This window comes from Falco cherrug, chromosome 5 (genome assembly GCF_023634085.1).
Source record: "Falco cherrug isolate bFalChe1 chromosome 5, bFalChe1.pri, whole genome shotgun sequence".
NCBI classification, from domain to species: domain Eukaryota; kingdom Metazoa; phylum Chordata; class Aves; order Falconiformes; family Falconidae; genus Falco; species Falco cherrug.
The window spans coordinates 84459359-85036074 of NC_073701.1; the positions used below are offsets into that span (position 1 = coordinate 84459359).

Below are 576716 nucleotides of genomic sequence, written 5' to 3' on the forward strand. Positions count from 1 at the left end.
GTGACTTTAAAGGGTGCCAAAAATGACTTTCTGGGATGTAGAAATCTTAGAGGTAAGGTAAAGCCTGTATTTGAAGACTGACAACATGGGGAAGAAAAAATATTCCAATAATGGCTGAAAACTGTATAATTGTAGTAAAACTGTTACAAGTGTAGCATTTTGTGACAAGATACAGCATGTTTCGTACATCACATAGGAAAGGCTATCTTTCCAACTCCTGCTCAGATAAATTATCTCACGTTGTAAGAAATTTGCTGAAAAGGAAAAGGAATTAAAATTCCATTTTTCTTTTACACTGATAGCCAAATATATTTAATATATGTATAGGTCCTTAATAGAATTTGTATATTAATATACTTCATATAATTTAAGTACTGACTGAATTAGAGTTTTAGAGCATCATACTGTGGTGAATTCTTGTACTTGCTTTCTCAAACCAAAGAAATGTGAACAGTCCTAGTTAGCATGGTACTGTATAGTACATGGCAGAGGGAACACATGACTTTTTTAATATTAAAAGTAAAACAATTATCCTTTATTATTTGGTTTCTCCATTTATTAAATGACTTAGGCAAGACTTTGGTTAAGGACATATTTTGAAGTGTTTCTAACTCTGTATTTAGTGAACTATTATAGAGCTAGATATCTTTGTCTTATTTCAGCTGTTAAAGTTCTGAAATAGAAATGATTTTCTGTCATGAAGAGCTAGATACTATTTAATGTCAACAAAATGTGCCCAAGGACATTGAGTGTGATGTGTTTCCCTGTCATCTGTTTTCCTCATGCAGCAGAGTCTGACTAGTTTGTTGGATGGGAAGCTCAGAAATGAAATAGAAGAAAACAGAAACCAAACTTTGTTCTTTTTTATTTTGAGGACAAGGTACTTTCAAAGTTATGTAGAGCTTTAGGACTCTGACGCACACAACACAGAGCTAAGACTAAGCAAACACAACCACTTTTACAGCTTGCTTTGAGGAAGCTGTGATCACCAGCTGTTTTCTTGTTAAGAATTTAGAAAAATTTTATCCTATAGTTGAGAGTAAAACTACCTCCCTCGATCAATAAAAATGTTTTGGTTGTTTTTTAAACAAGCAGACATTTATTTACCTAAGAAAGGAAAAACACAATCTAAACTACATTTGAACCATTGGCTGAATTCTAACCTCATTTACATTAGTTAAAATAAGCTGAAGTCACTGGTGTTGCACAGTGTGAATCTGGGGAGAAGCAATATGTATATCACTATAAGAACTTTCTTTATATGCTCTCCAGTATGTAATGAGCACAGCATGGTATTGTTTGAAGAAATAGTGTAGCTGTGAGATTCTAGCAATCTATAGACCAGATGAGTACTGTTATTATGTACTTTACCCTTAAATGTCACACTTGGAATTAGTTATTGCTGAGGTACCTCAGACATTATTTGGCAACTATTTTATATATATAGTGTACATACAAAAAACCCCAAACAAAACCTGCCCCTAGTACAGCTGCATATAGATTAATAAATATGGCTTTATGACAGTGTGTATATATATGACTATATATCATTATATACACAAAATACTAGTGGTTTTTATTTTTTCCCCAAGAGAAAAACTTTGAACCCATAATCAAGTCTAGTATACTTGTATACTGATATATGTGTGTGTGTGTGTAATTTGCCTTTAGAAATTTCTTTTTCTTTTTTTTTTTTTTTCTGATGCTCAGTTCTTCAGAAAATCAACATTGCTTTGCCCTTTAAAGGCCTTGGATGAATCTGTTTTGGACGCTTTTTTTAGGATCAGATGACTCACACTCTGGAGATACCTTTTCCTCTTTCCTAAGTACAAAGGGTTTGTAGGCTGACTTGCTTAGCCTTGAACATCTACTTGTTAGATTTCTATGTGAATATAGAAAAATATCTCCCAAAATCATGCAGACTGTACTTCATTAAACAGAATAAGTTCCAATTAAAGCACAGAGAGAAAAATGAAGCAAAATAATTAAATCCTGTTAGAATTGCAATAGCATAGTAGAAAGTTAGGAATAAAAGTCAGTGGAACAGTCTTCATGTGTGTTTTCTTCCGGTGCCTTATGATGAAGGTTGAAAGTTTGTATATTTTGGAAAATATCCATAACTATTACCAATTAATGAATTCCTCACTTACATATAGAGTCAGAAATAAAGAAAAAGACTATATAGGTATATGTATAGATATAAATATTTCAGAAAGTCAGTATAATCGCCAAACCATTGTTCTGGGAACAGAAAATGAAGGTAGCCGTTGCTTTGGCTACAACTTCAACAGTATTTAGACAAAATGTCATGCTTATTTGCACTTTTGCATTGCTACCTAATTCTGGAGGCACTTAAAACTGACTAGGATGCTACCTTTTCAACCTGAGAGCTACTCAGAACTTTACTTCTGACTTAAATTCCTGATCTGAACAGCAGCACCTCTACACTTTGCCATCCCTGGCTAATCTAAACACACTATAATTCCTTGTAATGGAAAATTTATTGTACTTGTTCTGTCCTGTCCTATCACAAACTAACAGGCATAAGTTCAGCACAAAGCACAGGAGATGTGGCTAATTTCATTAAGCTGGATGAGATATTTGGACACATTGAACAACAGCGATGGTTAGCACTGTCTCCTTGGAAGCAAGTGTTAGAAATTCTTAGGCACAGAAAGGATTCAAAACCACATTTCCTAAGACAATGATCTCCTCCAATACGTTAACAAATGTAGGCTGATCCCTTAGTCATAAGGCTATAACTTTGGGATGAAGATAATAATGTGAGTCCTTGATAACTTGAATATATCTATTTTCATATAAAGATATTAAATATTGCAGGACCTGGGGATCAAAGTTTAGTTGCCAGTTGCTGCCTGAATAGCTAGTTCCTAGAATCAGGCTCTTCAGTGTTTTTCCTCTTGTAGTCCTTTTTATACAGTGTCATCTACAGGACTAGTAAAGATAGCCTGTTCTTTTATGTTTTATACCTGGAAATAACATGACTACTGTCTTGGAATGCAGTTCATGGTTCATTTGAAGAACCCATATCTCCCATTTCTTGGATGACTGCTCTATAAGAAGTGGGTATTATTATGCCCTGTTCAAAAAGATATTTACTCTGCCAAGAGGTTTCAGTGCTCTGCATAGTGGCTGGGCAGAGAGTTATTAATCTAAGGTCATATAAGGGTGGAATTTCAGACGTTGCTGTGCCTGGCGTTCCCCATTTGTTACTGCTATGCTGGTTTCCCATATTTTCATGCAAGCACTTTCTGCTCCCCCACAGCTTTGACAATATGAAAAACACTTTGTATGTGAAATCTCTGTTTTTCACTGACATCAAGGTTAGCTCTGAAGCAGGCATGTTTTTTGTGCTTTGCTCTGCTTCATAAGAAACTCTGCACAGAACTGCTAGTACGAATCCGTGAACATCCAAACAATACTGAAAATACCAAATAAGAAATTATTAGAAGGGAACTGTGAATCTGTATGGGAAAGTATTACCAATGGCTAATGCCTCCTTTCACTTACGAGCATGCCTGTTACTAGGTTCTCACAAAAATTCAAATATTTGTGATAGACATCAAAGACCTATATTGAAATAGCATAATCAACATTGCCATACTATCATAGAATCAAACAATCATTGACTAGAATGGGTTGGAATGGAGCTTTAAAGGTCATCTAGTCCAACCCCAAATGTTTTCTAAAGCTATGAAATTTCTATATATATGGCAGTAAAAACATCTTATGTGCTTACACTTTGATAATCTTTTATATGGTCACATTTTTTCCAGCACTTTTTCCCACATAGCCCGTATCTCATTCAGTTAACATGATAGAAAGCTCTCGAGACCATTAATTTTTGATTGAAATTTATTAATAATCAGGTTTTAAGCTTAGCTTTTTTCTGTTGCCCATTATCAAACTCTGCTTTGAAGAAAGACATAGAATTTCCTTATGCACTTTTTATGACATCCATCACTTCCTTGACTGCTGAAATTTTTCAAAGATGTAAATACATCAGTTTTCATAACACTACTTTTTCATTATGTCTCCAGTAGGTAAACTGAGCTAGATGCCAGAATGAACACAGTAAGGTTCTGTCCCTTACTGTGTAAGTAATTTATACTTGGGTTTTTGCACCTTACTTTTCTTTAAATGTAATATGTAAGTTAAAAGCACTGTCAGAATTTTGTCTGAAAAAACCCCAGGTTCTTAAGGCAGTAATAAGCATTACATAGACTGTAGGAACCCAGAAAAATTCAGTTAACTGTTTTGCCTAGCATCATCTTCTAACAAAACAAACCAGTTTTGAAGCTCAGTTTCCCATCTGCTTTTGGCTAGCTCCCTTGTCCATCTTCTTTGCTTTTTAGTGTTTGTCCACGTTCTTTTTACAAGCAGGATCACAAAAATCTTCCACACTCCAGCTCCCAAAGCTCCTTATTTTTCAGCTGCCTGGTATCAGGCACGCTGAGCAAGGACACTGGGGAGTTTCCAAAATCTGTTATCTCCATTTTCAAAATCATTTCCCTACGGTTTTTCCCCACACATTCACCTGGAGACAGATCCTCAGCTCGCCACAAGTGTAATGACACACGGATGACATCTCGTAAGTATTAGTCTCAGACCAGAAAGTTTGATGCCTTAGGCATGAGATTCTGCCAGTGGGGGCCTGCTCCTGTCCTGTTTCCAAATGATGGCATCTCCTGTAGTGGCCATGTGGCAGCATCTGCTTTGCTCTGAGTCCCAGCATGCTGTCAGGTGTGCCAGCTCCTGGAAGAGGTGTTTGAGGCCAGCAGAGAAGGGGATGACCACCAGTTCAGCAGAGCTCATCCAGAAAGGTTTGTCAACTCACCATGTGAGCTGGCTTGCAACCTGCGTGCTTTCCTGGGCCAGCATCCATGTGGGCAGCCAAGAGGTCTGTGTGAGTAAAGGAAAGCACAGAAAGCGTGGGAGCATCATTTGTCAATTTCCAGAACAAGATAATAAAAAATGTGTGCATAAACAAGCAAAAAGACAAGTGTTGCACTATGTAAAGACTTGATCACACTTCCAGACAGGCAAAGAACCCCCTTTTCTGGTGCCATTAACAATAAGCCTCACCTGTGAGCATTCATTTAACACTATCTTGAAATTCCTTTCCTTGCTACTGCAATAGAAAGGTGATTTATTAGTACAACAACTTTACACATCCTATTAGATATATTGTTAAGATATTATTACTGGATCACTTTTTAAAGTTTTCCAAAGAATCTGTTTCCTAAAAATTTTGGTACAGAATTTGTACCCAATAATAAGTTGTAATAACAAGTGTGTGAAAGACTGCTCAATTTTTCCAATTAGTATTATGAAAAGCTTTTGTTAATTATTTCCTAAATGCCCCTATTATTGAAATATTTTACTCCAAATATGCTTCTGACATGTAAATGTTCTTTGAGTTATTATTAATGAAAAAGTCACATATACCCACAGTAAGTAAATATGAAACTAATAAGGTATATATGTTTACAGTGAAGGAGTCCTTTTGTTTTTCCTGTTCATTTTCATGTGGGACTTTTTAGTTTCACTTTTATTTCTTTTGTTCCTCTTCTTTACTTTTTCAGAACTTCCATTTTATGTATATATGTACATATTTATTTATTTATTTATTTATTTAATCACTCAGGTTTTTTTAGTTTAGCGTGAGTCTGAGTTACTCGGTGTCACACCAGCTTAGCCACAAAATCAGCTTACAAGACTGGGAAAAAGGCAGCCAGTGATACCTTACAAATAGGGATTTAAAATGTTGCCAAGCTCTTGGAGAAAGTGAAAGAAGTTCATTTTACCTGAACACTAGCACCTGAAGAGCAGTCACGAAAGTGATCGATTGTTACAAAAAATGCACCATTATATGTTGCACGGGTTAGTGTATTTATTTACTGTATTATTTCCAGTCTTCTTGAATTTTGCATGTAAAAAAATCCTTCCATAAATCTTGATATTAAGATATGTAGGATATAGATAGTGGCGTTTTTATTGGTATGGGGACCAGAAGATGGGTAATCTCATGGACCACATCACCACCCTCAGGGTATTCTTCACAGTGTAAGGCTACAAATTTTGTATTGTCAAAATTCAGTAATTTTAATAATATATTTTCTTAGGAAAAAATTAATTTCTAAGAAAAAAATGGACTTTCTTTCTTGCTGAACTTTTATTGTCATCTACAGAAGGACAAAAAAAGTTGCAATTATAGTTCACCTATAGCAAAAGAACAGAATTCAGTAAAGTCAGGTGTAGTTCAAAAGACGAAATTTCCACATTGGTTATATTTCCTATAACACAGGTAGAGCTGTGTGACATTTGTTTTGCGACCCTATTCATATCTTTGTGTTGCTAAATCAGCTACATTACGCTTGGGAATTCTATTCCTCCAAGAAGCATGATTCACAGAATACTAGTGGACTGATTTAGAGCTCCTACAACAAGAATTACAAAACCGCACTTTAATCATCTTTGTTTCTTCACTGAACTGGAGGTCTATGCTTAAACTACACATTTAGGATTGTGTCCATGCAGTAAAATATTCTGATTCAGCTCAAACCCAATAATAATAATAACAATAACAACAATAATAATAATAATAATAATAATAGTTTACTTTCTCTCTCTTTCCTTTTCTTTTCCAATGCATATATTTATTTTTATACAGATATATATATATATGAAGCTGAAGTTGTTACAAATTTTTTAAATTTACCATTTTCTTATAATATTTCTAGAAAACTGTTTTATTCTCAAGGTTTTATTATAATATAACATAAACGTATTGTTCATTTTATATTATATTAATAAATATTAATGCATTATTCAGGCAGAATAAATGTTTAAAATACTTGGGTAAATGCTCTACACTGTAGAAAACCACAATTAATAAGAATTTATAGTTACATCATTGAAAAAAATCACGAAACTATCACTCTTCAAGTGCTATCACAATACACACAAGTTAGGAAATAGGGTGCTTTAATCATATGTCCCAGTAAGGACTGGAACCTAAACCTTTCCCAGTAAGCATTGGAAAAATTCAGTCTTCAGTAATCCTCTGAATCTCCAACTATAGCTCCTGGCTGCAGCACCTGCCTAGTAGCAGGAAAATGGTGCAGAGGGAAGACATACTGATATGTTAAAGTTTCATTATTTTTCTTATGCTTTTCATTTAACCTTAGATACATAACATGTAAATTTGCAATCAGTAGAATTTTTTAGCAAGAATGAGCTGCATTATGACATTCTTTCTTTCCTTGTTTTATTTTGAAGCAATTGGTTCACAGAGACCCAACTATTCTTTTATTTAACTAGAAAGAAGTAATGGCCTTTGTACTGAGAGGAAAAAAGTGGAGTTAACTGGTGTCTGACATGAATGGCATTTCTGCTTCTTTCAGAGCTTCGTACACAACCAGCTTGAAAGAAAGTTGGCAAAATCTTGGAAGCACTGAATAAAACCACAGCTGGTGACCTGTCACAGAAACATTTCTTTTCCTCAGTAAGAAGTTCTTTGGAAGGTGATATAAGGAGATTAAGATGATGGATGATGACACAGTCTGAACAGTAACAGTATTTCACTGGTCATATGTGTAAGGCTGAAAGTCACCTGGAACTTCTTCAGTCTGTCTCTGCAGTTTTGATCATTTTGTTAAGGCCCAGCACAAAAATTTAAAGTAAATTAAAGCAGCCATTACAGAGTAATAATGCTGACTGTTTTTTTCTCTTTCATATCTCATCATAACAGTGCTGACTGAACACTAACAACATTTCAATATAAACAAATTGACAAGTAAAGACCACAACTGCCTGAGAATTATTTACTACACAGAGAAACTGCTGCTTCTTACTAAAGTCCTCTTTTTCCACTTTTCTTCATCTGTTTGCTAATCATGGAAATGAAGTATAAGTTTTCAGTTATCTGGACTTGCCTACTTGATCTTGCATATATTGTTATCACTGGGATACTCACATGGGTAAAATGAAAGTATTGGCTAAATGACAACGGAAATGCTTTTTATAGCTCAGTTTTTTAAATCAGTTTATCTGTGGCAAACCACTGTTTGTTGTTTTATCTTGTGTAATAAGGTGCCATCCTTAATTACTTGGATAATGGAATGGGGTGTACCCTCAGTGAGACCACAGACCTGACTGGAGGGAGTGATCACTATGCTGGAGGTTCAGAATGGCTTCAAGGTGTTGGAGAAATGGGTTGGCAGAAAACTCATGAAGTTCAACAAAGGCAAGTGTGAAGTCTTGCATCTGGGATGGAGTAATCACACACACAGTACAAACAGAAAGTACAAAATAGAAAGCAGTGCCATAGAAAAGAAGCTGATATATAAAAAGTTGAATGAGTTGAACTCAGCAAAGGCAGACAACAGTGTTGCAAGCAGTTCCAGGAAGGTGAACCTTCTCTTCTGACAGCATTTTTGAGACCACATCTGGAGTACTGTGTCCAGTTTTGGCGTCTCCCACACAAGAGACATTGACAGATTGGAAAAAGTTCAGTGGAAGACCAACAAGATGATTGAAGGTTCATGACATTGGAGGAACGGCTGAGAGAAATAAATCTATTCAGGCTCAAGAAAACAAGGCAACCAGTGTGAGGGTAAAAAGAAGACAGAGCCAGACTCTCTGCCCCAAGGTGTACAGGAGTAGGAAGAGGCAATGGATGCAATTTGGAACAAAGAAGTTCTGATTAGGTATAAAATTATATTTATTTTTTTTTCCCATAAGGATGGTCAAACACTAAAACAGGTTGCCCAAAGATTTTGTGGCGTCTCGATCCTTGAAGATATTAAAAACTCAGCTGTATATGTTCCTGAGCAACCTGATCTAACTGAACTTTCTATAAGCTGACGGTTAGACTAGAAGACCTCCAAACTCTCTGTAACCTAAAATACTCTATGGTTTTATTACAGGAATCCATGCTTCTTCCTTAAAAAGAAACCAATTTACTGCTCTACAAGTTATAACGCTCCAAAAATTTCTGGCTCTGTGCATAAAAATAAGCCTTTTGGTGCTTCCTTACAACTTTTTTTTTCTTCTGAAACTTGGACTTTTTCCTCTGTCATTCCACTAAGGTTGCTATATAACATATATGTTCTAGTTCCTAGTCTTTATATAGCCAGTAAGTCTTCCCTTGTACTCCAGGGAAACTTACATTCTCTTCCCCCAGTCTTCTCATACTTTATCACTTTCTCCAAGCCTCCTGTGCTGATAAACAATGAAAATGGAAGAGAAAAACATTATTGCATGATAGTAATAGGAGATCTATGACTCCTGTTGAGTATGAGTTGGTATGTCTATCAAAATTGGGATCCTAGTCTATAGCTTTAACTTGGAGCTGAAATCTTCTGAGGAATGAAATTTGTTCTTTTTAGACTTTAATAGATAAATTAGATTGAGGAAATCACATTATGTTGATTCTTTACAGTGTAGCGTTACACTGTCCACTTTATTAATACACTTATAGACAATCAGGTCTTTGAAAGTCTGTAAACAAGGAATTTACATTGAAGAAACCTGATTAGAATAAGTAGGTTTTGATCTTGCCAGTATTGTAGCACCACAGGTTAGTTATCTCTAAACTGTTACTGTTTGCTATTGTACTCACTTGTATATACAGACATTAATGTTACACCCCAGCTGATGTATGATGCACTTTTTTGTCTCTGTATTATTTGACCTGATGGATTTAGCTCATTGGGTGACTGCTTTGAAACTGCGTGGTGTGAGTAAGAACTTTTGGCATTACACAGAGAGATGAATATGTTAACATCAAGGAGTCTGATCTCAAGCCCCAATAGAATCAATGGGAATTTATCATCTGAAAAACAGCAAGCTCCTGACAGAACCAGGTCCTTACAGTCTTGGGACTCAGCTGAAATACTTTTCATCTCATGAAAAACTGACAGGATTTCTCCCCAAACAGATGAAAGTTGCAAAGTATGATTAACACCACCTGGACAGGGATATTATGAAACAGCCATTCCATGTGACGTTACAATCAGCAGAAAAAAACCATGGGTGGGATAATGCTATCACTGTGTAGCTGGGGCCCCATGGGAGAGTAATAGTGAATAAAAGCAGTGTACCAATAGCATTAATTAACCAATAATGTGCTGCTGAATAATGTAGGGGGAAAAAAAAAAAAAGGAAAAATAGAAGAGAAGCAGGAAAGGTGGGAGAGAAAAGAGAAAAAAAGCTGAGGAAATAGGCAGTACTGAAATGGAAAAAATATTTTTGGGGGATAAGGGTACTTGACAATATTGATCATCTTGGAGGGAAAAATAAATCATTGAATCAAAAGCAAAAGAACGCGGTAGCAAAATTTGATTGAATATATGTATCCTTATAGAGATAAATGGAAACAAGATGGAGAATGTTAGAAGAAAAATAAAATTGTCACCTTTGTTAGCCCTACAGTGATGTAGGGAAACATAGAAATGGTATATTAATAATTCTTTTTTCAGCTGTACTACAATAACTACAGAGGTGGACAGATTGCAACAGTGAAGAAGGAAAATCTAGGATTCAATGGATGGCAGCACATGCAGTTCTAGCTAGTTTCAGCCATATAAATGATAGTTCCTAACAGACGTTGTTAAGACTAATCTGCCTTTGGGTGTCTAAGCTAAAGGTTGGATTCTGAAAGAATTATACAAAGTATCTCCCTTTCTGATGGATATAGGAATTTTGAGCTAATATACTTGTGAATGCAAGACTATAAAATCCACCCTGCTTTTTGTTGGCATTATTGTAAAAAGGCGCTATAGCTATAATCTGCTTATAAACAAACTTCATGTGTGTAACTTTGTTCCAGTCCAGGAAGACCTGAGCTGGGGAGATTCTTTGTTATACCCGGAGTGAGATTAAGACACAAACAAGGTCAAATGCTGCTAATCAAGGAAATTTATTGTGCGCTCATATAAACAAAACATTCATGTGTCGTGGTAAGAACATAGTGATAAGAAGGAGGAAAAGAGGAAAGAAGGAAATCCAGCAAACAGTTGGGATAGAGTTACCAGAGATAGTCACCACCATGTATCCAGTGGCGTCCCGTTGATCCATAGTCTCCATTCACGTTGGTGGTGGGAGCCTCCATATCACCACTTATTGTTTGGTGGCACAATCTCTTATAGTGTGTTCGGGGGGGGGGGGGGGGGGTGGGGGTGTGTCATTTCCCAGACAGTGGCACATACCGCATTCTTTCATGGGCCACATGCAATCACTGCATAGATAGGGGTGATCATCTATGTCTAAGCACATCCCTCACAGCAGCGTGGCCTTACCTTCATCCTGGCCAAAAAATGATGTCAGGCAGCCGTTGGTTCCTACCTGTTCACAACTGTTAAGTCTTGCAGCTCAGCTAACAAGCTTTGAGACATGAGATACTGTCTCTCACCAACTTGAAATGGGCTAGCAGTGAATCCATGTATATTGGGCCATAAACTTCCAGGTAGTATGTAGGCAGTTTGGAAGATTGCACTCATTAGCTGATCTTTTCTCACAAAGGTAATGCCTCCTGTGCACAAACCGTGATCCAGGCTCCTTTAAACTGCATTTACATTATTGATTCTATTGGATTAATTTATGATACACACAGAGGAATTAATAAGAGCCATAACGTGTGGGTCTAGCTTTCATAGTGCTTTTGAGAAGAATGTTAGGAAATTAAAATTTTAGTTTTTTTCTTTTTGGAAAAGAGTGTTAGAGAATTGGGAGAATGACAAAAGGAGGGGACAAAAGAGTGGTACAGGTGGCTGCAGGTAAATGGCAGACCATGAGCTCACTTCAGCTGTAACTCAGTAGCTTGGCTCCATGAGGCTGGAATGACAGGGTGAAACTGGTGATAAGCTTAGAGCGTGGGTACTGCAGGCAGCCTTTACCTTACTCAGGTCAGTGAAAATATGATTCCAAAAGTGCTGGAAGTGTCTGTTGTCAGCATGTCTCCTCTTCTGTGGCTTTCCCAAACTTGGGATGTATTCCTAAGGAAATTAACAGGACCTTAAACAATATCATGACAAAACCAAGACGTCCCTGCATTGCCAGAAGAAGAGATGTCTAAACTGGTTTATATACGATGATTATTTGACTCTATTTTATAACTGAACCTCTGCTTTCTTCTTTGCCATCCACCCTTTTTCCAGGATGAATGGTGGATCCAAGCCAAGACCGGTGTGAGGCAGAAGGTAAGCGATGCCCCTTTCATGTAATTTTTTTCTAAAGTGAAACACATGGTCAAGGCAGGAAATATGGTTTGGACTGTAAGTTTGTCTTCAGTAATAAGGAATTAGTCTTCCCAATTCCAATAGAAAACTGAAACCATAAAATTGTGGCTTATTTTACCTATCAATCTATTAAAAAAAAATAAAAAAGAGAGTTAGAAAAAAAAGTTTATTAACTGTAGATAATACATGTGGCTCGCTCTTCTGTCTCTTCTACATAATGAAAAGAATTGTACTGTTATTTAACTTAATTTAAATGTGCAATTGCCAGCAGCTGTTCTGATGGTTCAGCCAAAACTGGCTGTGTTGTTTTGTAATATCCTTTCCAATTAGTACTCAATTTGTATTTTATTTTATTTTATTGTGAGAGTTTAATGATACTAGCAGGAGTCACCTCCATTTGATTTGTATTCCTCTGTTACCATTATTATGATGCTAAAGTCAAGGCAAACTTAAGTGAAGGGAAGGCTGTGAGACGTAGAGGGGTTGCAGAGTTTTTCTTTCTGACAGTGTAATTCAGTCACCGGAATAGATAGGCTCAAATTATACAACATTTGTGTTGCAAAACAATTTGTACTCCTGGGGTTTTATCAGTTTTAGTCTAGCTCTTGCTAAAGGTCAAGGTATGTTCCTCTGAACAGAAACACAACACAGGATCCTCAGACTGACATAGCATATTTTTCATAGACAATATTATAGGATCATACATACTCCTCCCACCACCTAAGCTCTGCCAAAGCCAAAGGAATTACAAGTGAGTGAAATAACACAATCTAAATATAAATAATTTTAATTTTGTGCTAGTTTAGCTACATGGATATGAGAATATGATGTGCGGGAAATAATAAGCACAAGGTAAATCATTCAGAAACTGTAAAACTCAGAGGGGTGATGGACACGTCTCTGTTGGAAGTGATCAGACCTCACAGCCTACAGTCCAGACAGTAGGTTTGGGAAGGAAACAGCATATTTCTAATAAGTGTTATTTCTCAGCTAAGAAATCGCTTCCTACTTAGGCTGGAGCTTTAAAACTGATTTGGCAACCAAGGCAGTGTTTGACAACCAAAAACCAAAAGTGTTTGGCCTTTGAAGCAGTTTGTGTGAATTGATTATCAAGTTTTTCAGAAACATTGATATCACTCAGGATGTGTTTGCTGGGGTTGAAATCCTCTCAAATAAACAAATGAAGGAGTTATAAACATCAGATTACCCATTTATTGAAGCGTGGGTTCTGCTCACTCCCCATCCTGATCAGCATCGATCCAAAGGTTGGTGACTTCATTTAGATATCTCACAGTCCAAAAAATGATGTTCTGTTACCAGTTTCTCACATACCTCTCTGAGTATTACCAAATAAGTTGGGCTGCTACTTCATGGTTGATGCCCAGTGAATACAGGAAGCAGTACCTTGTGCTGCTATCAGTAACTTTTCCATCCTACAGTAGAAGTGTTGCTCTAGGTAACCATGACTGCTCTGTTACTCGAAACCTTAAGCATTTGTTTTCACTGCTGTCTTCTGCAATATATTGAAAAACATTTCAAAAACACTTTTATTTTTCTTCTGTTTCATTCTCTTCCAAGAATGTATGACATTGCTAGTATGAAATACTAGCGTTTTCTACCTAATTGGTGGTTTTCTGAGACATGCAGTACTGCAGAAACGAAAGGAGTTAAGGAACTCAAGTCTTTCATTAATGTTGATCAATACCTTGCATATGTCCACTCTATTACATAATCATATAAGTACACATAGAGATTTGTGTATGCAGATGATTTACGGCAGAAGAAAATGTTTATTTATATTATAAAATCCATGTGTTATCAAATAGTACCTGCCCATTTTACAATCATAAGAATTCCAAATTTATAAAAATATTGTGTTATATATTTAAAACATGGTTTAGTGGTGGACTTGGTAGTGATAGATTAACAGTTGGACTCAATGATTTTAAGGGTCTTTTTCAATCTAAATGATTCTGTGATTTTATAATTCTGTTTTAGTGTGTTCCTGAGAAGGCAGCTGAGGGAATTATTGCATGCTAAATTTCTCACCGAGACTGTACATGAACATAGTTTACAGTAGCAAAATCTGGCACAAGTATTTCATAAGCAGCAAGAACTCTTTTTCACAATAAATGAGTTCCATCTAGTTAGTGGGTTCAGGTTTCCGGTTTTACTGTCATCCTTTATTGATTTTTTTTTGGACATGATAATGATATATATCAAATTAATATCCATGCAGCAAAAGCAATTTCTTATCCCTTGGAGCTTATTAATCCTTGAAATTGTCTTTAGTATTATGAACTTTCAGTGTGTTAGTGATTTGTATTTTCCAACAAATTTTGTTAGTTTACAGCCTTAAAAGAAGGTATGTACCGAGTAGGTTTTTTAATATTGAATAAATAATATTTATCATATTTTCTTATTGATAAATGTTTATTATCTCTCTACATTTTCTGAAGTTTACATTTTCTCTTCTTGTCTGCAGCAGTTAATAACCCCCCCAGCTCTTTTAAATCAATGAAGATTTATAGAAAGTTATAGAAAGCAGGATTCCATTTCAGTAAATAAATACAAAAATATGGGGGAATATTAATCTATCTATCTATTTATCTATTGATCTACTTATCTTTCTATAGGACAGCACCCAAATATATTCTGTTTCAGTCCTATGGCACCAATCACCTTGTCATGTGGAAAAAATTGTGTAGAAAACACATTTCCTCTCTCTCTTTTTTTCATTCCTCTCCCTCTTGTCGAGATTGTAACTGTCATTCAGCTTCCTTGTTATTACCTTTGTTTTGGCAGCATATGTGGGATGATTTACATATGTTGGATGTATGGGGTTTGTTCTTTCTGTTACACCATCAGCCAGCTCTGTCCATCTTTCAAGCCTGCATTTCTTCAGCAATCAGTGATTGACTGTCCCTAATTTGCAGCTGTATCTCCAGAGCCCCCGGTATCATCTCAAAGCTTCTGTTATTATCTCTTGTTCACATACTTAGGGCACCATGGTACAATCTATACTGTATCTATCTTGACAGATAGGTAGGTTGTATCTGTGTGTGTCTGTCTGAAATTGTAATTATGGTTTTCTTTTGCCAGTGTTAGCCCTGTATTCCATCACTACCTGCTGTTCTGTCAGTTTTGCCACAAGTACTTCTAGGCATAAAACTGAGGCTAAACCATATGAAATCATGAAGAGGGAAAGAATTTCTTGGATTTTGAGTGAACAGAAGAGTGCAGAAGGAGTTAATCTGTAGCATACATTGAAGCAATGATAGAAATGAAAGACTGGATTGTTTGCAGTAGGTATGTTCAGATTGTGGAGAAGCTATGCAGAGCAGCACACCCCCTGGAATACAGTGAAGTTCCATCAGCCTCTTCCTCCTCATGGCTTTCCTTGCAGAATAATTGTGTGCTATCATGGAGTCAGGACATGGTAATGATCCAATTTTGCACCTGTGCTCCTAAGACTGGAAATGCTGCTCTGTCTTACTGCATATACAGACACTGACTGAGCATATACCCTCTCCCAAATTCTGGACTACTTAGTATTCTGACAGAGAACTAAGATGGCTTCGTGGCAAATAACATGGGAAAAAAACATCAAGAGTCGACAAAGCCCTGGAGGATCTGGAGCTACTTAGCTAGTGAGCCACGTTACACAATTCAGGAGCATGCAGCAGCCCCTACTGGTGACTGGACACTAGTGTGGCGTTAGTCCCCTCAACGTGCACCTGTAAAATCACTGGGTTTTGCCATAGGATGCAAACAGGGCTATTAGAAAAGTAAGAATTTGAAACATGATTAATTTTCTGGTCCTGCTGTATATCTTCAGGAAATACATTTATCTCATTTTGTCTCACTTTCTCATACTTTTGTAAATCACATTAAACAGCAAAATATCAGGTCCAGAATGATACTGTTACTAAAATTCAATTCAATGTTGATATAGAGAGTTGTTGTTTTTTGTTGTTTTTTTTTTTTTTATTAAAAAAAAGCTACAATCAATGTAGGGTTCCAAAAAGGACTTTGGCTTTGGTATTCTGAACATTACAACATGTAATTTACTAGCAGGTGGTCCATAGAACAGAGTTCACAGTCACAGATGTCCTCAGGAAGTGTTGACTGCATAAATACAGGATAGGAAATAACTGGCTTGGTAGCAGTTCTTCAGAAAATAATTCAGGTCATGAGTCAACAGTATCATGCTGCTGAGAAATAAATCAAGCATCACACATTTATATGAACAGGAACCCACCCTGATACACAGAGAGATGACTTCCAGTCCTGAAGATGCTTAGTCTTCAAGAACATTAAAAGCTTTCAAAAAATAAAAGTCTAATCTCTCGTGGCAGATGGGAAATAAGAAACAGCTTATACTGCAGCAAGACAGTTAAAGTCTTGTTAATGATAAGAGTGGTAACCATTAAACAGACTGCTTGGCGAAGTTATGGTCTCTGTCACTGAAACTTCTTTAGGAACAGGTAAAGTTAATATCAAAGATAAAAGAAAAAAAACAAAACAACAACCAGAAAACCAACTACCAGAAAAATACATTTTGAAAGAAAAAGGGAAAATAGAGACAGGAAAAAGTTTTTTCAACTATATTTGTGGAAGTGAAGATATGAATTTTGTCTCAATTTCAAATACATGTAATTGAATACTATATCCAGTGATACTATATCCAGTGACCATCTCCTAAAGGAATTTAACACCCCTTGTATCTAGGATCAAACTAATGATTTCGTAATTTCTAAAATAATGTCCTGAGCATGACCATAGAAAACAATTCTTTAATTCTTTGCCTACTTCTTCTCTGTGGTCATACGAATCGTTAAATATCTTTGCTGAAATAGTGTGCTATGTGTATGCCCTCTCTTTAGTCCCAAATCTGGTGGTTAGGACATTCCCATGAGGGACAGAGCTTCCATATTCCTCCTCCTGGCAGAGGAAGATGTTGAATTTGATCTGGTGTCTGATGTTTGAATGCATGTTCTAGATTATTTTGTGATATTGTTATGCAAGTCTTGACTCTGTTATCTTTACTTTCCCATGAATGTATTCAGTATTACCGCTATTTCAAACAAATAGCACAAAAGCACTTCTAACACTAAAACCGCTATTCAAAGTACTGATACTTTTAATGACATGCAGATTTTGCTTTGAAATAGTCAGGTTTACAACTTTAATTAACAGTAGCTGAAGTTATAGATTTATAATCCAAAGTGGTTTGACATCATTTTCGATAGCTTTTCTTTACAGATGCTCAAATTTAAATGTCATTTTCCTAAAGCAAGACTTTCAATATTAATTTCCATGAAATGTTGATGTTCAAGTAGAATGCCATTTCCAAGAATATCTTTGAGCTCATCTTTGAGAAGAGGTAATCTTGCCTATTTTCTGTGACCAGTATCAAGAGTTAATGCTTGGGAAATGCTGAGAGAAATGTTTATTGATGGCTCAGTTAACATCTTGAAGTGAACAGAGTATAAAACAGACAAAATATGTCTTCTCCTTTGTATAACCCAACAAGTGAGGGCCTGCAGTCATTAAAAAAGAAAAAGGAATTAAATCAATACAAACAAAAGACATACTCTTAGCCTGTGGTGCTGATGACTCATTTAAACCTCTTCAAATTTTCACTTTATTTTCTATGCTGGACTCTTCAATTTTACCAGCTTGTGTGACATTTATAAATAGAAATATGGAATTTGTTTATGTAAAACACCTTTTATGTTTCATGTGCATCTTACATATATAAATGTATTTATATCATTTATTTGGATGCAAGATAAACTATTTCCAGCGACGGTGAAGACTGCATAATGGCAGTGAACCCCTGAGCCACAGGGCAGACAGCCAGTGCTACGTGCAGCAGCAGACAATCTCTGCTGAGGCGATCGACTGATACCCACCGTGACTTCAGCGCATGGAACCCTCCCAGTGCCATTGGGATGTGGCTTGCAGGAACTGCCTTCGCTTGGATTTGGGCTGACAGACACAGTAGTTTCTAGACCGGTAAGAGCAGAGGATGGCCAGCTCCACAGCAGTCTAACAGCAGCTGGCATTGCAGAGGAATTTAAATTAGTCAGGTGACAATCAGCTGCAGTCCCCAAGGAACAGGCTACCGCTTCTGCACAGTGCTCTCCAACTGCTCCGAAAATCTTAATTGTGGCACTGCTTACACTGCTGGGTGGATGAGTAGCTACCCGGGGCCACTTTCCCAGTCTGCATGTGCTAATTTAAACACTGAGATCTTCTATACTGTTCCCCTGAATATGAATCAGTTAGTTTGCAAACAGAGAACTGAAAAAGAGTTTGGCATGGAGAGACAGCTGAGTCATTCTCTAATCCCTGTCCCTGGAGTATAAAGGGCAAAGGTTTTATATTTTATACAATAACAGCTAATTTTGCTTAATGAGTTCTGGGACTTTTGTAGTAAAATGGTTCTTGTAAGCTATTGGTCCAGTCAGTGCCTCCACTTAAAACTTTTCCAGCCAGGGTTTCACTTCTTGCCCAGTATGAAGAGAAACTGGAAGTATTGTCTCCAGGAACTCTCTTTTCTGTTTTTCTTCCTTTTCATTTTAGCTATTTATTTTAATAAACGGTGTTTGAAATATTGGTGTACATCTCTATCTTATGAAGAAAGTATTTTTTCATTACATTATGTATTTTATACCATTTTCAAAGGGGACACATTCAACTGTTGGTATTAAATCTTGAATTTTGATTCAGACGTAGAGGTTAACGCAGAAAAGGATTATTTTTAGTTTGGATTAAAATAGCCAAACTTAATACTAGAAAACATTACAGGTTTCAGCAAGTATACCCACTGTTCAAAAGAGGAAAACTTTCACAAAACATGAAATAAATTTTCTTTTCTTTCAGCACTACAACTTTGAAAAGACACAACATGAATAAAGCAATAATGTTCTACAGAAACAGACATAATTTATCCTCTGTGTGACATTATAATTATTTGCTGTTTTTATACGTATCCTTTGAAATGAAAGGAAATTTTTGTCTTTTTAGAATATCTTACTTAAATAGATCTACTGCTTTAAAAAGCTAAAGAAAGTTTAACATCCTCTATTAAATTCTACGAAAAAAAGTGCAAACTGGTTTGGATGTACATTTCCACTAAAAATCTTACTGGAAGCAATATGGAAATCCAAGTCTGAATGTGTTTCCTCGTGTTACTAACAGCACCGACAGCGGCCACACAAGACAGAGTGCTTCAAAGCAGCTGACCATGTTCAGAGAGCTGGAGTCTCCGTGGCAATCGGGTACGGCATTAGTCAGCAAACACCATGCTTGGGTCTGTAAATGGGTAAGTTGTCTATAAAACAGTAATTTTACTATGTTCAGAGCTGATAAACCTTGAGCATTTCAAACCTGGGGCAATGCAAGTCAAAAGGAGTGGTTCAACTAAACCGAGTCCCAAGGAGAGCAGGAGGCTTTTCAGAGGTCTGGAAAATCAGACATCAAAAGGAAGATGAAATGTTCAGGTATGTTTAGACTAAGGAAAGGAAAAGACAGCGGCACTGTTCACACATGTAAAACACAGCTTTTAAGCAGTTTATTCCCTCCCCAAAACTCACTGCAGATCAGACAAGAGAATGGAAAGGAAGGTCTATGTTAGAGTGTGCCAGTGAGGGCTGCCAGGTACTTCAGCAGCGTGCGGGGAGGCTGTGGCAGCTCCCTGAGCACTAGCTCCTAAGTGCAGGTTGTAAAAGTGTTTGCTCAGAAATGACACAGATACAGCTGACCCAACCTTTGCAAAGGAGAGGGAGTAAAAAATCTCTTAAGATTTCTTTCAGCCTCTCTTTTTGCTATTTCTGTGGGTTTATTATCCAGATTTATTGTTCAGTTTATTATCCGGCTAATAAAATCATGAAGGAATTAATCCACAGTGTTGAAGTCAATGCAAAATTTTCACAGACTGAAATACAGGTCTATGCCCTGAACATTAGCTGTATATATTTTAAAAATTCTGCTTAATAATTTAGAATATTTTGTTTAAATTTTACAGCAAATATTTTCAGATTGAACCAATATTTTAATTTCAAATGTTCTAACTTTCCCATAATTACTATATTATTACTGTATCCAATGATTAAGGCTACTGCAACATTACCAAAATATTTTCTTCACTGGCACATTGATTTATTTACACACCATATACCAGTATTAAGCATTAACAGCAAGGTTGATAAATGCAATTTCATGGTACTAGCTTGTGATAGTAAAGGGTTTCAAAATTTCATGCCAATCCAACAAAACACTATGAAATATAGCTGTGAAATGTTATTTTTCTTTTTTTAATCTCCATAAATATTTTACACTGTTCAATGAGAGTGGGACATATTATAAGTTCATTATAAGAATTATAATGGAAGGCAGTTACATTTGTATTATTTCTCATTTTCATTATTATAATTATCCTGACAATAAGCTGATGGAGCTCTGCCTCATGTTTTCATGACAGTTTGCCAGAGAAGTGCCGTATCAGAATGCTAATAACTCATCACATCCACTCTTTTACCACAGCCAATAGTAAACTTCAACGCTCTGATTTTCCTAGTGTTCAACAGTTGTGTTCAGTGGGTTTATTCTACTTTACAGTGGAAGTAACTCACATAAAAGTTAATAATGGACTAGCTGTCAAAATATGGAACAGATTGAATTCTGCATTTTTAAGACTATGAAATATTTAAAGATTTTTCAAATAACACTGTAGGGCACTGTAATTTAGGTATATTTTTAAAACTATAAGGCCAAAGCGGTACTACTCCATTTTTAAAGTAAACCATTCTCAGCTATAAGTTAAGAGTGTATCTAGGAATTTCTAGATTTCTAAATTTCTAAATTTTTGTGATCATTGAGGTGCCATATATTTAATCTGAAAATTATTCTTTTTCAATATTCAATCAAACAAACAGTTCATGTGCTTTTGATTAAAGTTGACTCAACATCTGTCTTGCAGTGTATTTTCTCAATAAGCAAGTAGATTTTCTTTGGCTAAATCCTGCTTAGAAATATGGTATCTTAGCAAAATATATTTATTTAATACTAATATACTCATCTACACAGTCTGTATCAATAGTGCAGCATTATCTTACATACCCATTTTAGCAGGCACATAACTGAAGCTGGTAAATAATCATCCCAATGAGTAAAACAAATATTCATCTGATTTTAAGTTACGTGACTTAGACTTTTTAAATTCCTTAAATGTGAAAAGCTGTTTAAGTGTTATGCAGTGACAGGACCCAGAGTTTTTAATGAGGGTAATTTACTCAACATGAGAGATAAAAATAAGAAGCTTGTTACTAATCATCTAACCTTAATTACTACAAATCTCCAAGCTCCCAAGTTAATGAGGAACAACCTTAACTTTGGATCCAGGATGAAATTACTTGGAGTTGATCAAAAGTTGATTCTCTCTTTGATTTGGAATAGATAAACTGATGTGTATGGAGTGGATTATTATGATTAAAAAAAAAAACCAAAAAAAAAAAAGCCAAAAACCAAGGATAAAAATAAGGGTACAACTCTTCTTAGATTAGACAAAAAATATTGAAACTACAGAATTGGAACAGAGGAATAAAATTTCCTTTGGTACTTTATCAGTATCATCCTTTACAGAGAATTTCAGCATTGCTTATGGGTATACTAGAGGATGTTACCGTACACCAGGAATTGCATAGTAATGCCATGTCAAAGATCTAAATTTGAGACAAGATCAAGACATTTGTCCACCTAATTCAGCTGAAGATATTCTGTTTGATGGAGACAACTCATCTGCCTAAAGATTTGATACAAACATTTCATTACTGGAGGACCGGAAGGAGTTCAGGGGGGAAGGGGAGATATTTACACTATTACAGATACAGGCCATAAACCTATTCTTCTGTTTCTTGTTCTAACTTAATTGACATTGGAATAAAATTTGATAGTACTAAACTGAGCCCATTGAAACATTTCTGCCTGTTGAATCCTGAATATTAGACATAGCAGGATTTCACAGGGTCATGATTGTCATGGTCCTAGAGCTCTTTGAAACAGTACTGGTGAAATGAATTATTTCCTTGGTTCCTTTATCAGTTAATTCAAATATTGTTGGACAGGCAGAGTTTCTGTGGTCATAGGATCTTCAGTATACCAAGTTTCAGGGCTCTAGAATAGCCTAATCTGACCAAAGTTCCAAAACCTTATACACAATTTAACCAAAGAAATTGCCCAAGTATTGAAATAATTCACACAACAAAATTGCCCGTCAGCCTAGCTCAAGTGATTATATTTTATAGTCACTTAGCAGATCCATCCATTTTCTGGAATGGGCAGGTTAAATCACCTGCCTTCACATGTCTATGAAAAAATCATGGCACTGTCACCCAGGTATTTTAAATGTGTATGTAAAAAATCACCGGACCTCACTGATCATATTTCTATCCTTCACTCCTCCCTGTTTATCACGATGTACTTAAGAATTTGAAGTAAACTACAGACCAAATCAAAATGTGCAACATCGTCTATATTTTATTTCTGCTATGTGTCTGTCTATATAGGTATGCCCTTTTTGCATATTCTGAAAATACAGGAACACTGAGACATTCACACTACCTAGCATAATATGTGTGATGCAGCTTACAGAATCTTAAAAAGAAACAGGAAAACCTCAGAGTGAGGAAGCATTCACCATCTCTTGCTAAGATTAATTTTTTGTAGACATCAGTCACTTTGTTCTAAGATCCTACTTTTAAAATTCATTTGAGAATTTAGCCTATGTTTTTCTGGTACTTGGAATCTTTTACAAAGTTGTCTCAGGCAGTTTTTACATTTTATTTTTTTTCCTGCTAAATCGTTATAGGTATTGGAGGGGAAATGCCATACAAATGGCAGCAAGTAAATAATAATTTATATCTAATATCTAACTCTGATTTAACAAGAAAGCTACAGTTTTCTTCAAGGTTTAGGAAAAAAAATAATCTGGAGATGGGTGTAAACATGCTTTAAAGCTGAACTGTAACGTTTGGAAGTCTTTGTGTGCCACAATCATTTTACTATCTGTTGTCCTTTTGAGTCATGACACATGGCTTTTTGACCCATGTTTTCACAAAAAACCTGTGCCCCAGATCACTCAATAACATACATTTGGAAATCACTTGGAGTATTTAAGTACAGCTGGAAAAGCACATGGGAATGGGTGCTGTTTTCAGGTGACAATCAACTAATGTCTTTGCTAGACAACATCATGTAGCATTGCTAACAAAATGATGTTCCCCTGCTTAAGTAATTGGATTTGATTTGAAGTTAAGAGAATCAATGAGTTATTGTTATGCATGACAATAGCATTAGAAGCAAAAGGAAAATGCCAGCACTGTTTATTCATGACTTGATTCACTAAAATCTAAAAATGAACAAATAATACAAGACAGTTCAAACAACAGTAACTGAAAGTTACAGCACTAAATGCAGGATCTCCTATCAAAATCTCTTAAATTGTTTCAAAAATAAATAGTGGTATTTTAATATTTCAATATTTTAGATTCAACTGAAGTGTTAAGTTCAATCATTCAGAAAACCTAGTGTAAATATGATGATTCTTTGTAACAGTTTCTAAAACAAAGAGAGGCACATTATACAGCCCTAATCTAAGTGTCATTCTTCGTCTTTTTATGAAGTTTGATTTCACATTATTCCGTATAATATACCAAAGGAAAAGAATATGCATAGGCTGTTCTTAACTGTGGTGTTCTATTAAAGGCACAGAAACTTTGAAATCCAGATTGCCACAGGCAAATTTAAACAAACCTGTTATAGAACATTTGATTAAAAAAAAATTTGCTCTCATTCCGCAGTAATAAAAGTGCTGTATTCCCCACATATCAAACGCTAAAGATATGTTTCCAGAATGAACTTCCTTTGTAAAACTGACACAACCATTTCTGTAATAATAATGATTTTTAAAAAGATTTCAGAGTATTTTAATAAATGGTCAGTGTTTTTACAACCCTACTCCACTTTCTACTATATTTTATTTAATATGCTAGATGTTTTAGGCCAATTGTATAAAAAAGATTGAGAAAAATAGTTCTGCTATGCAGTGAGAGATGAGTGGTGTGTGTGGGTGTTATTCCCATCCAAAATAAGGGAGCAATTATTAACTTCTGCTCCAGCTGAATTGTTTGTAAATGACTCATTCTGATCAGGTATTAAATGTTCATCCTTCCAAATTCTGAACTGCTGGATGATATTGCATGCATCAGAGAAATACCTGATTATTCTCTTTAAGGGCCTTTTTTATCAGGTAGTAACATGAATGCTTTCTTCTGGGAAAGCTAAAGGTTTTTTTCTTACTAGACCTTGTTTTTGTTAATGTATTTTTCCACTAGAATCTTAATTCGGAGAATTTTTTTACAAAGCTACCTGTGACATGATGACACTATATCTTTCCTCTTCATTACACTCGCTCCAATTACGAATTACTATCTTTACCAGTGCGTGCATTTGTCTTACTATAAAATTGGCCAGAAAACAATATATACAAGCCAAGTCTGAAGTATACTGGTAGTTACTAGTGACTTAAGCGTTGCAAGAATTTTTGCTTATAATCGTTTCTGCTTCTGAGTTAACATGAAATCTAGTGAAAGTTAATTACTTTGCTTTCTAGACATAAGTCCTATTTGGATTAGAATAATAATAGAATTGTGAAACAATTTTCAGTTTCTGGAAGATATAGTAGACTGCATCAATAGAAAGTATTGATCAGCCACTCAGGAGGAAAAAACTCAAACAAATCAGCAAAAGCTGCAATGACAGAATTTCATTTAGTTAGCAACAGAAACATATCTCTTCATTGGAAGCAAAAGAGCTCATCATAAGACATTTCTTTATTTTCTTACGCATTACCAAATGAAGGAAAACCAAGAGAAGCCAGAACTCAAATAATTTTTCTCGTCATTATTGTCTGTCTGCCCTATTAATATTGATTTTTTTTTCAGAAAATTGTTTTCTGGTAGAGACTAGCATAATAGTTAAAGAGCAGAACTCTGTTTTGCTACATAGGCCTTGCTGTATTGTGTTAACAAACAGATCTTATCCAACAAGAATAAAGATGCTGAGCAATAAGGATGTGTTCTTGATGGAAAACAGAACTGAACCAATTAGGTGATGTTTTTTTCAAATCTTAATTACAAATTTTTGAAAAGTACAGTCTAATTTCTCATGGTTGTCATTTGCTAGGCTATTCACGTATGTAAGTAATTGGTATTTATTTTTCTGGGAAGAAAAAACACTTATACTAATTAATATGAAAACGCTTTGGTTTGGATCAACAGTTTGGACTGTTGCTTTTCTAATTGAAATTAAAACCTGTATGTTTAATTCTGGTTATCATTCTTGCAGCCAATGCAAGCCTTCCACTTACAGAAGTAGAAGGGAAGTGAAGGAAGATTAAAAATAAAAGAGGATGCTTACCTCTTATAGAGTAGCTCTAGTGTCTGGTGATCTTATGACTGTTTTCTAGATGACCGATGTTTTTGACAATTTGTAGTGAATCTGTAAATATAGAATTAAGCACTCAGTTTTTGTCACGTTGACTATGCTGGAATAAATAACATTCATAGATACAATTTCTTCTATCAGAGGGATAACTTACTCTTCTATTAAATACTTCTCTGATTGATCATGGCTACCTCCTTCCACTCAGCTTTCAAAACTATTCTGTTAGAAGAGAATGGACCCCTAAGAGAAAATTATTTTTGGACCGTTAATGAGATTAATCTCGATATTTCAGTTCTGTTGTGTTTTGAGGAAGGCCTTACTATCTCAAGCTGGTTTATTTATTTGTTCAGCAAAATCAATCCCTGATTTAACCCTACTGCCATGAACTTATGATTCAAATGAACATGACCTAGTCAGTTTTGTGCCGTTTTTATTGCTATTGTTGCAAATGTATTAACCAACTACCAACACTGCTGTCAGACACATCAGAGGGAGAACACACACACACACACACACACACACACACAAAAAGGTAAGCAAAAACATTGACTAAGAAAAACATCTTACCAGGAACTCTACTTCTGTTTCAACTGGTTTTATGTCTGGAATAAAGGGAGAAACCCACTGTTTTAGTATTTAAAACTATTGTAGCAAGCCCCCACATGCAAATTCTTTTTTGTAATCATGAAGGACTGAACACATGCACTCGACTCTTACCTTCAAAATTAGGTAAGGGTGGGCAGTAAGAGAGTTCTGACTCTAGCCAACAAAGGAAAGTTTCATTATCTTAAGTTAAATATTTTCTTCAGAGTTGGAAGGCTTAAGTGCCTCTGATCAGGCATGCCGTTTCATTCTTTGTCTTGGCTTCAATTATTTTATCCTTTGCTGTACAGATCCAACACAATTTGTCAGCACTTGTATTAGCTCCATGTCTGGAGATCTTAAAACATATATTAAGGAAAAAAAAAATCTCCCCCCAGAATATACTAGAAAGCCTTTCTCTAGGTTCAATCATTAAGAAAAACATAATGATCAGGCAGAAAAAATACATTCTTTATTGAATTTCAAGTTAACATTTTGAGGTAAGATAATGACAGCTTAAGAAACAAGAAATTATGAACAGAATGATAGAATTTAAGGCAATGCAAAACAGTACTGTTCACTGTGCTTCTGTGGAGTCATTCCTCTCTTTCATTTAGGAAGCTGTATGTTTTACACAAACAAAAACATCTGCAGTATCTACTGATAATTTAGTTAGAGGCAGTGGGAGAATGTTATAAGCACTTATCTGTACACAGTAATTGCAGAAAATCAACTAGGTTTTATTCTGATAACCTGTCTAAAAACTACTACCTTTGCTGAAATCCAGTCCTCTATTGTTTAGAGTATCACAACCATCACACTGAGTAATGTCCATATAATGAAAAGTCAGTTTGCATCACAGCCTCTCATTTCACCTGGGATGATTTACTGAGGAAAGATAATTTAAGGTTATTAATTCAAAAAAAGTTCAACCTTTTTCTGAACCTGCTCTCAAATCTCATTTGCAAAGAGTTAGCCTATCAGGTTTTATACAGATCTTATAATGCTTAGACTGAATGCTGAGAAGAGGTAAGTAATGACGACCATTAGTGCCACTCGGAAAACTCAAAGAAATTTTTAAGACACAATAAATTAGTTTTTTTCCAATCATTTAAATCCTTTAAAGAGAATGTCCATGTAGCTATGAGGCACAAGCCTATGTTTGTGATGTGTGGACAGTTCCCCTACACTGCTGTAAGGGAAGCACCAAAAATTGTGTTCTATAATCTCCCCTAAATTCTTTCTAGGAGAAAAAAACATGAATAGCAGAATATTACTCTTCAGTCAATATTTCATGCTACGACTTTCTTCCTGTCTCCACACCTAAGAAAATGAAGAAGTAATCGACTTACCTCAATGAAGGGCCTACAGTTGTGTCTGCTCTTTCTAGAGTGCACAAATTCCTCTGTTATAGGTTACAAGGAAGAACAAAAACAACCCAAAGGTCTAGTTTTATCAAAATGGGATATACTTCTAAGTCTGGATTTGCTTTGCATCTCTCTAATGACACCAGCAAGTATTCACTCAGGGTCTTCAATCTCCAGCCGAAAGTAGATGTAGAAAGTAGAGTCATAACAGCCTGGAATAAGGATGACGTATTCTTTGTAGGCTGCCATTCTTTCTCTCTGCTTGACTAATGTATTTTTAATAATGGTTGTTCTGATGCTAAACTGCATCTTACTTTCTCAAAACTGGACAATGTTGGCATGAAAACAATTAGCTTTCCTGAATTATTTTACAAGTAAAGAAAATTTATTTAATTAGATGGTTCATATCCCCATTGTCCTCGGAGAAAAATCTGATAAATTACAAGACAATGAAATATGCAAAATCATTACAAAGTAATTACATATGCATGTAGTATCCAATAACTAGCTTTATATTTACGTTGTTACTGAATATCCTTGGTTTCCTGATAGAAAGTTGAACATTTAATTTATGTTTTGGAAGATGTCTTGGAATGCCTCCACTGAGTTAGTTGAACACTACAATAAAGAACTACTGATGCTATACTATATATAATACTTTAATTATCAATTGATCGTTAAACATTGTGTTAGATCACCCATGATCTACGTGATTATGCTTAATTTGTAGACAGAGGTGCTAAACACAAAAATAATATCTTGTTCTGTGTCAACGGATCCTTTGGTAGCTGAAGCACAAATGGGATATCTAGAATCGTACAATAGAATCATTGAACCATGTAAGTTGTAAAAGACTTTTAAGATTTTCAAGTCCAACTTTTAACCCAGGACTGCCAAGTCCACCACTAAACCATGTCCCTAAGCAGCAAATCTACACATCTTTAAATACCTCCATAGATGGTGACTCAATCACATCTCTGGGCAGCCTGTTTCAATGTTTAATAATGTTTGATAACACTTTCAGTGAAGAATTTTTTCCTAATATCCAATCTAAACCTCCCCTGGTGCAACTTAAGGCCATTTCCTCTTGTCTTATAGCTTGTTATATGGGAGAACAGACCTTCCCCCACCTGCCTACAACCTCCTTTCGGATAATTGTAGAGAATTATAAGGTCCCCCCTGAGCCTCCTTTTCTTCAGGCTAAACGACCCCAGTTCCCTCAGCCACTCCAGACCCTTCACCAGCTTTGTTGTCCTTCTCTGGATGCACTTCAGCATCTCAATATTCTTCTTGTAGTGAAGGGCTCAAAACCAAACACGGTATTTGAGGTGAGGCCTCTCCGGTGCTGAGTACGGGGACATGATCATTACCTTGGTCCTGCTGGCCAAGCTATTACAAGCCAGGATGCTGTTGGCCTTCTTGGCCACCTGGGCACACTGCTGGCTCATGTTCAGCTGCCTGTTCACCAGCACCTCCACTTCCTTTTCCACCAGGCAACTTTCTGGCCACTCTTCCCCAAGCCTGTAGCGCTGCGTGGGGTTGTTGTGACCCAAGTGCAGGACCCGGCACTGAGCCTTGTTGAATCTCAGCCCACCGATCCAGCCTGCCCAGATCCCTCTGCAGAGCCTGCCTGCCCTCCAGTAGATCAACACTCCCCTGCCCAACTAGGAATTTAGTAACCTTGTGACACAATTTCTCCGTTTCCTATTTTACACACAGAATAGAAATTTGGAAACTTCTTGTGTTAGTGGCATTGCTTATTTTAAAATGATTTTGTTTGGTTTAAAATTTCAGTTTAAGATACAATGTTATTACACCAAGTTTCTTTTTTAAGTTTAACTATATACTGTTTAATGTACAGGACACGTACTGATTTAGACTCACATGTTCTCTTTATTCACATAAAATTCTATTGCTTAGTTTGAATATATAAGCATAAACTGTGCCTTCGGTTTCCAATTTGAAGAAAGAAAATTTTGTTACTAACATCTGAAGACACATAATACACTAATTACTTGTAAATTCTGTTCTCAAACTTGGGCCAAGTAAATGTCTATTTTATTGACTAAAAATCTTCTTTTTTTTTTTTTTTTTTATAACAGAAGTTTCAATTTAAAGTAATTCCACCAGCAAATAACTGCAGCACAGCCCTTCTGCTAATTACATACTCATGAACCTTTATTTTCAGGAAGGAAAACTAACCTGAGTCCAGTTTGCTCTAATTTGTTGTACATTGTTTATTTCTTCTAAAAACAGGTGAAACTCTTGGTCTGTATTTGCCCGAATACCCTTACTCTATAGCAGTAAACTGCTTTGCCTGAACAAACTGTGCCATAGCCATGTTTTTCAAAGGTGCAAGTAACTGAGTGCTAAACTTAAAAAGAAGAAAAAGAAATGCTGACATCCATGAATCACAGTTCACCTAAGAGCAAACATGACAAAATTGTTGACAGGAAATAAAGTGGCACTGAGATGTTGTGTGAGATGGCACAGATGAAGCATCACCAAAAATATAGAGTTTCTGTGTATGTCTGTTCATCAGAATGGATGGCTGAATAGATAGAGCACATGTTGAATATAAGGCAATGACACATGGACCTATACACAGAAAAATGAGCCTTGCAATCAAGTTTTGAAGCTCCCCTTTGTGCCATAAAATAATTGTTATTTAGCTTTCCTGTGTTATCTCCAAGTTTTCTGGAACAAAATAATCTTTTGGAAGATCACCTGCATTTTCAGATCTTGATTATAAAGGTTAACATTTATTCAGTTGGTCTGTTCTGATTGTCTGGTGTGTTTCATATATTTTAATTTTTTGAGACATGCAGGTTACCACCGTACATTTTCCTTAGCAGTTTCACTTTTATAGTGGCAGCTGGGAACCACAGAAATGTTTTATTATTTGCTCAGTGTATAATGCAGGTGTTAGAGTATCAGCAACATTTTCTTCTCACTTGAGAGACGTATGTGAAAGGAAGATGAAAGGCACATTGACTGAGTAGGATATGTATTGCAGTAGACCAAGCTCCAAGCAGAAAATGTAGACATTTGTCTTCAGTGATTTATGCTTTGAAAAAGATGGCAGATCAACAATGTATGGGTTTATATGAGGACAAATTATACCCAATATACATGTATGACTGTTCCTACAGCAGTTTGTACTGTGGTATAACTTGTTTGCTTCTTCACTGGAAATATTTGGGATTACAGAAGAGATTTTATGTTGCTGGTAATCGCCCTTAAAAATAAATTACATTTTGACAGAAATGGTAAAAAATATTTCTTTCAAAATAAATAATTGAAGAGTGTCACTAAAATTCCTTTGTTAAAAAAGGAGATGTCTGTGCTTCTTCCCCATTTTTTGAACCAAACATTGACCAGCTCAATGCAGGTACACAGACAGCTTCAGCCAAACCAGATCTTTGCTTTCTAAAGAACAAAATGCATAAATCAGACTTTTTCAGCAAATTATAGCAGTTGATATGTGTCTGCCTTGCTGACAAAACACTTCTGCAGTCTAATCTACTGAAGTCCATTGCAATATCTACATAGCAAGAAGAAAAAGACAATTCTTTGCAAAGAATTAATGATAAAAATGCAATTTGGGAATTTAGCAGCACAAGCTTATTAAAATTAAGAATGTAGGAAATTAATAGCATAAATTTATTAAAATATCAGTTTTCTGGGAGAGAGAATAAAATCTATACATCAGGAATTAATTAAATTTTATTTCTTTTTATTAAAGGGATTCACTTGGTTGTTACTGAATGTTCAAGCATATGGTGGTTGAAAAGGAATTATGACCACAAGAACACTTTCAACCTTACATCAGGGTGAAGAATTTTTCCCGTTTTGTCTACCCTCTGAAATGTATTGTTCTTTACAATGTTCATTTAATCTCTAGAAAATCAGAAGCAGTATGACAAAGCCAATCAGTAACCACAGTCAACTTGCACAATTTGCAGACACTTTACAGGTAACAGACTCTGAAAACAGTTTATTTGGCTTATTAAATCATTATGTATGAGTAGTGAGTGTACTCACATGGAATATTATGGGATCAAATATTTGTTACAATATTCCATATTCATGGACTCCTGAACTTCTAAGTTCTAAGAAATCTATTTCACTGTTTTCACTTTAAAAAACCACAGGCTGCCACACATAGGCAATGCAGCTTTTACGGTGAACATTAAACCAAAAGATGCTCTGTTGGTTTTAGCATCACTATGGATCCAGTAATCAAAGTCCACAAAAGCTGGTGAGAAAGATTCTTGTCTTCCAGGAAAGCTTGAATCAACCTGTATAGAAGAAGCAATGTGTGCAGGCAAGAGAGAAATTGAATGTCTTGAAAGTTTGTAACATTTTTCAAGTTTCTTTTTCTTTCTTTCTTTCTTTCTTTCTTTCTTTCTTTCTTTCTTTCTTTCTTTCTCTTTCTTTTTCTTTATTTTTCTTTCTTTCTTTCTTTCTTTCTTTTTCTTTATTTTTCTTTCTTTCTTTCTTTCTTTCTTTTTCTTTCTTTCTTTTTCTTTCTTTATTTTTCTTTCTTTCTCTTTTCTTTTTTTCTTTCTTTCTTTCTTTCTTTCTTTCATTCTTTCTTTCTTTCTTTCTTTCTTTCTTTCTCAATTTTGTAACTGTCTGGCAATAGCTAGTTTTCTAAATGTATTCTTAAGTGTTTATTCTATACTTCTGATATTTATTGTTGGACTGGTTCCAGGGCTTTCATGGCAATAGAGATGTTAAAATTTGCCATAGTGGAGTTCTCAGCTACAGACAACTTACTCTAATAATCAATCTCAAAGTAAAAAAAAAAAAAAAAAAAAAAAAAAAAAAGATTAAATTATCAAAACTAAAACCTTGATTTTATTTTACATTTTGAACATTCTTATATTTAATGGATTAGATCTAGAGAAATATAAAAGGTAATGGGAATTCTACCAAGTCTCTTGTCCAAGTCTGAGACTAGGAATAGATTCAGCTGCACCTAAGCTCTATGAGAGTTTAGAAAGCAAGGGGGTCTGCTCTAAACCTCATGACTTAATGGGATGGTGTCCTTTACGCTTTTATGCCTTTGATCTTTATAACTGTTTCCATCTCTTTTCTGACCTGGTTTCAATTCGATCTATCTCTGTGCATTTGCTCCATGTAATAAGTAATAGAGTGAACCTTGCCACTGAATCTTGTGCAGTCTCGTTTCCACAAATTCATTATAAATCTATTTAACCTAAAGTCTTTGGTGGTAATTCTTTAAGCAACCTGGCCTTATGACTCCTTTCGTGACAGTAAGGTATGTTCCTATCCTTAAATCTGGTCACATGGTTTTTCATCCTATATTTTGTGGATGTTGCAAACTTAACATTCTAGTTTAAATCAAGTGTGTGTACTTTAATAAAAGCACATTAAATATATAAAAATCAGTAAAAATGTCTCTAGGTATAAGTTTTGTTGAACAAGTAAACTTAGTTTTCTTTTTCTAGCTTGTTTTTTAATTGGTCCATGATATGCTGCCTTTGGCTTAACAGGGTTTTTTTCCTGTCTGTTTTCTAAAGATGTTTTAAAACTTCTGTGTCAGGGATGTCAAACCTTTATCAGAAGTGAGCACCACATATATCTTTTCATTTTGACATCTCTTATTAAAGAAGTTTAAAGAGCTTTTGCACAAACAGTTCTGTCTGGAAGCTGAAAATAGATTTCCATCATCTGGAAACCTGAAAATCCAAATGGTGCCCTTTGGACATCTCCTGAGAATAAGGACTGATGCTAACAGCAAAGGCTACCAGTATGTCACAATACAAATCACTTTAAAGGAAGTAATAAGACTAATCAGACTGCTGTGCCATCTCTTTCAGAATGCCTTTGCATTATGTATTAAAAAAAAAATAGTCCTGCTTTTCTTTCATAATTATCATGTGAAAAAAAAAAGAATCAGTTTTCGTGTTTATACATTGTCAGCTAAATGGATCTAAGAAGTCATCACTTTAAAATGGTCATTATTCCAGTGCTGGGAAAACATATGGAAATAGGAGATTACAAAGTGAGAAAGAGAAGAAGTTAAAAATTAACAAAACACAAAAAATGGAAAAGCTCAAAGCAAAAGGTAAGTTTCTTATGTTTTATCTGAAACATTCATAACAAAGTGAAAGTAAATAGAGAATAGATACCAGTATTAGCAATATTGCAAGGCTTTATGGGTAGTTATTCAGGAAAAAGAGTGATATTACTGTAAATGAACAGCCATAAGTGCAGATAACTACCTAGATGGAGAGGAATTCAGGTTAATGGAGTAGCAGGTAATTTTGGGAATGGCTAATGAAAGACACTGTAAGAGAAACAGGCTTTCAGAACAGAGAGTTTTTTCCTAAACTAGCCTCAAAAATATAGAAAATTGTGCTTTGTCATCAGGCCCTCTGTGGATTCCTCTAGCAGTTTTGCTTTGCAAGTTGGAAAGAAGCACAAGTACCCTGACAATCCATCAGTATTACATTATATGATAACTGCAAAACAAAATTATATAATCCTGAACTTATCAAAGCATTGGATGTTATTTGATTCATGGATTAATTCTTGTTGAATTGGTTACAACACACCAATTTATAAAGGCAGAAAGGTAAGAAATATGACAGGTTATCCACTAGTCTGTTTTGCCAATCCAAGAGAAAGTACTCTAGAGGAAGATAACAAAAAAATTAGTAGAAAGAGAAATTTCAAGGAAATTGTATCTTACAAACTATTAAAACACAGGAACAGTTCTATGATGAAGCGAATTTTAACCTTAACATGTACAAACCAACATGATCTCCACTCATTTCTGGTATCACAACAGGATTGTCTTCACACATCTGCAAATGTGTGAAGACAGGGAGCTGGTGGAAGAGCTCGCCAAGACACTTTCCATCATTTATCAGCATATGGACCAGGGAGGTCCCAGCTGGCTGGAGGTTAGCCAGTGTGATGCCTATGTACAAGAAGGGCAGGAAGGAGGACTGGGAAAACTACAGGTCAGCTTGACCTCAGTGCTGGGGAAGGTTATGGAACAGATCATCCTGAATGTGATCACATAGCCTGTGCAGGACTGCTGGGAGATAAGGCCCAGCCAGTATGGGTTCATGAAAGGCAGGTCCTCCTTGACGAACTTAATCTCCTCCTACAACAAGATGACCAGCCTAGTGGATGAGGGGAAGGCTGTGGATGTTGTCTACCTGGAGCCCAATAAAGCCTTTGACACTGTCTCCCACAGCATTCTCCTGGAGAAACTGGCTGCTCATGGCTTTGATGGGTGTACTCCATGCTGGGTAAAAAACTGGATGGATAGCTGAGCCCAAAGACCGGTAGTGAATGGAGTTACATCTGGCTGGTGGCCAATCAGAAGTGCTGTTCCCCAGGGCTCAGTGTTGGGGCCAGTCCTATTTAGTATCTTTATCAATGATCTCAACAAGGGGATTGAGGGCACCTCAGTAAGTTTGCAGATGACACCAAGCTGGATGGGAGTGCTGATCTGCTGGAAGACAGGAAGGCTCTGCAGAGGGATCTGGGCAGGCTGGATCGATGGGCTGAGGCCAAGTGCATGAGGCTCAACAAGGCTCAGTGCCGGGTCCTGCGCTTGGGTCACAACAACCCCACACAGCGCTACAGGCTTGGGGAAGAGTGGCCAGAAAGTTGCCTGGTGGGAAAGGAAGTGGAGGTGCTGGTGAACAGGCAGCTGAACATGAGCCAGCAGTGTGCCCAGGTGGCCAAGAAGGCCAACAGCATCCTGGCTTGTAATAGCCTGGCCAGCAGGACCAAGGTAATGATCATGTCCCCGTACTCAGCACCGGAGAGGCCTCACCTCAAATACCGTGTTTGGTTTTGAGCCCTTCACTACAAGAAGAATATTGAGATGCTGAAGTGCATCCAGAGAAGGACAACAAAGCTGGTGAAGGGTCTGGAGTGGCTGAGGGAACTGGGGTCGTTTAGCCTGAAGAAAAGGAGGCTCAGGGGGGACCTTATAATTCTCTACAATTATCCGAAAGGAGGTTGTAGGCAGGTGGGGGAAGGTCTGTTCTCCCATATAACAAGCTATAAGACAAGAGGAAATGGCCTTAAGTTGCACCAGGGGAGGTTTAGATTGGATATTAGGAAAAAATTCTTCACTGAAAGTGTTACCAAATATTTGAACAGGCTGTTTAGGCAGGTGGTGGAATCACCATCCATGGAGGTATTTAAAGATGTGCAAAAGTGGTACTTGGAGGCATGGTTTAGTGGTGGACTTGGCAGTCCTGGGTTAATGGTTGGATTTGATCTCACGGATTTTTTTCCAACCTAGCTGATTTAATGATTCTATGACAGTTAATTTTTCTATACATCTCCCTATATTTACATGCTTTCATAATATCTTATAATTACTTTGAAAATAAAGCAATACAAAAATTCTTCAATAGGACGTGTATTCATCATGATTGTTTTCAATAAGTTCTTTTCTTTTTCTTTAACATCACAATTTTTACAGCCATAATTCGACCATTTGAGGATTAATATATTCTCAAGGTATTTTGTAACAGTATCTTCTATTTAACAAAGATAATGAATGTCCCCTTGTGGAAATATTTGCATTTTTCTTGTTTAGAAGTTCTTTTTTATTGAAAAACCTTTAGAAATTTAAGGCTGAGTGTACCGAAGGACTTCGGGTTTACAATAATAAACACTGAATTAGGTAGCTATGTTCTCAATACAGTGTGTATTAAGAATTGCATACCTCTAGTAAGGAAAGAGGGTTTTATATTAAACAATAGGAAATGCTGAAAAGATGAATAAGATATAATTCTTATGCTTTTAAGAAATGTTCCCACTGCATTTTAGCTTTTAGGAATGAGCTAAACTTCCATGCATATTTGCATACTTCCTTCCATCCAATGAGACAGACTGTCTGCTAAGAAGTGTTCACTTAAATAAATCCCTCAGAAGGCAAAGAAGTCCTTTCACCCAGCAAAAGAAAGTTCTTAGAATATGTGTGGACTGTCTAAGTCCACAATTCTGATGAGAACAATTTTTACTCATGAAGTAATTTTTGATACTGTATTTGGAAAACATCTCAGTAATTATTAGTACTTCTTATCGTAGGAATATTTAACTAAGAGTTTCTTGAATAAGTTCATTGATTATAATTTTAAATATTTTAATCTACTTCTTTAGTACTTAGTGCTAAATACTTTACTAATGCTTCAGTGCACAAAAACACTAATTAAAACAGCCTGTTATAGACCTGATGCATTTAGTCTCAGTTTAGCTTCATGCCAGTCCTCATTGTTAATTTTTATTCACCCTTAAAATCTGGACCTAAGGAAAATTATTCACTTAGTTCCTGAAGCATTGCATAGAGCAAAGTAATACATTTATTTTACAAAAATAATAAACGGACTAGGAAATGGTGGGGAATAATGAATTTGTAAAGTTTGGTGAGGGATATGAAGAGCTAGAAAGGTCCCCTAATAATTATCACTATAAAATAGCAATGGCATTCAGTACCAATAAATTACAAGTAAAGTGTATGAGGAAAGAGTACTCTGAACTATGTATTGCTTCCTTAGAAAAAAAAAAGGAAAAACAGAAAGAAAGAAAATTTATAATAATTCTTGGAAGACTGTTCAATACCCAATAAAGAAAACCAAACAAACCAAGCCAACCTGTAAATACTGTGCAGTTATTGAGACAGCACAGAGACCAAACTATAAAACATAATTATGACAGTACATAAATTAATCACAGCTTAAATATTTGGTCCAGTTCTGACAGTTAATCTCTGAAAGTAAAGGATATTATTAGAAAGATGTAACTGCGGAGGGCTGTAAATTGGAGGAACTGGGATGACTACAGCTATAGAGCGAGTTCCATGCAAATAGAAGTTACACAGATGCTGATTTTTTGGCCTTGTTGTTTGTCACAAAAGAGATATATCAAAGTCTGAGTTGCAGAAAAAATGAAGAGAAATTAATTATTCCCTGTTTCACAGGCACTAGGCAGGAATCAAGTAATATTTTTCTGTGACAGACTGAAAACAAAAGGTGTACTTTCTTCAACTCTGGAATTCATTATAACAAGACATTGTAGGCATGAAAAGTTTACATGGGTTCAAAAATTGATTGGAGAAATTAATGGAGAAGGTTCAGAGAAACTTTTGTCTCAAGCACTTCAGACACAAATTTTACAAGGATATATCAGGAGAAGTGTAACAGTCTGCTTGCCTTGTCCTGGACTTTTTCCTAGACATCCATTTATGACTGTCAAAAATGTCAGACACACTCTTTGACAACAAAGAAAAAAGAAGAAATCTTTTGATATCAGAAATACCTTAAATTTTGGGGTTTTTAGCTGTGAATTAACTGCACTGTGCTAATGGTTGAGAACTAACCTCATGGGCTTTTTAGCCACCATCCAGGATATAAACTTAAAAGTTACTTAATTAAGCATTTGGTTATTGGGGAGCAGCAAGGACCAGCAGCTCCATGAGGGCTGGGCAAACCCAGCTCAGGCTGTGTCCTCACTGAGGAGCACAGTTTCATGTGGTCTGGACACAGCAGGCAGTTCCAGGTGCTTGTAAGAGGGTCCATCAACAGCTTCAGACATGGCAAGTGATGAGCCAGGTCCAGAGGTTGTCCAGGGAGCCAGGCTGAGAGCAAAAGAGACGAAGTAATGTAAATGTAGGTCAGGGACCTAAATGTGAGGTAATGTGACTCAATGAACCTGAGTGAAAGAATGTGAAACAATGTAAATTTATGTCCTTGTTCAGATGGGATAAATGAGAACTTGTAGCATGGACTCAGGTGTGGGGTCTAGATCTCGTCTCAGCTTTTTGGGCTTAGGTATTTGTGTGTTTTATATATATATATATATATATATATTGTATTTACGTAGAGTCCATAAAAGAACAAAAGCTTGTTTTTCATTCTTGCAATGTATGAATGGTAAGTATGTATCTTAACATCATAAGGGTATAGGTAAGTATGAAATCACAGCAATATTTGGCATTGATATGGGTTTACTCAGGATTCAAAAATTAATCAGAAAACTTATTCTGCAAATATATGGAGGCATTAGTAAAACTGATGCTTCAAAGTCTACTGAAAACATAAATTTAATTTCGTTTTTACGATGTTGAGAATGAGTTGCCTTCCATCTAAATAGACCACAAGAAACTATTTTAAACTTGAAGGAAGTCATACATAATCTTCCTGAGAAAGGAAATGAAAGCCAAATTCTCAATTCTAGTTGAATTGAAACATCTCAGACAAAGGTGACAGAATAGATAAAACATTTATATTAAAAAAATGCCATGTTGCCTAGGGCTTATTGATAAATGCTGCTTTATTAGGCTCAGCTATTCCTGAAGATATACACATACAACTTTCATTGATTTCCTTCAGCTTATATTTTGATAATCATTCAGAGTACCAGTGCTTCCTGACATTTCTTGCTACTGAGTCAAATTGGTCTTACTGAACAGCCATAAAAACTGTAGAATCATTGAATCACTCACACTGGAAGGGGCCTTGAGAAGTCACCCAGTCCACCTTCCTGCTCCAGAGTCGACAATGAATTCACACAAGAGCTTTAGGACTTTCTTCAGTAAAGCCTTGAAATACTCGGAGAACTCAGCTTCTCTAGGCAACCTATGGAAATGCTTAATCAGATAGTGAAGTGGTTTCATTTTGGTGTGGGTTTTTTTTGTTTTGTTTCAGTTTTAGTTCATTTTTTGGTTTTGCAGCTAGGCAGTTGGAACCTCTTCTGTTTCAATTTATGTCCAACATATTTATTCTTTCACTGGGTACATCGGTAGAAAACCTGGCTCTACTTCCTTGTTTACCTGCTTGTAGGTATCAGAAGACTGCTATTTACTCTCCCCCTAAGTTTTTTTAGTTCTTCAGACAAAAAAAAACAAGTTCCCAGTAAAGCAGGGTAACATTTCTTAGTTTGACCTACTGACTATACTCCTGCTAGGTCAGGAGCTCTTGGCTGCCTTTGCTGCTAGGGCACCACTCGCTCATGCTCCTCTCGCCACCCATGAGCATCCCCAGGTCCTTGTCAGCACAGAGGCCCCGTGGCCAGACCACCCCAGCCCGTGCCACTGCTCATGGCACCAAATCTGTGGGGGATGCAGCACAGAAGGTTGTGGCTGCCCATTTACCAGAGCTACTTTCTTCAGTCAGTGATGGGAACTGAGCCCTGTGGCATATTAGTAACATTTTGATTTCAGAATTCATAAAATTGATATTTTTCTTATTATTTCATGCTTTTCATCCTTACTCCTTATTCATCCTCAAACAAACTCAGATCAGACAAAACATGCACACGCACAGTATAGTTCTTAATTTCACCTTGAAAACCCTAAGATTATGTTTTTAAAGTAGCCAATAAAACTTTTTTCTGGTTCTTGTTTTATGAAACGCGTGTCTTCACACAGGAAGAAGTATAGAATCAAGATAGAACGTTTGAAATAACAAGATATCAGGAAAAAAAAATGCCCCAAAATCTCTCGATGAAATGTTATTTCTGGTCAGGAACACAATAAAACTCCTATTAACTCAGATGAGAGTCATGATTCCACTTTATCCTGCCACATAAGGCCTGTGTCAACTCTTTGGCATGGTGAAATATTGTCTTGGGAAGCATCCAGTAAAGAGTTGTCTTCTGCCTAATGCTGATAGGGAAGAACCAGACAATCTCACCTAAACAATGTCCTCACACAATGAGGAGGAGCTGGACCTTGTAAAAAGGTGGCTACGTTTCAAGAGCAGCCTTCCCTAATGCAAAAGTCATGTCCCTGTATCTGTCCTGAGTGTGCCCTCTGACAAGAGCAGGAACTAAAAGCTCAAAAGGAGAAGGCTGAAATATTTTCAGTTTAAAAAAAAACCAACAGACTGCCAGGAAATCACACTAGCTTAGGGTCAAACTTTCCATATAAAATCCAGTTATTTTTGTTGATGTGTTTACAAGTATTTTTACAAATATACTTTATGATTACAGGCTTTGAATACATACTCATATCACGGTTTGTATAAGTGATAACATCCACAATAATGCTTGAAGAAAAAAAAATATCAAAGAGAAAATTTTCAAAAGAAAAATCCCCAAATCACATAAGAACAAGTTCTAAATCAAACATTTGCCTGTGATGCTTTGCCCGATAAAAGGCAGTAACGTAACTCAATTTTCCATTTGGCATCCAAATTTCCTGTTAAGCAGCTAGCCACTTTCCCATAACCTCAGAGGTCTGTCATTCTTTGTGAGTGTCCTTTTTTCTCTGTCAGCAGTTACCTATCATTACTGCTACAATCTATATAACTAAAGAGACTCCGTGATGGCACAGCTGCTGCAGAGAAAGGTGGCTGCAGTGATTATGCTAATGGGATCACTAATTTCTTGTATAAACATGGCTTTAGGCTGTTGTGCTACTTCATGTGTCGCTAGCTGGGTCAATGAAATATCTTGAGCAAAGTATAAAAATGTTAATAACATAGTTGTTATTTATTTGTATTTCAATAGTGCCTACAAGCCACAATAAGCTGACACCCAAGCATTTGAAGCAAAAAATACTCTGCCTCCTGGTGAAAGCCTATATAATCAGACAGCAGAACCTTATTTTCCCCCTCTGTGCTTCTCTTCTTCCACTCTGCTTTGCTCTTATGAGACCCCAGCTGGAGTACTGCATCCAGCTCTGGGGTCCCAAGTACAAAAAAGGCATGGAATTGTTAGAGTGGATCCAGAGGAGGGCCAGGAAAATGAGCATCTCTTCCATGAAGAAAGAATGAGAGAATTGGGGTTGTTCAGCCTGGAGAAGGCTCTGGCTAGACTATTTTTGCAACCTTTCAATGTATTAAGGGGGATTATAAGAAAGATGAGGAGGCTTTTTATCAATGCCTGTAGTGACAGGACAAAGGGCAATGGTTTTAAACTGAAAGAGGGGAAAGAGGGTAGATTTAGATTTGACATAAGGAAGAAATGTTTTATAGTGAGAGTGGTGAGACACTGGAACAGGTTGTCCAGAGAAGTTGTAGCTGCCCTTCATTGGAAGTGTTCAATGTCAGATTGGATGGGGCTTTGAGCAACTTAATGTAGGGAAAGATCTCCCTGCCCATCACAGCGGGGTTGCACTAGATGATCTTTAAAGGTTCCTCCCAACCCAAACCATTCTATGACTCTATAATTGTATGATTCTATGAAAGACAGATAAAAGATCACAAAGACATAGTGAGATAATGAATATATTTACCTAAAAGAGTAATATACCAATTAACAGGCTGTCATTAAGATGTTGGAAGCCTTTCTGCTTCAGTATTTACCATATGATGAGGAAAAACTATGTTTCAGCTTGAACAAAAGGAAAGATATCTTTTCTTATGTAAGGTGGTCAGCTTTCCTGACCGTACAAGCTTCATTCCTAGGCCAATGAGATATACACCATCTCTCCCAGAAAGTCAAGATGCAGGAAGGACATAGGACTAGTTCTTACGTGTGCTGACTTTGGGACTTGACAATATGTCCCTGGAGATCTTTTCACATTTCTGCAGATAATGTCAACTTTTGTGGTTAATTTCCTCCCACAGAGTCCTCAGATTGTGCACCAGTGCATGGACCACTGCAGATATATACCTGGCTACATGATGTCTCAAAGCCTTTCTTGAATTGTTCTCATAGACACATGGATTGCTTGTTCTTGTGGTATATCTTTATTGATGACAAGTGTCCGTCAGGATTTTTGCCTCTGAGTATAAATAAAAGCTCAACTTGGACACCTAATGTGTCTACAGCTAAATAGCACGATATCCATACCTGTTTCTTAGCAAGGGACTGTGTTTTCTTACGGGCCCAGTTGCCTATTAGTATGTGCCCAACTGCTATTATATTACCATTAAAAAGCAGAGAGCTTAGCCTAAGTACCTTGGAAGATGGCAGCAGTTATAGCAACAGACTAGGAAATAATCAATCTTGTCTGTAGACAAGACCTTCAAATCTTTAGAGTTTTTGCAGCCATATCCTTTCCAATTAAGCTTTCCACAAAAACAGGCAGGAAGCCAGGACAGATCAGCCATCATCTGCTCTCAGCAAGAAATGTCACTTAGGTAGACAGCACTCATGGGGTTTTTTTTGCATATTTTGAATATGTACAGTGCGATGTACTTGCAGAGCATACCACAGCACTTAGCAACTGTGACAAGCATGGATAACCTAAGGCAATGTCCATATTCAAAGATGAAACCAATGTCCTTGCCAAACACAGATGGAAAGCTTTATTCTGGCAACAGCTCCTTGGATCTCTAAAGGTTTTAAGCTTACGTTAGATATTGTGCAAACACAATTATGTGTATAGACATAATCCAGGGGGTACTGGGCAAGTACTATTGGCGTGCCCTCTCTTCTAATAATGGCTCTTTTCTAGATTCTACCTGTACTTAGGGTTTGGCTTTCAATGGCTTCAATTTGGCTTTTCAAAGATAAGACACAGTATTTTCATTGTATAGCACCCTGCCAAGAAATTTGTGTAGCAGCCTGTAGTACGAGTTAAGTGAGGAAGACACATACATGCTGTCCAATCTCAAAGTCAATATGGAAAAACATGAAGGAAAATAACAAAGTAGTGTGATCTCAAATATCTGAAAAAGAAGTGTTCTCATAAAGAAAAAAAAAACACCCATAAACAAACAAAATAAGCAAATCAGAAAAGCTGCAAATGTCTGCGCTTTAGTGTCTTTTTAAATTATTTTTTTTCAAGACTAAAGTTGTTCAGAGATAACCTAGGTACCTCTGAATGAAGTAGCTTGAGTGCTGAAGAACATCTGTGCTTCATGGCATTTTTCTGAAGTTATTTTACACCATTTCTCATTGATCCCAATGGGAAGACTACCATGTTAGGCAATACCGAGTCTAAGTTGTTTAAAGCTAGCTCAGACTGCTTTTTTAAGCTCTGCGCTGGTCTATACCAACATCCTTCCTTATGTAGTTCATTTAGCTCTTGGTCTAATTCAGCATTTGCAGCGATCAGTGAGCCCCCTCAAACTGAATGTTAATACCACCATCTATGTTGCACTCATCTTTCAAATTCATGTTAAAATATGTTACAAAAGCAATTTATACTGGATTATTTCCAAGTCCCTTTCAGGCACTGAATGTAAAAAGGACTCAACTGTATTCATACAATATTAAGAAAGCCTCTTCAGTCCAGAGCACTGTTGAAATCTGACTTTACACTTGCTGAGAGTACCTATACAACATGCTTGAATATTTAATTCCATTATAATCTAAGAATGAAGTCACATTTTTTGTTGTAAATATAGGCATCCTGTTAGAAATACAAGTTGAATTACATAATTGTCCGTTGGTAAAGAAGTAACACTGAAGTACTGCAACACTTTACTGAATGCTCAGTCTTCACAAGATGTTACAAGAAACCTCTCACCAACTGCTCATTCAGTTTCAGGTTATGAGACCCTCACAGTAAATTCACATATGCAATTCCAATATATTCCTATAATGGGAACTGAGAATTGTACAAGTACACAGTCCAGATACAAAAATATTCTGACGAAATTACAGCATTCAAGCTTCTGGAAGTATCTAAAACACAGAACTATAAACTCAGAAAAATTAATAGTGGCATATTATTCACTGACTTCAGTAGGTCCGATTGTGTGAGGTTAGAAAGAAAGGCAGGCAGGTTGAAACACAGGTTCTTTAAGTAAAAGAGCAATATGCTGCTTTTACGTAAGCCTGTTTCCTTGCAACTTAGTGGAAACAGTATGCTCTGTGGTTACTGCAATAGTGGTACAGACGTCTCAGTGGCAAGGCAATGCGATTTATGCATCTGATGTTGTTGCAGTTGGCCTGACCTTGTTTTCTGAAAGCTGTCTTGATAGGCCAAATAGGTCATTAAAATTCTAAAATTGCCACAAAAGAACTAGAGAAGTTTCATCTCAATATAATCATAAACTGATGTTTTCTACAGGTTAAATTAAAATTTGAATTCCTCCTGAAAGGAAATATAAATTGGTGTTTTGAGTTTATATCTTAGAAAATTCCAGTTGGAATCTAAAAGTTTGGAAAGGTGTATGATTTCTTATAAAATCCTATCGTGCTGTTGACCATATATTCTTCACTCTTACCAGATATAGTGGGTTGATCTTGGCTGGATGCAAGCTATCCACCAAGGCGCTCTATCACTCCCTCTCCTTAGCTGAACAAGGAAGAGAAAAATGTAATGAAAGCTTTGTGGGTTGAGATAAGGGCAGGGAGATCACTCAGCAATTACTGTCACAGGTAAAATAGACTCGGGGAAATTTATTACCAATCAAATCAAAGTAAGGTAATGAGAAATGAAACCAAAACTTAAAACACCTTCCCCCCCACCCCTCCCTTCTCCCAAGGCTCACTTTCACTCCTAATTTCTCTACCTCCTACCCCCGAGCCGCACAAGAGGAGAAGAAATGAGGGTTGTGGCAGTTTGGTACATATTGTCTCTGTTGCTCTTTCCTCCTCACACTCCTTCCCTGCTCCAATATGTGGTTCCACTCATGGGACAAAGTTCTTTACAAAGTTCTCCAATGTGAGTCCTTCCCTGGGCTGCAGATCTTCATGAACCACTCCAGCGTGGGTCCTTTCCATGGGGTGTCATCCTTCAGGCACAGATTGCTTCAGCGTGGGTCCCCCACGGGGTCACAAGCTCTGCCAGCAAACCTGCTCCAGCCTGGTCTCCTCTCTCCACAGGTCCTGCCAGGAGCCTACTCCAGTGTGGGCTTCCCACAGGGTCAGAACCTCCTTCGGGCATCGCTCTGGTCCAGCATGGGGTCTTCCACGGGCTGCAGGTGAATATCTGCTCCAATGCCTGGAGCACCTCTGCCCCTCCTTCTGCACGTACCCTGGTGTCTGCAGAGCTGTTGCCCTTGTGTATTCTCACTTTTCTACTCCAGCTGGTGTGGCACAGCAACTTTTCTCCCTTCTTAAATAGGCGCTACCACCATGGCTGATGGGATAAGCCTTGCCTTGGCCAGCAGTGGGTCTGTCTTGGAGCTGGTTGGCATTGGCTAGATTTGACATATGAGAAGCTTCTAGCAGCTTCTCACAGAAGCCTCCTGCAGCCCCCCTCACTACCAAAACCTTGCCATACAAACCTAATGCACTGGATAAACCAACAGCTGATATTTTTAATTTTAGTTTGCCTGGATCAGTTGGATCAATATTTTCCCACTGAATCAAAGTGTATTGTTACTAGGAAGTTTAATTTAATTTCTAAGTATGTCCAGAAACTGATACCACACAAGCCATAGTATACCAAATATTTGGGATTTGTATTTTTATTATTTTAGATAGATAGCCATGTTTCTTTCTGAGTACTCTTTATTTTTCTACTGATGTTTTACCTTGTTAAACTTTCTGACCAAGATGTTATACAGCAAAACCATCAGACAGTTCATCTGGGATCTGGTCAGAGCCTGTTACTGGTGTGCCTGAAACAGCCAAAAGAATTCTGATGTAGTGCGAGGTGACCCAAGGAAACTTTCAGATCAGCATCCCCTGCTCATGACAGCTCAGTGATTGAGCATCTGACCCTATGGTTCTATGGTACGTGCCTAACGTTAATTCAGGGAACACTATCTGCAGTTTTCCCACACACTTCTTATTATTTTTTTTAATTATTAATTGCAATTATTAATTAATCTCCAAACAGCTGTTTGATTTACAGAGTTGCTGAAAGTGTCTGAAGTAAGTCCACCTGTCCAATCCCCTCTGGAAGGCCTGTCTCCTTCTTTCAGCTCAAGTCAATATCCTTCACTGTCTGGTTTCTATTATAACACCAGAGGTTAAACTGTTTATTCTTCATGTACTTTCACTGTAGGAATGTAGCGTGGTTCATGCTGCCTCTCCTTCTGAAAGAGTACAAGAAAGTCAATTTCTCATGAGGGCTTTGACTTCTTGGACCCTAACTCAAATTGATACCAAGTTCCCTTCTATTCAGGCAATTTATAGTATTGGCATTTTTCTGACCAAAGCCCCAAAAGTTAGGAACAGTAATTCAGCCCACCACAGCTATGATTTCTATTTTACCTCTATACAAAATATGATCCATACTTCACATTTCATAATCAGTGGCTTAGTAAGTCTTTTCACTTTAGACAATTGTACGTAAGTTTCATACATATGACCACTAAAGTTGCCAACCAGCTTACCCTCCTTCGGAAAATCACATATCAGTCTCAATTGCTTAAAACTATAGTCTTGAATACTTCTTTCTATTTACTGAGGCTTGCTAATGCCTTCTGTTTTTCTTCTAAATTAATGTACTGAATTTAAGAATTTATATGGTTTACTATCCAAACATATTTTTTTTGTATTTTAGACAATCTCACTGAAATGCGCACATATTTCTCTGCAATTAATAAATATACATCAATGAAGAAGATAAGATTATTGAAGTATACATTCAATATATATATTTAACGGTGTTGCATATGAAACTTGGTCTTAAAACCCAATTTTTTTCTATCAGTTTCTGCCTCCACATTTTACTTCTTTCTCAGTCACTTAGAAATGCTTTGTGGCCCCACTGAAGGTATTATTCCTCAATTTCAGAATCACTATGGGTTTAGACATTCCCAGGAGAGAGATTCCAGGTCTTTTCCAGTGGTTTGCCTCCTCCCACCTACTGGCTTAGTCCTGCAATATGAGATTTAATTTCAGTGGAAACTGTCATTTGGCCCAAATCATGTTATTTAGAATCACGAAATTCCTATTTTGCCCAATTCATAAAGACACTGAATTTTAAAAGTTAAAGATAAAAATAAAATATCTTTATATCCAGACTATTGACTATCTTAGTACAATTAGTAATTGTTCCAGCTGAGACTTTCACTCTCTATTAAATAATTGAACATTCAATGGGACTGAGAAAGAGGAGAAACTGCAAACCTGATTGTACAGCTTTGGTTCGTGTTCTCTGCTGGGATATGGAAGAGTCAGGTTATAAGTTTCTGCTCCAAAATTCAGTTTAATTATTTATATAAAAATAAATACCTTCAGCTGTATACCAGGATGAGTTCATGCTAAGATATCCCGTATCTTGATGACTAGGGTTCTCCCCTGGGATGCTAGGAGATCTCTTTTTCAATTCCTATGCCAGTGAATATTTAAAATTTTATACATAGTAAAACTGCTTCAAGAGAAACTCATACTAAACTTTCTAGCACCTCAATGATTAGGACACTTATTTGCAATTCAAACAGACCTAATTTCAACCCTCTGATCAAATCAGAACCCCAAAATAGGAAGCACAAATGTTTGAAAACAGGTTCCTCTCTCCTAGACAAGTGCTTTGAACTTTGAACTGCTGAGAAAATAAGGCCAAACTCTTTATCTGCAGATTTGGTGGAGCAGAGGATTTGTAAAAGAGCTGACCTGGAACTGGATATTTATTTCCTGAAGAGAAGTCTTTATTGAGAATATATAATACTAAGTGTTCTAGATACCCATCTCAGAGTGCTTCTATATCTTGGCATTCCCACCTTGGGTAGCTTGTAGTTGTTAGCTTTTGTGAATCCTAATTGTAGGCACCAAATTCTCAATACTGTAACAAGTGTTATCTTCAAATTTTGGACATGAGGCTATAGTAGACTGCAGATGTCTAAAGGTTATGAAATTCAATACTAGCCAATTTCATTTGTATACATGGGAGAAGAGAGAAAATACTCATATATATATAATTTGCTTAGACATCTATATCACATAAGAAATAAAGGTACTTGAAAATGAGTAGCAGTACAGATTAGTTCCAATTGGCCCACAAAAGAATATTTTACTTAAATCTATTTTGTGTGTAATCATATGGAAATATTTAATAATTAAAAGTATTTCAAAGAGTTTATAAAAAGATAAATAAGTGATAGAAAATATATGCTTTTACAGGCATTTCATGGCTCATTTAATCCTTATTTAGCCTTACAGTACATTTGAGGTATCTACATTTATTTATTTATTAATGATAAGAAAAATATAAACACCAAGGACCTTGATAAACACAGGGGGTGGGGGTGGTGGTGGAGAAAAACAAACCTATAAGAAAGAAACTTCATCTTAACTAAAGGGGAAATGCATTTCTTTCTCTAGAGAATATTAACTTTTCAAGTGCCAAATTCATAATATGCATGAGTCAATAGGGGTCAGGTGAGAATATCATACATAAATACGCTTATTCTCCTTGGACACATATATTACTTAAATATACATAAGGTCTCTAAAGTTCTCCAGTTATCTGAATGAAGCTATTCAATCAATGCACAGAGCAAAACAGGAAAAAGGGAACTTTAAGCACTACCAGTTTGAAAAAAAAAACCAACCTGGAATTTCATAGAGAAAACCTTGGATTGTACTTTATATTACTGATAGAGAAAAAAAGGAGTTGCACAGAAAAGTATTGTTCTAAATGATCACCATCACTATTCTTTTATTGTAAATAATAAAAATAATAATATAAATATAAATTTTGCATGATTTTTTTATTAATTTCTGGTAGATGTATCTGAAACCCCTAAGTGAAAGAAAAACTGTTTAGAAGCTACTGAAAATTTTCATATCTCCCCTGAGAAACGAAATTATTCACTCAACAACAATATAAACTGTAATTTATAACCATGAAAGAAAATTTGTAATCTACACTGTGCACGGAAATAATTGTAGTAGTAATAATAGTAATAGTAATAATAATGTACCACTTCACCCATAAAATGTATTTCTCCTTTACAACCACAAAAAATCTCTAACACTTGTTTATAGGGAAAAAAAAGTTTTAATTTACCATATTTTTTTCCCTTTTACATGCCCATTCTGTTATGTCTCAGAAAGTATATAGCTCATTTTCTTGCCAATTATTCTGTCACAGCATTTTCAAATTGCATGCATATCACAGACTTTGATCATCACAGAGGTAAAAATGAAGCTGATGTACAGAAATAATTAAAGGGGATATGATTCCAACACACAATATGCTCACATCAATTTTCAAAGAAGGCTATATCTTAGAATGATGTCCTTTATAGGTTTTACTGTGTGACCTCCTCTCCATCCAGCAGTTACACATTTTAGTGTCCACTTGCTAGGTAACCACTAACTGAAGTACCTAAAACTTGTGTTTATACATCTGACCAATGTGTCCAGAACAGCCAGCAAAGAGTTGTCTGAACTGAACACATCCATTGTGAAGCTGAATAGAACTAATTGATGAAGATGAGTTTAAATACTGGCCTTATGCCATTTTACTAGCAGATCAGGCAACCATGTCCATTGCATTCTGCATCTAGAAATGTATAAAAATCTCCTGAAACTGGGTATCTATGTTTCTTTGAAACATTTGGATTAGAGCTTGGTGTTAAAATATGGTCAGTGATTGATACAGCCCTTATTTAAACCTTTAATCTTACGCAAAACTTGAAGGGAGGTTTATATCAGGTAACTGTAACTGTAACTTAGGAATTTGCTTGATGCAAGTCAAGTGAGTCACCTCTCTACTGCCCTTCAGAGCTTCACAAGTAGACACAGCACTGCAAGGCCTTCAAGATATATTTTGTACAGCCCAAACCTGGTATCAGTTATTAACTTAGGGGAATGAGGTGCCCAACAGGCTATTTCTGCCTTAAAAACAGAGGCAGACGGTAGCAGATCCAAAAGCTCAAATACCTGATTGCCACAACATTGCCACAAACGTTGATCTCCCTTCCTTATTCCTACCATGATCCAAGCCCACATCATTCTTACCTGACAAAGTTCTGTCTACTATGTTTCCACCTACTTAGATGCCTCTCTTCATGAAAGTCTTGAAACTCTCCGAGAGCTGTGTGCCTCACCCTCCTGGGCGTTTGGCTCAGCTCCTTTAGATCCTTCAAGGAGCACCCTCAGGTGCCACAGCTGCTTGTACCCTGTACACCTGTATCCATATATCCGTATGACTAGCAGCACAGTAGCACAGCCACAGAAGCTGCCTTTGAAATTCCTTGCTTAAGCTATGGCTTGCGTAGTTTGGGGGGTAAGATTCAACTGTCCTCAAACTATATGCATAGCCAGGTCTCTTCCCTGGTAACAGCGGTTATAAAATTCTTATGGTGAGCCAAGATCACAGCTAGCTGCACTGAGCATTGTCTACGCTATCCTATCAAGCAGCAGAGACAATGAAAGCATAAGACCTCATGACAAAACTGGAAACACAGACAGGACTTCGGTGAGTGGTGAGTTTTGAATAAAAATGTAAAAAGACCATTGATTTTGTTTACACTAGAATATTCTTGCTGAAAGTTTTGGTTCTGGGCAGCTAATATCTATTTAAGTTCCCTTTAGATGAAGTTCAGTTTGGAAAAAGAGCTTCACAAGGAAACAAAACCATCTTTCTTTGTGTCTTGTTATGTAAAGCATGGGACAAACCCAGACCCCAGGTTAAGGACAGATCTTCACCAAGAAAGACTGACTCAGCTGTGTGGTTTGAGGGAGACAGGTTACTAAGGCTGTTTAACAGCACCAATCATGTTAAGTCTTTAGGCCATCTGATAGAAAAGGTACTTAACAGCTTGAAGAAAAGGATATTGGAAGTTATTACTCAGTAAGCATTGATGTCCAATATATAGTTCAAGGAGTGGTTGAGGTTGAGTATGAGGTTTGTGGCTTTTTTTACTCCAGAGCAAGTTTCTCCATCAGTAAAGTGATGAAGTCATTAATTTCAAAAGAAAATGAGAGAGGCAGTAGCAAATCAGAGCAAGTTCTGGTCTACAGAAGTAAAACTGTATTTCAAGAAAGAGCTTCCAAAACTTGTCACTCTTGGTAAGGTATCTACTGCCACTTAACACTGAACACCTCCCAGGGGTCTTCACAGCTACATGCAAACTGACTTCTTAAGGAAACTGATAACAATTAATAGCAAAAAAAAAAAAAAAAAAAAAAAAAAAAAACAACTAAAAAGCAAAAACAAAAACAACCCCAACAAAAACACCAAACCCAAACAAACAAAAACCTAAACCTCAGAACAAAATCACAGAAGTCAATAAAACAGAACTTGCAGAGTATTTAGCAAAATTATTTCTTGTTCTAACTGCTTTCCAAATTATTGTTCTAAGTCATTCCTCTAAAAATTATAAAGTTTACATAGCATACTCATAGTGTGATATATACAACCAGGTTGAAAGTTGCCAAAAAATATTTTAATAAAGAATTTAAGATAAAGACTTTTAAGCTGCTAGGATTCATTTCATTATGAAATGACATAGCTAGTTGAAATGCGCAGGAAGAATAATACAGTTAGTTCCTTTTAACTTCGATGAATTATACATTGTTGGTATGAAAGTTAAGGAGACATCTTTGTTCCAGAAAAGCCTGCATGGAGCCATGTTGAACTATAACTTCAGTGGCAATTTCAGATTCTTCTCACCATATGAACGTTTGACTGTTTCAATTGTGCAACCTCTATAACAGAGTTAAGTGTACAGAATACACTTCCTCGTGCCTGGAGAGAAGTACAACCATTGCAGCTGCTATGATCCTTTATGCTGTCATGGCAATCTTAGACAGTTTTCATTTTGCAGACTTCCTTCACCATGTTTCAGAAGTCCGTATGTTGTACCTATGAAAACACTGCAGAGCATACCCATGAAAACACAGAGGAGTGCCAACCACAACCATGTGAAAGCTTAACAATAATTCTTTTCACATAAGCACCATGCACCCTGAAAAAGAACAAATCACACATTGTATTAGGTGTTTGTATATAAGTTACAAGTGTGAGGGTAGTAACTAGGGGATGAGACCAGCAGAAATCACCCTAAGATCTCCTAGAACTCTTTTTCCATAGATCTGAGACAGCTTTGCAAAAGGGACATGATCATATTGCATCCACCTTGCAGATGGCTAAGGTGCAGAGTGGTAAACCAACGTCTAACAGCAATGTTAGGACTAGAACAAATAACACATAGCTTTTTAAATTACTGAATACAGATACTATAAGACACCAACCTAAGCCTCCCTTTAGAATCAGTAAGGACAAAGAGACTAGCTCATCCCATGTACTTCAGGCATCTGATTTAGCATAAAAGTTACTCTGTAATGCTGCCCTGTACTCCAATGACTGCAAGAGGGAGCCTACACAACTGGATTGGGTTGGATTGGATTGGATACCCATTGTTTAAGCAGATAAAGTTGTTTGATGATTCCCATTATAGAGTTTTTAAATTGTTCTTTTACACAGTAGCCAAGATGTAGTATTAGTTTGGCTATTTGTATAATAATATATATATATATTTACTTAGTGAATATTGAATGGAAAATTGTTTAGCATTTAGGATAAAGTGAGATTGAAATTACGCATTTGTGTTTTATTTGATAAACTCATGTATCAATGATATATCCTTTTTTAAAATGATATTATATAACTCTATGTCAGGTAAATTTCTGTGACCTATTTTCTCATCCTTATCATTTTAAGAACCACTCTGAAGGATAGCGGGCTATAAAAATAGATTTTTGTAAGTGTGTTTTCTGTGCCAAATGAAGGCTTTTGGCATGTCTCATGTGTCCAGCGTAAGTGTTATTTGTCAATGTGAGAACTGAGTCAAAATCAGCAGGAAACAGACAACCTGCAATAAGAAATACTGTCAAGAATAAAGCAAACCAGTAACAATTGACCAGTGGTTAATGAAAATGGATGGAAAAAAGGAGAAGAAAGAATTGACACAAGGAAACTGCTCAGACTAACGATAAAAAATGAAGTAACATTTTTTGTCTTCATTTGGCTACCTATCTTAAAGGATAAACCCCAATGTTGACACTGTAAATAAAGAAAAACTATAAACCCTTTTTTAAACTTGCTCTGTATGTAACATTGACTCCTGTTGTAGAATCTTCTACTCTCTTTTTTTACATTAAATAGTTATTTCTTCCACATATGTGACAGACACCCTCCCCCGAACCCCAAAAAGAACGAAACCCAACAACTCAAAGCTTTTGTGGCTTTGTTTTATATTTTGTAGAGAAAGAGCAATAATAATAATTTAATTTAAGAATAATTTTGTTAATTTCCGTCTATCCCATTTTTTTTACATTTCAATTTCTCACCTCTCTTATCTTTCCACACTTTGTAATAATTATAGTTACAGCAATTTCTTTAAATATTTAAATCACTTAAAAGCAAGCTGTCACTACCTACAGCCAGTTTGCTATAACTGTTTTAAGTAAAATTCCCAGCAGTGGTAAACATTAAAACTAAAATCCATTTAGTTCTCATGCTTCATGTTTCATGTGACCTTATTTTTTTCCCAAACTAGTAAAGGATAAACTTGTTTTCTTTCTCTTCCATACTGAGCATACAGCATTATCTCATTTATCAATTGTTCAGTTACTTTGGGTGCCAAGATCTGATGAAATATCTGCAATTTTGCTTGTTGTTGGTCTATTATTTTATGGCTGCCAAAGATCAGTAGAAAAGGCAAACAGTGAAATCACACAGATTTATAATATACTATCTGCTATAGAATTATCTTACTAGCTTTGTGTTATTGCTGTGCTCTTACCATTTTTCCTGATGTTAACTAATAGTCTATAATTACACAAATTAAGTCGTACACCATTATCAGAAATATGTCACCTACTCCTCAAAACACATAAGGAATAATGGTGTACTGTGAACTAATATTTTTGCAGAAAGTCTTCTCCTTTTAATTACTCTTAAAATCTAATCATTCTTGCATTGACACAAGATGTCACTACCTAGGATTTATGATCCAGATCTAAAGATCTGATAGACACACTTGCTTTCATCTCCATGATTTACATTAGGTGCAGACTCGGCCCAAAACATGGATTAATCTCAACTTTTTCTCTAAAAACCTTTAGGATCTTGTCCCTGAAAAGCTGTAAACTCAAAAATGAATCTGTTAGGTCCTCTAACTGTTTTTTAAGATCATAATAGCTGCTTCTGCTGAAATACACAATACATTTCTATTCCCAATTGAAAAATGAAATTACAAAGAAAATTACTTTTGACATACTGAGAATATGTATCAGACACTATCAAATCTTGTTTACAGTTGCTATTAAAAAAAAAGAATCAGCACTTCCAACAAAATTACTACGCTTGAAGTATAATTCATCTCACCTAGATTTGGCTGTTAAAGTTAGGCATTTTTTATGCCCAGTTTCACAATTTAAGTTATTCTTTGTCCCTCCAGAAGCTACGTCCAAAAGATCATTCATCCTACCAAAGACACGTAGTTTGGGACAGCATGAATCATCCTCTAGAGATGCCCATGTTACTCTGTCTGCTTTGGAAGAAGGCTACATGAGTAGCTGACTCAACAATTCAATAGCAAAAGATATGTGAGATGAGTGCTGTTTCCAGTCACTCTTCTACCTTCCCATCACAATCAGGATCTGAAATACCTAGTATTGTAGGCCATAAGCACACAGATGGCTCAACCCTTGGTGATTGATCTGTCTTGATTTTAAATTCACTGTGGATGAATCAGGACCTCATTTAGATGTAATTTAATATTTAATGTTATTACTTACAACAACTGACCTTTCAATAGGAGGTTACTTCTTTCTTAGACTGTCAACTATGCAATTGTGTTCCAGGTTTATGCCTCAAGTTTTAGTGTTTCATTCATTTGCTCATGACTTGCATTACTCATGTTTAGTAACTGAAAATGCTTTTAAAATATATTTTATTTAAATGATAATAATTTAAATCACTTTAACTGGATGTGCCTTTGAGCATCTTGGTCTAGTGGAAGATGTACCTGCCCATAGCAGTGGGGTTGGGGCTAGATGATCTTTAAGTTCCCATCCAACCCAAACCATTCTATGATTCTATGAGGTGGCTTTATTTGAAGAAGACAATACTATTAATAGAGAAGGTGATAGACTGATAACAGTAATTGAGTGAAAACTGATTTCTTGTTTTGTTCCTGAAAGATAACTGCAGGTTTTTTTCTTGATGATGATAAATCAAAACACATCAAGGAATCAAACAGAAAACTTTACTTTAAAAACTATCTTGTAAAAACCAGCACAAACAGTTTGCAGTTTTTTTAAGTCGTAAAGTAGTCTTGTGGGTCTATTCTGACCCACTGTATATATGCAATAAAATCTGACCCAGAAATGCCTGCATTCAGCCACCGTCTTCCTCTTAGCTTTAAAGCATAGCTGTAAGACATCCAACCTGGGTTTAACGGCAGCATATAATGTTTGATTAAAAAAAACCAAAACAAACCAAAAGCAAACAAAAAACCCCAACCAAAATCCCCAACCAAACTCACAAAGTTATTTAACTTTAGACTGAACTTATAAGGATAAAATAATTCTGTAGAATGAATTGGACTTTTGCTACTGATGTGTATCAGATCAGTACCTCTTCAGAAAAATTTCAGCATATATAAAGCCTTGTCAAGCAATTGTTATTTTCTTGCTCTTGTATCAGAAGATGGAAGGGAAGGATCCCGTGGAGATGCTTATAGTCTTGAAATAGACCATGTCCTGAGTTTGAGAGTTAAGCTACTGAACTTTTACAGTGGAATGAAATTGCTTCTAAGAGCTGTTTTCCACTTCCTTCCCCTTTATACACGAAATACACACACTGATAATTTTGATGTGGTATCCTGATGATCACTGAGAGTTTATTACATCATGAAAAGTGATGGTGGTTTATAAAGCTCTGCAGAAAAAACATTGGTTTCTAAGTTTCATATGATTTTACTACACTGGTTGACATACAATACTGTGTTTTAAATTGCCAATAAATGATACATAAGGGTTTTTTAGTGAGATGTTCTGAGAAAGATTTTTCCTTTACTTTTTCTGTCCTCCATTTAGCTAATATTGATTTTCCACCACAGAGTTTCTAATGAACTGGAAACCAACCTTCCTTCCTTTGTTTATTTTTTTCTTCTATATAGTACATTAGCATTCTCAAATTACATGTAGATATATGTAGTGCAGAATATTAATTAGATAATATTCAGAAAACAAGAGACAGGAGATAATTTTTAGTGACAGGAAATTATACAGTCCCTCTTTAAAAAAGTTTTTTCTAAGTACAAAGTTCTTCGACTCTTACATTTAATTGTTATAATGTACCAGCCAGCAATGAGGAGATGTTTGTACTTTTACCACAAACAATTGTGTACTGCAGATATATGTAAGCAATGATCACGTTGCTAACTCAGATACTAAGCAAAACAACATACAACATGACCAGTATGGATCCCAGTGAAGCCCAACTGGTCAGCCAAGCTATGCAGGTTGTGCTGAGTCCTGAGCTGTCACAAAATACAGATAGAGGTATCTCAGCTAATTATCTTAGATCTTACCTTACATATCTACTTCAAAGTACCAACATGGCAAGGTCAAGTAGGTAGAAAGATGATCTAAATTAGTTAACGTGTACATGGTCTAAATTAATAAAAACAATAACTAGTGGATGATATTGTATAGAAAGCTCTTGCTTAGCTGTAGATAGCAGAGAGATTAATGAATATAGGATACTGGTTCTGAGATGTTAATACATAACTCACTTTGTAGGCTGTGATATAATTTCAAAAAAGCAGATTATAATTTTTGTAAAATGGGATTAAATTCCAGATTTTGGTGTCAGAATATTACTTTCAGTAAAAAGACTTCAGTTATTCCAAAGAGAGATACATATTTTGTTGGGTATAAGAACAAACTAGTCAAGATTCAATCCTTTTTTAAGGCATCTATCATAGAGGTAAAGACAAGATTTAGCTGAAGGAAAGTGATTCAGATTTTCTAAGTGAGGTGCTTTGTTTATATACTTTTCTCTACTGACTGAAAAGAGATTTTAGCTGATCCAGAAACTGTTATTCATGATTTTATATGCAAAGGAGGGAACTGCCCAGAGCTTGCCAAAAGGGAAGGTGTCTAACACACAACTGATTCAGGGCTGCACAAATCTCCTTTGCACAAGTTGCTTGTTAGAGAGAGAAAGAGAATACACCCTTTTCCTAAAGCTGATTGACACTATAGGCATTTTTCAGTGATTAAAGTTTACATGAACACCCTTGTTTTGTAAGAAACAGTCAAAGTACCAGATTACCTAGAGGAAAGATCACTCTCCATCTCTTTTATTGAAAGTGCATTTCCTTGCACAAAGGAATGTAAATAAGCAAGGGAGAGTCTGTATTTGTAATCATGAATCTGGAGGCTTTTATTCATTCATATCTCCAGTTTTCTGGTGTAAAAACAGGAAGCTATATATTGTCAGTTCAATTTCGTCATTTCTCTAGCATGGGAAACCTGGTTTCCACCATGTACCAAGAATGACTAGTGATGATACCATTCCACGGTGCATCAAGGGCCATGTGCAAACCTCATTCACATCCCTGCCCTAGCACATAATCAAGTGTTACAGGAGCAGAGTCATAGCTGCCCATACATATCAATGCTACTTCTAGCTCTGCATGCATGTGTGTGTTTATGTGAGTACCCAGTTTATTATCATTCCAGTTGCTTTAATAAATAATTAGTTATTTTAGCCAAATTTGAAAAAGGAGTGGAGACTGCAAAGCTGATTGCCTTTCTATACTTTGTTTCAATAGAAAAGAGAGAGAAAAATGAAGTTAAAATATCCTGAAATTTGCTTTTAATTCTTATTTCATTGGCTAATCTTCAATGAGGAGTGGAGCAGCTCTTACATTTTTGACAAAATATAAGAGAGGGCTGCAATGGGAAAAGACAAAGGACACCTATGAACTGTTCTCAAGAATAGAACCTCAAGCAATTTCCTGCATTGAAACAAGATGTTTGGTTAAGAAATGACTGACAGATCACTTTCTTGCATTCAAATATCTTTATTCCTTCAGAACTGTACTTTAAGTATCTAAAAAGTATATGGCAGCTTGTGATTTATGCATAAAACTAATAGATTACATTCCTACTCCACATGATTTAGAAGAAATGCAATAGTCCCTATTTCACTGGTTAGGCGCTGAGGCACAAAGGTATTGGAGTAGCCCCGGGTGACTAAGTAGAGCTGTGGAGGAAGCAGAAGAAAGACATCTAACATATTCAGCATACCTACTTCATCTGCATCCATTTCCACATAACTATGATGAACCATCCTTCAGAGAAAAAAATCCTTTTAAAAAAACACATTTGTTTCAACTTGTTATGCTTCCATTTGTGATTAGAGCTGTAATAATGATTTAGAAATGTATCAGTTTAAAATGTACCGTATCTAAAGAAACCAAATAAATTATAATTATTCTTCTGAAGACATTTATGGCTTAGAAAGGTCATCATCACATAGTCAAGCTTATCCCTCTAGTCTCATTGTATACAAGTTTCTTCAGATTTTCTTTCAAAATTATCACCTAAAACTGGCCTGAGATTGTTCTTTGGGGTTCTGTTTATTTCTTTTAATTTAAAGCAGATACATGCAGACAAATGCACACGTTGATTTTCCTTAGGAAACTCCTTTTGCATCAGTGTGTCACTACTGGAAAACCTTATTTCACTCCCTACATATACATTACAGTTTGCTGTCATAATTTCTATTCTTCAGACACAGAATAATGGGCTGAACTCCTGTCCAAGGCCACCAACAAAGTTTTTTGATTAATGTATGAAAATCTCCCAGCTCCTGCTGATCAGACAACAAAAAAAGCATGAAATGCAGGTCTTCCTTATAAATAACATCTCTGATCCTCTGAATTATCAGTGTCTTCAAATGACATTTCATAAGGGATTCTGCTTCTTTCGTAGTACATTTATTTTTCAATTAAGACATGTGTAAACTCTAATTTTTTTCTTTTTAATTACTATTAAAAACTGATTTTCATCTCAAAAAGTCTCCCTCAATGAATTTTATAGATGGATATATTAGTTTAAAAGAGCTATCCTGAAATTAAAGTAAAAAAAAACTTGCAGCTAAACCAGAAAAATTACACCAATTAAAGATGGAATATAATAACAGAAGTCATCAAATCATGCACAGATGAGACATCAATGGCTTTTTCTTTTAATTAGAAATAACTGGCGGTTATATTGTGCAAAACAGAAACAAAAAGGGAAGTTAGGCATAGTGTTAAGATCCTTTGGATTAGACGAAATGGGGTGGTAAATAGGAATGTCAAAAGTTTAAAGAAGTTTGTTGTGAACATAAAGCAAAGAAATGAACAATGAAACCCCGAAGAAAGCTAAAGTGGTGAAAAGAAATGCTGTGGTCTTTTTTTCACATATACTTCAACAAAGTCAGACAAGATACCTGATGGTCACACAGAATATTAGCACAGGAGTTCTTCATGAAACCAATCCCAGACACATAAGATGTCATTTATTAAAAGTAGCAGATCGGGAACACTGAATTTTAAATAGTCAGATATTTCAAGAGTATTTGAAACAAAGAGCCTAGGTTTTTTTGGGCGTTGGTGGCTGGGTTTTGGGGTTTTTTTGCTTGTTTGTTTATTTTCTTTTCACTCTGCTTTAGATTATAAACAAAATATGAGAGACTAGTATTTGAAAGTTTTGTATGTCTTTTGATATCGTTGAGTAACTACTCACTTCAAGAAAACAAATAATCAGAGATGTTTACTTTATGTGTCTATCTTAAAAGCATATATCAGGCACTTTCAGAAAATGCCTGCTTGAACTCCAACCCTAATGAGATGTCCTTCTACACAGAGAATAGATTTTGGGTTTGAGACAAACAGAATCTTCCTAGTTTTGTCAGCATGAAATCAGTGTGTGCAGACACAGAAGGAGAACCTTTTAACACCTTCAGTACTTAAAATATCACTGATGTTGTGGAGTTTATACACCTCCAGTATTAGGCATTAAGTCAGTAGACATTTTCAAGGTGACAGGATTAGGGCCCTGAAGTCCCTCTACGTTTTCTGTCAGTCCTAGCCTTTGAATAACTGATTACTAAATTTCCTAAGGAAATAGGTTAAGACATTTGAGTACGGATTTTATCTTCCCACACGCATGTGTGGTTTAGTATACAGTTTTACTACTTAACAGAAACACCATCAATATGATCAATTTCTTTGTTTTACTTAGATGTATGCAACAAAGCTTCAACTGGTCATTAAAAAGCAAATAGACAAAAATTCCAGCCTACAATACATTTAGTGCCAGAAATTTGAAATACATAATTACTAGATCTGATGACACCTAAACTAATGGTGAGCCATTCAATAGTTTTAAAAATGGGTGAATTACACCCATACTGGTGATCTCATTCCCATCAGGATTTGCAGATGGAATGATAATTTGGATAAGTGCATCCAGTTGCAACACTTTGAAAAGACAAAAACTGAGGGAAATTTGCATCTTAGAATTAATAAAATTGCCTCATAGGTATTATCTGAGCAATAACTTCTTCAGAAATCTGACATAGTGAACATTAGTCTTCATATTAATAATTCAGAGCTTAAATCAACATGAAATTGCTTGTACTGTGAGATGAATAACTGAGATGCTTAGGTGAGTAACTGCTTTATACATTTTTTCTACTAACACACTTGCCACCAGGCTATTCAGAAAAGCATTAATCGAAATTAACATCAAATAAGAAAAAATAAAAATGAAATTGTTATTTATATCGGGTTTCCAATTAAGGAAATAAGTACTCTTCAAAACTTTTCCTTGAAAATATTCAGATATCCCTTGCCATAATTTTTGGTGATCTTAATGATTTATAAAGAGTTATCAAAAATCAAAGCAAGAAGAAGGAAACAGATTTGGAAGTCTTACAATTTACAATGGTGTTTTCATACCAATTTTCATGCTCCCCCCCCCCAAAAAAAAACCCAAACAAACAAACAAAAAAAACCCAAAAACACTTGCTTCTTGCAGTGTTTCTATAAGCTTTGTGAGAAGAGTGTAAATGTGCTTATGTTAAATGCAGACAGAAAACAGGTGAGGTATAAAGACAAACCATATGTTTTCTAGGACAACATGATTTATTGAATTCTAGAATAAATGTTAAAAATAAGAAAAAGAAGAAGGAAAAAGGAATGAAAATTCAAAAGCTTGTAAAAATGTTCTTTTTCTTTAGGTCAATATTAGAAACTGCTAGCTCTCTTGCTATGAAGAACTTTCCTGTGCATTTGGGTGAATATTCTGAAATAATTAGTCATTAGACTTAACAATGAATAGCTAATTTTATTTTTAAATGAAACTCAAACATAAATTTTGATTAATTATTAAAAAAATTACCACCATCATCTCCATCTGTGAAATATCAGTGAAATCAGGATAAAATATTTCACTCTGTTTTGTTCTTCTTTAACATTTTGTTTTGTGAGATAATAAGCATCACTTTAATATAGTGTCATTACAGTATATTAACAACATACATTGTTCCTTTTCCACAATTTTATAGCATACAAATTGTTCTACTGCACATATTTTCCACTTTGATGTTAAAATTTCAGTTTCTACAAAAAGTTACAAGTTTTTTGAGCTCACTCTGTGAACATCTTCCAGCAAAACAAGTAATGTAAAAAATTGTGAACAAAACCACAAAGCAGTTTACAAATGGTACATCAGGATTAATTACAAAATGCAAATTGATATTTGAATTTCTGTATTTATTCGTTTTATTAGATTTTGTGCACAATGCTTTTTGAGAGTTACATGGCAGTTATTAGTCAGCTTGGAATCACTTTTATTTTTCAGTCTTTTCTTTGTAAATTATAAAGTCTTTTTGCGAAGGAAAAATATTTTTTTGAGTTTTGTGTTGGCATATTTTCTTCTTTTGCTAGTTCTCAGGAAGATCAAACACTAGTAACTAAAACAAAAAGTATTCTTTTAAAGCAGTGATCAGAACACTTCATTGAAAAGAATATCAGTGTTTTGATTTTTTCCCCTGTTTTGGAGGTGGGGGAAAATTTTGCATTTCTTGTTACTTTTCTGTTTAATGTTTTATTAAATAGGGTACAATGCAAAAAGTTTTCAAACACTGAGCCATGGAATTAGTTATATTTGACAATATGGAAACTGATACTAGAAAAAATAAAACTCATACAAGGTGGGGAAAATAAAGAAAAAATTACAGGCAAACAACAAACCAACAAGAAATAGGGTACACTCTCACAGGCTGCTAAGACCTTCTGAATATAATATCTGCCATAAACCAATATAAAAGCATATTTTTTTCTTCAAGACCCTAGTTGTTCTGTTATTTCCAATGAAACTTTGTTAGGTCAGATGCCTTCAGCAATAACCATGACCTGTTTTAGTGTCAGCAAAGGCTATGAAATTCCTGTGGTCATAGAGGCTTTACAGTACTGTTTTTAACAGGAAAGGTTAACCACAAGGTTTTAACGAGTTTGTTATCTAACATTGTCTTTGCTATTATATACCATCAAATATTGAAGAGCTTTCTACCCAAGGCAATGCTGACTGCTGATGTGGAATGGCAGACAAGTGACTTAAACAGTTAGAAAATAACGTCAGTCAACATGAGTAACCTATACACCAGAAATCTAAAATTTGTAAGACAAATGTCTTTTGCTTCAGAAGGCATTTGGATTCATTGAAGGACACAATGTAGAGTATGACATGTGAAATAGAAATAGATATGTGTTGTAAATAGCAACACTGAACACTAATACATTTTACATATTTTATAACTACACTGTTCTGCCACTCTTACTTAGAAAAATATTCAGCTGTCTATTCCTTTTGTTGAACACATCCTTGAAATTTAATTTATAAAAAATCAGTATTATTTGGTTTATGACACATTTATTTTAAGAACTATTGCATACTTCTATATTAATCAATTCATAACACAAGTCTCTGGCTTAATCCTCATCTGTATTTTAATGATGTGTTACCTGATGAATTGTAAGACTGAAGGTTGCATACTACTGACATATTCAGTTCATAGGATCATGCTCGTCATCTTTAGCAGCACCAAATGTTAATAGAGAGGATTAATCATTAACACCTCTTTAATAGGGTCAACTGCAACTATGAAACTGGAGGTAGAATATTAGCTTATACCTAATGTCACATTGCAATCAGCCACTTATTAAAATACCAGCATTAGGCATTCACAACAGTGATTGAACAGGATTTTGCTGAAGTGTTCACAATTTCTTCTATGCAGACGTTTTCTGAAAAATCATTACATTACAGTTTTGACCCCTGGCACTTCTCATTTGAAATTGCAGTTTACAAGGAGAATGCTACACATATATTTTTATTATCACTTTCCATTTTTTGTTTTCAGTTGAGTAAGTCTTTTAGTTTAACCTTTCAGACCTGGTATCACAGTGCCAAGTTTCATACACAGGCACATACTTTTTAGCATATGCTCAGAGAAAGGAGGGTTATGTCTTTGTCTTAAAAAAAAACCCTGTATGTTAAGACTTTCCAGTTTTTCAGAACTAAAATTTATATTCAAATTGATGAAAGCCAACAAAAAAGAAAGAATGAAAGAAGGGGAAAACTGAAATTTTGAAAACTACGTACAATTAATATTTTCACTTACTTTCCTTCATTTCCTCTTCATGTTAAGAGAAAGACGGCATAGCAAATGGCTCTGATATTTTCTTGGTTGTATGGCAAAGTTAATATAAATAGATTGTGTTTCTATTTTGTTCCTGAAGTTGTGAGTTCATTGGTCATTCTAAAGTCTTTCAGGAAGGAAATGTATGGCAGTGTCTCTTTTGAAGGCTGTAATGAAGGGTACAATGTCATTGACGTTCCTTGGGATGCCGACAAGTGCAAAGGCTCAAATCTGCAAAGCGCTGTGGAAGAAAGGATCTTTTTTTGTACTGTACTAATGCTTGCAGCACTCAGCACACACCCAACTACTCAGCACCCCGCTGGATTATCTCTACAGAACAGAAGATTAAATGGGATGAAAAAAGGTGTTACTAATCGACAGCTCATCTAGCACATACACTGTCTGCAGCAGTAAGCACTAACCAGTAACTATTAAATACAGCATTTTGCTCTTTCTCTAAGAAGAAAATACAGATTATGTTTTATTCTGGTAACTGCTATGTTTCGTTGATAGAAATAAGGCATTTGCAGCATAATTCTTTTACAACTAGTAGCATTACAACAAATGCAACAAAGTTACTTCCTTGTTCCATATTTCTTAATGAGAGAAGAATCGGGCACACCACCCCCCCCAGCCCCCACCCTCACCCCACCCCCCACCCCCCCCGCAATTATATCCTCTGCCATTAGAAAGATTTGGATGGCATGAAATAAGCCTGGTAACTATAGATTTGGCTACCAGATTGAAAGAATGCGGTGATCTGTTTTGGAAATTCTGGAAAACCAGTTGGTTAAGTCAAGCTATGCAATACTCCACTCCGTGGGACAGTGTCCTCAAATTCTGATTTAGATGGTACTGAAGGAGTTTAATTCTAGTACCTTTGAAGTCCTATACAGTTTACAAGGATTATTCAGGTAACTAAAATGCTATGTGCTCTTAAGTAACTTGTAGAGTCCAAGTTTAAACTTTGCTTGCAACGCACAAAAGTCTGCTGAGAGATTTTGTTTTTACGTTATTCTAATAAATAATTCTAACTTTAATCCGTGATTAATTCTGAACATTCAAAAAAGCAAGGTGCTGGACCTCGATGCTGTTAATATCATTATCCTGAAAAATAGATTAACTCAGCAATCATTCCTCCATTTTATCCTTTTAACATTGTAGGTGAGGCTGAGTATTCATAATAATTTTATCTACTCTTGCAGTACCTTCTGTATTTTTCTTTTTTCATTCTTTGGTTAAGAGCACTGATTGAAGTAGATTTACAGTGAGGTAATCTTGGTCTCAGACTGTTGAAAAACATTAAATATAAACTTAGGTTTTCTATCTTCTTTTATGGCCCAGTGATCAGAATAATTGAGCTTCATGAGCAGAAGGTGTCTGTATTCTCGTCCCTTAAATTCAGGGGTGTTCCAGCTAGTAGAACATTATTGCCTTAGATTATTTTGGATCTTAGTAATAATCAAAAGTCCATTATTGGTTTCCAAATTTATTACTGGGAGTCTACCCCCAAAAATTCATAGTTAATTAAGTAAAGACACACATAGAAGGAAAACCAAGTGAAACATTGGTTTAACACAGAAATGCAGTAGCTTCTTACTAAGCAAAGGGGTTTTTAGGCATTATGCCAGCAATGTATTTTGGAAAAAAAAAAATTTAAAAATTATTTGAGAAACGAGAAGCAATACTTTTACATTTCCTAGCTATGGAAGGGTGCTTCTTTTTAAAGAAGAACAGGATGGAGTGTTAGAGTGATAAAAGAAGTCAAAATGCTTGGGATTAATGCAATTAATAAAAGGAGAGTATAATGATTATGTTTAATGGTATCTGAGGCAATTGGAAATGACCATTAAAATACTTGGAATAACAGATGCTTAAGCCTGAAAATGATCAATAACATGGCTGTGAGACAGCTGGCTTCATTAATTGAAGAAATTAGCTAACTGACTAGGAACTTGCATCTGGTTAGATCAATTAAAAACAACTGATTGAGTAGAAAGGGAGTTGTGCTTCATTGGTTCAAATAAGTTTAGTAGAAGATTTAAAAAAATCACAGATGGGTGTCTAATTAATAGCAAAAACAACAACAAAAAAAGTCTTGAGTGGCTGAATGGGGACAGAAAGAGTTTGAGCAGACATAAGGTACCAAGTGTATTGAAGACTGATACCTGAGGAATTTAGGGTAAGGGTTTGGTTTAACTGAAATCTGTTGGATCGGACAATAGCAGAAGTGAATGTCTGCCTCATGTACAGCCTTTTGTAGCTAGTTCCTTTTCTACTCACTCAAGAAACTAGGATTTGGGAATATGTGTCACAGTTGAAAACGATGAGAGGCATGTTCAAAACCTCTGCTAGGATGCAAAAAGTAGAGGTAGACACCAACAGCTTCTAACTGGAAAAAGGAGATCCCGAAAGATTAATATAATGAATTTCCACATCCTAGGAGCACAAGAGTTAAATAACTGTTTTTACTTTAGTGTAATAAGTGTTCTAAACAAAAAAACACAGGCTCTGATCTCTGCTGAGAAGTGTCCTAGTTGAGCCTGTGTATACTTAAACTCCAATAAAATTCAAAGATCAAGATCTTTCAGTGATCAAAGTTAAAGACTGTGCACTGGAAGCTGAGTATCCTTGCCTTTGCTGAATCGAAGTGAGAGTTTTACTGAAAACACAAGCAGTGCAATGAGAACTGAAGGCCTGTTGCAGTCTGCAGAGGAAGCTTTGGAAGTCAATAGTCATCTTTCTTGGCTGTAGAGGAGCCTGAGAAGATGAAGGCGGGAATCTGAATCTCTCTGTGAGCCTGACATGTACTTGTCAGGTATTGTAGCACGGTAGTTGGACACCTTTTCAGACAGAGCAAATACAGACTTGTTTTCTAAAGAAGTTGTTGAACAGGATGTGCATGGATGAGCAGAAAGACATCAGAAGCTGCTGAAAATGCATCCTTCCATCTCCAGGAATGACTATATAATGTCATACTACGAAATGCCAATATTAATTCCTTAGTATCCTGCACTGACACTCAAAACTGCAGTGCACATTGTGCCAGCTCAGCAGAAGGCAACGTGCTGAGTGCTAAGGCTGCAAGCAAACAACTAGGTGTGGCTGGAGGTTACATAATTGAGCAGAACAGAAGAAACTACTGCACTAGGGCATGTGAAATTCCCCTGTGTATGTGCACGTGACCATTCATGTATCTGCTGGGAAAGTGTGCTCAGCATCGCTATTGTGATGTAGAAGGCCAAGAGGGAGGAATCCTCTGAGCGCTTCTGTCTTCAGATTGGAACTATCCTGTTACTGGACACCACTGTAAAGAGCCTCGTTCTGTTTTCTTTGCACCTTCCCTTTAGGTATTTATATACATCAGTAGGATACCCCCTCAAGCCTTCTCTCCTCTAGGCTGAACAGTCCCAGCTCTCTCAGCCTTTCCTCATATGAGATGCTCCACTCCCTTACCCATTTTGGTGGCCTTTTGCTGGATTCTCTCCAGTAGCTCCACATCTCTCCCATAGTGGATGTTTCTTTAACACTGGTTACTGGCCTCCAACTACATTTTGTGCCACTGATCACCACCTTCTGGGCCTGGCTGTTCAGCTATGTTTCAGTTTATCCCACTGTCTGGTCATCCAGCCCACATTTCATCACCTTTTCAAAGATGTTATGGGACACAAGGTCAAAACCCTCACTGAAGCTGAAATAGACAATATCTGCTGCTCTCCCACCATTTACCCAGCCAGTAACAATTAGCAGCAGTAATAAAGAGCAGCAGTAGATCTGTGCTTCTCTGTCATTGAACTATGTATTCATGGGACCTGCAATTTTACTTATTTAAATAGGAACTGATTTTAAATGTGATCAGATGGGGATTTGCCACTACACTTGAGAAACATAAATTAAATGAAATGGAAAATAAAGACAAGGATTATTAAACAAACATTAGTCTATACACTTCAGTTATTCACGTGAGAATTTTGCTATTTCCATCCCTTAATAATTTAATAATGTTATTGCCATGCTTTACATTTATTTGCATGGCAATAGGACCAAGGATTCTGTTATTGATCATTATATGTCATTAGGTCAGTCATTATACGTCATTATAGGTAAAGATTGCATTTCTGACGTTCTTAGCTGCCAACAAGATCCAAAATGTGTTGGTTTGTTACTCTTTCTGTTTTTTGGCAAGGTGGCAGCAGAAATTATCCAAGTAGATTTGAAGAAGAGAACTGAAAAAAAGAAGTGCAGAAGCTATGGGGTTTTTTAGCAGAATAGTTAGAAAAAGACTCAGGCAAAACAGAATAGAAGAGAAAAGATGTTTGTGTATAAGCACAGGAAGCAGAAAAAAGTTTTATTCTGTTGAGGTTGTACACTCCTCATCCCACATGTAAAATTTCAGAGAGAGCACACTATTAAGCATCACTACAATATACGAAGTATAAACAATGAGTACAATAATACAAAGACTGTAATACTAAGACAAGGAGTATCCATTGGCTATATCTACTCTGATGTACCTTTAAGGAAAAAAGTTAATGCCTGAGTAATTCTCTACAGTTTCTAAATGAAGTCTGGCTATAAAGAAAGAGAAAGATAGGGCAAGTGCAAGACTGCAGTTATTGTTAATATGAATTGCTTGCACATTTGCCACTCTAGTACTTAATTCCCTACCACTGCACCTTTGATAGCTTGGTAACTTTAGTAACATAATAATCACTTAGCAGTTATATAACATAAAGAAGATTAATTATTAACAGTGAAATCCTGTAACTTGTCAAATTATAAACAGCAATGAAGAAAAGGTTTAGAAATATTCATGTATTGCCCTTATGAGTAGCTAGTGCCTGTGAGGTATGAAAATTTTGTCCAGACATTAATTAAACAAGTATAAAGAATACATATAGAATATACTATACTATATATTGAATACATTATTAATATATCAAACTAATAAAATTTTTAAGCTTCCAGAAATTAATTTCTTGTATTTTCTGCATAAAGAGATGATAAAACCAAGAAAGGAACCTTTTAGAATGGTAATGTGTACAATCCTCAGTTTTTACCTTGTTATTTGGGACTGCAGAAGGAAAACAAAAGCACATATTTAATACTCCTCATACTCTAGAAATAATTATACTAATTAATTGAACAGTTGTAATATGTTTTTCTGATGGCTTTATAACTGGTTTCCATTCATATTAATTCTCCTGGTAATTATCCTTATTATACCAACACATATTTATGACAGCATTCTAAACACTTATCTCCTAAGGCCACACCAGTATGATGAAGGTGAAGTGTTATTAGCTTTCCCACAATGCAAACACTTGAGTTCAGACTTTATAAAAAGCCTTTGTATTCAATTAACCCTAATGATGAGGTAATAGACCTGTAAAATGCTGCAAGATACTATATTACCTAACACAACTCACGGGTCCAAATAATCAGCAATAGTGAGGTCTGGTTCAGAACTTTCATTCTATATTGAAGCTTAATTCTGATAATTGTTTTTACACAGAATAGTCCTATCATGACATTCTGTTCAAACCTGACTACATATGAGAATTGCATTTTAAAATTCCAGTTTTGCAAAACCATGTAAGCAACAGGAAATGTGAAAAAGTTTTATAACTCTTTTAAGATAAATTCTGCATTTATACTTCTGAAGTAGGACAATAAACCCTGCAATTCACTGATAAATCTTTTGAGGGTCTACTGAGAATGTTTCATAGCCTTCAGAGACATCTACAAGATGTTTGGAGGGAAATCTTGAGGAGCATAGGAGTAAGATCACTTTTCCCTGTTTCTTCATGTCTGCAAAGCAAGAATCTCTTCTATAGGTGAAACTCCCCCACCCGCCTACCTTTTAATGCAAAGGGAAAGAAGGAAGAACTTCTTTCTGTGGCAGGACCTTTCTGACACCATGTTTTACAAAATTTTAATAATTTTGTATTAGAACAATACAGCATTCACACCAGCCATTTCCTGGTCCTATGATAAGTAAAATATTGTGTTGATGCCTTTTCATAAAATACCAGTAGAAAGAAAGGGAATTAAATGGAAGGTCTACACTCACAAATTTGAAGCCCATGCCAACTAAGCTCCCCAGGAGACAATTCTTGCATTCTCTTCAGAGGAGCTAGAATTTCACTTCACAGATTGTACAATTATAAAGCCTAAAAGTAATACTTGTGTAACAGGGAATTTCATCACACAAAGTGAATTCTATTATACAGTCCAGAGATCCCAAAACCAAAAAACAGAAATGCAACTATACAAAAAGACATATTTTATAACCAAATACACATTATCATCAAGGACATTTGGTTTATATTTTCTATACATCTATATATTTCTTTTTTCTAGTTTTCATCTTCGCTATTATTTGCCATCTAAAAGTAATTTAGATTTCCCTGCTTAATTTTCAGATTATCCATCCACCTGTTGTTTGAACTGGCACAGGCAAAATACTTCTACTATTTAATTTACTTCACTCCTGTCTTCCATAATGGCTTCTCTGTTCTCTGTTTCTCTTTTTGAACTGTGAAAGAGTGGAAAAATTTTTCCCCAAGTGTTTAACTTTTTCTCTTATCACGGCCAGGAACTTTTCTAATCCTAAATGGGATGAATCTCTTAAATTTAAATATTATAATTTTCTTTCTTATCTGTATTACTGTCAGTAATACAGTGTCAGATTTTTATTTTTTTTTTACCTTCAAGAACAAAGCATTAATTACTGGCCTAAAGGTCATTTATTCCCCATCCACTGTAATATCCTTTAATATCCTTATTTTAGCTATTTCTCCTCAGACTGCTGTGAATAACGCTGTGAAATGTAGTTTATTAATTAATACAGTCTATTAACAACAATTGTTCCATCTAAGTTTTGCATGTGCAAGCCTGAAATTGTTTTGTGTCCTAGTTTAAGAGACAAGTAAGGTAAGGGATGGAGAACTTACGGTGCAAAACATTTTATAACAATCATGTTTCTATGTGAGACTAAGCATCCAAAACCTGTGGTTCTTAAGAACCTGGATGACTTAGAAAAAATGTTATATATATATATATGGCTATATAATGCCATTTTGATACACACACGTCTAGTTCTAACAAATATACTGAACTGTGTTTTATTGCAATATGCATTAATATTGTATAATCCAGTTTCTAAATTTTAGGAAAGATCTTTTGGTTGGGCAGCATAAGGAGAAATAAAAACTCCCTTTCTGAGGCTCAAATACATTTTTGATGCAACAGGAGAAGATCTGGTGGAGGTTCCATAGGACTCATGCCAAATATGTCCTTGAAATCTTATTGGGAATAATCATACAGCATGTGTCCTTGTATTTTTCGACTTGAAATAAGAAGCTTGAAGTTCTCAGTAATTGATTATGTAGCGCAAGATTATTGCAAAACATGCCTTTTCATTCTTGCTGTTATTTTTTATTTGGTTGCATCTGCAGTTTGTGTGTCTTTTGACTTAAGGTTTGATGTCTATCAGTGCATACTGAAACTGAGGTGATCATACTTTTCTTGGTTAACACTGTATATTTTCAAAATTGACACATAACACAAAATGGTTTGTGTGATGCTATGTTCTTTTTGGACCTTCTGAAGCCATGTGAGTTACACGTCTTACTTGTTTAGAAGAACAATCATTGGCAACTCCATTTGTTAGTTCAATAGGTGTAAACTCTTTTATAGATTTAAATACAAATTATATCCACCTTAATACTGGTGATGAGTTATCTCCAGTTTCTAAGTAAATAATGGCAATAGAGAATACAATTTTGATTCAGCAATCATTTTGGAAAAGTTACTCATAATAAATATCTACCTCCAGATTTTCTAGTACAAACAGTAGCAGAGAAGATTACGGGTTCTACACCCCAAATACTACACGCCTGTTTCAGCTCTCACTGTACACACAGATGCCCTTGAAAAGCAGCAATCAAGTCCTGCAGAAGGCACATACATGCCTATACTGGTGGGTCCTGCAGTGCTACGGTAAAGGAACCACCACAAAACCACTTTCTGTCCTCTGCTTGTCTCATTGATGATTTATTGTTTAAATATCAGAATCACTTCAGTGATGTTCTCTAAGCAGGAAATTTTAGATGCACTAATAGCATTAGATTCACTTAGAATAACATTCTTAATTAAGTAAGGTACTTGGAAATGCACCTTGAGGAGATATTTTGGGATTGGTTTTCACAGGTATCTCTACCTCCCTGGAACTATTTACATGAAATTCAGTATGTGTGAAAGGATTAATAACATTATCTGAAAGGGCCAATAGGGAAATGTTTTTAATTAAATCTAAAGCTCTTAAAAATATATATTTATTTTTAACTTTTTTTCGTTTTAATTGCTGTGTCCCCTTATAGGAATAATAATGGATATTTCAACAGGTATTGATATACAAACCAGAATAGTGTCTAGGTGGGAACACCAAAGAAAGATGCAGACCAAATGTCTCTGTTCATCTGTGCCATGACAGAAAACACTAGATACGTAAGAGTTTTCATCACTCCAGACATACCTGCATATTAGTTCCTCCTGGTAATGACTGAAAAAATGTATGTACCTTCCCTAGTATATCTGACTATATAACTCATTGCTGCTCAGCCCAAACCAACATGCCTTCTTTTGCAGTTCTTTGAAAATCAGTGCAAATTTTGTCTGAGCAAGAAAAGCAGAGCTTGTCCCATAAATCGTGTAATCACTTTTGTTCTTCAATCTGATTATACTAAAGAGACATGTTTTGAATGTGCTATAATATATTTAAAATTAAATCAAGTAAGGTGATTTTTTCTGATAGAACAACTAACAATTGAAGCTAACTGCTTCACAGAACGGTATGAAGTTTCTCACTTTTAAATGTGATTCAGATAATGGAATATTAATCAATTCTAAGATTAAAAGGATAACTAGCTACAAAGATACTCAGTAAAATTTCTTTACAAGCTATACAACAGCTACTTCAAAGTAGCTCTTAAGAATCCTTTTTCACCACGGTAGAAGCTGTGATTTTGATCACTTATAAAATGAATGACACCAGCTTGTCACATAAACAGAGCTGAGCTCTATGGCTCTGCAAAAATATTTATATTTGAGTAATACAACATATTTTAAGCTGCTTCTTTTTCTCCGGTTTTTTTTTTCTTTCCCATCAGTTGATGAAGTACTTCCTGATGTAACATCACAAGTCTCAAAGTCCTTTCATGTTTTCATACAGGCTTCCCTCAATTGAATAGTCACTGTTAAGGATCTACTAGCAGGCTTTTCATCTCTTTCTAGTCCACGTTATTGGAATACACAAAAGATTTGACTCTAGCATTAGTTATCTGTATCCCACTATCAAAATTTCTTGTGCATGGAATGGCCAACTAGCATACAGACAGGTCTAAAACTTAGAGCACCACTCCTGGAGAATACAGGCTACTTAGCACTGCACAGAAACCAGGGCTGAGATGATAATGCAGCAGATTTGGTCTTCTCGTTACACCATCCTAAAATGCACCAAGCAGTCTTTCTCTAAGTCTTCTTTTCCAAAGTGTAGTGGTGAAGGTAATTAGTGATTTTTATGCTTGCTAATTAATAATTATGGTATGTATCTGTATTCCATGAGCCAGATAGACAACTTGAATTAAGAATAATGGATTCATTATCTGCCTATATCTAATCACCATTAGCTAACCAACTTCATACGTATTAGTTGATATGCAAAAGACTTCTGTATCTATTCTGCATTTAATCTTTTTGTTGATACAGTAAGATAACGTTGTTATGGCTAATGGTCTTAAAGATCTCTATCATTTTACATCTATATTATAGAGCTTTGCGTAAGTCACATTTAATTAAGGTTTAAAAACTACTCAGTGACATGGCACTGGAAAGCAAAAAGGCATAGTACAATTTGTATTGATAGAAGAGTGAACATGCTCTGCAGAGAACAGTGTACTGTACTTCGCTTTAGATGAAACCATGATTTTCTGTGAGCTATGTAACTCAATACACAGATATCACAACCTTATTTGGACAGAATGGGAAACTAAATGAAGAACAGGTAACAAGTGCAGTGTTTTATTCATCGTCAGCCAGTGAAATCTATTACACCAATAATAGATTTACTTTTTTTTATTTATTTATTTTTTAATTCTTACTACAGAACCATATTAAGCCATACATGCTAGCAGCTGAATCTGAGGCCCCTGGATTTATCATTCACTGTCTAAATGCCCTTTAGCATATAAAGTCTAGACTCCCAGTTTTACTTCTATGGCTCAATTTCATTAAACAGGAAGCATATAAAAACACAGAGGATCATTCCACAGTTACTACTGCTGCTCTGTTTCCTCTGTTCAGCCTAGATCTGAAGCTGTTTGCATGAATCCAAATTCTTTCCCAAATGTTTTAAAGTATATTGAGTTGTAAACAGAGAAACATTATTACATATTTTTTTAGGCACATAAAAAAAGAAAATGCCATCCCTTCCAAGACATGTTGAAATAATTTGGTAGTCATTTGGTAGTTGTTGTTTAACTCCAGGCAGTAACTAGGTACCATGTAGCTCACTCACTCACCCACCCCCATGCTAGAGGGATGGGGAGGAGAATGGAGAAGGAATATAAAACTCGATGGTTGAGATTAGAACAATTTAATAATTAAAATAAAACAAAATACACTCCAACCACACACACCCCCCCCCCATAATAGCAATAATAGTAATTAGGAGGAGGAGGAGGGAGAAGGGGAAAGGAATAAAATCCAGAGGGAAAGGAGAAAAGAAAACAAGGGATGCACAACATAATTGCTCACCGCCTGCTGATTGATGCTCAGCCAGTCCCCAAGCAGTGATCAGCAGGCCCTGGCCAACCCCCACAGTTTATATACTGAGCATGACGTTCTGTGATATGCAATACCCCTTTGGCTAGTTCAGGTCAGCTGCCCTGACTGTGTTCCCTCCCAATTCCTTGTGCCCATCCAGCCCTCTCACTGGCAGAGCCTGAGAAATGGAAAAAATCTTGACTTAGTATAAACATTGCCCAGCAACAACTGAAAACATCAGTGCATTATCAAGATTATTCTCACACCAAATCCAAAACACAGCACTGCACCAGCTACTGAGAAAATTAACTGTATCCCAGCTGAAACCAGGTCAGCAGTACAAAACAATAAACATTATTGCAATTATAAAAACAATTGGAAACTGATGTTCTTCTTACGTTATAAAACAAAATATGGATGATAAATTGTCCAATTTATTTTTCATTTACTTTTACCTTCTGCTTTCAGTATCACAAATGAAAAGTGTTGTACTTACCATTTAAATTTTATTTAGTATGCCACACATTTTATACAATAAGCTTATTTTTAGAGAATAAGTTAATATATTCGTAAATGGTAGTTTCAAACAATAAATAAATATCAAGAAGGATTTAGGCAGGAACATTATATCATATGCAACAGATGGCATAAAGCGTGCTGAAGGCCCTGAAGTCCTTCAGGAACAGAAAATTATACTACCAAACATGCTTGAAATGGCACAAAAGTCATTGACTGAGTTGAGACAAATCAGAAAAAAATTTATTATTATTTCTTTTTTGTTGTTGTTTATTTGGTTAATACAAGTTGATACTTTATAAATATATATTGAATTTAAAAATATTAAAAATATTTTAAAGCATCATTCAAGCTTTATGCATGCCGTATTCAAGTTAGTATTATGAAGTATTATTTTATATATCTATATATATATACTTCTTTTTAGTGGTTACATTTTAAAAAAATTAGTTTTCCCTGCAATGATGATTACTTGTGATATTTACAAGATCTGCACTAACATATGCTGTACAATTCCCATTTGATATAGATGTCCTGTTTGTGCTCCATTGTACTTTGCCCCACATAATTTTTGGTACCTAGGTCACCTGTGTTATAATCATGCGGTACTGCAGAGAATGATGTTGACAGCCCCAGAAAAGGATTCAGGTGCTAAGATTCATTCTCTATAGATGCCTTTCTCTTTCCATTTGCTAGTTATACTCAACAGGGTAACTGGAGTCTTTACATTACATTAATTACTACATTAATAGCAATGTACAAGGGGTACCTCAGGTCAAAAAGATTTCCCTACTTCTGATTTGTAACTATAGAATTACCTCAGTGTTGGTAACTTTTTTAGGAAGCCAAAAAAAGACAAACCCTACCTTTCATAAAATCATGCAGACTGACATTAATTAACTACATTTTCAGCCTCTAAGTTATTATTATAAATCCTGAATTATCCTCAAATCTTAGAAGTGCTGTTAGTCGGGGTTAAATTCAAACTGGAAATTCCCAGAAATTGCCTTTTACATTTTTTCTTTCTTTCATTTCCATTACTAATATCATGGTAATTACAGGACTAAAAGTTTTCCACTGACAGAATAAAAGTCATAAGTCACTGGAAAAACAGTATAGGAAAGGCCTCCAAGTTTTATGGTGATTTCTGTTTTCAGACAAAATGAGAAGGATGTATTTATACAATACACTGATGTAAATGAGAAAGAAGTGATAAACTATCTGTTAAGATTACATCTCATGAAGTCAAAAATCCCTGAAAATTTAGTCAAGAATAATAAAGGAATTACCTTGGGTGCTCTTTACGCACCTTGGTTTCAACAAGTCTTAGGAAACTGGAGCAATGCTAAGGGATTAAACCCTAGTAACATATGCTTAATCATACAGAAAGATAAAAAAGGATAAACCAGAGGACAACAGTTTGGTGTTACCTCTGTGAAAAATAACGAAATAGCTATTTTGGCACTCTACCAATAAAGATTTAGAGGATGAAAATATAAGGAATTGACAGCCAGTATAGTTTCATGGCACATAAGTCTCATTAAGCAAAGCAACCATTTTTCTGATAAGGCTTTTTTTGACAGAAATAAACATTGACAAAACTAATTCTATTGCTTTGACACACCTTTTTCTCCAAGGTACTTTAATTTTACATAACATTTTGATTAATGAGATTGCATTAGAGAATTAATCAGTCACACATCAAAGGGACTGAAAATGGTCTCATTGACACGTCTCAAAATATAATTGTTACAGAGGAGATGATAATAATGAGCAGGGACATTTCTGCTGGGGATCCTTAAGGAACTGATTTTTGGTTCTGCATGATTTAGTACTTCCTGTTATGATCTCAATAAATTTAGAAAATCTTCTCTGAAAGAGTTTGAAAATTGCATACTGACAACAGGATAACAAATTTAGAGGACAACTTATTAATGCATACTGGGGGATCATTGGCCTCACTGGCATTTGTGGGAATAGATGAAAAGTAGAAATGTAGTAGCAGCACATTACTACTCTTACCCTTCCTAAAATTGTAATTCTGTTCTTGGTGTAGATTTGTATTGCCCCTCACTGAAGTGGATGGAAAGGCATTCCACTGGGATCTATTGATTTATAACTATCTTTGTAAGTTTTTCTATCCCAAGAAATAGAGGACTCTAATTTTGAGTTAAAACATTTGTCTAGTTGTGGGGTTGGGATTGTTTTTGTACTCCTGGTGGTGCTTTCTGTCAGTTGCCTCCATGAATGAGTGGTGAGTATCCCTTTAGCACTTCTCTACACGGGCCTCAAGGAGTGTATCACCCATGTTGTCAGCGAACTTATTAACATTCACAGCTCTGCATCTAGATGATGGATATAATCAAATCTTATGTTTCATGGTTTCAGCTAGTTTCTTGTAGAAGTCAGGATTATTTTTTCTTCTCTTGCAGATCTGATTTGAGGTAATTAGGTTTTCTTTCCTCCTTTTTTCTTTCTTTTCTTCTCCCTTTTAAACATTATACATCTGAAACCATATAGACTAATAGACTATCCTAAAACTCACAGGGAGAGCTGACAATTCTATCTCAAACATTTCATTCCCTTGACTGACTCAGCATGTTATGATCACACTGAGATCGCACTCAGGCATTGAAATTATTTTTTCCCTTAAATTCCTATTGGCAGAGCAATCACTTTTTCAGTACCAAAGGCTTGGATCATTTTCTTGGATTATTTGGCTGTATCTTATTCCAAGTGGGGATTTCATGGTCTCTGATTTTCGCTGTCTATGGTATAATCTAAAAGTTGAGTCTTGACAGGCTTTATTTAAAGTAAAACCTGCATCACTTTATAGCCAGTGATATACAAGAATTTATCCTTAATATATCCAGGTGTTCTATGCTTTAACTCTATGAAACAGTCAAAATCTTTCTTAGAGCTCAGGTCTTGTAAATCACCAGCCTTATGTTTAATTGAAGAAATGATGTTGTTCCAAAGCATGACATTTAAAAATGGGTTAAAAATGGTCCATCCTAAATCAGGTTTAAATGTTATATGACTAGATACAGTTCTGTAGAATATCTAAGTTCTCTATAAAATCATTGGAGAGGAAATTATCCTTTTTGCTTGGCATACTTAACAAAAAGCCACTCCTTGAATAGGTTATGAAATCTGATTTCTGCCCCCACCCATGAAATGAGAATAGCCTGTTAGTAAATCATGAAACTCCTCTCAACTTTACCTCTATAAATGGAGTATACAAGTGATGATATTTATTTATGAAATCTTTATAAATACAGAAGATACTATGTCCTCACCATCTACAGATCAGTAAGTAATCAGAGAAATCGAACCAAATCAGAAAGTCCAAGTTGAAGATTCTTTGAACATACATGGAATTAACTCCTAAAATTGAATTCAATGTGCTGCATAAAATGCATGTCAAAGATAATGGCACAGGTGGTAGAGAATCATAAACCCGTATTAGAGAAGGTACAGTTGTATTTAACCTTATGGGAGCTTCTTCAGGAACTGGGTCACATCAGCTTCAGGGAAGATGACAGTTATTCTAACCAAAGACACAGTATCTATTTATCTGTGTGCTTGTCTGAATAAACCTCTTGGATTAAAGGATGAATCAAAACTCTCTGTTTATTTCCTATGTATTTGTTTTTAGTGTAAAAAGTGGAAACTCATAGTCTTCCGGTCTCATAGTGGCAGGATAGGGAGCAACATGACACATCTATGGTCAAGCCCCACAGCCTTTTCATTCATTAACACGGATACAGAACTCTGAAAATGCAAAGTAAACAGGTGACATATAGCATACTTTTAAAGAACTTAAAGCAAATGCATCTCTTGTGTTCTGCAATGCAGAAAAAATGTTTTCTTCATGATGATGAGTGTCCTCCTCAGCACCTCTGAACTGTAGTTTCCAAAACTTGTCCATACTTAGAGACATGGCAGAGTGCACCATCTCTCCCTCCTTACAGCCATTCTCAGTTTCCTTTGGGAGAAAGCTCAGGGGCATAATGATGTGATGCTCAGAGCAGTCTGCTTCCACCATGGACTTGGGATATGCCCAGAATGCACCAAGATTTCAAGTCCATTCCTGCTGCACAATGCAGCCACAGCCACAGTTCTGAACAGCAAGACTATAAAAATCTCTGTCTTAGGAACCAGGCATGCCTATTGTCTTTTACTATTATAATAACTTACATTATAATTTTAAATATTTATATTATTTTTCACAACATTTCTTTTCTTAGACAGGACAGAAATTAATTCACCATATTTAACGTGGTGTAATCTGGCTGCATTTTTTCTTCACCTCCGCCCAGTTTCACCTGATTTGTTATTTGTCCTTTAAAGTCACACAAGCTGGTATATATGTGCCTGAAATATATTCAGAAATGTGAACTCCTGACCTGTCTGTCTTGTGTTTGAAGTTAGTACCACGATTCCCATAGAATGCATTGGGTGCAATATTAGGCAGTACACATGTCACTAACAAAGACCTACCACAACTGAGTTCTTCTGAGGATCTCTTAAAGTTACCCTTAAGCTTCAAACCATACTCACTCCTGGATAGCAGTCCAAATGAATAAATAAATAAATAAATAAATATAAATATATATATATTTTTATATATATATATATTTTTACTTTCCTTGTAACAGTAAGAAAACTTAATTACTTTTTAAAGGATATAATAATCTACTATGTGTCATCAATTAGAGCAAATTTTTATTTCTTTGGGTGGTTGGAGTTTCTCTTTGTTTGCTTGTTTTTTCTCCAAGATGATCATCAAATAGCAAAAAACTGTTAATCTCTCACAAGTGGCCTCAAACAGTACAGTGAACTTCCTTTTCTTTTCTACTTCATATATACTGCTCTAATTGTCAGAAAAAAAATTGACCATGTGGTGACAAGCGTCCATGCTCTAGCTGTCTCTCAGGCAAAAGGACAGCTTAAAAAAAAAAAAAAAAAGTGTCACCAAGTGATTAGATGCTAGAATGCCTGTAGTAAAACTTCTTTTTACCCTGAGCTTGACCCTAGTGAGTCACCTACCTGCTAGTACTGCAAATCATTTATTAATTTCTTGTATCCAAGTTTTTTCTTTTCTCCTCTTTCACCTATATCAGAGATCTATGACAAAGCAAGTGCTATTTTGAGTAACACTATGAAGGCACTTGAAAATACTATTGCACATCAGGTATGTTCATTACAACGTGAATAAATTAAGTAAAGACTCAGTGTTTGGAGGAAATTGAAATTACTTGAAGAACATAGATCTGATAAACAGTGAAAAACACTCAAACTCCAGTAATATCAAAGAGCAAACAAAGCTTGCTATCCTATTTCAAATGTCTAGCTTCTCAATGAAAATGCTAGTTTATGTTTCATTTTTTATTTTCTGATTCACAGTTACAGATGCAATGCATATATGATCTATTTTAGATATTGCAGCTTGTTACAGGTTTCTTTGGAATAAAGTATATACATGCATGACATTATTTAGGTAGTTTCTTGTAAGCATGCCAGCCTCTGAAGAATATTAAAACTGCTTATGGTATTTCTTCTCTATAGATCTGAGCTTTCATATATTTTAATTTTTATGAAGGTGTGCCAGATTTTGCCCGAAACATCTATTTTATTTGAAAAAAAAAAAAGCTATGCAGAGAAGATGCATAGTGTTACTCTTCAATTCTAAGGTATAATGTTTCTTCCACTAGGTACAATATTTTGCTCTCATGTTGCCTTTTCTGAGAAAACGATAAAAACAAAGCAGGTTTATACAAATGCATTTTAAAAGTCACTCTATCAGTCTTCTGATTCCACACATAGAAGGAATCTATCATTACATTCCATTGTGTAGTAACTGCAGGCTATTGTTAACATTTTAATAAAGTTCACAACTGGGTGTCATAATACAGACAGCTATTCTTCTAATATCTCAAATGAAATCTTCACCCATTTCTGTGATATTCTGAATCTCATATTGCATGGCTCAAACCACACACACACACAAAATAAAATAAAATCTGCTTTCAGACTGTTTAAATGGTTTATTGGCATATCAGTACTTTTTTATTGATCTTGATATAGTAGACCAGAGACCTATAAATTGACAATTCTTCTTTGCTTAATCAAATTTCCAATAGTATAATAGTCAGCTAATTTAAAATAATGCTTCAAGTAGCCAAACGTTTTGCTTTTCATAAAGCAAGCTGTAGTAATGGGGTTTGTGTCATGAGATTGAACATATCCATCACTACTGTCCATGTATGTTTACTTTAAAAATGAAAGAATAAAGTACTTCCTATTCAGTAGTGTAAGTTAATTTTCCCATCCACTCTTCTCATCTGAAGATATATGCTAAAAGACCATCTTCTATATTTTAAACACAAATGACTGCTACTTGGCTGGTCTACACTTTCTGCCTTTAAAAAATTACCTGTAAGCTAGTTTCAAGTGTCAACCTCATTAAATTCCTCAGTGACAAAGAAAGGAAATGTAACTATTTAATTTTGTAATATACTGACATAACTGGCTCCCTCTGTAAAGCAAAAATAAGCTTCAATTTTGCAAGTATGCAACAAGGGCCAAAACAATATTGTCACTTTGATGTCAGTCTGGACAGACAGATACAGAACTTTCCTGGCTACTGTTATGAATATGCATAATAAAACAGTAGGCAGTTTCAATATCTGGTGTAACCAGTCTGACACCTTCAAGTCTGCAATAATCCATAGCATGACCTGTGTCAGTATTTTGTCTAGTGAGTTCTTTTGAAAATGCCAGTATGGGCTCAGCTTCTGCTCTGAGCAATAGCAAAATCTCTTGCAAAATTGACAGAGAAGGCACTTTGATGAGAAAGTGGCTATTAAGTTTGTTAACGGACCATCTGCTTTGCCATGGACTTTAAAGCTGCTAAGGGACGCTATATGGGCCACTACATCTGGTAGGCTCGAGGACCAGGGAGTTTCTCCTGCCCAGCCGCTGGTGCCCAGCTGCTGGTGCCCCGAGGCCCAGGGTTATCCATCCTGGGATAACGGGCACGGCCACTGCTTTCCAGCTTGCAAGTCCAACCAGCAGCAAGGCTGAGTACGCATCCCAGTGGTGCATGCCCAGACGCAGACAGAGAACTCTGACGCAGCTGTCTACATGACTGCCGCAGCCAGGGCGCTGGTGACATTTAACACCCACATGCACTGAGTGTACATCAGCTACCAGAAATGACATAACACGTAACCATACGTAGCCAAGTCCTGTTTGCCTTAAGCTGATCAGGCCTGATGTTCACAGGAGTGCCCCCACTCTCTGGATTTACACACAGGCACACACACACACACAGGCACATGCACACAGGCACACGCACACACAGGCACACGCACACTCACTCTCAGATCCCTCAAGCATCAATGTCCTCTGTCAGATCACTATCCCTCCCTGCATTCCAGGTACTCTTGTTCATTGATCTCCCACTCACTGACTGGTGCAGCTTGATGGTCTTTAGCAAGCAAACATGAACTCTCACAATTGTCTCACACACAGTCCACACTTATTTGCTCCCCCCAATACCAGCATGGACCCTTTCCATGGACCTGAGGCCACATACTCACACACCTACACATCTACCACCTACATCTGGTCCACACCCACACACAGCAGGTTAAGGGGAGACAAAGGCAATGATCTCTGCAGCTGCTGGCAATCAAGTACATGAGCCCTATCCCCACTCCAGCTGGTGCTGGGACACTCACTTGCTCCAGCTGCTGCCACCACAGGCACAAAAGCCCTATGATCTGATTTCTGACTCCAGCTGCTAGCACTTGCATCAGTCACTGCAGCCCCAAAGCTGCCCCAAACTCATGGATCCCTGTGATTCACTCCATCCTGTTGCTGGCACCATTGATGCATGTCCTGCTGTTTCCAGGGTCTTTCTCCTGTCACTGGTACTTGTCAACCACTCTAGCCTCTCCTGTTATTGGCTCCTAGATATTGCAGTACTCACACGTGCATTTAAAGAGTGAGAGCACATAGAAAGACAATTAAGAAAGGATTTAAAAAGAAGCTGCAGTGGTCAGGCAGACTGGCAACTGTTCGTGTGTGATCAACTCTTTTTAATACTTGCTCCACTTTATTGTTCTTCAGCAGTTCCTGCCTCCTAAACATTCTTTAGTAAGTATTGCCTAGTCCCACAGGCTCCCCTTAAATATCCAAAATCCTCATGTTCATTTTATTTCTGCCTTCTTATCAGTTATAAAGCCTATATTCCTATAAGTTATAATGCCCAGGTTGGCCCTCTCCAATACTATGCCACATCAGTTAGTGGCTGAGAAGTTTAAATCTTTGTCATGGTGGTTTATCAGGTTTGTGTCTCTGTGATTTTTATTTATCACTTTCCCTTTCACTTATTATTCCCTTTGAAATAAAAGTTCCTTGGTCTGACAGTCTTACTAAAGCAGATGCTCCACACACCCTTATGCAAGTATTTTCTCAATTTTCTCAGGTGGGGACTATTCTCATGTTTGCATGGTCACCCAAGGTTGTGTTTGAAGTACAATGATATCCATCCTCCTTTTTTATTTACAGTTTGAATGACTGACAAAGCTAATTAAATTGATGTGTTGTAGCCCACCTGCAGAGTATGGTGACGCTTCTTCCTTATTAATACTGGATGGGGTTCTTTTATAAACTTGTAACAACAATAAGACATTCCTGAATATTCAATAATTTAATAGATATCATGCATGTAATGTTTATCTACTTTCAGGACTTGATTTATGACAAAGCATGTTTGAAGCATGAAAAGCTTTGATAGCAAAAAACTAATTTCTCATAGGAAACCTTATTACAAAATGTATTTTTCACATATAATTTGGACTGCTTAAAAGAAAAAAATGATCCATTACCCAGTATAAAGACATTTTAGTGAATATTGCTCCTGTTATGGCATCCTTAGTAGTTACACAGAATGTTTATAATGCAGCCAGGACTGTAGAATTTATGATTATGATTTTATACTTTTATGTAATTTTGGAGTTAGAGAACTTGCCCTAACTACAAATTTTGTAGATGACACAAAAATCAATACTTATCTATGTTGCTCTTCTTTTCTGTCAATAACAAAAGTATTTCAAAGGTAGTTGGTTTTCGGCATATATGCCTTCCATCAGCATGTGCTCCCTAAAAATCAATAAAACATCTACAAGTGAAAAGCCTGATGCACATTTCATGAAGGGACACTTTACACCACTGCCCTGTAATGTCTCTGTGCCCTTCCTATACATGTAAAATTAGTATTTTCAAAAGTTCAAATCATTTAAAAAAGGAAAGGACAGAAATGAGAGCAGTTTGTCAGAGCCCCAAGTCCATACAGCTTTGCTAACACAAAGAAAGAAATTATCATCCCATATATAATAATGATCTGCTGCATAAAGTGTGTCTGTGGGATTGTAGCTTTGTCACACAGTTTGGATGTATTTCTTCTTCCACAATTCTTAAACAAAGACAATAGCTTGTTTTTTAGGGAAGACATAGTTTTAGTTATAAAAGAACTGCAATAGCAGTATTTGCTTTGGTATAGCTGAATAAACATTGACTGTATAATATTTAAAATATATATCAAGAAATAAAAGGGTTATTACTTTTCAGCAATACTAGATTGAACCTATTATTATTTGTCATCTAAACTGTAATCCCTTTTTTTCCCCCATGACTACTTAGGAGGTGTCTAATCACAGCATCCTGGAAAGATTTATTGCTGCTCTGTTTCAAAGCTTGTGATTATCTTCTGGCAAAGATAGTGTTGTGTTTATTCATACTATATTCTGCTGGTTCATACATACAAAATAATTTTTCAAAGTGTCGAACAGAACATTTTCTTTTAAGTTTGAAATAAACACACTTTAGTCCTTCATTATGCCATATGGAATACATTTGATTTCTGGCAGAGAAAATAACATGTTACTGTAAATGTTTCAGGCAAGACCAATATGGAAATAGCACGATTTAACAATTTAAAATTCAGTAGGAAATTTAGACTTTCCATGTTCTAGACTACTGATTTAGAAATGGCTGAAGACACATGGCATGAATGCAGAGATTTAGGAACAGTCACATTGTTCTTTATTTGTGAAATTGCACGTTTTATATGTAAAAAAAAAAAAATCATATGTAACCAATCTTAGTGTTAAGACTTCTCTGTGTTGTAGAGGATAACAACATTAAGTATTTCTATGTATGCTAGCCACTACTACTTTTTTTAGCATATGCATTATGATGTTACAAGAAAACTTTGCAGGCAATGGTGTATTCACTTTTACAAGTCGTAAAGTAGGAAAACACAATTTCTTGAACATCAAAAACCACGCAGAGTTTAAACAATGGTAAGATAAATGTTATATTTGAAATTATAAGAATAAATTTTAAAAAGAGAGATGTTAACTGATTTCATTAACAATATTAAACAAAAAAAGGCTCTTCTGAAGCTGTGTAAGGAATGCTAATATTAATTCATTGATCACTCATAACAGTAGAATACGTGATGGCTACCATCAGACTTGGGAAACATGCAAAATCACCTTTTGTTTGTACCTTACCTTATGTACCACAGAAGAAATTGTACTGCTACTTGCTCTTTAAAGGCATTCATGGCAGTTTTAGTCTTGTTATAAGTAACACATTGTTGCACAATTAATGATCAGGTTTTAATAGCATTTAAAAGCCCCACTCCCCTAGTTTCTGAAGAAAACTAAAATTTAGATTTAGAATGGAAATGGGACAGGGGAAACAGAATCAAAATCCATAGCCCTGAGCTACATGCTATGTAGAATACAGAGGAAGAGTCAGGTATTTCAGAAAAAAGATCATGCAAAGTCAACATGATGAGCAAGAACTACTGCACATGGGAATGTGTTTTACCAACATGGTGGCTTGAGCTGGAACCTGACAGTCTTTCTGTCAGGATGACTCCACTCTGCCCTCCTGCAGCAGAGCAAGGGAAGACCGACCGTACTCGCTCACCCAGTAGCTAAAAGTCTTCTCTTCCCCATCTGCTTTGCTGGGTGGACAGAATCCTGCCAACTCCTGTTGCATCCACTTGACAGGAGAAGCTGGGGTCCCGCAAGGGGGTTGCAAACTAGGCTTCTTGGCTGATGAGACTGTGTGAATCCTACCTCCCTGAGGGTGTCTCTGAGCTGCGAGGAGTCACAGCGCTTTGCTGAGCACTTATGGCACTCAGGCATCCCATGAAGGATACAGCCTAAGTCTTTTCTAAGAAAAGCAGAGGTCAAGTGTTTCCTCCAAATGAAGGCCAAGTGATTTTAGCCAACAGTTCAGCAGTTATAAGATTTAGATAGGCAGTGGTATACTTGCATCCAAATCCTTTTTATTCCTGACAGGAATTAAATTCACATCTTTGACTCACTAAGGTCAATCTGAAAACATTAAGCTGTATTATTTTTTAGAAAAGAGATAAATCAGTTATTCACCTTTGCTTGAAATATTAGAGGATTAACTGGAAGCAGAGGAAGAAAGAACATGAGTAAGGACAAGCAATTCTCTGACCCAGTGATGAAAGCATTTAACCAAACAGAAGGATGAAATACATTCTACTCCCCACTCCTAAGAATGACTCATGCTTTTTGTAACCTCTGCTTCTATTTTTATTTAATAAAAAAATGCATTAATTTTTTATACAAAACCCCACAATATATACACACTGAAACACAAATTTGCAATCCTTTTTATTCCTTTACCAGGCATTTTGAGTGAGCTCAAGCTGACCCAAATTAATGGAAATAATATAATTTTAACAAACAAAGCACTGGTTCATATTATGATTGTAGAGGAGCATGCAAGATTCTTTTATTAATTAAAATCTACATTCAGTGGAATAATAATCTTTTAAAGGCTTTTGGACTTTTTGATTTTAAATCACAAACCATTTTAGTGTCTCCTTTGTGGTATATCTGTGCTGCATATGCTTAATCTCATTATTGGACCAAGCATCTGCTGCATCTATAACTGATGAGCCAGTCCTGCTAGTACATGGGGGCTTTTAAGTGCCCATGTCTGTTGTACTTAGTCCCCTCACCATGGGCAAAATGAGAACAGATGCAATGCTTCTAAAATGCAGTTTAGCATTCTCTCTTAACTCTAATGTTTGCTGGAAATCTATCAAAATAGCTATTCCCGAACAAGGACTTCCACACTAGATTTTTTTGAAATAATGACACCGGGATAGATATTTCCATGCCTTGCCTGATGCAGAAATTCTGAGACTTGTATTAATCTTACATTTTCCTTCTTTCTCATTATTTTTGATCCTTACTCCCACCCCTGCCTGTTTCCTCCAAATAATTTACCCATAAAGGGCTTAACACAATTAGCATAATAGAGGCCTAGAGAAATCTGCAAACCTGCTCTAAACACAAATAACTTCAGGTTGTTTTAGCTCAGGAGGAACACAGGAATGCAAAGAACTTTATTAACAAACCTTTTAGTACTGCTAACAGAATAGACTACCTTTAATAAGAATCCATTTCTGATAACTGATTTTGAGCCTGAGTAAAAGCTTTGTATGTCAGACAGGATGAAAGAAACTTGTTTATCTATTATAATTACATTGTGAAGTAAAGAAGGTTTTTCTCAGTGATCAGACTGAGCACTTCTGCACAGTTCAAAAGGCAGAATTCAGAAAAAAGTTAGAAAATATATGGTGTTTCATACTCAAATAATTGCATTGAAGGGTTGACTTTATCTAACTAGCTATAAAACAAGTCATAACCTGAGACAGAAGAGAGGAAAAAAACCCACAAAACCAACCAACCAAACAAACAAAAAAACCCAAATCCAAAACCTAAAACCAAACAGAACTCAAATAATTATGCTAGTCAGTAGATAACAACAGAACTCAGCCACAAGAACAAAATTTTTCTCTGATGTATATTCCTCAAGGTATGTGTCAGATGTATAAAACTGGATGGTACACAATAAGCAGAGAACATCTAGGACTCATCATATCTTGAGTGTCCCAGTTTGCAAGGACACATATTCACCAGTCCACCCTTAAAACAAGAAACATGCTTTTTCTGTGCTCTTAATAGGAGCCACTAGCACTTTAGAGACTTGTGAAGTGACAGCAGCAGCAGAAGTCCTTTGGAATAATTGTCCCAGATGTTGGTTTCTTTGTGCTTTGCCTGAGCAAGTTACAGAAAACAATAGAGTAACTTCCTAAAGCTTATTTTCTAAGTCTGGTGACTTCGCCAGCAGCTACTGGACAAGAATTTACTAGGAATCCAAATTCATCTGATTCTTTGAATTCCAGCAATGGAATAATATTCTATGATTTTTTTCTTTAGTAACTCTCGCAGTATTTATTTTATTCAGCACTTCTTTTTTCTTTTTTCCTATTTTTTTAATTAATTCTGAGGAAAAGAAACCATATGCTGCTTCTGAATATGGCCAATAAGCTGGGAAGAAAAATATACCTTTCTCTTCATCTGCATCACCTACCCCTGGGATCTAGTTCTTGTAGCTTATCTAGTTAGTATTAACTCTTCATACTGTCCTAAGCTGCAGGACATTCTTCTGAGTTCAAGACACATAGGCTTTTGATGTATTTCCGTCCTTTTCAGAAAGCAGTTTGGAGCTAGAGGGCAAATGGAAAAAATGTTAAACTCCCACACCTATGTTCAACATAATACAGAAAAGCAGACAACTGAATTTTTGTAGTGATGGATTACAGTATAAATAGCCAGAGCTAAGTAACAATATACACATCACCTTTAATTTAATAAAAGTCAAACTATCGGTTACTATTTTTAAATCATACTTCCAATCCTTCTAAAACCTGCTTCTTCCCTTCTACTTCCTTTTATTTCTACACAGCATCAATTTGTGTTAAGTTGAAGTTGGACAAAGTAAATATAATATATACCTGTCTTGGGTGTTTTCTTGCTATTTGCAGTACCTGTTCTGTCTTTGCTAAGCTTCTCCTCCCTCTGACATGAGCGATTGCTTCCTTTCATGTCTGAGTGCCGGCTAAGCTCTGAAAGTTAACCACAGGATGCTATAGCCAGGGAACTAGGCAAGTCAGTAATTTTTGGTTACAATTGCTATGTTTTAGTTGTTATTAAAACGCACTTTAATTTATTTTGTGGCAAGTATTCCTAGCGATACACAACCAGAAGATGTGTGTCCCTAGTACAGCATCCAAAAGTGTCTCTTCCCCTAAAAACATAAATAAAATATGCTGGCCTGCAGTAATGTTTTGGGGCATAGACTGGCAATGTAAGCAGTTTAGCAAGAAAACAAGAGTTGGTGTAACCCCAAGCCATTAGAGATAATGAAAGCTTCAATCTCTTGGGAAAGACAAGTAATATCTCGGGGCTTTACCACAGTAATTCTTTTCCTTAAGCAAAAACTAAGTCCAAGCTCTCAAGCCTGCTCCACAGAAAAGATGACATTATTCTTTGCATAACTAATTGAAAAAATGTCACATAGCTACAGCATCAGGATTAGCAATGTCAGAAGAAAGCAGGGTGAGTGGGTGAAATGCCCTGTATTTACAAAAGGCACCCTTCTCAAGTTCTTTACAGAGACAGGAGAGACTGTTCTGTGGAAAGTGTTGTGGACTCTCCTGTTACTCCAGAGTCAAACCTAAGTAGCTATGGTTTAAAACCAGCAGAACTGATAGGCTTTGCTGTAGAACTGGTTTCATGCTGCACAGCAGCTTATAAATTATCACATTTCTCATGATTACATCCCTGAATAACCAGGAGTAATCCCCCATGGAGTTCTTTATGGTAGTAAATACAAGCAGAAATGCCAAATGAAGGATCACAGCACATGGAAGGAGGTATTTGATCTGCTGTATCATTTGGTTTGAAAACAAGCAAACAAAAAAAAAAAGTAAAACAGATCGGGTTTTATTCTAATGCAAAATACTGCATAAAGTTCTGGAAAAGTCAAAACATAAGCTCGAAAGTTACATTTTAGTTTCAGTGGTCTTATGATCTCCTTATGTTATTGGATGTGTACACAGCTCCATTTTCATGCTGAGGAGGAAATAACCTCCCTTGGCCGCTTTCAATGACCTCTTTTTTTGTCTCTCTCTAATCCTGCTGTTCAAAAATATAATGAAACACACCATGCTGCCACAGCAATCACAGAAAACACATCTCTGGACTTAAAAATAATCTTGTGGAATTTACACACCTTTGGAGTTCTCTGGCTAAATCTGTGGAAAACATCAATATGGCTATGTGAAGGAGAATCCTTGCAGAGGGCTCTAGTGCAGACTTGTAGAGATGTTCAGATGCCTAAACAGCAGATGACTGATACATGGTGTTTCCAAAAATTCTCTGACTTTCACTCATTTAAAGGAAAATTCTCTTCCCAGGTTCCCTTGAAGATCTCCTATTTTGTACCTGACTCCAACTGCAGTTAAGGACTTTTGAAAATCCCATTAGGTACCGGTTTGCCACTTTGGACACCTAAATTACTTTAAAAATGTTGTTCTACACCTCTAGAAAACTGTGAGGGAAAGGAAGTGAAAAATAAGGAAAAAGTAGACACCAGGGACTCAGGGCTATTTCAAAAATTTACTTAACAATTGTATTTAGAACTAGTGTGCTCATGTTGGGTATTGAAATGGGGATAAACATTGACACCACCCAGTTTTGGCCACCCAAATTATCCAGCTGCCTAGGCAGTTCCTGTAGGTTGCCTTTATCATCAGCAGGTTGGGCCACGTTCCTCCGGTAGGTGGTTCAGAGGATCCTGACTGAGGTGCTCTGAGCTACTCCATAGAAGAGTGTTTTTCTTTACAGTACAGGGAGCCTGGCTGGTTACTTTACTTAGCTAAAGCAGGTATTGAAAGTTGGACAAAGCCCTGTAACTTTCATTGTTAACTATTGAGTAAGAACATGAGACTACTATTGTAATAATAGACAGCATTTGAGAATTTCCAATTGTGGGCAAAGCAATGCAGCATAGCATGGTGATTTTTGATATATGATTTAAGTATTAAGGATCACCAGCATTATATTACCCATGAATATTACTTTAAAAATATTTTGATTTCCTCTCCAAGTGAGAAAGCTCATTTTCATTTGCATCAATGCCCACTTTGCACCCTTTGCCCACGTTTAATGTATTTTAGATTTTATATAGGCCCTCCTGTGTGAAAATTCAGAGTTAACCATAGGGATACTGTGTTATGTATAGAATACACAGAACCTTGCTGTGTTTCTATGGAAGTAACTGTTTTATTTCTTCTTAATCCCAATTATTTCATTGCAAATGAATGGAAAATGTGGACATGTTTTAATTAAAAAGTAAAAGTCAGAATGAACTGAAAAGCTAATCTTACTTCTGCAGCTTTTGGCATGGATTCCTATACATGTCTAGAATATCATTACAGATAGAAGTAAACAACCTACAACTGATCTTGTGTTTGCCCTTACCGAATTCCAATATGGCTTTTCTTTTTTATAGTTTTGAAACCATAACAATTGCAGCATAACTAGAGAACTGACTGAAAATGGAAGGAACATAAGTTAATAATGTACCGTAATGTAGTTAGGATTTTTTGTGTAATGCTTGTTCTTCCACTGAGTAAATAAAAGGTAATGTTGAGCGATGGAAAATGAGAATTTTATTGAAATGCTAATAATATATATAAGGGCCCAGCTTTCCACAGATATATAGAGTGACTAAGTACTGACTGACAAAACTCCAAGAGGAGATAGTTAAGGGTACTATGTCTCATAATACTCTCTACTAGAATGTAGAGAACGTAATAAAACAAAGATTCTGCTCCCTCCCCTGCACTAGAGGAAGAACAGATTTGAACTTTGATGCTTCACTTCAGATGAATGGCTTAACTCTCCTTCCTTTTAGAAAATGTCATATTAAGTAAGTGTGAGATGTCTCACATGGAGCACTGGCTTATCCTGGAGATTAGAACACAAAAGCAGAAGAGCTGAGTTCCAGTATTTACACGTTCAAATTATTTACATAGACCAGAAAAGCAATTCATTTATAGATCCAACAGAAATTATTAGAGCCACTGACCCAACCACTTCACAGAAAAAGAAGAGCAAGATGTGGTGAGATCCTTCTGGATGAGGTAGGTAAGGTGGGTTCAAGTATTGATTAAAATTTTAACCCTTGTTTATTCTAAGCTGAGCAAGGGCTCTGCCTTCTTAATTGCTGGATAAGAAGCATGAAATACCGCTGCTTCAATCCAAATGACAATGGGACAACCAAAATTGTGTTTTATGGGGGATTTTGGGGTGAATTAACCATTCACTAAGGAAAAATAAATCATCCAACTCCACTATGGTTACCCAGCATCCCAAGAATACTGATTTGTTATTTTCTAATACTGGCTAGCTGCCATTTGTCTTGGGATAACTTTCAGTGAGTAGTACAACTGTGAATTATGTAAACACAAATGCAGTAACAAAGCTCTCTTGCTAATGATGATTGTTTCTTAGTAATTGTATGTATCATTCCTGTAATTATAATGTTATTTATTATGTTAATTTACCACAGTATTCCTATTAATTATTTCTAAATGTGATTGGACTACTTGCTATTTCTGACATCTGATGCGGTTAGGAAAGATGTGACCCACATTTTAATTAATTCATTAATGTTGCTCTTGTTTGGTATGAGGTGCACTGTGTATTGCTTATTTTGCAAGTTTTTGGTTTTTTTTTTTTCTCCCCTGACTTTCCTGGTGAAGTGGCTTGTTCTAAAGATGCAGCATAGATCAAAGGCATTTGCCAAGCTTAAAAACGCAAACAAGCAAACAAACTCATATATATTTATATATATATAGATTCCCTGATGCTTACCTCTATATTTTTACTATTAGATGAACCTTTAAAAAAAAAAAAAAAGAAGAAGAAGAAGCGTATATATAAAAATATGCTTCTCTCTCAGAAACCAGATAAATTATACAGTAGCACCAGCAGAAAATGACATACCAGTTCTTAAATGTAAGATCTTATTCTCCAGTTTGGAAAGGGTGAATTAACCTCTCAGGAAAGATACAAGAAGTGTTTCTGAGCACACTGTTGGCAAGATAGGGAGGGTGTTCACAACTTGACTGATTCTCAGATAACTGGGAAAAGAAGTAAAAAGGAAACATTGCCTAAAAACTTTGCACATTTCCATGTGTAATCCTGTTTTTTCTTCTGCAAGTTATCTGGACAAGACATGCATTAAAAGATCAAGAAAGAAATCATCAAGGCTGGACAAGCAAGGATAAGCGCAAAAGGTGAATGACAGCTAAAAGTAATCTGAATGAGTACAAGTGGAAGTTTTAACTTGAAGTGTCTTACTAAGCACAAAATATCTCTAGCCTCAAAAGCCCCAGAAGACCATCTCCATGGCAGGCCAGCCTATTGAAATAGAAAGGTCAGACTGTCAAAGAAACTCATCTGCCTCACTGAGCTGTAGAGCAGATGATGAAGTGGGAGGTAATTTAATGAACTCCTCCAACCTCCCATTCTTCGATATTTCACACTTGGATGTATTTTGGCTCCACCGTTGGTAGTGCAACAGATATGAACTTATTGAGTTCCAGGCAACAGTAATCATCCCAGAGAGAAATAAAAGGGGGAAAGTAAGCTTTAGCCCCTTTGTGTCATTAAGACACCTCTAGTTTTTCAAATACTTGTCTTCCATAATCTGCTTGCCTTTTCAGAACTGCTTTTTTTTTTTTTTTTTCTTTTAAAGACCACGACCTTTGATGCTGGAGAATGTCTTTGCTGCTGCACACAGGCAAGAGAGGATCGCTCAGGGGTGGAGCCTTCAGGTTATTCCCCCATCCTATTGTTTCCCTGGTCAGGGACTAGAACTAGTTACTCAGGATGATGAGCATTGTCACTGGCATTTCCAGATACAGCTCAGAAGCAATCGTGTTTCCAGCTGACTGGATAATCTATTTCCTCATAAGAAACATGCAAAAAAACCCCATGTAAGCAATTTTTTTTTGAGACAAAAATTGAGGTCAGTGACCAAAAATAGAATATTTTTACTCTATCCTGTGCACTGATACATGTCATTTCCAGGTTAAAAAGTCCCTTTTCATCCAAATTTTGAACAATGAAAGTTCAAGTAAAAAGCAAATTTTTAGATATAGTATTCTTCACAATTCAATGGGCATAAATACACTAGAAAAAAATGAAATGCAGATATTATTACAATAAATTGTTAATCAATTACTATAATGAAATTAACAGGGACTTACAGTATATTGTCTCAGATGAAGTGTCTCCTAGGATGCAATGGTTATCTACTGTGATGAAATGAAAAACACAGTTAGGACCACATATTCCAAATAGTCTCAGCCACCTCAGACAATTTTACAACCTCAGTTCCATATAATTTAAAATATTAAAAAAAAATATATAATTGCACTTTATAATAATATTTTATAATAATTAAAATATCATTTATAATAATTGAAATAATTGCAAAAATTTCTGTGTGTACTTTGAACCTGACTCTGCACATCCTCTCCTATTTATTGTTTGTAGGTTTTAGCAACTTTTGTGTTTGGTTAGAAACTATTCATTCCCAAAGTAAAAATATAATTAGCACTATCCTTCAAAATTGAAATGAGAAAAAAAAAAGTTTAAGAACCATGGAATCTATTGTGTTCTGAACCTTCTGACATGAAATCATTCATGCTACAAACGTGTTGCTGCTTTATGAAACGGGTAAAAGCTAGCATTCAGAATAATGAAGAGAACCAGCTAAGGCTTTATATATCATTCTCCTAAAATACAGAAAGTTCACAAAATTCCTAACTAAGAAAATAAAGAAAATGTTTGGGTTTTCTTTTATAAAACAGAACTAGTCAAGATGTAATTAGAGGTGAGCAAAATTAATAAAGGACAGTATTTTCATTATTTTATGTGTGTTAATGTACATGGGACCCTGATCATAACTGTGTAACACAGTTCCATACAGTCACTCATATCAAAGCAATTTGCAACATATAGAAAAGGAAAAAGATACCTGAAAAGGAGTCAACTGTAATTAAAATCGTAGTAGTTCAGAGCCACTAAACAACTTTAAAAGGGTACCTGAAAAGGAGTTAACTGTAATTAAAAATTGTCATAGTTCAGAGCCACTACACAACCTTAAAACTTAAAAGTTATATGCCTCAAAGCCACACTGGCCCTGAAGTACAGTGGGATCTCCTGGCTTCCAGTGCTGCCCATGAGGGAAGCTCATGAGCTTCACCCCACAAGAATGAAAATTTACATTTTGAAGACTGACCAGACTGCAACTAATTTCTGTCTATTCCTTCCTCTGCTGCTGCTGACAGAGCTGCCCATGAAACAAATTAAGATCTGCCAAGAAGTTTATAGCCAAATGTTTTAAAATCAACCAAAGTACAACACTGGCATGCAGCACCAGTCTGGCCTTAGAAACTCCACTTTTCCTTATCCCTAGACTTGTGAACCAAATTCCAGTTAACCTTAACTGTGGCAGTTCTAGAGCTGCTTCAGAGAAAAAACAGGTAAGGACAGCAACTCTATTATCTACCTCAGGGCAAGCCATTCTCACTCGAAGAAGAAAAGTCTGTAGTTATCTGTCTGCATACTTGTTTTCATATGGTATCTTGGCTATTATAACCCTCTGCAGGGAAAAAAGATATTTAATTAGCAGATTCAATTTTCTCACTTGCAGGAAATGGAGGAGGGAATTAGGCTATATTTTCCTAATGTAGTGCACTGACAATGAGTTCAAACAGTGTTTATAAGCCTTATTGACCACTCCTGCTGAATGTTTTGTGCGAGATGGTGATTCTGCAACCATTATAAGCTCCCCTACACACATTAACTTCTGATCATGCCTAATTGTAAGTTCACCTGGGCAGATGTAGAATTAATTTAACATGTCCTGTGGCTGCTCATAAGTCACACAATCACGTTACCCACACCGTAAGTGACTGCTAGTACAGTCTGCTGTTCTATTTGCTCTACACACTGAAGTGCCAAGGGAAGTGGGAGAAGCTTTTGCTGCCACCATAGAGCTCCCTTGCCACCGGCAGTCTGTAAGAACCTACTGCTGAGCAGGCAGCACCCTTCCCTCAGCTGCCTGCTCTGGCTGATGAGCACTCCCGGTGCTGCTCAAGAAGGGAGAGACTCAGAAGTCTTCCAGCTTTTGTCCATCTAGTAGTGGCCAACTGACATCAGCTGTCTTGCCTTGCTGTTTGGTTAGGGTGGATTTTAGGGTAGGAAATTTAGGGTAGGGTAGGTTTTGCAAGCATGCCTTTTTGACAGAAGCTGAGATTGTTATAACGAGAGAATGCACAACAGCAAGTCCACCCTCATGGAGGTAGGTATGTCAGAGCACGGTTCATGAGGTTTTCTTCCAGCTTTGTGTTGTATCTTCACAGGGTTAATCACCAGGCTCAGCTGTATTGTATGTAAGACTAGGTCAATTTAAGTGACTAATTTGCCACAGAAATCTTGTAAAACTATAGAAGTTAAAAAATAAAATGCGTCTTAAAAGTCAGATTTATTGTAGTATATAAACCAGAAGAAAATTACAGACAACACTCTATTCATGCTATTGTGGCAAGAACGTTGGTAGACAATAAAGAATGTATTTGTTCTCTCAGATGAATATGTTTGGTAATTTCTCCTTAATGAGCATAAAAATTGCATTACATACATAGCTCCCACAGACATACAGAGCATGTTCTCAGAAAAGTTTTCAAAAAAAGCAGCTGTAGAACTTTCCATTCACTTTTTAATATCACTTTCCCATAATTAATATACTTCACCTGGAGTATGGAGTTTGGGTATACAGTAGGCAATAGTATATAGCCTATAACTGATCACCTTATAACAGCAGTGTCCTTGTCAACTGGCAAAGAGTAAGTTCCTGCTGCCAGCTCTCCCCCTGGGCTCTGAAGCATCAGTATCCTCATTTCAACAGGTGGAATGGAGACTTGCTCCCTCTTGTGCTTCCTTATTGGTTTCTATTTAAAACACTTGAAAACTGGAATGTGAACTAACCTTCAAGCTATTGTATAAAACACCACCACTTTCATTCACTAACAGCTATGCTTACCCCAAGAAAAGGTTTTGCACAATGACTAGGATGGAATGGGTCCTGACTAAGTTGCTGAAGCACAGACAGTGTTTGCTCAAATCACACCCTGTGCCAGTTGTTTCCTTCTTGCTGGGTCTAAACAGCTCCCTGATCTGCATGAAAGACCCATGAATCACCAGACATGCACTTACATTGTTGAACAGGTGAGGGAATACACAAAAGCTCCCAAAGAAGGGAAAAAGCCTTGCCCTGGAGGACAGCCAGTCATGCTGGAGATTATTTAATTCCATATGTGCAAAATGATGATGTTATTTTCACTGGTATGCATAGTTACTGGATTTTTTGCAACCCAAATTCCTGCAGCTATGGTAGACACAGGCTGGTGTCATTTATGTCTTTGCTTGAGACAAGACCTCCTCTGAATGCTTCTCTGCATTGATCGGGTAGGAGGTGGGTAAAAGATTCTTCAGGTAATTATTCTTGTCTTCTATGAAGCTGAAATAAAGACAACTTTCTGATCCTTTGCCAGCAGAGCTGGGTTATGGTGTCCTTGACACATACTTCAGCTGTTGTCACGTAAGTTGACAAAACCCCATACACTTAAATCCTCAAGTGGCTAGACTATTTTACTGGCACAAAACTAGTAAACAAGCATCTAATTTTCTGTGTTTGGTTTCTTTATTTATCGTTACAAGGGAATAGGGGACAGGATAACAGGATATGCTGTTACAAGTTTTTCATTTCTGTTCCAAAGAGCACATTCTTTCACCAAAGTGATGGAGCTCTTGTCGTTTTATATTTCCCGAGCAATGAGTCGCCCTGTGAAGTGTCACATCAGGTTGTGTCAGTCACATTGCCTTGTTTAATAGTGAAATGAATAGATTTCTGCTGGAGCAGAAGGTCTGAAAGGGTTTTAAAAGCTGCCTTGAGGTACACAATGAACTTGCCCTTTACGAATACCTACAGAGAAACAAATTAGAGAGGCCAATGTTCTTGCAAACAGAAGATGCACCTGTTCCCCATCACTCAATACAGTTTTCATATCAGTCAATATTACAAGTATGACTCTCCAACCACTTGGCTTTAGCCCACAAATCAGCAAAGCATATTACCTCTGAGCCATTTTGTAAGACCATTTGTCAAGAAGCTGGATAAAAAGATGTGTGTGCATGTAAGAACTAAAAGCATTAAAATATTTTGCCTAGTATTGTTCTTACCTTATAATGAAAGAGTTACTGGTGTGATGAATTTAGAAATAATATGTGATATAGTGCCCTGTCAAATACTGTTGAAGTAGGTGCTAAATCACTCACTATGAAGCACTTTACTTTCTTGCTGAGAGCATACTCTTAGAGTTCATCCAGAAGGCTGCCTTCTGAACATTCCCCCTGCAAATCATCAAACACTAGCTGAATAGTATATTATATGGCCATAGAAAGAGATCTGTGGGCAAAAAAGGTAGTTTATCTCCTTTTGCCTTGAAACCAAATTATGACCCTAACTCACTCTTTTAAAGAACAGTCTTACCCTCAGAGTGGGATTTGCATGACAGCGTAAGCATGTACATCAAAGACAATCATATATAGCTTCCTTCAGAGTCAAAGAAGACAAACACATGCAAGTCATCAAAACATTTTGAGCTATCTTCTTTAAGATGAGATGGATTAGATCAAAGGTCCTACTTCTTCCCATTGACTAAAAAAAGGAACCTAGTACGACAGCTCTGAGGTAGATACTTATATAGTCTATATCTGAAGTTAGGTAAGACTGTCCTGTCTTTAATTCCTGCAGTGAGCTTGCAGTGTGGATTCTAGGTACAGAAAATTCACTATAGTCAAATACAATAAAGTTTCTGGGATATTTAAGGTGTATTTATACTTCAGGAAATTCCAAGGATTCTCCTGTCTTGAATTTTGTAGATCAGAATAATGAAAGCTACCTTGGGCATGGACTCCAGGACAGTGGTAGGATCATGCAGGAGACCTTAAGTATGTAATGCAGAGCTGTGAATTTTACTTTAAGGGCCAGACACCTACATTGCCCTTTAGGTTTGCTAAAACTTTCCAGTTTCCTCTGAAAAAAAAAAAAAATATCTGTATTCAGACAACAGTCTTGTGCTAAACATGATGCTATATATAAATTATAAGCCTTACAATAGACTCTTCCAGTCTTGAGTACCTGATGACTTACCAGAAGACCTGATAATATGGCTGAACTGCTTAGAAGGCTGAAAATGTTTTGCTGAACAACAACCCAATATATCTAGACCTTCTGTGAGAAAGGCTAAATACTTTTGTTGTTATATATTCTTAAAATGTATCTGGCTAAACTATTTCACTCCACATTTTACATGTTCTATCTTTATTCAGAAAGGCTTCAGAATATGAAATCTGGATTAGGTAGATAGTTTGCAGCTCATTATCGGGAAAAATGAACAAAATTATAACACAGCTGCTCTTCTATTTTAGTTTGCTTTAAAACCAATGAGGCCAACACTGTGGGCCCATCTAATTAACAACAGCTGGAAAACGTTCTAGGCCAATTTTCCCATTACACAAACAGCTATAGGATTTAACAGAAAACAAGTTTCCCCGGTACAAGACTGCAAGCTGTTCTCTAGGATATACTGGCTGTATGAAAGATGTTAGTGTGGGAAGCAGAAGATATTTTCAGCTTCTAGTGGAGTTTCTCTCTAGGCAAATAGACCAACACAATTCTTGCATGGGTAAAGAAGTGGCATGGATGATAGTAGCTTGGACATGTGGGGGTTTTTGCCAAATATCTTAGTTGCCTAGGGTATGATTCCCTGATCCACTCCATATGTAATTTGGTCCATTCCTGAACTGTCTTTTGAAGCAAACCAACTGGTTCATTCTGGATAAAATGTAGAAGTAAATATCTTTATTTTTATAAATATAAATATAAAATTACTTAGCTCCAGGGACTATTCCATATAGGGATAAGGAATGAAACTGCACAAAATTTTGCTTCCTTCACCCTGATTTAGTCTACCCTGATTCTTCAGGTTGCCTCAAATCCATTTTCCTTCACGGAAAGGAGAACAGATACTTACTGTTATGCTATTACAAGCCTAATGTTGTCCCTGAAAAACAGATACTTTATGTTATGCTACAAAAATATCATTTTGGTAAATCTACAAAACAAACCTCAGTTTCAAGCACCGCAGCTTCACTCCGGGACCATGGGTGTATCACAGGGAACCTAGGAGATACTTTTGTGAAAAACAATGCAGTGTAACAGCAGTCCATAGAGAAGGGCTCATCACTAGCACAGACACAGGAGTTTCCGCAGTTCTTGGCTTGGAGGCCTGGAATCACTGCCAGGCAGAACGTCTTTAGCAGTGTAAGTATGGTCTGTGCATTTGTCCCTGAGCCGATGACGTCTGCTGCTTCTGTCTGTATCTGATGCCTCCGCTCAAGAAAGATGATGGTACTTTGCTCATGGCAGGCTTGCAGAAATGATTAAAAGATTAACTGAAAAGACACACTGTGAAAGACTCCAGAAACTACCTCTTTAGCTTAACAAAAAAGAGGTTAAAAGGCAACTTCATTACAGCCTATAAGTACTTAGAAGGAGACCAGAGATGTCAGTGTGCCAGAATGTCTAAGCAGAAGTAGAATACAAATACATTCAGGTAAGAAAAAAACCACCACACAGTTGTGGGTTTGTTTTTGTGTTTTTTTTTTTAATAGTGAAGATATTCTTAACCTTTGGAACATACTATCAAGAGGAGTGGTAAATTCATCATCACTCAGATTTTTTTAAATTGAGACAAGATTTTATTTTTCCAGAAGACTTGCTCTAGTTCAAACAGGAATTAATTTAAGTTCTTTCCCTTACAGAAGGTCAGACTACATGACCCTTTCTTGATGGGTAATCCATGAAACTATTAATATAAAAGAGATTTACACTCTTTTGTAAAGATAGAACTCAACCAGCTATTTGTCCTGCTAATAAGATACATTGTCTACAACATTCAGACTTATGTTTATAGAATGTCACTTAATTTTAATCACAAAAATTCTTCATGTTGGGCTGAATAGTCTTTTTTTTCATTGTATAATCCACAAAAATAGCAGCATTCTAGTTCTGCTGTTCATATACATAACCCATATTTATTTCCGTATTGTTCCTAAGATTTGTGACATAATCACAAAATTAAATCTGCCTTAAAACTTTTCTATTTTATTTTACTGTGGTTTATACCTCAATTATGTCTACAGAACAGCTTCAGTATACTTCCTTGTTTCAGTTCAGGTTTCTGGTCTCAAGATTCCCTGTTGTACTAGTTATTTTTTCCATTCAATAAATAGATCTCTTTTAATGACTCCTATGTAGATCTAATCTACCATACCTAGAATCCGTATTTTCTTTTCCCTTCACATTTTCCTCCTAACCTGATAATTTCTGATTGTTCCGGCAGGGTTCAAAATCATCCTATCACATAGAAACAGAAGAATTGAGGTCAACATCAGATTACTACTTAAACTAGCACATGAAAATAAACTTTTAGTTTGCATGTATATTTGTCTTTACCTATAATTTCTTTCATCTCTCTCAGGGAGAAGAGTTAAGGAAGAAGCATGTTTAAGTTTGCATTAGGAAAAAAATAAATATGTGAAAAGTTTAGTTTGTTTGGCTTAGAAAGGCTTATATTGAGCTGATACTGAGACATAGTTATCCTCCAACTTTCATATCCCAACTTGTGACTCCAAAAATTCAGTGTTTCAGAAATCTCTTTGCACAGCTCTTTGTTTTCCTCTCCAATGTCTCATAACGCACTGTGTGAAGGATATTCTATATGAACTACAATTATGCACATGGATTTGCCATTTTCTCAACAAAATAGATCAGCTTTACCATTTACAGGTATTACCATTTACAGGTATCAGGGAAAACACAAAGAAGTTTTACCTGGATTATTTGAAAATCTCCTTCAGTTTCTTTTATAAATATAGCAACCAGACTTGACTCTCAGAAATCTGGATAGAGTGACTGGATTTTGACAGTGGTTTCTGCTACTTCACACTGTTCTACTCAGATAATCATGGCAAGGGGGATCTAAATTTTTGCAGACACACTACGCTTCTTTAATGGAGATTCAGTGCATATACAAAGAATTACACTTTCAAGGTTCTGTGGTGTGAAATCACTGGTCTTCATTGCCCATTACTCTGTATCTGACTGTAGCTGGTAAAATATACTTAAAAACTGTCAGAACAGATCATGCATATAATGGTACCTCTCCAGAAGAATCCTGGCCAAGTTTTAGCCCACAGTCTTGTAATTAAGAAGTTACGTCTTTGCAGTTAATATATCTGAACGGATATTTCTTCCATGAGACTTTCCAGCTATTTTTCAGTACTGTATAGTTTTAGGCAAATAATTTCACAGGTGTTTTACGTGAGGCATTAAGAAAATTCCCTTCTGTTACCAGATAAGAAGACATATAATATTACTAAGTTAGAATTTACACTTAAATTGTTTTCACTGACATTTTCAGGTCTTGGTGATTTCTTTTTTTCTATTAAACTGTCATGTATCAATTTAATTTTGTTTTAAAGATAGCAATTCCATTTACTATGGATGGCTGCCACATTAACTTGTCACCTTTGAACAATGTTAGCTCCTACCTATAGGCCATATTCTGCTACTCTTTCTGACACTGAGTAGTCATTTAAGGCTGGGTGAACCAAGAAGACAGATGTATAAGGTAAAATATAGGCTCAACTTAAGCACCTAAGTCAAATTTTTTCATTATCTTTAAACCATATCTTAAATATGTAAAGAGGTCTAAAATCTACAGGTATCCATATCTTGTGATTAAAACATCTTAGTTTCCATTGTTTTGTTTATAGCTCAAGAGTGACGTCAAACCTGACACAGCAAATCAGCTGAGTGTTTAGCTTATGTCTATTTTGGTTTCATATATATTTGGTTTTAATTAGCTCCTTTTTTCTCAAGAAACTCAAGCTATTAATCCTTGAATGTGTGAGGCACTGTATCATTTGTCATATTTTGCATGAGCTGCAGTGATACCTACCTTTGTATTTCAAAAGATGGACAGAAAGAAAGGAAGAGTTTCCTATTTTTTTAATGGAGCATTTTAAAGTAGATAACATCAAACATTGCATCTTTATTTAGAATAGAAACATCCCAGTCACCAAACACAAAATCTCTTCTTCCTAAAGAAGTTCTACTTAAAAAAAAAATTAAATATTTAAAGTAGGTTGGTTGTAAACAGTGAGTGACAAAGGTCATGTGTGATGCTGAGCTCTGGTGGGTCAGTTAGACGGAACACAAATGTAAACACATTGATATTGTAGTAATTATATATATTTTTGGAATTGGAAGTGGTGTCATCTTCCTTCTCTGTGTTACTTTGTTCAAAGAACAATTACCTTAGGCAAAGGGATTCTGCAAGTAGGATACACAATGTAGTATAAAACAATCACTTACTGCCCAGGGCATACAAATGTAAAAAAAGCTAATGACTTTTGGCTGGCCAGGCAGATGCTACTCAGGTGCAAAAGATTGCCTTTGATGGTTTTTGCAGTGGCCTGGCCCTTGATATTGCTGATTTACTATCTGTGGTGTTTTTCTTTAAGACATATTTATATTTTCTTATTAATAATTTTTCTCTTTTATTCTTGAGTTGCTAATACTCATCATCTCAAAAATCCTGCCTCTGCAGTTTTACCATCTTGTCCTGCATGGCTCTACTATCTGATGTTCTCAGATACTTCACACAACTAAACTGTTTCCTTAGGAGTCTGAGTCAAATTTACACAGCTGGGGGGCATTTGAAGTAGGCCTTTTACAACAAATAATTGAGCCCTTGAGATCAGTGTCAGGGTGGAATGAATCCGCACAGACCAAGAGTTGCTTATATGTTTTATCTTTCATCTGTTTAATGTGAATATGCCCAAGCTTCCTTCCTTAAAGTCAGGAAGAGACCCAGAAAAATATTCATCCCTCTTCTTCTCTCTGAAATCCCACAAATTTGCTGTTATTTTCTTCAGAGGGAATCCACTTCAGAGGCTGATCATGCTTCATTCTCTGTCTTCCCTACCCTTATGCCATGCTCATGTTCATAACTCTTTATAACCTGGCAGTTGCTACATTGTGAGAGACAGACGTCATGGAACAGAGTGCTTCCAAGCAAAGACAGCATCCTCACTTCACTAGTGAGTACTTCAGTACTGACATCTTCCTCTCATGTCTTTCAAAAGGGTTAATGCTACCTAGATTCCATATCTTGTATTTCTAAAGAAAGCTCATCGATCTCTAAAGAGAGCCCAGAGCTGTAAATCCCTATCAGGTGAAAGGTCCCATGCTGCCATGATAAGGATTTTAGGGATCATGTTGTCTTTTGCATTTCTGACTAGATAATTTAGCCACGTTCCCCTGCAGGACCCTGGCTTTTGCAGACCCTGTTCAGAGGCACTGTCCCAGTTCTGTTCTTGAGGAATCTGTGCAGCTGACTTAGGTCTGTGGATTTTTCTGCAGGGCCAAAAGCCTAAAGCTTAGGTGCTGCCACATGCAATCCCCTTGTGAATTTGAGACTTATTCTCTCTAGTTGTTTTCTAATTGAGTCCACTGTGACTCTTATTATACACATTTCACTGCATGGTTGCTCAATGCTTACACATCTGCATGATCACAGCCCACTGCAAATTATAGCTTGGCTTTTCTGCCTTAATTTCCTAGCTGTGATCACCATCAAGATTATGTAATGCCTTGCCCATGGAATAAGATTCTATATGGAATTGGTGGTGATTGCTTTGGATAAATTATCTCCCATACCCTTTTAGTATCAGTATGCTCTCGCTGACAGCTTGTTAAGTTTACAAGAAAAAGAAATCTCTTGTATTCCCAGATGTTCAGCTGATCTGCCAGAACAAGAACTGAATTAGGAATTGAATAATTAGGTGATGTATTACAGGACATAGAGTAAGCTAGAGTTATACCAACTCAATAGTCTTGAGTTCTATGGAAACTGCTGGTTCCTTTAGGCATATTAGACAAGATTTTAACTGAGGTATTTTAAACTGGATGGCACATGTATTATTATTTCCCATTTAATTTTATGGTAACTTTAATACTCTTGAGTGCAAAATGTTTGAGACGTTAAAAAGTGCAAATGTAACCATATGTTGTATGCTAGCTAGGCAAGCAATTAATTGTGTTTTTTTAATGAACACATCATTTTTTCTTAGTTTCAAAACATCTGTTATATACTAGTCAACACCATCTTCTGCAAAGTTCATACAACACATGTTAAAATTTTAGAAATAAAACAGACCCATTTCCCATCACCAAGGAGAAATCGCGTAAACATGCCTTCCCAGAAGAGGAAGAAGAGAGGGTTTACTATATCAGAAGAGAAATAAAGTACATATTATCAATCCAACCAACATAACACAGAATGTGCACTAAATAAATTAATTTCAGTCAGTTTCAACCTTTCACACATAGTTTGAGTACTCAAGCATATGTCTTTATAACACTGGAAAACATAATGCAATTTGTCTTGTTTTGGATAAACTTACGACTTCAGCTGTTGTACCCAACAGAGAAATAATTCTGCGTCCTCTTTTAGGTCAGTTTCCTCAACCAGACAGAAGTATATTTATATGGCCCCACTTGCTATAGCATTAGAATGTCTTACAGCATTTTTATGTTTACCTTGGTTACATCCATGTAGAATAAGGAAATATGACTACCTGTGTTCTATGATAACAAATTTAAGTAGATCCACCAGGATTTCAATGTCTTTAAAATGGAAGGTACCTTCAATAAGCCAAATAAATGAGCATAAAAATGTCAAGACCCATGGTACTATTGTAATCTCTGTGATATCACCAAGATCAAATCACACTGTGACTTCCTTCCATTTGGCATTGTGAACATCTCAAATGCACAGACACGTTCTTGCTAAGGCATTCCTTTTTGTGATCCACTAAAATCTGTAAGCATACAGTTAAGTGTGCAACTCCTAATGACTTCAGCAGAACAACTCACCTCCTTAGAGTTACGTATATAGATTTAAATATTTGATACATTTTGTTTGTTTCCTTAAAGTTTTTGTCCCTTTTTATGGTCACTCTTATCCACTATCAGCCAATTAGCTGACTTAATTCTTAACAGCTTTTCTTCTATACGTGAAATCTATTCATATGGTGATCTTTGAAGGTTTTGAATATTTTCTAGTTACCTAGAATAGTAAGTAAATAAATAAATAAATCTGGCACGTGAGGGCGAATCAAAGGAAGTTGTACTGGGTAATCTACTTTTTTGTAAAAACCCAAAGATTCCAGGGCTATCAAAATCTAAGCTTTTGATCTGATTCATTTGAATTCTGCCCATTACAGATAGTATTTATTCTTGTGCTTCTATTCTTAACCACAGCCTGAAATATTGCTGATACTTTTTTTCGGTGGGAGTTTTGTATTGGTTTTTATTTAATAGAAATTAGATAGATCATTGTTGAACATGAAATCCTACAGATTATGTCAAGATTCATAGCCACATTCTTCTTTCATACTTGTCTTTTAAGTAAAATTCCCTTCCATATCCAAATTTATGCTTTTATCCGAACATTCCTAGTAAAATCTGTAAGTAAAAATTAACTGTGGTAAAGTCCAGTGACCTAGACCAGAATTCAGCTGCCAAATGTCTGTATTTCTGGTTTTGCTAGTGAGAGGAAAGTTGAAGCATTTACAGAAAACTTGTCAAGATTTCAGAAAACGTTTTTAAGGTTTAAAGATATTTACATGATCCTCTTCCCAAGAACAAAACCTTTACATTTGTACATGCAAATCTGCATTGATTTTTCCAAGTGGACATCTATGCAGTCAGTTGTTTGGTTTTCAAATGGTTGTTTTGGTGTGCAAAGACGTTTGTACAAATTTAATGGGTGAATCACAGAATCATAGAATGGTTGAGGTTGGAAGGGACCTCTGGAGACCATCTGGTTCACTCCCCTGCTCAAACAAGGCCACCTTTGGACAGTTGCCCAGGACCATGTTCAGATGGCTTTTGAACATCTCTGAGAAAAGAGGCTTCACAACCACACTGGGCAACTTGTGCCAGTGTTTGATCACCCTCACGGTAAAAATACATTTCCTCACTGTCAAAGAGAACCCTGGTGTGTTTCAGTTTGTGTTCATTGCTTCTGCTGCTGCTACTGGTTACCACTGAAAAGAACCTGGTTCCATCCTCTTTTCACCCTTCCTTCAAGTATTTATGTAAGTTGACAAGATTCCTCCTGAGCCCTCTGTTCTCCAGGCTAAACAGTCCCATCTCTCTCAGCCTTCCCTTCTGTAAGAGATGCTCCAATGCCTTAACCACTACAGCGGCCCTTCATTGTTTTCTCTCCAGTATATCCATATCTTGTACTGGGGAGCCCAGAACTCAACACGTTGTTTCAGGTGCAGCCTCACCAGTGCTGAACAGAGGGGAAGGATGACCTCCTTCAACCTGCTGGCAATAATATTTTGTCTAATGCAGCCAAGGGTATAATTTGCTGCATTTGCAGCAAGAGCACATTGCTACCTCATGTTCAAATTGGTGCTCACCAGAACTCTTTCATCCCTAGACTTAAGAGATTATTCAGAAAAGTTGGTTACATGCTGCTGGAAAATAAATACTCTATTTTAATATCTGTTTTAATGAAACTGAAGAGAAAGATACATTAAAATTAAGCTTTTAAGAAAATATTTAGCGGCAAATATCTCTAAGCAAATCTTGATTACTAATAAACTTGTGGCTCTGTTATTATAATTATCATTGCTTTTTCTGAGTTTTTTTTCTTCTTTATTGTTAAAGAAACTTTTAACCAGATTTTTTAAATCAACATTTAAAAAAAAAAACTATATCAATTTGTAGAGGTTGCTTTATGAGGAGGTGGGTAATGCACTATGTAATAGCTGAGAGGTTTCAGATCTAGTTGCAGACAATATACTTGATGAAGAAAACCCCTCTACACAGTGGGTTCTAAGGTTTTTATTTTTTAATTCATTATGTGGTTTTGTTATTGATGCATTTTGCATAATTTTTACCTCTAATTGTAATCTTAATGACTCATTGTGAACACGGTTCTGATACTTAAACATTGATTCTAGGACTCCTAATTGAAACAATCTTGAATTTTGTTCTATAATGTTCAAAATATTTGTCAAGTTTAAGGCTTTAGTATCTATGTTCCTCAAGCTATATGTTTTTACCCATCATTTCATAATTCATCTTAATTATAATATAATTTCCTTATCCTTAAACTACTCCATTACTGAAAGAATATTTTGTTCTCTTCCAAAGAGTATTTTTTTTCCCAGACAATTATATATAAATTCAAGTTAACTGTGTTCACAATGGAAATATCTGTCATCTTCTCCAAAAGATTTGCTCTCTGGATGCATCTCAGTCTACAAGTATCTGTTTTTACTGAATGAAAGATTTTACTTGTCAGTGAACTGAAAAAATGCAACTATTGGAGAGTTAACTGAAACACTCTATTTTATAGCTTCTTGGTGTCATTTGCATCACAGAACAAATTCATTTGTTACATATTAAAAACTCGGAGTTGATAAAGGAATCTCTATGCAAGTTTTCGCTTGGCAAAAGGGTTTTCTTAAAAAACATATTATCAGCTTTGGAGATGCATTCTTCCATGTTCCTTCTGTACTTCCTGGTCCTACATGATAAAATTTTGCTACACAGCTGCAAGTACTTTGTAGAAAAGAGGCTGTTCTAACTAAAATGCCTTTGGGCTTTTACCCACAAAAGACCTTAACTTCATCCATATATGGATCCTCTAAATTTCCATTTAACTAATCATAGAATCATATAAACTCTCCAGACAGCTACATTATCAGCATTTAAAGCCCTTTAAATAAGTAAATATAATTTTCTTTTTTTCTGGAAGCACCTTTCATACAAAGGTAGTTACAAGTTACAGAACTTGAAACAGATAAACAATACACATTAACTTCTTCAGTCATTCCATTCAACAGTATCAGTCCTATTGCTCATATAATGTTATTGCTTCTTTGCTTTCCAACTCTGCTCACTGTTGTTTTCCCACACCTGATCTATCTCCTGCTATAGTGTAGTAAATCTAGTTATTACTAGATTCACCTACTTCTGTTTAAGAATAAATAAATGTTTTCTAACTATTAGTTTGAAAAGTATTCAAAACTGCCGTAAAATGCTGTCTGGAAGATATCTCATTGAAGGTCTAAAGATTGTCAAACACTTTATGTGGACAAGACTCAACTGTTTAGACTATTGGATTTCCACATCCCAGATCATTTGACCCATGTTGAACAGTTAGGATATTTTTTTTTTTTTTTTTTTTTTTTTTTTTTTTATCAAAGAAACCAGACCTGGTTTGTGTGACTAGGTTCTGAAGTTAAAAAGTGTGCTCTGTTCCTCATCAGCTCAGTGTCGTGTGAATCCAGTACACTATTTGGAAACCTGGGTTTCTAGTCCTGGGACTGTGCATTACACAATACAACAGAGTGTCTTCAGACTAAGCCAAGATATAGACCTGAGGTTGTTTTTGAGTTCAGTTTTTGTACAGAGTCACATATACCTGAACTTGCTACCATTTATTTTCATTTCAGGTAATCAATGGCTCATTAGCTGATTCATTAACTTTAAATTCCTTCAAAACAGTTCTACCGGAAAGTCCTACAATTAGAACTGCAAAGAGCTCTTCAACAGAGCAAATGCTAGCTAGCTTTCAATTCCTCTTCAGTGCAGACACTGGGCACCAGCCTGTTTCCTTCTACTCCTTTCCCTATGTCTATAGTTCAGTATTGGTGAACTGGAGAGAAACTGCAGCCCTAGGCTGAGGCTGGGGAGACAGCTTTGAAGCAGAGAATAAGGGATGAAGACCAGGTGGGAAGTGTAGGAAGTCTGATCTTCAAGCCCCTGGTGAATCCATATGTGCACAGAAATACATATACACACAGAGAAAGCATCCAAAAACATCTGCCCTTGGAATCATGAAGTTTTCAGCTGAACTATAATTCTGGAAAAATGCTGCTGGTTTAGCTTCAGTTTGTGTTCAATGAGGACTTTCAGTCCAGTTCAGGGCTATTTAAAAGCAAGATATAGGCTGGTTTAAACTGGTTTTTAGCGGATTTTGATTTTCAGTCTGATCCTCTGAGTACAGCACTAACACGTAAATTGCTTTGTGCATTTACCTCAAAGTAACAGCAGCTCTGTGGCACTGCTACAGCACCAGGCACTGTGCCCAAGTCATAACCCTCGTCACAGTTCTCAACTATTCATTCTCTATTCATTTCCCAGTTCCTCAGAAAATATGAGTGCAGCAACTGGACGTGGCAGGCAAGCTATTGTAACAGCCAGGTTTATTTTTTAGATGGTGATAATTTAGTGATCTGGAAATTAGAGTCTCACGATTAAATTTGTAACCTGGATGTTTCAGGGAGAAATGGATGACCTCAACTCTCAGGACAAACTAGTATCTTGCAGAAAACCTTGGATTAACTTCACAGTGAGAAGAATTTAGTGCTTATAGTTGTTAATAAATGATGAGGCTAGATATACTGTGAAAAATACATTCCTATCTGTTGAAGATTTCTCAGTAATTCATAATCCACAATTACTATCAGCTACATATTGTATAGATAGACATGTACAGACGTGAGCAGATAACATCGGGGGGGGGGGGGCAGCGGGGGTAGGGTGGGGTGGGTGGAGGTGTGTCAAAAATGTCAATGCTTACACCATCACATCCAACTGGGGAATAAACCAGGCCAACCACAGCAATGACGCACACTCCTTAGCTGCCTCCCAATGAGAATAACAAGGTGAACCACCTCAAGGGTGTGTGTAGCTATGTTGGATCCTCTTGTAACTCTCCTGGGAAACCTGCATGTTCAATTACCTCTCTGAATTGCCTGCACCCAACACACACAACCTGAGGAATAAACAGGAAGAATTAGAGATCTGTGAGCAGTCACAGGGCCATGATCTCATTGCAGGTACAGAGACATGGTGGGATAGCTCGCATGACTGGAATGCTGTCATGCTGTCATGGATGGCTGTGTACTTTTTAGGAAAGACAGGCCAGCAAGGAGAGGTGGTGGAGTTACTCTTACATGAGGGAGCAACAGGAATGTGTCGAGCTCTGCCTAGAGACAGATGCAGAACGTGTCAAGAGCTTATGGGTGAAGATTAAGGGGCAGGACAACACGGGTGACACTGTTGTGAGTGTTCACTATAGGCCACTTGATCAGGAAGAGGAAGTCAATGAGGCCTTGTACAGACAATTGGAGGCAGCCTCACGATCACAGGCCCTGGTTTTCATGGGGGACTTCCACATCCCTGATATCAGCTGGAAAACCGCCACAGCTAGGTGTGGTGATGCAAGTTGAGGCGGACTGAAAAACACTGTCTATGTGGCTGGGTTCAGACAAAATGGCAAAATGGCCTTTATTGTTTAGAATATTGCTTATAGATCTTAGATCAGGGGTCCTCAAACTTTTTAACCAGGGGGCCGGTGGGGGGACTGTAAATACCGGGGGGCCGGATTGAGGACCCTGGGGGGCCGTATCCGGCCCGCAGGTTGTAGTTTGAGGACCCCTGTCTTAGACAGTACATCTGTCAGACCCCGATAGGTTTTCTGTCTTCTTCTTGCTTGTAGGTGCACGTATGCTGCGGTTTTAAGTTCCGATTCTTCACATCCTATTTACATACCTGACAATTTGTGGATGTCTTAAAAGTACACGACTAAGTCTTTGAAGTCAACTAACTTGTCTGCAGACCCACTGCAGACCCCAACAGCTAGGTACACATGGTCCACAAGGTGTCTGCAGTGCACTGATGATAACTTTTTGAAGCAGGTGGTGGAGGACCCAGTGAGGCGAGGTGTGCTGCTGGACATTGTGCTAACAAAGAAAGAAGGACTGGTTGGGGATGTGAAGGTTGGGGGCAGCCTTGGCTGCAGCGACCGTGAGATGGTGGAGTTCGGGATCCTTCATGGAGGAAGCAGAGCAAGAATTAGGATTGCAACACTAGACTTCAGGAAAGTTAACTGACCTCTTCAAGGACCTCCTTGAAGGAATCCCATGGGTTAGGGCTTTGGGAGGTAGGGGATCCAAGAGAACTGGCTAATATTCAAGAATCACTTCCTCCAAACTCATTATCAGTGCATCCTGTGAGTAAGAAATCAAGCAAAGGGGGGAGGAGGCCTGTAGGGGTGAGCAAGGAGCTTCTGGCAAAACTCAAATAGCAGAAGGAAGTTTACAGAACATGGAAAAAGGGACAGGCCACTTGGGAGGAATATAAGAGCACTGACAGAACATGCTAAGGTCCATGTGGAATTATATCTGGGGAGGCATGTCAAGGACAACAGGAAGGTCTTCTTCAAGTACATCAGCAGGAAAAGGATGACTAGGGAAAATACGGTCCTGCTGGTGAGTGAGGTGGGTGCCTTGTTGATGAAGATACAGAGAATATGGAGTTACTGAATGCTCCCTTTGTTTCAGTCTTTATTGCCAAGGTCAAACCTCAGGAATCCCAGACCCTGGAGGCAAGAGAGAAAGTCTGGAGAAAGAAAAACTTTCCCTTGGCAGAGGAGGATCGGGTTAGAGATCATTTAGGTAAACCTGGCACCCACAAATCCATGGGCCCCGATGGGACGCAACCCCAAGTGCTGAGGGAGCTGGCAGGTGTTATTGCCAAGCCACCCTCCATCATCTTTGAAAGGTCATGGATGACAGGAAAGGTGCCTGAGGACTAAAGGAAAGCCAGTGTCACTCCAGTCTTCAAAAAGGGCAAGAAGGAGGACCACTTGGGAAACTACAGGCCAGTCAGCCTCACCTCCATCCCTGGAAAGGTGATGAAACAGCTCATCCTGGAGGTCATCTCTAGGCATGTGGAGGAAAAGGTCATCAGGAGTAGTCAACATGGATTCATCAAAGGGAAATCGTGCTTGACTGTAGATGAATGAAGGCAGTGGGTTGATTAGCATTGATGATATACGGCTGTGGCCTTGCCTCCACAGCAGTGGGTTGATTGACATGGATGATGTCCAGCTGTAGCTCGTTCCCACTAAGTAGTTAAATAGCCCTGAGGGTTGGGGGTCAGTGTTGTCCGACCTCTGGAAGAAGGAGAAACAGCACAGACAGTAGAATCTGACCAATGGTAAAAGCCTTGTTATGGCCTACTAGTTTGTGCTGCAGCAATTGGTACCCTGTGTGAGGCTGACTAAGCTGGGCTCTGAGTACAACACCTGACCAACCTGACAGCCTTTTATGATGGAATGACTGGCTGGGTAGATGAGGGGAGAGCAGTGGATGTTGTCTACCTCGATCTCAGCAAGGCTTTTTCATACTGTCTCCCATAACATCCTCCTAGGTAAGCTCAGGCAGCGTGGGTTAGATGAGTGGGCAGTGCGGTGGGCTGAGAACTGGCTGAATGGCAGAGCTCAGAGGTTGTGATCAGCAGCTCAGGGACCAGCTGGAGGCCTGGAGATGGTGTTCCCCAGGGGTCAGTGCTGGGTCCAGTCCTGCCCAGCCTTTCCCTCGGTGCCCTGGATGAGGGGACAGAGGCACCCTCAGCAGTTTGCTGGTGATACAGAACCAGGAGGAGCGGCTGATCCCCCAGGAGGCCGCGCTGCCATTCAGCCAGGCCTGGACAGGCCGGAGAGCTGGGTGGAGAGGGACCTGATGGAGTTCAACAAAGGCCCGTGTGGGGTCCTGCACCTGTAACCCCAGCACCAGCACGGGCCAGGGGTGACCTGCTGGGGGGCAGCTCTGCGGGGAAGGGACTGGGAGTGCTGGTGGGCGGCCAGTTGCCCATGAGCCAGCAGCATGCCCTTGTGGCCAGGAAGGCCAGTGGGATCCTGGGGGCATTAGGAGGATCGTGGCCAGCAGGTGGAGGGAGGTGATCCTGCCCCTCTGCTCTGCCCTGGTGGGGCCACATCTGGAGCGCTGTGTCCAGTGCTGGGCTCCCCAGTTCAAGGGAGACAGGGAACTACTGGAGAGGGCCCAGCGGAGGCTACAGGGATGATGAGGGGACTGGAGCATCTCCCCTGTGAGGGAAGGCTGAGGGAGCTGGGCCTGTGTAGCCTGGGGAAGAGACGGCTGAGGGGGGATCTTGTCAATGAATGTAAATATCTTAGGGTTGAGTGTCAGGAGGATGGGGCCAGGCTCTTTTCAGTGCTGCCCAGTGACAGGACAAGGGGCAACTGGCACAAACTGCCACACAAGAATTTCCTTCTGAATGTGAGGAAAAACTTCTTTACCTTGAGGGTGACAGAGCACCTGGACAGGCTGCCAGAGAGGCTGTGGAGTCTCCTTCTCTGGAGATATTCAAAACATGCCTGTATGTGACCCTGTGCAACCTGCTGTAGGTGAACCTGTTTTAGCAGGGGGTTGGACTAGGTGATCTCAAGAGGTCCCTTCCAGCCCTGACCAGTCTGTGATTGGCTTCTGTACTAAACTATGGGCATTAGCTCATCAGCTTGAAGTATGATGCTGAACCACATAATACATATGAAGTGCCATATACGTAGAAATAAAAATTTTGATTTTTTTTAACCTTCTAGAAATAACAGGAAACCAAAAAAAAAGCAAACCCTAAGCAGATGCCAAGAAGAACTTTTTCATGGCAAAGATTAGAAGTGCATGGAGCAGCCTAGCAGGCTTTATCATTAAAGCAAAATCACCAAAGCCATTCAAAAAACAATTACATTATATGACTCCCTGGGGGAACTGCAGCTCTGAAGAAGAAATGAGCTAAGGAAGGATGAAAAGCCTTCAATCGCTAAGCTTCGTATCTATTAGACTTTGACCGTATTGAGTACACCTACAGAACTGAGATGCATGCTTTAAAGATATTGGTTTACATGATCAAAGTACAGGCTACTATGACAAGGTCAATTAAAAAATGCCTGCTGCAGATAGATCACCCTGCTTGACAAGTTTGGGTAGTTCTAAACAAACAGGTAGGCAGGCAGGCAGCCAGAAACACACAGACACAGAGTATAGTCCCTAAATTATTATCTATTGAACTTAATAACATAATAAATATCTTGCAAATACCTGCATTATACTGGATTCTTTTTGAGAGATACCATCTTCACATCCTCTTTTTCAAAGAGATGCAACAGTTATTGGACATTATATACATAGGAAGAAAGCATAATAGATTACATGCATATACGTCTTCTAAGGTCAGTATTTCCTTTTTATTGTTTACTGAATATCTGCTGTTGTAATTCTTTCTTCTTTTCACTTTTTTTTTTACCTGCTTGTTATCCATTGAACTTAAGACAGACTGCTTCTCTCTTCCCGCCCCCACCGCCACCCCCATGCACTTCTAAAACTAAACATGGCAGTACTACTGTAGTGATGAAAGTTTAACAAAGGTAGAACCTATAGCATTATAGTACAGGATGCTATCACATAGATCTATTGAAAGAAAGTTATCAAGCAAAGGTCATAAACTCATCAAGGAATCTGTTCACTGCAAAAACTGTTCAGGATACGTTAAGTGTGTAGAAATAGCACCACAATTTAATTAAATTCTGCTAATGGAATATAAATAAAATATTAATATCTTGAAAAGGCCAGTGTAGTTCTTTTTGGTCTTGCTAGTTAAAGTGACATTAAGAATAATTGTGTGTTTAGAGATTGAAATGCTGCTACAAAGAAAAATATGATTCCTATTCAGAGGGATCCAGTTCATATACTGGAGTGTCCAATGCCTGTAATTTGCACTTCAATGTTATGTTTCTATTTAAGAAAACTCCTAACATAAGTGTCTAAATTTGATGTCTAGTCAGTAGGAAATGATGATTTCACAGTAAGCTGCTATACCCCTAAGATCACCATCCACAGAGATGCTGCTAATGCAGAAGAGTCCTATGAAAGGAAGAAATAGAACCAAGCTCGTTTTGCCTATAACATGACTTTGTTGAAACTGTGTAGCCACTCAGAGCCATGTCATTAATACTGACAAGGAATTACTGAAACAAGATGCCTGCTAGCCAAATCACTCCCACAGTTTCACCTACACATTACTGTCAAAAAATTACCAGGCTGCAAGACTTATCATTTTAACTGTACAAGTAACCTGCTACTTCTGTCTGGGAGAGATTAAAGAGAAACCACACAACAAAATGATTTGGCTGGTATAAGGTACCAACAATTTGTTTGAGTATGTGATGTGTGAGGGAATGCCAGTTGTGTCCTATGGCAGCTTTTGACATTTTTAGGTTTTCTTTCCACTGGGGACTTCCAGCCAGCATGTTTCAAGGGTTTCCAAATAAAGAAAATTATGTTCAACTCTAGACCAACATTATAGTATTGCATTTGAGAAATTCTTTAGTCCTGGGTTCTCTCATCATTTCTAATCACAGGCAAGCTAAGTGGATAGCACTGTTACAGAATGGAGCTGATATATGCCAATCAAATCTTTCCTGTTTTCTGTGATTTACACCGGGAGTTTTTCAAACTGGGTGTGTCTCAGTTGCAGGCTAATGGTTTAACCAGTAGTTTGTAGAATGGAAGAATGTTTCCAAAAACAGCTAAAATGCCAGAGTATCCTCAAAAAAGTGACTCAGAATTAACGCATTACAGACATGATGAATAATGACAAATGATCTAAGTGTCTCAATACTGCTACCATTATCTTCAAGGATGACTCACTAGCTATGAGCCTCTAGATATACTTTCTGTGAGCCCAAGTACCTTCTTCAGATACTGCTGATGAAATACAGATTCATGTTCTTACACAGCTTGCAAATATTTAGATGTAATAATTAGAATATATCATCCTGTTACAGTATTCCATCCATGAGCACCTCAGTCAAAAAGATAAATGACATTGCATTTAAATGGTATGAACAGTGCTTGCTGCATTTGATGTACCTCTTAAACTTCTCCTCATAGACTGTATTTTGTAGGACAGAACATACAGATTTATGATCTTTGGCCAGCTTCTGAGCATGTAGATGGAGACTTGTTGCCTGAACCTGATATTTTGAAATGCTGGTGGAGGGTCTCATACAGAAAGCAAGCACCAGCTTCTGATGCTCCTAAACTCATCTTTTGTTGTAGGTCTCTAAGGACTCACTTGCACATGCTGATTTAACTTGATCCTTACGTACAAAGTATCTGCCTGAAGTTTGCCAGCTCCACATGGATCCACTTCTGCCCATGTTCTGGTTTTCTGTTACTGTCAGTCAGTCCCGTCACTAGCTGGAAGTTTGTAAATAAGGACTGGAAGTATAGTAGAAAAAAAAAAAAAAGTGGTTATTTTGTTGTGATTAAAATATTCATCAAGTTCAGCAGTATTTTAACTAAAATATGGAAATTATCACATACAAAATGCCTATAGCCAGCAAATCTTTGCAGGATTTTCTAATTATTTATTTTCACAGAATATTGGATAATTTGTTTTATCTTAATGCTGGAGGTTTCCCACCTTTTTGTGGTGCAGGAATAGTACCTCTGCAGACTCATTTAATTCCTCAGCAAAGATCTGGCTGACTGAATACTCCAATCTCTACATGTCAGCACATTGCTATTTGCATGTAATATCTGAATAGAAAACAGGGATACCTGGTATGTCAGTCAGCCTCCTTTTTTGTCTTTCCATCTTTCTTTCTGAGAGAGTCTGACTCAATTTACTCAAAAGGCAATGTAAAATTTGTAATCCTAGCTGTGTTATTACATAGCTGATTGGTATCAAATTCTGCTTTCAGTGGAAAACAAATATGAGTAAAGACATTGTAGATTCTTGAAAAATGACCTGATAGCAGTCTCTTCATTCAGCCTCTCCAAGCAACTATAATCTCATTTATTGTAAAATTAATTTCATAAATTCCCCCATGCAGTTGGAGGGGCTTTAAGTATTGGAAGTTTTGCAGTCTAACTGAAAGATACATAACGCATGATCTACCTGTTACTGCCACTTTACTGGATAAACAGTAACATCTACATCCTGGGTCAGGATGTGTTGCAAGTCCCACATTGTGCAAATATTTCTTGGATGAGTTGTGTTGCTTCCCCACACCTGAGAGCTGTGAATCTCATTTGCATCAGTAGCACACCAAGCCTTTGGCCCTGGCAGCTGAACTCTACTGTACCAGGCAGGAAAGCTGACATTACACTTCTGCTCTCCAGAAAAGGTCTTGTTTTGATCCCTGTCTTCACATCTACAGGAAATTCACCCAGGTGGGAAATAATTCCAGTGATGTTTTCCTACCACAAAAACCATTCTGCTGTCATTAGTGCCTCTTAGGGAAATCCTGGTTTTCAAGAGCAGCCTTATCAAATATAGGTCAGGAGCTGTGTCAGGTGCCTTGGCACTAAGAGGTGTAGTGTAGGATCTGGCAGTGGAAAATGTGCAAGCACCTCCCTAGGACAGTATTACTTTCCTCAAATGGATACACAGGATTCATTAAAAAGAGGCCCTCTGCCTATGAACGGCTGGTCCTCTTTGTTCTTGAAAGCAAATTGTGACGTGTTTTAAGGAGGCTTATTACAAGGGGATTATGAACGTGGTTCTTTCAATAAAAAACCCTTGGAGGAAGTCATAGTATAGGTATGTATAGCACTGCTCTGTAAGCAGAACAACCAGAAAGCATGGTGTGATTATTTTTGCAAAAAGAGGTGGTCATATTACCTCTACTGTCTCATTTCTGTTTTCTTGGCAAAGCAATATACATAAGTATAAAATGCACTAAATTAATCAGACTTTCTAAGAAAACAAATGGTTCCTTTCTTTCACCTGTAATATTTATGTTGTTACCAGTGCTGTTGTTTATTTCGTTCTGGTTTCTGTGTTCTGTTTCTTGAAGTAACAGTTCATTTATCTTAAGAGAAGAAACAGGTTCTGAATCTGTCATTTTAAACTCTCTCTAGAACACATTTTCAAGGCAACTTTCCTAAACTTTCGATGATTTAAGCAATAATTTATAAAGTACCATCAGTCTGGCATTTGAAATAATCACATTTTTGTTATTTTATCTGCAAATTGTTCACTTCATAGCTGTTATTCAGTGAAAAATACCCAGAATTTCATATAAAACTAATCTTTATGTCATTCCTTGTTCAGTGTCACACTGGAGATGATTGCAAAAAATGAAGACTCTTACAAGAAATTATAAACTCTGTATATCAAAATGACTGCTACTTGCTTTGAATTTTCAGGTAAGTGTATGAACTGTAGAGCTGAAGAAATAAACATCATATTGTTTCTAGAAATGTCTGTCGCATATGATGTAAAAACTATGGGGATCCAGGGCAGAACATATGGATACAGTTATATTCACAACTGGTTATCCTCTCTAAATTATGCACACGTAAGAACTGCACATCTGAGTTAATCACAGCAGGCAAGCAATAATGAGGTTTACTCTTTACAGTCCGCAGTATGCGAGACATGTAAAGAAATACATAAAAAGAAGTATGGATAGGTGTATCTCCAATGAAGTTTTAATATTCTTGTAGCAGGTAAGTTCCCAAAAGTTTGTTAGCTCAAAGTATCATATGCATCTCCAACATTCATTTTCACCCGTGCACCCTCTCTTTCTTTATCTTTTTCAGATTTTATTAAAATTCTGTTTAAAAAAAGGGGTAGGGGGAGAAAGAATATGGGTAACATTCAAAGGTTAATCTAGTTGTTGAGATTTTCTACCGTAACAGTAAGCCACTGAGTCAAGACTTCCAGCAGCAGCCTGTGGAAACTCTTGAGATATGATCCTTCTGTTCCTCAGATGAAAGCAATCAGTCATCTCTCTAGCCAAGAATGTTTTCTGGAGTTGTTTTACCTTCTTTAAGCACTTTTCACCCTGTTATTCCTCATATTTGACTGTTGTTGCCATGGATTTACTCCATTGTTATGTTTTCTTCCATGATACCGAAACTAGTACTTGGATAAGAAGCTCTAAATGGAGACCAAGAGAAATACTAGAAGTTGTATTGAAGAAAGAAGGTGATCAGTCATACATAAATCAAAATGTATCTATTGGAAAGTGCATCAACACTCTAGCAAGACTGGGAAAAAATAACATTTGTAAATGCAAAAAAAAAAAATAAAGTTCATTTTCTGAAAGTTCATACTTATTTAATATTGACAGTCAGTGATCACAAAGCCAGTAAAGACACTGCAGCTAATTTGGGGAGCAGGCTTCCAGAAACAGGACTATATGCCATATCTGGTAAAAAGAAATCAAAAAGGCTTTGAAACTAGCATTGCATATAGCAATTCTTAATTACATCAATCTTTCAGAAGAATATTGCAAAACAATAATGAACTTTGGCTTATCACTTGCCCAAAGAGCCTCCAAGGCACATTTCCATGAAACAGGAACTGATACTGGCAATGCAACTTATGTTTTGGTTCCTTTGGGATCAGGATTAAGTTAGTGCACTTGCAGTGTTGTAGTATTAGATGACACTGTGGAACAAGAAACTGTGATGCTTGTGTTGGCCATTCTGTGTTTTTCTAGGAGTGTGTTTCTTCTACATCTCACCAATGAAGAGAAAAGCCAACACTTTGTAACAGATTAAAGCTATCAGACATACTCAGTTGAATACATTTAATAGACTGGTGAGCTGGAAATTTAAAGTTATTCTTGTTAAATATAGCATGTCCCCCAAAATAACAATTTTAAGTGAGAAAATTTCAATTTTACAGGGAAACTTTTCCTTTATTTTGGAAAAAAATTCCAGTACCCTTTCAGACTAAGATATGATTGACCACGAAGGCTCCAGAAATTTTCTGAAATCCCAGCACTGAATTAGTCATTGAGAAAACAGAATGAACTAATTCATTTGCAGAAAGGCAGGTGCTGTATTAAAAGATACAATGCAATCTTTGATCCCAGCCTACACTTTGTGAATAAAATGTTATATTTTGCAGGTCTTTGCAGATATTGCACATGTTGCTTATACACCATCAAAATATTCTCTTGAATTTCAAGGAAAAATGAGCCTTCTTATTTGCTACTTCATCCAACATTAGGTCGCATCAATGTCATGTTTTCTCACTACAGTTCTGTGGAATGCTTAAAATTAACACACACTCTGGGCATGGCATGTGCCTTTGACAGAGTTCAGCATGGACTCTTTGGAGCTGACATAGTTCTTCAAAACAGTGGAACTAATATTTTGTGCTGCTTCCAATAGGGCTTTAGGTACTGTGGTTCTGTCACTGCTCTTTTTTTTTGCTTTCATGCCCATACTCCTTTGCATGACATATTGCTCCACTTCTACCAAGAAACAAGTCATTCATGTAATACAAACAAAAGCTTTGTATGCTGTTCATGATATCGTGCATCTTACTATACTTCTAACACTGTTTGGGGTCTGGGGGACACTGATGTTTTCTCTTTTCCCTGCTGCTGTACCATTGAAAATAGTAAGTTCCTGGGAGCTAACCACCTGCTCTCATGCTGTACTGCCAAATGAAAAAAATTCTTGCTCTACATTAGTTTTTCAATGTGATGGAAGAACATACAGAATTATCAACATTCATAAAATGTACAAAGCATTCTACAGACAAACTTTGAAAATCTTCATTAGACTTTCAATGAAACAATTCCAACACACTCCTAATTGGTAGTTCATTTCCTGATAAAAAATTCTAATAGACTCATTATTAAGGTTTCCAATTTCCTTTAAGTTATCATAACCAAAATGTTTCCAGATCAATATGTCTTTCACATCAGCCAGATTGTTTTCATTGCATGAATGCAACAGATTATTTCCACCAAATGTATTTTGCAGTTCTCATGATCTTACTATTAAATTTGAGGCAAGTAAGAAGCTAAGAGGAGACAGTGTAATTTATATATATTCAGAAGTATAGGATGCAGTCCACAGATAAGACTTGTTCCTTCTTGTCTCCTTTATCCTATTAATCACAATCATCTACTTTCCCAGGAAACATAATAATGATTAGTGACATACATACTTTGCTCTCCTATTAGCTACTGAAATTTCAGGTCAGAGTCAGAAAGAAATGACTTCTTGCTTAGAAAAAGAGCATTTCACAATTAGATTGCAGGAGGTAATTATCCACAGCAAATGAAACATGCCTGTAAAATATGAAGTTATGTTTTTGAGATGCAAACAATTGCAGTACCACAAGTGCTAAAGGTGCCCTTAGGGTAGATACCACTGAAACTGGGAGAAGTAATGCTTACCTCTTCTGTCATTGAATTTTACTCTTTAAAATTAACCAATATATGTAGATCCATATGTAACTTCTTAATTATACCAAGTGACATATAATGTATTTGAAAGTGTAGAGATAAGCTATCATTTTATTTTATGGATGATGTCATGGTGAAATGTGCTGGATCATTCATGTACATTTTCAAACCAAAGCATTAAAAAAGAACGCTGCAAAAGGGACACTTTCTTTTTATCCATCCACCATGCTATGTCCTCTGCTTTCACATTCTGCCTTTAAGTCAATGCATAAATGAGTGAGATGTATTCCAACACAATACATTTACAAACTGGATGTGTTAGGAATGCTTCCCTTCTTTTTTTATCTTGGTTAGTAATAAAAATTATCTATGCATTGTAAGAGAGCTAATACTATTAGTTAAATATGCTGCTGTGGAAATTGCTATTTAGGCATTTCTTGAAAAGGGGATTTTTGATAAAGTGGCTCATTACTCTTTCTATAGAACAGTTAAAGTATTGTTTATAAAATCTGTTTAATTTCTGGTTCATTGACCTGATACATAGAGCCATTTAGATCTCATTGTATCTATCCTGCAGTCACAAAACAACATTAAGGACTTGTTCTTGATCTCAGTAAAACAGTTCTGCATCCTAATGGAGTTACTTCAGCATACTTACGCATTAACGACCAGGAATAGCAATTTTAAAACTGTAGTCTGTTTCTCCACGATCAGAACTAAACCCTAAATTTGTATAATAAAGACTTTTTATAATTTTAGATGATAAAACAAATTTACTGTACCTACGCAAAAGTTTAGTTATTGAACTTAAGGATCACAGCTACTGAAATACTGTGAAATCTGAGTAGACTGAAAATACTTGAGACAAACTCCTTGTTTAACAAATCTTGGATAGTTACATTTTCAGGTGCCATCTCACTAACATTCGTAAGCCACACTGTGCAGGCTTTCATTAGTATAGTATTTCAGCCACTGTTCATTTGGCATACATCTTTTGGTCTTGCCACTGCAACCTCATTCATAACAACAGTAGTTTCTTCTGGATAAAAATTAATTTGGAATGTATTTTGACATTGTGTATTGCCTATCTGATTTACAAGTCATTGGATGGTTCCAGGTTACGGTCTGGACTAGATATAAGTAGAACCAAACAGTCCCTCTGGGTGGTTCTAGGTGTCTTGGCTTTGAATCAAATCTTTAGCATACAGGATATCTTTAGGGTCTGTGGAAGTGTATGGTTGGTAGTAAAGAGTAAATCTTGCCAAAGTATACTAAAACCAGTATGCACTAGATTTATATGTTGGGATAGCTTCTGTATTAGAAGACAGTGCCATTGACAGGGGTTCTAACCTTGTCATGTCTCTCCAGGCTAGAGGCAACAACCCAGGCTTTGATTTGTATGCATTTTATTTTTTCTGCAATTAATTGCTCACATTTGTGAAGTGAGGCAATGAAAGTTTGCAGAACCTGGGTTGCAGGTCAGTTTAAGACCTTCACCCATGCCTTGTTTATAAAAGGAAAGCCGCAAGATCTAGATCCTTTTAGGTACTGAGGGGTTTAACTTACATCAATACTAAAGAGAGTTATCTATCTTTCTCTATATTTATATATATATATATATATATACACACACACACACACATATGCACACTCTATATTCCTCTAATAATTTTACTATTTTGTTCTTTTCCCCTCAGCAATCAAAGTTTTAGATCAGGTTAAAATGATCCTCTATAGCTCTAGTTGCTGCTTACTTTCAGATACCAGCGATAAGCAGATAAGAGTGCCCTGTATCTCAAAGTCAGGCCAACAGAAGATCTAGCTTAGCAGTCCCCTAAAACCATTTAATTCATAAAACCTAATCTGCACAGATATTTTTTATAAACCTGTGATTTATACACCAGAGTTAATTTTATGCATAACACATTTTAAAGATTATAATTATCAATTGAAAGATAGTTAAAAATTAATATATAAGTAATGTAGCTTTCAGTGACAGCCATTTATTCCAAGCTAATATTTTTAAAAATTTATGGTTTAATTTAATGATAAGTCATTGAATCATAGAATCATTTAGGCTGGAAAAGACCTTTAAGATCATCAAGCGTAACCGTTAACCCAGGACTGCCAAGCCCACCACTAAACCATATCCCTGAGCACTGCATCTATGCATTTTTTTTAGAACATTTTGAGGGATGGTGATTCCACCACGTCCCTGGGCAGCCTGTTCCAATGCTTGACCACCCTTTCAGCGAAGATATTTTTCTTTACAGCCAAAAACCTCCCCTGGTGCAACTTGAAGCCATTTCCTCTTGTCTTATTGCTTGTTACCTCAGAGAAAAGACCTATCCCCTGATCTCAAATCTGTTATATTAAAAGCAAGACCTTCACTACCTTTAACAGTTTTTACTCTAGGGACTATCATAAGCCCTCCAAAATATACTTTGAAGGGAAACAAGTGGAAAGGTATGTGAAAATGGATACTGAACATTTATATTTTTGTATGGTTCCTTCCCATAATTCTTTCCTAGGATTTTTCTAATTGTATTGTACATAAATAGAACATGCTGGTTTATAATCCAAATTGATCAAACTTCAGTTTTTCAACTGTTACCATGTTCTAAATACGTCTGCCTCAGGACTTTATTTTGTGTGTAAGCTTTTCATTTTAACTTACCTAAATAATTCTGTTTTTCCATTTACATTCTTTTGCATACACACTAAGACAACACATGCTAAGTTTCAACCTGCAGAATCATTGTGTGTGTTAGTTAACATAATTCATAATGGAAATGTTGATAATGGTTTAACTGTAGCTTCATGAATGTCAGTGTTACAATATAAAGAACAGAACAAGATAGTAACGGAGGCTGTTAAAAAAATAACAGCTAAAAAAACCCCAAATGGTAAGTTTTGTATACAGAAAAATTGTGAGGTCTGTTTCATAGAAAAAAGAAGAAAAATTTAGCAGCTGTATGGGTAGTCAAAGGCACAGTAACAACAGACTCTGCAGGGTTTTCTCTTCTTATTGCTGAGTGAATTGTCCCAATCTTCTCATAAGAATGGACCTTGTAATACAAAAAGTAAATAACAGTGGAAGCAATTTTTCTAAAGTTCATCCTTATTGTACTCATGTTGCAAAATCATAGCAATTTTTCTTTCCTTTATATTATAAAATTCTCTGGTTCTTTATAGTAATTCCTTTTTTTAAAAGGTTGCTTTTTATTTTAATAGCTGAACTGGTGACAAAGCCCCAGTAAACTGAAAAAAAGACCACTTTTAACCTAATTAGAATCCATCATTGAAAAATATTTAATTCCTTTATATGAACTGTTTGTGTTCAATGGCAATGCTGAAAAAACAGTCTTGGCTGTAGACTGCAGTCTCTTAATCAATAATCTCTCACGTAGGGTACAGATGGGATCACAAAATTTAGGTCACCTAACCTAGAAGTTAGCACTTGCAGAGCTGATGCACAATCTATTGCAGAAATGGGACTTAAATCACCTGAAAATAGTCTTGGAAGCAGAAATCACAAATCAGGTTGCTAGAAAAAAATATTTGGAACTGCTACTGTCTGTACAGGAAAAAATCTCCTAAGCTGAAGAGAAAAAAGTCAACAGTTTATTCAGAAATAAAATGCATTATTCTTCCATAGATCTATAGGGATACAAGAGAAGAATGTGCTTTTAATCACAGTTACAGGAGATAGATATGCACCTTTCTATGCAAATGCATAAACAGCACATAGCTACTCTATAGAAGTGAAACCTGTAGACCAGTGCTGTTCCATTGTATTTTGACAATGCCCCATTCATTCTGCAACTCATACTGTGTGCTCATTTATCTGATGAGTTACATTAATACCAGTGAGACTCATAGGCTTAATGCACTCCATGTTTCACAGAATGACATCCAAAATGCATAGAATAATTTACATTTCATTTTTACCCTACTGTTCAACCAGAAAAAGACTACACTGGTTTTGGTAAATCTGTTCAGAATAACATTTTCTTTGGACTACTGTGAAACTGAAATATAATTATATACCATATACTAATTTTTATGTGTATGTAAATTATGCTTATGTGTATATGGAAAATGTTTTAAAGGCAATTCTTTTGTACTGCTTTTTCAAATGCATATTGTTATGCTTATGTTATATGTATAGATATTACAGAAAAAATATTTGAAACTTTTTTTGTTATAAATTGAAAACTAAGCTTTTCAAAGGTTTCTTGAAAAGAAAAAATGCCAAACATCGCTTTTCAGATGAAACAGATTGTCTCTTTCTCTTAGGAAATCCATCATGGACATGGGAGTCTGTCATGCTAAAACAATGATCTAATCAATTCATTTTCACCAAAACCTCCTTCAATTTTATGAGATATTCACTAACAAAACAGAAAACTATTTTTGTGAAAAAAAAATTTTGCATGTCTCATTGCATTAGCTGCATTACTCATATGTTTAAAATTAAGCATATGTTACTATATAGGTTTGGTATTGATGTGCTTGTGGCATAGTTGAAAAAGGAGTTTTCACGCAATATATCCACACACACACCAAACACACAATACCACAATATACCACAGCAATCATTGGTTAATAATTCAGGCATTTAAATGCTGGGGAAAACAAACTATGTTGTCAATATTTTTTGAAATATTGTCAAATATTTTGAAAAAGGAAATTCACTGTCACACAGTTTTCCGACTATGCTGGAGTTTAAACATTGTAACAGAAAGAGATTCAGTTTCAGATATGTCAACTTTCATTCATGTAATTTAGGACACACCAAAGCTTCTTTAAAATATATTAGAAAAAATACAGCTCCTTTGAAGAAAAAAGCACAAGGAGCCATCCAGGCTAATTCAGGAGAAATAACATTTAATAATCAACGGATTGTGAAGACCCATTTACTTGATGAATGGTAAATATTGTATGGAGTGAAAAAGTCTTAAAAAACATCACAGTTATAGTAACAAAATGGAAAATCCCTAGCTGTTTTGTTTTGTTTTGCTTTTTTTAACGTCTTTGGAGTTTTTTTTTAACATGATGGATATCTATACAAATTTCTCTTTCTCTTTGCATAATCATTTCCTATGCACACACAACCATTTGACATGGGAGTTACAAGATGTGAAGAATGTAGATGGACACTTATTTCTTTGATTTTTAAGTGTTTATAAGGCAATAGTACATATATCCACTAGGTTACTGCTTTGCAAATTTGCCATTGATTTCTTTCCTGTTATTTCAAAGTCACCTTTATTGAGATAAGCATCTGCTACATTCCCCTGTCAGAGACAGGATACTAGGCTGAATAGACTTTCAGCTTAATCCAGTCTAGCTGTCATAAAGTCTTACAAACTGTAAGTTCCAGAAATGAAAGGATCAAAATTATTAGTGGAGGTTCCAAAATATAATACAACCATACAAAATAATTACTGTCAGGACTCCTTCACTTTACAAACATATAAAATGCACTTACTTTGAGGGTGAGAAGGGAGAAAAAATCCTTCCATTAGAAAATATAGTTACAAAGTTTTGAACAAATAAATTCACACACTGCAGAGTACGCACACACGCACATGCATGCAGACATGCATATACATACACACACGCATGTGCGCACACACACACACATGCTTAGAGTTTACACTGCATTCCTCTGATGCCATGAGTATTATTTTATTTGTACACTCACCTTTACTGCACATTCTAAACAAACAATAGACAAGACTGTAAGGATTTCTTCCCTTAAAACTGCAACAAAACAAGTCTCAACATTTGCAAAACATTCCTTTATTATTAGAAATAAATTATTTTGTATAAAAATTAGCATGCGTTGACCATTGCATTTATTTTAGCATAACCCAGGACTTAATTCAGTCAGCCATCACAAGAAACAAATTCATCTTCTTTTACGAGTTGAACAATGTAGGACAGGAAAGGAAATTGTCACAATCACAAAAAAGTACTTACAAATATAACATCAGACATGATTTATTTCAACAGCATTTTTTTTCACAAGCTAACATTTGTTTTCCTTTTGTGATTTGCTTCTTTTTGTGAATGAACAGTTCAGAAGCTTGACACTCTGTCTCTATGTTATAAAACTGGACTTTTCCTTCCCCTGTCTCTTTTTGCCTTTTGCCTCTTGTTTAATCCTTGTCCTTTGGGAGACTGACTATTGATTTGAATGTAGTCTACTGGTATTTCCATGACTGAATTCTGGTGGTGGTAAAGTCTATGTTTGCAAGATTCCATCCTGCAGGTCTTCCAGTGAATTTCATCCCTGCTCAGTTTGCCTGATTGCTGTAACTGACATAAGTTGTCTTGGTAGAGGAGGCTGTAAATCAAAAAACCAAAAACAAACAACAACAAAAAACAAAGTTCAGGTTTTTTAGAATCAAGAGAGGAGAAAAAAACCCCCCATATTTAGCATTTGAACTCAGACAATGTCCAACTATATTTCCAAATAACATGGCCCATGTTCATGGAATAAAGTAAGAAAGTTATAAAAATGTATAAACAGTGGTTAAATTGTATCTCAAGTTCCATGTTCTTGATAATAAGTTATTTTGCTTATGATTTGGGGAAGCAGAGGTGAAGAGAGAGGAACAATGGTGAGTGGTTTTAGCATATCTGTAACAGAATTTCAACATACAGTTTCTCTGGTGTTATTTTGGTTGATTTCTGTATAGATGTTCTTAATTTAGAGCTTGGATCTTTCTCCCTTTTCTACTGATTGAAGACAACTTTGCAGCTCATGGTAGTTTGTTCATCTAGAAGGAAGCTTACTCTCCTCAAAAGGAGCAAAGCCTAACGTGGGAAACATTTCCTTAAGTTAGCAAAACTGAGAGGCTAGTGCCTAAAGCACATATTCTCTTCGGAACCTTCAGACACAAAGCATCTGCATATAAATGAGCCAGCAGAAATGCTTTTGAGAGCCTAGGCTGTATGTTAGAGCTTCTATGCTATTACGTTGATGGTCAACTTTGAGCATCATCCTTTGAGCAAAGCTGATACCCCTTGTTCAGAATCATAGAATCATTTAGGTTGGAAAGGATCTTTAAGATCAAGTCCAACTGTAAACCTTACATTGCCAAACCCACTATGAAACCATGTCCCTAAGCACCACATCTACGTGTCCTTTAAATACCTCCAGGGATGGGGACTCAAACGCTCCCTGGGTAGCCTGTTCCGATGCTTAACATTGAAGCAGTCTCAGTGAAGAAATTTCTCCTAGTACATAATGAGAGAGTCAAACACTTTTACTATTGTAAAAGTGAATAAGTGTGAATCTTACATGGAAGTTTGTGTTAGCTTCTAGCCCTTATAACTTATCCCTTTGCTGTAAAAAATATGGCCCAAGTCTCCATTGTTCTGTTAATGCAGTGGTGGGAAGACGGAAGTGGTGACATCAGGGCTCACAGGCCTGATTTTAAACCAGTTGGGTATATGGCAAATCAGACTGCTGGGGGACTGAGTCTCTTTTTTGTCCCTATAATAAGATCTATGTCTCACTTCATAAAGAGGAATTTGGCTTCCTAAATAAGTTTTATATTCCATCTGCTGCAGGCATGTTCTACTTATGACAGTGAAGACTGCATCTGGCAGGTTGAAACTAACATGATGATACAAAAGTTGTCTGGTCTATAGACTCAAAGTTCTTAATTCTGTTCCCATACCTTACTTCCTCCAATTTCTTATTTCTGTATAGAATCTGGTGGGAAGAGCTGAGATAGACAGGAAGAGGATTCTTCATGCTAACTCCTAAATCCTGCCCAACAATCTGGTGATTTGGCAAGAACAGACTACAGAAATCAAGAAATGACAGTTTTCCTCTCTCCTGCACTAAAGGTTAAAGTGAATCAAAGATCACTAAAATTGGTGCAAAGTAATACTAGGTAATATAAATAACTAAGCTTGCTGTTTGTTTCTTTCTTTCTGTATTCTTTGGGTTCCTGAGAAATTTGATTCTAATATTGCATTTGCCATTTTTTAAGACACAACACAACCAGAACATTATAATTCACATATCACTAATTTTTTTGTTCCCTAAGAATGTATATATAAGAATGAATAATCAAAAGGAAGCTGCAAAACATAATATTTCTTACTTCACTTGCACAGGTAGCTCCAGTACTTTGTGTTTGGTAGAGCTAATTCATGAAAGGATTGCTTTTGGCACATTAAGCAAATAATTTACATAATCGATCACATTATTTGAGCACCCACATGAAATAACTTTATTTGCATGTATTGGGACACTTGAAGCAAATATAGACTCATTTACATCCTTCAGATCTTTCAGATGGCATGTACTACTCCCATCTGAACTCTTCCATGCTCCCACAGCTGGATTTCTGAGAGTCTATTTTTCCTTTAGCCTGTTATGTCCCTTCTGAAAATAATGCAGGACTGCTGAAATGGCACCAAGTTCCTTAAAGCATAAAAGGATTTTGTTCCCAGCTAAGAAATAGCAAATAAATGCACATCTGCAAACACTGCACACTTGGGAACAAAAGGACTGAAGGAGCAGAGCTGGTTTTTTTGACTCACCCTAAAAATCAGCTCAGATACGTATGTGATCAGGTTAAACTAGCTTACAACACCCTGTATCAGCTGAGTTCTTTAACTTTTCATGTGTATTTTTTTAGCCCACAACAACATAGCATAATAGGATTTATCACAACTCAGTAAGCTGAATTATGTGAGGACATTTGCAAGCTCAAAATACAAAAATATATAGTAACTACACCTTAGCTGATTTAAAACAACTTGTTAATTTGCTGTAACTTTGTTGTATATCTGAGACTTAAATAGCTTTGACAGAATCCAGGACTGATCAAGAAACAAAAATTATCCTATTGAGTTCTGAGTGTTGTTACTTTAAAAAATGATAGCACAGGAAGCTAGTGTAGATAGTAGTTAGAAATTTATTAAAACTAATCCCATCTCCAAACAATGGTTTTTTTACTTGATAAATATTACAAGTGTCTTTATAGTCCAATGTAACAAGCCTACATTTCCTGTTTGGGGATCGAATGTTTCAGCAGCTGGTGTCCTGCTTTTTAAGACTGTTAGCATTTCATAGTAATAACATGAAACACATTTGGCAAGCATAGATGGCCAGTAAAAGTAACAGACTTGGCTCAAAATATTTCTGGGAATGAACACTCTTTTAACTCCAGTTACCACACTGCTGTTGGAATGAGACAAAAAGAAAATTAAATAAAAAAGGATCTAAAGCAATTTAGAATTATTATTGTGGTCTGACCTATATGCATTTATAGTACTTGTCATTGTTATGACTTCTGTAATTGCATCTGGATATTGTTTTGTTTTCATCCTGTTTCCCAGATATAATTTGTTTTCCACTGAATATGAATGTATGTCCACCAAAAACACGATCATATTCATGTGGGGGACAACATGAAATAAAGTCTGTTGCATGAAACAGGACAAACTACACAGAGAAGAGCTGTCTCTGGATGGGAAGCAAAAGGAATTGCTTGGCTGTCTCACCTGATTCCTTACCTAGTTATGAGCATTGTTATCGCCACCAGTATTTGTGCTTGGGAAATGCTGGAAAACACTTATTACCCACTTCTGGTATACTAGAAATAGCCTGATTTTCTGTGATCAGCTTCATATACTACCTCTGAAAAGAAGGATCTACTTCACATGGAGTCAGTGCAAGGAGAAATTTTCTAACGTTGAGAGTTTGTTACTATTGTCCTAGTGAAAAGGACATATGTGACATTATGTACTGGTAACTCACAGGAACCTCCAAAAGTTTTGACAATAACTCTTTTGGCAGAAAAGAGGGAAGCTGGTCAAATCCAAATGGTACAGAACTGTTCTGGGGAAGAGAGAAACCCATCTTGAGGCCAAGAGCTCAATTACATAGAGACGGCTCTCTGGAGTGCAAATTACTTGACTCTGAGTTTTTGCCTATGAAGCATTATAAAGCCTGGATCAAAGCCTAGTCATGATATACTCCTAGTGAGCTCAGAATTATATAGATGTGCTACTGTTAAAATCATGTTTAGAGCACAGTAAATAAGCATTATCTGCATACATCACACTACTGGAGAAGCAGACTAGCTTCCAACAGCAGCTGTTTTCATGAATTATGCATAGTCATCATTTAAGGAATACCAGACACAGCATTTCTTAATTAGATACAGTAGTAAACATCAGATACCCAAGACTTTCTTATTAACGCTCTTTCTCACCCTGCTGTGGAATCCCTCCTTTGACTTTTGCTCAGAAGTTTATAATTTTGCAAACTCAGCAAAATCCACCTGTCCTTCCCTTCTGAATTTCCTTTTGGTGACTTCTGACGATTTGAGAAATTATTGAGCTCTTCATATTTCCTCACTGTTATTTATTCCACAAGGAATTTCATTGCCTTTCTCCTTTGTTTTATGTCATAATCTGAAGGTGTATAAATATATAATCTGCTCAGTCTAGTAGATTTACACATTTTGAAGGGTCATGATTTTTTCAAGTGAATTGGTTTACACTCAGTATCCTCCATGCATAAGAAACTATAGTATGGTAACTTATGGACCATTTTTATATAGTCTTCAGTCTGGCAAACTCTGATTGAATTCACTGGAGGGAGGTTACCTTTTTTTGAAATAAGTACATTTTTCTGCAAATTTGGTACTGACTTGTCTCAATGTGCTCAAGTAAAATAGTACTATTCAATCACCTGTCAACATTATCAGAGAGTACTAATAATTCAAATAAACCCCCTCATTTGCAGTAAAATGACTGAAACAATTTGTCTTTAGCTGTAACAGCTGCTGTCTACCCCATGTGACTTCTAACTTCTCATATAAACCATTTCTCCATTACTACTAAACTCTGGGGATAAAGTTATTGGTTCTATTTATATTTTATTATTATTATTATTGTGATGTCCAGTTTATAAGGCTGTATGTCATGTGGTGAAATGGAAGCTATAACCTCTGTTTTCTTCTATACCAGAGCAATTTAGAGATGTGGCAAGATTCAAGAACTTCTCTGACATGGAAAAGAACTTCTCATTACTAACGCACAACATATCAGAACATGTAATGATTAAGCTGTATATGAATTACCACAATTTTGTACCAAGATGAGCAAGACCACAACAAAAAACCTGGATGGGAAGCACTATTCTGGGAAACGTTAGTACTCATGAGTTGTGATAAATGAACAAGTCAACAAATATTAAGTTAAGGTGAAAAGGTAAAAAACATTATTTTCACTTCCATATCTAACTGCAAAATAAAAACAATATTTGTTTTCAACAGCCTTTGAGTTTTCAATATACAGTGATGACCATAAATACACCTCATGAACTGTCAGGACATACCACGACTGGCACAGCAATGCACAACACATCAAATTAGCACTAGCTAAAACAGATCATTTTAAGAAGATGTGGCTTTGCAAAATCTGCTTGTGCTTTTTTATTTTTGTTACTAGCCTGTGAAAAACAATTTCTTTTAAACAACTCTAGGCATTCCTGCATTCAGCAGTACATGAATTCTGACACACCTCTGGATTCATGCAAAACAAGCAACAAAAAGAATAAAGTTTATTATTAAAAGGAAGTGCATTCTTTTGAACGTACATCTATTAGGAAGTGCTGCCACTCTTGACCATGGGAAAGTCTACAGATGACTTACTGTTGGTTTCAAGACTTTCACACAGTTCAGTTTTGACCTCGCCATTTGGTCTGTCATTTCCTTTTTGGGTCAGTTTGCTTTGCATTGTGGCAGCTGTCACTACAGCCTTGAAGCTCCGCTTCCGTTTTTGAACATTCTGCTCTGGATGAAAAATGATAATATAAACCTTGGGCATGTAGAGCATGCCCAGAGATACAGAAGCACTTAAACTCATGGAGACAGTAAGTGTTGTTGTCTGGATGTACATCTGGGGAAGGAAAGAAACAAGAACATAAAAATCATTGTTATATTTATTTAATTTAAGAAGGAAAACAAAGTAATTAACTAAAAAAATACTAGGTGGAAAGGGAACCAATAACACTCTTCTTTTTCTGTACACACATCAGAACGACTCTTGACTTATGTTGCCTTTAAATATAATCAGGTATGGCTGTTTCATCTTGGGTTTTTTAACCTTAAGAGTAGGTGGTGGAGATGACATAATATTTATTAAACTTCATTCTCACAAAAGTAATCAAGAAGCTGTAGCAACCACATTTTCAGAAAAGAAACAAATACATTTGTACAGGAAAAAAGGAGTGACAACAGGGTTAGCCTTGTGTCTTGTATCTTCTACTTTAATACACAGAAGCTTCTAAAACAGTATGCCATGTGGTGATTCAGTAGGGTGTGCAGCATGGCTCAACCGCCAGCAGGAATAATATAGAATCTAATAAAATCTTTGATATATTCTTTGAATTTCAAGCTTGGGAAAAAAAAAATGCTTTTACATATTTCCATGTTACTGTTGAATTCTAGTCACAATGGTCTGTTGGCACACAATAAATTTATTATTATGTCACAGTCCTAACTAAGTAGTCAGAAAATCAGGGAACCGAGAAATCAGATCACTAAGGACCTCAGTCCCCTATAGATACAAAGGAAAAAACATACACTTTGGAATGAGTGTGTCTATTGTTTTTTACCATCAACAAAAAGAAAGCAACTCTGGTCTTCCATAGTCCGTAAATGAAAATGACAATGAATACTCCATAAGAACAGCAGAGAGAATTTTATATTTGAAGAAGTATTTAAATAGTATATTGGAAATATTAATTTTAGTTCTACTTAAAATTTATTTTTTCTTAGGAAATTATATTTTATTAAATATTTTATGAGTCAAGAATTTTACTTTACAGTTCTGTGTGGTTTCCTAAACTAAGTAGAAAATCTCTCAGTAATCATGTTGTTATACTGAAAAAGATACTGAAGTAAAACCTGCTCATTGCCTTGGCAGAGCATTCACTGACATTGTTGTCAGGCATGATTTAAACACTGACCAATACTATCATATTAACCTGGAGATAAGGTAGTAAGTCTGTCTGCAATGTCAGCTTCAGATCATCTGTTTTTATTAAGTGCCCTTGGGTAGCTTAGCCCTTGGCAGAAAAGTAGAGATACAATAAACTGGTGTGCAGTCACTATTATAGTCGAACATTTTTTAATGTCTTTCAGCTTACAAAGTTTTTCCATTATATACTTTCTCCTTAGAGATCACAAATAAACTGTGCTCTCACTTAAAGCAATGTTAGGTGAGAAACGTGACAAATGTATTTTGGAAGCATGGACTCTTGCTCTGAACCACCTTGCAAACTATCTATGTAATTGTACAGAAACCCGCCAAATATTACCATAAAATGAGGGATAGCCCAATCTACTCTTTAAGAAAAGTCTGATGATACTTCAAAATTTATAAGACGTTCAACCTGCTTTCAAGGACAGCACCAGACTGAAAAGGCAATCAGGATTGTCTTTCTATTGTGCTAAGGAAAGTTATAGGACCAACACCTTCCTTCATTTCAATAATACATCAGGAAATCTACATAATACAGTCTTTTCTCTCACCAGTTAAATAATTCCATTCCTTTCAATCGCTAAAATGACAGTTGTGTGCCTGAAAGCAGAGCTTGACCTACATTGTACATGAATGAAGACCTCACACGGTTACGTTAAGAAGCAAGGTTTTTTCAGACTTCTGTGAGAAGACCTCTGTACAGATGCATGTTCATATGCAAAAAGCACCAACAACATATCTATTTCTCCCTGAATCAAATAGGCTGATCTCCAATTAAATTGGTGCAGCAATGGCTTTAGGGTTAAAGAGTTGCAGTAAGTGGTGTCCAAAAGCAAAGGTATTTTGGTTCCTAAAGATGCAGGTATTTCCTAATGGGATTTTCAAAACTGAATCAATGCAATACCTTTAACAAACTGTACTGTATATGAAAATTCCATTAAACATAAAAAATCCTTTTTTGAAGTTATACCATTTTTAAAAATCTAACTCATGGCAGTTAAGTGGCGAGCTGAGCCGTACCCACAAAGTCTGTAACAATGCCTGGCATTTTAACATGTATTTTTTAAGACCTTATCACATACCCATGATGTAAGGCTTTTTTCTCATGGTTCAGTATAAGAGTTAGTCAATAAAAAAGGATAAGAACCTCTGGATGTTATAGGGTAAAATACATACATTCATGTAATAGTACTAGTCATATTCACAACAAAAACGTGCATTATGATAGATCTCAATGACCTTTCTTGTAATAAGAAGTCCCACAGTGCCAAGCTCTTACAAATACTAACGAGAAAAAGTCTGCCTGAAGGTTTACATTCAAGTAAGCTTCATAAGTGAATTGACTCTAAATCTGATCATGCATTCCCTGAAATAAGAGCCCATGGATTTCAATGCACTTAGTGCAGGTATTTTGCATTAGCTATATCATTACATGTAGTATATTTACTGTGGATTTAATTGAAATGACCAGCATGACAGCTTATTTAAAGAAATCCAAATCACAGATTCTTTCATGTTGCAGATTACAGTTCATATGCAGTAGGATTTATTTATAATGATTGCTGTGCTTTTGAACCAGCCTCTATATTTATTGAAACAATAAAACTAGAGTGAGTTGGGAATTTTCTGACAGAACAGTTTTCAAGTAGTGAATATAGTCTTTAGAGAGCTTTGGCCTCAGGGATTCTGTTTTGCATGGATTACTCTTACTACTTACTCCTTAATGAAGCTAATGAGAAAGAAGAGCTTCAAGAAACTTGGTAGACCTTGAAAGAAAAGCTTTGAACATATACTTACATGTACACATTGTATGTGGTATGTACATCAGTCTGACTTCATATGCTAATGCAATTGCATACTCAGCTGGAGACTAGTTATCCATGACAGTCTGGTCTGATACCTTTCCCTATTAGAATCACAGAGTGATAGAATAGAGACCTATTCCTTTCCCTATTATAATCATAGAGTCGTAGTTTGAGTTGAAACGGACCTTTAAAGGTCATCTGATCCAACCCCCCTGCCATAAGCAGGGACATATTCAACTACCTCAACTTGCTCAGAGCCCCGTCCAACCTTATCTTGAATGTTTCCAGGGATGGGGCATCTGCCATTTGTCTGGGCAACTTGTTCCAGTGTTTCAGCACCCTCATCATAAAAAAAAATTCTTCCTGATATCTAAATGATATCTAGTCTGTACCTACCTTTTAGTTTAAAACCATTACTCCTTGTCCTATCACAACAGGACCTCTTTCTTTTTAAATGGTCATTTGCACACTGAGAGTCTGCTTATAGGACAGGAACATCCCCTGAATGTGATTCTTCCCATCTTTGGAATCCCCCTTCTTGCAGGCTGATCAAGCACCAGTCTTGCAAACAGGATGCCACACACTTGGTTTGACTTTTGTCTGACTCTTATCTTGTTTTATCCCTGACAAGAGAACAATGATGTTTTATGGCTGTGCTTTCTGGTTTTTTTTGTTATTATGGGAACATAACTACCTGTAACTTTTACAGAATTAGCTGCTCTAAAAATCAAGGAGCAAAAAAAGTAGTTCAGTTTAATAAGATATGAGGTCTGAATAATTTTTCATGTGTCTCAGTGGTAGCTCCCTCCAAGTTACAGGAGAAAAAAAGTCCCTTTCTCACAATGATTCCCATTTACACAGAAATGAATTTCAAGACTCCTCACAATAAAATCCATTCTGAACTACAAACTTTTTGTCCAATAATGCCTTTCACAAGTGTAAGAAAGACTGCTATATCTATTCTTCTTGCTCTTGAGAGTCAGAAGATATGACAGAAAACTAAAACCATGGTAGCACAAGGAAAAAAAATTGTATTAAGGAAAACACTTGAGGCCTAAATACTTTCCTGTCTCCATCCCCTACCCCAGCCCACATCAGAAATGGTATAGGACTTCTTATGTATTATTATCCACTTCCACAGCTGATAAAAAATCTCTCACAACAGATTGTGTCTCATGTAAATGATCTAGACCCAAACTCAAACACGACTTGTTTATCTCACAAATGATCTAGACTCTTTTCTTATGAGAAGGATCCTACAAGGTTCGTAACATAGCCTCTGACTGCCTCAGTGGCTGAAATAGATAATGGCTGCATGAATATTTAGGGGTTTTCTATCTTCTATCATTGATCCCAGGAATATGTATCTTTCTACTTTGAAACTTAAAATGTGACATAGGAATTATTGGGGAACAAAAAAAGAGGTTATTTTAGAAAAACAGATACTCTGATGGCTTCTTCAACTTGGAAGTACTTGAAACTGAATTGCCTCCTTGGTAACCTGAAAAATTTCTATGCCTCGAAGCAAGTGTGTGCACCAAATTGTCCCAGTGCAGGTTGCTGAATGCCTACCTCTTAGTTAGGCTTTACTGCTTAGAATTGAAAGATCACCCAAGTCGTCAGTATTGTTCCATCAGTTAGGTGCTTGCAGAGACAATGTCATGCATATAGCATGCCTTGAGTTCAACACAAAGCAACCACTTTCATTAGAGAAAAAAAGTAGTACTGGTAATGCCACAATTTTTGTTCAGATTGCTTCCTTCGTTTGAGTCATCCCCTACTTTCACACAGAGTATATTCAGGCTTCCTCCAGAACTGAGGGTTTTCTCGTGCTATTTATTTTTATTTTTATTTTCTACTCTGTTTTAATAGGTCAAATAGAGGGTACCTCCCACCTAGCCTGCTATCTATTCTGGTTTTAATAGTGTACCCTGGATAGGTGGGAGATAACAGCTATTGCGATTTCTTGAGTGAATTGAATCTAAGTTTTCCACTTTGGTGCAAGTTCTTTAACTGCTAATAGTTGTAACACAGAAGATGAACAAGTCCAGCAGTTAGTGAAAACTACTGTGGTTAGTGCTAAACCACAGAGGGAAGTCTTGGTACATCTCAGGCTATTGGGGTGCCTGGTGTAGATCCAACTCAGCTACTTTCATTCCAAAGAGAAATGGATTTTAAAGAGATGCAGCTGGTCTAATGCCTGTTATTGGCTAATTCTATATAATCTGCCCTTTAGAAGTGCCTTTCTCTGCAGGCTAAAGAAACTGCCTCTGTATCAAACACTGGCACCTGACCCATCCTGCTGAGACAGATATACCCAGATAGGCACTCTTGAAAATGCATTCTATACTGCCCATAACAAAGCAGAAGATTAAATTATAATTTAATTTTCCCATTATCCTTGTTACTAAATACTTTATGTCTCATATGTGGATCTTTCAGCTCCTTCAGCCAGTTTCATTTTTTAAGGCCAGAACTGCAGCAAGCTTCACTTCCTACAAGGGTTTTTTTGCTTTTATTCTTTCCCACCACTCTTGTCTTCACTCCCAGCTGTTGGGAGCCTTTAACAGATCATTTATAGCCAGAAAATAAATGATACATCATAAAATAAAGATACTTGCCATTTATTCAAAGACAACCCACAGGTTGGGAAAACCAGCAAAATAGTCCCTCTCCATTTGTGGTGGAGAAAGCATGAGTCTTTTTAAGTCCTAGAAAACCACTGAAATCATTAATAGCCATCCTCCCTCTGGTGCAAAACCTAGAGGGCTTAAAAAAAGACAGTTCCCTTCTTTTAAGGTCATGCACATGCCATAACACTAAAATAGCTTTTATGTGTGTTACTGCTTGCTGGAGTTGACTGGATGACAACAATTATGTTTCACAGCTGTGTTCACAAATCGAAAAGAAACATGATGCAACCGATTCCACACCAAAAATCAACATGGAAAAGGCTGGCTGCAGGCAAATATATTTGAAAGCAGGAGATTATAAACAGAGAGGTAAACATGCTGGCAAGGTGCCAATAACTAATGAGTATTCATGCTTTTCTGCAGAACCTCCATCTCCATAAGCTTACAACTACAGATTTGTATTGCTGTCTGTGCACAACATACATTTCTGCCCGGATCTGTGGGAAGAAAATTCATCTTTTCTTAAGGAAAAAAAATTACAGGTGCAAGTCAGTCATTGTTTTTCTCATATAACAAGATTATTTTCCAGGTGTAAGATAAACTTCATAGAATGAGTCTTCTTCAAACATTTTTTCAGTCAGAAAACATAGGAAACAACATATAGATTTTTTAACCTTTTAAAACCACTCCTTTCCAAACTAGCAATTTAAACGAGGTTTGAGAGGAAGTCAAAGCCTTCTAACATGAAAGTACAACATTCATCAGGTTATTATCTCAAGCAGTAAACGTAAGCTGTAATTCTATACATTGCAGAGGAAAATAAGAAAACAAATCCTCTTTATTTTTCTCTGTACATTTCAGTTGCTTTCAGAAACTTTAAGAGAAAGGAAAGATCTAATAATGGATTTCAATTTAAATGTGTGCCAGCTTTAAAAAGTGTGAACTTTCATTAAAGCTTGAATATGAAAGGAACTATAAAAGCTTGTAGCCTTGGTGGAACATGTATATACCTGCATTTCAGAAACTGAGTTATGGTAACAATTTCACTTTTTTCCATTTAAGTCAAATTTTGACCTTTCCTGCAATATTTATAAGTATTCCCTTTCTACCCGTAAACTATTATATGCAAAGAAAGGTATGGCTTTAGTAGGTCTTTTTTTCATCATTGCATTTATTATTTTAAGGTAAGTAGAAATAGAGAACTCAGAGCTGTCAACTGTATTGGAAATGGTATGTTGCTCAACTGCACGTTGCAAAGTTTGTATTGCATCTTTTACCTTCCAAAGTGTTATTTCACCATATTCCTAAAACTAACTTTAGTTTATCCAAATATTTTCTGGTGACTTCTTAATACCTGATTTTACCATGGAGGTAGAGTAGGACAGCTGTATCCCAAAGACAACTCCTGAAACTCAGATAATGGGAATCTGAAGAGATTCACTTCACCAAGCTTTGCTAATCTATCCTGTCATTTGGGAAAAAATCCTCCTGGAACCAGTAATGGTTGTCTGACACAGTATTTCTTCATCCCATTGCCTAATAAGACATGATTCCTTTGTCACATGGAGAGTATCTGGTATACATAGTAATGTATCAAATAAAAAGAGGAATAGTTGATCTCTAGGGCTGAGGAACAGCTACTATAAATATAATACTCTGTCACTGTGTCTGTATAGTAGACAATGAAAAAATGCTGTTGTATAGGGCTGGGTACTAGGACCTTGCTCCCTGAATTGTTAAACTATTAGAGCACTCCCAGCCTGAGTGGTCCTGGGCCTATGCCAACTCACACTCTCCCAAACCATTCCCAGAAGTTTGCCCAGAATTCAGGATGATTCCCACTATATAATGTTGAAATACCCACACTGTTCTTGCTGAGAGATCAAGAAATTTAATATTATAAACCTAGTAACACTATGGCAACTGGCTTCATGGCCTGTGAATATTCTTGACAATGTACAGTTACTATATTAGACAGAGCCTAAGAGGGCAACACAGGAGACATCCATGCAGACCGGGGAATGAGTTGACTGCGAGCAGACCTGTAGAGAAGGATCTGGGGATGCTGGTGGAAGAAAAATTGGATATGTGTCAGCAGTGTATGCTCGCAGCCTGTGAGGGTGAGGCTGTTGTTTAGAAAAAAACAAAAAAGAACAAGTCTGCTGAAGAAGGGAAACCATCACTGAAGCTGTAAAAGAGGAGCGGGACCGAGTGTAGGCCCGGTAGTTTCTCCTTTCTGAGGCCCACAATCCCCACCGTGCGTGTGTGATAACCATGCCTCGCTCACGCCCTTTGTCTCAAAGGGAACAAAGCCCAAAAGATAAAAACTATCTATTGGCTAAGGGGTAGCACACATCCAGTGCTGTAACACATCCACATTGTGTCTAAACTGATAAAAAAGGCTTGCTTATTGAAGTTATCCATATGAAAAGCCTACACAACTGCAAAGGTATAAAATCTCGACTCAGAGAGCACTTGATGGAGCTCCCTCTGAGCTGGCCTGAAATTCCTGACCATCGTCACGCTGTGCTTTCCCTCTGAGCAGGTCGTGTGTCTGTTTATTTTCTTTCACTTGTAGCTTACTATAATGTCTTAATCAATTTTTTTTTTTATTAAGTCTATTTTTTTATCTTTCTGCGATTATTTATTGTAATTCTACCTAGGGTGATCACATATGGTCACTGCCTCTATTATATTAATAGGGATAGTGATTTGCTTGTGGGTATTGATTTATGTTTTTTATTAAAGTAATCATATTAATCACACTGTGAGTCCTAGTGCTTGTTTATACTAACCAGGCCCATAACCAATGAACTGAATTCACTGCTCTGAGTAGCAGGCAGGAAGTCTGTGGTGTCCTGACACAGCCCAGAAAGCCAACTATTTCCTGGGCTGCATCAAAAGAAGCGTGACCAGCAGGTCAAGGGAGGCGATTCTCCCATCTATTTTGCTCTCATGAGACCCCATCTGGAGAACTGTCTTCAGCTCTGAGGCTCCAACAGAAGAAGGACACGGACTTGTTGGAGGAGGTCCAGAAGAGAGCCACAAAGGTGATCAGAGGGCTGGAGTACCTCTCCTATGAAGACAGGCTGAGAAAGCTGGGGTTGTTCAGCCTGGAGAAGGCTCTGGGCAGACCACATAGCAGCCTTCCAGTACCTATTGGGGATCTACAAGAAAGCTGGAGGGGGACTTTTTACTAGAGTATGTAGCAATAGGACAAGGGGTAACGGCTTTAAGCTGAAAGGGGGTAGATTTGATTAGATATTAGAAGAAATTCTTTACTGTGAGGGTGGTGAGGCACTGGCACAGGTTGCCCAGAGAAGCTGTGGCTGCCCCATCCCTGACAGTGTTCAAGGCCAGGCTGGATGGGGCTTGGAGCAACCTGGTCTAGTGGAAGGCGTCCTTGCCCACGGCAGGGGGGTTGGAACTAGGTGATCTTTAAGGTCCCTTCCAACCCAAACCATTCTATGATTCTATGATTCATAGCAACATGGTAATTTTTCAACATGGTAGACGTTAATACCAGCTGTCATTTCTATTGGCAAATGTGACCTCTAACTATAAAATTCCAGAAAATTGGCTTTTTTTGCCTGTTTTATTTCTTTGAGTTTGTTCTTTCCTCTTCCATTTGTTTGTTTCAATATACAAGTTTCAGATGATTTAGCTCTTCTGTAATTGCTACATTTGAAAAAGCTTTCTATTGATGCGTAATGCCTGTAGACCTAGTTTGTGGTTTTACAGATAACATCACAGAACACTGGCATCAGAAATTATGCTGTTTTGTGGCAAAAGATGAAGAAGATTAGACTGAAACAAGTGCTGCATTATCTAATATTCTGCTAATTGGGTATAAGCAACATTTTTGAAGAGAAAAAAGCGTTCAGTTTTACTTCACCTGCAACACTTATTACAATAAGGCAATGTTTTATTAAGAATAGCAATAAACTAAAGTCTGCTTCTTTACTGTGGTCCATCCTCAGGACATATGTCTCATGGAAAATGTTATGCACTGCCTCGCAGACCTACAAAATTATTTAAGATATTAGCAGGTAATTTGAGTCTTTTTGCTTCTCGTAAATTAGGTTAGATATCACACTACCATATAGCTTACATACACCACAGCACACAATTCATTGCAGTATTATGGTTTTTAAGGGGCCATGTGATCCATTTATCTCATCAACCTTACTATAAGTAGAGCCATAGTAGTCAATCACTGACCAAAGACCAATCTTTACTGTCTGTTGTAATGAGTATGTCAGTCCTGATATTCAAGAGTACTGAACTCCAAAAGCTCAAGTAAAAATAGATACTCAGAAATTGCAAAACCAAGCTAAGAAATCTCCAAATACCAGTAAAAAAAAGTCAATAGTAAGTAATCATATTGGAAAAAGTATGTGCTGCATGGAAAAACTGAGGAAGGAGATTATTTAAAATTAGTTCTGATATTATACATTAATTGAATCTTCAACATAATGTAGAAGTAGGATTTTTATGGTCTATTGTGTTACACTTAAGATCTTTTTATGTGTAAAATGCCAAGCAAAGAATTTATTGTTAGTCTAATTAAAATCTTTACAGCCTAATCAAAACTATAGCAAATATTATAATTAATCCAGTTAAAATTGTATCAGCTTTTATTGTTCAAATTATTCAATTATTACAAGAAAATATAATTAATAATGTAACTAAATCTGTTACACATGAACTTCTGAGTATCAAACCCTATTGTCCAGTGATGCACACTCTGCCCGTGCTCCTCTGGTTCCTAAGGACAATAGATTCAGCCCTCCACAAGAAGAACATAGGGAAGGGGAGGTTATGCTGAGTTGTCAGCAACCCAAATCCTTCCCCAGGAGAAGGTGCATGATGTTGATGGCCAGTGTTCCCTCCCCCTTAGATCTGGGTGCAGCTGAGGTTACTTTTATGCATTTTCTAACACTGTGCTTATTTGCTCTTTTAAAAAATGTGTTCCCATCTACGATCAGTCTATCTCCACTCATTAACTGCTTATTAATAAAAATTAAGTCCCAGTCACTTTGTTACTGAGAAGCTTCACAGATTTTTTATATCTTTACCATATAGAGTATTCAGAGAGCCAAGCTGAAACAAGTTAGGCAGTAGTCATCTGACTGCCAGACAACTGTTGTCACAACTAACAGAAGCTCAGGACACAAGTCAAAATATATCCCAAAAGCCCACTGACCAGTCAATACAAAGCCTGGAGCCTTTTCCTAGGAACAAAAAAATCATATTTATTGGGCTACAGCTGGGTACTGTATACAATGGTGAACCTCATTTCTAATTTTATTTAACAAAATAATTTAAATTAATTTAACAACAGATTTCCAAAGATTTTCTACCATAGTTGTAGTCCAGCCTTCAAATCACATAGATTTGAATATTATCCAATACTTAGAAAATTAAAATGGTTTTTGGTCAAATGCATTCTGTTTTGCTCAGCTTAGATCAATTCATCTGGATAAGATGCAGCACAATTTAGAGAATCATTTTACTTTTGAGCTTTTTTTAATTTTTAGCAGAATTATTTTATGTAATTTATTATTAATTCAGTCTTCAGGTATCTACTTTGAACACAAATTGTATTTACCCTAAGGCTAAATCAACGATCAAATGTGGCACATGGACAACTATTCAAAATAAATTCATGTAGACTGGCACATTCTCAATTATAATCCATTTGAAAATATGGGAGTTGACATTTTGGAACACTTAAAACTCAATGAGACATTTGGCAACCCCAAAATTGTCACTTCATATGCATAGTTGTATAGTGATGAAAAAGGGAAAGCAAGCAAGCCGTCTTATAGATAATTAAGGAAAAATAGTACCAGGAAAAAGAAAAAAGTGTGGCTTGGATTTAATTCATACTCCAGTTTAAAATAAAAACTAAATAGTTTACTATAGCATAGAGTATTGTTGTTGACTGACACATTCTCACAACTAGAATATATTGCTGAGAAGAAGGCAAACTTTTTTCTTGCCCAGATTTGAAATTTATAGAATATTACCATCCTGTATGTTTAAAATGACCAATACTGACTGAAGATCTATTTCCTATATTCGCAGGAAAAAAGAAAAAAAAAAAAAAAAAAAAGAACAGAAAAGGTTAACTTTAGTTGCTGGTTTATTATTCTATTAACTGCATTTTAGCTTCTGTTTTCTGGAGAGTTTTAAATATGCATTATACCTGAGCTAAAGAGATAACTGTGCTCTAGATATACTATAAAACAACATCTAACTCTGTAGTAATTAACTTGCTACTAGGTTTAGTTTTAAAATATGTGTGTTTATTTATTTAGTGAACATGGCTTAAGTGTCAGAGTTCAAGTACCTGATAGAGATAAATATTACGTGAAGTACACTTGTTCAGAAGATAATTTTATTTAGCATCTTCAAGCAGGGCATAATTAAGTTACTCTGTCATACAAAATGATGGAGGCTTAAATAAGTAACAGCTGGTTACCCCAATGGCTGTACAACTGCAGGGCAGCCTTTGGCAGGAAAAGCTGTGCAAACCCAACCAATACATTATGCTAATGGGAACAATGTAATGAGCAAGGAAGCAGCTAAAATGGAATGACAAAAAGAAAAACAAACAACCAAACAAGTCTTTTCAGCCCTTAGCATGCATTTCAATTGCAATTTGTGAACAGAAATCTTACAATGGCAATACTCAAGTACTAGCCTTGTCTAGAAATGTTTGCTGAGTCTATTCTTTATGTCAGAAGTTTAAAGACAGCAGGATAAATCCACTGATGTTTGCTCCCTTGACTTCAATGAATTTTCACTAAATTGCTCCAAGTGGTGAATTGACCAAAACATATAAACTAATAAATATATTTTGTCATTAATTCTCTCTCTGATCTTTTATAAAAAGAAATTAAACTGCAGTATGAGTGGCCAAAATGAGACTTAAAAATATGAGCATTATAGAAGTATTTCCTCACCATTACTACTAATCTCTAAAGGTTTCATTTGAGTGTTTACTTGCCTTTGTGTCTGATTGTTAGTGTTTGGTTGTGTTTGGTTTTTTTTCCATAACGCATTGTGACACTGCTCTAGTAGATTTTTTCTGACAGATTTCATTCATTCCAGAAGGCCATTGTGAATTCTCTACCTGGCTCTGGAGCAGGATGAAACCCCTACTAACCTGAACTGGATTTTAGAACGAGGTGCCAGGTTCCTATCTGCAGTGCAGTGCAGAGGGTATGTTGCATGTTATGAGCGATAGGCTCTGTGCTGCATTTGAAGCACAGTCCTTTCAAAGTTCACTCCAAAAGGGCTTTTGATACAGGACTTCTCAAAATAAGTCATATAATAAGTCTTTTCAAATAAGACTTTCAAAAGAGCCTATGCTAGTTTATAATCTAGGCCAAAATTAATAGTCTATGAATATGTGATCTTAATCTAGATTACCCAAAACAGAAGCAGAGAACAGGGATTTCCAAGGGTGGAGGCAGCAGCCTTTAAAAGTTTAAGGTGAGAGCAAAAACTGGGGGAGAAGAAAATCCTTAAGAGCAGTTAGTTTATAAAATGTGTGAGGCAGTAGGAATACAGAGGAATCTCTAATATACGTTTTCCCTTGTATTTTTCACATGTAAGTATAACTCGCACTACTGCCAAAATGCTGGTGACCCACCAACCACACACAGGAATATAGGGCATATTGATAATTATCATCTTAGGCAAAAGTCTAATATGAACAGTAACAAAAAATCTTGGTAAATATGTTCACACTACCTATATTAGGAAGTGCACAAAATAGAATACAGACCAACTGTTCCTGACCCACAGACTTCACTATCTAATTTTAAATAATATCAAAAATGCATCAAATAGCAGAAGATGCTGTTTTGGTAGAAACTATGAGAGTACAAGAAATTTAGAAAGCAGAACTTTGCTTTGGGATATTTCGTGTCCCCCTGTGATGGCACATGATTACTGCATAAACATGTCCAGAATCATTTGTGCTTGCTACCAACAATTTTTTTTATTGGTTTCTAGTTAAGTGACTTTGCACGCTCTGAATTTTACTTTGGCAGTCTTTTCCTGAGTTCAGATTAATGCCTGTATGCAAAATCTCAGTTCTTTTCCCTCCATGTCTATGCACCTGTCATCTCAAGTGACCCAAGTACACCAATTGAGAAGGGATACGTAAGAAGTACCATCTCTTTTAGACTATGCAAAAACATTTCTGTTTATCTGGTTTCTATAAGCACTGTTATTATGGACTCCCTATATTCTTCCTAGAAAGGAGAAGTGGTAAAAACTCACCATTATTTCACATCTCTCCAGGTGCAGTTTTACTAAGAGGAAAAAAGGTATGTTAGGGCAAGGATATCTTCATTTCTCCCACTGAATTACCTCAACAGCATAGCCTTGTGAAGTGTCATGACTTTAGTTTGCCCTCTTGCTTCCCTATGACCCATGCTTTAAAAGTTTCATTACAATACTGGTATCTTCTTGCTTAATAGCTTCACCTATCAGATACAGCAGATCTTTATGCCCAGCAAACAGTTGCATCTGTCAAAGAAGGGTCATGCATGGAAAGAGAGGCAGGGGCATATTCTTAAACTGAAGAAAGTTCTGCACCAGGGCATCTGTTTTGTGCCATAGGACTAGTGCCAACCCACACACATGGCTGTTCCTGCAGGCACAGCTAGTACTGGTTTATGACCCTATATGCATCCTGTGCCATGTTCAACAGATTGTCATGTGACAAAGCATGTCATCACTTCTTTCCAAGCCCAATCCTGCCTTTTGCTACGTGTTTCAATCCAGCCATATATACTGTAACCCAAATTGCCTCATTTCTTTGGGATTAATGTGTCCTTACTTTACATAGAATTCCATATGGCATCCTGATGCTTCATCATCTGAACTAATATCTGTTCAGAGCCCTACAGCTCCCATCTGTAGTACATGCCTGGATTTCCTTTGTATGGAAACTTTCTTGGATGCGGGATAAAATAAGAATATTGCGGTCTGAATTGCATCAGAAGAAAATGTCTGACCCGGCACTTGCCAGGAGTCCAGGTACCTGAATCGTTATCATATCACAGTGCTTCTCAAAGTCCAGGACCATGACATCAATTTGATTACCAAGGTGTTTACTTACACCAGAGTTCAGCAAGAAAATGACAGAGTGGTTTCAATGTGGCTTAACTAACTATTCCCCCAAATCCTAGTTTGTTTTTGAAGTGTACCTAGGTCCTACAATCTCTTTTCATTTTCCTCAGCAGGTAACCATATAATTATGGCATAGACCTGACACAAACACTATTATTTCTCTGTGAGAACTTGGATAAACTTTGAATTTCTTCATCTATCTGGAGGATTCTCATGGCAAGGTAGGATTTTGCTGACTTCCACAGAAATGTGCAGTATGAAGATATGTTAGAGTACCATCTCTGAGGTATCTCAGGAGGGGATCTCGGAAGTGCTACAAGGTGGAGCAGGGATGACATACATACATCACCTTCCAATCCCACCTACACATGCATAAAAACTCTCCTGCTACATTTCACCTTCTTTTTGCTCTTTCTGTGTTCAGGGTGAATCTCACTTCTTTGAACTATTCTGCCTATTTTATTTTTTTTTATTTATTTTATTCAACTGCAACCCTATCTGGTGAGGTTTCAGTTAGTTTCTTCTGCATAATAATGCAGTGTAGTCCTTCCACAATTCTTATATATCATTATTGACAATTATTTCTGTATTTGCACTCTCACCAGCTACAATGTCATCCATAGCTAATACTGCATCTTCACTAGATTCAACATTAGAATCTTTATGATGTTAGCATACAACCTCTACTTTCACTCTGTCATTCCTAACTGTCAATAATTTTAATCCTGAAATAAAACCTTTTCTGGGGCAATACCATAAGGCAGGAACTTATGCGTAGAAGGTATGCAGCAGTCAATGTGTCTAAATTGCAATGCAGAACCAGCACAAGGTGGGCTTGTGACTGATTCAGGCCTGGCTCTAGCATGTCGTGGCTGATAACACCCAGGGGAGCTATGAGTGTTATTATCCCAAATGCAGTTAATCATACAAAGTGAATCTGGCACACTAGGATGTTCATGTATCCATCTGCTCTTGCTATAGTAACACTATACGGAGAAGACAAGCCAGTGAACTTCCTCTTAGAGATCTGGGATACTTCCTATACAGTCACTTTTATCATCTTCCACAAGAGAAGAAATTTGTTGTCAACCTGAAAAGATATTGTCTACAAGGACAGAACAGACCTAGATTCAAGCAGAAAGTGAGTCATAGCTACCAAGAGATTTCAGTTTCCTACTGTTCAAATCTGAAGTCTAAACTTGAGAATATGTCGGCCTGAGCCATGAAAAGATGATGTAAAATCCTTTCTTAACTTTCAAACAGCTGCAGTACTTTGATCTACTGTGTTATACAATGGTGTCAGCATTACTGCTGAGAAGAAAACAGCTAGTCCCTTGTGTGAACATTCTCAGCATGAAAAAAGAGGTTTTGTCCCAGATCAAGAACTGAATTTTTATCTAACTGAAAATCCACAAAAACTTATAAATATCCAAATCAGTTCAACTGAAGAATTTGGTATCATTCTTTCAAAAAAGATTTTGCTTCATTTATAAGTATAGTTAATACAGGTTGGAAGGGATCTCCGGTCCCTAGTCCAACTTTCTCCTCAAAGCAGGGTCAGCTGTGCAATCAGACCAGGTGTCTCAGGTCTTTATCCAGTCAGGTTTTGGAAACCCCCAAGGATGAAGAGAGGCTGCACAGCCTCTCTGGACAACCTGTTGAACTTGACTGTCTTTAGAGGGAAATATATTTTTCCTTTTATCCATCTGAATTACTTTTGTGTCAATTTATGCCCATGATTTCCTGTTCTCCTACCATGCCCCACTGTGAAGACCCTGGCTTCATTCTCTCAGTAACCTCCATGAAGGCACTGAGGGCTGCTGTTCACTCTGTCCAAAGCCGTCTTTGTTCCAGGCTGAACAAGCCCAGCTTCATCAGCCTCTCCTCACAAAGTGCATGCTCCAGCCATCAACCATCATGGTGGTCTTGTGCTGAACTTGCTTCAATGTATTGATATGTGTCTTCTACTAGGAGGCCAGTACTCCAGACATGACCTAATGAGAACTAGAAAGAGAGATAATCTCTTCCCTGAATCTATCTATCTGCTCCTGTTAATAAAGCCCAGGAGGCTGTTGGCCCTTTTTTTGACCACGGCACTGTTAGCTGATGCTGTTGGGTGTCTGCAAGGCCTCCATGGCCTTTTCCACAGAGCTGCTGCTCACACAGTCAGTTTCCAACCTGTACTACTGTAAGGACTCTACCTTTCCAGGTGCCAAACTTCGCATTTATGTGCTGAATTTTATGAGGTTCCCATTGGCTCATTCCTCTATACTGTCTACGTGCCTCTGGATGACAGTCCTTCCCTTTAGCATATCAACTATTAACCACCAATTTGGTACCATCTACAAACTTCATGAGAGTGCATGTCATTGCTTCTAACTGGTCATTGGTAAAGATTTTTAAACATGACAGGACCCAGAACAGACCCCTTATAACTGGCTTCCAGGTAGAGTATGACCTATACCCATGACCCTCTGAGCCCCATCATCCAAACTCTTACCTATTCGGTTGTACACCCTCCCAGACTATAACAATCTGACTTGGGTACCAAAATATTGTGGGACATAAAGGCCAAAAGCCTTGCTAAAATCAAGTTAATTGATGTCTCCAGCTCACCCCTCATCCACATCCTTCTGCTCCATCACAGAAGGCAATCAGGTTGGTCAGGCGTTTTAATCTCTTCCCTGTAATCTTATTCTCCTTCATGTGCCCAGAAATCTGTTCCAAGAGGGCTCGCTCATGATTTTCCCAGACACCAAAGTGAGATGGACCTCACTGCATATATACCTACATGTTTTTCAGCTTTTAAATTTGTTCTTAAAACTGACTACTACCAAGTTACTTACAGGAAAATGGGGAAGGAAAGTTGTTTTATATATATATCTATCTCATATAATAGTAGTAGTGGTAATTAGGAGGTGTTACATCACAACTCCTATAATAGTAGTAGTAATAATTAAGAACTATTGCTGAATTACCTGTAATAAAAATTGAGAAGTGTTACTGATCTCATGATTTAATGTTTTTTCTTTCTTTGTCTCTGTGGAATACTCTTGACATCTTGACCTTCCTTGTTCTATCTGCTTTAACTAAATAAAGAAGACTGGGACAGGAACTATACTTTAAAATGTTCGAATTTGCTTTAATATGGTCCTGTTTGCACATTATGGATATTTAAATGACTTATTAGTGGTATCATTAACAAATTATTATTCAAAGTGAAATTATAAAATATGATGAAAGCTGTGCAAAGTAAAAGGGATTCAGGTCAGCTCACTTAATAGCCTGTATTTTAAAAGGTATATTTTACTTGACTACTTTATACAAATTAAGGGGTTCTGTTCCTCCGGGTATTTTATAAATGTTAATTATTAATATAAAGTAAAGCCTTTTCTTTAGTACCCTGTTTCCAGTGCTCAAACCCAACCCAGAATTCAACAGATTGTGTATTCTTAAGATGTTGCCAATGTTTTAAACAGAAAATCCCTTTGGTTTACATTCCCATATATTCAGATTATTGTTGCACATCTGCTGTAATGATTAAATAGGACAATCCATCTCTGGAGGAAAACCAACTCAATTAAATGAAAGAACTAAATGGCAGTTTTCCTTGCCTTTCTTAAAAATAAATTTTAAAAGACACTTCTGGATTTTTTTCTGCTTTTAAACTGTAATTAATACCTGTAGTTGTATAAGAAAATGACAGAGTGCAGTTGCATGCCAAAACAAACATGACCACACAATTACTAGTTACTAAATACTGATTTTTTGTCATTAAAAAAAAAAAAAAGAACCATCACTAGATTTGATAGTAATGGTTCCAATGCATCTAAATAAAGGGACAATAGCCCTAGTTCTTTGAAGTTAATGAGATGATCTATTTGCTTTCCTTTCAGTGATCATGATTCAATGTGCTAGAATGCAGCCTGCAAATTGGCGGCCACATAAAAGAGCTAACTTCGCTGGTTCCCTTAACTACTTTCTTGGGCTATTCCAAATTAAATGCTTGATCTTGCCAGATCACCCAGTTTTTCAGTGGAAAACTTAACACTTGTCTAACTAAAAAAGCCTCTGCCACTAGCCAATCTGCTGGGGCCATGCTTTCCAAGTCCCTTGATGTTTGCCAAGAAGAGATGCTCTCCTGCCAGCACAGTTACATCACTCCACTGAATGCCAGATGCAAAACCAACATTAGCTTTCCTCTACGGGCAAAACTGCACATTGGGGTTTTGCCTGTATAACTGTTAGTTAGCTTTGGTATGTGAATGTGGGGGTTTTTTTTTTAGTTTTCACTGTCCTAGCTTTGCTGGCAAGTCTTTGCAGACATGGCCTAAGAATGTTACTATTAATGATCAAAATGGCAGATGACAATGATTTCTATCTAGAAAGTATTTAACTTCATAAAATGTACCCGAAAATTTAAAAATTATCCTTGAGGTCCATAGACTTCTGTTTGATTTGATTAGAAACAAATAGCTCATTGGAAATGTTTCTTCTAGCTGTTTGAGAAGAGACTCTGAGAAGTAACACTCTTTATCTGAAGTTTTTCCTATGTTGAAATATTCACAGATTTATTCTGTGGGATTATATCTTATAAAGTGTAGTTCACACTACAGCTTGTTCCTCTCTTCTCTAGCTGTCCATGTGGGACTTCCACATAAAAGTTAGCTGAAACTGGATGCCAAACTGTTCTATTTTGTGTAATTTGTGGTGGAATTAAAATGACTACCACCAGTCATAAAAAAAACTGTAAGTACTTTTGATCCACAACTGCATATACTGTCCATACTTTATTTTGTCCAGTAGAACCTCACCAATCCTTATGTTAGCCTGTCAGGTTTTATTGTATTTCCTTCTATCATTACTATAAACCTGGATAAGTAAGTTGTTGTTACCATTGTTTATCAGTGGTTACTAAATCTAGCCTGTATTGAGACATGTACAATATTCATTTTCTGCAAGTACAGGAATTTTTTTTTTCACACATTGCAAATCACCATGAATAGCAAACAGAATAAACACAGTGCAATAAGATGTATGTTGTCATTTCATTCATTATTTAGCTTGATAACTGTATAAATAATCTGGCCTGGAGTAGGAACAGTCCAGTCAAATGTAGCACACAATTGTTTTTATGTAGTAGTAGTTTGTGTAAATTGTGTTTGTGACAGGTTATAATACTACAAGGAAATATTTTGGATGGAAGTAACAGATGACCCATGACAACTCTAACTAAAATATATTATTGTTGTAACACAGCTAATAAACCCATCACATTCCATCTATTGAGCTTCACTAAGAAGCAAAATAATATATAGTGCATGATAAAACAAATACGAAAAGGCAAGCCCAGTTATTTACCAGCTACACAAATCCTCTAATAGCCAAAAGTGATGCTAACCACTGTGTCCCTGCTGAGCTTTTTAGAATAATCCATTAGCTCAGGTCACTTCCTTTGTTTCTCTGTCCCCTACCTTGTAACCCCTTTTGCCTTTAGCTCTGAAAGCATTCTAAGATTTTATTGTGTGACAAGTTGCCTGCATCACTGACATAATATCCTGCCTTCAATGCCTTCCTTGATTGGATGACCTAAATTTTGCCAACAGGAGCACTGAATGAATGAAATTATTAATGTCCTAAGCCTATTCAGGTGAACGCTAAGAGCACTTTAGAATGAGGGATGTAATAGGAGACAGTAAGTTATAGGAACATTTAGGATATTAAAAGTAATTTCCTGTCCTTCCCTACAAGCTCTTCACCCACCCCCCAACAATATTTTTTGCTTTTGGTATGAGGTTTATCTTTGGCTGTAAATAAGAACTCTAGAGTTTATATCAGCTGTGTGCCTCTCTTCTGAAGACAAAAGTGAGAGTGATACCTCTCTTCTGAAGACAAAAGTGAGAGTGATACCTAAATCAGACACAACGTTCAGCAAATTTTGCAGATCTTTTCTCTTGCCATTTTCTTAACAATTAGTTGTTATTTCTGCTACCAGTCTCAAACTTCCTTTACCAGTGCTGCCTGCCCTGATGACTATCGGCCCCTGGCTTTCAATCTTGGATATGTCCAAGGCATATTTGAGAGCTGTAAAAAATTTCCAGGGGTTATTTGCCCACAGATGATGAGCTCTTGCACCATACTGTTGAGGAAAGAGTTGGAATACAATCTTCCAGTAATTTTTCTGTTGCTCATAGATACATGACCCTTGTTTTTCCTCCTCTGATATTCTGTTGCATGTATTTTGCTTGACAAATGCAGATATTTTACAGTACTCTCCTATTCTTATCCTTACAACTTATAGCCTTCCTCCACTTCCATGAAAATACAAAATCTACAAAAAAGTAGGTATGCCAAAGAGGGCATGAAAGCCCATTTGATCTCCATATATATGTTCTAAGCCAAACTACAGTTTTTGTAGATGGAACAGAAATCTAAGAAAACAGGGAGAAGTGCTTACTGAATCACAAGTCAAACAGCATAAACAGAATCATAAATATATTATTCCACTGTTTACTCAGATCTAAACCTGACACTTGACAAGAAACATTTAGCCACATGAGACAGGAAATTGCATCTTCTCACTTATCCACATTCACGCTCTCTCTCTTCCATTTGATTTGTGCCAGATTAACAGAAGAGAGTGAAGGATGAGGCTAAATTGTTCCTCCCTGTGCAGAGGGAATGCAGAGGTCTCCCAACAGCAAGTGGCTTTCCTCACCATATGTGCTTCTTCATCTTGGCTCAGCAGGGCAGGAAAATGAATTTGAGGATTTCAACACAACGCACGTTATGTAAGCGTTAGCTACAGTGCTTTACTCCATTTTTGCTTTCAGTGGCTTCTCCACACATATTTCACAGAGTGGCTAAGCCAACAAGCTAGAAAAGATTTAGTATGTATGGCAAGATCTATGGAATTCAAGTTAAAATTAGTCATCAGTTCCTAGGGTAGTCCAAAATCAGCCTCGCTATTCTCAGTGCTGACAAAACTATGGACTAATTTGAGACAACAGACTCACTTGAGACAAAGTGACTGACTGAATAACAATGCATTTGGCTAATTGTTATGAAAGTTCTCTAGGTAGGGATTTTGGACAACACAGGAGATTCTCAGAGCAGGTAGTAGGGCAATTGATAGTACCATTTGTATGCTGTTCCTATAGAAGCAGAAAGGGTAATGCAGGACAGTCTTTTGTAAATAGATAAACATAGTTGGGGGAAGCTTTGTCTGTCATTCAAGATAAAAATGGGAAAAGTTAGTGCATTTTCTGGAGAGGTGAACTCAGCTAAAAAAAAATTTAAGAAGTCTCATCCAAGCCAGCTGAAAATGCCATTGCAAGGGCCCAAACAGCAACAGATCATTCTGTTTGAGGGATTCAGTTCTCCACGTGAGCATTATCCTACGCAACATATTTCAACAAATTAGGGGATTTTTTTAACAAGTATTATGTCTGTGAATATTTGCAACACATGAACCATATAGCGCTGAAGGACATTTTCTTTAGTGATAGACTATCGTGTTGTAATCTCACTTGCCAGCTTATGACCTCCCCTCAAGAAACAGCATTTCAGATAAAACATTTCAAGTTGTTTCTTTAGATGTTGGATGTTCGTGTCTATACTGTTCTCACCAGGTTGCATCATGGCTAGCTTCCAAATAAGCACAGGTGAAGTCACAACCATCCTTCTTCCCTGCCTTCTTCATATTGATTAGTGTTCCCCATTACAAGGGTCTATATATAGTATTGTTACCAAAAGGAATGAGATGAAGAAATCCCTGTAGTTTTGCTGCCAGTTGTGAAGTCAATACATCTCAACCAATGCCCTTGAAATGAGATGATGTGCACTGCCTTCTGGAAAAAATTGGACTGCTGATCAGACAGTGTGATGTATTTTACCCTTGTATCTTGATCCAAGCAAAATCAAGCTGCACCGTTAGCAGATACTGAAGCCTGTGAATCTTACCTCTGCAATCATGAGTAACCAATATACTCCTTAATGCTATTTTTATGAGTGTGTAAACAGGGATTTTCTTGGAATAGAGGAGATCTAAGGGAATCCATAGTTTAAAATGTGGTCCATAGTTATTTCTATACTAATATATCTCTGTATCACTCGATTCTTAAAAAGGAAAATTTGTTTCTAAGTGGATGAAAAGACCTTTCATTCATATTCTATTGATACAATTTATATAGCAATCAAATGCTTGGAAAAGTATTCCTAAGCTACTGACAGAGTTAATTCAGACATTTCATATCTACATAACAAATTTAAGGCCTTCTTCCAAAATTTAAGACTCTATATCATATCAGATGATCTGTATCACTTACAAACAGGCGCATGAAACAGAAACTAATGTATTCAGTTGTGTCCAGCATAAAGAAATGATCCATTATATTTGTGGGTTTATGTTAATATGGTGTTAATACTTTATAACTGATCCCACAAACAATGCCCCCCCCCAATTACTCTGTCTACATCCACTCATTTTCACTGCTATTCAAAAAAAGAAAAATAAAACTAAGACAAACATAAGTACAAAACAAGGCTAAACTAACTACATATGCCTACATAACTACTACGCTAAAAACTTATGCCCCTTTATTTAAGCATTATAAAGTTACATATGAACATTCTGAAATTTGTTATTTGTAACCTTGGAAAACAGTAAAGATTTTGGTGACACTGATTACCTGACTGAAGGAAGCGTGGATATAAAAGTTTTGATTCACACCAATTATCTGAACATTGAAATCGATTTAAACAAAGCAATAAAGTTAAAGTTTATCTCAGGACCATTTTGAATCTTAAAGCTACAGCAGAACAGTGATGCTATACTAACATAAAACCCTTTAAAGTCTCAATCATAGATCTCAGGGTACTTTAGAATTACAGATGTCTCCTTTCTTCTCAGTGAAAACCTTTCAAATTAGCAGCCATTTGAAGTTTTTCTTTTCCTTTGCCTATCACCCTGTGAGGGTTTTTTGCCAATGCCTTTTGGAGGGTGAAAAACACCCTCATTTTCATTCTTTAAAAACACTGGAACTCTGCAGTAGTCAGGTTTTTTTGAATGCAACCAGGAGTTTACCTCCATGCTCCTGCTCTGCCAACAAAGTATCTTGCCAGTGTTCTCCCAAAGCTTACTCATACTCCTGCCACCGCAGCTCTTCCACCATTTTCAGACATTTTTCATTTTCCTTTTTTGTCAAAACTAAAAAGTCAAAGATAACTTGCATCTACAGACTATCAGAAGTTACAGGTTCTTAAAGGATCTGCTTATAAAAATGGGATTTTAGAAGGACAGATTATATGTGTGAAAACATGATTGACTGAAACTCTGTGTGGGATAAACCACCAAAAAATGTATCTTATCACAGCAAAGCAATATAGAATATCAGAGACATGCAAAGACATGATCTTCTTCTGGAAGTCATATCAAATCATATGCCTTCTGATAATCAAAAATAGGAAAAAATTGAAATACTCTAATGTTAATTCTTTCATGTAAAATGCATTCCATTTCTTCTGAGAAAGTATTCATCAACAACAGGAATGTTCTCTATCAAAAGTAGAAGCTACAGGGTTGATGCTTATGGCTAACAAAAGTTGAAAAATTGACATAGCTAAGACATTTAGTAAAACTATTGTATAATAGTGTTTGCTTCCTTAAAAGTCACTATTTCAGACCACTGAAGTTCTATGTAAGTTCTGTGTAAGAACTCCATCTATCTTTTTTTTTTTTTTTTTAATGTGTAGGTAATTAGTATGTGTTAACCATTTTAGCATATATAAAAGACTAGTTTCTGTGCTACAGAAACATTAATTTTTCTGTTTGAAAGCTTCTATACATTGCATGCACAGAGATAGATTTGATAAATACTGTGTTTGTAAATGTGAAAAGATGAGACACAAGTCATTGTCAGGAGGACACTGGCATTTCTCTGATTATTATAAATGCAGTTTCTAGTAAGACCATGGGTTTGGGATTCAACATACTGACTAGAAGCCTGGGGTGACTAGATTCACATATACTACATGTCTGTATACTGTCAAATAAACCCCAATTTACCTGTCTGGAGAACAAATATTGGCATAAGGAAACTGAAATGTCCAGCTCCCTTACATCAAGCTCACCAAGATTATCTATTCCTTTATTCATCGAGCTCTACGCACCAACTCCATACAAATACCCACATGACCAGTTTGAAGATATTTTTTAACCTCATTTACCTTTTTTAGTGAAATATACTGCAAACCGGTTTTGTTAAGGTAATTACATATTTTTTTTATTTTTTAAAGGACTTGTCAGCTTACTAGAATTTAAGTGGAAATTCTACGAAGTCAATTTAAAAGTGCTTCAGTCATTGAAAGAAATGCCATCCCCTGAAATGCAACTATGTAAATCTATAAAAGATTTAACTGCAAAGTTTTAATTGATAGGTCAACACAGCAATGCAATCTATTCCTACTCCGCTGGAGTGTGCATACATTACACTACAAAATAAGCCCTAGTTTTCTCCAAAACATTATGCCCTTAAGCGAGTTGTCGATGCACATATTACTTTCTACTTGCAGGCTGACTACAAGTTCTCCATGTGCTGAGCACTCAGGCCATCCTGATGCAGTGCCAAGATGCATTTAGACACTGTGAGGTACATGTGTCCAGAAGAAAGGTCAAGTGAGGGATACCACCAGTCCCCATTTTATTTCCCAAAGTAGTAACTGTCCACCAGTACTTTCCCATCAGAACAGACACCCTGTAGATTAGGAGGCTCTTCTAAAGGAAGAAGTACTTTTTAAACTGTTGGTGCCACAACGATTATGTCAGAATAGGAAATTTCACCAACTACATAAAACCTAAAAGCTTCCACTAGAATGAAAAAGTCATATATTATTTATTTGAAAGGTATTAAACACTGTGGTTTGCATTATCAGATAAAAGCATCTTGGAGTAATCACAAATAATTGAGTGACACAAGCATTTGGTGTCTCCACTTAAAAAGTATACTGTTGTTATGCAAGTGGAAAATCACAGCATCTTTGCAAGATGCACGTTTTCTTAGCTGCAGAGAATACAAATTTCAAACTTTCCAGGATGGAAACACAAAGAAATGAAGACATGATTCTAAATGAAGGAATGGTCTTATTTTTCATAGCGACAGATACCTAACGAGCTGAGGGTGGTGGTGTTTGGTGTTACTGTCTTATATTTTGCATTGAGCGACTGATCAGATCTCTCACATAAAGCAGAGCTGCAAAGAACAGGTGAGGAACAAAATTCAAAAGCCTGAACATCACAAAAGCCTTTCAGGAGCTCAGAAATGCTAACAAAAGTGCCATATAAAGGTAAACTAATAAGAAGGGAAAACTGGTGACAAAAAAGTCAACCACCCAGTTCTATACACTTCTACTACAAATAGATAATTGATTTTTTAAAATATGTAATATAAAATGAAAAATATTTTGTTTTCTGAATGTTTAAGAATGTAGATGTTACCAGATTAGATTAGAAGTGTGATCCGTGTGGTCAAATATCCTGTTTTAGAATGTGACCAAAGCAAAGTGCTTTAGAGAAAAAGGTATGAGAGAGATCTGGATGCAGGAAAATCTACTCCAGTAAAGTACTTAACTTCATAATTAATAATTAGAGACTGTTTAAACCTTTAAGTAGGGTATTTTATCCCTTTACAAACTTGTTTGAAGCATTAGCAAATGCTGCCATAAGCTATTGCTATCTTTATCACCTAATTCCTTTTGAATATGGTTAGATTCTTGGTCTCTGACAGGTCTGTATGCAGGCTTACCTGTGTATCTGCAAAATTATTGTTGTTTTGGGACCTACCACACACTTTTGTGGGTGTATGAAGGACCATGGTGATGGGTATTGGCACTCAAGAGTTTAGTCTCTCACTCCTCTGCTTTCAAAGTGCTATGTATATTATAGAAATGAAATACTTGTCTCTCATAGACAAAAATTCCTACCACAGCACAAAGTTTACTACAGCTGAGGACCCATTCTCTATTTTTGTATTCAGGTACATCTGGACTTTTGATCATGAATCTATACCTCACTGTTTGGGAATGTAGGCATATGACTGCTTACAACTGTCAGGCTGAGTAGTGGGCCAACAAGTAGCTGCCTTGGCTGTCAGTGTATTTGGGGATGACTTCTGTGAATTCTGCGTGGAATTGCCATTCAGAAAACTGCTGTCATACTTTTTAATGTCACTAACAGATTCAAGGACAATAATAAATTCAGTTGAGATATCCTGAGATATCCTTTATCTCCTGGGAAAGAAGCTGTGCATTTTTTCTATGTTAGTCATCAGTTTCCACTTACAAGTAATTGCAGCCAAAGGCTGTGTTTCCCCAAAGGCTGTTGTAGAATATTTTGTACAGTACCACCATGAAAGAAAGGCAGAAGACAGTGAAGTTAATCAATGATATATATTTTTCCTCTGGTTTGGCAAATAAGCCATAATTTAAAAATTGGTTGGGGTCAAACCAAATGCATTTATTTTGGTTTTGCTCATAGAAAAACCAAAGTAAATAACATACACTATTTTTAATTAATGAGTGCTTAATTTATCACTGAATCATATATTTTCCTTCCAGGCCCTTCAAAGAAAATCAAATTAAATCAAATAGGGCTATCAGAGACAGAACAGATGGTGGCATCCTTTTACCTCATAGTTGGTTTTAGATATTGTTATTTCCCTTCATAACCATTCTTGAGAATGGAGGGACTTTATCTCGTATTTCCCAGAATAGTAGTTTCATAACCTTGATACAGAGCATCCTGGAATTATGCTTTGCCATACGTTCAAATGGAACTTTTCTATATGAATGAAAAATTAAAGATTCACTGAAACTAGAATCCTGGTTTTCTCTTCCTAATCTGTCTCTTGCCAGTAGGTTCCTTGGCATAAGTAGCTCCTTTACAGAGCAGCAGTCTCAGAGACAATGCTCGGGAGTAGTCAGGGATAAAACCAATGATCATTTCCAAAGGTAGTATGGACAAAGCTTTGACAAATATGTCTCTCTCCATTTTATACAGTTATATCCCAGCAGGAAATGAATTCACAATTTCTACATGCTCTCATGGAAAAGGACCCATATTACAGGGTAACATTTCTATTACAAAAAAGTTATCTCATATACTTTATGCCCTCAAATTTTTTCAGTGACTTTGAACTGAAAAAAAAAACAAAACAACCCAAACCAAAACCAAAAAATGTAACAATTATGTCTCAGGTCCTCAGACGCACCACATGGGACCCTGAAGAGATATATATTTTAAGTGCCCTGTTGTACGGGTGTAGCCATTGCAGTTTCTATTCCTGCTTTGTTCAGCACTAAAGACATAGCAAATAAGTCTTGTATATCAGAGATCCTCCTTGATTTTTTTTTCCTTTTTTATTTTTTTTTGTAATTGGTGATTTTCTCCTATTTTTTAATAAAGAATATTTCCTTTCTTTACAAAGATTTCACACTAATAATTGGACAATGTTGATGTTCAGCTATCTAACCCTAGTGACCAACACCATACCATTTCAGAGTAGTCTGCATCCCAGAGGACACATTCCCCACAAAGGTTACCACCTTTGAGTCCTACTGTGGACAGTTTTATACTGATCTTAAAAAGGGTTGGTAGGACTTAGGCCTCCTATGCTCATAAATTTGGATTTGCTTTTCCACATTACCAGTGGTGGGAGATCATCTCCAGGCATTCATATTTCTATAAAAAGTAGTCCAAGCTCAGAAAATTAAAAGCCACCTGACCCTGCAGTAAGCAACATAGCTGTATGAAGGTTTCATTGGTCACATAACAGTGCTACAACAACACAGACACATGGCCGTGACTAACCACTCTGTAGGGACACACTGAGGTCCACACTTAAAAGTAACGTCTCTTTGTCTTTTCCTTGAGTGTTCCCCTCAAAGGTAACTCAAGCTGCTCAAAGTACTGTGTAGAAGTAGCCCCTCTGATCACCTTAGGAGCCATATCTTGTATCCCCTTTTGCAAGTAGCCATATAACATGAATTCACTGGAACGTGGAAACCTCCTACAGCATAGGACATTCTTTTCCCTTAGGAAAAAGGGTCATTCAAAGCCATAATAAGTTTATCAGGTGTTTCTGTCATCAGTTTGTATTAAGATCTCATGCATGCATTACAAATTCCTTTCAGAATTTATAATATATGATCTCTCTATGCAGCTAGTCAATCCTTTCTCTTCTCCTATTGTGCTCCATTTTGGGGGTTTTCACGTCCAAAATGTTAGCTTGAATAGCATGTATACTCAAGAAAGGACACAAACTGATATTTTTGGCTCTTTCCTTTGCACTCTTTGGCACAACTGAAAAAAGGAAGCTCCTTCAGGACTACAGAATGTGTGTGTCCTAGGTTGTGCCAAAATCAAGGTTGCACAAAACCTTCAGTTACAAAACCCACCACATTTACAGAGGGTTTTCTTTTATATCTTTGTCAACTTGCATAGATTTTATTCTGAGAAAAATGGAAATTACTGTAAAACTTAACTGAAAACAAAAATGGGAAAATCAAAGTATCTGATGTGGTTTAATCAAATAAACCAGCAGAGCAGATGTGACTCTGCCTCCTTTGAAATGTCCTGTGTGATATGAAAGAGTACATAACCAAAAGGAACACCACAGTTCTTACTAATGAAGTAAATCTTTTTAGTTGATGTGCTGACCTGTTCCACTGGACTTATGGTACCAAAACAATATCTGGCTAAATCTCCAGAAGCGTACATTTGAATTTGGCCCTGAAGTGGTCAGACAGTTAGACTAAAAGATCGTTGTAGGTCCATTCCAACTGAAATATTCTATTCTATTCTATTCTATTCTATCCTATTCTATTCTATTCTAATTCTATTCTATTCTATTCTATCCTATCCTATCCTGTTCTGTTCTATCCTATCCTATCCTATTCTAATTTATTCTATTCTAATTTATTCTATTCTAATTTATTCTATTCTATTCTATTCTATTCTATTCTATTCTATTCTATTCTATTCTATTCTATTCTATTCTATTCTGTTCTGTTCTGTTCTATTCTGTTCTGTTCTGTTCTGTTCTGTTCTGTTCTGCTCTGGCTCTCGATGTACAGCACTCCTGACGACCATGTAGTAATGGATTTACAGCAGAATACCTTGGGCATACTCAAATTCTAGAATTCTGGCCTTTCCCAACCCCCAGCTCCTTTTAATAAGCTTCTCTTCAGCCTGGTCTCCAGAACTGCTCCCTAAACACAACCAGCCCACTACTTGTTAAAACATTTGCTCATAATTTGTTCTGTATCTGTGAAATACCTACACCTCTTAGCAGATAGCTGTTTATTCATCCGTAATAAGCAGACGTGAACTCTGAAGCTGTGGAGAAGGGGATTTGTAATAGACTGCAACCAGGAGTGGCTTGTGTAAGTGAAGAAACAGGACAAGACCTGTCTTTAAAAATCGCATGTATTCTAGTCTCCTTAAATTTCGTTGGTGAATCTAGGTAATATAAGCTTTTAGGAAGCAACAGAGGGTTTTATTTTCTTTCTCTCTCTCTCTTTTTTTTTTTTTTTTTACACAGGTATTACTCTCACACTTTAATTAGATTGTTAGTAAAATATAATCATCTAAGTAAGAAAAAATGTACACTTAAACCTCGTAAGCAAAGAGACTGTGATTCTTCCAAATATGTGAAAGAGGCCTTGGTCAAGGGGCAATGGTGGTGGTGGTGGTTGTGGTGGTGGAGATATTAATTGTGAATATATTGAAAAAGTTTATCCTTCACCCAAGTGGATGGCTTTGTAGGAGGAAGAAAATGTTTTTTACCAGAGCTCAAAAGCTAGAATAAAAAACAAAAAAAATTCCCAGAGAAAATAAGCACACTGGTGCTCTGAAACACATCACTGCTGGCCAACCTGACAGGTTAGATCCAAGTTACTTGCTTATACACTGCCATTTTAAACAGCATGGTAGTGCTAACTGCAGTAAAAATAGGTCTTGGCATTGACTCTGAGGCATTGCATGTGTTGGAGAGGTGCCCATGGTTTCATTCTGCAACCATAGGGGTCTAGTCTTCTGTCAATGTGTGTGCAGAACAGCTTTAAGAGGAATATGTGTGTTCATCCACGGGCAAAGAGGCCTAAAGAGCCTGTGTTAGTATTCGGATGGCACAATTAAAATCAGGCTGAATCCTTCTCATTCTGTAGACAAAAATCTTAGCACGATTTTACAGAAGCTTTTATTTCAGTCATGTAGGAGACAGAAATTATTAATTAGGCTTATAGTCAAACACTGTTCTACAAGGTACTAGTACATTCTATGACTCAACTGACAGCACTAGAAAATCTCTTTGTTGCAATTAAAAACTAAAAAAGTATCTGTCCAGAGTAGATCTTTAGGTTCCTGTCTGTGTTTTGGAATACGAAGGACTTTTTCCAGCAGGTGGATGTAGAAACCACATTAACTTACATCATACAGAAAAGGTCTGTTCAACTACAGTTTTGCCATTTCCTTGTATATTCTGGTGACCTTGAGAGAAAACGGATATAGTCAAATACTAAAATGCCTGGCTGTGATACTAAAAACGCTTGGCTCTCAACCACCTTTTCAAAGGAAGTGCAACTGCAGCAATGCCAGCTGACAGGGCTTCGCCCACAGTCTAGCATGACACCTGCCCAAGTACGGTACAGAGCTACACCGGTACGAAGAGGCAGGCCAAAGGAAACAGTCAATGTATCTGCTTGCTACATGCTTGCTTAGGAGACGGGAGGAAGCACACCACATCTTCCTCTTCCCTACATCTATGCCTCCCTCATGCTTGCAAACTTCTAGTGTAGCAGTAATGTGATACTGTTTAAGGACACAATGTACATAGCATTTTTCCTGCTTTGGATGTTTAGAAAACCAGTCTGCCTGCTGTGTTTTTTTCATGTCATTCTCCTGGTGTGCAGGAGAATTCAAACACATATAAAGTACAGGATAATAAGCTCAAGATAAAGCCAAGTCACATATGACTTTTAGTGTAGATAATGAAAAACACAGTGTCCAATTCTCCAATTATATTCTTGTATAACACAGATGTGCAAACTCTAATTTACACAAGCCCCTTTAGATTGCAAAATAGATGGGATACACGCAGGGGAAGGATTAAAGGAAGAGTTAACAGCAGTTGGGGCAGTGACATCAAACATTCCTTGCCATCATTGGCAAAACTCCCACTCACTTGAATTGGGTTGTGGCTTTACCTGAACCTTTCAGAAATAGAGCACTAAACAAAGGAATTAAAACTTGGATAGATTTGAGAATGCTGGATGGAGTCAGATGGAAAGAAAGAAAGTGTTTTTACACAGGAATCAGAACAAAATTTTGCTAAATTTAAGAGTGAAAGTAACAAGCACCAATAACAAAAAGCTGACATCAGCGTCAGTGAGGGAAAGGACGAAGAGACACAGGGATAAGTGCAGGTTCTAAGTATTAAGTCACATAGAAAAAAACTAGGATTTTGTATATAATGGTAGAAAAGTGGCACTGGCTGGAAACAAGATAGGAGGATATAAACAGCAAAATATGAAGGTTGATAAGGACAAAGGTTATGGCTTTGGTGATGTCGGAAACAAAGAAATTACAAGCCTCATTGACAAAGCCAATAGTGCGGAGGGAATAGCAGAGAAATTTCCAATTTGGAAATCTGGAAGCCTTTACGGAGATATGTGGTCTTTGTAGGTCAATAAAATTTTATGCAGTGTGATGGCTCAGAGGGATAGACAGTGATATGTTCTGGAAGAAGCTGCTTCAAACAGTACCATAATTTGCATTGTACAAGTAGGACTTCTCCTTCTAAAGCACCATTTCAGTAGATCAGCTCTTAAGGAAAACATATGGTGCAAGCAATTGCCTTACAAAGACTGTTTGAAAAGTAGTTTTGGGCTTTGGGACCAATTTCTCCATCATGCCACATTGGTTTGTCCATGTCTTTTTGATGACTAGATTAGGAGATAGATGCTTTGCCTGCTGTGAGCTCTTCTGCTATACCTCACACAATTACAAGTGCTAGCTTACTAGAAAAGACACTTGCAAAATGTCATGTGTTCCTCAGCTTCAGAGCTTAAAATCTTTTCCTGTATTTGCTATTTAACACTGTCTTGTAGGTAGTTTCCTGCTTCTCTTCTAATCTCCTTTTGACCTTGCTGTTTTGTGATTGGGAAATGTTGTGCGGTACCTGTTTGAATGGCATTCGTGATACCTGTGAATACCTGCTATTAGTCCATCTGAGTTCAGTGGAGTTAATAAAAGGACAATCAAGCCCTGTGCCTTTCTTCCCTTTATTGTTCAGCTACTTTTATTCTACTGTGGTAGAGAGGAGGATGTTTTCTGTACAAAACAGATTTATGTAAGTGCTGTGTCATCGGTTCTGTCAATGCGCCTGATAACATCACTTTAATCCCATCCACACATTCCACAATATCAAGTAAACATGACCTTGATAATCACCATGAAAACAATCATTTGACCATTCTACGAGGGTCATGTTTCTGGTAAACTGCCTGATTATGAAATCACTCTCAAGTCTGTTAGGAAAAGAAAAAATCAAACTGGATGTACACACTGAAAATTCATGTATAAAGTTAATATTTCATAATCTATTTTTAGCTGGATTACTAGGAAAAAAGATAACATTCTGCTATGTTAAATTCTGACTATCTTGGCTTAGCTTATATGGATCACTATTGTCATTTTATCCCCGGTTAAGAAGCTTCACTGTAAACTGAAAGAAAAATAGGCTTTCATAAAAATAGATGTACATGACCAATTAAAGACTTTGTATTGTAGAAGGTGGTCATATATGTATAAAAGTATAAAAGTATAAAAGATAGTTGCAATTACTTTCTATTACTCATAGATATATTTTTTCCCCACTATGTGTGTTTATCGTAGCGTTCTCAAATGAAAAATATATTGCTATTTTTATTTGTGTATTTACAAACATATTCAATTCATTTTTCAGTAAGTGATACATTTGCTACACAATTTTCTACACAATTTGTGTTATCACTAGTTTTGGTTTATCCAAATTAAACCAGTCCTTCCAATGCCTCAGGAACCAAAGAGTTTATAAAGTGCAAGTCACTTCATTGTTTTGATGGCTGCAAGGAACAGGGTCCTGTCAGGCCACAGGGCAGCGCTGGAGCTGCTCGCTGAAAGTTTTGTTGGTCAGTAACACATCAGCCTGGTCTGGCCTCAGTCTGAGAACAGATTTCAGTCTGCAATGGAAACCTGAATGAATTTGCAAACTTGTAAACTTCTGTGACAGTGAGTTTTTTATTAGACACCTGATTCAAAAATTGCTACATAGCCCTTCATTCTGAATGCAGAATAGCGGACAGAATTGAATATAAAAAAAGATGTAGGACCTTCATTTGTCTCAATCCATCTTATTTTATAAGGTTCCATGACGCAACATTTTATGTGCATCCCTTGAATCCCCAAATCCATTCTTGTTGGATGCAGAGACACTTGCAATTGGACAAAAGAAATATGCTTGCTTTTAATGAACTGTTAAACTGTCTGTGGTCCTCTTCAGATACCCTGTGGCTGGGCACCAGTTGTCAGTGCTTGATTATCAGAGCATGAAGCAGTTGAGAGAATGATTAAACTCTAAGATGCATAATCTACTTTTTCTCTTTATGCAAAACCATCAGTGCCTTGGACACTGTCCTGTGCATAATAATGACATAGAGGACCCCATCTCACAGTTACACTTGATGAAACACAATTGTGAAAGTTTATAGCATCTCAACACCAAGAAGCAATCTCTTTCTTACTGTGCAAAGATCATCTTATACAACTGGAAGTATTTCTCTTTAACTGCACTTGTTGAAGACAATCAGATATTTGGCACTGAAAAAATAACTTCAACATTTTTGTGAGGTGGATCTGATTTCTAGAAATACAGTATATAAGGCATATTTTTCCAGGTTATCTCTGTGAAACATTTGTGGTCTTTCAAAACTGCCCTCTGCGATTACTAATTACTCTTTTCTAACGTAGATGAAGATGGCAGAGTTATTTAGCTGTCTGTGCTTCACAGAATTGTTTCTGTCTCTCAGTTAGAATTAGTTAGTTATCACAAAAGGCAGCAAGTAGCCAAAAAGGTCTCTGGCATACATTCTTTCTTCATATACCTATGCCTAACTCTGACATTTCCCAGGATGGGGTAGGAAGCAGATCACAGACAACTTTAATTTTTCTGGCAGCTCTTTCCTGTCTTTGGGAACAAAATTATTATTCATCGTTCGGCCAGAAGCAAACATGTCAGACAAGCAAAACACTGGTGCTTTCCATTACGTGACAGGTGCGCATCTCTTTAATGTACACAACTAGGTATGCCAGCTCAATGCTCATACTGGAACAAACATGCAACCATGCAGAAAAGGATAGGGTACACCCTTCAGGTGCACATGTGTAGCAGCATCTCACTGAACAGAAAATAATGGCTTTATATTTTATTAAATAGTCCACCTCTTTCTTAGAGAAGCTGGCATTTTCTCTCTCCCTGATACCTCCTAATAAATTTATAATTAAGATCAGTGCTCAGTGTACATACTTAAAATGCTAGTAGCTTAATTAATACAAAAGTAAAGAAAGAAATGAAATTACAACCTAAAGACCAGGCATATCTTAAAATAATAAAGTTGAGTCTTCAAAATTATGTATGCATTAGCTTTGCACAAAGTCTTTCATTCAGCAAGAACACTTGCTGAAACTTGGGTACACACTATGCTGAATAATAAAAAATCTAAACAGGGGCTAGAATTTTAAATAGTAGCTGCATTCAGCTCTCCACAAGATTTCACTGAGTGGGTCGGACAGTCTGAAATAAATCTTCTCCCTAGCTTTCACATGCTTTAAGTGGCCAGGTCACACATACACATTACGAGCAGACACAAGCAGAAAGACCATATCTCTTCAGTCCAAGGAAGCTTCAGCAAACCTTTGCAGATGCATTTCACCTCAAAACAAATTGAAAGAACTTTGGATTCTTGTCTTTTTTTTTTTTTTTTTTTTTTCTCTCTCTCTCTAATCATTCAGTTCCTGAGCGAAGCAGCTAAACAAGGGTCCAGATGACTACCCAACAGAGAATGCTACGATCAAAATGAACCTGAACAGCATCTAAGTGAACAGAGCTGGAGATGTCTTTTTGCACAAGAGACTGACTTGGTTGACTACAGTAATCTCTTCTGATTTCTTAGTTAATCTAATGTAGTTTAGATAATTACACTATAGTATAGATTAATTTCTAAGAAAGTACTTGGCCTGAACGCTGGTCATAAGTGTTTTGATAAATGTTTTTTTTAAAATCCAAGTCTGGTGTTACAGTTAAAAGTCAGTTCAGTTATTTTTCAGTTTAAGAAAGTGGGAACAATTTAAAAGTTGTGAAATTATCCTCTTTCAATATCAAAACTGCTCTGGTTCCAAAATTCGTTTTAATTAAAAAAAGATAGAAAAGGTTGAAACTGAAAAATGCTTTATAAATGCCCACAATATTTTAAATGGTCCAATAAATCCTTTCTGTCTTATTAGCTAATCAACATTTTTTCATAATTTTCACTCAGGTTTCCAGGGGGAACAGGGAAGCTTTTCCTAAGAAACAACTTTTGGAATGGTTTCCCATAAAGTAACTTTGGAAAGAAAAGAGGATCTCTGCATTTCACTGGTTTCTTACTAGGGGTACCTTTTGCAGTTTACACAGACATGCTGGAGAAGTACAATCACTCCCTTGTCCTCTTGCACCGGCTCATAGAAAGCTGGGGAGGAAAGAATAGATTTGTGGGGTTGCTGCAACCATTATTTGTTCAGCCAAAGGGTGAACCCAGCAATGCCCGTGACCTGCCCTGCACTGTACTGGTTATCTTCACCAGCTGGAAGGAAAAATGCTGTCTCAAGGATAAGCAAGAAACAAGGAACTTCCCTCAGAGGGAAAGGGAGCAGAGCAAAACTGGGCAATAAATAGCAATTCAGTCATACTCTTGTTCATGCTTTTTTTCCCACTCTGCTTCTACAGCAGAACAAAAAAGTCCTAATTTCTGCTAAGTATTAGGTCAAAAATCCTAGGAAATTATCAAACTTAGAAATAATTTAGCTCATGAAATATTTATATTTGGAAAAACATGAAATGAGAAAACATTATGGAAACCTGCTTTCTTAACACAAAATTTTCAGCAAAAGGGAGTGATTTTTCTGTCAGAATCTGGTGAATTTTCTCTAATTTTCATGTGTACCAAAACATGCAAAAATTCAAGTACCAATAGTTTTTGTTATAATCTTGCAGGTCCTCCTATACTCTTAAGATTCTGAAAAAAAAACCAGCAGAAGAACAGAAATTGAGTTTTGAACAATGATAAGCTGCTGAATGTGGAAAGTATCATTTTAGCAATCTTCTAACTTTGGATGCCATAATAATGACAATTAGAAACTGTTCCAATATCCCGCAGATTAATCCTCACTCTATGCACAGTGTTGACACTAAAGGTTCTAATTTAAACAAGCCAAACATATACATAAAATTGAAGAAATTCTAACATGATTGTTGTTCTGGACTTTTTCCTGCGATGTGTACTGCATGGACTACCTGCAGAGCTAGCTCTCTGAATATGATCAGGATTAGGTCTTTGAGGTGAAGAAATGGCTCAATGCATTCTGCTTGATTAACAGTCTGAGCATCATTAAGATGCTTTGTATTCTTACAGTCTCAGGAATACATGTAGCCAAGAATTCGTAATATAAACACAAAAAAAAAACCAAAAAAACAAAAAAAAAAGGTGATTTGTATAAATGTTGTAGAAATGTGGGTGAAGTAAGGGTTCTTTACCTGGATTGCCATTAATAGCCGTGGTTTTTAAGGTGTAGAATGTATCTTACTAGACGGATGGAACTACCTCTCCTTCCCACTGAGAACTGAATATCATCCTCTTGACAACCACAGCAGTAGTTTACAAGTCAAATTAATACTGGGATTCTCTTAGAATTCTTTCTAGCTTCTTTTAATGTTACTAACAAACAGCTGGATATAAGCGTGAGATCCACATGATCAGTAAATCCAGGATGAAAACAGCTGGAATAGTAAGAAAATTATTATAATAATTTATGGGACTAATTTATAAGATGTATTACAACTTGTTTTTCCTCTCTTACGGTTAATAAAAAAGAGATCAAATTTGTAGAAAAATTAGAAACAAATTAGTATTTATCTGCCTTGTTAGATAACACCTTGAAATTGCTTCTGGTGGAAAGAGAAGGAAGAAATTATTCCGCATTTTCTATGGTCCTCTTTCCTCAGCAGAAAAAGCCACCTTTTTTTTTTTTTTTTTTTTTTTTCACAGAAACAATTATTCATCTTCTCATTCAAAACGATGTATTGAGAAGTTGATATAAATGATGTATTTATTATCTGTGAATGAACATGATTCATCCGCCTGTCAAAACTGGTAAAAGGAAGGAAATTTTAAAAGTTCAGTTTATCAAATAAGGATGTACTTTATACAACCATCTATCCTCAGCTGGTTTTTGTGCAGTCTGCTGTTGTAACTTAATTTTACCCAGAGGTTCATCAAACATCTGTTTTAATCACACAGCTAAACTCAGCTAATTTTTTTCTGTGGCATTCCAGTCATTGTGACATTTCAGACATCTCTGTTCCAGATGATCCCAGTACTTCCAGTGTTTTGCCATGTACATATGTATGACATAGATGAAGGCTATATTCACAGAATGCTCTCTCACAGAATTTCTCTCCTTTGCCTCTAAAGCACCTCACTGACATTTATGTAAGTGTTAGAAAACTGGTGGTTTATGTCTTAGGGATACATTTTTTATTCAGTTCAGTGATGCACTGGAATAATTTAACTATTTGTAGTGGGCTCCTTTTGTAAAGCAGCAGCTGTCAAAGCAGGCTTGGTCATGAATGGATGAAATGATGAATTAGACAAAAAAATTACAAAGGATTTAAAGTCAATGTTCTTATTGTTTTCTGCAGAACATCTGCATATGATAAACTAAAAATTATAATTTTAGATTAAATAATCTAAAAATAGCATGTTTAATAGCACAAAGGGTTTATATTCTGCTGCTTGAGATTAAGTACGAACAATAAACTTGAAGTTCCACAAAAGCCACCAAGCTTGGGTTATGCGAGGTTACTTTGGATAAGTATTTTAACCTTTTGTTGCTTGGAAATAGATATATATCTTATTTTATATTTCTTGACTATTATATAGTAGTCTTCTCAATTTTGTATTAGTTTTAAACTTACACATAAAGAGAGAAAACATATGACTAGAAACAGCATCTGTTATAAAGGACTGTTAAAAATGTTACAAATGTCAAGGCTATAAATCATATTCCTACTGAGTCTTGTCAAGTTACCTTGACTTTTACCATGTTTTCTCTTACGGATGTTTCACTTCATGCAAATTCAGGCACTTAACTCAGCTGTATTATCCAGCTAGAGACCCAAGTTTCTTCATATGCATAGTTGTAGAGGAATGAAGGTGGGTTAATTAACATTGATCATATACAGCTGTGGGCTGGCTTCAGGGGCGGTGGGTTGGTTGATGTGGATAAGGTGCAGCTGTGGCTGGTTCTGTTAAGTGGTTAAATAGCCTTAAGGGGAACAGCCAACAAGGAGAGAACGGGATGTGGCAGAGGCCAGAAGTAGGGTGGACTGGCCTGAAGAGTATGAGGGAACACAAGCAGTAGATGAACCTTTGAGACCTTGTGGAGGTTTGGTGGCTGTGCCGGGGCAAGGTGTGCTAACTACTTACTGAAGTTAACTTGGTATGTGATGGTAAAAGACCTTGTTGCAGCTGACTAGTTTTGAGTGTGCTGTGACACACAGTGGAAAGAAAGGAGTTCCCATCCTGTGCTTCACACCAACAAGATTCACAGTCTGTCTGCAGAAAAGTACTTATCCTTATTTGCATGTCCTTCATCACACATTTGAAGTTTAATGGAAACCAACACTCAAATGTATGGACTTGTGCTGACTGTACAGGCATATACTCCTCTAGGTTCTACCTAGACTCTCTCAGCAAATCTATGCTTTTAGGAATTAATCCCAAGGCTGCTAAATATAAAGCTAACCTTTCTATGACAGTCTATGAGTTCTGGATCTAGACTCCTGTTTTTAGCATTAATGATCCTAAATTGTTTTTGTTTACCAGTGGTTGACAGTGAAATAAAAATAAAAGCTTCTCAATATACTTTCTACTTAATTTGTGTTCATGGAATAATTCATTCAGTAAACATAACCTTTCTTTCAAACAATGTATAATGACTTCTATTGTTGTAAGCACTGCTAATATTTAGGAAAAGTAGTTCCTTAAAACATTTTGAAAAAGATTTAATTACTCTTTATTCAACCAGAAATGTGTCTAAAGCTAGTAGTTCAATGAAGTGCTAGTTGGAAATACACCTGGCTTGTAATGAATACTACATTTTGTTATTGTCAACATCTCGGAAAGAAACCATTGTTTTTAGATAGTACTTTAAGTTCCCCAGCTTATTGCTCCATTCTCTCTGAGCAAACTCAAGCCAAGAAAAACAAACAAAAAACCCCAAACCAAAACAGAACGGACCACCAGGATTTTAAAATCAACTGCAAAGAGAGTAAGCACCTAATACAAATCTGTTTATTTTCTCTTTTATTTCTTTCATCCTCAAAAAAGATTATAATACTGAATTTCAAATAAGATATTCTATAACATATTGATTCGTTTTTAGTGTTTCTTTTGGTGTTGTGCACTGAGAAATCTACAAGCAACTTTGAGTTTATTCAGACAATGTATATATGTGCACACTAAGATATTACATTTGTCCTATTCAGACAAGCAATTTAATTGTATGAAAACACGAACTATTATGATGATGTTCATAGGGCTTTCTGTGGAAACATGTTTTTATTTCCAGCATAAAGCAGAAGCACTGTGAAAAAAAATTACTTGAATTATAGAGCTACTGTGTTAGCATATTAATTTGGGTTTTTTCCTCCTAAAAGTTATTATCTGAAGAACAACAAATCATTTAGAAAAAAAAAGCAACTAACAAGTTAAATTTAGTTTTAGAAGCTGTGCAATTTATTATAATTTGTGTGTTCAGTCTTGGGTTTCATAAAAGAAATGCAAAAGAGGTGTTCATTAATCTTGTCTTTAGAGGTCAAAACGAAATCATCCTTTATACAAGCTAAGATGAACCAATGTAAATCAAAACTCACTGCATAGTTGCCAGCCAAGCAATATTTTCTCTGTTTCAATACTCAGAAACACATTTCTTTTGTTATAGGTACTTGCCATAAAACTGACTGGCCCAAGCTGTTAAAACAGAATGTACCGCACATTTATACAACCGAGTATTTTTATGAATTACACCTACACATGCAAAAAACTCAAAATTTAAATCCAATTCACCTAAAAATGTTTTCCTGTATTATATAAATATATACATATATTTAATCTTTACTTACTGTATCTATGATATGCCATTACTTGGTACTCACTTTCCCTTACTTAATCCCAAAAGCCATGGAAATCAAGCCTGATCCAATTCAGCAAGCCTGCTTACTTCAATTTTCAGTGAGGAAAATGTTTTTCTGCCACACTCTCTCCCCCATACAATTCCTCTGCTTGAATCAGCAGGTATTTTATTAAGCCATACAGACCTCTTCTTTAAATCCAGTAGGCAAGAGTGCCCTCTAAACCAGAGACACGTCAAACTTTTGTGCATTTATAGGTGGACACATTGACTTTTCCAATTAAATTAAAATGTATATTTTGAAACGTTATAAAAAACACCTGCTTGAAAAGGGGAAAGAGCTCGTGTAGAAAACTTACTATTTTTTTTTTTTTTAAGATTTTCCAAATCCTGCAGATCTGAAGTTTTGAAGATTGATGCTGGTATTATTGCTGGCTCTTATGCAACTTGTCATTATCACCACTGTCAGCTGGATAAAAACTCACATTTTGACATTTACCTCTGCCTTTCCATTAGAACTGAGAGAAGGAGAGTTAAATGTCTGACATGTTTTGTACTGCTCGCCATGACTGATATCAGGAAAAATCCATGCCAGTTAAAGAAGGAATAACAGATATCCAAGAATGCAACATTAAAAGATCAGGAAAATGTGTTCTTTTGCTCAGAGACAATAATTAGTGAATTATGCTTTATATGATTTTACATACACTTCATTCACTCCTATTCTCTCTCTTCTTTTTTTTTTTTAAGTTATATTTGTCAACCAGAGAGAAAAGAAATTCTTTTCATTCTGCCCAAGCATTCTTCTTCATTATTTTTGACAAATGTAAGTTGATCTTCTTAGACTTTTGGATTGCAACCATTTCTATCAGATCTGTGGATGATAACAAAGATTTATAGTGTTTCATGTAACAGGCTAGAGCATCACTGAAGGATAATAATAAAAATTAGAAGCATCAGTCCTTTAAGGATATATTGAAGGATATATTGAGAAAATACCAACATTATTATGCCAGCCACACCACAATCACATTCAGTTTCTTGTGTTAAAACATAGGAAACCTACCTTTTGAATCATCTATTTTATTATCTGTGATTTCTGAGAGTTTGTTTGCAATTATGATTCAGAATTACTCACTTGTAAGAGTGAAAATATAATGCTATAAGTATGGAGAGATGAAAATAGAAAAAGGATAGTATTTGATTTGCAAACTTATCATCACTTACCTTCTCTGCTGATTGGGCCGTACCAAAAAAGATTGGAATAAAAGCTAACCAAATTATGCAGGTTGTGTACATAGTAAATCCAATGGGTTTTGCTTCATTGAAGGTCTCTGGAACCCCTCTTGTTTTAATAGCATAAACAGTGCATGTGACCATCAAGAGAATACTATATCCAAGGGAACAAATGAGAGAAAGATCTGAAATGTCACATTTGAGTACTCCCCTGGCATTTTCTGGTTCAAGTGTCCTCTGCTCTCCATAGTCTACGATGGTGTGTGGTGGATCGATAGCAAACCAGATGAAGACTCCAATAAGCTGCATGGATATGAGGCTGAAAGTGATCACCAGCTGGGAAGCCGGACTAATAAATTTGGGAGCTGTGACAGATTTTTTACCTTGTTCAAATATTCTGTGAATCCTGTTTGTTTTGGTAAGCAAGGCAGCATAGCTGAAACACATGCCGAGTCCTAAAAAGATCCTTCGAAACGAGCAGACCACTGTATCAGGAGTTGCAATCATTAAAAAAGTAATGGAGTAACAGAGAAAAATCCCAGTCAAGAGCACATAACTAAGCTCCCGTCCAGAGGCTCTGACAATTGGTGTGTCGTTGTACCGGACAAATGTCACAATCACAAAGGTGGTGGCAATTATACCAAGAATAGCTATGAAGACAGGCACAATGGCCCAAGGAGAATGCCACTCCAATTTGATTATAGGGATAAGCTGGCAATCTGTACGGTTGGCGTTTGGTCTCTTATTAATAGGGCACAGTTCACAGTTGAATTCATCCACCTGGTAATGGTACCCCTCACAGCGTTCACAGTGCCAGCAGCAGGGCACTCCCTTCACAGTTTTCTTTCTTTCCCCGGCTTTACAGGGCAGGCTGCAGACAGATGCTGGATGAGTGTGTTCTTTAGTAGCCCACTGCATGTCTTCTACCTGTGGGTATAAAAAATTAATGAGCCTTCAGTTTTCTCCCATTTATAATATCCTAATCCTGGCCACAGGTTTGTCATAAATCACTACATGCTGACAGTACAAATACAGTTTACTGTAATAAGAAACCTGTTTCTTTCCCTTGTATTGACTTTATAAAAGTGTTAAATGATTGTGTCCAATTAATCATTCACACCACAGGCTTGATGAGTGTCATTAGTTTCTATTTACCTCTTTACTGCTGACCAAATTGACGTCTGTAAAGATATTTATTGACTCCAGGCTAGTTTAAAAGCAAAAAGCCCTGTACATAGTGCTTTAAAAGTTAATCACATGCAAATATAAATACCAGTAGTTCTCAAACATTTAATTATGAAATAAGGCTATGTGAGTTTCAGAGAAGTTTCTGGTACAGCAAAGAAATAGATTAAAATCTCCTTGCATCAGCTCTGGCAGAACAAAGTGTGCCAGAAAAAAAAGATCTCTGGTGCCACCTCTTCCATGAATGTGGATATTTTATACTTTTCCATCTTTTAAGTCTTGAAATGCACAAGATTGTTTTGTTTACATTTCTAGAAGATAAAAATGAGTATATAGTTCTTTCTGAATAATAATGGAAAAAGACGTCGTGGCTACCGCTTTAGTCATGCTGATTTAAAAGGTTCAAGGATCTTTTTGTAGCACAGAACAGATACACACAGTGTAGTCTTGTTTTGGAAATCCCAGACTTCTCCACAGCAGCACATGAACAAAATATACTTTTTTCATCCACTTATCTATACTTACTGCATGCCCTCCAAATAAAATCTGAATAGGAAACTCATAGATTTAAACATCTGCTGCTTAAAAGTATCACTTTAGCTCTCCGTAGCACACCCTTGGGAACACCATGTTCGTCAGAGGTCACACTGAGTGAACCTCAGCAGTGTGTGGACCAAAGAGCTACTTGTAGGCACCAGAATCACGTTGCTCCCATGCTCCACCTTCCATTCCTTTGTTAGGTGGTAAGCGCTCAAGGAAAAAGGACTTACCTTGTTCTTGCCTATTAAGCACTTAGCACTTTTGATTCATTTGAAGGCTTTATTTATAAGTGAAAAAGCAGTAACAAAACTTCATGTGTCAGGAATGTTTTCAGTTTCTTCTGGAGGAGGACATAATGAGGACAGCTTATCAAGAGGCATAATTCTGGCCTTAACAGTTTATTTTTCCAGCAATTTTTCAACAGATTTGGGAGAAAATCATAATGTAACATTGCCAGCCTCATTTGCCTCCCTCAGAGAGCTGGAGCACTGGTTACAGCACCACACAGAGTGAATAAAGCAGCAATGAGCAGCCAGGTTATCTCCTCTGTCCACTCTTCTGCCCAGTGTAGGAATTTGCTGTTATTCACCACTCCAAGGGGCAAACAAGGGACCACCCAGTAACAAGGAGACAAGAACCCTGCTCATACAACTACTTCAGTGAATCCTGGGTCTACTCAAGGACTTCAGGGGGGTTTGGCTCAGTCTTGAACCTTCAGATGTTAACCATATATTAAGGACAGTGATAATTACACAAAATGCAGCATCTGGTGGCTGTGTAAAAGGAAATCATTTAAGTAATTAGTTTCCTAAAAAACGTAAGAATAACGCAGTTGAATGAAACAGCTTTGATAGAGCCCTAGCAGAGCACTTGACACGCGAAGAAAATATTCACCTCTATTAGAATCTCCTGGTTTTAATCATTGAAATTCTCAAAGCCTGCATAACCCCTACTGTTTCATCTACTAAACAAGAGAGAAAACATGTATGATTAAACCAGTGTGATAGCAAAGATATGTTCTCCTTCACAGTGTTGATAGAACAAATACATGAAAGCTCGTGATTTACTCAGATACTATGATAACGGGGCAACAGGAGGCCATGGTCATTAATCCAGATCTGTGGATAAATTTGGGGTGACTCAAAAAAGAACAGTACTGCCTGTTTGCCAGATTATAGCACAGAATACAGAATCACCAGGAGAGTGTACAACACCTGATCCAGCATAAACTTAGAATGGCATGGACAGGCAATATCTAATCTGGCAGAAAGCCTGATGGGATAAAGCTAAGGTGTCCAATTTTTTAACACATTTGAACTAGCAAATTAAGTTTATACTAGATCAGCATTTAATACCATGAGCCTGCAGTGTTTCTTATCTGGCATTAAGCATCCTAAAGCCGCATTTACTGCATTGTGAAACGATGGCTTAGATAGGTACAGTGAATTCCTTTATGTCTTTCAGAGTTCCTATCTTAATAACAGAAAAAAAGAAAAAAAAATCCTTTTACCGTACAGCTACTTATGATTTTGCATACATGTCTCTTGATGGTGCTTTAATTGACTAAAACCACACTTTAGAAGTCTTCCTGGCTGGCAATACATTAGAGTGCCTCAGGTTACACATTCCAATGGCAACAACTGATAATGAATTCCTCTCTCTGAAGGTCACTGGTAAAGAACCATGTTATGATTTTCATTCTAGTGCATCTGACACGAGCTACACAAGATATAATTTCCAGCATGGCAATACAAGGTTACGAATGCTGAAAAACTCACTGGCTAAAAAACCTGAAGTATTTTCTTTTAATTTTTTTAAATTGTTTAAGAATATAAGCACTATTAGTTCTTAGCAATGGAACAATTCCAACAAGAATTGACTCTTAAAGCATAAAAAAAGAATAAATCAATGTAGAGAATAACCAGAATGAATGGCTGCTGCAGGTGCATTTCACAAGGTAGTTACATCTTGCAATCTTTCTTGTCTGGATTACTTTTTTTAGGCGAAACACATAGTTATATTTAGCTTGACCAACAACATTTCTGGAAAAGCTCTTAACAAAAATATTATGATTTCTTGACCATTATTTTTTTATTTTATTTTCTATCTAACAAGAAAGAGAAGATACATTCCCAGTAAACATTGGCCAGTGTTTGAAATTGAAGATCCCCTTTAAGATACTTGCAGATATGAGAAAAATCTGGCATTGCAGGATTTTAAATCTGGAAGTGGGTGCAAAGATGAGATTCTCCTATGAACCCAGCCATCCTGAAAACACAGTTTATAGCTACATCAACAAGCAACATGGCATAGTAAGAGCCGATCTGTGTAGCAAAAGTGTTGAATCTGATGACTTGATGTTCACGTTGGTCAGTATTTGAAGTTAGAGCCTGTGAAGGAAGGTTATACGGAACTAGTTTTGATGTAGTTCAGTGAACTGAACACCCAATAATGGCTAAAGATTAGGTGTCCTTCTGGAAAGCATCTTCTGTTTTCATTCCAGCCAAAAGCAATCCCGCTCATATAGCTTGAGACCCAGGCCACAGTAAGCAAGCGTGCTAAGTGGAAATAATTAGCAGACTCGTTTAAAAAGCAGACTCTTGACTGAAACCAAAATGCTACTGTGTGTACACCCCCAGACTTCTACTTCGACACCACTGTAACAGAGGTAAAGGGCAGGGAAAATTCTACCTCAGAGTGAGCAATTCCTGCTTTTATTACATCTGAACAGGTCTGCTAAGGGTTTCTGTATATGCGGCAGTTAAAGACTATGATAAGTTACGTTACTTCTGGTCATCTGGTTCATTCCCAGCTATCCATAACCTGCAGCAGTCTTTGCCTGTAATGTACTTTTTAATTATTCTTTTGCATAATTTAAATATAATAAGGAAATTCAGTACAAGACTTAATTACAACAGTGGTCTTAAAGCTCTGTCATTTTTTTCAGGCACTGAATGGATATACCAAAGGATCTGGCTTCTCAAACCTGTGCAGAATATTCACCCATGTCATTATTATTGAATCTTTAGGATATAGTACTGTTGATCCCACTTCTCTGGGATTAACTTTAGACAATAAATGACAGGAGAAACTGTTAAGAAACAAGAAAGTGAAGGAGAATCATTTGGAAACATAGACACCTGGACACTGTATAATTTTCACAACTGCTGAAAACCTGTAATAGTTATAAACTTTAAAGTGATTTGCTGGATGTTAAGCTTCTTTTGAATTTTTTTTTATTTTATTTTTTTTTTATGTAGACATAAACACTTAGCAGTAGAACTTTCAAAAGTGCCAAAGGGAACTTGTTCATTCCAGCTAATTAATTTAAATGGGAGCTAAGTGCTTTATCTGTTTAAGTGCTTTTGAAAATCCCACTCTGCTTCCATCTGCAGTTTTCATGATCTAAACACTTTGGAAAACTTGCCCCAAAGTGATCTAGAAGTTCAAAAGTTATAAAACCAACTTCAGGGGAGCTTAACTTTAGGCACACATTTTTAAACAAAATTCTCATGAGGGAAAGAAACTGACCAGGAAGCCAAAGCCAAATAAAAGACAGACAGAAAAGAAGAGGGTTTTTGACACTGAAAAAGTTCTGCATCTCTTTAGCCCTTACAGATCAAAATATCTGGATCTGCAGCACTCTAAACTGCTCAGACCCTGCTAAGGCTGGGTGAGTCTCAGATTATTAAGTAGCCTTAGGTAAACATAGTTTCTAGAAGCCTTTTTTTGCCACCTTCATTTTCATGTGATGTCTTCTATCTGCTTTTCCCTACAGTAGAATACATGACAGGACAGTTCATCGTTAAATCTATCTGAATTCATCATCTAGGTCAGATGGACTGGAATAGCCTAGCTCTGTATCTGTTATCAATAATAGTTTAAACATTATTATTAATTAGAGTAGCTTCTCTGAATTTGGAAAGTCCAATAGAATGATGTGCTATCATGAAGTACCTTACATCCCCCAAAGACGGGATTCAATTTTCTACTATTCCAATACTTACAAGAGTGAAAACATCAGAAAGACTATGACAGCATGTCTGTAAGATATGTATTCATCTTCTATGAAATGCATCAGGATACAAAAAGAGAATGGCTTCATTGCTATTTAAATAGACATAAAAATCATCTCCACATGAGATCTCCGCCTGACAGAGCTGCAATTTGCTTTAATTTGCAGCACCAAGATTCACAGTTCACTAAACCATTAAAATAGAGACAAAATGCCATTCTATATCAAAACCAAGTAAACACCTCTATCCTTCATGAACATTACAAATAGAATTTCCTCTAATATCTAATAATAAAGCTAAAAATTAATGATGTGAGAACTGGGCTAAAAAAAGATGAGATTTACATGGCACAGTACAAGTAGCACATTCACATTCCTGGCACCTACGTTCTTCCAATAATCAAGCAACTCATTCATTTAGCAATGCCCTCAGCAACCAGGGGAGAATGATCAAAAATGCTGTTAATAGGTCACATATCATTTCTGAACCACTTATGTGTACAAAACCACTCTGTTTTCCATTCTTAATGATCATGGAAAAAAGTATCACTTCCATCATTCAACAACAATGTAAAGAAAGGCATTTGGACAATCTTCAGAAAGTTTATATCAAGGGCATTGGTGGATAATATTTTAATGTTTCTGATTATGTTATATTATCATTTACAGGGATCTTAATTTTTGAAATCTTATCTCAGAGCTAGATATTTATTAAAAATAATTAAGAATACATGCTTAAGGATATTATTGTAACAAATGGAATTATACAAGATCTGGACAGAGGAACACAAGTAGCACATTCTGCCAGAGCGGTGGGAGCAGGCAACCATTTTATTTTGTAGTCAATTAAGACTTTCAGAAGCTCTTACATATAAATTCATACAACTTTTATTAGATATGCAGGTTCTTAGTTATAAAAATGATGAAGAAATGAAATATCACCTCCAGCTGTCACTAAGAATTGTTCTTATTTTGTCTCAAGTCTTGGAAGTCTTTCTCTTCTGACAAAAAGGTTCATCAGAGGAGCATAACAAGTGAGTGAATTAAAGTAATTTAATCTAATATTTAGCTTTTTAAATTGTCTAATGTATCTATTCTCACAGTAAAAATTCAAGTCTCTAATGTACCTTGTCCAATCAAGTCATCTGAACCATCAAAAACCAAAATTAAACTGAAACTGGTTCAACTAAAGTGATTATGAGCCTGAATATAATGATCATTGCATTCAGTCTGCCAGACAGATTTTATCCCTTCAGAGAAAAGCCAGGTATACTTAAAGACTAAACTTACAATTATTCAAGCAGGCTTGTGCAGAAGGGAAATAAGTCAAGGACAAAAAACACAATTTAATTTTTTTTAAAAAAATAATTAAAAAACAACCAAACACACACACACAAAACCCAGAATTAATCCAGATTATCAATGGCAGTATAAAATCACCTTCATTACCAAATTTGCCGTAATTGCTGTAAATTATTTACCTTATTCACCGCATACAGATGATTCCCTAACAACTGAGATGTCATTTTCTGGAATTTCAGGCATAGACATTCCTAGAGGATTACAAAGAACATGGAATCATATCTTTCTTTTTACCATATACTGGTTGAAAACGGATGCAGTTGAATATCAGTTTCAAGAGGAGACTGAGAATTTTGACCAGATGTAATGACCGTTACAGGACCAGTCTGAAATACAGCAATGAAAATCCTTCTTTTTCTTTTTCATTGGTAACCGAAGCACAGGTTGCTGTTACAACCCAGGTGGAAGCTGATTTCTCCTAACTGTGAATCCACCTGCCCAATGTTCCTCCTAGGCTTATCACTTACCATCTCTATCTCACACCTTCCCTAAAGGAAAAGCAAAGATAGTTAAATTTACTGTCATTTAAATTTAAATACCTATTTACGTGTGTGTGTGTATATATATATATATATATATATATACACATATGTATAAAATTATTTATATGTATATATCTTTTTCAATGTCCTGGACTACAGGAAGGAAGATGATATTTACATTATTTGAATGCAGTGCTACAAAACAGTTAAATAACTTTGGTCTCTAATCTTAATGTTAGCCTATAAGGCTCTCATACAGTCTGACTTTCTTAATGAGCTTGGGCAAATTATTTAACCTGCTTGAATCTTGTCTTTGCAATTGGCTTGAGGGAATCTGTCATGCAGACAGGAGCAGTGGAGACAGAGAAGTAAGTTTAAGATGTAAGAAGTTTAAGTAGGGATAAAACTGATCATCTCTCAGATCTAGAACGTTTTTCCCCCAGCAAGTACTTATATTTTAGAAAGCTTGATTGAAATAATTTTTACTGTTCAAATGGAGCAATCTTTTTGACAAAGAATTAATACCAGAAACTTTGTAACTATTCTTTGTTTCTTCAGCCCAGCAAAATCTTTCTTGTCATCTCCAGTTTCCCAGAACTACAATATCACCAATCTCTGGAATTACTAAAGCTATGAGAATGTATTTTTTTATGTTCTAGCCATATTAAGAAGTCATTCTCAGCTAGGGCAAAATAATTGAAGGAAAGGATGCTCTGAGGTCATAAACACACAAATAGAAAAGAATGGTGTAAACATATAAAGTTTGTTATGCTCATAAACTAGCCTAGCTTTACCAGTGGAAATGTATCTAGTGTGCTGAGACTAATTTTAGCTCAAAGAAACCAACCTCACTAGTTAAGTCATATCATTCATGACTACTGAATACTTACATAGAACAGCATACTGTGGAAACCTTAAACAGAATGATTGTACCACTGTGTCATAATCTACAGAGAGTGTTTATTAGTGCTATATCGACTTTAAATCCCTAGTCTTAAAATGCTAGCCTTTGAATGGTTTCGGATCTGTTTGTTTTACTATTTCTACTTTTACATCCACTTTTCTCTACCTGCGGTTTTGTTGGTGCTGATGGGCCACAGAAGTGCTGACCCTATCAGACGCTTGGTACAAGGGAAGGACGAGCTGCAGTATATTCCCTTCTTCAATTTGCCAAAGAACAAACTTATTAATGTGCATGGAATATCTGGAAACCAACATTTTATTCTCAGATGCCTTGGGGAGTAGACTAGCACAAAGTGCAGTGATTAGCCGGTCATAAGTAAAGAGCTACTGTTACTGCAGTGTATAAATATCAGATGGAATTTTACAGCAATCTAGTAGGCACTTTATTCAATACAAGAAAAAATAATTTTTATTTCTTCACAACATGAATCACAATTCATTTTTACTACAATTACTTTCACCAAAACAAAACAGAAAATCCAAACAAAAAAAAACATCACCACATTATTTCCTTAATAATTTTATGACAGAAATGTCCTATTCAAGATGACATAGACAGACTTCAGAATTTTTAAAGTGCTTTGCATGTTCTATTGTCTATATTTTGATAATATATAATTATTTTCAATGGATCAGACTGCAAATAAACTTTCCAAACTCATTCTTTATGCAGACCATTTTCACATAGACAATCCTTATTGCATATCCTTACCTAGAGGTCCTCACTGCCCTTACATGTACCTGACATGCACTTGGAAAGACTTTAATGAATATTTGTATATTTATATATAAAATTTATGATGTACACACGGGGACTGAAGTCATTATACACTACCAAAAGCAGACTGTGCCATAACTTTGCTTATAAATAAGCATGCTCAACCCCCCCTCAAATTAAAAACAAACAAACAAAAACCCATAAACACACATCCCCCCCCAAAAGCCCACCAAACTTCTCAGATTTAATTTTTCTTTGAGAAAATGCTGTTTTGAGAGGAAAACTTTCACCATCACCCTTTTTTGTCAAGTAACAGGTTTTGACGACCTCTAGTACTAAGGCTATTTGAACCATAAGCCTTGAAAGTACTTTTTTCTTCCTGCAGTTGATCACGCAGAAATAGTCTGCAAGCATGCTTCCAAAACAGTAGTGTTTTGAGAAAAAAACAATGAGCCTAGCTAGGGCAAAAAAATTTTTAAACACCACTTCCCTTTTGCTTGGAGTATCTTCTCAGTTCTGCACAAGGTCCACATCACCACTACATTAATAGACTAGTTGCCTTTCTTGATGAAGTATTTAATACCCATAACAAACCTGCTCCCTCCCAAATTTGTTGTTTTTATTTACAGTTACCAGTTAACTAAGCTAAAATTTGAGTTGGCCTGTTCAAAATCCAGTGCTCCATAGCTACTCGTTTCCCTTCAGTCCGTATCAGATGCCTTTCATTCCCAAAGGTGCTCAGATTCCCCCCCATTTCATAGCTCAGTTAACAGAAGGAACACAAAAGGCTAAGCACATCTGGCATTTGCCTTTAAAGACATTTCATATAGATCTTTTCTTTAATTTTAAAACTAATTTATTTAATAAATCCCACTATTTAATGAAAAAATGGTCACCATCACATGCTTTTGGTTTAAAGGTGAGTTTCTTTATCAAAATAAGAAGCTGCTGTTCCCAAACACCTTCATAATGGCCTGCAAAAGAATGTACTGGGCTAGACCTTCAGCAGATTTAGTCCAGAGTTATGATAACAAGGCCATGAGCCATACACATATTTAATATTACTAAGGAAATACACTCTCACCCTATTTGTTATCTTTAATATTTCATTATTTTAAAACTATTAACTAGCCAATCATAAAAAGCCTCAGATCAGTATTAAAAATTTTATTGATGGGTTTGGTTTAGTTTTAATCCTGCGGTATTATTTTTAAAGGTTTTAATCTATTTCCTAATTCTTGATCAGTGCAATAGATGCATATGAACTGGAGAATGAATGCCTCTAAATTCCAACCTGCACAATCTTTTCCACAAAATAATACCAACACACAAATAATATATTGTTTTTATTCCCACACTGCTCACAGTCAATTCCTCTAAAGGCTATACAAATCTGCAAGAAAAAATGATGGTCTCAATCCTAAAGAATTCATGGTCAAACCATAAGATAAGGGCAGGCAGAGAATCAGCAGAATACAGAAAAAAGACATCCTAAAAACAATAAGGCAGCACTGATCAGCATGATAGTCAGCAGCCACAGCGTACCTCCAAACAGATGTTTTTTGAGGCAATTGTAGCAAAAAGATTTTTAATGAGGGAACTGAAAAGAGAGAGCAGGGCAATTTTGCATTTATTTCCTGAGCTTTCCATCCAAACATAAGTGGCAGCAAGACAGAAAGCACAAAGGCAATAACTTCATCACTGACCTCTCAAAGAATAACAGAAAACAGAGCTGGAATATGCTGTGATCCTGTGCTTCTTGGTTTCTAAACAGTGTTTCAGCAACGTGAAGCACTTGAAATTTTGTGCAAAGTTGCCTTCACCTCAGCAACCTTGTACCTTAATTGACTGTGACAGAGGAACAGACAGGCTCCGTTGAAATGTAGGAATCAAGTTTATTTCCCTGTCTCAAGCAAAGAGGCACTATACCTAAACAGCTCCTGACATATTTATCCAACCTGTTTTTAGGGAAAAAAAAAAAAAAAAGCCATTAATATGTGTAGTACATTCTACCCTAAAGCACTGCAAAACCCTAAACACGGAGATGTATGTTCTGACATTAAAGTGGTTTTCCACTATAATAGCTCATATCTTCTTTGCCAGCTCCTCTTAGTGAACAGCGAGATCTTTCCATGGTAATGATTTTGAATTTTGAGCACTACATTTAAAAAAAAAAAAAAAGAAAGAAAGAAAACCACACTGTCCATTTAAACATAGTTCCATCCAGGTAACAAAATCACATATAAAAAGTCTGAAAGTCTGAACCAGCTCAGAACTGGCAGAAAACAGACTGTGTTTTATACTGAGATTTTCAGCAGCAGCGGAAGAGCTCTCTCTGCAAGCCTATGGTGCTGCTTAGAATGAAGAGTCAACAATTAAATGGAAAATTCTGTGGAGAGACTTAGTGATCTGACAGGCACAAAACAAGAATGAGGAGTAAGTTTAAGCTAGAGAAAATACCACACAGCACATTTAGTCAGAATAAAAAGGAAAAAACTAAAATCCTTATTACTAAGGGAAGAAAGATGAACATGTTCAAGATGAGAGTACTTCAGGAAGTCAGGGCTTTTTCCTATGGACTGATCATACTGAGGTTTATTCTACAACACTTAAAGAACTAACTGAGGAGGCAGGAAGCTCTTGAGACTTCATGGGGAAGACGGAGAACTTGCAAATGGAAAACCTAGTGCTTATGATCAGAAAAGGCTGGGGGCGGCGGGGGCCGGGGGGCGGGGGGGGGGGGGGGGAGAGGAGCGGAGAGAAACAGCCAGGGATTGATCAATCATTCAGTTTGACTTGACTTCCCAGAAAGAATCCTAAAAGAAATAAACAAACGCATTTCAAAAACACAGAGAAAAAAACAAGACAAATAACAGCCAAAAGGGATCTGTCAACAATGAGCTGACACATTTCCTCCAGTGAGAGGGTAATAGGCATCCCGGATGAGAGGTGAGCAGCTCTGTGTCATTTATTTTAACATTGGAAAGATTTTTGACACCATCTCAAATTACACTCTCAGTCATAAGCAACCTATTGAAAGAGATCCAGCCTCTAAGGGCTAGGTGCAAACTGTATCACAAAGCTGTGAGAAGATAAAATTTGTCATTGATTCACTGTCATAATGGAAGGGATGGTACGGGGTGGGGCCTGGGAAGATCTGTTCTTATTCTGGTATTATTCAATACTACTAATAACCACTCAGTGCAGTTTGGATGATAAAATAGGGTAGGTGGTTATCAAATTCGGGCAATAATACTGGAAAAGGTTGTAGCTATGTTGAAGGTCAGGACACTTATTCCAAATGATGCTGCAGAGAATCTGAAAAAAAGGAGCGTGCAGTTTAACAGGGACAGCTAACAGGTAGCACATCATGGGTCAGGAAGGACAGAGAGATATCAGCTCTTCAGAAGAAAAGAGATCTCAAGGCTCCAGTGGATTATAATGTGCTGAACCAATGTCATACTGTTGCAAAAGGGGCAAATACCATCCTGAGAAACACAGAGAGATAAAATAATCTTCCCCCTCTACTCTCGTAAATACATGAAATGATGTTTCTCCTGTACGCTGCACTAGTGACACTTCAGCCAGAGCACTTTATGTGAAGCCTGGATCATTGTGTTTCAGTTTGAAGGAGAATCAAATTGGGAGTCCAGAGAAAAAGCAAAGATCAAAAATGTGTCTAGAAAACATGATCTATGTGACTGAATTGAACAAATTCAGGTTGTATAGCCTGAAGAAATAACACAGCCCAGGGGGTAAAACAACAGGCTTTGAATACATGAAAAAGATGAGAATGTGCTCGATCTGTGCTCAATAACTTAAGAAGTAATGGGTTTTAATGATAGCAATGAGGAGTAAAGTCAGGTATTTATGATACTTTAGAGCAATAATGATACAAGATTTATTCATTTTAAAAAAGAAGTGGGGGAAATAAGTATCTATAGTGAAAAACAAGAAAGAATTTGAAAAACAGAGAAAGTTAGCTAAATCCTTACAGTTAATAAAATATGGCCTTGGGAGAGGGAACAGACACCATAAATATGTTAAAGTGGGGCACAAGAAGCTAATCTCAAGGAGAACCAAAAGGTTAATGAGGCTAAACAGAAAGTTACTGGAACAATGTATGAACTAGCATGATTAGCATACTAAAAGATCCACCCTGGAGCAAAGAGAGCCCCGCTACTAACAAAGCCCCCTCCCCACAGAACATGCTGGTGTAAAAAAAAAAAAAAAAAAAAGAACACAGTACCTTTAAAAAAAAAAAAAAAAAAAGAACACCTTTAAATGGGGGTGAGACTTGTAAGAACGAGTGAGAATTAGGTGTGACTAAGCATAACTGTAAGCAATCGTTCGGAGTGTGTAAAAAGCTGTGCTGTGTCTTAGTAGGTGTGCTAGCTGCCCACCTGGCACCCCCCGGCAGATCAGGGTAACGAAATAAGGGTAGTTAAAACCAGTAGCAGAATGCCTTCAGAAGCTGCCAAGCCTTCAGCCTTGGAGTAACCTAAGTGTAGAAGGTACTAATGCAAGGGGCTAGACAGCTTCTTGAGATCCCTTTAGCTGTCTTCTATGGTGCTAGGGCAGATTTCCAGTACTACATATTTTGAGCACAAATAAAAACTAAGATCATGGCCAGATAAACAGAAAAATGTCAACGTATTTATGTGACAGCTAAATTCTTCAGACTGCCTTTTGTGGTTTTACAAAATACCTATTTAAGAAACCAATGTTTTATAAGAATAAAGTAAATAAAAAATGCTTTTGATCATATTTTTCCTACTTCTTGGCTAATTAATGATGCCTTTTCAATATTGCTACGGTTAGAGCTGCTCTATTGCTTTTGGTTACAGGGAAAATGCTCCTCTGAGAAACCGTAGGGAAAGAAGGTCTAAGTAAAAGAAATCACCACTGTCACATTAGTAAACTGTTTTCCATATAGGCATAAAGGAACATAAATCTGTTTGGGAAGTATTCAGCAGCTCTCATGTGAGGAAAGGTCCAATCTGGAGTCCTACAGATGAATGGAAAGCTCTCCAAGGTTTCACAGAAAATCAGTCCTTAGCTATTAATGTGATCCACAACCTGAAGCAAAAGAAGATCCTAAAAAAGTATCCCAGTTTATAAACTAATAAATCTGTCATGGCATTCTTCTAGAGCTCTTGCTAAAGACATTCAGAGTCTGGCATTCACTCAGGAAACTTAAAAGTGTAGGAATCCAGCCACTTGTATCCCTCCCAGCATTTGCCCAAGGCATACAGAAAACCTAATTTTGAGGAGATTACTAGCAAATCAAACAAAAGAACTCCTAACAAAACCTAGAAAACTTAAGAAATTATGGTTGAAGGAGATCCTAGGGTAGTCCTCTGGCCCCACCTCTGAATTAAGTATGCAAAATCTGTCACTGGCTCCAACCAGCCCATAGCACTGAATTGCCCAGCCTCTTGGGCAATGCAGCCCAGTGCTTAATTATCCCTGTCCTTAGAATCTTCCAGCATGTTTGCATTACATCTTTCCTACTGTAATTCAAATCCACTGCTTCTCCTAATAGCCAAATTAACTATGCCTAACAGTTTGTTCTTTTCCTGAATAATCTTTTCTGTACTGATAGGGATTAACATAACTCCCCTCAGTTCAGTATTCTCCAGACTAAACAACCCCAGTTTGCTCAACCTTTCCTTACAGGCATACTTTCAAATGGCTGATCATTATCATCGCTTGCAGCTGGACTCACTCCAGCTACTCTACTTTTCCAAGTGAAGTCATGGTTCTGCAAGAAGGCCACAGCACTGAGGAAGAGAACAGATGGATTATGTCAGAAATCTAGGAGTTCCTGGCTGTAATGGCCCCTGGCGATGCAAATCTCAGTTAACCATTCCAAAGCCATTCCTTAGCTTTATGCCTATGGTTTCCATAAAGGGGGTTTCATTTCAATCCATGGAGTTACTGGAAATGTTACTGCAATCCCCCTATTTCATCCAGCCAATCTTGGCACATCCTACTGCCCTGCTCAACACTAAATCTGTTTACTGCGAGCTGAAGTTACAGTCAGATTAGCTACACATTCTTCATTTTCTGCCTTAAATTTACTATCACAGTATCACCACTAAAACCACTGAAACCATTTTGGAAATGCAGAAAAGAATTCACTCCTTGTCTTTAAAGATTTTTTTTTTTTAAAAAAAGTGTTTGGGGATTTATCAAGATGATAAATCCTAGATAAATATTAGACAAGCCTAAAAAACCTAATTTAATACCACTGCAAGATGATGAGACATTGCAGCAAAGCAAACAGAAAATCATATAGCAATGTTCTGCTGACTGATGTTTATTCTCTCATCATATCATAACCAACGAATGCCTTTCATTTTCTGTTTAATGATTTTTAACTTACTAGTAGACTTCCATTATATAACACAAATGAACAATAATTAAAGTCATTTAATCTACCATTTTTGCTTTTAAGCAGGACCATTTTGCTTCTAGGTTAAAAGGGCAGCTCAATCTTCAAATTATAATACATGTATAAATTTCTGTGGAGGAGAAGAGAAAGCTGGAAGAGACTGGGGAAGGAAATATGCTGGTAGTCCATGTTTCACACTGGTAGTTTACAAAGCAATTCACTGCAGAGTTGCTGCCAGCCACGCATAATCCAGACTATCTGCTATGCCCAGCAGCTGTTTGTCTATGTTAAAAGTCTCAACATTAGCTGGTACCAAGGGGGCAGCTAGCACTGCTCTGAAGTCCCATATATACATGCAGAACTCTCCAGGAAGCTTCTGATTTTTCACTGTCTGTCACTGCACACTTGTTTTTATTGTGAAAGAGAAAATAATATTTTAAAACACAAGTGATTTATTTTAGTTGTCATGCATGGCAAGGTGTCCTTTCTTTTTTTTCTTTTTTTTTTAAAAAAAGAAAAACTAACCAAAAATACTCCATGGTTCTTGTTGGCTATGGCTATTTAAAGAACAGACCAGTCTAATCATAACACTCCTTACAAAGGATGATCACAAAAACCTATAAAATATCTGTCATCCACTCAAGAATCCTGTGAAAAATTCACAGCCAACTGTGCAACTGCAACCCCATGCTTCGTTTGAGAAACCTGACTTTCACTCACCCTGACAAGGTGGGAAAAAAATCCCTTTTCATCCTAACTCTCAAGCAGAGGCTGTTTCATTGGCAATCTGGTATCATTCTAATGAAGAACAAATGGTTATCCAAGTTCAGGATATTTTCTTAGTAACTGTCTTTTTTCCATTTTCTTTTTTTCTCTAGAGAATCAGTGAAGATGTCTGTTTCATTGAGAGGGGAAAAAAAACCCAACAGACTATTAGGACCAACAAAGTAAAAATCTTCAGAAGGAAGACAAGTTGTAATTCTTCTTGGGTTCTTTTAAGGTCATTGGCTCTTGAATCCAGGTTCCGTTTTGATTTTCAGTCATGTCTGAAATAGCTTCTGTTCTACTACAGGGACTTCTCAAAATAATTTGATGTTTTTTTCAGCATCTCTATTCAGCTTATTCACACACACACCCCTGCCCCATCCCAATGGGATTTTTTAAAATGAACAATATAATCTGTACGATTTCAAAATCACAAAATCCCAATTTTATTCAATTTTTCATGTGTCGGCTTGTCTACAATTTGCATCCACTGTATCCTACTGCTGAATTACCACTTCAATCTCGTATTGGTCCTTAGTGACTACAAGTTTCATATCAACCTCAGACTGTGACAGTAAAGTGAGACATATTTATTGACCAGTGCTAAGATCAGGACTAGCTCTGTAAAACCCAAGTAGTCTTCTAAAGACCACAATAATATTTTTCTACTTTCAGCCCTGTGTAGAATAAAGGAAGGCAGCAGTATAATTTTGAAAAGAATAGAACCTAAAACATTTTTGCTTATCTCATTGGGTTTTGTTGTTTGGTTTTTTAAAACCCAGCATCCACAATTTTCAGGAAAATAACATGGATGGAGTATGAGTTTGAACTCTACTGCCCTATTATCTATGGGCAGAAGAGCACCCTGCAGGCAGTATGATTGTCATATTTTGTTTATAGGTACATACAGCACTAAGTGCTCCTGTTGTGTATTTCACTGTAGTGTGTTCTTTTGTTAAGCACAGGGCTTAGGTTCAGCAATTTGAAAACATCTATCAATTATATAATTGCTACCACAGGAAAAGAGAGGCTCTCTGGTTTCTTTAATGAAATATAGTGGCCTTCAGCAAAGCTTGAAACTTATTTGCTGCAGTTAGAGAAAACATCAGAAGCTTCTTGAATATATATTTTTTTTTTACCATGTCACAAGAAAGGGAACTAATGCATTTTGAATCCTTTACTTCCAAAAAGAATTGACTAATGTCAGTGTCGATAGCTTCCTTCAGGATTAGATACATAATTTACAAGAGCCCTAGAAAAGAAGAGAAATCAAATACTGATTCAAATCTTTCTGTGATATGGCTGCCTGAAGGGAAGCTCTTTGTCGATGTGGGGTTCCCAATTTTTACTAGTTCACCAAACACTGTGCTTAAGGCTGATGATGATTATGGCTGTCTCTCTGATAGTTCATCACATCAATGTAATTTTAATTTATGGTTTTCTTAGTCATAAATCAAGACCATTACAGAAAAATGGATGCCCCTGAGTCATGTATATCCTTAATGCATACACTCCATAAATCTGAAAGCTTTTATGCTTGCTATTATTTCTAAGAGAACGTTAGAAATTTCTTACTGTAAAATTTCTCTTGCATTTTAACAGAATTCTTAGGCTCTGGTGAAAAAAAAAAACAAAACAAAACAAAACAAACACAAGTGAATTCTGTCTTAAAAAATTAACTATTTTCATTTTCATTATACAGTGCTTTCATATGCTTTGATTTTTTCTTAACAAAAAATTTCACATAAATTGATATGACTCAAGATTTTTAACTGTATCAGCTAAATACCTCATTCTGAAAGCACCAATAATTGTGTCTACCTGAAGTCCCATCAATCAAAAATTACTAACTTGGAAGACTATGGGTTTGGATCTATATGTTTTTCAGATTAGGATCTTTAAACACAGATTTTGGTAGACCAAATCAATGTATAATCTTGAAATGAAATCTGAGAATGCTTTAAGCTATATTAAAAAAGTGTTTTTTTAAAAAACCTCAATGTATTAGATTTTAAAATTCTTAAACATTTCAACTTTTCTTTTTCCATCTGGCATTTAAGTTTCAAAATAGAACATTTTTGAAGAGGGTAAAAAGTCCCTCAGAAATGAATCAGAACAGACTGAATGGGTAACTAAGTAAAGAAAACTGAGAAACTTGATATTACAGCTTTAAGATGGGGACTATTTCCATTTACTGCCACTGACAAAAGCCATCAGTCAACATCTCAATCTAGCCGTTGTTACAATGCATGCAATACAGGACACAGTTTCTAAGAGGGAATTCATTATTAATCATAAAAAGAAGTTGATTTCAAATCATAAGTGCCGGGAAAAGCAAGCTTGTTTTTAACAACTTTCCTCCTACAAAGATTACATGGTTGAGAGCTCAAATTTGCTAAACCCACACATTTGTAGGGAACTTTTACGTGTGACCTGGTATGTAAAATACTGTTACACTATGAATAAAACATAAATTTTGCAGAAACAGCTACTTTTCCCTGGATTTTATTCATTATGAAAAATAGAATATATTTTGGAAGAAAGGATTTTAACTACAGAGTTTCCTGAAGAATAAGTTCTCTTCTCCTGATAAAGGAAAATGCAGAAAGCAAACAACAGAAAACCCTGACAGTTAATGTGTAGTCAATGACCAGAAGTTCTAAGGTAATTATTTTTTTCCTTCAAAGTGGTACTAAAAATTTTTAGGGTCTATTTATTTTCAGTACATTAAGATCATTTAAAGTCAGGCAACCTTAGAGAGTAAAAGGACTTTAAAAGGAGTGTAAAATTACATTGTCAGAATCATGTAAAATGATAATTGTGTAAAAGACAAGGAGGTTCTTTGAGATTATGGTTTGATGTATCTAAATAGCTGTTTTTCAGAGTTCCCTTGCATCTGTCAAAGACTGATTAAACTCAAGAATCACACAAAAATTTACATTTTTAATATCATGGCTCTTTTTTTAATGTCTACACTGTATGTCTCGGCATTGTCATGAATGCATTTGTTTTGCAAAAATTGCAAGAGTATTACTGACCAGTAACCATGAAGTTCCTGTACCTGGAAGCTATAGCTGCTTCAGAGGAAATCTGAAAGGTCAGTCTGCCTAAAGGAGAACATTAATGTTACTGAGAACTACAGGGAGAAACCAGCATCGCAGCTAGAAGGGTCTCCGCAGCTGTTGAAGCCTGCTGACAAAGAACCCCTTCGGGAGCATGGTACAGAGTCTTTATCTAGCCAGAGTTAGCACTTTCCGCCCAAAGGGAAAACCAGCACTGCACCAGGAAGGGAACAAGTCTGAAGCTTGACCACAGGGACCCTGCAGAGTCAGTGAAAACTTTGAGGGACCAGGGGCACCAGCAGAGGAATCCTGAATCCCAAGGGTCAGGGTCAGAGACAGGACCAGGGCCAGCCAGTGGGTGAGGAGCCACAGCCCACACACCAGAGACCCACAGCCAAAACCTGACAGAGAAATTGTCATAGAGCATCCTAAGGGAAAGGGGAAAAAAAAGAAAAAAAAGATATGGAGGGTGTGTAATTGTGTGTGTGTGTCAAAACCCCAAAAGATCAGAAAGAAAAAAGGAAAAGTTTTATTCAGTTATTTAGATGCAAGACATGTTCTAATCTTAGTTACTTTAATTGTTCCAAAGGTTGAACTGTACTACAAACTTGATGCTTTCATGATCTATTTTTCTGTCACAGGAAATAAATAAATGAATATGAGATAAATTTTCTGAAGCACAGTACCAGCTGTATAGATGAACACAATCATAAACACATCATAACTACATGTTACCACACAATTTGAGGCAGAAATATCTGTAAAAACAAGAGTAATCTATAAAGGATATCTAGCTGACAGAGATTCATTAAAAATCATAGTTACATGTGTCTTCATTAAGAGGAAACTGCAGGAGAAAGGAGGATACAGAGAGGAAAGATTTATATTTTAAAAGCATCTCCTTTATAGAGCAGCAGGGTAAAAATTGCCCTGCCAATGTAATATTGCTTTGCCTTCAATAAATATAGATGTTTTCACTGAAACCAATGAAAACATCCACTGTGTTCCTTCTGATTCATTGGCAATCAAAGGCACTACCTAATTTGCAATATGATGATTTGGAGTATTGACAATCATTCAAAAAGATTACTTGGGTTTAGTACATTTTGTCTAGTGAGAGGAGGCAACAGCTTTGCCACAGCAGATCATCATGTGGCATAACTACTATTGACACATGCTAAGTAAATTTAATGAATACGGAAACAGATGGAAATTAACTGTATCACCCCTATTACGACTTCCTTCTTCACTGTTACCGTACCAGCGCCTACAGACAGAAATGGAGACCAGTGTGCAGCATCTCAAGCCCTGACAAACTTTATTTCTTAAAGTCCAGTTGTCCCTTTGGGAATCTTTCAGGCTTTCAATAAAGATGAGTAGGTCAAGAAACAGAATGGAAAGGTAGGGAGAGAAACATGTCCTTCCTGAATCAATCCAGATGCACCATGCACAGGGGGACTAAGCCCTGTCTGCCTGCTCACACCCTGGTCCACGTGAGCAGGAGTTGTGCAGCAGAGCAGGGGGCAGTGGGATGGGAGTGGGGCCGTGACACGAGGCTGGGAGGAGAAACACCCACTGTGGAGCCATGTGCCAGCCTGTTCGCATCTCCACACGCTAGACAGCTCGCCTGCAAATTTCAACAACCAGTGGTATCCAGCACATGAGCTCATGGAGGTGAAAAAAAAAGAAGCAAAAAGAGAGGAAAAAAAACATTCTAACACATCCATTCTTAATGACAGTTAACAAGTTGTGTCCTTAGATAAACCCTTTCCTGTTTGTTTTGTGGTTAACGTGGTTAGCACGGTGTGGTTTCAATAGTCTGAGTAGCAGACGATGTAATCACATTTTGGAGAGCTCCTTGGAGCGCCCATACATGAGGTGGAAATAATGACACTGAAAAGCTACAGGCTTAATGAAAAATTTAGCAGCTTAGGAGGGGGATAGAAACAGGCAGATTAGAATGGAATTAATATTGAAGCAAATTCTAAGGTAGCTTTTAGCTACTACTATGTAAGTGCTATGTTAGTACCAACATTTGTGCAAAATGTGTGTATCAGTCTTTCAGATCACTTAATGAACACTAACTTCTCAGAAAACTGTGGCAATTATGAAGCTCTGGAATATATGCCATAATAGTTATGATAAGGGTCTAACTCTAGTATTTTCCAGAAATTACTATTTAGTACTGATCTTTAAAATTGTTTAACCATTTTTTTCCCCTTTCATGTCTTTCAGCAGACAGATATCAGGTTAGTGGAGGGAGTTAACACTGCCACACAATCTGCTACACACAGTTTCTGTTGGCAGGGGTTTTTTTCTATTTGGGCAGAAGAATTAAATAAATGAGTCCTTGCCAAGTAGTTACAAATATTAAATAGTAGATATGGTAAAGTGGTTTAACAGCTGTGGCTGAAAATGGAAAGCTATCGTGTGTTACTGTGGGTAGCACTCATAATTATTGCAAAGTAGTCTCTACAGGAGAATAATTTGTAAAAAATTACTACACCGTCTTTGTTACTTTTCTTCAGGAAGCTCTCACATGGAAAACGAGAGATGTTTGAAACCTGCTTTTTGTGGTTTGATTAAAGTCATTGCACAAGCTCCCTTTGGTGAAATCTACTCATGAATTCACACTGTTGCACTTCCCATCAGTCCTTAGCAAAACCAAACTTGATATTTCACATTTGCAGAGCTACCCAAACGGCTAACATACCTCAAGTAAACCCTGCAAACATTGCACAGCTAACAAGGAAACAGGTCAACTTCATTTTGTTTTTCTCATGACTGTAAATCTTCCTGCATGGAGCCATCTTCTGACAGAAAGAAGTGTCTTGGGCTCAACAACTTCTCAAGTTACTGCTGTGGTTTGATGTTAGCTGTCATAGAAATATTGCCTATTGTAGTCTCTGCATTTATTTGGATGGTGATTTAAAAAAATAATAATTCCATGCATAGGTGGGGCTTAACTGCTAAAAAACTTGCAGAACATACTAAGGCAGCAATTAGAAACTCCTCCTCAAGATGGGTAAGTTATTGTCTTTTGTTTCTTCTGCTATTAATTAAGGGACTATACTAATCCTAGTTAACTTTATAGAAAAAACCCAAATTTTCCCTTTATATTCCAGAAATATTTCTATTGCAGTAGAAGTTATAGTCCAAACTTATGTTTTACTAAATACATTTCTATCCTCTTGTATTTTTTTGAATACCCAGGCAATATATATGTACCTATCATTTTGTCTGACACCGTCTTTTGAAGGAGGAGTTACTATTTCCCTGAATAACTTAATAATCGGCCTGTGCAATATCAGATGTATAATGGCTCTAGAATATAAGTTAAAGGAGCAGGTAAATGCACAACCTAACCTACTTTAAAATATTAAAAAATTAGTTCAAGTTACTGTGCTATCATTTACTGCCTTCTAAGAAGAGAATGCAAGAGCTTTCTTCTGCCAACTGAACAAAGAAGAAATCATCACTAATTTTAAGTGTTTTGAAATAATGTAATAAGCAAATGAGTACTCTCTAATATCAGCATCACAATGAAACCACTAGAATCACAGAACCATAGAATCATTTAGGTTGGAAAAGACCTTTAAGATCATTGAGTCCAACTGTTAACCCAGCACTGCCAAGTCCACCACTAAACCATGTTCCTAAGTGCCACATCTACACATCTTTTAAATACCTCCAGGGATGGTGACTCAACCACTTCCCTGGGCAGCCTGTTCCAGTGCCTGACAACCCTTTCAGCAGAGAATATTTTCCTAATATCCAATCTAAATCTCCCCTCACACAACTTGAGGCCGTTACCTCTTGCTTTACATCTTCTTAATTGGGAGAAAAGACCTACCCTCACCTGCCTTCAGCCTCCTTTCAGGTAGTTGTAGAGAGCCGTAAGTTCCCCCTGAGCCTCCTCTTCTTCAGACTAAACAACCCCAGTTCCCTCAGCCGCTCCTCATAACACTTGTGCTCCAGACCCTTCCCCAGCCCCGTTGCCCTTCTCTGGACACGCTCCAGCGCCTCAAATTGCAGTGAGGGGCCCAGAGCTGAACACAGGGTTTGAGGTGCGGCATCACCAGTGCCCAGTTACAGGGGGACGATCACTGCCCTGGTCCTGCTGGCCACTCTGTTTCTGATACAAGCCAGGATGCTGTTGGCCTCCTGGGCCACCTGGGCACACTGCTGGCTCATATTCAGCCGGCTGTTCACCAACACCCCCAGGTCCTTTCCCACCAGGCAGCTTTCCAGCCACTCTGCCCCAAGCCTGTAGCGCTGCGTGGGGTTGGTGTGACCCAAGTGCAGGACCCAGCACTGAGCCTTGTTGAACCTCATGCACTTGGTCTTAGCCCATCAACACAGCCTGGGCAGACCCCTCTGTAAAGCCTGCCTGCCCTCAAGCAGATCAACACTCCTGCCCAACTTGGCATCTGCAAACTTACTGAGGGTGCACTTGATCCCCTCATACAGAACATTGGTAAAGATGTTTAACAGGACTTGCTCCAGTATTGAGCCCTGAGGAACACCACTTGTGACCATCCACCTCCATGAATTTAACTCCATCCACCACCACTCTTTTGCCTTGGCCATCCAGCTGGTTTTCACCAAGTGAAAAGTACAGCTACCCAAGCCATGAGCAGCCAGTTTCTTCAGGAAAATGCTGTGGAAAATGGTGTACTTACATTTAGATGAAGTTGGTTAGTCCACTGACCAATTACTTTGTATTCTGTACTCTTGTTGGTGATTTGATACTGAAAAATATCATAGCGTCCAGGAGCATCTCCATTTTCATTGAAGATAACAGGTGTTCCAGCACTCCCTGAAAAAAAATTAAAAAGCAGTTAGGATAAATACCTTTAAAGCAGCTTTCCAGAAAACACATTTTGGAGGAAAAATACTGATTAGAGATTAAACAGGTTCTTCTTAATGCAAGGCTACTATGGTAATAAATCCAAAAACCTCTCAAAAAGAAAATGTGTGTTATTATCATCATCACGAAATCTACCCTATGAGTTAATTAAAACATTTTAAAATTACAATCTTTTTCAGTCTTTTTGTTTGTTTTAACTGGTTTTTCATGTGTGTGTATTATAGAACATTAGGAAATTCTGTGATAAAACAGAAATGGAGAAACTAATTTTGTCTTGGAAAAGGGTGCAATTTCACTTTAGGGTATGAATACAGTGCAGGAGGCACAAAATAGCAATCTTGTAATGACTTCATAAAGAATTTTCCTATTAAGTACAAAAGTAAAATAAATACCATGAACATAGGAGCCAATGCTCATAAAAGACCTTGAGATACAAGTGTCTAAATCTGGTCATAGTTAATTTGATCAGTTTCTAGCACTGACGACCTGTGTAAAAGTGTTTTATCAAAATAAATTAAGGACAGCAGCTGTGCTTGTTGCTTTCCTTTATACGCAGCACTGCCTGACAGAAAGGGCCATTGCTGAAGCTGTCAAAAATTATAAATCGACACTCTGTTCTTACTTCGATCAACGAAATGTTCAAAGATTGAAAACTACATGTCCACCTTGGCAACCAGGCCAGCCAAATTAGAACACGTTTTGATGAATTCCCTCAAGGTTACATCAAGGATCTATACTCCTACAGAGACTTTTCAAAAACTACACAAAGAATGTCATTTTCACCCACTCCCCAAATTTATGTGTATAGATGAACTGTATTTATAGTTGAGGTTCATTGGACTCAAATTCAAATATGTTAAAGTTCTGTTTCAGTGACTGGAGGACGAAATTTCTCTTTAATGGGAAAAAAACACAAACCACCACAAAACCCACCCCCAGTGTTTTCACACGTCTCCATGTGAACAATCAAGAAAAGGAGAATATCCAGCTCAGTGAATTCCTACAGTATAAGACTTGTTAATGTAGAACCTACAGGCACTAAATCCACTGTGAGTACTTTCCAGAGAATGCCAAAAGAAGTTTGAAATTCTGGGTAACATATCAAGCAGAATCTAGCAGCAGAAGTGGGAACAGCAGTCTACATACTGCAGGATTTCAGCAGAAGTACTTCTTGTCTGTCTGTCTCTCTCCCATGAAGAATTTTGTTCTCTGGTTTTGTATAGCAGCTTTCATACAAAATTGATACCCAGTGAAATAAACAGTACTTTGAGAGTGACAAGTGGCACACTAACTACTATGCCAATTTTAGAGTTCTGCCAGCAAAAGTCTGGCTGCAAAAATTAGATGTGAGCAACCATGGAAGAGGAGTCTCAAAAAATTATGAGTGAGAAAGAATTAAGACCCCTTTGAAGATTTAAGAGACTCCACACAAAATTTTGGAAAGCTCTTTATGCTTTGCTTCCAATTCATTTGACAGAATTGAAGGGCAAGAATAGAGCCAGTCTACAATCTCCCCAAGCAATGATTTTTTTCTTCACTGCTCAAATAGTGGGTTGATCCAATAAATTTCTTCCACCCAATAAACACATACTCAACTGTTGTTGATATGCAGGTATGGAGGTAACCTTCAAAATATTACTCTCAAGTAATGGTGGGATTCATCTTTCCATCCAGCAGCATGTAAAGGGTTCATGGAAAGAACAGTTATCTTTTACTAATGGATACAAAATGTCCTTTCTACCCTTTAAGAACAACGGGAATTGCAGATGTTCTTTTGCTCAGCATGTGAGCATATAATCTATTGCTGGTTTTACAGATATCATGTTGTGCTGGGTTTGGCTGGGATAGCATTCATTTCTTCATAGTAGCTAGGCTGGGGCTGTGCTTTGGATTTGCGCTGGAAGCAGTGTCGATAACGCAGGGATGTTTTCGTTACCGCCGAGCAGCGCTTGCACAGAGCCAAGGCCCTTTCTGCCTCTCACCCCACCCCACCAGGAGCTGGCAGGGGACACAGCTGGCACAGCTGGCCCCAGCTGACCAAAGGGATATGCCAGATCATGGGGCATCACACTCAGCATATAAAGCTGGGGGAAGAAGAAGGGGGGGGGGGGGGGGGGGCGGGGAGGATGACGACACATTTGACATTATGGCATTTGCCTTCCCAAGCAACTGTTATACCTGATGGAGCCCTGCTGTCCTGGGGATGGCTGAACACCTGCCTACCTGTGGAAAGTGGTAAATGAATTCCTTGGTTTGCTTTGCTTGAGTGTGCAGCTTTTGTTTACCGATTAAACTGTCTTTATCTCAGCCCATGAGTTTTCTCACTCCTACCCTTCCAGTTCTCTCCCCCATCCCACTGCGAGGGAGTGAGCGAGTGGCTGCGTGGGGCTTAGCTGCCAGCTGGGGTTAAGCTGCAACACACATACAAAGACACAGACTATAGTACAGGCGGAACCATCCTTCTCTTTGATGCAGTAGTGTTCTCAGATAAAGCATAACAGCATCTCACACTGTGCACCTCAGTTGACAGGAACATAGAATCCTGCTGAATTCAGCTGTCATTCCAACAGAGTCCAACAAGATCTTTCTCATATAGCAGAAGTTAAAACAGCCTTTGCCAAGTTAATAAAATTAAGCTTGTTAAAAGCTGGAATATTCACAGAAGATTCAGACCCCCAAACACTGGGAAGAACACACTGTCCTTCTGTTGAACTGCAGATTTTAGAAACAGTCACGGTGCCTGCTGTAAAGTAAATTTGACTATGTTCTGGCAATGCTGCCATAGCCAGTAGATACTGTTAACAAGTAGTACCAGACCATTATTTTCATCTACGTCTTCTGTCTTATTACTTATATATGTCTTTTAGTTCATTATTGGTTTACGGAATGAAACATTTGATAGACCCAAAACAAGAAGGTGTACATGGCTGGATTGCACCAATAAACCATTAGCTACATAACCAGGAGAGCAAAACTTAAACACATTTGAAGAAAAAAATGGGGATTTTACCAGGGGTTCTCAGAATTATGACTACAGGATGGTAGCCGAAGCCTTGCAAGTATAAGGGCAGAATGAAACTAGAGGCCTTAAGGCTATAAACAAATCACCAAGAGTTAATTTGTGTTCTTAAAAATAAGTTAATCTCATCTGAAGAAAAATATACCTTGGTGGATTATCTGGATGAACAGTTCATCTGAGAATGGATAGTCCACAAAATGCAAAGGTTTCCTAAGAAAATATACTATGTTGGTTAGTCCATCAAATTTAAGTGAATACTTCTGTAGAAAAACTGATCAACACTGTATAGAGATCAGCTAATTAAACCACATGGAGAAACATAGTAGCTGACCATAATTAATAGCAGATGTGGAGGCACATCTAGATTTAGTATATAACACTGTAACAAATGCCGTTGTGTTGGACAAGTGCCTGTATTTTTTGCCAACCATATATGCAGAGCTGAGCACTTGACATCTGGTACTGCACTGCCATGTATGTTTTTACTGTATCATTACTATTGCAGGAAATTGCATCTTAGTTCTAGTTTAAGACACCGAGTGTTTAATTGCTCCACTTAATGGTTGTTGAAGACTGGCTGCTAAATCTAACAACGCACTGTGGAGGGAAAGTAATACAGAACACAACGCTGCCGTGAGGTAGTGAGCCCAGGTAATATAAATTCCAGCTCAGATAAAAAGATTTTGGGAAGCCACACTGAATAGTTCTTGGAATAGGGTATTTGCCTTAGAGAATGAATTTGTATATCCTCATCTAGGAACGACATTTATTGGGCATCACCATAAGAAAAATGTTACTTTTGCTTATGAAAGATATCTCGGTAATGCTGGTGCATTCTGTCACCTCAGAGAATACAAAGCAGCCCACATATTTTAAAATAATTTCACTGTTTTAGTACATTTTTTTCATAATTTGTCATCAGTCATGTAACAAGGTAATTAAAGAACAGTGAGGGAACTAAGCCTTTGGGCCCTTTCACATTTTATTTTCTGTGTGGTTATGTTGCCATACATAATTTTAACCCATTATTGACTCAGGTAATTGTATTCAATCTGTCACCATCTTAACTAATTTTTTAATATATTCTAGGTGACTAAAAGAGGAGTGCATGGCAGAATTTCAAGAATGCGTAATAAGCTTGGCTAACTATGGAAAATAATGTGTGCACCTTCATCATCTTCATCTTTCCTTTGTGCTAATTCTTTTTTTTTTTTTTTCCTAATATATAAATACAGTTACTAACTTCTTTTGGGAGCTGATTCTGAAATGTCTTTTTGCTGAAGAATTCCAGGATACTTTTAGAAAGTATTTTCTTTTTTTTTTTTTTCTTTTTTTTTTTTTCCTTTGTGATGTATAGCTGTGGACTGTTAAGTGGAAGGAAAATTTTGAATTTCACAATGAAGCATTGTCAAAAATTGTACAGACTTGTTTTGAAATCACACTTTCTTTGCAGTTAAAAGATAAAACAAAATAGGAAAATCATTTGATGTCCTCAAGCTGTAAAGGAAAGACAAACAGTTAAGTCTCATGGCTAGTATAGGCCAAAAGTGTCGATTTTTCTTTACAGGATCTATTTAACAAAAAAGGGATTAGATACAGTGAGAAATGCATGCAGGGAGATCCCCATCCATCCATTCTTGTACTCCTTCAAAGACATCACAGCACGAAGCAATTACGTTGCCCTGACAGCAGAGCTATGCTACGTCCAATGATGTGGTTCATAATATGGACAAAGAAATACTGGGCTGTACATCTGAACTGGTGTCTTGAGGTTTTCAGGTCATAAACATAAACATCTGTCTCCTGCTGGATACCCTCTTAACAGCCATCTATACTGTAAGTATGATGTCACCTAAAAGCTTCAGAGTCTTTGCTGTATTGCATACCAAGTCCTTTAGATATTTTATTTAAGCTCTAAATGGCTGGTAAATAGATCCTGCTTCAAAATCACTCCAAAATCAGATTAAATAGATACTCTTCTATAAACCCTATAAAAGTATGCTTTATAGAATAGTTGTTACCGTTCGCTTGAAGACAATCCATATTCACAGCACAAAATAATGTTACATTTTAGTAAGCCTAAGGACACGTTCACTTATTGCAGATATAAAGTAATAATCTGGTACTGAACAAAATTCCTCCTCCTCCTTCCCAGTTTACAGCCAGCAGCATTAAACAGCTCTGGGTGTTAAACTAGCACATTAGCTAAACATTACTGAAGCAATGTAACTGTGACCTCAGCTGTTTATGACCCTTTCAAAATGCAGCTTAAACTACCCAGAAACATCATTTAGAGAAGGAAAAAAGTGAAATGCATGAGATTTCTAATTCAATATCAAGTAAGTAATGGATCATTTTGGATTTTTAATGTCTTACATTCATGTCAAGGACTCTTTCTGATTAACAACTGTTTTATGACAGGTCCCTTGTGCACTGAACCTGAAAATTTAGTCTTCTAAAGAAATCCCTACGTGTGTACCTTGATATTCTTAAGATGCTGCTCAGCAACTACCTTAACCTGCATGTGCTTACCTTAACAAGTTACATTTGACATGAATCTCAGATGTCCTCATTCCTAACGTAAACTGCAATCTTAGTTTCTTGTGAGGTTAAGGGCCCCTGTGATGCCCAGATGCCTTCCAAAGAACTAGTTCTTTTTACATCTCAGGTAGCAGAAAAGAAGTGGAATGACTGGGAAACCCTGTGTTCACGGGTAGTAGTGCCCAACTGCATATTGAAGTGATTTATCTGTAACAGTTCCTGAATTAAGAATAGTGGTGACCCTTATTAAATATTAATAATAATAATAAATCCACTAAATTAAATCAACAGCCTTGGATTTTTCTTGTATGAAAACCTTTAATAAAAATGTAGTTATTACAAGGTACTGCTACTTCAGTGCCTTGACAAAAGTGTAGAAAAGTGGTTGTGCTGGTAAGTCTCACAACTGCCATTTACAGAATTTTCCAACTTTAGTGGAAGTAATATCATTACAAAGCTTGACACCAGACACAATTCTCTTATTTCATCAGATTTCAGTGTCCTGATACTAATTCAATTTTTTAAACTGAAATGAAAATTACTTAAGCCTTCATCCTTTGAGCTGTTCCTCATAGGCTGTTTTACCTGTTATGAATCCGAATGCAGCCAGCATGGATTCAAGGGTATATTTAGGTGAATGGAAGTCAAGCAGTTTACTGTACACTATATTACAGTTAACTGTTATGTATGAAAAATTTCAGAATGCACCATCTGTTAGAATTTGGCTTTACTGGAAGACTCCTCAGATTTATAGGATCAACCCTTATTCCATTAATTTATATGATTAGTTTTACATGCTAGAGTTGGGGGTTCAGATTTTTTTTAATTAACATTTCTTTTTAATTAGCATTTCATTTTAATTAGCCATTAAAAGGAAAATTTCACAGAGATGTACATGCATTAAATTGTTTTCCTTGAAGCAGAAAGAGGGAGAGTAACCATTTGAACTTTCAGTACTGTGAATTCCCAGAGAAGAATGCATTTGTAAAATTAAACAAGAAATTTGTCACTGGTAAGTATTTTAATGAGAGAAATTAAATAGAAGGTTGTTGAATAAATAGAAAAATAAATAGAAAGAGTAAATATAAGCTGTTTGAACATTTAATACTTGGGGGGGGGGGGGGGGGGGGAGGGGGGGAATACCAGAAAATCATAAACTACTCAGAACTAACAGAACTTAATTTGTGAATGTTAGTCTGGCACACAGAGAAGGAATACACACTGTATGTGTATATATACACTATGTAAGGTTTGTCGGAAACGAAGCCATTATCTGCTCAGTCTCCATACAGCAGACATTTTCAAACAAGCAGTGTGATTACTAAAATACCCAATGATGATTGTCTTCTATTTTCCTAAATGTATCTTATTACTAAAATACCCAATGATATTGTCATCTATTCAACACCTGAAAAGACTTCTCTTTACGCTTACCCTAAATGCTTCAGTTCAAGATTAGGACAATAAAGCAGGATTTCATCCAGTTGTTGTAAACACAGGTGCTTACTGACTTTTTAAATATCCTAAGATACTGGACACATCCACAAATATATGTAAAATATGCATATGACAGAGAACCTGTGCCTTTCTGAGGCAGCAGCTGGAGGCCAGATGGATACCCTGGAGTATCTGGAATGGCATTCAATGCCCGTGTTTAGACAATTTATCTTTCTTACCATGGGGCAAATTCTGGCTATTCATGTATGAGTGCACAAAATAGAACCAAAGAGAAACTGAAAGTGCTACAGGAAATGATTTATATACAAATGTGAGACATATGTGATATAAATTATAGTGGTACCCACTACAAGGCTCATAGAGAAAGTAAAAAAAAATAAAATAGTATTAGTATAAACTGATATAAATCAATTCCAGGTCAGGCAGTACAACTTTAAATTATTGAAGTTGATGGACAAGAACTTTAGTGGTAATTCTATAGAGACAGATATAATTTATTTGATGTCTTGGTCCTCAGCACAGTGAATGATTGAAAATGTGTACTTCTGTGAAAGGAACAGTTCATTCCACCCCTGCATGAGAACATCAGTCACGGAGAGTATCATGAGGACATTGTATTTAAAATAACAAATAACTAGTAGTACTTTTTTCATTCCTGAATGTATTAGAACTTTTTGCCACAACAAGCAGAGAGAGATGATGTGTCATAAAACTTACCCTAAAAAAAATAAAATTTGAAGACGTGACTGAGCTGTTACAGCCAACAGTATAGGTATATTAAACAGCAATTTGCTGCATCATTCATTAGTGTGTCTATCAGTGTTTATTAAAAGTAGTGATATAGGTGCAATGCTGGTTCATCCAGTTCTTCACCTACTAATTGCAAGAATATATAGGAGAAAAATTCTATATTTAGTTTGTTCCCTGCATTTTCACCCCAGGCACCTGCTGTTGGTCACTCTCAGCAAGTGTACTGCACTGCTCCAGAATACAGAAGGACAGAACTCTAACTCCCCTCTTTACAGCACCTTGAGTCTACTAAGAGATGACAAGTAACCTGTAATACAACAGCATCACAGATTAAACTTCATATTTTGCCAGATAAAGAATCAAAATTGCTAGACACTGGTCCTGCTACGGTGACACAGTATCGTGGAAGCAGTTTTCTATTTCCCAGCCTGGGCTTATCCTGTTCTCTGCACAGTGAGGCTATGCCTCTGCCTTCACCTCTCCTCCCAGAGGTAGGGCAGTACTATGTGAATGACTTTCCCTACTCCAGGGCTAAATGGGAGCGGTGGGAGTTGTCGATGAGCTTCTTCACAGGTAGGTGCTAAAGCAAGACTGGAATTAGCACTGAGGCATTGGCAGAAACACCCGACAGTCCTAGGAAAGGAGTGTGAAGGAGGAGGTTGTGATGGGGTAGGAACTACTGAGGAAGAGAAAATGAGCCCCATTTGGATCTCCGCTGCCGCCTTAGCTTTGTTCCTTTCACCTCTGGAAAAGGGACAGCCCCGGTCACACAATGACGTCAGAGTAGATAGGGAGAGGGATTCCCTACACATAGCCCAAAACCTCAGTGCTACTAGCATACTTGAAAGAATTCAACCTGTTTTTATTCTGTACTCTAACAATCCATAGAGACAAGTTTATTTTAAAATCTAAGGCATACATTGTGTGCCAGAGAAGATTGGTTCAGTTCTGCAGTTGAAGAACCCTGTAAGTCAAAGCCAACAGGCTCTGGGAACAGATATTGTATGCAATGGAGACACATAACTCAATCCTTTAAAAATCGACACATAAAATTCAACTGCAAGATACATACTACTCTAGTAACATACTAAAATAGTAGCAAGGTGGTATGACATTACTACAAGCTAACAGCTTGTACTGGAAGAGGAAGTTGCAAGAGGGTGGTTAGGATTTGGGGGTAACAACTATACAAAAGGTGTAAATAAATGCATAAAATTTTGTTAGCGCGATACTATAGACCAGATAGTAAAAAACGTTCTTGGGTGGAAAATGTTCATTTTAATGTTATGAAGTATAAGTTAATATTTTTTTTAAATGTTGTGGTTAGCTTTTCTTTGTAAATGTATTTTGCAGCACCAGTAGCAGCAAGCACATTTCTTGTAGTCCCTCTGAGAAACGTTCATAGTTATGATTTTCCACAAGAAAAAAAAAAAAAGAAAAGAAGGTAGCTTACACATATCCTCGGAAGTAAGTGGGAGTGAAAGTGTGAGGAATCTTTACCAAAAATATAACTGCAAGTAATGACTTGTTTCAGTATTGCCAAAATGAATACACTTCAAGTAGACATGCATTTCTCTACAGAATCACGATCACCTCCAGTCACCAGCAACACAACCACACAATAGAAGCCCAGCTTAAAAGGGTCTTCATATCATTTATTTCCATTCTTATGATTTTACAGGCAAAAAAAACTCTTCCAAGAATCTGTAGCTATATAGTGTCATTGGAGGAGATCAGAATTTGAGGACATCCAGGAGTGTCCGAGAACTTCTGCATTAGCATTTTTTTGTTACCTAAAACTCTAATTAATGTGTTCCTAGGAAGCACAGAACAATTCCCGCCTGACCATAAATCTGGCCATCAGCTTACCTCATGGTACGCAAGGACCCACCAAGACTTATGTGAGAACATATGTCCTGAAGAGTTTGGATGCACCCTGCCTGCACCTGTCTTCAGCAGTAGCCAGTCTCCAATGCTTGGTGAGATACTGAGGACTGTCTTTAACCTACCTTTTCCATTTCTCCTGCTTTGTGACATCATTTGGAGAGGCTGGTGTGGCGCTTCACAGTCACCCACCCCCTTTTTTTGTTGTTGTTACTAGCACCAGAAAGACGTACTTATTTCAGCACTACTAAACTCTCTCACTGAATACACAGTACTGCCACTGGAGTCATCTGCCAATCTATGGGTATTATCTAGGCAGGTCCTACCTAGGACACTGTGCATTGTATGAGAAAAAAAACACTGTTCCCTTCCTAGATTAATGTTCATACATCATTCTACAGCAATGGTCCTATTACAATAGATGCAGGTATAAATATTCTTTTTGTTTTCTCTTTCTCTCTCTTTCTCTTTATTATTTTATTCTTTATTATTTTAATCTTTAAAAGAATTCCAGCCCAACTTCTGTGTGAAATTCTTGTTTTATTAGTCTCCTCCATTTTTGCTTTGGTGATTAGCTTATTTCCTCTGGAATAAGCACTGGTGCTCAGTTCTACTAAAGGGTACATTTACAGCATGTTTTCTACTATGCTTCTCACTTCTGGTACTCAGAAACTTTTCAGGTAAGAGTCTATCAAGCTGACAATTGACAGAGTGTCTTCCAGATGATACCAGACTTTTCTCATCAGCTTGCACTTACTGAATATGGGAAGGCAGAGATGAGTTACAGCTCTCCCACTTCAGACTCCAGTCTGAGCATTTACTTCAGGCCAGGATGAAAACATGCCAAGCACACATATACACATCCCTGCAGATTTTAGAAGTCAAAAAACATGAAGACAAAGCATTTCAGATAAAGGAACAACTTCAGTAAATATCAGTAACTTGCAAGGGCCTGTACAGCCTCAGAAAGAAAGATTTCTTCCCTTTCCACTCCAGAACAATACCTCTGGTACTGAATGATGTGAGAGTAAGGAGATGTGGAGCTAAGTGACAACCTTGCCCAAATGGAGGTGGGGTCATATAAGGAAGTGGATCAAAGAGATCCACACATTACTACAGGAATTAACACACACACTGTAACGTTCAAGAACTGGTTAAACTGCAAGGGATGTCTGCAGGAAAAGAGTATCAGAACCATCTATAATTCCAGCTGCTGTTGTGCAGAAGTTTGGGGAGTTTGTTCAGCTTCTGGAGCACCTCCTTTGTACTAATAGATTCCCTGAGGTCGACGGGAGACAAATAAAAGTGCTTTGCCAGAGGTGATAGCTGCCTGGGGGGCAAGACAGCACCCCGGTGAGGAAAGGTACACTACCATCTCCAGAGTAATTGTTAAAACGACGTCATACTGAGAAAGAGGGTAAATGGCCCTGCTAACAGGCATCATCCCCAGCACAGGGACTTCTGTCCCAACTCCAGCAGAGCTTTTATTTGTGATTCTGCTCCTCTGCTTCTCTTCTCTTGAAGTCTTAACCTGATGAGCTCTCTGTTCAGCAAAGAAGGGCTTTATATGCAGTTGTGTGCTAAGGTCACTACCTGTGCTGAAGATGATGGCTGGTTTGACACAGCTTCTGTCATCCGCTTCTTTAGCACTGGGATATTTTTAAATATAAAGAAAAAACTTGGAATCAGAGGACAAAGGTAGTAGTCACTCCCTTAGCTAACCTAGACCCCAGTCACAGTTCTCAGGCACCAAAACATGATTCATCATGTTACATGTTCAACGTGTAACAATTGTGGGATTTCATGTCTAACCTTTCATTCTTTTTCCAGAAATTATATATTTCTAGAATAAAAATTAACAGAAAACAAACAAAAAAGAAACAAAAAAAAGAAAAACATTGTCACCTAATCATAGTTGGAATAATGAATTACGAAGAAAATGAAGGAACTAAGCAATTTCCCATTTAAGGCTTATACAAAGTGTAGTTGATTTATCAAAAAATAAACCCGCCCTCAATACAAACCCACAGCCAAAAGCCATGAACTATGATAATGTTCTGAAAGCACACAGACAATTTAAGATTTCTCAAACAAGACACATCTGCATCCTCAACTCTGTCTCCTTGGGATTGTCATTATGACACAGACATTAGTCCATTAACATTTAGTTAGACATCTGAAACATAAATGTCTTTTTCTTCTCTATCTATCCCACCTGCACTTAACATTTTCCTTCACGTGCAGCTTAGTGTGACCAATGTACTATCAGTCATCCGTGAGGCTGGTTCATCTGGCTGACCAAGATCCTATTTGGCATTAAGCTATTTCCTGTTGTTTCCTGAGTGCAATGAAATATGTGATAATCAAAATAATTAAGCGGGTTAAAAGTATATCAGGGAATTTCCTAATGTTGATTTCTATCAGTTGACAGGGATTACCAAAGTCCTTCCTTCCAGTGCTTCAGCTGAGGCTTTAACTCTGATGTTTAGAGAGGACACAGCTCCAAAAAGGAACTGTTAAATAACCATAACCCAATCTGTAGCTAGATTTATTTCGTCCAGTCTACATTAGAAATAAACTAACTCACACAAACAACCATGCACACATACGCACACACAGAAGAAATTCAGGTCATGCTTCAATTACCACAAAAAATTTGGAGAGAGGCATCAAGCTGAGATGCCTATGTCTGAATAACCACTTTAGATTTTCCAAAGTATCCAGGGTAATGTTATTACAGCCTCATGATCTTGTCATGTCTTATCGTTTGATGTTTCTAGAATGCAAAACAGTCTAATACAATTCACAACAAATTCTGCGTTATTCATTAAAGTATTACCTTGTACCAAAAAGAGGGAGCAGACTACAGAGCAGTTATTGAGAAGTCTGATGTACTGCAACAAGGAAAAAATGCTTGAAATTTCTGAGTTCTTCAGCTCTGCATGGCAATAAGTAATGCATTGAAGTCAAAAGATAACAAATAATTTATGGGGGTTTATTATCTTGTTTCTTTGAAATTCCAGCAAACATTAGTGAGTAACTGGTGGCCAGTGAAAATTTACCCTGTTGCCAAGGTTATTTCAGGTAATTGTGCTGTTCATCTCCAAAGACATAAAACAATATTAATGCTATACCTATAAAACACTTAATAAGTAATTTTAATTTACAATGTTTTAGAAGCAGTTTGTGGGTCACAGCCTTACTGAAGAACTGACTTAATTTTAGAAGTGAAGCCATTTAACACACCTATAGCCTATATACTCGCTTCCATGCTTCCCACTTTTTAAAGACCCTACTTTAGAGATCGTACTGACCTTCCAGATCAGACCAGGGAATCTTTCAGTACTAACTTTTCAGAAACTTATATATCAATGTCTATACTAATGTTATGCCTTTATGGATGTTGTAAAAGAGTATAACTGGGGTTTTTTCCACTGACTTTTTTGCCAAGGATAAAAGATTACTCTTCTCTTTACATGGAGCATATTAGAAGCTGCTGATATCCAGGGAAGTAATTTACTTTTATTGAAGACAAATGAGCACAATTTTTTTTATACAGAATAACAAATCTATATGAGAGGAACAATGTATTCTCTTAATAGCTAATCTCCCCGTTCAAGGAGACTGATGAAGAGTGTACTTCATTAACACATTTTTACAGTTACAGTTCTGTATTAATGTTAGTGAATTACACAGGCTATATTTTTAATGCAGGAAAGCTTGAGACTGTACATCTCAATCTTGTCTACTGCTATGAGAAATTCCCATTTCAAAAATTAGAAGTAAAAATATTGACAGCTAATATTTTCAGTATTACTTAAATTTTATAACTAATCTAACAAAACTTTTTGGATCCCTGATACTAGGTTCAAGCATTCCTTTTTAGCTTTCTTTAAAAAGTTCTGAATCCTCAGGGCCACAGAGAAAACTTGTCACATACAGCCAAACCGCTATTCAAAAACCAGATGGCACAAAAGAATTGCTCCAAGAGTATTTTTAATCTTAGAATTTTCAGGCTTCTTTGGGGGCCTGACTCAAGACATCTGAGCTCACGGTATTAGAATCCTTTGTTATAGTAAGTGACATAATGAAAAAATGTTAACAGTAGACATCCTTCAAAACTTTGCATGATCTCCCCTACATAACTAAAATATGTAATAACTATTAGACATTCATTCAGCAATGCTGACTTCTTCCTTCAGTATTATAAGGAAGTCATAAACTCTGTTTAACTACTTACTTAAATAAGGTTTGCCACTGATTTGCATTATGGAAACAAGATAAAAGTTTTTTTAAAAAATTTTTTTAAAAAATACAAAAGAGAAAGATTTTATAAATGTGACTCAAAATTGCTGAAATAAATCTTTATAGTTTATCACTGTACAATGAGAGTCAGATAAAACCAAAAATCCACTTTTTTATTATTATTATTTTTGCCACAGTTTTCAAAGCTTTTAATAGTTAATATGCTGGGTTTAAATACTAAAAAAAGATACTATTTTCATAGTTGGGCAACCAAAACAGATACCATTCTTCTCTCAACTCATACTCAACCATAGTAATGACACTGTCCTGATTACCTGCTTATGACAAAGGGTATTTTTTATCTGATTTAAACATCAGTAGGCCTACCAGAAGCAGAGATCTGTTGAATTGCCTACAGATGAAGTCACACATCTTCAGCTGGCAAAAGGGATACCTGGCAAGAGCACTGAACCTAGCAATATTGGGCTGAAAAAAAGATACACTTGCATGCACGCACGCACACACATGAATATTGGGCTGAAAAAAAAGATACACTTGCATGCACACACGCACACATGACAAAAATAAGACCATCTTGCTCCTGGTGCTATTCAGCATGTGTGAAACAGGCTTTTAGGACTAACGTACTTGGAGAAAGTGTTAATTGGGTTATCAAACTAATCTGATTACGCCCAGGTGTCCAAAATCTAAGACTACAACATTTAAAAAGTAATTCATAATGGAAAGTTTAATGCAGTTATTGGAATTCATATAGCTGCAGATTCTCTCAACTGCTTAAAGTAAGCAAAGTGGTCCCAGCTGTCCAAAGCCTAGTGAAGTCTCTAATAATAGCCACAGATTACAACATTATGTACTTACTTATCATCACGCCCAAGATTTTTAAGTATGTCAGTAAATCTAGTGTTTTCACTGACAACTTTGAAGCAATATGAAGATTTAACTGCTATCATGAAGTATTTCAAAGACCACATAAAAAAAAAACCAACTAATTTGCCAATTGTAGCTCTACCTTCTTAAAATAATTTGATCATTCTTGCAGGTGGTTAGAGGAAATTCTGTACTATTTTTTATTGCACTAAGTACTTGCAACAGATACGTTGAAGACATAAACTGGAAAAAGTCTTGTATAGATTTAATTTCCTTTTGCTATTTCCGTCTAAAAAGTTGGCCTTCTGTACCCTGTAAGTGTTAAAATCAATATTTGCCTCTGCAGTGTTCAGACCAGAACAAATCCCCTTACAAAAAGATAGCAAAAGTTTTGGTCTAAATTTTGATGCCATTTAAAAGGCAATAAAACCAAAATGTGATAGTGGGCATCTTTGCTTACCATAACCTGAGTAAGTGCAATGGGACACAGCCTGTGCTAATTATCACAACTTGCACAAACTTCAGTCACAGTTGCATCCATGAATCTATAGGTAGTGTTAAGCCCAAAAAGCCAAAGATTTTTTGATCCTATTGTGTAAACTTCAGCTAACACTATACATGGCCAGTATTTGAGGCTTTTAATCACATTATCTGATTTCATAAAAAGATTATTTACAGACTAATTCCATCCCAAATCTTTACAAGAACAAGATTTTAGATGTTGATTTTGCAGAAACAGCCAGAGTTACAAAAGATGCTTCAAGGAAGGATCCTACCCAGAGAAAGAATACTGTATTGCTACCACAGCCTGTCAGATTTCAGCTGCTTTCTCTTACGGTAAAACTCCATCAGTTCACCCCACTCAAATATTTCTGCTTTCCATGCCTATATCACATAACCTTAGAAAAATTGTTTTATCACCCATCAAAATCCCAATAAAATAAGAGAAACAAAAAGGTGTTTCCTATTCAGGGAAATGTTACAACCCCTTCTCAGACTCTTAAACTGGTATTACCCCTGCAGTTATATGGAGCCCTTTGAGATTTGTTCTTTATAAGGATCAGCTTGATTATATGAAGCATGTAGTTGCAATCTTAGTAACCTAAATAAGTAAGTAATGCACATATAATCCTGTTTTCTTGAAACACATCTGGCCTTTTTGCTCTTTCTACAGCCCAGGGAAGTCTTAGTTCATATTTATAACGGATTGTCCCAACACATCCAGGCAGGAAAGACTGCAGGAAGGTAACCCCTGAGCTACTCCGGAGAAACCAGCACGCCCACACAGTACAGTGCACTGTACCTCAGCAGCACAACTTCCACAACCGGCCCGAATTTGTCAGTACCATGCTGGGTCAGGTTCAGCAAACCCCACGTTGCAACACTGGTGTAGCACCTTTCCTCTGTACAGGCTGTGATACATCCCTACAGCCTTTGTACTCTTCCCTTTCTTTACCAACCACCTAAACTCCCCTCTCCACCTCGTGAAACCAGAGGGTGCTAGCCAGGACCTTCACCATACACTGGGTACCATCTGAACCGCTATGGCTGTACAGCTCGTTAGTTTGAACTATGTCCTTCAGTATTTACAGAAATTTCACTCTTTAAAGACATTTTAGTGACACATTTGTTGAATAAAAAGGTCTAGTAAAACAGTTTTAATTAGTTCTTGACTGGCTAATCTGATTGAAAACATCTTATAATAATACTCCATGCTATTATAAAAACTGCTGACTTCTTTTCTCTTCTCACATCCCTGGCTGAAAATATACTCTCAAAGCCCATCATTACCTCTCATTAAAGACATTAATTGTAGAAAAGCATAGGCCAAATGGAATACAAGAGTGTGTGTGTGTGTAAATCGATTTTTTATTTTTTTATTTTTTTCCCAAAAAGTCAGATATGAAGTCTCTTCACTGTTTCCTCAACTCCTCAAATCAAGTACCTGAACCTAGGTGGGAAAGAAAGGCAGATTTGATTCTTAAAGAGGATACCTTTGAAAAGTTGTCTGTACAAGTTTTATTTTAGAAAAGGATGTCCAGGTGTCCTGACAGGCAACTCCAGGACAGGAGTTCAGCAGCGCAGCACATTGACACCTTGCTAGTTGTTCATGACTACCTTTTCACTTGGATGTTAACAGTTGCAACTTGTGTATGTAGCTTTAGCAAGGATTAAACTTTCTGAGTAAAATTTACTTGGTCACAGCTATGCACTGTCCTGCTTTGATATTCAGCTGATAATGTGCAGAAGGTACAGCATAGCAAAATAGAAGCAGCTGGTCACTTTCCTTCTCATGGCTCACTATGTGTGTGTGGCTTGTTCCCAACACAGTTACTATCACAGCATCCTTCCCACCCTTGACCCTGAGCCTGCTAAAATTTCCTGTACGGTTACCTGAAAGACTTTAAAGTAGTTGGGCCCCTGCCAACTCTGTAAAAATATTACAATACAGCTTTAAGGCAAAGATTTAATCATCCAGCAAGACCTCTGGCTATGGTACCATGATCATAGTTAGTGCCAGTAAGTAAATAAAAACTGGTGCCTGTGGGCCCTAGGGAAAGGCATTCTGTGCACACCACACAAGTTAACCAGTTAGTTCTTCTGCTTCTGTAACTGATAATGCCACAGATATTGCTACTTACCTCCAACTATCTGCCACTTGTAGTCAGCAAAATTCCAAATCTCATGGTGCATTTTCACCTTCACTCTGATATTTGAAAGCATCATATGCAGTTCTGCAGGGTTTACAGATTTCCTTGCAATCAGTGTGAATTCTACAGGTGTACAGGTGCCAGGCTGGGAATTTCCACCTCTCTTTTTGTAATCAGAATATATGCATCCACAGACCAAGGTTCGGCTGGAGTGGTCTCACCTGATGAATATGCAAGATATTCCCTCATATCTGTTGGATGATATTCCACATTTTTCCTTCTGTTGCCTTTTTTTCACTCTCTCACTATGACATGCTGTATTTAAGATTATAAAATCCTGTTCTGATCATTGTTCCTTTTATGCTTTGCTATAATTTCTTGGGTTTTTTTTTTCTTTAGGATGGGTCTCCACCAGAAGAACAAAATCATGTAATGGGGTAGAGTTCAGCTTTGCAGACAGTTCTGGAATAAATACAGGTCCAAAACCAGGTAACCACCAGATTAATGAGTTGGTTTCTTGAGAAACATTCTTCTGAAATTCATGCACCTAAACTGATTTCCACTAGTTGATAATCTGATGGACTCATTTAAATGAACGAGGAATGATGTTTCATTGAACAAAGCAAAGATACTAATTTCTGATAGTCACTCGTGACCCTTTTAAAGATCTGTCCAGGAAACAATTTATTCAGTGTCATATTTATAGCTTGTGTCCAGATGTTGAACTATTAAAGCAAAGTTAAAAACAAAAAGAAAGACAAAACCCTCTTCTATTTTGCAAAAAAGGCACTAATATTTGCCAGGTCATTGAGAAAATTTTCTTTACAGATATAATCCACCATATTAAAAAGGCTTCAGACTTTTCTATACAGGCTCCCTACAGTGACAATAAGCTCTATAAGAGATCTTCATTTGCTCTAGTCAAGCTATGCATGAGAGAGAAAATCCACCTGTACACCATCTGTTCCAGGATTAAGAATGTGAGGTAATGAACAACATTTAGAAGAGCAGGATAATGATTCAAAACACCACAAAGAGAGCATCACACTATCCATCTAAATCTATGATGATGATTTCCTAATACAGTGACCTGCATCTAGGCAGTGATACATGGGATTATATGAAAACACAGTCTTTACCTCCTGCACTAATACATCTCACCTGTGATATGCTGCAGGCATTAGACTCCAAGTTCTATATAATTAATCACATTCTTCTTATCTAAATATTCCCCCAGTGTTCATATACACAGTTTCTTTCTTCTAAGTCAAAAAATTTACTGACTACTAAGAAAGTTTTGCCATTTACTTCTGCTGAACAAATTTCACTTTGTCCTTAAACTGTCATATAATGAATATGTTAATATACAAAATTAAATGCTCTTCTTCAGATTTGCTTGGTACCATGATGAGAAGATAATACTCTCCAGAAATGTATTTTAACTGTAAATCTCTGAGTCTCATGGCACAATGTAACTAATGTAACAAGATTTGAATTTATGATATGTGGTTGCTATATTAATCTTTTCTAATATTTCTTGTATTTAAAGAAAAAAAATCCTGCAGTACATATTTTTAAAGGTAATGAAATACCTATCAAATTACTCCTCATGCCAGAACTTAAAAATAGAGTTAAACAAAAATATTTTTATTATGAAAGCTATTAACCAAAAATTAAATATTTTTGTGGCTTTTCATTGAAAATTTTCATAATTTTTTTTCAGTGAAAATCTGAAAGGTTTCTGAATTAAAAAAAGTTTTATATTAAGGTAACATCAATTAATATAAAACTGTATATACTTAAAGACAAATAAATCAAGTTAAGTTAAGGCTGGATGTGCTGCATGAAAGAGGAAAAAAAAAAAAAAAAGTGTGCTAACTATTCTATCCCACCACAGCAAGAGATTTCAGTGTAAGACTTTGTTCACAATAAAGTTGAATTGTTGAAAACCTCAGAAAGTAAGTAAACAAACCACATCCTCACACAGTCTCTAGATTTCTAAACCAACCATAGTGTAAAAGCTTGAGCTAACCTTGGAGTAAGCAGAATAACCTTCGGAAGCTTTCTTGAACTACACACATCATCTAGACCTTCACCTATTTACTTATTACCAATATTGGCACCATTAGGCACTTTGTGTGAAATTTTATCAGAACATTAGTATACACCTTTGGTGATCAAAAGCATGAAGCTTCTTTTATTTGGCTTCCTAACTTCCCCCAAGGAGTGTATTAATGAACAATTAAAGCTGCTTGTTATGACCTATTACATTAAGCCACTTCGTATAAATAAGTATGTCACATGTACCATATTTCTGCAAGAAGTAAAAAGAAATGAAGCAATTTTTACTTTCTTGGCGCCGTGCTTGATACCAGAAGTGATTCAAACAAATCCTGTTTCATCTTAGGAAAATATAAGAAGGCCATGGACTTGTTGGATTGAGTCCAGAGAGCCACAAAGATGACCAGAGGGCTGGAGCACCTCTCCTGTGAAGTCAGGCTGAGAGAGTTGGGGTTGTTCAGCCTGGAGAAAAGGCGGCTCTGGGCAGACCTTATAGCAGCCTTCCAGCACCTAAAGGGGGCCTGCAGGAAAGCTGGAGAGGGACTTTGGACAAGGGCATGTGGTGACAGGACAAGGGGTAATGGTTTGAAACAGAAAGAGGGTAATTTTATTAGATATTAGGAAGAAATTCTTTACTGTGAGGGTAGTGAGACAGTGAAAGAGGGTGCCCAGAGAAGCTGTGGATGGCCCAACCCTGGAAGTGTTCAAGGCCAGGCTGGCTGGGGCTTTGAGCAGCCTGGTCTAGTGGAAGGTGTCCCTGCACATGACAGGGTGTAGAGGAATGAAGGCAGTGGGTTGATCAGCATTGATAACGTGCAGCTGTGGCCTTGCCTCAGAGGCAGTGGGTTGATTGACATGGGCGATGTGCAGCTGTAGCTCGTTCCTGCTAAGTGGTTAAATAGCCCTGAGGATGGTGGGAGGGGGGTGTCAGTTGGAGGAAGAGTAGTGGTGTGGTCTGACCTCTGGAGGAAGGAGAAACAGCATGAACAGTAGAATTTGACTGATGGTAAAAGCCTTGTTGCAGCTTCCTAGTTTGTTTGTGCTGCAACAGCAGAGGGGTTGGAATTGGATGATCTTTCAGGTCCCTTCCAGTCCAGACTAATCTATGATTCCAGGATAACTTCATAATTTTATTCTTAATTGAGAAATCCAAGGGTCTGGTTTATATACACTGAAATATCAAATGCATAAAATTATCAAGAAAATTTACAAATACAATACGATATCAGTTTCAGGCATGACAAGCAAAAAAATCTCTAATATTCTTTTAATAGTATAAGCATATTTAATATTAAATTGCAGAAAGAGGTGCATAAAAATCTGTGTAATACACAAAGGCCAATCAAATAAATCCTAGCTAGGCTTCAAAAGTCAAAATGATGGCTTGTTAAACTATGCTGCATATTTCCTCTATGCAAAGGGATTCTGCAGGCATTGCCACACCAAGACATCCTTTGTCCTAAGACATCCTATGGACTTTTATCTGTTGGTGTAATAAGGGACACACTGACATTCCTTAGACTGTGCTTTCCAGGACTTACCAAATGAGCTAATGATTTTTTCTAGTTATGTCAATAGCTGGGGAAAGAACAAACATGCTTGCCCGGAGCTTTAAAAGACAAAGCTTTGTACTAAGACTAAGATGCTCTTCAGGTTCAATGCAGAGAATAGGAAAGTGAATCTATATAGATATATACATGAAAATGACTGAGACTTATGTGCAGTCTCTACTTAGGCTGACTGACATCCCTCTTCATTGATCTGCACATATTTGACAGAGAAAGGATTACTCTAGACCATAGCTGAACTGAATGGGCTGAAAACAGTAACATAAGACCTATACAAGCTATCAAAAATGTTATAATACAACACATAGTTGTATAATCTACACACAGTAGATTTTGGAATAGTTGTAATTTCCCTATTATTATTATAATGGATAAATGAAACTGACATAGCCATTATCTTCCATCAGAAGCTTGTCTGAATACTGAAATCATGATAAATTTGTTTAAGAAACTTTTGCTTAGATGGCAGCGTAAATTCTATCAGAATAGCAAAATGTGATTGTCGTACACCAACTCCAATCCGCAGACAGTCCCAAGTTCACTGAAATGGGAAAGTCAAATATAGCTATTCTTTTGCATCTAGCAGTCCACATCAAATCTCCTATCAGAAGATTATCTAGGCGAAAATGTTTCTTTTGTTAGCAGCATTTGTTCTCTAGGAACAATTTTTTAAATGTAATTTAAAAATGAAAGCCATTATTTTTGGTGAGCGTTTTTTTGCATGCTTTCAAGGCAAGGCAAAGTTTAAAAAAAAAAAAAAAACAAACATTGCTACAGATTAAAAAGTTAATAAATGCTATCTGTTGTACCATAACATCTGAAGTAACAATAACAGGAAGGAAAAATAAAAGTTTACTATGTGCTTAGGGTAGTATATATTACTGGGGGGAAAGGTTTTAAACCTAAATACTTCAAATTATACTGGACATCTCCACAGGTTTTTGTAGTTATTTTGGGTCCTCATTGAATTTTGTCCCACACAAACAAATTATCTCAATTCCTAAATGTAAAGCTGCAGAGGACAGAATGACCTATTTTTTTTTTCTTAATGCCTTGTGTACAAGTATTTATGTTGTAAATGACAAGTCATGGGGCTAAAGCGAAAAGCCTTTAAGTGAGAGGGAAGGCAGAAGAAAAGGCTGCAGTAAAGAATATTGCCAAGAAAATTATTCTGTAATCTTTTAATGCCTTTCATTATTTCATTTTCTCTCTCATCTTAAATTTTAGCCTGACATCTGGATGTTTACACATCTGTAGTAACAAAATTCTTACTTCAGTGTAGTTAATTTATGACTTTATTTTTAGTTCAATTTTTTCCTTCCAGAAAAGGAAGTTGCTCTTTCATTACCACATAATAATATGCAGAAGTTATAAATTTTAACAAGAAATTTTAAGTACTAAGTGATTTATAATGGAAAATTGAAAAGTTAGTCAAACATTCTCTTCCACATAAGATTAGCTAAAACTGTTTAAAGTTTAGCTAATATAGTAAAACAATTCCTCTTACTGAACAAATAGAAAATGCAATTGTTCATGAAGGACTCTTGTTCAATATCAGGCAGTTCAGGATGACAAGTGTTATGATTTTATTTTTATTTATAAACCCTAAAACTCTTGACACTTTTAGATAAGGAATTTCTTTAAGTCCCAAGATATTCATCTGTATCTGCAGTGCATACTCATCATATGAATCATTTTATTAACCTAATGGGCTTTCAGTAATCTTGAAGCCAAAACAACCGAATTTCCTTTCTATTTATCGTGACTATCTTAGCCATAAATTGTATGTATAGAACGGTGTAATCTGCTGTATGAGACGGTTGTTGACATAATTCAAAGCACACATCAGACACTAAGCTGAAAAATCGCTAACATACAAAACATATAAGTAATAAATTAATTTTAAGCCTTCCTCCTCTTTGTCCCTCACAAGCAATATCCATTGTTTAGGGGTTTCCTTACTGATGCATACCTCCTAGTTCCTTTTCTGTTGACATGTATTATAATTTCCAAAGTACAAGTCATTTAACTGCGGTGCTTTAAAATATTATTGAAAATTATTTTTCCCCCAGAAAATACCTATACATCAGGCAAAGAGAAAGCAGCAGGAGAGATACCTACATAAACTTTCCCTTATTCTTACTGGATGTGTATATCTGTATATCTCAGTCATATCTTGGTGGGGTAGTTTGATTTCATTTTCTGTATTTTGTTAAAACAGATGGCCCACGACTTTTATCAAGAAAACTAAGTTTTTTAACATACCTAGATTTCTACCCAAGGAAGTCAGGTAATCGCCCACTTCCCACATTTCTTTCATCCCTCTGGCCATGCTGCAGGTACAGAACCTATGCCATAAAAAAGTAACATTAAGGGATTATACCTATCATCTCGGGCTGAATATTTCTGCACCTAAAATACTATTTTCAGAAAGAATTCAGATAACAAAATGCAAGCACAATGAAAGGAGGGATTTGGTTTGCCTAATGTATTTTGGACACTAAAGACACGTTAAATTACACTTTCTGATATCTCGAGGCAAGATGCAGGAAGACAACTCATTCTGCTCACATTTTTGCTGCATAGAAGAAACTTCCAAGCTCAAACTTTGTTTTGCCTTTAGTAAAATTGTAGTGTGCTTATCTTACATGCAGTGATCTCCCTGTAGACTTATGTCAACTGCTGATGGATGGAACTGAGCAAATGGGCGGCTAAGCCTTTCTTAACCTGTTCGTACTTTAGTTAATCTAGTTAATTCACTTTTAATTTGTAACAGTGGAAGCATATTTTCCTAGTTGGGCTGCATCTATTGAAATGATCTACTAGGCTTGAGATGTAATCTCACAGAATGCACTATTCTTCTCTTTTAGCTAGAGACAGACATCCTGCTGAGAACATGATGTCTAAAAACAAAAACAGTGAAATCCTACCAATTTATAATATCATTGTCTTCCACTAAAGCAACATTCTGCTGGAAGTTTAAGCCACCAAGCAACATACTATAAAAATGTGAAAAAATAGTCGTTTAAGAAATGCATAACGACGTAGAACATAGAGCTATAAGCATCCATTCAGCACATGAAAGTAGTGCAGGAAACTCGGGTATTCTGGAAGTGGCCCTGGAATACCAAGTACCAAAAGAAGGGTGATGTCCTGCCTGACAAATACCATAGTATTTGATCATGTGACTCCTGCCTCAAATCTATAATTATGGATTGGAGCATATCCCCTAGGTAGAAGCTTAATCTTTCTTAAGGAATTTAAGTGGTAGGGAAATTGCACCAGTTCTCCCAGTCTTGTCCAACTAAGCACAAGAAGATGCATCTTCTCTCCCGCTGAGCAGGCAAGTCCTTTGCAGTCCACCCATCCTGCCTCCAGCTGTCTGGTTTACAAATTTTTGGTAAACTCTGCTGATGTGGCCTGAAGATTAGCTCCTCTCCACATTTGCTTACCTGGGGAGACAGTCTCTTTTCTTTTTCTGTTCTTTCAGTCTTGACAGGTTTGAGGAGCATACACGTGAATGTCATGAAGGCCAAGTGCAAGGTCCTGCACCTGGGTCAGGGAAATTCCCAGTATCAGTACAGACAGGGAGATGAATAGATTAAGAGCAGAACCATAGAGAAGAACTTCGGGAAAACTGGTGCATGGTGTACTGGGTATGAGCCAGAAATGTGCACTTGCAGAATGAGAAAGCTAGCCATAGCCTGGGCTGCATCAAAAGAAGTGTGGCCAGCAGGTCAAGGAAGGTGATTCTCCTCCTCTACTCCATTATCATGAGATTCCATATGGAGTACTGCATTCAGTTCTGGGGTCCCCAGTGCAAAAAAGATATGGACCTGTTGGAGCGGGTCCAGAGGAGGGCTATGAAAATGATGAGAGGGCTGGAGCACCTCTGCTGTGAAGAAAGGCTGAAAAAGTTGGGGTTGTTGAGCCTGGAGAAGAGCAGGCTCCAGGGAGATCTTAGTGCCATCTTTCAGTGTGTAAAAGGGCTTATCAGAAAAACAGAGAAAGACTTTTTACCAGTGTTTGTAATGATAGGACAAGGGGCAATGGTTTATAAACAGAAAGAGGGTAGATTTAGATTGAATATAAGGAAGAATTATTTTTTTTTTTTATGATGAGGGTGGTAAGGCACTGGAACAGGTCGCTCAGAGAAGTTCTGGATGCCTTACCTGTGGAAGTTTTCAAGGTCAGGTTGGATGGAGCTTTGAGTCAGATGAGTGAAAGATGTCCCTGTCCATGGCAGAGGGGGTTGGATAAGATGATCTTTAAAGGTCCCAACCCAAACCATTCTATGATTCCCTGCAGGAGATCAAGTTTTCAGCTTCTGATTGCTTCCCAAGTTACATACTTTCTTGCCATTAGGGACATATACTCAACCTCACATTCTAAAAATATTACAGTATTTCTAGTTTCACTTTGTCTAACTTCAGCTTTCAAACCGTGCCGTGCTTAAAAATTAAAATGCTTTATCACTGTATATTCCTTCATAAGACAAGAAGGGATTAAAAAGACCTCTTAACCATTCATTAAAGATTCTCCAGTTTCTTATTGTAAAATAAAATGCTTGCTAAAATCTTGTAACATTTTCTTTAGTCCCTTTGCAATATACAAGCACCATTTTTAAACAATGAATACATGAAATGGATAATGACTTCCAGTGATAATACCACAAAGGAAGAAGATAGTAATTTTAATTACACTTTTCATTCTGCTATTTATACACTTAGAATCACATTTGTTCCTGTACCAAAAATCTCCCCATGAACTGAGGTTCAACTGATTATCTACCCTAAGTCCTAAATTATTTTCTTTGTCCCCACTCATTAAGACACAATTCAATGTCCATTAAGTATATGATTTTTTTGTTTAAAAAAATTTAAAGCATACATAGGGTCCAGAATATAAGTTCACAGACTAAAACATTAATGGATTTGGGGTAAATTCCTTATTTTTAATAGTTTTTTTCTTAAGCCTACAAAAGATGATAAATCATTAAGCAACGTTAGCAGTTACGTAAAATTACTAATTAGTTAATGCCCTGGTAAAGAGAAAAATGTGGCTTTTTATAAGAAAATATGTAGAAGAAGCATACTGCAAAAATGTTGATACAGTCATTAGTTAGCTTGCTTGAGAAGTACTATTAACAATGCCAACATGCTGTGTAATGATTCCACTGATGTAAATATAAGAGCAACTGAAAGGGAGCAAATGTAGATATGCCTGTTTAATGCCCAAAGGGACTGCTTAGACTTTTTTTTTTTCTGTTAGAGCATAACAAAAAATTCCCTCAAGCATGATTAGATTTCCCCTTATTTTTGGATTTTCCAAATATAATTTCCACCCAATATAAACTAACTTTTTTCTATATGCTTTATCTGTACTTTCAGTAGAGAAGTGTCAACATAAAACATTTTCTTTAACCAGACAATACATAAAGAAAATTAAAGCAGTAGAAAATATAAAATATAATCTACTAATTCATTTGAAAGTTGTCCAGGAAAAGTGAATGATTGCTGTCACCTACGCTATAGCCTAGGTTAGAAATAACAAAATAAAGCCCACTTTGAAGAAACTTGCCTCACATATGTGTCTGTTGGGCCCTAGAAGAGAAATTTTTAATAGTATGGTATGTGATGAATTAGTTTAGAGAGCATAAACTCAATCAGCATGGGTAGGATTCATCGCACTTCATATAAATTGTTATATAATAAGTGGAAAGAGATAGACGGTGTGATTCATCTAGATTATTCTAAAGTTGGTTTTTAATACAAGTGGGTGAATCACCCCTCTGAAGATTCCTAGATTTTTGATAAACTGTTAAAGGAGTCTAAATGGTTAAATTAAATTAAATGCCTAGTTTTGCACAATTAAATTTAAGTGAAACAAAACTGATGCCTTAAATGTTTAGGGTATGTAATGAAAAGTAAAAAATAATGCTCTTTAGACCTACATCATGGTTATTTTTCTCTAGACAAAACAAAGTGATGAAAATTAATTATTATGTACTTTTGAAATAAACAGCTAGTCTGAATTCAAATTCATTTATTTTTTTCTGCATATGAAGAAAAGATTTTCCATTCAGGAAGGTAAGGTTCAGACATGTTATGATATGTCTGATTTCTTTTTAAAGGATTTAATGTCAAAAGTGTATTCTGAATTGAACAAATGTACCAATCTTTTTTAGCAGTAAAAGACTTTCCTTCATCTGTAGCAGCAGCTATCACAATGCAAAAAAGTCAAGGCTTGGTAATCATTAATGGAAAATCCCAATGTCATGGTTCTAACCTTTTTTTTTTTTTTTTCCCTCCACTGTAGTGGATTCCTTCCAGATATTTACTTGGCTTCTGAAAACCAGAGCTATTTTTCAAGGTTAGAAGGGACATTTTAGGTCCAAGAACATATTTTCATATCAAAAGGCAAAGTTTCTTGATGACAAAGCTAACAGCAACTAAAACCACTTGGTGCTACGTTTTTCAGTATATATATGCAAAAGTTGTGGATGCTAAAAGGGAAGGAACAGACTATTCAAGTGAATGTAGCACTGCATGTCCAGACTTTGTTAATATATTTCATTTTGTATAGGATATTTATTATTTGGGCAATGCAGCCCTCCTAGGAAACAACAGGCCAGTTGCTGCCAACATAATCAACAGTTGAAACTATCCAACACCAGCTGCTTTACTCAACTTTCCTAGTTTTGTTTCATCCAACTGGAGGAGTGGCCACAGGTCGTTTTTTCACCATCCATGTATTTCTACTGTCCACATCTGCAGATTAAAGTCAGGTTTCATTTTGACATTATATATATACACATAGAAGTTCTAGTTTATTCCATCAATAATTAAAATGCCAAGTAGTGTTTCACTCCTCCCATCCACCCCTCACCCCCCCCCCCCCCCCCTCCATGTTTCTTACTGTTTTAGGAATTATGGCTTTTCTGGATAAAAAGCAGTAATAAATATAAAAGTCAGACCCACTGCACATGAAAGTCAGGACTGGGGTAATGCTCTAATGGGTCTCATTTTATCTGCTTTCTCCAGATGGACTGAAAATGTCTTCTCTAAGAAGGCAATATCTTAAACATTTTTAATAACTTATTAAGAAGGCACAGCATCCTAATTCCTTTATAATCCAAGCAAAGGTTAGTTCCTAGGCTGCTTTTAAGCAAGCTTACATGACAGTATTTCAGGAGTGCAAGTTTTCTGATCTGTTTTAACAGCAAATAGTTATCCCAACCTCAGAGCCGCCAGTTAGCAGACCGCCAGGACACTTTTTCCATGTGTACTTAAGAAAAAAGATCTGGGCAATATGCTCACAATATTGCAAAAAATTAAAAAACAATCTAAAGAGAAGAGTTTCAAGGCTAGGTAATGGGATTCAGATTCCCAATCTGTGCAAGAAATGAAAGTGAGTTGCTGAGCTCTGAAATCACTGGTGAACTACCATATAATATATGCATAATTTATTATAAATGTATATGTTTATAAAGTATGGTGGGTGGGTGGGTAAAAACACAAAAAACAGTCTGAAAAAAAAGCTAGGCACAACTAAGACAAGTATGCTCCATCAATTGCTGTAGGAAATATTAAAACAACCAGTCACTATTGACATTGATTTATTTGGAATGCTTGGTTGCCAAAGAATTTTATGAGATGTTTCCACACAGCACGTCATCTTTATAAAAAAGGGCTATGAAATTGATCACTTTATTGAATTCTGATTGTAGGAATATAACTACATAATTAGCTCTTAAACCATTACAACATCCTAGATGAACGTGTATTTTATACCAACCATTTAGCAGACCTGGAAAAAAACAAGTATAACAATAATATGTATTTCTTAAACAAGATCAGGTACTAAATATAATTCTATAATAAACCCAAGTATTTCAGCAAGCAATGAAATAATGTCAACAGAACCTATACACTGTTGTGTGCCCTCTGCTTCCCTGGAGGCTTTCCTCACTCTTTTACTGTGTCATCCAATTCTGTAAATGCATATGAAGGCCCCGGCTAAAGCAGGATAGAGACCAAGAGCATCAGCACAGCAGTCTCTTAGGATGGAATTCAATTAGCTTTGACATAAGCTTCCCAGAAGGGAGCCAGTGCAGCTTTAAGAAAGAGCAATGTTGTGGTTTTGATACCTCCTCAATCAATCTATCAGAACATATATTTACTTCTGTTTGATCTTTTTTTTCCTTAGGATGTTTGGGGGGCTTTTAATTTAATTTTGTAAGGCTAGTGTCACATAACAGAATTGTTTTCATATTTATACTTAAACTCTCAACTGAACCGTTAAGTATAACACAATGTCACCTGAATCCAGCAAAGGAGGAGTGCTGCAGTTTTACCTTCTGACCTCAGTTAACTAGAGATATCTATAACGGGGTAAAATTTTGTCTAAAACAAAAATTTCCATGCATTCCAATGATATGTTGCACTAAGTTATACAAGAAGATAAATCTAGACCTCCAAAAGTGAAGTTAAAAATTTATTTTGGTAGTCAGTTCTTGATTCTTCATTAAACTTGTTTCTTCCCCCTTTTACTCATTGTGATCAATACTTCTATATTTAAACATTACTCATATTTTCTCTGCTTAGGGTAATAGAAAACTAATTCTGTCTCAAGCAAAATTTTCCATGCAAAAGCAAATTTTCAAACCTCTATCTTAAGCATGCCTATAACACACTTTTCCTGGCTGGTAGTGATAAAAGATTTGACATCCAAATGATAGTAATGCTACAGTGTGCTTGTGAAATAATGTCAAAGAGTTAAAAATTCAGTAATAGAAAATTGCCAGAGTTTTCAGGGAAAGTAACTTGAATATGTTTATCAAAAAAACCATGACCTAATTCTGGCCAGAGTAATACCTGTTTCATGCATTAATTTTTCTGACTTGAGTAGTAAAATGTTGTAAACTAGGCTGCGAGAAAAGAGATGGGTGGTTTATAAACATGTTGTGACATTGGTTAATTAAAAAATTAACTGCTTGGGAAAGGTCATTGGATTGCCAGATTTTAAAGCACATTTTCCCTGGTCAGTAGTATAAGAATGAACTAAAACTCTTGGGGATTCATCTCACTCTGTTTTCCGACAGCAGTATTTGAACATAATAAAGGAAAAAGTCATTAGTAGTAGCATAAACTTACTTTATCCAGTAACTTTAGCATTTCAATTTTATTTCATATTTAGATCATACGGGCAAATAACCACTGCTTAGATATACTATCCACATACTGATTTGTTTCCATAACACTCAAAATTTTGCTGCTCTGTATTTGATACCACCTTGGATAGCAGATGAATGAGCCAAAGCAGAATAGCAGCCCATAAAGAAAATGTGCTACATTTGCCAGTGAAAATACCAACTGTATTAATCTCACGTTCTTTAAAATTTCCCAGGATGTCTCCTTTTCAGCATTTAGGAAAGCAGAGTAGCTCAAAGTACACATTAGAATTGTGGAATGATAGAATTGTTTAGAATGTATAAGACCTTTAACATCGTCAAATCCAACCATTAACCCAGGACTGCCAAGTCCACCACTGAATCTCCTCCCTGAGCACCACATCTACATGTCTCTTAAATACCTCCAGGGATGGTGACTCAACTACTTCCCTGGGCAGCCTGTTCCAGTACTTGACAACCCTTTCCGTGAAGAAATTTTTCCTAATATCCAATCTAAACTTCCTCTGGAACAACTCAAGCCCATATCCTCTCATCCCGTCTCTTGTTACTTGGGAGAAAAGACTGACACCCACCTCACTACAACCTCCTTTCAGGTAGTTGTAGAGAGTGATAAGGTCCCCCTGAGCCTCCTTTTCTCCAGGCTAAACAACCCCAGTTCCCTCAGTCACTTCTCACAGGACTTGTGCTCCAGACCCTTCACCAGCTTTGTTTATTGGAAGACACAATTCAGATAAAGAGATCCTTACCTTAGAAGACAGGAAAAAAACACAACTATGTGTACTGATGCTACTATCTGGGCAAGGAAGTAGCTCTCAGAAAACAGGAGAACTCTTAGGAGGAAATAGGAGAATTGAAATAAGAAGACTCTGTCCTCTTATTGCTGTATTTTGAAACTCATTATGATGCCCAAGGAAGTATATCAAACCTCACATTTTCAGGGGAAGTGTCATAATTTCAAAAGAACTATGTGTGATTCGTTATTTTCCACATCACTGAGACTACAAAATAGGCTCAGTGAAAATAATCACATGGCAACTACTCTTTTCAAAGGACTTCTAGAATTTAAACCACTATAAATTCCTTAAGTTGGTGTCCAAAATATGATCTTAGGTCATTAAATTGGTTATCACTATGAGTAAAAAAATGCGTCTATCAAAACAGTCATAATTTGTATATCAGAGACCACAGCTAATTTACAGTGAATGCATAACAATTCAGGCATTTCTGTATCCAAACTGTTTGTTACTATGAAAATAATATTTATCACTTCTTCTGTGAGCTTTGCTAAAGTCACATAGATGAGGAAAGTAAATTAATTATCGTAACATCTTTCTCCATAGAAATGTGTATCTTGGAGACCTTAGCAATTTCTAATAAAATGTAACCATATAAACAGTATATAAATAGATCAGGCAGAAAACTAGTAAATTAGGTCTCTGCAGGCATCGTTCTTACTGAAATCACAGGCAGAAATAGGACAAGGTCAGGCCTTACAATCCTGTAACAAGCAACAACACTGACAATACGTTGGTATAACCATATTGATTTCAATAACTATATTTTTGATTTATGCTGGTGTCAGCTCAGAAGCAAGTCTACACACATTTTCATGTCTGCCTCAGTTTAAACAAAGCCCAGTGACAGAGTTGTCAGCACCAGCAGCTATTTCACACCTCTGCTGCAGACTGCTCACTGCAAGAGTGACCTCACTAAGCCACCAGCAAGACTTTGTACTAACATACTATCATACCAACATATGTTAGTAAAAAGTGGGTGTAACTTTTCAGCAAGCAGCTGCTGAGATAAAAGACAGTCTCATGCCTGAGAAAAATTCAAGTGAAATGTGCAATGGCTGAGTTCTCTTCAGAGATTTCTAATTTGGAGAATTTAAGCCTCAATGTCAGATGGTGAATCATTCATAAAATTATCTTCATTGACATCCTTAACATCAGTTTAGCATAATATCCCTTTCTTCATTACTTATAATATATATGCAATCAATGGCTATTACACCTTTCAGTTTGGTTTTTAAAACAGTAATTATTCTAGTGACGCCTTCTTTCCTATCTGTGACAATGGGCTTTTACTTTCTGTATGGTGGATTAATGACATTAATTAGCTCTGTGCCTTGACAACACACTATTTCTGTCCAAGTGCTTCCTCAAACAAAAAGGAGAATAAGATCAATTAAAAAAAATGTAATGAATTTAATGTCTCTCAATGACAAATGGTCAGGTTCGATACATACGGCATCCTGAAGATCTAGATCCCACTCCTGACTTGAATAATATGACTTCATGTTTAGACTCGTGTGATCAGGATTAAGGCAGTTATATGTTTTTCAGTCCCAGGGCAAAATTTGGGTGAAATGTACATATTTTGTTTGGAAACAGATTAGTTAAATGAATAATACAAACTTCATTTCTTCGCTACTGAATTTACTTATCTTCATAATCCTTGACGACTATGGGGAAAATCTCTTGATTTCCCACTCTGGAGGTGCCGTTACTCATCTATTGCTAAATGCCTCCAAAGGCAAAGGCTGGTCATAAAGCAGTCTCTATGTTTAAGAATACAGATCTTGTGGGATGCATATATGCAAATACAAAGTATTTACAAGCACCTGCAAACCTGAGTGTCTGTTACTCCCCTTGAGCAACACACATCAATTCTCAAGTTTGAATTCTGCGATTGCAAAAAAACAGATATGCATTTTTAAGTGAAAAGACACAATTTTAGAGAAACAAAGAGACAGCTCATGAAAACCAAGCCCAAAAGATCACACAACAAAATAAATAATTTTATAAATTACTACCAAAGCTGGATTTTCTGTTTGATCTGCAAATACCAGTTGCATGCTGAGAAGCAAATTTTTGCTGTCAAATATTAATACCATTGAGATTTCAAGTATGCAATAGTGCACTAATGCACAGTTCTGTGTGGATGGATGAGAATTTGGATCTAAATGTTTAAAGAGACTACAGAAGAAATTACAAGTATGTTATGAGAAGTACAAAATTATGATAGCATGACTTCAGTCACATATAAACATTAAAATGTTAATGCAGTGCTTGGGCAATCCTCATACCTCATACAAAAGCAAATGAAGCTGCTTCCCAAGTAGAAGCAAAATAATTGATTCCCCCCACCCCAAGATTATTTTAGACATTTCCTGTCAAGTTGAATTTCTGAGCTGAAGACAATGGTGATATCCATTTATATCACTCTCATTCTTTTATGCAGTGTGACATAAATGATATGAGGCATCTCAACAAGACAGAGCAGGACAGAAAGCTGTACCAGGGGATTCACATGAACTCAGTCTCAGCTCCCCATCACAAAATATATTTTGTTCTTTCCTTCAAAATCTTTACATGATGAAGAACCTTATTTTTTCTGTACCTCAAACCCAATTAAGTGTTGCACATTTTCAGTAATTAGTATTTCATTAGCAACTGATTTTCTGTAAAACTCAGAAGGTAAACAACTGCATTCTCCATTTACTAGTTTAGATTGGGCGGGGTGTGGGGGAAAAAAAATTGACCGCACCAACATGACCATTAGCACTGTTCAAACTGCACTTGTAGAGCTTTGATTACCTTTGAAATCATATAGGACTTCTAAAATAACATTAATGCAATGCCATGGTATTTTGAGGAGCAAAAAGGGTTGTTGTTACTGAGTATACCCTTCTATCAAATACTGTGTAAATGGCTAATTATATCAAGGTTGTTCTGATGCTGCATTGACCCGAGCATAGTCTCTACTATAGCATTGAGGATTAACACCTCTGACAGTAGGCCTGGACAAAATGAGATAAATTTTATGAAAATATTTTAGATTTCAGCATTATGTCTGTCACAAAATGGAAGCAATTTTAAGGGGTTGTGGATTTTTTTAGAAAAAGCAAGACAGCTCAAATGTTGGGGGATCAGTCATGAGCTCAAGACTTTTCCCTGAACCAGGATCTCACATGTTCTAGCCAGAGTTACTGCTTATCTGTTCTTCACATGTGGTTTTTTTCCCACACCACCCACTTATCTTACTTTTATCCATCTCCATTCCCTGGCAAGTGTTTCCATGAAGGTTTGATAATAAAAGTGTGGTCAAAACAGGTGCACTTCTACAAGAGTTTAAGTCCCCAGAAATTAGCATTTTGAAGTTGAAAAGGGGTTTGTCAGTGTTTTCTCAGCCTCCCCTACATATCCCTCTGGAGAACCCTGACTATCCCAAAGCACCCTAGGGAAATGAAACTTCTATTTTCATAGTAAGGTTAGGCAAGCACTGCTATTGCATCGCTAAAAACTGAAAGGTCTTGTAAAAGGAAGAAACCCCTTGTTATAAAGACAGGAGCCTTAGAGTTCTTATTCATGTCTGTCTATTTGAGGCTCTGTATTGAACCAGTCACATCTAATTAATGAGTTATTTCTAAAAGACATAAGCTACAATGATAGCTTAATACCCTAACAGCTTTGGTTTCTATAAGCCCACCACATCTCATTATTCTCAGGATAATAGTAAAACTAGCATAGACTAGAAGTTTTTAGGTTGTTTATTCTTCAAATAAAACACTACCCAGGAGCTAAAGAGGAGAGATCAGCAGAAATGTTATGTTATCAATACAGCCCTATTTATGTGGTGCATAATTAGTGCATTAGGGTTCATGAATTCTTTTCTTCTCAAAAGATCCAGCTGAATCAGATAGCTCTTAAACCATCCAAAGGACAGACTTGTTTTGACTAGTCCGAAAGAAACAAGAGACAATACTGTTTTGGTGAAGAGGCATAAGGCAGATGAGAAAATTAATTGAGAATTAGTTTTCATGGCAATGAAAGAGCAAGATGTATCAGTGTAACCAGAATGAAATTGTCTTTTAAAAACATGTCTGGTGCTGACTCAGTGTTAAGGGTGCCCTTTTTCTATGCTAGTATTTACAAGAGCCTGACGTTTAGTATGAAGTAGGTAGAAAGAAAAGCTTCAGTCCATGGCTGGTGGGTGAATCTGACAGTTGCTGTGCTAGAATTAGGAACGTCCTGCACTGGAGTCTGGGCAATGCTCAATCACATATCGATGCTAATCCCTCCTCACCTCCAACAGGCTGGCAGTAGTCTTCATATTAGCATGCTAGAGTCAATTGTTATTGGAAAAATAGGGTTATTCATTCTCTTGAAGGTATGGATGTATTCTCTTGTTCATTTGTTAGCTTTAGCAGAAAGTAGATTTGGTTTTTATCACTGTTCCTAAAACCTTCAGGGAGATTAACTCCGGCATACATGCTGATCGCATGCTCCTCATTCCCCCAAAACATCCTTTTTTTTTCAGATCACTTTCATGTGTGGTATGTAGAAAAGAATAAGAAAAAATATAATTTAAACAATTAGCAGTAAAGGATTGCTTTTATTATTGTAAACACATGTAAAAATCCAGCAGGCCTACCTCTCACATCTGTGACTTTGGTGATGAGTAAAGGTATATGCAAAACCTGGCATTTTAATTTTTGCTTGAGTACAAGACTTAAAAATCTCATCTATGTGTATTTTCAGCAAAGTAGCATTTTTAGAAGTACAAATGCAGTAAATCCTGTGCAAATGCACAGCATAAAAGCTAGTTAAGAAAATTATTAATGGTGATAGCAGCCCAACAGTAAAAGTGTACCTGTTTAAGTGTTTCCTACAGAAATCCAATATGTTGCTTTATTTTAATAAGTTCTGCCAAAAAATATGAAAGTATACAAGCAAACTCTCTTAAAACATCGACCTAAGAATCATTTGCTGCTAAAAAAAAATATAAAAATCTGAAGCAATTTTCAGCCCTGCAATTAAAGCAGGTTTCATTTCTTCTTTGTTTTCTCTTTAATACTCCCTTTGCAAAGATAAAGTGTATATAATTTTTAGAGAAAACTGCCGGGATAAAAATGAGATATAGAAATAGAGCATATTTAAAGACAATCTACTGCAGATCGCAACAGTCCTGAACTGCAGTTGCTCGTGCACCAGCAATATCAGGGTGGCAGCTTAGCAAACAATTCACATGGATGGTTTCACAAGAACTCAGTCATAATAATTCACATTGCAAACTCCTCAGAAGCTCTGATTCTATACGCTTACAGGAAATGTTAGTCAAACACTATCTAGATAGATAGAAATACCAGAATGAAGACTCATTTATCTGTCTTCAGTTACCATGAACTTTGTTAAAAGGATGAATTAATGTCACTTCACTTCTGCTCCCCCAGCTCCTCTTTCTCACACACATACATGCACATTTAGGGTTTTGTTTTCTGCATTAAAATTTCCGTGCCAGAAAAGTTCTGAATGTGTAATGCAAAGTGGTTCTGACAAGGGTATTGGTTTTAATTATTTTAATCTCACCAACGCATTATAATAGTGAATATAATAATTTTTTTCTTTTCCCATTTCATTTTCTCTTTTCCAACTACAAGAAACACAAAAAGTAGGAGAAGTTACCAACATAGGACTTAAAATAGTGAAGAACAACCAATAAGGAAATTTAGAATAAAATGAGATTTAGAATAAACAGTTATTAATTACATAGGTGAGAATGATTTTTGTTTTTGTTTTTTAATAATCTAGACAGATTTGTAAAGGAATGCATTCATGTCATCATTTAGCATTATCAATTTACTTCAAAATATCATCCAACATCACAGATGAAAAGTTTTTACATTACACAGCAAGGAAAGAAATGGTTGTTGAAATTCCATTTTTCATTTCTACTAACTTCCAATTGAAAGATGGTAGTGAACATGTTCTTAAAAGTTACCTGAGGAGAGCTGATGCTGTAAAGATGCAGTAAGACAGCCATGGACAGATGTCAGACATTTCACCCATCTGCTAATTTTGTTCAAAATAGCTATTATTAAACTTACCTCTTTTTTAATTACTGATATTTTATTTATTTACATTATTTACTAATGTTTTGATTACTGATGAATACATTTAATATTTTCAATTTGTTCTCTTAATGCTATCAAAAGAATAAATTTTAGAGACCACTTCTTCCATAGAATACTACAGTTTATTCAAGAAATATTCAGGTTTTCGTTAGATGTCATAAAAAGGTATGAGTTTACGGGGACCAGCCAGTTATTGTTAGACTTATGATTGTTCTGTATAATGCACTTATCAGATCTAAATAGAAATACTCTGGAAGTTCTCTTCACAGACCATTTTTCAAAACTGTTGGTCACAAAAAACAATTTGCTGTCATTTTTATGAGAAGAGAGGGTGTTTCTGCCCGTTTAAAAATCACACCTTAAACGTCGCTCTTACACTTTGAGCACTTCTGTTTTGGCCCTCTTACTGTATCTTTTGTGATTTTTAAACTTCTCCTAAATGTTATGTTGTTATAAGAGAGTTCTAAGATTTTCCAAATAATTTATCATATATAGCAATGTACTATATAGGATAATGCATTGGCTCATACTTCTAAGATTTATCCACATTTCTAAAAGCCAGAATTTAGAGAACTACAAATAAAAGGAGAGTTTTGCTGTAATTAATGTATTTTAAACAATGTCAGCTCTCACAGATTTTATTCATCTTAAATTTTAAGATATTACAGTTTTTCTTATTAAGAGACAATATTCTTCGTAATGACTGAGGAAAGATAAAATTCAAAGAAAGTGGAATTAGATAAACATGGTTCTTATCTTAAAGTAGAACAAGGAGGGAAAAGCCAAAAAAATCAAGGCAAATTAGCTCAATTTAACTTCTTAAAATGTCATAGAAGAAATAATCAAACACTGTCTGAGAACTTAGAAGATAAGAAAGATACAAAGACAAGTAACACTGGATTCATCAAGAACAAGTCATGCCAAAATAATCTGATGTTTCTTCCATGATAGCGTAATAGGAGTTTTGGATAGAGAAAAAGCAGTTATGTTGTCCATTTAACTTCATTTTAGAAAGCCTTCTGATGCTCTCTCACAGGACATTTTGATAAGCAAACTAGGGAAACGCTGCCTGGATGGAATTACTATCAAGTGTTGTTATAACAGTTCACTGTCAGGCTGTACAACAGTCTGCAGTCTGAACATGTTCATTATTTTCTTTAATGGTTTAGATAAAGAAATCCAAAGTATGGTTATTACATCTGGAAGACAACACCATGCTGAGAGAGATGCAAATACATTAGATCAAAAAGTTCTCAACAGATTGAAGAAGTGTGAAGAAAATTCAGTACAAATAAGGGAAATATCTGCATTTTGTGGTAGAAAAATTAACCACAGCATGGCAGAGTGGAAATAACTGGTAGAATGCAATAGTATTGCATTAGTACCAGTGGCTCTGTCACAAGATGAACATGACAATATTTTATGCAAAAATGGCATTTGGAGATGTATAAAGAGATTATATGTAAACACTCTTCCATCCCATTCAACACTAGCAAGGCCATAGCTGGAGCATTATATCCAGTTTTGAGATCCTTTTAGGAAGGTTATGGAACAGCAAGATTCAGAGAAGAGATTAAGAAAACCATGTGAACCTCATGAAACTCAACAAGGCCAAATGCAAAGTCCTGCACACGGGTCGGGGCAACCACCAGCATCAATACAGGCTGGGCAGAGAATGGATTGAGAGCAGCTGTGAGGAGAAGGACTTGGGGGTGCTGGTGAATGAAAAGCTCAACATGGCCAGACTGTGCACTGGCAGCTCAGAAAGCCATCCGCATCCTGGGCTGCCTCAAAAGAAGCATGGCCAGCAGGTCAGGGAAGGTGATTCTCCCCATATACTTGGCTCTGATAACACCCCACGTGGAATGCTGTGTTCAGCTCTGGGGCCCCCAACAGAAGAGGCACGTGGGTCCAAAGGAGGGCTATGAAGATGGTCAGAGGGCTGCAGCACCTCTCCTATGAGAAAAGGCTGAGAAAGTTGGGGTTGTTCAGCCTACAGAAGGTTTCAGGGAGACCTTATTGTGACCTTTCAACACTTAAAGCTGGCTTATAAGTAAGGCAGGGACAGACTTTTCAGTAGGGCTTGCGGTGATAGGACAAGGGGAAATGGTTTTAAGCTGAAAGAGGGCAGATATGATTAGATATTAGAAAGAAATTCTTTACTTTTGGAACAGGTTGGACAGGAAAGCTGTGGATGTCCCCTAAGTGTTCAAGACCTGGCTGGATGGGGCTTTGAGCAACCTGGTCTAGTGGAAGGTGTCCCTGCCCATGGCAGGAAAGTTGGAACTAGATGATCTTTAAGGTCCCTTCTGACCTAAACCATTCTATGATTCTATGAAAACAAACCTACAGTAAGTGGTTAAACTAAACAGGTCTGTTTAGTCCAGAGAAGAAAAGACTGAGGGGAAATATGATAATATTAAAAATTTTCAAAGGTAGGAATAATAACAAAGCAGAAAAGTTCTTATTCTTGCCACTGTGAATGTGAGCTTAAAATAAACTGAAAGTTAGGATCATCATTCAACCACTTTCATTTCCAAGAATGAAGACTTAAATTAAACCTAAGGAAAAACTATAGCAGAAGGCAGTGAAGCAATGGGTTGCATGCAAGGGCTGTGAAATCTCTGTAGCAGACTGTTTTGAAGAACAGGCTGGACAAGCATCAGCCAGCAGAGACAACAGTGCAGTTAATCCCGGCTTTGGCAGTAGGGCAGAACCAGTAACTCTTCAAAATCACTTCCAAATGTATTGTATACTATTTTTATGATCCTACACTGATTGCTAATTACCTGCCATTACACAAGTAGAAGCTTGTGGACTAAACCGCAGTGTACAATATATAGTAATATACTTTCAAGATCTGTAAAACTAACATGTATGCCTGACTTCTGGTGAAACTTGACCAGTGCATTTACTCAAGGTCTGAAACTATGAAAACCATGAAATGAGTGTCTGAATTTTAAATACAGATATGAGGGGTAACAATGTGAATCTAAACCCACATATAAAATGTTTCTACTAAAGAATAAAACTGATGGGCAGTTAAAAATGTCCTTCTTCCTTAGACTTACCTTCACATATTCCAGCTCACTGTACTGTAATACTGATTCCATTTTAAACAGAAAAACAATTTAAAAACCACCCTATAACAAAAAAACCCACCCAAATCAACCAACCAACCAACACCAAAAAAACCACCAACAACAAACAAAAACCAAACTATATTTCTTTTTTTCAATTTTAAATATGTAGTCCCACTATTATTTATCTGCTATGGAAACAGAAATGTTCCACTTTTCACATCACAACCTGCAAACACAAACCTGTCTAGCAAGTTTTAGAATGGATTCTGAATCAGATTTCAGTCATAACTACACTGCTAACTCAAACACCTCTATGTTTGATGTGAGCCCAGGGAAAATATGTGTCTGCAGAAGCAACGATTTAGTTTTGCATTAGAACCTAAGGCTAAAAAGCATACATCTGAGATCAAAAAGAATTTTTAATTAAATTATGCCCCCCCCCTTTTTTTCTCATCTTTCTGTTTTTTAATGGGTTTTAAGTGACTCCTCCATTAACATTGTTATTAAGTGTTTGTATAACCAGAGTAAATATTCAGCATTATGGAGAAGATACCCGTCTGATGCTCTCCCTTCTAACAACAGAGCCCATAGCCTTCTGTTTCAGAAGATGAATTCCTCAAGCCTGCAGATAACAGTGACTGACAAAACATCCAAGAATTTCTGAAATTGTCACATCTTCACTGCGTTGCTCATGCTGGATTTGCAGTAGGTAAGGAGCCATAAACCAGGCTGCTCAAAGCAGAAACAGTGATTTACAGCTGCTGTTACTTTTCCTACCTTCTTTCACTGGGGTCTCTACTTATGTCTCATCCTTTCTATGGTTCTGACTATGGAAACCTCACTGTTCTTTAACACCAAATAAGTACAGTTCTGCTTAGTGATCAGCACCATTTCAGAACCTCATTTCTTCAAGAAAGTTAATAAAAGGGCATATATTTAACTCCATATAAAGTCCTTCAGTTGTAAATATGGAGCAGATAACAGCTTTAAAGAAAAAGATTATCTGGTTGTCAACTGAAATCTTATAACGATCTCTAGCACTTATATGTCATCTCTACTGTTTATACTATATCTTTTATATACTTAGATCTTCCTGAAAGACAAGATATTCACCTCATTATTTCCAGAAGGCTTCTCGTATTGTCAAAATTATTTCTATTTATTTGCAAGAGTAGTTATTACTATGCTTAAAATGCATCTTTATTACATTGCTGCCAGCTGAGTGCTACTTGCAATTCCATTAAGGTGACCTCTAACAAAGCAGTTAGGTGCGTGCATAGCTTTACATGGAGAGTGTCACTAAATTCAGTGAGTCAATAGACTGTTAATTGGTAACTGCAATTTTATGCCTTAAGGAGATTAAGTGCTTGTCTAAATGAAAGGTTATAACCTTGATTTTTAAATCTGACTTAATATTATTTAATACTCCATAAGAAAAGCTTAAAGTTAATTTTCCTGCAAGACCACTAAAAGATTTACCAGGTGAAATAAATTATCATGATAACATTGTAATACTCAAGGATGGCACAACAGTAGTACCATATACTGGCATCACTATGTCTCAGCATTTTATCAGGAACACATCATAGGTGAAAGTTTGACTATATTTACATACGTTATCTGATTGTTCCTGTAGAATAAGACCTCTAGCCTTGTCAATACAGGTACTAATGACCATGAAGAAGAATGAACTAGTTTTGTTCCATGTAAATAAAAGTCCATTTAACAATGCCCTGCAATTTCTAGAGCTAATAATTACCAGATCCTTTTCATATACATGTAAAACTCTCAGAAATATTGCAGCAACATAGAAAAGCCCTCAACCAGATACAAAGAGGAATCTAGACTTTTTTTCTTTCATCCAAGTGAAAAACAGGCAACAAGAATGTCAAGTCAGAACAGAGCTAACAGAGGCAGTCAGCAGAGACAGCAGCTTGCTCAGCACTTTTTGGGCTCTGCTTGAAGATCTTCTGTGAACCCCTTGTGGGATGGCCAGGGACTCCTGGGGACTTTTGGAGGAATAGCAGGGTGCCTTCCGCACTGGGGAAAGGCAGCTGCATGTGGTTGTGACTTCTAGCAGCTTCTAACAAAGCTGGTTTTGATCAAAGGGTGCTTTGAGCTTCAAGATGACTCCAAGCAGGAAGAGGCAAGCACCCATTCAGCAGGTGCTGGGAGAGGTACGTATAAGAACCAGCCCAGAGTGCAGTTCCCAAAGAAGCGGTTTCTGCAGAGGATGCACAAAAGCTGGCTAGAAACCCTGCTGCTGAGGGAAGCGTACATGTGCTCAGCAGCTGCGGTGGTGGTGGTGTGGTATAGAATGCATCCCCACTGCACACACCTGAGCAGCTACCACAGAACGTCAGAAGCTCAGACCAAGATCCCAAGGGAGGATGCATCTCTGCAGGCCTCTTACTGAGGCTGCAGCCAGGGGATGATGGGCTCCCTGCCTGCGGGAGGTGTGTGCTGGGGACCATTCACTAAGTAGAGGAGCTGTGCAGAAGGAGGGGCAAGAAGAGTCCGTGCTTATTGGGTTCAGAGATGGAGACTCCCAGGATGTTGAAGCCTGGCACTTACAATGGCAGGAGAAAAGCTCCTTCTCTGACTGGCAACTGCAGAACAGGGTCAGTGTGCTGGTAGCAGATGAGGTGCTGAGTCTGAGCAGGAGGCTGAGGGGGTGATCCTCCTCCTCTCCTGAGCACTGGTGAGACCACAGCTGTGTGCTGTATCCAGTTTGGGGCTCCCCAGTAGAAGAGAGACATGGACATACTAAAGTGAGTCCAGCAAAGGGCCACAAAGATGATTAAGGGTTTGGAGCATCTGTCACACAAGAAGAAGCTGAGAGAGCTGGGACTTTTCAGCTTGGAGAAGGGAAGGCTTGAGAGGAAGATCTTATCAGTGTGTATAAACACCTTACGGGGGGAAGTAATGAAGAGGGAGCCAGACTCTTCTCAGTCATGTCCAATGGACAGGACAAGAGGCACATACCAAACCACAGAAAATGGTGTTTAAGCATAACAAAAACTTTTTTAGTGTGCAAGCAACCAAACAGTAGAATACGTTGCCATGAGAGGTTGTGGAGTCTCCATCCCTGAAGATCTGCAGTGTTCAACTTGGATGCAGACATGAGCAACCTGCTGCTGTAACTCAGTCTACTCTGAGTAGAGGGGGTTGGACTAGACACCTCCAGAGTGCCAGCCTCAAGCGTTCTGTAATTTTGTGAGCAATAATTTCTGAGGTCTAGTGATCCCAGACTTCCAGAAAGTTGCAAATGATGAATGACAATGACAAGAATATTTGCAGCCATTTGGCCGCACCACCAAGCCAGGACAGGTGTAAAACACCCGCAGAGAGCCATCATTGCTGCCTCATTTCCTGCCGTTAAATACCGAATGAGGAATATCTGAAAAATCAACCTAATGTGTTTTATGAGCCTAATCTTTAAATGCAAAGGCGTATTATAATTCTATGCATGTATCGTCTGTGTGAATCTATGCAATGTAGACTGCACAATCCTGAATGAGAAAGATGACCCATGAAACACCCACACTATTCGTCGCTGTCAGCCCAGTGGAAAGTCTTCAGGATAGCTAAAACCTCAATAGCTTTGTGTTGGAGGAGCTAACAAAGGCTCAGGCATTTATGAAATACCTGTAGTCAAGGCACTCATGATATGAGTATGATTCTTAAGCTTATTCTGGCATACAGATGTATAATGCTTTCTCTTTAGAAGTAAGATTGAATAATAAATAGCTCAAGATATGTGTAAACAGAAACAAATCTTTTCATCTCTCTGTAAAAATGTAGCTCTAGATTATAATTAGAAATTAATAGGTAATTTTCTTCTAATTATCAAAGCTAGATATTACCACAGCCAAATGAAGTTTACAATGTTGTTTGCAATTTCAGCTGAAGCAACAGAAAAAGAAGCAGACAATACAATACATGTAACAGATCCAATGAAATGATGAAAAAAATGCATATCACATAGGGATACTTAAAACCTTTGTTGCAGTTCCACATATCTTGTCTGTTATAGATAATTCCTGACAATACACTGAATATTCCCAGAAATTAATATGAGCAATTTTAATTAAAAATAGATTCTTTTTTCTTTTTGGTAGTGTTACTTTTTAGAAGACCTGCTTCAAGGAATGACAGTGGAGAGGTAAGTGTAGAAAACTGCACACAAAACTATATAACCTTAGGCTATACACAGTGGAATGGGCTGTAAAACTCTTCTGTTTCAGTCATATTTCTCATTCCTGTGAACTGATGTTTTAGGTTCCATTTAGCAATTAATTGCATTCCTCACCAGATGATAATGCTGCAACAGAAATCTACAGAAGAAATTGTGCCAGTGCAAAAGAGTCAGTGATTGGCAGGCCTTTCTTAATTACGGCATTAGGTTTAGCACTTGTGTTAATCTGAAATTCATTAACATGTCTCCAGATACCACTAGTTAAATCCAGTTTGCCAACAGGCAGAGTGAGCTCTGAAATTAGTGCTTCAGAAAACCTTGTTTACTGCCTGCTGTCCTCTGAAAAAAAATCCACTGAGGTCAGGTTTCCTGACATATTGTTTGACTGGATTCCCAAAACAATTCTGTGATATTCTTAAGGGGCAACTCCAGACACACAAAAGCTAGAATGAAGTTTGTGCCAGAATCGCTTATCTAGATGCAAATCTCTTATTTCTTCAAATAGATTCTTAATTCCTCTTTTTATACTTTATTGATATAGTCTTTCATGCTGCGCTTTCATTATTAATAGTTATTCTACTCATATAGACATCTCTTTAGATTATACAGAGACGCAAATGAAAGTAAAAGCTACATATATTTTTCAGAAATTGATCGTACCAACGGTCCTGATGCCTTTCTTTGACAGATAAGTTATTTGCTTTACAAGTAAAGCATGACAGATAAAATCTCTCTGAATTCCAGAATTTTATTCCATGGGAGATGGCTGATTAAAATTGAGAAGATAGGGATCAGCAACTGCACTGTAAAGTAGGTAAGAAACTGATCAAAAAGGAGAGCAAATGGGTTGTCCTGAAAGTGTCTGAGTATTGGTGGGTTCCCTGTGCAGTTCTTCATAGTCTATTTTGGAAAACTGTAGTGTTTTCACTAATAACTATGCCCCTAAATGGCAAAAAATTGCCCTTTGGGGGCACAGAATGTACTAATAAAATGTATCCATAATGTGAAGATAGGATGCATCAGTAATATGGAATGAATCATCACATGGCAGAATCTGAGTAATCTTAAGGACTGAAGCAATAAAAAATAAGATGATATGTATATTCTGATGTATTTACAGGCTAATAATAGGAATTTACTAGGAGTACAGAGTACATACGATTCCAAATACCAGAGAAGAGAAAGTGTGTAACAGTTCACGTAAATCTCACACTAAATTCCTGTCTTTCTCTTCAGTCTATTTCTTCAGGCACATTAAGGATGTATTATCTACATTCATAATGTTGTGAAATTATTTTTATTTCATATTTTGATCTCTAATATAATTACACTGGGTTTCTCTATATTATCCAAACTTCTTCCCCATCTTATTTTGTAGACCTTACTTATTATAATCTCAGAGCAGTAAATCTTACAAGGATTTGATATAGATCTTCTCACATCCCTAAATATGCCATCATATGAAGTCATGAAAGACAAGCTATTATTAAACTTTCAAATTCATCTCTTCTAAATATACCTTCCAGCTTTCTGTCTACATTTCAGTGCTTTTTTTTTTTTTCAGTCACATATCAAATGATGTTACATACATTTCTTAGAATACACTGCATTCATTCTTGGAAATGCTTGGTCATTTTGCACTGGACAGACACGTGCCATAATGATGGACTGGGTGAATGCTACAGAACAATGTATTATATAACTCTTTTCCTCATCTCATTTCTATCGCTGTGATCATCAAAATCCCTGCCTTTCTTAGCAGATGTTGACAAATGACAACTGAAAAATAGCATTTTCTCATTGGGTTCCCCAGATTCTCCAGAATTGAATAGACAACTCTTCTACCACTTCTAATTCTTGTTTCTAGGTAAATTCTCCAGTTTGCTGGCGTTCCAAATTAAAAAAAAACAAACCAACTTGTAAGTACTGTTGCTTGCTCCCATGAACATTCTTTGTTTGTTTAACGTTCAATTCCCCAGCCTTTTCAACCCCTGTCACTTATAATCAGAATTACTTGTCTAACTCTTGTACAGACATACAATATGTTATATTCTGCATTCATGTTTCTATCCATGAATTTTTCCTTCTGGTTTTGGTAGGCTCTTCAAGACCAATTTTACTTTTATTTTTCATGAACTGCTTCATTACTGATATTTCCTCCCCTCTTCCTTTCCCATTGTCAGCAGTGCAACACATAGATTCTTTTCAGTTTTAAAGGTGTTTTCATATTGTCTAATTTAACATCTTGTTTGACAAGATACATTTTAACTATCTTCCTTAATGTTAATAGCTTTGTCTGTAAGGAGATTTTATCATTTCGATGTGTCTTAATTGGTCTATACAATCTCTATGTATATGACGGAGAACTCCATACAGATTACTCCCTTTTCAAAACTTTTAAAGCAGACACAAAATAGTAGTTTGATTTTATTATTAAATAATTTATCGTTATTGTTACTAGTATTGTTACTGACACTTAGACTAACATCTCTCTGCAAAGTAGTGTTATCATACAGCTTTTACACCTATTTTAGGAATCTGCCATTTCTTCTTTCGTTTGGTAGACAGCTTTCAGGTGATTTACAATAATAACTTACCACTTTATTCCTCCCTTCCATCCTCAAGCTCATTTTTTCCCCCAAAAACAGAGCAGTATTTGAATTGTCTCTCCAGTCTTTGAAATAGACATCTAAAGTTGATACAGTCTTATAGATTGGCTCTGCTGTCAGTGAAGGCCCAAGTCTCTACAGCATAATTCATCTGGCTTATTTTAGACAAGTAAATTATGAGGTGAACTATGCCCCAATAAGTGACTTTGTTCACTATAAAAACAGTGTAATCAACTAGTTCATGTGTAGACATCTGCACTGTACATATCTAATGTGAAATAAACTGAACTCTATTTCTGTACAGTTTGGCTTTATGCATAACTAAAGACTCTGTGTCCCTGTATTATTCCATTTTTATATTTGTCCCTTCTGCCACTTTATCTAGTTGCATAACACACACAAAATACAATGAACCAAGCAGATCATCGTAGTTTTGCTACTATCTTTTACAGTGCTAGGGAAAACTGTATCTTTTATTACCTAGATCATCATGTGTCTGCATTGTCTGCTGTTATTTCTCATGGGGGGAAAAAAAAGAAGGAAAAAAAAGCAATACTGTTATAAATAGCCCTTGTCTCTAATCTAGCTATTGTTCAATATTTGTAGCATGTCAATCTGCTGAAGTTATAAGCCCTTTCTGTTTTTCTGTGCCTAACCTTATTACTTTCCATTTTCTGGCAACAAATCATATGGTACAGGCACCAGCTTGTGACCCTGTTCTACGGAAGTCATGATCATTTGTTCTCACCCTCAGTGCTTTGTCCACAGTTTTCTGTTATTGTCAGGTTCCATTATCTTTCTACATTTCCCTACTCAGAACCCATCTTGCTACATATCTGTCTGGCAATTCATATCAAGGTCTGTGCTCATTCCTGTTAAATACTCCATTAGAAATCATTAGCAAGTCAGGACAATGAAGATGAAAGATTTACATTTTCAGAAATATTCTTCCATTGATCTGGATGTTATTGATTCTGGCAGAGGGACCTCTGAGGGAAGGCAAAGAAGCAACTATAGCAGTAGCAAGGGGGAAAACCAAAGAATATTTATAGTCACCTTTACACGTTAGGATAACAGATGCACATACCAAATCAAGGAAATAAAGGTAACAGTTTATAACAATAGATTTGTACTAATTTTTCATATATGAGCCTCAATAAAAGATCAATATGCAATTTCTGAAGACACTGAACCCCCGTGAGGATTATTCCCTTTCTTGACCACCTCCTATTAGCTGTAGTACCCCTACATTTACAAGCTATGTGTTATCATAGTCCAAGGACTTCACAATCTGAAAATCACCCATATGAAAGAGGAAGACCTTTTATAGGAAAAGGACCAATAGGAAGAACAAGATTTCAACTGCCTATTTTGGTGACCGAGACCTGAATTTAATTTAGCTGTCTGAGAACTGTCCATGTAGCACTGATTTTGCACCTCTATGTTTCTGAAGGACCAGCATTTACACTCCCATTTCAAAACTCCTTAGTCCAGCCAGTGAGGCACACAGCTGCTTCTTCACTGCCCTTGCAGCTGAGACCCAAAAGTGAGAGGCCCCCCTTTTTTTTGGCTATGTCTCTGATCTGAGTTATCCTCTCTGCACAGAATTCAAGAGACATGCAGCTACAAAGTCGCAGGGAAAGTGGTTGCTGAGGGAGACAACTCTCAGCTCTGCTGACATGGCACTACCGAGGTACAAAGGAGCCTTGCCCAAGTTTCAGAGCTTGCCCTGGAAGCAGGCAATATTGGAAGCTAAGAGACTCCATTCCTGGAACCAATTTCCCTGAGGTTTCCACTCAAGGACCAGAGCTGCAAAAAGAGTTTCTTACAATTGCTCAGTGAAATCAGCATCCTTGTCAAGAATGTCAATTAATTTCTGGTTTTCATTAGTGATTGAGCTGATAAGAACAACACTCACCAGTACAGCTGTAGCCTGGAGAGATTCATGTTCTTCATAAAATTTTAATTCAGACCAAAATAAAATAATTAAACAATAAGACAGAAGAAGAAAAACCTTCTAATCAGAGCCTTGTTGGTTGGGGGTTTTTTTCAGGTGACACTGAATAAATGGGATAAATAATTTGTCTCTAAAGGCCATTTATGCTTTGTAATACTATTTCAAAACCAGTGTAAGAATTGAACTACTTTATAATGTTTTTGATTTTGTTGGTCTTTTTTAGCATTTAATGACTGCAGAGTTAGAATATACTATACTATTCCATGAATTACTGTAAATAAAAGCCCATACATTAGGAAAATGCTTTTTAAGTGTTTGATGCTGGAAAACCTGACTTCAGTACAATTTATTAGGGGTGCATAATAACCTCTTGGCTGCACAGGTTTGTAGAAATCTATTCACATGACATGGCATGCTTTCGGGTAGGTATTAGACCCTGGCCACAGAGCTCACATGGTATGCGTTTGTAGGCATTAGTGGGCCACTTCTGCAAGAACAAATTGCCACCTCTTCTCCATTCATGGAAAAAACAGTCTGTACTACTCAAGTGACACTGGTGTTATTCACTGTTTGGCAAGTATAGTCAATGTCTATTATCAGCTTATCTTCACAGGAAATCTTTAATCTGCTAATAAATGAATATAGAACACACAAAAATCCCCCTGTGTGTATTTGAAGGACTCAAATAGAAGGTGAATTTCTTAGCTGCCATTTTCCAACTTCTTTCTCTCCCCCTTCACCTTACTCTTTTCAGCAGCTACAACCCCCCATCTCCGTAGGAGGGGCAAGTTCCTGCTATTCAAACCAAAATAAGTTCTTTTAAATCACTTCTGAACACAGGTTCAGAGTCTTTATTTAAAGAGAATGGTTCATGACTTTATTTCAAAAATTTGGTGGACTGAGATAACAGTCAGTTATGTCTTCTGCTTACCATACAATAATTTGTTAAAACACTGCAGTTAAAATGCATTCACGCAAATGCCTTCACTTCTGTTGTGCAAATTAGTGTAAGTGTTAGGAAATTGAATACCTAAACAACAGCAGAGAGGATGGGTGCGTATTGCACATTGGTATGTGTGCTACAGGGCATCTTTGCTCTGACCCTTCACACCTGGCAACGATTACTTTTAGCAGACCTGATAATTCAGTCCCCAGAACTTGTGGATTTATAAAATATCTACGTAAAAAATATCTACGTTGTCTAAAAATGCATTAAAGTTGAAGTGTTGTCCCAGGACTACATAAACAAACAAGTAAACAAATAAATAAAATAACATTTGCAGGTACTTTTTCTGTTAGCAATGCAGTAAAGCAGAGTCACTAGGTGTCAGGCACACAAGACAGAAACATGAGAAATAAAAGTCAAATTAGGTCAAGAACAAATCAGCTGAAATATGGAAAAACCTTAAGATTCAGCCATAACTGGAACTAAAAATTAAAAATTTTCTTAGGTTTGGAACCATCTGCTTGAACATTACTTTCCTTTTATTTCACACACTCCTCAGAATTTTCTGATTCACCATACAAGGCTCAGTTCAACATGCTTACTACAGTAAGAACAAACCCATGCGCTTTTATGCTCAGATAAGCAAGCTGCCTAAGCACTTTATGCATGAACAATATCCCTTAGTGGTAAGAAATGGTCAAAGTGCAAAACAGAGAAAAAATTATCAGTGTTTGAGCTGCAGTTAGTCCATGCATAAGGGAGGATCAATACAACAATTTGTAACTATCAAGAACTGGAGCCTTTAAATGCCAGCTGGCTTAGCAGAAACCTTCCCACAGTGGCTTGTATGTCAATATAAGGATTATTTCCAAGCACCTTTAGTTGTTTTTCTACAACATGATAAGCAATGGACTCTAATATCCTGAGGCTTCCTCTTCAGATCTCCGGGTAGGGACTTGGCAGAACCACAGCATAGACTGCACTAAATAAACCTTTCAAGTTTGCAGTCTGGCATGTGCTGAGGAGTCTGAGCACCTTGTAGCTGCATATCCTGCACACAGATGACTTGAGGTACCATATATCATTTTTGCTTTCCTTTAATATGCATAATACCTCCAAAAAGTGAGACACAGCTACCATAACTGGCCGTATTATGAGTTGTGATTTAATGCTACCTAGGGATTTATTTATAAAATGTCTTTATGTGTGGTACGGGAACAGTACCAATACATTTTTGTCTCTCAAATCAGGATCAAGTTATATTAGAGCAAAGCCAGGGTAGTCCTGGAGCAGCTGCAGAGCCAAACAGGAAAATCAAACATTGATCCAGCTGAAGCTCAGAGTGAGCTATAATGTGTCTTCTATGATTAAACCTGTTTGCTTAGCCTTACAAAGGAAAGCAATCTACTAGACACATCTCCATAAGCTGCAACATACATAATTGTTAATTTCTTGTTATTTTAAAGAGTTTGATGAATATACGTAGGGCAAACCTTGAAACAAAAGCAATTCTGAGCATGCAGCAGGATGATATACAGCATGGGTGATTACAGCTGCCTCCTTTCCACCAAGTCTGTACAAACTGCTACCTTTACCTGCCACAAGCAAACACAAACTCCCTCGCCTTTCCACTGAAAAACACACAGGTCCCAGGGGAATATTCATTTAGGGAATGTCAAGGACTGTCTCTTACTGTGCTGTTCTTCCTCTCCTGCAGATAAACATATGTGACAGAGAGCACGTCTGTAAACTCAGGGTGTTCTGAATTCCCCAGAAAGGTCAGGTAAGTGCTATGTTACTACAATGCTTTCCAAGCTCTTAAGAACTGTCTTCCCATAGAGAGCAAGTGCAACACCTCAGCTTGAAGCCACATCTAAATGACTAGATGATACTCACAATAAAATAAGTAGCTATAATTTCAATTTTTTTTCTATCCGTTTGCTTGCCAAATGACCTGGATTTTGCTTTAATGTACTTTTTCAGCAATTCTTTAAAATGCTTAGGGTGACTACTTTTTTACCATTTGTTTCCAGTATGGATGATGAACACCAGTATTCCAGACCCACTAAAATAAACAGTAAATCTTCTATTGACTATAGTACAGTTTGAACTTTATAAACTTACTGTTGATAAATGTAACATTTCTGCATTTTCCTGGTTAGCTGGTGGATTTTCCTTTTTCAACTAAATAATGAACAAGTAACATTTATCACTTCTTTCTCAAGAGATATTTCAAGAAACTGAATGACACTGGTCCACCTCAGAATGTAAAATAAAAAGGGTGAGCTAATTTAACAAAGATAAATGCTCATAATCTCAGCATTCAGGTTGTCTCAATGACTTTTAATGCTTCCAGGCACTGGAAACATCTGGACAGTAATAACCAGTATTAATTTATATCAGCTGTGATATTTGTATGCTATTGTACATTGAGGACAAGATCACAGATTAAAGATGAAAAATTCATTGCAATCATCTTTTAAGAACACTTTTCCCTTAATTAATTAAATTAATAGATCTAAGTTTCTACTTCATTATTGCTGGTTATATTGGTGAATTCTAATTACAAATGTCTTTAGCAACTCTGAATCCTTAATTATTTTAAGATAAAACATGTGGAAAAAAGCTACAAGTACATATGTAGATAGCATAGACCTAGAATCACAAATGCAGAAAAAGTACTGTAGGAACAGAGACACAGCAAAACTATTGCTTGTAAAACTATGCAAAATTTGGGGCTTTTGCAAGAATGGACTTAACTAGCCACGCCCACTTCTGTGAAAATTCTTTTAATCAGGGTGCTACCTAATCAAGCGATATTTCACATGTTGCAAGGTTGTTATACGAAACTTGAAAGGTATTCATTTCATGGTGGCATAACATCTAAAATTTCATTGCTCATTGAAAGAAAATAAAAGTGATTGATGGAATAATCAACCATCATTATTATATGAAAACTTTTTTTGCCTAAACCTAAGTATCTTCTTTATATTAAAACTATAGTAATATGTTGATAGGGTTTTTTTTCTTTAACTGAAGTTGGTTGGTTTTGGTTTGGCTAGTTTGTTTTTTTCTTATTGGACAATAATAAAAAAAATTATTTAGCAAAAAATAATGTTTAAAAATCATGCTAGTGTCTCTAACCCTGCAGAGATAATCCAGGTATACTGCTTCAATCCTAAAAGATAACTTGTAATTCATCTTCTCTAAAACAGAAAATTTTCATCTGAATGAAAAAAGAAAAATAATCCAGATGTTGATATAGGTCTTTCTTTGTGTATGGTGCATAATTAAGAAAACTCCAACAAACACCTAAAATTTACCCTGTACTGCACTAAGATTTCTTGTTTCAGTGCTGGGTGGGTGGAAATACGGAGTTGTACATTTACAGCTTCCTCGATTCTGCTCTCATTAGAATAAAAATACAACAAAAATATGGCTTTATATAAACTAATAGCCACTTAGTGCTACTAAGATAGGATATTGAGAGTCCATTTGGACAGGATTTCTAGGAAGTTTTGCATTTTTAGCTGCTCAGTGACTCAAATGCAACAAGACTAAAGAATATCCTCCCAGTCATGCCCTATACTTTTTTAAGGCTTTTCTTCTGGGATGGCTTCCGTCTCTTTGGATTAAAGGCATAGAAGGCAATTACTCTATTTCTTTAGTGAACACCTGAATCCCAGACTAATATGAAAGGCTTGAGGGAAGGACCAAGCTCCAGTATTTCTACCATCTTCATCCCAAAGCAGAGTTAGTGCTGCTCTATTAAATATTTCTAATTCCCTTCTGGAACTTTCAAAGACAAACCTCTTCCCGTCGATTTAACATAGAATGGGTCTACCACACCCTTTTACCATACAGCTGAACTTCTACAATTTAAGCAAGTCAGCATGAAGGTTAATTACATGAGGTAATAAACCTCACCGATTGTGACTGGTGGGTCTAAAGAGGAAGATATGATTGGTGTGTAAATTTAATACAGCAGTTAAAAACATACTCAGATTTTCATACTCTGAAATGCAGCTGAGTATCCTCTAATAATCTTACCTTTACATAAACAGCTTAACTACCAGCAAATAAAACTGTATTCAAGTAGAGTACCAGTCAAGCTGATAATTTGTTAATAGAGCTGTAAGTAATAGAAAGAAGCACCATTTTCAAATCCATCTGGCTGTGTAGGCTCCTATGGCTTGGCTCAAAAGAGTTTAGGCTTCCAAGTGTAACTAATAATAAAGAGTATTCTATATTTCCTATATTCGAAACTATTTTTTTTTATTAAATGCTAATGTAATTATAAAAGTTAATAACCTAAAGACATTGGCACAAATTGAAAAATGTTAATACGGAAGCCTTGCTAATGCATCATCACTTTGAAACTGTGCTATGCACAGAATCCACAGAATTGCAACTAAAATCTTTACTGCAAATTATTTTACATTTAATTATCAAATGTTCTATTTTGATGACAGATTACAGGAGAATTGAGAGGAACGGTCTTTCTATTTAATATAGAATGCTTCAGGAATCTCTGCATCAAATCCATTTTATTTCAAGTTTACAAGGGAGAGATTTGGCTAAGACTATGGGGAGCAACATTTTGGGTACAATCTGTTCAGCGTAAAACATAACCTGTGTATGGCTAAAACAACTGGATACCTTAATTCTCAGGAGTAACAGCAAATGCTTCCCCTGCTGGAGTAAATTAGAGCACCTTCTAAGGTAAACTGTCTTCTACATATTTAGTATTCCATACTATTAAAAATGCTTTAACCAGCCTTTGAGAAAATCTCTCTGACTCATAGCTGTTTGCAGAAAAACATATAGATGAGTTGCTATGGTGCCTAAATGCCATCAGACAGGCCAGCTCTCTGGTAGGCTTCAGAGGTATCCGCCTTTCCCAGAAGCTTTATGGAGAACTTGACACTTACTGTAGAGTCACCAGCTACTGAAACTGAAGGAAACCTATTTGCCTGTGAGGGATGCACTGAATCCAGTCCCTTTGCTCTTGGATGTCTTATTTAGTTTGCTCAAATTCACCCTGGTTTTGCTTAAGATCACATCTGGTAACAAGGTCTAACATATCTAACTTGCTCTTGAATCCACTACTGCTTTGACTGTAGATCTGAACTTGGTTGATTAGTGCTGAATACATCTTCCTAGAGTAGAAAAACTGAACAGTGCTGTCTGATGATGTCATCGATGCCTGTTTATTATAAAGTTATTCTCTCTTAACTGTAATTCCTGCCCTACAGTACTACATGATTTCGCTGTCATTCTCTTTAACATAGAGAAATGGCTATTTTCCTCCTCATATACAAATGCAAGATTTGACAAGATAATGTCACTGACACTGACCTTTCTGAAGAATTGCTCTGGGTTTTTTTGTCTCCTGTCAGCCATTACCAGTTGGATCACTTTTTACATGAATGAACTACTAATATTATAAAATCCTTTTTGCCTTTTTCCCTTTATATTGTCTCTAATGTGTCTATTTCATTTTGTAAGTAAAAGTTGTTGTAGGAAAATGAAAAAGGCTCATATTATTCTGTTACAGAGATACTAGAAAGCAATTAATTTCCCCTCATGACTGTCCTGCTGGCTTGCAGAACTCTTGTCTAACCAAATAGTTCATAAATTGACCTATGGAAAAATTGGTAACTTAGACAAATAATCTTCCTTGATTTGGTAGATTTAAGAGGCAATTTTAAATTTAGATATCTAAGTTAGGAAGTTTGTCAAGGTATTCTTTTCCTCAAAACATGTGGCACACCTTCCTCCTGTTAATAAAGGTAATAAGGCTATATGAAGGGCTTAAAAACACTGCAGAACTGCAGTTGTGATACTTCTTACAGTGACTAAAAGGTAAAAAAATACATGCAATATGGATCTGGTTTCTTTGCACTCTAATACCTTTTCAGTCAGAATGGCAAGGGTTAGTTTGTACAGCTCCTCAGAACAGTGAGATTTTCACTTCAAAACTGTAGTCTATTATATCTGAATATCCTCACCTATCAGATGTAAATCAATTTTCATTGGGTAATGAGCATAAATCCTTTATCATTTTCCTTTACATATTAATTATCAAAATACCTTTCAAATTAAACGTCGTTCCTCAAAACAGAGAATTAACCTCAGACATTCTACATCATGAAGTTTATATATGGAGAATATATGTTGCTCAATTAATCAGTGCTTAAGATCTGTACATAAACAAGAGCACAGCTATAAATTGCACTTTTAGGTTCTACCTTCTAATTTCACACCCAGCATTTTCATAATCTCTGATTTTAATCACATGGATTCGTGAGGTACCTAAGAATCACAGCAGCTCCAAGCTCCTGCTGCGCCTGCTTACATTATCACCGTACATTACTTAAACCCATTAAGAGTGATTCAGACCACTGTGCAATTTTAGTTTCTTGTATAGCCACCTGGATTAATTCCATTTAAATAATTAGCATACCAAAGCAGAACTTATTTGAAATCATCCTCTGCTCATCCCCAAAAATAAATTAACAGTGGTAAAAACTCCTTCCTTAATTTAACATAAAGGTACAGGAAACTAGACATCAGGATTCTTTATTACAAACAGCCTGCCATGGCCCCAGCACATTCACAAGCCAAACCGACACCTCTGAAACCATGACAAAAATCATAAAAGCATTAAAAGAATGAACAATGTTAGTTTGAGCTTTAAGCATGCTTTCAAATATTCCTCTGTACCACTGATTATTTTTTTTAAATTACAAGGTTATGCCATGTGATTAATTTATGACAGAATAAACATCACAGATCTTAATAAAAATTCAGCAGACATTCCCCCTTCCACTTCCACTTCTGCAGCTAAAAGCAGTTATCTTTATTTCTTCACGAGAGTACAGATTAGTGAAACTGGTTGTTACCACAGTGAATCCTAGCAAGGTCAGCAGTGTTCAGCCCTTCCCAACTCACTGTTAATCTTTTTTGTCCCTATTTGATCTACTCATCTGCTATTATCTCCCATCATACTTAGATCATTTTTAACCTTATCAGAATACAGTACCGGTGGTGTCATATGATGCTAAGTGTTTCTGACAGTACAAACCCCCAAATTACGAACTGACAAGAAGAACTCATAACTTTAAAAGATCACAGATGTGCCCAACTTCAACTATTGCAAAAAAGGGTGGGTTTTTTTCTGTATTGGTAGTTATAAACTTGAGAGTTGGACTTTTAAAAATCTGAGTTAGGAGCATAGCTCCAGTACATTTTAAGTGGGACATCTAGTTCTGTTGTGCTTAATGCCTGAAAAAATGTCAAAACTTATCAGCCTGAAAGGGCACCATTTTAAAGCTTCTGTTTTAATGATAAATAATGATCTGAGAATGTAAATTTTATACTCAGTGAAGGAATAGAGAGGTGTCAGCTTTCTTCAAGAAAACATTTAGAAGTCTGAGCTGAATATTAAGTCAGGAGAGTTTTACCCAGATTGATGTCTTAGCGACTTCAAAAGATAGCAGGAGAAGATGAATTCTGTAGACAGCTGATTCCATAATGATTCTCTGGAGGGTTCAAAATTCTCCATTAATAACCCCATTCTTAATTTTTTTAAAAAGTGTCCTCTACAGATACTTTCTCAGAAAAAAATATTACAATGTAAAGTGATCATTATTTTTTAGTTTATAAGTGTCAACACTGTATTTTGAGTTTGCCTGCTAGTTTCTGTTCTTACGTTCTCATTCTCTGGTATCATTCTGCCCTTTCAGGATGAAATTTTGCATGGGGCTGATGGTGCGTGCATGTGTGTCTATGTGTGTGTAGTCAAAATAATATTTTCTCAAAGGCGTTTAATTAACATATCTAAAAAACAAATAACAGCAAGGCTTACTAGTCCACTCAGACTATGAAATTAGTTCCAGAAGAACACAGCAAAGGTAACCTGTTCATTCATTATTGTAGAGCAAGGGTGAGTGATTTACTTTTTTTCTTTCTTTCAAATCCAGCTAGGACTGTAGAATCACAGCATGGCTGAGGTTGGAAGGGATCTCTGGAGATCCCCTTGTCCAACCGCTCTGCTTCAAGCAAGCTCAGCTAGAGCAGATTGCCCATGTCCAGCCAGATTTTGAATATCTCCAAGGATGGAGACTCCACAATATTTACAGGCAATGTGTTCCAGTGGTACTGTAGATTTGTCACGAAGGCACAGCAAGCAATATAGTTGCTTTACTTTGTCCCAGAGAATACCAGACAAAAGAGTGCCCAGCCAGACTCAGAATTTATTTCATCTCTTCTTCACCAGGAGGGGGAAGTGATGTTGCAGTGACCTCCTGCAGAGGCAGACATTTATCTAAGCATTGACGGCAGAGGTGAGTCAATGCGTCCACCTATTATCCGCTCCCTTCTCGCTTATCCCTGCTTACCTAAAAAGATGCCAAAGTAGCAAGTAACCTTGTTCACCCACAGGATAAGTTGTCCATCAAAGCAAGTAAGTTGTCTGTTTTCACATATGAAAGAGAGTACAGGTTAAGTTCTGCCCTTACCTTTATGATTAACTGAAAGACTCATATTGTAATATCTCTAAATATGTTGTGTTATAATGTGTGATGTTTTCTCAGTATGCATCCCTGGAACTACTACTGTGTGTTAATGTAAATATAAATACAAATATGTGACTATATCTGACCAAAGGTAGGCAAAAAAACCCTACTCTATACTAGCTATAAATCTCTCTACATAGAAAGAGTGAACTTTCTATATGTAATTTTATGTACAATATAAGCAATGATTTTTATTTTTGGATTTTAACTATAAATTTTGTCCACTTTTGTAATGGGACAACTGAGGAGGGAGGTACTGACCAGTCTTACCACTTTGTGTTTTATTCCCACTCAAAAAATAGCACTATATCTATGTTGTCATCCTTTTTTTTTTTTTTTCTTTGCCCAGAAAGAAGTACAAAGACAAATCTTTTTTCTTAAAAACCAAACCCACCTTTGAAACATATCCATCCACCACAAATGCATGTTCAAGTCCTGTTTTGGTTAAATGATGAGCACTTAAGTTGAATTCAGCACAGCACTTCTCACAAAACACTCAGTACACGCCAGGGTTAAAACTCTTAGAAAACATCTGCTTATTTTGTAGACAGAATAATGATGTTAAATAGAGTAAGAACACTAGAGTGATGTGATGGGAAAGCATACTGAATCATGCCATAATTACACTACTGCACATATCACCATTTACAAACCTAATTAATCGAAAAACTACTCGCTTTACATAACTTTATAATACAAAATCCCAGTTTCACGAAATATCTCATTTTGTTTGGATACAAAACCTGGTAGGGAATAACTTTCAAATGTGACACCTTTATTAAAATAAGAACACCACAAAGTGACAACATTCACTCTTTGCCTGGGAAAAACAAAGGTAAGTAGGAGCATCAAACTTCTGAAAGCTCTAAGTGTTCTTTGATCATAGCCAGAAAGGGCTGGTTATGCTCTACTACCACGAAGAGCACAGGGAACAAAATATGCTGCATTTCAGCACACTGGCTTTGTATTTTGCTGTTGTTTAAAATCTCTTTCGATGTACACAGCAATAGGCTGTACCAGTTATACGTTAGAGATTTCTTTTAATATGAAATTAAATTGTTAAACTGCCCATTATAATTTAAAAGCAATTGGTTTTAGACACCATACTTTGCTAGCTGACCTAAGGAAAACACAGGCAACAGTAAAACAGGAGACTACACCAGCAGTAACACAAACCTCATGTACAAATAAATGTATTTATGTCTATTGCAAATGCCGAAGTTCTATCCCCTTTAAAATTATGCTGAACTGTGAGATTTTATGCATTTAGTATACAACTGGTAGGAGAATATCTAAGCAGAAGCAAATGTCATATCAATTACATCAGTACACTCTGCGCTGGTGGTTATGATCACCCTTCAGTCATGAAGGTGTCATGGAATATTACACAAATGAATGCTTCAGGGGAGTAAACCATAATTTGTAAATAAAAATCAAAAGAGTAAACAAAAAGAAACACATTTAAAAGCGATTACTTGCAATCAAAACCAAAATAGTTACTCCAATAAACAGAACTACGTGTTTTCATACCCTTGCAAATACCTTCCATAAGGCAGATGGATGTCCTGCGTAATACAGGTCATACTTTGTGAGGTGAAACTCAATAATTTGAGTGTGTAAGCATATTAATTGGACTTGCACCCACTCATTACTAACTTGGTTAAGAGGGATATACTGAACTAAGAGAGGTGAGAAGTTGGTTTAATATGCATAAGGATAGAATCATGTGGGGAAACTGATAATGACTAAAAACTGCCTGTCTCAAAAATGCCAGTTACTCCTTGATATTAGAAATCATTAACATCTTGAAGAGCAGAGGCTTAATTCTAAAACACAGGAAAAGTTGCTTAAGCATAAAAATATATTTTTTACTGTGAGGATGATCAAATGTTGGAACTGACCTCTCAGAGAGACTTTTGGAGGATTTTCCATCCTTGTATATATTTAAAACATGGCTGGACATGGCCCTAAGTAACCTGATCTGGCTGATCCTGATCTAAGCAAGGGGTTGGAGCAGATGATCTCCAGAGCCATCTTCAGCAATACTGTGATCCTGTGACTGTTCAGATAGAAAAATGCTACTTTGAATGGCTGTGAAAGCCAGGTTTTCCTTTCATGTGTCAGTTCACTTTTAATATACTACATTATTAATGACTGAACCTAGGATGCATGTCAAAATCGACAGACAGCACTTCTGTCAACTCCCAGCACAGGAAGTCTGGTAATCTGTGTAGATTTTCGCCTCTGTAAACCGTCAGACCCAGCAGCAGCGCCATCCTGAGCAACAGGAATCTGGGATTAATTGGAAAAGGCAAAGGGTTGAAGACCATCCTCTGCTTATGCTTCCCAACACATGATGAAAATAAAAGGAAACATCTGGGCATATAACACACCCCAAAAACTGGTACACCAGTATATATCGTGGACTAGCCTAGTACGGAGAACAGATCCCATGGGACAGAAAGTTAACCTCACAGAAATGTTTCTCTTTTTTTGTTTCTTTTTCCCTCTGTTTCAGTAAATCACTGATATTTTTTCATTAGTGTCCAGAATGCTTTATCCCACTCTTTCATCTCCCCTTGTTGCAGTATTTAGAGTCAGCCAGAGAAATCATGACAGGTATTGATGAAAAGCAACAATCTAGGGAGAGAAAGGTTTCATATAAAATGTACAGCTTATCTTTTTATGCTAAACTTTCATGCTCACCAAATGAAAATAGATCACTTTGTGCTTTAACAACACAGACCCAGAAGAATATCTACTAGAAATGTAGATAATTATCACTGCAAATCTTACAATAGCCTGCCTACATTTGTCGTCATAACAAAATTTCCCATTTGCCAGCAACATATTTTGCCCCAGGTTTTCTTTAAAATCACTAAAAAATCATTTAAACTCCTTCTATCATTATATTCCTGGAGACAGGGATTCCCTTTTCATGAAAATTGCATAGGAAGAAAAAAACTGTGAACTACAGCCAACATTCACATAAACCAAATGGTCTGGTATATTACCTAGAGCAAAACAAGCTTCCACTCCAAAGCTAAATTCAAAATGACCTTGTGCTTTTCTCAAAAAGGCTGGCAGCTAAGGTCATTGGAATAAATTGTGATAGACAGTGCTTCTCTCTGCATAGTTTTAGAAGGCATGCCTAGCACATGAACTACCACCAAGCGGGGAGAAAAACAACCAAAACACAGCAAAGAACGTTGTTACATTTCTTTGTAAAATTATTATAATTATTATTTTAATGTACTAATGTAGGTTTTCAGCACCTTTATTTCACCATCAAGTATCTTCTACCCTTTTGAATTCTACATTCATAAATTAATCCTGTTCTTTATTGACCTCTACTTTTAAGTGTGTCTGTAACTACATTTCCCCAGCAGGCAGATCCCAGCTGCACAGAATATTTTGTAGTGTCATTTAAAAACATATATTGTAGTTGTGTTAAACCTCACTAAATCACTGAGTCTAAAACAATGAAATGGAAAAGAAGTTGGAGGTGCTAGTGAGGGTTTTTAATTGAGATTTAAATATGCAAATTGAAAGCAAACTCCTCACTATTCACTTTTGCAAGGAAATTGTTAACAGTAATTTCAGAAGGCAATTTTCAAAACCATGTTGGTTTTTTTTTTTCAATTAATTCTCTTGCAAACACATAATCAAACTCTGTCAAAGGATTTTAATCTGTCAATAGGACTGCATGAGTCCTCGACTTGTTTCTATAACAGCAGTTTTCACCGGAATATTTTGATAGACAGATTCTTATTTTTAACATCTGTCTCTTTTGGGAGCAGCTTAATGTTAAGACGAAAAATACACTTGGGGATTTGAAGCAGGTGGAAAAATTCACAGTTCTGATTAAATGAGAACTGCTTCTAATCCTGTTTTCCACTGTGCCTTAAAGTATCTTATATAAAGAACAAAACACATCTTGTCACTTCTGAATCATTTAAAGAAGAAAAAGGGAAGGGAAGAAAAGAGTACATGTAACTTACCATTAAAGTTTACTGCTCGGATGTAGCTCAGTAGTTCTTTACCATCAGTTGTGCTCATCCTCGGGCATAGACCAATATATCCAGGACAGAGATCTTTATGCATGTTGTGTAGTGCATAGGCCATGGAATACACTGCATCAATTACAAACTGAACTTTTCCTTCTTGCTCATAGGCTGAATCTCTTGCAATTCTTTCTAAGCCTAAGGAAGAAAGGGAAGGAGTCAATTTAACTCTGTTTGTGTGTGTATGTGTATACATACATATTTGCATGCAAAAATTCACAGTAGAACATAAATAATTACGGTCAGATTGATAGCTAAAGTTAGGACTCATCTATCCATCACCCAAATAAACAAGACAAGGAAAAATATGGCCATCTGGTTTTGCCTCTAATCATTGTACACTGTGCCAGGTATATAAACAGTATGTTGACTTCTGGGCTGGGAAAGAGGACAGAACATTTCATTACAAGAAAAAGAAATACAGATATATGTACTTCTACAATCCAGTAAAGAAACTCTCTTTCTACCTTATTGACTTTCGTTCAACAGCTGTTTATTGTTATTTATAGGACACTTCTACACCAGCCTGCCATTCTGTTTCAGATAAATTTAAGGCTACCTTGCTTTTTATCCCTGTCTCTTGTTTGATAAACATTATTTAAACATCTCAGGGAAAAAAACTGAATGCTTGCCAAGTGATGTGGCCATCTGTCTCCATATTGAAAAGTGCTTATTGTGAGGCTTTTTTCCTGTATTTACTAGTGAATTATGCTTCACATTGAGAACCATGTACTGTCTGCTATTTTCTACAGGGACATTTTTCCTTCAGAAGGAATACAGAGCAAATCAATACATTATGAAATTTTTATCCTGTGGAAATTGCTCACTGTTAATCATCTATGTCCAAATCCAAAGAACCATTTACATTCATAGGTGATAGTACTAAGTGGAAAAGTTAAAAAAAAAGGTCAAGAAAATTATATTTTAAGCAGATAACAAACACCCCCCCACTCCCCCCACCCCCCCATGTCCTATACAGGAATTCGGCCTTTGATTTTAAAGGCTCAAATTTTCCATTTACCAGGGAAAGAGGACTCTACAGATCTTGACATGAAATCTGCCCTGCTGAAATTTACAGTAAAGTTCCTATTGACTCAGTGAACACAAGGATAAATACCTAGGTTATTTACAACATTAACAGCTCATTCAGTTTGAAAATAATCCAGTCACATTATTAAAAAATATTTGGAAATAAAGTAAAATTTTACGCATCTTTTTAAATATAGTTTAATATTCTATATCTTACTTTTCATGTTTCTTTTTTATCTCTATCCACAGGTTTTTACCAGTTCAAGTTATCAATTTTGTTGTATCCAAGTTTTAAAAAGTGCATTGTTTATGCCTGAAAATATACTATACACAAGATCTTTCTTTAGACAAAGTATGCAAGCCCGTATGACATGAAAAACAAAGGAAGTGTACTCAGAAGCTACCATCTCAAATTACAATGATAATGTAGGAAAAATGTGAAATTTGACAATCAGTAGTGTTTTGTGTTTTAAACATCCTTAATCACTTGGAATGATCGATAGCCTTGAAAAATCATTATGTGCTTTTATTTCTCCTCAGGGATTAGTTAAAAAAAATAAACCCACTACTTCTTGAAAAAGTACTAACCATTTGGAGAGGAAGGCGTATGACCCATTTTTGTGATTTGTTACAAGTAACTTCACAGATACTTCTCAAGACATGCTATCTAGTGATCGGCAAATAATTAGAAAATGGCGGGACTACTGCAAACAAACAAACAGAAAAACTTTTCCTTGCACATGCTGAAAATTACACAATTAGTTGCGACCCATTGCCCAGACATAAAAGATGATATGAAGGATGGAGAAGATCAAGCTTAATTAGATTGCAACTTTATTAACTTACTTCATTTGGGAACTAGCTTCCAACAGTTTAGTGATGGGTAGACCTCATGATCCCCATCTTAATTGTTCCTGCCTTGTTAAGAACTGCTGGGCAACAAGCGAAGGACAGGGTTTACAGAACTGCTGCAGTCACACAGCAGTCAGTAACCTGTATGCGCTCCCCAGCTTCCACATCCTCTAAACAGGATGGTCAGGACAGGAGGAGTTGGAGGGAGATATATCTGCTTTAATTACCAAGGTAAATATAATTCCCCTCACATGTCAGACGGATGGACATGTATGTTAAAGGGTGGAGGATTGGTGAAAGACAGAAGGGAATCACTTTCTGTAATAAATGCTAAATCATAAAACACTAAAAGTTGCAAACACTTAAAGTAAGAACATTGTACTCAGTGGTACAGATTGTAAAAAGGGGAAAAAATTAGTATTATACTCCCCTATGTCGTACTGTAGTTTAAAAACACATAGGATTTGCATACATTTCTTCCACAGCAAAACATTTTACATTTACTCTTCACAGATACGTGATCATAAACTAATTTAGCATATAAATTACAGAGAAAAAAGAATTTATTGGGACTGAATGTGTTTCTGTACATACAAAGGGGTGAGGAACATCATAAAATTGTCAGTTTTAAACCTGTCAAATCCAGAAGGCAAGAGACACAAGTCTCTGTGCTTTGCATAACTAAAACCCCCAACAAACTGGATTATGTGCTCTTTCTTTTTGAGGTTTCTCTTAATCTTCTTTTTCTAGAATTCTCAAACATCTAAACCAATAATTTATAAATGACAAGAACTCATCAACTTAAATTACATTACACTGCCCTAGATACTGCCCTAGATAAATGTTAAAGTATAGCAGTAAATAGATGCATAGTGTCTATGCCATAAATACGGTCAGGTCTTACAGAGATAATATTACATATTTGGAATACACAGTTATATTTTTCCTTCAAATTGTATATCATGTACAAACACTTTCATTTATAGCTTGACTCTCAGCTCTACAAGGCGTGTTTCTACACACACTGGTGACTTGAAAGAATATAACAATTTGTATCTCATAACAGAAACGTTTTAATGTTTTCTTAATGACACTTCAATTTCTCATCCTACAGTTTTTTCCTCTGGAAGAAATTGCTTAGGCTGTGTCTTTATCAAAAAGAATGAGAAGATATTCCTGACTCTTGAACCCAGGCACTTGATATCCCCAAAGTCTGACAGTATGTCAAGAACTGAGGACAAGAATTGGGCTCACACCGTCCCTCCCTATTCTGATGGCAAACAAAGCAAATCCAGGGAAACGTGCGACGGCGCTTCCAGCAGGTCTTCCAACCCCGCTCTTGAGAAATGCAAGCTTGTGGGGAATTTCAGCAAGAGTCAAGATTTTCCTTAACCAATGGAGAAAATACATAGGCACATGTACTAATTGATAGTAGTTACTAATTAGTTACTAATTAATTAATTACTAACTAGTAAATAATGTTCATAGCTCCTTCCATTTAAAATCTGTTTTGGGGACCCTAGCGTGAGCCCCAGGGATGATCCTATATGTATATGCATATGTAAAAATGTTTCTAGAGTGACAAGCTGGACTGTTGCAGGAGGTATTGCCTCCATACCTTCTAATCATTTCTCCCTTTGTTCCTGTAGTTCTTGTGCTGCAGGAATAATTGTGTATCCAGCTCAGGATGGTGGAACTCAGCTACCTACTCAGAGGGAAAGACAAGGAGCACAACAGTAGGAATGTAAAACGTGGATTAGGTGGATAAGAGGATGTGGCTGGGGTTACTAGTCTGGGAGTGAGGGCAAAGCAGGTGACACTGTCAATTCCCTAGGTATGAACAGGGAATCAAGAGATTTCAGGGAACACAATCAAGAGAAATTAGACCTGTACAACAATAAATTAAAATGTGCCTTAATTAAAAACTTCATAACAGCATACAGTAAGTAAATAAAGATTAATGTAATGTAGCTAAGATAATTAATTCATACATGGGTGATGATATTACCTGTGGGATACAAACTATCTTAAACAATCAAAACTAAAGTTGCTGATCTCACCAGCAGGAAACTAATCTGCTAGGTGATAAATGTTACATAACTTGTCTAAATTTTAGTAACCAAGTTCTTAATGATGATCTTAAAATATATGTTCTTAGTTATTGTTGTCTTAACGTTATTTAATTAATTAATAAAAAATCTAAATAAGGCAAATGGATATACCTGTTTTGTAAGCTGTGATACAGGGAAATAATTTTTACTTATTTATTTAACTTCCCTGTGTCAGGAAATTGCCAGTTCACCTAACGTTTCTGAGCAATCCCATTCCTGCTGTCTCACAAATCTTTCTGTTTCTATCTAGCATTATTGAAAGCAATTTATGTGAAGTGCAGCCTACATTACCGTTCATGATTATTTCTATATTTTCAAAAACCCATCCCATATATCTAGTTAAATTCATAATGCATGCTACTTGAAGACCAAAGACTGAAGTTAAGGACCTTGTATACAACAGCTGGTTTGAGCTTCACTGGATTGGAATGGTGGTGTGATGGTGCAGGGCTCGGGAAAGGTTTTGGGCACTGGACAGATTTTGGAGACAGGAGAGGGGCTCCAGAGTTTAATGGGACAGAGGTAGCTGGTATGGGGATGCAGTGGGATCCTAATTTTGCCAGATTAATGATCATAAACTCAGGTTCCAAGCTTAGAAAAATAGTGCATTTAGTGATGAGAAAGTAGGAAGACATAACTAGACCACCAGGTGCAAATAGTATACTTCAAGATGTTGTCTCCTAATCTCTAGTCAATGGCAGGTTTGGGGTTTTTTTTGGTTTTTTTTTCTTATTAATCTCCTTTGTTTTGTCTAGGATTGATGGGCATACAACTGACTGGCTCAGTGTTCATTTTCAGCTCAAATATTGGCTCAGTGTAAGTCTTCTTCCGTTGTTTTGGGGTATGAATTCTTAAAAGCTTATCAAAATCAAAGTTAAAAACTCAGAAAACTTCCAACTTTCTTCTCTGAAAATTCTCCGGTGGAAGTTACAGAAATATCCTTTTAAAAATTCTTGGTTTTCACTGTCATAGTGTTTTGTTTAGTTAAAATGGAAATTACTTTTTCATCATAATCTGGTAGATTTACATCTTTTATTTTATAATCTAAAAAATATTAATATAATACTTGTAATTTTTTCTGTGTGATTATTGATACATCTAGCAATGGAGTAATATTCTATATCTGCTTGAAAAACTCAACCACTGGCTGACCATTTATACTATTTTAAGCCCCTTATTTCTATGTTTTTTATTTCATGATTTATGTATCTTACTCTTATGGTTGGTAATTTTGGTTAAAATCAGAATCTATCAGGAAAAAAAAAACCAACTTAAAAAAAAAAACACCACACACCCCCCCCCAAACCCAAACCAAAACACCAAGACTTGCATGTCTTGTCCTTCAGTCGGGGAACAGCAGTGTGAGCACTTGGTTTAGAAGTGATGAATCCCTATTACAGGAGAGCCAGGAATCTCCTAACCATGGATTTTTTACCTGCAAGGAAAGATCCCTTTCTGTGAGCCCGTATTCCTCCCTCCCTTCCACATTCCCATCCACTCTTCTGTCACCCTGTCCCCTCTGGCACATGCTGAGTGACAAATGAGCTCTTTTATGGCCTGTGCTCTAAATAAGGGGAGAAATCTTTCTGGGGTAACGCTAGGAGGACAAGTAATGCAGACGGAGGGAGAAAATTGACAAGAAAAAATATTGTGAAACTGGTAATAAGCAAAATGGTAACTCATGAACAGCTTTTATTCTATTTCTTCCCTTTACCTGCCTTTATTATACATGCTTGCACATAATTACTGCTTAAAGATAGTTGGTGCATCTGTGCAACTAAAGGTTTTTTTCCAAACTTCTGTTTCTACAAGTCTGCGTCTTGGATCTCTAGTAACATTTTTTTTATTCACATTTAAAATTCACATTTTTTACTCACTGCTAAATTATTTATCCCCATTACTTGGCTCACAATGCAGTTGTACTTAAGCTGCACTTGGAAGCAAACAAAATCAAAGATAAAATATTATTTGTTGAGATTGGCACACACAAAAAAAATCAATCACAATCACAACTAAATCACAATAATTTGTAAGCAGGCTCCCACTACTCTTCAGCTCAGACATGACAGTCTTTTATTTGTCAAAACTGGTTAGAACTTCCCATCTTTGCAGCAACAGTTTTTTTCCTCAGAAAGCTGGCATCTGTAACGGTAAGCCATTTCAGCAGGCTCAGCGGGAAGCATCAGGAGCATATGTTGCTCCCATTGAGTCTTCCTAATTATTCAGCTGCTTTCCTCACACATTATAGAGTTTGCTCTCTCAACAAATAACGCAGTCGAGATCATCATCTTCTCTTACTCAAACTTTAAGGGGATGATATACTTTTATGGTGGGGGAGTTGAGTTTTCTAATAGCTGCATGGTAAATGTGATGATTGTTTTGTGCATGAGTTCATTTGCTGAGAGCATCACAAAACCTGTGGCTCCTCTGTAATAACATGGTAATAGCTCTGTAATAGGAAGCAATTCAGAGAGGAAGTTAAGGATTATATCAATTTTCTCAGCCATTCCAAAAAGAAAATCGAGAATGTAGAATGTAGAAGCAATGATAGTGAAATGAGCAGTTTGACTGTCTGCTCCTTTCCTACAACTGACAGATGTGGGTTTTGTGATTTAACGAACTGGCACTTGATGTAATTTTTCTGGGGATATGTCTCTCTATGCCAAAAGAAACATGTTTTTATGTCAACAAAAAAAACGCCAAACCCAAAACCCAACACACACCAAAACAAAACAAAAAAACACCAAGGCAGCAAGACCAATCAGCTGAAGTCTGAGAAAGAAACAGTTTTTCAATCCCTAAAATGTGAGGATTTAAAAATAATGCCTACACAGAACTAGGCTGAAACCTCGGACTTCTAAAACACTTTTCAAACAGAAAATAGCAAAATTAACATTTCACAGAAGTGAATATGCTTCAGTAATTTTCACTTTAACATCACCATAAATGAGAAACTAGTTTTTTTGTTTGCCTGATTCTTTAAATGAAGTACCTTAAAAATTCTATCCCTGCCTTATTTTTTTTTCATTGGAAATACCATAATATTTTTTCTGACCTTCACAGTAAATTGGAAGTTTGTTTCAGCAAAACACTTCTAACAAATGCACAATAATATATATCAAATTGGAATTAAACCATTATTCTAGGCATACTGGTGGGATTTTTTTGTTCCTACTATTATATGTGACATTTACTGAAGTGTTTTCTCTTAGAAAAAAACCTGAAGTTGCATTGCTAATAGAAGATTATTTTTTCCTGATTTCTGTGCTTTGAGAGAGTCCCTAATGACATTTTTATTGTTTTTATCAGAGTGAAAAACTGTCCCTTTTCTAGTTAATGCCTTCACATTGCTTAATTATAGCTCCTTGAAACAGTGTATAGAGTTGGAGAACACAGGTATTCAGAACTCTCAAATATTTAAAACCTGAGTCTTCTAAATCTAACAGCAGCACTATGGTGTAAAATACATCTTACTGAGCCAAGATTTGCTGTGATGTATATGTTAGGCTAAACACCAATGACTGCATTCAAATAACAGGCCACCATTGGACAAGGTTTCTGCCAACCACACAAAGAACCACACCATGCATTCAAAAGAAAAGGTGGAACAAAAATACAGAAGGATAAGCAATATTTCTTTCAAGCACATCACTAGGCAAAATCAATAGAATTGTCCAAGTAGGAATATATCATTTAGTGTGGACAAAACTCAAAGTTGAATATAACGTTTTAAAACGTATATGTCTTTGTTAGCAACAAATGGTGGCTTTAAAACTGCAGGCAGAGCATTACCCATGTTACTGCCAGAAGATTCTTGCCATCTAAAAATGGTGTTCTGGCAGAAATCTGTTCACCTGTATTGGTTCACTTTCTAGTTACAGTATGTCTGGCAGCCTGAGAGCACATACTGCTCCAGAATTACCTGGAGAAAAAAGCAAGACACTGTAGAAGGTTGAAAGAAAGGGAGAGAGACTATTGCATTACTAAGCACGGATCCACAGCAATTAATAAATCTGATATCACAATAGGGGGGGTTAGATTTTCTCCAGGTTTTATGCCAGAGAACAAACCACAGTCAAATTTTGCAAAGCTTTCTTCATAATTCATTCCACCCATTTTGCAGGTTTTCTAAATATTTACATAGTCACTTAAATATCATCCAATTCTCCTCTTGCTTCTGGTTTTGTTTTAGGAAAGGCACTCAAGTGAAAAAAGTCACATCTCAGTTTTGCTTGAGTCTTATACTTCTGCAAATTTTGTACCATATATCATTTAGAAGTGTTGGTGAACCACTGTGTCTTTCATTCTTCTCTATATCTAGTTTTAGTATGCCTTAAAGTAATGCAGTTGATTTGGTTTTATCTTACTATGGTATTGCACTTTATTAACCCTCTAATTATATCTATTCTGATTTACTCATAAACATAAAATCTAATGCAGATGTAGAGTTTATACGTTTGTCAGATTTAAGATTTTATTTTACATATAAAAGTACATAGTAACAAACCAAATTCAGTTTCAAATGTAAACCCATGACTTGTACCGTTAATTGCTATTCCCTAAATTCTATAAAAATAGTGAATTTCACCTTCAAAATTTGTCTGTTTGATTTATGAATGGGGAATGTTATTTTACTGATTTTTGACCATATCTAAATGGTATAGGAAAAAAATGTTTAAATTACGTTATAAAAAGAGGGGTGTTTGTTAAAATTAAACCATGTCAAAAGTTTTATTTGAGCTTTCTGAACAAAATGACATTGAAGATAAAGGAGAAAACTTGCTTACTGTTTGTTAACACAGAGATCTAAGGACTACTTGATCAAAGACATTTTAAATGTTTGAACTTTAAGTCTCAAAGTTAGGTCAACCTTTCTGATTCTACCTTGACTTTCTGTACCCATAAAAGTTTTCATTAATCGTAGCAGATAACGCAATAACGTGGAAGCATTTGACAGTCTCCGTGCTACTTTAACCTCTATAAAGCCTATGAAAATTTTCCATAGCTGTGTATACCGTTCATTTCATAACTGGGATCCAAAGACATACTAAGCAAATGACTCCTGCACCCCAGTAGCCTAGCACACTCCTTTAGGTATGTATGATAAGCAAGAACACAAAATTTTGAAAAAATCCCACATTTCTTTCTCTCTCAGAATAGCGTTAGTATACAGGTAAGTGTTAGCACAAATAGACAACCAAATATTTTGCTGAGTTCCTCAAGTTTAAAACAAATAATAAAAAAATAAATAATAAATAAAAAAAAGAGGCACCTTCCCAGGTCTTGAGATGAGTATGTAGACAGAACCTACATTTTCTAACACAGAACACCCATGGGAATTTCTAACTACAGGAAGAAATTGCTAGCGTACTAATCCAAGCACATAGGTAGAAATAACTGATATCGCTCTAAAACCCCACAGGCTGCAAGCACTTCTAATGCAGACTTCGGTGTATAACTACAAAGCCTATAGCAATGGCTATGAGCAAGAGAAAAGGTTCAGTACAAGCAACTGAATTTATTCATTGTCTGTTAGCATTTAATCTCAGAGGACCTTCAGTGCATAGCAACAGCACATATAAAAATCCTTTCCTCTGCTTATTGACCATGAGAGCTTTTAAGTTTAAGCTTCAGACCAGAAACTCTAGGGACTTTTCTCCTCAGGATTATTATTTTTAGTTACAAACTTGATTGAGGTCCTGCTTACAAAAGGCCTTTCTTGCAATTGTAAAGCATTTTTTGGGAGTATAAGCAAACATAGAGGTATCCAAGCACATCACTCCCTTAAGTATTTGTGGCCACTTTTTGGTATGTCTATTTGGAGACTAAAGAGCAAGACTTCACCATAACATTGCAACATCTGAACTAGTCATATTAATGACTACTGACCAGAAGTTTAAGCATTTTCCTTTAGTTTGATAAGAAGCTTCACAAAAGCAGATTAATTTAGTCTGCAGAGGGTTCGTAGTCAACTATTTATGAAAGAAAAGACGAGTATTAGTCTGAGATGTTGTTATTCCCCTTTCATCACCTATAGACACTCACTATTAATCCTTCTGTAGGAATTGAAGCCTCCCCAGCTGAGATGATGGAGAGAGCTTTATGTAGGAGCCCTTTCTCTGATATCAGAGAGCTGGGCAAAAGCATTGCAAGACAAATGCAATGAAAATAAATGTAATAGCAAATCCTAAATTAATTTTACTAGGGGTTACTAGTGGGTCTGTATTCACAGTATCAAATTTCCAAGAAGAAATTTTTGGAGCTGGACAGGATAGAAGTACCCATGACAGAGTTCATATGTGGAAATACAGTGGGTTTTTTTCAGGAAGGAGCAGTGGGAGGATTTTTTTTCAACTGCAACCAAAAAGGAAGGAAAAGAAAGAATGCTTTTCACAGCAAAGGGACAACTACCAGTTCAAGCATATAAAAGATACAATAGTAGCTTTTCACAATAATAAAAGCTGAAGAAAATATTACATTAACTTTTCCATTTGCCCTAACCACTGTCTTTTCCTGCTGTGCCCCATTTTAATGATCCCATCACACTGCAAGAAGTAGAGCATGATGAGAAAAAGTAATAGTTGGTTTCACTTAGTGTAACCAGTGTGACAAAATGCTACAGTGTCATAGAAAATTAAAAACTTTGTGTTTCCATTTTTCACTTTTCTGTAAGACAAAAGGCAATTTTTGATGGTCAGAATGGAAATCATGAGTTCAAGAGCTTTGAATTGCTATAAGTTATAATTTTGTCATGTATTGCTGCCAAAGCAAACCTATGTGATATTCCAGAGATGGTGAAACATCACTGTTCTACAAGCTGTGTAGACACCAGCCAAAACACAAAATTTTCAACAGGTGCAAATGTGTAATTTCCCCACTGCTCTAAAGACATTTCTTTAAGACCTGTTAAAAATAAGAGTACAATAAATTTGAACTAAGCAGCTACTTAATGGACTGCTTGGTGCCATGAACAGGACATGGACAATTGGCTTCTTGAAGGGGATTTCAATCTGAAGCAGGAAGAGTTTACCCACAAACACTGCTCTTCCCACCACCTAGAAGATAGTTAATTCTTTAATCACAAACTAATTAGAAATTATTGGTTTCATTGCTAAATTAGGGACATTAAGGGGGTTTGCTCCTTTAGCAGGTTTGCTGCACATGCTCCGTTGGCAGCACTCTAACAGCTGCACATATCCTCACCAAGGCAAAATGGTGACAATCACAATCTTGAAGAAAAATTCCCTCATTGACAGTGCTGCCCCTTTCAGATAAAAATAATTTATTTGCTGCACTTGCTCCCTCTGCATGAATCAGGACAATTATCTACAGAGTGGAGGGGAGAGGAGGAAGACGCTTGTCTGGAGATGGTATTTTGAAGGTGGGGAGTAGAAGATATGCTGTCAGAGCTTTTGCAGCAAATTTGAGAATTATCTTGGCTGAGACATGCTAAATTAGATAGTGCTGAACAAGATGCTTATGACTAAGCAACAAACAACATGCAGAAAAGGATAAAGGTCCCTGCAGTACAATTTAGGTATCTAATATTAAAAAGTATTCAAAAGCATCCTTAACCACATCAACACCTTTAAATTTCAAAACTTTACCAAAGTATCTGTAGTTCTTTCTCACATTTAAAAACAGAGCCATCTTGAGCATTTGAGGGCCTTTCCCCTCTGCCAAGGGCCCTCTAGAATTCACAGTATAAACAAGTTTAATTCATCACAGGGGATGAATCCAATAAATATAACTGAGTACACCAAATATACATTGAGTTTACCACAAAATATAGACATCTGATACTCATCTTTTCCTTAAAAGTCTTCATGATTAAGCATTTTTTCAGGAATCAAATCTCTCCTTTAGGTGCTAGTACACTAATAATAATAGCATAATAAATATGCAAAGTACTGTTAAATCACAGGCTTTCTCTTGGTAGGAGGTGCTCACATTGCTGTATTTTACATACCTATATCAGCAAAGCCCCTAGTACAAACTGTTGCGAGTACAGTGAGGCTTCGATCTTGTAATTAACTGTACAATCTTATAACAGTATTCTGAGACCGAAGCTTTGTTTTCATCAGTGATTTCTACTGGCAATATGCCCCAAAAAAGCAAATCTTTAATAATTTGTACATATCACTGTAACACTAAGTGAGCACCTGCTTGGTTGTTCTCATGCACTCTGAAAAAAAATTTTAAAAGGGCATGACTTCTTAGGTATTCTGATTTTTGCGTTGAAAGAAAAAGACCACCTCTGATAATGTGATAACCAGTATATTATCATAAGCCTATTATAGTAACTTGAGGTTGGTCAAAAGTAATTTTTCCTCTCATCTTGAACAGCATTAAGATGCTCTCATCTAGTTTCTTACAACACACTTTACAATTATAGATACACTTTTGGAGAAATCAAAAATCCTCCTCAGAATACCACAATCTTGTGCAGTTCATGTTCCAATTTATCACGTGTTTGATCTCATTTTACCAAGGTGGTTTCATTTCTCCTTATTTTCATAACTTGTATCATAACCTTTAGAGTACAGACTGATGGGAAAAGCCTCAAAATCATTTAAGCGTTTTACCAATACATTAGATGTGTAAATGTGTTTTGAGACCCTTTATATAAGAAATATATCAATAAAGCACAGCAAGTTCAGCAGAGAGGCACCAAGACATTTAGGGGGCTGGAGAACAAGCCCTGTGAGGAAAGGCTGAGGGAGACGGGTTGGTTCAGCCTTGAGAAGAAAAGGCTTTCAGGTCAAGTCCCCCAGACAGCAAACCCCAAGACCTGCAGGGAGACAGAGACAGGCTCTTCACAATGATGTATGATGCAAGGACAGGACATAACAGGCATAACTTGAAATGAGAGGTTTAGACTGGTAAAAGCTTTTTTCCAATGAGGATGCTCAGGCAGAAGAACAGGCTGATCAAAGAAGATATGCAATCTCTCTCCATCCTCAGAGATTTTCAAAACCTGACTGGATGAAGTCCTGAATCACCCAGATCCAACCTCAAACTGACCCTGTTTTGAGCAAGAGGTTGGACTAGAGGCTGCCTGAGGTCACTTCCAACCTGAAATAGACTGTGATCCGATATTCAGATACCACTGTGCCAAAAATCTCTGAGTCGATGCTACTGAGCAATCTCAAGTGCCTGTGTACACATGTGTATGTACAGGTGCGTGTGCTCATGCAGATGAGCATGTGGAAATCCACAGCAGTCTGGACTGAGCTTATTTGGGAGGGATCTCTGGGGGCATCCCAGGTGAAGAATTACCCACCTATCACCTTGTCTCTAGACCCAAAAGACAAGTTTGGATAACAAGGGTTCTGACAACAGGGCCTTTTGCTGATTTCTCTCTCAGTCCTTAGATGATTAAGATTCGCATGAGAAATATTATGAGATTTGACCTCATCACATAAGATAGCTGCATCTTTAAGGACGTGTTACATAGACAGGAGTACAATACACTTAGTGTTGCCAGGTTGGATGCTTCTTATTGTGACTACGTGTCACTTAATGCAAGAATGGTATAACTAAGACTTACTCACTCGTTCCCATGAGGCTGGAGTTCTGTAACAGTAGGAGAAAAAAACCATGTTTACTGATGGAAAGCGGTGGTAAGAACCTTGCTGCCTTTTTAAATATGTTTCAAGCATTTTAATCAGTAGAGAGCTCACTCACTGTGACCTCAGTGGATACCAATGTTTAAAAAACAGAAAGAAAAGCCAGAATGTACTTTCATAAGATCATGTTTAAGCCAGCCTAATGATCTGCAAGTGACCTATTTAATGACAAAGAGCAGTCAGAGCTCTCAGCACTGACCTATTCTGCTGGCCTAAATCATCTCTGTTCCAATGGAAATAAATTGAGTAAGGGTAATTCACAGCCCCTCCAATTTTGTCTCAAAATCTGGTGCAACATGAGAATGCCAGAGGGGTAATAACAACAATTTTACTTTTTAATGACAAATTGCACTATTTTATGTTACAGTATGCTGATTGCTTCCTTACAGTAGACTGATTCTGATGTTCTTTGTTTTCATTTAATTGAAGAGAGGGCACCTGAAGGAATAGAAATTCAAACACAACCTAGATCGTGTATAGCTCAGGGAAGCTGTGATCAGCCTTTCATTTTAATATTCTCCAGTCTCATGGGTGCATGCACTTAGTTACACTAAGTTAGTTAGTTACTAATATATAACATACACATACTATTATACATAATTTGTAAGATGACCATCATTGTAAACAATTTAAACAGTATTTTGTAATTTATGTTTCCCAAAAGCTGTCTTAAAACCTAAAATAGATCTGATAACTTTCAGAAATAGCAAAAGAAAGGGATGAGAGTCAAACAGTAATACAGTAATTACTATTCAGGATGGAGAATAACAGAGACTATTTTCCTAGCTGTAATCAGTGTGTAATTATGGCCCCACAAACAAGGCAACACATAAAGAAACAGCTAGAAACTAACACCTTGCTTTATGTCATAAATTTGTGGTCTCTTCAGGCTTTTTATCTCATTGTATATATAGACAATTGGAAATCTGTATTTTTTTAATCTGCACATTTCTTTATCAGTAGCACCATCCACAGGTATATGTTAATGCTTTGGTGCTGTTTACCAAAACCAGCACCATGCAGAATGCCAAACACAAACATTTATCTATCTATCTATCTATTTATTTTAAATAATGCAAGGCATGAGGAAAAAATGATTCCATTTTGTGCATAAGAAATAATTCAATAGCAAACCAAAAATAAATTTAAAAATCACAAAATTAAATAATAAACTTCTCAACTTCTTAATTTTAAAAAGGCATCTAGTTTTCTTTTGTTATGATTTCAACCTCTTCATGCCTTGACTTTGAGATAGCCTTGTCAAACTAAGAGGGACAGGAACTTTATCAACAGGTCCCTCAGAATTCCTGTTTTCTCCACAGATTTATACATATTATTTGGTTAGGACACTGAAAGAAAACAAGTGAAATCAGAGAAATCCAAGTGGTGCTATTCCACATTGATCAGTGGAAGATTTGAACAATAACACTTGTGGAAAGAGGTGATAGCTGAAAGATTATTTGCTCCTTTGGTGAATAAACCTATTAACTTATCCTTATTAGTTATCATCATTATTCAATGTAAAAATAAAACCAAACAAAACATATTCTACTGTTGTGGGCTGAGCTTGGCTGGATGCCAGGTCCCCACCAAGCCTCTCTATCACTCCACTCCTTAGCAGAATGGGGCAAGAAGAAAACAAGATGGAAAAAAAATCATGGATCAAGATAAAGTCAGCTTAATGAAGCAATAGCAAAAGACTTGCACACAAAAGTGAAGGAAAATGAAAGATGTTATTCTCTGCTTCCCATCAGCAGGCAATGTTTGGCCACTTCCCAGGAAGCAGGGCTTCAGCAGGCATAGCAGTAAGATCTGGAAGACAGATGTCATAAATAACAAATGCCCCCCCCCTTCCTCCTCCTTTCTCTTAGCTTTTATACCTGAGCAGACGTTATATGGTATGGAATATCCCCCTGGTCACATTGGGTCAGCTGTCCTGGCTGTGTCCCCTCCAAAGATCTTGCCCACCCTCAGCCTACTGGTGAGGGGGGAGCAGGAATGTTGCAGAGACAGCCTGGGTGCTGTGCGAGCCCTGCTCAGCTGTAGCCAAACCCTGGCGCGTTATCACCACCTTTCTGCCTACTGGTACAAACACAGCGCTGTGAGGGCTGCTATGGGGCTCAAGTCAGACCCCATACATCCTACATAAAGAGTATTAAAACTGGTATTTTGCTGATTGGTTAGAGAGGGTGTAGTTGGCTTTATTACACATTTTTCCATCACTGTAAAAATACTATTCTTAAAAATGCAAAAATACAAAGATACAAATTACATTATAATTTACTGTAGACTGATTCCTTCTCAAAAGAGATCTCAAAAGATATATATACACACACTGAGTGAGTCATAAATACTGAATCCTTTGTTTATTTTTTTCTCTTTTCCTTGCCTGGGAGGAATATACACTTTATTAAAGCTTCAGAGTCTATGACCAATACCTTTACTATGTATTTTTGGTGGGAAATATTTTATAAAACAGATTATCCTGTAATAAATCTGTCACAAATCAGTGGAACAGCTTTGCATAGGGAATAATGGCAGAATCTATCCTGTATTTATTTTACATTATTTGTGCTAGAGCTTTCTGAAAATAATTATTGATATGTTACTTGCTCATAAGAAATGAAAGTATTGGTAGCTGTGATACAAACCAGCGTAAGAGCTGTCAGTGAGGAAGGGTCAGATCATAACCAAAATACACCTCTGTCAGCATGACATGGAAATTGTATGTGAGTCTCTGGCTGTGCATAAACTACATAATTACTGTTACTAAGTGGCTAAACAGTGGCATAGCACCATAGAAGTGGATTGCAGTGAATCAGTATATTCTAGGAAACCAGACAGTCATGACTGAATGTTTGCCATATTTGCAGAAAAATCTTTTAATAGCTATGCTAGGACCTGTGACGTGCCAGTGTACAAATCTAGTTCAAGGCAGTATAGCCAAGAGAAACCAAAATACTCTTTCCAACTGTGTAGGCAAAAATGAATTTTTGATGCCTCTGGGTGGGCTGCTTTTGCCTCAGAAAAATCAGAAAGAAAGAAATCTTGTAGAGCTCAGAAACACTAGGCTTGGTCTCAACGCGGTCACCAAAAGATTGAAAGGATGGGAAGAGCATTTGCCATAACCACAAGCGACTTCACTCATTTGTCAATTGAAACCACTGTTTCTTGTCATTCTCAGGGGAACTGGCAGCACCCAGCTTGGCTCTCCAGGCTGCTGGGTAGAGGAGGCATGACAAAGTCTCCAAACTATAGCTGATTTTACCTAGGTCAAATTTGGTCTTATCTTACCCTTGCTTCATTTAGAAAATTTTTCAGGTGGAAATGGAAAAACTCCTTTAAGGAAGGCAGCTAAACAGGAACAATGGAGCACTGTGGTTTAAATCCCTCTGTTTAAAATACATTCCCACTATGATCTGGAATAACTGCAAGTGAACTTGTAAAATTTGCCTGGTTTCATTGAAACAGTAACAAAGATCTTACAAGGTGATATGCGAAATGAATATTATGCAAGGACTTGTACGTAAGTAAAGCTCTCCCCGACTTCTATCAATAGACATACTTTGATAATCCTTTTTCAAGATTTGACCTCCAAAACTGTTTCCCGAACAGCCAGTCTGCAGTAAGCCCATTGTATTGTTCCTCAAGATGAAACCAAAGGCTACATGTGAACAACGTGACAGCAAAGGAGAGCTGTGATTGAGGAGGTCTTTGAAACACAGATTTAATGTACAGATCAGAACTATGACAAAAAGATCATAGAATCTTCTTAATAGTCCCATCAGTCCACTCATGCTCCTATTAGTACGTAACTGGTTTAGTGCACTCATTGGCATCACTTCTGCCACAGGACTGAGATAAGGCTAATTTTTTAATTTGAGCCAGAGTTCTCAATTGTCAACTGAAAAGTCATTACATTTTTTAGTACATGGACCTGACAGTCCTGATACCACCAGAATATTAGTAGCTTTTAATTTCTACGCCACTCAGAATCTCCTTCAGCAGCATCACACACACAATGCATAAAACAAATGTCAAGATTCACCTCTTTTCTTTTAAGACTCCACAGCTGATAACTGTTGCTGAAAACAACGCAATATTTAACAGAGGGAATATGATAAGGGCTGGGGTATTTTTTAATCCTACTGTCCCCATTAGTAGAATCAAAGCATCTTAAAATTTTATATCTCTTTGTTCTAGACTCTTCTTAAAGAAAAAACTGTAGTCCTTCTTTAAGGAGCTTAACCTTTTATTCTTTTACATAGAATTTTGTTCCAATTTGAAACAACAGATTCAATCCCAGCATACAACCCCAATAGCAAAAGCTACTGTGGATATCATTATTAGTATTATTAATAACACAAATTGTAAATTTGTTGTGAATTGCCCCACTGATGCTAGGAAAGCAACACATTATGCAAAGTTACCATTTCTGCTACCAGGAGACACAAACAATTCATCAGGGAAGAGTTTCAGAACATCCCTCTACCCTACTGCTGTTTAACTGCATTAAGTTCACAGGCCAGCCCTATTTTGATTTGAACTCTTATAACTCATCAAAGCACAGACTCTCAAAAGAGAAAGTCCATTTAGTCTATCTGTATCATCATAATGACAGTAGAAACACAAAATAGCCTGTGGCTCTGGGTGAGTTAATTATCTACTTTTTTTTTTTTTTTTTTCATAAGACACTGTCTTGAAGCACTAACACATTAACCTTGCAGACTGTTCTCTTAGACCTTCTGTACAGCATGAGATTACTACCAGTCTCAACTGGTTCGTGTCAAGTTCCCTTCTCTCCAGGGTTATTCAGGTCACTCCTCATTGTCTGGAAGATTAATTTCCCTCTTAGGGACAGGGTAAGTTTAAGTGTACAAACACTGGAATTAAGTGATGGAACATATTCAGACCAGAGAAAAACTAAGTGAAACAAATCTACTGTTTGCCCTAATGAAACCCAAATACTATCAAACAAGACGTTTTTTCCCCTAAAATATCTATTCATGCCTATTCTAAAAGTATATCCAAAATATTTGTTTTAATGAAAAGGACTACAACTCTCCAACAATACACTTTAGTTTGCCAATACCATAAATATAATAAAGTTTGATTTATATATAAATACAACATATACAAGGGGTCAGTCTTCATCTACTGTAAGTTGTCTGTTTTTATGACTTCCTTGTAATCCATTATATGACTATCCATCTTGTAGGATAATGAATCACCAAGCTGTATCAAATGCAAATACAGTAAGATTCAACAGAGTATTTTAAATATAATACAAAGATTAAAAATTAAATATATAATTTCCCAGCTCTGACTACATGTTTACATTTAAGCTTTTACTTTTTACTTCTCACTGACTTTGGACACTGGAAATGGATTCAACAAATGTACATCTCATTTTTTGGCATGAACACTACACGACTGAAAGAAAGTTGATTCATTTAACTGGATGTGTTGCCATGTAGCTTCACGGGAAACAGCATGCCTTTTTTTTTTATTCTTTTCTTTCTGAAGGATTGCTTTTGCCTTTTAGTAGCTACTTACCGATAATAGTCTTGTTAATTAAATCATGATAACACTCAAGTTAATTAAATAGTTACTTTTGTAAGACAGATATAACGTATTACTATTATAAAATAAGTATCCTTTCTGAGCAGGACAGAGAGCGCCTGCATTCAGCTTCGTTGCAGATTCCTCAGCCTTTTGAATCTAAGAGCCTATTTCTTGATACCAATGTGGAAATCACTGATAACTGACCAGCATGTGAGCCAAAAGCTTTTAGATCACTATACAGGCTACAGAATACTATCCTCCGTCAGAAGCTATCATCTTTTGACAACCTGTCACAGAAAAATTTCTTCAAGACATCTGACCTTAAGACTCAAAAGAAGAAAGTGATAAACCACCAAAAGATATGGACAGTGGTTTACATTATGTCCGAATAAAGATGTCTTTGCAAATCTTAGAAGTTCTGCTTCCAAGCTCTCACAGCACATATCTGTCATACTCCCAGCTTCTGGGAAATACAATAGAACTAGTATCACCTTTCAGCAAAATTTAAGGTTTTCAAGTCAGCCAGCGAAATGTCTGGCTATGAATAGCCACATAAGGCCAAATAATCATATAAAGCTGGCTGAAAATTTGATCCCAAAGTAGCCTAGTTTTGGAATGAGCAAAACCTGCTTTCTACTACAAAGAATCTGTGAAAGTCAAATTATGCAAGTCTCAGTCACATCTAAGTACTGCATGAAATCTACAGTGACTTAAACTCTGTCAAGATCACAGCCAGGCTGGTCTAGTTCTTCTGTACCAACTCAGCATTGCCGGAAATCCACAGAAACACAGAAGATACACAAAACAGTACTCCCTAACGATTAGCTTCAGGTAATCACTGTGTGCAATAAAACAATAAAACTAAAAATGCTTTTAAGGAGCATTCTAATAAAATTGTTTATTTTCCAAGATGCTCATTTTAAGGCTTTAGGGTGAGTTTCTTCTCACCTTTGTTAAGACATTGCACAACTCTTAGCATCCAATTTAATGCTGCGTTTATAAGGAGACCAATTAATTATGTCCTTTTACTCTTAGGCAGAATTGAAAGGTTTAGCAGGTGAAACAGAGAACTCCACTTCATTGTACATAGCTCCATAACCCTAATACCTCGATAACACATTCATCAAACATGAATACATGCATTTGGTTGCCATTGCAGTATACAGAAGTCTAAGATGCCTGACTTTTTAGAGTAAGTTTACACAGGTCTGTATCTATATAGCTGGACAGACAGATAGATCTGCACTCACACACAAAACTAGAGTTTCAAAGCAGGAGATGTATTTAATTTATTTGATGTCACTTAAAAACACCTTCATTCTTTTAATTGATAGCTGAAGGTTCTCAAAAGGGTTTGTTTAAGGAAAATCATATGTACCTGGGGTTTTCCTTAAATAACCCAATGATCAGTGCAGATCAGAATTTTCATCTCAAGGAATTAATTCAACACTTAAGAACTATGCTGGATTTTTCTTGTCTACAAAAGCATATTGTCAGGGTCTTTAATTTCTCTCTACAGGGTTCCAGGCTCAGATGCTGATTTCAATCACACACATTTTGAAGGTAAAATAATATCTAGCCACATTTATATTAGTAAATGAAACAGGGATGGCTTTCTAAGCCTAAGCATTGGGATGGAGTCATCTATAAAGTTTTAGCCTGGGCTAATAATGCCTGGTCCTGTGGGTACCATATCCTGTTGGGATGTAGCCACCCTCTTTTAGGAGCCTAGGAAAGCTGTGTTGGTGTGAGCCACCTCACAGCAGCATCTTGACCTGTTGCCAGTCTGCTTTACCTAATTGTAACTGCTGCTGTCAGGACCTGACTGACCTTCCCTGCATCTACCTTGTCCCACCCTAGGGGCCCAGAAGCCCTGTTCTGGCTCTGTGCCAGCCCCAGCAATGCTGTAGAGGTGCCTGGCCCACGTTTGGTGATGGCACTTCCAGGACTGACCTTGGACAGGACATCTGTGCCTGATGATCGCTGTATGGATGGGACCTGCTGTTGTAACCCCTCAGCTCCACTTGCCCTGCTTGGGGGCTGAGGGACAGTGGCAGCACCAGGGCTGCTTCTGCTGCTTCCCAGCAGCTGACCCCAGATATGTCCCTAGCAGTTTTCTGAAAAAAATACAGCTTTTCTCCACAGGTGGCATAGAAAGAGAAAGTTACCTTTATGATGCTTGTTTTACACCTTCTAAACAACTCTTCAGTAGAAACTGACTTTCAGAAACTGAGCAGTGATATAATTTCACCTCTTAACTCTGCCTGTGCTGAGAGATTTAAGTCCTGAGTTTAATTGATTTACTAGCTGTATTTTAGATCGCCTTTGTATGACACACTTCTATTTCAGTAAAATAAACAGCAAGCCCAGCCATTTACAAGCCTTATTGTCAATAACCCATTCAATCAGCAGGTAGTTCAGCTACTGAATTCTTGCTGAAATGTCCTCAGTTTTACTTCCTACAAAACTTTTGATGGTACTTTTGGTGAATATTATTTCTGTAGTCCAAAAAGAAAAAGATAAAAATAAAGGTGAAGTATTTATCCTAGAGAAATTTCTAGTTATTAAGTGTTAAGAGTAGCATTATTAAAACATATTGACAGGACTGTCATTTTTCACTTGGTTCTAAAGTAAAATTTTTCACTCATTAAAACCCAAGAAGCACCCTATTAGATCCTCCTAAGACAACCTATTGGTCATAAAATAAGTTGAGTTTAAAAATAATGAGCTTCTGATGTAGGATTAATGCTTGATTATCTTCATGAAGTTGATAATAGTGACTCTTTAGACAGACTTGCCAGAATTAATGGGCCATTTGGAAGTGACACAGAAAGGGCAGCCATTGCTCAATTATTTCCATTACGACTTCTTTATTTAATGATGGAGTGTCATGTGAAGCATGCTATGCTTCACTTTCACTTGAGATTTGGAAAATATGACTGTCAAAAACAAAGTATTGTGGTTCTTTCTAATTTATACAATAATGTTAGCTTGTTTTGTCTTTTTTAATGTAGTACATTTGAGAGATTATGATGGGTACAGGGAAGCAAAAGAATTTGGAATTAGATAAAAACTGAAGCAAAAATACAAACTGTACACAGCAGTATGAATTTCTCTGAATTGATATAAATTTCCTTCTGAATTGATAGTGAATCAAAGTTACAGCATAAATAAACCAGTGTTTGATTTTGTAAGACTAGAATGAGCCAAAAATGCATTGTAGATGTCAATGATACAGGGATAAGTGTATCCACTCTATCCAATCAAGAGGCTGGATGTGCAGACTGTTCTTCAGGTAAGAGTGCTTTAAATTCACCCCCTTTTTTACTCACCATAGCTATTACACTTATTATTCATTTTACTTCATCTGAAGTTCACAATCAAAAGAGAACACTTAAGGAAAGTAATCATACCCTCCCTATTTTGTTGCCTGCATAGACTTAGATAGAGTTAATAGTAATATGAAAAAGCAGTGAAGACCAGAAAAAAACAGAGCATTCTGAAATATGGTTGCAGCAGTCACCGTAAACCCTCCATGGTATCTGACATATCCTCAAAATAGCCCACCTCCCTCCCTCAGTAACAAATTTATTTCAGATTCAATGGTCTAGATTAATTCAGCCATGGTATGCTGAAGGCTCTGATAAATATACAAATACATTTATATATATATATATACACACATAGATAGATAGATAGATAGATACACACACACACACAGAGCTGAATTCTTTTTCCCTCTGGACACTCCCAGAGGAATAAGGACTTTTAGTAGAAGGACAGTCTCATTAACCTGCCTTTTTACACCAGGTTTCTGTGTAAAGATTCCAGCCCTATAAAAGTCAATGTAGTTGTAATAGATGGAAGCAAGGTGAATGCTAAGTGCATGGCTTTTTAGTGCATTGGATTGCTGAATTTTTTCATTCCTTTCCTTCCTATATCGTATTCCCATCTTGCATGGCTTATTCACACTGGCACAAACTACAATAGGAAGAAGGCAATTAATAAAAAACAAGGCTCAGATCCCCAGTAGCTGAGCTACTCTCGCAGACCCCTATGGCTGTCTGAGTCTTCCAGAAGCACTGGTCTGGTACAGCTAAGAAGTTGCTATTGTTTTCCTGATATTTGGTACTCAGAGAATCAGGAGTAACCTCAAGTGTTCCTCCTAATGTCCTGTTAGTACAGTAGCATCCTAAGGATTCTGTAGGATGAACCCAAAAGCAGCCAGCTGAGCTGAATTTGTGGCTGCTTTCTATTGCAAAGCAGCGATGGAGCCTGAGGCAGACAAAAGTTCTAGCAAAAATCTCTAGTGCCATCTATTTAACTTTGATAGAGGAAGAAAGAAGCTCAGCCACACTTAACTAAATTACACCGAACACTGATAGGTGAATATGCTGTCAAAGTTAAATGAAGTGCTATGCAGAGATAATATTCTCTTTCATTATAAAGACCCAGAGCTAATCAAAACAATTAACTAAGCTATTAACCGTACCGAACATACTGAATAGTATTGTTTATTACTCCTCCCAAAAGGATTTCTCATTTTTCTATGATGATGGAAGAAAGAAATACATTATCTTAAATCTGGCAAGTGAAAATTATGATGATCCTAGAACCATCTCTGAAGAGTGTGTAGGAGAGCTAATAGTACAGGAATTACAGAGAATCGATACATTGGCACCAAATGTGTCAGCCTTACACTATTCACAGGGGTGGACTGTAAAGAAGCTGTGGAATTAGTCCTTTTCAACATAAAATAATGCAAATTTTTACCCTACTTCTTTAGTCAAATGCTAAGCAAAATTGCTTTTCTCACTTCTATCTTTGATTAATAGACAGCAAATATCATGTAGTTCTTCGCCTGATTCACGCTAAGAAATTAAGTTAAAGACCTTATTTCTAGCAAATGGCATTGATTATCATCAATTAATTATTTATTAAAGCTCTGTATGGACCTTAACATTCTTTAATAGACATGCGACTGTCACGTTTTGTAAATTACAGACCCACCTGGGTGTCAAGACTTTTATCTTTTAAATGACCTTCAGTATATGCATGATTTGGTGAGGTTGTATAGAGTTCAGCTATCATGCCAGCTGAATGGAAAAAGGCACAACCTGTCAGCTTGTTCACATCTCTGCCACACCAAGACTACACCTGACACTAGTCTGAAGAGGAGGCTTTTTGCGCATTTACTATTCATCTTTTCTTGATCTGATGCAAGACTGGCTTTTTAAGTTAGTACCTCTCTGTAAGGGAGGATCCAATTTCAATTTTATTAGTACTATAATTACTATTGTTGTGGTATAATGCTGTAACATTACCTCGTGCTGATTCAAAAACTTATTTGGAGAAAAAATGCTGTAAAATGAAAAATACTTTGGCAACACTTCAGTGTAATTCTAGGCACCTTGTGAACAGCCCCAAGTTAACAACCCCAGTCCTTTGTATCTTTTCTTCTCTCTTATCAGAGAACGTAGACATCAAAGATGCTTCAGAAACCAAATTGACACAGTCCTCCTCTATAAATCACCCCACTAAACTGTCCAAAGCTATGGAATAAAGGAAAAATGTGAAATCAGCCCCTCAGTGGTATATTTCTGTTGAAGAACCATCAACCTGCTCTGGAATTTCAGTGTGATAGCAAAGTTTTCTTCTCACTCACATAACCTGGTATCTGTACAACTTTTTAGAGAAGCCTCATACCAAGTCATTCTGTTGGGAACTGGATATTCAAATCTCAAAGACAACTCCAAAAATTTCAGCCATCAACTACAGAGCTATCAAGTACGATTTCAAATGTGTCTGTTCTGCCTTCATGAAGAATGGAAATTGTAAGTTCTGCAACAATGGATGGAAATAAACGTGGAAAAGACTGAGTCACAACAAAGGAGTTGAATTACTAGGTATATTTTTTTATAAATATGACAAAAGGAAAGAAATCTTGATAACTTACATCATGACTCTAGCCTGCTCCTCCAAGTATTAGTCTCTGTCATTTCAATAATAAAGGCACAGCAAGCAATTCAGTGTCACTTTTATATTAGTATGTAAGATCATAAGTTCAATCATCAAAGTAAAAAGGAAAAAAGATAAAAATGAAAAAATCCAAGGTCCAGGAAGTGATGGTAATTTACAGGAAAAAAAATCTGAAGAAAAAAAGATGGCTTTGGTTAAAACCTGAAAGCTGCAGTATCTGAAGGTCAAAATAGTAGTGCTGTCAGAGATACTGTTGGCAATGGGTAACACTAGCACTAATCCAAAGTACTTTGCATTTGGAAAAGTAAAATGAGAAGATTCAAACTTTAAGGAAAAAAAAAAGTGGGCTCTTTCTGCATCACTGAGTATGCGGTAACTTTCTGTGGAGTACAAAACTCTATGCCCCCCAAAATGGGAAAGTTTGAATAACTTCTGGATGAAAAAAGGGTAAGCATCATCAGATCAAGTCCAGAAGGCATTCTGTTAATATTTAAGACTGTCTCAGTGAAACTGGCAGACCTCTGACAATCCTTTGCCTTTTCTACTCTCTAGTCTATATAGAACAAAATGGTATTTTTTGCACAGATTACACATTGGCATCCAAGATGCAGTACTTGAGAACATACTGATGATAGCTAGGTGCACAGAAAAGATCAGTCTGGAGTATTCAGGAAAAAATCTGCCAGTCAGTGCATCAGTAGAGAGGCTGATAGAATGAAGAGAGGCATTAGCAGGATGTTGAAAAGGGGAAAAGAGGGTGGCAACAGACAGACTGCAGCAAAAGTAGTGGAAGAAAGAGGAAGAATAGAACTGTACTGTGAGGCTGAAGAACAAATGGAGTAACAGTAAGTGTAAAGCTGATAGTGGGAAAAACTCTTGAGTACCATGTTTCCAGACAGATATTGCTTTGCATTTCTATACTACTTAAACATTTGAAATTATTGGTTATAAATCTTCATCAGAGTTCAAATTATAAGGCTGCTGCCATTCTGTTTCATAGACCTAATGAGAATTGAGGAAAAATACAATGCCCTCTATTAAGAGTGACTCCACATCTTAAAACCTTATTTCAACCGTTAATATCTTATCTTCCAGATTAAAAAAAAAATATTGTTTCGAAGTTCCAGACAACATCAAAACTTGAAACCAGCCCAAAACACTTAGTCATACTAAAAAACAAAAACAACAAAAAACAAAAACAAAAGCCCACATCCACCAAAAAAACCAAAATAACAAAAAACCAAAAAAGCAGAATTTAGGAATCTTAGAATATCTCTCTGCAAAACCTTAGGTGCCCAGCAGAACAGTGAGAATATGCCCAAGTTCATACCTAGGAAGAGGAATCCACATGACCTTTAAGCCTTTAAAAACAATTCACTTACAAATCCATAGTAGCTATAAACAGAGGCAGCTGCCAGAAACACCAGTAGCCAATTAAGAAAGGCTGAATGCAGGAACAAGCCAGAGCTGCCCATTGGCAGCATCTTCCATTTTGATTCATCCTACCTTCACCCTCAAGGTTGAATCTTCCAAAACGGTTCTTTTCTTTCAGCACCTGGTGGTGGTGCTGTTGCTCCTCTCTATAGAGTAGCTTCATCTTTCCAGGTCTTACCTGGGATGTGAACAACCCCGAATTTATTATCCAGCATACAGTACTAGAGTATTGTTGCTATATTCTCCCAAGTTCTCCGTGGGCTCTTAGCCCAGCTTTCCCTGTACTTCATAGATATGTGCTAAACACTTAAAAAATCTGCTGGAAAAGGACAGTCCTTGTTTAGTAAAAATATACAGCTTAAATAAGGAAAAAAAAAAAAAAAAAAAAAGACAGTAGGATGAGAGCAGAAAGTCACTGAATTGACCAAAATTCAGCTGGGATTGGAACAAGGTGGCAGACCTCCTGGATCTGGGGCAGTGTCATATCTACTTATTCAGGCAGTTTTTCAGAGAGGAATTTCATTCATATTACTAGTCCTATTTAGTTAGGAGGACTAAACTGGCTCATCTGGGAGACTGTAGAGACCATAAAAATGTAGAGCTGTAAATATGCCCCAACCCACTGTGCATGTGTTTATAAACAGGAATTATCATTAAGATGACAAGTGTCTGCTAAATCCTAAAGACTCTTGCCAGTAATAAGCACAGCATAGTTTCTGTATAACTTTGCTGATCAGAATTTCCAGCATTTTATAAGACAACCAAATTCTAAGGGAAGAAGTCTATTCCTTTGATTTATTGTTTATGATTAGTATCAGGTACATATCACACTAGATTAAAAGCTTTCTTCAAATATAAAAAATAAAGGGTGCAGGCTGAAAAAAACTCAAGCCATAACAACAAGAAAATTTTAAATGAAAAATTGGCAGCTATGCAAATTAGCCAAATCCTGGTAATTATTTAATCTTATTAAAAAAAAACCACAACAAAAAACCCCAACAAAACAATAAAAAAATCCCAAACTGAAAACAACAACAAAGTTCTGGTAAGAGAACACTCATTTAAAAATGCTCATATTTATGAGCTGAAGGGTAGATAATGAAAATGTATGAACAAAAATGAATTAAACACTAGCAAGGGCTTTTTCATAGTTTGCAAATCATCTACATGTCAAAATAGAGCTATCCCATTAAAGAAAAAAAACAAACACAAAAGAGAAAAACATGACTAAATCAAGCAGGACCAGATTAATGCCTATGCACTGTAGGTCTCAGATTAGGGCACCAACTTTTGGAATAACATAATGAGATCAGAATCCCAACGTTCATTAAAAAACCCATGCTTCTTATCCCACAGTAGGCAGGAGAAAGGAACAGAGAAAGGAGAGAGCTTAAAAACAGAAATGAGGAGTAATTAATATCCACGTCTGCAGATAATTCCAGTGGATTTAAACTGTAGCACTGAAGCAAGTCATTACAGAAAGAGAACAATCACACTCAAAACAAGGGAAGCAATCAAAGGTGAGGATGAGTTTTGGTGTTGTCCTGTTTTATGTAACACCCTGGATTCCGTTCCAATGTTGCTGACTTGGGTACCATACAGCACATCACATCTCCCTTCTTTCTGTTTCTAAATAATAAATGCACTTAGTAATGCTATGCCGAGTAATCTTGCTTTTGAAGCGCGCGCACACACACACACACACACACACATATAGAGCTCTTTTTCTTTGCTGGCACACATTTACTGTCTTCACAATCTAGACAGTTTTAAGCTTTAATAAAATCAGGTTCAGGCAGGGTGAAGAAAAATAAAAATGGGGAGTAGATGCAGAAAAAAAAGCCTATGTAACTAAAGGAAATACAACCAGAAAAATAATGACTACTAAGAGGAAAAAACTGTAATTATTATAGTTTCCAAAACATTCAATGTTGAGAGAAAAGATCAAGCAGCAAATGTGAGAGTATCATCATGAGCAGGGACAGGCACTGTGGTTATGGGAATGAAACAGCTACGTGTCTGCACAATTGCATCTAAATTACTTGAGCGCAAATTTAAGCTTTGGATGTGGCAGTGTTAATTTGAAGAAAGGAACTGCATCTCTCTCTATTAGTCACACTCATAAATCCATGCCTGTGCAGTGACATCCTTCCGTGTTCTGAACATCAAGCATGGAAAAACATTTCATTTGACATCCCAGCAACTATATGTCTATGTCAGGGCAACTCTTTCCTAAACCAAACTGCGCTGAGACATCGCTCTTTGCTATTACTTACACAATTTGCACTATCATTTCATTATTTTTTTTCTTTTTTCACCTAGATAAAGTGCCTAAAAAGAATAAGAAAATATAAATAGAAATTTAATAGTCGTTGATGCTGTTTCCAAGCACTTTCTCATTTGTCACGAAAATAAACATTGCATCTATAATGCCAAAAATACTCACAGGCAATCTGCTCCTGAATTTCAGAGAAACAAAAAAAGAAATTAACATTGTCCATTTCTAAAGTTTGTCATTCCTTTGATTTCATTCATTTGAATGCGATTATTACAGTATGGTTCACCTATAGATGCAGATATCTAAATGTCTTGAACATAGACGCCCCTATGTGTGCAAGACTTCTTACTCCCCTTGAGGTCATGGGAAAGCCATGTCAATCAGTAGAGTCTAATAAACTTCCCAGATTACCCTAAATAAGACATCTGCATTCGGTAAGCTGAACAGACCTCCAGGATTTTCATTATGTCTCTTGACTATGAAGAACATCTGCATTTAGGTGTCTGAATCTGGAACCGAATTCCATTTCTGGGGCTTGATTCAGTTGTCCCCGTACAGGAATAGTGGCTCCAGCTGCACTCCAGAAGGGCACGTATCACTCCAGCCAGCCACATACAGACTTGTTGGATATCAAGCACCTCAAATTACTTAAGTGTGAATAACTTAATCAATTTATAAGTGCCAAAACCAGATGCTTGCTCTATCTATTTTTGCAAGGATTTATAAAGCATATGACTTTGGCTTCATAAGTTTGTTTAGACATTCCAAGCCTAGCCATACATCCTGGGCTTTATTCAGGTTGCTGGATATATATACATCTTGATCTCACTGACCTCATCCTGATATCACTTGAAAAGTTATGCAGGGTTGTCAGAGAAACTCTCTCAACTATATATACAGGATGCAAAGAAACCACTGTGTGAATGCATTTCTCACAGTCTACCTAAATAGGCTTTTACTGTCTGGAGAGTGAGAATTGTAGGGATTATTCCACTTCCTATCAGAAATACTTCAGCTGAAACTTTCATTTGACTTTTTCAAAGCCTGATCACAATTAGTAATTCACAACCATTATTTGATGGAATACTAAATCCAACCTTCCATCTCTGTTTCTTCATGTGATGAATTCTCCCTCTACAGTATAATTTCTTGTTAGCTTTTTATTAACAGTCCCTGACAATTCTCATTCCAGCTTTGTTTTTCCTTTCCTCAGGAATTTTTCTTTTTTAGTATCAGTGCTAATCTTTCTACAGATTGATAATGTCTCACAGGTGTGTTTCAAAAGATCAGTTTCTTGACAAAAATATTAATTTCTTTATCCTGGCCACTGCTAAAATAGGATGGGCCACAGGGCAAATGTTTGAGAAATCCAGTTAGTCATCTGCCTGTGCTCTGCTTTGAATACAATGGCATCTCCCGCTCCATTAGCCAGTTATATTAGTTTTCTAATATAGTAAATTGATGGTTACGTTTTTTACAGTTCTTACTAAATACCAATATTTTCCATTTCAAACTCATGATGTTTCCTTTAGCCCTGTATTAAAACTTACACGGCGAACTGCAGGGGTGAGATCAGCTACATTTTCTAATTTTAGGGGAAAAAAAAACCCAAACCAAAACACTAAATCATAACTTTATTTTCACATGTTTAGGTAAAACACCCATATGAAGACCCACCTCCTTCCCCTAAAGCTTCAGCTTGTCTGTAGTCTAATTGAATCCCAGAAAAATTCAGGCTACATTTGAGTATAATATTACAAAGTATCTGCTGCTGCTGGTTGTGCCAACTATCCCAGTGTTCAATTATTCTTAAGCTACACAGCACTCAGTGCACACCGAAGCCCCACAGTGTTTTCTGGTTATGTTTAGTTTTATGGGCTGTTCTCTTCCTTTATAGTGTTTACCTAGTGTAGGTCTGTGTCCTGGTTTCAGCTGGGACAGAGTTAATTTTCCTCTTAGTAGCTGGTGCAGGGCTGTGGTTTGGATTTGGTGTGAGAACAATGTCGGTAGCACACCAATGTTTTTTTGTTGTTGTTGCTGGGTGATGTTTGTACTAAGTCAAGAACTTCTCGGTTTCTCAGGCCCTGCCAGCAAGAGGGGTGGAGGGGCACAACAGGAGACTGGGAGGGGACACAGCCAGGACAGGTGACCCGAACTGGCCAAGGGGATATTCCATACCATATGGCATCATGCTCAGTATATAAGCCGGGGGAAGAAGAAGGAATGGAGGGGGGGGGCATTTGACATTATGGCATTTGCCTTCTCAAGTAAACTTCATGCATGATGGAGCCCTGCTGTCCTGGGAATGGCTGAACACCTGCCTGCCCATGGGGAGTGGTGAATGAATTCCTTGTTTTGCTTTGCTTGTGTGCACAGCTTTTGCTTTACCTCCTAAACTGTCTTTCTCTCAACCCACAGGTTCTCTCACTTTTACTCTTCCGATCCTCTCCCCCATCCCACGGGCAGGGGGAGTGAGCAAGTGGCTGCGTAGGGCTTGGGTGCCAGCTGGGGTTAAACCACAACAGTCTGGACAAAGCACGTATTTCAATACAGGTGTTAAAATGTCTTTAAATAATCTCTAAAGTACTCTAGGGCCCTGGTGCCATGCTAAAAGATTACAAGGAAACATATGACTTAGAAGACTATAAATTTATGTCTCTCTGATTTCAGAATTTTGCTTGGGCTTAACCAACTGGCAAACATTTTACAGACTGTTTGATGACTTTTTTGTTGTTGTTGTTCAGCCAGCATTATGTCAAATCTTTGAAGTTAATGAAGTGACAATGGTATTTGTCCTTTAAATTATTACCCAGATAAGAAGTGACATATTAAGCAAATGAGTATTACTAGAAATTCTCGAGTTTAATACTCAGTCTTTTGCACCTTTCTTTTTCCTGTCTCCAAAGTCACAATACAACAAGTAGAAGTTGAGAAGGAAAAAACCTTTTAGAAGTTTGTTTGCAAAAATAGAAGTTTGGTGAATTCTGAAACAACCAAAGCAAAATCAACTCTTTCGGATGACATTTCTGCTAATTTCTAGGTTTACACATCAGAGAAAGAAACAAAACATGACATTTCGAAGCATAGCTGCTTTTGGGTTTTGCAGAGCTGTCTTTTGGAGAAAACATACTTTAATCTATCAGGCTGGTTCCTCTGCCAAGCATTCCTCAGACAATTCACATTAATGAATGAAACTACACAGGACTAAACTAAAGTAACGATACAACTACGGGGAAAGTCCAAAGAAGTAAATTTTACACTGTTTCCAAACAACGTGTTATGATTACAACTGTATTCATCTTTTAGGATGTGATTCGCAAAGGGGAGTCATGTTTGACCAACCTGACAACCTTCTGTGATGAAATGACTGACTTGATAGACAAGGGGAGGAGAGCAGTGAATATAATCTACCTGGGTTTCAGTAAGGCTTTCAGCACTGTCTGCCGTTAGATTCTCATAGAGAAGCTGTTGTACAAACTGGATGAGCAGACAATGAAGTGGATTGAAAACTGCTCGAAGAGCTGAGCTCAGAGGATGGTGATCAGTGGCATGAAATCTAGCTGAAGTCCAGTAACTGGCAGTATACCCCAGAAGAGAACACTGGATCGAACGCTGTTTAATATCTTCATTAATGATCCGGCTGATGGGGCAGAGCATACCCTCGGCAAGTTTGCTGGTAACACAAAAGTAGGAGGAGTGACTGATACCACCAGAGGCCTGTGCTGCCATCCAGAGGGACCCTGTCAGGCTGTGGAAATGGCTGGCAGGAATGCCATGAAGTTCAACAAAAGGAGTGCAAAGTCCTGTACCTCGAGAGGAACACTCCCACGTACCAGGGAGTGCATGAGCCACAAGTCAAAAAAAAACAAAAACAGAACACTGAAAAAAAGCATTTTCTTCACCAAAGACATCTGTGTTTGAAGAACTGCAACATCCCCTTCCCCCAAATCAGACAAAACAGTGATGCAAGCAACTCTGTAGTTGAAAACAAACCATTAAATTTATAAATTAGATGCTGTGATCTAAGAGCCTGCATTTACAGGGAACTTACATCAGTGACCCGTAAGGCCTCTTCTAAAGCTTTTCTCTTACATGGAAATTTTTTCTGATTGTTATGAGTATCTGAGGATTGCTGCCATACCACAGAACAGGAACTGCCATAAGGTAATGTCATTGCCTTTGATGTATGTTTTTATATTTCTAGGTAGAAAAAACATCATGTTTCTTTGTGACAAAGGAAATTGTGATGAAAAACACCTTTGTAGTAATTATCCATAAAGTTTCTGTCTTATAAAACCAGAAAAGTCCAACATCAGGCCTCAATGCACAAGAAAGTGCATGGAACAACCTATTTTAAAGTATAATTTTCTATCAGTGTGCTTTTCCAATTCTTTTGTTTTAGTAGGCTTGCCAAGCCTTTCCAATAAAAATATTATTTCCCATAGATTATTCACTGTGTGAAATCAGTGTCTGCTTTCCAAAGAAAATTATTAATGATATCAGGCAAAAGTACTAATACAATCATATTTTTGTATTTTGATTAAGGTACCTGAACAGAATTTCAGTTCAATTGTCTCATTTTCTTGTAATCATCTACAAGCCTCATGAGTTCTGTAGTCTCTCCCATGATGTGCTGTGGCTATAGAACTGACATGATAGGCAAACCTTGCTTATTCAGCTAAAAAGATCATGATATTGTCCTATTAGAAACCATATCAGTCTTGATATTGCGTAAGATACACTGTTCTGTCAGTAGAAAAAGGATGGGAGCAACAGGCAACTAGAAATGCATTCCCCTAGAGAAGTGTAACAGCAACTCCAAAGCAAAATATTTCTGGGTTTCGACACAATATCATCCTTTCCTCACACACTCTTGCCTGAAGCCACTCTGGATATTTTGTTGATTGGAACAACACTAATCCACAGTACTCATTCACTTCTGCCTGCCATCTCCCTCTTCTTACAGGCAGGCACTAGCAAGAGCTGAGACCCTGCTCACAAGCAGAACTGGGAGCTGGCAGCACACTGCTGTAATGTCTGGAGTCAGGAAAATGCTCCTGGTTACAGCCTCTGTTTGCAAATGCACGCACACAAATGATTTGCGTGGTCCAGGGAGCACACACACACACTGGTTTGTGAAACCTCTTATCTAGAAAAATGAAAGCCTTAAGGAGACTCTAACAAGCATCTCACAGTACTCATTCAGTGTTGTGTTTACTTCTTCAGACACAGGTGCTCAGCATTGCACCAAAATCATATTTTCCTGCTGACCTAAGATGGAACAACAGGCTTCCCACACAAACATCGATAAGCTACGAAGGATTCCTCACAGTCTTAAGATGATAGGCACATTTAAAACCTTGCCAAACAACACATTCAGTCATCAGCAGTAACTCACAACAGCTGAAGAATAGACCTTTGACTCCTCAATGGGGCCAAAGCTGCAGAGAGCAGCAGCATTCATCACAAATTCATTCACATTGAAGCTAATTTTTTCCACAGAATGCTTTGGACACAAGGTTAGGTGTGCCCCTTCCAGTATGAGTTGCCATTCTCACTAGTGTCAACTCTTCTATCAGAAAAGGCAAGTCATCTCATTCTAACAAAGACAATTACTTCAAATTTGTTGCTAAATGATTTCTGGTAAAACCAAGGTGATGAGCTATTGAACACTCAGTTCATTAGCTGTCATCCAGCTTGACATTTCCATCTTTCAAGGAATATTGCAGAAAAATCAAAGATACGCAGGGCTGTACTTCCAAAGCTGCAGTGGTAGCCATACTATCTTAAAGAAAAAGGACCGTGAAGGCTATCACTAATGGGATGTGGAAGGTTACAGCAACCCCTAAGCGGATAAAAAGTGTTTGAAAATGGTTACTTCATGTGCCCTTTAGACACAGTTCCAAAAGGAACCAACATTAATAAAGCAGAATAAGAACATAATAATAGAACATAATAATGGAATAAGAGCATGGTATTCTGGAGACAGAATAAGAAAAAAAAATATCGGCACACATAACTGATATTACACTGTGGCACTTTTTAAAGTCATTCTATGTAAATATTATACTCTATATCCATGTGAAAGACAGTTAAAATGTATATAAAATAGGTGAAATTAAAAGTGTTTATTAAGTGAACACAAACACCTTTATGGCAAAATCCTTATAACATTATATATGCAAAGAAAATAATCGCTATTCTATAATACATTCTATATGTTATGTTACAATTGTCTTTTAATTACTGTTTGCTTTACCTACTTTCGTCCTTCCATCTGGTATTTGAATCATCTCTGCAAGGGCTTATCCAATGGATTCCTGGCTTAGGTACGCTCTTTAAAAATTGAAGATATCTTTCCTGTTTTTCTCCTGTCTTTTCAGTTGAACAAGCTAAATATAAAGATTATTTTTTTTTAATTTTCTATTACTATTTGTTTCTTTCAAGATTTCTCTTCCCTCTACATTCCCACTTTTTATTAATGGATTTTAAAATTAATACTTTCTTGGCCTATTTAGAAAACACAAAACCTACTCTTAAATGCCCTAACATGTTCTTTAAAACTTTTCCAGTTTTCTTCCAGAAGACAAGTACGTAATGTTTGTCGGTGGTACCTGCTTAAGTGTTAAATGCATCTATTGCTTCCAGTCATCCTGTCTGCCTTAGCTCTTTTAAGTCCAGTCGCCATCTGTATGTGACGTGACAGGGATGACACAGGTATCAATTTATTGAAAGAAATGTATGATGTCTGTGATTCACTCCCTGGGTCAGAAATTGTCTTCTTGCGTGTGTTGTTTGTAGTGACCCGCTTAGGGCAACTCCTCTCCATTAGCGTCATTAAACATCAAACTGACTCCCACAGCTTTGTGAAAAAATATTCCCAGCTCCCGAGACTCCTCAGAAACCACATCTAGAGCAAGCCTGCACACTGCTGCACCCTGAAACTTGTGCTGTTCCTCGAGCAGGAAAGTGCTTAGTTTTAAAGATCATTTCCATAACTAGCTATAGTTAAGCTTTCATTTAGCAAAGGAAACTGGTAGATACTTCATTAAGGATAAGAAATTATATTTCTTAAATAGCAAATATAAAATATTTAAGGTAGTCTCAGGACTTCACAGTCAGCTGATTCTTTTTACTCCTAGTTATTAACTGGTGCATCCCCTCAGTGATGGGAGCTGGGGAACAATTCTACCACCTACTGCCGAAATCCTGCTTCCCTAAGCTAATTTCCTTCCTTGACCACTGTACAACTTTAGTGTCTTATTGAGGAAGCTAAACCTGCTGCCTTCATCCCAGGTCAGCTCAGAACAGACCCTTCTCCAAGCAAACCATCTTTTGGCAGAAATACTCTCCCTTCTTTGACTTCCAGCCCGCTTGGTTTGTTTATTAGCAGAGCCAGCAGTTAAGATTTATGTAAAAACTAGTTGTGAGGGACAAGGTTTGGTGAAATCTCCTCTGTCTACATTGAGTACCCAGCTGCTACCTTCAGCTTATATGAACCAACCCCTCTACAGCTAGCATCTAAGGTACTTGTACTCTGCAACGGAAAGGGGCAAGAGTGTAAGAACTGCTTGTTAAGTTTAGGTATCTAAGTTACATTCACAGGATTTTCAAATCCAAATACTCTTGTCATTAAAAGAACAAAGAACTTTGGCATTTATTTAAAGCAGACTGATTTGCTAGGCACTTAATATTTCAGTAGAGTTAATTGCTTATATTAAGCAGAAATAGTTCCAATCTGAATTTCTCGCCTCCTTCCCTTTGGAGATGGATTACAAAAATGCTGATTCTATAAACACAACATTCCTCTCACTTGCACTGTTGATGAGGTTTCTGCTTCCTTTTTGTAAACAACTTTGAATTTATCTATGTACTACTTAATTTTGAACATACTGCCCGTTTCAGACTTCTTTGCAAGAAGGATCATTTTCAGTATAGTGGGACCAAGTGACATGCTTGTTATTAGATTCATACATTTGAATTCACTGTGACATCTTCAAAGAGTCAGCACATGAAACGTTAGCAGTGCAAATGACAGATTTGGGACCCAACATCATCTTCTCTTCCTCATATTTTGTGAACATTGCAGGTCTTGCACTGAGATTTCAGGAGTTGCAAGATTATTTTTTTTCTTATATAAAGTATTTTTGAAGCATTGTTGATGAATCTGTGATCTAAACCACATTTTGTTTTTCACAGGGATGACAGGTCAGTGATTTCCTCTGGCATTAGGTGGTGGCCATTATCTTTTAGAGTTTAGTCATTTTCAGGATTCACAGTCTGCATTCATCTAATTCAAACAACAGGTACATATCAATGAGAATCTCTAAACATTTCTGCATTCCTGCTAAGATCTTTTTATGTGACTTTGCATACAGTAAAGTTTATTCCTATCCTTATAAAAGCCTGATGCTTATATTTCTGCATAGTAACACCAAAATAAATACTGAGAGTCATAAAGACTTCATATATTTCTTTAGGCAGTGCACTAAAGCAGTGCAGAAGAGGCTAACAGGTTCTGCAAAACCACTGCTTTTTGCCCTTATGCAAGTGAGCGGGACAGGATAGAGACTGACTGAAAAATTATTGTGACAGGCTCTCAGCTGGCCATAACTCTGAAGTTGGAACCGTTGTACTCTTCCCTTAAAAGTAGCCAGACTAAAGACACTAAAATGGTTTGCAGCATCAATGATTTATTAAAACACACGCTAAACCAAGCGACTTCAACAAGTCCACCTAAGTGTAATATGGTGAGACAGACTAAAATAAAAGGGTTCGCAAACAAATCTTCCCCTATTCACTGTACCTCACAGAGCAAGCCCTTCCCATCTTGTTTTCTAAATGAGCAATTTTTAGCAGCTTCCTGGATTCCAAATAATTGACTATGGTCTGCTTAGGATCTGCATCAAGATCCCCTTTCCCTACAGGGAGGTTTCTGCAAGGCCCTCTGCAGATTTTCTGCCAGGTCCGTGCTCCCAGGAATCCCCCAGCCTGTACTTGTGCAGCAGCATCCCCACCTCATGGCATTATCACTTCCCATCTGTCCTGACTCATGCACCACAATCCTCTCCCCCATAACCATGCTCAGTTGTCATCATGGAAAAAGCAATTTTCCCCCTTTCTTGCTGCTACCATGGCACCAGTACTGTAGCAGCCTGAGCATTACCAACAGGCAGCCTTCCTGCCTGCTGCTCAGCCAAATTTATTTTTTTTTTTAAACAAGTGGTGCATGTACACATACAATAGAGTGAGTGATATACAGTACAACAGGTGCCACTTACCACAGTTACTTCCAGTGGCTGACGTGGCCTGTGTGCAATTATTACACAGTCGCATGACAAGCTATCATACTTATTATTTTGAAAATCAACATCACTGACTTCTTCAGGGGTGGAGGGAGGGGACAGCCACATTAAGACTGACTACAGGAACCCAGTCACAGCAGCAGTCTTGTTCAAAGAGCAATCACCTGTTCTATTTAAGTTTCCAAGGGCACTGCAATACAAAAGAGGTTGGAAATCCCTGTTTCTCTGAGGCAAGAGGGACACTGTTCTTCAAATTATTTGATAAACACTTTTCTGTTACAAGAGAATGACTTTGGGCATCCTCCAAGTTGAACTTAGAACAGAACTTGGACCAGAAGGTCCTCTTTGCAAGGACATGAGAACCTGATTTACCCACGGAAATAGAAGTGCCGTGCTTTGCAAGCACCAGGAGATGTTCTCTCACTAAGAGGCAAGGTGCTGTCCATCACTGGTATCTTCACTCTCAAAGAAGCAGGGTTTCTCTTGACTCAAAAACACATGAAAGTACTGGAGGAGCTGGGAGCTTGTCACTTGAAGCACTGCATATATCAACACACTGGAGGTGCCATGAGAAATTTAAACCAGCTGCAGGGTTTTTTTCAAAGTAGCAAAATGAGAACAACAAAGATTGTGACTTACACCACCTCTCTCTCCCTAACTGCAGCAGAGCAGTCCAAGAACAAGTCACCCATTACTGCTGGCTTCCCTGCAAAGGAGGTGAGGAAGACAATGGCATTATTGGAATGTGCTCGGCTGATGTAGAAAAATTAGTTGTATTTACTTTCCTCTTAAACCAATTGATATTTTGTGCTGAAGTTTATTTTGCGGGGTATTATTTTAAGGAGCCGATGGCTTTTTACAATTGCTTTGAATTTAAATATTTGTTTTATAATGAGAACTTTTATCATTTAAAAAATAGCTTTATTGCTTTTTTAAGCCCAGTTATATTTTTTCCCTTTAAGCTACTTGACTCTTTTGTGCTCCTATATGGCTGTAGAAAATACTATTGTTTTTGGAAAGGTTGTTTTTTACATTATTTCTTTATTACTTACCCTAGAATCTTAATCTTTTTTGTATATGTTTGGGTGTTCTTTTCATCTGGAAGTTTATTTATTATTTTTTTCCCTGTACAATATGTTCTGTACTTCCAGACCTGTTAGATGCTAATTTTACGTAATTATCCCTCTTTAAAAGTTCACCCTCTTAAAATTATCCCTCCTTAAAATTTGCTACTATATGTTGCAGACTGGGCTTTTTAGAAAATACATTAAAAATATTCATCACTGCCTCCCTTTCTCTCTCAAAATCAAACTGCCCTTAAAAAAAAAAAAAAAAGAGAGATGACTTAGTATTTCATTTATAATTGGAAGAGAATAAAGGACATTTAATAATGTGCTAGTAGATAGACATATTTTTAATTAAATTGTAATAATGGTAAAAAACACAGTATTTTCATAGTATAGATGGAATTGCAAATCTTATATATGTATCAGTTGCCAGATTAACTGAGCAATCTCAGAATAACCTTAAAATTTTAATGTAGAGAGTATATTTCATTTTAGTGAATATTTGTGTATGAGAAGATTAAGACAACTGATCTATCATGAAAATGAAGCTTTGTGCTTGCAGTCCAGAGATTATCAATGTAGTTGTCACAGGTGAAATTTGCACAAGTGTAGGTGTCCCACATAAAGGCCCGCATAGCTTCTAGCTATTTACCTTCTAAATTTCCATGGAGCTATAAAGGTGGTATCCAGCCATGGTTTTATCTTTGTGCTGCAGCCTGGCATACTGGCTGCACCAGGGGGGTCCCGCCCTGGGGAGTCCCCCCCTGCACACCCAGATGTCTATGACAGGAGCAGGTATGAGACACAAGAGGTTGCAGCATCCAGGCCTATTTTGCTCCTGATACAAATTGACACCTGGCAAATGAAACACAGTATTTTTGAGATAGAAACATGTCTGCAGTCCTGTCCCTGGTCCCTGGCCTTGCAATAGTTTGGGGCATAAGGATGGATTACACTCAAGATTTTACTAGAAGCCATCAGTTGCACCTGTCCTGAACATGTATTCCTTGTTTGACAGCTGTGTAAAGCACCTCCAGGCAATGATTTTTGCTAGATTTCTGGAGATATTGGTCTTCCTCTATAAGACATAAAAGCATCTAGACAGAGTGATTCTGCTCAACTTGGGCAGATTGCCAGCTTTAACTTCAGACCCATCCACACTATCATTATGTACATTTTGAGTCACTCAGAGGTTTAGGTCCTTAAAGTCCACCTAAAGACACTTCTAAGCAGAAGGTCTTTTTATTTCATGAAAATCAGCATCATTAAAATTCTCCACCTTCCTGTTATTCACAATTTTCACTGTTCCTAACAACTTTTAAAATGAACATGAACCCAGAATGAACCATGGACTTCCAAATACCAAAAATTATACTCTTTATTCTAAAGGCAAAACATCTTATTTCTTTAAGGTTTCAAGCCCAAAATATTTCCTATCAATAGCATTTAGTTCAACCTGGAGTTGAAATTATCAATTCCATTCATGGGTCACCATTTATAATTGTCTTGTCTCTTGGATCTTACCCATCAGACAAAACAGCTATAACAGACTTTACAAAAGGCTTTATTTTTCCTGGTTTTGCATGTAAATAATGTGTTTGCATTTACTTCAGATACAAATGGTGCCACCTGCTCCTCTTAGTACCCTGACATTTGGTGCTAATTAGATGGACCTGCATTATCAATAGCAAAGTAATACAGTGCTGCAGCAGGCATGGTTACCATGGATCCTAATGCACTCAGCATTCCACAGGAAATTTAGCAAAGCATAAGAAATAAATCTATTCCTGTGTGAACCTGCACCAGTTCTGTGACACTATTAAAGTACATCCTCAAAGTCTGCTAAATCCAAGGGTAAATACCATTATTATTTCTAAACTTTTATTAATGCATTTTACCACTGAGTCACCATGTAGGTGAAACAAAATTGCAAGTCAATTTTAAACACCCTGACAGTGGTAATGGAAACAAGTCATGCATTTAAACTGTAAAGGAGAATGAGTCTCAACTGGGGATCAGTTGCCACAAAAAAAGACTACTGGCATCTGTAAGTGAGAATAGTCAAAACAATTCATGCTCATAGGACTGGCACACCGAATAGTTGCTGTGAAAGCTCACGCTATTTGTTCCTTTTCAAGCCTACCTGAATGAACCTAATTATTATACTCTGATTATAACACTAACAAACACAGGCTAATCCAAAAGTTGCTTCTACAGGGTGATTTGACATAGCTCAATAAACTCTACAGATCAAATTAAATGAGAAGGAGGAATGGATTATGGTGAGAGCAGAAGGCAAAGAAAAGAAGCTAATAACAGAGAAATAAAACCATTAAATAAGACAACAATATAAAAATAAAATTATTTCCTTTCTCCCTTCCTTACAGTAAGATGCATATAACACTGTAATTCTTCCCATCTGTTCCAGGGTCCCCCATTCCATATTTTACAACTGAGATAAATTAGCATTTTCTGCTTCAGGCATCAGCCTTAGACATTGTTTGGGGTTCCTCCTTCATTGTCAGAATTATCTACATTTCTGCCTTGTACACATCTTTGAGTGCCACAGAGCCAGGCTTCTATGAGCTTTAAGATTCCTTCAGAGCTGTACCCAACCTCTCACACCTCAAAGGAAAAGTTCAGCATAGCACCTGAGTTATAAATTGCACATTCTGTGTTCTCTGAATTGGCTTTTTTAACAAACCACCAAAGGCAAGTCTGAAACATTGCCTTCCCATTGCAATTAGAATGATTTGCTGTAGTACGGAGGCAACACACTGCAATCAATGGAAAATCACAGAGAGATCCACTACCCAAAGCTGAAAGCACCACAGCATAATGCTAGGAAGCATGTGGTATGATATACAACCTCACCAGGCTCAGGCTGGTACCTCCATGTGAGTCCTCTAGGTTTCCTCACAATTGAATTCTAACTAAAATATTTAATCCTTAAAAGATGAAATTCATTTGAGAATCACCTCATTAAGTTTGTGTAAGTGACAGAGCTCAAGGGAAGTGGAAGAAGACAGGCCAGACAGCGTCTACAGGGGTAAAAGCTTTTTATGGGGTAGCAAAGCTCTACTGACCAGGAAATTACAATTAATAAAACACTGCATGCAACAGGTAAGTCATCAATACATGATTTGGGGAAGGATAGAAGTAACATTTGCTCTCCTTTTCTTTCTCTCTTTATTGGCAGGTACAAATGGACAATGGACCTAAGTTTGTACAGCATAGTTCTATTCACAAGCAATCATATTAAGAATCAAAATCACACCCTAAAATGCTACCAATCTGTCTACATTTGAACTCGCAATCAGTTCTTAATTGTGAGGAAATTTCAGTATCTAATTTTTCAATAACCTGAAGCTGCAGTGAAACCGCAGTATTTATATGAATACAATTCACACTTTTGAAACAGTAAATCTCAAACTGTGCACATGGCCTAACAAAAAAAAAAAAATATCCACTGATCAGACTGGAGATTTTGCTTTGCCTGGGACCCTGGAGACTGTTCACCCATCACAGTCACTAGATGCTTCCCCTCGACCAGAGTCTGCTAACTGACATAATTTCACAGCTGGAATGAAATCTGTGTCCCCGTAGCCGAGTGATTCTTACCTTGGGTGGCTCATGAATAACCAAGAATGTGTCTGTTGTACAGCATGAATTTTGAAGAGGAAAGAGCGAGCTGCTCTAATGCCTGGCCAAGAAAAGTTTATTCGTCAGTCAGAGGGGTTTGCTTTTTCTAAATGTCAGAACAATACAATAGTCCCCACAAATAAGGAAGCACATTAAGAAATCTGAACAAGAAAAGCATGTATCACAGATAAGATTTCCACAGTTATCAAGGTACTTTGAATTAAGAACAAATAAACCACAGCTTTCTTGACCAATAACTTGTGAACCACATCTACTTCACTTCTAATATCACGATACTGTCAAAACTTGGTCTTTCAAAAAAGCTGTGTCACATGTCGCTGTGAGACACATGCAGTAACTTGTTAAAGTTTTCATCCTAGTTCTTTTCAGGAGGTCATTGGCCAGGATAAGAGAAGAGACACGAATGCTGTAATCTTTGGAAACAGATTTAAAATAAAAAAGTTTTATAAGACAATCAGATTTGCACTCTCCAGAGGGCTTCAACCTCTTGTAGTTATTGATATACTGGGTTTCAGAAAATACATAAATGTTAAGTGGCGAGTATTCTCAGCTCCCACCTCTCCCACCTGACATTCTCCTGCAACCATCACATCTTTGATTTTGAGGAAGAGATGAGATGCATAACTTAGATATTGTCTTCTGAAAATCAGCCCCATAGAAAGATTGTCTAGAGACATGGAAAATCACTAGACATCAATGTCAACTTTTATCTGTGTGATTCATCATAATCAGCATGTCATTTATACACACTGTCATTATCATCTCTATCAACTATGTGCTAGATAAAAATTTGCACAGGTAGCTGTTCACATATGTCTGTATATAATAAATTATTATACACTGCTCTGATAAGAATTATTTTTTTCTGGGTCTCAAATCATATGTTTCCTCTCATCTTAAACCACAAATATATGGGGAGGCTTTGTTACAGCATTACATTACATTAGAGAATGTATTTCCATCACAACAAAAATATTTTCTGAAAAACTTAGTCACCACCATTTTGTTTTCTAGGGAAGACAACACAGAAAATCGGCATTATATTGAAAATAAGATTGTTGCGTTTTAGAACTAAACCAGTTTGAAAGTTGTGGTTACATGCATTTGATTTTTGTGTTAGGTAACATACTATAGTCTTTTCATTGAAGTAGAATAAGGTTAAATTTTCTTTTGCTTTGAATTTTAAAATGGTCTGGTTTAATTTCTATTCCAAATGTCAAAATCCTTTTTTGAAATAGAAGACTGATCTTTGCAGTTCCACTTCTCAAGAGGATTTCCTGAATAACAAATCAAGAATAAAGGTTTTGACCTATGTATTTAATCCCACTTTCCAAAATTGATCCTGAATGTATAGCAGCAGTCACTGGAAATGCTTTGCTTTCTTGAACAGTTCAAATATATCATCTGAGATTAGGAAGAAGGGAGATGGGAGGGGGAGCAGTTCTCCTGTGGCCTGCCAATGTTTGTCAGCACCAAAAGGTCCAGCCCCACATCCCAGCTCCCACAGCTTCAGCTCCCCTTTCTGCAGGCAGCCTTCTCTGAATCACGGTAACTCCCTCAGCCCTTCTTCATCTCCCTCTTAGAGTTTCTATGCTGAATTGAAGATGGGTAACACAAAGATTAGAGAGAGGAGAAGGGGAGATGAGAAAGACAAAATATTTTGCTCCAAGAGCATCCTCTGTGGACTTGCATAGAGATAGGCATGACAGTGGAATTAAGCTAGTGGGAAAGGAGATTTTATATAGGAGAATAAATGCATACCAAGACATATACACATGCACATTGTACATTGTAGTAATACCTAAAAATGGAGTGCCCCAGAGACTACATCTGTATGGATTTCAAAACCCAAGGAATAGGGTTTTATCATCATCCTTTCATCAGAAAACGAATCGTATGCAAAGTTGAAGAACAGACAATATGACCAGCGAAAAGTATTAATAATGCAGTTTTTCAAATCATCACCTACTCTCTAAGGAGGTATAATAAGAAGGCAAAGTGCAGGCACTTAAAATTACTATTTCCTTGCTGAGCTGGCTATGAAATATTTTTACATGGGTAGAAAATACATTTAAGACATGCTACATGTTACCATAATCAGTCTTATATCCTTTCAGCTGTGAAATGCTACTGAGCTCAGTGCAGTCCTGCACAGATGCGTAAGTGGGCCCTGTAGAACCTACCTTGCAGGAATGGAGCTATATTTCTAAATATTGCGCAGTAAATTGTTTGAAGTCATAATTACACCTCAAATCTTGACCATAGTGTAATTAAGGTCCCAACCCTCAAATGGCTACTAAGTTAAATTAGCATTCAAAACTCCATTTAAAAAAGGACTTTGGAAAAGAAGAAACACTTAGTCAAAAACATGTTCATAAAGGAATTAATGTACTGAGCTATAGCAAAATGTACATAGTCTTATAAAAGAGTTACTAAGGACTTGAACACCATGAAGCAAATGACTAGGAATGACAAATCAGACCAAGCGCAGAATTTACAATATATGTTAAAGAACAGATAAGGCAACAAGTTAAAATTTAACCCTATCGACGAGTGTCACAGAACCAAACTCCTCGAGCGATCAGAAAGAGTGAGAGGATGATTTTGGCCACTCAGTCACAAAAACAAGGGAACTGAAATGCTACAGAGTTACAGAGACAAACAGCAGAAAACACGACATTCGAAACCTCATTTCACTCAACCACATTTCAGGCAGGTAAATATCATAATGAAGCATCAGCCAGAGACACTGTAAATGACCACCAACATGAACAACAACTAGAGAACTCCAAGAAGAGAAAGAATGTTGGGTTTTATCTGGAAGAGCGCACTAGATCCAATTTCAGATAGGACTACAAATGAGACCCTTTGTAATGATGAACAAAATATTCTCAGACACACCTTTCTAAAAAGGAAGAAAAATAAGTAAGCAAGAAAAAAAATGAGTATAGGAATGTTGATATCTTTTTTTTTTAAGGAGCACTATATAAAGGCAAAGAAGATGGTACCATCCAAATTCTAAAAGCCCACTTCCCTTTTTTAATGTCACATATGTAACCAAAAGTAAACATATAGCCCTGATCTTAAAGGCTCTAAAAGCAAAACCCAACATGATTCAGTATCACAGTAGAGAAGACTGCAAGAAATTTGAATTCTTTTTTTCAGAAGAGTGATTCATACTAAAATGAGAAAACAAAGAGGGCAAACTGTGGAAAATTGAACCACAAGCCAGCAGACCAAAAGAGATTTCAAGGAGTAATAAACATTACTGTTCCCTCCCACATACAATTTTCCTTTCATTGACACTAGACAATTTTAGAATTCAGTATCGCTGAGGCCAGATTCTTGGTTGGTTACCCTTTTCATAGGATGTTCAAATTTCTTGTCTTTATTTCAAGGTTCTGTGCAACCTGTCTATAAAGCTCTGCTTGTTTTCATCCTGGTTTTAAGATCTGAAACTCTTGTCTTCTGAAGTAAAAAGCAATGTAGCTTCCCTTCTGATCATTCCTTTAAAGCTTTTCTTATCCTACTCTGCCTTTGATTACTGACCTCTCTGTGATTTTCACACAAAAATCAAGTTACTGCTGTCATTTGGGGGGCCACGTCCTCTCAAATCTCATACTTCTTCATGTCAATAACGCAACACTCATGCATAGCATTGAAGATTTGGCCATATAGTCCTTTGTATTTTATCTCTGTGCAACTAAGTTGCAGAATCCTTGGTCTCATGTTCCAAACCCTGTCGTCTTGATTATCATCATAAAGCACATGAAAGACAATTTCACAGAGGAATTAGTTAAAACAGTTCAGATAAAATGGAAAGTGACCTTAATACTCATCCAAAATTCAACCCAAATCTTATGCAGACCCCAAAGTCTCACACTGCAGCTTGCAAAGGTATGGGTCAGCCAGAGCCTATGTAAAGGAAAATGTGTAACACAGGGTGCCAGGGATCTTCTACCATGAAGGCTGATAGCCAGGCCATAGGTAGTTCTGCTGAGAAGTGCAGAAGCTGCAGTATAATATGTAGATTTATTTGCCCTTTCTCCTGCAGGCTGTCAGGTACCAATCTTTATATTCTATGCTCTCCCACTGCACGTAGAAATTGCAAATGTAAAAGACCTTTGCATATTCACTTTCAGTTCTGTTCGCTGACATGAAGACTTGTAGAATATAATGCAGCAAATTAATTCTTCCTTCCTTCATTATTTTATTCCTCTCTCCATTTTAAAACACTGCTACAACTATAGATTTCACATAAAATCCAGTGGAGAGGTATCAGAAGTTCATGAGATATTTTTTTCCTATTAAATTTCTACTCCAATTTCACATAAAAGTTATAATTATATATATATATGGCCTAATTAAAAAATAAAAGCAATGAGATCCAGGAAACAAATCACTGAATACATTTGCTTTATTGATCAGTACATAATTAGCTATTTACACAGCAAATTTAGCCTCCTTTTCACTTCCCAAATTCTGTAAAAACATTTGTAATCTTACATTTATTATTTATTTGGAATTATTAAGTACAAAGTCAATGGCTAATTTGTGGTCTGTACATTTGTTTTTTCTCAATAGCTTTTATCTAGAATCTAAGGAATTTTGCATACTTTTAAGCTGGATGCAGAACACTTTACAACCTTTTTGCCTCATAGTTATACTATTCAATTTTGGAAATTGCTTTTCTCTACTGTAGACTTTTGGCAGATGCTAACATTTCTGTCCAAAAAGTTAAAAAGAAAAGGCAATTATTCCAGCAAAGTATACACATGTACTGTTTGTTATATTTTCAGATTTTATATGTAACAAATATATCCTGCAAGAAGAGTCAGTGAATTGCAGAGCTTACTCTATCACTCTCCAGGCCAACACTTACAGTGTTCCTGAAACTATTTTTAGAGTCCCAGGCTCTTTTTCAAAATTTAAAAGGAACAAGATGAATTTTGTTTTTGTTTGCTGTTACTTTCACAAGTCACAGGAAGAGACAATTTAAAATGTTACCTTGAAGTGTTTCTGGTGCTGGAAATTATTTGCTCATTTCAAGATGAGAGAATAATTGTTGATTTATCTGAGAGTCTCTGAAAAACTGTTCTTTCAAGGGTATGGCTCAGGAATAAGTCTACCAATAGTCAGAACTCAATACTGAGAGTGAAAAAGCACCCTTATATTCTAAGCCAAACAATGCTTATGTGGCACTTAAATTCCTCTGAACTCCTCTGAAAAGGTTTATGACGTGCAAATGCCAACACATTTTTTTTCTTTGCTTGAAAAAATACAACAGGAAAACACTGTTAGAAAAAAAAAATAATAATCTGAAGAATACAATCTCTGGCTCAAAGAGATTATACTTGAGCACATGGAAAAGTAGGGAACAGATGGGAAGGAAGGGAAACCTGAACACCATGGTAAACCTCAGCTCACCACCTGCCTCACAACTGAAGAGCTTTTGAAGCTATATGGGTCTTAGCTTTTTCTGGGGTCAGGTGGAATGTATGTAGTGTATACACCTTCCCTTTCACTATCTTGAATTTTAACTAGACAGTAACAGATCAATCAAGACCATCCTTGGCTGCCAAAACTTCAATAAATGCTGAAGATACAGTAGAAAAAGCCCCACAGCGTTAATCACCCATTGTTTACTGATGCAGCTGAAGATACCGCTAATGGCAGCACACTTTATCCCACAGTAGCACTTTAATAAACTGAAAGTAACTTATTTTCCACAGGGTATGTTGCATGTGAGACTACAACACCTGCTGCTTTTGTCTCAGGGACAGATCATGTACATTATGTAGATTCATCAAAGACTTCAAAGCCTTAATTTGTCAGTCTCCTGGGATTATCTCATCGCAGAATTAAAAGGATCTTGGCCAAAATAATAGAAACATTTCATTTTTAAACAAAGCCTAAACATAAATCTGAAATATAAACCTTTGTCAAAAAGTCCCTTTAAAATATTTTGCATAATTCAACAGAATATTGCATGCTGAAAATGTATGGTACTATAATAGGCAAATAGTCACATATTCAGATCTGAGGAATATTTGCTGATAGTCTATGTACCAAGGATGGCCATGCTTTTTTTTTGTTGTTGGGGTTTTTTTTGTTTCTATCTGTGAACGTACCTGTAAGGATGCTAAATTACATCTAAACGTTTGAGTAATATAGTCATAATTAATATAGTCAGATATTGGAGTTATCACCAGGATCTTACACGAACTGGGAAGGCAGATTGCTTTATTGATAAGGTGGTGACCAATGCAGCCATGGAATGGGATTCACTTCACACGACTTGAGGAATCTAAAAGCAGGGCACCTCATCCAAATTAGTCATCTAGGTCTATCTGCAGTCCATAAAGAGAGACGGGCATCCTCAAAGGGTAAGTCATGCCAGTCTAAGCAGCTTACCAAGACTTGTGGAGGTGGCCTGCTAGAAGTTAGAGAATTAAGTGAATCCTGTCTCATGAGCTCCACCCAAGGGCAATCTTGCAAGCCCTGAACATGCACTAGTCCAGAGCCAGACTTCGGGTCAAAATCATTATGCCCAGCCATGCAGTTACGTTGGTGTAACTTCCACGTAAGAAACACACCTCTCCTCCCGTGTACACTGATCTTAACACAATCTGGGGACACTTTTGGATACAAATACTATTCTGGAAATATTGAACTACAACTGGTACATTTAATAGATACACTTATCCATTAAAGGCCAAATTCTGACCTCCTTTTCTACTCTGATTTGTATTACAGTCCATTATGTATGCCCCGTTGATTTTGCTGGGTCTATTTTTGCAATAAAATTGTATTTGGTAGATTAAAACATATGTGCATCTGTTTACAGATGACCAGTCTGTACAACCTTGCACAAAAAGTGAGTAATTACTTATAAATCAGGGGCATTTCACAGGTGAATTCAATGTATTAAAAATGTTCATGATCTAAAGCAGTCCACAATAAGTATTTTAATTGCTGCTTCCTGAAATTATGACATCACTTATTTTACCTATGCTAATTGTATTATAAAATTGATATAATTATTAAAAATAGCTTTACTTGGTGTATTTGTGGTATCTAAAGTCAGAATAAGTTTGAACTTTTTTTTTTTAAATATCAAACATAGTTCATCAGTAGAAAGATCACAAAAAAAAGATTAAATAATTTCTTTCTTTTAACCATTTTCTTTTCCTTTGTATTCATACTTGTTTTAACTTGTTGATATCCTGTAAATCAAGTATTAGCTAATATAGAAAAGGCTATTTTGTGGGAACTTTGCATCAACAGTTATACGATGTAAGTCACTGTATTCCAGTACATATGTGAGATGACTTTTTTTTTTTTTTTGGCAGTTACAAAACAGGAAAAACAAGTAACTTTTTTTGATTACTGAGAAACTGCATACTGTTAAATTTAAATATATATCTTAAATCAATGCATACTCCAAGATTATTAAAAACAGCTTATAAATATTGAGCTGTGTATTAAATAGACTTTCCCCTTTCAGAACAGCTAGTCAATGGAATAATGCAATGTTAGTTGGTAGGTAGCAGTCTTCTGCAAATGAGGGCCAAGAGAGTCAAATCCTGCTTGTGCTCAGGAACTGAGCAGAGAGGGCTCTATGTCCTTCTGACTTACTCAGAGGGATCACCATCACGAGCAGCTGATTTCCCTCACCACACAGACTCTGACAACACTAGATGGGGGGTGGGGGTGTCCACCTTTCTTCATCTCTACCCACTCAGTCCCTTGAATACAGCTACAATCATGTTTTATTCAGACAAGGAATGCACTTTTGAAACAAATTTCCTGACTGCTCCCACTTTCACACCATGGAGCGGTCCTGTTGTGCGCAATCCCAGTGCCTTTCAGGGGAAACCAAAGTGTAGCATGAGTGCCTGCAATACAGCTATTGCCCTCCAGCTCAAAGGACCATACTAACCTGAAGTAAAATCTCTTGAAAAAGAGTATAGTATGGACCTCAGATGCTCACCATTGACTCCTTCACTCTGCAGAGGTGAGCTGTTTGATAACATAGACATGGTTTCAGGCCACCTGGGCTGCCTGGGGAAGAAGGTACCTCACAAAGACCATCTTTCTCTGCCTGATTGGTATCTCCCACCATGCAATAGACCAGGAAAAAAAAAAAATGTATCATGGACCACTCCTTGTGAACATGGAAGAACATTTTCAACCAAATTAACATGCCTGCTTCTGGCCTGGGTAATGAAGTTTCACATCCAAAGTTCTCAACCAGATTAGTTCACAGAACAGTGCTAGAGTGGTCAGACAATGGTCAACAGGTCTGAAGATGAGTAACCTCCTATGAGGTTACAAAGATCAGATCAGCCTGTCTGACCACATCCAAGCACATCGAAAACTATGCAGCTAATGGTCTCTTTCGGAGACTGAAACTATTTTTTATTGTACTACTTGTATTCTAATGAAGCGTCTAGTCAGGTAGCAAGTACGCACACCAAATGCACACACCTATAAAACGTTTAAGCACTGTAAACTGAAATGCTCAACTAATGGGACAGATGATGTATATACAAAATTGAAGGAGTTCTTCCAGCCCTCTCCCAAAGCAGAATTACGAGAACTTGCTCAGAAGGGAAAACAACAAATATCTTTTCTACCTGAAGGGTATCTGCAACTCAGGCTTATACCGAACAAGTCTTCCTGTTCACAGCAAGGGTCTGATGAAGAACGGCATCCAACACTTTGACTATCATTTTTTCCCCATTCTACTAGCATCTGTCCAAAATGGTTGGGCTGCTAGCAGAAATGGCCGAGTAACTTACTATTGCTCCCAGGAAAAAGGATTGCATAGCGATACCATGATTACGTGTGCAACATCTAAGTTACATCATAAATAATACTGGTTACAAGTTTTCTGAGGTTACATTTCAGAACGTGCAGTTCCAGAGTTTACACAAAATTGTACCTAAAGCAAAAATTAGTTCACTAAGATAGGCCATTCTTCCAGAGGGTCTGAGCTGTAATAAGTATTTCTGTATTCATAAGTTCCTAGCAAACACATCCACACACGTGCACATACATATGTGTATTAAAAGTATTCCAACTCGGCAGTGAGTGTATCAAGTCTAAAATGGCAAGATGCTCTATTTAAATGACTTTGCAGTGGAATATGACTCATAACTTTGTAAAGCCTTAGAAATCTAAAACCGATACATTTCCTGACTGAATACAAGACTTGAATTCCTATTCACGAATAAAATTATAGAGAAACAAATACCTCTATGGAGTATATCAACAATTTCTTCTTCATATTAGAATAAGAAGCTTTTTAAAATGATATGTTTTGCAAGTGAATCTAAGATTTTACAATGGGATTGAGAAGTGGTATTCCACTAGATATATTATAAATAGATGTGAAAATACTGGTGAAACAATAAAATGGATGACAGCAAGTGAAATGAAGAAACCAAATTAGTGAATGGGCAACGTATGTTAGGTCCCCTGATTTGACAGCTCTCAGGCATACTGAGTGATACTTATGTACATTAGCAGCTGCTGAAATGAAACACTATTCAACTTGAATCTTCTGAAATTCTATACTTTTGGAATAAAAGCCAGAACTGGCCCTTTGTAAGACAACTGAATGTGTATTTTGATGAAACATACCTTCATCTATGATCTACCTCTTATCAGTCTATCAGTGACAGCAGAGACGTGGCAAGGTTCATGCCTGCACGTTCTCCACCATCAGGACAGAATTTGGCCTAAACATTCTGACCTGACGTATAACACAAGAAAGTCTGTATTTCAGTCTTGTTAATTTTGACAAAACATCACTCACCATTCTCAGACATGAACTTTTTCTTTGGAATTGACTACCTAGGCTTCTGAAATTGGAAACCAGACAAAATCTGCAAAAATGGTGAATTTATGGCCTATTGTATACTACAATAAAGAGATTAAACTTAATTCAGGTTAATGGAAGAGGTCTTGGTGCCACCTGGGACATGAGATATTGTCCTAAAACCAAAAGTAAATGCTCTCTGGCTCCATATATTATTTAATGACACATGACGCAGTTTGATTTAATGCTGTATTAGAGGAAGCATGGGACCACTGCAGTGCAGCTACCTGTAACGCACAATTTTCATAGTTCTGAGATAATGTCCAAAGCAGAGTAGAAAACAGCTCAGACTATGACAAATACTCCTCAAAGTCTTTTGTTCCCAGTTGATGTGATGGGTAGCAAAGATTCGACAGCCAACTTGGCTCCTGCTTATTATGCTGCAAAACTGACTGCTGTGACTTTTACGTAGAATTATTGTACTTACACAAAAGAGCAACAAACATTTTATAAATATAAACAAAAAGTAAAAAAAAACAACCTCCTTCTGCAATGTGTTTATAAGATACTTTTCAAATTGGAATCAAGAAAATGCAACCAGCAAAAAAAAAAGAGAAAGAATAAGAAATGCCCTTTCTACCTCTTATAGCTAAATAAACCGGTCACAACACACAAGTCACACAAAGAGGGAGAGCATGCAGCTTTTCCATGTGGTCAAAACCAGTGTCTCCTGAGCCTTAGTGCCTTTTGGGAATTGTGGTACATCTCACCATGTGTCTCAACTGCATCTATGCTGATTCTTTAAACTTTGCATAGGTCTCAAAAAAAAAAACCAAACAACAAAACCAAACCTACGTAACCTACGTTAAGACTAATTTTATAGTAATGGAACCATTGCTCAAACTACATAGCAATGCATTGTACCTCTGTGAGATGCACATTCTGCTACTGAACTTGTATAAATTTTTCAGAATGTGGCGGCATACACATATGAATAAATCTACTTCTTTCCATTGATATTTTTAGCTGCAATTGTGTTTTCAAAGAGGTTGGTTAAGGAAAAACAGTTAAATAATGGATCTGTAAAGTACCTAGGTATGCATGATGTCTATTATACTGCACTATGATTTTTTTTCAGTGAAACACATAGTTCGGTTTAATAGAGGAAACTGAAATTTGACTAATTTGCACAGGTCTCTATATGCTTTTGGAAATTCTCCCATCTTTATTTTTAGCAGTGCAGTCAGTCATTATAGGTTGTTAAAGGCTGATTAGGTTTGCAGAGTAGTTAAAATGCTAACCAAACGAAACAGGGGGAGAGACTACTTCTTTAGGGCTGTGCATGAAAGAGCCTTTTTAATTAACATTTTTATTGAGGTTTTATTAAAGGACCACATTTTGCTGTTCAAAGACTAAAAATATTTTGATAAATGCATGACTTGAAGGGATGTTATAGGGGAAAAACAGAACAAATCTCAATGGAACAGCATCTTATGTCAGATTTGAATCTAAGGCTATGATTGCACACATTAGAACATGATACAGAAAGCAACTTTACTTCATGTTAATTTCTATCTGCTTATGCATGCAAACACAAACAAACATCTACATGTGTACACACATATATTTGTAAAGAGAACTTCTTCAGATTTATTTTTTTTTTAGAATGAAATCAAATATTAACATTCTGTGAGGTTAATGGAAGCAAATCTGAGTACATTTCATTTAATTCTTACCCTTGTCCCTTAACTCTTCAGCATTAATGCTGCTTTCTTTTTCTATCACCATGTTTTGGTCTTCTGAAAGAATGATGGTGCATATTGTCAGCCCCACAATTCAATGCAATTCTTAAAAAAGTAGTCTGGGATATCTTTGTTTCATTTATACTGTTTCTTAAGAAACACAAGGTCTGGAAACCTACCTTAAGATGGGACTGAAAATTGGTAGCTCAATAACCAAGAGCTGGAGTTAAAAACAAAACACCAGGATTAAATCTAGTCAGTCCACAATTTATAAGTAATGCTAAATCCACAGCTATCAAAAACTTAGCCCACTAACTGAGTCAAATGAGAAGCTGAGGGTATGGGAAAATTCTCCAGGGTGTTAAATTTAAAGTCAAGCAACAGGCATACTGTCTTTCCCATCTTTCATAAACATGGGGCAAGCCCTTCCTCTTGAAGAATGTTCATAATCGAAGGATGAATGCTGTCTCTGGCTTTACAGTTTTCTACTGGGCACAGGGATGAGTGAAAAGCTTCTCATCTCCTCACATCTTATTTCCACAAAGAGATTCCAATGCTAAAGAAAGGCTGTTGAAGATCCCTGAAAGATTCATGGCTCACTAAATATCTTTTTATTGAATGTAGAAAACCTGCACCTTGAATAAATATGTGAAATTCCTTGTAACCTCTACAGACAGTTCATTTCTTGTAGTGCTCCGTTCTTTTCCATTTTGTTGTAGTAAGGCAAACGAGTTTTCTCTGTAAATGCCTGTCTCCAGTTAAAAAAGTTTAAGGGTAGTCATTGAATTATTGTTTCATGTTTACTAAGCTAATGGCCCTTTTTTATTATTATTATTTTCTTTTTTTTTAAGTCCAGAAATGTTGGAACAAAAAGTCTTTAATATTTTTCAATGTGCACTATTCCAATCTTGATGATTTGATCAATGTACACTCACATTCAAAATACGGAGCTAGTGGCAAATCAATAGTGGCAAAGCAATTACTTTTTCAAAGTTTAGGTGAATCACTGCTTTTTGTAAACTGGCAAAAATAAGAAAACAAATGGTCAGGCAAACTCAAAAGGAACATATTATTTTGTGTATCTCCAAACCACAAATTCTTTTAAGAATAAGAAGCAACAACAACCGCAAATAAACAGTATTTTTAAACAGTTTTAAATTACCAGTTTTCTTTAATAAACTGTTTAATCCATTACACTCTAGACTGTAATATTCAGTAATGTACAAGAACAGAAGAAGGTAAGAAGGCTTATGAACTTTTGTAATTTTTAACCTTGAAGGAAAAGAAAACCCTTTCAGGACTTTCAATGCTAAACAGAATGTTGATTTTACATGGAAGAGAAAAGAGGTATATTTTTTGCTTTGAAGCACTTTCTGGTATCTTCATAGGATGAAAAGTGCTTGAAATTGTATTAGATTGGTAGCATCCTAACTGCAGGTGGTAAAAATTTAAAGCTATGGACAGATAACTTGACTAAAGAACAGGGATATTATTTTTTGTTGTTGTTGGGAATTACAAATGTTCTATGAGAAAAAGATTCAAGTACCTCCTACTTAACTAAGATAAAAAGGAATGCCTAATAAAACACATCTCAGGCTTGAGAAAACGTTATACCTACCAATTTGCCTTTTAATATCTTTGGAAGGGGAGATTTTCAGATTATGGCTGTATCCCAGGTTTTTTTTTATTTCTCTCAATGCATCACTGGCTATTGACATAATATACAAATTGGGCTGGTGGGCAAAACCAGAAGATCTTATCTGCAGTGCCCAGATAAAATAAAAAAATATATTATTCACATAAATATTTATATAAATACCATTGGTGGGTTTTCAGTTCAGTTTTCAAATCCTGAATGAGAGATGGGAAAACATCCTTTTAATTGAGCTGAAATTTAGGACTGAGAAAATACACATGAAGTTCAGAGAAAACCCACTGGAAGGGCAACTGGCAACTTGGATAGGCCAAGAATCTGTGTCTTTAATATAAAGTTATGAACAATTAAATGTAACAGCTCCTATATCTTTATTGAAATTTGAGGGTTTATTATTTTCTTTCATTTACTGCCATTATTTCAGAGCAGGCTTGGCTATGAAGTCTGTTTTGGCTTTTCAAGGGAAAGATAAACTCATGGGTGAGATATTCTCCCCTCTAAACTTTAGCAGACTTAGAAGATCACAGTAGACTGACTCATCTGTTTTGGGTGCGTCGGTATGAAGAACCAGCCAGGATTTCATTGCTGCCTCTTTTTGTGCATGGAAGGCATGACAAATGATCTGGGGTAGTCAAGATACCATTGCGATTCTCGAGGATTAGACTGGGGGATGTCACTCCCCCATTGTCCACCGAGCATTTTTCCTTAAATCGCAGGAGTTTTAGTTCAAATTTCCATCCGCATGTCTTGTTTCAGTTTATTTAAAAGGAACAAATATTGGTTACATTTGCTATCCAACCCTTTAAATTTGAGTTAGACAATTTTTTTTGTCTAGGGAACACAATCAACCAGTCAGCTTGTTTCAGGTCTGCTGCTGTCCAAGCGTCTTTTTTATTGTAGTAAGCACAGTTTTAGTCAAGGGTCCTATCACTTGGCAGTACTCTTGCTTGCAGAATTCATAACCTTTTTCCCCAGCAGGTACTAATATATGTGCAACCTTCATATGAGACTGCTCACATCTTAGTCCTATCCCTTGATACTATGTTAACTTTCTGGTGTCGAAAATATGTTTTCTTTCTGTTTTCAGGCACAGAGAGCATACCATAACTTTGCTTCATAAAATATACGGATATCTATTTCAAATCGCAAATTACTTTGAATCTATCAAGATATGGCCTATGCACTTTATATACTGCTTTTCATTTGGTAATTCATTTTGACAGATGTGACGAGGCTGAGACAAGTCATACAACCATCTGTGGTAACATTTAGAGCTTCCCAAACTTCAGCACATACACCACTCATTCCACCTGAAGAACTTCAAAAAAGCATCTATTTTCCACTTAAAATAGGAAGGGGGGGGGGGAAAAAATCCCTTCCCAGACATGGGTAACTACCCAGCCATGAATTACTGCTATATGAATCAAGGCCAAGGAGTAAAGGATTAGAGTAATAAGCTAATTTAGCTCAGTGAGGAACTAGATATCATCCTTTTCTTTTGTGGTGTATGAAGTAAAAGGCAGAAGATGAGGCAGCAGTGTTGAAATGAAAGAGTGCATGCATGTCTCTCCTATTTCTCTGTGAGATGTATCTGTGCATTGCGAAGCCCAGTGCAGTAAGTCTTTGAATCGATGGAACAGTATACATACAATAAATCTGGTGGTTCAGGAAGTGCAGGAATAATGGTGCATGTGCTTGGAGACTGCACGGCATGTCTGTTTGACAAGCCCAGGAGAAGTGGGGTGCTGGTGTGCAGCTTTTTGCAGAAAGTTAGGAAGGGCACCCCCATAACAAAGGCTGCATGGCGGTGTCACCAGGCAGCCAGAAATCTTGGAACAGCAAAAGAACAAAAATGTTCATGTTCCGTGTAGAAAATATTATTTGGTGAAGGAAAACACTGCCAGGAAAATCAAATCACATTGGCAACCTACATATTTAGTGCAGAAAATCAGGTATTGCTGCTGCCACAAGTCACCGAGATGGTGGTCACTACCAGTAATGCTGGGGGTGGTGGCAGTAATTAAAGGAATAACACTGGGAGCCCTGACATTAGGAAAAAAACTATTTACACAAGTAGTAACATAGTCTGCTGTAGTCACAGAAAACTAAAGGTAACAGTCTTGTAATAACTTTTGCAAGGGACAACAAAAAGCCAACATGTCATAGAGGAGGTGAAACTCAGAGCTACTAATGCAACTGCTATACGAGCTGTCATGACAATAGTGTCTGGGTCTGATGCCTCAGCAAGCAGGTTTGAGAACACCAGTGCCAATTACACAGTTTTTGCTCAAACTTCATAGAGACTTTCAGCTTTATAACAATAGAGAATCCTGTTCTTTTCACATGAGGACAAGTAATAAGAACATATTGATTTGATTTTTAACTCCATCTTCCAAACACAGTTTGTAAACTAAATAAGGAGTTCATGACTTGACCCATCATCATGACCTCAACAGTTTAAACAGCAATTTAATTTTCTCTGTATATGCTTCAGGGATAACAATATGAGAATTATTGTGATGTGCCCATTCACTAAAAAAAAAAAATAAATATCGTATTGACAACTATAGATGGGGTGAGAGAGAAGGTCATTGAAACATGAATGGAATTTAACCACAGCCACAGGTTTTTAACAAGATCTGTACCATCATTGGATTTCTGCAAATTAACTTCTAACTTTCTCAAACATTGTCCATGAATTTTTCTTTAGGTTTGAGAAAAAAATGTCACACTTCTTTTACAACACAATAATATGTATTGGAGTACTGAAGGGAGCCAGAAGAGTGATGAAAAGAAAGCAGTTCCATTCCCGCACTCCAGCAACTTATAGATAATGTCTTACTTTCACAGTTACCTGTGCATTTCTTGATGTTGCTGTTTCTTTTTCCATGTGATCCTAACTTGCATCCAAAGTTCTCCTCCCAAAATTCTGCAAACCATACATTTCTTCGATTGTTAGCAAGTGTTCGGCTCCGAAAATATCTATCAAATCCTACATTTAAAGGGAAGTGAAAGAAGCATTAAAATATGATACAGGATAAAATTAGTCATTTAAAGACAACAACATATTTTGTATAAATATCAGAAGAAGAAAAACTTTAAGTACAAACTACTATAATAAGATATTTTATGAGCATAGTAGTATTTAAGCATTAAAAAGGCACTATATTTGTTAACCTGTATTTTCTGTAGAACAAGATCTTTAAATACCTACTGCAGTAAAAAAATCTCTAAAGCCCCAGCAGAATTCTATAATATATAAAAAAAAAACCCAAAACAAAACAAAACAACAACAACAAAAAAAACAACAAAGAAACCCACCATATAGTTAGGGAAACAGCTAAATTTTTAATACACAGATGAACCAAATAGAGAATTAGATACCTACAAGACATTAGACAAACTGTAATCACTACTCAAAAACTGTGACCCAAACAAATTTCATTTCACAGCCATCTAAAATGACTGGGTACCACTCTGTTGAACCAGAACGCTTTCAGGACACTAAAATTCTGCTTCTATTTATATATTTAATGAGCCCAGCTGAGAAACTAAAGATTCCTGCTTAAATCCGATCAGATTCTGCACCAGCCTTACCCCTACAACCCAGCAAACATAAAGAAATCATGACTAACACACACCATCTGGATTAAGCTCTTTACAAATATTTCCATATGGCTAAATTCTCCAAGTAGCATCAATAATGCTGAGGTTTTTCTAATCGTTTACCACTTTAGAGTGCTTACCCAGACAGTAAGAGATGTTACTATGTCCAGTACCCTTCCAGGAATAAAGTGATTCAAACCAACAACTGGCACTTCATCCAACAAGTCAGAAACTTTGTTAATATAGGTGGCTTCTTAAAGTAACTTTATGAGAGGAAAGCAGCGCCTAGATTGATCTCCTCCCACAAGAATGAGCTGACTCATTATCATCCATCCAATGCTCTTCTTTTTTGTCCCAAAGAACCACCAGACTAAGGGTAAGAAGCTCTCCCCTACAGATGCTCTCATTATTAGATAATTACATGATTGCCTAATTGCAGATTCAGCATCTTCTCATCTCAACAGAAATATTGAAAGAATATTGGATCAGGCCAACTCAAGTTACTTAGTTGGAAAGTTTCCCCTGATTTCCCTGTAATCAAGCACTACATGATTTATTAATTTATTATTTTTTTTAAGAGAACTTGGGTGCTAGGTCATTGTCAGAAAATGAGAATTCTGTGCCATGTACATTCCTACCATCTATTGATGTTCTTTTGGGCAGGATGGTTACTGCTCCTTCTGCAATCTCCTCCTGTTGCTGAACTGGTGAGATTTTTGACCCCCAGCTATCTGAGCCAATCCAGAGGAAGTGTCCAGACTGATTAGCTTTTTTGGCTGCTTCCAGTATTCGCCTGCAACCAAACAACAAATGACTAATTAAACAAACAGCATTTACAAACGATTTGAGAAACCCAAGCATTAATTCTGGCTATGCATAAGTAAGCTCACGCTAACCAGTCAATAGTTTTCACAGTCTAAAGCACATTCAACAACAGCTGTAGTGAATTCAAGTTACAGTACTGTACAAGTTAATTTGTTTCATCTTTAGCCATATTTTTCTAGCATCTTTGGTTTCTTTGTTTTCAGTGACTAAATAATAATCTATTGGAGCTGCACTCTTAGGAACTAGGAATCAGTTAGATCTCCACAGAATAAAGGACCAGTACGGTATATAACTGGAACTCAATTTCTTATCATGAGATTTCCAAGAATTTTTACAGGGGATTGAATCTAAAACTCCTACATTGCTCTATTCTGCACCAGGCAACTGAGCATCTCTGTGATGTGAAAAATCTTCAGCACACAAAATTAGGAAACGGGCACCTAATATCATCTTCATTCGCAAACATGATCACTGCTCGAGCATTTGGAGTTTCCAACAAGCGTTTGATGATCTTTTCAAATTCTCCTGGTCTTGGTTCCCGAGGGATTTTGAGTGACTGAGCAATGCAAACACCTCCTGAGAAAAAATTAAAAGGAAAAAAAAAGAATTTTTGCACATTAAATATTCACACTTCAGATGATCCATAATTAACCAGGCAGGCTAAGAAAGCAAGGCGCTAATCTGAGATACAGCATCACAGCCAAAAGTTACATTATCTATGAATTTTGAAACATGCACTGTACAAGTTTCCACACACAATACTGCATTAAGGAGTACAACTCATTTACCTGTTAATTTAAGGTTTTATATAAAGTTTTAAACACCATCCTGAGCCAGGTCACCAAGCACCACACACTAACAGCTAGACTGAGTTCTACAGACCTACCCCAGTTTATGGCAGCTGAGAATCCAGTCTTGCCACAGGATTGCATTTAACTGTGGGAGCTGCAATTTGATATGGGTTTGTAATGCAGCTTTTTGGTACCAGGTACTATCATACACCTCTGCTTTTTCAACAGTGAGTAGAAGGTTAACAATAAATGCTGTGGTTACAGAATCGAGTAGAGAACTTGAAATGTTCTTTTATGAACGAATACATACAGATCCCTTCTAATTGTTATTATGACAGTCTTAATTAAGTTGTCTTAATTATTTAAAAGGTTTTGGGCTGTCGTTGAATATTCTAAATTACTAATCAGCAAACGAACACAAACTCAGAGATGATATTTATATATCTTCCTGACAGAAGGAGGAAAGTGCTAATTCAAATCTTTATGTTTTACCTGTCCTGCAAAAAGGGACAAATTTTGACAGAAACTTGGTGATTTCTAAAGGCTTTCATGCACCAGTTCAGGGGAGTCTCTGCTTCCCAGTTATGGCATTGGTATCTACGTTTGAGCACACAAGGAGAGAAATTCCTTGAGCTTGTTTCATGGAGCACTGAGTCCAGATTGTTACCAGCTTCTTATACCATATGTGATCTTTCCGTGCTTATTTATGGATTTACTTTTTTTTTTTTTTCTTTAAGAACTATTGCCTGATTTGTACGGCTACATCTAATTCCCACCAATATTTTCTCTTGATTGTTGTTATTCCCAATGTAAGAGACTCGTGGTGAATCTAACAATTAATGAAACCAGAATATTAAGGCAATGAGAAAATATTTATTTCTAACAAAAAGATACATGCCACTAAATAAAGACAAAGAAAATGATGATTTTTGCACCTCAGCATCTAAATACTTCTACACTGAAAACTGCTTTCAGTGCGAGTAAGAATAAGAATGTGTTTTAAAAGAGCTGTTCTATTTTTAATGAACGCTGGTATTTATTTTCTGATGTGTAAGATCATTCAGGGCATATACATGTCTACATATCACAATTAATTGGACAAACAATCACAGTGAGATGACTATGTTGTATTTGGGGAGGCCTTCCAACTTCCTCAACAGTCTCCCCCTCCCTATCAAAAAGTCAACCTACTGCTTTCCCAAACTACCTCACAAACTAGGTTAATACACACTGTCAGTGGTACAATTTGCACAAAAAGAAGGGTCCAGCCAGGTGCAGCTTGGGATATAAAGCTACCTGACAATCTTACAGAGGTCTCTTGCATTCGCTTACTCAAGGTGAATTTATCTAATCTTTAAGCAAAGCAGACAAACAAAATAAACATACTTATGAAGCCTTTTTTATTTCTTTTATTCTAAGAATGAGTGGGAACGGTTCAAAGTTGCCCCAAGCTTGGCAGTGTTTAAGAGGCATTTGGACCATACCCTTAATAACAACATGCTTTAACTTTTGGTCAGCCCTGTATTCGTCAGGCAGTTGGACTAAATGATCATTGTACGTCCCTTCCAACTGAAATATTCTAGTCTAGTCCATGTAAGGTGTAGAAAATGCTGGGGATCCATTATCGGGTTTTGTTCTGCCTTTGCAGAATCTCATCGACGTCTATAGTTGTCTGCACAGTCAGATCCTAAGTTTGAATCAAGTTTAGACATGGCATAAATGAAGCATGGAATTATCAGCTGCCAATATAAAAGTAACAACTTTCGAATGAAATCAGCCAGTTTTAGTCACAGGCAAACGTATCACCTTTTTTAGCTATGCAGCAATTTCTTAGGATGTTATATTATTATTTTATTAGATTGAGAGATCCATACTACAGTATAGATTTATCCTGAATTCTTCTCTGCTTTACATGAAAGAAATAATATTTGCAAATCATAAATTTGTCATTTCTAACAAAAATTATTTGTACATATTTTTAACCCTATAAAAATAGTATAAAGAGATAGCATAAATAATTTACTCCTATCTGCTTTAAAATGGAATATAATGCCTTTTTCTGGCAACGCATTTCTTCATATTTTTATGAATAGCCTGGCTCCCCATGACAGAAAGCTAATTTGCCAATAACAACAGATGATACCCTATTCACTGGGTATCTTTGACAATCCAGCAAGGAAAGTATGGACACTGTACTATAAAAAGCTTTAGCTAGTTTTCTAAACTGATATTACACTATCGTGATAGACGCTCGACCTGATAGACGCTGAAAGGTAAGAGAAGTACTTAGCAGACACCTGTAAATTTAACAATCAGCAATTCACTGCTAAAAAATAAAATTGGAAAACAATGCCAAGCTCTCAACAGTCCCCAGAGTCATTCAGGCACAAAAAGTAAAACAGGTCCTAAAGATTGTGTAAAGGAATAATTTGTTACCTCATAAATTTTGAGAATGCATTTTTCAACCATCTCTATTCATGCAAGGGCCCTCAGGAAAAAAAAAAGCAACAACAACAACAACAACAACAAAACAGAAACCATTCTTCTCACATAAAACCAAAATGCAAATATTACAAAATGCATATATATAAAATACACTATATACAGCCATCTGCAATCTGTATGGAATGGATAGCAAGCAATGAAAAACTGCGGTATCTAAAAAAGCTATTTTCAGTCAAAATGGTGTAAAAGCAACACCATTCCATCATTACAGCAGCAAGTTCAGTCATGACCGTACTGCACATCTTAGCATCTCTAGATTGAAGAATGTATTAAGTCCTACTAGGAACACAATAAAATACATTCAGCCTTGTTGCTACATTTCTAATGAATTGTGTAAACTATCTCCAACTCACAAAACACTTTGTGTACATCCTTATCTATGTATTGCATATACAGCTGTTGCTCAAACAAACAACAGAGTATCAATTTTCAGCTAATGATGAAATGCTAGGTCCACAAAGGTACTTACAACACTACGTCTAACCTCTCAGTGCCCTCCTGCCTTTGAAATCTACAGCTTGGACTAAGAGCCCAAACACAGAGAGAGATGAGTGTCTAGGAAAAGGATTCATAGGAGCCAGCAAACTGAGTAAGGAATAACTATTACTCAAAAACAGCTAGCGGAGGTACCAAAAAGGCAGGGTTTAAGGCCCGTAGTTGCAATAATCTTATGAAGGGTGAACAAAAGAGATTTCCCAAAATCAAGAAGAAAGAGAGTTTGAGAACAGATGTCTCATATGTGATACCAATGGATTTACCATTTGCTGCAGAGATGCCAAAGGGCAGATGGTTCAGACACCTAATGCCCCTGAACGATTTATCACTGTGAATCATAAGAACAAATAATGTCTACATGTTTCACTCTGCCAGCATTTCTGACTGATTTAGCATGATGACTGCTTGTCCCTGTTGCTGGTTTCTAAAATGTTTGTTATCCTCCATTGTCTGGGGATGTACCTAAAAAAATACATTGGTCTAAATTTCCCTTGGCTGAAATGATGATTAATCTAACATTTGTATAAGGAAATGAGAGCTAACTATCTTCTTTACTAAAAAGGAAATGTTGTGTTCAAAAACAGTCAATTACAAGGACTTATGAACAGGCTTCACGGAGGGCTGCACCAAGAGATGTTATTAGGACCAGGAAGGGAGTCAGACAGCCTCATTTCAGGTACCTCAGCTAGGAACAGATACCGGTAATTGTACCTATCCCAATTGTACCCATTCTCTAATGCGTGTATGGCACAGGAGGTGAAATTAAGGGTTTGCATCTGTCATACATTTTAAAGACATTAAGGTGACACTGATGAAATGTAGTTCTTCAGCTACTCGGGGGCAGAGGGAGGGCGGGGGGGGGATGGGCGGGGAAAGTCTTAGCACCAAACTATGCTCAGCCTCTTTTGCGTGTTCTCAGATCTGTAAAACTAAGGTGGTATTCAGTCATCCTAGCTTGATCTGAGGAATAAAACAGTTAATACCAACCGCACTGTGTCAGTGATAATAAATACCCATTTATCTTCTGTCTAACAGCTGGGTATCAAATGTGATACAGGGCTCTGTATAACACAGCTTGTGGGAAATAGGTTATCACCAAACAAAAAACTGGTAGATTTTGAAGATACTGTCAGTACACTGGATCTATGACCTTTTCCCTTTCTTTTTGTGCTCTTACAACAATGATTTTATCAATGAGAAAATAAACCAAAAGTTAAATGTATGACCTGTATTATTTTGGCAGTTAAATTTATGATGATTTTATAATATATATTCATTTTAGCTCTCATGGGTTCTGAAGTCACAAGATGGCATGCTAATTGTGAATTTATCAAATACTTTAAATATATGGAGGTGGGTGTCAGAAAAAGTGATGTTGAATGCGTATTTGAAAAATAGCAAGCAGACGTGGTAGAAAACTTGAGCTAACAAATTAATTTCCTGAAGCAAAGACTGAAAGCTGAAGCTATAAATAATACAGGGGCCATGTTTTCTCCTACCCCAGCTAGGATCCAGCACTACATTCTAGACCAACTAAGTACCAAGTAACTAGGATGCACAAGAAAGGACACTTGTCTTTGTGTCAAAAAAGCTGAAGATAGTTTTCAGTTCAAGTCTGTTCAGTGTTGGGACCATGATCATACTACTCTGAACCAGTTTACCCTCTAAGATGTTTTATCTCCCCATGTACATAACTAGCCTTACCATTGTAAAAGGGGAAAGGATCAAGCTATGCTCTTGCTTTGGTAAGCTATTTCTTACAATAAGGAGACATACCTCACCTGACTCAGTATACATCATTGCAAGAAAATTATTTCATGGCAGCTTCATCACAAATCACATTTTTCCTGACAAAGCTCATGACAAATAGCCACAGCACATCTGGGACCTCGTCCTATCTGGCAGGACTTTTTCAGCTGCCTTCAAGTGTATATATATATATATATTATTTTTTTTATGATGATGATGAAGAATTATATGCGACTGGTCACTAGGCCAAGAAAATTTTAATGCAGGCCTGTGGAAAGTTTCCAGAAGACATTACAGAAATATGTAAAGGCAGATAAGTTCTTATTCCAAGTAGAGGAACAGATGTCAGAGACTCAGAAGAAGCCTCAGTAAGAAACTCTTCTGTGAGGCACACAGGGTGCTGGTGCGGGCAGACACAGCCTCTGTCTGACAGGGGACTGCACACTTCTGACAGTATCACACGATGCAAGAGAATATGAGGGAAAACAGACAACTGCATTTCTCCTCCTCTTCTAGTCCTTCCCCTGGTTATATTGAAAGTCTAGAAAATCGAGACCTTGTTATATTGAAAGTTTGTTCCAATTGTCAAGAACCTAGTTCAGCATGAAGGATGTTGGAGATATCAAAACCAATAAAATGCTCCACGCTCAAGTTCTGTTGACAAAAATCAGGATAGCCCTGTGATTTAGTGCATCCATCAAGACATTATTCTTGAGCAGACAGTTCATTATTTGATAAAATTGAACTCCAAGAAATCTGAATGTTAAAGAAAAATGAGGGAAGTGACTGTTCTTCATGGGACTTTCAGTGATGCTGGTAATTGGGAATTTTTAGGAATTGTTAAACAACCAGCTTGCTGCCATCCTCTTGTGTATCCTTAGATGTGCTTAACAATAATTTTATAGAGCATGAGTTAACAGGGAGTGACACCTAGGAAGATATAATTATAAGCTGAAGATCAAATAACTCAAGCAATAATTGTTCAAAACTTAAATGTCTCCTTAATGCCAAGTACTGCAGTTGGGAGGTCTGAATGCAGCCATGCATTCTTTCCAGAGTTACCTTCAATTTACCTCAAGAAACCATACGATCACCAATGTGGCTATATGGACTTCAGGGTAGCATAGCTTTATGAATAAGAACCTGAGCCTTCTACGGGCTCTATTCTCCTGTTGAAGTCCATGTCATGGCACTTTCACTGCTTTTGATGTCCAAATCTAGTTAAAATCTCACTCCAGTACACCTCCTTTGTTGCAGTCACCAACTACACTGCAGTATGGAAATATCCTAAAATCATGTGGCTTTTCATTTCCTCAGAAGCTCACCAAATAACTCGGACAACAATTCACTTACTCTTGCAAAGGCACTCAATTCTTCAGCCAATAGTGGCAATACTTTTTGATATAAGGCAATAAAAAGAAAATAATTTAAAAAAATAAATAATGAATACTTCATTCTGAACGCACGAAAGTGGCACTTAGTTAGTATCCAATACACTAAATCATAATGGAGGATGAGAGATTTTGTTATAATCTTTTAACAGATTAAAACATTCTGCATTTTAAGCCCATACCTTGGTGTATTTTTTACTTTATTTAAGTAAAAATGCATTTTCTCTAAATTGCTTATTATTTATGACAAAGATGTTTTTATTTAACAAGCAGGTCAACGGTACTTTTTCACTAACATGTCATCTACAGTCGTGAGCTTTTTCTCTCAAAACTAACAGCTTTTAAGAAATCAAAGTCTCTTTCATTTATTTCAGTGTTTTAGAAAAGGCTTTTTAGCAAGGTTTTTTGTTGGATCTTCCTTTTATTCATTCTTGTAGGGAAAAAAAAACCCCAAAACAATAGAAGATGTTCAGTGAGACCACGAAAGAACACAAAACATTCTAATAAATACAATTCACCTATTCCTTTTAAACCTGGCGGGGTTTTTGCATTCCTATATGTATTCACAGGCACACAGCCATGTGTATTTCACAAACATATGTGCTCCCACAGATACTTACATCATGAGCAAAACAGATGTTCATTCTAAAATAGAAAAGGAAGAAAGAAAAAAAGCAGCTCTGGCTCCATATGAGACCACTGGCTATCGACTTCAGCCATCAGAGTCTGTCTTTAAGGTGTCATGAAGCAAGAAAGATCAATTATTTTATATTTCCATTTTAAATAGTAGGGGATTTTTTTTTTTCTTTTTATGTTTTCCCCCCAGAAGAATCAGTTCTGAATGTACCACTACAGATTCCATTGACATCACCATCTGATGGAAAATAACTGCAAGGGACATTCTCACCATCACCAAATTACTGATTTTTTTTTTTCCCCCAGGATTAAAAAAAACCACAAAACAAACAAACAAAACCAAAACAAACCAAAAAAAAAAAAAACCAAAGCCACAAAAAATCCACATTTTTCATCCTCTCACTTTTCAGTGCTATTTGTGCAAATGAAAGCCAACATCCAAAGTCTTTAAAGTGAGAGGCTAAAAGAAAAATTCTGTAGTAGAGATGTTTATGATTGGGTAACAACACAAACCGAGGAAAAAGAAGCCCTGAAAGGAATGAATTCTGGAAGGATGTGAGAAAGGAATTTTCCTCTCCACAGTGAATCACTGTGTAACTACTTCATAAAGGACATGGGATGCTCAGTTAAACTTCAAAACAGTCTGTGGCCAAAAGAATGTAATTGAAATTGGTCTCCACTTACATTTACTGGTCAGCTATTGCAATGCTTTCACAGCTATGTCCTTTTTCATCATCACAGTGGGTATGAGTATCTCCCCCTGGGGGAACATGGTTCTTCCTACTTGCAGATTTAGAACTTGCAGAGGTATAATATGAAAAAAGAAATATACTGTTATTTTCTGTTTTCTGTCTACATGCCAGGTACATCCTTCTTGAGGAAAGGAGCCGCCTTATTTTTGTTTGTTTTCTAAAGGCTGGGAAAATTTAGGCTATGAAAAGAAATTTAATAAATGTCTAAATTCTAAAAGGTTTCCAAATTTTTTTTTAAAGTAATATCAGTACTGATTCATAACAAAGTAACAGTGTGAACACAAAACCTAGACTGTTGTTACCTAATGAGTTTTTCTCTGAAAATTAGCTTGAATATGGTCCTTATTCTTTCCTCCATTTCTCTAAAATTCTCAGTACCAATGGGCCTAAGTAGCATTTGGATTTGGTGTTTTAGGGAGTTTAAATGCAAACGAATGCTTCAAAAAATTCTAGAGGTGGGTCAGGCAAAAATATTGCCAGTTTACCTCCAAGTACAGTCAGTGAACGGTCCCAAGTCACAATCCCTGATGGGTGTATTCAACATCATGAAGATGACACAGGAACTTATAGAATTCCTTGCAACTATGTTTAGGCACAAAAAGGAACCCCACCACAAGAAGGGCTGGATTTTGTAAAAACATTTATTTCTAAATAAATATAACCTTTCCTCTTTCAGGATAATTTGTTCCCTACAGAGATCTTCGATTTAACATTTTTTTATTCCACTCCCCACCCTGTTTATTTTAAGCATTTTATCAGTGCTATAAAAGACTGTTTTCAGTTAAATTGTCCTGGATTGCCTGGTTTTAATGGTAGGCTGGTGTCCTAATTTTCCCTTGCATGCTTCTTACTGCTGTCATGGTGTTCAGAGATGGCTTTCAGTCACCTCCTTTGCACTTAAATGCTGTACACAGGTGGCAGAACCTGACTTTTAATCATGCCTTCTAAGAAAAATAACAGCAGTGATTAATGTTCTCATTCTGAAACTTTTTGGTCTGCTTTTGTAAGTGAGGACATTCTTCTTCTTTGTGGTCATAAAATGGCCACAGATTTCTTGTATTCACTGGATTTTTTTTTAAAAAAAAACTTAATCCCCTCTGGTTTTTGCTATTTTCCAGATGGTTGGTGGCAAAAGCAATTATTTCCATCTTTCTTTATGCATTCCTCTAACCAGCCTAGTATCTAGTATCAGTATTCTTAAAATTAGGCATACGTTATTTAGCTAAGGTTGTCTCTAGTCATCAAATATTTATTTTCTCAGAATTTGAACTACCAAAAGAGTTTGCATGTAAAGACTCACTTTACTGAGTTGTCTGAGTTTACTGATGCTTGAGCTTTAATGTGACACTCAAAAGATAGTCTCAGATTTGAGGTAAAACAAAACAACAGTCAACTAATTTTTGTCTGAAACTGGGAAGAGAATTTTGTGGGTTTCTCTACATGAAATTATAAGCCCAAATCTGTAAAGACAATCAAGAAGGGATCACTTCTGACAGGGAACCTTGTAGGTAAATCTAAACCCCAGGAAGCAACATAGATTCACAGTCTCCTACAACAAATTCTTGCACACGGACGTAATGGATTTTACTGCCTAAACTCTCCACAGAGCATGCCTGAACTAAAGTTAAGCTCACAGTAACATTGCTCAAGTGTTGACTTGCAACCTTGTGCTCAAAGAGCCCAGTCTGCTTTCATGGAAGTTGCCATAAGGAGCCACGCTGACTTCAGCCATGCAGCAGCAAGCTAAAGTTCTCTTCCAAGTCACGATTATCTTACAGAGGTGACATCATTGTCTATAAAACAGAGCTCTGTTCATGGATTAAACTAAGAGACAAAAGATTTTCAGGCTCGAAGACACAATTGTCATTATCTAATTTGGCCTCTTCCACACTTATGGTTGACCAGAATATTTTTCAAAGACCTAAGTTAGCTTTTGGAAAGGCAGTTTTATTAAAATTGAAATATTTTGCATTTGTTTGACAAACTTTTAAAGAATGACAAGACATAGAGCTTTATTTTTTCCTTTTATCTTAGCAGCATTAAAACATTAAGATAAAATGTGGGGTTTTTATTTCAAAAGTATAATTTTGAGAGGGGTTTTTTGCTTTTTTTATTCAGGACAAGATGACACAAGCATTACTGAGACAAAAAGTTAAACATTTGAGAAAGAAATGTTTCATTTTCACTACAGAAAAATTCAGTACGTGTTTTATTTTTTTTTATATGACAATTTCTGATGAAATAGAAATGTAATTTCTGAGTGTTTCCATGTGTAGGGGGTCAAAGAATGTTACCCTATAATGTCTGAAACCAGCTAATTTCCATCTGAGATGAAGTATATATAGCTAAAAACCCCAAACATTTCAAGGTATGAAGGGTGTATCATACCTCTGCAGAAGTTTCTCCACTTATTTCTAATTCTTATTACTAAAAAAAAAAATAAAATGTTTCTTTTCATCAGTTTAATGCTTCTAACTTCTTTTTACAACTGGCTCTGCTTACACCTTTTTTTATCAAAAATGCTCATCTATCTCCCTCATTCTTCCAAACACAACAACTTGTACATTATTAGGTTATGTGATTAAGTTATAAGTTAAGTAACCTTTTCTTATGCAAATTAGGAAGGTTGAGTTTATTTAATTATGTACCCAGACTGCAAGTTACATTTGCAAAACTAATATACCTGTTTTGATGTTGGTACCTAACTACATAGATATGACTTTAAAGTATTTTGAGAACTGGACGCTTGAGTAAGAACACCATTAGGATCTAAAATTATTAATGAACTTTATGTGCTGTCTTCTTACCATTGAGGGTTATAAAATAAGAAGATAATAAAGCTAAGTCTTATATATTGCTTCAGCTCTTTATGTTTCTTATACCAGTTGCAGATATAGTGATATTAAGAATCAGCCATACTTCTTTTATAATACAGCCATAAAATAAAGGAATGAGTTAGTGAGTAAGCAAGAATCACTCCATACCCTTCCACATAAATAAAACTACAGAAGCCTACCTTAATTCTAAAATGTAACTCACGTAAAGGTGGCTGCACAGCTACTGTAGCTTTAAGAAAGTTGGTGGCACCGTGTTGTGAGATTTGGATCAGAGAACAAAGTCAAAGGAACCTGATGTCTCTGTGTGTTTAAATCCAAGTGGTAAAATATCTCTTGAGAAGAAGTTTAGGAGTGAGTGCATAATTAGTCTTTTCTTGAAGCATGCTGGAATGAGGATTAGCTTAATTCATAAAGCCCTAGAGAAAAAAAAGGCATCGGGTCAAAAGTGACTAAACAGGAGACATGCTTAGAGGGCTGCAATGGGCATGAGAACTTAGAGCTAATGAAAGAAGCAGGAAAGCGTACAGAAAACCTATGCCTGCAATAGAAGAGAGCTTGCAAATTGAACACGTTAGTCTGTTTTAAGGCATGTAACAACAATGTAAAAATGATGGGACATGGGTAAAAACACTGAAATAGTTTTGATTCTGAAGTATAGAAATGAGTAAAAGGTATTTATATGTTCTTGGATGACAGGTACCATCTATGTACATAGAAAATAAATTGCAGAAATACAGCAATGTTTACCTTCGAGGACACAAATATCAGATTAATCTTCTGAATAAATCCTGTCTTGTAAATGATACAGCAGGCATATAACTCTACTACATATTCTCAGTCTTCCTTCAGGAAAGAATAAAGTCCTTCATAAGAATACAGGTAGCAACTCTGCAAGTTGAATCACTGAAAAAATTTTAGATTCAGACTAAGGATTCTTAATAGGAGGTCTAGTAAGTGATCTGATTCAGACCCATTCCCACTATTTCTAAAACGGTGGGAATGCACTGCCTTGCCCCGTTGGGAAACGACCAGCAAGCAGGATCAAAATCTGCTTTTACATATACTGGGACAGGATCTAACCCTCCCTATCCTTTTTTCAGAGGGTGGGAACATGGCTTCATTCTCACTAATATTCTGAAAGGAACAAAGGCTCTTCCTAACATCAAAGAAGGAAAAACATGGGGAGAAAATTGTTATCTGTGCAGGAAGAAACAGAATAATCTGCTCTTCCCATCAAAGTGCACAGCTAATGTAAAATCCCCTGTGAAGAATGGCAGCTAAAGGGAAAAGTTTTTGCTCTTCTAGGCCACGCTTGGAAAGGCTTGGCCAGAATACATGGCGCTCAGTCAGCCTCAACCAAGCTGCTCAGTGACAGCGGACGATGAATGCAAAAGTGTTCAGAATTAAATGTGCTGACCGCACACTACAGTAAAAGGGAAATCTGGATACTTTTATTAATGTTGCTATCAAATGGATGAAAAGCAATGTCTGTAAGTCAGGGAGTTAGGACATAGAAAACAGATCAAACACTGGAAAGGTGGTTGGACCACACTTCAGCCCTTGCCACAGAGCTGTACCCTTCTTTGTTCTGCCAGAGGAAAAAATCTTGCAATTGCTCTTCAGGCTTTAGTTCTGCCTAGATTTTGAAGTTTTAAATCCAGACTCAGCTCCTTCACTGCAAATAATAGCTGTGCTACAGGAAATCACTATTAGCTGTAAAAGAAACGGAAGGAAGGATTTGCTTTGTGGTAGATTATGTATTGAAGGTGTCCAGTAACAGACAAAAGATGTCTGCAGCTCATTCCTGTCTAATAAAATGTTTGCTAGATCCACCATATTTTGTAGACAATGAAGCAAAAGAAAAAAACAACTACACAAAAAAGCCTGTAATCACTAAGTACAAAATTACTTTTACTGAATGTTGCACAGTAGTGGACATCAATATGCTGTTAATACAAGCTGAAATAAAAGCCTATTTTATGTGCATCTAGCCTCCACATAGAACTTTGATCAACAATCTATCTCATCAAGGCCCTGAAGGATTTGTCTATGTCCATGCTACTCACCCAATCACATGGCTTCAATAATTTGATACAACTCTTCTATCACATATAGCATTTATAAGCATCCTTCATTATGTTTTTCTTTTCCCCAAAAGCTATCAAAAATTATACCAGACAAAAATCTATTACCCATGGAGCACTTATCTCTCACTCATTATAAAAGAAAAAGGCAGAAATACATGTTTTCAAAATTAATTAATTCTGAAATATATTGCCTATCAAATCTGTCAAAAGATGTAACAGAGGGAAAATGATGGTACTTCAACTTACTCGGAGTTATGTTTCGAATGAAAACGTATGATTAGTGCCATGGACTCATGAGAAAGAAACTCCACCTTGCAGTAACAAAAGTAGCCATCCTATACTGCTTGATGGAAGTAGCAAATGAGTATAAAAAATGAAGATAACATAGAAGACAAAGGGAAGATAACAAAGCAAGTATGGATTGGAGAGTTGTGCTACAACCAACTATTGTTCAGTGTAATGCACAAACAATAGAGCTAATCCTAAAACAAAGCCTCCTGCAAATGCCCAATGATAAAATAATAATACACCTTTGTTTGCAATGCTTTATGATTAATCACGGTCAAGTTTTGAAGTGGAAAAAATACACAGTAGGAATTAATCCTTTTTTCTCCAGATTTCCAAAGGACTGCTTTGTACTGCTTATTTAGGCAGTTTCATCAGTGAAATGTATATACCTCTGCCAAGAGCAGAGGAACAAATTCCAAACCCTCTGTAATGAAGATACCTTGGGAGTCTGCACTGAAATATTCAAGTCAAACATGTGTTTTCAAATCACAGAAGAGCTCAATAAAAGTTACTAGAAATTTGAATATTGAAATTTTAACTTTTCCAAACTTTGAATTCTGATAGCAGTCAAAATATCACAATTTCAGGATTATTTTTTTGCATGTGAGAAAGTTTACAATTAGTCAAACATGTACAAAGATCCACTGAATTTAGTATTGGAAAACACAGTTTCAATAGGCATGCCTGTGCCACCATTTAGAAAGTTTCCAGTGATAGAAAGGTGGAAAAGCAGAGGTAAATAGTTTTCAATAATAAAAAACAAGCCACAGCCCTGAAGAGCACAAACAACTTCTTCCCTCTCTTTTCTCGTGGTTTTTTTTTTTTTTTTTCTGTAGAGATGGAATGACTTATCTTAGAACACAGAGTAGGCAGAAAATGAAAATAAAAGGAATATAGGAGATAAAAAAAAAGGGGGGGGGGAAGGGGTGAACTTCACAATAGCACTAGTGATAGCTTGTTTGAGGATAAATTTAATTCCAATGAGAAAAAGCAACACAGTATATATAAATATACAAAACAGTTTAAGACACCCAAGCCCTTGTGTACAATATCTGTCTACAAGAAGAGGGGACAAATCGGGCACAGTGAGCCTGCTGTGCTCATGCACTTCCACACTGTGGCATGCGCACATGCGGTCTGCTACATCCCATACCCGACCTTTGTGCACGGTCTGGGATATGCTCCAACCTCAGGCTTCAGATCTGCTCCCTGGGTCAATACTTGAGGATGTCAGTGTCCAAATACAATTCATCTGAGTTTTTGTAAAATCATAAATTGATTACTAGCCTGGGCTTTTCAAAAAGCCAACTTTAATTCTTGATAAATAAACTAACTGGCAGGTTTTCCACATGAAGTAAACTGTGCATCACGATCCTAGTGACCAAAGTCCAGCCATTCTCCACTCATAGTTGCACAACCTTTTCCTCCTCTCTTGTGAACCTTCTACTCACTTGCTTTAAGATTCATCTCTTGCATAGACAAAAGCCATGAAGCATGACTTTACAATCGGTACAGAGCAGAGGAGCAGAAAAGGGACACTAAGGATCTTCAGTTTCTCTGTTAGTCTCCTATCTCCAAGCCAATGTATACATTCCTAATATAGCATTATTCTCTGGAAACTCCCTACAGATGAGAAAACCCACAAAAACCCTACAGCGCTGCACAGAACCTGTCTGTCCCATAACCATACCTCCCTCTTGCCCCATGAGAAAGACACTGTCCTACACTGTGTTATGTGGCACAAAACAGGAATGCTTAGTCTCCTCACCATCACCACAGCTGTAGTCAAGCCCAAAAGTATTTGATGAAGGAAATCTGTCTGCCATGCACTTAAAAAAAGCCCAGCAGCTAAAATGCTGCAGATGTGTTTGGAGTAAAATCCTATATGGAAAAGGGACATTAAGAGTGGGAAATTTTATGCAATAGAATTAGCTTTTGATTGGCTTCTCTGAGGCTGTCTGATTACTTACTGGAAAATAACATACCAGTGTCCTAGCAATCACCTTTAACCATCTCTGTGGCTGCTAGATTCAGATCAGTCCTTTAGAAGCTGAAGGTCAATGCTGCTGATTATAAAAGTCCAGAGGCAATCCCACATAAAACTTCCTAAATTGAATTCCTGCTCTCACAGTGTTACTATGCCTTCCTCCAAGTTTCATGTCTCAATTTGGCATTGCAAGCCAAGCTCGACTTGGGCGTAGTGTGTGCGTGATTTAAAACGAAAGTCAACATATTCTGTCCATTTTTTAACAAGACGCAGTGAAATGATGCTTATGGCGTTGGAGAATAGGCCTAGGTTCTCAAAAACAAGCACAATGCAAGGGCATGTGTGTAGAGTTACCTGCCAGAGTTGTAAATTTTGAGAAACAATCAGGATCATGTCTTAATAGATAACGGATTTCATTCTCACAGCTAGCCAGAAAGAAGCCCAGCTTCTCTGAAGTCCTAAATCTAGCGACTAGTGACTAGCAAGGGAGAAGATAAGAAAATATTTTACTTATACCACAGCCTCTGGTATTTTCCCGTTGAGCACATTCTCACTATTTTCAGAACATCTGTCAAAATCTCTCTCCAAGTCCCCTCAGGTACTTCTGTCTAAGAAGCCAGGATCATCCTTTCCAAGAGTGAACCAGTACAATGGGACTTAAATGACCCACTCAGAATCAGTTTTCCCAGAGAGGATATGACTGACAAAAAAGGTACTCTAATGTAAGGTTGTGTATGCAGATTTCCAGCCCACTAAGAGATGGATGACTTTTCTGGGTCGGAAGGGAAACCTGTTCATTACCGAAAAACAGCATGTAACTGCACAGTTACAGTGGAGTTTGAACCTAAATTCATCCCCTGGCTTATTTCACAGTAACTTCACAGAGAGATGAAAACTCTCACCAGCACTTCTCAGACCACGCAGGAGCAGCAAACACCTGTTTGTTCATAATTAATGAAAACAAATGAGATAAATTCAAGGAATAATTTATTATTTGTTGTGTTTTGTTTGTCAGTGAAGGGACTAGGAAAAAGGCCTATTAGTATTCTAATTGAAGGCCAAAATGAACAGTCTTCCCTTCTAATAAAATTGCATATACGACAGGAAAGGATCCTTTTTGCATCTGCTCAGAAAGACTTAGTTCCATATTTTTATTTAGAATAGTCTCTTTTTTTTTCTTTTTTCTTTTTTTTTTTTTCTACATTTGTGGCTGAAAGCTCCCTGCCAGCTGTCAGTTTAATTAAATCTTGCTAACAGAGCCCACTGGATTTCCAGTTGCAAGGGAATCTCTGCAGGAGAACAGCCGTTATGGGTCTGACCAAAGGTTCATCTAGCCGAATAGTCCCTTTTCTGGCTATGACTCACAATGGATGACAGAACAGAGTAAACATATGTGCTGGCACGTTGTCCCAGCCTTCAATAACCTCCAGCTCAAGGGCTTTTTGAGAGAAGGTGTCTTTATGCTCATTAAAAGCCCTTGATAGAATTTCTCTCTATTAATACATCTAGTCCAGTTGAACACAGGTAAAAGCTACATCAGATGTTCCAAGGGTTCCCTCAACACCACTAAGTCTAAACTTCACAGTACCTAAAGATTAATTTTCCTTTTTCTATCTCCATGATTACAGTCTTAAGCTTCAAAAATAATAGCTTTATCCTAATACCATGACAAAGTTTTTCAAAGTTGCATGTACTTTTCAGCTTTGTCTTCTAGTTAAGCTGGCATTCCCATGCATCATATATACACATCACGTTTTCCCCCTTCTTTTATGAACAGATCTGCAAAGTATATTTAGACGCATTTCTAGATGCATTTCAACTTCTTAGAATATCCAAGTATCTAAAACTGTAAGCATATTTTTATACCCCCATATGTGCATCTGCAGATTTTTTTCATGGACCCTAGAAAACTGTCCAAGAAAAACAGCATATGCAAAAGTCTAAATGTACAGGCATATACGTACAACTCTAAAGGCTGCATGAAAGTCTTTTTGATGTAACAGGTTCTTTAGTTTCTAGGACAACTTAAATCAAGGATCAGATATATTTGACAGCTAATTTGGTGTTCTAGAATCAAGAGAATGGGTTTTTTATAAATGATTCAAAAGAGTATTTAGTGAATAATCCCAGATATCTTTTCTTTGTGACTTATTAACAATGGCCAAACAGTTGATCTTGTACTTACATATTGAACCGCTTCATATTATATATTCAGATATGGTGATTTTCTACATCTGTTTCTGCTTGTAAGTATCCGGTAACTGCACTGTTTTAAGGTAGAGCTCTCATATGAGATGCTGAAATAAACTTTTCCCATACATCTAGAATAATCATATTGATAGCAATAAATTGCAGAAGACAAAATTGGTTACTGATTTGAGTTTACCAATTTCATTAAGTTTGCTTCTGGAAGTGCTATTTCATACCGCATAGCTCCTACTGAAGTCACTGAAAAGGTTTCATTTTTCATAGTTTGGAATGTTCATTAGGTATTTATATGAAAAATGAGAATGAACTATGCTACAGTAGATAGAACAAAAACAATTTCATAGGGCAGTAAACTCTCATACTCCAGGGCATAACCCAAGCAGTAATTTATAGGGTTAGACAGCAGCTTTGTTCACGGACAAGTTATTTCAAAGAGAATGCAATTAAATGTTAAGCACCTTCTTTCAAAGCATGCCTTCAGTTGGAAACTGGACAAAATATGGTATCACAATTTCTTTGCCTGGATCTTTGTGAAACCGACTCTTTGAGTGCCATCCTAGCCAGACTGACTTCCACAGCTCTTTTTCTCAGTCCAGACTGCTTTCAGTATTGTTCATGTAATCAGACATCAATTGGATCAGCTAACTATATGCTTTAGGATTATAAAAAGCATTTTCTAGCCATTTTAATTCTTCATTTTACTTTACTTCCTACACCCTTTATTCTTTAAGATATGAAATAATCATTTTTTTCAAGTGAGCAAGGCAAAAGTATCTGTATATTCTTTGCATACCACACATATGACCCTGAAATACACCTATATTTGAAAGCATGAAGTATGAAGTATCTTCTTCCCTCACTTGCACCAGGACACTTTCAGTTGTAGCCCTGTATCCAAGGCACAGATATGTGCAATATCTAAAACTATATTGATCAAATTTATCCAAGACTTGCATTAAATGAAGATAAAGAAAATCCTTTTTAAATGTAGAGAGGTTAAGTGTATAAAACACGTTCAATTATCTGCCTTGTTCTTAATACTCTTCAGAAAAAGTATTGGGAGAAGCAAAACCCTTCATCCACTGCAGCCACTGATCAAAGGGGTCTTTACAAAGCACCAGGATTAACTGTTTCAAAAGAGATCATTAGTTTGATTTTCCTTTTAATTCAAAGGTGCTCCTCATGTACTTTATCATTTAACATCATTACATCTTTGCGCCAATTTATCAGTGAATGTATCTTACCAAATTCTCTGTCTGCAAACTTCTTTCCTCTTTGGGTTGTGTTTTCTAGTAAATAAGCTCAACCTCAAACAAGAACTCAGATAAATCATCGCAGGAAAGGAATTAAAATAAGAAAAGCAGAAAGTGATTTAAAGTTTTCATGAGTATCCAAAGTGACCGTACATGGTAAGATAAGGGACCTTCACTCAACACAAAGCAAAACAGCAATCCAGACCTGCAGTGCAGCACTGTGAAGTAGAAATATTCATTCCTCATTTTTTCACCTCATTTCTTAGAGAAGATACCTAAAATCAGTAAGGTTTTTTAATTTCAAATGTGAAAATTAAGGCAGGAAATTTGTTCTCATTGCTCCCTTCCATCCAATAACCATGTGGTGACCACTGCAGCTGGCTTGTATGGGTGAGTGTGCTGGAGGCAGGTGCCACCGCACATTGCGCTGACACCTACAGCAACTGGTGTCAGCTCCTCCCGAAGAGACAAGCATACCGCTAACTTCCAGTGAGAAACCGAGCACCGCACCGAGGCAGCCTGAGGTTTCAGGAGTGACAGCCATGCGCTGGCCTCCTCCCTGCCCACTTTGAGGCAGGAGGCACGTACCACAGCAGCAGGGGACTTGCCTTGTAAACATCCCAAATCTGCCCAGAGCCAGAAAACCCACCTTGTCCAGGTGGATGAAGGTCGCAGATTGCCTGCAGCCTTCTGTTTCCCTCTGCTGCCCCTTTCCCCAAAGCTGAGATTCCTCTGAGAGAAGGGGTAAGAAAAATTTGCTTTAACAAGTCCCACTACATAACCTGCTCAATAACTTAAAATAGGAAGATCTTCCGTGGCAGTTCATTAAGCTTTGCCTGCCTGTTAAAAGAAAATAATTAAATAAATACTACACAGACACAGAAACGTGTATTTAATTAATTGTGATTCTTGCATGGCATTTAAGAAGACTGTGCTTTCAGAGTGAAGCAACATGATCCGATTTTGAAATACCCTTGTGTTTGAGACACCCACTTATTTTATAAGCAGCTACTCACTGCCTCATGGTATACAATGAGCAACTGTAGCTGTCTGAAGTTAGGGACAAATTCTACCATCTGGACTTCAATCAAAAAGTGTTAAATAATAACAAAACATTTGTCATAGAGCTATATTTTAAAGAAAGGAGGTTCAATGCAAGGCCCCCTTCTTGTTTCAAATAAGGTCCTTCTTTAGGTCCACTGTGGTTTAGAACAACTAATGATAATAAGAAAAAGGAGTTCCCGGTATGATGACAAAATTATAAAGAAAAGAGAAGCTATTTGGTTACTTTTTTGTTAGAAATCCAGTATCGGCCTGCTGATGGTAGGTGGAAGGGAAGCATAAGAACAGGTTTAGACATTTATTTCTGATCCCATCCTTGGGACAGCACACGTTTTCTTTGGTGCTTCTTTCACATGCATTTAGAGCATGATAAATATATCTATCCAAGCAACTATATCAACACTAGAAGCTTATTTTATCTAAGATCAGGCACCTTGTGTGTTATGTGGGTGGAAAGGCAGATAAGTTTCTCCTTCTTCCTCGAGATGAGTAGGTGTGTGGAAAAATGCCATACAAATCAAATTACCTTTGATTCATCATTATAACATCCACATCATACAAAATTATTTGCATTTGGGAGCTCATTTTTTACCCCTGCATTCTTGGGAAGTATGCAGCATACAAAACAAAAATCAGAATGCAAGGAGTCCACTGATTCAAGATCCGATTTGTCTTTGCATTTTCTCCACGACACCTTTGTTAGTTAATATTTTAACAATAATTTGTATATTTAGCAACTTCCTATGGTAGCCAGATCTTTTTCAAGTACTCAAAGTACTTTCAGCACTCCAAGCATTAGAATTCCTTGAAATATCTGTGGTTAGAGTAAATCATATCATCTACAGCAACCAGCTGAGCTCAGTTCAACTGTGAATGTTTGAATGTTGTTTTTTAATCCACCTGGATCTCCTCTACCTCTCCTCACACATTTTGTGGGCAAGGAAAACGACAGGTTGTGATTACACAGAATGCCCCACAGTATTTTCGTCTAGAGCATTCAAGCATAAAATTAGGGACACATTGCACCATTCCTTCAGAAGTCTATAGCAGTAGTATTATAAATCTCAAACCGACTTCCATATTCCATCTTTTCCCAGCATGTGAACATGCAGGTGCTGGAAGCATTTGTGGGGTTCTGAATACATCTGAAGTAATGTGCACATAAGTCCCCTGCTGAATGGGTCTTAAATCTGCAACATTTATTGTTCAGCCACTGCTTCAAGTTGACTTTCAGTGCAAAAGGATTCCTGCAGAGGCTTTATTAAAGTCCAAGTTCTGCAATCTGACATAAACAAAATGCAACTTCTTAGCTTGTTAAATGCAAAATATGCCTGCTAACAACACTATTTCATTTACTTGACATGCAAAGACAGTTGGGAGAGTGATCTCTGGGGGAAGAAATGGTTTTGTAGTCTCATTCTAGTCAAAAGATTATGTGCTTCTAGCTGACCCATAAGCAACTCTGAAGAATCATAATCTCTTCTTCCTCCATCTGTAAAAAGTTACATTTCTTATTTCACATGTAAACCGAGCAGGCTAAGGCTTTGTTGATTTCTGATGCTACAGGAGTGAAATTAAAAGAAAAAAGAAAAAGAAGGAAAAAAGGAAAAAGGAGAAAAAAAGATCATTCACAATTTAAAAATTGGTACAATGACTTCTTCATTTAAATTAAAAAAGAAAAAAAAAGTTTTACTAGGCATATACCTTTCCACCACAGAAACTACCTGACCATTTCAAAGTAGCGGGAAGATACTGGTGAGTTAGATCTCCAGATTTCTAAGGATTTTTGCTTACTTATTCATACAGCAAATGTAGCTAAAGTTATTATTAGTTCTATTTTTCCTCAGTTCATCTAACATGGGCCTTTCTGCTTCTTCACTCAATGTTATTATTTCTAGATGTGAATGCCTTTTCTGTCATGTGAAATTGATACCCTATCTCATTAACATACTATTTCTTTTCAGATTTCATTTTCTCTCTTGTCTATAGCTAGTATTCTCTAGTTTGCTTTTTACTTTCTTTGTTGTTGCTGCTCTTACTCTATATTGTGCTAGTTTACATGAAAGATGTTATACAAAAAGCTAAAGGAAAATCTAATTTCTGTCTACCAAAGAAAACAGAATTCTCTACAGGCAAGACTTACATCTATTATTGTAGTCATTCAGGGAAGCTAGATGACAAAAAAGTCAGAACAGCTAGTGAGGGTGTATTCTGCATTATTGCTGTTCTGTGAGGGCAGAGGGAATGCAGTGGGAAGTACTGTTTTGTTTGTGGTCATTAATTTCTGTGTTGCAAAAAAAGTAACACTGAGCAGATGCACCTTTTTTCTGAACAGAAGTGTTTTCTTTTCCTAATTAATTGGGGACTTATTCAGATCTGGCTTAGCAATACAAAATTGACCTTTGAAGATCAAAGTGATAAGCCATATGGGGCTAAATCCTGCCTCTCTTATGCATGCAAAAACTCTCACACATTTCAGATGAGTTTGCATCAGGATTTAGACAAGTGATCACCATATACCGTGAAAAGCAGCCCCTGGGACAGTTTAATCTGTACAACCAGAACTTTCATATTTCATTTTTTCTTCCCTCTCCCCTCCAGTGTCTGCCCCTCCCTTTTTTCTGGATTTCTTCCGGGAAAGTTTTACCCCCACCCACATCTTCCTCAATCATCCCATTTTGCTTTAGCACAGTTGGCAAGCTTCTTGTAACACACACAAAATCTTGGGAGCAAGAATAGTGGCACTGCATAACTTAAGAGAGCCTCCTCATTACACTGCCTCTTCATTTCAATTGTTTGAAATTCTTCTGTACCTTAAGGCATATGTAGAATCCAAACCAGGATCCAAGTGTGCTTACATTATATTACTATTTCTTGAGTGAAGCGTTTTAATATCGACATCCGGAGGGTTAAACTAATAATTCAGAATCAAGCAAACATTTTTCTTCCAAAATACCTTATAAATTATACAGTTCTGAATTGTATATTCATAGTTTATATTAAAAATACTTACAACAATAATACTATCTCTGCTGCCATAAGGATTGTTTTATCAATTTTTCCCCAGAAATACTACTTAAATTTAAAATAAACTCTGCTGCTATCATAAGGTGAAAGTTGTAAGACCTCACCACCAACAACAATAGCCAAAATTATACTAGGGATTTATGTGTTCAGACTATTTTACTCCCTTCTCGCTACCACAGTTACACTTTATGGTGATTGATTATCTAGACACAGAATATAGTCTGTAGTCCATAGTCATTCTAGTCATTAATAAGTAGACTAAAAAAATCTTGTGTTCTGACATTGTCATAACAGCCAAATGACACAGGTGCAAGATGTTCACAGTGCCCTACTAACACTTCAAAGCTCACAATTACTGCATGTCAGCTGCACGCACTGAGGGCTGGACTGCATCCATTGTACTCTAAGTAGGGAAGAAGTGGTTTTAAGTTTCAGGCAAAGTCCTGCACTGGCATTGCTTAGACAGTACGGGAATACACCCTGGATGGTGTCAATCAATCTAGTTCCTTGATCATCAGTACAGCTATGTTTGATAACGCAATTGTAAGCATAGGGATTTTAGCCTGTCTGCTGACAGAAAGGAGAATAATGCAATCTTACTGTTATGCCATTTCTAATTGGCAAGACTGAAAAGAATTCAATAATAGTCATCACGATGTTTTTAAAATAGGAGATGGGAAGACAAGACAGACCTCTAGTACACCTGGAAAAAATTCCAGGCACTTCAAATGTGGTGATAAGGAAAAACAAAAATCCTTCTAAAGAATCTGCCAGAAAAGGTTTGATTGCGCCTTCATTGTTGACACCAAAGTCAGTTAATATAAAGATACAAATTCACAGGAAAACAACCTTCCTAAGTTTCACTATTTATGAACTGCACTGTAGCCTCACAATGGTTTGCACAGAGCAAAGCTTTTTAAGTGTTCACTAATCTCAGGTTCTTATTTTAAGACATCTTTCTAAATGTTAAAAGTTTAGGCATCTAAAAACCACTACTCAAACTCTCAATTGGTGACCTTAGAAGGTCAGATGTATTGTGGCAATAAACAAAAAACCAGGTACTAAACCATATTCAAATTTTGTACCGTCCTATGCTTTTAAGAAACATTTTAAAAAACCCAACACATTAAACTCCAATAAAGAAGGCCTCAAGGGTGAGATGCACCAGTGCTGCAACTGCCTGCACTCTATGGTAAAATACCTACCTACAAAAGAGTGGAGCTGTGAGGCTGAAGTACTTCAGATATTTCTGTCTACATAAACTCTACATAACAGTTCGATAAAAGCACTCAGAATAAAGTTCTCCACTGAATTAAACCCCCCAAATTCAGTCCTACTGGATCATCTGGCTCTCTCAGCAGCGACAGAAAAAATACTGTAAGACAAAAGGGCTATTTAAATAAACTAAAATGTTAACACAAGAAAAAATGGATAGACACAGACTACAAACATTTTTAAGCTAGAAATTAGAAGCTTCTTAATTAGCTGTGAAATAGAGAATATTATTTCAGTAGGTATAGAGAGAGCAGTAAAGCCCGGAGGTTTTAAGAAAAGCCTAAGTTTAATGAATGGGATCATACATCCCGATCACCCTAATCAGTGTCTGGTATTTTTTCAATCATACACATTTACAGAGCTGAGACACATTCCCAGAGCTCAAGTCAGAATCGTAAGTGGTAAGAGAGAACCACAGTGGTTCTTTGCACATCCAGGAGGACGCGTGATGCTGCGAGCAAACGAGGGCCACGCTCCTGGCTGGGAGGCTGGGCTGTGACCTGGAAAGTTTGCTGCTGTGCCATTCATCTCTCATGTTCCCTCAGGCGCATCACTGTCCCAGAAGCTTTTCATCTGTGACAGAAGGAAATACTTAACACCAGCAGAGTGAGGTACAAGGATCAATATCTTATGGGTATTAGATACCACAGTAACAAAGATCATATAGGTACATTTACAGGGTGCTTTTAATCCAAAAATCTCAATTTTTATGGGCACAGGCTCCTCAGCTCTGTTGGCACAGCTAGCTGGTCTTTGCATTTCGGACCAGGTGGCAGAAGCACTGCTAAGAGGGCACAGACCAGCAAGTGAGGCAGCTCACAGAGAGCTATCGGCAGCCAGGGGGGCCATACTGCGCCTGCGGTACTGAGGCAAGGAGGGGGGGCAGGGGGGGAGAAGAGTGTTAGGGAAGCGGGGGTGTCAGGCTGGGGGGACAGATTTGGACCCCTTTGAGCGTAAGAGATTGCTGTCTTCTGCCTCCCACAGCCCCCAGCATGAGAAATGAGAAACACGGCTGCTTATCTGGGTCTTTCCCCTCAGCCTCCTGGTTCACCTCCATCCCCCTCCACTCCTGCCCATGCCAGGAGCAGCAGGGCTTTGGCCAGGCCCCATCTGTCATCGCTGATGGAACAAAATTCAGTTTCACCTGCTCTGCTGGGAGGTGCTGAGCTGGTGCCGGCTGCTACATCAAACAATGGCACTGTCACTGTTGCAGCTGCTTTTTAGTTTGGGGCTGGCACTCTGGCAGTTTACTGCATATCTGCTGGTTTCGCAGTGCCTGGTAGATGCTTTGTGATGACTGCATCCCCAGAAGAAAGCACTGGGATTAATATGCAGCTTATCTGTATTTAACAGTCAGTCAAAATATCAAAAAGCTACATATAAAATTGTATCTCTGTTGCAACCTAAAGGAGTCTACATTCCTCTGTGTTTTTCCTATGAACACTGATTTTGTAGTATCTTATTCAAATAGGATTTTTTTAATACATATTTTATAGCTGAAGTCATACCTCCAGCTTGTTAGCCTAAATTTTTCAGATTGCCTCCAGTGTTGAACTTCCCTTTTTAACAGTACGCTCATATTTCTGTTTATAGAAAGCGAAGTAAAAATATAGCTCCCTGTGGGGCGTTTCAGAGGATGACTTTAAATAAGCCAAAGGCAGTATATTAAAGACCAGATCTTTATTACAAAAGCTTATAAATTCACTGTAACTGGCAGGAAAGGAAGTTCACCAAAAAAAAAATCAAGAAAATAGACTAAATTTAATAACTATGCTGTATTGATGGGTTAGTGGAGAGTAGACCACACTGCAGAAACAACAGCTTAGAAGACAGATCACTATCCAGGCTAATAACAGTTCACACCCATATCTGGCTGGAATTCTAATATCCCCATATGGAAACTGGGGCTAACTCAAATAATCAAAAAATCAATATAGGATTTGGACTCTAAGCCCAAACCTGCCAAAAGATCAAGAGAATGCAAGGGCTCATCTCTAATTAGGAGATGAGTATCTCATTTACATCCAAAGCTTCTGCATATGCATAACAACAGAAAATGAAGAAAATTTTTTGCCCTGACTCACTGGATTGTGTTCCTTGCAACACATCCTGCTTTAGAGCTTGTTAAAATAATTCTCACCATACGGCCCCCGCACCTTTATAGAGCTGAAGTTCAAGTCTGTTAAATGATATGTGATCCCATGGCATAAGTATTTTGGAATCCTTTACCCTCACGTTAAACTAATAGAGCTGAGTGAACTCATCATGATGCACAACTGGTCATTTTGGGGGCTTGTATCTAGCGAGGCTTTTGTGATTTTCATTATTTTGCTGTGGGGTTTTGAGGGGTTTTATGCTTAGTCACTTGGGCCCTGTCAATGTTTTAATTTTGCTTAAGTAAGCAATTTCTTTGTGATACAAAATTCAGACTAAATTCTTTAATCAGCTTTTGCTCAGAAACTGTTTATTTCCATCTGCATTACAAATGCAGGATTTAAACAGTCTATCAACACAGCATAATGCAGCAAGCGATCTTGTCAGTTTGTCCTTTCCTCTCAGGGATGCAGCTACTGTATTCTGTACTTCTGAAGAAAGGAAATAATAGGATTAGAAAAACATTGAGGACAAGGGGATGTCAAACAAAAGAAAAGCATGCTGCAGTTCTAAAGCATTCTCATCTAGTATTGGGAATTGTAATCCATTTGTGCTAAAGACTTTGCCTCTGCTCATTATACAAAAAAAACATAAAAGACACATACTTTGATACCGTAGTTTGGCCTATAGGGAAATGCAATTATAAGACATTTGAGTGTGCTGGGTTTGGCTGGGGTAGAGTTAATTTTCTTCATAGTAGCTAGGCTGGGGCTGTGCTTTGGATTTGCGCTGGAAGCAGTGTCGATAACGCAGGGATGTTTTCGTTACCGCCGAGCAGCGCTTGCACAGAGCCAAGGCCCTTTCTGCCTCTCACCCCACCCCACCAGCGGGTGGGCTGGGGGGGCACAGGGAGCTGGGAGGGGACACAGCTGGCACAGCTGGCCCCAGCTGACCAAAGGGACATGCCAGACCATGGGATGTCATGCTCAGCAATAAAACTAGGGGCAATGCTGGCCAGAAGGCCACTGCTGGGGGACTGGCTTGACATTAGTTAGTTGGTAGTGAGCAATTATTTTCATTTGCATCACTTGTGTTCCCTGGGTTTTATTTCTCTGTCTTTGTTATTTGCCTTTTCATTATGATTTTTTAAATTATTATTATTGTTGCCAATATTATTTATATTACTATTGCTATTATTTTATTATATTTCAATTATTAAACTGTTCTAACCACAAGTTTTCTCAGTTTTACCCTTCCAATTCTCTTCTCTCCATCCTGCTGGGCATGGGAGGGGAGTGAATGAGCAGCTGTGTGGTGCTTAGATGCTGGCTGGGGTTAAACCATGACAGAGTACATGCAATTTAAGTCATTATTAAGCAACCTAAAGTACAGTCAGCCACAAACGCAACATTATCTAAGGATTACAACATGTGAGACAGCCACCAATCAAATAACCTTAAAGGTCTAGTGCTTACTTAGCATATCAAAAATTAGTAATATAGAATGCCCAATTTTTAGAAAAAGGATTCTGTACATCTAGAAAGAAATGCAAAAATGTGGGCCAACAGGAATAACTAATTTCTGTAGGCACTTGCAACTATTGTGCAGAAGTTAACTCAGATCATTATTCAAATAAATAGCCTTCGTTATATAGCACAGAACTCCAAGCAAACCCTCTAAATCCAAATACCTAAAGCCTTCTTTTGTATCACCGTTAGGCAGTTCTATTAAGAAAAGATACACTATTTAAATAAGTCACAGTAACATCAGATATACAGTATAACTTTTAAAGAAAAGCTTTATGTTCTATTTTCTTGGTCTTCAGAGATATGAATCGGGGGTTTTTTCAAGTACTTCTGTATCAGCTCAGCTTCAGGTACGAGGCTAAATAAGCATTCACTTAAGATTTAGTTCTGTTGAATTAGGATGGTGGTTGAGAAGAGTGACCTTCCCTGCATATTAAAGTTTACATAAGAAAGGTGAAAAAACGTTTTTGACTTTGTAAAAGGCTATACTTTCCATTTAAACAGAGCAGCAAGCAAGCACAGAGCATCCTTAAGGGTGTTAGAGTTGTGTGCTAATCACTCTGAAGTCTGTAACTGTGAGTGAATAGCATTTGACTATTGGTCAGGAAATCACACAAAATAAAAAATGAAACCTATCTCAATGGAAAATATGTCAACTTTCAAAGCAATATCAAAGCCAATTTTGAAACACAACATTAAGGCTTAGGATATTTCTCCTATCAAGACCAAACTAAAACTAGTAAAATCTAAAAGCAAACCAAACCATACCTCACTCCCCCAACCCCCCAAAACAAAGCCAACCACAACTTAAAAAAAAAAAAAAAACCACACCACAAAACCAATCAACCACATTTTGCTCAGAACATGTTTTCCTGTACCTGGTATAAGTGAGCTTCAAGTCTCAGAGAAGAGGACTGTTGGGATTTCAAACACAGTAAAAGAGAGTCCAGTGAGACTGTGAGACTCAGCATCAGCCTCTCTCACATCTAGATCAAGGTAATTCAGATGAGAATTCATTGTTTCGGAAATGAGTCAAACTCAAAGCAGAATGGGAGCAATTTGAAATTCTCCATTGCTGCAGTTAGCAAAGCCAACCGACGTTTACAGAGATGTTCTCACAATGCCTTTTCTTGGCCGATTCTTGTGTGCAAACACCATAACGATATAACGTAATAACACCAATCAGCTTTACACCCTTATATTCCTCAGTGCACATTTAAACAAGGCTTATGCAGTTTTACCCAGGTGCATGTACATTTCTATGTACTGAGGTATGCAAAGAAAAAGCTGAGATCAAACCCCCACCCTCTCCCAGGTGAACTCACTCTCCCACCCCACTGAGCTTAGTTATTCATGAGAAGGTACAGCAGGTTCATCCTATCAGAAAATACTACTCAAACAGGGTAAAGCTATCAGTGAGTACTTTGGAAAATGCTGCTGGAAAGTACTATAAATGTCCATCTGCTCTCTGCAGAAAGCAGGATGCTGAGATGGGGAGATAACACAAATGTTCACAGAGAAATACAAGTTACTGAATCTTTCTGACCCACTTGGCTGCTAGCGTATCTATAAACCAAAACACTAAATGTAGTCATCAAAAATATGGCTGTCTACTAACTGCAGTAGGATTTGCAGTTGCAAAATGTTGTCATACTGCTACAATCAAATGAAAGATCGATTTAGCAGTATTTTCAGCTGTCCAACAAATCGCAAAATCATTGGATGTCACCTGGTCTTTCACAATATCCCTTAATGTGGCAGTATTTTGAGTGTCTCTTCCTCACATATAATAGCAAAAATCATGAAAAGCCCATAAAGCTGTATTTTTCAGCACGTCAAGCATGCGGTGGCTGTAGTTCCACTGACCAACTCTGTCACAGGTCTGATCGACCTCACAGCTCTGCTTCATAGGATTTCCACCAGACTGCTCCTTCCTGGAGTATTTTTAGGGCCCACATAGCAGCACTTCTGTGAGAACCATATCCCCTAATCTCCCTGCTTGTGTCCCTGTGTTAATCTTACAGATTGTCCCCTGACTCCACCAGCCAGTCCTCCCCACAGCCTGCAAGCCAAAGAGGCAGGAGAGCTATTCTTCAACCTAACAATACCTAGAGATCAAAGCAAAATTGTTCACTACTAAAGCATGAAAAATATATGGATCTAGACATAGGCAAGTTCTTGCAAACATGCAGACTTTGACATCTTTTTAAGCTGTACCTTAAGTGTCTTCATGACATTTTAGTGCATCTCAAGGGTTACTTCTGAACCCTGGAGTCTTTTCAGACCAACTCATTTTAGGAAGACCAATAGCTAAGCCACATACACACAGGTTACTCAGTGGCAAAGTTCTGCACATCAGTTCTTCTCTTTTTACCTGCTGTGCTTTACACCAGGCTTTTTGGTGATGCTGAAAGTCTGTCTATATATAAAAAATGTGGCCTCTTTACTCTGTGTTTAGTCATTTTCCACCCTCTTCCTGCAGCTGGACAAAGTATATTCATTTTTGGTCAAAGCACAGTTATTAAATTTTAAGTATTGTCCTGAGGCTGAACAGTATGTGTTGGAAACCTTGTCAGTAAATGTAGATGAATATTTACCAAGAAGTATTCAAAATACAGCAAATTTCATAACTACAGAATAATTCTGTAATATTGATTGGAATCCATGTATCATATGCAAGTTCCCCTAATCATCACATGTACCTGCTGATGTCTCTTTAAGCTGCTGCAAGGACAGGCAGCCTCTGCAGTTGTTGCAAAATGTGCATTTATATAACAATATACATGTATCTACACTAATTTTAGCTTCTGCCATCAGGGTAAAATGTTTGCAGCTAAAAATAAAGTTTGAAATTTTTCTAAACAATCTATTCATACTTACTGTACCACCAACCATACTCACACATGAATAAAACCCAAAGGATTTTCCTGTTAATTTGTTCAGCATATATTTAGAATTTCAAATATGTTCAATTACAGCTTAGTCAATTTTCTACCTTTCTTCTGATTGTTCTGCATCTGCCCTTTAAATGATGAGACATCACTCTGCTGTGACTGCAGTATAGACTATTTCCTTTCACTATTAATAATCCCACTGAGAAATATGAAGCAGCCTGGCAAGATTAGTATAAGTTTATTATTTCCCTAATTTTCCAAAACTGAATATTTCCCTAGTCACTACATGGATAAATTATATTTACCACTGCTCTTGTCAGTCCAAAAATATTTTCACATTCAGAAGTATGTGCATGCTCTCTGATTTACTACCCAGTAGCAGAATAAAGTGGCAGAAGAGAATAGAATACCGTTAAAGATGGGCAGTAAGCTCATTCCTTCAATTTATATTAGGTTTGGGTGGGGTTTTTTTGTTTTAACTGGTTGCCATGTGAACTGGCAATACAGCATACAGCCTTCTACACCTGTTAATGCCTTCCCATTTTGAGAAAAGATAGGCAGTTTTCAATGTATCTCTCTCTGAGAACAGATTGCCTTGCAGACTAGACCTCATGCAAAAGAAGAATTCCAAGTATCTTAAGCAAAGCAGCAAAACTGCAACTTCCCCCAGGCAGATCTGCCAATATCCTTTAATTTGGGAACAAAACTACTGACTTTATTACTCCAAATACAAAATCATCATTAACAGGACTAACAGCAAGTGCTAACGATGGAATAGCTCTTGAATATTAGGATTTGGTTATTCATCTATTTTCAGAAATTGAGCATTTTTGAATGAAAAACTTTCATAATTGGTGTCCAAACTCTGCACAACATATTATCTTGTAATTCAAGAATAAATTAAAATGCATAGGAGTATGAAAGTGTTTGTGACAGAGGCAGAGGAAGGAAAAAAAGAAAATATTCCTTACAAGAAAACAACACTTTGATTTAATGCCAAAAAAATATCAAGATTGCAAAATACGATGCGAAGCAACTCTTACATTCCAGCCATATGCTGAGACTAATCTTTTCTAGAAAAACTGTATTCAATACAAGTGTATCTGGAGAAGAGCACTTAGCTGGGTACAAGACAGAGACACTTGTACTTGATTTGTAAGGGGAGGAAATGGAAGAACAAGAGGGAGAGGAAAAGCTATATTAAGAAGTCAAATTGCAGGAGCCCTTTGACTGCTATTACAAACTGAAGATCTTCAGTACTGGAAACCTGCCATTAATCTCTTATTTACACGGAAAGCACATGTTTCTTTTTATCTGAAATACTTACAGTAATGACAGGAGCTGGGACTAGACAGATAAACACAATATGTCTGGTTATCAAGAAATTTAGATTTCTTATCTAAATTTGGGGTTGAAGCTGATATTTGCCTACTGTGAGCAGATAGTGCATCTGCTCAGTGAAACTTATGTTCCCATCATTTTTACTGCTAATAGAAGTGGTGAAATAACACTTTGCATGGGGCCCAATTTTTCAGGAAGCAGTCATTCCTAATGGGGAGGTAGTCCAATTACTGACTTCTCCTCACAATCACAGATGATGAAGCCTTAAAGTTTACAATGGTGAAGGCCAAGAGGCTAGGCACAAACCCATAAAATTCATTAAAAAGTTTTTAAGCCCAAATTGCTCTGAGTGAAACATTTGAGCTAAACAAACAAGCATTCTGTGATGCAACTCTTCTCAGAAAATTTCCAGGAAGGAGTGCCTTTTGGTGCATTTTTAACCAGATTCGATAAATACAGCAGCTGTATACACCTGCTTCTTTCTATACTTCTGATCTGAAAGTGGGTGACTGGGAGTGGCCATGTTTATTTATCAGCTTTGTTTAATTTTTTAACAGTTCTGGAAGCATGTGTGTTTTTTAACAGGAAACTGTGTCGTCCTTTGAACAGCTGTGCTGTGTAATGCAAAACAGCAAAGTTTCTGTCTTGCTTAACCAGCTAAGTCGAAGCCAGGGGAAATAGGAGGCCATGACAATACTTATGCAAGGAAGATATAAAGTCATGTCTAGTTCTGTTTTCAGGGTATTCTGTCATGTAGTTTATTGGCCTCATTATAGGTAACATACCCAACACACACCTCTACTTTGATCACAATATTAATTCTGGTGGTTGGATTGAAGTCCCCATATGGATACTCAAGCCATCCGATGAAGGAATTTTGAAAGCAAATGCTGAAGGAATGCAAACATAACAACTCAAGCTTAATCCCATCATTCATTAAAAAAACTACATTTTTTTTTCCTCAGTGTGCTATGTGTCCATCTCACTCTCGCTTTTATTTACATAAAAATTCTACTGATTACACAGAAGATGGCAATTAAAACTGAATCACTCTATGGGAGTGCTGCCAAAGACACAAACCCCGGTCCTGCTGTACATGTGTCATATAATGGGGATATCAATTAAAGTGCCCAATACTGAGCACAGAGATTATCTTATTTCAACATATGCACATACTCTTACATTTCTGAATCATAAAGCCACAGTTCATCTACTGATCTATAAGCAGATTCTTTGCTGTGGGATAACATTAAGACTGTTAGAAAAGCATCTATAGATATCTCAAGCTTTTTCTCATTTGTTCTTTTTAACACCATTGAGTTATACATAAAAAAAACCTGTAGGCAATGTCAACACCATATTTGTCATTGCTTAAAAGTCATCACATCTCTATTCCAAATCCATGAACAAAACATACCAATTCTTGAAATAATTAGGTTTACTCCTTAGAGGATGCACTCTTCATAAACATTCAGTGTTACAGTGCTTGTGAAGGTGCAAGCTGGGATTGACAGGAAGACTGAGTGACTACTTACCCCTCACGCTCTGAATGCAAAACAATTCTGCCAGCTGCTCATGTCATGAAGGTAACATTGCACCTCTGAAACTAGCTGGTTTATATTTTAATGGTACCCTACTGCTTGGCTTCCTGTCTCACGTTTGCTGAATCAACACTATCACAAAACAGCAAAAGCCTGCCTGACACAGCAATGTTTCAATACATGATGATTCATCATGACAGGACACTGAAAGCCCTGTGGCATGTGCAGAAAAGCTTTAAATAGTACTCAGTTGTTAACTTATTTTAATTAAAGAGGCAAACACACAAGAGAGAAGAAAACAATCTTATTGTATCACATCATTTTTATTTGCTCCACTTACCAGCACAGGACTGTTTTGATTCCATTAAGAAATTCTATTTTAAAAGAATGTTTTCTTCCCCACTTTCGTATTTTCCTTTCTTTTCCGTATAGCATATCTAAAGGCACACAGCTACTGGCTGCAAATACTACAGAGAATCACTAAATATAGGACAGCATGAAAATATGTTGAATACATTTGTCAGCACTATATTAAAACAGAGCTGTGTAGCAGAAAGATTCCCACATTGCTAATAGATACTGGCTTTATCACCTTTCCCAAGGTGAGAGTGCCAGCACAGGTATCATAATCTGTGACATTTTTGCAAATTGGCTCAGGATATTTTATTTATTTTTTCCTCCATAAAAAACATGCTGAAAATGTGCTAATGAAGGTTACCGAACTTTTTAGTATTATATTATTAGCAGAAATTCATTATTTTACTTGAAACTACAGAGGTCTGAACAGCTCGTTTGAAGTGTTGCCAGCACAGCTGCAGAGTGCATCTCAGATTAATAGGAGCCATGACAAACAGAGTAAGTTACCCCCATGTAAACTTTCCATCAGATATACACAGCAGGTAAACACTTGCAAACTTCCATATTTTCTCTGTACTGTGAAGTCATCACAGATGACATTATGTTGTTTATGTAGCAAGGGACATCAAAGCAGTATGTCACATCAGCAGAAAATCCAGAAATAGCACAAGAAATATTTCCACAAACTATTTTCAGCCTTTCTCAGGAAAACTACTGTGAAGCTGCATGGTAGAGCTGAAAAATACAGCAGTTTGCAGGTTTACTAATCCATGATATAGAAACAGACCAGTGTTCCTTAATGAACAGCTTTTCAGCTTCACAACAGCTCTGCAGAACAGAAGGGCTGTAGAATTCCCTATCAAAAAGAGGAGTTTCACTCATAATACAACTCCATCATTGATCTTCTCTTTTCAAATACATTGTGAGATTCATGGTCCTACCTGAAAATCTCACATCCAGAGCAAAAGTAGCAGAAACCACCACTTCCCCAGACTTTAAAATCAACTAGTTACTTTTATTCCTTACAGGTAACAGAAGGTCCACTGTGTGTGCCAAGACACTGGCAGGGTTAAACAGCTGCCTCCAGCATGTTCTACAGCCTCTGAACAACTGAGGAGCAGTGCAGGGAAATCGTTATTGATACTTTTCAAATCACTACAAAGTACATCACCAGTGCCAAAAATCTCGGCTATGCTCACTTCAGAAATGACAGATTTTTTGTGTTGGTTTTGATAAAAATACTTCTGTTGTTGGGAAAGTATAATGAGAGAGAGATCAGTACAGGTGGTAGCAGAACAGTTTATCATTTGAACAACATCCCAACAATAACCAAGTATAGGTATATTAATTTTTTAGCAAATATGAAGATCATGACTGTTTTCTTTTCTTAACATTGGTTACTTATTGGAGCCACATATTTAGCTGTTGTAATAACCACAAAACAAAAAAAAACAAGTCCAAATTCTCTTTCCCTTGATGACTACACATTTGTACTGATTCTCCCATTTCCAGCAAATTACTTGGGTCAAGTGCAAGATACTCTTAATAGCGTTTGTTATCATGCAGGCTTCTGGCAGACAGCAGTATCTTACATTTCCACTACCATTTCTTATCATTAAACGTCCATGTAAGTCTCCTGGTTTTAGCCGATATCTTGTCTACTGTTCTTTTCTTTTCACATTTAAGTCAATAATCCTCCAGTCAAATTAGTCATACTTAAAAAGCTTACACCTATCTGCTAATTTGCAATAATAAGTAACATAGGGAATGCAATGTTATATGAAATATCCTACACAAAAGACAGGGATATGTACTCTACATCCATGGTATAAATGGCACAAAGTAATGAGATTAAATTGCAGCAGGAAAAATTCAGGTCAGGAACAGGAAAAGCATCCATAGAAGCAGGGCAGCTAAAACACTCAAGCAGAGTACTCAGGGTGCTGTCATGCCTGTCATTGCAGGTATCCAAGAGCATAGGCAAAAATCTACCTTGAAGTGTTACAGGTCTTGTCAGTCTTACTGTGGGTGAGATGGTTGAAATAACTTCTTGTAGTCCCTTCCAACTCAATCTTTCTAGAACGTGCAGGAGACATGGGAAATACAAAGTTCAAAAACTGGACTAAAAAAGTTTATATGTTACCTTTTAAATTAGTATCTGAACTCATCTCTAGAGCCCACTTCATCCTTTCAACACCTATTAACAGGAAGCACACCCCTGGGGAACTGATGCTTCTAAAGTAGAAAGTGGGAGAAGGAAGGGGGTGGCAAAAATCATTAGATTTAACCAACAATATAACTGATAAGAAATTCACCTTCTGCTCTTTTTTCCCAGTTGGGATTTAGAAACTCATAAAAGTGGCATGGCTCAGGTGAAAAGTATAAAGTCCCACTAGAAATGCTAAATAACACAACATTCCTTGATATTATTGTCATTCATAATAGCAATGTCTCATTAAAATATTAATGAAAATGACACTGAGTTATACCAAAATAACTTAGACAGATCTCTTTTACCCATGGCTTCAGTTTCTCCGGTGATTCTCTTCATAGCACTAACTATACATTTTGATGTCAGAAATGTTTGAAATGTAGTAAGACAAGAAGAACCTTGAAAGCATGTACCTATCCAGGAAAAGGCAGGTAGCCCAAAGAAACCTGAATCCACGTTCCAAGGAGCCAGAAGCACCATGGCACTATGGCAGGAGCCACACAGCCTACTCTGCTCCAGCGGAGGGGAACACCATCTGCAGTCACCCCCATGGGCACCCCTTGCCCGTACACTGCCTTTTCTGATCTGTCAGCGCAGCTGTTCCTACAGTGGCACAGTAATAATAACCCAATCCAAACGCGTGATCCAAGCTACAAAAGCCTCTGTAGTTGTGACTCGGGTAGTAGTAAACTACTGTTTACACTACTTCCACTAGCCCAGCTCAATCTGAGTTCACTATTATCAGGACACAATACCATGAGCAGAGGAGTTGGTCACATAAGAGGATGAAGAACGTCCCATGTAGCTGGTCTCATAACCCTCCTAGATGGCCCAGCAACAGCTGAAAGAGGATCTCTGCTCAGGCCTCCAAGGAGCAGGAAAAGGTGATTGCGCCCTTTTCCCCACTAGTGGAATGCAACTTGGAGCAACACTCCTGTGTTTAACAGCACCCTGGTCTTGCAACACTTTTCTCTGAGCAGACAATAAATATCCACAAATAAAATTGAATCCTTTCCCACGCTCCTTTTCCTTTATTCTTTTATGACTTTAAAATAATTTACTGAGAATTCTCTGGTAAAGAATAAATTTTTCTAGAGACTCCTAACCTGTGTCATTTAAAAATTTGTCAGTATTGAATTCTAGCTCTATTTCCAGGCTACAAAGTAGTCCATAAGATTAAAAGGTTAAGGAAAGGCAGCTAATTTTTGTGCATAAAGAAAGTTTATGGGCAGATTGCCTGCTTTATGGAGACAAGGAAGCTCACAAAAGTTCTCTGATGACAGTTACAAAAGAAGCAAGATTTCCATTCTTCAAAGCCACATAGAAAAGGTCAGTAGAACTCTCTAGTATTTGATACTTTAATGTAAGCCTCTGTAATTAAATAATAGATTTTTCTATTAGAGAAATGATTGGATTAAAGATGGGTTGATCGAAGATTTAGATTTAATATGGCTGCTTTAGATACTCTAATAAAAATGTTCCGTTGATTCTCAAACCAGTAGCACTTAAATTAAGAGCATTTAAGGGAACACCTCATCACATTGTGAACTACGGTATGTTCTTCTGTACTGAGCATAAAATTTCATCCTTTTAGGGAAAAAAAGAGCAGCACATGGGATTTTCTGCTGATCTTTGCAAGCAATAAGGTCATCAAATTTATACGTGACCCTACCCTTTGAATTTTCTTAGCCTAATTGCTCGCTACACCCACAGACTCACGTTTCTAGAAAATAATATTTTAATAGACTTTAACACATACCTTTTCAACTGCATTTTTTATTCATTTTCATGTAGAATGTAGCTCTCAGCAGAGGACCAAACCTGTATCAACGCCGCAAACTTCACCCTGTTTCCCACCACATGTAGTATATGATGCATAAGTCTATCAGGACAATGAGGAAATTCCCTTTTTACGCCAGCTGAAGGAACTCTTTGGACACCATAATCACCTTTCTTTATCTTACTCTCTGAAAGAGTAAACTAAAAGTGATAACTAAAATGCAATAGCTTTCTTGCCTTGTTTCAGTAAAACAACGGTACAATAGGCCACATTCAAGACACCTATGAAAGAGGAAAGGTATCAACAGCATGAAAATTTCAGTTCATAAAAAAAGCTGAATGTATATAGGTCAAGTAATTGACAGGAATGAAATTCCACAGTAAGTGAACAGAATGAGCAATTACTGTATCTATCAGCATTTCAAATACCACATAAACATTCTTAGCTCAACTGCATAACTAACATAACTCTGAAAAACTATTTTCTGTTACATCTATGGCATATTTCACCAAATGATGGGCAATTTGTTCACTCATGTTCTCAAGCCAATAAAACATGTAAATCTGCCCATCAGATATCCTTTTACTTCAGTCTTGATTTCTTCACTTATCATTTACTCCTTTGAAATGATGCAGACTAAATGCTCATTTGTTTTCACAGTGCCAAAGGCCATCCAGTCTAACTTTTAAGTATATAACGAAGTAGATACTGACACCAAGACCCTCATCATTCTTCTCTTCGTTGTCCATATAAAAATGACAGACTTCTTCCACAGGCATCTCAACCCACCCAAAATCTCAACAATTTTCTCTCTGAAAATCTGAATCTTACACTGGATTCTACATCTGAATCTGTCTTTAAGAAAACACCATATCTAATTCTCAATTGACCCTGAATTCTCAGTTTGGGTTCCGAATGATTTCCTTTAAAAAAAAAACTATTTTCTAAATGTTAAGGTTAAAGTAAATTACTATAAATTCTTCAGTGGCTCTACTGGTGTTCACAATGGATGTGATTTTTTTCAGCAGGCTGGAATTACACTGGGAGGAACTGTAGGCATTGTGTTGAATGGTCCAACACATAATTCTAAAAGTAGTGGAATAAGTTGAATGTCAGGAAATATTACATGAAAAGAATATAATAAAGTGTGAAATAGTTTCATAAGAATAAACACAGAAGCAGCAAGACATAGCTACCTGATGTTAGACACACAAAGGCACCTCATATAGTATACAGAATATACACATATACGTAATACTTCCATAAGACCACTTTTTCTTCATTACAGTAATGTACATACAATTACTTGCTCTCACATATATGTGACAAGAAAGGTGAAAAATGCCGCATGTTTTCCTTTAGAGCCATGCTTGCAGGTATGAGGGCCAACTTTGACAATTCTCTTGCTTAGAATATTGCTACTTCTTAATCTCCCTTACCACCTGTATAACAGGAGGAGAGAACATGGAAGATTTTTAAAACTCTTAAATTCTGTGGGGTTTTTTGTTTGTTTGATCAGCAAGATGAGAATTCTAAGTTATTGATGCTTCTTGAGTTCGTGAAAGGATAGCATTTGAATTCTCAGGGGCAGAATGTTTGATATCAATATTACAAGGGATGATTCCTGAAAAAAAGACCCATAAATCCAGACTAAAGAGAAGGAAAGCACATGCAGGATGACAAAATGGTAAAATTTTAAAATGTTTCTATATAACTGTTGACATTGCATACTGTGCACAAAACATTCTTCCCCTCTCGATCATTACATCTCAGTTTTTCTTTCACAACTGGTTATTAAATATATTATTATCTGGGAACTTTCTTTTTATTGTATGTCCTAAGTAATGCTGAAACCCTGTTTCTGTAGCCATTAAAAGAGGTTTATTTACAACAGAAAAGAAGATTTGAAATATTTAGGTACGCAACTTAAAACCTGAAAATTAGTACTTAGGGAAAATATACTCAAAGTAGAATAATTTTATAGTTTTCTGAATAAGCAGGGGATATCAGAAGCACAAGTAGCATGAAAAAGAATAGAGGTCTCTGGAACCCTAAAAAAAGATGTAGCCAAGCTGAGTAAGGAAACTGCTGTTTCTCCAGCTTCTGCAAATGGCAAGCAGCTGTAGCACAAGGCAGGTGGTTTCATTTGCAAACATGCACTTTGCAGTTAAGAGTCCATTTTTCTTAATTTTTAATGATCACAAGATCTATGCTTTATGTTGGGACTTTTTTTTTTCCCCATCTACTGCTCATCATTCACTTTTGTTGTGCTTTGGGATATTTTTAACTTCAAAACACTTTACATGTCAATATTATTTTTTATTATTATTATTTCCATTACCACTCTCTTTTTGAAATGTTTTTACAACTTCTGCCTTCCCTCTTTCCTCTTGTTTCCACTTGCTTGTTTTCCAGACAACTGGGAATTTGAACTGAGCTCTGGGAATTGGAAGAGGCATCCCCCCTTCCTACATCACAAGGTAGAGCCTTGCATGGATCTATCAAGAATTTCTCCATATAAAGGCTCATAAAACAAAGACTGTAAGTCTCAGACTCAAAAAGGCCAGGATCATTAGAATTTAATCTATGGCAACTTTTTATATAGAGACAATTCAAAGCAATCAGGTCAAGCAGTATAGAAAGAAAGACCATATTTAAACAACTCTCCTCCACAAACGTCTTTGACATCAGATTTGACTTCATCCTACTCAGCAGCATATGAAGGGATGGGGAACTCTGTACAATCCCCACCGGCCCCTTAGAAAGTCTCCCCAGCGCACAGGAGCTGGTGTTGCTCCTGGCTGCTCTCAGCCTCCTGGTAGCTCTGGATCATCCTCTCCCTCACTGCTTAGGAGCTGGCAGTAACAAACAGTTGTAATATCCAGTGAAAGTTGCAGAATATAGACATTTCCTTATATCTTGCTCTGAATGTCCAGTACTTTTTCCTTCAAGAAATGTTACTTTTAACACCTGCGACACGTCACCTATTCATCATTTCCCAATATGCAGTACCAGTAAAAGCAATCCTTTTCTGCCCACCTGTTGACAACTATGTATATTATTGTTGATTCACCAATTTCTGTCAATTTGCTTGGCTAAAATTGCTATTAATAACTTATGACATAATCACAGATTTGGAAGCTTCTCTCTCTTTTTAGAAAGTTCTGTGAATGCGTAAAACCCAATAAAGTAATTGAAATATTTTCTGAGAAATTCAGAATTAATTATATAGGGTGATTTTTTTTACTTTTTTTTTTCCTGTGCCCAGCGGTTCATAATAAATGAATGAACCAGGTTTCAAAATTCCTGCTTAGCAGGAATATCCTGTCACCCAGCCAGTGACCTGTTGCAACATCTATTATTAGATGCACTATTTAATTAGGATACATACTCAGGAGATCTGCTTAATCAGGATGTCTCCCAGTGAACACATTTAAGTCCAGCAACACTCATTGGCGATGACTTCCACAATGGGGACAGTAGCTTTCCTTAATTGGGATGCCTTAGGGTGAGTTAGTGTGTTCACCTGAGTCTTGTAGTACTTCTGTTTTCTCTGACAACAGCTTTCAGATTTTCTCAAACTATGACAGAAAACACATGAAATATGTATCCATTGCCTCCTCCTAGCTCCAGCTGTGCAATAATGTCAGAAATAACACGGCTAAGGAATGTGGGTTTGAACCCCCTTCAAGCCAAGCTAAAAAATGAATTTTCAGTGAAAGGTATAAATTCCAAAAGAGTAACATCAGGGGGAAAACCACATTTAAAATTAATAACTCAACTTCATGGAAAAGCTTTCCTATAGACCTCAAAATTAATTTTCTGCAAGGGAAAAAATCTCCCTACTTACACTGTGAAGATTTTATCAAAAACAGCATGTGTTGTCTCATTCGTACTATAATTCGAGGTACCTACTACAGGCTTGTGGAACCAACAACATTCTTTTAAAAAGGGGGATAAATATGAAAGAACATAAATAAATAAAATCCTGGAAACATCCTCTTTGAATACGTTTCTGGAGAGAAAAAAGTCTAGGAAAAAGATTATCCACGTTGCTCAATTGTACAAGGGGAAAAAAAAACATACCTAGTAAAAATACAGCTGTATGATTCACACATCATTTGCAGGGCACAAATGGCAAGCAGATGCCAACCTCTTCAACACTCTTTTAAAAAAGTCCCAGTAGACACATGGTCAGTGTCCGCATACAAACTAAACTTTAATAGGTATATTGGGCCCTACACTTCAATAAATTACTCGTGCCTGGCTGAACCTTTTGTCCAGTAATACCAATCCAAAAAGTGTTTCAAAAAGACCAGCATGAAAAGTAGTTGAGCTCACAGGGCTTCTGCATCTGAAAATTGGGCTAATTGGGCTAATTTGAATTGCAACCCCGACAGGGTTCTTATCCAAAACATTACTGATCACTCTGACCTAACAAAGAATATAAAGGTACTGAGAAACTGCCAAACACCAACCCTCGAAATCTGGCCCATCTTCAGAAAAGAAAGCTTATTTCCTTTATAGTATAAGTCACGCATCATAAATGTCAATTATATCCTTTAATTTGTGTTTCTTAAAGGATTTGCAATTTGGGGAACATTATTGTAAAATAACAAGGTAATTTGAATAGAATTCCTTACAAAGGTTTGCTGCAGATACTTCACAACTTTTCTTTTGACTAGATTAATTATTTCTTATATATTATTTATAAATCCTTTAACAGCAGAATTAATTGATCACTATTGCAAAGGTGAGGCTAAAAGACTGTCATTTTTCAATTTACTTTATTAGCTCTGTCTTAAATGCAGCGTAATTCAAACCAGAAAATATGAACTCAGAGCACACTTACTTTCGTCACTCAGAGATGATTTTCTTGTGAAGTCTGAAATACTAATTTGAAATTAGTAGTGACCTTTCTTTCAAGTTTTGCATCTGCTGCTTGTAGCTCCATCATTACTCAAAATCCTTCAACACCTGGAAATACACACTTTTTAGATTTCTAGAAGAATCCCATAATATTTTGGTATATTCACTAGCCTAAAAATCATTTTTGTGAGTTTAAAAAATGCACTGTCAATAGCTTTATATCGGGGAGGAAGGGAGGAAAAAAAAACCTGAAAAAAAATCTAGGTCTTGCATTGGTATATTTCACACAAAAATAAATACAGTATGTATTTAATATTGGCAATACAATGCAGCAGGTCTCTGACTATTAGGGCACTCACACTAATCATGATCACATATGGCAGGGGGGCTTCTGAGTCCCTCTGTAGTTTTATTGACCCTTCTTGCCTCTGGAATGAAATCTTTACTCCAGTTTACACTGGAAAATTATGAAATTCCAAGGCCATACTGTGTGTATCTCCATTTAACTACAGAGAGAGAGAAAGAGAAGAAAAAGCACTACCTCATTAGATATTCTACCAACACCTTGGAACATGCATTCCATTTTACAAGAAAGGAAAATACTGAGCGCGACCAATCATCTGATTTTATTAGAGATATTTCTTTTCTGCATAACCATCATAAATTGGAAAGCTTTGCCCTGCCACCCAGTTTTGCTTAACTATTCCAGAACTAATCTTAGGTGCCTTTTCTGTAGTTCTTCACAGATCCATTCAATTTCCATTGAAATCCTAATAAAATTATTTCACTAAATTTTCTCATTGAAATGAATTATACTCATTAGATATTTCATTCAAAGACAAACTTTTTTCAATATTTATGGTAAATTTCTACAAAACAATTTCACTGAATGTCCACTAGTTCTTTTATTATAAACTTAGACCAACTATGATCTCACTCTTCACCGTTCTCTAAATTAAATTACCTAAATCCCTTTAATCCATCTTCATTTATAAGCCTGACCAACCCTTTCACCATCCTACTCACCCTTCCCTGGTCATCTCAAATTCATTACCATCTATTTTGAAATAATTCTACTTTGCTTACTGTAAGGCATGAGCGCATTTTGTATTTAGCTTAGTGTTGAGGGAACTTGTTCTGTTTCTGAAAGAGCTATCAAGAATTAGCTGATCAGCTAACCAACAGCCTCATCGCTTGCTCTTTGCCTTGCTGCCTGCAAGCTCCATGTTTTTAAAATGTTCTGCTTCTAACAGAAACCCCCACTGGCAGCCATTAGCATGCTTTGCGGTATATCAAGCGCAGGTTGATGTTGACCAGTACAGGCTGCATCTAGACAAATAAATAATATATGCTGCATAAATACTGTACTGAAAACAAGTCTTGAGGAAAACGTGTTAAATAATTTGCTTAAGAAATATGGCATTCACTAAAATTTAAATACCCAATCTCACAAATGTTATTTGCTGGCCGCTATACTATCAAGCTCTTCAAGTTTACCAACCACCTTTAGCTAACTCTGGATTAAATTCCTTAAACTACTTACTGTGTCCCACAGATTTCTTCCTTGGTGAGAACTAAGTAAATACACACATTCCAGCCTGTTTCCACCATACTTGAGCTCCATCCTGCTGCAAGGCTTAGAGGGACAGCTCTGTCCCAGGGTTAGGCATCAGACTGCAGCTCATGCATTGATCCACAGTGCCTCTGGCTTCTTGAGCTGATGCTGGGGAATCTGGTCTAGCAAAACATCTGGTGCAGCTTGCTTCTAACTCAGCACTGGTTCAGCCCCCAGACAAATGTCACGACCCCTCTACAACACGGCACTGCATCATCCCACAGCTCTAGCCCACTTCCTCCTTCTGTTTGGGACAAAAGGTCAAGCAATAAACACCCAGAAGGTTTTCTTCTACCTTGCCGCTCCTGGGATGACTCTGTTTACCTTCATGGATGGACATGTAGAGTAGATTGCAAGCCAGCTCACATACTGTACTGTTAGCTGTTGCCTGCTTATTTTTGCTATATCTTCTACTCCTTTTAAAAACCCTCTTTTTCCATGCTGAGAACCCCTTTAAGGTCATCAGCAAGGTCCAGTCGTGAAAGCTCCTGCTGATCAGAAGAGACTGAAGGCTGAAAGCCATCTCTCACAGAAGGTCAGAGTTTAGAGCTGGTTGAAAAAAACTACTCTGTATCCACACATTAGAGAAGAAGAAAGCAAGCAGCTGTGTTATGTGCCTTGATTAAACTGCCTCTTTCATCACCAATTCTATCAGCCTCAGTTGAAGAAACCTTACCACCAGGCAATTTTTTAAAAGAAAAAAGAAACAAAATCTGCACTCTTTATGTGCACATATTCAAGTGCCATCTCCGAAAAGAACATCTATTGAAATAATTTGAGCTAGAAATATGCTGCTCATTGACAATCCAAGATAACCAAGGGCTTATTGATCTCTCTCTCCTCCTCCTCCTTCACTAAGAGAAAGAAATAATGATAAAGAGCTGCTGTTGAGATAAAATGCACCATACTTAACATCAAGTACAATGCATAAAAATAAAAAGTTTAGGATAAGCTGAGTTACTGTCAGCACAGTATCAGTGAATGTCTTGAGGGGTGGGGGGTAATGGGTGTTGATTTTTGGGTTTGGGTTTGGTTTTGGTTGGGGGTTTTTGGGTGGGGGTTTTTTGTTTGTTTGTTTTTTTGCAGCCCTACCTTTGCCCTCTAAATTCTACAGCAAATGGAAAGAAAGCAAAGGTAATATCAAATATGTACATCCTGGGAATGCAAAGCCGCACAAAATCCTGTGTGATTGTACAATCATATCCACATAGAGTAGATGCCATTACTTGTACACTTGAGGTCTGAGCTGGATGGATATAAGCCAGCTCCAGTCCAAATCCTACAGAACCATGTTACCTGGTTTATTATTTTAGGATTAACACTATGATAACACATACTTGCACCCAGCTGTCTGAGAGCACAAATGGAACAGGAGCACAACTGTCCAAACCTGTACATGTAAGCATGGTCTGTGTGTTACTGCAGATCTCTGTTTGAGGAGCTATGACAGGAATTCCATGGGCTGTACACAGCGGGTATGATTCTCCCTGACCTATCATTCACATAGGAAGTAATGTCACAAAAGACAATTAACTGAGCCCATGAGCACAGATATTAGGTGCAATAAGAACCTGGCTTAGCAGCATCTTCAAAGTATATTAATTCTCCCCACTGATCTTGTGCTCAATTGTTTCCTTTTGCAGCTTCTGGGGTTTTTTCCTTGCATTTTAGTATGGCCAGGACAGATTCTGATGACAAAATATATAGCCAAATGCTGTGCTTTCATGACTGGACAGCTAATACCTGGCAGCATATTAAAGCAGCGGTTCATGGCTCCAATTTTCCTGAATAGAAATTAAAACACTAGAAAGCAATCACTAGTCTCTTGTCAAGTCACATCGATATTTTGTGCAGAGGTTCTCCATGTTATGGCCCCATCCAGCAGGGTACTGAGGATGTTCTGATGGAAACAGCATTCTGAGTTCTTACTGGTAACTGAGCTGTGGGTGGCAGTTAATCAGCATTTTCCAGGAAGAAATCGGCACCTCTGGACATCAGCTAATGCATTGTCCTCCTTAACTGACTGTGTTTACTTCCACAGACATTTAATCAATAAAGCCCACACAAGTAACAGAATGGGTAAGACTGGATGCTTTTGATAATATTCAGTGTCATGCTGGGTGAAACTAAAGAGAAGCAGTGGAGTTTTAAAATCACAACATTTTTTCCACATGACTTAGGCACTGGTTTTGTGAATGACTAGACATATGCAATTCTATCACACTGAAAAAGTCAAATACACACTCCTTATTCTTAGCTAAGCACCGTATCGGTTAAAATATGCCTCTTCCCAGGACTTCTTGGAGATTCTTCCATGGATTTCCTAATTCCTATTAAATTTTGTCCATTCAGAGAGAAAAATAAAAAATGTCTACTTGACCATCTGATGCATCTTATTCCCACTGTGTTCTTACCTTCTATTGTTTTACCTACTCTAACCATAACGGCAGGATATATTCTTCATTTTGATGTCTCAAGTGGAATTTATTTTAAAATCTAAAACAGGAAGCATGAAGAAAATATGTATTTCCTTCTTACCTCTGCAGTCACTTCAACCCTATAGATGCCATTGTCAGTGGTATCACAGTCCCCCGCTGCCTAGAGCCCCACTTCTGCTTTTGCCTAAGACTGTTTCATCCCCAAGAGGCTTAAAAAGCTCAGCATCCATGTCAAACAAAACCCACATTAAAATCAAACCTGAGTTCTGATTCCCATTTAAGTCCCTCAGGGTGTTCAATTTTAAGAATATTTCCAGGATAACAGAACAGGACTTTCCATGAAATACAGTTGCAGCTGTCACTTTCAAAGATGACATGATTCAGTGAACAGCTGTGGTGGTTTGACCTTTAGCTGGACACCAGGTGCCCACCAAGCCGCTCTATCACTCCCCTTCTCAGCAAGCCAGCTAGGGGAGAAAATAAGATGGAAAAAAGCTCATGGGTCAAGATACAGGCAGTTTAATGAAGCAATAGCAAAGGTCACACGTGGAAGCAAAGGAAAAGAAAAGTTGTTATTCTCTACTTCCCATCAGCAGATGTTCGGCCACTTCCCGGGAAGCAGGGCTTTGGTACACATTGTGGCTGCTCCAGAAGACAAATGTCAAAAAATAATGAATGCCCCCCCTTCCTCCTCCCTTCTCTTAGCTTTTATTGCTCAGCAGATGTCATATAGTATGGTATATCCCTTTGTTCAGTTTGGGTCAGCTGTCCTGGCTATGTCCCCTCCCAAGATCTTGCCCACCCGCAGCCTACGGGTGAGAGGTGGGGAATGTTGCAGAGACAGCCTGGGTGCTGTGCGAGCCCTGCTCAGCTGTAGCCAAAACCCTGGTGCATTATCACCACCTTTCTGTCTACCAATAGGAAAATTAACTCCATCTCAGCCAGACCCAATCCAATAGCCTACCACTTTTTCTAAGAAATATGCAGCAAGCGGGACACTGATATTCCATGGCTACTTCGACCTCCATCTCCTGTCAGGTAGACCAAGGACAGCCTTCCAACCACCAGCCGGTGGAGAGTGCCCACTCCTGCTAACCTTTTAAGAGAAGGAGCTCTATTCTGCTCTTGCTGAAAATCCTAAAAAAAAATCAGTGATGAGAACTTAAACAGAAATGAGCTCCAACAGAAGTTTTCAAAAACTGCTGCTTCACCACTTGTCAAGAAAAACAAAAATCTCACTAGTGATGAGGGACTCTCTTTTTAGATTTTTTGAAGCTACAGAAAGAAGCCATACACTTTTCTGTTACTAGCTGTATAACGAGCCCACTTTAAGAGATTATAGAAGAGCTCTGGAAGAGATGATCTACTTTTTATAACAGAGCTCTGCTTGCATTCAGTGAAGGAGGATTCAGTAAAGGAGTTCTAACAGTGTGTGCTTCACTTAGAGAGCCCGCACAATCAGAATGTTTTTCTTTCATGTCTGATCATTCTCCTTTTTCAGTAGTGTCAGTTGTTTTTGTAAAATGAAAAGGTATACATTACTTTTTCCATTCAGTTCCTATACTGAGCTGTAATTCATTGATTTTAAAGAAATCTAGAACTTATTACTAACACCTGGTATTATCTCCTGCACAGTATACCTTACATCACCCAGAAGTTTCTAATTCAAACCCACACCTTTAGGTTGAACTGGTGAATTCTATTTTCTCTTGCTTTCTGCTTAGCTTCTGAATTCCACAATGCAGGGGTCATCTTTCTGTTCAACAGCCATCACATCACTAGTGCTCTAAAGCATTCAGCTAGAAAAATCTCCAGACTTGGCTGACAGTATTCAGCATTGAACTATCTTATATCATTTGCTGAATTTTTCATATCTTAGATAATACTACTGGTAAACAAATTATTTCTCCTTGAATTCGTCCAGCACCAGTTTTAGCTATTGAATATTGTAATACCTTTTGTTCTACAAAGGATAGCTTCTCTCGCTGAGAACAGACACACAGACTAGTTCAAACCACCTCTTGACAGCTCTTCAGTGAGCTCCTTATGTTTCCCCTCATAAGATATACTTTCCAGCTCTTAAATTCTTCTTCTCTGAACCATTTGTTTTAACTACAGGACCCAAAACTGAATACACTGTTTCAATATTACTCTCACTAACACATTTAGAGGTAATATCTCTGCTGTTCTAATTAATACTTCATTTATACACTTAATGATGCCTTTAGCCACCCAGCCAAAGCACCTTATTGGACACACTTTTCTTCATATATTGCTCTGCAGTTAAATGTTTCCAAATTCACGTGGCTTGAGTGCATCCATCTTTTCTGTTTGATCAACACTTTATAGCTATGACTTGTCATGTACGTTCTAACATTTATTTTATTTTACCACCTCATTATCCTTTCAATTACCTATAAACCTGAACCGCTTCCAACCCAACAAGCCCTGCCCACCCCAATCTCAATTTTTACTTTTGTACATGGGAAACACATCTCTTCTCTATTTCAGGCCAAATTATGTATGTGGCCATTTTAACAAGTTTTCACCAGTTTATTCACGAAATGTGTTAAGCAGGCTACAGTCCTTCCAATTATACACCGTAGATTTTCTGTAACATCTGAGTTTACATACCAGTGTAAGGCTTATATCAAGGAGGCTAGACTCTCCACACTGAATCACCTTTGAGAAGACACCGTATCTTTCCCAGACTTCATAGGCCACCTGAATAGATTAACCTTTCACCTTGACTAAGTGAGGTCATGCAAATTAGACCACAGGATTCTCTTTTCCTGATCCTACCTTCACACACAATATTTTTCATATGACAAAACATCTGTAGAGTAGTATCACAGTTCTGTTTGCTTTTGTTTCTGAAGAGCTAGCTGACAGAGCAGTTAGGATTCATCTGCAAAAGACTCATATTGAGATACAAAAGACAACAGCGAGCATATAAACAACTAGAACTCTAAATTGCCTCACAGCTTTAATGTCTCACCAGAACCCTTACTCATTTTTGCACAATTTATAAACCAGACTGATTTTATCAGTACTTTGTCTGACTTCAGAAAATCTTTAAAGTCATCATACTGGAATGAAAAGTCTCCCAGTTTAAGACCTAGTTAGTATTTTTAAAGAATGGTCTTGCAATATCCACACACTCACAATATCTGCAAATGCCTGTACGATGTGTATATGCTTATATGCACAAACACAGACAGAGAAAGGTAAATTTCTGTTGAATTTCACTGTTAAGCTTAGACAATCACATCTGGGGGTCTGGGCTCACGTACTATGAATCTTTTATGTCCCAAATTATTAACCTGATCAAAATAATGTCAGCACTACAGAAAACAGCTCTGATCATTTCATCAAGTGAAAACCATTAAATCAGATTTAGGAAGAGAGATCCAATATCAGCCTGCCTGACAAGTTCTCCCCCATCCAGATTCCTGTTTTAAGTCATTAACACTGTTCTACCCATTCTGCAGATCAACAAGTGCTGCTTAAGTGCTCTTCAAGAGCCACAGGTATGCACATGTATTCGTATTGGTCATAAAAATGTATTCGTTCAACCACAAAAAGTATGAAAGACAAAGAAATGGAGAATTTATTAAACAAACACACTTTTGTTTCTCTGTCTGTTTGGGAGATGATTGAAAGAGAGGTTAAAACTCCCAAAAACACCTGCTGAACATCTTCCTAGACTTGCTTATCACCATGATGCTGACTGGAAACATATAGTACTTTCCAGTTCTTCTTGAAACTGAGAAGATGTCAGTGGGTGTTGACGATGCTGAGTGATCTACCAGCACCTAAAATAATTGTATGCTGCACTGCAGATCTCTGAAGTCTGGTGTAGTTACATAAAGTAATATGAACAGACTGTGAATAAACACAAGTAAAAATCATCCTAAATAATATTCATCCTTTGATATCATTGTGCTGTTTTTTTCTGGGGTAGAGTTAATTTTCTTCATAGTAGCTAGGTTGGGGCTGTGCTTTGGATTTGCGCTGGAAGCAGTGTTGATAACGCAGGGATGTTTTCGTTACCGCCGAGCAGCGCTTGCACAGAGCCAAGGCCCTTTCTGCCTCTCACCCCACCCCACCAGGAGCTGGCAGGGGACACAGCTGGCACAGCTGGCCCCAGCTGACCAAAGGGATATGCCAGACCATGGGGCATCATGCTCATATATATCATATATAATCATGTAATCAAATAAAGCTGGGGAAAAAAGGAGGAAGGTGGGGGACATTCAGTGTGATGGCATTTGTCTTCCCAAGTAACTGCTATGTGCAAGATGGAGCCCGGCTGTCCTGGGGATGGCTGAACACCTGCCTGCTGATGGGAAGGGGTGAATGAATTCCTTGTTTTGCTTTGTATGCATGTATGGTTTTCGCTTTACTTATTAAATTGTCCTTATCTGAACCCACGAGTTTTCTCACTTTACTCTTCTGATTCTCTCCCCCATCCCACTGTGGGGGGAGTGAGCGAGTGGCTGTGTGGGGCTTAGTTGCCAGCTGGGATTAAACCACGAGAATTGCATAGTCTGATATAATACTAATTATATTAAAAGCTCATGCTGTATGTTACAAAACATAAAAACATAACAAAACAGGTGATTTTCCAGATGTCGCAGACATTAAAACATATTTAATAGAGTAACAGTATGTTTTGGTACAATACCTGTCGCATTTTTACATTTCACTTGTGCAACTTGTCACAATTTATCATACGTCTTGATGCTTTGTTTATTGTTCTAAATCAATTTAAATATTGCTTCATTGCATTAATAGCATTTCATTTAGTAAAATCCCTAAAGACATTTCAGTTTTGATCACCTTTTGTCCCTTTTCCACAGTCTCCACCCATGGAAAGATTTGATGGGCTGGAGGAATATTGTTCCGTTAAAGATATTTAACAGATATCATTCCTTTGGTCTGAAGTGCACAGTTCACGTTGCTATTTAGTCCAAATAATTTCTATTAGTATTTTGCCTCAAGAATTTAAAGAAAACAAGTTTATAGACTGCTAATGTTCATTTACCATCTTTACTTCAGTCACTAAAAAAACCCCAACCCATATCAACCTTAATTCACTCTAAAGAGAAAAGGACCAAACATTCAAGATACACTCACATAGAGAACTTAAGTGTACATAAGATGCACACGACAGAGAAAGAACAATTTGTTTCTCAGTGATTCATTCCTTTCTCAGAACACTTTCCCCCTCATTGACTCTATCCTGCTTTTTTTGGAGGGCTTTTTCCATAAAATTGACGATCTTACCTGGTAGGTGGGGTGGGAGAAAGGAGGGAAAGGAAAGAAGTATCTAAATATGACAAGTGTGCTGTATAACAATACGTCTGAATGGCTGTGTCTCAAACAAGCGTGTCACCTGGTCTCTGTGCACATAACATCCTTTTCTTGATTCCTGTCTTTACCAATAAGGTCGTGGTAAGTTATAATCTCCTCCCCTCTAACACATTAGGCTATTACAGCTCCTAATACCACTAGGTGACCACCTCCAGTCATCCAGAAATGCTGGTTGAAGAATCAGTGAACAATATTCCAGATTTATCACAGATGAAAAGGCAAGGGCAACTGAAAATGAGGTGGCCAGCCTCATCTTTTCTGTCACTTAAAGCAAGATCCAGACTATCTTGTATCATCTTAGTTTGAAATATGAAGATTTTAGGCACTTAGACTCAAGAAAAACAACGAGTTCTCCTGAACTTATATACCAAGTTCTGTAAGTGCACAGTTCTCAAAACTACTTCCATATCTAAAATTATAACCCTGTGCATGCCCAGCAATGGGAGATTCCTGACCCAGGTCTACTTAGGGATCCCCTGGTCACCTTAAAGCAGTAGTAAATCCACCTTTGAAGTCTGCTTTGGCTGGCATGCTCTGAGTTTATCATAAGAGCATCAAGTGAAACACAAAACAGTCATTTAATTCCAGTATTTCTTCCATGTGACAGCTGAACAGCTAACATGCAGGTTGATACTCTAAAAGGTAAGCAGTCTCAAAAGCTGTCCTAGCAGTCACCGACATCCTCAATTCTTAGACACCCTAGCTAATCTCCTTTGATTCTATATTACATTCTTTCCCTTTCTTACGTTTTGTATCTTTATGAGATTTTGCTGGATTTCTATCAGAAATAGAGACAATTTCTGCTCTTTAGCAAGGATTTTTCCCATCTTCTTTAAGAACAGGAATTGAGAAAGAAAACAATATGGGGAAATTCAAATTATATTATTTAAGCACTTTATGTAGAATTCCATCACACAAAATGGGCATCCAGAGGCGTTTTAGATGCTGCAAGTGCCTACTCTTGTGTTGGCCCAGCAGCACCTAAGGTACTGACTCTGTGCTGACAGGTGTGGCATGGGAGCAGCAGGAGACACATACCTTTTGGGAGCCATAGCTGGAGGCAAAATGACCTCCCCAAAAGTACCTAAACATCACTAAGTGCCTTTCCTTCTGTCACTGAATTCTGAACCTTGATAACATAAACCCCCTGCGCAAAATATAAAATGGTAACATTGCAAATAAAAATACCACATACCAAATTAATTTCTGTTAATGTTGTACTCTGTTTCTAAACAAAATTAAAGTATAAAGAAGCAATAAATGGAAGAAAAAGTCAATTTTGATAAAAATAAAAATTTTTGTTATATCCACAATTTTTTCCAGTATCTATAGAGATATATTTTCCAGGGTGCGGAACAACAACACCAAACACCATCATCATGACCACAAATAAAATAAATTCCCATTTTTCAAATTGTATTAATAAAAAAAAAAAAATCAGTCTTTACTGTTTCTTTACGAGGTAATAGTTTCGGGTTCTTTACCACAGCAGTTGCTACCTATGGTGCTTTCCTGAATTTTTTTAGCCTCTTTCTAGTTCTGAAGTGCCCTGCACTGTAGCATTGTTTCCAGCTGTAGTGTTGACATCTCTCAGAAAGCAGCATTATCACCTTCTGTCCTAGCTGTGATGCCTCTAAATATGCTGCAGCTCTAAACTGGTTTGACTTTTTGCTGCCATATTTCAAAACAAACTTATATCTAATTGTCTATTATTGCTCATAGGTCTGTTTTTCAACATTATTGATTTCCATCCATCTTCTTCCTGTTGAAGGTGTTTTGGATTATTTTTCCCCAGATATAATAAATCTTCCTTCCTGCCCATTTGTTCAGTCTTCTCTAGGAACTTGCTAGTACAGTTCTGTGAAATGCTATCTCAGTGGTTTTACATGAAAAAGTCCGTATTGTAAATGCATAATTACCATTTTTTTCATTCTTTCCTGAAAAAATGAAGATAATTTTCTCTAGCAAGCAACAGAAGATCATTATTCAAAGGGGTAGAGCAGGATTAAAAAGTCACTTGCAGCCAATGATACCTTTTTGAATTGCAACAAAAACAGTGGGATTGCTCCAGTAATTTACTCACCAAAGCAAGTTCAGGCTCAGTGTGAACGGAGGAGTTCAGCCCACACTGACCATGCAATACAGCATTGTCCTTCTCACCATGTCACATCAGGCACAGCGCCAAGTTAGTAAGAAGTTAAGAAAGCCACACCAGAAACCCACAGATTTCTGAAGTAACAACAGGGAATTAGGGGACTGGCTGCTGAGGACTAACAGTCCCTTCATTTCTGGTACACTCCTACTTACAAATTCAGAAGTTATACAGATCCTATTTAACATCAGTAAATACAGAACATTTTAGCCTTTCCATACTCATTTCCATGAAGATCAAATGTAATTGCAATGTATAATCAGTCACTTTTTTGTTGTTGCAAAACAGGTTTTGAACATTCATCTACTTTTGGGCTATGAAAACCCTATATTTTGGAGGCATGTATTATTAAAAAATAAGAAAAAAGCTACAAAATCAACAGATTTTCCACTGATTTATTTTAGAGCTCTTTCTTGATGTGGTGATAGTTTTAACCAATGTAATACCTTGACAAATCTCTAAGGCACAACAGTTTTATTTCGTATCTTTTGTAACTTTTCTGCTAATGCAACTTGAACAAACAGGATACTTCCTTCTCCTTTATTTACTTGTGATTTCCTTACTGAATCTGATGACAATATATTATTTTTTAGTAATAAAACTTTAGAATTTGCTGTAGAAAACCTTATGCCACATGCAAAATTTTGTCTTATAAGGCAACACAAAATCTATCTTGAACTGGAGTTTCTCTTACAGTTTTCACTGCAAGGCCCATGTTCTGATTCAGGTCACCCTGAAGCTTCAGTAATGAGTGCAGAATATGCTACTATTTTCACCAGTCAGGTTCTAGTCAAAATAAGATAGTGAAAGTCTGTATGTTATGAAAAAATGGCATTGAATATTTTTTAGTAAATGTGTCTCAACTCCAACAAGACATTCAAATCCTGCTGTTAATTTTTAAAAGCTCCCTCTATGAAGAATTGTTTCAGTCAACATAATTTTTCCTTCTTCATAAGGCAAGATAGCATCTCTGGACAATCCATCAGACTTGCTCCGTCTTCCTCTTGGAGGACCTTCTCAATATATATTTTTGTTACAAACCCTGTGAAATATTCTATTATAAATGCCAATCTGCACAGTAAAAATTATTGTCTAGATGCTCATTAACTAAAATTATTATCATTTACTTTCCTCTAGTCCAGCCATCATTTGTAATGATTCACATCCAGTTTCCACGTACTATGAAGTCTTGGGGCAGGGACAATCTCTGTTTATCAATACAATGAGTAATATGTGAGGATCCCAAATTTGATTGAAACCTTTGGGCATTGTTAAGAGTAAAAAAGAACTAAAACTATCTCATGGTGTTAAGATAATAAAAGACAAGATTTCAGTCTTCCGAAGCAACCCAAGAAAAAAAAAAAGCGCAGTTTGACTCATGAAGGTTGTAAGAACATAAACACAAAGTTCTTTCTTAGTTGTGGATGATTTGGAAGTAGCTCAGAACAGACTGGGAGAACAAAACTGACAAGTGAAGATGCATTTCCTTTCCGAGATGATATTAACCCTATCTTCTCTTTCTTTATAAAAGCAGTACACTTCATATCCAGATTACCCTTGTTAACATAAAATGTGAGATCCCTGAGCATGCTTGAAAACTGAAGCCATAAACACTTCAACCAAGTGTGCATCCTAAATACTGTCCAACAGAACTCAGAAATGCAGCAATAGCATTTGCTACCTCTTATTTTAATGTGTATTTTATGCATTTTTAAGATCCTTCCACCTCACAGCCTGTGCTCCCCATATTTTTGATGTTATCTATGCTACAGTTCCTCATACCTATGCTATCAGTGCTCTCTAGTACAGAATCAGGACCATGACTGTTTCCCACTTCAAGATGACAGCTGTGCCAGGCAAACATTGGAATGTAAACCAAGCCATCCTGCACTAAAACCAAAGAAGTTACAGCAGTGTGAAAAAACAGTCTCATAGAAAAACTTAAGACTTAGACTGTACATACCATCGGGTTATCTATGGAATTGGGACACAGACAAATTACAATCAGATAAGCTGGTACATTAATGTAAAAAAATATTTGCCACTGCTTTGCAACAGATACTCAAATACATGCTCCAGAGACAAGTTACATCACATTTAGGGCAGAAGTATGTGTCCAGGCTGTTACTGTAGCATTATAAATTATGCACTAAATTTATGTCCCCTCATAATTTGTTAATGTGCCTTTACCTAAAGTAACATCTTCTAAATGATGAAATTATGAAAATTGAGATACTTGCTGAAGAGCTTGCAACTCTCCCAGAGGAATATCATCATTCAAGTCTTGAAAAGCACGATTAAGAAATTCAGACAGATCTGAAGGCAGAGCTAGGAGATTTTTCAGCAGCAACGTTAGGAAAGGTTAGCAGATGTTTTCAGTTTTGAAGTATAACCCAAGAATAATGTCCATCATCCTGGAAAAATGGCTACTGGTTCACATCAACACCGTGCAGCTTTAAATAGTTGATTATTGATGAAACAGGGTCATTGCTCTGCATCAGAAAAACAGTCCTGTTATAACTAGTCTTCAAAAAAGAAACTTCAAGGACAAAACAAAGTAATGGTTGACACATAAAGGACCTTTGGGAACTGATTTTCAGACACACTTAGCTCTACCACTCCCATAGGCTTAATTTGAAAATTCAGGTGCTCAGAAGAACTGAAAAGCAGTCCTGCAAACCACATTCAAAGATCCCAAACTGTTCTAAAAATGTTATGACTAGACTGGGAAAATGGTATGAAGGTACCATCTCCCTTGTTACTAAAAGTGCAGTCACTTCCTACACTAGAAGAGAGGAAATTTATGTAACATGGTCTTGACAGTTATTCCAGTAGGAAGCTGGGACTGATGGGCTCTGCTGCTGGCTAAGCAGGACAGTTCCTCCTACATAGGCAGACGCACAAATAGTTCAGTGTCAATTTACTACACCTTACACCACCAGTGTGCTGTTCCTATTCTTTCTCCAAGATGCTTCACTATCTGTCTTGACATCTTCCAAAACTTGATCAGAACTGCACACAACACTTCTATGGGCCTTTGCTAGACTTTTTAATTCCCGTATGACCATATCTAGTCCTAAAACTTGAAACTACAGATTTATGACAGCTCATAATCTGGTAAAAAAATGGTGAATACAGCTGGAAACCACAAAGTATTATAGGTATGTGGGTTTGCTTCATTAAGAGGATGAAATCCACTGGCAAAACACACACTTGGATCCAAGCCTGACTGCCTGTCTGAAATGACGGAGGCATAGGTAACCTCCCAGTCAATATTGTCTGTCCCACAGGCAACCCTGCCAATAAGATTGACTTGTTACTTTTAAAACTTCATAACAGGGGCTTCTGTTTCTTCAGGATTCATGCTTTCTAAATATATTTTAAAACCTCTGCTTTAACATGTCTACCTTCTACTCTTTCTAGACTCCACTTGAGGCCATATTGTGTTTTCCACTAAATGGTGACAGGTCTGTTGCCTTGAGAATACATTGTTCAGGGTAGCGTTTACCTCAAATAAACAGAAGCAAATTTCCACATCAGATAACATCAACAGAGCAAAAGCCTTTGGTTTCACGAAACCATTAAAAACACAGTGAAGGGCTCTGACATCCTCTAGAAATACTTAAACTTTGACAACGAGATTTATCATATCCACTAGACCAGTGGTCTCCAAGTTTTTTGATCATGCACCCCTATCAGTAAAAAATTGTCAAACAAAGACCTCAATATATATATTTATAAACTCCATACATGTACTACTGTGTTATTAAAAATAGTATACTGTTGCCATTGTTATTAATAATTGTGTATCCATAATAATATTACTATAAATATACCCAGAAAAAAAGTTTTTAGAAGGATAACTGTTAAATTCATTTTTTATTTTATTTTGTTAACACTAGAAAAATGCACCTCAATTGATCGTCTGGTACATCTGCTGGGGTGTGCAAACCCCACTTTGGAGACCACTGCACTAGACCACCCTGCTTCTCTGCCAGATAACATGTGCTCGTGCTATGGTTACACCAATACAGAGATAAAACACAAGTACAATGCATATTTGTCACAAGTTTATCAATATGGCATGATTGTGCCCTAGAGGTGACCCAGAAATGCAATCCTTTCTGTCACTCTATTATATAGCAGTGGGGTCGGGCAGACAGCTGTAGAAAGCAGGGAAGTGCATCCTAAGCAAATCAAAATCAGAATCACTACTGAACATCTGTTAGCGCCGAAAGGCACTCAGTTGATTGTTCCATGTAGACCTCATTGCCCTTATTTTCATTGTGCTGTGAAGCAGTTTGTGTGGAGCGAGACTGTATAGGGAGAAGAAACAAACTGTCACAATGTTCCACTAGCCCTAGGCCTGAATATTTTGTCTGTTCTCCAAAAAATGCATATAAATCAGGTAACCACAGATGACAGCAGTTATCACCTAAATTTCAGTGTCTAAAAGTTAGATAACAGAATACAAGGTAGCCACCCAGTCTCTGTTTATCATCACTGGGGAGAAACTAGCCCTACCAGCATGTTGTTCATGTCATCCTATTGTAAATATTTATGTCAAATAAATTGGCTTCTGAAGCTGCCTTCACTATTCCAGGCTGTCTGTGAGACAGCTTATGATAACTAACACCATCCCACATAGCTTGAACCCTTAAAGTAGGGCAGGTGAATACCACCCCGTACACCTACCCGTTCCACTGCACATGCCACAGACATGGACTTATACTTGGAAATGCTTGAGATAAAGTTTCCCTTACCATATATGCAAGCATCTTCATTTCCTGACCTGCATTTTTCCGATACGAACACCAATGAGACAACAAAGGCTACCACGATAACCGCATTACGTTCAACCTGTTTTCATACTGTTTCTTATTAAAGCTCTTATTTAATTTGTGACTCTGGCATTTAGAATACGTTGTACACCAATAATATCATTATCAAGACAGTTTTCTTGTGCATTCACAATGAATCACAGCTTTCTGACCTTTAGATAACAAGAAATGGAGGAATAATTATTCAAGTGATTATTTACATTTTGGTAACATCTACAGGGCCTTTCCATTTTACTGTCTACTTTGGGCACACTATTTGCCCTGTCAACCCTTGATTCAAAAAAAGATAAAACCAAAAAGCATGGAGAGCATATACAGCATACGAAAGAGCTACTGCCATATCAACAGCCAGTATGTTAGTCAGGAGGAACAAGAAAAGTTAGGAGAGCATTAAAGCGTAAGAAAGGAGGACAACAAGGGAAGGGAAAGAGCAGGGAGAAGGAAGGGACAGGCAGTGAGAGTAACAGGACAAAACAACCATGGGAGTAGGTACACGGTTTGCCAAATGAAAATGGTAGTTTTTACCATTCAGCACATCAGGAGCAGCCTGTTACCAGCAGTGAACTGAGTGGGAGAGGTGGCGACTTTCTCTCTACCACACAACAAGGATTTTTAGCTATGGGCAATTAAAATTCTGGCACCTCCAGGTATCAGGTCAGCTTCAGGAAGACGTGCAACAGACCTTTCCTTTAATACCTCCCAGTTGTGAAGATACAGAAAAGGGATATGAACACAGCCAGATCTTTGTCTACTGCTCCTGTTACTCCCAAGTGCTATCTAAACATCAGGATGCCCATAGGCATGGCAAACACCCCTGTGACAAACCAGGTATGTAGTGACAAAGTATGTCCCTTGGGAAACAGACCTGTTTATGCATGTTATGCAAGTCATGTTTTCCTGTTACTGTGGTGGGAAAAAAGCCTTTTAACTGACACAGACATCCCAATACCCACAGCAATGCATTTATTTCAGTGGTGCAGTTTTTGGTTTTTGGGGTTTTTTCCAACAAAAAAGGTTTGTAGTATTATTAACACGGTGAAAAATGAAATAAAATCTGTGCCATAAACAAAGTACTCAAATATATAAAGAATACAAAAAAATTTTGTTCTTCTTTCCTTTCTCAGCTTTTGATGCATCTATAACTCTGCTGCCAGTTCACTGGCATGAAAATTGTATTAATTGCAATAGTCATGTACCTAAAAGGTCAGGGTGCTTGGTTACCTTAGACTTTTAACAAGCAAAGTTTCCTCTTATGTTCTGTTTTTATTAAAAATCTCCCTAAACCTCAGAAATATCCTCTTTCAACAGGTAGCTCTTACTTTATACATCACCTTTAACATATGTTATAAAGCTATGCTATTAGGTGCTCTATTTAACAAGTAATTTGACCAAAATTTGCTACAGCTTCTCTCCCATTGCTTCAGAAACTTTCTTTTCCATCCCAAGAAAATGTGTTACATTCTCTTCCCAAGTCCTTGTTTTAGCTGATGTGAATTATGAAAATGTGACAAGTTCCGTTCCTGAAGTGTCTACATTCTAGCAAGGTAGAAATTACTTCTCTCACAGGCAAATTTCAACTAATGTAAAATAGTATTACAACTTTTTAGAAGGGATGCATCCTGACATATTTTCATGAAACAGATAATAAATTGCAATGTTTCAGAAAATATTTAAAGGTACCTTCCTGAAGGGAGGATAATCTTAAAACAGATTATCAGTTGTTCTTTCTTCAGGGAATTTAGAAGCACTGTCTGTGTTTAATTTTCTAGTGTCACTCAACGCATTTATGACATACAGCCAGATGTAGCAGAAGGCACCCTGAATGGTAAAACATCCACTTGAACTGGACGGGTAACCTCATGCTTAGAGAGACTCAAATTTGTCATTTGCTGAAACCATTTATAATTAACTTTTCCTGTTCTTCAAAATTCACATCTCTGTAGTTTCTTGTAACATACTACAATAAATACTAAAAACTGAAATAACAAATCCCAAATAAATATATATTTTTATGTCAGACCCAGTCTCTGTAGCCTTTATTCACTGTCCAGCTGCCTGCTTTAGTAGCTCTCTTGTTTAAAATAGTCCTGGCCATAATAAAAAGAATATACTTTTATTCATATATCATGAAAATACATTCTGGGAATTATGAGGTTTGTATTCTCAAACGTATTTTAAGAAGTCAAGCAAATAAAAAAAAGACTACTGGATTTATAAAATGACAAAAGTTATTCTGGGCTTTCACAAAGACCACTGTATGAAGATACTGTATTGAGTGAAGCCTTCAGTACATAATTAACCTCTTCAATTCTCAGGACATTTGAGTCTGCATCTTCAAGCAATTTGGTTTTGGAAAGGCTATTTTCAAAAGAACAGTCACCCCACCAACAGGTGATACAGTGTAGGAACACACATATAGTCTGTTCTTCAGAGAATTTGAGGTATTTTTTTTGCAAACGTGAGGGATTTCACCAGTATTTAAATTTTACCACTTAGAAGTTCTCACTTTCAGCAACTGTAAGATTGCTTTGTTTTGAACCATAGTCTTATTTGATACCTCAAAGAAAGAGCATCTGTTCAGTATTCTTAAAACTTTACATTATTTAAAGTACAGGCTGAAACCCTTGTTTTTGCTTTGCATCTTGGGAAAACACCAAGCAACTTCAACAGAGACAATTTATCTGTTATTATTTGCAGTTTCTAAAAGCCTCATACCACCACAGAAATCAGAAAGACCACTGTTTCCTACACACGGGGGATTTGCATCTTTTTGCCTTTTATTCCCAAGTGTAACCAGTAAGAATATAAATATTCTTAACAGGCCCAAGGGCTGACAGCTTCATTTTGTTATAAGCCAAGAAAAGAGATGCAAAGTCAAGATGGTCAGGTGTCTTCTCCTGGTCCTACTCAGAAGGCTCCAGATCGACTGCCTCCATAGTTTTAATATTATCAGACCAACCAGGTGCCCAGTAATCCAGAAGTAAAGGGGGAGGGAAGGTCCATTTAATACCCTGATACAGACCAGTAATCATCAATAGAAGATTTTCTGGGTTCAGAAAGAAAGTACAAAGTTACATACTATTACCCTTCTAACTCTTCTGATTTATGCCAGAGGTGAATGGGATCTCCCAGTCATTCAAGACAGAAGACAAGAATATGCTTTACATACTGATTCCTTCTTCTTAAAAGGCATTCTTCAAATTTAGTAGATGGAGTTTGGCTTAGTCACCAACAAACTAAGAAGGGGAACTTAAAGATCGCTCTGCATAGGACTTACTGTTGTGACGTGACACTCCCTAAACACATCAGTTACCGGTGCTTCAGAATTTCAGATACGTTTATAGGCAACTGTAATGGTTTAAATATTGTCAGTGTTTAAAAATCAGTATCTTAATATTAACTATCTCAAATTCCCATGTGTTCAGATTCCAGAGCAAGGTTTCCCTCCACATATAAGATCAAAACATATGTGACTTAACTGAGGCTCAGATAAGCCTTAGGGCTATTGCTGTGCTATGCGGTGATCCCAGTGGGACAGACAGATGGGCACCTTGACTGATTTCTGCAGTCACAGATATGACCTCAGTTTTATACAGTCCAACAGTCTTTCATACCTCTTAAAATTCACTCCCATGAAGATTTGTAGTTCTTTAATCACATTATCTTCTCACATGGTATTTTTTGAAGTTCAGTTTAGCTGCCTCAACAAAGATTTTATACACTGCCTTCATTTGTTCTTTATATCTAAATTCTATAATTAAACTCAGAGATTTAGATTTGAAATGTAGAAAAAAATAACTATTCTCACCATAGCCCATAACACAAGCAGTTCTACTTTACTGAAATATTATAGGAACTTCCATAACAGATTAAAAAGTTGAAAATCATCTGTATATAGCACGTCCAGGCAGCAATTTCAGTTTGAATTAAAATTCGTGCATTTCTATCACCAGATATCAACATGTGCACTACTCCTTTGACTGCCAGAAAGGTTTGAAATTCATCATTTTGTATTTTCCCAGAATCTCAGCTCTACATTTTCTTTAGTTGTAGTTCATGTTCTATAGTCAAAGAAAAATTTGTTCCTAATGATACTGTGTGACAGCTGCTACACATGGCATCAGCGCGTGCACTGACTGTTGTAATCACCACCACCCAAACTAAATGCCACAGAATGGTACAAATCTGTAGTGCATGTAATTGTTCATTTTGTTTACATGATAGTACCATTAAAGCTATTGAAATATTGGAATCTGTCATGTCAACCTTGCACGTCCTATCATGGAAGGGCCTTGAACACACTTCAGAGGTATGCAGACATCTCAAGAGCAGATGCTTTATTAACAGCATGAATATTTCAATCAATCAAAAAACTGTAAATAGATTAATCCCTACAAAGCCACAAATAATGTTTCAATAATGTTATTAAAAACACTATATGAATATTGTATAAAGTTGGATGCACAACCCTAGTATCCCATACTTCTGCAAAACCTGTTTGTTCTGCCACATCCACTAAACCAGTACCGTGTTCAGCTACGTTGCATTGGTTCTGAAGGCACGAACTGCTTATAGAATTGCAGAAAAGTCTCAAGATGGAAGTTGGAAGAACAAGTGGGTACATTAGAAGAAACTAAGTTAGGCTGGGTGAGGCAAAAGAGATGATTAACTTCACAACAGTCAGAGAATCAGAGAACAGTCAGAGTTGGAAGGCACCCCTGGAGATCTAGTCCAACCCCAAACTTCAGACAGTTACTGAGTGATTTAGCTTGAAAAAACCAGTCTTCTCACAAAAAAAGATATTTCTATATTGTTGCCAATGATGATTGTACCTAATATTAATGCAATCATCAAGAACACATTCTTTTTTATTATATGATCTTTGGGCAAGTTTTGCATGTGCTTATCGTACACTGTGTGTGAAATGACAGTAATTAATGGTGAATCATTTATTCATTGAATTTTGGCTCTTATGCTTGAATACTGACACAGTTAGTCTGCAGTTCTTAGACTCATGTTTCAAAACTGGTGTATCCAATTATTTTCCATGAAGATTTCTTGATAGGCAGCTTGCACACGAGCTGTTCTTACTGAAAATATCAGAGCATCAGAGTTTTAACAGGCAGATGGAACAGATTATTTTCAACAAGCTTTGAGGGAAAAATGTTTGTGGTCTGGCCCTTTTCACTGTCAGGTATCTTAAACTCTTACACTGAGTTAGGTCATTCTTGCTATCATCAAGAGGTCACGTTCCCCAAGAAATCAATAGGGGATTCTGCACGTTGTCTTATGTGCCTCAGCAGGAAGGAAAATGAATGTCATACACCTGCTCTTCTGCAGTTATGAAGTTCAGGGATGTCATTACTAACATTTGCCGCACTGCTTCTGAGAGGTAGTTACAGGATGTGTCTTTTACCTCAATGCCATGCTTGGAACCCATCCTGACAACCTGAGAAAGCACTTTAAGTATCTATTTTCTCCTTTAATTTCACTAAGGCTCAGAAGGCCTTTTTCCTCACACACATTGCTTTTCTACAGAGTAACTATTGGAGGTGCTTGTATCTAGTTTGGAGCAGCACAAGAGTGTATCGTGTTTCTTGTTCTTTACACAACCAGAATCATCAACCTGTAAAGATCATGCCACAGCTGAGCATCAAAAACTATTCTTAATTAAACTACAAAATATAGTACCTACATTTATACTGCAGCGCTGATTTCTGCTAACTTCTAAGAAGCAGGATATACTTGGTGGTCTGCAAAGAGTTGAGACTGACATATGCAAGCTCTCTGGTTAATTTGTTCAGTGCTGTCAGGCCCTGGGATCCTAATGCCATCAACAGCAAGAAGTAGTTGCAATCCAATTCAAATACATATAGTAGACAGTCTGTCTATGACCCAGAATCCAATTGTAACCCACAGAATACCTTAATATTACTTCTGAATTGTTTATTTTACCTCCATCTGTCACCTTACAGTGATCATCAACCTGTTTTCCTCATAACTTCTATGCATTTTATTAAAAAGAGCTTCTTCCTAAAGCATCATTTCCATAATTGAACACGAGCACCTAACACAAAGCAATGTGCTGAAAGTCACTGTGGCAGAATTATAATGCATATAAATAGAATCCAGCATTTCCCCTTCTCCTATGGTGTAAAGAATTAAGGATGTTCTCTTCTTTCTAGAACAAAATATTATGGTATGAGAGTAACCCAAGTGTTTATTTCATCCATTTCCAGATTTCAGCACATTTCTTCCATGCAGTCAGGTGATGTATAATGCAATTAGGTGTTCTGGAAAAGGAGTAATAATATCATTTAAATGTTATGAAAAATCTCTTAAAATGCTAACTTGAGAATATGACCAACATAATATTTCTCTAGTCACTTGTAACAGACTTAATTCTCCTGAGAAATCCTAACAAAGCTGGAAAATCTCTGCTTGCCTAGAAAAGAACAGCTTTGCTGTATCCTTCTGTCATTTAGGGGACGCTACGCTCGGGTGCACAGGAACATGGGATTAGATGGAACCAGATTAGTCCATTCCCAGTGACAGCAAACAGTCTGGCAATAGTTCCACTGAACATCACTTCAGGCCCCCAAAAGTTTAAGGCTTATCTTCAAACACTTTCCAAAAAACAGCAAGACAAAGTAATAACAGCAAAGCATTACTGCAATTTGCATAATGCAATAGAAGACAGTGAAAGGCCTGCAGTGCAATCTTGCCCCTGAGATGAACACCTAAAACCCACTGACAGGGGTTGAGATCTTACAGAGAAATTTTTTTCAGCAGTTGAATTGCAAATTTGCATCCTAGGGCATCTTTCTGCTAGGATTCAGGTCTGGCTTTTTTATATCCAGTGCTATCCTGCATCTCTCTATTCATAGAACTGGAAGGTAGCAGCAGGGAGAGAAATGCCCTTGAGGGAGAAGACCCAGCTCTTTCTCCCTGTGTTGTGTTACAGCAAGGAATAAACACCACATAAAAACACTCATGGACCACAGCCCAATACTTCAGTTTCTATCTTGCTTTGGAGAAGCTGAGGCAAAGGACACATACTTGTGAGCTGCTAATGCAAGAACACCAGGCAGCACATCTCAGGCTGATGTGAAGGAGAAGACTGTTAAACCATCTTTAGCCCCTTGGTAAATCTTTGCATAAAACAAGATTGGTCCAGAGAAAAACCATTTCTCTCCCTGGTGCTGGACAATTAAGGAAAGGTAAGAAAGGGGTGCTGCAAAAAGAACGCAGGGAGAAGAGTATTTTCTCTTTAAATGTGTGGTATCAGAGGAACAAGATAGCACTGAACCTGCAGAAACCTCAGCTCAAGCCCACCTCCACAATGGATGCACCTTGGTCATTAATAACTACTGTGGCAGAACTGCCGTGGAAGTTTGTGCTTAGCACATCACTGAGACCTTTTGCCTCTCCTAGTAGAAACTGGCCTGTTCCTCAGGCAGACCTTGGACTACCTGAATCTTTGTAAAAAATGTCCACACGTGCCAGAACTGTGAGGAACCAAGTCGGACCTGCATAGAAAGAACTAAATTCTGTTCACAGTTGAAGAAAACACTCTTAAACCAGCTGAGAATAGTGAAAGGAGTTAAAATTCCTTTAGTATTTTGTTTCCAGCTGCAGTCTTTGACAATGGCCTCTTTATTTACACCCTGTAAAGGTTAGGCAGTATCTAGGTAAAAAAGTACATTATGGCACTGACAATTTATTTAACTGTGGTGATATTAAATTTCTGTGTATGCAGGAGGGACGCTGTTGCAGAACACATTTCTCTCTTTCTTTTTCTCAGGTTCTTTTTTTTTTTTTTTTTTTTACATCCAAAAGCTACTTACTAACAACTTAATTCATAGAGCAGCATCAGGTAAACTATGTTGATGAATCCCTTCATCACATAATTTCCTGGGGAGATGCTCATTACATGCTTCTTCCAAACAAGCAGTAAGAAGCCTATGGCTTAGTAGGGGCAATTAAAATCTTGACATTTACCACATACAGTACTTACAGTTACTGTGATATTTACAGTATGCCACACTGAATTCTGAATGCCACAAATACTATAGGGAAGGTAAATATTGCCATGCATGAAAGATGTAGGTGCTGATAGTTTTAAGCATCTTATAAACGATGTATAAGTAATTGATAAATAAAATCTTCCATTTGATTCCTTTAATTTTTTCTTTGGGGAGGGGAAGAATTTTGCAAAGAGATTTTTTTTCCCCCCTTTTTATCTCCAATAATTATTTTCTAAGAGGGGGAAAACCCCCAGTATTTACTACAACAGCTTTAATTTCAGGGGGGTAAATAAAAGGCCATTCAATTAACACTCCAAATCAAGTTTTGACCACATTATTGGCATGCTGTGCACATTCCAGAGATTTTTATTTTTTGTTTCTTAAATTTATGTAATCATAGTATCATATTCTGTGTGGATGGATGTAGCCCTTTTCTAGCATATTGCATGAGGTCTACCAGTTTTTGCAGTTTTGCAAAATTTGACAGAGAGATAGAAGTCCAAAAGTTTATTAAGTACATTCACCTTTTGTGAAAGCACAAGGCTGATTAGAGACAAGAGGTGCAGTTAGTGATCTCACTGAGGGAAAGACTGATCTCAGCTTTTGCTAGACACCATAGCATCCACACAGGACGGAGTCATTTCAAATGCCCCAGCAACAGATAAAACTTTAATCAAAGTTCTCAACCAATTCAACCATGAAATACTAAGCCGTAGTTAACGAGACTACATCATGCCCCTACTCACAGAAGTTCTTGTTTCTTTAATTTTTAGAACCAGAGGTATCTGCAGTTTAGAAAATCCCAAAGCCTTTTATCCGCTTTCAGGCTTCTACAAAAATTGAATAAATTCAGGGAACACAGATTGATCAAATGGCTGTTAAATGAAATGGTCCAGCTACACTCCACGGTCTAGGAAATCCTGGTGAATCACTTTACGCATACACCCTGCTCCTTAGGGTTTTTTTCTGCAAAATATCTTTGCCAGACACAGAGACCTGAGTTATCCGAACCTTTGATTAGACCCCATTCAGCTGCATTAAGGCTCTGATGTTTTGCTAATTCTGGATAATTACATTAATCATAATTAAATTTCACTGACCTCTCTTCTAAGAAAAACTCAGGCATTTGCTGTCCCTTCCCTTAAATGAAATGGTGTCTGCATTTCATAGTATTAAATAAAGGATTGATCAAAACTCCATTATTTCTTTCCTACAAGAGTTCTTCTATTGGCACAGACTACACATGGGATGGAATACAATCCTGCTAATGAGACGATTAAGCTAGGTGCAGCCTGACTGAAATTTTAAATGTCTGAGCCCAAAAGGGGACTTCTCAGTCCACCAAAATTGACTCTCCAGAGAGTTTAGGCAGTCAACAGAAAAATGCAGAGGAAGTTCTTGTTCTCCTGTTACACCTCTCTCCTTCTGCAGCAGAGAACAGAAATCCTTTTTGTTAGCATATGTAAATCTAAAAACACTGCATTAGGATTAGTGTCAGTTTTTCATATAGTACAAAGTTTGTTCATAGCAAAAGAGAGAAATGGAAGAAAAGGGGGGGAGAAAGGAAGGAAAGTAAACAGGTCCAAACCCAACACCAAGGACCTTGATTCCATTCACTATAAAAATTAAGGACAGGTGTAATTCGCCTTACTTTACACATTACAAGAAAGCAAAGTGCTCGCTCTCACACAGACCTCACACTCTTTCGCTTTTCCTGATGCTCTCACAGACTTCTATCTTTAGTTATTTGTCTCTGCCATAAGTTTCTTTTAATTGTAATTGGATGATCTTCCAGATTCTGAGGGACTCATTTGTCACAGGAACTCCTGGGAATATAACCCGTATTCGATGAACCTAAGAGCTATTAATTTAACAAAGGACTACAGGTATGATCCTCTGTTCATAGTAGAAATCCTGGTTTAACAGCAACTATTTTTTAAAGAAATCTATAATAAGACAGGTAAGTTTGTACATTCATGTTCTTGTATTTTATTTTCTGCCAAATAAGTCTCTGAATTTACAAATACTGTTTTTCTCTGTGTCCGAGAATGGGGACCTCAAACTGTATACCTGATATTCTCAGCCCTAGAGATCCCAGATTTATAGGCACCACTTGAACTAATTTCCCCAAACAATTTTTATTTTTGCACTTTCTCCAAGAGTGCATGTGACTCAGTCACACCCAAAAGCCCTACAGGTGACAGTACCCTAGCAGCCAGGCAAGCTCTGGCTGCAGCCAGTCTGGGAGGGGCATTCCTAAATCTCCAAAAATCACCATCCACTGGTGTGAGAGTGACCCTGTACTCTAGTGCAAGAGTGAGATGGCCATGATGACCGTGGCATCAGATTAAGTAAACAAGCCTCATGATCACAGCCAGTGTTTCAGGCTTCTCTGAGGACTTCAGTAGACTTGAGGGAGTGGCATGCTTAGTGCCAGAAGCCTCCAGCAGGAGTATTCGAAGAAATGAATTCAGGTCTCTAACAGTTAAGTTGCCTGGGAAAAAATGACAGCTGGAAAACCATCTGGGGCTCTGACAGGATGGAGGGGATACAGCTCACGGCATCTTATACTACAGACTTATTTCTCTATTCTTCATCTTTAATTCCTCTTTATCATCAATAAACTGCAACTCTTGTTTTACTATTTTTTCACCATTCTTGCTCTGAAAGACTGTCATGGGCAAGTATACGAGAAATTAATGGGCTTTTTCCCACCACAAAGGGTTTGTGGTAGCATATAGCATATAGCACAATGCTTTCATTTCACCCAGTACTTTCCCATCAGCTATGATCCCTGTCTCTGCTTTCATACAAGCACCATTCCACTCCTTACTGCCACCACAAATATGTATGCATACACATCTTAAGTTCAGCAACTCAACACAATTAATCAAAAACCCTAAAAAGCAGGAACGACTCAGGTTTTGGAGAAAGTAGCACAGAATGTTGCATCTAAAGTTATATGAAAAGTAACTAACATTGCAACAAACACCTCTGGCGACTAGCTTAAGCTATGAAAATAGTGCAAGTCCACAAAATGCCTTTACTTGCTTTCTCTTCATAAATCTGCCATGGAGGAACAAATACCAGCTTTGTTTCTGCCTTCCAAAACTTTCACTTGTCTTTTACTTTGATAACTGTGGTCCCCTTGTTAGATGCCAGCAATCAAAAATCAAGTAGTTAAACCTGTTATTTATTTTTATAATGAACTTAGATTAAATGCAAAATGTAGCTGAATATATGCCATTTTAGCATTTTTGTTGTTCTATGGGACTTCAGAGAAAGGTTCAGTAGTATTAGGATTATTTTAATACAGAAATTATAGGTTCTTATCCCCCATCCCCTCACGCAGGCTCTGCAATGGAATGATTGCTTTCTTTTCCATTTGGTGAGCAGTGAACAATAATTTCAGTAAGAATAAGAAGCTGCTCAAGCAAATTAATCAGGGAAAGGCTGAGGCTAATCTTGGTATCTCATCGTGCTGGTTGTTGGTGGCACCAATCTTTTTTGTATTCCTTCACTGTCTCAAATCTATTTATTCACATCCATGGAAAGGAATAAATTAAAACGATGGGAAATTCAGTGCCTGTAGAAGTGAAGAATTAATAATGTTGGGTAAGCAAAAGTAACAGAGCTGTGTAAACACTCTCACCGTGCTCTCAACAGTACATAGCATAGATTGCTAAAATGGTGAATTGTAAAGATCCTGTAATATTGGAACCCCTCCTGACAGGAAGTTTGGAGGCAAAAAAAGCTTTTTTGCACCAATAATAAGATTTGAGCTCACTTGCAGAGGTGAATATTTGGTATTACATAAACCTATTTATTGTCTATGTTCTGATTCTTTAGTTAATTAACCAAAAGTCCACAAAAGCAGTCACCGAGATGAAATCTGATCTGCCCTATGGTCAACAAAACTACAATTGTTTCAATAGGAAACTTCTAATTGAAAAAGTGACTAAGTATAGAATACACTCTCCAAGCTAGGTCTGCATTCTTAGTTGTATTTGAAAATTATATCTCATAACCGGAATGAAAAAACAGTATTTGTGGATATATTTAATTTCTGTTAAGACAGAGTGAACTAGAGCATGAGGATTTTGTTCATCACCAAAAGGAACATTTACTAAAGACGTGCGATTTCATTTGAATAAATCTATTTAAGATGGAATAAAATCACAGAGTCATAAATCAGAATATCATCTGAAAGTTGAATACAGCTTGAGCAAGGAAAGGTGATCTGATGGGGCACATGGAAGCCAATCTCAGCTCTCAAGCTTGGAGCATGCACCACCATTGCGTCCCCAGACCCTGAGCAAAGCCTAAGAACAACACAACATGCAAAGACATCATCCGAGTTTCTCAGTCAGATCCCGTGCTGTCTCAAGCAAACACGCTGAACTGTCTCTTTTAGAAGCTGATCAAGGTTCGTTCTTGAAACTTCTTTTGTTTTCCTTTCCATGAATAAATTACATCAAACTGAGAAAAATTCAGGGGCTTACTTCTCTGGTTCAGCAGAATATTGCACTGCCTTTCTCCCTAAGAAAAGATGACTATATTTTGTTAAGTACTTTATTAAGCGGAACACAATAATACAAACAAAATCATATAGGCTGAAAAAGACCTTTAAGACTATCAAGTCCAACCATTAATCCAGCACTGCCAAATCGACCACTAAACCACACCCCCAAGCACCACATCTACGTGTTTTTTTAAACACTTCCAGGGATGGTGATTCCACCACCTCCCTGGGCAGCCTGTTCATGGGGTTCACCACCCTTTCAGTGAAGAAATGTTTCCTAATATCTGATCTAGACCTCCCCTGGCACAACTTGAGGCTGTTTCCTCTTGTCCTGTCACTAATTATCTGGAACAGACCTACCCCCACCTGTCTACAACCTCCTTTCAGGTAGCAGTAAGGTTCCCCCGAGTCTCCCCCTCTCCAGACAAAACAACCCAAGTTCTTTCAGATGCTCTTTGTAAGACTCATGCTCCAGACCCTTCACAAGCTTCACTGCGTTTCTCTGGACACGCTGCAGCCCCTCTGTGTCCCTCTTGCAGTGAGGGGCCCAGAGCTGAACACAGGGTTTGAAGTGCAGCCTCACCAGTGCCCAGCACAGGGGGACAATCACTTCCCTGGTCCTGCTGGCCACACTATCTCTGAATACAAGCCAGGACGCTGTTGGCCTTCTGGGCCACCTGGGCACACTGCTGGCTCATATTCAGCCGGCTGTTGATGGACACCCCCAGGTTCTTTTCTGCCAGGCAGCTTTCCAGCCACTCTTCCCCAAGCCTGTAGCGTTGTGTGGGGTTGCTGTGATCCAAGTGCAGGATCCAGCACTGAGCCTTGTCGAATCTCATACACTTGGCCTCCACCCATGGACGCAGCCTGCCCAGATCCCTCTGCAGAGCCTTCCTATCCTCAAGCAGATCAACACTCCTGCCCAACTTGGTGTCATCTGCAAACTCATTGAGGATGCACTTGATCCCCTCGCCCAAATCATTGATAAAGATGTTAAACAGGACTGGCCCCAACACTGAGCCCTGGGGAACAGCACTTGTGACCGGCCACCAACTGGATGTAACTCCATTCACCACCACTCTCTGGGACCAGCCATTTGGCCAGTTATTTACCCCATGAAGCCTACACTCATCCAAGCCATGAGCAGCCAGTTTCTCCAGGAGAATGCTGTGGGAAATAGTGTCAAAGGCTTTACCAAGGTCCAGGCAGACAACATCCACTGCCTTTCCCTCATCCACTAGACAGGTCATCTTGTCATAGAAGACCAGGTTCATGAATCAGGACCTGGCTTTCATAAACCTACAGTGGCTGTATTCAATGTAAACCAAAGTCTGATAGATAACAGAAGAAATCCACTTAGCATTTTTCCCCTTTATGTTCTTTCTTCCCTTTCTTTGATTTTTCATTTTCCGTGGTTTTTTTTTTTCTGTGTACACTCTCTGTAATAGAACTAGGAGAAAAAAGTATTTAGAAACTACGTATTTCACCTTTTAAACCTGTAGATAATCTCTCTCTTGTACAAGTTTTTCAATGCCTGTATAACAACTGAAATAACAAATGGCCAAAAATAGTTATTTAGAAGAAAACAGAAGGCAGCTCTCTACCCACCACAGAAGTCTCTGAATGCCTTTCACAGCTCCGCCTGAGAGGGACCTGAGGTGCAGGTAGCCCAGAGGGGCTTGTCACAAGCTTGTGATGCCTGTGGCAAGTGCACGTATGGGAATTGATGCCATTCCACCACCAAGACATTTCCTGAACACATCCAAATGTCCTTCTTTCAGAAAACTGTCTCCTTTGTAATAGTTTATCACAGAAAGACAGACAGCTAAGACAACTCCAGTTAAACTGACCTTAGTTAATGAATCTTATCATCTCATGGGCATTACTGTAAAACCCTGACCATTACCATTACTTTCTAATTGGGAAGTCATTCTGCATCTGAATTGAACACTTGCCATCATCTGAAATCTTCATACGCACACACATGCCCCACCACTGTGCTCAGACTCTACCAATGTCCACATTGGAAGAAAATAATCTTCAGAGTCCCATGATTTTAAAAGCCTCTGTACAGACATCACTGCTAACTCATGTACATCTGATAATATATCAAAAAAATGAAGGGATTTAATCACAAAATGCCCATTAACTTTAATAAGAGGTCCATAACTAAGTCTGTAAAAACTAGTGCCACCAATACCATTCTGTAGATTACTTTTTTTAGTTTTAAACCAAATTCTTGGCACTTGAAGGGAAGAAAAAATTTTAACAAAATTACATTTTGTATGTGTTTTAGCAACAGGAAGAATATCTTCAGGTTGGCTTCAACATCTCGGGTTTGTGAAAGGGACATTACACGTTACAAACCAAATGATTCTGGAAAAAATCCCTAACATTAACCAATGAAAATAATTTAACTGAAATGAAATAATATTTCTACCTCCTGAATAAGCTCTGAAAGGATTTAATCCATTAAATACTACAATATAATGGAAGTAATTATGAGGTTTGACAATTCTTATAAATTGAGCAGTGCGATTATCTGCACTTCATTAAGTGCATTAACATGTTGGGTAAAATACTTATAATCGTATCACTCAATTTACTGGCCTTAGCAAATGTTGTAATGCATCTCACAGCAAATCCAATATGCTAGCAAAATACATTACAGTACACCTGCTAGAGTGTACATAAAAGTACTGCCCTCTTCTGGGTAGTATCTGAACATAGTAGTAAATAAGGTCTCTCTTTTGCAGATTTGTCCTTTTTTCCTGTCATCCATGGGAAATTCTAAAAAGTTATTATATGCAGCAGGGACAGCACTGGAGACCTGGGCAGGGTCTGTTGAGTTATACAACCTCTCGTTCTACCATGAAAGCCTGCTTTCTTATGCCAAAACTTCAGCAAAAACTTTTAAAAAAATTGAGGTTATTTCTTTCCTGGGACTGCACAACAACATTTTCTCTCATCCTACTGAGGCCTTTCTAGGAAAGCTGCCTCTATGGGCAGCTGTATTCTTTCAAAGATTATAGACTCTCTTAGATGTCCTGGGATGTGCATGCTGTTTTACAGGGAGTAGGCCACACAGAAGATAAATACAAAGACACACACATCCCAAAAATAAAAGAAAACAAATAAAGAGGAAAATAAGAATGCCTACAAAAATAAACTTCACTGCAAATTTAATTCAGACATTTTTGACAGAAATGAGTTCTTGACTTAGTATTCCTGAAAACAGATGTGGTTGTTCTTAATTTGGAGAGCATTTACATTCGTGGGATAAATGACATCCTGCAAATGCTGCGGATCGTTTAATGGTAATTAAGTGTTACCAGCATAAAAGCTTGTAGGAATCATTGAGATGTTGGGATAGTTTTGTTTTTCTTAGCCTTTCCCTCTCAAAATGTTTACAAATTCCATAGGTGCGTGCGCTTCAATGGACTCCGTTTTCAATTTCAAAATCTACATCTGCCTTTTTCTTGTGTTTGCAGGGGTTTTGAAGTTTTGTTCCTCTATGGCAAATCACAGCATTTTGGCAAACAGCTAAAGGAGAAGCTAACTTATGAAGGCATATGAAGGCTACTCTGCATATCTGTATACTATTGTATAGTACGCTTAGTATGCACATAGCAGGAAGTTTTCTGGATGCATACAGCCACAGAAGCACACAGGGATTTATCTGCATGATGCATGACACCTCTGCTACTCTAGGGTATTAGTTTGTAACTCATTCTTAATTAATTGTCTAGTCAAAGTAGCTTGGTTTAATTAACAATGTTAAAGAGACTGACATTTTTGTTAGAATTTCAGCATTTAAAACAATGTATTCTAATTCAGTTTCTTCTAAAAAGTGATGAAAAAAACTTAATCATTCTGTATTGAAAAGTGCTAAAAAGTAGAGAAACAAGCAACACTTCCCATCATAGAAAGTCCTTGAGAGGACAGAGTTTTGACTTAAGAAACAGTTTGTTTTCTAGTAAAAGAAAAAAAAAAACAACTTTTTTTTAGAATCATAGAATGGTTTGAGCTAGAAGGAACCTTAAAGATCACCTAGTTCCAACCCCCCTGCCACAGACAGGGACACCTCCCACTAGACCAGGTTGCTCCAAGCCCCATCCAACCTGGCCTTGAACACTTCCAGGGATGGGGCAGCCACAACTGCTCTAGCCAACCTATTCCAGTGATAATCTGTAAGGTTTCACAATATGCATATTTATGCCATCCCATTTTAAAGTGGTGGTATCACAGCTTTCAATTTGCATAAAAATCATGCATTTCTAACAGGAAAAAATTCAATGTAGGAGTCTTTCCAACTATTAGTGAAGCATACACATATGCCTGTTTTTTTCTGGAATGAGTAATAGTAAGTTTTTTTAATACTCTAGTCATTGAATAGAATTCTTTGGAGCTCTGTGGACAGTTCATTAGGTAGCGGAATTGAAGAAATTATTTCTAGGTGACTGCAAGGGTTATCCCACTCTGAACGTATGCAGACTCATGCAAGCATCCGAGAGCAAGCTGTAACTGCCAAGCTACCTACCTCACTGCAAGTTTAACAGTAAATGTGCGCTTACTGTAACTCAGAGCACAATATGGCCCCCTGCCCTTCAACAAAAGAAAGAAAATAAAAAAACTAAGATAAGAATGTCACTTTGACATTTCCAATCAGACATTCTTAGCTTGCAACCTTGCAAGAACACTGTCAGCATTGTAATATTCAACTCATTCAGCTCTTCTACATGATGCAGCTGAGCAAAGCTCCTGCCTTGTATTAGCATAGCATATTAAAAATAGCAGTCAGTGACAACTGCAAGCTGTTGTTTCTCATGTAGGTCCTGGATACTTCTGTATTGGGGGTAGGAAGGAGGAAAGATTAGAACAAGTAGGGAAAGTCACAAATAAAATGAGAACATCTGCCATGATGCCTTAAGAGACTAAGACTTGACAATGTGTATATCCTATGAGGATATAGTCATATATGTCACAGCACAGTACATAATGTAATGTGCATAAAGTCACATATCATGTTACGTAAGCGTGCAAAATGATGAATAGTTATTTTCTTGCTTTGCTTCCTCTTCAGAGAATCAAAAATAAACCACCCTCTGCTTTAACAACTTTCTAGATCTGCCCAGAAAACTAGATCATGTATCACATACATAAGCTATTTATTAACAGAATTTGTCCTAAGTATGGAAATAAAGGTGATTCTTGGGTAGCATTAATCTTTATGATTATTTTTCCTGATATTACCATTTAGCAAAAAATTGATTAAAATCTTGAAAACAAAGTTTCAGGGTTGTTTTTTTTTTTCTTTTAAATTTAAATATCAGCAGACATAATTGCAAAGCCATCAGATGAAACACTCATTTTTGTTTCATTTTACAGATTTTAAAAAATAAAATTATACTGAAATCTGAATAAAACATGTTTCAGCTGAACTGTAATACCTAAGTTTGTACAAAAATGTAATGCAATTTCCCTCTATCTCAATTCATAACATAACTGTCAGTTGTCAAAAGTTCTAAAGAGAAATTCCAAGTTTCACGTAGGGCTAACCTGGTACTTGAAAGACTTTAGTTCCCTGTTATATGGGCTTTCTATGTGACTGAGTAAGTGGCTTTAATGGATGATAACAAGAATTCAGCTTGGCGGATGTTGAAAGTTACTAACCTTCACCCTCAAACTACCAGCACTGCTGGCTCAGTAACACAGTATGATCCTGCGTAACAGGGAAATGCATGAATTTAAAGCACCCTGAAGAATAAATGCATTCAGGAGGGCCATACAGTTATACAAGATACATTTATAAGGTAAGTTCAAATCTTTCTGCATCCTGTTAGTATCAGTACTTATACAGAAAGTAACAGTTACTACCAAAACCAATGTATCAGCCTTGCACATAGAATATTAAAGTTCATAACAGAGTTTGAAGGTTTTAGAAGAAAGATTTTAGGAACTTGGGAGCAGTAGGCAGAAACTGGGGGTTGGGAAGAGGGAAGGGACTGCTAAGGATCAAAACCAATGAGTCGAAACACTAAAAATTCAGCACTGGAAAAGTCTAACAAACACTGCTCTAGCTGCCTGCTAAAACTTGGTTTATATAACACAATGCTCTTCAAAAAAAGGGAGCTAGAGAGTATTGAGCAGAAAGATTGGAAAATTTGAAGACAGTATACAATTATTTGAAGTAAGCAAAGGGAGGAAGAGGAAAGAGTATTCACAAGACTAAATAAACAAGGCTATCATAGAAAAAATATTGACTATTGACAAATGCAAGGGAGCGCAGGAATACCTGGAATTGTTCAGACACATCAAGTTCTAAATCAACTGTAGCCATTTGTTAATATACCTTAATAGTCACAACCAATAGCTTTTGGAAATAATTTGCTTGATACCCAGCAGCCAACAGAAAAAGCTTACAATTTGCCAGGATCTATAAAGAATGGGACTGAGAATAAAAATGACATTACAATGACACCACATAGATCAACAGTAAGGCTTTACTTGGAGCGTTCAGTCATGGCTACACAGCTTAACAGAGATATAAATGTAATAAGGGATACAGACATCGACAACAAAATCTATTAAACTGCAATTACTTCATATCTTCTAATCCAGAGTTAGGTAAGTAGGAAAGCACGTTATGAAGGAGCTTAACTGCATTCTCCTGCATCCCATTCACAGGATCACAGAACGGTTAGTGTTGGAAGGGACCTCTGTAGATCATCTAGTCCCACCCCCTGCTAAAACAGGTTCACCCAGAGACATGTCCAGGTGGGCTTTGAATGTCTCCAGGGAAGGAGACTCCACAGCCTCTCTGGGCAGCCTGTCCCAGTGCTCTGCCACCCTCAAGGTAAAGAAGTTTTTCCTCACATTCAGAAGGAAATTCTTGTGTGGCAGTTTGTGCCCAGTGCCCCTTGCCCTGTCACTGGCCAGCACTGAAAAGAGCCTGGCCCCATCCTCCTGACACTCTCCCTTAAGGATATTTGTAGGCATTGACAAGATCCCCCCTCAGCCGCCTCTTCCCCAGGCTACACAGGCCCAGCTCCCTCAGCCTTCCCTCACAGGGGAGATGCTCCAGTCCCCCCACCATCCCTGTAGCCTCCGCTGGGCCCTCTCCAGTAGTTCCCTGTCTCCCTTGAACTGGGGAGCCCAGCACTGGACACAGCGCTCCAGATGTGGCCTCACCAGGGCAGAGCAGAGGGGCAGGATCACCTCCCTCGACCTGCTGGCCACGATCCTCCTAATGCCCCCAGGATCCCACTGGCCTTCTTGGCCACCAGGGCACACCGCTGGCCCATGGGCAACTGGCTGCCCACCAGCACTCCCAGTCCCTTCCCCACAGAGCTGCCCCCCAGCAGGTCACCCCTGGCCCGTGCTGGTGCTGGGGTTACAGGTGCAGGACCCCACACGGGCCTTTGTTGAACTCCACCAGGTCCCTCTCCACCCAGCTCTCCGGCCTGTCCAGGCCTGGCTGAATGGCAGCGCGGCCTCCTGGGGGATCAGCCGCTCCTCCCGGTTCTGTATCACCAGCAAACTGCTGAGGGTGCCTCTGTCCCCTCATCCAGGGCACCGAGGGAAAGGCTGGGCAGGACTGGACCCAGCACTGACCCCTGGGGAACACCATCTCCAGGCCTCCAGCTGGACTCTGGGCTGCTGATCACAACCTCTGAGCTCTGCCATTCAGCCAGTTCTCAGCCCACCGCACTGCCCACTCATCTAACCCACGCTGCCTGAGCTTACCTGTGAGGAGGTTATGGGAGACAGTGTGAAAAGCCTTGCTGAGGTCAAGGTAGACAACATCCACTGCTCTCCCCTTGCCTACCCAGCCAGTCATTCCATCATAAAAGGCTATCAGGTTGGTCAGGTGATGTACTCAGACTCCAACTCAGTCAGCCTCACACAGGGTACCAATTGTTGCAGCACAAACAAACTAGGAGGCTGCAACAAGGCTTTTACCATAGGTCAGATTCTACTGTCTGTGCTCTTCCTCCAGAGGTCAGACCACACTGCTCCTCCTCTATCCAACCCCCTCTCTTACAACCCTCAGGGCTATTTAACTACTTAGTGGGAACGAGCTACAGCTGGACATCATCCATGTCAATCAACCCACTGAGGTCAAGACAAGGCCACAGCTGCATGTTATCAATGCTAATCAATCCACTGCCTTCATTCATCTATAGTCAGGCATGATTTCCCTTTGGTGAATCCATGTTGACTACTCCTGATGACCTTCTTCTCCTCCTCCATATGCTTCAAGATGACCTCCAGGATGAGCTGTTCCATCACCTTTCCAGGGATGGGGGTGAAGCTGACTGGCCTGTAGTGTCCCAAGCGGTCTTTCTTGCCCTTTTTGAGGACTAGAATGTCCTAGGCCTTTCTCCAGCTCTCAGGCACCTCTCATGTTCTCCATGACCTTTCAAAGATGATGGAAAGTGGCTTAGCAATAACATCTGCCAGCTCTCTCAGCACTCAGGAGTGTATCCCATCAGGGCATATGGATTTGTGGGTGTCAGGTTTGCCTAAATGAACTCTAACCCAATATCCTCAATCAAGGGAAATTATTCCTTTCTCCAGACTTTCTCTCTTGCCTCCAGGGTCTAGAATTCCTGAGGGTGAGCCTTGGCAGTAAAGACTGAAGCAAAGGCATTCAGTAACTGTGCCTTCTCTGTATCCTTCGTCACCAGGGCATCCACCTCATTCAGCAGCGGGCCCACATTTTCCCTAGTTATCCTCTTCCTACTGCTGTACTTGAAGAAGCCCTTGTTGTTGTCTTTGAAATTAAATCTGACAAGATATGTCAAACAGACCTTAGCCTTCCCAAGCTGTCATAACACCAAAACAAGAGGACATTCAATGAGAGAGGTTAAAATGATAACAAGAAGAAATTATAGTGGATATAAATTTTCATGCTTCGGGAAATCAAAGCATCCACCACTAAATACCTAGGGTTACAGAATGATTCTTGGATAGGCAATTCTACTAGTGACCGTTAAGTAAGATTTTGGTATGCTACTCTTCCATGTAGTTGAGGACGCTGCTGGAGATAAGATATTGACTGGCAGTGTCTGACTCAGTCTGACAGTTCCAGTGCTTCCTTGTTTAAACTGCAGCCACAGATCATGAAAGAGCTGATACTGAGAGCATATTGCTAATATTCTATCATAAGGCATTTCTCACACATGATTTTTAAGAGGACAGTTCTCCAGGTAGAAAGCAAAGCCGCAAAAATGCTAAGTGTTTAAAACTACTAGAAACCATTTCAAAACAAAACAACATACAGACAGAAAAATGCAATTTTCTCAGCAAACTGACGAGCCAGGAACTTCTCTTTACCAAGTGCAACTTCTTAATGTGAATGAGACTACTGAGTCTAGATCAGTGAAGAACAACCAAGATTACAATTCAAAAACTGTGAACCCTTTAACCTGTTAACAAAAATACAGCCGAAACCCATGTCACCATGCTCCTTGCTGTCACTTTTGCTCAGATAGTGTCCTTAAATATAGGCTTTCCTTACAAAAGTCTGTGCATGATGGTAAAGCAAAACCATTAAATGTTATGTTGGAAAAGTTCACCCACACAGACTCTGATCAAAGCTATGCTGTGGTCTACATATTCAATCCCTGATTCAAGTTGGACTCACACATAAAGTGCAGTACAAAAGGTGCTGTACTGAATCTTTCATGAAAACAAGCTTTCTGCAAAAGTGGCAATAAGAGAAGTTTATCAAAAAAAGATAAAGGATAAAGGAGCTTTTAGTCAGCTCTTGATAAAGGAGGAAAAGAATCTCAATCATTGCAGAAGCTGTGAAGTTTGGGGTGTTATTATTGACAGATTTATATATTATTATTATTTTTAAAGACTTTAAGCACAACCAACATGGAAAATAAGCTGTCAAAGTAGTTCCCATCATTCTCCTCTGTCTTGCACCACAGTAAAATCATAATGCAGAACCCAGACATGGGCAGCTTTATTCAGACTGCAAATCGTATTGCATGCCCTTGATGTTTTTCCCTTCTAGTATCCCCTTTACAAATACTTTCACTTACAAAAATAATATCCACTGGGATTAATTCTGTTAAAATCCACTTCCTGTTAATGGGATTGTGTGAAATTTGGTCATAAGCTACTAGAATGGCTACATTTTGATTCAGACATTTCCTAAGTTTGCTTCACAGAAGGTTTTTTGTTATGTGTGAATTAATTGTTCTGGGACACCTACTAGCAGAAGAGAGTCACAGAATCTAAGAGAAGCTACAGGCTCAATAGTACTACATACTAATACACAGAACAGCAGCACTTAAGAAATTTCACTTCTGTCATCACAATGATCTGCTGGTACATTAATACCTATATGTTTATCCTACCTTTTGTTTCAGAAATATGAATAACAGTTTACATGTCCATAAAGCACCTTTATAATCATTGAAGTCTCAAGCACAGCATAAACTACAGTTTAAGCAGTGATTTCTAAATTTGGCCCAACATTTTGTAGTGAACTTCCTTTTAAAAGTTTTCTTTTAATGATTTAAACCTCAAATAAATATACCAGTAACTCTCAGTATTCTTAAATGCTTATTTACATCTAATATTAAAAAGTACACCTTACATCTTATTTGAAGTTGTTTCCCTTAAACTACTGACTTCAGTTCATAGACACTGAAACTAATCCCCAACCACCACTGCAAAGAGCTCCACATTTAAAAAAACACTTCATGAAAATGCATATTCATTATGAACACCACACACTGTATTTCAACAAAAGTGTGCTTTTAATCTGATGATTGCTTTCTTAAAAGTAGCATCAACCCATTTATAATTTTATTTACATTTTTACATTTAAAATTTTTGAACTAGATATCATGACTAAGTTAAAAGGTTCTACAAAAAATCCATTGCACTAAGCACTGCCAAAATACATCCTTGTTTCCTGGCAATTTTTAATATTCTTTATATCTGTGCTCACAGCCAATATCTTGGTATTCACGTGAAGTAAAAAGAAAAAAAGATAGTCCAATAACTTCTTTAGTACCTATAGGAATAAATTAAATATGCAAGTATACGCATAAAGGTGCAGAGGTCCTCCATATTATAATGAGCTTTTAACATTTATTTTTGAGAGTTTTCTAAATGTTCTAAATTCACCCCAGTAGATATTACTGAGGGAACATATTGGTCCTTGCTCTGAGCTTGTTTCAGCTCTCCAAGAACTGGCTATAAGCAAAATGAAATCAGATTCAGACTCTGAAGAGATTAATTATTGCAGCAATTTGGTAACTGTACCATATAAAAATAGCTAACAAACTCAATCCTCACCACAGTTCACACCCCAGCTGGCATGAGACAATAAATATTAGTGGGCAAAAAAAGGCAGCACAAGGTTTTCCTACTCCAAGCCTTGTTGGTAGCCTCAGAGATTTTCCTGTTCGCTTCATCCTTTGCTAAACCCCATGAGATTCAGGGAAGTATTCACTGACTACTATCAGTTTCAAGCACATGCAGAAGTCCCTATTTCTTGCCCAGGACTTCTTTCCAGAATCAAACTGCAAATTGCCTCCTGTGAAATAAAAATAATTTGTACAAATACGGGAACAAGTTGAAGTGTTTAGCATACAAGCATATCCCTTGTAGCAAAGTGATGATATCTACCCCTATGTCTAGACTAAAGCCTCCCTAGAACTCCCTTTGTCAACTCTCATAGCTACTTAGTTTTCTCCATAAGTATTAAATTATAATGATGGTTTCAAAGATGTGACAACATTGCTTAAAAAATCCATGAAAAAATTATATTGTTTGTAAATTACTTAGGCTTCTTTGTAACTGTTTCTGACATTTTTTGTCCTAGTACCTTAAAAATACCCCTATGGGGAATCTTATTGCTTCAATGAGCCACAAGAGTAAGTAATCTGAACAGAATGCAACTCTTTCAAGCTTGTCAGTGAATCTGCACTGGTTAAGGAGGCAAGGTTGGCTTTGTAACTTTTGTCAATGCAACCCATTGCAGGGTATATACTCTTTGGGGCAGGTACAAAACAGTTCTACAGAAGCTTTCTGCCTTTTTTTCCCTCCCTCCACTGTAGCTAGTGAGCTTTCTACAGGAGGTTTAAAAAGTGCATCAACGAACTGACTAAAGAAGAAACCCCTCAAGAGCTATTAGAGATAAAGTCCCTCTTTCAACAACCACTAAAGGGTCAGAGAGCATACCAGGAAAGTATGCTTAGGGCTCCGAGATAGCTCCCTAAAACTACAGAGAAAAAAACCACATAATTAAAGCTGAGGAATACTATATTGACTAGCTCCACTGAGAGAAATTAAAATGGCCCTTCATTATAAATCCCTAAAAATTACACTGTTCTTTATCAGGTATTAATTGGTACAAATTTTAAAAACTGCTGGTACAGTTTTCAAGCTTTTGCAATATTAATACACCTACCATCTGATTTTGTAATTTTTCAAACATTACTTTGAAGCTCCTGTAGCCAATTATACAGTGTTATTATTAATTACAGCTTGCAGCTTGAAATACAGCGTTATCAATAAAGTTCAGCTGCATAAATATAAAAGAAAAACAAAATTTAATTAAACAGTTTCTCCTTTGTGAGGGCATGTTAGAATATTATTAGTTGTGAAAATTAATTTGTTAAGCTTGAAACCGGTCTTTAAAGTGGAAATATCTCTGGGAAAAAGGTTACATTTCATGTATTGCATTTCTTCAGTCTTCATGTTGCAAGATTTTTTAATCTTCTATAAAATAACATTGTCAAGGGGGGGGCAAAAAAAGAAAGTATATCATCAGCTTACTTAATAAGATATAAAAAGCTTTAGTTTTATACCAAGGGTATACAAAGATTACTGCAGGAAACATGAATTGAATTAATCTTAACACCAATCTATTTTATTTATTTCTAAATTATAAATAAATGTTTTAAATGGAAAGGCTACAGACCCTTAAGTTTTATTTTACTGCTCAGCCCTTCCTCCCCACATCCTGCTAAACTTTCACTCTATCCATTGAAAGATTTAGATGTCCAAAAGATATGAAAGCTATGAAATAGTCCAATAATTTGGAGAAAAGCAAAGATAAAACACACAACTGTTGAAACACAAAAAAAACCTGACAAAAAAGATGACTTAAGAACTATGACAAAGAAATGCCACAAACCATTTGTATCTAAACAACATATACCTAGCTATGTTGAAGTCTGAAACAATTTAAATAAAGCTACTGTAGCTTTCATTCAGTATATGTCTTCATTATAATTAGATACATAGTTATCAATGTGACTATAATGGTAAAATATTATGAAGGAACTGCAGTCCCTTCTCAGAAAAATGCTATTAATGGCAACTCCCAGGATAAAGGGAGGAGGTGAAACTACAAAACTCTGTTCCTGAAAACAAGCATTCAACGGTGCACACTGATAGTAAGTACACTGTTCTCTTCTGAGGTAAAGCTACTTCAAAGTTATGTCATTTTGGCTCAGTCAAAGATCTGGTCCTAAATCCTTTTTGCTGTCCTCTTAACACCTCTGGCAAGACATGCAAAACTGACTTACAAGCAAAAAGGGGCAAGCAGTGATGAAGTTCCTCACCTATTCTTAATGATCAGCTAAAATTCCCTGCCTTTACCATTTTTATCTCCTCTTCTGATATTTCATAAACATTTCACTGCCAGTACCCATCAGTGCTTGTGTCAATTTTTCATTTACCACTACTGGGGATAAAATCTGTTGTGTAGCATTTCATATATTATTTGCGGATTTGTTACACTTTCCAGTATAAACATTGCACTAATGAAACAAGTATTGTGACCTCAAAGATATTTTTCTGAACTAGATTTTTTTGTATTCTGTAAAAAAGTGAAAAGGGTCCCATGATTTTCTCACTGATGGTAAATTCATTTGGTATCTAAAAGCAAGGGGAATGAACCATTAAAAGAAAGTGAGATTAGAGACTTTCCAACACTTATTTTGTCAAACATCATTGACAGTGAAGTAAATAAAAGGGCAATATTCAGCATGACAGTTCAATGAGAACTTGGTAAAATGTGCTTCCTTCTGTTCCTCTTTTTAGTTTCTCTCAGTAAGTCAAGTTTCTCTCAGTTTAATGCTTAAACTGTTATGCATAATCATTGTGTATACTCATTTATTTGGCCAATATACCAATAAGATTTGATCATGATGCCAAAATTATTATAGTTATATCATTGATTAATGTTGTAATGGGAGCAGAAAATTCTCTAAATTTAATCGTTGTCTTCAAACAATAATGCATGGAAGAATATGTTATTCCAAGTACTACTCCCTATTCTCCTTACAATCATTGTCATGTAAAACATTTAATTTCCAGCTATGCTTTGTCCCGGACAGGATCTTTGTCATTAAAATAAGAGCAGATTTTGATATGTAATATACTCCATGACATGTCAGGGTGGCACATCTTTGACCTTTTCAGTATTCCACATTTCATTTGGGAGCCTGTTCCTTCCTTTCTGCTTCTCTTACTGATGAAGAAATAGAAGTTGAACAGAGGACAAATGAAACCAGAAATCGGAGGTAAAGAGTCAAGTTCATGACAAATAAGTACCTGAAATTATAAGTACATTAACTTCATCTCTATTTTGAAAATATTTTAAACCCTACCCCTTTCTTAACTGACTGGAGGAAATTTTAAAGAAACAAACAAAAAATCCCCAGAACCAAGCTTTCCTATTTTTATTTTCAAAACTGCTCTCACACATCCTCTCACTCACTGAACATTTTTCAGAAATGAGTACATCAATTTCTTTCACATCCTTTCCTCAAATTTATTGCTTTCCATTGTGCTTATCTTAACATTTACTTTGGTTCCAGTTGTTGGTTACTTATCTTAAATAGGATGTAAAGTACTCAGAAAGGAGCTGAGCTGTCCTACGCATTTGTATGCCAGCAGCACAAGGGGAGCAATGTCCTGATCAGGTTCTCTTAACACACAGTATTTTAACATGGACCTGTTAAGTTTTGCTGGTTTGTGTGCAGTCTTTTACAATGTGAAGATTTTTATAAACCTACCTAGACTCTATAGTCTCAGACCTCATAATTAGATGCTATTCAGACTTTCCATTTTAGAAGTATTTCCAGCCCTATGATTCAGGCAAAAAGTCTGAGGACAGTGGATAATAGAATCAGGCTGGAAGGGACATTAAGAAATCATCTGATCCACATCCCAGCCCCAAGGAAGAACTAAGTACACTTATATAATTTCTGGGCAGGTGTTTGCCTAATGCATTCTCCTAGATCCTCAGGAATGGAGGCTCGAAAATGTCCCCAAGCAAGCTGGTCTAATGCTTTAACATCTTAACCACTGAGAGGAGCTTTCTCCAAATCTACACAGAATCATGCTAGAGATTAATTCCATTACTTCTGCTTGTATATGCATTTGGATGAACAAGTGGTCCTTGTTCAAAAAGCCATTTGTCTATTCAAAAACATCATTTTCCATCACCTTCCCTTCTTAGTCAACTTGTCTTCAGACTAACTAAGCACCTTGCTCAGTTGCTCCTCGCAGACCATGTTTTAAAGATTTGTGATTGTCTTTGTCCTTGAGTGTGGAGCCTCTCACCTTTGTGAAGCGAGGGTCAAAACCTGTACTGGGTCAAAATGAGGTTTCACAACTGCCAGGCACATTGGAGGATTACACAAATTATTTTACAGATGGTATGTTCATCTGCATGTTCCAGTAAAACATAAGGAACACAAGCAGGTTATAATTTACTGTCATGCTCAGATCATTTTTTGAAATAGTATTTTCTGACCAGTCTTTCTGTATTCACCATTGTACAGATCTTTCTTGCTGAAGCACAATGCCTTGCATTTGTCTTTTAAATTGCATGCCATGTTTTAAGACCATATCTTCAGTTTTGGGCTCTAAGAATCCCTTCCAGTACACTCTTAGTCCTTACACAAGTCCAGCTTAAAGTCACCTCCAAATTTTACAAACATATCCTTCATTCCAAGTCTATCTGGACTAAACTTCAAAACATTGGCTAGTACCTGATCCAACATAGATACCAGACAACACACTCTTCCTTTTAAACAGAAACCATTGCTAATTACTCTCTGGGAAAAATTTTCTACATAGGTCTGCATCCAGACTATGATATTTTCACCTAGATCACAATTCCCAAATTTGCTCAGGAGAATACTGTATGCGACAGTTGAGATAACACTACAAAATTCAAAAGACATGACATCAAGTGCTTCTTCTCCAGCTATAAAGCTGTTATCCTGTCAAAGAAAATTATTAGATGGCTTTGATACTATTCGTTCTTGACAATTCTGTACTGGCTATCATCATGTCCCTGTGGTTACATATGATTCACCTGATTATTTACTGCAACATTTTTCTAGGAACGAAAAATGAATTGTCTGTCCTGCCTCTCCTTTCCTTCTTCAGAATTATTTGAGTCCCTAGTACCTACAAGAGTTAGTAAGTTGCTATGAGCACAGAGGTTGACAAAACCAAGTGCCCTCGTAGAGAACATGTCATAACGGGGAGGGGAATAAAAATTTAAAAAAAAAATAAATAAATCAAACCACAAATCACCACTTTAGATGCTCCTTGGTATTACACAGGTCTTGTAATGTTTAGGACACCAATTTGTGATTTTAACTGCTTTGGATTCACAATCCTATTAATAATATGTATTTAATTAATCATATTAAGATTAATTATTTATCAGATGACAGTGGTATTTCCTTATTCTAGAATCAGTCAAGATCCAACTGACACAAACTCAAGTCATTGCGATTATAATGAAATCCCTGTTGTTCTTGCACCCATCTGAAGAACTCTCATATTTCTGGAGACAGGAAATGGTAAAAAAGTCCTGAGCACTTCATTTTATTTGTTTGCTTTTAGAACTCAGCAGAACTAGCTGGGCTACAGGTGGCTTCAAGAAAAAGTAATTTTCAGCCAATGAACTACTCAGTGAATGTCTGGGGCAACCAGTCTATTTGCAGCTGTATTTGATACAATAGATAAAGCATCTCTTTTAGACACAAGCTGTGGAAGAATTACTCATGCCTTTGGTAAATCCAGATCAAACCATTATGTTGTAGTCAGCCTTGGCCTCCCATGAAGTCACCTAGGATCTGACAGCATTGAGTACAAGCTAGAAACAGAATATTTATTAGTTAACCCATCGAGAATATTACTTACACCGGTTCCTTAATGGCATGAATTCCTGTGGTTTTTGTTTAACTGCCAAATTGTTGCAAGTAATCAGTAACCTTTATGGTTCAAACATAAGTACCTGAAACACACATGCACTTTCCTGGATAGATGTCATCTCTATATTTGCATGCAGCTATTGAAAATGGAAGAAATTATCAAATTTTCTCACCCAGCTTACTTCAAAGAACTAGAGTTTGTATGTACATGCCCTGCACGTCAAATCCAGTAGATTAACCCAGGCTTTCTGAAGAAGGACAGGAAGGCTGTTTGCAATATTATATATATTTTTAAGGCTATTATTTTGTGTCATTTAACACTGCATTTAGTGAAAGAACAATTCTGCCTTCTATCAAACAACCTGCTACTCATCATCTTATTCCTTGGTGTCCAAAACCTATCACTCCTGAGAAACAGCCTCTTTTTCAGGCCAGAAATAACTATGGTAGTGTGAAGGAAGAAAAAAAAAAAAGATCAAAGAGACTTAAATATACTTCTCATAATAATGCCTGTATTTATATAGCACATTACATCCTGAAGGAAAAACAACAAGGGAATGTCTTTGTACTTCACAGATTTTTTGGTTGTTTTTCAAATTCATCAAAATTAAAATCCCTAGATTTATCAGTGCTGAAACACGGAAAATGAGGTCTCATCGGACCATGATTTTCCTAAGCTAAATCAATCGCACCTCCTCAAACCTGGCTGTAATTCATCTGGTGGTTGCTTTTTGCCCCTAACTCGTCAAGGAGCTCCCCCTTTCCAAAAGGGGCAAAAGACATACATTTTTTGCCTCTCAGGAACTCTCCTTAAATTACAGCCAGAACTGTCACCTTGGCAGATGCATGAGCTACAAAATCATCCATAAACCCCTCCAGTTGAGTCCATGCGTAGACCTAGGCAGAGCTCAGCAATTGTCTGTAATCCGGCAGCTATAAATACAAAACCTGATAAACATACACTCACCGATTTCTCTGGAGATCTGGGTGAATGCCTCCACACCACTCTCTCCATAGTTCCCTTCAGAAGCCAACGTTGAGACATAGTTCCACCCGAGGGCCGTCACAATGTCAACCATGGCCTGTGCTTGGTAGGAGTCCGGTGGGACCACTCGAGAGAAATAGTCATATCTGGTGTTATCACTCAGTTCTGGAGCTGTAGATGCATAGCTGATTTGAGGTATCTGCAAATAGAATGACAAGCCAATCTAATACCCTTTTACATTATATACTTGTATGTTTGAAAGGCGTAAAATAGATCATGCACAGGCATTGTACAGAAATAGATATCTTGTTTTAATTAAATCAGCTGATTGAATAGCATCTCAGATTTCATAAAATGTCAGTCAAATCTTATTGTATAACACTCTCACCAAGAAATAATGCATTCGGCTTTTCTCCAGATGTCATGATTCTTGACATGTAAGTGTAACAACTTCTTTTTTAATCCTGACTCTGATAGGAATGGGTGAAGAAAAAAAAAAAAAAAAAAGGAGGGGAAAAAAAAAAAAGGAGGATTTCTTACTATTACTGCAGATTAAAAGGTCAGTATTGATGACTGTGATTCTTAAAAATGCTACACTTACATTTGACAAGTAAAATGCATGATGCTTTCCCTTTAAGTCTTTGGTTTATTTATGTACATGCATGTGTGCTTTCCCATTTTATTGCTGTTTTTCAAGCTTTCTCTAACATAGATTTTTCAGTTTCCAGTTTTAATACAGTATCGTGCATGATTTAAGAATATGGAGACGTAGTTAATACCAAAAGCTTGGTGGTTAAAAAACAACTAAAAAAAAAATAGTTATCTGCATACAATTTACATACAGAGAAGCAGAAAGTTTTCAAGGATCATAGATTTTGTAGAAACCACCTCAGTATTCTTTGTAGAAACAAACAAAAAAAATCCCTACTAAATAACAGAAATATTTTTTTAAAAAATTACTATTTTTATGAGGAAAAAAAAATCTAGTGTGATTTTCTATTAACTCATCTTAAAAAAATCAGTTTGGCAATGTCTGTAAGCAATATTCAATTATCCAGAAGAGTGTCTTGGTGAAAAAAAGTTTAATTAACATTTATGCTAACTTTAAAGGGGAATTACATTCTCATTTAAAATAGTAAAACTGTTGAAATAGTCACTAGTTTGAAATGAAAGATATTGCAAATATTGCATTGCATTTCTAATTGATATTAATAATAGGTGCTTAATTCACATCCTACAAAACACGGAATAGACTTCAAGAAAGCAATCTGAGCAGAGTTCCTAAACTGATTCTGTTGAGAGCTGAATGTAGCAGACACCAATAACAAGTGATCTGGTAAATGCTCACTGTCACATCAGATGCTATAGTAGAAGGTTTCAGTGCAACTCTTAGGTCCTGTACAGTGCTTTCATCAGCACAAACTAAAAAAGGGATTTGAGGCAAACATAAAGGATTCAAAAAGTCTGGTCATTAACCATACCTGCAGAAACAGTGTATACCCTTACAGCCTCAAAAAACAGTTTATAGCCTAAGGGATGGCAAAATCATTTCTCAGTCAGAAGCAAACTCTTATATGTCTTGGCTATATTCTTTTTTAAGAAATCCTCTACTCATGGAAATGCCTCAGATTATTTAATCTGAAATGTTGTAATAACCAAAGACAAAAGAAAAAAAGGAAAGGGAGGATGTCAGAAAATATAAACTAAAGGTTATATCTCACAGAAATCAGTATTCTAACACAGCAAAGACCCACCAAGTAAAACTAAAGAATAAATTGACCTTACAAAACTTGCTTTGTATAAATTCCCTTTCTTTCAGGAAATGTTTGAAACATCTTTATCTCTTTACAGGCAAGAGATTTTGGCCTCTAATAACACAATTGCGTGCGTTTAGAGCACATACATACAATTCTCTTTCTAAATTTGCCATGTTAATGTCTAAACCAGTCATTTTCCAGATAGAAAAAAATAGACAACCTCTGTGATTTTTTTCTCATTTTACTTCTCAATGTGCCATTTCACAAACACTATGGCATTGTTGCTTTGCTGAAAGTTATTTCATCACATCAATAATGTTCACAAAAATCAACACCAGTAAGAGATCTTTCAGATGGATACTTTGTCATTGAAAATCTTGAAGCCTGGACCACAGTCATATCCATTAACTTTCTCCATTCCTGTTTCTCTTCAGGCATGAGATGAATAACAAATCCTCAGTATATGTTTGTAGGAGAGTTGCTGGTTCAACCACAGCAACGAGATGTTTCAGATCAATAGCCATATTTTATGTACTGTGAATATCACTTATTTGGGGCCTTGGAAAATGCAGAGAAGAGATGCAACTTTCCTACTTTTCAGCTCTTTGTAGTTCAGCTTCTTCCCTAAAGTTATTTCTAACAGTGTAAAAAAGCAGAAGGAAAACACAGACCGAACTCAATACCCTGAAATCATTGGGCACACTTAGTAGGCTTAAATCACTGCTGTTGTATAACTTATGCCAATTTTTCACTAGTATGAAAGAACAATATGACAAGTAAAAGTAGGAAGCAAGACACTCTCTAAATAATGGTGCATGCAATGGAATATGTAGTTACTTTCCTTATTTCTTTTTGTATACATCCCTCATGGTTATAGAGAGCACTTAACATTCAAGAATTTTCTCCCCAAAACTGCAGATCTCCCACCCAGAAATACCTCATGGATTTCTTTCTGTGAAAGCATTTTGTGCAACAATAAACATAAACTTACTTACTTCCCTTCCTGCACTTAAACATACATTTGTATATAGGCAGGGGCTGAAAAATAGCTTTCAAATTTGAGGATTTGGGGTACGTTCCAACAGTCACTGAAAAGTCTCAGAACAAGACCCAAACAAATTGTTTGGCACAAGGACAAATTGTTAGGATTTAGTGGTTCAATAATCCATGAATGAAAAACATATACATTGAAATGTAACAACTCTGGATATGGACTGTAGGTTTAATAAACCATTTTACATGTCCCCAAGTACATTTTACAAAAGAAAGCATAATGCTGCCTAAGCAAGGGAACGGTTATGCTCTATCAATTCAGTAATATGTGTTTTTAAAACTCCCTAAATACAGACTGTATTTATACTTTGTTCCACTGGCCCCCTGAGACATAAATTTGCATTTTGAAAGAGACCTGTAAAGGGGTTTTATATTTCTTATTTTAGATTTCTCAATCAAAATTTTCAAAATTAAATGTAATATGTGTGACATTTACATTGTATTTAAGTGCTATATAGCACAGTTAATAGTGTATTTCCTTTTCTTTGGGGGAAAAAAGGGAAAAATACAATGGATTATACAACCACATTTGAATCAGTTGTCACACAACAGCTGTCACATTCACTGACAATGGCTAAAAGCATTCACATTTAAATGTTCATTGGTATATTTTTTCTATTCCTTCCTACCCTATGGTTTGGCCACTACTTCCCATTAATGTATAATCTGTTAATAAACTTTCAACTTCTAGTGGGTGACAGACATGAACTCTGAAATTATTATACACAGGAATTCTTAGAAACCTTCTTTTAATTCTTTTTTTAAGGTTGAACTACCAAATGTTTAAAACCAAAGCATTTATAGAGTGGCGCTTTGAAACATCCAGTTCTAGTTAGGTACTGGTCTTAATCCTGGTGCATGCTGAACTACTAGAAATCCTTCAGTCCTTTTATTCAAGTCAGTGGTGGCCTCATCTCGTTCTATTACCCAGTCACTGACATCACGAAATAATTCTGCAGGCTTAAAAAGGAACACACACACAAAAGAAAAAAAAAAAAAGGAAAAAAAAAACAAAGAAAAAGAAAAGAATTGCTGATAACTTAGTAGAACAGCTAATCCTTCAAGACACATTCAAGCCAAAATCAGCAGTCAAGAATAGTTTATTTTTCCTGGATCTTTTTATATATATCTCCTAGCTGATTTACAATCTGTTTCTAAAGATCTCCCCTTCCCCAGGGATTACAGTAGAGCAGTTACTTCCAGAATTAACTCTCCACAAAGCATGACTGTGGCAGCACTTCAAAGAGGGAACAACATCTGTACAAGATACCCACCAAGCATCACTGCAGCACAGACTCCTACTCCCTGATGGAGAAGGTGTGGCCAATTTCCTAAGTGCCAAAGGCAGCTAATTTAACCTTTCATTTGTTTCAACCAAGTGGTAAACAACCTCCAGTCCCTCATACACTGAAAATAAAAGCCATCCCCCACTCCCAAATCCAGGACTATTCTTGAGGAAGCATTACCCTGGATCTGTTTGGTGGGTCTAGTGCTGAGATCCAAGCCCAGAGGGAAAAATGTGACCCTAGGTTTGGCCTTCCAGCAAAGTGTCTTCACCAAAGCAGGCAGCCCTTTGTATGCCTTCTCTTCAATGACACGCTGTCCAAGTTTTTGGACCAAAGTTCACAGGAACCTTCTTTTATTGTGCTTTCAAAATCCATTCGCATGCTATGTTTATCTATGTAAAGTATCAGCTGGCCATTTCAAATGCCATCTTCCTTTGTACAGCATTTCAGCTGAAAGCATGATTGGGAGCAGAGTATCAGACAGTGAAATGAGTTAAGCTCATAAGAAAAAAGCCCTGAGAAAGGAATCGCCAGTAATTTTGCACATTACGGATTGTGAGTTACAGTCACAGCAGTAACTGCACTGTACAGCCACCCGGAGTAATGGCCTTAAATCACTCACATCCTCACTTTCACTACCCACTCAGTCCTATCACTACTAAATGTAACATATTAGCTAGCATTTTATTTCCCTTTTCCATTCTCTCATCACTGAGCCGTCTTTTTTTTTTTTTTTTTTTTTGAGAAATATTAGCAGTAGCATATTAAAAATAGTAGTAATTGGAGCTAACAAATTCAAGTCAATAAACTTTGGGTTAATGATTGCTCAGTATCAACTGGAATATTACCACCAACTCATAATGCTTGCAAAGGAATAAAAGTGCCAGAAGTAAAATTTGACTGTGGAAACACGTTTTCAACTTGGTGATTTTTTTGAATTTTAAATGTCTATCATTAATCATTAATAGCCCTGTCTTTTCAAGATTTTTATTCCCTCTTCTGTACAGCAAGAAAGAGTTCTTTGTGAGTACGAAAAACTCACAGCAATGAAATGAATCCTGAGGGCCTAGACATTGAACAGTTGCTGGATGAGAGCTGAGGTCACTAAATTTTAGCTATTAGTCACATTTGTAAATTGCCACCAGCCAGAGGATCATCCTAGTCTGCTTTCACTTCTGAAAAACGTGTCAGCCTGCAATACAGTAATGTTAAAGTATTCAGGGCAGCCATTCAAGATTCAAAAGTCTGATGAGGCTTGATAACATCTTACTCTATACCAAATGAGAAAAAATGTTCTTTTTTGTTACTAACTGTGGTGTTGTGCTCCATCACTGTGACATCCCACCCACCCCCCCAGTCCTGACCTTTATTTCCATAGCAATGCTCAGGTGATAACCAGCAGTAGTGGTTTTAATGAATGTGTCTGATCATGGTGGATGCATCTCAAAGTGTGTTTGAGGGGGAGAAGTAACAGCACAGTAGCAGAGGGCTTATTTGAGCAACCTCCCACCTAACCACAGCTCTGGTCAAATCCAACTCAAGCCAAGTTCGAAAGAAAATAACTTCTGCAGTCAGTATGCAAATATGACTATAAGTCAATTCTCTTCCTCCATAAACAGCCCATAGAGCTTTCCCACATGGTAGCGGGCTGCACGCCAGGATCTCCCCTTGAGCAGGGACACCTCTCAAGGTCACTTTGTGAGGCTGAGAGATTCCTTGCTGCAACAGATTCTCGGTAAGTGACTCATAGCATGCTAAACTTTGAAGTCCTAACTAAGTGATATAAAGGATTGATTGTGCACATGCAATCCTTTAGCTATAAACCATAGACCAAGCCTGGGACTAAGTCTGGATCTAGCCACACCTAAACTCCCCTCTGAGAGGAATTTAGAACACAAGGGGGTCCTCTCTGAACCTCATGACTCAACGGGAGAGTCTCCTTGACAGTTCTGTCTGACCCTGTCCTTTGTGCAGTAAATGATGCAGTGTACCTTTCCATCGAATCTTGTTAAACCACTGTCACATTTACTATCAAACTTTGTTAAATCGCTCGTTTATTTCAAGAAACATATTGCTGCTTCTTTTTTAGGAGTGAAGTGCATCACTCCACCCACAACGCTAACTGCAGGAGAAGGTGAAATGCACCCTGAAACTGCCCATTTCTCTCCACGAACTACAAAGGCAGCCTGGGAGATTAATTCAGCTGTTATACACACACTATGAAAAGCAATACTGTAAACAGCTGTGTCTTCCACTGAATCTCACAAACCCACTCGTTTTGGCTACAGGTGTTTATTAAGACATCTGTGCACAGATTATGATCAACTTCCTTATGTGATGTCTTCATCTTTCCATCTATGACAAAAACTGAGCAGGTCACCCATGCCATCATTAACAACCTTGTTTCATTCATTTTCAGAATAAACCAACATTAAAACACCTTGGGAAGATACAACACATTAAGACTCAGTAATGCCTTTGGAGATGTAAGATACCCCGTTCAATGCTCAGAGCAGCTAAAGAGGGTGACACCTTGCCAACTCCACTGGCTACAAACCACCTCTAATAGAGCTGATGTTGTGGAAAAGTTTCAGCAAATGAAGCTTTCTGATTCAGCCTCTTTCCCAGGATTTTTACCATGAGGAGGAGCAATCTGTGACAATATATTTTCCTAGTAGATGCATATATGTATTCACTTGTATTTATAAATACATGTAATTCTAAACTATATTTATTCAGACACATACACTTCATGCTTTCTCTGTATGTTAAGGACACTCAAGCACAGTATATATTGTGTGTCCAGCAATGCATCTTGCTCAGAAATTATCATGGATTTGCACTGCCCCCCAAAAAATATGGTCATATCAGCTAAAGCAAAAGCAAGAAACAACAGATAGGTTTTTCACCTAGATGAACACAATTTATAATGCATTTAGTTCAAAAAAGTTTAATAAAATTTAAAATCTTTGGAAAAGGAAAGAACAAAAGTATAACGTGAAAGCTACCCTTAGCTGGTTTCACTCAGAAGGCAGGTATTTTTGTTAAAATCCATTTGAATTATTCCAAGTCGTTCTACTTGCAGTAAATATCATAGCAGTTCCTGTCAAGGGTGCTTTCAATTCATACACCTAATGATGAGGAGATAATGATAAGGTAGCTTCAAATCTTTTGAAAGTTCCCTACGTGTTTGTATGGGCTTTGTGCAAAGATGCGGTGTTTGTGATAAAATGCAACATAGGCATTGCTATTTTTCCCCCAAACACAGGGACAGAAGTGATCCATCACACCTAAACGATTCTGAGCTGGGATAGGTAAATTATTTTACTCTTTCTTTTCAGTTTCTATTACTCTTTCACTGGCTTTACTTCTGTTGCCATCAGTTACCTTCTGAAGAAACATTCCTGAGCAGAATATATCTTCAGCGATCTGCACTGATCTTTTCACATGAGAAGGACATAGCTGAGAATCAATGCAGCATGGTTTGTTGCCAACAGAACTATTTCCATAACCATCATAGGTTGGTGTGGTATGTGAAAAATTACAGAGACAGATACATTTGCTAGCCCAGTTGAAATATGGGGATAAAATGCAAATCCTCTTTCATTACCGATTTTCTCTTTTTTTCCCCCTCAACTACACAGTAATTATCTATCACACCCATTTCTGAGGTTATCTCTGGTGGTCAAACAGGCTAGCAACTATGGTATTCTGAATAATCTGAATTACCCCAGAGAAAGTAATTTTTTATAATTAATACACAGTTGTATAGTATCAGATTTTGAGCTGAAAAATTACTAAAGCTCCATTGCATTGTATTCTATCCCCATCAAGCCAGAGAATATCTTTCATAAAGTCTAACCAAAAATGCTACAGCAACTGTATTTCAGTTTGTGACCTGCTGTGCTGCCCTGGTAGAACAGGGTGCGACAAAAAAGGAATGTATATAACAAAGTGTTCAGATTTTAGAATTAGTTTCCTTTCAGTGGGTTGAAGTAGGTCAGGGACTCATTAGAAGTCATTACTTTTAATTACACACAAGGGATACTATAGAAAGAATAATAATAATAACAACAACAACGTGATATCACAATCTCAAATCCCATAACAGATGCAGCATCTACAAAACAAATTCACCACTCTGAAAAGTACAGGTCTCTGCTGTGTGATGCACTTTAGGGCAAAAAACATTAAAAGGATATTTATGCATTACGAACATTTTTACAGCTGAAGCACATCTTGTCACACTGTGCATTGCTGTGTAACTCCAGGAGGATAAGAACCCATCCAAGGACAGCTTGAACTGTCATCAATGTTCTGTGCAAGACAGTCTATTGATAAATGTTTAACAATGGCATTTTCTCAGTAAGGGAGCTCTATTCTGGTATTTCCACACCATTTTAAATCCTGGGGTTTGCCTCGCTGAAAATGAACTATGTTAAGCAATTGTACATTAAATTATCCACCATCTGTAGGCAGCCTCTTTCTAAATATTTTAAACCCAGCTGAGGTCCAGACACTGAATGATAAACTGAAGAAGCAGCAGTTCAAATGAATAATATTCACACTGAGATCAAATCACAAGGAGGGGGGCAGGGGCAGCCTTGAGCTTGGAAATGGCCATTAGCTCTTCCTTCACAGTTTCTTGTGTTCTCCAATCATCAGATCAAACGGGAAGCCAAGGATGGTCAGATAGCTTTAGGGACTTCTTGAACTATTAAAATTCCTTTTCTACTTGTTGGGGAAACCCATGCTTAATTATGTGTATCAATATGTTACACTTGTGTCAATCTCTGCTGAGCACAGCGTGAACTCTGATATTTCAAAGCTTTATTAGCCCTACCTTCCTCATTAGAGCTTGTCATATCAGTGTCTGGAACCACAATCTCTTTTGATGAGTTTGAGAAAAATATATGAAAATGTGCATTACTTTTGGTCTGAACTAACAAAGACACTTTTTATTATTATTCAGCAGAAATAAATTTACCTGTTGGCTCACAAAGTATTCCTCAGTCCAAATCAGGTTTCCTTTACACATTCATTTACTAATTAGTACCATAGAGAGCAGAGCAGGCAACTTCAGAGACTCACCCATGGGGACATGCAGTTATCCACAGGAACCTTTCTGATTACAGAGACCATGGCTATGGAAGAAGAGGGAGCCCTCAGCAGGATGCAAGATGGGTGCTTTGCTTAATGGACAATTCTGATCTTTGCATTCACTTTTTAATGTTGCAAGGCCCCTTCAGCTTACACCACTGGCTGAGCAGTGGTACTATCCTTTTGCTGCCCATGCCACCAGCTTAATATCATGAGATACAAGTAGCTGAAAAATATCATGAAGAGGAAAAACAGATTTTTTTTTTATCCTTGACAGCTCTCTCAACAGTTGTGGACAACATGAAGACATGTGAACGGGGCTCAGCTGGCCAGACACATATGCCCTGTGTTTTAGCGGGTGCTTTCACGTGTTCTTGGGTATGCTGCCTACACTTCAGCTATGACCTCAGAAAGCCCAGCTTTCCTACAATATGTCTGCCCCATGCTAATAACTTAGATACCTCACATCAGAGTGCATTAAGGGAATCTCTATGATTCACCATAGCTAGGGATTCCTTCTGAAGCACAGGCAGTTTGTATGGGATTAAAAACCAGCATTTTAAACCCATATATTACAGACTTGGAAGAAGAAAAATAAAAGGTACCCTTTTTGTGTGTGTTCAGATGATTTTTCTCAGACTTGGCAGTTAAACAATTTTACATTGGGTTTTTAACCTTAAAAGTCCCAAACCACCTCCAAAAAGTTAAAAGTTTCCTATATTACCACGGTGATATGCTAAATCCAGTTGCTATGGTACAAAAGTTGAATTAAAAAGCAAAATGTTTCCCATCAAAAGATTAAAAGTTATCTATGAATTAAGCTCTGAGGCCCACGGGAGTGATATCCAAGCCTTTCTTTCTATTCAAAATGTACTTTAGTTTTAAAACAGTAGGGTGGCTGTGGAAAACTGTCGTCCTCCTCTGCATGGTTCCTCAACACCATAGGGCAATGTCTCTTCCATCATTACCAGATTTCCATTCTAACTTAAACAATATGTTTTATCACTCACTGATCCATGGATTATCTTATCAAAAGCATCGTGGCAAGCAGAGAAATGAAAACCCAGGCAACCCAAGTAAGAACACAACAGTGTCTTTATCACAGTAAGACCATGTTGTCATTGGTCTGAAGACTGTCTGCAACAGCTCCTACAGAATTTTGGGAACTTGTGAAAACCTAAATATTTAACATCCATGAACTCCACAGGTGCATTGGAAAGGAAAGATTCATGGGGAGGGTGCAGAAGGAGGGAACAAAACAAAACAAAAAAACTGATTATATAGATTAATTATGAGACCAAAGGGATTTCAAATAAAAAGGATCGCTCTAGTATTTTGTTTCCTTGTGTCTAACAGCATCAGAGTCTGGAATCCTCAAAAATACAACATGGCTGACAATGGGCTAACCTTACTTGGCCCTTTTCAAAATCCCATCCTTTCAACACAAAAAAAGCAGATGTAAGTGCTTTATCCACCATTTGGGGAACAGTCACAAGAATAACTACTATAATCTCAATCTAGAAAAAAACCTTCTAATATGGGCTCAAAGGTAAGTTGTACAAAGTAAAAAAAGTAGACCTTGTTCCCTCCCTCAACCAAAAAAAAGACTAATTTGAAACCTGCATGTCCTAACACATTGCAGCAACTTAGTACCACCATTTCCACCAAGGTATTTTGCAGATAGTCTTTGGGGTCTTCATGATGTACATGGTGCTTTGGAGACTGCTCCATATTCAAAAAGTCAGAACAGCACAAACAGGGCTCAGAGTCTTTCTAACTGGATAGTAAGACCAAAGAACACTGAAAATTAGAACTTAAGGCAGGGGCAAATAGCACTTTAATAGATTCCAGAAAATACCCTAATAATACATGGTATCAAATAGAAAGCAAAACAATCAGCTTTCACAAATACCTGTATTTCGTGAATTTTGTCATTTAGATAGGATAAGTACAGCATCACAAATCGTACTCGACACACACACAAACAGATCGCAACACAGGGAAGTTGTGCCCATGGGCAGGCATATCAGAGCTACCCTCAAAGTCTGAACTTATCCATCACTTGTTTTGACCCGGCCCACAACCATGAGTAAAGTTTCTAAAAAGGATTGCCCTGAAAGTCAGGAATTCAAAAGAAATTATTATATTTCTCTATAAAAATATTTTAATATTACGTACAAAATATATACATATATGCATATACATTTTCCATGTGTTGAGCCCTTTTTCTTTCCTTTCCGACAGAGTGGTTAGTGGTTTATACTTGCCCACTGGGGAGGCTACCCAAATTTTTTTTCTAAGCTGATATTTTTACTGACTCATACTAAACGAGAAGATGAGCTTTAGGGAAGGCACAGCTTGAAGGGAATAAGATCACTTAAATAAACAAAGATACCTTGCAGAGGTTTCCAACCTTTACAGCATTATATTCCTAGCTTCTCCATTTAAACAACAAATTAGAATATTGAGGAAAGCTTCTAAAAATAGTTCAAGGCTATTTCTTGTTGAACTGTTCCCTATGCCCTATATATAGGTGCGTTTGCCTAACATTTTTCCCTTTTTCCTACAACTCATACTTTCTTTCCTCAGACATTTCAGCAACTTATACTTCCCTCCTGCTCTCCTGACATTCTTTCTCTTTCCTCTATGTGAGCATCTCCTTCCCAGATATCCCTTTTCCTTCACACCTGATTCCCTTCCATCTTCTCACTCACTCCTCCCTTCTCAATCACAACTTGACTGAAGTGAGAAGGAAGAGTAAACAGTGACTAGTTTCTAAAAAGCTGATTTAGGATTCTCAGTTCCAGCTCTGCTTTTCCCCTTCGGCAGCCTACGGTTCAGATATACTCAGTGTCTCCCCTTGGCCCAGCAGAAAGGGCAAAGGGGAACTCCTCTTCCATGAAATAAGGCTGGACAGGGTCACTCCTCACTCTTGTCTACCGAGTAAGGCTTCCTTCCCCATAATAGGCATTTTTGCTCTCCAACTGCATTGGGAACACATTCACAAAGTCAGCAAAAGCAATATTTGATGTAGGAAAAAAGCCTATATTGGATAGGCATTTCACATCATTTCTGCAAATTCCCCTTTCCCCTATTTTTATTCATTGCAATTTAAGTACAAATCAGTTTACTGTTATCACCACCATACAGCCTTGTTTGAGGGCTAGCCTTAGCCTTCCCGGCTAGTGCAAGGGAGATTCCCTCCCTAGCTGTGACTCTCCAATATCTCTAAGTCCAAATACAGATGATATATAAGTCCTTTTGAAGGTTCATAAAAGTCCTCCTCAGTTAGCTTGATCCTGTAAGTCTGGCCCCACCATGAACATCCTACTTCAGTGGCTCGGCAGGATGCTGAAAGAAGAGGGTCTGACAAGCTTTCAATAAGCTCTGAAAGCTCCACCACTCACTTTCCCCCCCCTATTTCAGCAATCCAAATAACACCCCATATTTCTGGCAGGTCAATAGTCAGAGGCAGAGCCTGCTGACAACCACTTTCCTGAGAAGCAGCTGCCTTCACGCCTACGTGTATCAGCACACCTTTGCCATGCAGCACAGCCAGGCAGTGCTTCAGCAGGCAGCCAAGGGGACCTTGGCTCTGGGGCCCCATACAAACCTTTGCAAGTCACCTAAAGAGGGTGAAAACAAATGCTCATGTCAGGCCATGACATGTTTCACAGAATTCAGTGTCTTTATTTGGGTAGAACAAGAAACCAATTGGTCCTGTTCTGACCAAATATTGGGAACCTTTATACACTTCAGCTGTTGAAGATGTCTTCTTTGACTGATGTAAAACACAGGATTTTATGAGCTCAGCTTTAGTACGGATCTTTTTAAGAGAACCCCATGTTTACCAGACAGTTGCTGTCTGCAGCTACTGTATGCAGTGCATTTGTGCACTGATAGTAGGCTTTGGAAATCTCCTTTTTTATCGTGAGCACAAATAATTTATATTAGGAACTAGACTACACTGTACCACTTTTGAATACTATAACAGCTTTTGATGAGTGAACATCTTTTATTTTGAAATTGTCCTCCCTCAGTCTGTTGCTGCATATGTTAAAAGACCCCATCAAAAGCAAAATTACACTAAACTAGATTTAAAAGTGTCAAGTGCATTGAATAAACATTGGAGACATCAAAAGCCTGAGTGGATGCTCCTGATGACAAGTGGTGTGGGAATGCCAGCCTGTGCTGAGCCTGGTATAATTCCATTTCTATCTACTTATTGAAATTGCTTCACAAATATATTTCTGCATATCAGTGTCACTTATCCAGTTCCAGACACTGGAAGAGATGGTTTAAAATTGCCAGCTGAAAGATATCAACATATTTTTCCATGGAATATCAATGTCATCTACATCTCTTTCGAAAAAAAAAAAAAAAAAAAAAAAAAAAAAAGACACCAACCCACACAACTGTGAAGCATTTGTTTTTTGTGTCTTTAGTCTGTCTTCTTTTTCACAGTTTGTAGATCTTACTTTTTAATCCTAAAGGCAAAAAAGCACTGAGGTCTATTGGAACAGAATTTCCGGGCTCTGTCTGGCACGTGGGCTGCCTACGTAACATATGGTGAAGTTAAGCACCTTGGAATGGGATTCAGATGATGCTTCCTGAGCTACTGAGGGGGAAATACCAAACAAAAGATATGTCCAAGATCATATTTCTTTGGTGTAGATGGAACCAAGACCGCAGTTAACAGCCCGAAGTCACCTTCCACACATAAGACTGGTTCACACTTCTCTTCTAAAAACAAGTGTGGAGAAGAGAACAATGGTGTTACCTCTATTTATTTTTTTAAAGAAAAGCTAGGGGCCACAGAGCCCTTGTTTGTACACTTGCATCTTCACTTTTAGTTGGGAGCCCTTCTTTTGTGTAGGGCTGATGACCTCCCTCAAGTCCCTTTCCTTCAGGGATTGGTTAGAAACCAATACAGAAAGAGTTATAGCAAAAGCCAAAGCGTGAAACATGGCTCTTTAGTCACCTTCAGCATGCATACAGCCCGAACTAGATCGCCCAAGGGATTGCTCTAACACTGAGACACTGGCCAGACCGAGATGGGGAGGACTCCTTCACCCTTGCCTGGCAGCAGGACCCTGCATGGATGAGTTGCATAAAGCTGGAGAACAAACAAGTGCAGCAGACATCACTGCACAGCTCTGCACTATGTCTGAGCTTGGGCAGGTCCCAGGGTCCAGTCCTCACTTCTTGAGGCACGTTTGACACTGAATAAAATATTTGCCAAACATGTAGGCAATAAGCTAACTGCCAAGGTGGCAGCCCTCAGGGGGAAATGCAGTCACAGAACTGTAAATGCTAAGAGACCTTTACTGGCCAAAATTAGACACCAGAAGTTTCACAGATCCAAGAACATCTTTAAAGATCACAGACTGAGATGTCTAAGTGCCACTTTAGGCACATAAGAGGGTTGTGTGAGGCCTTACTTATTTTATCTGGGCTAGATAGTCCAAATATAACCCTGCAGATTTATGGAAACAAGTAAGGGGTCCTGTTGTATTATGCAGTTTCCAAACAAATCCGCAAATCTTCCATGTCAGATTTCTAAAGAATTGCAATTTCACTCCCTATTAGGATAAAAGAAATTTCTGTCTGACCGAATTCCCCATAAAATTAAACAAAGTTATTTTCTATATTTTGTACATCAAACAGAGTCTTATTTGTTATTTCTGGGCCTTTTTCCCTGCACACTTTATAATACATAGCCCTCCCCCTCACTCAGTTTGGCTGAGCCAGCAATTAACGATATTTTACTCAAGCAAGAGAAAAAAATCTGGCTTTAAATACACAGGTGTCACAACAGTCGGTTTCTAACAAAAAGAGTGAATTGTCTCAAATACGCTTCTCCATTTACAGAGGAGCGTTTTGTACAGAATACATAAGAGTAAAACCAGCTACCACCAGTGCCTGTGCTGGTGGCCGATAGCTTCAAATTCCCTCTGCCACCCAGAGTGCCAAAGCGAGGGGCACCTCCTGCTGCCAGCTCACCCTCTGCACGTCCTGGTGGACACAAGCCTCAGAACTGGAGTCTCCAGAACCATGCAGCCAACTGCAGAGCAAAACCTGATTTTCAGACAACACATGGGGAACCACACATGAGAACAGAACGTGGTTCCTCACCCCAGCGCAGACTCGCAGGAGGCAGAGCACAGCTGTAGTATCACGGCAGGCAGGAACAGAACAGCTCACCCTGCTATGGTGGAGGCAAAGACTTTGCATTTTCCTTAGTATCCCAAGAATGAAAGCCCCCTCTGAGTTCCTGCAAGGCAGGTGGGATGCTAGCTCTGCTGCCCCTCTGCTCAGTCTTTTGGGATCACAGCCAGGGGCTGCACACAACGAGAATGAACCACAGCACCGCACTACACCGTGCCAAAACGCACAAAACATCTCACCACTGCATCAACAGAAAGAAGCCAGCAATTCTGAGAGACTTCATTTACTTTTCCTCTAGTCAGATATATGTCACTGAGAACAAGGCAATAAGTACACACATAGTACTATTGCTTTAAGGCCTATAGGTTAAGTTATAGGGGCACAAAAAAGCTCAGCAAATACTGGTAATGGGCTAGACCAGAGATCATTTAAATCTTGGCACAAGAGCCAGGCCAGCCACATCATACCATCACTTTTTTTCACATGGCAGTTTTTATTTTTCCCCCTCCCACACCAGGACTGCTCACTTCAAACCACAAACTACTGATATTATTAGCGGTATTTTCTCAACTTTTCCTAAAAGCAAAAAAAAAAAAAACCAAACAGAAAAACCCTCCTCAGACCTCTGTTTCACAGTTTGGATGCATATGTGTCACACAATACAGAAAGCGCTACCAAGAAGCATTTCTGCATGGAAATCACCAGGTTGTCTCTATGCTACCATTTCACCACAGACTTTGGAAATCTCACCTCTACAGAAGGAAGTTCCAGAAAGACAATTAACAATCAGGATGTCATGTGATGTGAGCATCAGCCTCTCCTTTCCATAATTCTTGAAACTATAAAACAAAACTATGCATATTTCTCATGTTCCCTAAATTGACTACTTGGAAAATATGAGGCTCAGGTCCAAAACTCTGTAAGTTCACTATCCAAGTGCTCATTAAGGTCAAGGGAGCTTTCCACAGACATGGAATTTTACCTGAAAACAGCAGCTGAAGAATCAGAATCAAACAGATGATCAACAATGTGATCTTCTCGCAGCTTCTATATACACGCCTACATATTCTCAAGAAATAAGAAGCACTTGAAATTCTTCTCACACTGCATCAATTTCCACATCTTATCTCACTTCAGCTCATACCTGCTGCAGAAATAAAATCTAAGGGAAAAAATGAACATGCTCAAACCTACCAGTTAAAAATAAATTCCTGGTATATAGTCAGAATGGGTTAATTTGTTTTATCTGTTTAGAGCTCAAAAAGCAGCAAGTTAAAAACTGAAATCTCTCTAAGAATGTGAAAAATGTATTATCCTTTTTACTGACTGTAAACATTCAATCTAAAGAACAGTTGGAAGGTAGAGTCTGGAATACCTACTTTGATTAGTCAACAGATGCTCTATAGAGTCAAAACTTACTTACTCCCTAAGTTTTGACTTTTATTGTTCACTCAAAAACCGACAAAATAGAAACCTACAATTTTTTTCCCCAAACCGACTACATCAACAGCAGCTCTCTAAAAACTCTCTCTGCTCTAATACTTGATTATATCTGCTTCAGGGAAAGATTCCTATATCTCAGATAATTTCCACCTGCTTGTATGAGTCACCTGTTAGTACAGCTGTTTCTTAATGGTAGTGCCTTGCAGCTGAGATAAGAGTGAATTCAACAACTAAAGATCAAGAGGTGACGTGATAGTCTAATACATTAGTTTCTTCCACTGACAGAAAACTTATTTCCTTACATAAATGAAATCATGACATGATCCAGTAGCTAAAATGAAGAGAGTAAAAAATAAGGACTAGAAATAAGATAAAGACATTTAATGCTGAAAGTAACAAACAACTGGGCTCTACTTCTTGATATCTAGTGTAAAATAGCGGAGTACAGAGCCCAGACTTCAGATCAGCAGACTTCGACTTTATCAGGAACCTGCTGTGTGTCATCCTACGGCAACTCTGAAAAGTAAAGGAGTTCAGGGAAGCTGGAGGGTTTTTCAGAAAGCATCCTACAAGTGCAAGAGCAGTCCTTCCTAATATTCAGGAAGACAGGTAAACTCGCCAGAAAATCTGCATGGTTCAGGAGGGAACTTACAGTGTAGAGACATTAAAAGGCAATATCAGGAGGAGGACACAGGGATCAGGTACAGGAATTTTAAAACCTTGCTTGGCCAGGCAGGGACTATGTCAGGAAAGCCAAACCTCATCTAGAGTAGAAGGGACATGAAAAGCAGCAAAAAGAGCTTCTACCAATACGTTCATAACAAAATGCTGAACAAGGACAATATGAGCTCATTGCTGAATGGGGTGGGTGATTCAGTAACAGCAGACACAAATCAGGCAGAGATACTCGATGTCTTCTTTTCTTGACTCTTCACCAACAAGGTTTCCTAGGCCTCTCTGCTTAGTGAAAGGGTTCACGGAGGAAAACATGAAGTGGGTGAGAATCAAGTCAGGGATTACTCGAGATAAATGATCCTGTGCGTGCCCATGGACCCCGTTGGGCTATAGCCAAATGTTCTGAGAGAACTGGCCAATATCCTTGCAAGATCACTCTCTATCACCTTTGAAAGTTTATGGAGACTGGGAGTGGTGCCCCATGACAGGAAGAAAGCAAATGTTGCACCCTGGCTTCAAAAAGTGAAAAGGGGAACTAGGTCCAGATCGGCCTCACCTCAGTTCCTGGAAAAATCACAGAACAAGTATTCCTGGAGCACATCTCTGGACACATGAAGGAGATGACTGGAAGCAGCCACAATGGTTTTATCAAGGGCAAACCATGCCTGACTACCCTGATTGCTCTCTACAATATAGTGACTGAGTCTGTGGTCAAGGAGAGAGCAGAGGATGCAGGAGACACCATCTCCCACAGTATTCTTGTACCCGTTACAACTTTACAATCCGGTGATGAACAACTGGACAGGTAAAAATCTGGTCGGATGATCAGGAGAGGGTCATGATTAAGAATCCATACCCGATGTGGAGGCTAGGAACAAGCTGACTACCACAGGGGTCTATCTTTGAACCACCCCATTTTAACATTTTTACCAGTGACCTGCAGGTCATTGAGGTGATGGAGTGTACTCTCACCAAGTTTGAAGATTACATGAAACTGGGGGAAACAGTGGATACTCTGCAGGATAGGGCTGTCAATATAAAGGGACCTAGACAGGCTTGAGGAACAGGCCAACAGGATCCTCATGAAATTCAACAAAGACAAACACAAATCATTGCACTTAGGAAGGAAAGTGGCCTTGCAATGATACAGAACTGGAACTAGCTCTGTGGAAAAGGCCCTGGGATTCTGAAAGACAGCAACATGAGTCAGGAGTACCCTGGCAGCAAAGAGGACCAGAGGCATCCTGGGCTGTAGTAACAGAAGCAGTACATCAAGGGAAGGAATTACCATCCTCCACTCATCACTTGTTAGACTGCATTTGGAATACTGTGTGAAGTTTTGGTTCCCCAGTACAAGACAGATATGGATAAGCCAGACCAGGTTCAGCAAAGTGCCGCCATGAAGGTTGGGAGCTGAAGCTCTTGCCCTGTGAGGAGAGGCTGAGGGAGCTAAGATTGTTCAGCTTGGAGCCAAGTTGGTTTGAGAGGAACTGAACAACAGCCCTCCAGCATCAGATGGAGCCGGACTGGAGTCATGCATGGTGGCAGGGTGAAATACAACAGGCAACATTTGAAAAAAGGAAAGGTTCAGACTGATGTGAGGACAGTCAGGCAGTGCAACAGGCTGTGCAAAGAGACTCTCTCCATCCGCGGGTTTTTTCAAGAACGGACTGGATAAAGACCTGAGCAACTGCTCTGATCTCATGGCTGACCTTGCTTTGAGCAGGAGGCTGGTACATCCTACCTTACTGGTGACTGGACTGAGCTTTGTTTTCCTTAGTGCTCTTTGTAGTTCGTGAAGAGAGATAGGAACCGCCACTGGGTAATTCACATCTAAATGGACTGATAAACATCTACTGGAGATCCATTTGTCTCCAGTGAGTGCAGAGAGAGCTTAGATTACAGTCACAGCCTCAATAATATTCAGATATCTTTCTGTGAAGAACCAGCAAATATTTCTCTCAATTCTTGTTTGAATTTAGAATTTAAATGGAAGTAGGCATCTGACCTCATTTTAGTCCTTCTCTATGTTCTGCCAGAGGAAGGTAAATATAACACAGTTATTGCAAACATACATGATCCTAAACCTGTACAGATTTTGCTGCCACCTTAGGAATTGCAACTGCACAGTCAGGTGTTGGGGTTACTTTCTCTAAGACTTCCTGTGGGGAAAAGAACATGTATTAAATTTCATTCAGTAAATCATGACAATTATAAAGGAGATGTGCAAAGTATTGCTGAACCTTAAAAAGCAGACATGAAAGGTTTCAGAGTAAATAGAGACTTCCAACTCTGAGGGCAAGAATAGCAAGACGCAACAGCACAAAAAGAGGAATTTACATTGAACCAAGAAATAAGCTGCCACAATTGCTTAAAATATGCTTATATACACATGCACAGAGTGTGAGAATAGACTGAAGCAAGAACCAAGGTCCAGTTCCCATCAGTAAGAGGATCTACTCCACTCTGCAGCAGCCGCAGTGGTGCCACTCAGTAGCAAAATGCCAAGGAATTTCTTGGCTTTTCATGCATCCTGATTTTGATTCCATAATATGGTCTGTAAGTAAAGTAAGGCACGTATGCACCTCTCTCTGGTAAGGTCCAGTTTCCTGAGGTACACGGTGTTCTCACATGAGAGGCACCATAAGCCCTAAAGACCATGAGGAAACTGAGAAATATCTTCTATCTTCCCTTTTTCATATGCAGAAGCAGCACTTTACCAAGAAAAAACAGCCTTCACCATCTAGAAAACTCAAGGTATTTTAGCAACATGCTGTTCATGTATTTGTAAAACAAATAAATAAATAAATGAATTGAAGCACACATCAGTTCCATCAACCAGCTAAAAAGGTCAATTTCACTACAGCAAAGAGATGAAAAACCTTATCTGTATTTTTGCCCTTTCCACATCATTTGGAAGATGTCCTTTGTGGAAAAAGTCCATCGTATCTAATAAATTTCTTTTTGCTTAAATACCGCTACATTAAACAGCTCTTGGAAAATTTTATGAATTTTTATAAGCATTTACCTCTTCCTCCAGAATACATAGTTACAGATTTATTTCACTTTTCAACCTCAGCCTTTACAGCTACTGTTCCAGCACAAGTGCCACCAGTTCTAACCTCCCCAACATAATGAGCATTCTTTGCTTATCCTGTGTGTCCCAGACCACATAAAAGCTCTGCGGCTAAGCCATTATGAAAATAAATAAGGGGGCAGGTTGCTAAATGTTTCTGAAAGTAAGAAAGAACATTTACTTGTTATCATGCTTACCATCTATAAAGCAAAAGGCATTTGACATTAAGATATAATGCTCCCTTTGCCCATGATTCATATTTCAAGAAGACAGAACCCCACATTTACCAAAATAGTCTTAATTTTGTCCAAGGTAAAAACATTTTGAAAGAAATACTTCAAAAAAAACTCAGTCTTTGTAATTAGAAACAAAATTTCTGTAATTTCTTTAATAAAACAACATATTAAGTATGCTACAAATAAATCAAATAAATTACCATTTTTAATTAGGCATAACAAACAATTAAACAGATGACATTTAAAATTAATTTTCTCTACTGGAGGGAACATGATTTAAGTCAGTGCTGAGCCCAGCATTCTCCTTGTGGATATTCCTTCAAATGCAGTGACATTCAAAACCATCATAACATTTTCAGAGTCTATTTCCATTTTTCAGTATCTGAGCTTTCACTTTTAAACCAGGTTTTTTTCAGTAACCAAACTTCCCTAGAAATGCTTCATGTCTTAAAGTTTCTGCTTAGCTCCATAGTATGTAATTGCTGAACAGCTGCACAGTCATACCAACCACTGATAAAAAGGCATTACAAACTTCTAAGCAAATCATATTTATAATGCATAATATTCAAGGCCAAAGGAAATCAGTAGTACTTCAAGGCAAACTTCTGAAAATAGGGCAAGAGCATCTTGGGAAAGATGACGGTAAATACTGTGCAGCAATGAAAAGATTCAGCTGTCTAAAACATAACTCCCATACAGCATACTGAAAAGAGAATTACCTTGCTTTCCACTGCACTTTGTCTCCCAAATTAAAGAATTATCTACAGCTAACTGCTTCAAGGACTGGAGTAAAAACTCTTAGGAGTCCAGTCCAGCAAAGACTAGATACCTTTAGAAGAGACCCAATTCTGAGCACATGGGTTCTCTGCCTGACTTCATATATTTAAATACCTCAAAGACTTGCCCCTGCAAGATATTTTAGGCAATAAAGAAGCCACAAAGGAAATGCTTTATTTCCTACTCTGAAAGCTTTTCCTTAATTCTTCATTTTTAATGGTGTAAGTGAAGAGTGAGACTGTAGAAATCAGTAGAGTAAGGCACTGTAAACCCAGCCAGAAAGGAAATCTAGCAGGTGCACATTTCACTTGCAAGCTGTACTTAGTAATTGTCATCACATGCATACACATTTTTTTGCAAAGCATCAAATGCTAAAAAAAAAAAGCAAAGACATTTCGTATTCACTAAAAGGTGACAGACGAGTTTTTAGAGACTGCAAAATACAATAGAACATTTCACCCAGATGAACATTTTGGAGAAAAATAGGAAGACCAAAATGAGAACATGAATTTAATTTTTGTTCTGTTGCTTGAGAGAATTAAATGTAGGATGGCATCTTCCTGCTTGGACTGTATGTGTGATTCCCATCAGCAGAAATGAGTGCTATGTATGTGCATCCAGGGTAGAACAATTCTGGGTCTGTATACGCAGTCTGGAGTGTGAGAAGGTAGCCGCGGATTTTTGTTAGATGAAGGAAGTGGGAAGCTGAAGTGGCCATTTTTGTACCTAGTACATCACTAGAGATCTTAAATTAAAGGTGTATTTGGAGATACCCATTTGTAACACAAGTTACATCAGTCAGTTTAAGACTATAGCTGGTCTTTATATATACATACACATATATATATATATCAATAAAATCATACAAAACATAATACGTTTTTAAAATATTAGAATTATGATGTAAATAGGTCTTTGTGCTTGGGGAAAAGCCTCAGGGGAACAGTTCTACAGACAAGCCCCTGCAAGGAAAATGCTTCCAGGGAATGCCTCCCTAGACAAATCTCCTGCTAAGCAGAATGCCTCTGGCAAAATGCTTTCGGTAAAATGCTTCTGAAAGATGATGACTCTTTTGACAAAACCTGTGCTCACTCTCACTCAGAGTGCCCAAAGCCAGGCTTTCATCACTGCAAAGAGCAGCCCATCAGCGGGATGAGCCCTGCTCCTCACTGTCTTTAACAACAACAAAAAAAAAAACCAACAAACCTGGAACCAATCACTGGTGGTATCCCAGTTTTTATAAGGCCAGAGATTTTCATAGCCACAGTCACTACAAATATTTGTGCTTTGGTTAGGTAATAGTGACAAATAACTGTCAAAAGTAAGGGATTTATGTGTGATAGAGTTATTGAGAAATAATCATACTGCAGTTATGCAAATCAGTCCTCATCAACCAATCTGACTGCAAGGATTTGCATATGTGATTACAAATATGCAGTAATACATATGTAACTTTGGGCTTTGCCTGCCTGAGACACTGCTTCTCCTGTGGAGTACTTAGTTATCTGAAAAATCCTGAAGTTACAGTGGTACTGAAATTCTGTCTGTTTTTAGCATTCCTTGCATTACCTGGTACAGGTATATCTGTTAAAATATTCTCATGCCAAAGAAATCTTAAATCATATACTCACAACAAACAAGACTATTGTCTTTCCTTTTTCCTCACTAATCTATTTATTTTCTCACTGTCCTCTTGCTGCAACTACATCCCTTGAGGGAAGTGTTTTCAGTCCCTGTGGACACTATGTAAGAGTAAAAAGAAAAAAGTAGGAAGTCACCATACTTACTGTAACATACCTATATGTTATATAGTTATATAGTATATGTTATATACTACAAGAAGATCAGAGCACACAGATAAATATGCTGTACGGATATTCAGAAAACATCATGGTTTAAGCAGATCAATCATATTTCAGGCATACTGCTATAGCTAAAAAAAAAGGTACCCACGGTTTTTGCATAAAACCCGTTAGGGCTAGAAAACTAAAACTAATAGCAATCTTCAAGCTATAGTATCAATTTCCCCTACTCTGGATTGCTTACCTTTTCAGGTCACTGTGGTATAAAGAGCCTTACAAACTAACACTAGCTTTTTGGCACTGCAGAAAAAGGGGGGTGAAGGGGAGAAGTATAAATATACAAAAGATTAAGCATTTTCAAAACTTTTTTTACCTGAAGTGATTCTATTTCAGTTTACCGCTCAATCTGAATGTATTTGATACATCTAATCTGATTTAGTACATCATAAAAAAGTTGATGCAGGGGCTGGTAGCCTGTAATATCTGGTCACACCACAGTTTAGACTATAGGCCAGATCCTGTTCTCCTAAATCCTGCCTGAGCCAGGATGCAGGCATACGAATGCCCCTTATACCTCTAATAGCAAACCAGCCCCCCGACCTGTGTGCATCATCTTTAAATACATTTCTGCTTGGCCTAAAAGTTCCTTTGGTGTCTGAAGTATGTCTCCCATAAGAACATACCTATGATGAAATAATACATTGTTAGCTTTTCTACTGATTTTGGGGAAACTGCATTTATCCTCATAACACGTGGAACTTCGATTTTTATCATCAGATCTTACAACAGTCATATTCCCCCATACAACTACAAAGTATGTTGTTCTTACATGGGCCATACATATCTTATTTGCTTTTCTGTATATATTGTGCCGTTATTTGCTGTTGTCAGTGCATGAACATAAGGAAGAAATTATATGCACAGAAATCTTTGCAAATAGAAATATTATTGATGACAGTTGAAAATATTTAAAAAAAACCTAAGGAAAGCTCTTTACGCTACTGAAGACAATGCATACAACATTTTCAGACACATGCTTACTTAAACAGTTTACAACTAGGTGCTGTCAGAACTGGGTGGCTAAAGGTTTCTCTACCCCTACAGTATTTTCAATATTGCAAAGTATTTTCTGTTTTGCATGAGAATGGAAGCAAGACCTGTCCAACTTTTCCACCAAAACCAGAAGTGAATCAATGGTTTATCGTACAAAGTGTTTCTAAGAGATGTAAAACCAAAGTTTAAATGTTTAACTAGGAACTGAAAAGTGATACACTGATATTTCAGTTGGGATTGGGGGCTACCTGGAAGCTATATATGTTTTTAAGCAGAGAAACTCCTTAATGGATCTGGAAAATTTTCCATTATCAGAATTTTAGTAAAACTATACACTGCCATTAAAAAGTTTGATTCAATAAGTCATCATTTTTTTAAAAAAAAGGCCAATATTCATCACAAAATTCCAGAGAAGTAGTTGCAAATATCCAAATGTTTATCTAGTACTAATTTTTTTTATTTTTTTTTTTTTGGGGGGGGGGGTATTATTATTCTGTAGCAAGTGAATAATTTGTCAATCAAAATAAAATTACAGTCAATTTCAGTCTATGGTGCTCACTCAAACCAGCTATCTAATTAGACATAGTCAACGTTATGACTCATAACCTAATGAGATCTCCCCTTTTGGTTCTTTGAAAAAGGAATGGGGATTAACTCACTTGAGGAAACATTTTCCCACTTTGAACATCAGATGATAGCAATCACAAGATCAAAAGCAATCTATTAAAGGGGTGTATTCCATACGTATTGTATAAACGTACTGCATAATATCCTATTAGGAAATTCTGTGTCCTTACCCAATACTTGAAAAACATTCAAAGAAACACTTACAGAATTGCTCTTTCATTCAGTTATTACATGTAAAAGAAATAAAAACTGTAGTTGTAGCCATGACAAAGGCTGACTTGCAGACACAGCAAAGTTCTTTATCACAAGACAGGACTGAAAAAGGTGCAGTCAGTGTGCCTACACACCAAAAAAATAGTGGGGATAATACCAGCATGCATTAGTTGCTTGACATCACCAGGTACTGCAAACAGATTTTAATTCATTTTTCCTATCATTAAAAAGTGTCAGGAATGCCTGAGGCTTTCTGTGTTGTTTTGCTTTTTTGAGAAAAGCTTTCAGCTTTTCAAATTAAGTATCCAGAATGTTAATGCATAGTTAATATTCTGAATCTACTCCTTTACACTGATGTATTTTAGTCTGCTCCTTTTTTTGTTACAGAATCCAAGCCCACCCCCAGAATGACTAATTTAGGCACTGGTATATATATTTCTGGTGCCTGCTGAACTTTAGCGTAATCAGCGTGACTAGGTTTAAACACATCTAGTACATTAAGGCGAGTGCCCTCGCCATCCGGCAGCAGGGCACTGGGAGAGAGGAGAGGTGGTGCCAGATTCCCCGTCTTTCTAGTAGGGTGCAACGTGGGAACGTAGCTCTTGCTCCTGGAAATCTAGATCATCTTGCATGACATTACCGTTGTGGGAAAACTTCTAAAAACAAGGGCATCGTCACATAATTCATTTTAATCACAATCAGGTTGCCTTTGCTGCGGCTCCTTTTGCCCTGTGAAACTGGCACTCCCCATCACACAGATGAAGCACCACAGCCTGGTCTGCTGCAACAGCTTTGCCCCATGCCAGGGGTTTGGCCACCCCTAAAGATGGAGGAAATGGGTGGCCAGGCCACAGCCAGGCTGAGGAAGACTCCCGGCATCCCTTTTCTTTTTCTTGCAATCCCGCCAGGTCCCTTTCCCAGGAAAGAGGATTTTTCCACCTTGCTATTATGTACAGGGTTCCATGACACAGTTAATTGTAGCTTCACCCATTACTGACTTTGACAGCTTTTCTGGGTCAGAAAGCAGCCTAAACCTGAACAGTCATGAAGCTGAGAAACCTCTCTCTCTAGAAAACAATGTTTCTGTTTCATAATGTTTCGTAAAAGATGGGGTGACATAAGCACCTGTCGATGTGGTGCTTAGGGACGTGTTTTAGTGGTAGGTTCAGTAGTGTTAGGTTAACATCTGGACTCGAGAATTTTAAGGGTTTTTTCCAACCTTAAAGATTCTATGAATGATACTGTGACATACTTGAGGTGCCACAGAAATGTTTAGACAAGCAGAAATGTATTTAAAGGATTATGCATGCAGGTCAGAGGGCTGGATTGCTGTTGGAGGTATAAGGGAAATTCATATGCTTGCATTCTGGCTCAAACAAGACTTAGGAGAACAGGATTTGCCCTACAGACTAAACTGTGATGTAGCCAGATATTTCAGGCTATCAGCCTGTATCATTTTCAACCTTACATGCAGAAAATGTGGTATATATTCATTGTAGCAATTAACAGCAGCCTGATTATCAAAGATATCCTGTACCTAAAGCTATTTTGAATAAAATAACCTTAACCCCTCCAACAGTTTCAGTGATTAGAATTTCAGAAAATGTTATTCCACTGCCTACAAATCTTGGTTTACCTTTATTTTTTAAATAAAATGTTGATATTTAAGCTGCCACACAGACTGCAAACCAAGACAGGTTTTAAAGCACTTGAGTCGTATTTTTGTCTGAAGACAAGTGCTTCACAAATTAAGGAAAACTTTCAGAGGATCCCACTTTTAAGCTATCCCCTAATTTGTGATGGTCTCAGAGACTGAGATTTTCTACTCACTCACTGTAATTGTCTGTAGTTTTGGGTCACTCTTAATGAATGTTGTACATTGTGATGGAGTGTTGCAAGGGCCTTACTCCGTGATGGCATTTTGTGGACCCGCTTAAACTAAGCATCTGTTACTGGCTCTTTGTGGTGGAGGGAACAAGAATAATACTGATCGAGTGATAGAGCAAGAGACCCTTTCAATCTTCTCATTCTACATCATTAAATACTCATAATTTAAAAACAACTGAGCTGATCCCTCTGGGTTTGACTAGCTTTCCAGCGGAGTGAAACCAACTGGGATATTTCACAAACTGTTTTGTTGCAACCTCTGCAGGATACACGGATAATTCAATCAAGCGGCAGCTTAGAGCCCTCTCTGTTCTCTGCCTGCCTCCTTTGCAGCAGGCTCTTACCAGGGCACTGGCACTTGGTGCTCCTGCCTTTCCTGACTTGTTGCATTATGGGATGAACACGATAGCAGAAAAACAGCTACGTTCCTGGAAGAGATTTCCCAGGATATGGGGATTTCCTTTCAGAATACTTAAGAGTATTCACCACTCCTTCATTAACTTTCTGCTGCAGAAGCCGAGCTGGTTCTACTTATTAATTTATTTATCACAAAGGAAACTGATTTATTAATCACATGACATAGAATTAAATCTATGTTTACTGAGGTTGCACACACAGTCTGGCTGGTGATGACCCCCAATCAGTTTTCTACAGACCTGAGTCTCAGGTAACAAAGAAGGCTAAAGATTTCAAGCCTGACATGTCAACTACAAACTACTCTGTTTGGTAAGTCTGAAAATCACTAATAGTCTAAATGCTTACTTGCTTCTTTTTTTCTAGCAATCTGAGAAGCTTCTTTACAACAAATACTTTCCCAAACTTCCCTCAGTGTCACTGATATATTTTAAGAATATCTATGAAGGATCTCATGAAGTATGGTAGCTGCAATCAGTACTTCCTAAGTGAAAACTTTTATGGCTTTGAACACGGGAACAGAAGGCTCCTGTGACAGCTCAGCCTGATTTGTAATTAATAAATCCACAGGTCACTCAGCAAGAGTTCTAACTGCAAAGGATTGTTCTTTCAAATATTAGGACAGGAGCTGACTCCAGCAAGGTTGAGGCTGATGGCCAGCTAATTTGGGTAGCACATGATGCTAAGCATCTGCTCCAAAGCAGATGCTAAAGCTCCTTTCCCTTGCAGACACACTCCTCCCTTCTGTCTGTAGAGGTTCTAGTAAATGGTGCAAACAGAAACAGCAGGGGCATACTAGAGAAACCTTGGTGGTCCTATTTATATCTCTTCCACATAGCTCAAATTCATAATTCCACCAAAATACTAAGAATCTCTATAAGGACATCCATATCTGTGCTCCACTTCAGACAAGCAGCCTGGTTTTGGGGAGCCTGGTCACCACAATGGGACAGCTGACCACTCAGAAACTCTGCAAAACAGGCTAAGATGAATAGCATTGTTCAGGACAAATCCATTAGTCATGCATGCTTTAAGAGTGCCTTCACCCAAAATACTTCAAAAATCTGAAAAGGCTGCAAATCTGCTGACCACAGTTACTCAGTGCTATCTCCAGGAGCTCTGCAGCAAGAAAGTCAGCAGCTTTCTGGCAGCGTGTCTGCTAAATCTTCATTTTGGCATGAAATTTGTTTACAATACAGAGATAACATCCTTCGATAGTTTTTCTCTGAATAGCTCCTAACTTTTTCTTCTGAAAGTCTAACTGAAAGCTGTGATAATGACTCAAAATCCAGTTAAACAGAATAACTCAATGGGCAGCATATAAGAGGCATAAATCTTATCCAAATTAATTCACATTCAGATTTCACATATGAAAATAATTTTAATATGCTCTTTAGCAAAAATGAAATTAATTCAGTCCAAACGTAGAGAGCTTAGATGTTTGTGTGTAGAATGGTAGACAGACAGATATATGTAAATGCTAGTGATAAAGGAAACACAAGGAATAGATGTTTTTAATCCTTGCCTGTTGAGAGGCTATTTCTTCGTGACATATTTTGCCTGCTTTTCTCATAAACGTTTTCACTTGATCTTAATTGACCTGCCAGAACAGAGGCCAGCTATCAATTCTGTGCTGTGGACAGCTGTATCTAAAAAAAATGAACTGAAAAGACCAAAGTTGCTTCATATATGCCAATTAACTATCACAAGTGAAGAATTCTGAGTCACTACAAACAGCAGTCAGTTTTGAACTTAGAGGTGAAAGTATCCATACTACAAAGCTCAAAAATGTCACGGGGTTATATTAACATCTGACTCTCTCTCTCAAAAGAGATTATTTCTATTTTTGAGGAACAGAAGAAATCGTTGCCCTCTGGTGGCCAAAGTGGCATTTTTTAGACACAATGGACTCAAATTTTAAGCAGGGTATATAGGGACAATAATCCATTGTCACATATCTAGAATGAAAAATCTTAAAGGACACTATTTTTTATTGGTATTGCTACAAATGACAGAAAAATATGTTCTGTCTCATAGTTTCAGCATACAGACTCTAACGAAATCCTTCATCTAGATGCAGTTTTCTCCCTCTGCAAGAGTTTTTTTTAGTTCAAATTCAGTTTGATTTGTGTGAACATACACCCATGAAGTCCAGGCAAGTACTACTTACCTTTATTCAATGTCAGGAGCAAGGCACGTTTTCAGCATCTAACCACCTCTGTCAACAATAGTTTGCATTTAAACATAGTCAAGCAGAATATATTTGTCTCTGAGAATGATGTTTTCTTCTAGACAGCCACCTACGGGTGCATCTGAAGTAGGAACCCAAGCAGCGCAGCCAGTCTAACAAAGCTTCTTGTATGGGGAATAGCCAGGCAGAGGTTTCCCCTGTCCATCCACAGGCAAGGGCCAATTACACTGTTGGTGCCTGGGACGCCATGGTGAAAAGGGGTTTGTTGTGCTGCAGGAAGAGAAGGAAAGACAGCCACTGCACTCAGCTGAGGCCATATGCACACACTGCACATGCACCATCTGAGCAGATTCAGAAAGGACACTGCCTTCTGACGCACAGCCCGTGCCAACACACATGCTCTGCCTTTGTGTTAGCAAAAAGCGATGCAAACAGTGCACCATAGCTCACTGCTGAGCACGGTCTGATATGCCAGAAGGTTTAAACAACCACTAATAAGAGCTCTGTGATTTTCACCAAGCATCTGTTGATGTTCTGGTTGCTCATCATTTTGCAGACAATTTGGCGGGACAGACTCTCCAGGTCAGCTGCCTGCTTAAAAGTTGAAACTGCTCTATAGATTGTGCTGAAAATGCAGCACAGGAGAGGGAATGATCTGAACCTCTCACACTTTTATTCTCACAGCCCATCTGAACAGGTCCCACCGCAGCCAAGGACACCTCTGGAGGTCAGTGCAGACAGAGCAGCCCTGTACCACCCTTTTATGTCCCTAACTGCTCCAGGCTGTGAGCCAACACTTCTGGACCTAGAAAACTCCCAAGGAATCTGTATCCAAGAGTTAGTTTATTGACATAAACTTACATTCATTTTATCCACGGGCAATTTGAAGGACTCCTGCTTAAAGGCTGGTTCAGCCCAGAGATTTTCCTGGGAATTAACAGTGTTGTTTCATTACTTTTTCTCTTAACTCTATTCCATCACTGTAATTACAGATTCTTATCACTATTTTAAGCAAAGAATAGAAATGACAGCTGGGCAAAAACACATTGCAAGTAAAGAAGTGAGGGGGGGAAGGAAAAAAAAAGGAAGCCAAGCCAAGATAAAGCAAACTCAGAAAATGGGTCATCTAGAAAGATGCCTGTGTTAGAAAGGAGTCAAATTAAGCAAGACAGAGGTAAGGTTATGTTTTTTTCAGCCTATCAGGCGGCTTTATCAAGTTCTTAAGGAAGATAGAAACAGGATGGAGAAGTCCTTCCTGAAAGGAAGGGTAAGATCTTTATCCTCCAGCCTTAATGCTTATTCCCATAAGCAGTTACTGATCTATGTCAGAACAACCTTTTTGTGTTGCACAACTGACTTCTGTGTTCACACCAACTGTAAGCTTAAGCTGTTCTTACTACTTATTTAAATATGGCTACTTTTTTAAATAAAACATTTTTGTACCAAAACCTGTCATTATATCTAGGCCAAAGTATCCCAGCATTAATCTTCATATACTGCAACAACTGAAGATGTAGAGGATTGGCCTGTGGTTTTTGTCCAAGTTTTTTAAAATGGGAAATGCTTTAATTGGATCTTCATTTCTCTGAATGTAATTACCTTTTTAAAGAACAATGACAAAGGCTAACGATAAAAGCAGAATGACAAAATCGATAAATTTTATGAAAATTACATTGTCTACAACAAATTAATAATCTTTTATTCTAAGTATCGGCTGAACTATGACAATCGTCATCTCATAGTGCTATTCATTTCATTAGAGAAGGATAAGCCTATTGCACTTTGAAAAGCAGTTTTTAATCTTACAGCTGCAAAAATTAGATTGTTTTCTTCTGCCTCTCTCAGCAATCGAATATGCTTTATTCTAGCTATGCCAACAAAGTACTAAGCACAAGCAACATTCCTATTGATTACAGCGCATAAAAATAGTAATCAAGCACTTCAGGATCTGAACCAGTATCTGGGCTTTCTGGAATATTGACATTAGAGTAGATGTTATGGACTGGTTGTGAAACGACCAGTGTTTTGACCGAGATCGATGCAGATTTTAAAACTGTTATTATTTACCCTAATTGTCATGAAAATCAGAAATTAATGAATAATTATTCTAAATTTAAGGGAACCATGCTTATCTTTATCTTCCAAAAATGGGACACGTGCCTCTCCGTTAAATAGGGCCCACAGCAGATATATGCAGAGATCTTTTTGGAAGCTCCATATTTTATCTTTTCACTCAGATACATTTAATTTCTAAACATCAATACAGTTAATTTTAAAATATTTTCTCTATGTTTATAAGTATTTGTAAAAATCTTTCTTTTGTAACCTGATCCTGTGTGGGCCATGCTTCTTATAGTAGTATTACCAGGGGTTAAAATACCCATAAAATTATAGCTGCGATCCTACCTGCCTCATGAAAGTTTTGCTCTGGGCACTTCTTCAGAAACTAGTGTTAAATCTTTACCTTATGGTAAAAAAGTAGTGCATTCTTCTTTAAAACTCTGAGATGCAGAACAGAACTGCACACGTCAGCAGGACCCTGAGCATGTCATCAGGAAACTCTCCCAAAGAAGTGGGAATTTCATCTGGAACAGCAAAGGCAAGATGGGGCTTTAATAACGGGATGTGGGCTGGCGTGGCAGAGACGGGCCACGGCTGGAGGGTCTGGGAATGGCACATCCAAAGCCCCTGCAGCTGCATCAGTACCAGCTGGCAGAGTTTATCTCAGGTAACCCTCTCTTTCTGAACATATTAAAACAAAGGCAGGGTTTAGCAGGTTCATAAGGCCAGATGGTTTACCCCTCAGTTTAAATGGATTTTCTTAAATACTGTACATCGCAAACAGATGCTGTTACACCTAAAGATATTTTGTTTCATTTTATGCATAACTCATAAGGACTTATAAGGAGTTCCTATAAGATTGTTTTTGAACTTCAAATAATGAGCCAATTTTCAGGGCAATCTGGTACCTTTTAACTGCAAATACTCCCCTAGAGCAGTCCTGAGTCCATTTCACAATAGGGTGTGTAGGTACCCTGGTTACATCACACACTACTGTGCACCCTCACAGGTAGCTGTTACGTTATTTAGCGTGGAAGAGGTTAGCTGAGGTTCCTGGTTTAGGTTATCTGCTTGTGGATGGCATCTCTTCTCTCTAAATTTCCAGGTTCACTCAAAAGCACCTCAAAATGAGCCATCTTATAGATGGACCTACAGTGCCTCAGATGAAGACAATACAGCTGCTTGTGTGTGGTTTGCCTATGATGCCAACACCATAGGAAAACAGAAGATAATATTTGATTTGGAAAAGTTTAAAAGACACACTTCAAGAGATTTCTGAATCCAAGGCTCAAATGACATCTCAATAATTCTTTCAAAAAGTACTCCTGCTTATGAGCCAAAAGCTATGTAAATTGATAGGTAAGATTCCTCAAACAATTGAGTTAGGATTCCTTCCTTCCTTTCCTGGAATTTGTTGTGATCGATAGAAAGGTTTCTATTCACATCCGTCATTTTCCTTCAGCTTTTTTCATTATATGCAGAGTCTACAGCCACTCTGATTAGGAAACTTAAAAAGCTTAGGCATTAGCTGCTTAAGAATTAACTTCTTAAGATTTAACTTCTTAAGACCATATAAATTTAGATCCTCTCTGCTGTGACATTAGCCTAACAATTCAAGCAAAGGCATGCTAGTGATTAAAAGAAAAAGAGGAATTTCATGCAATTCATAAGGTAATTATGCATCTGCCAAATACTCAGAACTGCACCTTCTAGTCTCTTTCTTTAATCTTAAATATAGAATACTCATTTATTTCCAGTAAAAGCTTTACTAGCAAGGTGGACAACCTCAAAGCAAAGCTGATCAACTGTACGAGTCCTCCAGACTTCGTGTTTCAACAACATCTCTGTTCTCTGGATCATTAAACCAACAAAAGTGCAGAGCCAACAGTCCCTTTCCTCCTACCGTGACTCACAATTGTTTGCTCTGATCTACTACTGGCATGTACATACCTCCTGTAAGAAATGGATCTGACTCTTCTGGGAGACTTACAAGGAGCAAAAGCCCAGGGCAGATTCAAAGGCTTAAAAATGACAAATAAATTAGCCCACATCATGCTGTTTGTAGATGCACTGAAAGTTTTTAAAACAACTTTTGTTTTCACTGAAACACTGGTATTTTGGTTCATTGTCATACCTTTTTAAATCCATTTTCATTACTGAAAATGGATTCATAAAACTTTTGCTTTTGGATCTAATGCTTTCAGACTTGAAATCCTTACATTCAAGATGAGAAGGACATGACTGACTGTGATTGAATTTAAACACTGCAAACATTGAGAGGCTTGCCCAAACTAAACAAGAGAAGCAGGATAGAATAACAGGGCCTAATTCTGTCCTCAGAATTGCTTGTGCAATCCCCTGCAAGTTCAATAGATGTATTGTGTTGAACTGTGGATAAATTAAAAACAAAAAGAGCTATTATCTGTTCTAAGCAGATCATATATCAATAAAAAGTATCATTGTTATTGCTATCCACTCCATCCATCTGTCAGTACAAGATTATATTTGAAAAGGGCATTTTCTGGCACTTTTCTCAGTCCAGGTTTAGATGTCGCATGAGATATGACATGTTCCTTCCTCAGGAGGCCAGTTTATCCCTGAAAATATTGCAACCATAAAGAAAAATAGTCAAGGTCGATGATTATTTACTTAATTTCATTTAATTACTTGTTGTAAAGTCTAAAGCCACCCTAAATAACTCAGAATTATTCATCTGCAAATATACAGTTCATAAAATCTTATCTTCCATGCTGATCAATCAAGGGGCCTGAAATCTCACCCCATCGTGTGGATTCTGTAACGGGCCTTCTCAGAATTACTGCTGCATCCAACCCAGTTAAACATAGCCTGAAATGACTGACTTCTTTGAAACCCTGGATTCAGGTTTATTAACTTTTGTAAAATTTCATTTTAAGTTGATCAGCTTTCTATTTCTATAATTTCCCCTGTTTCCTAACTGGAGCGCCCCTGTGTGTGTCTCTTGTGAGGACAATGTGCCTGGAAGGGCAGGCAGCCTTGCTGTTGAAAAAGGACCAGAGAAGGAGCCATTATACACCACCGAGTCATTAGATGCTGCTCAGTCCCATGTTGTGCAGGCCGCTTTTGCTCTTTCCCTAGATTGCAGTCACTTATCAGATTTGCTTTCTGTTCCATCCCTGTGTCTTCCAAGATATTAAATCTTGTCAGCCTTTTGCATCAGGAATACCAGTACATTTCCTTAAAATATCATAAATTACCTTTTAAAAACTAGTGGATTTTTCCCATTTTCCAAGAAAATCTGAGCAAGTATTTTGCTTCTCTTCCTTTTTCCTTTATTCTGTTTCATTTTTGAGTTTCTGATTACATCCTCGGAATCTCCTTCTACATTTTATTTTTATTTTTTTTTTTTATTCTGACTTAGCCTTTAAATATGCCTTCCATTTCCACTACTCCTTTTCCTTGCTATCATTTGTTAATGTCATCAATCGCTGTCAATCCTCTCTTCCAGACTATGTTGTATAGGAAAGGGTTTAATAATAATGTCTCTGCCATCCTGCTAGAAAACTCCCCCTAATTTATTATCTGGACATTTATTATTACCTTTCACCCGTGGTCCAGTTACTAAATTCTCATGTCAAAGGACTATTAGATTTAGTGCAAAAATTAGGATTTCATGAGATATTGTAAAAAAGCCTTGCTAATACCAAGCTTCATTACCTCAGGCTGTAGTTGTGCCAAGATCAACATTTGCCTTTGTGAAGCTGTTGTTACAAGACTTCTTAAACTTTACAGACTGTTAGATAGTTTCTTAGGCATGTAAGGTAGAAATTTCAGATCTGTTGCACAGTTGGGATACAATGGTCTTCACTGGGAGGCTCAGCAAGGATGAGAAAGAAAGATTCTCCCATTTGGGAGTGCATAGGGATTTCCCAGCAGCTTCTTGAAGGCCAGGAACATGAACGCTGTATCCATACATGGATCTGTCTGACCTAGCCATACATATATTTTCTTTTGTTTCATTCAGAGACACACACAGTGTCATTCCTTTTGCTTCCCGAGAGTCGTGCAGTTATGTGACACGAGGAGTGCTCAAACACAGTCCAAAGCTTGGACTGATATTACACCAGTTCCTCTTACTTAGAAGTCCTTTTGCAGCTTTTGGAATAAACATAACAAAGCTAGGGACAGACTCATCGTGGCATCCAATCATCTATACGGTAGAAACATCAGCAAATCCCATGGCACACTTTTGGCTTCTATCAACAACTACCATCCCCAAATATGTCCGGACTTAACTTGGGGAATAATCTGGATCAGGTACTGGCCATCCTAGACAGGAACATAACTTTTCTATACAGGTATGAGCTCCCAGCACAAAGGGCAAAAATAAAAATTTAAAGGCTGAAAAACATAGATAAAATAGTCCAAATCAATTTTTTCCATATTTTAGAAGGAATAAGTTCATTCAGTCTCATACACCATCAGGATTTCTACTTAATACCTGATCTCCAGAGGTCTATGGCATTATTTGCTGGTTAAATTGAACAAAAAGTTGACAGATTTGACCTATTGAATGTTTGGATGGACAAGATTTATGGAATTTCCTTACCAGTTGCTCTGCCAGTGTAAAGACTCATAGTAATGTGCGTGTATCTTCTGTGACCTAACAAGCTCCTAGAAGGAGACAGCTCTTGATCTTCATTCACCTCAGTATTCAAATCTTCCAAGCAGTCATTTCTTGTCGTATTTTCCATTCTCAGTCATTAACTGCTGTATGTATTTAGCTCTTTAAATCTTTCCTGACAGTGATTTCTCCAGACCACAATAATTTCTGGTTTTTGCCTTTGAGGTGTTGCTGTAATTTGTCAATAAAGTAAGAAAAAACACAGGTGAGAAATTTTACAGAAGTTTGACGTAAACTGTTGTCTCTTTCCTCGGTGTTGTGACCCTTTCATGAAAGCATACTGAAATCACACTGTCCTTCTCTATAGCTTTATCATATAGCGCACATATCTAATTTGCAATTACTGGATAGTAATTGCTGTTATCACTCTTTCCTTTTTTTCTCTCCTGGAGTTGGGTTATGTCTTGTCTTTCCTTGAGTCTCTGGTGCTATCCAAGTTGCTAGTGGTCTTTGTAACTGGTCAGATGCTCAGAGAGTTTCAGTGATTAAGCATCATCTGGAATGACTAATTAGCGTTTGTTTACATTTTCCAAGCATTCCCAAATCTATATTTTTTCAATAGCTGTTGTTACATGATCTCAATTGTCTTCTAATCACCTAGCCTTCCTTTTCTTTCCATTTCTTGCTAAAGGTAATAAAAAAGGACTTCAATCCCCTGGCTATTTTTAAGTCACGTTTAATTTTTTCTGCTTCTTATTTATCTTTTAGCTCCCTTTCTCTCTAATCTAGTTTTCAAGCTAGCTTACTTTCTCCTAGAAAACCTTGTATGACTCTGAGTCACTTTTGAGAGTCAAACTTCATAGCTACCCCTTCCAATTCTCTACTTTTTCCTTCTGAAATCTTTTTTAAGGATCTCACCAATGTGCGAACTGAAGGCAAAGATGCTATTTGGAAGGAATATGCTCCTTGCCCTACTTTTCATGTGTGAAGGTCCATCTGCTCGTCTTTCAATGCCATCTCCAGCTCAAAGGCTTTCCCTTCTCCACCTTGGCAACCACTGCTCCAGCCAATACTCTCTTTTTATTTCACCTTTCACGTACTGTTTCTCAGTACTCTCTGTCTCCCGTGTGGGGTTTTGGGCTACTGCCATCACAGACATGTTGGCAACGGTAAGGTTAATAGTGATGCTATTGCAGTTTAACGTAGCTCAAAATGGATCTCCAGGATTTACAGGAATTTAATTACCACATACTATTAATCCCTATCCTATTTGTACAATATCTTGACCCAAGCCAAAGAACACTTGGCTTCAGCATACTTTCCCATTGACTTTGTCTTTGGGTTGGTGTCTGTCAGTAAACATGACTGTTAAAAAAACAAAAAAAAAACAAAAACAAAAAAACCCACCTTTAATACAGATGTAAACCAGCCATTTGAGTAATGTGGAAGTTTAAGGCAACCAAGCGATCTTTTATGGGAAAGGATCTGCTAGGGGAGGAAGTCTTTTTTTCTTTGATTAGGGAGAAAAGCATAAAAACATAACTGGTTTATCTCAGACAGAGACAAACCAGGGAAAGGACCAGACACTGCATAAAGTAGGGCTTGTGGAGTCCTGTCGTGCTGCCAGTTCAGAGACAAATTCTTTTGACAAGAAGAGGCCCAGACAGTTCAGTGAATAACATTTCTTGATGAAATGATAAACATGTTACATCAATAACCTCACAGTATCTCTGAATCCTGTGGGATATTAAATCTGCTTTTCCGCTTAGCAGAGATAAATCTATTTTCAGAAAGGTACTCTTTAAGGAAAAAAATTTACTCATGTCAAAGCAGTCAGTAACTTTAATTTTCAAGCTATGCCATTTGACTAGCTGAAGGATCATAGTGGCATTCCTTCCATTGATGTTGGGACCATAATATCATTTTTTATTATTACTGTCAGACAGAAGTAAAGCAAAAATAATCCTCTAGTTTCTAAGATGTGTGGATTTTAATTTGCTCCCTCTCTACCACTATAGCTATGTCACCATTTCCATCTTCTCTCTCTTCTGCTTATTTGAATCTATTTGCTTAAAAAATACGGACCAAATCCTTCAGCGCGGTCCTCTGCCATTCACCCTTGCCTGTCAGCTACAATTCAGCAAGTGAGTGGCAGCAGCTAGAATTTCAGTGCTGGACTCATCTGATAGCCAAAAATCCCTATGAATTCCCAGTCCTCTGGAAAAGAGGCAGCATCTTTGGCTTGTGCCCTTTCCTAAGTCATCATATGAACAGTAAGGCTGGAAGGAGATGAAAGCACATACTTTCAAGCTCCTTTCACATGTTCTGAATACCTGAGGCTCCCATACTATTTCCAGAGCTGCCAGCCCTTTGTAACATAACCCTTGGCAATTACAGAGCATTCCCAGACACACCAAATAACCTTACTGAAGAATCAATCCATAAGTGCAACTTTCTAGGGACATTACAGAGCAGTGAGACCAGAAGGGATGTTGGAAGAACCTGAGGATATCAATGAGGAATAGCTATTTTCTGGATAACAATGTGTTTGCTTATTAAAAGCATGGGACTCCAAACCTTTGCCAGTGGCAGTCCCCATGAACTGCAGTATCCCTCAAATGCCGTGTTATAAATTTGTCTCAAGAGCACAGAAAGCAAATATTCAGAATTACTCACAAGTGAACAAGCACCATTATTTTTAAGTCAATACAGAGGGTCTTCCAGTGGTCTATCTCACTCCCTGCCTGTGGCAAATCTGGTTTTGTCGCTTCATTCTGCAATGATTTTGGCACACATGAATTGTAGGTCAAATGCCCTAAAACTGATGTTTTCTGAATTTTTCTAATGTTTTCTACTAAAGCTTGTTGACAGCTTGGCTCAAGCAGTTGCCATCAGATAATAAACACTCTGGACAGAGAACACCTGAATGAATTTTTAGCAGATACTTAACCGGTCAGGTAGTATATCAAGTTGGGTAATTCAAAGCTATTTTTACCTTAATGGATCTGTTTTAAATGTGCACAGCCAAGGTCAGCACATTAAGATGAATTTCTAATGTTCATGGAAGGAGAAAATAGTTTTGGAATTTAACTTTTCCCATAAGACTACAGAAGCTACCATTGCTCTTTGTTAACTAATACAGGAATACTTGAAAGGATACAGGGATATCCATTTCCCATCAGACCAGGATGCCCAAAGAAAGATTTCATATGTTGTAAGAAAACAACACATGTATTAACTGACAAAGCAGAAAGTTTTTTTGTACTTGGAGCATGAAAACAGTGATTACTTGGCCTGACACTTTGGATATACACTTCTATAAATTCCAGCTTCATACCAAACATAAATCACCCACAGAAACCTCTGCAGTTGCTCTTACAGTAGCACATGAGAAAGAAACAGTATTGGGTCAAACCAATGGTCTATCTTTGACAGTGGTCAGTAACAAATGCCGCAGGAAAGAGCATGATGAACAGCAGATCTGCCTCTGTATTTTAAAAGATGGTCTCAGACTAAGCTACTGTCCTGGTTTCAGCTGGGACAGTTAATTTTCCTCTTAGTAGCTGGTGCAGGGCTGTGGTTTGGATTTGGTGTGAGAACAATGTCGGTAGCACCCCGATTTTTAGTTTTAGTTGTTGCTGGGTGATGTTTGTACTTAGTCAAGAACTTCTCAGTTTCTCAGGCCCTGCCGGTGAGAGGGGTGGAGGGGCACGGGAGACTGGGAGGGGACACAGCCAGGACAGGTGACCCGAACTGGCCAAGGGGATATTCCATACCATATGGCATCATGCTCAGTATATAAGCTGGGGGAAGAAGAAGGAATGGAGGGGACGTTTGGCATTATGGTGTTTGTCTTCCCAAATAACCATTAGGCATGGTGGAGCCCTGCTGTCCTGGGAATGACTGAACACCTGCCTGCCCATGGGAAGTGGTGAATGAATTCCTTATTTTGCTTTGCTTGCGTGTGCAGCTTTTGCTTGACCTATTAAACTGTCTTTATCTCAGCCCACGAGTTCTCTGACTTTACTTTTCCGATCCTTTCCTCCATCCCACTGTGGGAGGAGCGAGTGAGTGGCCGTGTGGGTCCTGGTTGCCAGCCAGGGTTAAACCACAACAGCTACTATGGGGTTTACAGGGGTTTTGGCAAGACCAAGGTGACATATACTGCATATTGCTTCACCTCCGTTCATGACTTCCAACACCAGTTATGAGGACAGGACCTAGCTGAAAAAGAAATGAGCAATGTCCATTTTGCTTTCTTGAAACCAAATCTTTATGGAGAACAAATTCATGCATACGCAGGAAAGATCACTACATTAGCTTTACCTAACTGTACAATTAAAGTTTATTTTCATAAAGCTGATCTGTTTTTCTTATATATATCTCTCATACAATTATTTATCTGGAATATTGTAACTGTACTACCTTCATCACAGACTGGACATTTACTTGTTTCAATACAATTACTGTAACCAGTAAGTTAATGTAAGCTCATAACAGAGATGCCATCATTACACAGATTTATGAGAAGAGCACTAAACATAAAATTGAGGTAATTGCCTGTGTGCTGCCAGGCTATTTTGCCAGTTAATATAAATAATATCATTCTCAGCATGAGCCACCAGAAGGACATCATCCTTAAAACTAATTCCTCACCTGCCACTGTCAGAAATTTTCACTATAAACTTGATGAAGAATGTGTTGCTAAGTGTTACTGACAATCATATATTACCAAGGAAAGGTGGTTACCTCGAGTACCCCAAACAATCTGTTGTTTTGGTATGTTACCACATAAAATTGATTTAACGCTGCAATTTTCCATTTCTCTCTGGAGCACAGACTGCTAATTTATTAGTCACATATATTGAAATTTCTCCTTTTTCCATTCATGTATAAATTTCCATAAGCAAACTGAGCAGATAGTATTTTCTTCGGTTTATTTTTAAAACTTGGAAAAATAAATCACATGTGAAGTTCTGCTGTTCATGCTATTGAAATGAGTCCTACAAAGCAAGCAAAAGTTAAGAGCCATACAGAATATCTGAAATAGGAAATGTTGGTATGCAGGCAAAGAGACATGTTTTCTTGCTGTATGCCTGCAAATAAAAAGTTAAACAGAAATTTCAAGAAAGATGAAATGGGGGGGTAGAGGGGGTGGGTGTCCTTTCTTATTAAACGATGCAATAGTTGATTTGAATGGCTGCTACATTATGTATTTGAATTTTTATTCAAATTTAATACCTAACTTACTTTTTTTTTTTTTTTTAATTTTTCAACAAAACAATGAACTGCATGTCTGAGACAGTGAGTCTGGAGATTTTTGACTGCCAACAAACAAAAAAAGCAGGTCCCGCAGCACTCAGAAACGCTCACCTGTGACCAATCTCTACTCACTAGGCTCACCATTTATCAGAGGTCTTTCTGAGTCCATCAAATCTTACATTAAAGTGTAAACACTGTTGTAACTGAACAAAAGGGATTGAAAAGCCTATCATACACCAGTGCCTCTGAGCTTTTTGAAATACAGGATGATGGCCTGAATAGGATCACTATCATGCTCTTGGTCACAGCAGGGCCTGTCTGTTAGCACATAGAGGTAAACTCAGAACTTGCATCTTGTACTTTTTAAAAGTAATATTGAGGCACACCACAGGTATAGCTGAGAAAGATCTCAAAGAGCTGAAAAAGTAATGAGGATGATGGCAAAATACTCCATGCTTGATTGCTCTGCAGCCAGTTCCAGAGTGGTGCAAAGTACTTTAAAACCTAACAGCTTTTAGGAGAGTAACTAAAGAATAATGAATAGGGTCTGTTAAAGCTGGGGCTTCCCAAAGCAAATTTTGTTTGTTCCAATAAAGTTCATGGTACTAGAAGAGGTCTGATATTATCATCTTACAAGGAATGGACTAAGGCACCAATATTAATAATACTCCTTCCCTTGTAAAAGAAAGCTGCGGAGGGACCATGATTTTTGCAAACAATCTCCTATCTTCCCATCACCCCGCGTATACCAGAAACCTTCCAGGTGAAATGAATAATAATCAAAGAAGATGTTAATAGACTTTTCAAGAACAGCATCTATGCTGTCCAATAAATGCAGAAAATTTCAGGGCAACTAACTTTCTGAAAACTAGTACATCTGCTCAAGACAGTGGAGATGTGGCGAAGAAAACATTAAGCATGGGAGTACGTATCTTGTTATTCCACGCATCCTTTATAATGTTATGTTTGGTTATAAACTGACACATTTTCAGTGTATTTGGGGAAACTGAGTGTTTCCAGCCTGAAAAGCCATTTCAAATGCAAAGAAGCTGAGACTTTATCTGTCTGAAAGTCAAGCAGCAAAATGGATTTCAGGTGATGAATGCTTTCCAGCCAATTAATCTTTTAAACAGCCCTCTGGCTTAGGACCCTGCAGGCCACAATATTGTAGTAGAAAGTTAGTATTGCTCACATGATGGTGCTAGGCTGAAAGAGATGTCTTTTGTTCCCAGCCTCCTGTTGAAATAGCAGTGGTACCAACATTACCATACCCTCACAGTTTTGCTTTCTATCCATCGATCTTTCAAGAATATATTCTATGACACAGGACTAATTTTCAAATATTCTTCCTGACTGTGCTTTCCCAACCTTGTGTTTGCTACTGATTATTAAGATCAAAGCACAAACTAAGCAGTGCTGTTCTCCTAAACTCATGATAAATCATCAAAGTTTTGATCAGGCTCCCTACAGGACAATCTTAGCAGCAGCTTCTGGATAAAGGAAGTGTTTGCTCAATTATGCTTGTTTAGTTACAGAGCCAGGATTTTATATTGCACAGTACAGAATGTGAATAATCTTGACCCATCAATGACATTTATTTTGGCTCAGTGTGTGTATCTTGAAATGGTTTGTGTGACTGAGCTAACAGGAAAACAGTAACTTCAAATGATACAACTGATACCAGCTTGCTAAGCTGTTGGCAAGAATGTAAGACAGCACAAACGAACACCTAGTACAGACTAAAGAGCACCTTTGCATAAGCAATGTATTGAACAGAGAAGAAGGTGGCTCAGACAGTAGTCTGAAGCCCAACCACAAGGCTGTCCCCTAAGGCAACTGCAAAACGCCAGCAAAAGGGCCTGAGGAGCCTGCCAGTGAGGCAAAGGCACCTGATGCAGAAGTGTGGTTTTTGGGGGCTTATGACCAAACAAAGGAAAGAAGTAAAATGAGAAATGCAAAGCAGTATATGAAAAAACACCCTAATTTCATTATCCTGCTGTTAGGGAATGAAGAAAAACTGTTAGTCAGCCTGTTATAGTACTGTAAGGTTTGGTCATTTATTTATTTAAGAACTGACGGTATAATTTTTAAAAACTGAACTTCTGGTGTCTAATTTCTTCATTAAGACTTGAGAAGAGAGAGACACTGACAAATGAGGCTTCAAAGTACCGTCCATGGGGAACAGCAAGTTTCATGGATGTTATAACACGTAGCACTTTCCACGGTCATTACCAACCTGAAAAGGAATGCTTGAGTTTGGAGCTTCCGTAGATTGACAATATGATTGACAGATTATACGACCAGAAATATCCCAAAAAAGACACAAGAAGCATACCCCTCATCCACTTTCCTGGGAGTAAACTGCAACATTACTGACCACTTCTAACGATTTCCAAGAGCCTGTCTCTTCGCTGCACTCCCAAGCAGAAGTGAAGCGCTTGTTTATTGAACTCACTGACCCCATCCCCCCGCCAGCTGCTTCACTAAAGAGACCACACAAACTTGCTGTGATTTGTCTGTAGGTTTCCTCCCCGATACAGTCTTGTTTCCTTGTCCTTCATGAGCAGTTCTTTCACCCTTCCTCCACATTGCTTGCCTCTCTTGGAGGCCATCAGACAGCTCCTGGCAAATACAGAGATTTCAGCTCCCACCAGCATACTCTGTTTATGCCTCGCAGACATTCCAAGAAAACCTTAGAAACAAGCTGGATAGTTAAAAAAGGTTCAAGGAAAACTGGCTGCAGCAACCCCCCTGTTTCTGGCTGGCGGTCAGGAAAGGCGTGCCCAGAGGGGCTGTAGAGGAGCACTGTCAATCTGGGGAGGAAACATTTCCTTCGCTGAATCGGGCATTGGCATAAGAGCAATAGCAACAGTTAGTGGAGAACTTTTCCCCAGGAATCTTCCTCCCCATCCCTGAGCAAAAGCTTATCCAGATAAACCCCAAGCTGCCACTGAACTGAAATAAAAAGTAAATGTATTTATGATGGTCTTATTAAATAAGGCAAGGTCAAAGTTAACTCATTACCTCAAGGAATGACTTGCGGCACTGTGGTTTACAAAAGTCAATGCTGCTAGCTTTAAAACTCAAAATCTTGCTAAAAAGAAAATCGAGTTTATTTGCCAGGACCTATTTTCCATCATTCCATGTGGGCTGGCATTCCTGATATGTATTTCATTCAACATTAGCACAGTTTTGTATCAGCTGTTGCATTATTTTGCCCCTGGCAGGGATTGGTTGCCAGATTTGCCCTTTTTTTTTTTTCTTTTCCTCCCCCTTTTTAAAATATTGGCTTCTTCTAGTTCTCAGATTTCCCTGGCAGTGTTCATGGAGTAAAGCACTGCTTAGCAGGAGGGATAAGGCAGACACAGAATCTCAGGGGTAACACTGACAACAGGAAATAAAAATCAATTTTACAATCTACACAATATTAGCAACCCCGTTGCCTTCTCAGTGCTGCAGTGACACACAGGGTGTGGAAGATGCCAGCTGGAAGCCCGAGCGCCCAGCCTGCTCCCATGCTTATGGCTGCAGCTATGCCTAGTGAGTGCAGCACCAATCTGCTAGGCTGTGTTGGGGGTACCCTCCCCAGCACGCCCAGCCTCACTCCTCTTTTTCTGCCCCTCTTCCTAGCAGGATATCAAGCCAACAAACCACCAGCTCTCTAGGGCCTGAGCCTATTTACTCAATTTTCTAATTCAAATTACACTGAATGTTAACATGCAATATAAATAGGTGAAAAGGGCTGTTGTTATAAGTCCTATACATTACTCTCCTGTGGGATATTAATAAGGGAGCACGATAAACACCTGGATAACTACATGTGAAAAATGTAACTGAAAGTTAAGTATTAACTGTACCCATGTACATGAACCTTCGCTTTGCAAACACACAATGATTGGCAAGTATCTGCAGATGTGCTTAGTGCTGCTCAGGTATGTTCTGACTGTCTTGCTGAAAGAAAGGTTTTAATGAAATAAATGTCAAGACAATTTCCTGGATGACTGCTTACACTAGGATTTGATCTCTTGTTTATACTTGCTTAATACCCATAAATTACGGCATATGTTTCAGAAGCATGTAATTACACTTGTCATTCTGGGTGTTAAATTCGTAAGCACTGCAGACAAACTCTACAGTGATAGATGGCCAGTTCAGACATCATTTATGGCAAGTTAAACCACTTTCCAAAAAAAACATGTAACACTGTGAAATGATCAAAGATACATGGAAATAATGTTACTTTTGGTTTTACAAGTTCTTACCAGCAATCTTGCCTTATTACTGGTGCCTGCTTGATAACCCTTTGCTTAAAAAATAATTAAATGCTGTTAAGCTTTTCTAGGACAAGTCTGTAGCTACAGTTTGGAATTTGCAGGATTACTTTCAAGGTTTGTTTATTGCTTGTTAGAGAGAATTTTCAAGTCTGATCATCAGCCATACAAAAGCTCTACATTGGCCTGGGTGATGAAAAGACCAAACCATTTCTTTCACTTTTTTCTAAGGTAGCAATAAATGTGTCTTAATTTACACCGTTCTGGAATGCTTCCCAGCAGTAACCAAAGGAAGAGGAAACTTTCACATACCATTTTGCACTAAATTTCCAGGAGTCACTTAATGCCCTTAAACCAGCTTCAGACATTCTCATTGCTATGGATGGAAATTGAGCCCACGAGAGAACACTTGGCCCAGGATGCTGAGATCTCCCTCCTGCAAAACTAGTGTTCAGCTGCCGCAGGCTTTCCTGGCGCAAGGACAACCTGCCACTGTAGGCAGGGTGGATGGGTTTAAACTTGTTGGCTTAGGGTAGGCTGCTTCGGTTCAGCAAAGAGCACACATGGCTGGTTTTTGTAAACCAAAGCAAAGTCACTATTTGATACGCTGCCAGATAAAAATTGATGCTAATACTAGCATATGCACAAGCTGGTCTGAGGCGTAGGACAACTCTGCTTCTGTAAAAGTACAGCCACTTTGATCTAGCGGTATTGCATTTCTCATGCCCTCAGGCACCCTGGTGCACTGCCCAAGGGTGGCAGCTGGGGCTGTGGAGCACTGCCTGCTTACAGGTCTCAAGCTCCTGCCATCGTTTTCTGTTCTCCTTGGCATGTGGCACAGTGCAGGGAGTACAGACCTCAGCTCTTACAAAGTGGGAATAAATATGTATATGTTTCTTAACAACTTCTTTCCCCTTAATCTTTTCAACAGATTTTAGCAACATCAGTGAGATTCATATATATTGACTTCTAACTCCATAACTCAATTTTTTTCAGTCAGTGGATCTGAAGAGTATCCCAATTAAAGTCATAACTACTGTATTCCTTCATTAGGACTTGCAGAAAATATTAGTTGTGTACTGCCCTTGCCTCCTCCAGCCCTCCCCACATCCTAAGCCTTCAGTTAAGAAATGCCATGGACTTAACTGTTTAGAGACTTGCATGTTACTTTTTTTAAAAAATCTTTTTTCATAGTCCAATTATTTTATTTTATTTGTCTATTTGACATTATTTTTATGATTCATTTTCTGTGTGATTTAATATTTTAATGGTCTTTAGTGTATTACAGGGAGGTGCCTCAGGCACTGCTACAAATAGGAGTCATAAAGTAAAATACAACACTACTTATTATCGTTATTATTATATCAGTCTGCCTAAATAACTGTAGTGCCTACAATATTCACAATAGCCTGAAGAAAGAAAGAATGACAAATATCACTGGCAATAGCTGCTGTGGGAGTGTCCTCCAATTTTCTATATTCAAAACAAAAATATCTACTTTTATAAAGCCCAATGTGTAAAACAAATCAAAAGTAATTACAAGCCTGTGTGTCAAGGACAGAAACCAACTATATTTTATGAAAGCATGTAAATAAGACAGTTCATGGCAAGGGTTTTGCACTGCAGAGATATCAGCCCTAGATACTGCAGGACCTGCTTGGCTTTTAGAAGACAGTTCAGCAGTGAGATGGTCCATACCGTATAGCAGTAGGTGGTTAGAAACCAGATTCACAGGGGATGATTCAGCCATTCATATGAGTACAAGGGTCTGTCCTTGAGGTCTATGTAAATTAGGCAGCTGAAGATAGGAGTGAGACAAATCTTGTTTTACCATTCTGGCCAAGACTTTCAAAATTCATCTTAAAGATAAAAGCTTGGAAATCCATGGCTAAAGCATCTAAATGAATGTTTCAGTATTCACATGCGGTTTACTGTTAGGTTTCCCCACGGCATTCAGCAAGACTTCTTTAAAGGTTTTCCATTGGTTCTGGTCTCTGTCACTATGTGTCTGTCATTTTTTTGTAATTTACCCTCTCAATGCACAAGTATGTTCCAAAAGGAAAAATGAGGCTGTAGTAGCTGCCTGTATTATACTGAATAGCCTGGTGGTTAGAGTACTCAGCCGGGAACAACTAAGCATTGAGTTATAGGGGTTTTGGACATGAAAGTCTCTCCTGCTGAAGCTGCTCATGTTTTCATAAACAATTAAACTTCCATTGGACCCACCTGAGAGTAATTCACTATATAGTCCACTATGCAGCAAGGAACAGTGATAGGTAAGTTCAAATCATTGCTCTAATGAATATTTAATGAATTTTAGCATAGATGGAATAAAATGTTCCCATTGTGAAAGCTTATCAGCAGTGAATAGACGGCATCTGGCAACAGCAGCGTTAACTTGCATACAGCTGTTCAGAGGGAGAAGAGCGGGAAGGAGTTTTCAAAGAAGCAGATGCACAATTACAGGCCTGTTTTGACAAAGAGTTCTGAGATTAGAGCCCTCCAGGGAAATTCCTGCACACAGGAGACTGGTGGGATAAGACCTGTTCTGGCAGAAAGAGAAGTCATGGGGTGGAAGTTCAGGGAAGCTAAATTACACATAGTGGCCCAAGCACCCCCGCTTCTGCAGGGCTCTCACCCTCTGCGACCAGAACTCTTAATTTTACTATCAAGCAGTTTTGTCTGTTGTTGGCGGGGGTTGAGTGGGGCTGCCCCATCTCCTAAACTATATTTGATTCCCTGCTTTGAATCCAAAAGGAAGAATTTCCCAAGAGCCTCGTGTAAGTTGTGAGTAAAAACGCTGTGATAAGAGGTGCACCGCCACTTGATGAATGGTACCCAAGACTGGCATTTCACACCTACCACTTTTTTTTTTTTTTTTAATTATAAAATTTCAAAAATAGAAATAAAATATTTTGTTTCACATGGAACAGAAGTTAGCATTTAACACAAAACAAAACATTTTGGAGAGCTTTCCTCAACAAAATAAAATGAAAAAAACCAAGCAAATTAAGAAGCCCCCAAATCCCAATTGAACATGAGCATTTTGGTTCAGATTAAAATGAATGTTTATATTCAGTTCAGCTGTCAAACTGACTAATTATTTGCACAGCCTTGCTCACAATATTGCATTCATGCTTTGGTTAAATTAAAAACAACTGAAAAGGAGAAAATTTAAAAATAGGAATCTCCTTTTCTAAAAGGTGTGGAAGGCTCTCTTGGCTCCTGATACACTCCTGCTACATAGATGAGGCAGTTGTTTGCCACACAGCTGCCAGAAGTTGCACTATTCATAGGGGTTTTTACTCAAGCTAGAGATAAGCAAACAAAGTTTTAATGAAATCAGCATGAAAAATGAAACAAACAAAAAATGGTTCCTTAGACAGTAAGAAATAAAATGGATTAATTGTCAGCTAGCAGGTCTTCTACAAAACTGATTTGGCTGTCACTCTTCTCAAGCATTTAAGAACAAGAGAGATCCACTCAGCTAAGTAGAACATACATTTGCACACACCTGTCTTAATTTTCTTTTCTCCTACACTACTTAATTTCATGCTTTGTCGTAATAATGGCAGGCATTCATTTTTCCCAGTCACTCTAATATAGATGGCAGAGATGAGTTTTAGCAGTTTTAATTTTACTGGGCTATAATCCAAATATTTTTTCCTGACTCTGAGGCTCTCTTTCTTTGAGTGTCATGGTTTCCTAAGGGGGATGTACAGCCTCTGAACTGCAGGTCAGGCAGGCTTCACCACTTGCTCCAGAGACTGATGACTTGCATATTTAAATCATACAGTGAGTTGGATAATCCCCTTTCATAGCAAAACCCAGGGGAGGGAACTATGTAAGAGGATACAAGGAATCCCTCGTTAAGAACCAGCTATCTGAGGTACTTATATGCCCCCACCCCTCACTCTTATATCTGATTATCGAGGAGCCTTTATATTCACAAATCCCTTTGGGCACAGAAGTGCTATAAACAGGGAAGCAGGGGCGGGGGACCCTGGACCTGAGTGCTCCAGAGCCACTAGGCAGCCAGCTCCACGGGCATCAGCCATCAGGCTGAGGATTCTCTTCTGCGTGACTTGCCCAAGGTCACCGAGAAAATCTGTGGTGAAGCAAGACAAAGGATGTAAGGCTTCAACGGGCGCTACCACACAGCGAGGGCAGTCTGTCACACTCAGACAAAGCTTTGCAGCTTGCCATTGAGCCAAGTGATTATGTGACCCATCCCAAAAATACCCTGTGTTTTCATCAGCATTTTACATCTTCACTCTCATTCTCTCTTGCACACCAGAATCAAATATTATATTTTATGCATATGCAATGACACAATAAAATAAGTATAACTTGATTGGTGAATCTTCATTCCTGAAGCACAAGTCCTTTGCTATTCGGCCTAAAAATAGAAATAAGGAGAGGAAAAAAAAGAAAAATACAAGCTTTGAATCTTGGCAGGAAGGGCAGGAAATCATACCTTGAGTCACAGGGCACTCTCAGCATCTGTTCCAACTGCAAGCTTTTCACACTCCCGTATACAGCACAGCTACCCTCCCTTTATATTCCGGTCCCCAAGACTAGCCCTAGAGATATTATTCTTTCTCTGCAGTACATCTTGGCTCAAGTATCCTATACATCCAGTTTCCAAAATGCTGTTCAGTTGGTACTGGAGATGTGAAGTAGCTCACAGATGATGAGTTTTTGCTGTTCAGAAGATATTTGGCAAAACAGTCCCCAGTGGGCTGAAACAACAGCTCTGACTGCACTTAGGTTTTGCAAGTGGAATTGTTTGTAACATGCGCAAAAAAAGAAATGTTGGTTAATAAGATAAATGTTTACACTTAAACTTTCAAAGGGCATCATCAAATCCTGCCCAACAAAGAAGACATAAACACATTCTTTTTCTCTCATGTTTCATGCTTACTAATGTCTTTTACTTTCAGTACAAACACTTCAGTTCTGCCTGAACTGAGCACAAAGAGAATCAGCCCTTTAATCCTCAGGACAATACATGTTTTCTTCACACTTTGGAAAGTAAATATAGCAGCTGGTAACTTTTAAATCCTGTGCTTTGTTATGCAAAGGACTGCAAACAGAACTATCAAAGTCAGGAGTGGAAAATGCTGGCTATTTTACCTAGACCATTTTCCGGCAGATACAAAAATATATATTCTTTTACTTCTGCCCAATCCAATTTTCATAAAGCTAGGAAGCAGGAAATTTGGCATTTCTCCTGTACAACAGGTACTTCTTGGCAATATATTTTTTCTAGTAGTCAACCTATATGTTCCCTCCTGAAACAACAGCCCACCTATATATGTCTGTGTTCTACTCACTCCTCTTTATCAGCAGAATTTGGGGCGTTATGCTTGCAGTTAGTCCATATTAGAAAAACCACCCTGCAGAGGCATGCCTGTGGACATCGGATTGCCAGCTTCCCCCAAGATCAGTACTGTCCTGTAGAAACAAACCATCTCTCTTCCAACTGAACATACCTGTATTTCTTTGCGGACAGAGACCAAAAGAGCATCACCATGTTCATATCTGAAAATGCCATGAAGCAATAACTAAGGACCGAAAACTGCTTTTGTTACGCACCTGTTGAACACCTGTACTGGAATAGAAAGCCTAAGGACAGCAATACCAACAGGATGAAATATTGCATGGATATAGGACATTATTTGCTTCTGGATAAATCCAGTTTTACAGTGGTATTCACTGGCTTCCCTGGAATTCATCGCTGTCCAAGGGATTCTTCCTCATTTAAAGAAAACTAAAAGTGACAAAATATCAGACTTTCTTTCCCTTTTGAGTAAGCAGAATTCAACAGACAGGTCCTATCCAGCTGGCTACAGAAAAATGGAGTCATTTACGTGACTCATCTGCTGCTCCTGAACTTGGCAGAAGCCAGATATCGGAATCCTAAACCAAGTGGTGCCCCTACAGCAAGCCTTCTGCAGTCCTGGGATTCCCAGGCCTTTGCACTTTCTATTCAGTGCAAGATATCAGCCCTGACAGCCTGTTTGACTCCTTCTATGGGACATGTTTTTGTTTGGTCCCAGACACAATTGCGACGAGCACAGTCTGAATCTCCAGTGTTTTTTATGCTGCTCCTAATGGTAAATGAGTTCCTTGTCTTGGAATTACCAAGGTACGTTCTTTTCTCCCACACTGCTGCCTTGAAAGTTTCCTTGGACTGTGTAGTCCAGAGTCCACAATCAGCAATTCATGGTAATATAATAACATAGCGAACACACAGGTACAAAAGCACTCATACATGCATTACGTATTCCCTCCTTTCTATTATTAGCCAGCGTGTATTGTTTTCTATAGCAGTCCATTTCAACATTTCAGCCCATGCTCCACTTCACTTAATAATCCTTTCACGTATCACCTGAATAGGCAAGTCTTGAGACCTCCTGTGACTTCCCCTGCATTCATACGACACACCTGCTAGTCTGGTGAGTCCTTCTCTAGATGGCAGCCCTCAAGGAAATCAGCATTTCTGGAAGGGGACTTTCTGTGTTTCAGCACTATTGATAATAGCAAAGCATACCTATGGCACCAAAAGAAGAAAGAAGAATGGCAAGAAAGCAATCCTTTTCTTCTCTCTTTTTCTTGGGCTTTGTTTTGGAAGTGTCAGGCGGGGAGAACTATTGCAGGATCCATAGCCTCTTCTAAAAGTTTCTCTAATGAACAGCCTAAGTATAACTGTGTTGACAACTTTTCCTTAAGACCTTAATATTTCGAAAGACCTTACAAACAAAAAACAAAGAAGATATATCTGAATAAAAGTAAAAATTACCGTGGGGGATCAGTGCTACCATAATGCAGTGCAGTTGCTTGACAAGATTTTACCCAGCCTGGAAGAAGATTGTAATGGCATTTTAAATGTGACAGAGCCACTATCAAAGTAAAAATCTAATGGAAGTTGTTAGGAGCTTTTTGTAGAATGATACCCAAAATGGGCTATCCCCCTTCTGCTATTTTTAAGTTTATAGAAGAGCCATGTGCATAAATGTACCAGTGAAGAAGGAATAAAGATTCTAATTCTGCCTGTACAAATACTGCTGCTATGCAACTGAATGCTGGAGGCATCTTCTATGAAAGAACATAAGCCAAAACTCGAAATATGTATTATTCCAGCTCAGAGAAATCACTTTTGCTCCTATTCCACAGTCTCAAGCTATGAAAAAAAATACAGTAGGAAGAGAAATCTTGCAATATAATGGCATATCTCAGCACTGTTATCAGAAATAATTTATTTCAGAGAAGAATTAGAGCCAAGTATCTATCTAAAGTGCCAGACAAGAAGTCCTACAATGAGGTAAAAAGGAGAGACCCTTGTCCCTTTAGGGCTCAATCTCTCAACAAGCATTTCCCTTATTTTCTGTTATCCCCATAGCTAGGTCCCACTCATAAGCTGCCCAGACTCCAGCTCTTCCTCCTGCTGACCCACTCATCCTCACTACCTATGGAAACTGAGATCCAGTCAGAGCCTTGCTTATTCAGCATGTCTGAAAAAAAATTTTGTTTGGAGACTATGGAATGAAATACTCACTAGAAAAATACTAGGAACAGTGGTCAAAAGTAGCTTTTCTTAAGACAACAAGAGAGAAAAAACAGAGCAGGTAGGAAATGGAAGAGAAAAGGAGATTAAGAAGATTCCTCCTACAGGAAGGTGAGAAAAGAATTAAAAAAACTGGCACCGCCCTTATTGGTCTTATAAATGTGTACAGAACCACTTATCTCCTCCATGCAAGGCTTCCAAAGCCTTCCAGTAAGAGGTTCTGTCTAGTGAAAGCACAAGCACGCATCAACCCATCATCTTTCTGTAAACATGAAAGATGCATCCACACTCATCAACCTGATCCAGTCCCCCTCTGAAAGCATTCTACTCTCTCTATTGAGGACACAGACAGCCAAGGGCAAACAGCCTCTTAATTTAAGGTCTCACTTAAATGCTTAATTGTCCTGTCAGAAGGATAGGGGACATAATATCTTGCTGGGAGCATATGTAGATCCCAGCCCAGAGGAGCATTTTGCTCTTGGCTATTGAATTCATTGATGTGGAATTAGAGTCCTTCAGGAAGACTTTTGTTTGGATGACTATTTCTCTCTGACAAATGCTAGGGGACACAAGGATATACACTTAAGCACTCTAAACCAGTTTAATCCTAAAAACACAAAGTGCTTTAGGGAAAATAACGATGGAAATACACAAACCCACAAAGTCTACCAGTTGGATGTAACACACAATAGTGCCTGGTTTCTGATGACAGTCAGAATACAGGACCATTCATATTGCACAGCTGTCACCATACTGAAACACTTATCCACAAGGGAAAAAAGTGCCTTAATGTAGTTCTCATCATGGCTAATAAAACTAACATCGCTGTACTAAAACACTGAAACAGCACCAACGATCCTTGCAGTGCATTGGCTTTGCTTCAGCATGACATAGAAGCAGAGGAGCTCTGTCCTGAGAAAGCAGCAGCGATGTCTACACTGGTAAATCACATCATTTCAGAGCACATCCCTCAGCAACAGCTCAGCTGCCTCCACTGCTAGACTGTCAGGCTGGTCCATAACTCAGCCGCGACCTGTGCCAGCCAAGCCTCCCGGTTTCCAGACAGCCTTCAGAAGTCAGCATGGGTCAGGAATCATTCCCTCCCAGCAATGTGCATGCAGCCTCATGTTTTGGGGGAATAAAGGAGTTTATGATAAGGGTGTGGATTGTCTGTGTCAGCTGGCCTCAGTGCCAGAGAATTATGCCAGGTATGTATTGTTTACTAGCAGAGACATAAAACATGCCTCTATTAACAAGATCTTTAAAAAAGCCTGTAGCATTTGTGGCTTTGTGCTTAAGTAAATTCTTGTTACTGCTAGACTCCTCTCAGCCTTTTATTTTTTTTTCATTTGCTAAATGATGACTGATATCTATATTAATATAGGTACTATTTAACAAATAATTCAGGGGCTTCTGTCACATACCAACAACCCTAATACAGTGGTAGGAACTCAGCAAAACCATGAAAAGGTGAAATAATTCTCACTGCATATTCCCTTCATGTGAGGGAAAGTTTTGTACGTGTGTGTGTACATATATAGTGCATATATATACGCGCACACACACGTGTATATATATAGCACCAACGCCCACTGGGAAAGTAGAAAGAAAATCAGACTGTTGGTCTTTAATAGCTGCAGTTTCTTTGTAGGGTGCTCACATACTGTGATTATGGAATGACATAAAAACCTCAACATTGTAGACAGCTTCATCTTGCCTACAAAAACAGGAGAGACGTCTTAAAACACTTAATAGATGTTAATCAAGCCTCCAATTGTTCCTGTGAAATGGTTAAATACAAACAAATCAAAATGACAAAAGAGAAGCACAAAAAGGTCAAGAGATGCTTCTCAAAGCCTTGTAGCAAACCAATGACAAACATGGAAAATAATACAGAAAACCAGATTGCCCCTTTGCTCTAACCCCTACCTAGAACTCCATCCAGGAATAGGAGAAGACTGAAAATATAAAACCTTTAAAGGAATATTTAAGGAACTAACATACTGTAAAATACTAAATGAATGCATCAAGTTGCTTTTGTACTCCCTTGCCTCAAGCAGTTTAGCACAAATAAAATTTGATGTTAATCAGTCCTAGCAGTTTTCACAGAATCTGAAAACCTATTATTTCCTCTGGCTGCAACTAAAAAATTTCCCAACAGTTTCATTATTGATGCTTGCAAAATATCTGTAGTACCTATAATTTTATCTTGGTATTGACATGGTGTTTGCTTTTCTTGACCATAACACATTTAACTTGGTACTGACATAAGAATCATGGTTGAATTAAAGTTTTTTTGCATAATCAAGTATCTACTACTATGGAAATATAGATATGAATGTTGTTTCTCTGTAAAAGAAGCCGAATTGGGGGGGCGGGGGGGAAGAAAAATTTGAATTATTATAATGGTATTTTCCAGCAATAACATGACAAGATGCTTAGGCACTAAACAGATATACGCTTGTCATAAGCTACAAATAACACTGCAAAATTAAACAGGATGCATTGGCAATGGGTTCCTTTGATAATTAAAAATGATTCAGAAAGTGCAAATATTATCTAGAACAAAAGTAAAACAAATCTGTTCATCTCAAGAGCTGACTTCAAAATGTTTCAGTTATCTTCTCCCTACTAACAACAATTTTTCTTCACACTTCACACATGACTTTCCACATATGCTTTAACCAACAAAAAAAAATATCCTATTCCAAATTTCAAATGCTATGCAGAAGAAAATGTTATTGACAAACATAGTGTAACAGTGAACAGAAAAATGATACATTTTAATCAGTGCAGAACATTTTTTATTAATGAAAGTGAATATGTTAAGTAAAATTCCTGAGTCTGTTCTTCTCTTCTTGTGAAGTATATGGTAAAGCTCTTCCACTATGGAAAGGCTCACATGGAACACACACACTCCTGCATCCCCCTAGAGCCTCTGAAGCCAGCAACGCTCATGAGGTGCAAAAATCTCCATAGATACAGAGTCAGGACCAGGATCTGTGTATGGCTCAGGTTGCCTCACAAAGTATCTCTGAGATTGTTTGGGAAAACGTTATTATGTTTTGTTTACATCATATTCCCTTCAATCATGAGAAGCACTCTATTACCACAAATAAATACATAGCCCTGTATTTCTGAAGTTCAGTGAGGTTAGCCTCTGCACAGCGGTAATCCCCCCATTTCTGGGAGGCCTGTCTGCTGTTTTGTGCAGGTCTGGAACACAAGGCAGCAAAAGTGCCAAATGGCAGCCAAATGTAAAAAGACCTGCAACCAAGCCTTAAAAAAGCATCATCCAGGTACAGCTCTGGTAGCTGCACAAGGCTACCAGCCAAAGATACACACTAAAACCCAAAATAAGGCAAGGAAACATTCAAAGCAAATAAACAAAATGCTGAGGGAAATAATATATTCACATCTAGATTTACAAAGAAACTACCCCTTGCATTATGGATAACTGCACGTGAAGTTGAAAGAGTAACTCCATAATGCCATTTGTACTTGTGCTTCTGAAGAGGTAAATGATTATGAAATGTATAAGGCAAATGTGCGTGAAGTGAGTATTCGTCCCTCCAGACAGCAGCTATTAAAGTGGATTACAGTGATGCAGCAAGAAAGGAATTTGACCAAAAAGAGAAAATAAGTAATTTGGTCTTGAGAAAAGAGAAAACAGAAGGCAAGGCAAAGCAAGGCAAAAAGCCAGGCAAAGCAAGGCAAGGAAAGTAATAAAACTGTTGATGAATATTTTGGCTCTATATGCCTGTACATAAATACATACAGAAGAGCTTAAGATCAAAATTCACCAAGCATGCTGTCCACCCATCCCAATTCACATGCAAACCGTCATCCCTAGGCTGCACCTAGTGTGACATTGGCTAGAAGATGTGTGAAGGTGACAGATGGAGTGTACCAAGGAGTTCAGAAATAGCGTGAGGTTTTTGGATGGGAGGACACTAGCGAAAACAAATGTGTCTCTTTTTTGCAGCAGACTTTAACCATTGACATGAGTTATTCAGTTATTAAACTAGTAGAAACTTTGAATACAGGGAAATAAAACATGAAGTGAGTTAAGTTACAGAGTCTCTTGTTTCCTCCAGGCCAGGTTTTGAGGGGCTGGGAACAACCCAGATGCTTAGGAGCATCACACAAACCAGCTAAAGGATACCACCTGGATGCGCCTGAGCACCCTACAGGAAGCCAAAATTTCAGTGAAAGAAAGCCAAGGAGTGGTCTAAGAGTAAGGTTTTGACTGATCAAGCTCATAGAAAGGTTGCCTTTGTGCTAGTGAGAGCTGGCCATCTGAGATAGCCAGCCCCTCCATAGATCCAACTAGTTAAACAGAAACCCAGCAGGATTTCTAGACTGAAAAAAACCACACACCAACATCACTTTCTGTTACCCAGAGGAAAAAGCAGCTCCTGGTGCACCAGAAGAAAGGAAAGAGGCTGGCCCATGCCTGTCCATCCTTTTTCTACAATCACTGCCATGGGAAATTCTAAAAAACTGCCAAGGCCCTGAATGCACCAACTGGCTCTGCAGCACCCTCCCTTCCCTAGCCCTGGATTTGGCTCCATGTGTTCAAGGTCACCTCCACTATGGTGCAGACTCGTGACCCTGGATCAGCCCAGGAAAAGAGCTAAGTTGTGAGGAAGAGCAGTGAGAAGCCTCATCAGGACCTCTGTCTACCTTCTTTGCTTGGCAGCTGCGTCTCAGCTCTGGCCCTTGCCCTTAGCTCCTGCTTGAAGACATGCTGCTGGCCTCCCACCTTGCTGATCATGACCTCACCTTCCCGACCTGACTTCTTGGCTGGCCTTGGTCCTGCCCCACTGCTATGGACTTGTCTGGCAATCACTGGACTGTTGGCTGAACCTGGTTACGTGGACAGACCTGTTTTGTTCTTCTCATTCAGGCCTTTCTTGCCTTGCTGTTCCCCTGGTTCCTGTCTCAATTTCCCTTGTGAAGCAACCCACTCCTATCATTCTCTGATAAAAAACACTTCAAAAGCCTGCAACTTCAAGTGGGGGCAATGTGTCCTGAGATCCATAAAGAACTGTTTAAGTGGGCAGCGACCTAGCACAGTCCTGTGCTCGCCTCTGAAGGTCCCTTCCTTTTCCACTACATTTGTAGCAAGACCATCTCCAAATTCTGAAAGCTTTTGTACAATCTTTTTGCATCAAGCACCAGAGTAGTATAAGGCAAAAAGCAGCCTCCTTACAATAATCAAGGAATAACAGGTCTACTTTCAAACAGTTAATTCCTTGAACAAGTGTTTCCTGTATGTAAAGTGCCTCTGAAAGGTATAAAAACATCAACATGTGAAATTGAAGGCTGTCCAAATTTGAACCTTAATGTTTCGGACCTACTGTAGGGTAAGACCTACAGAAAATCACCTGCTAAGCAGTGGTGTGCCTGGAAATTCACAAAAGGAGAGAGGACAGAGAAGAAATCAACGTGAGCCTTTTGACCAGGAGACTCTATAGATCAAGGTCATTTTCTGTGATGCCCTCCTCTCCCCTCTTCTCATGAAAACACTTAGATAAAAGGATGCCGTGACTATCAATCAGTTTATGTTATTCACCAGATCATCAGCTAGGACTATTGCTCTGTGTGTTTTATGTTGTAAAAATCAATAAAAGAAAGGGGGGAAATGGCAATAAAAAGAAAAATAGCAGCTTGAAAATATGAGCTGCTCAGCATAACATTTCTCAGGCTATCTTTGTGTATTCACGCTGAGTGATATACTTCTCACAATTTCATCACAGATTAAAATTTTACTGGATAACCATGTTCTCAAGAAGTATGTAGGTCTGACATTTAGGAACTTCAAAGCAGATATTAAAGCAATACTGAACGTAAAATTACAGGTTCAACTTGCTAAATAGAACTGTTAAGACAGAAACATGGATAAATCGCACTCGTCCTGAATATAATGGAAAAAGGCATTTCCATGATGGTCATCACTGACCTTACAAAGCATTTACACCAGCCGAGTGCCCCACCTGGGCATATATCAAGATACAGTAAACACAATTTCATACCTGGAGCCTTTGTGAGTATGGACCTGCGTCCTGGTCCTTAGCTGCAGAGCTGTGGGGATCCAGCAGCTGAGAATTTCAGCACATGTCTTTGGTCTCAGTACAATCCCAGACTGGGTTATACTTCTATATTTCTGGCAAATGGCCCTTAATTTATTAATCCTCTTGACTACAACCACTGTGAATGGTTTCTACAGTGCTGCTAATTGAGGGCCTTACCCAGAAGCCTTTACTCATGCAGAGATACAGATCTATTCCTAAGATGAAGGTATAAAAAAAGACTTCAGATGCAGGTCCAACATCAGATGTTAAAGGGTATAATTTGTCATTTTTTATGATATTAAGAATATTTGTGCAGGATCTATAATTAAAACTAAAAGAGATGTCTCCTCCTTTTGCCAGCAGCTGTGTTACATCAATTAAATGGGTAAATAAGATCTTTCCCCAGAGGGATATCACATGACCCTGTATTGATTAAGACTGCAGTAGAACGTTATTTGCAATCTTATTGCATAATGGAAATCAGGAGGTAGCTGTCATGGTTTCAGAAGACAAATTGCTGCTATCTTAGACAATTCATAGGCATCTCTCCTTCTTACTGCTCTTAATTCACAGTTAATTCATGTCTTACAAGGCTTAGTTTCTTAAATCAGTCTACAGCCCTGCATTCAACTCAAAACTGGGTATAAGTCAGCGTCTATGAGGCCTTGCATTATGATAAGTATTAAAGTGTCTTTTCCATCTATCATTACTTCAGATCTATGCGTTATTTAATAGGGTAACAACTTCAAGAAAGGATGTGAAATTACAAATAGACACTTCCCACAATATGCATGATTGTTCCCAGGAACGACAGGTCTCCACCACTGGGCATGGCTCCAGAGGTGTTCTCCATATAGAACACTTTTAAGTCTTAGCTTAGTTTTGTGTATTTGATTTTGACAAGAAAATGAATGGCTGGAACACATCCACTACTATCAAACCTGTGCAGTAACTGCAGCTAGGAACAGTTCTGAGATTCTGATGAACACCTAACCACAAACCAGCAGGCACTTTGTTCCTCCGCTGAACTGTAAATCCACCATTATCCCCTTTATGGGAGAACCAAAAGGAAGGACAAAAATCCCCATTTAAAGAGAATTTCATGACTGAAACAGTCTTTGCCAATTTAGGAAACCTTAAAAAAAAAAAATCCAATATTTCCTTACTTCTAATTCATCTCTCAGTTACAACAATTAGAAAAAAAGTGCAACACTCTTCAAAATACATAACAGTAATATATAACATTACCAGAAGCTTCTCCACCAAAGTCAAAGAAACAGTCTTCAGTGGTTGTGAAGCTATAGAACATAAGGCAAGATTTCTGAACAGAAGGAACAAGTCTGAACAACAGTAGGACAGTAATACATTCAGACAAAAGTTAGTTGTTCTGTGTGTAGAAACAAGTGCTCAACCCACCATCATCTGTTTGCCATTGCACAGGATTAAAAATTAAATATCTGCTGCCTGATCTGTTCCAGCCAAGTTGATTGATTAGAATGTGTTCATCTTCCCATCTAACTTAGCAAGTTTGAAAGTGGCAGGTTTATTTTTCCATTATTTATGTCAGAGCTTAATAAAGTACATGGAAGGAAATGCCAGTACAACTGTTGTTCAAAAGTGATCTCTCACAAAGTGATAGCAAAGTCTGGAAAAAAAAAAAATCACCTTGTAAAAAAACAGGGGAAGTTAAGATTTCAAGGAAATCAAAGATATTTCAGTAGACTGTATTTGGCTAGACATGCCCATCAATAGGACTAGACTATCACTGGCACATCTTCCTATGTAGGGAAATTATCTGGCCCTCCTACAAATGTATTTGTGTTTAAACGTTATATTTCATTCTCCTGGAAACTTGGAAAATCAATCTCAGCCTAGTTTTGATGAGCATAAATGCTCAATATGGAGTAAATGTGAGTAACAAAAAAATAAGAATGCAAATCCTTCAAGAGTTAAAATGTGCTTCAAAATTGGCATTTGGCACCTTAAATTAGCATCTAAAATCACTCCTTCTTTTGTTTGGGGCGGGGGGGTCCCCCTTTGCTTTGAAAGGGCAAACAAACCATTTCGGATTTCTGAATCTGGAAAAGCCTTTTCTTTTTTGAAGGTAACACAACACAATCACCACATTTATTTCATTGTGCTTGAAATTTAAAAGAACGATAGAAAATGTTCCTTACCTTAAAAAGTCTTAAAATATTTGCGACCATAATGGACACAGAACTTGCTGCAGCACCTATCACACCTGATATCTTGTCTGGCTTAGTGAAAATAGGTGGGTCACCATTAGCACACTTCACATCTGAACCATCTTTTTCTATCAATGCTTGCACAAATGTTAAGGACTGCTCCAACGCATAAGTGTCCCTGGAACACGTGTCAAGGATCCGGACACCTAAGGTGATATTGGCAAGAAGATCAGGGTCTTTATTAATCTGATCAATTGCATACAGCATTGCCTCTAGTCTGTGGATCCCTTTCTCCTTCTTGAGCTCACCACAAGGCACCCCTCTATCCCCTTTTGCATGAACAGGGAACAGTCCTCCCAAGATGATGTCCCCATCCAGTCGGATGGAGTGAGCATATTCCTGGCCATGAGTTTTTTGCATCAGGGTGAGTATCCAGTAGAATTTGGCTGCTAACAGGAAGAAACAATGGCAGGAAACTAATCGTTTTCCTTCGTATACCATTTTCTCTGAAGACGTTGTTGCTATCCAGTATCCAGATTTTCTTCTTGCTAAAGGATGAGGGTGACCATTTGAAGCTGCACTTTCTGGAGGCTACCATCAGTGCCCAGTAAGTAATATAGAACCATGTGGTAGGTAGAAAAAGGATCTCAGCAGAAGTACATAAAACGTGTTTTACAAAAGATGTCCGCTGATGTTATTAGTTGATCAGGTTTTCTGAGAGGTTTTCAATTGCTCTTAATTGATGGTGAAGTGTAGGGTAGTATGTCTGGTCCTGCTGTTAAGAGGAGGTCAGTAGCTTGTGTCCTTGTATTTTGCCCTACAGCTGAGGTACTTCTGGGAAAAAAAGAAAAAAGAAAGAAAAAAAAAACAACACAACAACAAAAGAAACAGTGAGAAATACCATTTCGTTCAGCAGTTTTATACCTGTCATACAGTTTATTTACTTTTGAATACGAGTTACATCACCTACATTTTATTTTTCATATTCTTTAAGGGAGTAATTCCTGGCCTTCTGTGAATTTGAACACCTGGCTGTGCTGTACTACAAGCCAGGAAATTGATGATACCAGCAGAGCAAAAGCCAAATCAGGGGAACTAAACTTAGCTTGGTGTTCAAATTCCAACCAGTAATTTGTATTTACCTTCACATGGCATGACATCCAGAAACAGATTTGATCTGCAACACATTGTATTTTCTGTTTTGCTGTATCATTCTGTTCCAGCCTATAGAAGTGGATTAACTACTAACACTCTCACTCACGGAGAGGTTCCATTTCTGACAATTGAGTAATCAAGGCTCCTGAATTTAAGTACGCTCTTCAGCTGCTGCAATAGAAGCGCATTCAATTCATTTGGATATTAAACTGATTATTTCTCCAGTGGAATTCACTTTTTTTCTGGGCTTACCATATATCTAAAATGCCTTTCAGATCATTTCTAACACTAAATTACTTTCGTGAAAAGGTAGCTGATTTCTTAATCAAAAAGAGGAGAATGCATTCTGTTAGGAAACCAGCTGAACATCCAGTATGCTCTTTCCGACATTTCACTTGAGCTGAGGTCCAGCGTTAACAAGGTCTCTATTCTCTGCTTGCATTTGGACCACATTAAGTAGGAACAAAGTTGCGCCCCTGCTGACATCTGGAGAAGTCCCACTGATTTTAACAAGATCAGGATTTCAGCTTACATATCTAAACACCTGCCTGACTGTTATAAATATGTCTAAATTGACCCCACTTTAATTCTCAAGTGACATTTATTTATTTCAATGTTTAACAGAATTACACGTCTGAATAAATTTTTAGACCTCTGAGAAGAGGAGAGGGAGAACTAATTTTACCTGATAACTAGATGGGCACACTGTGGGCTACTGCATCTAAGCCAGTCTCTCTAAGCATCTGTGATAGGCTATGGAAAGCAGTGGATGTCTTAGGGTGCAATTTATCCAGTTCTTTTCTTTAAAAAAGTTTTGTTTATTATGAAATTGATCACATTGAACAAGTGCCTACCTCATTGCCTATACAGAAAATCCAGGCAACTGGCTCATCTGTAGATATGTACTTTGTCTCTAGTGATCTGACTGGTTCCTACCAAAAATATGATCAAATTAGAAGACAATTATAAACAAAATTAGAAGACAGTTGCAGACAACTATACTGTTTTTCAAAGACATTTTGAATTATTTTCCACAAGATTTTTATACATTATGTGATAACAAAGCTGAAAACGTGGTTTAATGATGCTTTAAACTGATCATCCCCTTCTTACATTTATTTTGTTACATTTTTCCCCAAATGATAATACTAAGTTCACAAGAGCTGAAGAAGAGATTTTAAATATTGGCTATTCAAAGACCTAAGAAAAAGATGTACAATGGAAAGTCTTCCATTGAATGTAAAGGTATCTCACTGTGATTTGGTAACAGAGCAACGACTTGAAAATGAAACGTGAAATGGAAGCGAGTAAAATCACTGCAGTTGGGAACAGCAGCACACAGGACTTTTGGTGCCTCTTAACATTTAGTTTTGCTTGGATTTGGCTCAGGGTTGAACCTAAATCAAACAGTCTGTGCTGTTTGATGCAATAATCCCATCGTTCTCCTTTGGCTTCTTTTGGGCACATAGTTTACAAAACTGCTGTAGCTTCAGCCCCACGAGCCAAACTCAGACTCAGTCGCAAATGGAGAAACTTGAGTAACATCACTGTGAGAGTTGATCCAGCCCCATGGGGTGCTTCTTATATGGCCCACACTATAGAGAAAAGATTGTATGAACTACTAACTAGCCTCAACCATCTGTTGTCTTGATTGCCTCAGTACAAAAACAAGGGGTTCAAAATAGTAAATAGTAAAAGTTGTAGCTACCCCTAAAATAGACATGGAGACAATTTCCTTTCTGGTTCCACAATGAACAACCAAATCATTAGTCTATGCATGTATGTACCACCCATACAGGGAGCAATTCTCCAAGGGAATAAAGGATAAGACTATTCTTACTTAACAGTCTACAGAGAACAAGAAAGCACCACTGAAAAAATGAAAATATTCATGAAGGAAAGAAATGCTGCTTTTTCTCTTTCCCAGCCTCAGGTCAATTCCTTACAGCCAAAGAACTCCCACAAAGTAAAACAACTGTCAGTCTTTCTACAAACAAACAGTGATGCATTCATCTATTGCAACCCAAATTCCAACAACAACGGAGAAACTACAGTGAGCCCAGTATCCTCAGTCCAGTACCTTATCTGGAACCGAATGAAAGTTAAAGGAATTGATAATAAGCATTTTTCAACATTATAGTCTATATAAGCACTAATTGCTCTGCCTCAGCTTGCATGTTTTCATGAGAAGGTATGTTTCTTTGCTGCAAGTGTCCACAGCTTGTCTATAAAAGAGAAATAAAATTTTAAAATGTTCTTTTTAAAAATTTAAGACCTTTTAGTCTTTTTTTATGTTACCTAAGAAATAAAAGCTTCTATTACACTGCCTAATTTATTCATGCCACACTGCTTTTCATATATTGATTGATACTAACTTTTACAGAATGTTGTAAGCTTGTGTAGCTAAGCAGAAAGCATCTGATCTAAATGAACTCCATTTTTATCAATGAATTTTATTGAAAAAGCATGGGCCTCTGGGCTATAAAGCCTGAATGAACTTTCCTCATGAGCAGAGACTTCATTCAAAGTCCATCGTCCTTTTCCAATTGACCATAAAAGTTCGAATTAATGCAGATATATTCTCAATTTACCAGGTTCCCCACTGTAGTAGTTGGTGTTCACTGGAAACATGACTTCAGAGAAGAAATTCGCACATTACCCCAGCACAGTCCAAGAGTAAGTACACCACAAAGCCTCTCTTCCAGTCACCTTGGAATACATGCTTCTCTTGGGTTTAATTCATTAAAAATATCTGGCATTATCAGAACATATTTCTATTTTTAAAGTCAGTATTTCAGCACAAACCTCCACTTGTTCTGCTAGAATATATATTTATTTTTAAACCTAAGGAGGCGGGGTACTGCAAGACAGGGGACATGGAAACTTCTGCATGTAGTGTCTGGTTCTGAAATTGCTTCCTTTATAAAATCATTCAGCTTTATCAGATATTTGGTACTGAAGGTTGGGTGTTTTGATACCATGTTGCCAGAGTCAGTGCATCAGCATGTGCCTGGACCAATCGCTTACTCCAACCACAGACTCACTGCACCGAGAGATAGGCTTATTATGGGAGTTATGATGAAAAGGTCTAAAGAATAAAAAATACTTAAATAAATACAGGCAATGTCTCTATTTTGGTAACAAAGCTCCTGAAAGAGCCATCTTCTGCAGGCACTGAAGTCGTGGCTGAAATCATATAGAAATATTCAATACAATCACCTGGAAACATTGTTTTTAAAAAAATCTCACAGTTAAGACAGCCACAAGAGCAAGCAGGACTCTCCGCAGCATAAGGAGGAAAACACATTCACTGAACTTCACAGAACATTTTCAAATTGACATTGCCAACCAGACAGACATGAACCCTTTACTGAGGGACAAAAAAAGCTGCTTAGTGGGGGGAAAAAAACATCTGAGGAGAAGTATTTAAGAATTTCTTTGAGGCCAAAAAATTCATTTGTCATTGCATTTGAAGCACAGTTGGAATTGCACTAAAATAAAATAAAAACAATATTCTGTGAACTAGAAAAGGAGGAAGTTTAGGGTAAAAACCCATTTCTACTTTCACAAAATGTCAGGTTGTCCAGTCAATGCAAAACTGATCTGGTTTTACTGAATGAAAACAAAATAACAGCATCTTCCATTGTGAAGCTCCGAGGAGAAAAAATAAATCACAAAAATGTGATTACTTTGACTTTTTACTACTGATACATTACTTCTGAACTATCAAATAAGAATTATCTTGCTAATGTTCATTTTAGTGTTCATAAAAGTTGCCTCTTTCTCCTGCACAGCATCCAGTGATGAACAAATAGCTGAATTTCCACACAGAGCAAGTAAAGAGTTGCCACCTGCATACAGTAGCCTGACACATACAGAAGATTAATGGGTTCTGCTGACAAGAGAAGGGAATTTGGAAAACCTTTGGCCTTGACATGGCAACTCCTAACTTGCAGGAGAATTCTTCACTGATGTAAGTAGTCTTATCTACCTCAGCTCTTCCGTAATGATTTGCTGCGCCTCTGCCAGAGAGGTAACCTTTACACAATAACCACGACTTCAAGGCAAATCACCCTCGGCATCTCGTTTACAGGAACTATTTCTTCCTAGTGCACCATGAGAGGAAGGTCTCCACTCAGCCTGATCAGCCCCTTTTCAAATACCCCAGAGCACCTGCCTTCACTTTCTACCCTGCAAATATCCATTTTCCAAACGAGCTGCCCTGCTAAAAACCAGCACAGGCCCTTCTGCCCAGGTGAGACTAACAGAAGCTTACAATATTTAAAAAGGAACCAGCATCCGATACTTCCCTCTGCCCTTGTCTGCTCTCACAGCTGAATAAACCCCATCAATATTAACACCTTTAAGAGTTGGTTTCACCTCTGGTCTGGCAAATGATGACCAAGGAGATTTTCCCTGGCAGCCCAGGAGAGCTTCCTCTGTTGTTTGTTTTCATTTCACCCTCTTCCCACAGACTCCCGCTCCCCAGCCGGCACAGCTGGGTTCAGAGCAGGCGCTGATAGCGCTGCCCAGCCTGCCCCGCCAAAGGCAGCCGCCTCCCGGTGTCACCCCGGGGCGTGCAGTGGGAAAGCCCCCCGTGTCCGCGCCCGACCCCGCCGGCGGCCCCGGCCAGCGGCCGCGTCCCCCGGGGCCGCAGGTGACGGCGAGCCCCGCACCGCAGCCCGCGCCCCGCACATTGCATGCCGCTGCATCCCGCCCGCCACTCCGCACCGCACCCGCGCATCCCACCCGCCACTCCGCACCGCACCCTGCGCGTTCCACCCAGCGTCGCGCACCGCACCCGCGCGCTCCGCACCGCGCTCCGCACCGCCGGGAGCGAACAGCCGGCCACGCACCGGCTCTCCGCGCGGCTCCGCCGTGCTTCCCCAGCTGCCTTTCGGCTCCTAACGCATCCCGGCACCTTGCTCGGCCCCGGGAAGGGCTAGTGCAGCCCGCCCGGCCCCGGCCGGCACCGCCCGGCGGAGGGGCCCGGGGAGCGCCCCCCGGGCTGGGCGAGCCGCCGCTCCTCGCGCAACTCCCCGACCATCGCCCATCACCGTGGCGTCTCTCCCTTGAAGGGAGCCCCCTATTGTTCTCCACTTTACTTAGCCGAGCTATTTTTTATTATTATTATTTCTCTTCCCAGGCTCACCCGTACCCCAGCTGGCGCCCGTTGTTGAGGGATTCCTGCACAGCCCTGGCGCGGCTCTCACCGGGGCCTCGCTCCTCTCGTTCAGCGGCCGCAGGACGGCTTCGAGCTGCCTCGCCCCACGGCCTTGCCCCCGAGGCGGGCCGTGCGCGGCGGGCGGCGGGCACATGCGGGGCTCCCGCCTGCAGCCCAGGCTCCGGCGGTCCCTCTAGCCCCGAGCCCCGGCCGGGAGCACCGCACCTCCGCCAGCGGCGGTGCAAAAACAAGCGTTGCTTTTCATTTGCAGCCGCCGGTGCTTCCCTCCTCTCCTTGCATCAACTGGTCAGCTTTAATGCGCTCCTGCTCCCCCTCAATGAAAACCTAAGTCTCTTTTAATGAATCCCAGGTCCCAGCGGTCAGAAGCTTGCAAACTCCAAAACACCAACGCCGGATTTGCATGCACTTTGGGTCATTGATCGATTTTTATTACTTGAGTTTGTGGTGTTTGTTTTTTGGGGTTGGGTTTTTTAAACGCGTCATATACATCCACCTGCCACCACTTCGGGTTCTCGCAACAAACGCATGCCAGCGCTGGGGGATGCCGCTCTACGCCGGGGACAGCTAACCCCTCGCCGCAAGCCGGCGCAGCCTCTCGCCCTCCTCCTGGGGGAAGGAAGCCCCCGGAGCCCGGCGGGATCCCCCTTCCCCTTCCCATCCCAGGGACACGGGGGTCCCCCCGCGGAGCCGAGGGAGCGAAGCCCGCAAGGCAGGCGGTTCGGTGCGGTACGGGCGGGCGGGCGGCGGCTCGCCCGGACCCGGAGCCGAAAGGGAAGTTAGGGCGGCGGGCAGGGCTGGCCCCGTCCCACCGGGGCGGCGGCGGGAGCCCCCTCTCCCCTCCCAGTCAGCGAAACGTGAGCAGGACGGCGGGGAGCGCGGGGGAACCCCTGTGCCCCCTCCCTTCGGGGCTGGGAGAGCCCCCAGTTAAGGAGGCGAGAGGGAGATCTCAGTGCTCGTAAGCACCGACATTCTCCCTTTTTGCTCCCTGCTGTGACGGCACCGTGCCCGAGACCTCTTTCGTTAGAGCTGGTTGGGGGAGGATATCGACAATAAAAATGATAAATAATTAAAGAAGGGGAAAAAAAAAAAAAAAAGAAGCCCCCGGCGCCACGAAGCAGACGGAGAGGATTGCCCAGCCCAAAAACGTTAGCTGAGGCAAAACTTGCATTATTGCTGGATTCCTCTCTCCTTAAAATAAGAACTAAAGGCGACACACACACATGCACAGATACCTTGATCGAAAAGAGTTGCATATCCATATTACTGTAGAGGTCACTGGAATTAATACTCGGCGCCGATCGGGAATAGCATGAGGTAATTTCTGCACAAGCCTCGTCTCAAATCGCTTCCCCCAGTAGCGTCAGCTTCGCATGCCGGAGCTCAGCCTGGGACAGGTATCCGGGAGAGCGGCTTCCGTAGTGCTGCATAACACTCGCGGCTAGCCAAGCCGAACCTGCTCCGCTGTCTCCTTCTTTATTCCTCCTCCCCTCGCCTAAAAAAAAAAAAAAAAAAAAAAAAAAAAAAAAAAAAGCCACACACAAAAAAAAAACCCCAACTTTTTGGGACCGGTGGCTCAGCCCCCGTGACGATATCCACCCCCTGCCGCCTCGCCGCTCAATGGCAGCGGCGGACCCACGCACCGGCCCGGCCGTGCCGTTCACAGCCAAGAGAGAAAACACCTCCCAGCCCCCGCCCCCCGGGCCGGCCCCCTCCCCGGCGGAGCTGTCCCCGCCAGGCGCCCCGCGGCGCGGTGACCCCGGGCGCCGGCGGGAGCGGGACGGCGCGGCCCGCGCTTACCGCGGCTCCGGCGGGGCGGGCAGGGCGCGGCGGGGGCGCGGCGCCGCACTTGTAGCTGTTCTTGGTGCTGAAGACGGCGGCGCTCCGCGGCGCGGCTCCATGTGAATCCCCAACCGCCGCGGGCTGCGGCCCCGGGCCCGCCCGCCCCGCCCCGCCCCGCCCCGCCCCGCCGGGCGCCGGATCCGCCCGTGGGGCAGCCCGGGGCCGGACCGCCCTCCCCCGGCCCCCCCCGCTCCGCCGGGGCGCCGTCCCGGACAAGTGTTTGCCGCGGGATGGCCGAGCAGAGGAAGCCAGTACGGGCTGAGGCGGTGGCGGTGGGGCAGCGGGAGCAGGCAGGGGGGGCACCGGGAGGGTCCGGCGCTGTCTGACGCGGCTTCCACCGGGGTGCGGACCCTCCGTCCCCATCCCACCTTCCGCGGGCAGCGGAGTTGTCTCCTCCCTCATCGGATCGATGCCATAAGGGAGGCTTCCCGGCGCTTTTCGCCCCATCCCCGGCTGGCAGCTCGGATGCCGGGTGGCAGAGTTCCCGCGTTTCCCCAGGCTGCCGGGGGGGGGGGGGGTGTGGGGGGGTCGGCAGCGCGGAGCCAGCGCCGCCCCGGCGGGTAAGGGTCACGGTCGGGAGTACTTTGCTGGAACAGTCTGGAAGTTTACCGCTCTCCTCAGAGGCGCTCCCCAGCCCAGCGGCATCCCCCGCTCGCACAGGACGCTGCGGAGCGCTCCGCTCCGGGCCCCGCGCCGCCGGCTGGGAGCGCCCGGGCCGGCCCGCAGCGCCGGGGTCGCGCAGCGCCGGGGGCCGCGCCCGCCCGCCCAGCAGCGCCGCCGCAGCCTCGGTGAGAAGGTTCCACCTCGAGGGCGCTGCCCGCAACTGCAAGGCTCGGCACGGCTCAGCCCCAGGCCCCTGGTACGGGAAGGGCTCCAGACTCCACGGGCTGAGCGGGATGGCCGCTTCGCCAGCCTCCTGACATCAGCCAGACCTTTTCCCTCTTCCCATCTCAGGCTGCTCTGAGCTGTTCTCCTTAATGACAAATAATGTTTTCTTTGCTCTGCCCAGAGTTTGCCTTGCTTATGCAGAACATCATTGCTGGAAGGAGGAAAAATTCCAGGTGTGCTCTAGTACACCCAGCCAGTGCTTCCATGATCGTCTTTTTCATATGGTACTGCTTGGCTTTATGCGTTAAAGGTGTGCCCCAGGCAAGCCGGAGGACTCGGGCAGTATCTGAATGAGTCTTTCCAGCCTGTAACTTCTCCTATAGAGAAGATACTTTACTCTTGGAAAAACAGCACTGGGGAATTCTCCAGGTCTTGGACAGAGTATACTTACTCATGTTTTCATTTAGTTTTTTTTCCTAAAACCTTCCATGAAAGAAGACTGAGGAGCTGTGATTTCAGTGGTCTTATCACAGAAATCTGGAATATAGTTGCATAGGTTAAATCCTGAATTTCAACCATGAGCAAAATTCCATTTTAAAGCAGAGATCCTCCTTAACACCTCAGGAAAAAAAGCCATGTATGAATAGTGCTGGATAGGCCAATTTCCAACTTCACTTACACTCTGCAGCTCTAGCAGCTTAACAGAAAGTCCAACAAAGCAAAACCAGGTGGTTCTGAGGGCACAGCTGATGCCTGAATTTTTGTGTAAATCTTCCAGCTGGAGATGCAGGCTGAGGTCAAAAGACTAGGATAAGGAAAGCTCTGCTATGTTTCCAGGTTGGCCACCAAACTGAATGTACTCTGTTGCATTGCCCTATCTCTCCTAGCCACACCTTTTCTAAAGCACTTTTGGGGTCATTGGGGCCATATCTTAGTACCTATGTTTACAGTAAGTAGCACAATGACTTTTCGGTGGGAGTACAATAAATAAATGTATAAGCACAGAGTTGTGTGCTGTGTTTTGACTAAATGCAGAGGAAATAAATGGGGGGAGGGAGAAGCAAGGGACAGAAAAGGAAAGAATGAGAAGCTTTACATGAAAATGATTGTTTTGTGAGGATTCCAGATAACACAAAAGAGAAGCAAAACACATCCATCGTTCTTTGAGTAGGATTCGTTCTTCTTCAAGCCCAATGGCAGTTAATATCTGATGTCAGTTTGTACAGAAGACTGATGTCAGGACTGGTGACAACTACTACCTGTACAACTAACTCAGGAGGGAAGAAAACCAGTTCTGGGGACCAAAGTGTTATACAGGAGCTTTTAAATTACCCTTTTTCAAGTGAGAAGTCTTGATTCTCACAGTAAGCATCTTACATGTTAGGAGACTGGCACAGACTAAAGGCCATACTAAAATGTCAGGACTATAGAGAACTGAATTCAGAGGTTTCAGTTTTAATTACTGCCTAGAATAAATGCTTGCTCTAGACATCTCCATAAAGCCAAGTGAAATCAAATGCTTCGGACCATCTCTGTGCCTCTACTTTGCCTACACAGAAGACGTTGATCCTCTGTGTATCCAAGCGGTGCTTTTGGCAGAGCAGCTCATGTTCCACTGGCACTATTCCATAACTGCACTCACCAGTACAGTTTTTAGTGACATTCAAATGGGGCTGATTCTTTGTAACTTTGAAATCGTGCAAAGTAAGACATTCTGAGCTCTGGGTGTGGTTGTTTTTTTTTTATATTGCTATTCAAGTGATAGAAATGTAAGTTTTGGAGTTACTCAAACATGGGAATTAAACCTACCAAGGCAATAAAACCACTTGAATAATCATTTTTAGGCAAAGGTCTGCTGATTAATAGCCATCAAGGAATACAGGGCCACAAAGCCAGTGATTTCCATTAAAGTGATAGTGGATGCTGGGTTCTGAGTTGTAAGATGTTTCAGAATATAAGTGTTGGAATTGTTCAAGAAAACATAATCGCTCGAGAACATGATTATTTGACACTTGTGTGTTTTCTGTGCACTTCTCTAAGGTTAATATTTCTTTATAAAATCTATTGAGTGGTGAAAAAAAAATAAAAAAGGAGAAGAGGTATTTCACAGTAGTAACTATGACAAAAAGCATTACCTGGAGGCCAAAGAAAGTGTGCAACCATCTGTAAAATAGAACATACCTTTGGAAGGCCCGAACTGTGACTTATTTCAAGTAAACTTTTCAGCAGTGAACAGGAGATGTCAAAGCTTAAACTATAAAAAGAAAGATAGCCATCATGTAGGAAAGGTAGCACTGTTTCCAGGGAAGATATTTTGAGAACCAGAATATTTTTAGTATCTAATTTCCAAATGTGTCTAACAAATTCCAATATGTTAGAAGATTTTAGCAGTTGGAAACCATCCCTCTGTCGGAAGGAGCAGCACAAGAACATTGTTCTGTAAATGGGTTTTTGAATCTCTCCTTTCAGGAGGCAGGATGAGCCAGCTGTGCTGCAGGGGAGGGCAAGCCAGGGGCCAAGGGGACAGTGCAGCGAGCAGGGGCAGTGTCCTCCACAAAAGACAGACCCACAGCATCCAAACTATGGGGCAGAGCAGGTCTGGTGGCAGCAACTGTGGTCAGCGCGTCCCCGTGATTTCTGGACAAGTTGCAGTGGTGAGGCAGGTCTGAGGTCAAGCTGGGAAGTCAAGCTGGGAGATCAGGATCTTCATCAGAGGGATGGTACATGGCAAGACAGAGGCATGGCTGCAACAGCTCAGGAAAGAGCAAAGAAGGAGTGTCAGAGCTTAAAAAAGCTCCTGAGCGATGCTAGGGAGCCCAAATGAGATTTCTGGCAGCTTTCTCATGAAGCTGTCTCCTCAGCAGCCTGACCCAAGGCCACACCACTGCACCATGTCAGAGCCGGCCTTGAGCACAGGCTGCCAAACCCATAGGAGCAGGGCAGGGCTCTTGGCCCTCACTGATACACTGGTTGAAGTCTGTGTCATATTCTTTTACACTTCCTTCTTCTGCACAGAGCTAGAGGATGACAATGACACATCTGTCCTGAACACCGTCATAAAATCTGATAAATTTTCTTAACGCACAGCGTAAGAATATCCCTCTCAACGTGATTGAAATCTGGAGACCCATCTGGAAGTTAGAAATGGTGGACTCACACTAAATTTAAGTGAAGGATGTAGTATATTTATGAATCAAATACAGTGTTTCCAAAATACAAGTGGATGATGAGCCTGCAAAATCCTCTCCCACACAAGTCAGAACACTGAAGTCAGCAGAGACAGTTGTGAAGCAACATAATATTTGCTAAAGAGAAGAGAGACTCAGTCCTAATTAACTAAAAATTACTACACCCACAAAGGGAGTTATGCATTGTTAGACCTTTATAATGGGGACAGTCTCCATTAGCATGTCCTCTAGTATAATGACTGTGTGGTTTTATATCTGTATTTAATAAAGTGTCTATATAGGCACTAAGTTCTGCAGATTCTAAAACCTTAGTCTTTCATTCTGCCCTTCACTAAAGAAAAAATGAAACCATGTTTAAGAGTGCCTTTCATTCTAAGCCACTTTATGAAAACTGATAAAAAGCTATATATAGTGATTACTTCACCAGCCTTTGAAACGCTGACATCTTTGAGGTGAGATACAAAAAAGGTTTATAAATCAGAAAGTAAAGCCACATTACCTTTTCAACATGTGAGCCATAACCTTTCCTCTTAAATGACAGCAGATGGACACAGCTATATTATATGAAAAAAAAAGTTTGCATTTATTTACCCTTCCAAATAAGTTATTTGCATACAATGTCATTTGGCAAATGACAAGTGGAGCTGATCATGCTCTGCCTTGTTCCAGCCACTTTGTAGGCTGCTGGCAAAATCCTCTAAGGTTAGCAATGTGTGGAAATAGCTAATCTTCAAGTCTGGTACTTCCATCATTTTTGTGGACAGCCGTATTCGTCAGAAGACTGTTTTCTAAACTAAGTGTGCAAAATGACCTGCGAACTCCCTAGATAAAAAATGTACTCAAGACTTGGTATAAGATTTTCTACTTTTAATACTGCCTATTAGACAGCTAGAAAACAAACCATTAATCCGTCATCCAGAGTTCAAGGCATTGTACTGCAAAACCAAACATTTCTTTTCATGGCTTGTTGCAGAAGCAGTAGAATTGCAGCTCTAGGAATCATCAAAATCATGAGTGAAGACTCACTTGAAATCAAAAAATGCTTTGCTTAAATGCAACTGTAAGCTTAAATGTTGTAAGACCCACCCTCAAGCAGCATTGAGCCTGGAGAGCATTTTGAGAAGGCTCTGAGAATTCCCCTAAAACCATGGCATCCATACAGTGTCTCTACAGGCAGCAGATACATGCCCAGCCTCACATTTGGCCTGAGATTATTATCTGAGTGGATATGTAACCTCACACGAATGATGTTAAGTAGATTATGGCATCACCTCAGGTCTCCAAACCCATACCCTCAGAGTTAGCAGGTAAACGTGCGCTATTAGCTGTTGCTTCTGAAACTGTTCTTTAAGAATCATGTAAATATATTGTTGGGTTCTTAGTTAGACGACATTAAAAATGGAGATGAATTTTCCTGGGCAAAATACACAGGTCTTCAAGATAGATTCTCAAACATCTAAAATGTAAACTCCTGCATTTAAAATATTCCTCCAGGCTCCCTGTGTAAATGCAAAATATGGAAATGGAAATAAATAGCTACTTTCCAGGCAATGAGTCATCTGATATTACCATAGATGTCTAAATAGAACATGTAAATCATGCCTGAGAAGTGTCTTTTTCTCTCCATGGACTATAAAAAGTCTAGACAACTGGCTCAGATGTAAATGTCTGCATTGTGTATGATCAGCGTGAGGTGAGGTATATCCACCACTGACTGGATCATGGAAAAGTGCAAGACAGTAAAGACAACAGGTCACGCTCAGGTTCTGAGAGCACACACCACCAGCTCATGACTAGTTTTACTCCTCATTATGTCTGTTCTGGTGGTAGGTAATACTCCAGGCACTAATGATCCCTTCAGCTTCCCCTTCTCTCCTCACAGTCAGTTGCTGTCAAATACTCAAAATGGTCTTAAGAAGTCGATCAACTATGTGCCAAGTATTTAAAAGTGAAAAAGCTTAGAAAAAAATTGGATATTTTGTATTTATTAAGAAGTTATATATTTAGAAGGAAATAATCCTGCAACTTTTACCTAAAAATTAATTTAATTGGTACAAAATCAAGCAATCAGTTTAATTAACTGCCTGTGAGAAAAGGAATGGTCATGGCTGGGTTTTTTCCTGCTTGACTTTTACATGAACAAGATGTAATTGAGCTGCTGCTCAAGATTCGCATATGATGACTTTTTGCATCCATATGGCACTTTGTGGGGGAATTCACATTAGCATTTCAGCTTGGATCATAAGCACACTCTTGAAGTAAACCTTCTAGTTGTCCCCACTTACTATGTGCTTTGGTTAATGTAACAGAGCAGTCTTGGGGCTCATGGACTGGATTCCTCTCAGGGGAAGACAGAAGTTGAAGTTACACTCCAGGAGAGTGCCTGAAGTGTTACAACCACTAACAGACCAAACTAGAGTTAGTCTGAAATGATCCACATGTCCACATGCAGTGTGGACATCAGCTCATCAACACCAAATACTTTGCTCTGTAGACCTGCACTGCCCCCTGGAAATAGTTAAAATAAACACAGACCATGTCAGATTGAGGTTATGCTCTCGAAAACTGTCCTGGTATTCCCTAGAGGGTCAGAGCTGAAAAACATACTGAAGTTCTAGGACAGTTAGATCCTGCATCTAATTAAGGGCTAGCACGATGCATGGCATGCTTCACAAGCAAGTTTCAAATTTTATCTAATGGTTACTGGCTGTAAGTAATGTACACGATTCTACCTTGTATGTGTAAAGTGAAGACTGAACTTTTTTAATATAGCGGAGGATAAGAAAACGTACATGCAACCACATTTGCTGTAGGTTCTGTGCTACTGAAACAACAGAGAACTCCCTATCAGTGTTGTTGGGAGGAAGATTAAGTGCACAATGACGCAACATTCATCCAGTGTTCTGCTCTACATCTGCAGCTTGGGAATTACCTTCATTTGTCAATGATAAAGTGATCCTAATAAATCCCTTCATTATTTAAATCTTGCTTATAGTACAAAACAATCAATGACTTTATTTTAATCAAGAAAGATGAATTGCAGTGTACTTTTATGATAGTGGTGGTTTCTTGTCTTAAAAAAACAAACAACAACAAGCTAAAAGCTACTTTGCCATGTCATTAGTATTAAGGTTAACGAGTCTTGCTTTCTTGTACTTCATTGCTTAACTCTGACCTGAAGACTGGTAATCACTAACGGTATAATTAAGCGAATGTTGTACCAGACACTTACTAAGTAGGGACGCTTCTGCAGCAGAAACATTTCCAGTTCTTAAACACTACCTCATTGGTCTTACTGGGAAACTTTGGGACCGGCAATAGGCATAGAGCTGTTTTGATATGATATACAACAACTGTAGCACTATGTTAGATGCTAAAATACTTATCCATGCATTTTCACTCTTCAACTTGCATTCAGCAAGGAGACTAAGACACACATAGATGAGATTTTCATTAGTATGGTCACAAAACCATTTCAAGGAGGACATATGCTCACACGCAGAAAATGAAGTTGGGGAAGGCTCAGCAATCTGTCCTTGCCTTAAACATTTCGTTGTCTAAATGGGTTCAAGAGGAGTTTAGAGGCTTTACTAGATAAATTAAATGTACCTAAATAATAATAGTCACATTAACATGGATTTATAGAAAGTGCATTGTGTTGTAAAAGTTGACATAAAATATGTATATTCCTTAATGTGTCTAGCCGCTTCTCCCAGATTGCCTTGTGTTTCTCCTCAGTATTAACCCTCAACAGCCACAATGGTGCTAAGAAGAAAAAAGTGTGCCTGCTACCTGGCCAAACAGGTAAAACGGAGCCCAAACTGAAACCCTTTCCTTCAGTAGAAGAATTAACTCAAGTATTTAGCCAAGAGCTTTCAAGAAATAAAATATTCCTTTGGGAACATAATATCATTATATTTCCTTCACTGGGGATGATTTAGTTGGAAAAGTTCCTAGGCTAAAACTTATTTGGCAGACACTCAAACAGAGAGGTTGATGAAATAATGTATCTGAATGAACTCAAAATAAAATATATAATCTAGGATCTGACAAAAATATTTCTACTTTATTTAAAAAAAAATGGTTTACTTCCTAAATGATATTATGTTGTTTTGTTGGTGGGTTTTAATTTTTATTCAACACTTGAAAAAATCAAAGGAAATTTGAAAATGAGGGGCTGGGGATATGCTGGGAGCAGACCCCTTCCTCCAATCTTGTAGCTATGTTATTCACTTGCCGTGAGAGAATGTGCAGGCATCCTCTTTCTGACTCATGGCAACCAATGATTGAAAACAGCACACCTTCACATCAAGAAAATGGCCTAATGTCAAGCATACACCAGGATGGTTTTCATTGTGTGTGTCTATATTTGCATTTTAGCTTGGATTAGGAGTGCTATTTTGAAGCAAACCTCTTTTTCACCCCTATTTACAGCAGTTAGATTGTACCACAGAACTGCCTTGGACCAAACCAACAGGATCACTCTCTCAGATGAAGCCAAAATACAAGCTGTGCTCCAGCTCTGTCGAGCAGCCAGACCTCAGAACCAGACTAGCCCTGGTCCCAGGTGACACCCCTGGACCAGGGACAGGATGGACACAAGGCCCTTAGTGCCCATGCTAAATTACATGTTTTACACATCTTTTCTCCCTCTTTCTTGTGCAGCGTTCTGCTTCAGATCAAAAAATACCCATTGGGCCAGAAAGTGTGTGTAAGAATGAGCCCAGGTAGAGGGTGCTGACTGGAATGATATTCAGCCTTTTGCTCAAGGTGGAAGAAAAAAAAAAAAAAAAAAGAAGAAGAAAAAAACCCCAAAAAAAAGCAGCTCAGGAGGTTGTAGTAAAATTGCCCCAGTTCCCTGATGCTTGGCATACTATCCCTTCAGCAAGCTAGTTGTAGAAATGCTCTATAGGCATTGAGAAAATAATGAAGATTTTCATCAGTTTCAGGCCAGGATATATATTTTATCTGAAAATGACTATGTATTGAGGTGTCCCAAACATCTCTTTTCATCATTTTTGCTTCACGGAAAAATTTAAAACCTTGTAGTCATTCTCAAACAGCAAAAAAAGGGATGTTTTAAAATATCAGCAATTTTCATAAAAATCAAGTTTCTGCCAGTTCTGTCAGGAACCACTTTTGTGTAGATAGATCCACATAAGCACTATTGCTAACTGCTGGATGAAAGCCCTTGGAAGCAATTGCTGCAAGTCAATAGTCACATTGCCTTCTGCCACTTCTATTTCCTAGTAACAGGGGGAAAAAATCACATAAACACCACATAATCATTTATAAAAACTCTGGTTTGTCTATCATCAGAAAGAAACACTATTAATCATATTAGTTCAATGACATATTTTGATGGATTTACAGGTCAAAGACTTAAAAATTACTTTTCCTTCCTGCAGTTGCACTTATGCTAGTATAAGTGGAAACTGTACTCACTTGAAGTCTGGAAGCTACATTTCTACAAAATTAACATTACAATATGCTGTGCTGCATACACATTTTAAAATGCAGAAAGATTGGACCAAAACAGTATGTTAAGTTATCGTTATTACTTGTTAGCTTTTAAACATTAACACAGACTCTTGTTTTAAACTTCAATCGTATGAAGCAATGGGCACAAATACAATCCGGTAGCTTTAGCAAACACTGAATAAGCTTGTCACATTATGGAATACTATTGGGTTCACAATGTCTAGCTAGTATATGTAAGTTACACGAGTGATTTTCAGGCTCAGATTGGCAGGTCACAGGTGAGGAGCATGTTAAATGTATTTATCACTAAGCTGAAGGCTGCATAGTACATCATGTTCCGTGACAAATTTTGAGGGCTTACAGTCATCTTCCAGGAAGTCTAGGGACCAAGATTCATGTGCCTCACTGGCTTAGGCATGTTATGGTTCATATAGCATATAGCAGTAACCCTAAACTTTTTTTATAGACCAGGAAGAGAAATAGTCTTCTCCAGGGCAATCGCTTCATTCTCAAACAGATGTCTTAAAAAGGTTTAGTAAATTGACTCATAGATGTGATAGTCTCTCTCCGTTGACTGCAGAGGGAGTCTCAGGGGACTAACAAGGGGGACACTAGCTTCAGACATCTACAGCCACGACTATCTACACATAAGGATCCAAGCCTTTGCTGACAAAAAAAAAAAAAAAAAAAAAAAAAAAAAAAAAGACAACTAAATCAAAGGTCTTTGCTCCTATTTCAGACACAGGTTTCCTGGTGGGAAGGTCTGAAGGGTTTTGCCCTTTCCCAGCTGCCCTCAGTGTCCCCCTCCACAGCCTCCATGCAGACAGCTCAGATGCTCCTGCCCTGAGCCATAGTTCCCCCGCCATTCCTGTGAAAGGGCTGCATCTCCTCCGGGGGCTTTGGGAAGGGAGAGGGGAGGGCAGCCTCACGCCACCCCCCCAGCCGACGCAACCCCTCTACCCAGTGCAGGGAGCACAGTCCCACAAGAGGGTCATGGCAGGCATCGTCGCAGGCGTCAGGGCTGCCCCTGCACAGCGGGCTGCGTGTCTGCTCTGGTTACACAGCCAGAAGTGCCTGTGTCAGCACGAGCACCTTACCTGACCGTTTCCACCTAAATCCAGCCTTTCTGCCTAATCCAGGCCAACGTCGGCACAGATGTGTTGGTACTCACACAGCTGAACTAGAGGAGCTCTGCCGCCTCAAGGACCCAGGGAAAGGAAACACAAGCACACAACTTAATTGCGAACAAGGTTTTACCCTGAATCAGCACAGGCATTTTTCTTCCTGCAGTCCCACAGGGACCATGAAAATCTCTCTCTTTGTACAACACCTTCCAGAGAGGAACGTGAAATTGAAGTGAGCTGGTATTGGTGTTTAACACATCCACATTTTCCACAAATCTTCTGCTTTTTTGTCAGCAGGTGCAGATTTCCAGGAGGGGGTCCATTTGGGTCCAGGTTTTTCGGTGCATTACAGGTACATCCTATGAATTAGCTATTCTGTAAGAAGGATTTTAATGCTTATCACTCATAACTGCAGCCTTGCAGAGGAACATTTGACTCGAGTGCACCTCGTGTCGGGATTCTGAAATGCTTCTGCTTCTGAGCCACGATATTTAAAGTTGTTACATCAACCATGAGAAGAATTTAATTGAATGAAAGGAAGTTAAGATTAAAACATATACACATTTGCTAAAATAAAAACTAATCTGGTATTTGCCAGTTAAATATACATTTTTACAATTAAATTTAAATTCTCTAGAGAAGCTAAGTGGGTTAATGTGGATAATTTTTAAAGCTTTTCCTCAGTGGAGTCAATTTTAATTTTGGGATTAAATGAACAGCTAATAGAGACATTCAGATATTTTTTTCCCCATCATACACTTGATGTTTGCTTAAGGATCTTTTCTTACCAATCACCCCTTCAAAACAGCTCTCCCTCCAATGAGTATTTAGAGCACATGTGACTTATTAAAAACTTAAAATAAGCCCTAGGTTATTAGATTTGCATCCATTAACACCCTTGCTTTGAGAAATGGCTTTTCTAAAAAAGCATGTTTTAATCTGCTGGTACTATTTTCTTGCATGGAGACTAGAGGGTTTTACCAGGTTTTTTAGAATTTAAAAATCGGGCAGTCCTCAGCAAATATTGATGACATCCTTGGTGCTAACAGTACTACTACAACCTGATGCATTATATTCGATATGGCAGTGCCTGTGTATGCCCCCTATAACGCAATTCTTAAGTAGAAAGAAGCATGAAATCAAATTGGTGTAAAACAGTGTGGGGAAAAGAAGAAAACTTGTCTGTGGACTCCTTGCAAAATTACCCTGTAATATTCCCGCAGAGCTGAAACAGTTAATGCATGTGTTAAAGCTTGCAATAAAGCCTCATTTAAAAGTTTTCTAGACAGTGGTTTATCTAGGATTAAGTGATCTGTAATTCCAGGTGAATGAACAATTGATCCATTTTGGAATGACCTGAGAGATTTCTTGTTTTCCAGCCTGATCCTTCTGATACCCACACCAACCATTTACAACTTCAAGTTTTCAGCAGACTTTTCTATAACTCAGCCAGGTCCAGTTCTGCAGCTACAATTCAATCAAAAAATCATGTCAGGACTCAGTTATATTAGCTGAAATTAGGAATGTTGGTCATTTGTTACACTTGGAGTCATATTTGTCTTCTAGGCCTCAGTTTTCCACTGAAGACAAATTATCAAGGTTTTTTTTAACAATTAAGTAATTATTTTATTTTCATTTTAATGGAAACTTAGTGCATCCTGGTATTTATCCATCTTCTAGGTCTTTACAAATGGCCACATATCTCACAAGACTTACGGCCAATATCGCAAGGGCTGCCAGCACTGACCTTTGCCCCTCAACGTTACAGGGTGAACAATTGCAAAGATATGTATGAGATATCAGAAGTACAGAACGACTGTTCAGATATTTCCTCTCATTCCTTTTGGGTTAGGTCCAGTAAAGGATTTAAAGGCAGCGACACCTGAATTTTTAGGCCAACTTCCAGAATGGAATCCAGAGCCAGATACCTGAGCTCCTTCCAAAACTGGAGACAGACCAATTGGAGGGAAGAACTAAGACCCCTGAGCAGTGGCGAGAACCCCGGTCCCCCTGTCCCACTACAGCCTGTCTCTCCACAGCTGAAGCCTCGTGTGGCTGATGAGTTTTACTCCCTCCTGGGTTTCACCAGGAGGCCTCACGCTGCGCCATGGCGGCAGTGCTTTGCTGTAAGAGAGGGAGCGTGGGCCTGAAGTCCCCCCGGTTGAGGTGGGCACCCCATGCATGCTTCTGCCTCCTGGGAGAGTGCTGCAGCCACAATGCTAGGTATGAGACCTTCATTAGAAACATTTACCCATCATTATCACTTGTGAGGGACACGGTTTTGGCAGTGTGGAAGGCAGGCTCACTTCAAAGGATTTTGAGTGATTCTCTGTCTAGTTTTGGGGTCCACTGAGGCTTAGGCAGGCAGCGTTGCAGACTGAGTTGAAGAGCCCCAAAAGCATTTAGAAACCTTAAGGGTTAAGCAGCCATTGGGAAAAGATGTTTGGATAAAAGGCACCAAGAGCTTAGCCCAGTTGTCTAACCATAAAAGATGTCCAGCAATGTTTCTCACACCCTGGGGAGGTACAGCTGGGAGAGACGGCGCAGGCCACATGGGAGACCTCTAGTTTTCAGGGGCGGCAGCAGGAAGCCAGCAGATACCCCACCACCTCATAAATGGAACTAAACACCTAAGTTTTAGTAACTGAAATAAGCCTTTATAATGACCAAATCCCACATTAGGGGATGGAAATCTTGTACCTTGCTTCTGGCCTTTGGTACACTGAGAAGATACTGCCGAATAGCAGTAAATGCTAACCAATAAGGTAGAGGTGAAAACCAGTTGAAAACATGACTTCTCCTATATATTGTATTACACTAATAAAATGTTACGGAAAACAGCCCATGCCAAAGCACAGACCTAGTTCTGCAGCTGCACATTGTAAAGCCTGTGGGAAAGTGGGGTGTGCCTGCCTCCAGTTTCCACTCTTCTTTTGAGACCAGTCAGACCATGCAATAGTTTACAGTTATATGGACAGAGAAATCTATCCGTGGGTCTTTCTGAGAAAAATAACTAGTTCTAGAGTGAAAGCCCACCTAATGAGATTTGTAAGCAAAAAAACCCAACCAAACAAACAAAAACCATCTAAACAGCATTGGGACTGAGTGCTTACCCCAGCAGGCTGCTTGTTTTGGATACATGATGGAAAAGGCTTTTGCCAATTTCTGCTTAGCTTGGCAAACCCCGTGGCAAGTGTAGTCACAGTGAAAATACTCCCAAACCAGATGATACACATGGTTCCAGAGCTGATAAAAAAATGGGCAAATGAGGGCTAGAGTATAGTACAACCAGTTTAAATACTGTGTGACAGAGAAAGCTTTGCATACTATTGCCTTCAATGTATCCAGCCAAAACCAGTATCATAAGGATCTCACGTTTCTTTCACAGATAAATAGCAGTAGTAGTGAAGTCAAAGATGAAATTATATGCAATTGTATATACAGAAAAAATGATATATTTTTTTCAGACACAAAGGCTGATCTTGGACACATTTGTTAGACAAGATTCACAGAGAGGTCAAACTCAATTATAAAACAGAAAGCAAGACAATTTTTAGTGACTGCGTTATGTGAGCAGGAGGAAGGAGACAATATATCTACATGCCAGTTTGAAATCAATAGGAAATTGGCTAACCAGCCTAAGGCTTTTTTCTGCTGTGTTCAAGGGGATTGGTTTACTAAAATAATCATTTAATCCCATGTGCTTCAGGAATACTGGACATTTGAAGATCTGAACCTTTAAACCCTGGGCATTGTAAAGCTAATACTTTATGCACATTCAGAAGTTCATAGCATAGCATTCAGCCTTTATCTGGTCAATAATACTTTTTATCATGTGCCACAAATGATACTATGATCCAATTCCGATATTTATGCCTGAAAATGAATTTATTTTACTTAACAAACTTTCACGTTTGAAGTAGTAATAGGTCATGAGTTCCAGCTCCTCAGGCCAGAGGAGATTAAGAAGCCAGTATATGTATGGTTCATAAAAAGACTACAGAAACTTGAAAATCATTGTGCATTTCTGCCATGTGCTGACCTGGTGCTGTAGACATTTGGCTTTTACATATTAAACTGCCAATTCTGATACTAATCAGTTGAATCCAAGATGGCCACCAGCTAGCTGATGTCTTTTTAGTGTCATCTTCTTGCCAATCTCGAATTGCAAGTAACATTGATGACATCTTAGCTTACCACAGCAAAGGTCCTTGCTGGAATGGGTCAAGCCAAACAATCAAATGCAGGGCTGCAAAGCATCAAAACAAGTTATTACAATTTTAAATAAAGCAAATTCCTCTCCTTTACTGCCTGCATGCCTTTATCATGAAGGACAATCCTCAGTTCTCCAAGCACGCACACACATTTTGTGGCTGCATGTTTTCCCTCTTTTCCTGCCAGAGCAGATGGGGGAGCCCTGGGCTGTGACTCACAAGCCTAGCCAGACTGAAGAGGTAGATGTACAATTTGTAAATAATATTTTCAGCTGAGGTGTCTGACAGCTAACAGACGAGCACAGACTATACCCTTTGTTTTTCAGAAATGGAAGCAGGAAGTTTGTTACCTGAAAGAAAAGCACACAAAGTCCCATGGAAAGAGTGTGGCAGTAGTGGGCTGGGACACAGGACAGTCCTTGTCTCCCAGCTGGGGGCCAGGCTCAGGGACCTAAAACACGCTGCCTTTCTCATGCTGCTTTACCATTCCAGCTGGCCGATCACACACCAACATTGACATGAGAGGCAACTGATAAGGTCTCGCCAAGATCACCTCAAGACATTACAGAGGTTGCGGGCTAACCCATTTCTCCAAATAACAGTCAGTTGAGTATAGTTTCACCTGAAACACCTTTCCCCACTTTGTACGTCCAGGTGTAATACAACTACTGCTCAAATGGCTTCTCAGCATGTGGTAACGGGACCTGTGTGAACAGTTCATACAGCCTCAGCATTCCCTAGGAACTAGAAGAGTTTTGTCCTTGAGCTTCTTCAAGAAACAAGAAAGTTTGGGAGAAGATTGACATTGATTTTTAAGAAATATTGGTATAATGCGGAAATAATGGCAAAAAGCTAATTAGATATTAAGAAGGTTAAGAAGGATGACCTAAAGGGATAGACTGGTATTGATCGCACACAAAATGATGGAAGGCTGATAGGGATGCCATTTGCCATGAGTAAGAGTATGGTAACATAATTAATGCCATTCAGTAAGAATTACGGAGAAGAGATTTTGTCACACAGATACCATTACTGGAGGAGATTAGAAGTTTAGGTGATAAAGGTAATTATACAAACATAATGGGTTTTGACAAGGCATTTTGCATCACGCTGCAGGACTTTAAGTTCAAAAACAAGTTTTGTACAAAAAAAAAAAAAAAGCGTAGAGTTGTAAGAAATATAAGATGAAAAAATTTCCTAAGATTATCTAGCTCATCATCCAGTTGCAGATGCTTGAATATAAAAGGGATTTCAAATGGAAATTGGATTTATACATTACTAAACAGCAGTATTTTAAATGGTGTTGCAAAGAGTTTCTATTCATGGCTCAACAGTATGAAATACCTTTATTATTGAAGCGAACACGAAAGAAACACTGCAGCTAAAGTACAAACTCTGGCAGAATGCTAAATTATAAGAATGAGTTGGCTCAACACAGACTGAGGTGCTAGAAGTGCTGGTTACATTCAAACAAAGAATGTAGGTCAAACATAGAGATATGTAAAAGCAGTATCCTGTAATTCAATGACTTTGAGAAGAATTCTAGTTTAAGGGAAATAGCAAGTGAAAAAAACCCCAACAACCTAATAACATGATGGTGTGATTATGAGGGCTAGTATGATCAGACATGTAAATAAGAATTAACTTGTTAGAAATAGGATGATTGTATACAGCCCAACCAAGAAGAGCTAATTGGGATTTTTTTTCTCTGACGTTTTTTCATCAGAAAATTCAACACGCTCAGAGGGAGGTGGAATTTAAATAAAACTCCTTAGTAAAAAGTGGGAAAAGGTTTTGATTTTCATTACACTTTATTGTATTTTTAAATATACTGTGTTGGTTTTAAATTTAATATGCCTTTGAATTTTAGGTGACATCATATCATACTAAAAATATTGAAAGTCAAGCTGCAATGAAATGTTTCAAGTTTTCTGTAAGATCGCTTTTGAGCCTACAGTTGTAGAAATCATTAACATCATCTCTTTTTATTCTGATTTGGAAGAGGGAATCTCTGAAATCCCAAATTTTCTGTCAGCTGAGACTATAATTCAAATATTGGAAGCTGAGTCCAATGTTAGTATTTTAAGAACACAGGAAGCCAAGAAATATTGTAAATTAGCTGAAAGAAGGATCTGAAGTTGGATTTCTTCAATACTCAGTTTGAAAACAGAGGTTTGGATGTTTCCTTAGCTTACTAGACCAACAGAAGCGTAACAAGACCTAACATGAGAACCACAAGCCAGAGTAATTCCAACTAAAATCAAGTGAACATTTATTATCCATTGGGACAACTAAATTGGGATTACCATAAATCAATCATTTTTTGGAGCCTTTACGAGGACATACTTTGCTAAAAGGCATGTTTGTTGCTCAGTTACAAACTTAGGACTCAATACTGAATTTCAGCTGCTGGGTTTAAGCCTATGAATATGGGCAAAGAAACACAGCAGCAATCAGACACTGCTCAGGCCAGGCAGCTGTCTTCTGTAATAGATACACATTTGCAAGAATGAGCAAGGCTTGCCAAGGGGTCCAACAGGGAAGAAAAGGGTCAGGATCTGCAGTGTGAAGCACTCGCTGAAGATAAGGTGAGCTGCACAGAAAGAAATACTCTGAAACAAGTGCAGCCATACATCTATGGGCAAAGCACTTTTACTCTCCCCAATCCTTCTATGCAAGAGCTAGAAAGAAAAAAAAATATGAGCAGGCTTTTACAAAAGCTAATAAATGAAATTATAGAAATTATAGGAGGAGTTGTCTGAAAGGACCCAACGGGCAAAATTATTCCAGTACACAACTCAGCAACTCTGGGGAAGCAGAGAAAGGACTAAAAGCCAAAATACAGAGAACTAAATGGAAAAGAGAATCAACATATGCTGTCCTCCAGCACATTGAACATTACACATTGTGAGAAAGACCCCTTCCCCTGCAGATCACCACCACCTTGCTCTGACTCAGCATCTTCCTGGCCAGTCAGCCTTTCTGCAAGTGTATCTGCAACCTTAGCTTTTTTCAAATAACTCATATACCTGATAAATTATTCCTCTTAAATCCAGAGCAATAATAGTTTTGCCCTACAGCTTCAGATGAAGATACACATTTTCACACATTGCTAATCTTTGTATAACTTGTGTTTCAGGAAAACAGACCTATTAATATAGAGAAGATTATAAATACAGATGAAATTGTGAAGCTGTATTAAAGCACAAGAAATCTTTCTTAATTTAGGCATAAGTCCCTCTTCTTACACAACAGATCTATCATAAGCAGATGTTTCCATTAGTACCAGATAAGCAATCATCTTCCTGATGCATTAGAAATTCAACAAATATAGGTAATCTGCATCTATTCACCTCTCTCTATCCTTAGACTGCAAGTTTGCAGACCAAAGACTGTCTTTTCCTGAATGTTTGGAATGTGTCCAGCAAATAGTGGGCACTGGCATAAATAAATAATAATACCGTAGTCACTGGGGACATTTAAGTAAAATTACACTCTGCATTAACTATTAAGCTCCTCTTCCAAAATCCCAAATGAACAATGATGTTCAGAATCCTGGTTTTCATTTATCTTATTTCATTAGGAGTTTCCTTCTAGCAAAATAGGACCGTAGCCATACATGTCCTGTTCATATATTCTTTCCCCACACACCCACCGATGCTCAAAACAATCCCTCTTCCTCAGATGCTGTGGGAAAGATTCTGTTCTATTTGCTGCTTCTGAGTTCTTGTTATTTCCTTTTGAAAATACAATGTCAGCCAGAACTTGAGGGAAGAACCTCAGTCTTCTTTGGGGAGTTGTTTATTGTGCTTAAGGGATGCTTAAGGTAACAGAGGAGGCAATGGAGTCATTGTATGGAAAGAGGGGACGCCAAGAAGCATCAAGGAGCCTGTTGGCCCTCAGGAAGATTTCCAGGGAAGAGGTGACCGGTTAGAGTTTGCTGTATCTCAGCAGGTCACCGAGTAGGTTAAAGCAAGGGCTCACCTGAAAGAGCAGGTTTTGTTGGGTTTTATTAATTTCCTTTTGTCTTTCTTACGAGCTTTAAGTTCTCTAAATTTGAAAACTTAATTTTCTAGGTTTTAATCAAATAAAGTTTACTTTGCTTGAGGTTAAAAAAACAAACCAAACCACCAACTTTAGTCTGAGAGAATACAAGAACATAATATAAAAAAGTTTGTCTGATGCAGAGTCCCATCACACACTACAGGGACAGAAAGATGACTGCTCTTAGTGCTGTCCCCACCACAGGAGCAAGGATGGAGGCTTTCACACTGGGAGGTTTCACTGCTGTCAGAAGTGGAGCAGTAAGTGTGAAAGAAGGAAAGGAGTGGGAAAATAGGAGGTATTTTGACTGATACCAGGCCTTCTCACCTCCCCACACACCAAATGTCCTCCTGCAGGGAGGACAGGTGCAAACGAGAACAAACAAAAGAGAATGAAGAGGGAAAGCAAAGGAGAGCAGTGAAAAGTGAAACGAAGGATAAAGCTGGGAATCATGACATCGCTGGCAGCAAAAGCAGAAAAACAGAGCAACAGAACCACACAAGAAGGTCTTTTCTTCCCATCATCCAGGCAACTCAGCTATCCTAAAGTGAGTCAATTAACTTCCTGTGATACTGAGTTCAAGAGTCAGAAAGCAGCTATTGCTCTCATGAGATGGTGTGAGATCACCTCAGACAGGTGCCAAAGGCTGGACACACATGTTCCAGAACAATTGGAAATGGTATAAAATACACATCATGCACCAACACAAGTAGTATTTCCTGCAAAATTGTTTTTTGTTTTTTTAAAAAAGGAAGTTGGCATAAATGCTCAACTCCTACTTAACCCCCAGCATCTGGAAATGAGATGTGCTTTATAGGAAGTAGTTTCTAATCCTCTCTGATCTCCCCATGAATAAAAAAGTTAGAATGGGCAATGATATAAGGTAAACATAGATTGTGTTGGTACAGCCTCAATTTTTAACTTTCAAAAAAAGGGATATTTAAACAAAACAAAAAACCTCATAAATACCCTTTTCAACCACAAAGCTTGTCTTCATTTAAGTTTGCAGGACCTGCAGTCGGCTGAGATAAACTGTATCTCAAGAAAGACATTACAGTTGGCAGAGGGGGTGAGTATACTACCACAGTCTTTCCTTCCTTTTCCTCCAGTGTATCAGCCAATTTCTCCTTTGCAAACAGACCTGAACGATATGCAATAGCAAGTTTTCCTTTCCTCAGAGGAGAGGAATAAAGGCTGAGATCTGTGTTTGAAAGTAGCGATTCACCTGAGAGTAACCATTTTTCAACCTCTCCATCCTTCTAGATGTCATGATTATATATATTTCCCAAATTTAAGCAGATAACATTAATTAATGTAGATACGTAAAGCCAGGAGAAAGTAAAAATATGGCAATCCTGTGGCCAGAAAATTCTCGAACTGAGAATTTAGGTTTGCGTCTATCCCAGAGCATTGCCACATATGAGTAAGCATCAGAACAGAAGGATGTGTCACATGGGGTTCTCCAGGGGTCTGTCCTGGCTGCAATGCATTCCAATATTTACTTCATGATTCAGAGAATGCATATTAAAATTAGAGATGGCAAGAACCTAGAAGGAAATGAGAGTATTGCAAAGGGCAAAATAATCTTGACAAAGATGGAAATAAGGTCTGGGGAATAAAAACACAATGTACCCCAACAGAGTAAATTGAAGATATCATAAAAGCGAATGAACCACACAAATACAGAAGAGGAAATAGCTGATTAGAAATTGGTTCTGTAGAACAGGACCTTGAACAGTATCAAATAGGAGCCAAACATAAGTCAACATCAAGCTATGGCAGGTTTCTTTAGGTACCAACAGGATTCTGCATGCACCCAAAAGCCAGAATATAGTACGCAAAACGTGGAAAAACCCTGCACAAGGCACAGCTGCGATACAGCCACGTTCTCACAATAAAAAAATAAGTAAATAAGTAAAAACTCATGTGGCCAGCTGGAAGGAATGCAGAGGAGAGCTGCGAGAACAGCCAGTCCTAGTGAACATGACCCTGGAGGAAAGATGGAGCAGCGAGTTATTGAATCCAAAGAACATGAGACTAAGACATGGCAATACTGACAGCCCTCAAGCACATAAAATGCTGCTGCAGGGAAGGATTGAACAGTTCCACATGTCCATCTAGGAGAGGGGAAAAAGTAACAGGCTTAAGTTTTAACACTTCAAGACAGGGAATTTTCTCTGTTGGCAAGAATAGTGAAATGTGGGAACTGACTGCTTGAAGAAGGGACCAGACAAACCTTCCTTGAAAAAGACAATTGACCCCACCTCGGAGTAAAGATAAACTCCGAATGTCCTTTGCAGCCCTATGATTCTTAGCTTGCCTATACATATATTACCAAAAAAGCAAGCAAAAAAGTTAACATCCCGGATCCTTTAAAAGCAATCACTTCATCATGACTAGTCAGACTCTTTCACAGATTAGATAACCGTGCCTCGCTGTGCTCTCGTTTCTCAGCCCTCCCCAGGTTAGCACATACCGGAGTGGCTGCCTCTACTCTCCAGTTCCCTGCGCGTACACCAGGGCTATTTCTGCTTTCTCTAAGCAATGCTCTACAGAGGATACAAAAGCCTTTATGGATGATTAATAGCTAGCTTTCAAGGCTTAATGATTTGGCTTAGAAACTACATCTTATAGATCAGTCAGCTAATCTAGATCTTGGCCAGCTTCTCTTCTGCTCTTTCCAACAGACAAAGTGAATATTCAGCTTTCATGCTTTCAATCATTTTTCTCCATTATTAACCACCTATTCAGACAACTATTCCCCAGTTGCACCACTTTGTTCAACAGACCATCGCTAGCGCATTCCCAGCGGATAAGCAGAGAAACCTTCAACCTTGATCAAAACAAAATGTTGCTAAAGGCACAGAAATAATTCAGGAATCAGTGTCCAGTTTTGCAGTTCTGTGTATTTTATTTTCCAGGTTTTGGCTCTGCAATGATGAAACTGCATTATAGCTAAGGCAGAACACACCATTTTACTACACATTGGGTAATGTATACAATTTCAAAGAGCAGAACTTCTTTCCTTCTGTTACTGGAAGAAAGATGAATAATAATGTTAAAATTAGTTACAGCCTGTATGTGGTAGATGGACTGTTGCCATATGGTGGTTATGTAAATTAAATGACAAAATAAGGATCTAGCATTTATAAGCAACTTTTGCACACTACAGACACCCAGTCTGCTGGTGCAATACCTACTAGCCTCCACTTACAGGAAAAGATGACATCAAAATTTCTTTCCAAGCCTCTGAACAATTATTTCCAGGAAAACACAAATCTCTTACTTGCCTAACATACAAGAAAGTATTAAATCCGACCACCACTCTTGTGCATTATACAAAGTGGTCTTGTTCTCCAATTAACTTCAACGTTTATTTTCACTCACTAAAATGATCTCCCATCAACGCATGACTCTGTCGGCTGTCTGGAAAGGTGCATGACTGTATTTTGTGGATGACTTACATGCCCAAACTTAGGGCAAAGATGATTTCTGTCTGGAGGACTTGAAGCCACCTATCTTTTTCCTTGACCAAATAGGGAATTTAGGACCAGCTTTAGGAGTACCTGTCATTGCAACTTAAAATGGGGGCTTCAGACAGGTGGGCAAGATGCTTCCCCACCACCACCATTGCTCAGTCAACTTCAAATATATTCCAGAGCCAGCATTTCAGACTCCATATGTAGCTATCAGATAGCAAAGTGTAGATGCACTTACTAAATACAATTGAAAATATTTCAGGTTTTTATTATTTCAGCAGGCAGGGACAATAGGTATCAAGAGAAATAGATAATTGGAATAGAAATCAACAGTTTCTTCTGAAGCTGGGTCACTATATTAAGAGACCAACTCTCATTTCTCAGGTTATAATAAAAGCATAGCACGTGCTATAGAAAATAGAAGCTGCAATTAATTAGGGTATATAACAGCTTCATGAATCCCTGACATACAGCACAGATTAGATTCAGGACTCCTACTGTCCCACCACACAAAACCATGACTATATTTTCGCTAACCATATGCACAGAGGCTAATTAACACAGAATCCTTTTTCCTTACTGAAAAAGAAGTCTTCAGGCTTTATTAGAAGAACAGGAAAGCAATTAACTAAAGATTAAAGGGGCTCCATCTGCGTGAAGCATGATAGAAATTGCCAAAAGGAGCAGGAGACAGGTAACACAGGATATAACAAAAGAGAGGGGGGAGAGAAAGAACAAGCAATAAAAGGTTAATATTAAAATCACAATTGGAGATCTTTCTCAGTAACCTGTTGGAAGTCAGCCAGAGGGGACAGGTCTGATGTAGGCACAAGCTTTGGCAAAAGTGTACAGCCTCTGCTACTCAGGTCAGATCATTATGGTCCTTTCTGGCCTCATAAATCTAAATTACATCTGTATGAAGACAGATGTGAATAATAAGCATAAAATCGAGGAAGGCTGTAACTCTAAGTAGAACTAAGCCCCTCACGTTATCATTATAGCAGAGGCAGTATGCAAAAAGCATTAACTGCTTATTCGTGACATCTCTCTCTCAGTATATATCCCTCTATCAGTTTTCACAGGAAGTGGTACATCTCATAGGGAGTAGCTGCTTGGCATCTTTCTGAAGAAAGACTACAGGACTGCTCCACCAAAAATGATCTTCTTTGGCCCTTCTATCACAGGGTAGCACTGGGTTTGTAACATATGATCTCCTGTACAGATTTCCAGCACTGGAACTTTATTTAAAAGCCATAAAAGCTGTATAATCCTGTCTGAGTGGATTGAACGTAGCTATTTTCTAGCACAACTTGGTGCAGGTGGAAGTCCCTACATAGAAAGTGTCTGTATTAACACAGTCTGGTCTTTTCCCCTATGACAAATTGCAATACATACTAACTGGCTTACTACTGTCAACATAAAAATTGGCATATATCTGAAGTACCCCCCTGTAGTGGATACTATAGACTTGGGAAGGGGAAAAAAGGGAAGTATGATATCATTAAGAAAGTCAGTAAGTCTCAGGGGTTTCCAAGGTCCTTTGACATGTACTGCTAGAGTGGTCAGAGGTCCTGAGCATTCATGCTAGACTGAGATGTTAGATCTACTTAAAAGTACATTTTGATGGAAAGATGCAGACATGAACCACACTGGTAAGCATGTCAAAGGGCTCCTGCAACACCACGGATGGATTTGTCTGCCTGGAGCTCCATGTGAGACCCCATCCAAAAACGGGTGCTGCCACACACCGCATCACGGCCCAAGCACTCTCAATGAGCAGGGGGAAAGCCAGCATCACGGGGCCTCTCGGGGCTCACTGAAAGCTGAGCATTCCTTAAGGATAGTGACCAGCCTTGTGGATCAGCTGGCAAAGAGACTGTGGCAGTGAATTTGGCAGGTGAAATATCCTGTTAATTCATTTCCCCTGCAGATAAAAACAGCGTGCATGTTGGATGAACAGCTTCTCCCTAATGACTGTAACTGGCCATCACTGATATTATCAAAAACACAATAGCCCTGAAAAAAGAGCTTATTCCCTTGAAGGAATCAATTATCTTTTCTCTTGATACAAAATAGAAGAATTTAATGGAATGGTTTCTTAGTTAACAATTGCAGGGCACTATTTATCTATAAGAAACTACTGAAATCCTGCTGTTTTCAGTTAGAACAGAAAGATCTGCAAACCCCAAGCGAACAGCAAGAACTGAAAGTTCATGCTGGTACCGGCAGCATTTCACTCACCTTAAAGCAACACATAGGCTGCAGCAGGGAAATAATCATCTATTCTAACATTGACGCAACTCATACACACCTTCTGATGCTTCAGATGTCTGTTAAAATCATCTGGTTGCTAGGTGTATTCTGCAACTGCAACAGCTGTCCCTATGGATATGAGGATGGAACAATCCTCCAACTAAAGCTCTTCAGAGCCTGGACCCTGCTCTTCACTCTGTGGAGCTGAAGCTTGAGCTACCTGCGTATCTCCAAGCTTAGAAGGAGCATGAGATCTGACCTGGTTGAAAGGGCTGGCTGCAACCAGAGAGAGAAGGCCAAAAGAGAAATAGCATTCTTGGGAATCACAAATGACATACCTTTCATTGTTCTCACAAAGGGCTGTGGGGTCAAGGAAGCTGGCAGAGATATTGTACTAGCAGCAGGCGCTGCAGGCAGTGAAGGGCTGGGGTACAGCAGGAACACCCCAGGGGTGCTGCTCCCCAGGCCAGGATGAGCTGGGAGCTGGGGGGGATCGTGATACTGGTGAGCCGGGCAGTCTCCTCACTGACTCGATGCACTCCCACAGTACCCATGCAATGCTAAGTTTCAGTATGAAATTTAAGCATTTAGTACCTTGAGTCAAGATTTCTGGATGTTCAGAATTGCAGATATAAGCGCTGCAGAGCACTCGTTTGCAGCAAACCCATCATTTCACAAAAGCATTAAATTTAAGCTGCACACTATGTGGATCCGATAAATCTGACACAAAGTGCTACAGAGTGCTTGCACATGCAAATGGGCCCGCACACAACTGATCAGCATCCATGCATTAAATCCCACACATCCTGAAAAGGTCTGATTTGACTGTGTACAAACAGAATAACTGAGTTCACTGCGTATGTTTTATACAGTATACATAAACATTTCTTCCTAGGTGGAATTACAAGGTGTGAAAATAGGAGGTTCTGATGTGTCATGACTGATTTTAGCCATCATCCAAGACACAGAACAGTCACTATACTGTAAATTGACCTCTGTGCCTCACGATAGCTACCAACATAGTGCTGTATTCCCTGTCATTACTGCTCAGAATATGAGAGATACTGAGACATTTTCCCTTTTGAAAAAGAAAAGAAAAAAAAAAGAAGAAAAAAGAAAAAGTTCTTATTTGGAATTGTTGTTGTTGTTATTATTATTATTAAACATTATAATAATAATAATAATAATTATTATTATTATTACAGAAGTTTTGCTAACTTGGAATTGAGTAGTCATCTTCACCAAAAACATAAAGGCGATGGTAAAGGAGATGGTATCTACCTGTAGACATGACCCATGTTTTTCCTTTCCAAATGAAAAGTCTGGGAATATAACAGAACTCAAGGTCTGAAAACAACACGTTTACAGTTGCTAAATAACATAACAATGCAGAAATTTCAATTTATGACATCTCTTCCACCGTCCCCAAGATAAAGCTTCCGCATTTTAAAAGGTGGAGGTAATTTTGCTGTCAGTATTTTGCTTTTTAAATATAGAGGTAAGATAAATGAAGCTTGGCTAGCAGGCATTAATAAAGTACAATTCCTCCGTTGTTAGTCAGTAAGGGATTAAATAACAGCACTGAGCTAAAATGCTACTGAGCAGCACAGGTTCTCAATGTGCTAATTTTGAGAGAGCGCCTGAGCAGATGCCACCTAACCCTGTTACAATACGTTGTCCCCAGCTATCCCAGAGCCCTGGGGACAAAAACGAACACAATCAAGCAAACTTACTCTTCATCCTTAGAAATATCATCCCAGAATGTCAAATGCCACAACCTAGGAACCGCTTACAGAAATCACATTAATGACTCATTCCTGTGTCACAGACTTGACCAAGGCTGACCTTTCCACAGTCATTTGTCTTCACTTTTAGATATAGCCACCTCTTTTTCCAAGGATGTGCTTGGACTAAGCGGCCGTACTAAAAATACCGGTGGATTTGCCACCTCCGCAGCGCGGCGAGCCCCGCCCGGCAGCAGGCTGCGTGCTGCCCCCTGGCGGCTGGCTCGGCACGGCTCGGCCCGGCAGCGCCTGCGACACCGAGTCACTCGGGTGACTGCAGCAAAAGGCAACATTAGAAAGGCCTTTTATGAAAACAGCTGCGATGCAATAATCAAATAACTGATTTTCATGCGCTCCTCTGAAAATCAGACCGGCAGGAGCTCGGGTGACACAGCCCGACCACCCACCTTGCCCATCCCATCCTAGAAAAGGACCGAGAGGGGCAGGTGGCCTCCGGGCATGTTGGGTTTCCTCTGCACCAGCTCCCCACCCACATTCAGGCTCTCTCCTCAAAAGCCACCACAGACCTGAAAGGCCTTATCCTCACTGCCTCTGAGCTGCTCTGCCCAGTTTTCTTCATGCCCACCCCTCACACCAAGATTTTCTGGTGCTCTGTTTGCACCCACATTCCTTCCTGGCTCAGCTCAGGGTCTTCCCACTCCTCTTCTGACATCTCCCTGGTCCAGGGAAGAGGATGTGGCAGTACAGCAGCAGATCGACACAACTTAATAATAACCATAGTGATACTGCCCTGCCTGTCCACACGCAGAACACTTGCCCAAAGCCCTTCATTCTTTATACCAAAGTGAAGACAAAATGAGATCTTAAGATTGTAAATCCTGCAGGGCAGGAATTACACTGCTCCTCTCACATGCACCCAGGAAAGAGCAGTTCAAACAAATACACCAGCCTCAAGTGTTTTCATGAGTCTTACCACAGTTACCTGGTTACTCTGATGAACTTTGTTTATTTATTCATTTGGTTTTGCTCCAAAAAGAAGGCGCAGCTCCACAGCCAGCAAGCCCATTCAGAGCAGGAGAAACTAGGATTTCCTAATGACTTGAATTTAGTTATGTACTACCATTCATCGGCTCAGAACGACAAGTTAATGACTACAGAGAGAACAAATCAAGGGCACCAAACCTCACCTGAAAAAAAAAAATAAAGAAAAAAAACCCCTGAGAGAAATAAGCACTTCACTTCTGACGCAGACATATAGAAATAGTGAGAAAAATAGGGCTGGACAGGGCCTGAAGATTTCAAGCCATTCACTAGGTGCCTAGTGCAGGGACAGAAACATTATTCCTGGCAACTGTTTCGCTGATCTATTTTTAAAGGCATAAATATAAAAGGATCCACATTGTTCCTGCCTGGATCTCTCCCTGCTCTGCCTTGCCTTTTACAAAACTACCTTCTGGGAGACTCCATAATCAAATCCTCAACTCCCAAATCAATTGTGCTGTATCACCTCACTCTCCAGAAAAAAATCACTGACCCAACACTATCAAATGTCAAGTGGTTTCAAAACAGCTTTCAAAACAGACAACCAAAAAACCCTACTTCAAATAAATCAGGTGTTTAAAGAAGCTAAAAAAAAAATGAGCAGAGAAATAATAATTCAGCGTAACTCAACCACAGCCAAACACAGAAAAGGTTAAAAATTGAACTGGGGACTACACAGCTGAGTAGGAAGATAACCACCTCACTACCTGATGGAAACAGAAAAACAGAAAGCATCTTCTACAAGGGAAGAGATTTTTTTATGAAAGAATGAATTGTCCTGTACACGTGCTACTGTAGCTATCATAGCTAGTTTTATCCTATCCTCCTTTAAGGGATCCTTAAGGAGCCTTGCCCCCCAAAACCTGTTCAAAAAATTATCTTAATGAATTCTACTACTTTTAGATCACATTGCCCTGTGTTACACTGTTGTAGGCATTAGAAACCAATCTACTGAGATGAGAAAATTAGCTACAAGATACAGATATATTATTCTGTATTTCAAGATGCAGAATTATCCTAGTCTGTTAGTCTGTTTTGGAAGCCATGAATGCTAATATTTTTCTTGCCATTTCCTACCATCGTGAGTCAGTCCATGGCTGAAATTCGCAAAGAGTTTCAAAGGTATCCTCCATAATTCTCAGTACATGTTTTTCCAAGATGAAATTTCTTTTTGAAAGGAAGTCTCACTCAAGACATACTGAGCACTTGACTCTGCATTGCTGCAATCAGTTAGTTCCCATAACATTTACAGAAAGAGAAGACAAGGAAAACAAACATCACTGCATCCTGATAAGGTGACTGTAAACTAAAAGACAGCTTACTGAAAACAACTCTTAAAAGTGCAGTATCTCCAGTATCACCCTGAATAGCAAAAGAGCAAATCCTAAAGACAGAATCATGAAACAATGCTAATTAAACTGTAACCCAGAATAGCAATAGCCAGATGAAATACAGTTCATGAGATGTTACACTGCAAAAACTATGGCTTGCACGAATGGAACTGATCCCAGCCCGACCTTCTAGACATCAGTGGCATTTAAAAAACCAGTCCCTTCAGTCTTTTAAGTGTGGAAGACCATTTTCATAATGCCTTAGTAGTTCCAAGCATGTTTCCAACGTACTTTCTATACCAGCTGTAAGCATTTTCACTTACAGGAATCTGCAATATCAAACAGTTGGCTTCAGTTTCTAGGAATGGCACTACGGCCAAAAAAGATGACCCAAAACAAACAAAAACAAACAAACAAAAAAACCCACCACCACCGTCACTACCCCACAAACACTTCTGATGTTCCCAAGATGCCCCCAATCACCAACTGCAGGAAGAGTATGTTAAATTCTTGAAGTCTCAAGTCAGGACAGTCCACCTTGGCACTGCTCTCACATAAATGATGGGACCAAAGAGAGTTTATGCCTATTGTCTTGTCTTGGTAACAACACATTGCAAGGGGTGAAGCGGTTCCTTCAGAAAGGCATCTACAGGCGTCAGAGGTTTCCCAGAGGTGATTCTAGCTTTGAACACCAAGAGAAGAGGAGGTAATCGGTGCAGGTCACCAAAGATGCTGCTCACAGGCAGGTTTTTTCTTTGCCATCAATCTCTACAAATGACTCTCCAGGATAGCTGTCTCCAGGCAGTGAGGGCACAGGTAATGTTTAGATATTAAAAAAAAACAAAAAAAACCAAAAAAAAAAAAGAAAAACAAACAAAAAAACCCCAACAAAGCCCCCCCAAAAAACAGACACCAGGTTTACCATGGGACCACTGCTGCCACTGCCCTCAGCAAGTAGAAGCAAAGAAAAGGATACTTCCACTGCTCCTTCCCTAAGGATAACTAGGCACGGTCGGCTGGGAGATGCCTCCAAGCTGCTGGACAAACATGGGAAGGAGGGAGGGAGCTTGTGACAACACTAGCAAACTTCTAAGAAAAGCAAGCAACTTGCAGCAATGAAAATCTACAGTCATGGTCAAAGGGTCTTACAAACATCTGGGGTGACAGCAAGCGGTTGGGTGCCAATAGAAAGGTGCTGGAAGTCAGGTCATACTAGAAAGAATGACACCCATATGCAAAGAGAGTAGAAGGAGCTTCGTTTTTCAACACCTTTTTATGTTTAAACTGGCAGGTTCTGTTCCCATACAAAGTATCATTTCTCTACTTTAGTATTTTCTGTTCCAACAGCACCTGTATTTCACAGGTTGGAAGGCTGCTGTTGTAGCTATTTAAAAGAAAATGTGGGACAGTTTCACCTCAAGGCTCTGGTCAACTCCATCATTTAAAGATGGATGTATACACCTCAGCCTTGCTATCTAAATTCTCCCCAAGCAGCCCCTCAACATTCTCTCAACTTTCTTGTTTTCATTCTGACATGGTACCCGTGCAAAATTCCATGTCAGCATACCAAAAAGATCATCTTGGGCATCCTTATTTTTATGTCAACACTTACATCCTTATCCATTCTGAAGTCACACATATGCACAGCACAAATTATGAAATAGCACACATGCAAGTGTTATGTGAGGAGCAAATGTCCACGTTTACCTACTGAAATATAACAAAAAAAGTCACCCACATTTTGATCAGTTCCAAGCAAGGCGAACAGAGGTGTGCACCTTGTTTTCCCCGTTTATACTAATGGGAACAAGTACCCTGAGCCAGCATAGGCATCTGACATTAAACCCTGCAAATCCAGACACCACCTAATCTACTACCAGTTTGACACCATGCAAAGGAATGTCTCAGTGAATTTAGAAAGTTGTTCTCACCTTTGTATCTGAGAGAAATTATCGATCTACACTTACCTGCCAATATCAAGAATGCATTTTTGATGGAAAATGCAGCTTTACACATTCAAAGGATGGAATGTGTCTATTTTAGACATGTTCATTCTTAGGTAGTTGTGTTTCTTCAGAGAGTGATAGTTCAGATTCAGATATACTGTTATGAAGTAAACTGATAACTGTATTTTACACATCCACATCTATTTTAAGTCTAAGCTGCAACCAACCTGCCTTGCCACAAGGCAGTGACTTTAAGCCGCCTTGCCCACCCCTTTGTTTGCTGCAGAAACAAGTCGAGCAGAACTGTAAAACCACAACATTCTGGAGAATAAAACATCTGAGCAAGGCAGTGAAAAAACATAAAAACATGTGCATGCAAGATATGTTGTAAATCCTGGACTGTGCTTTTTGTTCTGTGTTCTGCCCACTGAACTCTTTTAGGTAACATCAACAGCTGTAGGAAGATCATCAAAACAGGCCGTTTTGCCCCTAATAAAGGAGCTGAGTCCCAGGCTCAAAGCACCTAAGTAATGTGAAAGAGCAAACCCAGCTCAGCCAGGAGAGCTGAACTAGCTATTGCTCTGGAAAGGTTTGTGCTGAGTGGACAGACCAGGTAAATCCAAGTTGCCTTAGATTGAAACAGCAGGAAAACCACCACCATCAACAAAAAAAATAGCACTATTACCAGATGCTAATAAATTTAGTGCAGTGCATCACTGAAACAGAGAACCTCAATCCTACTTATATCTGAGGTAAAACCACCGTAAAATCTACTTTTGAAGAATAACGTTATAGCAAGATACAAGACCACATCCTCCTCAGCCATGGAAATCTCACAACTATGCCAGCATTGCTGCTGGCAATGCAGTGAAACGGTACAGTTTAATCTGAAGAAAAACATATTCAGTCTATGTGCTATCAAAGGCTCAGCCTATCTTCATTTCCCACTAAATCCTCCAAAATCAATGCTAACATTTCCTCATTTGAGATGTGGTTCCAAGTATGCAGCACTTTTATTAAGATTACCACGATCTTGACAGTCCCCAAAGGGATCAATGAACCCAAACAAGCCGAAGTTTTCAAATTCCATTCCACTTTGTGTCCGTGAAATTACAACTCTAAGACTGTAACTCAGGGATGCTGGGAAGCAAGCTCGCTACAAAAGGGAACTAGACCATATTCCACATCATTCCCCTCTGCTCCCCTTTTCAAGATGAGTGGAGAACCTTTATACCCAGCCAGCAGCCCCACTTGAAAGTCTCCTTGTTAGCAAACACCAGGAGCTCAGCAATAGAGGTACCGAGGTCCCATGCTCCGCTACCCCTCATCCCCCACCCCACAGACTGGTCTCTCATTCTGGTTAACCCGTTGTTGCATTTCGCTATTCAGCCAAAGAGAATGACGTGAAATACCTAGCCACAGTCCTTTCTGCCACCACTCAAACCCGATCTCATTTCCAAAGGACTTCAAGCACTTGACCAGTCACACAAATCCTTCACACGGTAGCTTGAAGATCATCCCAACAGAAGCCAACCAAAACCAAATGCTGGTAACAACACCAACTATCTAAGCTAGTTTTCTTTATTCTCCTATAAAAATGAGAAGACCAAATGCTTCAAGCCCTAGAATCTTAATAATGCAGAGAGAAAAGACAAGTAAAACACAAAACCAGAAAACACTCCAAAATTAAATACAGAAAAATAAAACCAGGAAGACCAGACACCCTCAGCTGAGAGACGATTAACTAAGGAAAAGATGGTTTTGAATCAGAACTCGGTATCAGACTTCAGCAAGTCCGATGCCTTCAGTTTCACTTCTTTATGCAAGATTTGACATCAATTAAAGCTAGTTCCTCAAAGCCTTAAGTGTTAGAAGATATGTATGCATCACTTTCAAAAAAAAAAAAAAAAAAATCAAACAGGCTTCCATACAGAATGCTTAGATCATCCTCAAAGTTTTCTGTAAGGTATCTCACATCAATGCTAAAGAAAAATCTCTTGTAACAAGACTCAAATGTAATCCTGAAGGCCCACTAAAAAATTTACAATTGTCTTTAGCTAATCCAAGCAAAACAAGGCAAACGAATGTGCAAGGCTGCATCGTAATTAAAAACTCGTATCCAGACAAATTAATGTGGAACCCTGTGCATAAGTGCCCACATGGACTTTGACTATATTCAAAGCTATATTGCAACTTTTCAGGATTTGTTGAAAAATATGCATTGTGTGCATTAAAAGCAGCAATTAGCAATCCTCTTTCCTTCAGTTTTTGGTTTCCTCCCATTCAAGATGTCTGCATGGAAAGATTAAAAAAAAAACAACAAAAAACAAAAAACAAACCAAAAGTCAATTGAAAAAAGTCCATCTTAATCAAATAAATTATTTTCATTACGGGAAAAACAGAAAACAAAAGCTATTCTGTAAGTCAGAATGAAGAAGAGACTTGTGCTTCAAAAGAGCTACCCACTAGACTTAACTTCATGGAAAGATATTAAAAAAAAATTTTAAAGTTGTGGAAATTGCAAATTGAGCCACATCTCTAAGAAGAAATATGCTACCCAAAGCTTCAAGTAAAACAAGCCATTTTTGTAGCTGTTTATCTACATGGATGCAGAACTGGAGATCCTTTGGCAGAAAGCTTACCTTTGAAATAGGAGTACCTTCACCTTCACGTATTTCAAGATGCAGACTGCACACTTGTCCAGAACAGACAGCAGAAACTGCAAGAATTAGCTGAGAAATGAACAGTGACTCTATCACTATGCCTGTATTTTAATATCCTAACCTCAATCCAGAGGCATTCAAGAACATTAGTTAAAATGCACTTCCATAAATAGCTTGGTGTTTTCTTTTACAAAAGAATAGACAATGAATATGGCAGTTCTGTCCTTATATCCAAACCATAAAAAGAAGTAACATTAGATGGCCACCACATTATTTGCAATGTAAAAGTAGGTAAACCCTACTTTCTTATTTAAAAAAAACAAACAAACAAAAACCAAAAAACAACTCCTTCAGCATTAATATTCACTTTTGTTTTAGAAGGACAATAAAAACAAGCTTTTCTCAGCTAAGGAAGAGACACCTTCACAGGGAACAAAAAGCCAGTTATCAAGAGCGTTTCCCAAAAATACAGCAAGGGTCAACCATCAGTGTGGAGAAGTGTTCACTCCACAAGTGCCAAATTTTTAATAACCAAAAAACCATTTATTACAACAGAATATTACAAACAACTAGTTTTAGTTATCAAAGAGTAAAACTTTACAAAAATGCAAACGTATTTTATGATTGTGGAGGGACAGATATTCTGGGTTTACAAACACGACACCTTTTTGTTTATGCACACTTAAATGTCATTTCCAGTCTGCTTTATTTTCCATCAAATACAGTACATTTATCCAAACAAAAGCATGTACATTCAATATAGAACATTTTGAGCAACAGCTACAGTCCAGCTCCCATTCACAGTATTTTTAGTGCAATGCACTAACAGGGCCAAATATTTCTCTATCCATAAAAGTATTTTTACTCCTGATCTTGTGATCAACATTTTTAGATATATTTTATACAAAAAGTATATATGAACACGAGGCACCTCCCTAAGTAAGGGAGTGAACCTATATAAAAAACCATGGTATTTCTTTTGATGTACAATACCTTTCAAATTGTAGCAATTTGACACAAATCACTAAACAAAATATTTTCTAAGTATAAACAAAAAAAAAAAAAGAGGCCAAAACAACAAAAAAACCCCAAACCATTGACACATGAAACCTGCCAAGAATTTCATAATGGTAGGCATGCAACTGGTTTACTACAGTCTTGATTAAAAGGTTAAAAAAAGGTATCTAAAACATTTTCCAAATTATACAAAGTCAAGTGCTACCTAAAGTGGTCATTTATGATCTTGAGAGAAAAAATATTTTGAGTTTCTCCCACGCTATCCTCCCTTTTTATTAATATTTAATGAAATAACCTAACATTATAAGTGGTTGTGCACAGATTGTCTGTCTATAATACATCAGCAAATATTCACTACCTTCACATTAACATTAGTGTGTTGATCTTTCAAAATATAAACTGAAAAAATAAACTGCAACTATCATTAAAGTGCTTATGTATAATTTTTTTTAAAAAAAATTAAAGAATAGAGGAATGTGGATATTCTTGTAAACTTCCTAGATGTTTACAAAGTTTGCCTGTGAACCACACACAGAAACAAAATGGAGATCTTTGAAGTGACTTCAGTACAGTGAAATTCAGAACGTCCCGGAACTGGGAAATTAGTCAATATGAACAAACTGATGTTATGGCAAATACTAAAAATTAGTACAATTCAGCCAATATACACTACATTGTTTGCTCTTATACATTCATTTGTAATAAATTTAAACCAGTATAAAACACATTTACCAAAGTAGGATATCACAAAAAAGGTAAGAGCTGTTCATCAGTTAGCACTACCAGGGAGGACCAGTACGCACCATGAGCTCTCTGAAGGTATTTCCTAAATGAGGAACAAAAAATCCTCTTCCAAAGCTGCCGTTCATTAACTTGCCTCTGTACTTTTTTTAGTTTCAGAAAGTTCCTTCTATACTGCATGAAACCTCAACTGCACAGAGATAACTGCTAATTTAGAAGCACGTGTGCATTTCAACTACTTCACTGTTTTGGGAGGAGGCACTGTCCTACAAGCAGTCAGAATGTTTACTAATTTAGTAAGAAAACAACAGCTTATGAAAATATTTCCTCCTTATAGTACCATTATCAAGGTATTAGCAGTTCCAACAACAAACTAAAGTCTTTTTCATTCATATGAACTCCAAACTTTCCGAACATCACTTGAACCTATCTGAGGAGAAATGGGAATAAATTAATACTTTTGAGTTTACCCATATAATTATGTTTTAAATTACACAACATAAATAATTTACAAGGCTAACTTTTTAATTCTTGATCAAAATGCAGAAGTCACTCTTCCTCTTTAATTCAGGGTCCAGCTCAGTTAATTTTTGAAGTTCCATCCCACCTAGACAGGATTTGTTATGAAGTCACAAAAGCACCAGATTACAATTTAACATAGCTGGGTGGCAATTCACTACGAAAGCTGAACTCAAATCAAATTACCTCCTGGGAAACAGCGTTTCAGAGTTGAAATATAGAAAAAGGCACATACACTTGTGGTTTTTTTTACCACACATGCTAGAAAGATAATTCTGAATAAGGATGTTAAAAAACCTTGGTGTAACTACTGTTTCTCTTCATTAATTTTTTGTACAATCCTCCAACCTTCAGACATCAGTCAGTCATTCTGAAATACAAATTCACCATAGATAAAAGTGGTTTTTTTCCTTTTTTAAAAGGTTATTTTTAAAATAGGCCATCTTTAACATGAAGGCTACAGAAAACTGAGAAACTACAAATACATCCCCTCCAAGTGTAAAAAAACTCCCAGAGTACCATATAAACAGAACTTTAGAAAATTCTTGGCCAGACTTTTACACATATTTAGGCTTAAAAAAAAAATCTTGATGAGACTCAAACACTTTAAAAAAATAAATGACCAGCAGTCTTCAAACCCATGCTTCTATAAATAAGCCTTAAAAGAATCAAATCCTAAATCTGAGGATTTTAAAGGTGTTTGTAAGCACCTAACACATACTGATTTTAAATCAAAGCAATTAAGCATCCAAATTACATTCCAAAAAACAGTTTGATCTCCTTTTGTTGACAGGGCATAGGCAATACACATTCAAGTTTTAAACAAATAAAAATAAACGCACGAATGACAAATTCCAGTAAGTTCATAGGGATTTTTTCTGTCAACAGCTTTTACTGTAGTACCTGTAGTACTTCTTCAACTGGGTCACAGAGAAGTTAATTAACAGGTTATGTTACTCAAACGAAAGCATTGTTAATTTTAAAAAATCACTATTTTAGAAATGTACGTATATTAGCTTGATTACAATAAATGGCTTAAGACAATGTAAAGAGTTGACTCAGTACAGTTTAACCTAATTCTATTCCAACTTCCTACAATGACAAATTTAGAAATTAACTCTTTTCCAAAACGCTAAAAACAAAATTTAAGAAAATAAAATTTGACATCTACCTTAGTATTTAAGCTGCTAAACCTTAAAATCTATGGAAAAATATGTTTTCGGCAATAGATCAACAGCAAAAGAAAGGCAATGGTTTTGTTTTGCTTTTTCTTAACAACAACAACAACAAAAAGACAAAACATTTTTCTTTTTCCTCACCAGACAACAGCTTTAGATCTTGTACTTCTGCCTTTGGTTTTGTTTTCTTCAGGTGAATGAGATACATTTGCTTTGTGGGTTTTCTTATGATGTTCTAGAAAAGCTTTTCTGGCAAACGCTTTCCCACATTTATTGCATCGGTGCAGAGAAAAGTTTTTTGTTACTTTTACTTCAATACCAACATCAGCTCCTTCGTACTTCTTATTGGGAGAATTGGAGGTGACATCCTGTTTTGAACCAATCTGTTTTGTTTCATCCCTCTGAGGGCCTCTTTTTGTAACCTTATTTAGAACAAGATCAATTGGCTTTTTTATTGCTCTAATTTCTAAACTCGCAGTTATTTTCCCAAGGTAGCGTGGCGACTTTTTATGAACTACAGTTATATGTCTTATCACATCACGTTTGCGACGTGTTTCGTAAGAGCAGAGTGGACACCTGTAGTATTTAACATAAATGTTATTTCCATCTGTGTGTAATTCAATGTGTTTTGTCAAGTTCTGTTTAGAAGTAAATTGGCGTTTACAGAGTTTACAGTAAAGCTGCTTGAAGTCAAAGCCAGCTGAAAGTTTTGGCTTCCTGGTTTTTTGCTGGCCACCTGCAGCAGATGCATTGGTTGGTTTAGAGGTTGATTTAGTGGTTGATTTACAAGTTGATTTAGTGGTTGATTTAGAAGTTGATTTAGGGTTTTCAGGGTCCTGTTTAACTTTATTTTTCTGTGCTGACGGTGTGCTCTTTTTCTCATTTGAATGATTTGTTCCCTTTAATTCATTCTGTGGAGAAAGGGCAATGGAAGGGGGTGAAGGTTCTACAGAATCTGCTGGTTCAACTTTTACTTTTATTTCTGTGCCATTGGCAGTATTGTTGGGTCCTTTCTCTCTTTTAGAGTTCTTTCCAGAAAGAGTTATCTTGTGAACAATTTGCATGTGCCTTTTCAGCATTATTTGTGAACTATATTTTCTCTTGCACAGAAGGCATTTGCATGCAGTTAAATTGTATTCAGCCTTTGAAGACGACTTTTGTTTTCGGGTCTTAAAAGATTTTTTAGCAGAAACTGTATCCAAGAACAAAGGTTGCCCAGGCTTTGTAGCTATATCAGGAGTAATGGAATCCCTTCTTAATCCTCTATGAACTTCATCGAAATGCCTCCTTACGTTGGCTTTTGTAGCAAATGATTTATAACATACAGGACAACTTCTACCTAATGTTACAAGAACATTCTTATTTCGCCCTTTCATGGAGCACTGATTTGGTTTCTTTTTTGTTTCTATGTACTTCTTTAGCTCTTCCATCTTTTTTTTGTGCACTTTTCGAATGTGCCGGCGTACACTGCGTCTGGAATGAAATTCTTTCCTGCAAAGGCAACATATCAACTGGTGGCCAAAGTCAGAATTATCCAGAGAGTCTGAATCAGGACTTACTGCTGGAGGCTGTTCTTCAGGAGTAGGTACCACCTTGTTTGTAACGGGATCAGCAGGAGGTAATTCTACAGTCTCCCCGCCTGGGACTGGGGCTGGAGCTGAAACAGTCTTGGGTTGCTCTGTGCTGGGTTCCTGTATCTGCGCTGGAGCTTGATCAGGGGTGCTACTACTTTCTATGTTCTCATCAGGGCTATCAGTCCTTGACACATATTGAAATACAGCATTCTGATTAGTTTCTATAGGTTCCAATTTAACTACATATTCTTGCTTATCTACCCTTGGATAGATTGCTTCCAGGAGGTCATTTATGGCTTGACTCTGTTTATCATTTATATCTGGGAGGTCTGTGAAAAGAGGCAAAGGTATTTTTTAAATATTTGTTAATTTCAAATTATTTAAATTTCAAAGTATCTTTTAACCACTGCGCCAATTCAGTCACCAAATTTGCACAAATCCTGTATTTGTAATTTTCCTGACTATTTATATTTGGAGGCTTTGAGTAGTCATTGTTATCACATCTGCACAAGCTACTTTTTTATTAAAAGCCAATACTGGAAGTACACCCTTCTAGCACGCTAATGCAAAAGCCACCTAAACTAAAAATTAAGTTTTCCTGGAATTAAATTGATCTCTAAAAACCAGTATCAATTGCAAAAATAACATCACACAACTGAGCTTGTTCTACAGGTGTGAAACTAAGCCTGCAGTATCATTAGAAACTGATATTCCTACTGCTGGAAATGGGTGTTCTCAATAAAGGAACCTAATTCTGGAAATAAGCTCTTCTCTGTGAACTCTGAACAGTCCTTAAAGAATGAAACATCTGTGTAACCTGAGCGCTGCACGAAGATTTAAAGTACCTTAAGAGAGAACAGCTTCTGGGGCAGGGAAAGCTTTTAGGAATGCCAAAGCAGTTAACAGGCTCAATGATACAGTAAGATAGTAAATGTTAAGGACAGAAAACCCCTGTATTATTCTGGGGGGGACGGGGACGACACACGACAGGACACCGTACTAATTCCTCAAAACAATAAAAACTCAGCCAAAGGCGTTATTTTAAGAAAGGATAACTTCACCGAGGTTTACTAAAGTTCACCCTGTGTTCTGCCCTGCTAATGAGTTGGAGCAGACTTAAAAAGCAATAAAGAAGGATACAGGGATTCTCCTTGTTTGTGTGACACCAGCAAACTTCTCAAGCTCAAGTCTGCCTTTGAAGTACTGTTTTAATACACCCATTTTCCAAAAAGTTTATTCAAATGCTTTTGAAGCACTTATGCACTTGGCTACCGCAATGTTAACTGATGTTTCCTTGTTTGTTTTACCAGAAATATTAGTAATTTCACTGTCTGATAATTTTGCTGGATACCCCCTAGTTTTTGTAGAATGGAAGAAAAAAACCCAAAAAAACCAACAACAAAAAAAACCCAAAAAAAACCAACAACAAACAAAAAAAAAACCCGAAAAAATTGCTCCCATTTACCTTCACATCATTCATGCTTTTACAGGACTCAGTTCTTAAATGCCAAATTAATTCAGTGACCTAGCTCCCAGTACGATATGCTAAGCATCTGCACTGGCATGCCTAAGTCAGGGTGCTACAGCAAAAAGACAAGGCATTGAAATGATACAGTTCAAAATTATCCACGATGACTTAAAGATGTGATTCCTGGTAAGAGCTAATTAAAAATCCACACTTAGTCATGGTTGATCCTTCCACACTGACAGCAATACATGAAAAGAGTGTCAGTGCAAGAAATATGCTGTTTTGTTGCTCAAAACCCATCTTCTAACACTGAATTTTTAGCACCTTTTGCAGTCAGTTTCAAATGGGACTATCTATATAATTTTTATCAAGGGTAGAAAGTCCTTCCTATTTTATAGCACCTTATTAGACTACTTAATGACTACCTAACTGAATACATCTCGAAAAGTCATCAGGGAATAGCCTTTGGAACTTTTTACTGTGTGGACACTCAACTGTTATTCCTACCTCTTGTTCACTACCTTTTAATCTCTTTTACTGAAAAAAACTGCCACTTTATTCAGTAACCATCAGACTCAATTTTATATAAATTGTAAGTATTTACATAGTTTTATTCAGAACATGTAGTATTATTCTCTTCATTTGCACCCCTCCTAGCGAACAGTGAACGATGAAAGCTAACCAGCCAATTAAATGAAGGCTAGAATGGCAGAAGCTGGATGGGAAATCTTTACTCAGGGTAATCTTATTTTGCTTAGCAACTTTTGTTTCTAAATCAGATGCACTTCTAACCTTGCTTCGAAAATACAACTCATCACATTTCCCAGAGAAGTTCTGTGACTCTCTACAACTGGCCAAGCACACTCATTTAAGGAAGGTGACAGTACTAGCCTTTTCGCCTTCTCCTTCACGACAGTAGCTGACACAATGTGGGAAAAGAAACACCTAAATAAATCTCTGTTCCTAATTTTTGAAATATTGAGGCAGGAAGGCATTTATCAAGATATAAAAATCCTCATTGCACCTATGTTGATCTAGTCAAGCGATCAGGACAATTAGAAAGCTTTACATACCATTTTTGAATGCTGGCACTTTTCCGAATTATTCAGCTTTACTCAGATCAACAAAAGGTCATCACTGGAATAAGACTTTAATAAATCCCTTTTTCCATAAAAGCATTATTCTTTAAGTTTCTCCTCATCATTTACGTTATTTTCTTTCAATAATAATGTTTCATTTCTACAGCAAAGGTGGTGGGCTAGGCATGATCACACAGAGTATCTTAAAGCAGCATGAGGTGAGGTGAAGTGGTGGGAAAGAGATAGTATTATTGGAGCACAAGCCCTTAAAGAAAAGAGTGAACTTTTAGTCTATGTTTCATGAGTAGGACTAAAGGATTGTGTGAATGACAATGAGCATTTCCCAAGTACTGGAGAAAATCACAGATATTGATCCAAGCCACTTTACAGGATCCAGCTGAAGTCCATCAGAGCTATGCTGATCTAAAACGGAAAAGCTTTGTTAGATCCATACTTTCCTACAAGATTTATTTCCCAGTCCTCTGGCATACATTTGGGCACCTTTCACAGTAAGAAAGGAAAGACAGGAAAGAAAAAGGAGAAGAACATTAACAGTGACACTCTTCATTAAAAGGCTGGACATATAAACTAGTTATCAAATTGTGACCTTAACATGGGTTAATGCAACCTGAACTCAGTTGTTAATGCATACTGAGTCAGTGCAGTGCCTTCTTTACTACCATAGGAGTGATCTACAAAAGTTAGTATTGAAATTTAATTCCACTTCTTTTATGCAATTTGTTTCTGGTGTGTTTTTATAAATTACAGAAAGATAAGTTTCTCAACTTCAGATAGCTTTATTAAATATTTCAATTAGTATGACTTACTATCATCCATCTGGAGACTTGGAGGACAATAAAACTTTTTATGAGTAATTAAATTTGGTAATCCTCTGAAGAGACTCCGGCACAATTTACACTCAAAAATGGTGTCCACATCTTTTAGCAAAATATGTTTAAGTTGTTTAGTTCCTGTAACAAAAGAAACGTTACACTTAAGGAAGGTATTCTGTTCATCTTTTAATTCACATCATCCCATGAAAGTGGAAACATTTTAAAATGTGACGATCATTAACAGCATTTTATCTTATGTTAATGCTGCTTCATTGCACTGTAAATTCGTGAACATGCTCTAAGTTTCACTATGAAAACAAGACTAATTTGAAAAAAAAAACAAGGAAAAGTCAAGGATTACACACATTACAGTTTACAGGGAAAGCACGATGATTTATGATAAAAACTAATAGCTAACATTAGGAAGCAGTCCATACTACAGTATCTGGTTGCTGCATACAACTGCCCAACAGGAAAGAATGAGCACCTAGAGCATTTGAAGATGACTGCAGTATTTTTTCTTCAAGTTTATCCAACACAGCTAAGAAAATAAGATATATACAGCTATTTCATGTAAAAACAGCACCTGGTAAGGCAAAAAAATAAAACATACAAGAAAACAAAGAGAATAACTAACAGGTCAAGCAATGTTACTACATCTGGGTATCTGATCCAAGATCAAGATGATGATGCTTAGGCAATAAAGTAGAACTGCAGACATATTTTCAGTCTGCTGAAAGGAAAATGCATATAATTTAAGTCAGAAACTTTTCTATTAAAACACAGGCAGTGTGGCAAACTATGGAGGCTTTCCAGACTATTACACACTGTATATTCCAAAAAAACCCTGAAGATGTTTGATGTAGCACTGCTGATGTATTCCAGCTCCTGCTTTGCTTAAAGAACTAAAGGCTTCAGAGTTTAAGTTACACTTTAAATCCACTCCTCCATTTCTCATCTCATGAAAATTACGAACGTAATGTCTACAATTAGCAATGGATTACTAAATGATGAATACTTACCCACTGCAAATTAGAAAGAAATGCTAGCTAGCCAAATTCAGCTAATTTATCTTGGGTTTTTTCTTATAATGGATTTAACCAAAATTAATCAAAATTAGTCCAGCAAGCAAAAATAGTGAAACTCAACCAAGAATAAACAATACCATTCAACTATGGAACAGCATCAAGACACTCTCCAAGCTGAAATAGAAATTCTTCAGATTCTGTCTATAGAGTAGAAAAATACAAGAATAGAAGAATCTGTCATCACCGACATGTCTCTTAAGAATTCCTTTTAAAGACCAAACTCAGAGTCACATTGCAGAACTATGTGCGAGAACTCAAGTAATAATAATTTCATAACAACCAATAATTCCTCAATACAAACAGGCCTTATCAAGATCAATTTTTATTTCTTGGTGTAAAAGTAGTACCACAAATGTTTTTACAACTGGGTTTTAGCAAAGAACAGTGTCTTCTTCAACAACTGCTTAAAAATAGGACCCAAACTTGACTATCTGAGCCTACCGTCCAGTTCCTGTCTCCTCTTATGCCTTTCCTGGGCCACAGCCACAGCCTCTTGTCTTTTCTTCTTACTGCTCTTTCCTCAAGTGTTACTAACCTCACCATCACCTGACCTGTATTTTTACAGACTACTGGACAAATATTTAGACGTAGTGAAAACCCCAAATGTAAAAATTGAACAGAATTCCCCCGAAAGCAAGTTGTTTATTCAGATCTCACCAACAAATGTTGGAATTTCTGTATATAAAGAAAACCACTGACAAAAACCCAGCTGAACAAAACTGAAGATGTTCTATGCAGGTAAAATTCCAGTAAGTTACCAAACTATAGTTCAAATAAAAGACCTCCTATTTGGTGATAGCATGCAATAAACCAAAATTTGGCCATGCTGTTGATGCGTGCCCTAGCCACAAACCACACTCCCAAACAAAACAAAACAAATCATCTAATTCTCCATTATTTCCCAATCAAGGGACACACTAGTGCCTCATTCTCTCTCCCATTATACTGATACTTCAATCTCTTTCCATTCAGGAATAAAATGTTTTTCTCTAATCCAAATTATTGGCTTAAGAATTACTGGATGAGATTAAAGGATTTATGACATACTGGAGGTCAGACTAGATGACATGGCAGTCACTCTCACTTCAAACCATCCTTATGCAACTATCAAGATTTTCACTGGTGGGAGTAAAAAAATAATTGGTCCTTTTGAATTAGACTGTAGAACTTTAGAGACTCCTGGAAATTTAAAACATCCACTGGTTTTGTGGACACAGCGGGCAGAGAAAAAAAACATCTTATTCTTCAACAATTACAGATTATGGCAATGAGCAGTCAGTCTTCTGCCAGCATATGTTGCCTCCAGCTTACTGAAGCCTTCTCTTTTTTGTAGTTACATCTAATGGGAACAGGTGATACTTTGTCAAATTCTGTTAATATTTGTAAATGTTGACAACAGAATAACATATCCACAAGACGTCGGAACTGAACAGAGGTTATTACAAATACTTTCCTGGCAGAAATACAAAGTTTATGCCTTTAGCGATTTCATTTTTAGAAAAAAAAAATATGCTTTGGATGACAGAAGCTTCTGCTAAAACCACTTAAATAGTTATGGACAATACTCTGGCTTTAATCTCTACTTTACCACAAGAATCAAAATGAGTTTATTTTCCATAATGAAATGTTGCTTGTTCAAAACTAAACAGTAAAATCTTGGTCTAAGTCCTTTTGCCTTCTGTCCAGCTTCCCTGGTGCACATGACTGAAGATGTCAAGGTAAGCCATCAATGTAACACCTGACAGCGAGGACAATCTGGCAGTAGCCCAGAGACAAGGGTACTTGCAGCTAGTTCGTGCTATGACCAGTAGAGATTCCATCAATCTGCTTAAGGAAAAGAAGCCTGCCACACATATCTGAGGCTTTAGGCAATCTCAACTAAACTAAAAAAGGTTACTAACGATGACTCTCACACCTAGCTTCTCTCTTTGTATCAAGCTGTTGAAGTGCTAGTAGAGAACATAGATACCGTGCTCTTTTACAAGACTGAGCCCAGACATGCATCCCATTACATCGCAGCGATGATTTATACATGAAACATTTCATATATGTAACAGTTTCATGTGGAATAACCTAGAAACATGTAAATAGAAGAATTAAAAACATCACTTTAATTTTTTGTAAGAACTGCTGCGTTCTCGCACCAAGGGCTGTGAAAGTAAAATGTTCAGTTTGTCATATCAAAGGCGTAGAAACAGCCAGAAAACATTAAAGGTTTCAGTCACTTCCTGCATACTCACCCAAACACTCAGTTGTTATTCTTACAGTCATTGCTATGTATGGCAACTGCCAAAATCAATCAAGGAACACCTTGAAAGCAACATGATAAAGCAATTCTAAAAAGTTCAAGGTAAACAGTGTATTTTAATCTCTGGAGTTCTAGGATAAACTCATTAATAACAGCAGGAGGGACGACACAAAGCAGAATAACCACCTATTTTTTAATGGTTTTGAAAGATATTTATACAGCAGAAGCTGTAGCTTCACTACTTTATATGAAAAACTTTATTCAAATGAATAGCACCTAACTACAAATACTTTGCAAATATGTAGAAAGTCAAGTGCTGGCTGTTTTAATATACTACAAATACATAACTCTTATAGCAAGGTAATGAACTTCGTAAGAGTCAGACAGTTTCATACCTGAACGAAAACACTCAATGATTTGTTGAATACCAGATTTTGACGTTTGTAGAGGCTGCTGTAATAACGGAGGATCACCAGGTTCCAACACGTGCACTGAAATATATAAAAGGATAATAAGCCATTAGAAAATACTCAGGTGATTTTTATTAAGTTACAGATTTTCTGTGCATACAGTAAACTAGCTAAAAAGAAAGTCCAGGACTACAGCAGAAGTTGCCTTACTAAAAAAATTTAATTTACATTGAATTAAAACCTAGTCAATACTGAATTTTCCAGCCACGATCCCTTCTGACAGTTTGTTGTCATTCTGATTATTTAAAGAAAATATGTATTCAAAGCTACCTGTATCAAGCAAAAAAGCATATAAATATATAAACCCAAACTAACTCACTAGAAATCTTGGTCAATTAAAGCAATTCCCCCGAACAAGCTACCTGACTCCCATCATTCAAACTGAAACAGATGTACAAAAAACCACAACCAAATACTGTACTTCACAGCATACTATGTGATTTTCATATTGCCAGTACACATCTAAAGCACTAGCAATGATCAGAAAAAAGCACAGCTACGTAATATACACCAAAAAGAGCTAGTACAATATTTTTAACCAGTAAAGCCACATTCAGGAAATGCTTCTGGTTCCAGCAAACTGCTGAAGTAATGCCTTACTTCTGAAGCTTCATTCCACGTCACAATCTTTGTAAAATCTACCGAAATTAAAACCTTTATTGAGCAGGATGTTTATTAGTTGTTCCGATACGCAGTATTTATGCATATGAAAATTAGTAGCATTTCACTGCTGTATATGCATAGGGCAGTTAATTTTTTGCCGGAGGGAAAACCAAATTTAAATGAATCGTAGTACTTATTCAAGCACATGTTTGCAAAATCATTAGTTAGGTCTTCTTTTTAATTTCTTATTGACAAAATAACTAGCTTTGTACTTTATAAATCAGTTCCTACCTTACCCATTTGGTTTGATTTTTAAGCCTATTGTAAGGTTTCTATTTTTAAATGAAGCACTGAGCACCTCTAAGAAATTTATTTTTGATAAGGAGCAGTAGAGGCATAGTACAAAACTATTTAGAGATACTAAGTGCAAATAGATTGAACACATTTTTGACGGGAAAGTTGTTCTAGAAGATGTAAGGTTATAAACAAATTCAAGCTGAAAAGAACATCAGAAAGAAAAGCAGGCTAAGAAAAGAACGATAGAATGAACACTGCACCCAACTATGCTGGCCCCATAACATACTATTATATATACGAACACATAACAACCATTACAAATCAGCTAATCGTTTGGGGATCTCTAACACAATGACATATTGTATTCTACTAGCCTATTCCCTATTCTTCCAAATAGTATATTTTGGTTTGTATACTGCCTCTAATATGCATGCGCAACACCCACTGACATCAAGAGAAGTGACATATGTGAAGCGGACATAACACAGCGCTGTTATTTGTAAGGCAAGAAAAGTATTTTAGCCTTTTTAAAGCATTAGAATCACTCAAAACCATTTTTTCTTAAACACAAAGCAATGTTTCTACTAGCTGAACAATACCTAGTCTCAAATTACATTTAATTAAAGGAGCATTATCAAAGTTGCCATGCTCACGCTTTCAACTATTAATTCCCCAAACTGATGCCTTTCTTTTCAAAACACAAGTGAAAGCATCCAAATAACAAACTCAACAACAAGGCAACAAGAAAGGAACCAAATTTCCTTGTAGGCTGCCAATTATAAGAGCAGGCAGAACAAGTACAAAAAAAAAAAAAAAAAAAAAATCTATCAAGTTGGCTGAACCTCCAAAGTATCATTACACTTTCCACTGATGGCATCTTCCGTGTCACAGAGCAGTGGAATGCAAACAGCGGTTTCAGGACTTGAGGGTTTTCTTGTTCTCTGAGAAGATCTTCAACTTCATCAGAGCTCACCAAGGATGTAAAGTAAAAAGATACACAGCAAATGCAAGATATTGCCAGAAATGTCATTTTACCAAAGAAGCAGGATATTACACTTTCTGGAAACAAAAAGGCCAGGCCAGTTTTACATAACTTCTGGCCTTCCTCTGCTCACTGCATACAATGCCCATGCGGTGGCTTGCGGATTATTGCACATCCTGCAGGAACTGAAAAATTGTCGTCTTCAAATAATTTTAATGTGACAGTTCAAGGATACCAAAAAGCATTTCCAAAACAAAGTTCGGACACTTTTTACATCCCAAACTGTCACTAGTGATGCACATCTGCAACATCACAGCAGCTTCCTCAAGGGTTTAGCGAAGATGAGTAAAACAGCCAAAGCATCACACACCACCGTACCTGGTTCGCAGCATCCATGGTGGTGGTGGTCTGTCTGACAACACTTGTCCCTCAGCGGCATTTTCCGTGACCACGACCTACTGTCCTGCTACATCCAGCAGCGCGTTTCTGCTAAAAGAAGCAAATTAACTGTCACCCCGGCGAGGAGGCGGCTCAGGAGCGCGCTAGCCCCGCACACCCGTTTCCCGCAGCGGCACGGCCGGGGCAGGCCAGGAGGCAGCGGCACCCTTCCATTGTTCACAGCAGGTCCCACACCGCCCTCTGCAACGGCCGCTGCGGCGAGCCCGCCCGCTCCCTCCCGCCCGGGCCCCGCCACACAGCGCGGCCCGGCCCGGCCCGCCGCAGCCAGCGCGCCCGCCCCGCCGCCACCAGAGCCCCCGGCCGCCGCCGGCCCCGCCGATCCCGGCCGCTGGCCCCGCGCCCCCTCAGCCGGCATTCCCGCCGCGCCGCTCTCCCGCCGCGCTCGGTCCGCACCTCCCCGACCTCCCCCCGCAGCCCCGCCGCCGGGACCGCGTCCCTCAGCTCCCGCCCGAGTGAGGGAAAGTTGCGTCCCCGACCGACAGCGGCCGCAGCCCGCCCGGGCCGGGCCGGGCGCCCCCCGCGGCGCTGCCGGAGCCGGAGCCGGGCGCGCCCGCCGCCCCGCCACGCGCGAGCCCGGGCGGGGAGGGGCCAGCGGCCGGCAGGTGACAGCGGGCGCCAAAGGCCGCCGACGGGAGGGGGGCGGCGCGGCGGGCGGGCCGCGGCGGGCGAGCCCCTACCTGGGAGAGGACGGCCGGCTTCCCCCCCCCGGACAAAACTTTATTCGCCCCTGTCCCGCCAGAGCGGCGGCCGCTGACCCCGGAGCCGGATGGGCACAGGGGCAGGAAGTGACTGCGGCCCTGGCGGCTGGGGGCCCCGCAGTGCGCAGGCGCCTCGCCCGCCGCTCCCCCGGCCGGGCCGCACAGGTGCCGGGCGGCGGCCGGCGGCGGGGCTGCGGCGGGGCGCGGAGGCGGGCGGCCCGGCGCGGCGGGGGACGAGGCGCTGGGGCGGGGGGTGGCCGCCGCACGGAGGGCTCGGCGGGCGGCGGAAAGCGGCGCCGTCCCCGTCTCCGTAGGGAGCAGGGCTCGCCGCCGGGCTCTGCGCTCGGCGGTGATGTGCAGAGCTGCCCGGAGGGCGCAGCTGCTCGGAGACCAGTGGGAGCGGCCAGCAGCGCCTGAGGTGGCGGTTCTGCCCCGTCTCAGCCCGGTCTGCCCTGTTACAGGTTGGGTTTTTATTAAAAAAATAAAACACCACACAACCAACCGCCAGTTGGTCTGGTAAATTCACGATGGAAAAGGATAGATCAGCGCTTTCAACAGCTGGAGGATAAACTTTTCTGAGAGAGGATCGTGTGGTGTGTACTCTCGAGTACCGGCAAGGGGGTGCGGGTGCGCTGCCGTGGACGGGCGGGCAGCTGTTCTGCTCCGGCTACGTTTCCACTGGGCGCCTGTTTAGTCCTATGCTCTCTTAATGCGCCTCTCTTAGCAGCTTGGGTTGGTGAAAAGGTAATCCTCAGGTTTTGCCAAAGAAAAGCACACGATTAAGTCTTCTTCCACTTAATGAAAAGCGTCTGTTGTGTCAAGGAAAGGTTTTGTAAAGAAACGTAAGGAATAAGCCCATCGTTACAGAAAAAATGCTGAGTGCCGGTACCAACACAGACCCAATCTGTCAAGCTTTTGCTTGTCATAGCGTCACTTCTTAAATGGAGGTGGAATTCGTGGATTTAGACAATGTTCAAAGCCAATTCTACTGTCCGTGTCAGAGTAAGTTGTCTCGCACTGTGTCTCACATCAGACATGGAGACAGCTGACCAGCTGACCATCAACTTGAAAGCAATGAAGTCTTCCTTTAAAATACGGACATTGATTTCACTGTCATCTTTTTCCAAAGCAACAGGAGGCCATATTCCAATTCCATAAAGTCCCTTTGGGTTTTGGTTAATAAACTAGAGTCATCTTACATGTCAGAGAACAGTTCAAACAGCCTAGTGCCAAGCAGCATCCTAACTCTGAAGTACAGCAGAAGTCAATTATAACATTCATGTTAGGCAACCAAATGCAAGTCTCTGCATACGTCCTGAGGTGCTCTCATCTTGATGAGCTTAGTCACACCCTGAGCTCTGCCATGTTTTAGACACAGACTGGAAGAGGCTTAAACTCCACCCCGCCATGTAGCTGCATTCAGCCCATGTACCGTGCGCTCTCGTAAAGCTGCGAAGCTCATGGGTAGCAAAGTGCAAGGAACACAGCTGTCAACTCTTTTTTCTGCACAATACTCTATGGCTGCTTTACTTACCCAAGAATTAACGAACTCAGAGAATTCCCTGCCTCCCAGGAGATGGGGATATCAGGTTCAAAGTAAGATCTTCCATTCTTACTGATGCCACTGTGCTACAAATGTTGAAATAGCAGAGTAACAGCAGCTGAACTTTGCATCTTGGTCCTTTACTATGAACATTGGCAGCCGTTTTACCAATATAATTTTAATAAGTGATCAAAAAAATAAGAGAAAGCAACCTGCAAATTATAAAATCAGCACTAGGAATTAAAAAACTTTTGGTTGTATTTCCAGTGACTGAAGAAGTTAATAACTTTTTTGAGTGTCTGAATGCCACCAGCTGGCACAAAAAAGATGCAAAAATAGTCACTGTTCGTTACCTGATAAAGTCCCAGCAGAAAGAACTGGAGTAACAGAAGTCTTCTGATCGTTAATGATTTCTTACAATCCCAGCTGTTATTTGTCTTAGTTTCAAAAGGGAGGTATTTTCAGTTTCCAAAAAGTTTCCAAAAATAATTATCCAAAAGTTCACTCCTGCCTCAGAAAAGTCTTGGCAAGGCATGGTGTTTTCAAAGGTGAGCTATCCAATAGTAGTTCCTCCACTTCTTCCTTGAACTTTACTGATAAAATCTAATAAAATTTCTCAAGATCCATCTCATTTAGGGGGACAATGCTTAAAGATTTAAACAGTGATAAAAGGAATCCGGTGCGGATGAACTACTGCATGGAATTGAGTGCTGGAGAGCGAGAATGCCTGCCCAAATCAGTGGCAATGGTGTTCCACAATTCAGCACCCCAGTGAGGCACTTTTTAGCATGCCATAGTCCTTTGCCGAGGTCCAGCTCACTATAGAATATTTTACTGTAATAGCCATTGCTCAAATACAAATACCTTGATATCAGCTTATAAATGTCATCTCTGAAGTGCAAGGATCAAAGACAAAGGACAAAGCAAAAGCTTATTAGTGTTACTTCTGCCAGTTCTATAACTGTATTAATTCCTGTTCAGCTTCAGAAAAAAATCAAGATTTCTTACATATCACATGCACAATTTTAGCTATACGTCAAACCCCATTAAAAATTGCAGAGCAATTTAGGCTGGAGGCCATCTTGCCCAGCTTCCTGCTCAGAGCAGGGCTATCTTCAAAATCAAATCAGGTTGTTCATAGCCTTGCCCTACCAAGTCTTGAAGATCTTGAAAGACTAGAGCTTCCATAACTTCTTGGGGCTTCCTCTATGTTTAGCCACTCTCAATGTAAATTTTTTCTCCTTCTATCTAATCAAAGTTTCTCTTTTTGCACGTTATGGACATTCCTTCTTTTCCTTTTCCTGTTCACCTCTGAAAAAACGTGTAGTTCCACCTTTGTAATAACTACCCCTCTTGGTGAAGCATAGGGATTATATATCCCCTCTCAAAGTTCTCATCTTCAAGGTATAGAAACTGAGTTCCTTCAGCCTCTCCTAATGTCATACGCTCTAGCCCCCGGAATCATCTTGGTTACCTTCTGGATACTTCTTCAGCTTCTAAGTATCTCTTGACTACTTGGGAGCCCAAACCGGACACAGTATTTCAGATGTGGCCTCACAAATGTCGAGTAGGGGAGAATCCCTTCACCTGCTGGCTGTACGCTTGTTAATGTAGCATGGTATGTGGTTAGCCTTCACCACGTCAAAGGTACAGTGCTGACCCTCATTCAGCTGTTCATTGGGACACACAGGCCCCTTTTTGCAGGGCTGTTCTCTCATTAGTTAGTCCTCAGCCTATACCATTGCATAGGATTTTTTTTGTCCTGGATGCAAGACTTTGTCCTGTCAGCCCATTTTTCAGGTTGTTCAAGGTCTCTTCATACACCAACCCTGTCCTCCAGCACATCAGCCAGGCCCCTGGTTTCACATCATGCACGTGCTGAGCATGCATTCCAAGTCATCATCCAGATCACTGACTATGTTAAACAGCATAAGCCCTAATTTTCTTCTTGAGGAACACCACCCATAACTATCTGCCAGTAAGATTTCAAACTCCTAACTGCAATCTTTTTGATCCTGAACAGTCCAGCCAGCTATACGCCTCGTACTCTGCCCACCCAGTTACATTTGGATTTGGTTAGACGGATGCCATGAGAGCTCATGTGGATACCCTAGCTAAAATCAAGGTAAATGCTACTCTGCTTTTCCCTCAGCCACAGAGCCACTCATTCCACCATCAAAGACAATGAGATGGGTTAAGCAACATTTACCCTTCTGCCTTCCCTCTCTCCAGTGTTAGAAATGCCAATTAAAATAAGGTTAAGTACTATTTATTTTGTTGGGTGGCAGGGGAGGAGTTGGTATTTTTGGAGGATGGCCAGATAGCACCTGAAATCTTATTCTATCTTAAATGCATTTTTATAACTTTTGCATTCCACTCTTAAGGAAGACCAGAAAACGTGGGCAGTGTTGCATGCATGTACAAATCTCAGTAACTTAGTTGGCCTTGTAACTTTTTAGTAGGAGGAAGACCCCAATCTGTATATTGTTGTGTTTAACTCATTTTGTAGTTTATATTGTAAACAATTAGTGATGTGGGCAAGCAAATGCACCCAGACTTTGACCAGTCAGATGGCCAGTAATGTGCAGAGTGTCTCTGGTACTCGTAAAAGTTTCCAGCACAGATCAGGTAGTCCCACCTGACCTAACAGAAGATGCCTTCAGGAGGGTACTTGCAGAGGGGAGTCCTTTCAGCCAGTGACTGGCAATGCTGTGTGAGAACTTTGGATCAAGGTGTCAAAGACCCCAGTAAAGCTCACTTCACAATACACTGCTGCAGTTCTTCATCCAACAGGATAAACTGGAACTAAGATCCAATTTGAATTTCCGTGTGTAAATGAAAAACAAGCCGATGATGTTGCCTGACATTGATAAATGGAACATTCCTCTATTAAATATGAATGATAATTGGAATATATAAATACCTTTTAATAAAACTTATTGAATACAAATGGTTGGGCAAAACCTGAGTAAACTTTCTCTTTGCCCTACTAATCCTAAGAAAAGATTCAATGAAAAGAAAACATTTTTAAAACAATTGAGTTATTCTTCACACAATTCATAATTAACTTGTGTCCAGTGAGCATGGAAATTCACAGCTAAGCCACATACAGTGTTAAAAAGAGCAGGATGTTCTTCCATATATCAAAGATAAGGATGAAAATCCTTTTGATCCACCTCATGTAAATTCTAGGCATAAAGTACGTTATTAGGGGACAGGTTTTGAGTTTAGCTTTTTTTCTTTGGCTAATGTTCTCAACATAACCAGCAGACTTTGAAACAGCATCTTTATTCATTGCCTTTTAGATGATCTGGAACTGGTGAGATGTTTTGAACAGAGACTTCTGTTACAATTTGATTAAATTCTTTTTTAATTGTTTTTCTGTTGTGGTTAATGGCTTTGAGAAATCAAAGATTCAGAACAGTTTCTCTTAGTTACTGGATTGTGTTTTCAAAATGTGTAATGAATATTCTAGCAAGGGAGATGGTTTTTTGGTAGAGGGTATCGAAACATTTTCTCATACAGTTGTGATAGTTGGTCTAGTGTCCACTGAGAGGTTTTGTTTTACCAAAGGGCTGGTAGTAACACCTGCTGAGATGCCTTGCCATCTGTTTATACATCTAAGAGCTGTAAGATTCGATTAGTAAAACTTTTCCTCATACACTGTGACCACTGACATTTTTTTTTCTGTATTTGCGGTGCATTTTGAATGAAGCACTTGGCTTCGCAGTAGTTTTTCCTAGGAGAAGATAATTCTCAGTTGAAGTGAATTAATGCTGTGATGCTGCACTGAGCAGAGTTCAGTTTTGCAGAGATGAAGGTAAAGTTGCATAAATTGAAGGATCTCACACATAATGTGTGCTAATCAAGCAGTGTCGCAAATCATAAAGTGTTTCACTGCAAATACAGATTTTCCAGCATTCCTTAATGCATCACTCTTAGTTTATCTTACTGATTCGATGTGGCTTCATCCAATGTTCTCACTGAAAGCATCCCGTGATGAACTGTACATTCATAAACTTCAGAATAAACAAATTTTGGACATAGAAGTCTGAAAGCAATTCAGACTGTTTCAAGCACATTAAAACTCCCTTCTAGAGACTCTGTGTCCATGGTGGCCAGATGGGTAGAACACTTACCAAGAAAGCAGAAGACCTTGATTTCTAAAACCTGAACTACACATTAGAGACCCCTTTTGTTAAGCACAAGGCACAGTTCAATCACGAATGCAAGAGCTGGGGGGCTATAAAGAGATTAACAAAGACAGGCTGATTCTATTGAGAATAAGATTAATTTGGGGAAGGGGAAAAACAATACTGAGTTCTGGTTGCAATTCCTAATGCTGTTTATTTATTTATACCCAATGATGCTTAAATGGGAAATAAATAAACAAGTCTTTAGGCACAGACACTTTCAGATAAAAGTGGGATCGCTCAGACAGCTCTAACTTGTTTTTGTCTTGGGCCAGTCACTGTGAAAAAGTACATTAAAATACAAATGTAATGATGTGAACTAGTTCTCCTCATGCTGTTTCATAACCCAGTACAACTTGGTTACAATATTCACAGTTTTAAACTGTGTATATTTGGATGCCTCATGTTTTTGGTGGAATCTTAAATTCAGTTATATTTGCATCAAATCTACATTTGCACATAGTTGCAATGTTTACACTATCCTTATGCCTTAGCCTTGATAGTATGTTATGGAAAATCCCCCGGCTAGAATAATTCTGAATCTTAGTATGTATGCCAGTCTAACAAGCAGCTGCATCTTCATGCTCTGTTCCCCAATTAACACAAAGCTTCATTACACTTTTGGGATAAAAATAAACTGCTATGTGTATTATCTTACCCATAATTCATTTATTTATGAAGTTAGTAAAACTCACAGTTAATTAGACTTCTCATGAGGTCTAATTCCCTTCTGTGCTTTCTGGTGCACTACTACAAAGTTTAGCAAAGGGAACAATTTTCAATGCATCTCTCCCATAGGAGATCCTTGTCATCATTTGATCACAGATTCAGCCAGTTTGGTTTTTTTCCTTTATACTTCAGCTTTGATTCTTGGTTGCACAGTGACAGAGCTTCATATGGAGGCAGGAAACATCTTCTGCCTAGAAGTATTTAGCTTGTGATTACAGCACTTCTGTGGAAAGCGTGAGCTGGTGGTTCAATCTCAAGCAAAGTTCCACGGGGACTGGAATCCAGGTTGCCCATTTCAGTGCTGCACCTTCTTTTGACAGTGGTTTTTGGCAGAACAATTATATAGCATATAGAGTAAATGGGTTTTTTTGAAAAAAATCTATGTAGCTAGGAACAACTGAGAAGAAAAGCTTTGGCAAACTGCAGGTGACAAGGAGCAACCATTGTAATGCACCAAGAAGACATTCTGAATGGTCAGATTAGTAGGGTCAGCAACCCTCTCTTACAAGGAGTAAGGAAAAAGAAGTCTTAACTCTATTGAAGACATAGCTTGGGTTGCTGGAGTGGGACTTGGGCACTTGTGTCATTGAGAACTTGACCTCAGCTAGCCAAGAAGTTCCCGTATTCTCATCTCCTCACGGATCACTAACAAGTACAGCATGATTTCCAACTTTAAAATAATTTGTCTTGCATACATTTCTTAAGAAAAGCATCATTCTGTGTAAATATTCTCCCCTTCTTACTTTTTGTTCCCTTGTAGTTTACTGTACCTGCCTAACCGGGTGAAAAAAAGTGTGCTTCTCACAGTACAGATAGTTTATTTAACAAAACAATTACTCTAATTAAATATATTAGGAAAAATGAAGGCTTGCTTATTGAATTATATAATGAATTTGCATCTTCTTACCACATTCGGTTTTCATCCAGTCCAGTGATTTTTTTCCCCTGTACAGTCTTCCTGTAGAATGAACATAAAATTAATTAATTCATGTTCTCATCCCTGATTAATCTGATTAATAAAAAATACAAACAGATATGCAACACAATGAGATGCATGCTTTTAGAAATTATTTAATTGAGGCACATATATTTTAAGGGTTGAATAATACTTATGATGTACACTAGGAAATGGAGGAGAATGTATATGGATAAGCGATTTGAGGCCAAATGCAGACCTAGTCTAGCATGCTGATTCACAGGGTGAATACGTTCCGTACCATGTAGGGTATGGAACAGCTATTCCTCTTTTTGAAGCTAGTGAAGTTTTAAATCAATATAAAGCATTGCCTGCTGTCTCTTTCTTCTGCAGGTGATGGCAAAGGATGTAGAGACTGTTGAAGACAGAAGAGAGAGGAAAGGGAATTGAAGACGGAAGGATTCCTAATCCATTCAGTGAAAAAGATAAAGGAGCATACTCCTAAACTTATCTCAAAATGTGGTGGCGAGGGGAAACTACTGGAGAAAACTAGGCGAGGGCATATGTTTCCCTGTATGCATATGTGTGTTCACGTATATATATACATGCCGTTGTATGGATATAGCGTGGGAAGGGATGGGAAGCAGTAGAGTGTGGGAGGTAGTTTAGAGAAATATGAGAGTGAGAGAAATATATATGGGAGGAGTCTCAGAGGAAGAAAGTGAGAATGAGAGACATTCACGAGAAGAGGGGAGGATGAATTGGAAAAGCTGTAGGAAAGATTTAGAATTAAAGGATGTGATAAAGTGCAATAGTTTAAAAATAGTGCAGGCAAGACCAATAGTAAGAAGTATAACAGAAAAGGGGAGGAAGAAGTAGGAAGTCAAGAAAGGAAGATCAAGCAGTAGAATTCATTAAGCCATTTCCTGTGGTTTTATGACTTGTAATGAGATTATCCTGTTGTCTGACCATTTTCTTAGTAATTGTAGTGAAAGCAAACAGAAAGTATAAACACAAACATCCAGGCCCTGGCTCTAATAAGAGCAACAGTGCTTAGCAAATCCAGAAATAGTAAAATTATTTCTATTCAAAAAGGAAGCAACTATTTTCATAAGCTTATTTATATATGCGTATGTGTTTGTAAGTCAAGTCCTATATTGCAGGACAATAGAAGGCTTTTAAGTTTTGCTTAAGAAATTATGTTTTCATTAGCAAATTTGCAAGATATTACTCAACACCAAGGAACACATGCAAGTACTTCAAGATGTCTGATGACAAACCATGAAAATCAAAGAAATAAGAAAGCTGAATTTCAGAAATAATACTATCAAAAGTCCTAAGAACAAGAAGTTGTAGGATTGCAATATATAAATCAGCTAGATACAACTAACCCAATAAGCATAAAAATACTGTTTCGTATAAAGGACCACAAATGATAAATCACATGATGAACTGAAAGAAAAATGAAATGCTGCATAGCCTAATGAACACTAGTGATACATAGCTGATAAGCTAGTTTACATATGTCTAAGAGAAAGAAAATCCATGTAAATGAACTGAGGTGCAGCTCAGCCCTCAGTGTGAGACTGATTGGGTTTCCGTGCTCTGCCTGGCTCCCCTCAGCTTGTGGGAATGTTGCAACACTCTGACCTTGAGCACTCTGTTAAAACTGGTTGAAATTTCAAGTGGGTTTCAAAGCTATTGCAAGATTCAGACTGACAGAATGTGCAACAGAGTAAATCTTGCTTCCTTGGGAGGTGAGGCTAAAACTGTAGAAAAGCAAAATGAGATGAGAGTTTTATTCAGATAGACAGTTGATTTCCACTACATTAAAGCTAAATGCAGTTTGCATTTGCACTGCAAATTAGATTTGCTTCTTGGATAGCAGTACATGGCATGTCCAAGTCAAACTAGGAGTCCAAAATAAAGGACACGTTCATTAAAATAAAGTCAATGACAATAAACTAAAGGTACAAATTGGGGCATACAAAGCACAACATAGGTCTGGACAAAAAGCGTGCAACAGATCTGACAGAAAATATTGACACAAGGCTGTTCCTATTTCAGTGTTCGAGATCCATGAATGCATAAAAAAGATATGCACTAAAAAAAAACGGGAATCAGAAGATTAAGAAGTATTCAGCAATAAAAGAAGTGAGCAGTTACATCGGTAACAACATATTTCAGCAGCTTCTGTTCAAGCTGGAATTAGACAGCAATGACAAATAGTCTCAAGAATCAAACCTCAAACACAAAATGAAGTCTTATAATGAGCATGACTGCTCTGCTCTGATGCTGACCTACTGGGTCTCTCTCACATTTTACCAGTACCTGTGTGAATGAAATTTATGCTAATTAAATTTAACTGAAGTGAGATTGGCAAAGGATGTTTTGTCATGAAGGACTGCACCATGACTGTTGCTCAAACTGTTCTTATTCCACAACTATTACTATTTTTGTTTATTATTGTATTAAAGAAAATGTTGGTGTGCAAAAAGGCATTTTTTTTTTCCATTCATCAGCTTGGCACACTTTTCTGATACCTCCTCGAAAATAACTTAGGACATAATATTTAATTGGCCATTCAAAATACATTGTCCAAGAACGGTGCCAGCTGCCTCTCAGGTGAATTAATTCTGTCATTTGCTTCACTTACAGTACTTCTCCTTGAACTACTCCACAGTTAATAATCGTTTTGTATTAAGCAGTATAGATATTAGAGAAGAGTTCTGAAACCCAGGTGAATTTGATCTTATCGCTACTCTGGTGAACATGTGTCTCCCAGTTTTTACTGTCATGTAGAGTATGTAAACTGGGTCCCAGACAGCTAGTGAATTCAGTTAGTTATGTGCAAAGGAATAAGCTATAGGCCATAGAGGATTGTAGTAGCCCTGGGCTATTACATAGCAGAAGAATAGTTGGATTCCATTAATCCAGTACTGATGTTAACTCATTCCATGTTATAAGGTATAAGCATTGGGAGAGGGTAAACACACTATTTCTCTTTAAAGAAGAGGAAAAAGACAAGCCAAGGATTTAACAAACCTGTCAGTTTTTCTTCAGTCCCCCCAGATGCTGAAGCAAGTAATGGAAGACATTATTATTAAGCATTTAGAAGATAAAGGAGATATGTAAAAGTCAACATGTACCTGCCAAGTACAAATCACAAGTCATCTTACTTTCCTTAATGGGTAATAGGCCTTGAGAAAAATGAGAAGTGGAATCTAGCAGGATTTCAGGAATACTTTTGATGTTTTCTTATGTGGGATTCTCATTCATAAGCAAGCTAATGTGAGTAGAGAACCACAGGCAAAGACAATTTATCAATGGTTTACTGTCAAACTAGAAAATTATATTAAGACTCTATCCTGGTCCAATACCATTAAATGTGTTCATTCATAATTCAGTGTGTTTGTCAAATTTGTAGATGATTTCAAGCTGAAGGATCTTGCAAGCACATAGAAGGCCAGCATGAAAATTAAAAATTATTTTGACGAATTCAAAGAGTAGTCTACAAAAAGAAGACATTTTTCACATCTGTAAATGAAATTCTGCTCTCATATAAGGATAGACATGTGGATGGCACACAAGCATTAATAATTTTAAAAATCATACAAGGGAATAAGGTAAAGATGCTACCAGAGTGTGTGTGTGTGTACATGAATCTCTGTGAATTATATTCCTAAATAGAAATAAAATATTAGAGCTACAGTTTATCAGATTACCAGAACAGTAACAGTTATCAAAAACTGCTGAAGAAATTAGTGAAGCAGAAAATTATTATAATGAGAGATTTCAATTATTTGCTGTCCTGTGATAAAGATCCCCAGCAATCAGGAAGCAGGTGTGAATAACCTATCTTGAGATGGTAAAGGTTATGGACAAAATGAGATGAGACTTCTTTAACGCTAACATTCTAATTTTGAGAAGAAAAGGAAAATCTGAAAGTTTGCTTTGGACTGAAGACTCCATGAAAACATCATATTACATAGCCCAAGAGTCAATGAATACCCTCAATTAGGAAGATATCAAAAGCATTTAAATGTAGAACAACACTAGTGTGATTAAACTGCAAAGGAAGATACTAAAATACAGAAATAACTTCAAAAAAAGGTAGTCATGTCCAAAAGAGGGAAAAACAACAGAAGGAGAAGCTCTATGAAGTTAAATGTAAAATCCCAGATAAGTACAAAAACACTTTTGAGGAAGCCCTAGATAAATGTTCAAAGACATTTGAACCACGTCAAAAAGCAGCAGCTCACCAGACTGTCAGTGGAATTGATCAATGATCACAAGCAGCACTCAGCAAAGATAAACTATATCAGAAAAAGCTAAATTAATTCTTTGCATCAGTTTTCACTGAAGAGGTCAGGGCAGTTCTTAACACCATTCTTCATGAGTGATGAGTCTGAGGAACTGTCTCAATTCAAACTAATAATAAAAGAGGTTTTAGAACAAACCAATAACATTAACCATACTAAATTACAAGGACAAGATGTAATCATCCCAGAGCTGTTAAGAAATTCAAACATGAAATCACTGAGCAGTGATACTGTAGTACATAACCTGTGGTTTCAATCAGCCTTTTAGGGCCAGAAGTCCGGACACTGACAAATGTGACACCAAGTTTAAAACAGGCTCCAAGAGAAATCCTGGGTACTACTGTCCCTGAAATGTGATTTATATTTTCCATCAGTTTTCTCTCTACATAATTAAATGCTATTTTAGTAAGTACATGGATAAATATAACATATTGACAAAGAGTCAGCAGAACTTCTGTTGGGGAGTCATGCCTTGCCAGTCTGTTAGAGACCTCTGAAGGAAATAATAAGATAAATGTCATCTGAATTATATGTTTTTCATAGATATTCTCATCAAAGGTACTTAAATAAGTTATGTCATACATAAGATTTAAAAATAAGAATAATGTTAAATAATCAGATTTTACAATGAGAAGGAACTACCAGTGGAGACCCCTTCAGAATCTGAGGTAGAATCTTTGGTGTGTAAATCAGCCATAACCATATGGAAAAGGTGTGAATTGTGAAAGGATAGAATTTTGAGGTGATGAAGTATTATGCGTGCTAGAGAAACATAAAACTGCCTGAAAAGGAATCCACAGGGACCTCAAAATACTGAAGAACCTTTCACTAAAAACAACCAAATTAAATCATGACAAGTATAATAGCATTGCATATGAGGTAAAAATACCCTAATTATAAATATGTAACAGCTATCTCAAACTATGGTGTCTTTTCTTCTTCAGAAAGAGGTCTGGAACCACTGCAGATGGAAAAAAAACAAACCCAAACATTAAAGAGAATGTTAGAAATTACTAGGAACAGAGAGAACTAAACAGAAAATCCCATTGTGTCACTGTGTCAACTGATCTTGATCCTCCTTTCAAGTGCTTGCTACAGTTATGATTATATGTTTTCAAAAGAGGTGTTACAGAATTTTGAAAAATACTATAGAGTCAGTCACCGAGATGAACAACAGCTTCTGTACAAGGGAGGAGAAAAAGGACCACAACTTTCCATGTTTGGAGAAGAGGTGATAGAGAGGGATATTATACAGGCCTATAAAATTGTAAATAGTTTAAATAAGATAAACAGGGAGTGCTTGTTAATTATTTCTAACCTCACAAAATCTGTCAGATCCTCAAAAAATTATCAAGGAGCAAGTTAAACATTAATATATCTTAATATAATACCTAACTAAATTGCAGCCTCATTGCCACCAAATGCTTTGGAAACTAAAAGTACAAATAAGTTCCAAAAGTGATGGATAAATGGATGTGCAAAAGTCCATTTGTAGCTGTAAAACATGATGGCCTTCAGTGCAGAGAGCTCTTAGGCTGAGAAAATAAAGTAGAGGCAGGATCACTGTTAGGCTCTTTTTGGAATTTTTGCATACTGACTTCAGTTGTGAACACGGTCTGGGTTGTGCTGCCTTTCAGTCAAGTATGAAAGGCCACAAGTTCTTATTAAATGCTTATGATTTTCTAGACAGAAGTTCTGCAGAAAAGCTTCCTGGGGATATAGTGGATGATGAGCAGAGCAGGAGTCAGAAATGTCGTACTGCTCCAGAAAATGAAAAGCATCAAATGGTGAAGTATAAACTTGAATTAATATTTCTCTTCAGCTCGACTCTAGTTAGCTGGAAAAATGGCCAGGTTTTGGCATTGTGTTTCAAGAAAAATGATCCAGAAGAAATCTGTATGAATAATGCCTAAAGAACGTGACCTATAAGAAACATCAAAAGTATTACAGATCTTGAATTTGGACTGAAAACTTCCGATATATAAGTGTAGCATCAAGGAAGGAAGAAAAATTGTTTACTAGGTCATAAGAAGAAAGACTAAAATGTAGAAAACTTACAATGTTGTGAAGAAGGTTTAGGCTAGACCTCAGGAAGGATTTTTTAACAGCAAGATCCCAAGCACTGGTGCCGGTTGCCTGGGGAACTGTAGAATCTCTATCATCCTAGGGGTGTAAGACATCTTTTAGACCTAGATCTTCACAGCTGAAGTGCAGATCATCCTAATTTAACAGAGGTTAGTGGGCTACATATGTGTTCAATATCCATTAGAGCCCTATCTTTTTTTCTGACATTTGAGGAGTGGCTTGTCTGAAATGTGTGCAATAAATTCATACTATTTTGACTGCATGCTGGCATGCAGCTATTCATGCTGTCTTTGTGTATGTTTATTTTCTTTCTCACTCCATCTCTAATCATCGCTAATTTTATTTACACGCTCAGCAACTGCTCCTCACAGTCAAATTCCTCTCCATTGGCTTGCCACTAACTGCTTAGTCTTATTCCTTCTGTTTTGTCACATTCCCCAGCTCATTTTTCAAGCAGCCAGTGGTGATTTGTTCTTATTTTTGTAAGGACAATTTCAAATTTCTTTTTACTTACTTATTTTTAAAAACACAATATATAACCATTCAGCATGTTATACTGAGATCAGTACCATCCCATTATTCCATATATTCTCTCAGAAAATGCTTATTCCCTTCATAAAAAACTCAGGCCAAGTCACTGCTTGGAGGCAAAGTACTTTTTGCTTTAAATTTAGTGCAAGCTGTTAGCAGTGTTTATACATTAAGGTTTTCCTTGCAGGATGAGGCAAGGAGCAAAGCTGACAAAGATTTAAACATGCTTTTGTATCCCTGGCACTAGCAGCTGCCAGCTGTAGCTGTGCCGCAGTGGATCTATGCCTCCAGACTGGAAGAGCAGAGCCTGAGCTCCCTATGGCATGGCACCTCTGCCATGCCATGTTCTTCTCTGCCTAGGGAAGCTCAGCCTACGCAGGCAGCGCCTGAGCAGGCACTGAGCTGCTGAACAGGCACCAGCTTTCTTCCTCCAGAAAGCTCTGAAGCCTGGCGTGTGTCCACACTTAGCTAAATGCATACTTACAAACAGGATACCAAATGAGTATCGAGGTCACAGCAGGCTAGTGTCGATGATGTGCTGTGTGGCCAAATCTGACTGGAACAGGTAGGATTTTTTGTAGATTCTGGGACACAAGAGCAGAGCACACAGATCAGCACACTCCAGGCAAGTGTACTTCCTATTACTTATACTAGCAAAAGTAATAGTAGAAAAGTCCAGTTGTAGAGGCAAGCCACATAATGCATCTAAGGAGGAAGTGGGTCTCCTGCCTGCCTTCACAGCAAAAAACCTGAGATAACTTTTTCAGAATCTTCACTATCAGCTAATAACTGTGTGTGCAAGACCCTTAAAGGTGATCAGTTTTCCAAAGGTATTTATCCCTGCTTTCTGAAAATCTAGCCCTGAAAGAAAAGAAAGAAAAAGAAAAAGAGAAAGAAAAAGAGAAAGAGAAAGAAAAAAGAAAAAGAAAAAGAAAAAGAAAAAGAGAAAGAAAAAGAAAAAGAAAAAGAAAAAGAAAAAGAAAAAGAAAAAGAAAAAGAAAAAGAAAAAGAAAAAGAGAAAGAAAAAGAAAAAGAAAAAGAAAAAGAAAAGAAAAAGAGAAAGAAAAAGAAAAAGAGAAAGAGAAGAGAAAGAAAGAAAAGAAAAAGAAAAAGAAAGAGAAAGAGAAAGAGAAAGAAAAAGAGAAAGAGAAAGAAAAAGAAAAAGAAAGAGAAAGAGAAAGAGAAAGAGAAAGAAAGAGAAAGAGAAAGAAAAAGAAAAAGAAAGAGAAAGAGAAAGAGAAAGAGAAAGAAAGAGAAAGAGAAAGAGAAAGAGAAAGAGAAAGAGAAAGAGAAAGAGAAAGAGAAAGAAAAAGAGAAAGAGAAAGAGAAAGAGAAGAGAAAGAGGAAGAGGAAGAGAAAGAGAAAGAGAAAGAGAAAGAGAAAAGAGAAAGAGAAAGAGAAAGAGAAAGAGAAAGAGAAAGAGAAAGAGAAAGAAAGAAAAAGAGAAAAAAGAAAAAGGAAAAGGAGGAAGCATCCATCTTTATGACAATCTTGACGATCATGATTATTATTCAAAGGAACAGGTATCCATTAGAGTTATCTGCAGAATCAAGATCTGAATAAGCAATGTCATTTTTACAAACTGTCATTTAAATCAGCAAGGTTATGTTTTTGTGCAGGGCTACATGGTGAGTAAGGGTTCCATACATGTTATATTCTAAAGTGATTATTTTAAAACCCACAAATATTTTTTCTTTCTTAATTGGACAAAAGCGTTCACATGGCTTGGGACAAACTCATTGCCTTGAAGCAAAGGCAGAGAGGCACATAATCTACAAGCCCTTTAAATTAAAATAGGATTGGGTAGAGAAATGTTCCACTTCATCCTTCCCTTTGGAGTAAGCCAAGATGTAGCAAATGATGGCAGAATAACTGTGAGGGATATTACTTATGCCTGATGGAGCAGACCAGGAGAAATCTGTGCTAAGTGCATCAGTATCATAAATGAGCCATCTGAGCCATCAAAGTTCAAAAGTTTTTATCATTCCACCTAGAAATCTGCTAGAGAATCAGAAGGGCTTCTTTTATAGTTGTCCCTCTCAATGTACATAATCCTTTGACATGCTTAATGTTCCTTGATTACATGTGCTGTTTCTCCCTTTTGTTGATTGGCAGTGATATTGTTATGCCAGAAAAGGTTTAAAGTTTTTGTAATTCACCGCCTTGTTGCAGCCAACTAAGATCAAGGTCTTTGACTGTCTTCTCTTTGACTCTTGAAAGTTTGGTTTATTTAACCCTATTGTTTTCACCCCTTTTAAAAAAAAAAATGGTTTTCATTTAGATTTCCTGTAGATGTCTCATATGGTTTTATGGCACCCCTTCTTGTCCAGCTGCCAATCCCGTGATCAGTGTAATACAGTATTCTTAAAGAACTGCCCCAAACAGCTGTCTGATTCCTTTCGTGTATGCCCAGGAAAAGCATACCCCAAACCAATGCTTCATGTTGACTGTCAAAGCTGATAAATAATTTTGTTGTGTTTTTTCCTGGTTAGTCCTGAAAGGTTTTTAACTTCATTTATTATTGTTTAATTTTACATGATTTTAACAGACTAATAATATAAATATGAGTCCTGGTGTTGCCTCATCCTGCTGGAGAATACTTATAGAGGATCTAAAAAGGCACCAAACCTTTCCCTGAAGTGTCTGTTCATTATTGAAGATATATTAATAGGGATTAGTAAATAATGAGTAAAAGGGTAAGAGAAACAAAGATAAACAAAAATGCCTTTTTGCTCTGTGGCTGCTTAACTTTTTTTCACTTATTGTAATTCCACGAACTCACTAGTCACTGTAGTTAAAACTAAGAAAACTGTCAGAAACTTATTTTTAATAGAAAGAAATACCTTTTGTTTTCTGCACAAATCACAAAATTATAAAGTATGTTTAGAAGTAAGAGGTATTTCAGAAATTGATTTTACAGTATAAAACAGCAATGTCTATACACTAAAATAGGTTATGAAATTATCTCCCATAATTTCTGTAACCTAAAATTATTCTACAGTTTTAAAATTCAATTCTAAATATCATCTTCTAAAGCCCTAAGCTTAATTCCGCTAGAAGTACTACAGACTACTGCTGGAGACCATAAAAGCTACATTAAAAGAACACTGAAGTTGCAAAGCTAGCATTCACCCAGTGCCCATAATGCACTGAGCTCCTTTAATGACCAATTCTCCAATAAACTGTTTTCTCCTCATTGTGCAGTGTGTCCTATGCCCTGTTTATAGCACACACCTCAACTCCTGCTCTGAGTTACTACTTTTCTTAGAATTTCTTCCATAATATACATCAGTACAGGAACTTAATACTTCCCAAACATTTATTTTCACAAATGAGATTAGAGATACTACCCTCTTTCCTAACTACGAAACACACAAAGACACAAAGGTCAAAAGTACTTACTAATTTGAGTACTCAGTCTGAGACTTTCATGATGTGATTTTTCAGTGTTAAGCAGCATAATACTGACTCCATTAAATTCAAAATGCAGTTGCTTTAACTTCAGAGGTTGCTATGAGGACTCTCTCAAATGAAACTGCAGTGTTTCAAGTCCAGCATCCATAAAACAAATACAAAATTGATGATCATATAAGGTAAGAAAAGCCTAGTTTAAGGTATTTGCATGGTATCTAATTATGTGACAGAGACAGAAAGTAAAAGTAATTCTCTGCGGTTGCCCCACCAGACCAGACCATTTTTTCCCTCTTTCTCTTTCCTTTGCAGACTGCCTGCCACATCTGATTGCTTGTCCTCTGCAATTTACTGCAAGAATAGCCAGCCTTTTGGATCCTATGAATTGTATGCCAGTAGCGGCTGAGTAACAACGCATAAAGTACTCCAGGAAGATTTACAGGCAACAGAAGATAATGGCTTCCTAAGAATCCCATCAGTCCTCGCAGAATGGGTCTGCATTAGGTTGCAGCAATGACAATCCTGGGTTTATTTCTCACCATGCCAAGGATTTCAAGAAACAAACACCTTCAGTAAAAAAAACATTCCTACCACTGATAATGTCAGAACTACACAGCCCAAAGGACAGAAGATACCTTTGAATGTTTGAAAACCTCTATATCACTTAAGAATTGTTGGTCCATCTGTGACCCCTTGGTTACAGCCTCTTCTCTTAGCTTTTCCTTTTTATCATCTAGTCTGCCTAGAGAACTAGTCCAGACTTCCCAGGTACTGCTGGTGCATTCCATGCTCCATCACTCAACACAGTCTCTTTCACCTCGCAAGCTCAACTGGCTGAGTTGTGCCCTGCACACTGATTGTTTCAGTCTGCTCTCTTCCTACCCTGCTTTCACAGAGTAGAATTCTTGAGCCATCAACACTTGATTCAGTATACGTCCTCTTCTATGTGGTCCAAGCATAAATTTTGAGCGTATAAAGGTGAAAGCACGTGACAGTTGACAACAGCAAACCTTGCTCTAAACCAGTTCACCCCAGTTAGTTAGGAACTACAACTTCAGAAAGTTTCTTAGCTTGGGCCTGAGGTGCCCAGTGCAGGGTCTTTCAGAACTTTGGCTAAGAATCTTAGGTACATCTCTGGTAATATTGGCAGAGTAACAGTTTTTCAAAAGTCTCTAAGTTGACCAGCTGTGAGCAGACATAAAGATCAACAGCACAGCAAATTTCAAGAACCCTGCACCAAAGTATTAAGACAGTAGAACTTCTCAAATAATTGTCAGACTCCTTAAAAAAAAAAAAAAAAAGACAAACCCACATAGTTCTCCTTAGCCTTGTTACAGGAATGAAGACTCTTATTAGTCAGTCTTAAGCAGCAAATTTTGAGCGCAAACAGTTAATATTTGAGATGTGAGAAATAAAACCTGGATGTTATAAATGGGAAAATGTCAGACAACAATACAGTAACAAGGGGAAGTGCTGCCTTTACCACATCACTACAGAGCCTGGAGCCTCCCTAATCCCATCAGCTTCTGTCTCCCTTTCTGCTTCCACTAAGCTGGAAAGTTGTGTTTCCTAGTGCAGTGCCTTAGACAAGCTCCAGGACGATACAAAAACTAAGAAATGACCTAATGAGGAACAGAGGAAGGAGTGAGTGTGTGAGCGCAAGGACTAGTTGTGTCTCTCATGATGGAGGCATTTCCCTTTGCTATGAATTAGTAGACAAGTAGAGCATGCTCTTGTGGCAGGACATGGAAGAAAGATGTTCAGTTCCTTCAGTCACATGGGGAACAGTCCCAAATGGCATCTATGTCTTAAATCTTTCTTTTCTTGCAATTATTTCTGTCTCCAGTCAGGGAGCTTGGACTAAGATTGTTTTACAAGAGTCCAAGCTTCCTGACTAGAGACAGAAGCCATAAGTGGCAGAGGAGAGTATATGTAGGAACAAGGATAAGCTCTTTCAAACTGTGTTCAGAAACTGTTCAGAATCACAGAACAACTACACTCATGGATCCCATTCCCTGGTGATTCCACAGGACTTCATCAATAAGCAAAAATAAGCATTCATAAGCAAAAGCAACTCACTTGAATTAGGGATCAGGATAAGAGATCCCAAATTGTAATACAATCCCCCAGATTTCTTTAACTGCTTAGGAGATATAAAATGATGTTCCTCATTCTCTCATCTTTCTTTACATTTAATTATCTGTGCTCACTCACAATGCCGAGAACCCATCATTTTTTTTTTTTTTTATTCTGTGTTAACAGATTTCTAAAGGAAGGCACCAGAGTTGACTTTAGGTCCCCGTGTTCTTGGCAGACATGCTAAACATCAGGGTGGTAAATGCTGTAAAAAGAATACAAGCATAGTATCTTTTACCTTTCCTTTAAAATAATAAAAATCCTTAACTCCTGACTTGATTTTTGTTTGGTTTTTTTTGTGTTGTTTTTTTTGTTGGGTTTTTTTTTTTAAATGGCCAGCTTAGGTACCCCACTCCAAAAACGGCCAGGCAATGCTTCCCTGCAACCCTGACTTAGATGCACACTTTCTGGCAAGGCAAGGGTCTCAGGAACCTTCGGTTTAGCTCTTTTGCTCAGCAATCCAGTGCCTGTTCTGCAGTCCAGTCTGAGGTGCTCAGCCTTCTTTGCACTGTTAAGCACACAATGTATACATTTTGGAGGGAAGGAAGGTATTTAAAAGTTAGCCATACCAAGGCGAACTGGTATTTAAAAGTTAGCCATACCAAGGCGAACTGTAAACAAGATTTCTGTGGAACAGATTCACAAAATTACATAGGAGCACAAATTTCTCACAATTTAGCTTAAATGCATGTATCATGTAAGTACTTTTGAAAATCTTTTCAAAATTACCAAAGTCCCAGGCAGTATAATAGATGCAGTTTTGTTGCAACACTTCTGAAAATTAAGATGTTATATACTATAAACTAAGATTATAGTGTTATTTCTTAAGGCATTATTCTGATCTTCATTTTGATTTCTGTAAATTCATAGGAATTTGTAGACATAATCAACTGAGTTCAAGAACTTTCCTTTTTTCAACATCCTTTTCCACACATTCCATCAGAATGATGTTCTTTCTTTTCTTTCTCTGCTCTTACTAGTTTGTTGAGTTTTCTTAATTCCTTTAGAAGGAAATTTTTCTCCTCAAAAGGAGTTTGCTTTCTGGACCCGAGTCTTGGTGTTAGTTCTGATGAAGACTCCTCTACTATGTTGCAGGCAAATCTGTACACTCAGCTTTCATACTTCGGGAAGCTATAGCCTGCAATTATGCACAAAGACCTTCTCTCTCCATCCCACACAAAAAATTACCTTTTTCCTTCCAGCAGTAGAAGGTGAATGAATGCAACCTCCGCTCCTTTCACAGACTGACTACTACTGTGGGGTGGGGAGAAGGTACCACAAAGGTTGATGCTGTCACCAAGGTCAGGGGAAAAGGGGCAGAACAGCAGATGCCAGGCCTGCTTTGGACTGCAAATGCAGGAAAAAATGTGCAAGTATTGGAAAGTGTGTGCTACTCAGACAGTCTTTCCCATCCACCCTGAGAAAGAATAGCAGATATATGGAAATGTACTGCATGGTTGATTCCGTTCATGGGCTCTCTGTTGAATTACATTGATCAGAGACAATAAAACACTTGTGTATGTTCGATTTGCAAATGTTTGTAAAATGCCTTGAAATCCTGACACACAAAATTTCTTTGTTAATATCCACTCGATAATTGTAAATGATGAATGGATATGAATAATAGGGTTCTACTGTAACAGCAAGCATAGTAGAAGCAGTGGCTGGTATGTCCAACGTCATGTCACAGTTGTCATATCAGGTGGTAAAATTTGTATGCAGTATAGTACCTCATTGTAGTAGTGTACTCATAAATCAAAATTTTCCATTTACAGGAATTTGTTTGCATTATGTTTTGCAAGTGAGTCACTAAACAATCACTACTCACTGTTTTCACTGTTCGATTTTTTTTTTTTTAATTCCACTGCTATATTTCTTGGAATTGTTTCAAATGACAGATGGTGAAAGTTTTTCAGTTCTTTGTTGCAGTCTTCATGGTCTATCTCTTTGGCCTTCATTGTAGAGCCAGAACAACTACTTTTTGAGCAGAAAAACAGTACCAGAAGTTTTAGCTACGTGATTCAAAGATAAGTAGAACTGTTCAAATAGTTGCTATAATCAGGCACTATTATTATTTGTTCAGATATTTGTAGCAGGAGACTTTGGCTTGTACCAACCTAACAAAAATCAGTCCCTTCCCAAAAAGATGTCAAAGATAAAAGAACCACAGAAGAGATGGTTGCTGACAGAGATGGGATCGGGAAACAATGAGGCAGTGGTCACAGCACAGTAACATGACACTGTCCAGTCTTTTAGCAAACATTATACAAAAGAAGAACTTTGAGAAGGGACTTGTGGCTATTGACATGGTTCCAGATAGACACAAAGATTTCCTCACCAGCATGCAGGGCAGCTGGAGCATAACAAGTAATGTGCTTGTCTGAAATCTCAGCAATGGAGTGCTGTAGGCTGCTGTCACTCACAAGCAGATGTAGATATCCACATTTTGACAGGGAATATGAGAAAGCTGGCTGGAAAATGGTGTTAGCAGCAATAAGTGGGTTCTGATGGAGGAGAAACCCATGGAGAGTGGCCACAGTCAATGTCACAAAAAATGTTCTTTTGGAGAAATGTGATCAAGAAAAGGCAGGATCAAGATCAGAAAAAGAAAATTCAGTCTTACAGAAAAATGTAATCTTATATTTTACACTACAGGTTTAGTTGTGTTGCTCACTAGAAGAGGGTACACATCAGAGACAGTCTTAAAGAAAAAATACTGCAACTCATACATAATAGGTATGCACAGAGAAAGAAGGTATCTGTTATCAGTAGGTATGCTCTGAGATAAGGTGGTGTTGATTACAGTAGTACAAATGATAGAAAGGAGAGTTTGAGGGAAAGACTTAAGAATCTTGTTCAACTTGAAGTAACAGTCAGGAAACACTGGAAACATATCCAGTATGCCATAAACTGTGGAGCTCTGAAATAATGATAAATGAGCTACATACTGAAACTTCCTGTACTGCAAATAATTATTTAAAACCAGTTAAAGAGAGGCATTACCAAACCCCCTAAGATATTGAGGACAGCTATTACTGTCAAACTGTCATCTCCTAAGAGCTCTGGAATATCTCCTCTAAGTATTACAAATAATTGCTGGTATGAAACAAATGCTGAAGGCCTAATTTTACGTGCCTGTTTCAAGCCGAGTTCACAGACATCAGGTTGATTAAGTCACTGGAGAAGTGCCCAATAACATTTTAGTATAATAACTTGCTATAAAAAGCCAAAATGTGTATTTTTAATTGCCTGTTTTAATAATCTTTTGATAAGATGTTTTACTTGAAGTTAATGTGATGCATAATGTTATATTAAGCTAAATTAACCAGCATCTTTTGGTTATGGTTGTGCTGGAAGAGAACTTGTGAGTACATGTTCAGTCTCAGTGCTGTAATTCAGACCAGTATCAGAATGGAACTGGAATGAATGACATGGAATGGGCCCATTGCTGAATGTGTCCTGCATAGACATGGGAGTCTGTGCTAGTAAACTGCAGGCAGAGCTTAAACCCAGCACATCTTAGAGGCCACCTTTGTTAAAGACTGAATGACGCCACCTCCTGAATATGCTGCTTTTGTGATTTTAACATCCACAGTAGAGTGCATTACTGCTCACCAGAATGCTTTTGTAACTCTTCAACAGATGATAGTTGGAAGTGTTTTTAGATTTAGACAGTAACAGCTTGCCAGACAATTAGTGAATGTCAGGTTCACAATTAATGTATTGTGTTCCTAGAACATCAAAAATCTAATGTTTGTCACTTATGCCTGTTCCAAAGGGAAAGGTAATTTATGTTGACAAAAGAAAAAAATAGAAAAAAGGGAAAGAAGTCACACAGGAAGGAAAGGAGAGAAGCTAGGGTAGAAGTAGCCGTGTTTGCTTAGATGGAATTGTATGTCACTGTGTGTATTGGGATGTTGTATTTTACCAACACACTGAGGCATGCAGAAGCACACTAGAAGTTTGTTGCTTCCATGCCTAAATAAACATACTAGCTTTTGAATCAAAAAACAAAAGCATTCATCCAAGAGGCACTTCTTCTCATTCATGGCATTGCTGAATTACTCTGGAGAGATTCTACAAAAACATTACGGAGCAAGGATGAATAGTCACCTGATCTCAAACCGTGGAAAATATAACAGTAAACTGTAAAAATGGCCTATCTTTATTTTGCCTGGGCTTTGATTACAATCACTGTTGGGTGGCTTTTTACTACTCTGTCTGCATGCCAAGGCTGGACACAACCGCAGGCCTTACACTTCCCTGCCTGGTTCACTGAACAGATGACACCAAGCTGAGTGGTGCAGTTGACACACCTGAGGAACAGGATGACATTCAGAAGGACCTGGACAAGCTCAAAAAGTGGACCCATGTGAACCTCGTGAGGTTCAACAAAGCCAGGTGCAAGGTTCTGCACATGGGTCAGGGCAACCCCTGGTATCAATACAGGCTGGAGGATGAAAGGATTGAGAGCAGCCCAGCTGAGAAAGACCTGGGGATACTGGTGGATGAAAAACTGGACATGAGCCAGCAATGTGCACTTGCAGCCCAGAAGGCCAGCTGTGTCCTGGGCTGCATCAAAAAAAGCATGGCCAGCAGACTGAGGGAGGTGATTCTGCCCCTCTGCTCTCCTGTCATGAGACCCCACCTGGGGTACTACATCCAGCTCTGGAGCCCTCAGTACAAGAAAGACATGGACCTGTTGGAGCAGGTCCAGAGGAGGGCCACAAGGACTATCAGAGGGCTAGAGCACTCTGCTGTGAAGACAAGCTAAGAGAGTTGGGGTTGTTGAGCCTGGAGAAGAGAAGGTTGTGGCCTTCCAATATATAAAGAGGGTTTATAAGAAAGACGGAGACAGACTTTTTAGTAGGGCCTATAGTGACAGGACACGGTGTAATGGTTTTAAACTAAAAGAGGGCAGATTCTGACTAGATATAAGGAAGAAATTTTTTACAATGAGGGTAGTGAAACAGGAGAACCGGTGGTAGATGCCCTATCCCCAGAAACATTCAAGGTCAAGTTGGACAAGGGTCTGAGCAACCTGACCTAGTTGAAGATGTCCCTGCTCATTGCAGGGGGGTTGGACTAGATGACCTTGAAAGGTACATTCCAACACAAACCATTCTATGATTCTATGATTGATGCTTTTATTCTATGAACAGAATACCTGCAGATCAGAACTCCAAAGGGATGGAAGTGCAGGCGATCAGAAATCCTACCTTCCGTCCACAACAGTGACTATAACCAGCTGACACAAAAAACATGTACACTATAGGAATACACACTGGCAACAGTAGTAGTGCAGATGTATCTTTCCTCCCTTCGACCCTCAATTATGTGACACAGAGGAGGCTATGCAGCCCCTGCCCGTACTGCATCTGCATCCATGCTGTCCTAATATTCACACAGCAGGAACATCAAAAAGCTTAAGGAACCCTGGGAGTCATTGTAAAAGAGTAAATATAAGGGTGAAAATCTGCACCATTTGCATTGCAGGTCAACGTGTATGGGCTGTAGCACATAACATCTTCACAAATAAAAAACCTCTGATTGTGTATTTGCAAACTACAGACTTTTTTCTGCATAAATACATTAAGTGACATTTATGGCAAATCTATTACGTACTCATGTCAAGAGAATAGAGCCCATCTGTACTGCAGAGATGTAATTAGCATTAATTAATATGTTCACATTGTCTGGTGTTCGTATATTTTGCCCTGAAGTCATAAATGTGGCATGGCATTTAGTGAGGCAGTATTCATGAGCCTTCATCTGAATTCCAAATATTGGGATTTTGTGATGCTTTTAGTGCCCCTTGTTATTAACTGTTTCTGAGCATTTATGGAAAGGGAGTTTTGTTCATTGTGGTGTTTGAGAAGTTGCCGTTCTTCATAAGATGTTGTTATAGGCAAACAAATTTGCGCAGCAATTGATACCCTAGCATAAAAGTAGACAGTTACAATTATCTTGTGGCACAGATAGAGTAACGAAGAAATTTGTATTTCACAACCATGAAAAAATTAACAGCAAATGTTTGAGTAGGTTATTAGCAAGCTAGAATAGAATCTGCTCATCCAAGCCATTTCGTAAACAACATCTATAATACTAATTGAAAGGATATTGCAGGTGATTCAGGAACAAATGTATATAATCTATAATAGCACAGTTTTTACCATGAGAGACCCTCAAACCAGTGAATCCACTTGCATACCCTGCTCATGACCAATGTACATTTGTAGAAAAGGTGTTCCTGTTCTTACGAAAATACTTTATTGGCCTGTGAGACCCTCTATTACCATATTTTTCTCTGTCACTGCAAACCTCACTTCTGGTTCTAGTCATTCTGATGGCGTAGAAAGTACATCCAAAGTACATTGGACTGAGTTTCTTTGGTGGAAGTCCTTTAAGTGAGTATTAATGCTCTTTAACAAGTCAGACTGTGTGGAGCTGCAGGTACTTTCTGCATAATTTTCTATAGAATTTCCTCCCATCCCTCCATTTCCGAGGGCTTCTTCACAACCGTTTACTTTTAGTTGTAACCAGTTTTTTCCCTTCATTTGCTGCTGCTGCAAGTGTTAATAGCTGAAATTGCTGGATAAGCAGTTAAGTGGATAGCTTTCACAGAATTACTGGCTGATTGCCCAGATAACTGGAAATACCTGGGCTAGCTACCTTAACAGTAGCTTAGTATTTCTACAGTGAATGCAGCATCCACAGATCCAGCAAAAGCCATGTATACATGAGTGGGTTAACTAGGATTTTAAACTGTCCAAGTTTTTAAAACCCACAGACACGATTCAACCTCTAGAAACAATATGGCCCTTCTCTAGCAGAGACAAATTTACCCTTGGATGCATCAGAGGCAATTTGGTCACTTTTTAATTGTATGCCTTTTAATATACAGACTGTTTATTTCTCGTGCTTTCAGATACACAGCTTACTTTATTGTAAGCAGCTGTCACAAGTGTGATTTGATCCAGTTTTATACATCAAGCCATTGTCCATGTGTCCATTAGTGTCACAGCCTTGATGGGATTTTTCTGAAGCTTTTGAATGTTCCCAATGCTCATTTAGAGTATGACCCCATGCACCTTTTTCTTGGCAGCAATCAGGCCTTAAGGAATCATCTTCATGAGCATTAGACATCTATTTACTGCAGTCTTAGTGGTGCTGACCCAATGGTTTATAAGGCTGCGTGGAAACTTGGACCAGTTCACTGACACAACTGAAATGCAAGTTGTCAAGAAGAATGGCTATTCAATGCATGATCTGGCTTACCATAAGAACTCAAAAAAAGTCACAGCATGAGTGAAGAACCAACAGGGAATAGGAAATCTTTATGTGGAGGAACGAGTGCATAGTAAGTCTGTGCAGATACACGTACTGAGGGTGTACTACCAAGAGCTAGTTTAATCCAGCCACTAAGATTTTGAGCTGCTAACCAAATCAATCTTTGGAGCTGTATCATCACAAAGTGTGGTCACACTCACTTTAGCAAGGCTGGTGTAGGTCGCTGCTCTTTAGTCAGAGTAGGTAAGCTGCCAGGAAGAAAGTTAACTCATCTGAACTGACTGTTTCATTAAAGATAAACCTTAAAACAAACCTTCTGAAGCCAGTCATAGGAAATGTATCACTTGATTTTTCACCTGTCTTTTCAATTTGAGGTACAATATCACATTTAAAGAGCAACATGATTTTTTGCAAATCATAAAAAATAGAGGGGAAAGAGACAGAAACAAGTTGTGCCTTCAGTGCAGCCAACACTTTTTTTACATTAGAAAAGGAATCTTTACTTCCTCCCAGCAGCATCTTTGTCAGTATCCTCAGGGTTTAAACAGGGTGAAAGTCCCTCTTAAAAAGGAATGACACCTTATTTTTCTTCCTGCTTGAAATGACTCCACATGAGTATCACATAGTCAGGGACAGTTCAAGCTATTGGACTGGGGAAACACCTGTGGCATAGTTTTATTCTTGTAACACAGCTAAAAGAAGAGCGAAACCTCCTGCATAAACTTTGCTAGGCTAGCTGCTTGGGCACAGTAATAACTTTATTACTTGCCTCTTTGTGCCCAGTTATGACTCTGTCTTGCATCAATATGCAGGTATCGGTGCCTGCAAAATCAAAATTTGAAGATATTAGTGGAAAACTACATACTGAGTATGTGGAGTATGTTATATGCAGATCTTGTATATGCAGAGCTTGAGGGTTTTTTCCATTTCAATTTAAATTTAGTAAACCTTTTATTTCAGCTTAGTAATTTTGTTTATGCCAAGTTTGAAGTATTACATTCAACATATTTCTGAGTTATCCAAGAAGAAATAACAACTGAGCAATTTTCTGAATATACGAAAACCACAGGGTTCTCACAATATTCAGATCATTAAAAATGAACTGAATGGATTTCCTTTTAACTTTGGAGAAATGTTCACATATGAGTGAACAAACATAAGAATTTTCAGCTGATATAGTCACATTCTGGAAAAAATTAAATTGCTGAAAATGAAAGAGTAAAAATCCAGGACACCTTTTTTTAAAGGTCTGTAACTACAACAAAAACATTGCAATAAATCACATGCAGAAAATGAAATGTTGCATATCAGCTATTTTAAGTAGGCCTGTTTCAGGAAAGCATACGTAAGCTTGTATGTTACTCGAAGCTTATGATAAGATCCTACTCAAGTTAGACTACTGATACTTACAAATGCAAGGGTACGTAAGCTACTGTTTTTAAATGAGTCATAATTATCTGATTAAATAATCACCTCTTAATTGCCTGTCCACTATTGCAAACAATAGTTGCTACAGTAGAACAAAGAGGTTACAATGCAAATGATAGAAAACACATAATACAAATTAAATTTTAATCACATCCCTATGGAAGATGTTTACAAAAATATCTTCAAGTTTCTGTCCTGAAAATCAACAAATAGGCAAAGGTGTTTATAGATGTGATTATGTTTTTTTCTCTTTTACTCTGTAGAAGGCTTATACTGGAACTGACATTCAATGTTCACTTCTTATCTAGTAAAAAATAACTTCTATATAGAAAATTATTTGTTCAAGGAGTTTGGGCAGAAAAAACAAAAGCCAGAAATTTCTCCACTGGTGAGAATGAGTCATTTTTTGTGTGTCCTTTTAACATTATATGTGAAAATCAAAATCTATAGGGGTAACATAATAGGCCTAGACTCCAATATTAGGCACCAGACCTCCTTTTAAAAAAAGGCTGAAAAAAATACTACATTTAAAAAAAATAAAGATTTTTGCCTGTAAGTATGCATTTTTACCCTACATTTTTAATGACATTTTCAGGAAGGAAGTGAAGGAGAGATTATGCTTCCCAAAGGAAAAGTCTAGCTTGACATTTTCCAAAGGTGTGGGAATTTTTTCATTAAAAAGAAAACAGAACTGGTGAGGAAAGCATACAAGCATCATATCATTTGAATGTAAATGTCTGCTGCCCCTCTGTGGCTGTTTTTAGAGTCTCTTGAGGTTTTCAAACAAATGTAGTTAATATCTGATTAAATATACCTGATATAAAGAATTAGTACAACATATATGTACCATTTGAATCCTATGTAATTTCTAAAATTGAATCTAGATCATAAACCAGAACAGAATGTGACTATATCAGCTGAAAAACAAAAATCTAGATCATGTTAGGACTTTTTCAAATGTAAAAGACATTATAGCTGTAAGCAGAAGCCGCAAGAAGCAGAAGCAGTAGTTGTGACATCCTAAAACAAAAATGAGTCTCTAAAGCATAGGGTTCTTTGGTTTTGAAAAAGGGCCTACACATTTCCAACCAGTTTGTATTTCATATCTAAAGGAAAAAATAAACGCCCAAAAGCTCATCTGTTTTTTCCAGCTATATCAATTGATCTAATAAAAGTTGTTACGTTTTCCTACAACCTGGTCCATTAATATATAACCACAGTTTGAGGGATTTATTTTGACCTTGGAATTCCCTGGGTCAAAGTACGCTGTTACCACGGGCCTCTTTGCTAGCCCGATTTGTACAAGGACAGTGGAGGAGCTAAACTGTCAGCCAGGTGTGCAAGGGACAGTGCGTATGGCTCTGGATGGCTCCTGTGAATAACTTCAGCAGAGGGAAGAACGTGGAATCCAGGCAACCCTTGAGCAGAAAGAGACAAGGTTAGTCCTGGGAGGTACCCAAGAAGTATTCTGCACATCTACTTGTAATGTACTACCAGATCTACTTGTAATGTACTTCCTCATCAATTTCTGCTTTATTATTTTCATCAGTTAAAAATTCTCTCCCACTTACTTATAGTCCATTGTATGAGGTGCTGAGTTCCTTCAATGCTTTCTGAATGTAATGAGAATCAAAAATGTTTTCCACTCTGCAAGAAAGGGCCTGGAGTTCGAGACAATCCACTGATTGTTTCTGCCTACAAGCAGCCTCTTTTCCCCTAGTACAATGTGCAATGTGCAGGGCTCAAACAATACTAGACACAACATGACTCCAGGCCAGCTGGCCACATTTTTGTGTATATCCATGCAGGAGTCAAACTCATTCTGTGATGGGAGCCAAAAGGACATTTTCCATTAAAGTCCATGAATCGGGACTACGAAGTTAAGCATAATCTGAAATTTATGGGGCATAAACTGTTACATTTGGCATTGCCTGGAACGAGGTCTTGATGTATTCCATGGTGTCATGGTTTAACCCCAGCCAGCAACTAAGCACCACACAGCCACTTGCTCACTCCCCCCTGGTGGGACAGAGGAGAGAATCAGAAGAGTACAAGTGAGAAAACTCATGGGTTGAGATAATGACAGTTTAATAGGTAAAGCAAAAGCTACACACACACACAAAGTAAAACAAGCAATTCGTTCATTCCCGTGGGCAGGCAGGTGTTCAGCCATCTCCAGGACAGCAGGGCTCCATCACGCATAACAGTGACTTGGGAAGACAAATGCCATCACTCCGAACATCTACCCCTTCCCGCTTCCCCCGGCTTTATATGCTGAGCATGATGCCCCATGGTCTGGCATATCCCTTTGGTCAGCTGGGGCCAGCTGTGCCAGCTGTGTCCCCTGCCAGCTCCTGGTGGGGTGGGGTGAGAGGCAGAAAGGGCCTTGGCTCTGTGCAAGCGCTGCTCGGCGGTAACGAAAACATCCCTGCGTTATCGACACTGCTTCCAGCGCAAATCCAAAACATAGCCCCAGACTTTTTAAGATCAGAATAATGTAGAAATACTATTCTCAAAAAGCTGTGTGAAAAAAACATACAGAAATATTAGAAAGTTCTGTCATTTTCTTCTGTGCAAATGGAACAGTAACATTTTGAAAGACAGATATTACAGCTCTCTTCAAGTTCTTTAAAATTATGCAGTGTGTTCTTATGCTGAATCCTGGAGGAGTTTGTGTTTATTTCTCATATTTAGTTCCCAGCTGAATTTTAGCCAGCCATACGTATAAAATCATCATGTATTTTTATGAAAGTCACACACGATTCTTTTAAGACCATTTGCTGACTTGCTGCTGAATTTCTGAAACACATGCAGCTCCTGAATATGTTTATTCTGAATATGCTTATTGCAGACAATATAGATTTCGCAGTTGGGTTCCTAGTCTAGCATGGCTCCTGATCAACATCCAGGCAAACAAGGTTTCATAAAGCCTTAGGTCTCCCCATCTTGAATTGTATTATCTTTAGTCCCTAAAAAATGTCGACATCCTTTTAAAAGCCACTGCTGCAATAGATTTACAGAAACGAATCCTGCACATTATCCAAATTGCTAGCCCATATCCTGAGTATGAAGATAAATTCCTTTAATTTGTTTAAGGCACATGAGACATTCCCATTATTAAGTTCCATTTGCTCTTGCATTATGGAACATCTTTTTTAAAAAAACAGGGGGAGCTGATAGCTTTAGAGAGCACATCTGTAACTGGAGTCACCACAGTAAAGATATTATGCATCCTGTGTGCTTTAGCAACATAGGGCTCTATGATGTGTTCCTGAATTAAAACAGAAATAGAGGACAATAGGGAAATAGCAGGGACTATTAAATGCCAATGAACATCTGTATTCATTATGTTTACTTTTCAGACGCAGACACCACCTGTGGTATATACAGCAGTGAACATATATCTTATCATCCTGGTTATTTATACACCACAGAAGGTATAGCTACAACATCACTTGATTGTTTTGACATGAGCTATCACACTTTTACCTCACTGCTGTTGATAAGCATTACAAAACTAGGGAGTGTGATAAGCATTACAAATCTCTCGAGAATACCTGTTTCCCAAACCGAAGTGATCGAAGAGATTGTGCATCACTATCCAGTCCCAGAAGGGTGGGGAGGGAGTTCCTTGGTGATTCCCCAAACTCTTCTTCAAGAATAGTATTTTTAAGACAGCTTTTTTTCAATTTAAAAAAATGTGTGTTTTTTAGAATATGCTCTTTTCCAAAGGATAAGCATTTATTAAAATATTTTTGTAGTAATATTCATTTGCTTAACAGTTCATGAAGCTTTAAAACCACTTCAGGGGTAAATCCCAAACTAAATGTTTTGGCTTGGAAGGTTACAGACTAAGGGCTATATACACCATGTGTGAAATTCAGGCCAATTTCATTAGCTTCAGTGGGATGAAGTGTTAACATCAGTTCACCAGTGATAAGGATACTTCCTTAAGGTATAAATGGATTCAGTTTAATATGAACAAAGCCAGCACCAGTGATGCACTAAGGAGTTGTCAGGCTGAGTGAAAAAGTAGAATACGTTATTTGTAAGCTCTTAATTAAGACCCTGTATTCCACCTTCTCAGCTGGTGAGTTTTTATCAAACCTTGGCATTTTTCAAAATCCAGAGGGAAGAAAGACTCAGTAATGCTTTGCATTTCAGGCAGTAAGCTTTGCCTCAGCATACTACTAGACAATACAATCTATAGTAAAGTTTGTATTTCTAGATGCAAACAATTAGTTCTTACATTAAGCCAGTCTTTTGTCAAACATCCTCCAGACCATTAAATAATAAACCACACTGAGAATCCAGCATGATTTTTAATTCTATCAGCAAAAAATGGCCTTGGCGCAAAAGTAGTTAGACGGGATTTTATTTTTTTTAATGAAAGTTTCCATATCCAAAAGGACAATAAGGCTATGAAATAAAAGTTTCAAGGCCAATACTTCCATTATTTGTACCTGGAATTATACTACTTATATGAGTGGAAGAACAGGTCTTTAAAACTGTTGTTACAATCAGTCTTTCAGAGGACTGTACAACTTTATATATTTCTAACTATAGTAGCCCTGTAGCATAATCTTTCTTTTAAAAGTCTATGAGGTTTCAGAGAGGTAGGTTTGCCCAGTCCGTCAATCTTTTTTACAATATAAAGAGAATATTTTATTGTTACTTAGATGGTATATACCATATGAGGTTGCTCTGTAGATACGTATTCATCTTATATATATATATGTCTCCAGAAGGCTCAAGACTTTTCTTCCTCCCTTCCCAAATGTGTCCTTCACAGGGCAGTCCTGCATCTTTTTGCTTTCACATTCCTTCCTTATTATAAAAAGTATCTAAAAAGAGAAACGGAAATAGAAATCAAGAATTACAAACATTAAAAAATAAAATCCTATACAGATTAAAAAACGGACCACCTACCTCATGAATCAGCCCTATAGCAGTTGTTCTTAGAATAGCTTAGACTCAGTATTCAGGGTTAAAGGGCCTGGTCTCTTGTTCCTGCTTTCTTCTGCACACCAGGAAAGTAAATCTTGCTTCATGGTTCTTGCTTTTGTTGTCATCATATAAGGATTTTCAACATGGAAATATTCTTGTGAGTAGAATACACCAGTCTCCTTGTTGTAACATCCAATGGGGAAAACTCATACGGTTTTTATAGCAAAAAGCAATTCCTTGTTTGCCATATATTTTTTCTTGGAAGGAAGATCTTCAAATAGTCACTTGACAGAACCAAGTGAGGAGGGGATTCACACAGTAATAATATTTCAGATTTTCTGGTCACTTGTAACTCTTGCATAAGTAGCATTATGAACTTGAAGTCAGATAACTCAAAAGGGAGAATATGGTGGAAAGTATCCACCTGCAGGGAAACTTGGAAGATCCATCCAAACCACACTAGATCCTAGGTTTATGTAGATTTTTTTATATTTCATAAATAGCAGTCACAAATTTACATTAAGAAAAATGCTTGATATTTGAAAGCACTTTTGCCTTCGTGAGGTTACATGTTTGGTGGGTTGACTTTCACTGGCTGCCAGACACCCACCCAGATGATGGCTCTCACACTCTCCTTCCTCAGCAGGACAAGGGCGAGAAAATAAGGTGGAGGGAAAAAGTTTGTGGGTCAAAATAGGACAGGGACATCACTTACCGCAGGCACAACACACTCAATCTGGGGAAAATTAATTTAGTTCATTGCCAATTGAAATAGATTTGAGTCGTCAGAAACAAAGACAAAAATAACACCTCCCTCCCCCCAGCCCCAACACCTTCTTCCCAGGCCCAACTTTGCTCCTTCATTCCTGACACTTCCACCCACCCCAACCTTCCAGCGCCGCAGGGGGATGAGAAACAGGGGTCTGTGGTCAGTCCTGACAGCTCCTCTCTGCCAGTCCTTCCTCCTCACACTTTTCCCCTGTTCCAGCGTGGGTCCCACCCAGGGACTGCAGTCCTTTGGGAATATCTGCTCCTGTGTGGGCTCTCCACAGGCTGCAGTACTTCAGGCACCGTGCTCCTCCAACGGCTGCAGGGGAATCTCTGCTCCAGGGCCTGGAGCACCTTCTTCCCCTCCTTCTTTATCTCACCTGGTGTCGCAGGGCTGTTCCTCACACTTTTTTTCTTCACTCCTCACTGCTGCACAGCGTTTTGCCCTTTCTCAAACACACTTTCCCTGAGGCGCTGCCGCCATGGCGGCTGTGATGCCGCCTGAAACCGGCTGGAACCAGCCATGCCCGGCCTGGGGCAGCCCCAGCCACCCCTCACAGAGGTTGCCCCAGCCCCGCCACCAGCGCCGGGGCACTGGCACCCAGCACGTTACATTGAAAATTTACAGGTTTGAGTATTAACAGTCTCTTCTGCTGCCAACATGAGTAGCTCCCTTGTCCTCTCAAAGGAGTACAACTTTTATTCAGCTGGTGGCATGATGAAAACGATCAGAAAATTAAAGGGCTCAAATTGTTAAAGATGGAAATACCAGACTTCGGGTCATGATGACAGACAGACAACAAAGGAAAGTAATGAGAAAATACAATAAGGCATGTTATCTTGAAATTATAAGGAAATTATATGGTTATATGGTCTAAACATTTACCCACTAAAATCAACACCATTGAAGTGAAACATGAAAGCGTGGAGTGTATTTCCGATGAGACGGAAACCAGCAGAACGTTGAGAGTGCCTACACCAGCCTCCACCGTTTGGAGTTTCAGCAGATTTGCCCCTGCTAGCAGATCTAGAGCAACGGGAACCATGAATGAAATACCCTGCAGGTGGGTCCACATGGGCATAAGTACACTACGTATGACATCTGGACCTGAGGGTCTCAAAAGGTTACTCATCTCTCATTCATCACCTGTGAAAAGCACAAGAACTTCAGGTATGTCTATGTTAAATATATACCATAGGGTTTTTTTAAAAAAAAAAAATATAAGGGAATATTGCAAGGAGAAGAACCTTTGTAATCTTTGTAACAGTGAGGCGCAAGCTGTAAAAAGGCCTGATAATCTGTCACTGAACGCAAAACTGTGATCATGTTCATGGACACAAAAAGCTGTGCAGCAATGGATGTTACAAACATATCTGCAGGTCTCCATCACAGTCACAACACCCTAACCCCCAGCCTTTGCTTCAACATTCTGCAGACATTAGGACATGTTAGTGGGAGTTTTATATGAATAAACTTAGCAGCCACGTGACCAAGATATTAGCAGGGATATAATTTGCCAGAGGGAACCTCTGCAGATTTCACTGCTGTTACGGCTTAACAAATACATTGTGAATAATTGGACAGATCAAGCATCATTCTGTTCAAGAGTTGTTGAAGAGTAGTAGCTTACAGTTTGCTCAATTATATTTGTTATTCAGAGTCATCCAGTGGATAATTAGATGAACGAGTTTTGCTCTGAACATTGTTCGCAAGCAAGCAGTTCATACCAACATCTGCAATTTGAAAAGTTTCAATTAGATTTCACTCCTTATGTGGGTCACATACTATCGGATCTGACTCCTGACAGCATGAGTATTGCTCTTAGAATCCAGAATATGACATTAAGATTTACTTACAAATTCAAAGCATAGTGCAATCAAATATTCTCCAACATTTTGCACTTCAAAGTTAACATTTTTGTGAACATTCCTGCCTTCACAAAATGCTGCAGAGAATAATCTCAAAGCACCAGCAACAGAAATTTCTCCTTTTTTTTTTCACTTTTTAGTTTCGACATATATTTATGATTTAAATGTGAGATATTTGTTGAGATCAAATGCTAAATTTAAGTAAAACAAAGCATAAAAGTAATTTGAAAATATCTGAGCAATGATGTATTTTCGCTGCACTCATTATCCGTGTGCTGTAGACACAGTTAAACCCTGAAGCACTCAAAATGCAGTGCTTTGACAATTAAAATGGTATTTTTTTTTCCCTCCTACACAATTTTTTTGAAGCTGTCAGATGCCATTTTCTTCAAGGCTATGTGGTGTACCTTATGTTTAGGAATGGATAATTTGGAAAATTTTTGAAAGCAGGGAAACGTGAATTTTTAAAGTTCACATTATTTTCCAAGTTTAATATTTAAAATGAAAATCTGCAGACCCTTCCTCCTTAATGTGATTCAGATCTTATGTCTGCATCAAAGCAAATCAGAAATGTAAATGAAGCCAAAGAAAGGAGCCAGATCTGGTAATATTATAATATGACAAGGAAAAATCCCTAATCTACGAAGTAATGTAAAATACAGGCGCATTGTTTTCTCGTTTGTCCTTGTCTATGATTGAGAATAATCCATGTGTGGTAAGAGTAGAGGTAATATCTTGGATAACACCATTAAGAAAGAAAAATAAGAAATTGAGCACCATGTTACCAAGGAAAGAATGGTCAGCCTCTGCAAGGAAACCAAGGATAAAAAATGCACAAAAAGTAGATTCTACCTCACTGCTGTATTATTCTCCATGAAATTTCTGGAAACATGTTTCAACTGTATCATGCACCAGTGGCAAGAACCTTACTAAAACGAAACAGTTGGCAACATCAAAGAAAAGATGAAAACAGTGTTAGCACAACTGTGGTATAATTGCTGCTGCTACACACACACACACCATCTGCCTAGGAATAGTAAACACACAAACAGCAAATTTAAGCCTGGAGAAGAGGAAGTCACTTAAGTCAATGACTGTTCAAACTGCAGTAACTTCTATCTTCCCTTACTCAAAAAATATCCTTAGAGGGACTAGGGACAGGAATATTATCTCACTGTACTTTCCATTCCTCACCTTCAGTACACGAAAGCTCAGAAAGAAAACAGATATTTAGCTCTCTAACAGGAGTCAAATGAATTTCTGTAAAAACAAGGACAACAAAAAAGTGAAGCAAAATTATGATGCTGAAAAGTTCTACATTATGTTCTATATTTCTCAATGAACCAAACTTGCGCATATTTATTTTGTGGAATGAAAGGTGGGTGACAGAGACCATTTTCTTTCATACAAAGCAATTTGTCAGTCAAAGAAATAATACATTATAAATTAAACATTTTTCTTTTTAACTCTGGCAGAGACCTTTGGAATGTTTCTTATTCTGGATTGCATTTTGCTTATCTTTACTGGGTCAAAGACATAGTACAAAAAATATCCCCATTTTGCTTTCCATTTAGGGAGACAGGGATTTTCAGGGCCAGTCCTAAATCTGGAGAGAAGGAGCCTCTCATTAAGTATTGTCCTGGAGGGGGACAGCAATAGACAGATCAGGTCTGTCTGGAAGTATTTTTAACAAATAATTTGAGATCCAAATTGATCACCTTAAACAACCTAGTTCTTTTAGCAAAACCAACTGTATCTAAATAATTTCTCACAGGTATTTAGCCTCTTCTTTAAAATCTTGTCTAACGTCTTTAAACCTCTTGTCTAAGTCGTTATTTTAAAATCCCTAATACCACAACTGCCTTTGGCAAACTTTCTCAGGGTTTACATATTCTGACTGTCAGAAAAAAACCCTGATGTTAAATCCGAATTTCCTTTGCTGGCATTTATTGCTATTTCTTGTCCAGTCTCCAGTCGATACAGAGGATGCTTTATTCCTTTCCTCTTTACCTATTCTATATTTTATCTTTTCCATACCACAGGATTTATTTCCCTTCAGACTCTGTTCTTTAAGCTAAAATACATCCCCAACAAAATTAAAAGAATTCCAGCTTCCGGTTCCATCAGGAAAAGACACACAAGTCTCAAGAAAAGCTGTGATGACATTTTGCAAGCTTTAGCACTTTTCAGCTGGCAAATTGTTGCCTTGCATCTTGGCTGGTTGCTTTCCTCTTTTTGAAAAATGTTTGATTGTTTTAGAAAATAATTTATTTCTTTGTAAGTGAAGAATTTCCTTTAGTCCTCTGCTGAATTTAATTTGTGTATAATGTATTTTTAATTAGCAGCTATCTGCTTCAAAACATGTTTCTTCAGATTTTTGACATTAATAGACCACAGTATCAAGTTTGTCATATCACAATCTGTAGCTATGAAAAAGTTATTGTATCGCTTACAGAGAATTATACACTCTAAAAATAGTCAAGATGAAAAGACTTGTCAAGAAAATTGTATTAACCAAGATATATAGGAAAGAAAGCATCTCAATTATAAATAGGTTCAAAAACCAGTATTACTGTTACCTTCTTTCAGCAAGAAAATTAATCTTTAAAATATATCTCATCTGATGGAAAACCTCCTAAGTCTGTGACCTATTCAGGTGACAGTTTAATCTATAAAGACTGGATTTAAGCTTAAATAAACCATTTTACTTGCCACTGTAATAGACTAAGAGCTCATGGTCAGTGAATTATGAAGGGGAGTAACTTACTGGAGAATGAGCAGTAATTTCTTGACTTGCATTAACTCTGCTGCTTGTACTTGTGCAAATACAATTCTCATTGTAGACTGTTCAGATTATAGTTCATTTCCGAGCACCTAGACTTCATGTTTCATATCACTCTTCTTCGTATAACCCACATCCTATGACCTTTTGCATTCTCTCAGTTAGTAGGTGGGCTCTGCTCGTTTTGAGAGCTGCATGTGCAGAATCACCTTTGGAGGACTGCTACTGACACTGCATTTTTTAGCGGCCTCACTGTTAACAACATTCAGATTCAAAGCCGACAGATAAGAGCAGGAAAAAGTTGTTTCATTTGCTGGAGGCTTTGGGGGCTGAAAGTGTGGTAGACTGCAAGTGATCTACAGTTTATGGGCCCAATGCTGTAATAAGAGCTATACCCTGTGCAACTACCTTCTGGGCCTCGCTAGCAATGATTCTGGGATAATTAGGCTGTTATCCTGAAAGATTTTAAAACCTTAATTTCAGGGTATCACTCTTGCCATTTTAAGTTAATTTCTTGATTTTTCTTTTGTATTTCTTCACAGGCAGTTCATATTGCCTTTGATCTATCTTTCTCACCTTGATGCTTCATTTAATTTTTACCTGGTAAAGGTAGCCAGTTACAGCCTTTTTAAGGTCACGTAATAAAATAAAAGAATAATTAAATTAGTCCACATTAACGAATCACTGACCAGAAGCAATGCTGTCACTTGGTACGGCTTGGGAGCTTTCCAAACGAAACGTGAATTGATGACACAAATCAGGCTTTCTACTTGATATGATTCAAGGCCAGCACAGGAACATGACAGAAGAGGGAGTCCACAATGTGTTGCGCTGATTCCCAAAAGCAAATCCAGAACCAGCCTATCTCTGGGGCATAGCACCTTAAGGGAGGTATCTATGAGAGCCTAAAGCTCCTGGCTACCAGTTTCCAGAGAGTTCTGGCTTCAGGAGACACTGCTTTACACAGGTGTGGGTTATTGTCAGCAAGGTGATCCCTGCTTTAAGAAGCAGCTTCTCACAGACCCCACTAGAAATCTGAAACTTGGCTAAAGTCATGGACTAGGAATCTACTTTACAACAGACAAGGGACCATCAGCCAGCAATTTGCCTTTTTGATAAGCATTCTTGTGTCTTCTCATGAATTTTAATTAATTAATTTAATCGCTAACTTGAGAAAGAGTGGAAAATGTTTTCCAGAATGTGAATTTCAGTGAGTCAGCTCTTTTCCAGAAAACATATGCAAGGCAAGGGTGTCCCCCTGCTATGGAGGAGAAACAGACTATGGCAGGGTCTCCCAACTATCTGCCAGTGGTCACCATCTGTGGATGTCCTACTGCTAATTAATGTCATTCTATAGTTCATTCTTAACACAGAAACTCATCTGGTTTAATGCAGCAGATGGCCATACAATGGATCAATTTTTTTTATTATTTTTTTTTTTTGTGGCATCTCTAACTATGGCTTTCATAAGTTTTTTGTGGCCTAAAAAATTATGTTTGTGTAGTTTCCTTAATCTTTTTACCTACTATAAAATAAATAATTAAATCCTGTGTTCTATGGTAATTAAAAACACAGGAAAACATGGAATGGGCTGTGCAAAAATAAATCAGACATATCTCACTTATATCAGTTTCAAGCACCTGAAAGGTCAGAAAATATGTTGCTATTAGAAACAAATACAAACAAATCTCCAAAGAGTGGTTCAACCAATATCTTGGTCACATGGTGACGAAACAGCAACTTGGAACAGCTGTTGTGGTCAAGCAGGGTTAAAGGCAAAGGACTGGTTCCCTTCTCCACCTCACTCCAGAGGAATTTCTGCTGACAAAAAGCCAGTTTCTTACATACTATCAGGCCCAGCCACCACTCCTTGAATAGAACAATTTGTCTCCATTTCCAAAGCAGTGCTTGTCCTAAGCTGCAAATATGTTCTTGCATTTCTGAAGCATCTTACTGTTTACTTCAGTGGTGGGAAGCTTTAGGGGAAGGCTAAGGGAATGCTGCCCTGGCTCTGTAGCATTTTTCTATACAATTTCTATGATTTCACCTTAGAAAGTCATCAATCACGCATTTTCACATGCACATTTTACAAACTGGTGGCTTACAAATGGTCTGATTTGCACATGAGATAAAATTATGAATAATTGATATTTAGTAAGTAATTATACATTTCAAACTTTGTAAGATAATTTTAAGTGTCATCAATGCAAATTAAAAACTTTTGGAGCTTTTACAAAAAGTTATTCTGAAACTTTATATATATATATATATATGTACATTTAGAGAAAACTAGAAAATAACAGGACCCCAAACCAAAAACATCTGCTAATTTGACAAGTAAAAATGTATTGCAGTACATCTCATCTGGTTAGCATGAATAAACAGCTCCAAGAATACAACAAAATAAACAATTTGTCTCAAGATAGTGATTGTACTCCATAAAATTTTCTACAGCAGACATCCATTCTTTTTAAATGTTTTGTTAATATATCATTTTGGCTTACAGCATAATTTTTCCTTGCTTTTTCATTTGTACAACTTAATGTTTTAATTCCATCTTGAATTGAACATCAGAAAAATATGATACAAATTTGCATTAATAGAGTAAAACCAGTTGAAATAATCATGTTTTGTACAAAGTAATCGAAGAGGCATATGACTTAAAGAAAATGAAACGGATAAAAACTCCGACAAATAATTTCTCATATTACATTTACATTTTAGGGTAAGCAATAAAAAGTAAATAAAAACTTGCTAGGAGAATTAATGATCCTTGTTTATTTAAATTACAAGCACAATATATTTGAAAGATACTGCAGGGAAAAAAACCATTTTTCTTTCCTCTTTATTAAAAAACTCTTGCCCTGCTTTAGCTATTAAAAAAATCTAACAAAACAAACAAAAACCCCCACTTTCCCCTGTTTTGAAGAATAAAGGTACTCCGTTTTTCACATAGTATGCTAATTATGGTAAAAATGCCGCAAACAGGAGGACAAAGGTGGATGCTTCATTGTTTCAGAAAGGCTTCAAACTGTAAAGGTAAACAGTGTTAAAGGGTTTACAAGTCTTCAGACAATTATTTCTTAGGTACACAACCTGAAGGACCCAGATATAGAGGATAGGAGAGAGTGGTCAGGCAGACTGAAGACAACAGAGCTGTTCAGAAAAGGAAGGAAAGAAAAAATAAACCAGCCTAACTGAGAACAACAAAACTAATGAACCATGTTTTCCTGCAGATGTTTTCAGCATCCTTTTACTATTCTGCAGTAATAAACCCAAATCTTAACTCTATGTATTCTTTGCAATATCGGTTCCAATGCAGTGCCAGAAGCTCCTCTGTTTCATCCTCCTGTTTGACAGTAACCCCCAGCTCACTCCAGCGTCTTCTGCTGTCTGAGCAGGAAGAACTCGCCCACTTCCAATGGCTCCAAACTATTAATGTGTTGATCATATGGATCCATCTGGTGTCAGCACTGACTGGACAGCCAACAGGTTAAACAAAGCAGGTAACTGCAACTGCTTTTTCAATGCTACATTAACTATATCTTTGTCCTGCCCAGCTGGTGATTTTTGTAAGATGTAAACTTAATTATCTCAGAGGCCCCTACACCCTTGTCAATTGTGACTAACATCGGCGAATTGTTAACGTTATTTGCAAAGCACTGGTAGGCAAGCACATACATATGTCTGATTCCCTTTGGAAACCAGGCTAAACCAGCTTGAAATTCCATTTGCATTTGGAGAATGCATTTCAAAATCATAGGGGAATGTATACCTGGAAGGTGCAGTGGTAACTCTAGGAACTGGGCAAGGCTATGGTGAGTACTGTGTCAGAAGGGCAGCTCTGGGCAGGACAGCCAACTTTAAGAAGGGAAATTCAGTCCCTCACCTTACGTTGGTAACATCGTATTTCATTTCCTATCGGAATGATCTAAAAACCCTTCCTATGTAAAATACTCATGATACCAAAGCTATTTCTGTATTTGCACTCAGCTGTGATGTTATAGACATGAAGCATATATTCCCTGATAGACTGTGCAAGTATTTCAATAGTATTTGTAACCCTAAAATAAACAAAAAAACTGTTGTTAAATCTTAAAACTTCTGCTTCATCATCTTTTCGATTAATACTAATCATCTATATTAATCATTTATACTGTGCCAATCATCTTTTATACTAATATAATAAAGTGACTGGTGCATTTTACTTCTGCCAAGCATTTGCAATTTTGTATATGTAACTGCTATT

At 37.8% G+C, this 576716-nt stretch overlaps 2 protein-coding genes across 5 annotated transcripts; both read right to left on the reverse strand.

Moving 5' to 3' along the window:
• Window positions 1-126572: 126572 nt before the first annotated feature.
• On the reverse strand, window positions 126573-485025 carry GRM8 (glutamate metabotropic receptor 8). 2 transcript variants are annotated; one of them, XM_055712666.1, is made up of 13 exons: window positions 484885-485025; window positions 484320-484579; window positions 478757-478834; window positions 476739-477581; window positions 414942-415158; window positions 325271-325406; window positions 324644-324798; window positions 323254-323391; window positions 264203-264403; window positions 201468-201604; window positions 177288-178223; window positions 134598-134844; window positions 126573-129256 (listed from the first exon to the last, which is right to left on the reverse strand). In XM_055712666.1, exons 4-13 carry the CDS (start codon window positions 477246-477248, stop codon window positions 129207-129209), a joined length of 2727 nt encoding a protein of 908 aa, XP_055568641.1. In that variant the 5' UTR covers window positions 477249-477581; window positions 478757-478834; window positions 484320-484579; window positions 484885-485025; the 3' UTR covers window positions 126573-129206. The 2 variants fall into 2 exon arrangements, with proteins under 2 accessions (XP_055568641.1, XP_055568642.1); XM_055712667.1 differs by lacking the exon at window positions 478757-478834.
• Window positions 485026-518950: 33925 nt separating this feature from the next.
• Window positions 518951-533644, reverse strand: ZNF800 (zinc finger protein 800). Of its 3 annotated transcripts, none has more exons than XM_055712183.1 (6): window positions 533497-533638; window positions 532739-532846; window positions 530404-530499; window positions 526667-526810; window positions 521860-523621; window positions 518951-520447 (listed from the first exon to the last, which is right to left on the reverse strand). In XM_055712183.1, the coding sequence occupies exons 2-6, from the start codon at window positions 532797-532799 to the stop codon at window positions 520438-520440; spliced, it is 2073 nt and encodes a 690-aa protein (XP_055568158.1). In that variant the 5' UTR covers window positions 532800-532846; window positions 533497-533638; the 3' UTR covers window positions 518951-520437. The 3 variants fall into 3 exon arrangements, with proteins under 3 accessions (XP_055568158.1, XP_055568159.1, XP_055568160.1); XM_055712184.1 differs by having other exon boundaries at window positions 532739-532849; window positions 533497-533608; XM_055712185.1 differs by having other exon boundaries at window positions 518951-523621; window positions 533497-533644.
• Between the last annotated feature and the right edge of the window lie 43072 nt (window positions 533645-576716).

What these genes read in the sequence shown, in the direction of transcription:
- GRM8 (XM_055712667.1), bottom strand. Translation starts at nt 477,248, where the DNA reads ATGGTATACGAAGGAAAACGATTAGTTTCCTGCCATTGTTTCTTCCTG. An exon ending in CAACATCAAGAAATGCACAG is followed by an intron (nt 264,404 to 323,253) that starts GTAACTGTGAAA and finishes TTTCTTCCTTAG; the next exon opens with GCTTAGAAAGAATTGCAAGA. An exon ending in CTAACCAACTTCATCTAAAT is followed by an intron (nt 178,224 to 201,467) that starts GTAAGTACACCA and finishes TTATACCCACAG; the next exon opens with GTAGAAGACATGCAGTGGGC.
- ZNF800 (XM_055712183.1), bottom strand. Translation starts at nt 532,799, where the DNA reads ATGCCGCTGAGGGACAAGTGTTGTCAGACAGACCACCACCACCATGGA. An exon ending in CATTGAGTGTTTTCGTTCAG is followed by an intron (nt 526,811 to 530,403) that starts GTATGAAACTGT and finishes CTTTTGTTACAG; the next exon opens with GAACTAAACAACTTAAACAT. An exon ending in AAGTCTCCAGATGGATGATA is followed by an intron (nt 523,622 to 526,666) that starts GTAAGTCATACT and finishes CTCTTTTCACAG; the next exon opens with ACCTCCCAGATATAAATGAT.